Source organism: Octopus bimaculoides, chromosome 3, assembly GCF_046866305.1.
Source record: "Octopus bimaculoides isolate indiv1 chromosome 3, ASM4686630v1, whole genome shotgun sequence".
NCBI lineage: Eukaryota > Metazoa > Mollusca > Cephalopoda > Octopoda > Octopodidae > Octopus > Octopus bimaculoides.
In genome coordinates this window covers 18,780,800-19,235,799 of record NC_142930.1, presented here as the reverse complement: position 1 = coordinate 19,235,799, position 455,000 = coordinate 18,780,800, and the positions used below count along the sequence as shown (strand labels likewise).

General features: G+C 35.6%; 10 protein-coding genes and 1 long non-coding RNA gene across 37 annotated transcripts in view; 6 read left to right on the top strand and 5 right to left on the bottom strand.

Moving 5' to 3' along the window:
* Positions 1-21,277: 21,277 nt before the first annotated feature.
* LOC106876661 (splicing factor 3B subunit 6) lies at positions 21,278-36,079 on the bottom strand. Its single transcript, XM_014925296.3, has 4 exons — positions 35,780-36,079; positions 33,277-33,395; positions 24,878-25,016; positions 21,278-22,056 (listed from the first exon to the last, which is right to left on the bottom strand). Exons 1-4 carry the CDS (start codon positions 35,801-35,803, stop codon positions 21,964-21,966), a joined length of 375 nt encoding a protein of 124 aa, XP_014780782.1. The 5' UTR covers positions 35,804-36,079; the 3' UTR covers positions 21,278-21,963.
* LOC106876659 (tumor protein D53) lies at positions 36,024-241,155 on the top strand. Of its 22 annotated transcripts, none has more exons than XM_014925291.3 (11): positions 36,024-36,243; positions 160,169-160,207; positions 210,201-210,334; positions 210,934-211,082; positions 211,770-211,793; positions 219,962-219,985; positions 226,989-227,090; positions 228,533-228,593; positions 229,459-229,494; positions 234,960-235,001; positions 240,236-241,155. In XM_014925291.3, exons 1-11 carry the CDS (start codon positions 36,192-36,194, stop codon positions 240,356-240,358), a joined length of 786 nt encoding a protein of 261 aa, XP_014780777.1. In that variant the 5' UTR covers positions 36,024-36,191; the 3' UTR covers positions 240,359-241,155. The 22 variants fall into 22 exon arrangements, with proteins under 22 accessions (XP_014780777.1, XP_014780776.1, XP_089204786.1 ...); XM_014925290.3 differs by lacking the exon at positions 36,024-36,243 and adding an exon at positions 124,715-124,906; XM_052966622.2 differs by lacking the exons at positions 36,024-36,243; positions 160,169-160,207 and adding exons at positions 173,534-173,677; positions 180,805-181,001.
* Positions 241,156-244,337: 3,182 nt separating this feature from the next.
* LOC149136466 (uncharacterized) lies at positions 244,338-282,089 on the bottom strand. The gene is made up of 2 exons (XR_016240977.1): positions 281,985-282,089; positions 244,338-249,271 (listed from the first exon to the last, which is right to left on the bottom strand). It is a non-coding gene; the product is annotated as an uncharacterized LOC149136466 (long non-coding RNA).
* On the top strand, positions 250,545-271,785 carry LOC106876677 (proteasome inhibitor PI31 subunit). Of its 2 annotated transcripts, none has more exons than XM_014925311.3 (7): positions 250,545-250,755; positions 254,741-254,890; positions 259,948-260,027; positions 263,832-264,023; positions 266,979-267,101; positions 269,199-269,228; positions 271,643-271,785. In XM_014925311.3, the coding sequence occupies exons 1-7, from the start codon at positions 250,624-250,626 to the stop codon at positions 271,689-271,691; spliced, it is 756 nt and encodes a 251-aa protein (XP_014780797.2). In that variant the 5' UTR covers positions 250,545-250,623; the 3' UTR covers positions 271,692-271,785. The 2 variants fall into 2 exon arrangements, with proteins under 2 accessions (XP_014780797.2, XP_089204789.1); XM_089348663.1 differs by having other exon boundaries at positions 250,557-250,755; positions 254,809-254,890.
* Positions 280,684-307,164, top strand: LOC106876675 (uncharacterized). Its single transcript, XM_014925309.3, has 13 exons — positions 280,684-281,349; positions 284,278-284,315; positions 286,091-286,131; positions 286,248-286,343; positions 287,709-287,833; positions 288,303-288,392; positions 289,491-289,605; positions 294,937-294,990; positions 296,231-296,292; positions 300,478-300,636; positions 303,473-303,607; positions 304,836-304,881; positions 306,633-307,164. Exons 1-13 carry the CDS (start codon positions 281,269-281,271, stop codon positions 306,692-306,694), a joined length of 1,104 nt encoding a protein of 367 aa, XP_014780795.1. The 5' UTR covers positions 280,684-281,268; the 3' UTR covers positions 306,695-307,164.
* A 2,289-nt stretch (positions 307,165-309,453) lies between these two features.
* Positions 309,454-336,441, bottom strand: LOC106876672 (nuclear exosome regulator NRDE2). 2 transcript variants are annotated; one of them, XM_014925306.3, is made up of 12 exons: positions 336,049-336,441; positions 328,934-329,045; positions 326,497-326,657; positions 324,809-324,947; positions 322,879-323,861; positions 320,113-320,367; positions 319,005-319,456; positions 317,444-318,194; positions 313,967-314,275; positions 312,261-312,382; positions 311,210-311,281; positions 309,454-310,210 (listed from the first exon to the last, which is right to left on the bottom strand). In XM_014925306.3, exons 1-12 carry the CDS (start codon positions 336,272-336,274, stop codon positions 310,022-310,024), a joined length of 3,771 nt encoding a protein of 1,256 aa, XP_014780792.2. In that variant the 5' UTR covers positions 336,275-336,441; the 3' UTR covers positions 309,454-310,021. The 2 variants fall into 2 exon arrangements, with proteins under 2 accessions (XP_014780792.2, XP_014780793.2); XM_014925307.3 differs by having other exon boundaries at positions 326,497-326,654; positions 336,049-336,439.
* Positions 336,442-342,969: 6,528 nt separating this feature from the next.
* LOC106876657 (cytochrome c oxidase assembly factor 1 homolog) lies at positions 342,970-352,071 on the top strand. 3 transcript variants are annotated; one of them, XM_014925277.3, is made up of 5 exons: positions 342,970-343,341; positions 346,580-346,690; positions 347,957-348,108; positions 348,789-348,865; positions 351,232-352,071. In XM_014925277.3, exons 2-5 carry the CDS (start codon positions 346,597-346,599, stop codon positions 351,332-351,334), a joined length of 426 nt encoding a protein of 141 aa, XP_014780763.1. In that variant the 5' UTR covers positions 342,970-343,341; positions 346,580-346,596; the 3' UTR covers positions 351,335-352,071. The 3 variants fall into 3 exon arrangements, with proteins under 3 accessions (XP_014780763.1, XP_089204774.1, XP_014780764.1); XM_089348648.1 differs by lacking the exon at positions 342,970-343,341 and adding an exon at positions 343,403-344,218; XM_014925278.3 differs by lacking the exon at positions 342,970-343,341 and adding an exon at positions 344,872-345,225.
* An 8,667-nt stretch (positions 352,072-360,738) lies between these two features.
* Positions 360,739-385,089, bottom strand: LOC106876671 (uncharacterized). Its single transcript, XM_014925305.3, has 7 exons — positions 385,007-385,089; positions 378,933-379,187; positions 372,747-372,850; positions 369,605-369,661; positions 364,559-364,669; positions 363,573-363,749; positions 360,739-362,421 (listed from the first exon to the last, which is right to left on the bottom strand). Exons 2-7 carry the CDS (start codon positions 379,147-379,149, stop codon positions 362,353-362,355), a joined length of 735 nt encoding a protein of 244 aa, XP_014780791.1. The 5' UTR covers positions 379,150-379,187; positions 385,007-385,089; the 3' UTR covers positions 360,739-362,352.
* Positions 385,090-403,535: 18,446 nt separating this feature from the next.
* Positions 403,536-406,375, bottom strand: LOC106876673 (protein maelstrom homolog). The gene has a single exon (XM_014925308.3). It carries the CDS (start codon positions 406,324-406,326, stop codon positions 404,671-404,673), a length of 1,656 nt encoding a protein of 551 aa, XP_014780794.2. The 5' UTR covers positions 406,327-406,375; the 3' UTR covers positions 403,536-404,670.
* A 2,926-nt stretch (positions 406,376-409,301) lies between these two features.
* LOC106876678 (gem-associated protein 2) lies at positions 409,302-437,287 on the top strand. 2 transcript variants are annotated; one of them, XM_014925312.3, is made up of 8 exons: positions 409,302-409,458; positions 412,826-412,916; positions 415,746-415,835; positions 420,905-420,964; positions 429,873-430,004; positions 433,712-433,780; positions 435,109-435,219; positions 436,908-437,287. In XM_014925312.3, exons 1-8 carry the CDS (start codon positions 409,352-409,354, stop codon positions 436,998-437,000), a joined length of 753 nt encoding a protein of 250 aa, XP_014780798.1. In that variant the 5' UTR covers positions 409,302-409,351; the 3' UTR covers positions 437,001-437,287. The 2 variants fall into 2 exon arrangements, with proteins under 2 accessions (XP_014780798.1, XP_089204773.1); XM_089348647.1 differs by having other exon boundaries at positions 409,322-410,797.
* Positions 437,288-441,755: 4,468 nt separating this feature from the next.
* LOC106876658 (uncharacterized) overlaps positions 441,756-455,000 on the top strand; it is a 24,391-nt gene continuing 11,146 nt past the window's right edge. The window contains exon 1 of the mRNA XM_014925279.3: positions 441,756-442,390. The gene's annotated coding sequence lies outside the window, so the exon portion shown is untranslated. The remainder of the gene's footprint in view (positions 442,391-455,000) is intronic.

The following is a 455,000-nucleotide window of genomic DNA, read 5'->3' as shown; positions in this document are numbered from 1 at the left end:
TACACAGAAGGTGAAGTGTGTTGCTCTCAGTATGCCATCTCAAGCTGTGTGCGTTCGTTGTATCTTCATTAACGCGGGCCCATTGCTTCTGGAGATACGACATGCAGACTAGCCGAGAGACCCAGAAGTGTGTTCAGCAAGTGCATATTAGGCCAGAAAACTGATCTGTAATAAGCAATGCCAGGATGTGACAGTGAATGCAAGGCATCAAACACAGAGTGTTGGTGATTTTCAGGTACAAACGGTCTGGGAGAACCAGTAGCTGTGTCACAAAGAATGGTGCCTTCAGCAGACGGAAGTGGAAGATAGGCAAACTTGCAACAGGACAACTTGGTAGAAGCTAAATCCAAAGTGTCCAGAGCTGGCTGATCCTGCACAATGGCAGTTAAATCGATTGCACCAGTGTTAAAGAAGCAAGTTTCTCCAAACTATCATTATGTGATGAAGAAGATATAATGGAGGAAACCTCTGAGCAAGAGCAGACACGGTGAGGTGCTGGCTGGATAGCGAACTCTAAAATTTTATCAGCCATGATAGCTAGTTGATCCATGGTGTTGGTATCAACCGCTGTAGTTAAAATGGTTTGCACATTGGGAGGTAGCCAGGAGAAGAAAAGCTTCCGTAAGAGCGAGTTGTCCTCAGTTGTGTCGCTGAGCACACGTAGATGCCGTAAAAATTGAGACAGCATCCTGTCTCCTAGCTCCCCATCTTGCATTATTTGCTTAAACTTAGACTCCGCGGATTTAGTGTTCCGTCGGAGAACCTCGGATTTAACCACCTCGTAAGTCGCATCCGGACGAGGATCAGTGATGAGATCCCTGACTGAAGTAGCAAGTGGTGCAGGAATGCTACAAAGGAGAAGATTCAACTGTCACTGTGAAGGTACTGCATGTGCCGCAAAATACGCCTCCAACTGTGTGAACCAAAGTGTGACGTCACCAGTGGAAGAAAGATTAGGTAAACTCATTTTTTTTTTTTGTCAGAGGAGAAAAAGAAAAGGACCAAAAAACCAACAAAAAAGTGTTGTTGGAAATAGTAGCATGTGTGAGAAAAAAAATTTTCTGAGCAAAATTTATCGAATCGTGTACAGTATTCACAAACAAAAAAAAATTCTCATTGCCAAACCTGTTTTTTTCTTTTTGTGCTGAAAGAAAACAAAAAATAAAAAAATACCAAAAACACTGTGAATGTATGTGTGTGCGTGTACCAATAAATTTGTTTTTTTTTTATTTGTTTTTCTTTTTTGTAAGTTGAAAAAAATCGCCAGAAAATGGCACGCGACTGGTAAAGTCATGTTTCTATGTGGGGCAATTCAAATGTGGTAGCAGACAGAACGATGGCTGGAAGTTAAGTGGAGTCTTCTGGTGTGCTGCAGCTCCTTTCGGCTGCCGGAGATCCTTCACACATTTGGGGGTCACCATTTATAATGGGAGGCAAGGTTCACGATATCAGCTGAATATCACCTTCTCCCATTAATTTTTGTTCTTTGCATTGTTTCAGGTTCCAACAGGTGAGGAAAGAAGTCTTAAGAAAAATGCAAATTCTCAACTAGTTTTATTTACAAGTTACACAGAAGGTGGAGTGTGTTGCTCTCAGTATGCCATCTCAAGCTGTGTGCATTCATTATATCTTTGTTATGTGGGCCCATTGCCTCTGGAGATATGACATGCAGACTAGCCGAGAGACCCAGAATTGTGTTCAGCAAGCGCTTGTGGTGAATAATAGATAGAATCTATTTGTTGGGCCCTTATATCCAGTTTGCCATCACAAGCCTCATTGTGATCTCCTGCATGGCAAGTGGATGCAGTTGAGGTCTTGCTCCAGTCTTGGAGATGGCAATGGCTGCTGTGAAATCTCGAAATCTCATCCAATATGGCGCTGACTATTTGTGCCGCTACAAATTCTACAAATTTAATTTATTTTTTCATTCCTCTGAGATTAATAAAAGTACCAGTAATATTCATGGCCATATCTATTGGGTGTATCTTTCTATTACAAATTTTTTGGTCCTGTACCAAATTATGAAATTGTTATGTTTATAATAGGGAGAATAGACTGGAAAAAATGGTGTCTTAGCACATTATAGAATATAGTGTAGCTAAGTTCACATCACACTGTTTCTGATAAATAAATGATAATTTGTCATTCTTTCCTTCAAGACTTATTTGTTATTTTAGCCTCAAGTAACCCTTTACTGAGCAAATCTATGATGAAAACCATTCCACCCATGAACACACTATTTTTTTTCTGATATAGTGTATTTAGGTCTGCCATTCCTTCTTTAAGACTATACAGTGTGATTTGAGGAAGATTTGGTCATTATTTCTAGTTGGTCAAAAGACTGTGTGGAGGCTCCCTCATTGACTTTTAGAAAGAAGTACCAATAATATGCTAGAATCATTTCAATCAGCTACAAGTTGGTGACAGGAAAAGCATCTAGCTGTAGGAAATCTGCCTCAACAAATTCCATTTGACCCATGCAAGCATGGAAAATGGATTACAATGATGATATGCCAGTGTTCACCCAGGATGAGTTGAGTAGTTCCAATTAGTGAATCCACAGCATCACAACAGAGGACATCATGCTTAGTGATCACTAACAATTAAGCAGGCCTCTGATGAAAATGTTTTAGCTATGACCACACTGTTTTATTTTCAGACACAGTATATCTAGGACTACATTATCCAATGTGTTCTGCCTTGTTTGATGCAGTAAGGACATCACATAGCAGCCATAATGTTTGTTGTTTGTTTAACCCCAGGTCAATCTCAATCAAGTACACCTCTGATCAAAAAGTAATCCAGCCATGCAGCACCATCATTTTAGAGTTATGTAGGACTATGTTATCTTGTCCTTATATGAAGGGTACAGATCCCCTTTGATCATGAATGATCATAGAATTGTACCAAGAAAGTTACTCTCCAAGACACAAGTCCAGGCAAAGTTGTATATGGAAGACGAGCAGTCACCCATGCATACCAGCCTCTCTTCTCCAAACCACTGAAGTTATCCAAAGGAAAGACAAAGGCTGATATAGCTTGGCACAAGTGATGTCACAATTCATTGCTACAGCTGAGCAAACTGGAGCAACATGAAATAAAGTGTCTTGCTCAAGAACACAACACACAGCCTGGTCCAGGAATCAAACTCACTACCTCATGACTGTGAGCCCAATGCTCTAACCTTCGCTGTCTTCATATAAGAGTGTAGAATATGATATGAGGGAGATTTAGCTGTTATTTCTAGCAGATCAATTTATAGAGGCTTCCTAATTGGGTAATATGCTGAGTTTGGTTCAGCAGACTGTATCCAATTGCCTTAGAATTCTGTAACCTCATGTCAATGCAAGAAATCATTATGGTAGCAGTGATAGAATAAAGATATCAAATTAGAATCCTTCATCAATAAGGATTTTACAAGATAGGAACTGATTTGGTTTTTAAACAGTCTCTAATGCTTTAATGGTATTCCTAGTCACATACCGAATAGTGAAGTTACAAGAATAACTCACAGAAATCTCTCAAACAACTTTACATTTGTTATATAAATATTGTTTTTTGGTTTATGCATGTATCATAAATAACACACATAAGTACATACACAGATACACACATACACACACACTAGCATATATAGAAATATTTTGTGGTTTATTGACAGAATATATCATATACATGCACATGCATATACATACACATGTGAGCATTACATGCATATACATACACACACACAAACACACACACATATATAAATGATGTTCTTGTTTACTAATACATTCGTATATACATAAACATGTACAAAAAATCTTACAAATGTATACTCTCAAGTACACATACATTTGAATAACCAGCATGTATTAATAAACACACATATATATATATACCCATACACACAGTTACAAATACATACTCTTTCCAGCTAACAGAAACAACTAAAAATTTACACATGAATATACACAAGCACACACACACACACACACACACACACACACACACACACAAAATCACTAATGTAGATGCACTCATACCCAATTTAATGATAAAACCATCACACATAAATATATACTCACACATTCAAACATGCAGACACACTAGAATGCATACACTTACAAGCACCCACATGAATATACAAATTCACATATTCCCACATATTATAAGAGGCATACATACATATATATATGTATATATATATATAAATATATATATATATATATATATATATATATATATATATATATATATACATACATATATATATATATTATATTATATTACATTATATTATATATATTTACACACATGTTGTTCTAATGCGTGCAGTAATGTTATTGGTAATGGTGGTGGTGGTGGTGGTGGTGGTGGTGGTTGGGGAGAGATAGTGCTGAAATTTCTGGAAACTACTAGAAGAGTGATTTATGTAGTCCTTTATTGATTACCTGGGTGATAGGTTGTACTTGGTTCAGGGTGTTGTGTTGTTATGGTGATGCAGCAGAGTACATGGACATTTTTTGTGTGCTTGTGTATGTGTGTGTATGTGTGTGTGTGTGTGTGTGTGTGTGTGTGTGTGTGTGCCTGTTTGTATGTGTGCATGCATGCATGTACATATATGTGTATGAGCGAGTGTGTATGTAAATGTTTGTCCATGCGTGTGTGTGTGTGTGTGTGTGTGTTTGAATGAGTATTTGTCTGTATGTGCTTATATGTATGAGAGAGAGAGTGAGTGTATGTGTGTGCATGGGTGTGTGAGTATGTGTGTATGCATGTGTGTGTGAGAGAGAGAGTGTGTGTGAGTGTATGTGTATGTGTGTGTGTGAACATGCTGGAATCTGTCATTTAAGTGTCAGTGCTGGTATAGAAATATAGTAGAGTACATAGATACTCGCCGCTGGGTGGGGGTGGTGTAGGATAGTGATGGGGCGAAGTGGGCCCTCTCCCCCTCCCGTCATCAGGGGTATTGTGTTGTCATGATAATACAGTAGGGTAGATGGGCACTTGTGACAAGCTTTATGTTGCTGTAGTGGGGTATGTAGGTCATCAATTTAGTATTGTCATGGTTAATATGACAGGATTGTATGGACACCTGTGACTGGAAATTGTATGTGTATGTGTATTTGGACGTGTGTGTGTGTGTGTGTGTGTGTGTGTGTGTGTGTATGTGTGAGTGTGTCTATGTATAGGATAGTGTAATGAGATGTGTGTGTGTGTGTGCGTGTGTGCAGATCACTGTGGTATTTTGTTATGATAATATGGTACACAGCACCTGTTGTGACTAGCTGTATATAAGTGTAAGGGGCGTGTTTATGTCAGACAATCCTAAAGTCAGGTTAATATTGTAGAGTGGTTCCCAACCACTTTCTTTTTAGCTCGTGCCTCCCCCCCCCACCAACCACCCACCCACTGTGGAATCTTTAATTTTTTTATGTAGTGGAGGCTCTCAACATTATTAGTGAAAAAGTACCTCAATTTTGTAATAAATGGTCAAGGTCACTTTTGAGAAATTAAAATTAAAAACCTTTAATGAAAATAAAATTCACAAAACTTATCAAACAATAATGATTTCAAATTTTGGCACAAGGCTAGCAATTTTGGGGAAGAGGATAAGTCGATTACATTGACTCCAGTGTTTAACTGGTACTTATTTTATTGACCCCAAGAGGATGAAAGGTAAAGCTGACCTTGGTTGAATTTGAACTCAGTTTGTAGAGATGGAAGAAATGCCGCTTAGCATTTTGCTCAGCGTGCTAACAATTCTGCTAGCTCACTGCATTAGTTTATCAAATAATAATGATATTTTAAATAATGTTTTAAATTAGTTTTATTATCATAAAACTTATTTCTATGAATATTTAAGAACTGATAAACAATTAAAATGAATTTTTTTCAAAGTGATCTGTTTTCTATCATTAACTCCATTAAAAAATCAGTATCTATTAATTGCACATTTATTTTGTTATTTTCTATTTCACAAAAACAAAATTATTTTTGTGGTTTCAATAAAACAACCATTTATAATCATCGATCATTTTTCTGGTATATCACACAAAGCAAAAGACTTCTATTGACATCCAGAAAATAAAATAATTAAAAAAAAAAAACAATTACTTTTTGAGATCCCTTATCAAAGTAAAAAGAATATCATACTACCTTTTTATCCAGTGAGATCTTGTGGCTGAAGCAATTTTCCAAGTTTTTCAATAGCAGGGTCCATAGTTATTAGAGACAAAGGAGGATCATCTTTACTAACAATTTCTAAGGAATTGCATGTATCTAATACTAGGAAAGACACTTGGTTAAAATCTGGCTCAACTAGGTAAGATGTAGGAAAGACAATGAAATATAATTTTATTTCCTTCCAAAGTAATGAGAATTTTATAGCAATTTCACACCTCGTCCACTAGTTATTGAACTTATGATTAAATTTAATTTGAGCAGTTTGATTATTCTACAACTTAATATGAATTTTTTGTAGTTTGATTTTAACATTAAATGCATTTGTTCCAAATGAGTCTACCACCCAACTTGAAATATTCATTTCCAGGAGATCTTTAAACCTAATTTCCATATCATTGTGCAATTTATTCAATTGCTCAATGTACCCTAAAATATCATTATCTTGCAGTTCCTCATCAATTGCTGCAAGGGTTAAAGATGCATCAACTTCTTACACCCAGTATTTATAGTGGAGAAATTAAGTTCAAGGAAAGAACTAGTAGCCTCTTTGCAAATTAAAATATTTGTATTTTTACCTTGTAGCTGTTTGTTTTTGCAAAATTAGCTTCTCAAAATATATCTCTAAGGTAGAATATATCATATTTGGCAGCTAGGATATTTTCTCCAAGCTGCTTATCATTCAGAAACATTACAACACTGTCCCAAAGTTCAATGAAGCGATGCAGGTAATTATCCTTAGAGATTGTCACCTGATGTATGAACTTCAAAGCAATAACATAATATTTAATTCATACAAGACTTTCCAAAACCAACTTGATAGTTTATTCATCAATGATAAATTACTATCAAAGTGTCAAATGAATCTCTTTTTTTTTCTTTCTTGTCATGACAGAACTTTAGCTATAGAAGATGTATTGTGTATGTATGTTTTTGTTTAGAAATCTTAAAGAGTTACAGTCAGAAATTGCAAATTTTAGAAACAGAGTAGTTGTGAGCCTCTTTATTGAGCCAATAACTCCTCTTGATTCCTAAATTTTTAGGAACTTTATCATGGCCCCAGGTTGGAAAACATTGTTATAGGGTACAAGGATTGGATATTTGTAATTGCGTGTCTGTGTGTGCATGTGGGAGTATGTGAGATTGCTTCTTTTTGACAGCACTCTTGACCTTTTTCAAGGACTTCAAGTATAGTGGGACAAATTGAAGGATTTACCCTCAGACTGCTAGAGGCACCCCAGAGTCAGGTGGCAATGTTAAACTTGTCTATGGATTAAGTCTAAAACTGAAAACATGAACAATAATCCTATGAGCTTCCACACAATTTTCATCCACCAAAATTCACTCACAAGGCTTTGACTGAGCTGAGGCTATGTTAGAAGAAGCTGTCAAGCAACTACAAAGAGGTTCCTTTGCTGGCTTGAGTTGGCCAGGGAGAGATAGGGTGCCGATTATGAATTAGAAGGGCAGAGGCTGTTGTAAAAGCATTTAAAAGAAAGAGTTTATCTGTGATCAGCAGTTATTTATCCAGTAAAATATTAATGAGGGATGTTTGTGTGTGTAATAGTGGTGCCATCCCATTTATGTAAGCAGAATTGAACAGTATTCTGATATGTTTTAATATATATACTCTTGGACATAATGATGTGGTTGTAAGATTTGAACATATGATCATGTGGCCATAAAGCTAGCACCTTGACTTCACAAACACTATACTTCCTTTTTGTTAATGAAATAAATCATAAAAATATAATAAGGCAACATTTGAATTATCCATATTTCCATATCCTAACCCTAACCTGTCTCTTTCAATAGCATTGAATTTCATTAATCACACTTAACAACAGAAGTTTTAAACTACATTCTCCTTGTTCATGAAAATTACACTGCTAAAATCCTGACAATGCTAAGCGTCACACTTCTTGGATGATGCTATTGAAGCTGAATCCTGAAATAAGGTTTCTCTTTTGACCCTAAAAATACTTCACTTCTGATCAGTTATTTATTTTTTTCAACCTACGTAAGAGTGCTATTCACATATCTGATAAATTGGTATTGCTGCTATAATATTTAGTACTGCATTAAGAAAAATCCATATTGCTGTTTCACAAAAGCTCATCAATAACCTTCTAATTTACAAACCAGCTGTTTCTTCTCTTTACCTCTTTCACTACCACTACAATACCTTCTAATTCTCTGAACAAGCAAGCTGTGTTTCATCTCAGTTGAGTCCCATCTAATGCATTTGCTTATGCTCTTTACATTATCCTTATTGTGTTTCATCCTAAAGTCCTGTACTAAACTTTTTTCCAACCATTCCTCCTCAGAGCTACAACCTTCTGGAATTCCCTTCCTGCTGATATTTTTCCTACTGAAGTTTAAACTGAATATCAGCAGGAGTCTAGAGGAAATTCACAAGTCATAGAGACTTTTGCTTCTTTCTTGATTAATCAATAAGAGGGAAAACAGGCATGGCTGCAACCATGTAGTTTCAGTTTCAATTTCACAGCAGAAAACCTCAAACAAATACCCTCTCCTATTGCACTGATTCAACCAAAGCCTAGGAAGGAAGTTTTATAGATGGAAATTGAATGGAAACCTATCAGAGCTCTGTGTGTGTGTGTGTGTGTGTGTGTGTGTGTGTGTGTGTGTGTGTGTGTGTGTGTGTGTATGTGTGTGTGTGTGTGTGTGTGTGTGTGTGTACACTATGTGATCAAAAGTATCCAGTCACCCCACAAAACATGTTTATCATAGAGGGTGACACAGTATATTACAGAGGGCATCACAGTACTTCCATTTATCATGCATGCATGCATGTATGTATGTATGTATGTATGTATGTATGTATGTATGTATGTATGTATGTATGTATGTATGCATGTATGTATGTATGTATGTATGTATGTTTGTATGTATGGATGCATGCATGCATGCATGTCAATGAAGGATGACAGAATCAGTATCGTTACCATCTTCATTTTTGCATTGTGTTTTCCATCTATGCCTGGATTGGCTGTATTTCCTCCAGCACTACTGAAAACCACTTCTTGCTGTCCTTTATCATCATCCTGAGGTTTGGCATCTTAATATCTGAACTTTATTACTTCTTCCCATGTCTTCTAGATCTTTCACGTATTCCTTCCTCTAGAATTGTTTAGTAAGTCTTTACCTTTCTCAGTGCGTATCACATCTTTACCAACTCACTTTTGTTCCTTTCATACTGAGTTTTTCTCTCATCACATCTGTACTCCATTCTTCATGCACACTAGTATTAGACATCCAGTGGAACATGCTTGCCTCATTTCTATCCCACCTTCACACATCTTCCACATTCAATGACCATTTTCACTACCAAACAAAATTTCACTTCATATACAAGCATCATTCAATCTGCTCTTTAACTTGAAGAGAGAAACCTTTTGCTTCCAGAAGAAATACCTTTCTGAACATTTTCTATCCTGTTCTTATTCTGTCTGTTAAGCTTTTGAAACACTTTTCTCTATAGCAAATTAGTTTTACTAGGTAATAGAAGCTACCAATTCTAAGGAGCCTTTCAAGCATTTGAAAGAATTTATTCATAGATGCTCTTGCTGCTAAATACTCTTGTGTATCTGCTATTGTCAAATTTCTTTACTCTGTTAGGAAGTCATTCATCAATATTTGTGTAAAAGCTCTCAGAAGCCATAATTTCTGGTTATGCTTCTTAGCAACCACCAGACTACAGTGTGGCACCTTGTCAAAGACTTCCAGATCAAGAATGCTAGTGAATTACTTTTCCTATAGTTGTAGCTGCCTCACCAGCAGGAAAGCATCAGTCATATTCTTTCAAGACAGAAACCTAAACTGCAGCTCATCTAAGCTTTTTATTTAATTGTTTCTGTGATTTTCATAATTTGGTTCATCTGTTTGATGCTTTTACAGTTGCTTCTTTCCAAAGTATAACCTTTACCTTTGTAGCAGCCAGTGACATTTTCTCATTGCAAAACACTGGCAAACCTCATAAATTTCAGCTTTTCTTTCTGTTGCATATACATAATGTCTACCTACTCTTCTATCCCTGATAGTGTTACTTGCTCCCTTTCTTCTGATCTTTCCAGGACTGTCTCTTAGTTTTTATGGCCTTATCTACTGTACCATTCCATCACCATGTCACTTTTCTTCTTGCTAAAACTGGTTTCCTTCTATAGATCTGCTCTATGGCTCACAAATTCCTGATTATTCTTTATGTCATAAGTTTCTATCCTCTTCTTATCATCATATGTATCAACTGGTATTTCTTCGTACCTATGTCTTACGGTGAAGGTGCATGGCTCAGTGGTTAGAGCGTCGAGCTTACGATCGTGAGGTTGTGAGTTCGAATCCCGGACTGGGCTGCATGTTGTGTTCTTGAGCAAGACACTTTATTTCATGTTGCTCCAGTTAACTCAGCTGTAGAAATGAGTTGCGACGTCACAGGCACCAAGCTGTATCGGCCTTTGCCTTTCCTTTGGATAACACTGGTGGCGTGGCAAGGGGAGGCCAGTATGCATGGGTGACTGCTGGTCTTCCATAAACAACCTTGCCTGGACTTGTGCCTGGGAGGGTAACTTTCTAGGTGCAATCCCATGGTCAGTCATGACCAAAGGGGGTCTCAATGTCTTACCAAGGGATTGTTTAATGTCCATATCTTCCTTCTCCAGATTGTCCAAAGTGTCACTGAGTTTGACTTGCTCTTATTTTGAAGTTTGCTGATCCCTAATTCATGTCAAGTGATACATTCTGGGTTAGACTTAGTATTCACAACTAATTACCTATTTACTGTGAGTATAAAATTTAACTGGGTTGTGTGTTTGCCTGATTGATAGGTAACTGCATGGTTGGTCAGCTAACTTCATGAAATTGCTGTTGCAAATGATTAGTCCATTTACATCACAAAACTCAAAACTCCAAGAGCTTTGATTCTTCTTTATTCAATGTACTATATCTTTAGCTCCTACATACATTAGATCAGATTTCATAGTGTTGCACAGCATAATCATTAATGCACTGGTAAGGAGGTGGCTATCATTTGTTATTGAAGCTGTCTGCAAGAGGATTTCATGAAAATGTCCTTTTACTCATCTACCTGCCCTGATTGGAATGCATATGCACAGATCACTCAAGAGATTGGAAAAAACTGGGTAGAGTATTAAATCCTGATGTATCTAAGTTTAATTATTCTGTCTCATATTCTGACTACCAGCAATCAAAAATATCTTGTAATATTTGATTTTGTCTCAATTGTATCCCTCTACACCAAGGGCAACTTTGCCACTCCTTCTCATGAGATTTATAGAATAAGTATCTAAGAATTCACTCAATTAATTAAAATACCTTGAACATGATGATGCTCCAAAGACTGAAAGCTGTAAAATAAAATTTTAAAAAATGTAATAATGCTTGCTTTAGTTTACTCAAATCAGGTAAAATCATGATCTATTTTTGAAACATGTTGAAAAATAATAAGAGCTGACAGAACTTGAACTCAAAACAAAAAGAGATGAGACTAAATGTTGGTAGATATTTTGTCCAATGCTGTACATATTTTGCCAATCTATCACTATTACCATCTCCAAATTGATACGAAGTTGGCAGAAACAGTGGAACTGGTAGTTGCTTTGCTTTTTATTTTACCAAGGCTGATAAAATAAGTACCAGTATTACGCTTGGGATCTATACCTTTCACTCTATTTCTCACCTAAAAAAAAATTGACCTTTTGCAGAGTAACCTCTCTCCACCACCTAGAAATCAATAATGATAAGTGTTAAAAAAGATAACAATAGAAGTAACACCAAAATTGGAAGATGATGATGAAATTATTGATGCAGATGCTATTGATGAATCCAGTGCACTGGCAGCAACCATAACAAAATTATCCTCTATTTTATGTACTACAAAGAAACGAAAAATAAAAAATAAAGTGTTACCATGGTAACTAGGTTCTAAGAATGGAATAGATTGCAGTAGTGTGGAGGAGTGGAAGAAGAGAGAAGAGGAGAGATGAGCTATGAAGGCATTAGGTCATTCAGTCAGGTAAACAGATGCATGCAGGCTGTTCCAAGCAGTAGCTCTGTAGGAAGATGGTGAAGTTGGCAGTGCAGCAAGATAGAAATTAAATGTATAAAAAAAAACAGAAGGAAAAAGAGGAGGAAGCTTGCAGGTATATTTTAAGGCAGTCTATGCAGCACAGGAAGAAGTAGTCAGTCAGTCAGTGAGTGTTGTTTATGTTGCTCAGTAATCTTGGTCAGAGAGTCGCAGATAGTTGAGTCATTAAAGTGTCAGGCTAACAATCAAAGAGTTGGCACTTCATATCCTCACCAGCATTGTGACATGTTCTTAACAGAGTCAATTAGCTCTCAACAGTTCAAGCTCACATACCTGTTGCATAAATAAATCAAGAAGAGATACAACTCAGAACTGTAAGCTGCAGTAGCACTGTATAATTGACAAATAGTTTATTAGATTACTGAACTGATTTCAATTCCTGCTGAGTGATTAATTTTCTCAGTTATATCATGGTGTCTCTATGACCCAATAGATTATGGGACTAACTCCCCAAACAAGTCAGTTTGATTTGAACAGGTTTAATCCATTTTTAATCATATTTCTGTTAAAATAGTCTGGTTTTGTCTAAATTAATTTTGGAGATAATGAAACATTTAGTAAATAACTCAATCATTAAAATGGGGTTTGAAACATAAATTAACATGGAACTTTGATGGAAAGTTTTAATTTAGATTGCTTTCAAACAGAAGGTTTGTATTATGGAACCACAGGTGGCTCTGGATGGGTTGGTATCAAAAGGGTTAATGCACAGATGTTGGCAATCAAATATGGTAAATTTTCATATTACAAAATATTACATTTCCTATATTACAAATATACATTTCCTATATTGTTACTCTTTTACTTGTTTCAGTCATTTGACTGTGGCCATGCTGGAGCACTGCCTTTAAATTATAATAGGACCTGCGAGGTCCTTCGCCCGAAAGGTGGAAGTCACAAATATTTAATGGAGGGGCTAAAGTAATTTGAATTGATCATCATTTTATTAGTTGTAGTAGGATGAAAGGCAAATATCGACCCTAGTAGGAAATGAACTTAGATGACAGAAAGATATAGTTACATACTATAAAGTATGCAGTTAGCTCTACAACCTTTCTGATACTCCACTATTTTTTTCTTGTTACTTAATATAAAACGTCTGTTGAAATGAGTCAGAATAACTATTCTAGCAGAGGTTGTCTTTTATATATTAAAAGAACACACTATTTTAAGATTAAGGGCTTAAAATGTTAAAATGTCTATTTTAAAAATGGTGGTGAGTTTGTCGAGAGATTTGGTTGTTATATTAAATGTATGTCACTTTACTGTTCTTCAGGTGATGAAAATCTTTTTAGCGATGCTTTTATTAATTTGTATTATATCCATGACCAAGATACTTAATTGTTCATTAAGTTCACTGATTTAAACAGTAACAGTTATTATAAAATTGATGAGTGTTTTATTAACTTACAATGTTTTACCCTTCTGGAAACAACCTCAGAAGGATAGATGCACATAGAGTAATCAACCAGCTTCTGTAAAAACATACTGTGCTAAGGATATCAATGACACAAAAAGCTACATCTGAAATTTTTATACACAAAGAAGCAGAGAGATTTCAATTTCTAATTGGAGTTATTTCACTGTAATTTTACAAAGACATGTAGCTCACGCTTCTTATTTCTCTTTTCCTGAAGTATCAGGTCTTTGTTTGGCAGATAAAATGCCTAGTGGCATTTCTTCCAGCTTTTTCTGAGTTCAAATGCTGCTAAGCTCAACTTTACCTTTCATCCTTTCGTTGTTGGTAAAATAAGTAGCGTTTGAGAAGTGGGGTTAATGTAATCAACTTAACTTCTCCCTTAAAATTGCTGGCCCTGTGCCAAAATCTGAAACCATTATTATTATTATTATTATTATTATTATTATTAAGATGGCAAGCTGACATAAATGTTAGCAAGTTAGACAAAATACTTAGAAGCATTTTTCCTGGTTTTACATTCTGCTAAGACTGACTTTGCCTTTCATCCTTTCAGGATTCATAAAAGTACCAGCTGAGCACTGGGGTTGATGTAATGGACTAGCCCCTTTCCTTGAAAATCTCAAGCCTTGTGTCTACAGTAGAAAGAATTATTATAAAGGTGGTGAGGTCATAGAATTATTAATCAGTCAGACAAAATCCTTAGCAGCTTTTCTTCCAGCTCTTTATGTTTGGGGTTCAAATTCTGCCCAGTCAACTTTGCCTTTCATCCTTTTGAGATCAATAAAATTAATATGAAATACCAGTTGAACATTGAGGTCAATGTAATCAACTTATCCCTCCCTTAAAACTGCAGCCCTTGTACCAAAATTTGAAACCATTATTGATAAGGCAGCAAGCTGGCGGAATCGTTAGCTCGCTGGATGAAATGCTTAGCAGTATTTTGTCTGGCTTCATGTTCTGAGTTCAAATTCCACCAAGGTTGACTTTGCCTTTCATCTATTCAGGGTTGATAAAATTAAGTACCAGTGAGACACTGGGGTCGGTGTAATCAACTTATTCTCTACCATAAAATTGCTGCCCTTGTGGAAAAAATTGAAACCATTATTATTGACTGTAACAGAAATGCATAAATTTAGACACCACATTGTGTTCCAATTCCTACACTATTGTAATGGGTTAAAATCTTGTCACATTCAATTGCATCTTCTATCTGACCATGGCTAAAAAATAAATACTAGTTATTTGGTCCAGGTCCATCCCAATCAAGGAGACCGATGAGTAAAAGCATTCTAGCTGTGACCATCCTGTCTTTTCAGACACAATTTATCCCAGAGCACATTACCTAAAATGTCTTACCATGTATTTGTAAAGCTAGTAGGTTTCTAGCAGATTGACTGACACATAGGTGTTTCCTCTTAGACTTGGATATTAGTATTACAGGGAAATCAGTTGATTAAATTTCCTCCAAAATATCTTGTACATAAGAAATCATCACCATTTTAACCCTTTTGTTATCATATTTCTATTAAAATACTGTTTTTCTTTCAATTTATTTAAAAAAATAATGAGGAATATGGTAAAATAACTCCATCATTATTAAGTTGATCTTTGGAACATAATATAACATGAAGTTTTAATAGCAAGTTTTAATTTTGATCACTTTAAAACCTAGAGTCTGTAACATTAAATCAAGGGTAGTCTTGGGTGGTTTGGTATCAAAAAGGTTAAGTTTGCTTTTTATGATGGCATGGGTCACTACCATCCAAGCCATCACTATTTGGAGATACTGCCCACTAGTGAGTCAGAGGACTATGCTTCACTTGTATGCTGTATGCAGTATTTGTGGTTTGCTCTTCATATCACCCACCGTTTTACAGGGTGTACTGGATGCATTTTATAATAGCACCAATACTAGAGAAGTTGCCTTGTAATCAGCAAGAAACCTTCTTCTCAAGCGTTGTCTTTGTTCATTCCAGATAGTACAGCTAATAGTGTAACTAGAAGAGAAGGCAGTCGAGAAAAAAAAATTAGAGTAACAATCAGAAAGAAGTGAGAGTATTATAGGGAAACAGAATGATTGGTATGACAAGTATGGAAAAGGGAGAGACTGGTGGGACACTACTAGGAAGAGTAATGGATGAGAAATAGTAATGGCAAAGTGTAAAGAGACACAGCAAATTGCAGACAGTAATGAGAGAGAGAGAGAGAGACTAATGACAGCTATGTTTGTTTGCAAGGGAGCATGATGAATGTCAACAGTGAGGGATCTGAGGGAGAATGAGAGGTTAGCTACTAAAGAAAGGGTGATGAAATGAAAAAGTGAATAATGGTAAAATTTGACAAAACAATATAGTTTTCTGTCTCACAAAGACCAGTAAAATAAGCACCAGGCATGTGTAGGAGACCAATTCTAAGTATTGTTTGCAAGAAATCCTAATTTGATTGAGAGTAAGCAGTAAGCTTTTAGCTAGAAAAGTTTATAACTATCAATTTCTATCCAATGATGTTACTTAATTTACACTGCTAATAACAATAAAAAAAAATCACAATATCATCAATGTTAGGAATTATTATTTGGTTTCTGAACTCTATCCTATCATTTGTCCATTTTTTATGCTTGCATGGGTTGGACTGGTCTTCTCCAGCACAGTGTCTTGTCATATGTTGAGGTGCATCATTGTCTCTTTTGTAATAAAAAAATTTTTTTAAATCAATATTCTGAAATAAGCTTTCACTACTTCTTCCTTCCAGTTGGATTACTTGGTCTTTCTTTACCTAGCTATCATCTTTCATATACATCACAGGTCTGAATCAAGTTGACCACCTCACGAGTACATTACACCTAATTTTTCTCTGAATTCATTTGTACTCCATCTTTCAAACAAAATAACAATTCGCACCCAGTGGGTCATGCTCTCCTCATTTTTTTCAGTTTCACTACCATGCAATTATATATCATACAATCTGTCTTTTATTCATAGATAATCCCTTTGTTGTATCTAGACATGATAGTTCTATAAACTTTTCTCTACTCCATCTTTACTGTAACCGCCATGCGTCTGGAACATCTACCTCCATTACCTAGATCATCTAAATTACAAAACAATCAACAACTTCTAGGTTGCCTTCTGGGCATTTAAAAGAATTCCATTGAAGGAAGCTCTTCTGACTCCTCCCATACATCTGCTACATATAAATTCCTTCTGTCAGCCTGCCTCTGATCCTATTGTATCACTTGTGCACCTCTAATTTACATTGGGTACACCGCATGTCATTTTGACCAAATACTTTTCTGCATATTGAGCCTCATCAATACCCAGATGGCACTGGAGTTCTGCATTCTTGCTAATTAAGACTGTCCTTAGTAGATTTGCTTTTAGCCCTCTTGGTTAATTGACCACTTCCATGTTTGAATGTTTTTCTCCCATCATTTGATTGATTTAGTTGAGAGTACATCTTAAGTACACAGGAGTTTTCACAGATAGCCAGTCTTGAACTCTTCTTGAACCTAGAGAACTATAATAAACATGATGTGGCTGAAAACCAAGATTTGATAAACATTGATTTGCTTTCTTTACTGAACTAACTCTCTCCTTTCTGATAGTAGCCTTACATAGCTCTCACAAGCCATTTATTTACACCCAGGTTTCCAAATGCCTTTCAGACCTCAGATTGTGGCCATTTCAAAATCAACAAGTGACTTGCTCTTACTTCTGTAGGAGGGAACAAACCTAAACTGTACCTTTTTCTAATTAGTTGTTACAACTCTGTTACTTTTCCATTTTGGTTCATCAATTTTGTCTTTATAGTTACTTCTTTCAAGAGCATCTTCTGTGCCCTTGTAACATGAAATTATTGCTAAACATTGGAGACACCAGTGTACTACCTAACTGATCATCTAAATAACTAGTAGGTTCCTACCTCACTATTTTCAGCATCTCAGTGACTATCCTTGATAGCCCAGCTGTTTTCTCAGCTTTCATACACTCAATCGTTCTTTCAACATCATTTCACCATCAACTTCAATAGCTAGTCCTTTTGTAGAGTCTATTCAGTTAGTCCTTATCTCCCTCATATATTCTTCTCAACCTTTCTTGAGTAGCCTTTATTAGGGTGATAGGTTTAGACTATCATTCAAGAAGGCTACAGCAGAATTTGAACTTAGAATGCAAAGAGCTGAAACAAATACTGAAAAATTCTCATGATTCTATATCTTAGACTGGTATTTTATAGATCCCAGAAAGATGAAAAGTAAAGCTGACCTCAGTAGGATTTTCTTACAAAACACAAGGAGCCAGACTGCAAGGCAATTTGGCCAATGCTAAAATGATTCTGCCAGTAGTTATGAGTTGGAGACATTAGACTACTGTATTGAATTACCCATTCTTAAAGTCACTGTAAGGACTTTTAGCATAACTATAAGATATGACACCTTAACAATAGCTACATCCCCCCCTACTAAGTGTCATAAAGATAGTTTCAAGCTAACCCTCTCTGCATTGTACCATGAGACAGCCTCCTCACTAGCCATCACCCCTCCCATCTTTAAAGACTGCATCATAATTTGTGAATGTTATATGAAAGATAATAAAAAAAAAAAAAAAAAAAAGGCAGCCACTTCAACATCAAGCTTACATATCACAAAAGGAGAAAATTAACATACATTCAGATTAATAACAATTCTAGTAATTGTGGTATGATCAAACACCAATACCACACAATCACCACAGTTGTTTCTAGGAGGACATGCAGCTCCTGCTAAAATATCAAACACATCAACATACACAACATAAACACACACACAACTAACTTTATATTTTAACTAACAATGACAATAATGTTAATTACAATTCACTTGTAATCTTTAATGAAATACCTTTCTTCTTCAAAATCTATTTCGTGATTTTTTTATTTACTTATAATTATGACAATGCATCTTAACTGTTTTTAGTACATGCACTGCAAGCTACATACATAAAATTATTGGCTAAAACTTTAATGTCAAAATTTTTAGATATCATAAACCCAAATTTGAAGCAGACAAAGAGCCACAGAACCATATATCTCTTGCTTGGTAGTCACTAAGCAAACATTAGATATGCAATTTAGATCCTGTCAGTGGTCCTTTTCAATCTTCAATTGGTCCTTCCAATGTTTAATACCCAATATAAATTGCTTAACTAGATCCATGACAATGAGGAACTTGAAGATGACAAAGGTTATTTGAGATTTTGATTAAAAGTAAAATCAGGTACAAAATTTCACATTTCTAAATAAACAAATATTAGTCATCTCTAGAGCAGAGGCCTGCTGAAGTAGAGTTGATAATGACTTCCAAGGGAATAAAAACAACAGGGTTTTTTTTACAGCTGTACTAAAATAATACTTCATTAATTTAAGGCAATATTTTAGTGAAAGCCTAGTTATTCATGAGATAAGTTATTAATCAGAAATCAAGTCTGTTGCCAAGAACATATAAAAAAATATTAGTAACATAATACAAATTACTCATTCTTCAGCATGTCAAACCAAAAATTGGCACCAGCTTTTACAGAAATGTTTTGATCTAAATTCTGCTAGCAAGGTAAAGGCTTATGTCTATGCAATCAAAAAATTCAATAATGATTGAAATAATAACGAAGATGGTAGAAAATACACAAGAATAGGTCATATTGAAAAACTGAATGATTATGTGGCCATAGATTGCAGAATGTTGGATATTTAGTAGAATTTGAAAAAATATCCACAATTTTGGTTGACTGATACAATGAGCTGATAACTGGAAAACAATGAGTTTTTATATAAAACTGATGGAATCTTTACCTATTGTGAACATTACCTTAGTCTCAATTGGATTGATTTGTAAAGGTTTAATAACTCTGTCTACAGTGAACAAAATGATATTTAACCTTCTCACAAGCCCTTTGATAAAATGACATCAAAGGAAAACATCAAAAAAAAAAAAAATGATAGAAACTAGTGTGAAGGATCAAATAATTTTTCCACAGCATGAATACGTAAATTAAATATCTATTCAGGGATTTATTAAAATAATTTTCTATTTAATCTTGCTAGTGAACCTCTTCTTTCCCACCTCAAATTCTAATATAAATTCAATTGCCTGACCAGACCAATGTCAGAATATAAAAGGAGATACTCCAATATTGTGAGATCATCCTTACCTATGGGTTATCTCATCACATAGTGATATCTTTGCTTCTATTCTCAAAATCCAGACTGCTGTTTACCTAAAATTAGGTATCATTCCTATATCATGATTAAGGTATTAAAGGTACAAGGACACTATAATTATTTTCCATTATTAATACTAACAGTTAGTAGTAGTGCAAAAAGCAAAACAGTTATAAAGTTTTAGGCACTGGATGACTGCTCATATGCAAATAGATTTTAAACCTTGCTCTTTAGCAAGGTAGCTAACTCTGTTTGCCTAGTTGAACAAAAACTTCCACATCGCTAGACGTGGAACTGTTACACAGGTTGCTGTAGAAAAAGTATTAAAATAAATTGGGTATCAATTTCTTCAGTGAAGATAGCCAAGAAAGCTTACATGTAGACTGATTATTTATTGTATTTAGTCTTACTGCACTGTTTTGAATTCAACTTTCTGAAATGCCAACTCTGATTTTCAATCTCCAAGTATCGGTAAGACACTGGTGTCAACTAATAGTAACTATTGAATATTATCACCTCTTTCAAAAGGGGTCATATGATCATTAACCCTTTTGATACCAACCTGCCTGAGAATGCCCCTAGTTTTATGATACAACGTTTCAATTTTAAAGTGATTTAAATTAAAAACTCCTATCAAAACCTCATGTTAATTTATGTTCCAAACACCAGCTTTAAAATGACAGGTATTTTAATAAATAAAACAAAGGTAGTGTATTTCAACATAAATACGGTAATGTGAAGGTGCGTGGCTTAGTGGTTAGGGCATTCGGCTCATGATCGTAAGGCCACGAGTTCGATTCCCGGCGACACGTTGTGTCCTTGAGCAAGACACTTTATTTCATGTTGCTCCAGTCCACTCAGCTGGCAAAAATGAGTAGTACCTGTATTTCAAAGGGCCAGCCTTGTTATACTATGTGTCACGCTGAGTCTCCTTGAGAACTACGTTAAGGGTACACGTGTCTGTGGATTGCTCAGTCACTTGCATCTTAATTTCATGAGCAGACTGTTCCGTTGATCGTATCAGCTGGGACCCTCGTCGTCATAACCAACGGAGTGCTCCTTAAATGAAAAGGTTAAAAAGCAATCGATGCTGTACATTGTGGAAGAACATCAAACTTTCAGTATATTACTTTAAGCTTTTTATTGAACAACTAGAGGTTAACTTTTGCTTTCATACCTCATTTGATAAAATAAACACCAGTAGATTACATGCTAGTACGGATTGGAGGGGTTTACCATACTATCATTACTCATTTTATTCTTTCATAATCATTTGAAGTTGATTCAATTGATCCTATACTCCTACAAATGCACTATATCATTGGCTTATCTACTAAAAGTGTGGCGTGCAACAAAAACTTCAAATATCTGTATAGTTTGTATTCAACTTTCCAGTTCATAGCATCCATCAAAAGATGATTTATTGATTTCAGAGGAAGACAGAAAATAATAGTCATGAGGTTATTGGTTTTATGTATATGAAAGGATGTACAATTATTAGCATGATAATTTAGCAAGAATTTTCATGTGTCAGCACAAATTTGCATGGAAAAGTACAACTGAGTATATACTTTTAGATAATTAAAGACAAATTGTAATGATAAATACCAATGTGAACAGTTCAACAAATATTGATTTTTATGAAATCTGCCTTTTTAACAGGTTATACCATAATATATATCCTATTAAATATAGACATGAACATTGAAATGTGTTTGGATGTCAAATAAGAGAAAGAAAAAGTAGGCATTCTGAAGTGTCTTTTTTTCTTCTTTCTTTTTATCTTCCCATTACATATATTTCTGTTCTTATGCTTACATCCAATGTAAAAAAAAAAAAAATGAATTAGATGAAATCTAAAAAAGGAAACCTAAATAGTTTCAAAGATATACTACATTCCATACTGAAACAAAATTTGAAGTCAAAGATATGGTTTACGTATATGAAGTTAAAGTCTCTTAAATTTAAGATGAGAAGTAAAATAGAAGATGGGAGATGATCTGTTTTTCAGTAGGATATTCACTTCACATATCTGGTCCATATTTTGTGTATAGAAAAATCATTTCTTGTTCTCTGGTGTGCTTAATCCATATTTTGTTTTTATTTTATCAATATCATCTTTCTTTTTGTCTTGGTCAATTCGTTTAAAAGCCTGAAAAAAAAATGTAGAGAATGATAAGATTTATGTAAAAATTTAAGAAAATATATTTTAAAGAAGACAAACAGAGAAACAATTGTTTTTTTTAAATGAAATTAACTTAGTGTTATCTTTAGGTAGATGATTTGCTTCTTAAAAATTAGTCTTCTGGTTTATAGTGATGGAACATACAAAGCAGTACAAATCAGAAGTTTATTAAAGATAGGCAACTTGAAAAGAAGAGCCTTTTATAAAGCGTTAAAACACAATGGCTAAAGACTCAGAGATACATATATACATACACAAGCATAAACGTGTGTGTATATCTATGTGTATTTTGTATGCATTTCACTTGTATTTATACAAGCCAACATTAAGAGAGAAATCTTTTGCTAACATAAGCAACAGATATCTGGGCACCTTCCATCCCTTAACTGATCTGGTAATTATGCTTTCATTACAGCCACGACCAGTACTAATTAGCTCAGGTAGGTAAGAAAATCTAGTGAACCAACTCAACACATGGTGAGTGTCTGGTTCTCTATACAATATATCTTTTAACCTAGATCTCATAGTTGAAAATGGTATGCTATGCCAGTAATTTTCAGAGTAATATCTTCATGCACAACTAGATTTACTGAGTAAATTTAGTTGTGCAAATATAAACTTGCCTATCAAAATGCTTTCATTAGGATGCAGTCTATAGAGTGTACTTGAATTATACAGAATTACATCTATCAACAGAATAAGCTGTACAATATAGCAGACATATCAATGTTGTGTGTAGCTGAAATGTAGGAAACAATTTTCAGTGTTGTACTCAACCTCAAGATCTATTAAATATTTAATTTGAGTACAATTGGAAATTTTATGAGATTTGAATAAGTTTAAAACTACACATATATATTTTGTGCTAGTGTGTTGTTAGTGCAATATTAAAATTTATATTTGTATTCATTTCTCAACATAGTCAATTTTTTAAAATTAAGCCACAATTTTCTGTATCTAATCAGTAAAATATAAACCACTGAGAAAAAAAGAATCAACATTTAATTTTAAGCACACAACACAAGCACAAATTTATAAATTATTTCAAAATTATCTAAATCTCTTAAGATGTTTAATTGCTCTCTAATTAGAAATAATTAAATGTTTTCGAGCTCTCAAGATTCAGGGTAACAGAATGAAACAAAACAACCCGAAAGAAAAAAAGGAAAAGTGGAGTAGTCATGACAAAACACTGTGTTGAAATACTGATCAAGAGTAAAACATCAGATACATAACAGAGTTATGCCCCTTAATCTAAGCACATTTCCAATTTCTTTTCTCGGTAGTTGAGGCAATGAAGGCGTGTAGATTAGTGGTATGGGCTCAAGATCGTGTGGTCGTGAATTCGATACTAAACGGCGCATTGTGTGGTTGAGCAAAACACTTTATTTCACGTTGTTCTAGTTGATTCAGCTGGAAAAATTGAATAGTACCTGAATTTCATAAGGCTAGGCATGTCACATTCTGTTTATGCTGAATCTCTCTGAGAACTATGTTAAGGTTTAAAACACTCATTGTAAGCAACAGAGAGCCAGTTAGTAATAAAGATGGAGTGTTTAAGTTGGTAGTTAGATTCACTGTCCAACTAGCTGGTGTCAGACTAAGGAAGGATTAGCAGAACAATGGTTTACAACAGAAGGAAGCAGAGAATGCTTCACCATGAATACCACAAACATATGAGATCAAATCTTTGGCGAATAGTAAAACAGAGTAGTTGTTGCATAGTCAGTGGTGACAGCTGTACTTCATTTGGAGTGGTAACAGAAAGGAAAAGCATACTATGTGAGCCAAAAGCAATTGAAACATTCATTAATAACATCAATGGTACTTGACACTGTTTGATGGGACATTGTTATTGTCTGAATCATTGTGATTTTTTTGTTGACAAATGAAGGAAATGTCTCATATTACAAACTTGAAGTGAAATAACAAACTTTCATGTTCATCTTTGACCTACTTTTTACTTTCCAGAAGTGATAGTTCACAATAAGATGTTGAATTGGCAAAGCAAAGTCATTAGAGCACTGGATAGACTGCTGAGCAGCGTATTTTCCAACACTTTCTTCTCTGGCTTAAAATTCTACCAAGATCAACCCTGTTTTTCTTGAGGCAGTGGGAGCTGTTACAGTGTCAAAAAAGATGCTTTCCAATATCTGCATCAGCTCTTTGGTATTTTCAGACAGCAACACAGATGCAAGCTGTGTTGGCTTTGGCCTTACAGAAAGGTCCCCCTTGGATAAAACTGGTATAGTGGAGATGGAAAACTTGCATGCATGAGTAACTGCTGGGCTTCTAACATAAAAGGAAAAATGCTCAGGCTTGTGTTCATAGGTATCAATACATCATCAACCCTGGTGGAGAGACCTAACCATGGCAAAGTCAGCACTCTCACTAGATCTAATATTGCATTTGACAAGATCCCTATCAATTTAGGAAATTTCTCCTCCATCATGATATGGCTTTATTGTTGTGATTCAAAAAAGGGTAGCCAGTGGTATATCAAAATTAATCTTTCAGAATATAAAATGCAACCAGCTGTAAACTTCATATTCTTGCAATTTGACATTCAATATTATTTTTTATGTGGAAAATGAACAATTAGAAATCATAAAACAAACAAAAAGTGAAATCCAACATACATATTTCTTTTGCTAGTGATTATATTCATAGTGAGACAACCAGAGGATATTACAATGACTATGGTCAATAGTTAAGCTTAACCTTGTCGCCATTTGGCTTCATAATGATAGAATATTGAAAAAAATAATAACAATGAATAAATTCTCACCTTCACTGCTTGATAATATAGTACCACAAGGTACCTGTTGCATACATTGAAACCAGATAAATGATCACAAGCATTCTTTGCATCAAATATATCTTCATATACTACATATGCAGTTCCTCGGGTTTCAGCTGTATTACCACTGGAAAATAAAATGGTTAAATTTTTAAGTTTTGATGTTCCAATATTTGCATGCTGAACTGAAACCAGTAAATCTTAGACTATGAAAAATGTTATTCCTTCTCTCTCTCTTCCTTATTAGATATAAACCTATTTCCAGTATCACCCAGCTCAATTTCAGATATTTCAATATCCGTGGATGACAGAATCAGTAACATCAGACTCACAGTATTCAGTTATGCCCATAGTACAAATTCTGCTGGGGTTGACTATTTTTCATTCTTCCAGGACTAATAAAATAGTAATATATTGGCAGTCAATTCAGACCTCTATATCGTCCTTACAATTGTGTGTCCTTATGCCAATGCATGAAGTAAATATATGTAAATTCAGAAAAATAACACCCAAAATGATATTCCTTTGCAGAATTATTAAAACCATTTTTGTTGTTGCTGCTGCTGCTGCTGATGATGATGATGATGATTATGATATAGTATGAGAGTCTTGTAAAAAAACTACTTGTTAGTTGGATCTATGAAAGATAGCTAGATGCTTATTGGCAAACTAAGTAAATGAAAGATAAATTGTAACTCTGGATGAATAGCTTGTCCATCGCAAGTTAACTTCCCAAATACACAGGTGTAAACAAACAAACATAGATGATTGGTAAAATGTTGAAGTAAATAGAATGAAGTACCTAGTAGAACATTTAAACTACATGCTAAATGTGTGTATTAAGTCAATTAGTCAAAGAGACTAAGATTTAAGTGGTTGGAAAAAAAAAACACAAAAATTTAAGAATGTTATTTTCGAAACAAATTTATAAAGCAAACAAAATTTGATTAAAACAAATTATTCCCTTATTTGTCTCAATGACTTTTGAATGGTAAAAACTATTCCACTCTATGGAAATTTCAGTGAAATGAACCATTGTAAATTGTCTTCAATATTCTGAAGCATACACACGCACTGACTTATTGAATTTTCACTCAAGTTTTACAGTAGAGGATTCTGCATGCAAATTTTGATAGTTCATGAGCAAAATCAATAGAATCAATGTTATAAAACAATATTCCATAGGATATCAGGTTAACATAGGTAAATAATAACTAAAACGATTTATTACAGCTGCTGCTGAGAACACTCATAGTAATGATTATTTACCTATGGACAATTAGAAATTCTTTTTTTTACAATACAGGTAAATTTAAAAGTAAAAACAGGAAACTATATACCAATGTACAATAATTTCAGTTGCTGCAATTCTAAATGATATAAGTAAAACTGAGAGGAAAGATAAGATAAAAAAAAGAGCTTGATAAAGTTTGAGAGAACTGACATAAATTAGCAGCAAGAAGATAGATGACAAAAACATCAGTGATACAATTAATATTATTTGATTAATATTTAAATTCTGGTTCACTTACATTCTTTTTGGGCATATTGTTTTAGAATTAGCTAATGAAGATTTGTTCCTTGAAGACTTAATTGGCACACCTAAATTTAACTTTACTACATATTTAAAGTACTTTCAATCACATCTGCCACACTGTAGAACACTACTACAATATCGTCAGGACATTATCTATCCCACCCAATCCAAAACAACACAAAACAAATATATAAACATCAAAATAGCTGTCAGCATTAATCATTCCACTAATCCTAATCCCTGCACTGGGATGTAAAACACTGAAAATAGGTGCTAAAGAGAAAACACTGTAACTCCCCGACCAAGCTCATCTCACCGTTCTCTGTTGTGGCTACCAGACCAATACAACAATTGATTTAACACTGGCAGAAATGTAACGTGTCCATGCTGCTACAATGTCATCTGTACTATAAACTATTATAAATTTCAGTGCAATGTGGACTTCAGCTACATGAAGACATAGTACATCTGGAATGCTAGTTCCATTGGTCACACCCATACATTTAACTAATTAGCTACATGCTAAAGAGGGATAATTGGGGGTTATATAACAAAAACAGTAGTTTGTCAAAAAAGTATTTCCAACCATCAAGGAAATCAGTCAATGATACCAATCTGTAACATAAGACATGCTATCAAAACTAAGACTAGCTGTTTATGTTTTCATGTATTTTCACCAAGTCAACTGGTTACATTGATGCACACCACCCAACCCTCAATTTACAAGACATATAATGCAATAGACATAGAGTATGTGTCCTGAACTACAGGGATAACTGTTTGAAGTTCTCATCTACACAACATCTTGGTACTTTTAAATATATAAGTAACAGTAAAGAAGAAATCTAGGAATACACAGTTTCTTTTTCATAACTACTGAAAACCTGAAGTATACCTGAAATAGAAATAAAATAGCCATATATGGTATAGGACTGCAAGTTCAGAGGTCTCGTGTACAAAACCACTAAGCATCTAATTTTTGGTGATTAATCCCCAAGTCAGACTTCATTGAGCTTATAATCAAAGATATTCTAGTTGTGATAGTAAGGATTGTAGAGATGGTACACAAAAGTTTCAACTTCAAAACATCAATTTATGGTAACACCAATGCTTCTATTTGCAATATGATTTGTAGTCATATCTCTAACATTGACCGAAAGTACTCAACATACATTACTGTTGTGAATCATCAGGTTACATCAAAGTTTGAGTTATACCTCTTACTTCTTTTTTATGTGTATTAAAGAAGTTACAATTAAGCAGAAAATAAATAAACTCAGATACATGACACTTCCCTTTCAAAGTTAAAGCATTGTTTGAATTTAAGATAATATAATATGAACGATTACATAAAATAAAATAAAAATGATACTGTAAAAGTTTGAAGAGTTTATCTCTACAAACTTTATTAAAGAAACATTACATAATAGGAACAAAATAATAAAAAAAATTTCAAAAATAAAACTGTTTCCACCAGATCATCCTTCATACAGTCATTAAATCTTATTTAGTTAGTGGAGAAAAAGTCAAATGAGTGTCTGTAAAATTTGGAAATTCTAATGCACTATATTACAATTTATATTAATCAGAACTGATTCCTCATCATTTGGACGGTTTGACTGATAACTAGTAAGCTGGGGTGGGTGGGTTGCACCAGGTTCCAATCTGATTTGGCAAGGTTTCTACAGTGGATGCCCTTCCTAATGCCAACCACTCTGAGAGTGTAGTGGGTGCTTTTTATGTGCCACTGACCTGACACCAGCATCGGCCACGACTAGTCTCACTTGACTTGAGGTCAACACAAGTATGGTATATCGCAAAGCATCTTGGTCACTGCCTCCATGAGGCCCAATGCTTGAATGGTGCTTGTTATGCATGGCCTTGATGACCACTTCATCTTTTTTTAAGTTATAGTGTATCAAATATTACACTATCTGTATCCTTTCCTTTTCTAAAAGGGTGTGATTTGAGGAAAGATCTGCTAATTCGAGCAGGTTGAGCAATCATTCAGAACCTCATTCATTGGTGCATGTAAACATCAGCTTATATATTGGATGATACAGTTAATACTACATGCTGTGGTCCATTTAGTAGTAGGGAATATGAACCTAATTATCCAGGAATATCATCTGCAAAATATTTATTTCTCACCAGCTTAACACCAAGAAACTAGGGTTGACACTTGATACCTTAGGGATTAGGAAACCTTTACATTTGTTCATATGGAATACAAACAATACAGATGTGAATTTAGCATAATGCATTAATTCTTAACATACATTTCTTTTTAACTTATAGGGAGAGGCAATGTTTGAGTGGAATTTAGTCATCATTCACCCCGCAAATGATTGGTATTAAAATGCAGGCTAGAAAGAAAAGAAAATGATTCAAAAGTATAAGTATTGAACTAATTAGAAATATAAGGAGTCTACTGAATTATAAACTATGCTTGAAAAAAAAATGCCAGATAGTAACAGTTAAAAGTTTTTGATCACAGGAATGCTTACCCAGGGTTAACATGGAGCTAAACAATAATAATGGCTTGAAACAGGTGGGGGGAAAAGGAAAGGGATTTCAATCAAAGTTAATTGGTCTACATTGTACAGTTAGTTGAACAATAACAATGAATAGACCACTCTTGAATAACACAGTGGTTTAAGTGTTAAGAGATAATAGCCATGGTCCAAAAGATACATTTAAGTATAATGAAGCAGTGTTTCTATGGTAACCATTCAACCCAAACAAAAATGATATCTATTTTTTTCAACTATGTGATTCGAGGTTAAAAGAATCATCATCATCATCATCGTTTAACAATGATGATTCTTTTAAGTTAGCTACTTATTTGAGTGCTTGAAGTTTAGTATGCATGAAAACCAAACAGACTTTTTGGCCAACCCAATACTCTAGTTTACCTACCCCACAAGAAAGGCAATGTTAACCATAGCAGGATTTGAACTTAGAACATAGAAAATAAGGATCATAATCAAATGTTGCAGGTATTTGTTTACTGGTCTACCAAATTTAATAATACAGATATTATTAGAGATCTCCAACATCAATCCAAGCCATAATACATAAATAACAATATTAGCAGGCCTTTACATGTACACTATACAAAGTACATTTTTCATTACAGAAGTCAAAACATAAAGAGGTATTTAGGAAGTTACAATATGTCTTTTCTTCCAGATTAAAATTGAAGAGCTTCAGACTAATTAAAACATCTCTCAGATTATTTCTTCAAGGTTATGCCTATACATACACATATACATATATTTATATATGTATATATCATCATCATTTTAATGATCAATTTCCTATGCTTGCATCAGTCAGACTGAATTTGTTGAAGCAGATTTATTATGGCTGATTGTCCTTCCAGCAGCCAACTCTCACTTGTTTCCAAGTAGTATTTGTTCCCCATGGCCAAACATGCTGCCACTTGAATCATCAGGGTACTTCCTTACAATTACTGTGTGATGTCAAGACATAGACACACAAACACACATATAAATACATACATAATGGACTTCCTTCATTTTCTGTTTTCTAAATTCACTCACAAGGCTTTGGATGGCCTAGTGCTCTCATAAAAGACACTTACCCAAAGTGCTATGCAGTAGGACTGAAGCTGAAAACATGCAGTTGGGCAACAAACTTCTTAACCTCACTGCTTTGCTTGCACAGACACACATTTTAATACTTGTTACTAACTTGCTATGGGATTTATTGGCCAATAACTTTGTTTTATAAGACACACACATGTATGTATGTGTGTGTATGTAATATAAAACAAAGTAATTGGCCAATAAATCCCACAGCAAATAGTTAACAAATATTAAAATATTCTGAAGAACAAAGAGATCTAGGATTCTATCTTAGAAAGATTTATGCAGAAGTTAGGTACTATTACGTATTATATAGTAAATATTATAATTCTTTTATAGTATGACATATCAACTTCGAAATAAATCTTTATATATTTTACATATCTTTTATAATAGTTGAGTAGATGAAATATTGAAAGTACTAATTCCTGGAATGTAAAACATAATTGAAAGGGTTGTGTTATGTACCCGAGTAAGACACTTTGTTGAACATTACTTCAATCCATCTAAATGTAAAGAACAGATATCTTTTGGGTTGCTGAATGCATTACAAAAACATTAAGACAGGAAAAGCAGAAGGACCACCAGGGACAGCCAACAAGATGCTGAAAATATATGGCAAAGTAGTACATACACTACTCACCTGTGAAGTCATGTAGTACAATTAAATGTTATTCTTAATGACTGGTGTAATTGAAGCATCATCAACTGCTACAAAAGCAATGTTGCTGTTCTAGGAAGGAGCACCTATAGAGGCTGAAATTGCTTGAATAAGTTATGAAATATCACAACTTTATTGAGTCACAACTGAATTATAAACAAAGAAACAGAGAAAGAAAGAAAAAAAGGGGAATATTAAGCAGCAGAAAGTGGAGGAGCAGGGGGCAACAGGCCACACACCCCAGAACAAATGGTGTACTCAACTGTGCCCCACAGTCGTGACTGTGATGGCATTGCCACAAATAGCCCATGACATTCACTGCAGCAGCCACTCCACTTCACAGAGCTCGTTTTTCAGATGAGCTGCCATTATCCTGATTTTGCAGAGGAAATTAGTAGTGCAGGGTCCAAGAACACTGAGGTCTTCACAACAATCAGCACCTGGTCATGCCCGTGTTTGCTTATTTTTCTTCCCTCTGCTTTACAGGTGGTGATAACTGGGTTTGCAGCTGATGCAGCAAAGTTAGAACTGGAGAATATGCTGCTACATATTGCATCCCAGACTAGGGATCTACCTTCCTTGAATGGGAAGAGGGTTATTCCATCAGGTAACCTACAGTCACCAGTTGAGAGAGGAAACCAGTTATAAAAGTAGCAGAGAGAGAACTGATTTAATGGAGATGCTATTCAGGTTTGCGGCAAAACAAGGTATCATTGATGAGACAACTACCAGAGAAGTTCTTAGTTAAGAGAGCTAAGCGTAAGCCACTATACCTAGTAGTCGTTGATCTGAAGAATGTTTGGCAAGTACCATGCACTGTAATCAGGAATTGCTAAGAAAACTAGGTGTAAAAGAATGGCTTGTCAGAGCAGTGAAAACTGTGCAAAGGTGATCTGTCAGCAACTAGTTCAGTGAGTACATAGGTGCCTATCAGGCATTATTTATTATAGTTCTCTTGGCCATAACAGAGAAGGTAGGAACACTTGTATATCAATAGCTTAGTCTTCATAACCTTGTCAGTCAAAGAATTAGAGAGGAAGTTCCAAATGCAGAAGCAGAGCCTAGAATCAAAAGATTTCAAAATAAACCTGATGAAGAGAAAAGACTTAATCAACAAGGAAGAATACAGAACTCCATTGTCATCAAAGCAGTGGCTGTGTTTGATATACCAAAAAGGAGAAGATGGCATTAGGAAGGGCATCCAACTGTAGAAACTCTGCCAAATTTAGATTGGAGCCTGGTGTTGCCATCCGGTTTCACCAGTCCTCAGTCAAGTCGTCCAACCCATGCTAGCATGGAAAGCGGACGTTAAACGATGATGATGATGATGTATACTCAATGTAAGTTATGGGTCATAAGAGAGGCAGTAAGATCACAGATAAGTTGATCCACCAGTAAGATCACAGATAAGTTAATCCACCAGTAAGATCACAGATAAGTTAATCCACCAGTAAGATCACAGATAAGTTGATCCACCAGTAAGATCACAGATAAGTTGATCCACCAGTAAGATCACAGATAAGTTGATCCACCACTATCTTGTGTAAGTCTTGTAAACTGACTTGGATTGCCACCTTGAGGCCGTATCCCCACTTTACCTCTTTCATTCTCGTTACTTTTAAAACTTTTGCTTCCTCCTCCATATTATACAGAATGGCTGCCACCGGCCACACCTCCTCAATCTCTGAGGGTACTCTGCCAATCCTTACCCTGGCCACTCGTTTGCCACACTAAGTCGGCAGAAGTACCCACTCTGGTATCCTTAGCACCACAGTGGAGTGGTTTATCACTTCTTGTTCGCTCGCGAACCGTACCTCAACTGTTCCATACTTTTTCCCTCTGGTATAGAATGTTGTGAGGCATTTTACCTCTTTCAAACACTCTTCTATGGCTTCCACAGTAGCTATTTCAATTCTTTTCGTTGCTGTGGACAGCGTTCTATATACCACTGTCCACTTCATCACGCTAGCTGTCAAAATCTTGTGGCGGGATCAACCTCAATCTGGTTCGCTCCTTTTCAATAAGTCTGTTAAACTCCTTTAGCTTCTTTTTCTCCATCTTCACTTCTCGAGACTGTAGTACGTCTGCAGTTAAACTTCTTCCAGTGGCTGAAGCATAGCTGCCAGCTGGGACTAGTTCGCTTTCCACCCTTTTTTCACCCCCTACTTCACCCATAAATGGGGAAGAAAAACAGCAACTAACAATTCAACGATTTAACAATGAGCTTCAACAATTAGGTTCACCATTACAGGAAACCTTCAACAATGTAACTCACCTCTAACAGGAATCAGAAATGACTAAACCAAACACTAATAAAACAGCAGCGACTATTCACTGTTCAACTACTGACTGATAAACCAACACACATTGAACTAACACAGTAAACCGACACAGCCGAACTAACACCATCAACTACTCCCTTGACAGTTAACTCAGTCCTTATTTATTGTAATCAGTCCACCTTCAGTCATGTGGAGGTGTTTAGGATTCTACCATAACACATACTGAGATCATTGCTTTTCTTACAAGTAAAAAAAAAATTGCTTAAGAAAGGATTCTGACGAAGACAAGTACTTACAGTCTAATTTGTCGTATGGCTCCATATTTTCCAAATATATCATACATTTCTTCAGTTGTGATTTTGTAGGGTAAATTTCGAATATATAATATCCGATTCACCTCCGGCGGCAGCCGCACCTGGAAAAGTTTTCAAAAGTTAACACACATAAAACACATTTTTTTAAAAAAATCATAATAATTGTAACAAAGTTAGCTGTTACAACTAAATTGGTTTTAATCAACATCTCCAAGGTATCCAGTATGATACCTGCACTGAGGCTAAACATACTATCATTTGCTTCAGGTGAATGCTTAGAAGGTATCACAGTCCTTTATATTAGATAATAGTTCACTTGCATTAAACAAGGCTGCAAAGAGAGAGGTTTGGAGACACCACTATGAAAGGTTGCTAAATAAAGAGAATGAATAGGAGAAAGAGAGTCTGCTGAATGCCAACCCAACAGAGGGACCAGCTATTCGAATTGACAGTACCTTGGTCAATATAGCAATTAAGGGTATGAAGACAGGGAAAGCCCCTGGCCCATCAGGAATCACCGCAGAGATGCTTAAAATATCTGGCGGTGTAGGCTATAGCCTAGTCACCCGTATTGTTAACCAGGTGATACATGAAGGAGTCATACCCAATGACTGGTGTAGCAGCACAATAGTCAACTACTACAAAGGTAAAGGTGACACTTTAGATACAAATAATTATAGAGGTATCAAGTTGTTGGATCAGGTAATGAAGGTCACGGAGAGGGTCATAGCCCAACTATTTAGGGAGATTTAGGGAGAGAGTCAGTCTAGATGAGAGGCAGTTTGGGTTTGTGCCAGGGAAAAGCACCACTGATGCTACATTTCTGGTAAGTATTGAATTCTGCAATAAAGAATATAATTAAATAACAGTTTCGTTTGAAAAATAGGTAGTGCACAAGTTATGTTTAATGTTAATAAGGACCATTTGAGTCAAAATGGACTAAAATTCTAAGAGTACATAACATCTTTAACAATATACCCAGTTATTGGTATATATCAGAAATTTACTGCATAATCTTATGAAATCAAACAGAGTTCTTATAGTTCCATTTGCATCTTTGATACCTTATAGGAGCATCCCAATTTTTAGTGCATCTGTCTTCTGCCCATTAAACAGTTTAATTTATTCGAACTGCTAGAAATAACAGCTAAATCTCACCAAACTTACGGTTAATATATAGTTTAACACCCGGTCACCAAAAAAGAAAAAAAAAGAAAAAGGCAAATTTCTGTTTGGCAATCCTTCGATATCCGAAGTGAATTGTTGAGTCGTCGCGGAAACAGCCGAGTGTTTGTTTTGGTTTTGTCGAGTTATATCGAAGGATTGCCTTTTGTTTTCATATTCGTTTTCTACACATTTTTTAAAACCTATTAGACTGTTTTTTTTTTTTTCAATTTTGTTTTGGTGACTGGGTGTTAGACTATACACTAACCAAAATTACATGCTACCGCTTCAACGAATATATTGGGCAAGCTCGGTGTACATTATACGAAGGACAAGGTAGTTATGGCTGAAATGCTTAATCAAAGCCGACTAAAATCTAAACAGAATCTCCTTGGTTTGCCAGAAAGCTGTTTAGACTTAAGTCGGTAGGAAGAGATGTACTAAATCGCAGATGAAAGGCTTACAGGCCATGGGAAGCAGGCTTAGTTACATACTGCTTTGAACAAGTGTTTGGTTGCAAATATTCTTTATTAAATATTCAGCAAGCTATTAAACATGTGATGATAATGAATATTCTTAGTGCCTTTTAAAATACTAGTTCTAGTGTTATATGCTGAGTTGTTAATTGAAGAATTCAATGGTTTTTTTGTTTTGAAGAAATAGAGTTTAGATTCTGACATTAAACCAGATAGTAATAATACCTCTTCTCTAGAGGATAATAGTTTAAAACAACATATAATTTCAATGTTTTGAAACCAAACTTTGTTATTATTTGGATAATACTCTGACAGAATCCTTCGACACAGAAATAGTATATGAACTCCAAATAAAAATAGTAGATGTAATGATATGTGTATGCATTGAATAAATTTATTGAAAGACCTAGGAAGATATAGCGAAACGTATGAGGGAGTTGAGATTACTCTTGAAAACTAGTTGCAGATATTTCGTTATTTGTGGTGCCAAAATAACTGAATAATCTTTTTAGTGCTCATTTTAAAACGGTTACACAAATATAATCAATCTTTTATCTATCTGGATAAATTTGCGAATGGTAATAAAGTCTGTGGAAGAACAAAAAAGAAAAACATTTAGGCTTGTGTTTATAAATTCAGAAAATAAAATGAATCACGTTGTTAAGAAAGTGAACGGAACCATTACACATGAGATTCGAAGCTAAGCGAAGCCACTTGGTAGGTTATAGAGATCAAAAGCTGATAAAATAAATCAACACAAATTATAATTAACTACGAAACTTATTTAAAATGTTAATTTATATTGTTGAAACGGATTATAAATAAATATTTTCTTAAAAACTTACGTTTCCTTTCCTTCCCATAGCCATGTTGCCGGTTTTTAGTTGACATTCACTGAACTATTATGAAACCTCGTCAACACTCCAATTCTCGTTTAGTAAGTAAGAGTATAATTTTAAAATCTTTATTATTTTTGTTTAATCCTATAGCGATTACTATTTAAAATTAAAATGTTGTGATATATATTAATTAAAATAAATTTAATTATCTTTATAAACTCTCGTCATAATTCCCCCTGTTCACCAAGTTGCATGTGTGTGTTGGCTTTCACCTGGCCGCCATCGCAGACGAAAATTACCGCAGACGTAGAATAAACTTTCATAGTGTCCGGACAGGAAAAAAATAACATAAAGCACAAAAAAAGAAGAAAAATCATTCAAAAATATTTAAAATTAATTTCTTTTACAAAATTTTAAAATGTCTGTACCTTCTAAAGACGATGAAATGTTTAGCCCGGAGAGTACGAAGGGTGAGTAGATATTTATATATATATATATATATTTTTTATGTTTCTAATGCTTGAAAAGTTGCGTGTTTACCTTTTATGAGAAATGACGTGTTACTCATCACAAAGTTTTTGGTCGCGTCTGTATTTTTCTTGTCAACAGAATTATATGGCTACCAGGTCCTTTTAATCAATCGCGATTTTTTTCTAATTAGAAACACTTTGTAAATATAAACAAGGTTTTCTTTCTTTTATTTAAAAAGTAATTTTTTACTTTGTAATGTCCTAGGGCGGTGGTGGTAACCAAGGCCCAAGTATCCCAGACTAGATTTAACTAATAAAAGTTCACAAAACTTTCATAAGTTTGTGTACTGAGAAGAAAAGTGGTTTTTAACGTTTCGGATAAGGGGGAACCATGCCAGAAATTTAGTTTCGCTCCTCCTGATTTCAAATCCCATTGAAGTTTTCCTTTCAATGCGCCGATATCGATAAAATAAGTACCTGTAATAACTGCTAGCATATTGAAATCGATCGACTACTTCCACTCTCTGGCTTATTCTAAATTAGAATAATTTTTTTGTCAATGTTTACACATTTTGCAAAACATTTTTCTTTCATGTTTACATTAGAAAAATGTTTTTAAAAAACCTACAAACTTTTACATGTGTTGGCCACTTCATCTGAATATTTATTGTGGAATATTCTGTTTCGATTTGAAATCTGCACTTTACGTAGACATGTGTACATTATGTCTAGGAAAAAAAAAGAAACAAATGCACTTAATATTTTTTCTGTATTTTCATCACCTTTTTTTAAATATGTCCTTTTTGAAAGTTAGGGGGAAAAAAGGTAACATACCAGCTGTTACGTTAAATATAATTTGATTTTTGTTTTCAGATTTTAGGTTGATGGTTAAAGTTATTGAGTGTTTCAATATATGTAATATATTTATTTGAAAGTGTTGATAACTTAAATTTAACCCCTGAATGTAATCATTGTACATATCCCTAAATATCTAATGTGGCTGCAATTCCTTACATTAAAACAAGTCAACAATGGAGCTTTTACGTGGGTGCTCGGCCTGCTAATAATAGCAGCCAAATCTTCAGATCACACCTTACTGTCTTAGAAATGAAATGATACGTTGAATAACACAGTCATAGATAGTTACTATTATCACAGAAAATGACAGAATACTTGAAGCCGAAACGCCTTCGATCGGGGTTGATCTGAGGCGAACCAGCAGGCAACATGAAACCGATTGTTCAATGTCTTCGACGTAGTTGCTTCGCTGTCGTTCGACCGTTTAGAAATAGCAGCTAAATATCCCTTAAGTCCCACACAACCATATTTAAAAAAAGTGAAAGACACACTGAATAATATATAATTTTAATTATATTATGTCTGAAAGAAAAAAAAAACAAAAGAGAGGACGAAACGGAATGGACACGGCTGTTACTTCTTTGATCACAGTTGTGCTCGTACAAGGCTGACTTGGGACTATACAAACAACTGTTACTTAGACATCTGACTGAAATATTTCTTTTTTTTTTTTTGCATTCGTACATGTATTTACAGTTTTATCACTCACATGCACGCCTGCGCATATGTGAAGGCTAAGCAGGCTGAAACTTCGAAGTCATTGTCAACACTATAACAATAAATATGTACTCTACAAAAAGTATTGAATTTATCCTTCGGTTAAATGTAAAATTGTTTTTGTCATAACTCGGCCCAAACTTTGATTGTTTTACACATTTTATTGTCATTGTGCGATTGTCCTGATTTGCATTTCCCTGAGTTTCTGTTTATCTTGGTCCCAGTGTCTCATCTTTAAATGAAAAACTATTTCGTTCAGTTTATTCGTGTATTCACAAACATGCAGTCGCGGTTTTCAGAAACGTGAGACTCGGAGTATCGGTTTGGGAAATTTTCAGCTTCCAATAAATTTAATAAAACTCTACATCTTGTATTGGGTACTCTCTTTTCTTTTTAGCACAATTTTTTCTTGTATCAACACACTTACATATAGTCTGTGCTCTTGTGTGAGACACACCTTCAAGTCTATATGATAAATTGCATTATTTTCACGCCCATTTATCACTATTCTTGAAGTCGCTAGACAGGTTTTTTTTTTTATGTCTTAAAAAGAAGGTGATATCCATGGTCTCTTAACTCCGTCTTACATTGTTATTTAGGAATTGCAATCTGTCTGTCTGTGCCTGTTGTGGGTGTGTGGTTAATTGTTGATGCGCTAAAATTTTTGAAGCTTAGTTGTTGGAGATAAATTGTAGCCCACCCAATTGCAAACATCAAATAGATAGTATTTGTACATATTGAATTAATTTCCGAATTAAACTAGTTTGTTCCTCTTGAAATTATGTTAGCAGAAAGAAAAGTGGAGTATAGATTTTAAAATATTATGCTTAGTATATATATATACATTTACTGTTCATTTATGAGGAAAAAAGAAACAAATAAAACACTGCTTTGAAAAAACTTACTATTTATTATGAAAAATTGTTTATAGAAAATCTACTTCAAAGTTAGGTAAGAGTAAAAAAAAAGCAAACAAGCTGTCTTTGTGTGTCAAACACACTCACTCATAAATTATGACATAGAACAAACTTTGAAAACATTTTACTAATTTATTGATTATATTTGTACAATTTATATTGCTAAGATGAGTAATTTTCACTGAGAACATTTTACACACACACAATTAGAGGAAAATTTGATTCATCTGGAATCAAATTCTGTATGAATATCTAGCTTTATATTACATATATCTTCAGATGTATAGCAACTTTCTTTTAATCAGTTGCCTCTTTGAACTGAAAGTTAAAAATCCACTGATATTTGGGTATATAATCACCAAAATATATTTAGTGTATATCAAATAAAAACCAGTGTTCAAAAACTTAATTTTTCATTTAAAATTGGTTTGGATTTTAACTAAACTATTTTGAAAACAACTTTTCAGTTTTAGAATTTGAACATGAGTTGAAATGATATGGATTCCACTTGTGAGCACTTTTGAATAGTGATCTATTTTGGTGAGCAAAGTCTGTGTTTGTCATTTATTGCTAGAGAATGGCATGAACAGCATAGCTTTTTATCATCTTTCTTGAAATCAATAAGATGTAGATAATGTACTTATTATTAGCAAGTTTTTCACAGCTGTATCTATAATTTTACTGATAAATTTAATGGGTTAGATGTGATGTGAGAAATGGGTTGGCAGAAAATAGACCATGGACTAATTAGAGAGTCTCTAATTTAGAGAGAGATATTACAAGCAAACATTTGTAGCCTGAACAGCTATTAATGTTAAACAAGGTATATGTCCACCAAGCTGAACATAGTACTCCTACATATGGAACAGCTGTTTGTTTAACGAGAAAACTTTTACTTCACTATCATTCTATGTTATCATGAATTGTGTCCCGTACTCAATAGACCCTGTAGTAAAACCATAACTAACTCTTCTTCCCAGTACTATATAACCTTGTGAAATGCCTTAATTCTAAGGTTTTCTTTGAAAATTTAACTGGACATTAATTAAATTAACCTCACTCAATTTGGTTCCTAAAGTTCAGAGTAGATACATGTGAAAAGACTATTGCCACTATTGTTTGTTCAGTGTAACTAATAATGATGATGATGGTGATAATGATGATTCCTTACATTGGCACAAAACCACATGTTTGTACAGTCAATTGAAACATTCCTTAGAAAATATATGGTACTTATATTGAACTTGGCAAGACAAAAAGCTAAGTCTGACAGGATTTGGACTAAGTTAAATGTTAAAAAAAAAAAATACTTTGTAACCATGCTAAAGTAGAAAAATTATAACTTTTACTAATCCTGTTCAATGATATTCAGTAGTAACATTTTACTGGGTTAATAAAATATTTTTGCAGTTATTTATTTTCTTGTATATTATATTTGTCAGATAGTAAGTTTTTACTTGATTATTTTCATTACTTTGTCAAAATTCAGATTTTTTAAAAACATTTTCATTTTAAAATTTGATGGTAAATATTCTGGGTAAGAATTATTACTTATATGCTATCCTGAATGAATTTAGGACTTTCACAGTGTAAAGTATTCTGTTAATCTGTTCCGTTTATTAAACATTTGTCTGTATAAAATTAATCAGTACATTTCAAATATTCATTTTACTACTTACTCATATACATTCCTTAAGTATTCTTTTCCAAATAATTTATAACTCCATTCTGTTCATTCACAAAAATTCTATATACTTTTCTAATCATCAGTGATTTCTAACAACATTGAAATATATCCTAAGTTATAATTGTCCTTCTAAAAAGTCAAATATTCTCTACTACATTTTGTATTACATTCTAAGTAAAGTTAGCAGTTTTTGTATGGCTAACAGGTCTTTCACGTTGCATTCATTTTAGTTTCAGCACAGTCTCAGATCAAGTCACCTGACAAGCACATCTCCAAAATTCTTCATTAGCTTTTGATAAAAATTCAGTATTGCTTCCCTCTAGGTGCAGGCATGGCTGTGTGCTAAGAAGCTTGCTTCCCAACTGCATGATTCTGGGTTCGGTCACACTGCATGGCACCTTGGGCCAGTGTCTTCTACTATAACCTCAAGCCAACCAAAGCCTTGTGAGTGGATTTGAGGGATGGAAACTGAAAGAAGCCCATCATGTGTGTGTGTGTGTGTGCATCAGTGCTTGTCCCCCACTACCACGTGACAACTGGAGACTGATAGAGTAAAAACCAGGCTTTGAAAAAAAAAGTACTAGAGTCAATTCATTTGGCTAAAAGTTCTTCAAAGCAGTGCTCCAGCATGGCCCCAGTCTAATGACTGAAACAAAACACACAATCAGAATTGGTTATTTAGAAAATGATTGCTTTCATTCCAAAAGGTGCAGTTTTAATCTATTAGAACCTCTTGGCTCGCTACATCATGTATGGTAGATAATGTACCCAGTTTACCATTAGGTCCTTTTATTATTATCAATGACACATTGTGTGGATTTCTAAGTTTCAGGATGATTGCATTATTTTAAGGTAAAAATAATGAATAACGAGACATCAGAAAACAGTTACTATGGACATATGAATTGATCTCCTTTTCTTCTTAGCTACTTGAGTTGAGAATTGTATCAGCAGGTTTTGATCAATATTTAGTGGACATAATTTAACCTATGTGTCTTCTTTCCCCTGCCCCAATCTCTCTCTCTCTCTCTCCTCTCTCCCTTGCAGACAGAAAGCATTAACTCCACTACTTGTTGCTAGCGTCTAGAGTTAATTTGTTAATGCTATTTCTTAAAGACGCTATTGTTCAGAATGCTCTACTAAACTACAGATACATGTACATAAATAAAAAAATAAAAAAAAATTGATGTGCTGTGCAAATGATTGATACCTTTTATTTAAAATTGTAAACAATATATCCATTTTAATACATTGAAACTTAAAGAATTTCTCAGTATGAATTGAATATATATTATTATTACCTTGAAATTCATATTGATAATGATTGTAAGTATTTGATACAGTTGGTAATTTAGGTTAAAAAGAAAATGTGAACTGGGCTTTTCTTTTTATTATTTTCCTTTCAAGTGTTGGGCCTCATGGAGGCAATGACTGAAACCTTTGGCATTGTGTTGTGCTTGAGAAGAAGACCCATCAAGCCGAGCAAAATTGCAGTTGTGGCAGATACTGGTGTCATGCAAATGGCACCCGTGCCAGTGACATATAAAGGCACCCATTGAACACTCTGAGTGGTTGGTGTTAGGAAGGGCATTCAGCCATAGAAAACCATGCCAAATCAGCTTACCAGCCCTGGTCAAACCGTCCAACCCATGCCAGCATTGACAACAGACGTTGAATGATGATGAATACATTCTTTTATTTCGTATTTATTTTTCCTATATGATATAATAGAACAATGCTTTATGGTCTAAATATTTTATTTAAATAGCTAATATTTTTCATGTAAAGTAGTCTATTTTGTTTATTTTATGTATTTACTAGTCTTCATCAGAAATCTGTTTCTTGGTATAACTTTTCCAGGAAATTACTTAATGTGAATACAGGAATGATGAGTGCTTAGCCTATAAACTGTCTCTAGTTCCTAGTATTTATCTGCTTAACTTCACTAACAACACTGACTGTTTTGAGAAAAGGGAATGATGCACATCCTTTTATTACCCCCCCCCCTTTTTTTTTTTTAAATATATCTCCTTATTCCATCAAAAGGTGTATTTACAAATACTGCACTACTGTTTAAACATTGTGTCATAAAACAGAATCATTATTCATAAATTTCATTTTAAAGAAAAGATTTGACTCTTTACTCTGGTAGAAACTGAATATCTAAGAATAGTTAGAAAATGAGACCCAATCCCATTAGCACTGTAAAAAAAGCATCCAGTCCACCCTACAAAAACACCTTTAAAATGTTTCAATAATGAGTTAAGGGCTAGATACACCTCATTAGAAATGTTTAGTACATAGCAAAATGAAACCATTAAAACATTTTATGGTTTTATTTCCTCATCAGTTATATTTGATAAAATCTAGACATTTGTATGATGTTTTGGATGAAGTGTTTTACTCTTTCATAATAGCAGTAGAAAAACAAAATATTAAACTGGTGGTGATGTTTGACCCATGTAGAATTAGTGTTTTATCCAAAGACACTTATATATGGTTTAATTCAATGTACTACAAATAAATCTTTTAATCATTACTATTGTGATTCTGTGATTGTTTTTCAGTTATCCATTTTGTTCATAAGTTTTTATAGCACTAACACTTAAGCCATGTTTTATTGTGTAAATTGACTGCAATTCATTGAATTTTTCATCAGCTTTTTCAGTGATGGCAAAGATTGGATTATAAATTTGTACATCTAGTATATATTCAATAAAAAAATATTTATGGCTCAGTGCAGTTCTATCATAAAAGTGCTAAAATGCTTTTTAGTCAATCTAAATAATTTGTACGATCCTTTAGTACAATTTTAAGAAGTCATGTTTCAATAAATGTTTAATAGTGCTAGCATGGAACAAGGACGTTAAATAGTGATGATGTCTAAGATTGATAATCAGTTCAGTACTTATTTAATCATTTTTGAGAAAACATTTTTAACTCTGAATGCTTGATTGAATTTATTACATAATATGAAAATTTGATAATTTGAGAAGTATAAACATGATTCTCTTTTCAATAGAAGAAATTTCTGGGTGTACATTCAGTTATTTTCAACAACACACTGAATGCTATTATCACCTATAATTTAGCAATAAATTAGCAATCCTAATAACTCATTAATGTAATGTAGGATATAATAATTAAAGGATATAATTTCTTATTCTGCTAATTTGTGGTGAAATACAGTGAGTTTTAAAGTGCCCTAGTTAGTAGAACAATACTATTCCTGATAAGTTCAGGAACTTGTATACTTTGAAAGTAACTTCAGCAATGTAACAGAATATTTCATTTGGTCTATCTTTACTTAGCTCTTCGTGTTTAAACATTTGGCCTCAGACATTTGTTTCTAAATATATCATATATGTGTGTGTGTGTGTGTGAAGAGCAGAAAAAAAAACATACTGACGTTTGGTTTTGTGAAAAGACTGTCCAGAACATAACTATTTAGTTCGATAATAAATTAAATGTAAATAGGTTATTTATATTTATCTTACTTTTATGAATAGTGTCATTGGTTATAGACATTCAATGAACCAATTGTATGCTTATTGCATTTCTGATGGTATGAGTGACAAGAAAGTGACAATGCAGCTTGTGTGCAATAAATACCACAAGGCCTATTTTTTAATGCATCAATTTATTGGTGAAGTGTGAGTGTGTGTGTGTAGCTAATTTTAAAACTGGGACTTGTTATTTCCAGTCAGGAAATTTGGAACAAACAACTGGACACATTAAAATGACAGATGGTCAGCAAATAGGTAACTGCCAAAGTTCTTCAAATGCTCATTAAATCAATTGATGACATCAACATGAAACTGACCAATCAAGGTTGTTAACTGTGAATCAATCAAGCTTTGATATAAACTCCTTCCTCAAGGCAGCAAGCCAAGAAGAGGAATGGATGTAATGAAGCATTGAGTCCTTCAACTATCAACATTTTCGCCTGCGTGATGATAGGGATGATAGTGGCCTCATGCAGTCTCCTATGTAGAGGTTTGTTGAGGAGCAAGTGGGCAGGGTGACGAGGATGGTGCAGCCAGAATAGGTGTAGTAATAGATAGTCTTAAACTCCTCTGTGATGGCCTGTAAGACTATGATGAGTAAGATAGGGCTGAGGACTCTACCTTGATGCTCCGTCCCCCATCACACACACACACTTTCACATTAAATTCGTTGCTAAACCCATTATTGACTCTCACCTTACTGCATCTTTGTACATAGCATGAACAGCCCTTAGTGACCACTAGATTACTGATTGTAGCACTCTATCAAAAGCCTTCTTCAAGTCAATGAATGCCAAATACAGTGGTTTACACTTTATCAAATATTTCTCCTGTAGTTGTCTTACTACAAAGATTATATCTGTAGTACTTCTTCCAGGTACAAAGCCAAACTGCATCTCATCTAGAATAACTATTTGATCAATTGTGCTCTGACTTTCTGTGACTTTCATAGTCACAAAGAGAGACATCCAACAGATTGATGCTTTTATAATTTCTTCTCTCTGAAGCACCCCCTATGCTTTATAGCAGTTTACAATGATACTGCTATGCCAGTTATTGAGTATTATTTGAATAAGTAGGATGGAGATACCATGGAAATAACGGACTATAAAGACGGACAAAATGCTGCTAAGCATTTTACCCAACTTGCTAATGATTCTGCCAGCTCATTCCCTTGTATTCCTGTTAATATCTCCAGAAATTCAATGAAAGTAGTGACTAGATCAACCTTGACCTTTCTCTTTGCAACATCAAAGAGGTTTTTGTTCATTTTGTGAGCCTTGCAAAACTCACAAATTTGGGATTGTTCACTGCAATGATTAATAATTCTTAAGTTTAAATCTTTGTTCCTGTACTAGAAACTGTTTGTTATTGAATGAGGGTGAGAAAGTGTATAAACATTACTCATCACAACATGCCTATATCAAAGTTCACACAAGTGTTTTTATTCTCTTTAGATACAGTTTAAATTTTTTAGCCATACAGCTAATTTATTTTTATTATCATCATTTACAGTAGTTTTTCTGAGGAGCTTTCAGGACACTAACTGTATTTTGTTTCTCTTTCCTCCTTTAGGCAGTTTCTTATCAAAGTTAGTTTATTAGTTTGCCACATAAAATGGAGAGATAAGATATCAAATGTCAGAATCTTAGAAATATGTGATATCTCCTATGTCAAAAGCATCCTACTGAGAATTTGGTGCAGATGAGTAGGACATGTTGTTCAAAGGTGATCGCATTATGAAAATTCTTTCATATGGCCAACGAGTAGAAGGATACTATGGTAAAGAAAGACCCATCCTTAAGTATAAGGATAAATTGAAACAGTCACTAAAATCTTTACAGCTTAATTTGATATTTTGGGAAAGTTATTGCCTAGATTAATCTACATGGCATAAAATGTGTCTGATGCATCAAAACAATTTGAGTTGAAGAAATAGAATTATATCTTGCAGTCAACAAACACATTTGTCCAATCCCAGGCAAAATCAAAATAATCAGTTTCTCCATTGTAATTTCACAGCAAAATCTATACCGGGACTCCAATTACATTTATGCATCCATTGCAAATAGATGCAGCTTCTTTTATTTTTAAAGTTGTTTTTTTGTTTTCTAAATCCTTTCCTTCAAACACTCATATGTCAACATTAGTGATATATGTATTACATTAGTGATTTGCTTACACCAATGTTACAAATATTGTTATTCTAAACATAAATGTACAATAGTTATTAGTGGAGATGATAGCTATTTCTATTTGATGTTTAAATAAAATTCTGACTTGAGCAAATATGATTGTTTTTAGTGTAAGGAATGTTTTTATATTTCTCTTTTCTCTGTATGTTGAGATTTTTTGTCTACTTTCATTGACATTATGGTTGTTTAAGCTTTACATGTTTATTATTCAAATCAAGCAAAACATTAATTAATGTTTCCTTACTTAACTGCATAAATGGCAAGCATATTAGTAACTACTTCATGTCTGGTGTTTGTTTTAAACCAGTCTAAGTGTTACATCAGTATTAAATGTAGTTTAATATGATGTAATATTTGCTCATTTTTTTCTGTACTCTTATGGGTTTAATTACTTTACCACCTTCATTGTCCTCTTTCAGTCTGATCCTACTTTTAGTTGTCACATACTTAAATAGATTTTTGTGTTTTCTCTCCAAGAGTTTTATGGTATTTTTTCATGGTTGGTTATCTTAATCATTTATTTGAATCACTTGTTTACTCACTTTTGATCATCTATTTTCCGTCATTCTTATATAATTTTTTTTTTCTTCTTTCGATCTTATTAGAACTCCTCAGTGAAGCATATTCAGCTTGGTTGACAAAGCAGTAACATGATCACTATATATTGATAGAAAAGGATGAGCTCTGTCCATTGCTTTCACCAATTGATTTTAAAGATAAGATCCACTCCCATCTACAGTTTTTAATTTCCCCAAATTGTGATTAGGTGAAATTATTAGAGTTATTTCCCATGCTTGTTTTTTATTTAAATTTTAGCACCTTTAGGAAGACTTTTGTCTACTAATTGCATGGATAATCTTGATTAATTGAATGTTTTCAACTCACTGTAGTTGTATGTGTATTTAGCATGCAGAATGTTCCTTTGAGATATTTTTCTCCTCACTTCTGTTGTTGATATATATATATATATATATATATATATATGTATATATATATAAAAGGATATGTCATCTGGGTAGACAAGATAGGCAGTACCTAATCAGGCTGAAGCTATAAATAATTAATTATAAATTGTAAATGTTTTCCAATTCATTATAAAAATGCAAATATAATGCATGGGATTCTGTGTATAAATTGAACACTTGGCTACTATTTTGATGTTAGGTACAATTTCCACTGGAGTCCAATGGCTGTATTAATATGTAAATCTATTAATCCAACATGCCAGTAATGCATGCATATGTTTGCCTCTAATGATTAAGATAATTCTAAGATAGAATGTCCCATAATTCAGTGAATGTGTGAGGACCCATGCTGGTAGCATGTAAAAAGCACCCAGGATACTCTGTAAAGTGGTTGGCATTAGGAAAGGCATCCAGCTATAGAAACCATGCTACAACAGACAATTGAAGTCTGGCTAGTTGCTGTCAAACCATCCAATCCAGGCCAGCATGGAAAACGGACATTAAACAATGATGATGACTTTATTTGAAAAACAAATAAGGGTTGGTGACGTGGAGAACATCTGGCTGTAGAAAATCTGCTTCAATAAGTTTTGTCTAACTAATCCCAGCATAGAAAAATAAATGTAAAAATAGCAATGAGGATGATGTTTATTATTTTTTGTCAAAAAATATTTTGTTGACAATTTACTGTCTACTTATACCTACTGCCTACTTATTCATGACACATGCCTGTATATATATATATATATATATCCATATTAGTGGTTTTAGAAAATGATCTGAAATGGTAAAAATGAATTTTGAAAGCAATTATTCTGTGCATGTATAGAATGTTACAATGCTATTATATCAAGATGTGATACCAAAATATCAGGGTGTATAATTTTTGTTTTATAAATCTTAAATAGATTGAATCATACGTTTTAAGAAAACTATATCATTTTTATCGATTTACCTTTCCTACTCTTTCTACCTCTCTGACTCCTGCCTTCAGTCTCTTTATTAGTTATTTTATATGTATGTATCTTCACAACTATAAGACAATAAAATAACCAAAACTGGAATGTACATGTGTGTGTATACAGTAATTTTATTTGGGTGTTAACCCTGGAGCTTACCCTTTTAAGTTCATCTTTGGGTCCAGGCTATCAGACAGATGGTAATCTGGAGATTGTTTGTTTTGGTAAACACATACTTGAAAATCTACCAATTCCTGCAGAGTTTCTACTAAAAACTCTTCAAGGCAGTGCCCCAGCATGGCCACAGTCTAATGAGTAAAACAAGTAAAATATAAAAGATAAATATAAAAGATAAATATAAAAGATAAATATAAAAGATAAATAGAAATGTAACATTCCAATAAAAAGGAAAAAACTAAACAAATAAATTATTTACTGTCACCTTCTTAATGGTCATAGTTAAGGTGGCACCAGGGAGGTGATGAAAGAATTTGTTTATTTATTGGACTAAATATTATTTTTCAAAAATAATGTGATTTAACATCTGCACTTTAGCACAAGTAATTGTTTTCTGCAAGACATGGTCATCATAAAATTCAACTTTCAGAAAAAGACCATTACATTTCTGTTATCTGTGATATTATTTTGTTGCCATCTTTGTCAAGGGCCCGGGAACAGGGGGTGCAAGATCAAAATTTGCACCCCCTACATAATCTTACCAGTTGCAGAAAAAAGTGTCTAAAATCTATCGGTATAAAATGCTGAAGTTCGATCTCGTTTCAAAACAAAGAAATAAATAAATAAAAGTGATGAAGCTAGCATAAAATTTCCTAGGGAGTTCTGAAGGCAAGTAGCGTCAAAATACAAAAAAGTAAGTGACAATAACAACAGTAGCAGCAACAATAACAACAACAAAACCAGCATGTATGGTTAATTTTGAATATATAGCATTACTTGAATTATTGAAGACAACTCCCACCCAGTTTCTGCCTGTCAATACTTCTCTCCATCTTTTAGTACCACTCCCAAGTTCTTTGTAATTGGTGTTGCTAAAGACTTAAAACATGGTTGAATAGATTCGACCGTTTGACCCCAGTCTAAAAATAAAGCCCCTTCAGAATTCTTTCAATACAAAACGACCATTATTTGCTTGACCATTGCCTGGGTAAGTGCCTTTTTTTTTTCAACTCCAACTTTAGTCTTGATTCACCTTTTCATTCAATCTTTACTTTCCTTTTTGTCTTTATTCCTCTCTATCTGCTCTTTTTATCCTTCTCTTGAGTTCCTTAGGAAATAGTTTCCTTTTAGCGTTACTACTAACAAATCATATCTTAAAGACGTAGTTTAGGCAGAATGCCTTATATATAGACGACTTTCATTTTTTTATCTTGCCTTAATTCTGTCATATTATTAACAAAAAGTCTTCCTGCCTATATATAAAATAGTATCTGCGTCATATCTGTTTCCGATAGTGTCCTGCTTCTTCGTTTTATATAGAAAACGTTGATTTAATTAGTTTGATAAGTGCCTCTGCACGAAACTCTTGAACCTTCAGTCACTATGTAACTTTCTCTGATGAATAAATCTATACTTATTGAGACTGACTCAACATAAGTTCTATTTTTCTTGTTTGAACCACTACGCCTCTGATGAGAACCCAATAATGTTCGGAAATCGATTAAAGTTGTTCATCTTTTTTTTTCAATCTACGGAGAAATGGCTAAATTTGCCCTCTTTATAAATATATGATATATATATAAATATAAATAGACCTCGATAATCGGCTCAGGATTCTCCCCAATGACTTTACAAAGGTCACTTGGGGCCCCAGTTCGCCGTGAAACCATTTGGTAGCTGGTATCATTACGATGTATATTTATATTTACCCACTTCTCTACTTGTAGAGTAAGCTCTCCTCCGGTTATATAGTTTTACCGTATATTATCACAATGTGTGTGTGTATATATATATATATATATATATGTACAGAGAGAGGTAGGTAGGTAGGTACATATGCAAGCACACATACACGCATGCATATACATACGAATGTATGTATTTGTGTGTCTGTATGTCACCCCACCATCGCCTGATAACTAATGTTGATGCGATTATGCCCCTGTAACTTGGCGGTTCGAAAAAAGAGCCGATAGAATTAATACGAGGCTTCCAAAGAATAATTCCTGGCGTTGATTTCTTCAAATAAAAGACGGTACTTTAGTATGGCCTAGCGTGTTTTGAAGCATATTGGATGGGAGGTCATGTTGCTGGTTTTGCCAATAAAAACACAAGCACCATTTATGTGATGTTCGCTATTTGTTTTTCAGGTTTTTGTTCGACCAGAGTTCTTTCATTACAATTCAGTGGCCTTAGACGGACTATATGTAATCTGAACCTTTCCCCCCTTATTTATTATTTTTTTTTTTTACGGAATCCCACGTTTTAGGGTATGGAGATTCCGATTCTGAAAAAAATTGTTTGAAAAATTTCAATCCCCCCCACCGCACCAAGCAGGCTATTTACATGCTAGAAAAAACAGCCAGATCTCACAAAACTAGTGTTAGGGTTAGGTTTAGGGTTAGGGTTAGGGTTAGGGTTAGGGTCAGGGTTACGGTCAGGGTTAGGGTTAGGGTTTGAGTTAGGATTAGATTTACCCTGTGGAATTTTGAAATTGAGATTTTTGAAAAAAAATTTTCAGAATCAGAATCTCCATAGCCTAAAATGTGGGATTCCGTAAAAAAAAATAAGTGGGGAAAGGTTCAGATTACATATAGTCCATCTGGACCATTTTTTCTTTCTTGTGTCTGCCCTTTTTAATCATCTGCCATGTTGTATTCAACAGAAATTCAAAATCTTATGGGAAACTTCGTAAATCTTGTAAGGGAACTTGCTGAAGAATGCAGTGCAGAAGTAAGCCAGTGGTTTAAGCGTCGGAACAATTTCCTCTCTGATACAATTCAAAATGAAATTTTAGAGGCATATGCTCATAACATTTTACATGAGATCAAAATAAAAGTAGAAAATTCCAGATTTATTGGCATTATATGTGATGGTACCACTAATTGCTCTGACATGGAACAAGTATCAATCACTGTCCGGTACGTTTCTGAAGACCTGAATGTCAATGAGGATTTTCTAGGTTTTTATAATCTCCGTGACTGCTCTTCGAAGACACTGATTAAGATTATTCTAGATGTTTTTTGTCACCTAAACATTTCACTTGGCTCAAAGTTATGCTGTTTTTCATTTGATGGTGCAAGTACCATGAGTGGAAACATTTCAGGTGTACAAATGCGATTGAAAAATTTGTTCCCAGGTACATATTTTGTACACTGTGGAAACCACTCTCTAGACCTTGTCCTCCAAGAAGTTAGTTTTAAGGTTACCTTTGTAGCTGATGCACTGAACTTTGTTCATCAATGCGTCATTCTTGTAAAGGAGTCACCAAAAAGAAAAGCACAATGGACAAATCTTTGTGTTACAAGCAGTGTGTCCAACTCAGTGGTGCATTAGAGCAACAGCACTGAAACAAGCAGAAAACAATTATAAGAATATTCAAAATTGTTTTGCTTGACCTTCTTAATGACTCGTCGTTAAGAGCAACAACAAAGGCTACTGTTAAAGGGCTGCTAAAACAATCTGGCAAAGCTTCCATTTTGTTCGGCATTAAAATCGCTGGGGATATATTTGGGGTATGTGAGCCAGTGGCACGTAGCTTACAGCGTCCAAGCACGACAGCCGGTGATTGCTTGAAATTGATTGAAAAGTTGAAAAACTCTCTTTCAAAAATGAGAAGTGAGAAGGTTTTTGAAAAATATTTTGATGAAGTATCCTCTTCTGACTTGGTGAAAATGCCCAACATTTCGCGATCTAAAAATACATCACTGCGCTTTAGGCACACAACAACTACTGAAGAAGTTGCTCTTTCTGTCACCGATGACTGGCATCGGCAATTTTTCTCTATAGTGGCTGTCATCGAAAAGGAATTGACTCGCCGGTTTCAGCTACAGGGAATACGTGTATGCTCTGAGCAAGAGGAGTTGCTATTGTCAGCAATCAAATGTGGAGTATTTAACTTTGAAAATGCACATCTACCTGCTTCTTTTGATTTGCTCTTACTGTCATCTCAAATCAAACTTCTTGCTGGCCTATGGATGGAAAGGGAAAATTTGCCTAAATCATTTAATGACATAGTTGAAAAATGGAGAGCGTCTGATGCTATTTTTCATTCTAGTATGCTACAAGTGTTGGCGTTAATGCAGCTTGTCTTGTCTTCACCTGTATCTGTTGCATCAAGCGAAAGAACATTCAGTGCACTTCGCCGTTTGAAGACCTGGCTCCATACCACAATGACACAGCACTGTCTTACACATTGTGCCATAATGCATGTACATAAAAAAATATACAATGAAAACACTTTGCACATCCTCATGAAACGTTTCATTAACAAAACGTGTGAGCGTAGGAAAACTTTTGGAATATGTTGATACAGTTTTTTTCATATACGTGTGAATTATGGAGTGATGCAAAAACTCGGCTTACTTCCATTTTAACACTACTTATAGCTTCATTATTTCTTTCTTGGTAAACTGACATTTGAATGTTCAGAGAAAACTTCAAAAGTAACTATTAGTGACTTCTCTTCAAGATGAACAAAATTTGACATCATGCTATTATCAAGTATCTGTAGAAAAAGGATTTAGTCCCCAAGAACATGTTGATATATCGGAGGATGATGCTACAGTTTTATCAACAGTGCAAAACTGATTAATTGATTTGAGCAGAGATAATTTTGAGAAGACTAATGATCTGAATAGTCTGCAACTGCCTCCACTGGACAAAAAAAAAATAAATAAATTGCCAATGTTATTAGCATATCACGTGTGAGAGCTGAGAATATTCTACACAATAAATTTGGCATTATGAAAGTTTCTGCTTGGTGGGTGTTGCTTCTTCTGACATCTGGTTAAAAGGGCACCAGGCTGATCACATTTCGATAATATCTGACATTGCTTGAGGCAAATCCAGTTTCCTTAAATGTGTTGGGTTTATCATTTTGAGTTAGAGAATAAGAGATAATCTAACAGTGGAGACACTCCTCAACACTTACTCTAAAGAAGGTCATCAAGATTGTTTAATCTGCAGGGAAGATGATGGCCTCAGTATTTTGGATTGCAAAAAGCATCGTGTTTATTGACTACTTTCAAAGGCTCTCACCATCAATGGAGAGTGCTGTACTGTGCCACCTTTCTAAGGCAGTTTGCGAAAGGCTATCAAGGCCAAATGCAAGGAAAACTGTCGAGTATGTTTTTCTTTCATCGAAACAAATACTCCAGTGCACAAGTAATTGGTTTCGATGGCTGCTGTGTGTGATTGGCTTTGGACTGCTAAGCCACTTTAATGATTTGACCTCATCTTATTATCTATATCCCCTACATATATAAAAAAAAATCCTCGGTTTGGAACCAATATCATAGTGATGATGTCTTATCAGCTGTTGAAAACTTGTTTAACTAACAGGATAGCTTCTTTTCGAAGTCAATCGAAGCAATGAATCACCGAAAGAAGTATGCAGATGATCCTTTCTGTTTGATTTTCACTTTTTAATTGCATCAATTTTATTCTAATTTCAAAAATGTGTATTGTTCATATGAACTAAACCAACAGTATGTTTATCCAACATTTCACAAAACTTTATTAAAACTTCCATCGTTGAATGTTTTAACATTGTAATGTTGTCACCTTGTACAAAATGCCAGCTTCCACATCCTGTTCTCTGATGGAGGGGAAAATAATCAAACTTTAAACCTCTGTTACAGTTTTCTAAAGTTTTTCTGGAATAAGTGAATAGCATCAGATTCAACGGGAAAAATTACACCAATATATCAAATTTGAAAATTTTCGCTTAATTTTAAAATTTCAAAAGGTGAAATCAAGCAGAAAAGATCCTAATATTTAAAAATGAACTTCATTTGGTCACATTCTATGACAATATAATGGTCAGCCTGTTAACTTTCCAGTCGATCCTCATAATAATAAAAGTTATTATTATTGAACATTTGTTTGTTTTGATACCCAAATTAGAAAACTTCACCTTGTTTGTAAAAATTTTGGGTACTACAGGAGAAGTATGGACCTGAGTTCTGAGAGTGCGCATGTCACAAATTTGCGCGTGCACACGCATTAGTTGTAAGTAGTCGATTTTAGCTCACAAGGCAAATGACGAGACGAGCGGATTCGCGCTACTAGTTGATTTTAACACAGAGGTAAACAACGAGACACTCAGACGCGTGCTACTTGCTGTAAAAGGAGCGAGGTTATCCATGTAATACAAAAAGAAAATTGCAGATAAGTTGAATATAAAAGTGAAAAATAATCATTGAATACAGAAAAAACATTCACCTCCCCTAACTTTAAACCCTAACCCTAATCCCTAACCCTTAATAAAATATGGGAAAAGCTGGAGATGAATGTTTTGAAAACATTCTGAACTATCTTTCAGAATGGTTTACTTTTCAATGAAATGTCATTTTGTTATTTTTCATGTTTTTATTCAATTAATCTGCAATTTTCTTCTTGTATTAGATGGATAACCCACCCTCCATTTACAGCAAGTAGCGAGCATCTCGTTTTTTACCTGTGTGCTAAATTTGACTACTTACGACTAACACGGGCGCATGTGCAAATTTGTGACATGCACACTTCCAGAACTCGGATCCACACTTCTCCAGTAGTGCCAAATTTTGAAACTGAGTTTGCACCCCAGAAGCAAATTTTGTTCCCGGGCCACTGACCTTTGTATACAACACTATGCCTTGGCATTCCTTCTTTCCCTTCTCTGTGAATGTTGCCATCTCCTCCACCAATCACCTGAAACTCCAATCACTATAACTCCTCCTCCTGCATCCCATATTTCAATTTTCTTTCTCATTCACTGTCTCTCTCTCTCTCTCTCTCTCTCTCTCTCTCTCTCTCTCTCTCTCTCTCTCACCATCTCTCTGCTATATATCTTTTGTGACAAATGGCTCATCTAAGGGGCCAACACAGAATGCACATTATATACTTAGATACATGTAATATTTTTAATTAATATAATGATTTAATTTTTAAAAATGTAAAGTGGGTGAGCTGGCAGAATCATTAGCATGCCAGTCAGAATGCTTAGCAGCATTTCGTCCATCTTTATGTTCTGAGTTTAAATTCCATCAAGGTCAACTTTAACCGTTCATCCTTTTGGGGTCAATAAAATAAGTACCAGTTGAGCACTGGGTTGATGTAATAAACTTGCCCCTTGTACCAAAATTTGATACCAATTTTAAAAAATGTAAATGTTGCTTCATTTAGTGAGTCTATTTTGGTTTCACCAACATTTTAATGTTTGGATTTAAATTACTAAAAATAGCAAAAGAATTCTTCAAATTCAGTCAGTCATGACTTAATTTTGTTTCTTTTTTTTTTTTTTTGTCAGTTTTGGGGATGAAAGCATTAACTCACATATGTTTATTATTTCAAAATGTCTGATGTAACTCTGGACAAATTTTCTTAGCTTTGAAAAATGTTCACAAAGCAATAATGATCAATAGAAATTGTGTTAACAGTATTTGAAATTGAGAGAGGCTCAATAATGACTTTGTTTCAAGTTAAGTTTCATTTGTATGTTACTAAGCATTTTTATGTTTTTATTCTTATCTATTTTTTGACTAAGTGAAAATGAATTTATAAAAACAAGTATGGAATCTTCTTTGTTAGTAAAATTGTGAACATGACTTGCAATAATCTGGGTTTGTTTTCATTTTCAACATATTTTGTAGAATTACTATTGTCACTTTAAAAGTGCAGAAACTGGTTCAAATTTTCATTTTCTAGCTGAAAAGTTTGAATTTCATCTGGAATGCATTGATATCATTTACTAAACTAGGAAACAATTTTGCTCTTGTCCTACAATTAGATCATTTGGCTGAATAGTTACATAATCTAAAAATGCTAAATCAAATAGCCAGTTATTATCACTTATTCTACAGGCAGCTTATTTTTCCCTTCTAGGAAATTTCAAACAGTATTTTTCAGTTTCCTAAATTTACCCTGAACCCATCCTCTTGAAACCCAGCATGCTTCACAATGGAGGACAAGATGAACATATTCCAAATCTAATATTTTGCAGTTTCAAGGTGGTGAGCTGACACTCGTTACCACACCAGATAGAATGCTTAGCAGCATTTTGTCCATCTTTACATTCTGAGTTCAAATTCTGCCGAGGTCAACTTTGCCTTTCATTTTTTCAGGTTGATAAAATAAGTACCAGTTGAGTAGTGGTGTCAATGTAATTGACGTACCCAACTCCCCTGAAATTACTAGCCTTGTGCTAAAGTTTGAAACCAATATTTTGCAATTTCTCTGAATTCTTATCTATTTAAAGTTCTTGCTCTAATTTTATTTATACTTTTCCCAAGCATTCACATAATATGCTGCAAGTTTGAAGTTTTTCTGCACAGTGTATAATGCAGCAATACTTTGGTACCTCGGTTGCCAAACTTTTTCAAAATTTTCATCCTATGGACCCCCACCCCAAAATGAAAACATCAGAGAAGACAAAAAAAGCAAAATGATCTTGTATAAAGTAATATTTCATGAGATAAAATTTTACTGATAAAATAAAAATTTCAACGAGAGGGGTGAACTTGTTTGATCTATATTATGTCCTCAACATCAGGCTGTGTTTTTGATAATGCAACCCTCATGTCATCCAGTTTATTGCAAGCCTTTACTTTAATTGCGAGTAAAGTTGCAAAAACCGTCTTACATTCGTATGTTGTTGTGAATGGAACAATGAATTTGAGGGTTAATTTGGCAATATCTGGATAGGACTGCGTCATTTCAGTCCAGAACTCACTGCGACACATGTTACGGAAGGCGCTTTTTGCACTTCTGTCATTCAGCAAGTCAATGAACTATTCTTGGATGACATAATCTTCTGACGGAAAGTCAACAACAGATTGCAAAGGGATTGGTGATGAAATGGTAAACTTTTTCAAAGTTTTGTAAGTCAGGGAAGTATCTTTGAACTTCAGTATAAACAATTAAGACATGCTGTTTCATTATGTCGAGGATGTCAGCATCAACTCAAATGCCATCTTCATCAAAGAAAGTATTGAGGTTTGGAAATGGTGCAAAATTCTCACATTCCAGTTTAGAATGCTACAAATGGAGCTTCATTTTAAATGTAGTCATTTTTTCATGACAGTGGACTTCAGGGTCAAATGACTTGAACAATTATGGCCATTCCCCTCAAACATTCTCTTTTGAATCGCACATTATGAACTACTTCTTCAATTGGTTTTCTAGTGTCCTGTCAAGCCAACCATTTCTGCTCTGAGATTAAAAACTAGTTAAATTAAACCTTCTGGGTTCAGTCTCATTGCATGGCACTCTGGGCAAGTGTTTTAACTACAGCCTCAGGCCAACCAAAGCCATGTGAGTGGATTTGGTAGGCGGAAACTGAAAGACACCCATTGTATATATATATATGTCTGTGCATGTGTGTGTCTTTGTGTCTGTGTTTATCTGCCATCACCACTCAACAACTGGTGTTGGTTTGTGTCTGTCCCTGCAACTTAGCAGTTTGGCAAAGGAGATCAGCAAAATAAGTACCAGGTTTGAAAAAAGTACTGGGGTTCATTTGTTTGACTGGATTTCTTCAAGGTGGTGCCCTAGCATGACTGAAACAAGTAAAAGTTATTTTAGTCTCACAGTGAAAGATTGTTTTTCATACACTGTTCACTTTCTTGACTTTTGTACTTACTTCTATGTACTTTACATGCATCTTTGATGAGTTGTAGTGCACCTGAGCACTATACACAATAAACCTATTGTAAACCTTTGTGAATTCTTATACTTTCTTATCTTTGTTACAACTTCATTTCATTATCGTTTGCAGTTGAGTCAGGTACTCAGTACAAAAGCATTTTCAGATTACCTTCTTAGCACTTCTGCAAACAGATGTCAGTTATATAGTGCTCCCACTTTTTAAACTGGTGATTTGAACTTACTCCTGGTATTTATCTATATTACATAGATGTGTCAGTGCTATTTAAGTACCTTGGGGAGCTATGATTCTCATATCTATATGGTTTAGATTCTTTTATTTTTTACTTGTTTCAATCATTAGACTGTGGCCATGCTGGGGCACTGTCTCGAAGAATTTTAGTTGAATGAATTAACCCCAGTACTTATTTTTATAAAGCCTGGTTTATTCTATCGGTCTCTTTTGCCGAACTGATAAGTCATTAGGACATAAACACACCAACACCAGTTGTCACATAGTGGTGGGGGACAAACACAGACACAAAGACACACACAAACACACACATAAACACATACACATATACGACAGGCTTCTTTCAGTTTCTATCTACGAAATCCACTCTCTAGGCTTTTGTGTGCCCAAGCTCTAGTAGATGACACTTGCCTGAGGCACCATGCAGTGGGACTGAACCCAGAACCATGTAGTTGGGAAGCAAGCTTCTTACCACAAAGCCACGCCTGTGTTGTTTCCAAAACTTAATTAACTTGTCAGTTTTTTTGTTGTACTCTTTCGTTAATTATTTATCTTCAGTCTGTAGCATCAAGTCAGAGCTTATCCTGGTTGCTATGGTGTACAAGTGATCAATAGCACAATACTCCCCCACCTGAAACAAATGCCAGTTTATTATTTATAACAAATTACAGAAACCTTATGTTATATTGTAATCGCAAGAAATGTGACAGTGTTTAGTTTACATATGGCATAAGCTACTTTTAAAACAACATCATCATCATCATCATCGTTTAACGTCCGCTTTCCATGCTAGCATGGGTTGGACGATTTGACTGAGGACTGGTGAAACCGGATGGCAACACCAGGCTCCAGTCTGATTTGGCAGAGTTTCTACAGCTGGATGCCCTTCCTAACGCCAACCACTCAGAGAGTGTAGTGGGTGCTTTTACGTGTCACCCGCACGAAAACGGCCACGCTCGAAATGGTGTCTTTTATGTGCCACCCGCACAAGCCAGTCCAGGGGCACTGGCAACGATCTCGCTCGAAAATCCTACAGGAGCCAGTCAGGCGGTACTGGCAACGGCCACGCTCAAAATGGTGCATCTCATGTGCCACCCGCACAAGAACCAGTCCAGGGGCACTGGCAACGATCTTACTTGGCTTGCCGGGTCTTCTCACGCACAGCCCATTTCCAAAGGTCTCGGTCCATAGTCATCGCCTCGGTGAGGCCCAATGTACGAAGGTCTTGCCTCACCACCTCAGCCCAGGTCTTCCTGGGCCTACCTCTTCCACGGGTTCCCTCAACTGTTAGGGTGTGGCACTTTTTCACGCAGCTATCCTCCTCCATTCTCACCACATGTCCATACCAGCGCAATCGTCTCTCTTGCACGCCACAACTGATGCTTCTAATGTTCAGCTTTTCTCTCAAGATACTTACACTCTGACGGGTATTCACATTGACATTACACATCCAACGGAGCATACTGGCTTCATTCCTTGCGAGCTTACGTATGTCCTCAGCAGTTACAGCCCATGTTTCACTGCCATGTAGCATGGTTGTTCGTACGCATGCGTCATACAGTCTGCCTTTTACTCTGAGTGAGAGTCCCTTTGTCGCCAGCAGGGGTAAGAGCTCTCTAAACTTTGCCCAGGCTATTCTTATTCTAGCAGCTACACTTTCAGCGCACCCACCCCCACTACTAACTTGGTCGCCCAGATAGCGGAAGCTATCGACTACCTCTAGTTTTTCACCCTGGAATGAGATAGAAGTTGTTTCCTGTTTGTTTGCAGTCTTTATTGCACCTGAACATCTGCCACAAACAAAAACTAACTTGCTAGTTAACCTGCCTTTGATGTTGCTGCACCTCTTATGTGTCCATAGCTTGCACCGGGTACATCTTATAGAGTTACTACCTACTCCTTTTCTACATACTGAGCAGGGCCATCTACCTGAAGGGGTTTGTGTTTTATCTACCTTCCTACTTATTAGGATTTTGGTTTTAGCTAGGTTGACTCTAAGGCCCTTCAGTTCTAGACCTTGCTTCCACACCTGAAACTTCTCCTCTAGTTCTGATAGTGACTCCGCAATTAGGGCAAGGTCATCAGCATAGAGGAGCTCCCAGGGGCAACCTGTCTTGAACTCCTCTGTGATTGCCTGGAGGACTATGGTAAATAATAGGGGGCTGAGGACGGAACCTTGGTGGACCCCTACCTCTACCCGGAATTCATTGCTGTACTCATTTCCAACCCTCACCTTACTGGCCGCATCTCTGTACATGGCTCGCACAGCTCTCACTAGCCATTCTTCTATCCCAAGTTTCCTCATTGACCACCAGATAAGGGATCGGGGGACCCTGTCAAATGCTTTCTCCATGTCAACGAAAGCCAGGTACAGAGGTTTATCCTTGGCTAGGTATTTCTCTTGCAACTGTCTCACTAGAAATAAGGCATCAGTAGTGCTTTTACCTGGCACGAACCCAAACTGCATCTCATCTAAATTGATTCGCTCCCTAATTAGTTGGGCTATGACCCTCTCTGTAACTTTCATAACCTGATCTAACAGCTTGATGCCTCTGTAATTATTTGTATCTAAAGCGTCCCCTTTACCTTTGTAGCAGTTGACTATGATGCTGCTACACCAGTCATAGGGTATGACTCCTTCGTGTATCACCTGGTTCGTAATACGGGTGACTAGGCTATAGCCAACACTGCCAGATATTTTGAGCATCTCTGCAGTGATTCCTGATGGGCCGGGGGCTTTCCCGGTCTTCATACTCTTAATTGCTTTATCTACCCTGGTACTATCAACTCGGATAGCTGGTCCCTCTATTGGGTCGACATAAGGCAGGCTCTCTTTCTCCCATTCATTCTCTTTATTAAGCAATCTATCGTAGTGGCATCTCCAGACCTCTTTCTTTGCATCCTCATTTAATGCAAGCGTACCATCATCCATGCGAACACATTTCTCTCCTACAACATCACTATTCTCTCTCCTACACTGTCTTGCAACCCGAAATACCTCGAGTCTTTGGTCCTCACGGCGCAGAACATTGGCAAATCTTTCCTTATCTGCTTCCCCTCTGGCTAAATAAACCTGTCGCCTAGCCTCCCTTCTGGCACATTGGTACAATTCCCTGCTACCACCGTTCTTCCAGTCCTTCCAAGCTTGTTTCTTTTGTCTAATAGCCCTGTCTACCTCCTTGTTCCACCACCACGTTACTCTGGGTTGGGAGGGGACCTTACACCACCCACAAATCTGGTCGGTGGCTTTCAACAGGTTGTCCCGCAGAAATCTCCAATTGTCTTCCACGTTGTATGATGCTATATCCCCTTCTATTTCGTTAAATGCTTCAAGTAACTTGTCTCTAAGTCTCTGTCCGTTTGCAGGGTCTTTAAGCTTCCACACCCTTCTTCTCCAAGCCTGTCTAATTCTGGGCACCCATTTTGCCTTGATCCCAAAGTCGCTAACTACTAATCTATGTTGTGGGGTACATTCTTCGCCAGGGTAGGTTTTGGCATTTATAAGCCGCCCTCTTTCCCTATTTCTGGCGAGGATGTAGTCGATTTGGCTAGAGTGTCTGCCGGAGCGGTAGGTGACTAGGTGACTGGCAGGTTTCCTGAAGTTGGTATTGCAGACCATAAGATTGGTTGCATCACAGAACTCCAGCAGTCTGGTTCCCTCCTCGTTGCGGGAACCGAAGCCATAGCCTCCATGTATGCCATGGAAGCCCCCAGCACGACGTCCGACATGACCGTTGAAGTCTCCAGCCACAAAGAGAAGGTCCCTGTCACTCGTCGACGAGGTAGTTTGCAAGAGGGTGTCATAGAATTGGTCTTTCAGACCATCTGGTAGCCCAGGTTGAGGTGCATAGGCTGAGATGACAGTAGCTAATCTATGATGAAGCACTAGTCTGATCTTAAGTACTCTGTCACTTACTCTAACGACCTCGATTACCTTATCCACCCATTTCTCCGCTAGAAGTATTCCTACGCCCCCGACCCCGTCAGTGTTCCCTGCCCAGAAAATCTTGTACCTGTGTTCTTTGCCTGTGAGGAACCTTGCAGAACCTCCTCTCCATCTTACTTCCTGGATGCAGCACATATCTACGCATCTCCGTTCAAGCATCTCAACAATTTCACCAGATCTACCTTTCAGCGTGCCGACGTTGAGAGTGCCAATCCTAACAGTATGGGTGTTGGGGGTGTGGGCCTGTAGCCTGGGAAGAGGAAAAGCAGTGTCGTGTACCTGAAAAGAAAACTTGCAATTGGAAGAATTCATAAGCAAAACATTACCTACAACCTGCAAACATTTCTCAACCTTAATGCGCTACCCAAAGGTAGGGGAGAGGATGGCCAAGGCCACTAGATGGGTTCCGGGAGACAGCCGAGGTTGACAGGATGACAAAGGGATGAACTTCCGGTGGAGGGGGCGGGATGACAGAGGAATGAACTTCCGGTGGAGGGGGTGGGATGACAGAGGAATGAACTTCCGGTGGAGGGGGTGGGATGACAGAGGAATGAACTTCCGGTGGAGGGGTGGGATGACAGAGGAATGAACTTCCGGTGGAGGGGGTGGGATGACAGAGGAATGAACTTCCGGTGGAGGGGGTTGGATGACAGAGGAATGAACTTCCGGTGGAGGGGGCGGGATGACAGAGAAATGAACTTCCGGTGGAGGGGGTGGGATGGCAGAGGAATGAACTTCCGGTGGAGGGGGTGGGATGACAGAGGAATGAACTTCCGGTGGAGGGGGTGGGATGACAGAGGAATGAACTTCCGGTGGAGGGGGTGGGATGGCAGAGGAATGAACTTCCGGTGGAGGGGGTGGGATGACAGAGGAATGAACTTCCGGTGGAGGGGGTGGGATGGCAGAGGAATGAACTTCCGGTGGAGGGGGTGGGATGACAGAGGAATGAAACTTCCGGTGGAGGGGGTGGGATGACAGAGGGATGACAGACGAATGAACTTCCGGTGGAGGGGGTGGGAGGGCAGGTTACCGCCAGCGAGTAGAGAGGGCTCTTAATTGTAGATTTTAAATATTTGAGAGACAACAATGCATAAATCGTAATTTTTTAAAGGAGCAATGAATTCTGGGTGATTAGAATATAACGTAGCATGAATTTAGGAAGCTTAGAAAATGAATAAGCATGAATTTAAGACAACAACTGAATTCAATTGAATTTCATGGAGAGAAACAAGAAAGCGCAAGGTATTGAGATGTTTGAGGCCGTAAATAAATAAAAATCTCTATCTTATCTGCATCTTGGGTATTTCGTCATAGTACGTCAGCGAGATAATTTAGAATGGGTTTCTCATTTATATATAGCCAGAACCTGAAGACCTTAAAGGAAAAACTACGAAGGGGGATGGAGGGGTAGACAGAGGCATGGCGGGAGAAAAGATCATCATCATCATCATCATATATATATATAAAGAGAGAGAGAGAGAGAGAGAGGGAGAGGGGGGACCAGTCAAGCAGCACATCACGCTGTAATTCTTGGGCTGAGAAATCAACACTTAAAAGCCATAATTTTAAGGAGCGATAAGAATTTTTGAATAAAGGAAAATGGGTAGTGGTGGTGGGTAGGTACCGCCAGCGAGTAGAGAGGGCTCTTAATTGTAGATTTTAAATATTTGAGAGACAACAATGCATAAATCGTAATTTTTTAAAGGAGCAATGAATTCTGGGTGATTAGAATATAACGTAGCATGAATTTAGGAAGCTTAGAAAATGAATAAGCATGAATTTAAGACAACAACTGAATTCAATTGAATTTCATGGAGAGAAACAAGAAAGCGCAAGGTATTGAGATGTTTGAGGCCGTAAATAAATAAAAATCTCTATCTTATCTGCATCTTGGGTATTTCGTCGTAGTACGTCAGCGAGATAATTTAGAATGGGTTTCTCATTTATATATAGCCAGAACCTGAAGACCTTAAAGGAAAAACTACGAAGGGGGATGGAGGGGTAGACAGAGGCATGGCGGGAGAAAAGATCATCATCATCATCATCATATATATATATAAAGAGAGAGAGAGAGAGAGAGAGGGAGAGGGGGGACCAGTCAAGCAGCACATCACGCTGTAATTCTTGGGCTGAGAAATCAACACTTAAAAGCCATAATTTTAAGGAGCGATAAGAATTTTTGAATAAAGGAAAATGGGTAGTGGTGGTGGGTAGGTACCGCCAGCGAGTAGAGAGGGCTCTTAATTGTAGATTTTAAATATTTGAGAGACAACAATGCATAAATCGTAATTTTTTAAAGGAGCAATGAATTCTGGGTGATTAGAATATAACGTAGCATGAATTTAGGAAGCTTAGAAAATGAATAAGCATGAATTTAAGACAACAACTGAATTCAATTGAATTTCATGGAGAGAAACAAGAAAGCGCAAGGTATTGAGATGTTTGAGGCCGTAAATAAATAAAAATCTCTATCTTATCTGCATCTTGGGTATTTCGTCGTAGTACGTCAGCGAGATAATTTAGAATGGGTTTCTCATTTATATATAGCCAGAACCTGAAGACCTTAAAGGAAAAACTACGAAGGGGGATGGAGGGGTAGACAGAGGCATGGCGGGAGAAAAGATCATCATCATCATCATCATATATATATATAAAGAGAGAGAGAGAGAGAGAGAGAGAGAGGGAGAGGGGGGACCAGTCAAGCAGCACATCACGCTGTAATTCTTGGGCTGAGAAATCAACACTTAAAAGCCATAATTTTAAGGAGCGATAAGAATTTTTGAATAAAGGAAAATGGGTAGTGGTGGTGGGTAGGTACCGCCAGCGAGTAGAGAGGGCTCTTAATTGTAGATTTTAAATATTTGAGAGACAACAATGCATAAATCGTAATTTTTTAAAGGAGCAATGAATTCTGGGTGATTAGAATATAACGTAGCATGAATTTAGGAAGCTTAGAAAATGAATAAGCATGAATTTAAGACAACAACTGAATTCAATTGAATTTCATGGAGAGAAACAAGAAAGCGCAAGGTATTGAGATGTTTGAGGCCGTAAATAAATAAAAATCTCTATCTTATCTGCATCTTGGGTATTTCGTCGTAGTACGTCAGCGAGATAATTTAGAATGGGTTTCTCATTTATATATAGCCAGAACCTGAAGACCTTAAAGGAAAAACTACGAAGGGGGATGGAGGGGTAGACAGAGGCATGGCGGGAGAAAAGATCATCATCATCATCATCATATATATATATAAAGAGAGAGAGAGAGAGAGAGAGGGAGAGGGGGGACCAGTCAAGCAGCACATCACGCTGTAATTCTTGGGCTGAGAAATCAACACTTAAAAGCCATAATTTTAAGGAGCGATAAGAATTTTTGAATAAAGGAAAATGGGTAGTGGTGGTGGGTAGGTACCGCCAGCGAGTAGAGAGGGCTCTTAATTGTAGATTTTAAATATTTGAGAGACAACAATGCATAAATCGTAATTTTTTAAAGGAGCAATGAATTCTGGGTGATTAGAATATAACGTAGCATGAATTTAGGAAGCTTAGAAAATGAATAAGCATGAATTTAAGACAACAACTGAATTCAATTGAATTTCATGGAGAGAAACAAGAAAGCGCAAGGTATTGAGATGTTTGAGGCCGTAAATAAATAAAAATCTCTATCTTATCTGCATCTTGGGTATTTCGTCGTAGTACGTCAGCGAGATAATTTAGAATGGGTTTCTCATTTATATATAGCCAGAACCTGAAGACCTTAAAGGAAAAACTACGAAGGGGGATGGAGGGGTAGACAGAGGCATGGCGGGAGAAAAGATCATCATCATCATCATCATATATATATATAAAGAGAGAGAGAGAGAGAGAGAGGGAGGGAGAGGGGGGACCAGTCAAGCAGCACATCACGCTGTAATTCTTGGGCTGAGAAATCAACACTTAAAAGCCATAATTTTAAGGAGCGATAAGAATTTTTGAATAAAGGAAAATGGGTAGTGGTGGTGGGTAGGTACCGCCAGCGAGTAGAGAGGGCTCTTAATTGTAGATTTTAAATATTTGAGAGACAACAATGCATAAATCGTAATTTTTTAAAGGAGCAATGAATTCTGGGTGATTAGAATATAACGTAGCATGAATTTAGGAAGCTTAGAAAATGAATAAGCATGAATTTAAGACAACAACTGAATTCAATTGAATTTCATGGAGAGAAACAAGAAAGCGCAAGGTATTGAGATGTTTGAGGCCGTAAATAAATAAAAATCTCTATCTTATCTGCATCTTGGGTATTTCGTCGTAGTACGTCAGCGAGATAATTTAGAATGGGTTTCTCATTTATATATAGCCAGAACCTGAAGACCTTAAAGGAAAAACTACGAAGGGGGATGGAGGGGTAGACAGAGGCATGGCGGGAGAAAAGATCATCATCATCATCATCATATATATATATAAAGAGAGAGAGAGAGAGAGAGAGGGAGAGGGGGGACCAGTCAAGCAGCACATCACGCTGTAATTCTTGGGCTGAGAAATCAACACTTAAAAGCCATAATTTTAAGGAGCGATAAGAATTTTTGAATAAAGGAAAATGGGTAGTGGTGGTGGGTAGGTACCGCCAGCGAGTAGAGAGGGCTCTTAATTGTAGATTTTAAATATTTGAGAGACAACAATGCATAAATCGTAATTTTTTAAAGGAGCAATGAATTCTGGGTGATTAGAATATAACGTAGCATGAATTTAGGAAGCTTAGAAAATGAATAAGCATGAATTTAAGACAACAACTGAATTCAATTGAATTTCATGGAGAGAAACAAGAAAGCGCAAGGTATTGAGATGTTTGAGGCCGTAAATAAATAAAAATCTCTATCTTATCTGCATCTTGGGTATTTCGTCGTAGTACGTCAGCGAGATAATTTAGAATGGGTTTCTCATTTATATATAGCCAGAACCTGAAGACCTTAAAGGAAAAACTACGAAGGGGGATGGAGGGGTAGACAGAGGCATGGCGGGAGAAAAGATCATCATCATCATCATCATATATATATATAAAGAGAGAGAGAGAGAGAGAGAGGGAGAGGGGGGACCAGTCAAGCAGCACATCACGCTGTAATTCTTGGGCTGAGAAATCAACACTTAAAAGCCATAATTTTAAGGAGCGATAAGAATTTTTGAATAAAGGAAAATGGGTAGTGGTGGTGGGTAGGTACCGCCAGCGAGTAGAGAGGGCTCTTAATTGTAGATTTTAAATATTTGAGAGACAACAATGCATAAATCGTAATTTTTTAAAGGAGCAATGAATTCTGGGTGATTAGAATATAACGTAGCATGAATTTAGGAAGCTTAGAAAATGAATAAGCATGAATTTAAGACAACAACTGAATTCAATTGAATTTCATGGAGAGAAACAAGAAAGCGCAAGGTATTGAGATGTTTGAGGCCGTAAATAAATAAAAATCTCTATCTTATCTGCATCTTGGGTATTTCGTCGTAGTACGTCAGCGAGATAATTTAGAATGGGTTTCTCATTTATATATAGCCAGAACCTGAAGACCTTAAAGGAAAAACTACGAAGGGGGATGGAGGGGTAGACAGAGGCATGGCGGGAGAAAAGATCATCATCATCATCATCATATATATATATAAAGAGAGAGAGAGAGAGAGAGAGGGAGAGGGGGGACCAGTCAAGCAGCACATCACGCTGTAATTCTTGGGCTGAGAAATCAACACTTAAAAGCCATAATTTTAAGGAGCGATAAGAATTTTTGAATAAAGGAAAATGGGTAGTGGTGGTGGGTAGGTACCGCCAGCGAGTAGAGAGGGCTCTTAATTGTAGATTTTAAATATTTGAGAGACAACAATGCATAAATCGTAATTTTTTAAAGGAGCAATGAATTCTGGGTGATTAGAATATAACGTAGCATGAATTTAGGAAGCTTAGAAAATGAATAAGCATGAATTTAAGACAACAACTGAATTCAATTGAATTTCATGGAGAGAAACAAGAAAGCGCAAGGTATTGAGATGTTTGAGGCCGTAAATAAATAAAAATCTCTATCTTATCTGCATCTTGGGTATTTCGTCGTAGTACGTCAGCGAGATAATTTAGAATGGGTTTCTCATTTATATATAGCCAGAACCTGAAGACCTTAAAGGAAAAACTACGAAGGGGGATGGAGGGGTAGACAGAGGCATGGCGGGAGAAAAGATCATCATCATCATCATCATATATATATATAAAGAGAGAGAGAGAGAGAGAGAGGGAGAGGGGGGACCAGTCAAGCAGCACATCACGCTGTAATTCTTGGGCTGAGAAATCAACACTTAAAAGCCATAATTTTAAGGAGCGATAAGAATTTTTGAATAAAGGAAAATGGGTAGTGGTGGTGGGTAGGTACCGCCAGCGAGTAGAGAGGGCTCTTAATTGTAGATTTTAAATATTTGAGAGACAACAATGCATAAATCGTAATTTTTTAAAGGAGCAATGAATTCTGGGTGATTAGAATATAACGTAGCATGAATTTAGGAAGCTTAGAAAATGAATAAGCATGAATTTAAGACAACAACTGAATTCAATTGAATTTCATGGAGAGAAACAAGAAAGCGCAAGGTATTGAGATGTTTGAGGCCGTAAATAAATAAAAATCTCTATCTTATCTGCATCTTGGGTATTTCGTCGTAGTACGTCAGCGAGATAATTTAGAATGGGTTTCTCATTTATATATAGCCAGAACCTGAAGACCTTAAAGGAAAAACTACGAAGGGGGATGGAGGGGTAGACAGAGGCATGGCGGGAGAAAAGATCATCATCATCATCATCATATATATATATAAAGAGAGAGAGAGAGAGAGAGAGGGAGAGGGGGGACCAGTCAAGCAGCACATCACGCTGTAATTCTTGGGCTGAGAAATCAACACTTAAAAGCCATAATTTTAAGGAGCGATAAGAATTTTTGAATAAAGGAAAATGGGTAGTGGTGGTGGGTAGGTACCGCCAGCGAGTAGAGAGGGCTCTTAATTGTAGATTTTAAATATTTGAGAGACAACAATGCATAAATCGTAATTTTTTAAAGGAGCAATGAATTCTGGGTGATTAGAATATAACGTAGCATGAATTTAGGAAGCTTAGAAAATGAATAAGCATGAATTTAAGACAACAACTGAATTCAATTGAATTTCATGGAGAGAAACAAGAAAGCGCAAGGTATTGAGATGTTTGAGGCCGTAAATAAATAAAAATCTCTATCTTATCTGCATCTTGGGTATTTCGTCGTAGTACGTCAGCGAGATAATTTAGAATGGGTTTCTCATTTATATATAGCCAGAACCTGAAGACCTTAAAGGAAAAACTACGAAGGGGGATGGAGGGGTAGACAGAGGCATGGCGGGAGAAAAGATCATCATCATCATCATCATATATATATATAAAGAGAGAGAGAGAGAGAGAGAGGGAGAGGGGGGACCAGTCAAGCAGCACATCACGCTGTAATTCTTGGGCTGAGAAATCAACACTTAAAAGCCATAATTTTAAGGAGCGATAAGAATTTTTGAATAAAGGAAAATGGGTAGTGGTGGTGGGTAGGTACCGCCAGCGAGTAGAGAGGGCTCTTAATTGTAGATTTTAAATATTTGAGAGACAACAATGCATAAATCGTAATTTTTTAAAGGAGCAATGAATTCTGGGTGATTAGAATATAACGTAGCATGAATTTAGGAAGCTTAGAAAATGAATAAGCATGAATTTAAGACAACAACTGAATTCAATTGAATTTCATGGAGAGAAACAAGAAAGCGCAAGGTATTGAGATGTTTGAGGCCGTAAATAAATAAAAATCTCTATCTTATCTGCATCTTGGGTATTTCGTCGTAGTACGTCAGCGAGATAATTTAGAATGGGTTTCTCATTTATATATAGCCAGAACCTGAAGACCTTAAAGGAAAAACTACGAAGGGGGATGGAGGGGTAGACAGAGGCATGGCGGGAGAAAAGATCATCATCATCATCATCATCATATATATATAAAGAGAGAGAGAGAGAGAGAGAGGGAGAGGGGGGACCAGTCAAGCAGCACATCACGCTGTAATTCTTGGGCTGAGAAATCAACACTTAAAAGCCATAATTTTAAGGAGCGATAAGAATTTTTGAATAAAGGAAAATGGGTAGTGGTGGTGGGTAGGTACCGCCAGCGAGTAGAGAGGGCTCTTAATTGTAGATTTTAAATATTTGAGAGACAACAATGCATAAATCGTAATTTTTTAAAGGAGCAATGAATTCTGGGTGATTAGAATATAACGTAGCATGAATTTAGGAAGCTTAGAAAATGAATAAGCATGAATTTAAGACAACAACTGAATTTAATTGAATTTCATGGAGAGAAACAAGAAAGCGCAAGGTATTGAGATGTTTGAGGCCGTAAATAAATAAAAATCTCTATCTTATCTGCATCTTGGGTATTTCGTCGTAGTACGTCAGCGAGATAATTTAGAATGGGTTTCTCATTTATATATAGCCAGAACCTGAAGACCTTAAAGGAAAAACTACGAAGGGGGATGGAGGGGTAGACAGAGGCATGGCGGGAGAAAAGATCATCATCATCATCATCATATATATATATAAAGAGAGAGAGAGAGAGAGAGAGGGAGAGGGGGGACCAGTCAAGCAGCACATCACGCTGTAATTCTTGGGCTGAGAAATCAACACTTAAAAGCCATAATTTTAAGGAGCGATAAGAATTTTTGAATAAAGGAAAATGGGTAGTGGTGGTGGGTAGGTACCGCCAGCGAGTAGAGAGGGCTCTTAATTGTAGATTTTAAATATTTGAGAGACAACAATGCATAAATCGTAATTTTTTAAAGGAGCAATGAATTCTGGGTGATTAGAATATAACGTAGCATGAATTTAGGAAGCTTAGAAAATGAATAAGCATGAATTTAAGACAACAACTGAATTCAATTGAATTTCATGGAGAGAAACAAGAAAGCGCAAGGTATTGAGATGTTTGAGGCCGTAAATAAATAAAAATCTCTATCTTATCTGCATCTTGGGTATTTCGTCGTAGTACGTCAGCGAGATAATTTAGAATGGGTTTCTCATTTATATATAGCCAGAACCTGAAGACCTTAAAGGAAAAACTACGAAGGGGGATGGAGGGGTAGACAGAGGCATGGCGGGAGAAAAGATCATCATCATCATCATCATCATATATATATAAAGAGAGAGAGAGAGAGAGAGAGGGAGAGGGGGGACCAGTCAAGCAGCACATCACGCTGTAATTCTTGGGCTGAGAAATCAACACTTAAAAGCCATAATTTTAAGGAGCGATAAGAATTTTTGAATAAAGGAAAATGGGTAGTGGTGGTGGGTAGGTACCGCCAGCGAGTAGAGAGGGCTCTTAATTGTAGATTTTAAATATTTGAGAGACAACAATGCATAAATCGTAATTTTTTAAAGGAGCAATGAATTCTGGGTGATTAGAATATAACGTAGCATGAATTTAGGAAGCTTAGAAAATGAATAAGCATGAATTTAAGACAACAACTGAATTCAATTGAATTTCATGGAGAGAAACAAGAAAGCGCAAGGTATTGAGATGTTTGAGGCCGTAAATAAATAAAAATCTCTATCTTATCTGCATCTTGGGTATTTCGTCGTAGTACGTCAGCGAGATAATTTAGAATGGGTTTCTCATTTATATATAGCCAGAACCTGAAGACCTTAAAGGAAAAACTACGAAGGGGGATGGAGGGGTAGACAGAGGCATGGCGGGAGAAAAGATCATCATCATCATCATCATATATATATATAAAGAGAGAGAGAGAGAGAGAGAGGGAGAGGGGGGACCAGTCAAGCAGCACATCACGCTGTAATTCTTGGGCTGAGAAATCAACACTTAAAAGCCATAATTTTAAGGAGCGATAAGAATTTTTGAATAAAGGAAAATGGGTAGTGGTGGTGGGTAGGTACCGCCAGCGAGTAGAGAGGGCTCTTAATTGTAGATTTTAAATATTTGAGAGACAACAATGCATAAATCGTAATTTTTTAAAGGAGCAATGAATTCTGGGTGATTAGAATATAACGTAGCATGAATTTAGGAAGCTTAGAAAATGAATAAGCATGAATTTAAGACAACAACTGAATTCAATTGAATTTCATGGAGAGAAACAAGAAAGCGCAAGGTATTGAGATGTTTGAGGCCGTAAATAAATAAAAATCTCTATCTTATCTGCATCTTGGGTATTTCGTCGTAGTACGTCAGCGAGATAATTTAGAATGGGTTTCTCATTTATATATAGCCAGAACCTGAAGACCTTAAAGGAAAAACTACGAAGGGGGATGGAGGGGTAGACAGAGGCATGGCGGGAGAAAAGATCATCATCATCATCATCATATATATATATAAAGAGAGAGAGAGAGAGAGAGAGAGAGAGAGGGAGAGGGGGGACCAGTCAAGCAGCACATCACGCTGTAATTCTTGGGCTGAGAAATCAACACTTAAAAGCCATAATTTTAAGGAGCGATAAGAATTTTTGAATAAAGGAAAATGGGTAGTGGTGGTGGGTAGGTACCGCCAGCGAGTAGAGAGGGCTCTTAATTGTAGATTTTAAATATTTGAGAGACAACAATGCATAAATCGTAATTTTTTAAAGGAGCAATGAATTCTGGGTGATTAGAATATAACGTAGCATGAATTTAGGAAGCTTAGAAAATGAATAAGCATGAATTTAAGACAACAACTGAATTCAATTGAATTTCATGGAGAGAAACAAGAAAGCGCAAGGTATTGAGATGTTTGAGGCCGTAAATAAATAAAAATCTCTATCTTATCTGCATCTTGGGTATTTCGTCGTAGTACGTCAGCGAGATAATTTAGAATGGGTTTCTCATTTATATATAGCCAGAACCTGAAGACCTTAAAGGAAAAACTACGAAGGGGGATGGAGGGGTAGACAGAGGCATGGCGGGAGAAAAGATCATCATCATCATCATCATATATATATATAAAGAGAGAGAGAGAGAGAGAGAGGGAGAGGGGGGACCAGTCAAGCAGCACATCACGCTGTAATTCTTGGGCTGAGAAATCAACACTTAAAAGCCATAATTTTAAGGAGCGATAAGAATTTTTGAATAAAGGAAAATGGGTAGTGGTGGTGGGTAGGTACCGCCAGCGAGTAGAGAGGGCTCTTAATTGTAGATTTTAAATATTTGAGAGACAACAATGCATAAATCGTAATTTTTTAAAGGAGCAATGAATTCTGGGTGATTAGAATATAACGTAGCATGAATTTAGGAAGCTTAGAAAATGAATAAGCATGAATTTAAGACAACAACTGAATTCAATTGAATTTCATGGAGAGAAACAAGAAAGCGCAAGGTATTGAGATGTTTGAGGCCGTAAATAAATAAAAATCTCTATCTTATCTGCATCTTGGGTATTTCGTCGTAGTACGTCAGCGAGATAATTTAGAATGGGTTTCTCATTTATATATAGCCAGAACCTGAAGACCTTAAAGGAAAAACTACGAAGGGGGATGGAGGGGTAGACAGAGGCATGGCGGGAGAAAAGATCATCATCATCATCATCATATATATATATAAAGAGAGAGAGAGAGAGAGAGAGGGAGAGGGGGGACCAGTCAAGCAGCACATCACGCTGTAATTCTTGGGCTGAGAAATCAACACTTAAAAGCCATAATTTTAAGGAGCGATAAGAATTTTTGAATAAAGGAAAATGGGTAGTGGTGGTGGGTAGGTACCGCCAGCGAGTAGAGAGGGCTCTTAATTGTAGATTTTAAATATTTGAGAGACAACAATGCATAAATCGTAATTTTTTAAAGGAGCAATGAATTCTGGGTGATTAGAATATAACGTAGCATGAATTTAGGAAGCTTAGAAAATGAATAAGCATGAATTTAAGACAACAACTGAATTCAATTGAATTTCATGGAGAGAAACAAGAAAGCGCAAGGTATTGAGATGTTTGAGGCCGTAAATAAATAAAAATCTCTATCTTATCTGCATCTTGGGTATTTCGTCGTAGTACGTCAGCGAGATAATTTAGAATGGGTTTCTCATTTATATATAGCCAGAACCTGAAGACCTTAAAGGAAAAACTACGAAGGGGGATGGAGGGGTAGACAGAGGCATGGCGGGAGAAAAGATCATCATCATCATCATCATATATATATATAAAGAGAGAGAGAGAGAGAGAGAGGGAGAGGGGGGACCAGTCAAGCAGCACATCACGCTGTAATTCTTGGGCTGAGAAATCAACACTTAAAAGCCATAATTTTAAGGAGCGATAAGAATTTTTGAATAAAGGAAAATGGGTAGTGGTGGTGGGTAGGTACCGCCAGCGAGTAGAGAGGGCTCTTAATTGTAGATTTTAAATATTTGAGAGACAACAATGCATAAATCGTAATTTTTTAAAGGAGCAATGAATTCTGGGTGATTAGAATATAACGTAGCATGAATTTAGGAAGCTTAGAAAATGAATAAGCATGAATTTAAGACAACAACTGAATTCAATTGAATTTCATGGAGAGAAACAAGAAAGCGCAAGGTATTGAGATGTTTGAGGCCGTAAATAAATAAAAATCTCTATCTTATCTGCATCTTGGGTATTTCGTCGTAGTACGTCAGCGAGATAATTTAGAATGGGTTTCTCATTTATATATAGCCAGAACCTGAAGACCTTAAAGGAAAAACTACGAAGGGGGATGGAGGGGTAGACAGAGGCATGGCGGGAGAAAAGATCATCATCATCATCATCATATATATATATAAAGAGAGAGAGAGAGAGAGAGAGAGAGGGAGAGGGGGGACCAGTCAAGCAGCACATCACGCTGTAATTCTTGGGCTGAGAAATCAACACTTAAAAGCCATAATTTTAAGGAGCGATAAGAATTTTTGAATAAAGGAAAATGGGTAGTGGTGGTGGGTAGGTACCGCCAGCGAGTAGAGAGGGCTCTTAATTGTAGATTTTAAATATTTGAGAGACAACAATGCATAAATCGTAATTTTTTAAAGGAGCAATGAATTCTGGGTGATTAGAATATAACGTAGCATGAATTTAGGAAGCTTAGAAAATGAATAAGCATGAATTTAAGACAACAACTGAATTCAATTGAATTTCATGGAGAGAAACAAGAAAGCGCAAGGTATTGAGATGTTTGAGGCCGTAAATAAATAAAAATCTCTATCTTATCTGCATCTTGGGTATTTCGTCGTAGTACGTCAGCGAGATAATTTAGAATGGGTTTCTCATTTATATATAGCCAGAACCTGAAGACCTTAAAGGAAAAACTACGAAGGGGGATGGAGGGGTAGACAGAGGCATGGCGGGAGAAAAGATCATCATCATCATCATCATATATATATATAAAGAGAGAGAGAGAGAGAGAGAGGGAGAGGGGGGACCAGTCAAGCAGCACATCACGCTGTAATTCTTGGGCTGAGAAATCAACACTTAAAAGCCATAATTTTAAGGAGCGATAAGAATTTTTGAATAAAGGAAAATGGGTAGTGGTGGTGGGTAGGTACCGCCAGCGAGTAGAGAGGGCTCTTAATTGTAGATTTTAAATATTTGAGAGACAACAATGCATAAATCGTAATTTTTTAAAGGAGCAATGAATTCTGGGTGATTAGAATATAACGTAGCATGAATTTAGGAAGCTTAGAAAATGAATAAGCATGAATTTAAGACAACAACTGAATTCAATTGAATTTCATGGAGAGAAACAAGAAAGCGCAAGGTATTGAGATGTTTGAGGCCGTAAATAAATAAAAATCTCTATCTTATCTGCATCTTGGGTATTTCGTCGTAGTACGTCAGCGAGATAATTTAGAATGGGTTTCTCATTTATATATAGCCAGAACCTGAAGACCTTAAAGGAAAAACTACGAAGGGGGATGGAGGGGTAGACAGAGGCATGGCGGGAGAAAAGATCATCATCATCATCATCATATATATATATAAAGAGAGAGAGAGAGAGAGAGAGAGAGAGGGAGAGGGGGGACCAGTCAAGCAGCACATCACGCTGTAATTCTTGGGCTGAGAAATCAACACTTAAAAGCCATAATTTTAAGGAGCGATAAGAATTTTTGAATAAAGGAAAATGGGTAGTGGTGGTGGGTAGGTACCGCCAGCGAGTAGAGAGGGCTCTTAATTGTAGATTTTAAATATTTGAGAGACAACAATGCATAAATCGTAATTTTTTAAAGGAGCAATGAATTCTGGGTGATTAGAATATAACGTAGCATGAATTTAGGAAGCTTAGAAAATGAATAAGCATGAATTTAAGACAACAACTGAATTCAATTGAATTTCATGGAGAGAAACAAGAAAGCGCAAGGTATTGAGATGTTTGAGGCCGTAAATAAATAAAAATCTCTATCTTATCTGCATCTTGGGTATTTCGTCGTAGTACGTCAGCGAGATAATTTAGAATGGGTTTCTCATTTATATATAGCCAGAACCTGAAGACCTTAAAGGAAAAACTACGAAGGGGGATGGAGGGGTAGACAGAGGCATGGCGGGAGAAAAGATCATCATCATCATCATCATATATATATATAAAGAGAGAGAGAGAGAGAGAGAGGGAGAGGGGGGACCAGTCAAGCAGCACATCACGCTGTAATTCTTGGGCTGAGAAATCAACACTTAAAAGCCATAATTTTAAGGAGCGATAAGAATTTTTGAATAAAGGAAAATGGGTAGTGGTGGTGGGTAGGTACCGCCAGCGAGTAGAGAGGGCTCTTAATTGTAGATTTTAAATATTTGAGAGACAACAATGCATAAATCGTAATTTTTTAAAGGAGCAATGAATTCTGGGTGATTAGAATATAACGTAGCATGAATTTAGGAAGCTTAGAAAATGAATAAGCATGAATTTAAGACAACAACTGAATTCAATTGAATTTCATGGAGAGAAACAAGAAAGCGCAAGGTATTGAGATGTTTGAGGCCGTAAATAAATAAAAATCTCTATCTTATCTGCATCTTGGGTATTTCGTCGTAGTACGTCAGCGAGATAATTTAGAATGGGTTTCTCATTTATATATAGCCAGAACCTGAAGACCTTAAAGGAAAAACTACGAAGGGGGATGGAGGGGTAGACAGAGGCATGGCGGGAGAAAAGATCATCATCATCATCATCATATATATATATAAAGAGAGAGAGAGAGAGAGAGAGGGAGAGGGGGGACCAGTCAAGCAGCACATCACGCTGTAATTCTTGGGCTGAGAAATCAACACTTAAAAGCCATAATTTTAAGGAGCGATAAGAATTTTTGAATAAAGGAAAATGGGTAGTGGTGGTGGGTAGGTACCGCCAGCGAGTAGAGAGGGCTCTTAATTGTAGATTTTAAATATTTGAGAGACAACAATGCATAAATCGTAATTTTTTAAAGGAGCAATGAATTCTGGGTGATTAGAATATAACGTAGCATGAATTTAGGAAGCTTAGAAAATGAATAAGCATGAATTTAAGACAACAACTGAATTCAATTGAATTTCATGGAGAGAAACAAGAAAGCGCAAGGTATTGAGATGTTTGAGGCCGTAAATAAATAAAAATCTCTATCTTATCTGCATCTTGGGTATTTCGTCGTAGTACGTCAGCGAGATAATTTAGAATGGGTTTCTCATTTATATATAGCCAGAACCTGAAGACCTTAAAGGAAAAACTACGAAGGGGGATGGAGGGGTAGACAGAGGCATGGCGGGAGAAAAGATCATCATCATCATCATCATATATATATATAAAGAGAGAGAGAGAGAGAGAGAGGGAGAGGGGGGACCAGTCAAGCAGCACATCACGCTGTAATTCTTGGGCTGAGAAATCAACACTTAAAAGCCATAATTTTAAGGAGCGATAAGAATTTTTGAATAAAGGAAAATGGGTAGTGGTGGTGGGTAGGTACCGCCAGCGAGTAGAGAGGGCTCTTAATTGTAGATTTTAAATATTTGAGAGACAACAATGCATAAATCGTAATTTTTTAAAGGAGCAATGAATTCTGGGTGATTAGAATATAACGTAGCATGAATTTAGGAAGCTTAGAAAATGAATAAGCATGAATTTAAGACAACAACTGAATTCAATTGAATTTCATGGAGAGAAACAAGAAAGCGCAAGGTATTGAGATGTTTGAGGCCGTAAATAAATAAAAATCTCTATCTTATCTGCATCTTGGGTATTTCGTCGTAGTACGTCAGCGAGATAATTTAGAATGGGTTTCTCATTTATATATAGCCAGAACCTGAAGACCTTAAAGGAAAAACTACGAAGGGGGATGGAGGGGTAGACAGAGGCATGGCGGGAGAAAAGATCATCATCATCATCATCATATATATATATAAAGAGAGAGAGAGAGAGAGAGAGAGAGGGAGAGGGGGGACCAGTCAAGCAGCACATCACGCTGTAATTCTTGGGCTGAGAAATCAACACTTAAAAGCCATAATTTTAAGGAGCGATAAGAATTTTTGAATAAAGGAAAATGGGTAGTGGTGGTGGGTAGGTACCGCCAGCGAGTAGAGAGGGCTCTTAATTGTAGATTTTAAATATTTGAGAGACAACAATGCATAAATCGTAATTTTTTAAAGGAGCAATGAATTCTGGGTGATTAGAATATAACGTAGCATGAATTTAGGAAGCTTAGAAAATGAATAAGCATGAATTTAAGACAACAACTGAATTCAATTGAATTTCATGGAGAGAAACAAGAAAGCGCAAGGTATTGAGATGTTTGAGGCCGTAAATAAATAAAAATCTCTATCTTATCTGCATCTTGGGTATTTCGTCGTAGTACGTCAGCGAGATAATTTAGAATGGGTTTCTCATTTATATATAGCCAGAACCTGAAGACCTTAAAGGAAAAACTACGAAGGGGGATGGAGGGGTAGACAGAGGCATGGCGGGAGAAAAGATCATCATCATCATCATCATATATATATATAAAGAGAGAGAGAGAGAGAGAGAGGGAGAGGGGGGACCAGTCAAGCAGCACATCACGCTGTAATTCTTGGGCTGAGAAATCAACACTTAAAAGCCATAATTTTAAGGAGCGATAAGAATTTTTGAATAAAGGAAAATGGGTAGTGGTGGTGGGTAGGTACCGCCAGCGAGTAGAGAGGGCTCTTAATTGTAGATTTTAAATATTTGAGAGACAACAATGCATAAATCGTAATTTTTTAAAGGAGCAATGAATTCTGGGTGATTAGAATATAACGTAGCATGAATTTAGGAAGCTTAGAAAATGAATAAGCATGAATTTAAGACAACAACTGAATTCAATTGAATTTCATGGAGAGAAACAAGAAAGCGCAAGGTATTGAGATGTTTGAGGCCGTAAATAAATAAAAATCTCTATCTTATCTGCATCTTGGGTATTTCGTCGTAGTACGTCAGCGAGATAATTTAGAATGGGTTTCTCATTTATATATAGCCAGAACCTGAAGACCTTAAAGGAAAAACTACGAAGGGGGATGGAGGGGTAGACAGAGGCATGGCGGGAGAAAAGATCATCATCATCATCATCATATATATATATAAAGAGAGAGAGAGAGAGAGAGAGGGAGAGGGGGGACCAGTCAAGCAGCACATCACGCTGTAATTCTTGGGCTGAGAAATCAACACTTAAAAGCCATAATTTTAAGGAGCGATAAGAATTTTTGAATAAAGGAAAATGGGTAGTGGTGGTGGGTAGGTACCGCCAGCGAGTAGAGAGGGCTCTTAATTGTAGATTTTAAATATTTGAGAGACAACAATGCATAAATCGTAATTTTTTAAAGGAGCAATGAATTCTGGGTGATTAGAATATAACGTAGCATGAATTTAGGAAGCTTAGAAAATGAATAAGCATGAATTTAAGACAACAACTGAATTCAATTGAATTTCATGGAGAGAAACAAGAAAGCGCAAGGTATTGAGATGTTTGAGGCCGTAAATAAATAAAAATCTCTATCTTATCTGCATCTTGGGTATTTCGTCGTAGTACGTCAGCGAGATAATTTAGAATGGGTTTCTCATTTATATATAGCCAGAACCTGAAGACCTTAAAGGAAAAACTACGAAGGGGGATGGAGGGGTAGACAGAGGCATGGCGGGAGAAAAGATCATCATCATCATCATCATATATATATATAAAGAGAGAGAGAGAGAGAGAGAGAGAGAGGGAGAGGGGGGACCAGTCAAGCAGCACATCACGCTGTAATTCTTGGGCTGAGAAATCAACACTTAAAAGCCATAATTTTAAGGAGCGATAAGAATTTTTGAATAAAGGAAAATGGGTAGTGGTGGTGGGTAGGTACCGCCAGCGAGTAGAGAGGGCTCTTAATTGTAGATTTTAAATATTTGAGAGACAACAATGCATAAATCGTAATTTTTTAAAGGAGCAATGAATTCTGGGTGATTAGAATATAACGTAGCATGAATTTAGGAAGCTTAGAAAATGAATAAGCATGAATTTAAGACAACAACTGAATTCAATTGAATTTCATGGAGAGAAACAAGAAAGCGCAAGGTATTGAGATGTTTGAGGCCGTAAATAAATAAAAATCTCTATCTTATCTGCATCTTGGGTATTTCGTCGTAGTACGTCAGCGAGATAATTTAGAATGGGTTTCTCATTTATATATAGCCAGAACCTGAAGACCTTAAAGGAAAAACTACGAAGGGGGATGGAGGGGTAGACAGAGGCATGGCGGGAGAAAAGATCATCATCATCATCATCATATATATATATAAAGAGAGAGAGAGAGAGAGAGAGGGAGAGGGGGGACCAGTCAAGCAGCACATCACGCTGTAATTCTTGGGCTGAGAAATCAACACTTAAAAGCCATAATTTTAAGGAGCGATAAGAATTTTTGAATAAAGGAAAATGGGTAGTGGTGGTGGGTAGGTACCGCCAGCGAGTAGAGAGGGCTCTTAATTGTAGATTTTAAATATTTGAGAGACAACAATGCATAAATCGTAATTTTTTAAAGGAGCAATGAATTCTGGGTGATTAGAATATAACGTAGCATGAATTTAGGAAGCTTAGAAAATGAATAAGCATGAATTTAAGACAACAACTGAATTCAATTGAATTTCATGGAGAGAAACAAGAAAGCGCAAGGTATTGAGATGTTTGAGGCCGTAAATAAATAAAAATCTCTATCTTATCTGCATCTTGGGTATTTCGTCGTAGTACGTCAGCGAGATAATTTAGAATGGGTTTCTCATTTATATATAGCCAGAACCTGAAGACCTTAAAGGAAAAACTACGAAGGGGGATGGAGGGGTAGACAGAGGCATGGCGGGAGAAAAGATCATCATCATCATCATCATATATATATATAAAGAGAGAGAGAGAGAGAGAGAGGGAGAGGGGGGACCAGTCAAGCAGCACATCACGCTGTAATTCTTGGGCTGAGAAATCAACACTTAAAAGCCATAATTTTAAGGAGCGATAAGAATTTTTGAATAAAGGAAAATGGGTAGTGGTGGTGGGTAGGTACCGCCAGCGAGTAGAGAGGGCTCTTAATTGTAGATTTTAAATATTTGAGAGACAACAATGCATAAATCGTAATTTTTTAAAGGAGCAATGAATTCTGGGTGATTAGAATATAACGTAGCATGAATTTAGGAAGCTTAGAAAATGAATAAGCATGAATTTAAGACAACAACTGAATTCAATTGAATTTCATGGAGAGAAACAAGAAAGCGCAAGGTATTGAGATGTTTGAGGCCGTAAATAAATAAAAATCTCTATCTTATCTGCATCTTGGGTATTTCGTCGTAGTACGTCAGCGAGATAATTTAGAATGGGTTTCTCATTTATATATAGCCAGAACCTGAAGACCTTAAAGGAAAAACTACGAAGGGGGATGGAGGGGTAGACAGAGGCATGGCGGGAGAAAAGATCATCATCATCATCATCATATATATATATAAAGAGAGAGAGAGAGAGAGAGAGAGAGAGGGAGAGGGGGGACCAGTCAAGCAGCACATCACGCTGTAATTCTTGGGCTGAGAAATCAACACTTAAAAGCCATAATTTTAAGGAGCGATAAGAATTTTTGAATAAAGGAAAATGGGTAGTGGTGGTGGGTAGGTACCGCCAGCGAGTAGAGAGGGCTCTTAATTGTAGATTTTAAATATTTGAGAGACAACAATGCATAAATCGTAATTTTTTAAAGGAGCAATGAATTCTGGGTGATTAGAATATAACGTAGCATGAATTTAGGAAGCTTAGAAAATGAATAAGCATGAATTTAAGACAACAACTGAATTCAATTGAATTTCATGGAGAGAAACAAGAAAGCGCAAGGTATTGAGATGTTTGAGGCCGTAAATAAATAAAAATCTCTATCTTATCTGCATCTTGGGTATTTCGTCGTAGTACGTCAGCGAGATAATTTAGAATGGGTTTCTCATTTATATATAGCCAGAACCTGAAGACCTTAAAGGAAAAACTACGAAGGGGGATGGAGGGGTAGACAGAGGCATGGCGGGAGAAAAGATCATCATCATCATCATCATATATATATATAAAGAGAGAGAGAGAGAGAGAGAGAGAGAGGGAGAGGGGGGACCAGTCAAGCAGCACATCACGCTGTAATTCTTGGGCTGAGAAATCAACACTTAAAAGCCATAATTTTAAGGAGCGATAAGAATTTTTGAATAAAGGAAAATGGGTAGTGGTGGTGGGTAGGTACCGCCAGCGAGTAGAGAGGGCTCTTAATTGTAGATTTTAAATATTTGAGAGACAACAATGCATAAATCGTAATTTTTTAAAGGAGCAATGAATTCTGGGTGATTAGAATATAACGTAGCATGAATTTAGGAAGCTTAGAAAATGAATAAGCATGAATTTAAGACAACAACTGAATTCAATTGAATTTCATGGAGAGAAACAAGAAAGCGCAAGGTATTGAGATGTTTGAGGCCGTAAATAAATAAAAATCTCTATCTTATCTGCATCTTGGGTATTTCGTCGTAGTACGTCAGCGAGATAATTTAGAATGGGTTTCTCATTTATATATAGCCAGAACCTGAAGACCTTAAAGGAAAAACTACGAAGGGGGATGGAGGGGTAGACAGAGGCATGGCGGGAGAAAAGATCATCATCATCATCATCATATATATATATAAAGAGAGAGAGAGAGAGAGAGAGGGAGAGGGGGGACCAGTCAAGCAGCACATCACGCTGTAATTCTTGGGCTGAGAAATCAACACTTAAAAGCCATAATTTTAAGGAGCGATAAGAATTTTTGAATAAAGGAAAATGGGTAGTGGTGGTGGGTAGGTACCGCCAGCGAGTAGAGAGGGCTCTTAATTGTAGATTTTAAATATTTGAGAGACAACAATGCATAAATCGTAATTTTTTAAAGGAGCAATGAATTCTGGGTGATTAGAATATAACGTAGCATGAATTTAGGAAGCTTAGAAAATGAATAAGCATGAATTTAAGACAACAACTGAATTCAATTGAATTTCATGGAGAGAAACAAGAAAGCGCAAGGTATTGAGATGTTTGAGGCCGTAAATAAATAAAAATCTCTATCTTATCTGCATCTTGGGTATTTCGTCGTAGTACGTCAGCGAGATAATTTAGAATGGGTTTCTCATTTATATATAGCCAGAACCTGAAGACCTTAAAGGAAAAACTACGAAGGGGGATGGAGGGGTAGACAGAGGCATGGCGGGAGAAAAGATCATCATCATCATCATCATATATATATATAAAGAGAGAGAGAGAGAGAGAGAGGGAGAGGGGGGACCAGTCAAGCAGCACATCACGCTGTAATTCTTGGGCTGAGAAATCAACACTTAAAAGCCATAATTTTAAGGAGCGATAAGAATTTTTGAATAAAGGAAAATGGGTAGTGGTGGTGGGTAGGTACCGCCAGCGAGTAGAGAGGGCTCTTAATTGTAGATTTTAAATATTTGAGAGACAACAATGCATAAATCGTAATTTTTTAAAGGAGCAATGAATTCTGGGTGATTAGAATATAACGTAGCATGAATTTAGGAAGCTTAGAAAATGAATAAGCATGAATTTAAGACAACAACTGAATTCAATTGAATTTCATGGAGAGAAACAAGAAAGCGCAAGGTATTGAGATGTTTGAGGCCGTAAATAAATAAAAATCTCTATCTTATCTGCATCTTGGGTATTTCGTCGTAGTACGTCAGCGAGATAATTTAGAATGGGTTTCTCATTTATATATAGCCAGAACCTGAAGACCTTAAAGGAAAAACTACGAAGGGGGATGGAGGGGTAGACAGAGGCATGGCGGGAGAAAAGATCATCATCATCATCATCATATATATATATAAAGAGAGAGAGAGAGAGGGAGAGGGGGGACCAGTCAAGCAGCACATCACGCTGTAATTCTTGGGCTGAGAAATCAACACTTAAAAGCCATAATTTTAAGGAGCGATAAGAATTTTTGAATAAAGGAAAATGGGTAGTGGTGGTGGGTAGGTACCGCCAGCGAGTAGAGAGGGCTCTTAATTGTAGATTTTAAATATTTGAGAGACAACAATGCATAAATCGTAATTTTTTAAAGGAGCAATGAATTCTGGGTGATTAGAATATAACGTAGCATGAATTTAGGAAGCTTAGAAAATGAATAAGCATGAATTTAAGACAACAACTGAATTCAATTGAATTTCATGGAGAGAAACAAGAAAGCGCAAGGTATTGAGATGTTTGAGGCCGTAAATAAATAAAAATCTCTATCTTATCTGCATCTTGGGTATTTCGTCGTAGTACATCAGCGAGATAATTTAGAATGGGTTTCTCATTTATATATAGCCAGAACCTGAAGACCTTAAAGGAAAAACTACGAAGGGGGATGGAGGGGTAGACAGAGGCATGGCGGGAGAAAAGATCATCATCATCATCATCATCATATATATATATAAAGAGAGAGAGAGAGAGAGAGAGGGAGAGGGGGGACCAGTCAAGCAGCACATCACGCTGTAATTCTTGGGCTGAGAAATCAACACTTAAAAGCCATAATTTTAAGGAGCGATAAGAATTTTTGAATAAAGGAAAATGGGTAGTGGTGGTGGGTAGGTACCGCCAGCGAGTAGAGAGGGCTCTTAATTGTAGATTTTAAATATTTGAGAGACAACAATGCATAAATCGTAATTTTTTAAAGGAGCAATGAATTCTGGGTGATTAGAATATAACGTAGCATGAATTTAGGAAGCTTAGAAAATGAATAAGCATGAATTTAAGACAACAACTGAATTCAATTGAATTTCATGGAGAGAAACAAGAAAGCGCAAGGTATTGAGATGTTTGAGGCCGTAAATAAATAAAAATCTCTATCTTATCTGCATCTTGGGTATTTCGTCGTAGTACGTCAGCGAGATAATTTAGAATGGGTTTCTCATTTATATATAGCCAGAACCTGAAGACCTTAAAGGAAAAACTACGAAGGGGGATGGAGGGGTAGACAGAGGCATGGCGGGAGAAAAGATCATCATCATCATCATCATATATATATATAAAGAGAGAGAGAGAGAGAGAGAGAGAGGGAGAGGGGGGACCAGTCAAGCAGCACATCACGCTGTAATTCTTGGGCTGAGAAATCAACACTTAAAAGCCATAATTTTAAGGAGCGATAAGAATTTTTGAATAAAGGAAAATGGGTAGTGGTGGTGGGTAGGTACCGCCAGCGAGTAGAGAGGGCTCTTAATTGTAGATTTTAAATATTTGAGAGACAACAATGCATAAATCGTAATTTTTTAAAGGAGCAATGAATTCTGGGTGATTAGAATATAACGTAGCATGAATTTAGGAAGCTTAGAAAATGAATAAGCATGAATTTAAGACAACAACTGAATTCAATTGAATTTCATGGAGAGAAACAAGAAAGCGCAAGGTATTGAGATGTTTGAGGCCGTAAATAAATAAAAATCTCTATCTTATCTGCATCTTGGGTATTTCGTCGTAGTACGTCAGCGAGATAATTTAGAATGGGTTTCTCATTTATATATAGCCAGAACCTGAAGACCTTAAAGGAAAAACTACGAAGGGGGATGGAGGGGTAGACAGAGGCATGGCGGGAGAAAAGATCATCATCATCATCATCATATATATATATAAAGAGAGAGAGAGAGAGAGAGAGGGAGAGGGGGGACCAGTCAAGCAGCACATCACGCTGTAATTCTTGGGCTGAGAAATCAACACTTAAAAGCCATAATTTTAAGGAGCGATAAGAATTTTTGAATAAAGGAAAATGGGTAGTGGTGGTGGGTAGGTACCGCCAGCGAGTAGAGAGGGCTCTTAATTGTAGATTTTAAATATTTGAGAGACAACAATGCATAAATCGTAATTTTTTAAAGGAGCAATGAATTCTGGGTGATTAGAATATAACGTAGCATGAATTTAGGAAGCTTAGAAAATGAATAAGCATGAATTTAAGACAACAACTGAATTCAATTGAATTTCATGGAGAGAAACAAGAAAGCGCAAGGTATTGAGATGTTTGAGGCCGTAAATAAATAAAAATCTCTATCTTATCTGCATCTTGGGTATTTCGTCGTAGTACGTCAGCGAGATAATTTAGAATGGGTTTCTCATTTATATATAGCCAGAACCTGAAGACCTTAAAGGAAAAACTACGAAGGGGGATGGAGGGGTAGACAGAGGCATGGCGGGAGAAAAGATCATCATCATCATCATCATATATATATATAAAGAGAGAGAGAGAGAGAGAGAGAGAGAGGGAGAGGGGGGACCAGTCAAGCAGCACATCACGCTGTAATTCTTGGGCTGAGAAATCAACACTTAAAAGCCATAATTTTAAGGAGCGATAAGAATTTTTGAATAAAGGAAAATGGGTAGTGGTGGTGGGTAGGTACCGCCAGCGAGTAGAGAGGGCTCTTAATTGTAGATTTTAAATATTTGAGAGACAACAATGCATAAATCGTAATTTTTTAAAGGAGCAATGAATTCTGGGTGATTAGAATATAACGTAGCATGAATTTAGGAAGCTTAGAAAATGAATAAGCATGAATTTAAGACAACAACTGAATTCAATTGAATTTCATGGAGAGAAACAAGAAAGCGCAAGGTATTGAGATGTTTGAGGCCGTAAATAAATAAAAATCTCTATCTTATCTGCATCTTGGGTATTTCGTCGTAGTACGTCAGCGAGATAATTTAGAATGGGTTTCTCATTTATATATAGCCAGAACCTGAAGACCTTAAAGGAAAAACTACGAAGGGGGATGGAGGGGTAGACAGAGGCATGGCGGGAGAAAAGATCATCATCATCATCATCATATATATATATAAAGAGAGAGAGAGAGAGAGAGAGAGAGAGGGAGAGGGGGGACCAGTCAAGCAGCACATCACGCTGTAATTCTTGGGCTGAGAAATCAACACTTAAAAGCCATAATTTTAAGGAGCGATAAGAATTTTTGAATAAAGGAAAATGGGTAGTGGTGGTGGGTAGGTACCGCCAGCGAGTAGAGAGGGCTCTTAATTGTAGATTTTAAATATTTGAGAGACAACAATGCATAAATCGTAATTTTTTAAAGGAGCAATGAATTCTGGGTGATTAGAATATAACGTAGCATGAATTTAGGAAGCTTAGAAAATGAATAAGCATGAATTTAAGACAACAACTGAATTCAATTGAATTTCATGGAGAGAAACAAGAAAGCGCAAGGTATTGAGATGTTTGAGGCCGTAAATAAATAAAAATCTCTATCTTATCTGCATCTTGGGTATTTCGTCGTAGTACGTCAGCGAGATAATTTAGAATGGGTTTCTCATTTATATATAGCCAGAACCTGAAGACCTTAAAGGAAAAACTACGAAGGGGGATGGAGGGGTAGACAGAGGCATGGCGGGAGAAAAGATCATCATCATCATCATCATATATATATATAAAGAGAGAGAGAGAGAGAGAGAGAGAGAGAGAGGGAGAGGGGGGACCAGTCAAGCAGCACATCACGCTGTAATTCTTGGGCTGAGAAATCAACACTTAAAAGCCATAATTTTAAGGAGCGATAAGAATTTTTGAATAAAGGAAAATGGGTAGTGGTGGTGGGTAGGTACCGCCAGCGAGTAGAGAGGGCTCTTAATTGTAGATTTTAAATATTTGAGAGACAACAATGCATAAATCGTAATTTTTTAAAGGAGCAATGAATTCTGGGTGATTAGAATATAACGTAGCATGAATTTAGGAAGCTTAGAAAATGAATAAGCATGAATTTAAGACAACAACTGAATTCAATTGAATTTCATGGAGAGAAACAAGAAAGCGCAAGGTATTGAGATGTTTGAGGCCGTAAATAAATAAAAATCTCTATCTTATCTGCATCTTGGGTATTTCGTCGTAGTACGTCAGCGAGATAATTTAGAATGGGTTTCTCATTTATATATAGCCAGAACCTGAAGACCTTAAAGGAAAAACTACGAAGGGGGATGGAGGGGTAGACAGAGGCATGGCGGGAGAAAAGATCATCATCATCATCATCATATATATATATAAAGAGAGAGAGAGAGAGAGAGAGGGAGAGGGGGGACCAGTCAAGCAGCACATCACGCTGTAATTCTTGGGCTGAGAAATCAACACTTAAAAGCCATAATTTTAAGGAGCGATAAGAATTTTTGAATAAAGGAAAATGGGTAGTGGTGGTGGGTAGGTACCGCCAGCGAGTAGAGAGGGCTCTTAATTGTAGATTTTAAATATTTGAGAGACAACAATGCATAAATCGTAATTTTTTAAAGGAGCAATGAATTCTGGGTGATTAGAATATAACGTAGCATGAATTTAGGAAGCTTAGAAAATGAATAAGCATGAATTTAAGACAACAACTGAATTCAATTGAATTTCATGGAGAGAAACAAGAAAGCGCAAGGTATTGAGATGTTTGAGGCCGTAAATAAATAAAAATCTCTATCTTATCTGCATCTTGGGTATTTCGTCGTAGTACGTCAGCGAGATAATTTAGAATGGGTTTCTCATTTATATATAGCCAGAACCTGAAGACCTTAAAGGAAAAACTACGAAGGGGGATGGAGGGGTAGACAGAGGCATGGCGGGAGAAAAGATCATCATCATCATCATCATATATATATATAAAGAGAGAGAGAGAGAGAGAGAGGGAGGGAGAGGGGGGACCAGTCAAGCAGCACATCACGCTGTAATTCTTGGGCTGAGAAATCAACACTTAAAAGCCATAATTTTAAGGAGCGATAAGAATTTTTGAATAAAGGAAAATGGGTAGTGGTGGTGGGTAGGTACCGCCAGCGAGTAGAGAGGGCTCTTAATTGTAGATTTTAAATATTTGAGAGACAACAATGCATAAATCGTAATTTTTTAAAGGAGCAATGAATTCTGGGTGATTAGAATATAACGTAGCATGAATTTAGGAAGCTTAGAAAATGAATAAGCATGAATTTAAGACAACAACTGAATTCAATTGAATTTCATGGAGAGAAACAAGAAAGCGCAAGGTATTGAGATGTTTGAGGCCGTAAATAAATAAAAATCTCTATCTTATCTGCATCTTGGGTATTTCGTCGTAGTACGTCAGCGAGATAATTTAGAATGGGTTTCTCATTTATATATAGCCAGAACCTGAAGACCTTAAAGGAAAAACTACGAAGGGGGATGGAGGGGTAGACAGAGGCATGGCGGGAGAAAAGATCATCATCATCATCATCATATATATATATAAAGAGAGAGAGAGAGAGAGAGAGGGAGAGGGGGGACCAGTCAAGCAGCACATCACGCTGTAATTCTTGGGCTGAGAAATCAACACTTAAAAGCCATAATTTTAAGGAGCGATAAGAATTTTTGAATAAAGGAAAATGGGTAGTGGTGGTGGGTAGGTACCGCCAGCGAGTAGAGAGGGCTCTTAATTGTAGATTTTAAATATTTGAGAGACAACAATGCATAAATCGTAATTTTTTAAAGGAGCAATGAATTCTGGGTGATTAGAATATAACGTAGCATGAATTTAGGAAGCTTAGAAAATGAATAAGCATGAATTTAAGACAACAACTGAATTCAATTGAATTTCATGGAGAGAAACAAGAAAGCGCAAGGTATTGAGATGTTTGAGGCCGTAAATAAATAAAAATCTCTATCTTATCTGCATCTTGGGTATTTCGTCGTAGTACGTCAGCGAGATAATTTAGAATGGGTTTCTCATTTATATATAGCCAGAACCTGAAGACCTTAAAGGAAAAACTACGAAGGGGGATGGAGGGGTAGACAGAGGCATGGCGGGAGAAAAGATCATCATCATCATCATCATATATATATATAAAGAGAGAGAGAGAGAGAGAGAGGGAGAGGGGGGACCAGTCAAGCAGCACATCACGCTGTAATTCTTGGGCTGAGAAATCAACACTTAAAAGCCATAATTTTAAGGAGCGATAAGAATTTTTGAATAAAGGAAAATGGGTAGTGGTGGTGGGTAGGTACCGCCAGCGAGTAGAGAGGGCTCTTAATTGTAGATTTTAAATATTTGAGAGACAACAATGCATAAATCGTAATTTTTTAAAGGAGCAATGAATTCTGGGTGATTAGAATATAACGTAGCATGAATTTAGGAAGCTTAGAAAATGAATAAGCATGAATTTAAGACAACAACTGAATTCAATTGAATTTCATGGAGAGAAACAAGAAAGCGCAAGGTATTGAGATGTTTGAGGCCGTAAATAAATAAAAATCTCTATCTTATCTGCATCTTGGGTATTTCGTCGTAGTACGTCAGCGAGATAATTTAGAATGGGTTTCTCATTTATATATAGCCAGAACCTGAAGACCTTAAAGGAAAAACTACGAAGGGGGATGGAGGGGTAGACAGAGGCATGGCGGGAGAAAAGATCATCATCATCATCATCATATATATATATAAAGAGAGAGAGAGAGAGAGAGAGGGAGAGGGGGGACCAGTCAAGCAGCACATCACGCTGTAATTCTTGGGCTGAGAAATCAACACTTAAAAGCCATAATTTTAAGGAGCGATAAGAATTTTTGAATAAAGGAAAATGGGTAGTGGTGGTGGGTAGGTACCGCCAGCGAGTAGAGAGGGCTCTTAATTGTAGATTTTAAATATTTGAGAGACAACAATGCATAAATCGTAATTTTTTAAAGGAGCAATGAATTCTGGGTGATTAGAATATAACGTAGCATGAATTTAGGAAGCTTAGAAAATGAATAAGCATGAATTTAAGACAACAACTGAATTCAATTGAATTTCATGGAGAGAAACAAGAAAGCGCAAGGTATTGAGATGTTTGAGGCCGTAAATAAATAAAAATCTCTATCTTATCTGCATCTTGGGTATTTCGTCGTAGTACGTCAGCGAGATAATTTAGAATGGGTTTCTCATTTATATATAGCCAGAACCTGAAGACCTTAAAGGAAAAACTACGAAGGGGGATGGAGGGGTAGACAGAGGCATGGCGGGAGAAAAGATCATCATCATCATCATCATATATATATATAAAGAGAGAGAGAGAGAGAGAGAGGGAGAGGGGGGACCAGTCAAGCAGCACATCACGCTGTAATTCTTGGGCTGAGAAATCAACACTTAAAAGCCATAATTTTAAGGAGCGATAAGAATTTTTGAATAAAGGAAAATGGGTAGTGGTGGTGGGTAGGTACCGCCAGCGAGTAGAGAGGGCTCTTAATTGTAGATTTTAAATATTTGAGAGACAACAATGCATAAATCGTAATTTTTTAAAGGAGCAATGAATTCTGGGTGATTAGAATATAACGTAGCATGAATTTAGGAAGCTTAGAAAATGAATAAGCATGAATTTAAGACAACAACTGAATTCAATTGAATTTCATGGAGAGAAACAAGAAAGCGCAAGGTATTGAGATGTTTGAGGCCGTAAATAAATAAAAATCTCTATCTTATCTGCATCTTGGGTATTTCGTCGTAGTACGTCAGCGAGATAATTTAGAATGGGTTTCTCATTTATATATAGCCAGAACCTGAAGACCTTAAAGGAAAAACTACGAAGGGGGATGGAGGGGTAGACAGAGGCATGGCGGGAGAAAAGATCATCATCATCATCATCATATATATATATAAAGAGAGAGAGAGAGAGAGAGAGGGAGAGGGGGGACCAGTCAAGCAGCACATCACGCTGTAATTCTTGGGCTGAGAAATCAACACTTAAAAGCCATAATTTTAAGGAGCGATAAGAATTTTTGAATAAAGGAAAATGGGTAGTGGTGGTGGGTAGGTACCGCCAGCGAGTAGAGAGGGCTCTTAATTGTAGATTTTAAATATTTGAGAGACAACAATGCATAAATCGTAATTTTTTAAAGGAGCAATGAATTCTGGGTGATTAGAATATAACGTAGCATGAATTTAGGAAGCTTAGAAAATGAATAAGCATGAATTTAAGACAACAACTGAATTCAATTGAATTTCATGGAGAGAAACAAGAAAGCGCAAGGTATTGAGATGTTTGAGGCCGTAAATAAATAAAAATCTCTATCTTATCTGCATCTTGGGTATTTCGTCGTAGTACGTCAGCGAGATAATTTAGAATGGGTTTCTCATTTATATATAGCCAGAACCTGAAGACCTTAAAGGAAAAACTACGAAGGGGGATGGAGGGGTAGACAGAGGCATGGCGGGAGAAAAGATCATCATCATCATCATCATATATATATATAAAGAGAGAGAGAGAGAGAGAGAGGGAGAGGGGGGACCAGTCAAGCAGCACATCACGCTGTAATTCTTGGGCTGAGAAATCAACACTTAAAAGCCATAATTTTAAGGAGCGATAAGAATTTTTGAATAAAGGAAAATGGGTAGTGGTGGTGGGTAGGTACCGCCAGCGAGTAGAGAGGGCTCTTAATTGTAGATTTTAAATATTTGAGAGACAACAATGCATAAATCGTAATTTTTTAAAGGAGCAATGAATTCTGGGTGATTAGAATATAACGTAGCATGAATTTAGGAAGCTTAGAAAATGAATAAGCATGAATTTAAGACAACAACTGAATTCAATTGAATTTCATGGAGAGAAACAAGAAAGCGCAAGGTATTGAGATGTTTGAGGCCGTAAATAAATAAAAATCTCTATCTTATCTGCATCTTGGGTATTTCGTCGTAGTACGTCAGCGAGATAATTTAGAATGGGTTTCTCATTTATATATAGCCAGAACCTGAAGACCTTAAAGGAAAAACTACGAAGGGGGATGGAGGGGTAGACAGAGGCATGGCGGGAGAAAAGATCATCATCATCATCATCATATATATATATAAAGAGAGAGAGAGAGAGAGAGAGGGAGAGGGGGGACCAGTCAAGCAGCACATCACGCTGTAATTCTTGGGCTGAGAAATCAACACTTAAAAGCCATAATTTTAAGGAGCGATAAGAATTTTTGAATAAAGGAAAATGGGTAGTGGTGGTGGGTAGGTACCGCCAGCGAGTAGAGAGGGCTCTTAATTGTAGATTTTAAATATTTGAGAGACAACAATGCATAAATCGTAATTTTTTAAAGGAGCAATGAATTCTGGGTGATTAGAATATAACGTAGCATGAATTTAGGAAGCTTAGAAAATGAATAAGCATGAATTTAAGACAACAACTGAATTCAATTGAATTTCATGGAGAGAAACAAGAAAGCGCAAGGTATTGAGATGTTTGAGGCCGTAAATAAATAAAAATCTCTATCTTATCTGCATCTTGGGTATTTCGTCGTAGTACGTCAGCGAGATAATTTAGAATGGGTTTCTCATTTATATATAGCCAGAACCTGAAGACCTTAAAGGAAAAACTACGAAGGGGGATGGAGGGGTAGACAGAGGCATGGCGGGAGAAAAGATCATCATCATCATCATCATATATATATATAAAGAGAGAGAGAGAGAGAGAGAGAGAGAGAGAGAGAGAGGGAGAGGGGGGACCAGTCAAGCAGCACATCACGCTGTAATTCTTGGGCTGAGAAATCAACACTTAAAAGCCATAATTTTAAGGAGCGATAAGAATTTTTGAATAAAGGAAAATGGGTAGTGGTGGTGGGTAGGTACCGCCAGCGAGTAGAGAGGGCTCTTAATTGTAGATTTTAAATATTTGAGAGACAACAATGCATAAATCGTAATTTTTTAAAGGAGCAATGAATTCTGGGTGATTAGAATATAACGTAGCATGAATTTAGGAAGCTTAGAAAATGAATAAGCATGAATTTAAGACAACAACTGAATTCAATTGAATTTCATGGAGAGAAACAAGAAAGCGCAAGGTATTGAGATGTTTGAGGCCGTAAATAAATAAAAATCTCTATCTTATCTGCATCTTGGGTATTTCGTCGTAGTACGTCAGCGAGATAATTTAGAATGGGTTTCTCATTTATATATAGCCAGAACCTGAAGACCTTAAAGGAAAAACTACGAAGGGGGATGGAGGGGTAGACAGAGGCATGGCGGGAGAAAAGATCATCATCATCATCATCATATATATATATAAAGAGAGAGAGAGAGAGAGAGAGGGAGAGGGGGGACCAGTCAAGCAGCACATCACGCTGTAATTCTTGGGCTGAGAAATCAACACTTAAAAGCCATAATTTTAAGGAGCGATAAGAATTTTTGAATAAAGGAAAATGGGTAGTGGTGGTGGGTAGGTACCGCCAGCGAGTAGAGAGGGCTCTTAATTGTAGATTTTAAATATTTGAGAGACAACAATGCATAAATCGTAATTTTTTAAAGGAGCAATGAATTCTGGGTGATTAGAATATAACGTAGCATGAATTTAGGAAGCTTAGAAAATGAATAAGCATGAATTTAAGACAACAACTGAATTCAATTGAATTTCATGGAGAGAAACAAGAAAGCGCAAGGTATTGAGATGTTTGAGGCCGTAAATAAATAAAAATCTCTATCTTATCTGCATCTTGGGTATTTCGTCGTAGTACGTCAGCGAGATAATTTAGAATGGGTTTCTCATTTATATATAGCCAGAACCTGAAGACCTTAAAGGAAAAACTACGAAGGGGGATGGAGGGGTAGACAGAGGCATGGCGGGAGAAAAGATCATCATCATCATCATCATATATATATATAAAGAGAGAGAGAGAGAGAGAGAGGGAGAGGGGGGACCAGTCAAGCAGCACATCACGCTGTAATTCTTGGGCTGAGAAATCAACACTTAAAAGCCATAATTTTAAGGAGCGATAAGAATTTTTGAATAAAGGAAAATGGGTAGTGGTGGTGGGTAGGTACCGCCAGCGAGTAGAGAGGGCTCTTAATTGTAGATTTTAAATATTTGAGAGACAACAATGCATAAATCGTAATTTTTTAAAGGAGCAATGAATTCTGGGTGATTAGAATATAACGTAGCATGAATTTAGGAAGCTTAGAAAATGAATAAGCATGAATTTAAGACAACAACTGAATTCAATTGAATTTCATGGAGAGAAACAAGAAAGCGCAAGGTATTGAGATGTTTGAGGCCGTAAATAAATAAAAATCTCTATCTTATCTGCATCTTGGGTATTTCGTCGTAGTACGTCAGCGAGATAATTTAGAATGGGTTTCTCATTTATATATAGCCAGAACCTGAAGACCTTAAAGGAAAAACTACGAAGGGGGATGGAGGGGTAGACAGAGGCATGGCGGGAGAAAAGATCATCATCATCATCATCATATATATATATAAAGAGAGAGAGAGAGAGAGAGAGGGAGAGGGGGGACCAGTCAAGCAGCACATCACGCTGTAATTCTTGGGCTGAGAAATCAACACTTAAAAGCCATAATTTTAAGGAGCGATAAGAATTTTTGAATAAAGGAAAATGGGTAGTGGTGGTGGGTAGGTACCGCCAGCGAGTAGAGAGGGCTCTTAATTGTAGATTTTAAATATTTGAGAGACAACAATGCATAAATCGTAATTTTTTAAAGGAGCAATGAATTCTGGGTGATTAGAATATAACGTAGCATGAATTTAGGAAGCTTAGAAAATGAATAAGCATGAATTTAAGACAACAACTGAATTCAATTGAATTTCATGGAGAGAAACAAGAAAGCGCAAGGTATTGAGATGTTTGAGGCCGTAAATAAATAAAAATCTCTATCTTATCTGCATCTTGGGTATTTCGTCGTAGTACGTCAGCGAGATAATTTAGAATGGGTTTCTCATTTATATATAGCCAGAACCTGAAGACCTTAAAGGAAAAACTACGAAGGGGGATGGAGGGGTAGACAGAGGCATGGCGGGAGAAAAGATCATCATCATCATCATCATATATATATATAAAGAGAGAGAGAGGGGGAGAGGGGGGACCAGTCAAGCAGCACATCACGCTGTAATTCTTGGGCTGAGAAATCAACACTTAAAAGCCATAATTTTAAGGAGCGATAAGAATTTTTGAATAAAGGAAAATGGGTAGTGGTGGTGGGTAGGTACCGCCAGCGAGTAGAGAGGGCTCTTAATTGTAGATTTTAAATATTTGAGAGACAACAATGCATAAATCGTAATTTTTTAAAGGAGCAATGAATTCTGGGTGATTAGAATATAACGTAGCATGAATTTAGGAAGCTTAGAAAATGAATAAGCATGAATTTAAGACAACAACTGAATTCAATTGAATTTCATGGAGAGAAACAAGAAAGCGCAAGGTATTGAGATGTTTGAGGCCGTAAATAAATAAAAATCTCTATCTTATCTGCATCTTGGGTATTTCGTCGTAGTACGTCAGCGAGATAATTTAGAATGGGTTTCTCATTTATATATAGCCAGAACCTGAAGACCTTAAAGGAAAAACTACGAAGGGGGATGGAGGGGTAGACAGAGGCATGGCGGGAGAAAAGATCATCATCATCATCATCATATATATATATAAAGAGAGAGAGAGAGAGGGAGAGGGGGGACCAGTCAAGCAGCACATCACGCTGTAATTCTTGGGCTGAGAAATCAACACTTAAAAGCCATAATTTTAAGGAGCGATAAGAATTTTTGAATAAAGGAAAATGGGTAGTGGTGGTGGGTAGGTACCGCCAGCGAGTAGAGAGGGCTCTTAATTGTAGATTTTAAATATTTGAGAGACAACAATGCATAAATCGTAATTTTTTAAAGGAGCAATGAATTCTGGGTGATTAGAATATAACGTAGCATGAATTTAGGAAGCTTAGAAAATGAATAAGCATGAATTTAAGACAACAACTGAATTCAATTGAATTTCATGGAGAGAAACAAGAAAGCGCAAGGTATTGAGATGTTTGAGGCCGTAAATAAATAAAAATCTCTATCTTATCTGCATCTTGGGTATTTCGTCGTAGTACGTCAGCGAGATAATTTAGAATGGGTTTCTCATTTATATATAGCCAGAACCTGAAGACCTTAAAGGAAAAACTACGAAGGGGGATGGAGGGGTAGACAGAGGCATGGCGGGAGAAAAGATCATCATCATCATCATCATATATATATATAAAGAGAGAGAGAGAGAGAGAGAGGGAGAGGGGGGACCAGTCAAGCAGCACATCACGCTGTAATTCTTGGGCTGAGAAATCAACACTTAAAAGCCATAATTTTAAGGAGCGATAAGAATTTTTGAATAAAGGAAAATGGGTAGTGGTGGTGGGTAGGTACCGCCAGCGAGTAGAGAGGGCTCTTAATTGTAGATTTTAAATATTTGAGAGACAACAATGCATAAATCGTAATTTTTTAAAGGAGCAATGAATTCTGGGTGATTAGAATATAACGTAGCATGAATTTAGGAAGCTTAGAAAATGAATAAGCATGAATTTAAGACAACAACTGAATTCAATTGAATTTCATGGAGAGAAACAAGAAAGCGCAAGGTATTGAGATGTTTGAGGCCGTAAATAAATAAAAATCTCTATCTTATCTGCATCTTGGGTATTTCGTCGTAGTACGTCAGCGAGATAATTTAGAATGGGTTTCTCATTTATATATAGCCAGAACCTGAAGACCTTAAAGGAAAAACTACGAAGGGGGATGGAGGGGTAGACAGAGGCATGGCGGGAGAAAAGATCATCATCATCATCATCATATATATATATAAAGAGAGAGAGAGAGAGAGAGGGGGAGAGGGGGGACCAGTCAAGCAGCACATCACGCTGTAATTCTTGGGCTGAGAAATCAACACTTAAAAGCCATAATTTTAAGGAGCGATAAGAATTTTTGAATAAAGGAAAATGGGTAGTGGTGGTGGGTAGGTACCGCCAGCGAGTAGAGAGGGCTCTTAATTGTAGATTTTAAATATTTGAGAGACAACAATGCATAAATCGTAATTTTTTAAAGGAGCAATGAATTCTGGGTGATTAGAATATAACGTAGCATGAATTTAGGAAGCTTAGAAAATGAATAAGCATGAATTTAAGACAACAACTGAATTCAATTGAATTTCATGGAGAGAAACAAGAAAGCGCAAGGTATTGAGATGTTTGAGGCCGTAAATAAATAAAAATCTCTATCTTATCTGCATCTTGGGTATTTCGTCGTAGTACGTCAGCGAGATAATTTAGAATGGGTTTCTCATTTATATATAGCCAGAACCTGAAGACCTTAAAGGAAAAACTACGAAGGGGGATGGAGGGGTAGACAGAGGCATGGCGGGAGAAAAGATCATCATCATCATCATCATATATATATATAAAGAGAGAGAGAGAGAGAGAGAGGGAGAGGGGGGACCAGTCAAGCAGCACATCACGCTGTAATTCTTGGGCTGAGAAATCAACACTTAAAAGCCATAATTTTAAGGAGCGATAAGAATTTTTGAATAAAGGAAAATGGGTAGTGGTGGTGGGTAGGTACCGCCAGCGAGTAGAGAGGGCTCTTAATTGTAGATTTTAAATATTTGAGAGACAACAATGCATAAATCGTAATTTTTTAAAGGAGCAATGAATTCTGGGTGATTAGAATATAACGTAGCATGAATTTAGGAAGCTTAGAAAATGAATAAGCATGAATTTAAGACAACAACTGAATTCAATTGAATTTCATGGAGAGAAACAAGAAAGCGCAAGGTATTGAGATGTTTGAGGCCGTAAATAAATAAAAATCTCTATCTTATCTGCATCTTGGGTATTTCGTCGTAGTACGTCAGCGAGATAATTTAGAATGGGTTTCTCATTTATATATAGCCAGAACCTGAAGACCTTAAAGGAAAAACTACGAAGGGGGATGGAGGGGTAGACAGAGGCATGGCGGGAGAAAAGATCATCATCATCATCATCATATATATATATAAAGAGAGAGAGAGAGAGAGAGAGGGAGAGGGGGGACCAGTCAAGCAGCACATCACGCTGTAATTCTTGGGCTGAGAAATCAACACTTAAAAGCCATAATTTTAAGGAGCGATAAGAATTTTTGAATAAAGGAAAATGGGTAGTGGTGGTGGGTAGGTACCGCCAGCGAGTAGAGAGGGCTCTTAATTGTAGATTTTAAATATTTGAGAGACAACAATGCATAAATCGTAATTTTTTAAAGGAGCAATGAATTCTGGGTGATTAGAATATAACGTAGCATGAATTTAGGAAGCTTAGAAAATGAATAAGCATGAATTTAAGACAACAACTGAATTCAATTGAATTTCATGGAGAGAAACAAGAAAGCGCAAGGTATTGAGATGTTTGAGGCCGTAAATAAATAAAAATCTCTATCTTATCTGCATCTTGGGTATTTCGTCGTAGTACGTCAGCGAGATAATTTAGAATGGGTTTCTCATTTATATATAGCCAGAACCTGAAGACCTTAAAGGAAAAACTACGAAGGGGGATGGAGGGGTAGACAGAGGCATGGCGGGAGAAAAGATCATCATCATCATCATCATATATATATATAAAGAGAGAGAGAGAGAGGGAGAGGGGGGACCAGTCAAGCAGCACATCACGCTGTAATTCTTGGGCTGAGAAATCAACACTTAAAAGCCATAATTTTAAGGAGCGATAAGAATTTTTGAATAAAGGAAAATGGGTAGTGGTGGTGGGTAGGTACCGCCAGCGAGTAGAGAGGGCTCTTAATTGTAGATTTTAAATATTTGAGAGACAACAATGCATAAATCGTAATTTTTTAAAGGAGCAATGAATTCTGGGTGATTAGAATATAACGTAGCATGAATTTAGGAAGCTTAGAAAATGAATAAGCATGAATTTAAGACAACAACTGAATTCAATTGAATTTCATGGAGAGAAACAAGAAAGCGCAAGGTATTGAGATGTTTGAGGCCGTAAATAAATAAAAATCTCTATCTTATCTGCATCTTGGGTATTTCGTCGTAGTACGTCAGCGAGATAATTTAGAATGGGTTTCTCATTTATATATAGCCAGAACCTGAAGACCTTAAAGGAAAAACTACGAAGGGGGATGGAGGGGTAGACAGAGGCATGGCGGGAGAAAAGATCATCATCATCATCATCATATATATATATAAAGAGAGAGAGAGAGAGAGAGAGGGAGAGGGGGGACCAGTCAAGCAGCACATCACGCTGTAATTCTTGGGCTGAGAAATCAACACTTAAAAGCCATAATTTTAAGGAGCGATAAGAATTTTTGAATAAAGGAAAATGGGTAGTGGTGGTGGGTAGGTACCGCCAGCGAGTAGAGAGGGCTCTTAATTGTAGATTTTAAATATTTGAGAGACAACAATGCATAAATCGTAATTTTTTAAAGGAGCAATGAATTCTGGGTGATTAGAATATAACGTAGCATGAATTTAGGAAGCTTAGAAAATGAATAAGCATGAATTTAAGACAACAACTGAATTCAATTGAATTTCATGGAGAGAAACAAGAAAGCGCAAGGTATTGAGATGTTTGAGGCCGTAAATAAATAAAAATCTCTATCTTATCTGCATCTTGGGTATTTCGTCGTAGTACGTCAGCGAGATAATTTAGAATGGGTTTCTCATTTATATATAGCCAGAACCTGAAGACCTTAAAGGAAAAACTACGAAGGGGGATGGAGGGGTAGACAGAGGCATGGCGGGAGAAAAGATCATCATCATCATCATCATATATATATATAAAGAGAGAGAGAGAGAGAGAGAGGGAGAGGGGGGACCAGTCAAGCAGCACATCACGCTGTAATTCTTGGGCTGAGAAATCAACACTTAAAAGCCATAATTTTAAGGAGCGATAAGAATTTTTGAATAAAGGAAAATGGGTAGTGGTGGTGGGTAGGTACCGCCAGCGAGTAGAGAGGGCTCTTAATTGTAGATTTTAAATATTTGAGAGACAACAATGCATAAATCGTAATTTTTTAAAGGAGCAATGAATTCTGGGTGATTAGAATATAACGTAGCATGAATTTAGGAAGCTTAGAAAATGAATAAGCATGAATTTAAGACAACAACTGAATTCAATTGAATTTCATGGAGAGAAACAAGAAAGCGCAAGGTATTGAGATGTTTGAGGCCGTAAATAAATAAAAATCTCTATCTTATCTGCATCTTGGGTATTTCGTCGTAGTACGTCAGCGAGATAATTTAGAATGGGTTTCTCATTTATATATAGCCAGAACCTGAAGACCTTAAAGGAAAAACTACGAAGGGGGATGGAGGGGTAGACAGAGGCATGGCGGGAGAAAAGATCATCATCATCATCATCATATATATATATAAAGAGAGAGAGAGAGAGAGAGAGGGAGAGGGGGGACCAGTCAAGCAGCACATCACGCTGTAATTCTTGGGCTGAGAAATCAACACTTAAAAGCCATAATTTTAAGGAGCGATAAGAATTTTTGAATAAAGGAAAATGGGTAGTGGTGGTGGGTAGGTACCGCCAGCGAGTAGAGAGGGCTCTTAATTGTAGATTTTAAATATTTGAGAGACAACAATGCATAAATCGTAATTTTTTAAAGGAGCAATGAATTCTGGGTGATTAGAATATAACGTAGCATGAATTTAGGAAGCTTAGAAAATGAATAAGCATGAATTTAAGACAACAACTGAATTCAATTGAATTTCATGGAGAGAAACAAGAAAGCGCAAGGTATTGAGATGTTTGAGGCCGTAAATAAATAAAAATCTCTATCTTATCTGCATCTTGGGTATTTCGTCGTAGTACGTCAGCGAGATAATTTAGAATGGGTTTCTCATTTATATATAGCCAGAACCTGAAGACCTTAAAGGAAAAACTACGAAGGGGGATGGAGGGGTAGACAGAGGCATGGCGGGAGAAAAGATCATCATCATCATCATCATATATATATATAAAGAGAGAGAGAGAGAGAGAGAGAGAGGGAGAGGGGGGACCAGTCAAGCAGCACATCACGCTGTAATTCTTGGGCTGAGAAATCAACACTTAAAAGCCATAATTTTAAGGAGCGATAAGAATTTTTGAATAAAGGAAAATGGGTAGTGGTGGTGGGTAGGTACCGCCAGCGAGTAGAGAGGGCTCTTAATTGTAGATTTTAAATATTTGAGAGACAACAATGCATAAATCGTAATTTTTTAAAGGAGCAATGAATTCTGGGTGATTAGAATATAACGTAGCATGAATTTAGGAAGCTTAGAAAATGAATAAGCATGAATTTAAGACAACAACTGAATTCAATTGAATTTCATGGAGAGAAACAAGAAAGCGCAAGGTATTGAGATGTTTGAGGCCGTAAATAAATAAAAATCTCTATCTTATCTGCATCTTGGGTATTTCGTCGTAGTACGTCAGCGAGATAATTTAGAATGGGTTTCTCATTTATATATAGCCAGAACCTGAAGACCTTAAAGGAAAAACTACGAAGGGGGATGGAGGGGTAGACAGAGGCATGGCGGGAGAAAAGATCATCATCATCATCATCATATATATATATAAAGAGAGAGAGAGAGAGAGAGAGGGAGAGGGGGGACCAGTCAAGCAGCACATCACGCTGTAATTCTTGGGCTGAGAAATCAACACTTAAAAGCCATAATTTTAAGGAGCGATAAGAATTTTTGAATAAAGGAAAATGGGTAGTGGTGGTGGGTAGGTACCGCCAGCGAGTAGAGAGGGCTCTTAATTGTAGATTTTAAATATTTGAGAGACAACAATGCATAAATCGTAATTTTTTAAAGGAGCAATGAATTCTGGGTGATTAGAATATAACGTAGCATGAATTTAGGAAGCTTAGAAAATGAATAAGCATGAATTTAAGACAACAACTGAATTCAATTGAATTTCATGGAGAGAAACAAGAAAGCGCAAGGTATTGAGATGTTTGAGGCCGTAAATAAATAAAAATCTCTATCTTATCTGCATCTTGGGTATTTCGTCGTAGTACGTCAGCGAGATAATTTAGAATGGGTTTCTCATTTATATATAGCCAGAACCTGAAGACCTTAAAGGAAAAACTACGAAGGGGGATGGAGGGGTAGACAGAGGCATGGCGGGAGAAAAGATCATCATCATCATCATCATCATATATATATAAAGAGAGAGAGAGAGAGAGAGAGGGAGAGGGGGGACCAGTCAAGCAGCACATCACGCTGTAATTCTTGGGCTGAGAAATCAACACTTAAAAGCCATAATTTTAAGGAGCGATAAGAATTTTTGAATAAAGGAAAATGGGTAGTGGTGGTGGGTAGGTACCGCCAGCGAGTAGAGAGGGCTCTTAATTGTAGATTTTAAATATTTGAGAGACAACAATGCATAAATCGTAATTTTTTAAAGGAGCAATGAATTCTGGGTGATTAGAATATAACGTAGCATGAATTTAGGAAGCTTAGAAAATGAATAAGCATGAATTTAAGACAACAACTGAATTCAATTGAATTTCATGGAGAGAAACAAGAAAGCGCAAGGTATTGAGATGTTTGAGGCCGTAAATAAATAAAAATCTCTATCTTATCTGCATCTTGGGTATTTCGTCGTAGTACGTCAGCGAGATAATTTAGAATGGGTTTCTCATTTATATATAGCCAGAACCTGAAGACCTTAAAGGAAAAACTACGAAGGGGGATGGAGGGGTAGACAGAGGCATGGCGGGAGAAAAGATCATCATCATCATCATCATATATATATATAAAGAGAGAGAGAGAGAGAGAGAGGGAGAGGGGGGACCAGTCAAGCAGCACATCACGCTGTAATTCTTGGGCTGAGAAATCAACACTTAAAAGCCATAATTTTAAGGAGCGATAAGAATTTTTGAATAAAGGAAAATGGGTAGTGGTGGTGGGTAGGTACCGCCAGCGAGTAGAGAGGGCTCTTAATTGTAGATTTTAAATATTTGAGAGACAACAATGCATAAATCGTAATTTTTTAAAGGAGCAATGAATTCTGGGTGATTAGAATATAACGTAGCATGAATTTAGGAAGCTTAGAAAATGAATAAGCATGAATTTAAGACAACAACTGAATTCAATTGAATTTCATGGAGAGAAACAAGAAAGCGCAAGGTATTGAGATGTTTGAGGCCGTAAATAAATAAAAATCTCTATCTTATCTGCATCTTGGGTATTTCGTCGTAGTACGTCAGCGAGATAATTTAGAATGGGTTTCTCATTTATATATAACCAGAACCTGAAGACCTTAAAGGAAAAACTACGAAGGGGGATGGAGGGGTAGACAGAGGCATGGCGGGAGAAAAGATCATCATCATCATCATCATATATATATATAAAGAGAGAGAGAGAGAGAGAGAGAGAGAGAGAGGGAGAGGGGGGACCAGTCAAGCAGCACATCACGCTGTAATTCTTGGGCTGAGAAATCAACACTTAAAAGCCATAATTTTAAGGAGCGATAAGAATTTTTGAATAAAGGAAAATGGGTAGTGGTGGTGGGTAGGTACCGCCAGCGAGTAGAGAGGGCTCTTAATTGTAGATTTTAAATATTTGAGAGACAACAATGCATAAATCGTAATTTTTTAAAGGAGCAATGAATTCTGGGTGATTAGAATATAACGTAGCATGAATTTAGGAAGCTTAGAAAATGAATAAGCATGAATTTAAGACAACAACTGAATTCAATTGAATTTCATGGAGAGAAACAAGAAAGCGCAAGGTATTGAGATGTTTGAGGCCGTAAATAAATAAAAATCTCTATCTTATCTGCATCTTGGGTATTTCGTCGTAGTACGTCAGCGAGATAATTTAGAATGGGTTTCTCATTTATATATAGCCAGAACCTGAAGACCTTAAAGGAAAAACTACGAAGGGGGATGGAGGGGTAGACAGAGGCATGGCGGGAGAAAAGATCATCATCATCATCATCATATATATATATAAAGAGAGAGAGAGAGAGAGAGAGAGGGAGAGGGGGGACCAGTCAAGCAGCACATCACGCTGTAATTCTTGGGCTGAGAAATCAACACTTAAAAGCCATAATTTTAAGGAGCGATAAGAATTTTTGAATAAAGGAAAATGGGTAGTGGTGGTGGGTAGGTACCGCCAGCGAGTAGAGAGGGCTCTTAATTGTAGATTTTAAATATTTGAGAGACAACAATGCATAAATCGTAATTTTTTAAAGGAGCAATGAATTCTGGGTGATTAGAATATAACGTAGCATGAATTTAGGAAGCTTAGAAAATGAATAAGCATGAATTTAAGACAACAACTGAATTCAATTGAATTTCATGGAGAGAAACAAGAAAGCGCAAGGTATTGAGATGTTTGAGGCCGTAAATAAATAAAAATCTCTATCTTATCTGCATCTTGGGTATTTCGTCGTAGTACGTCAGCGAGATAATTTAGAATGGGTTTCTCATTTATATATAGCCAGAACCTGAAGACCTTAAAGGAAAAACTACGAAGGGGGATGGAGGGGTAGACAGAGGCATGGCGGGAGAAAAGATCATCATCATCATCATCATATATATATATAAAGAGAGAGAGAGAGAGAGAGAGGGAGGGAGAGGGGGGACCAGTCAAGCAGCACATCACGCTGTAATTCTTGGGCTGAGAAATCAACACTTAAAAGCCATAATTTTAAGGAGCGATAAGAATTTTTGAATAAAGGAAAATGGGTAGTGGTGGTGGGTAGGTACCGCCAGCGAGTAGAGAGGGCTCTTAATTGTAGATTTTAAATATTTGAGAGACAACAATGCATAAATCGTAATTTTTTAAAGGAGCAATGAATTCTGGGTGATTAGAATATAACGTAGCATGAATTTAGGAAGCTTAGAAAATGAATAAGCATGAATTTAAGACAACAACTGAATTCAATTGAATTTCATGGAGAGAAACAAGAAAGCGCAAGGTATTGAGATGTTTGAGGCCGTAAATAAATAAAAATCTCTATCTTATCTGCATCTTGGGTATTTCGTCGTAGTACGTCAGCGAGATAATTTAGAATGGGTTTCTCATTTATATATAGCCAGAACCTGAAGACCTTAAAGGAAAAACTACGAAGGGGGATGGAGGGGTAGACAGAGGCATGGCGGGAGAAAAGATCATCATCATCATCATCATATATATATATAAAGAGAGAGAGAGAGAGAGAGAGGGAGAGGGGGGACCAGTCAAGCAGCACATCACGCTGTAATTCTTGGGCTGAGAAATCAACACTTAAAAGCCATAATTTTAAGGAGCGATAAGAATTTTTGAATAAAGGAAAATGGGTAGTGGTGGTGGGTAGGTACCGCCAGCGAGTAGAGAGGGCTCTTAATTGTAGATTTTAAATATTTGAGAGACAACAATGCATAAATCGTAATTTTTTAAAGGAGCAATGAATTCTGGGTGATTAGAATATAACGTAGCATGAATTTAGGAAGCTTAGAAAATGAATAAGCATGAATTTAAGACAACAACTGAATTCAATTGAATTTCATGGAGAGAAACAAGAAAGCGCAAGGTATTGAGATGTTTGAGGCCGTAAATAAATAAAAATCTCTATCTTATCTGCATCTTGGGTATTTCGTCGTAGTACGTCAGCGAGATAATTTAGAATGGGTTTCTCATTTATATATAGCCAGAACCTGAAGACCTTAAAGGAAAAACTACGAAGGGGGATGGAGGGGTAGACAGAGGCATGGCGGGAGAAAAGATCATCATCATCATCATCATATATATATATAAAGAGAGAGAGAGAGAGGGAGAGGGGGGACCAGTCAAGCAGCACATCACGCTGTAATTCTTGGGCTGAGAAATCAACACTTAAAAGCCATAATTTTAAGGAGCGATAAGAATTTTTGAATAAAGGAAAATGGGTAGTGGTGGTGGGTAGGTACCGCCAGCGAGTAGAGAGGGCTCTTAATTGTAGATTTTAAATATTTGAGAGACAACAATGCATAAATCGTAATTTTTTAAAGGAGCAATGAATTCTGGGTGATTAGAATATAACGTAGCATGAATTTAGGAAGCTTAGAAAATGAATAAGCATGAATTTAAGACAACAACTGAATTCAATTGAATTTCATGGAGAGAAACAAGAAAGCGCAAGGTATTGAGATGTTTGAGGCCGTAAATAAATAAAAATCTCTATCTTATCTGCATCTTGGGTATTTCGTCGTAGTACGTCAGCGAGATAATTTAGAATGGGTTTCTCATTTATATATAGCCAGAACCTGAAGACCTTAAAGGAAAAACTACGAAGGGGGATGGAGGGGTAGACAGAGGCATGGCGGGAGAAAAGATCATCATCATCATCATCATATATATATATAAAGAGAGAGAGAGAGAGAGAGAGGGAGAGGGGGGACCAGTCAAGCAGCACATCACGCTGTAATTCTTGGGCTGAGAAATCAACACTTAAAAGCCATAATTTTAAGGAGCGATAAGAATTTTTGAATAAAGGAAAATGGGTAGTGGTGGTGGGTAGGTACCGCCAGCGAGTAGAGAGGGCTCTTAATTGTAGATTTTAAATATTTGAGAGACAACAATGCATAAATCGTAATTTTTTAAAGGAGCAATGAATTCTGGGTGATTAGAATATAACGTAGCATGAATTTAGGAAGCTTAGAAAATGAATAAGCATGAATTTAAGACAACAACTGAATTCAATTGAATTTCATGGAGAGAAACAAGAAAGCGCAAGGTATTGAGATGTTTGAGGCCGTAAATAAATAAAAATCTCTATCTTATCTGCATCTTGGGTATTTCGTCGTAGTACGTCAGCGAGATAATTTAGAATGGGTTTCTCATTTATATATAGCCAGAACCTGAAGACCTTAAAGGAAAAACTACGAAGGGGGATGGAGGGGTAGACAGAGGCATGGCGGGAGAAAAGATCATCATCATCATCATCATATATATATATAAAGAGAGAGAGAGAGAGAGAGAGGGAGGGAGAGGGGGGACCAGTCAAGCAGCACATCACGCTGTAATTCTTGGGCTGAGAAATCAACACTTAAAAGCCATAATTTTAAGGAGCGATAAGAATTTTTGAATAAAGGAAAATGGGTAGTGGTGGTGGGTAGGTACCGCCAGCGAGTAGAGAGGGCTCTTAATTGTAGATTTTAAATATTTGAGAGACAACAATGCATAAATCGTAATTTTTTAAAGGAGCAATGAATTCTGGGTGATTAGAATATAACGTAGCATGAATTTAGGAAGCTTAGAAAATGAATAAGCATGAATTTAAGACAACAACTGAATTCAATTGAATTTCATGGAGAGAAACAAGAAAGCGCAAGGTATTGAGATGTTTGAGGCCGTAAATAAATAAAAATCTCTATCTTATCTGCATCTTGGGTATTTCGTCGTAGTACGTCAGCGAGATAATTTAGAATGGGTTTCTCATTTATATATAGCCAGAACCTGAAGACCTTAAAGGAAAAACTACGAAGGGGGATGGAGGGGTAGACAGAGGCATGGCGGGAGAAAAGATCATCATCATCATCATCATATATATATATAAAGAGAGAGAGAGAGAGAGAGAGAGAGAGGGAGAGGGGGGACCAGTCAAGCAGCACATCACGCTGTAATTCTTGGGCTGAGAAATCAACACTTAAAAGCCATAATTTTAAGGAGCGATAAGAATTTTTGAATAAAGGAAAATGGGTAGTGGTGGTGGGTAGGTACCGCCAGCGAGTAGAGAGGGCTCTTAATTGTAGATTTTAAATATTTGAGAGACAACAATGCATAAATCGTAATTTTTTAAAGGAGCAATGAATTCTGGGTGATTAGAATATAACGTAGCATGAATTTAGGAAGCTTAGAAAATGAATAAGCATGAATTTAAGACAACAACTGAATTCAATTGAATTTCATGGAGAGAAACAAGAAAGCGCAAGGTATTGAGATGTTTGAGGCCGTAAATAAATAAAAATCTCTATCTTATCTGCATCTTGGGTATTTCGTCGTAGTACGTCAGCGAGATAATTTAGAATGGGTTTCTCATTTATATATAGCCAGAACCTGAAGACCTTAAAGGAAAAACTACGAAGGGGGATGGAGGGGTAGACAGAGGCATGGCGGGAGAAAAGATCATCATCATCATCATCATATATATATATAAAGAGAGAGAGAGAGAGAGAGAGAGAGGGAGAGGGGGGACCAGTCAAGCAGCACATCACGCTGTAATTCTTGGGCTGAGAAATCAACACTTAAAAGCCATAATTTTAAGGAGCGATAAGAATTTTTGAATAAAGGAAAATGGGTAGTGGTGGTGGGTAGGTACCGCCAGCGAGTAGAGAGGGCTCTTAATTGTAGATTTTAAATATTTGAGAGACAACAATGCATAAATCGTAATTTTTTAAAGGAGCAATGAATTCTGGGTGATTAGAATATAACGTAGCATGAATTTAGGAAGCTTAGAAAATGAATAAGCATGAATTTAAGACAACAACTGAATTCAATTGAATTTCATGGAGAGAAACAAGAAAGCGCAAGGTATTGAGATGTTTGAGGCCGTAAATAAATAAAAATCTCTATCTTATCTGCATCTTGGGTATTTCGTCGTAGTACGTCAGCGAGATAATTTAGAATGGGTTTCTCATTTATATATAGCCAGAACCTGAAGACCTTAAAGGAAAAACTACGAAGGGGGATGGAGGGGTAGACAGAGGCATGGCGGGAGAAAAGATCATCATCATCATCATCATATATATATATAAAGAGAGAGAGAGAGAGAGAGAGGGAGAGGGGGGACCAGTCAAGCAGCACATCACGCTGTAATTCTTGGGCTGAGAAATCAACACTTAAAAGCCATAATTTTAAGGAGCGATAAGAATTTTTGAATAAAGGAAAATGGGTAGTGGTGGTGGGTAGGTACCGCCAGCGAGTAGAGAGGGCTCTTAATTGTAGATTTTAAATATTTGAGAGACAACAATGCATAAATCGTAATTTTTTAAAGGAGCAATGAATTCTGGGTGATTAGAATATAACGTAGCATGAATTTAGGAAGCTTAGAAAATGAATAAGCATGAATTTAAGACAACAACTGAATTCAATTGAATTTCATGGAGAGAAACAAGAAAGCGCAAGGTATTGAGATGTTTGAGGCCGTAAATAAATAAAAATCTCTATCTTATCTGCATCTTGGGTATTTCGTCGTAGTACGTCAGCGAGATAATTTAGAATGGGTTTCTCATTTATATATAGCCAGAACCTGAAGACCTTAAAGGAAAAACTACGAAGGGGGATGGAGGGGTAGACAGAGGCATGGCGGGAGAAAAGATCATCATCATCATCATCATCATATATATATATAAAGAGAGAGAGAGAGAGAGAGAGGGAGAGGGGGGACCAGTCAAGCAGCACATCACGCTGTAATTCTTGGGCTGAGAAATCAACACTTAAAAGCCATAATTTTAAGGAGCGATAAGAATTTTTGAATAAAGGAAAATGGGTAGTGGTGGTGGGTAGGTACCGCCAGCGAGTAGAGAGGGCTCTTAATTGTAGATTTTAAATATTTGAGAGACAACAATGCATAAATCGTAATTTTTTAAAGGAGCAATGAATTCTGGGTGATTAGAATATAACGTAGCATGAATTTAGGAAGCTTAGAAAATGAATAAGCATGAATTTAAGACAACAACTGAATTCAATTGAATTTCATGGAGAGAAACAAGAAAGCGCAAGGTATTGAGATGTTTGAGGCCGTAAATAAATAAAAATCTCTATCTTATCTGCATCTTGGGTATTTCGTCGTAGTACGTCAGCGAGATAATTTAGAATGGGTTTCTCATTTATATATAGCCAGAACCTGAAGACCTTAAAGGAAAAACTACGAAGGGGGATGGAGGGGTAGACAGAGGCATGGCGGGAGAAAAGATCATCATCATCATCATCATATATATATATAAAGAGAGAGAGAGAGAGAGAGAGGGAGAGGGGGGACCAGTCAAGCAGCACATCACGCTGTAATTCTTGGGCTGAGAAATCAACACTTAAAAGCCATAATTTTAAGGAGCGATAAGAATTTTTGAATAAAGGAAAATGGGTAGTGGTGGTGGGTAGGTACCGCCAGCGAGTAGAGAGGGCTCTTAATTGTAGATTTTAAATATTTGAGAGACAACAATGCATAAATCGTAATTTTTTAAAGGAGCAATGAATTCTGGGTGATTAGAATATAACGTAGCATGAATTTAGGAAGCTTAGAAAATGAATAAGCATGAATTTAAGACAACAACTGAATTCAATTGAATTTCATGGAGAGAAACAAGAAAGCGCAAGGTATTGAGATGTTTGAGGCCGTAAATAAATAAAAATCTCTATCTTATCTGCATCTTGGGTATTTCGTCGTAGTACGTCAGCGAGATAATTTAGAATGGGTTTCTCATTTATATATAACCAGAACCTGAAGACCTTAAAGGAAAAACTACGAAGGGGGATGGAGGGGTAGACAGAGGCATGGCGGGAGAAAAGATCATCATCATCATCATCATATATATATATAAAGAGAGAGAGAGAGAGAGAGAGAGAGAGAGAGGGAGAGGGGGGACCAGTCAAGCAGCACATCACGCTGTAATTCTTGGGCTGAGAAATCAACACTTAAAAGCCATAATTTTAAGGAGCGATAAGAATTTTTGAATAAAGGAAAATGGGTAGTGGTGGTGGGTAGGTACCGCCAGCGAGTAGAGAGGGCTCTTAATTGTAGATTTTAAATATTTGAGAGACAACAATGCATAAATCGTAATTTTTTAAAGGAGCAATGAATTCTGGGTGATTAGAATATAACGTAGCATGAATTTAGGAAGCTTAGAAAATGAATAAGCATGAATTTAAGACAACAACTGAATTCAATTGAATTTCATGGAGAGAAACAAGAAAGCGCAAGGTATTGAGATGTTTGAGGCCGTAAATAAATAAAAATCTCTATCTTATCTGCATCTTGGGTATTTCGTCGTAGTACGTCAGCGAGATAATTTAGAATGGGTTTCTCATTTATATATAGCCAGAACCTGAAGACCTTAAAGGAAAAACTACGAAGGGGGATGGAGGGGTAGACAGAGGCATGGCGGGAGAAAAGATCATCATCATCATCATCATATATATATATAAAGAGAGAGAGAGAGAGAGAGAGGGAGAGGGGGGACCAGTCAAGCAGCACATCACGCTGTAATTCTTGGGCTGAGAAATCAACACTTAAAAGCCATAATTTTAAGGAGCGATAAGAATTTTTGAATAAAGGAAAATGGGTAGTGGTGGTGGGTAGGTACCGCCAGCGAGTAGAGAGGGCTCTTAATTGTAGATTTTAAATATTTGAGAGACAACAATGCATAAATCGTAATTTTTTAAAGGAGCAATGAATTCTGGGTGATTAGAATATAACGTAGCATGAATTTAGGAAGCTTAGAAAATGAATAAGCATGAATTTAAGACAACAACTGAATTCAATTGAATTTCATGGAGAGAAACAAGAAAGCGCAAGGTATTGAGATGTTTGAGGCCGTAAATAAATAAAAATCTCTATCTTATCTGCATCTTGGGTATTTCGTCGTAGTACGTCAGCGAGATAATTTAGAATGGGTTTCTCATTTATATATAGCCAGAACCTGAAGACCTTAAAGGAAAAACTACGAAGGGGGATGGAGGGGTAGACAGAGGCATGGCGGGAGAAAAGATCATCATCATCATCATCATATATATATATAAAGAGAGAGAGAGAGAGAGAGAGGGAGGGAGAGGGGGGACCAGTCAAGCAGCACATCACGCTGTAATTCTTGGGCTGAGAAATCAACACTTAAAAGCCATAATTTTAAGGAGCGATAAGAATTTTTGAATAAAGGAAAATGGGTAGTGGTGGTGGGTAGGTACCGCCAGCGAGTAGAGAGGGCTCTTAATTGTAGATTTTAAATATTTGAGAGACAACAATGCATAAATCGTAATTTTTTAAAGGAGCAATGAATTCTGGGTGATTAGAATATAACGTAGCATGAATTTAGGAAGCTTAGAAAATGAATAAGCATGAATTTAAGACAACAACTGAATTCAATTGAATTTCATGGAGAGAAACAAGAAAGCGCAAGGTATTGAGATGTTTGAGGCCGTAAATAAATAAAAATCTCTATCTTATCTGCATCTTGGGTATTTCGTCGTAGTACGTCAGCGAGATAATTTAGAATGGGTTTCTCATTTATATATAGCCAGAACCTGAAGACCTTAAAGGAAAAACTACGAAGGGGGATGGAGGGGTAGACAGAGGCATGGCGGGAGAAAAGATCATCATCATCATCATCATATATATATATAAAGAGAGAGAGAGAGAGAGAGAGGGAGAGGGGGGACCAGTCAAGCAGCACATCACGCTGTAATTCTTGGGCTGAGAAATCAACACTTAAAAGCCATAATTTTAAGGAGCGATAAGAATTTTTGAATAAAGGAAAATGGGTAGTGGTGGTGGGTAGGTACCGCCAGCGAGTAGAGAGGGCTCTTAATTGTAGATTTTAAATATTTGAGAGACAACAATGCATAAATCGTAATTTTTTAAAGGAGCAATGAATTCTGGGTGATTAGAATATAACGTAGCATGAATTTAGGAAGCTTAGAAAATGAATAAGCATGAATTTAAGACAACAACTGAATTCAATTGAATTTCATGGAGAGAAACAAGAAAGCGCAAGGTATTGAGATGTTTGAGGCCGTAAATAAATAAAAATCTCTATCTTTATCTTATCTGCATCTTGGGTATTTCGTCGTAGTACGTCAGCGAGATAATTTAGAATGGGTTTCTCATTTATATATAGTATTTAATTTCTGTCGAGATTTATCTACCTGTATACTAATATCTGTTGTAACTGCTTCTCAGATTTAGTACTAGCAAATTAGTTTGTTTTTTTTTTTAATTTTTTTTTAATCTGAACTTAACTGAATAGCTTTGTTTATATTCATGTAAATGAGCTGATTAGTTTAGCATGCACCTGAAATAAGGTTAAAAGCTTAAGCTTAGTTAATCTTTATTATCATAGTTGTTGTTATTTTTTTCTATGATTGAAAATGTATGAAAATTGTAATCTCTTTAATTAACATTAATATATATAATTGCTCTGAGTATTTTAATCTAGCATATTATGACATAAAAGTATATTGCTTCAGTTAATAATTGATGTTTAGAGTCCGGTTTTAATTAAGCAATCTTAATGAATATTTCAAGTCTTGATTTCTTGGAAGTTTTATATCATTGTCATTGCAATAAAACTAAGATTCCATGTACCAATTTTTCCCCTTCTTTTTTTTTTTTTTTAATTTTTTTTTTTTTTGAGTGAACAAAATCATATTGACAGGCTACAGACATAGCTGTATGATTAAGAAGTTCACTTCATAATCAATTGGTTCCTGGTTTTATCTTGCTGCATAGCACCTTAAGCAAGTATCCCCCCTTCTCATCTTTGAGCTGAATAAAACTTGGAGTAAAATTTGGTAGATGGAAGGTTTAGGGAAGCCTATAGAGTATGTGTGTACACACACACACACCTCTAAATTGATTCTCAAAAGTGTTTAGCAATGTACTATGGTCATTTTGTCTATCATACTTATTGTGTGTGTATGTCATGTATATAGAAGAATTGATGTGTCAAACAAAAGTATCTTATGCTATCTCATTCCACTACCCATGTCCATTTTGGCTTTCTTTCTTCCTTTCTTTCTTTTGTACTTATTTGAAAAAATAAGTACCAGAAAAAGTACTTGGGTTGATAAAATCGACTAAAACCCTTGAAACCAGTGCCTTAATCAAGGGCATTTATGAAATGAATTCAACAGAAGTTGAAATCTTACAATGATTCTTTACTGTTTACTCTAAGAGACATGTCATTGAGTAATTAAATAACTTCCAACCTATTTGATTACTGAATTATAAATGAATGAAATATTAATCTTAATTTAGCACAAGACTTTTAAGTTATGAGTGAATGGGAAGCTTTACAGTTGATCTGAGAGAAGATTAATTATTCCATCCCGATTACTCATACTAAGTATTTAATAATACGTTTTGGGAACTTTGTTATTGGTAGCTCTGTAAGAAGGAATTGGTATTCAAACCATCAGATTTCAAAAGTTAATTGTAATTTTATCAAATCAGTCTCAAAAATTTTTAGCTACAGAATTTAATTGATGAAATTTCAATGGTTTTTAATTAATGTTTTTTAGCATGTGTTAAGGATTGTGTTAAATAGATTATCACAATTCCATTAAATCACACCCTAAAAGTTTTTTTAGCTTCAAAAGTTCAACTAATGAATTTAAAAAAAAAAAAAAATCATCCCTTTCCAAGAACAGTAAATTTGGATAAATTTTCTGAAACAACAAATTTGATTTTTTGACTTCTATAATGTTAACATGATTATATCTACAAACAAAAGTACATATGCATACACATCTTGTCTTTCAGTATATAGGAAAAATTCCTTCTGAATCAGCTAACATCTATTAGATATAGTCTGAACATTTACATATTTAGTACTGATATTTTAGCTACTAAATTTTGTTCCTTCTATATTTTGTAACCAGCAATATAACTGAAGTTTAGTAAATTATAGTTTGTTTGAGTTCAGCTGCCTCTGGCACTATACTGGGGACCTGGTAAAGTTACTTAAATCTTTTTACCAGTGTACGTCGTCGTCGTCGTTTAACGTCTGCTTTCCATGCTAGCATGGGTTGGACGATTTGACTGAGGACTGGTGAAACCAGATGGCTACACCAGGCTCCAATCTGATTTGGCAGAGTTTCTACAGCTGGATGCCCTTCCTAACGCCAACCACTCAGAGAGTGTAGTGGGTGCTTTTACGTGTCACCCGCACGAAGGCCAGTCAGGCGGTACTGGCAACGGCCACGCTCATCTCGCTCGAGAAACCTCATGTGTCACCCACACAAGAGCCAGCCCAGGGGCACCGGCAACGATCCCGCTCGAAAATCCTACATAAAACCCCACACAAGAGCCAGCTCAGGGGCACTGGCAACGATCATTTTAAATAGACAGTTCACTGCTTTGAGTAACGGATGCATTGTCTAAGTGTTATGTGTAAAGTTCATATCTTTCTTCAGGTTCCAGAGAAAGCAGTTGAAAACAACTTAAAGTATTCTCTTGAATCTATTTCAAAAAGACAATCTCCAGTGATGTCTCAATAACCCAAAACAGTCACAGGACATAACCTACATATATGTAATGATATAATGGACAAGTGGTTAAATTTCTAGATTACTGATTTTCTATCCCTACCCTAAAAATGTAGCAATTCTACTATCTGCAAAGCACTATACTCTTCATGTGTCTATTTATCTCAATTGACTTGGTTGAAAAATTATTACTTTTCTAATTGTATAGTTAGGGTAGCCATTTATAAAATAAAACATCTGCAGCAAAGCAATTTTACTAAATTTGTCAGAACCATCTGTGTATGTGTGTCCTGGTGTTGGTTTGTTTACACCTCAGTAACTTAGTAGTTCAACAAAAGAAATCAATAGAATAAGAACCAGGCCTTAAAAATATGTACTAATGTATTAGGGTTGGTTCATTCAGCTAAAACCCTTCAAAGTGGTACCCCAACATTGCTGCAGTCAAATGACTGGAACAAGTAAAAGATAAAAGATAAATCTTAGAGTAATAAAATGCCAAGTTAACACATAAGGTTTGAACCAAAAAAGCATATGCTTTCAAATGTTTTTCAGCAAGTTAAAATTCTGGTGCTGTTACCACTGTGCTAACCTGTCCTAATCCACTTGAATCTAAACTGTGGAAAATAGATGTTTTCATTCTGTCTGCACTCCTCAGCTAAGGCTTTCAATTAGATAACTAGATTTATTTACATTATACATATTTTAGGTATTCTGATCTATGCTGTGTTCTGCATAAATATGCACCAGATGAAAATCTGTTTGAGAGCATAAAATAAGATTGAATAATGTAGTTATATGCTGAAGTCATTTTGTAGAAGTGAAATTTAGGTCATGAATTCCTATCTAGTTGCTTCAGCTTACAAGCTATAAAAAACACAACCATAATGAATGACTCACAAGACACTATTCCTTTAAAATAATAAATAATGTTCCAGAAAATCAGCTTATATCTCATAAAGTCAGTGTTTGAGTTACTGGCAAGTGATGGCTCAAGAAAACACTGGCCAAAACTGAAGTGTGTTGCTTAAAGCCATTGAATATAGTAATTTCTTTGGATATACTGGCTGCAAAAAAACTGACCTCCTATCAAAGAATTGTTTTCATTCGCTAGGTTTTTTTTTTTTTATATTTGTCCTTTGCAGTTCTACCGATTTTCCTAATTTTGATTTTTTTTTTTGCCATACCAAAAAACCCTAAACAAAGGAGTTTCTACCTTAGCAATCTCCAGTCTTTTCTCATTGTGACCCATCAGTTATCTTCCATGACAGTTTTTAAATATTTATTTAAATATAATTCTCCAGAAATACCATGACTGCAATCCAAGTAAAACCAGTAAAAAAAAAATAAGAGTAGTGTGCAATTGGCTCTTTTCTTGGGGAAATAATCCTCAGCTTTTGTCATAAATGTGGGTTATTCATGAACATTTTATATTTTGTCACATATTTCAAAAGATGAGGTTTTGTCTTCATGACTAATAGGTTGGGAATTGCTGCTCTACATGTTCACTTGACATGCTAGAAATAACAGCCAAATCTCACTCAAAAGTGCATTGTAACCATCTTAAAGAAAGAATACAGATAATGTAGTACTACATATTCATAAAAACGATGGATGTCATAATTGAAATACCTTTAACCCTTTAGCATTTGAACTGACCCATATCCAACCCAAATATTCTATATGTTTTATGTTAAAACCAGCCAGATCAAACCTCTCACACCTGCCCTACAACATCATTCTAAAAATAAACAATCACATCATTGAAATCTCAAAACCACAAGTTAATGCATGATTAATACAAAACAATGTGAAGAAATAAGCATTCTATTTGACAGAGTAATCTGAACGCGAAAGGGTTAATTATTAGTCAGCTCAGTTAGGGCTATCCTGAGGTGAAACAACTACAACCAGTCTTCACGGGAGAGTTGTGATAAAAAAAAATCAACCCCCAGTGAATTATAGGCATTTATTTAATCATCTTCATGGGAATGAAAGGTAAAGTTAGTTATGTTGACTTTGTGAGGTAAGATTAAACACTGTGAAGTATTTAGTCATATACTGTGCCATTTCTGCCAAATTGCTGCCCTCATTCTTGCTAATATTTGACTAGTAGCTACTTGACTAATAGGATTTACTGCACTTCTTAGATATATTTCAGTCTGTTCATCATATTAATTCATGCCTCAGTTACCTATTGCAGCTCATTGTGTTTTTAATTATTGCATCAATCAATTAGAAGGTGAGGGATAAAAATTAGAAAGCTATATCTATTGAAAGTAGGATCAACAAGAAATAATTAAGAGACTGTCATTTTTAAATTACTTCTTTGATACTTCTGCACTTGAATGAACTAGATTTTTATTATCGCAATATTATAACTTTCTAATTTAGACACAAGGCCAACAGTTTTGGCAGGAAAGGGGTTAGTCAATATAACCAACTCCATTACTTGACTGTGTTTTATTTTATTAATCCCGAAAGAATGAAAAAGCAAAGTTGACCTTGCTAAGATTTGAGCTCAGGTTGTAAAGAGCCCAAAGAAATAATGAAAGGCATTTTTTTAGGATGTTCTTATGACTCTGTCAGCTTTCTCCCATATATTTTACCATTACGACTGATTATTCTCTTTGAAAAGAAAAGTATGTATGTATGCACACTCACACAGACACTCACATGCATGCGCACACACACACACGCACACACACATGCATGCATGCACTACTCCCCACCTCAGTAGAGGGATCTTGCCTCGTAGGTTACTTCATGACCTTGCTGGTGTTGGTACCATGTAAAAAGCATTCAGCACACTGTAAATTGAGTGGCATTTGGAAGGACATCCAACCATAGAAACAATGTCAAAGCTGGCTGTAGATCTTGGTGTAGTCCAGCTCACTAGTTCCTGTCAAACCATCCAATACACACACACACATATATCATCATCATCATCATCATCGTTTAACGTCCGCTTTCCATGCTAGCATGGGTTGGACGATTTGACTGAGGACTGGTGAAACCGGATGGCTACACCAGGCTCCAATCTAATTTGGCAGATTTTCTACAGCTGGATGCCCTTCCTAACGCCAACCACTCAGAGAGTGTAGTGGGTGCTTTTACGTGTCACCCGCACGAAAACAGCCACGCTCGAAATGGTGTCTTTTATGTGCCACCCGCACAAGAGCCAGTCCAGGGGCACTGGCAACGATCTCGCTCGAAAACCCTACAAGGCCAGTCAGGCGGTACTGGCAACGGTCACGCTCAGGATGGTACATCTTATGTGCCACCCGCACAAGAGCCAGTCCAGGGGCCCTGGCAACGATCTCACTTGGCTTATCAAAACAGGAATGTGGAAATACAAGAAAATTTCCACTTTCCTGTTTTGTTTTACAATAATAATTCTGCAAATAATATTTCCATCCATAATTCCCAATTTTAATATGTATTTTGACTAACATACAGCAGCAACTGTGGATACATATTGATTGTAATAATGGAAATGCCAAAAGGAAAAAGTTGGGATTTACCCAAACTTGTATTATATATATATATATATATATATATATATATATATATTGCATGTAATTATTCTATTCAATGTAACCCAAAATTTCATCTTTGTTCTATCTGTCCCTACTACACAGGTTTCTTCTTTACCTAAACAATTCTATACACTCCTTGGAGCAGCTCATTCATTTCCAAGTCTTCAAGTTTAGACTTAAACTGTGTCAGTTATTTCAATCTCTCAATCACATGGGATCTTAAAATATATTGCATACTGCTACTTCATTACTGATGAACTAATACCAAAGAACTTCATATAGGTGCAGCATTATGTGCTTAAGAAGTTCACCTCACAATTGCATAGTTCCTAGTTCAATCCCACCGGAAGGTGCTTAGTGAAATGTCTTCAACTCACTTTGGGCTGACTAATATTTTGTAAATGAAATTTGAGAGGCAAAAACTGTGCAGCAGCCTATAGTGTGTGTGTGTGTGTGTGTGTGTGTGCTTTACTTGTATCAAATTGCATCTCTTTGTCAAATTTTAATAGAGATCAATATAGTACCAATCTGGATTGAACTGTTGAGGAACTAACTATTGGTGGTTTCCTTTGTTATGTAGTGATGTGAAGATATACTGGGGTTGCTTCCCCTTACATTTATTTGTTAAAATTTGCGTTAGTTTTACAAGCTAATGAGATGTTTCTTTATTATAATAATGCTCTAAAGTGGTGCAATGATAAAGATGATAGCATACCAAACTGTGTGACTGAGTGACTTTGATATTTAATTTTGTTTCTTTACATTTTGAGTTCAAATCTTGCTGCATCAATTTAGTTTTCATCATCTGTATTTGTTGCTCAAATCCCCTTATATTCTGAGTTCCAATCCTGCTGATGTTGACTGGCTTTTATTGAAGTCAGCAAAACAGATAATGAGTACTATAGTTGAATAAACCAATTGTACCCTCATATCCCAAATTGGAAACCTTCTACCAAATTTAGAAATCATTATTTCTAGAGCAGTGCTTTGAGGCACTTCTTTACATTCTGTGTTAAATTCCTACCAAGGGCAACTTTGCCTTTCATTCTTTCAAGATTGTATTGGGGTTGATGTTACAGACTTGCCCCCTCCCTCAAAATTACTGTCCTTGTGCCTAAATTTAAAAAAATATTTTTGCAGTAAAAAATGCAAGAATGGCAGTGCATTTGATTAAATGTTTCACAGTGTTTATTTTCATGTGTTCATAATTGAAGTTCAAATCCCTTTGGAATAATAAAATACTAATGATATTTTGGAATGAAATTTATCAGCTATGCTCCTCTCCTATGAAAAAATTGCTTTGTACTCATCAAAAGAATTCAGTAATAATGATTTGTTACTCAGGAATAAAGGCTCAGATTTTTAGGTGAAGAGAAGTGAGGCAACCATACTGTTTTGTACCTTTCCCAATATCATTAGTGACCTATGAGATGTGATTCGCTCTGAACTGAAACTGGATTAGTTGACCAAGATCTTACTGCACCAAAATTCAATCTTGTTTTCTGTGTGAGATGATTCATTCATCAGTTATTAGAAGGAAAGTTATTTCTTAGGAACTATAGAATTCTTTTACATGACATGTAAACTGTTAATGATATTTTTATGCCAAATATGAACAATAAAGAAAATCATTACATATGAAGTAAAAAGTGGAAGGAATACTGAGAATAGTCACTTAGGAAGGATCAAGGAAGTTGGACACCCTAAATGACCTCAACTCTAGACAACAGTATTATTGAACTGCAGGAAAAACTGAAGATTTATTCATCAGTGCCTACTTTTCATAAAATTCTCTGAAATAGAAAGTGATAAATATGTTGATGAAAAAAACAGATCCCCCCCCCCCCCTGACTGGCCTTTATCTCTTCAGCCTTGTTCGCTTAAATTATTTTTTCTCAATCCTCTTAGAAATAACACCCAAAATTCCTCAAAGAAATAACACCCAAAATTTCTCAAATCAAACTTCAAACCTTACAAAAAAAGTTTAAAAAAAAAAAATGGATGGTTGTAGCTGGAAAGCTTTTCATCTTAGATTTGTCTTATCGGAGCTGACAACTATTTTTACTTCACAAGTTTAATTTCAGTTGATTAAAAGTTACTTTTGGTTCACTACATTATGTAACTATTATATTTTTCATGCAGAAGGCAACCCTAAGAAATTGTGTTCATGAAATTCTGTTTGACTTTTCTTGGTAGCAAGCAGGACAGGCCTCACAGTGATCTACATCGACAGTCAAAACTAGCTCTCATAATGGCTAAATGTTATCAATCGCATAGAAAATGGACTCTCTGCCTTCTTTGCACTTCTATAACCACCCAAGTAATTATATTTCATACCTATCCAACTTAATTTCTATTGTTAGTTGCTTAAAAAAGTAGCCCTAGTGCCATAGCATAGTGTAAATGCAGAAGTAAATTTACACACAGGAAAAAGCACTCAGACTTTTGTTTCCAGGTGTCATTGTATTATTTGAAAAGCTTGTAACTGCTGGACCAAGATGGCATACTAGTCAACTGTTTTCTACATTATCCTTTCTGAATCCTCACCACATTAGTTGATTGTAAGATTGCATTGAGTGAACATCTCTAGCCTTTTCTGCAAGATGACTTACTCAATAGCAGAAAGAGTGGAAATTGAGGAAAGCATATATGAGAACAAGTTCTGCTAAGCAAACATGTGAAATTTTTGAAGTCAGGTTTCCAAGCAAAGACTTACTGACAAAAAGAATGATACAAATGTTGGTTGAGAACTGGTGTACTATGGGGTCAGTGCACAGTTCTCCAAGACTAATAAATCCTACAGTTCAAATGCCAGAAGTTATTCAGTACAAGGATTACTCAAAGACCAAAGAAGTCAACACATAAGTTGGCACAGTAGTCTCACATAAGCAGGAGGTTATGCCAATGAGTGTTGAGAAGTCTAATGTTTAAGCTATGTCATTTCACGTGTGTACAGCCAATTAGAAGTGGATGACAAGAGCAAACAAGTAAATTACTGCACGTGGCTTCTGAATAGCAGTTATGAGCAGTCAAAATTAGACTATGACACTTGCAAATGAAAGGCTGGGTGCTTTTTCATGTGTGTAAATTTATTTCTGTATTAACACTATGCTATCAAACCCGGGTTACTTTTTCATGGATCACCCTGTATAATCAGTAACATGTAATCCTTTAGTGGTTGGAAACAAAGTATACAGCTCTAACTTTTGTCAAACACTAAATAATTAGATTATTTCATCAAAAGATGAAACCGCATAAATAATTATTTTTCTTTCATGTTGATGTTGCAAAAAAGAGAATGTTTTAAAGAAATATTAGTGATTACTTAGTTTTTAAAAACGCTTCCTTAGCAATCATAACATTTACTCAGTAATAATTGTTTCTAACAGAGGCACATTGCTGGAGATTTGGATGGAATAAGTATGGTCAGTTATGTCGACCCTAGTACTTAACTGATATTTTATTCTATCAACCCTGGTGGGATGAAAGGCAAATTGCAAGATTTGAACTCAGAATGAAAAGAGCTGGAACACATACCAGAAGGTCTAGCACCAAACTACGCCTTAGTTTAATTTTCAATTAAAAAAAAAATATATTAATAATACTTTCTGTATTGGCACAGATTAGTAGTCGTATTTGATGAAAGATAAAAGTTTATTTCTGTGCATGGTTTGGAGTCAGAAAATATCTCACAGTGGGCACAGTTATGAGTTATAAATGATTTGAAGTCAGGATACGAAGAGACGAAACTAAAATAGTGTATAATAATTGAGTGTGGCATTACCAATTCACTATCTCACAATATAATAATAATAATAATAATAAGGTACAGATTTTTTTTTCATAGTGAAGCAACCTCAGATCTTAGACATAACTCGACATTTTATACCCAATCCCACTTTCCAACTTCGTTTGCTTATAACTTTCTTGACAATCCTCTTTTTTAAGGAAATTTTGCAGATACGGTTTCGAGGATGTAGATCACAATAATGTTAGTGAATATTTTCAATCAGTTCATTTTTAGATTCTGAAAGAAAAAGAAATCTATACCCTTTTAACTTATTCAATAACTTGCACGTCGTTGTTGCACAGCATAAAGTCATTGAAAAAAAAAAAAATTCCCGAATTTTCCAGTACAGCTGGAAAATATTCAAAGCATTAAGGAACTAGTCAACTACAATACAGATCAAATATATTCTGGACGATACTCTATCATCTTATCTGAATGATATCATTATGATGTATGCACCATGAGCAAGTTAAAAAAGGTACGAACATCTTTTCTTTCTGACGCACCATCACTACTACGCAAAAGAAAATTAAATTGAAAGAAAGTTTTCTTTTCACCAGCATCCACGGAAAAGATATCTGCAAAAATTCATTAACTATACGCATTAGTAAGAAAGTTGAGGAAACAGAGTTGGTGGGAAGCATTAAACTGTAATTATGCCTAGTATTTATTTCATCAAGCGCTGAAGTTTGACTGGGTGGGTTGTAAAACCCAAAGATGTTAATAAATAACAATTATTATTGTTTTCCACACAAGCATGCGATGTGATATATATATATATATATAAATGAGATAAAATGATAAGTTCTGTGAAGTGATCGAAACCAAATGATGGACTACTCGGTGATGGTTTGTTTAGTCTTCTGCTTACTCTATGAACATATTGAAGTGTTTTGATGGAGAAACGACTTGTTTTGATGGTCGTTGGCAGATGTGTCAGTGACTGGTCAGACAGACAGACATACAAACAGCTAGGCGGACATGCAGGTTGGCTGGCGAGCTGGCTGGCTGGCTGTCTGCTCCTGCTCGTTCTGCAATTTCTAGTGACTGTTTATACATTTTAATATCTTTTACGGTTTTTTTTGTCTTCACGTTTTCTTTAATTTGGGAGAGGTCTCCTCGGCAATCATGATGGCGGAATCTATTGGGTTATCCAGCTATGCAATAGAATTTGACACAGATATTGACGGTTTTTATCAATTTTTTTCATTTTACATTTTTTTAAAAATAATTTCCTTTTAAACTTTACTTTCTTTTTCTTGCATGATCATCATTCCGAACACTTTCGACTACGTCATCGCTACAATATTAACTTCGACGTGTTTTTATGTTCTTGGTGATAAAAATGGAGTTAACGACCCGGTTTCGATTTCCCAACTGGAGCCGCTTTATTCATGTTGCTAATGCTCGAAAGAAAGACATGAGCTTCGTAAATTTATATTTCTTCATATCTTGTAACTCTCAAGACTTGTGAAAAAAAAATCTACTGTCCCTGGAGAATGCACTTTATTTTACTTGTCTAGGCATCATAATGATCAAAATACTACTGTTACTTTCGTTATTATTTGTGTTCAAGTTATGAATCATACTTTTTTTACATTTATATGATGAAAGTAATTTATTTTATTGTAAATTGCATTGCTACATAGTTAACAGAAGTATAGTGGTTACTATACACACACGAATGTATTGATATGCATATATATATATATATATATATATATATATATATATATAAAATGTATGTGTGTAATTATGTTTATAATTATATATATATATGTGCATTTGCTATGCACCTTAGAGATTATACTATACTGCTACGAAGTTGTTTATTCTTATGATGCTTCCGGCAAATATCAGCTGATTTCGATTTTCAATGTCTCGCATCTAGTAAAATATCTCCGTAAGATTTTTTGATTCAGTTTGGGAATACCGAAGCCATTTCTCTCTCTCTCTCTTCCGGTAGTGCACCTCCTAAGCACATGTTCGTTTATGTATTACACCCCTCTCACTACATTTATGTTTACATACACGTTTCGATTCAGCAAATTTAGCAAGCCTCTGTAATCGTGATGTGTTTGTTTGTAACGAATCTTGTTTCGGTCATTAAGCTAAAGCTTTATTTTGTGTGTATGTGTTATTGATTTTTCCTCTTTCCTTTTTGGTTATTATATTAAACCTATGTTTATGGTTTTATACCTATTACATCCCGATTGTGATTTACATATTTAACAAGTATGGTTATAGAAATCTATTAATATGCATGAAACAAATATAATATTTATGTGATGTAGACACCAGTATCTTTCAGTGAAAATGATGTACTCTTGTTGTAGTAAGCCGAGAGAAATACTAAATCGATCTTTCTCTTTCATTGCACTCTCCAAACAACCTTGCATCATCGTGGAATGCGGATGATGTGTAAGTTGAATGTTCGTTTGTACATAATACTCGGACATTTTTTTTTTTCATTGGGATAACCCATTGATAAATTTATATTTTGTGAATTAACTGCTGCTGCAGAACTGGCTATATATATATATATATATATATATATATATATATATATATATATATATATATATATATATACAAATATACAAAAATATAGGCTATGTTGAAGAGAAAGTAGGCTACTTTCTAAAAGATGTCAGAAACGTCATGTCTGTCCCAACAGAAACTTAAAAAGTTATTGATTAGTTAAAACTTTATAACTGGGTGTAAACTCAAGTTCACTAATAACATAATATTATGTTCCTTTGTGAATCCTGCTCAAAGTTTTCAGTGCATTATAAACATATAGCGTATGTGTACACACAGGATGAAAGGGGAAACTAATCCCCTGACACGTTTGGCCAATAATTTTTAATGGCTAATAAAAACCTATGAGTTATAAGCAGTAAATAATATTGTCACTTTCTTTACATTAGGGCTGGAAAATTGTCTCATTATAATGATTTCCTTGCGATTGAAAGAAATGCTAACCAATTCAAAGAATATAAAGAACAAATAATGAACCGACTGTTTCATTACCAATTGATTTTAGGACTACTCCTTTAATTAGATACTATTCAAATTTCATTTTCTGTGATAATTAAAAATAGTAATGTTTAAATATGTACAGTGGGCAGATGTGTGTTCTACTCTAGCTTCAGGTGACCATTACTTTGTGAGTAGAATTTGGTAAAAATTTCACACATATACATAATGTAAGTGTATCTGTATCTTTTTATGTTGTATCCCACTATGTTCTCTAACTTAAAAGTTTTGTAAATAGAAATCTATAAAATAAGTACTTGACTGAAACAGTTCTGACGTTGATATGATCACCTAAACACCATGAATATGATGCCCTAGCACAGGTCCAGTGGTTGAAACCAGTAAAAGGATATGTATACATGTTCACATACATTGCAATATTCATAATATGTGAGTCGAAATCATTGTCATTTGCTTTATTGATTCAGCACAACATATACATGAACTCGAATCAATCACACTTATTGATGCAAGCATTATCATCTAGCAATAAAATAAAATGAAAACCTTACGAAGCATAACATCAATCCACAAGTTAATGAGGGTGCCTCAATGCAGTCAGTCAACCTGCCAGAAATAACTACCAAATCTCCTTCAAAACAACTATACTGTTTTATGAAAGTAAGGATACATTAGATTATGTAGTAGTCATAGATACACAAAGCCTGACTAACAGAAAAGATAGCATGGTTACCATTGGAACACGTTTTGATTGTGTGTTTGCTTGATCAGAGCTGACCTGTCATTAAATATCAATGAGGAATATCAATCCAACACATGTAAACACAGGGCTAGGGTGAATAAAAATTCTGGATATTTAATTGCTAATTAAAATTGTAATATCACACTTCTTTGCTGCAGATCATTCCCATTGAAAAAGAATTCTTGCTTAAGAGAATTTCACCAGTTAAATCATACTTTATGTAATCTTAATTTCATTGTGTCATGGTGAGGCATAATGAGCTTAGATGTGTGAGACAATGTCCAGATGAGCCTGTGTGTCAACAGTGTCTAAAATGATGTAGCTGTACTTGTCTTCAGAGGAGAAAAAGTATTCATAGACAAGTATTACTAAATATTATGCTGGCTAACCAATCTTATTGTGTGTGTGTGTGTGTGTAATCCAAGTCTCAATGGTTTCGTCCTCATTTGTCATCAGCTTACAAAAAACGAATATACTACTTGGTGACAAATAGACTGAACCTTTCCATTTTAACCTCAGATAAACTGATTGAGTAGATCTATCATTAACAGCCTTCCAACTATAGCCATCATATCTTTTTAGAAGTGTATTGGGCTACATTATCCATTGTATCCTTTTTTTTCTTCCCCTAAGGTAGTACGATGTGAATTAAAGATGATTTGACTACTATTTCTATCAGGTTTAACAACCACGTGATGTGTATGGACGAGAACAGCTGTGTAAAGAGTGCCGATCTCTAACTGTGGGGGGAACCTGTGGTAGAGGTAGACTCAAGAAGACGTGGGAGGAGGTGGTGAAGCATGAATTTCAAACTTTGGACCTCACAGAGGCAATGACTAGTGACCAAGATCATTTACGAAATGCTGTGCTTCAGAAGACCAGTTTAGCCAAGTGAAATCGTAGTTGTGGCCGATGCTGGTGTCACATAACTGGTACCCATGCTAGTAGTACATAAAGAGCACCTTTCAAGCTTTGAGCCTCACAGAGACAAGGTGGCTAATGCTGGTGGCACATGAAAAGCTCCTTTCAAATGTTGGGTCTCACAGAGGCAATGACCTAGACCTTTGGCATTATGTTGTCCTTGAGAAGAAGACCCATCAAGTCAAGTAAAATCACAGTTGTGACAGATACCATGTCATGTAAATGGCACCCATGCCAGTGGCACGTAAAAGCACCCATTACACTCTCGGAATGGTTGGCATTAGAAAGGGCATCCAGCCGTAGAAACCATTTCAAATGAGACTGGAGTCTGGTGCAGCCTTCCAGCTTGCCAGCCCTGGTCAAACCGTCCAACCCATGCCAGCATGGACAACGGATGCTAAATGATGATGATGATAGATTAAATAGTAAGTTATTTGTTAGGGTTCACTGAGGCTCAGTATATATCTTCAAACCCACATTTTTAAACTCTATTGTTAAAGCAGTTCATTACTGACTGAGACCTTTGGAAATGTGCTGTGCGTGAGAAGACCCGGCAAGCCAAGTAAGATCGTTGCCAGTGCCCCTGGACTGGTTCTTGTGCGGGTGGCACATGAGATGCACCATTTTGAGCGTGGCCGTTGCCAGTGCCCCTGGACTGGCTTGTGCGGGTGGCACATAAAAGACACCATTTCGAGCGTGGCCGTTTTCGTGCGGGTGACACGTAAAAGCACCCACTACACTCTCTGAGTGGTTGGCGTTAGGAAGGGCATCCAGCTGTAGAAACTCTGCCAAATTAGACTGGAGCCTGGTGTTGCCATCCGGTTTCACCAGTCCTCAGTCAAATCGTCCAACCCATGCTAGCATGGAAGGCGGACGTTAAACGATGATGATTACAGATGTCCATAAAAGTGAGTTACAAAATAGCAATAGTGGGTTCACAAATGATGCAGTATACTTGTACACTGATTTGGAACCAAAATATAAATTGTATAATAAATAGTGCAATCATCTGAAAATTGAAAATTGAATTTGATGAATTTATTTACTTAAAGAAGTAATTAAGTAACAAAAAAAATGCTGTTAGCACTGCAATGAGGAGAGAATAGCATAATTTCTAGAATCTGAAATGACTGGAATGAGATTCGGGAACTGCTGGTTGTTGACAAGTATGTGTGATACTGTGTGCCAGTGAAACTTGAGCTGTGAAGTCAAAAGACATGCAGGAGTGAAAAGAAATGAGTTAAATCATTGTGCAATGCAAACTTGATATCAATTTAGCACAGATTTTGAGGGAGTGCCTACATACCCCAAGTATTAACCCATGTTTTTAAAAGTAATGATGAAAATGGTATGGAAATGTAATGGGTATGAACAATATATCTAGAAGAAGAGTATACAAAGTGAGATAGAGCTAAAGATTAATAGTCAAGTCCTCTAGATTGAAATGCACAGGCAAAGAATGTGCTCACAAATTAAGCTTCATATCTAGATAAAGAAAGTAATGGTAAACTGTTGCATTGTATCCATTACTGAAAAATTCTATCAATGTTTCACTCAGAGAATAGACTCAATGATTAAGTTAAGCCTTATTCAACTTACTTGCTGTATATATGACTGAGCTTCTATTGCTAGTTATTCAAATAGACTTCTTTTGTTCACTATCCATGTGTTCATACCAAATTCTGAAGCTTAATAAAAATTGATATGACAAGAATATCAGTGTGCTAAAACTAAACCTATATAGAATTAAGTTATTCTTTCATGAACTAAAAGAACTCATAAGACCAGTTCTTATTCTGTTTTTTTTTTTTTTCTATTGTAATGTTAAGACAACTTCAACCTTCATTCTGTATAGTAGTAAGATATTGCTAGTTAATTTCTGTAAATTGTAAAATCTTTTCAGATCGTTGCAGTAAAATATAATTACAAAACTTATACAACATATGAAAACAAAAATCCTAACTGCAGGATACAAATTCATCATGCAAGTTTTAGGAATTTGTTGCTGTTCATACTCAAGTTTTCATATTTACAATTTCTGTTTCTGGAGTTTCATAAGAAATCAGTTGACTTAAGTTGGTTTTGTCAAATGTAAACTGACAGTGGTCAGGTAGAAACAAAGATCTGATGAATATTTGTCAACACTTCTGTATGACAAATGTATAAAATGGGAATTATAAGATGACATACAATAAAAAAGAAAAGAAATCATGACTAGATGGCTATTGGAATACATGTTTTATGTTGGGTTGAGCAGTTTGACAGGAACTAATGGGTTCAAAGACTGCTTTGTATCCCACAATCTACTTTAGCATGGTTTCTACAGTTGGATACCCTTCCTAACATCAACCACTTTACAGCATTTACTGGGTGCTTTTTTCATTCCACTAACACTAGTGAGATTGTCATGTAGCTTGCAAGACTATGAACCCAGACAGAGAAAGAGGCGGATTTATGCTAGAAGTATGAGATAAGGAGCCAGAGCAGAAATGATTTCTTGCTGTAGAGGGATTAAATGGCTACTCACTATTTAGAAGAGAAATGGGTGATTGAAGTGGGGGTGAGAAAGAGATAAAAATAGTGATGATAAGGAGTTTGTGTTGACCCTCAAGCTATGAGGTGAGTAGAAGTGAATGGAGGTAAAAGAGCCAGGAATGTGGGTTGATAGCAAGAATGTATGGGAGTGTGAGAGATAGGGAATGAGTGAGGCAACAAATATAACGAATGAAGAACTAGTGTTGAGTGGATGCTGAGTTAAAGAGGCAGGGAAGAGTAGGCAACAACTTTAGAGGTTTGATATGGCTGAAGGGCGGATGTAGTGAATGGTGGGTAAGGAGTGAAGTGTGGCAGAAAAATAATGCTGATACACTGTAGACAGGGGAAAGATGAGAGATGATGAGTGGTTGGCTAAGTTGTAAGGGTGTGGGGATGAGAGAAAGAGGCAGGTATAATGCATGGAGGGAGTGAAAAACATGGTGGCAGAATAGTGAATGTAGTGGGGGGGGGGGGGGAGCAATATAAAATGTAGGTGGAGAGGACAGTATTAGGGATAAGGGATGAATATCAAGGGAAATGGTTCTGAGTAGTGAGAAGGGTTTAATGGTATTGAGGAAATGCTGCAGTTAGAGAGATAATGGGGATAAAATTGAGCAAATGGCTCACTTGTGCATATATGTACATATGCACACACACACAGCTCTTCTAGAACTTAGTTTCACTGAGTTGGACAGGTCTTCTCAAGAACTATTTATCATCAGCCATCCAAATCCTTTGCTATCTCCTCCGTGAGGTTCAAGATCCTGAGATTAGCCTTCACCAATTTGTCTCATGTCTTCTTGGGTCTCTCTCTCTCTCTCTCTCTCTCTCTTCTACAAACTCCGTCCACATTGAGATCAATACTTCTTTATATAGTTATTGTCAGCCATATGAACCACATGTCCATACCAGTGCAGTCCTTTTCTGGCATACTACATTTGATTCCTGTTATGCCCAGTTTTTCTTTCGGCACATTTGTACTATATTGTTCATGCACACTTACATTGTACATCCAATGGAATATACTCACTTCTTGTCTTTCCAATCTTCTCAAATCCTCTGCATTCAAGGCATATGTCACACTACAATGCAGCATTACAGTTCAAACATAAGTGTTTTACAATCTGTTCTTCACTCTGAGGGAAAAGACCTTTATTACCAGCTGTGGTAAAAGCTCCCTGAACTTATTTCAGCCTGTTCTTACCCTTGCTACTATACTTTTGGAGCAACCATCTCCCCTGTTAATTATGTCTCCTGGGTAACCAAAGTTATTGATTTCTTCTCGCATGTCATTCAGGTATTCAAGAGAATCTATTTCCAGTGTGCTCATAATATGTATTGCTCCAGTGGATGACACATAAGTTTACTTTCTCTGTTAGCCTGTAATTCTACTACACCTCTCATGTATCCTTAGCTTACATTGGGTACAGCTTTTGGAGTTTATACCTACTTCTTTCCTGCTTATCAAGCAAGACCATTTCCCAGAAGATATCAAGGTCCTGTCGTCTTTCCTACTTAGTCTTTACTAAGTTTATTTGGAAACCTCTTGCATCAAGGTTTGTCTTCCATGCCTAAAATTTCCTCTCTTATTCCACTATAAATTTATCTTTGAGAGCTTAAATCATCAATATATAGGAGCTCTCGTGGCCAATCTCACTCTGTGATGGCCTGCCAGACTATGATGAATAGGAGAGGACTGAACTTTGATGAACTACCTTCTCAGTAAATTTGTCACTGAAATTGTTGCTGATTCTCACTTTACTTTCTGCATCTTTGTATACAGTTTGCACAGCCACCACAAGTTATTTGTCTATACCTAGCTTCCTCAGTGACCACCAAATTACTGAATGTGGTCCCCTGTCAAATGCCTTCGCCAAAGCAATGAAAGCCAGAAATAGTGGTTTATTCTTAACCGAGTATTTCTCCTGCAGCTGCCTCACTAGGAAGATTGCATCTATGGTACCTCTTTTGGGCATGAAGCCAAACTACATCTCATTTAGGTCTACTCTGTCTCAGACTATGACTCTCTGTGACCATCATAATCTGATCCATTTGTTTGATTCCTTTGAGTATGCCTTCATTCCAAGTACACTTATTGCCAATGGCATTGTGGTGCTCCTTTACACATTGTTTCACAATCCTGAACACTTCATGTTTCTGATCCTCAGATTGTTGGACATATGCAAATTTCTTCCTTCATGTGCAATTATTTTTTTCTTTTCTTTTTTTTTCTGTAAATCTCTACATAGCGTACCATATGTGGCTTATATTTGGCTAAATTGATGAAACATCAACCAAAGTGTGCATTCCATACTTGTGTGTTCGTGGCCAGTGCAATTACTTCTCAACATGACTTTGTCAAACCTTTTGTGAAATAAGTACCAAGTTTGGTATCAACTTACAGACTGTAAACAGCAAGAGCTCTGTATAACTAACAAGTATTTCTTTATCTTACTGTGTGAAATTTTTGAGTGTTGGTTGGAGAGGTATGAATGAACTTTGCCTCACTGACTTGCCCTAGATACACTATACTGAATACAAAGTCTTCAAGAGCAGCCCTTATGACTCAGTGGGGCTATTAGACTCCTATTACTTATTGTCATTTGATACAATGATTTAACAGGTATTCGCTCCTTTAAATGAGTAATTTCCATTTACAATCTTTATTTATGGAATTGGCATTGATAAAAATAACTAAAATGAGTGCTAGCTATGATTCAGTTCTCATTGTAAGTTATCTATAATTATGACCCAATTATGTAGGTGCTTATTTTCAACAGCTTGGCTGTAATTAATCATATTCACTCAGCAACAGTTAATTTTCATGATTTTGTTGTTTTTCTTTTCACTGGAATCTGTCATCATTTCAAAAAGATTACCACCATTGGCTTGGGACATTTCAACCTAAATATACAAGAACTGTTAATATAAATGCTGTTGTTATTTAAGATGAGGAATATGCATAAGTTTATGCAACAGTCTACTTATGGGTAAATTCCTCTTAACCTTATTTAACTTTTACTGGCTGACCATACTGTTTTTGGATTTATTTATATATCTCATTACAAATAGTTAAACAAATATGAAACTCCAAATTAATTAATGTTTCAAATAAGAGTTGCTTAACACTTGAAATGTTGTTCTTCAGTTCTAGAGAATGTCAGATTTCATTGGTCCCATCACATTTGTTGCTGCATATATTATCTTCATTGCTTTTGTTACTTCCATTATTGTCATTGTCATTTTATATACCTAATTTGTTTTCTTTTCTATTATTGAAAGTTTTTTTATGTTACGGGTTCTTCATATTTTTCAAATCAAGTGACATTTGCTCTAAGAATATTATTTTCTGAGATTAACATTGCCTTACTGAGTTTGTGTGTCACAACCAAACACTTGGTTGCTTCATTCTTCTGTGTTAAAGAACAGTATTCAGTGAGCTGACTGAGACAAAACTGGAATAACGCTGTGGTCCTGTGTTAGTTACCATTAACAAACTGTGGCACATCGAAGTGAGATGGTCAAATGGATTAGGTATTGGATTACCAGTTCATTTTGTTTTGTTGCTGGGTAGATTTTATTTTTGTCAGTTTACTTACATATCAGAAATAAGTACCAGATTTTTTAATAAAAGATCAATATCACTAATCACATATTTATACATACTTAAGATAATATAAGTTGAAGTAATTGACTAATTATTGCACCAGTAGATTGAATAAATAAATATTCTTGCCGGTAGTATGTGGAAAACACCATTCGAGCGAGGGTGTTGCCAGTGCCGCTGGACTGGCTCCTGTGCAGGTGACACGTAAAAACACCATTTGAGCATGGCCGTTGCCAGTACTGCCTGACTGGCCCTCGTGCCGGTGGCATGTAAAAGCACCCACTACACTCTCGGAGTGGTTGACGTTAGGAAGGGCATCCAGCTGTAGAAACTCTGCCAGATCAGATTGGAGCCTGGTGCAGCCATCTGGCTCACCAGTCCCAGTCAAACCGTCAAACCCATGCCAGCATGGAAAGCAGACATTAAACGATGATGATGATGATGATGATGATAACTTCTGATATACTGTTAAATGTTGTTCTAGTTATCATTTACCATTAGCTCAGCTCCGATTGAGAAAAGCTTGGACCAAAGGTATTCTAGCTGTGACTATCTTTTAACATATTAAAATGTCACTGATGAATGTCTTTTTCTTTTTTAAGACATTAGGGTATGGTATGAAAAAATCTACTGCTGTTTCTACCAAGCTGGGCAGCCATTTAGTGATTCCCTCATTGGTTTGTAATTTTAGTGATTGATCAGATGCCAGTGGCATGGAAGTAGCTCATAAAACCTTTGAAAACAATCCAAAACTCACCACATTGGCTTTACTACTCTTCTGTCTCATCTGGGCTTATGTTGTCCACACTGTTTCATTAGATGATATGAATTGTTAGCAGTTAATGTTATACAGTGTGGTCAGTAAACACTAGTGCTCCATTGATACTTGCATAGTTGTATTATAGGTGTACTCTATAGAGGGTGTGCTCTGGTAGTGATGTTACAATCAGTACCAGAGCACACCTTTTGATAGAAATTCCAAATTGTTTCTTAAGTTTTCTGTAAACTAAATTTACAATAACATTCCATTTTGTTTTTATCATGTAGTTTATTGGGTTTATCTTTTAGAGATAAACTTAAATGCAGAAACCTTTTCTGACACAATAAAGGAAGTCTCTAAGCTGTTAATCAACCCACTGGAGGTAGCAGCTAAATCTTTGAGATACCGGATACTGCTGTCTTAAAAGAAAAGTACTTATTGTATAATTTAATCTTGGATATAGAAAAAAAATCCTGGATGGTTATATTTGGGACATCTTTGATCATAGGTCTGCTTGATTAAAGCCAACCTGAAGCTAAATAAACAACTAGCCTTTTCTTTATGGTTGCAGACATTATTTGCCTTTTAATAGAGTTGAATGACAAGAAGGATTTGTTTAGCTATATATGACTAATGTTACTTATATCCTGAAGTCTTTGTTTTAAGTACATTCACAGGGTTCGAATGTCAAAACATTTTATTTATTTTACAAATATGCTTCCAAACCTTCATAACTGATATTTTTTAAGAGGGGAAAAAAAACTTAAATAAATACTGAGATTGGAATGATTTACACATACTGAAATATTGCAATGAAAAGTAATATTAAAATAAAAAAATTACCATCATCTAATGTCCGCTTTCCATGCTGGCATGGGTTAGACGGTTTAACTGGAACTAGTAAGCCAGAGAGCTGCACCAGGTTTCAATCTGATTTGGCATGGTTTCTACAACCGGATGCCCTTACTAACGCCAGCCACTATAAGAGTGTAATAGGTGCTTTTTACATGCCATTGGCATGACACTGACAATGGCCATAACTACGATTCCACTTGGCCTGATGAGTCTTCTCAAGCACAGCATATCACCAAAGGTCTTCGTCACTTGTTATCGCCTCTGTGAGGCTCAGCATTCAAAGGTTGTGCTTCACCACCTCGCCACTGTGAGGCCCAACATTCAAAGATCATACTACAGACAACAGCCATAATTATGATTTCACGGGTGCCATTTACATGACAATGGCCAAAATTACGATTTCACAGATGCCATTTACATGACACCAGCAATGGCCATGAATACTATTTCACTTGGCTTGATGAGTCTTCTCAAGCACAGCATATTGCCAGTGGTCTTGGTCACTTGTCGCTGCCTCCATGAGGCCCAACATTCAAAGATTATGCTTCACCACCTCGTCCCATGTCTCTTTATGCAGCTGTCCTCATCCATATGTGTCACATGACCATACCAGCACATTCGTCTCTCTTGCACATCACATCTGATGCCTCTTGTGCCCAGTTTTCAAAACACAAGACACTTACACTCTGTCACACATGCACACTGTCATGGCAATCCAGCGAAGCATTCTGGCTTCATTTCTTTCAAGCCTTTGCATGTCCTCTGTGGTCACAGCCCACATTGCACTGCCATGGAACGTGGATGCTGTGTTCGCACAGTCATCATACAGTCTGCTTTTCATTCTAAGAGAGAGGCTGTTTGTTATCAACAGAGGTAGAATCTCTCTGAACTTTGCTCAGTCTATTCTTATTCTAGCAGCTACACTCTCAGAGCATTCACCTCCACTGCTAACTTGTTCACCTAGATAATAGAAGCTATCAATTATTTCTAGGTATCCCCCTGGCATTTGATGGAGTCTATTTTCTGTACATTTCTAGTGTTTATTGTACCTGTACACAAAGAGTATTTTCCTTGTTAACCTTCCTCTGATATTGCTGCACCTCTTATGTGCCCATTGCTTGCACCAGATACACTTTATGGAGTTTGTACCTACACCTTTTCTACATATTGAGTAGGGCCATCTACCTGAAGGGATTTGTGATTTGTCTTATTCACTAAGACTTTAGTTTTTGCTAAATTAATTCTAAGGCCCTTTCATTCTAGCTAGACCTTGCTTCCACACCTGAAATTTTGTCTCCAGTTCTGATGATGATTCAGTTTTAAGAACAAGGTCATCAGGATAGAGGAGCTCCCAGGCGCAGTTTGACTTAAATTCCTGTCTGAGGACTGCTCCTTGATGTACCCCTACTTGTCCCCTGAGGGGTCTGAGGACTTATCCTTAGTGTACCCCTACTTATACCCTGAATTCATTGCTATGCTCGTTGCCAACCCTCACTTTAATGACAGCATCCCTGTACATGGCTTGTACAGCTTTCACCAACCACTCTTTTATCCCTAGTTTCCACATTGACCACTAGATAAGAGAGCAGGGAAACCTGTCAAAGGCTTTCTCTATGTCAACAAAAGTCAAATACAGAGGTTTATTTTTGGCTAGGTACTTACTCAGACACACCGTATCTACATTACATGTATCCCTAATTTTTTTCAAGATGGTAGAGTATAATACAAGGGAAGCTCTCTGGTATATCTTGTCAAGTCTACTTTTTGCAATCTGTGTCACTGAAGCAACCAATTTAAATAGATGTTTTTAGTGATAACCATTGTTTTTGTATTGTGAAGTAGGCTGTCCTGAAAGTTTGGATTTAAAACATGTGGTCAGATGGAGATTTGAACAGAATCAAGTTGCCAGGAGGCTGTAAATTCCCTTGCTGGATTATTTTTTATTCTTTTGCTAACATCATTTAACACTACAAAAATAGAATGCTTGCAGTTTTGTAGAAATTTAACTGATATGATAAATTTTTGTGTAATGTTTAAAGATTTTACTCCCCTTTTCCTGCGCAAATTGTATTGCTAGACAATCTATTGAAATATTATTTTTACCCAATGTATAAATACTATTGTTACAATATTTTCATCCATTTTAAGGATATTTGAATACAATTGGTGGAGATTTGATTGGATGAGTGATTATATAGAAGTTCATTTATAAATAAAGAGACAAAATGGACAAAATGTATGTAGGAAAAGGAGCCTGGTGTTGCCATCCGGTTTCACCAGTCCTCAGTCAAATCGTCCAACCCATGCTAGCATGGAAAGTGGACGTTAAACGGTGATGATGATGATGAAAAGGCAAGAAGATTGGGTTGATGACTAACAGGCTGTATATCAATAAATCCTGTTTCAAATGGACTTTGAAGTCAGTGGTTGTGGTGGCAGTTTAAATTGAATGAATACAATAAGTAGGCCTGAAGTGTACAAGCAATATACTGTTGTCATGGTTACATAACTAACTACCTGTGTCATACATTTGCAGAAATTAAATTCCTTTCTCTCGCTCTTACTTCCTGTTTCTGTTGTGCCTGTAATTCAAAGGGTCAGCCTCGTCAAACTGTGTCACGCTGAATATGCCCGAGAACTACGTTAAGGGTACACGTGTCTGTGGAGTGCTTAGCCACTTGCATGTTAATTTCACGAGCAGGCTGTTCCGTTGATCAGATCGACTGGAACTCTCGATGTCATAAGCAATGGAGTGCAAACAACAACAACAAGTTCATAACATTAAGAAAATGAGAGACATGAGGAAAATTTGGTGTCAATTTTATGCATTTAGGTAAACTGATTGCCCAATATCTTGTCTATTTAGTTATTTCATTTCTACATACTTGGAGTATATAATTAAACTTTTTCATAGCCCCTTAAATACATTAAAATTTTTCTCATTGGCTCACTTAGCTAGCATGAAATTTATTGTCTTCATCAGCATCATTTAACATCCACTTTCCATGCTGGTATGGGTTGGATGGTTTGACTGGAACTGGTAAGCCAAGGAGCTGCACCAGCTTCAGTCTGATTTTGTATGGTTTCTATGACTGGATGCCCTCCCTAACACCAACCACTCCAAGAGTGCAATGGGTGCTTTTACGTGCTACCAGCATAACACCAGCAATGGCCACAACTACAATTTCACTTGGTTTGACAAGTTTTCTCAGCACAGCATCACCAAAGACCTCAGTCACTTGTCCATCGCCTCCGTGAGGCCCAACATGCAAAAGATCATACTACTGCCATTAGTAATCTTCCACTATTGTTTCACCCACTAAAGTCATTACCTATAGTCTATTGACCTGTCGAAACATCAATGAACAATCCATGTTTATGTTGTGATCCACAAGACAATTACAATATAACAGCACTATAAGTTGGTGAAACACCATTTATTCAATACTAGTAGAGATACCCAGCATTGCTTGGGATTAAAATGGCATAGTTTGTTATTGTTTTACATGTTTCAGTTATGTGACTGTAGCCATGCTGCAGCACTGTCTTTAGTCGAACAAATCGACCCCAGGATTTATTCTTTGTAAGCCTAGTACTTGTTCTATCAGTGTATTTTGCCGAACTGCTAAATTATGGGGATGTAAACACAGCAACATTGGTTGTCAAATGATGGTGGGGTATGAACACAGGCACACACAAAAATATATACACATATTCACGAAATCCACTCACAAGGCTTCAGTTGGACTGTAGCTGTAGTATATCTAATATATATACATACATACATATATATGTGTGTGTGTGTGTATATATGTGTATGTATATGTGTTTGTGTGTGTGTATATATATGTATGTGTGTATGTATATGTGTATATGTGTATGTGTATATGTATGTATATATATATATATATATATATATATATATATATATATATATATATATTTGTGTATGTATATATATGTGTGTGTATATATGTATATATATATATGTTTGCATATATATGTGTGTGTGTGTGTGTATATATATGCTCATTTACAATCATCACATGATATCCAGACAAGATACACACAGACACATATACGACAGGCTACTTTCGGTTTCCATCTAACAAATCCACTCACAAGGCTTGAGACCCTAGTAGAAGACACTTGCCCAAGGTGTTAAACAGTAGGACTGAACCCAAAACCAAGCTTCTTAACTACATAGCCATACCTGAACCTATTCTGGATTTATATTGTTGATCTAGTTTCTTAAAAGGCAATAAGGGACGATATCAGTGTTCTGTGGATTATAACCAACTTGTTAATAAGAGCTAAGATTGAGAGCTTCTATGTGGTCACTCCACCTGTTATAGCAGCCAAATCTTTCTCAGAATCAAATCCTATCATCTTAATAAATGAAGAACACATTAGATCATATAGTCTTGGCTACATTATGCCTGAATATAAAAATGGGTGGGTCAGAGCTTGAATGCTCTGCTTGATCAGTGTTGATGTGAGACTGAACAATAACAGATTGTCAACTTGTTGAACAAGATTCTATGAGAAGAATAGCTTAAGGTACTGGAACTTGTAGAGACCACTCTGACATATTGACATAGATACATTATGCTAGTTTCTGTAATACTCCAGTTAGAAATGCACTGAACCATATAAAATGTTAATTTGACATTCTATAGCTTCTCTTTTAAAATAAGTATAGAATATGAATGTTGAAAGTGACTGAAAACTATAACAGACAATTATATACAAGCATTTTCTGGTTATAGCCAATGTTATTTTCTTTAACTTAATTATTAGTGTCATATATCTGTTAGCTGTTGGTGTACCATTGAAGACTATGTTTATGCAGTGTATCTAGGACACTAGCTCATCTGAGCCTATCCCTCTCCACGCTAACAAATTATTTATCAAGTTTATAATACTATACTCCCCCGCAATACATATTTTATCCTATTGACTTAATTAATTACATTCACTCCAAATAATATCAATCCCTAAAAAGTATTTCCTTCTTATTTCACTCCATTTTATATTTTCCTTATTTTATTACTTCTTCTAAGTGTTTCATCTGCTTGCTTATCTATCAGTCTTGCCAAAGAAGTCAACACACAACATGCATCCTATAATTTATTATATGATGGATATATAACATCTTATACATGATAAGCTGCGTGATACAACATTTGCAAGATACATCTTGGTTAGCCATTATTTAGCTCACCCTAACAATTTTACCTTTATAAAACAATGAAGTCACTTAGCCTACTAGAAATAGCAACTAAATCTTCCTCAGATTACACTATACTCATCATCATCATCGTTTAATGTCCGCTTTCCATGCTAGCATGGGTTGGACGATCTGACTGAGGACTGGTGAAACCAGATGGCTACACCAGGCTCCAATCTGATTTGGCAGAGTTTCTACAGCTGGATGGCCTTCCTAACGCCAACCACTCCGAGAGTGAAGTGGATGCTTTTACATGCCACTGACACGAAGGCCAGTCAAGCGCTACTGGCAACGGCCACGCTCAAAATGGTGTATTTTATGTGCCACCCACACAAGAGCCAGTCCAGAAGCACTGTTGTTATATAGATATACAAAAGAAAAAATGTAATGCTTTTTGATCATAGATCTGCTTAGGCAGAGCCGACTTAGATTCAACAACAATAACATATCTTACTACTGGGTTTTGCAGCTGTAAAATGACATGACACTTGCTGTCGTAACTATTCCTTGATTGGAACCAATAGGGGAGCCTCTGTATGGTTGCTCTATCCTTTAGAAATAGCAGCCACATCTTCAAATCATGCCCTGCTGTATTAAAAAAATAAGAGCACATTGGATTAATGTCCAAGATACACTACACAATAGCAGACATGATGGTTAAGGGTGAAATGCCTTCATCATAGGTATGTTTGATGAGGGTTGACCTGAAATTGGACAACCACAGTTACTGCAGTCCAATTTATCAGTATCTGCTGTTTATGTTCATACTTTCTGATAGATTTAGTCATCCTGTGTAGCATGATATGATTTTCACCACTTAGGTTTACAGTCATATAAGTCAGTTTGTGTCTTGTATGTCTACATTTGATAAACTGTGTTTGGAATAGGTGTGATACTTATATTTACATTTTGGCTGCACACTGATTAGAAAGCATTTTGTTTCTAATTATTTTTAATTTTAGGTGTTGAAGTTTTTTTATTGTCATGTTTCTGGTAAATATTTTCTTAGATAGCAGAAATTGCAATTTTTCTGTTAAATATTAATTGATAAGTTTTCATTAGGAACCTCCACTCAAAAAATAACTGATTCGAAAATTGAGTCAAGTACAATTATTAGAAACCAACTCAAATCAGACTGGAACCAGCATGCCAGCTTCAGTCAAACTGTCCAACCCATGCCAGCATGTAAAATGGGCATTAAAGGATCATCATCATCAAAGAAGCTAGTGATGGAAGTTTTGCAGAGCTGTACAGAATGGCACAAGACAGACATGGATGAAAGGCCACAAAGGCTCAATTATTTTAACCCTCCATCTGGAGAGAGAGAGAGAGATTGAGAAAGAGGCAGAGGTGAAAATGTTCCATTCATTAGTTCTTTTATCCATCCAGCTTGTTCTGAGAATGAGTCTAAAACACCATTGTTCAAATGCTTCAATTTCCCTTTTATCAATTTTCTTTATAATCCAGCATTCAGCTCCATAGGTAGCTATTCTGAACAGTAATGAATTGAGGAGTCGCTTTTTATTTGCAAGGAGATGACTTTATTCTTTCATATGTTGTTCTGTGATATCATGATATTCTTGGCTATGTTAAGTCTTCTCTTGATTCTGTCATTGTAGTCATTAGTAATAAGAGTACCAAGATACACAAATTCTTTTATATCTTCAATATTTTCATTGTTTATTTTTATGCAGTTTTGTTCATTGTTGTGCTTTTAGCTATTTTCACTACGTTCATTTTGGGGGGAGCTTAGATGAAGTCCAACTTGAGTACTTGCATCATTTCTCTATTAACTAAGTCCTGTAGTGTTTGCATGCTTCCAGTGTTTGCATTGTCTCCATACTTCAGACTTGTGATGACCTCGCCCTAAAATTTAAAGTCTTTGTGCCTAATCAAAAGAAACCAAATATAATTTTTAAGTAAATTATATTAAAAACTTATTATATTTGATTTTTTTTTTTTTTTAATCACCTGATAGGCTCATGAAGGTTCTCCAATCATCCAATGTAGTGCTAAGTTTATCCGATTTATTTTGAAACCCTTCATTGAGTGTCTGACAATTGCACACAACACAATGGCTTTAGAAAAACACATATTCATGAGATGTCTACTGCTATTAGACATAGTATTAGACAACCTGAACTGACCTACTTTACTTCCATGTGCTGTTTTTTTGTTGTTTTTTTTTTATTATGATTCTACTAATGCTTGTCACTTCTGAAAGACAGTTAAAAATAATGTTAAAATATACTCATTTACATCTTTGAATAAGGGGAAAATGAAATAGCTAACTTTGTGGCAAACCAACCTCTTATGCTACAATTATATAACCAGAAACAGATAATTAACAAAATCAAATTATAAATGTATTGAGTTACTGTTTGTGCTTTAAACCTTTATTATAATAATACATTTATGGTACTAAGAATTATCACACCCTACAAACAATGCTATAATTGTAGTATATATTAGATTGCCTGCATTAAAACAAATTGTATAATATTCAGTAAAGTGGATGGTTTATATGTGGAGTGTACATGCCAAGAAATTTGAAAAATTTCAATTTTGCTCTTCACAAATTTCATATGCAAGATTTGTGTTTGGTTATACAATATCATGCTAATTTCTTTTAAATATTCACAGGTTTCTCTCCATGTCACCATTAAACCTTTATAAACCTATAACATTCCTTTCTCTCCATCTCCCACTCTCCTTTCACAGTCTTGTGAATTTACCCACCCACTCACCCTATCCATTCCCTGGTCCATTTCACTATATACACCTCCCCGTAACTTGGGTGTATGCCCCATCACATATTCACCATTTTATGTCTCATTTCTTTACACACTCTCTTTCTCTCTCTCTCTCTCTCTCTTCTCTCTCCAACTGCTGTATCTCCTCTACTTATCACCTGGTAATATTACTCTCCACTAAGCTGAGGGGTCTTGTCCTGCAACTTACTTGGTAACCTGCAACTTACTTGTTGGTGCCATGTAAAAAGCACCCTGTACACTCTGTAAAGTGGTTGGCATTTGGAAGGGCATCTAGCTGTAGAAATATGCCAAAGCAGACAGCAGAACTTGATGCAGTTTTCTGACTTAGCGTGGATGGAGGACATCAAATGATGGATGATGATGAATGTCCTCATATATACTTCATATAGTCTATCTCAAACACAAGTGAAAGCTGACTGACTATAGAATTTCTAATGCAGACACAAGGTCACAGTCTTGTGGGAGGGATATTGTAGTTATAGTGACTTAAGCACTTATTTTATTGGCTGTTGATGGAGGAAGAGCAAAGTTGACTTCAGTAGTATTTGGACTTAGGCGGTACTGGCAACGGCCACGCTCAAAATGGTGTATTTTATGCGCAACTTGCACTGGAGCCAGTCCAGCGGCACTGGCAATGATCTCGCTCGAATGTCTTTACACGTGTCACCAGCACAAGTGCCAGGAAGGCAACACTGGGCACAGGTGCCATCACAATTTCGCTTTTGCTTGCCCCAACAGGTCTTCGCAAGCTGAGTTTCGTGTCCAATGAAGGAGACGATGTGGGCATGGGTGCCAGTCAACGAATTTAGTTCGATTTCGATTTCACTTGGTTCAACAGGTCTTCACAAGCGGAGTTTAGTTTCCAATGAAGGAAGGTACGCATAAGTGGGCTGGCTACACCGCTGGCAGAGGCCTTGGATTTAGGTCTCACTTGGCTTGCCGGGTCTTCTCACACACAGCATATTTCCAAAGGTCTCGGTTAGAAGTCATGGCCTCGGTGAGGCCCAATGTTTGAAGGTCGTACCTCACCACCTCATCCCAGGTCTTCCTGGGCCTACCTCTTCCACAGGTTCCCTCAACTGCTAGGGTGTGGCACTTTTTCACACAGCTATCCTAATCCATTCTCGCCACATGACCATACCAGCGCAATCATCTCTCTTGCACACCACAACTGATCCTTCTTAGGTCCAACTTTTCTCTCAAGGTACTTACGCTCTGTCGAGTGTGCACATTGACATTACACGGATAGGCACATGGGTAATATGAATAGACAAGCACACATACACACACATATATGCAAATGAAGACTAAAACACATGACCATATACACACGCACTTCACTTCACACAAGGACACATATGAAGACACACATCCACACATAGAGATACACATCCACACATACAGACACTGTACATCGTCAACAAAAACCCATACACAGATACACTCAGACATGCACACACAAGGAGACAGAGGTACACACACTCACACACATGCAAACACATAAAAACACAAACGCATGAATATGCAGAATACATACATACACAAACACATGAATATGCAGAATACACACATACATACATACATGCATACATACATGTGTATATGCACACACACACTGAATCACAAACATGTGCACAAACAAAAAGAACACAGCTTGGATAACGGAAAGAGTCAACAACTATTGAAATGGTTGCAAGACACAACGAAAATTTTAGAAAAATAAATAAGTAAATGAGTGGAAATTTTACCGGTGAGTGTGTTAATTCATAAGGCACTAAAAAAGAATGACTCTCCCCAAACAAATTAGAATTTAATATTTTTCATTAAAACTGTTCCAAGTTAACCTGATAATTAGTTATTGCTAGACACAAGTGCATTGCTTTAAAAGTCTTTTTAAAGCTTTCTGGTTAAGAAGTTTGCTTCTCCACTCAGGGGTTCCAAGTGTCATACAGCGCCCATTTTTTGGAATGAAATTTGGCAGATAAGTTGGTCAGGTTTTGTGTGTGTGTATTAGTGTAAAATGGTATTTCAAGTTGCGTCCCTTTGCATGCAACCGAAAATGCATGCCTCAGAACAGTAGAAATTTTTACTTTCAATTTGGAAAGAGTTATTCCCCATACATCATCTTTCAACATTTTTTAGTAAACTTTTGCAAAAATCTTGCGATATTCAGTATTTTTATAAACTTTTCTCTCTCTCTCTCTCTCTCTCTCACACACACACATACATACACACACACACACACACACACACACACATACACACACACACTCTCTCTCAAGACCTCCCAATTTTCCAATCTTTAGAAACATTGCAGCGTGTCCCACTCCCACAAAGCGTTACTCCACTGAATCTATAATCTAGCTTCCTATCGTATTTTCAACATCTCAAACGTGATGAAAACAGCCATTAGCAGGTGGTCTTCTCCAACACCTTGAATCTCTTTAATGACCACAGCTTTTGTGAAGCCATATCTATAGGAAACCTACTCTCCTGATTTGCTCACAAGTGGGTTTCTGCCCTCAAGAAATTTGGTGCAAAATCTTATTGCCTTTGAAATCAGCAAATCTATTGAGTATGTCTGGTATGTAAATCCCCAAGTAAAACTGGCTGTATTGGATTACTGTATTGGATTACTGGCTTCGTATTAGATTGCAGCATGAGCTGATGGATCTCTTTTTAACCTACGTTCTATTAACTATGTTCTGCCACAAGATTTCAAGTTTGTCTCCATGTTTTGTATACATCAGTGACCTGCTTGTTGGTATCTTCAGCAATGCCTATTTCTAAGATTCTACTCTTTGTTGCTCTTTAACCTTTTGCACACAAGTGTCATTCTCCTGCAATCTATTTAGATATTTCATACTGAAACTATACTGGCTCCACAAACAAAGTTTAGAAAAACATTCTCTTATAGAATATCAATCTTGTCTTTTTCAACAATACAAAGGCACAATTACTTTAAATATCAAGAAAGCATTATTGACCCGTCACCCCCACCTTAAACATGAACAACACACAACTGGAACCTTCAAGTTCATTAGAAATGCTTGGCTTCACCATCACCAAGGATCCCTCTTGGTGAGTGAAAATACTTCAATACCACCAACTAATCCTATACAAAGCTCAGTTCATGTTGTGAGAGCCACAGTGGTGTATTGCTCAAATATCTTGGAAATGTTGCTGCTATTTACCTGTCTTACACCATGCAAAGAAAAGCCACTGATTGGTAGATACTGAGTCATTCACCAACAAACTCCAACTGCTGCTCCATGGGAAATTTTGTCTTTAACGCCACTGCAATATTAGCTTCTTCTTAGAATTGACTGGTCTAATATCATCTCCACTCAAGCATTTCTGACTCATCTCATTCCTTTCCCACTCCTTCAGGCCATACTAACCATTACACCTAGTTCATCTTCTCCAGAACTTTGACTCTTTGGAATCCCTTCTCTACATACGCTTTTCAACTGTTAGTGTATTGCATAATTTTTTAGCTGAATTTTGTACCTTATTTCATCATTTCAAATGAGATTAAATGGTGATAATGATGATATATAACATGATACATTGTAGAAGAGTAATGTTAACCATGTTGAGAACACACAAGAACTGTTATATTCAGTTTCATTAATTTCTGAATGATATCTTATGAAGTGTTAAAAATTTTCATCAAGCTTACAACTTGGAACTTGGTCGCACACTCAATCCCACAGCAGTTATGTGTAAGTGTTCAAGTCACAGAAGTGTGGCACTTTTTGACATCTCACAGGATATGAGTAGAATCCATTCTACTCATCTATAATTTTGTGTGTGTATGTGTGCACAACTTTGTGTTTATGTATTTGGATGTAGATGAATGGAAAGGAAAAAAAGAATTACATTTTTTCGTGAAAGTATGCACATTTACAAGGTCGCTTAATTTGGAGTAAGGGCTTTTGTAATCTGATATTCTATCTATTTCTAAATTCTAATCTTTGTAGTGGGAGCAACAGCTATTTTTCCAAAACCGGGAATACTAAAATAAATGATTACTTTTGAATGTCAAAATGATTGGTAGCACATGTACTTCATTGTTTGCAAAATTCTCATAGAAACTGGTATAACCACGTGATTTCTTTGTATATATTTTCTGTAATGTGCTAGAACTTTATCTTAACAAAATCTCCAAAAAGAGGTATAGTAACCATTACAGGTACTGTGAGTAGTCTTGGGTTTGGAGGATTGATTTTTCACTTCCCTTTCATCTACTGAACTTTGTTTTTAATTGTGTCTCTGTGTGTGTATGAGCACACACACACACACACACACACACACACACACACATACTGACACACACTATTGATATATTTAGCATATGGCTGTCATATTTCTAATCTTATTATATGTATATCTTGAAAATTTTATTTATTAAAACAATCATCATTAACTGACTGTCTTTTTCATCTTTTGTAGGTAAGTATTTTCACAAGTAATATTTCCTACAACTACTCAGGTAAGATACATGTTGTATATCTTAATATAATGATTAAATTGATCTTCAGGAAATTGTTTATTTATCTTCTTTATTTAAGTTAATAAAATATTTTAATGATTAACTTTACATTTCAAAGGCAAAATTGAAATTTTGTGTGTGTATGTGTGTAGGTTTATGTGCATACATTTTGAAAATCCAACAAGTAAATTATAAAGGTGTTAATTTCTGTAATGTAACTTTATCTGTTATAATCAGATCTTTTTTTATTGGGGAAATTTAAAGAATAGTCAAAGATTTATATATTAATTTTATAAACAAATTGTTATTGAATGAAATATTTTACTATAATAATATTTATTTCAGTAAATATACTATCAGTAAATCAACATACTCTTGGGGACGAAAGGTGTTACATTGAAGATACATAAAAAGAAAGTGGTGTTCGATCTATATTCAGCCAAATTAGAAGGGAAAATACAGTAATTAAAAAAAGTAATCACAAAAATATGCATAATCTTTTACTGGTTCCAGTCAGTGATTTGTAGCCATTGTATGGTATTATTATATGATACAATTTTAATTATTCTCTCAATTCTTAACTGTAAAAAAAATTGTCCTTTTTTTTTTCCTGTAGCAGACTTTGGAGTTCACTACTTTTAATTCAATCAATCAGATTTTAAATACTTTTTATTACTCAATTTATTTTTATTGTACTAATTATGAAATTTTTTAAATACGTCTTTCATTTTACAAACTTTTTTATTTGTAAAAACTATCTAGCTATTATTTATTTGTTTTGAATTATAAAATGTATTGGGCTCATTTAAGATACAGGAATACATACTTATAAGAATATATTCATGCATATTAATGTACATATAATATAATGAACTTATTGTGTACAACACTCAGGTGCACTACAACTCACCAGAAACAGTAACCAAAATTTCATGAACAGTACATAGAATATACACAGGAAGAGAACAGTGATAAAGTCTTTAAAAAAATATGTATATAACAATATCTACAAACCAATTGGACACATTTAACTCTTTGCTTGGTGTATCCTCAAAATTTATGCTGTAACACTCCTTTCAGCTTGGTGTATTGATACTTTTTTTTTTTTTGTTAGTTATAAACTATATTCTTTTAGCTAGTTACATGGTTTGATAATGATAGCATAGTTTTCAAATTAAGGAAGATCTCAAAGCCTCCAATTTCCACTCTCTTACAACGCTGGGACATCTCATTCAATTATCCAAAGAGATTTTAAATGGCTATTATCTGTTTTCATTAGTCTGTTTGCATATTGCTTTTGTCTCAATGTGACATGAATAATGTTTCTGATGATGATGATTTTGTCAATGGTAGTGGTTGTTGCTGTTGTTTTGGAAGTGATGGACACAGAGATTACTTCATACAATAAAAACCTTAGTAAATATTTCTTTAATTAGTATTCAAAATAATCATGAAAAATCGTAATTCTTTCCAATTAAAACTGCTGGCATCACTCATCAGTGTATCGCCAGTAAAGTCAGTTGAAAATACCTAGCTCCAAATCTTTTTATGGTTCTATCTGGAGGAAAGGTCTGTGCCCATGTCTTTAGCAGGTCCTCCAAGTCTAATGCAATTGATTGTCTCTTTGATCTGTAACTAAAAGTTAATGATTTCAGAAAAAACAAGGGCAGAGAAGGAATTCTTGACAATCGATGTTCTGTAAAGTAATGATTAAACTTTGGGATTTGTGGAGGGCACAATATGGCTGATGAAAGGAGGAGGGACAAGTGAGTCAGTTTGACTTGGATAGAGATGGTACAAGACCAGCTCGGTCAAAGGAATAGAAGCCACTGAAGTAATGAAGAGTTAGAGAGTGTTGATGGGCAACTTCATACTAATCAGTTGAATGACCATACAAAGTTATATATTTTAATGAAATGTTTACCATTGAATATTTTACAATATACACAGATATATATATATATATATATATATATATATATATATATATATATATATAATCTAAATAAGAAAACAAAGAAAGACTTTAGCACATTTTACAATTATTTCTGTACCAATTCTGCTTTCAACATCAGTTCATACAAAAGTTCTGACTGAAATTTTGCATAATATTTACAGTTTTAAACATTAGAGTGACACTTCCTCAGACCTAGGGCCTGGGAACAGACAGTGCACTTGCACCCTCTAAAATTTTGTTGGGGTGCAAAATTCAATATTGCACCCTCTACTTACCTTTCTCAGGATTAGAAAATAGTGTTTAAAAATTGATCTGTAAAAAATTAGTTGAAGTTAGGTTTCTTCTCAAAATAAGAACATTAATAAAAAGAAAATCCCACCAAATCCCTAGAAAGATATATTACTGAACTAAAGCATCTTCAACATTAAAATTAACATTCTATATATATAACAACTGTGGCCACTCTCTCAATACTAGAACATTTGATGACCTATTAAACTTCACAATCAAGTGCCCTTCACAGTGTAGCTATCCATTTCCTCTGAATACCATAATTGACCCATCATCATCATTGCTATCATGTTCTACTGCTACTACCCTTACCACAACTAAACAATAGCAACAACAAGATCAGCATTGTAAGTCACTCATCAATACTGTAACAATTGATGACCTATTAAACAACACAGTCTCTAGCTCTTCTCCACACTCAGGACACTGAAATTCTTCTCAGAATAACACAAGAGATCCATCATCTCCATCATCATCCTCTTCTACTGTATCATTACCACAATTACTATTCCAATTCGTGAAGAATCACTCCTTTCTTCTCCCACTGTCCCCCTCAATCTGAGTGTATACCTGACAGCTCCATGATAAATCTGCCAACTGTAAATAAAAGAAAATTATGAACACACAAAACTCTCCAAAATATGCTGCTATTCTTAGCATGAGAGACTATGCATACACAGTGACTGTAACTTTACCCATTTACCTGGGACAAGATGCACAATTCCTACAAGCAATACCAACCAACGCCAAACCACACATCTTACAACACCACCGTCACCACCACCACCACCACCACCACTAAATGCTAAATCACACTTAATAGTTTCTACACGTAAAAGCACCCACTACACTCTCGGAGTGGTTGGTGTTAGGAAGGGCATCCAGCTGTAGAAACTCTGCCAAATCAGATTGGAGACTGGTGTAGCCATCTGGATCACCAGTCCTCAGTCAAATCGTCCAACCCATGCTAGCATGGAAAGGGGACGTTAAACGATGATGATGATGATGACACATGTAACCCGGAATCCTAAAATCTATTGCTATCCCCAACCCAAAAGATTAAGTCTGATGTGTGACTGTCCCTTCACTCATCTTCCAGGGTTTCAATGCACTAGTAAAAACATGACACCAAACCACCAAATCCACAGTAGAAACATCCCTTAAAGTGACAGTGTTGGTCCAGACTTTCATTGGAACCCAAAAGTCACCCATATATTTCCTGGGTACAATAGTAAAATCAACAGCTGCAAACCATATAACTAGAACCATATTCAACAGTGCAACCATACCAACTCCAGACAACAACCCCTCCCAAAAGAAGAAAATTCTTTTTTAGCAATGCTGGTATAGGTTGGTTGGATGGTTTGACAAGCTGACAAGGCCAGGAGCCACACCAGATTCCATTGTCTGTTTTGGCATGGTTCTACAACTGAATGCCCTTCCACTTTACAGAGTTCACTGGGTGCTTTTTATGTGGTACCAGTGCTTTTTAACATGGCACCAACTCCAGTGATTTTTACATGGTGCCAGTACCAGTGCTTCTTATGTGGCACCAGTACCAGTGCTTTTTACATGGCACCAGTACTGAGAGGGCCACCAAGTACTTTACACAACAAAAACCTCTTGACTGAGAGTGGGGGAGTAATAGTTTTGAGTGGATGGGGATTTGTGCCATTTGAGAGACTTAGGGTATAGAAGGGACAGAGATAGGTGTCTTACTGTAGAGTAGAGAGAGAGACTTAGATTGTATGTACTAACTAGTGATACATTATTGTTGCTCTAGAAATACTTTTCTAAATGCCTTTGTAAATGCTTGCTGTACACAGATATTTAGGATACAGAACTAATTTGAGTTTACATGTCACTGTACTTTAATATGGCAGCGGCATGAAAATATCTAACAGTAGTGGTTCTGTATAGAAAATAATAAGATTAGTGTCTACTTCTAGTAATGATAGCAACACTTCAATAAAGATAGTGCAGAAGTCTATTCAAAGCCCTCTCTGTGTATAATCATTCTATCTATTTCACATTTTCCACTTTATAAAACTGTTATTTAAATATATATCAAGAGTCGTGACAGACAGATAGTATCAGCAATTGGAAAATCAATGGAAACATTCCTCAGTTCAATTGAAAGATCGGCTGAGATGCAACCAAAGCTAAATATATGACATATATTTTAAAGAATTGTGTACAAGTTTACATTATTATAATACTTGACAGAATCTATTTTAAAAGCCAGTATATTCCACTGGAGTTTCACTTGGTTGATGCTTAACCTGAGTTTCTGTGAGATAAATCCCTCTGTCCAGATAAGAAACTTATATATCACAATTGTTCACATCATCTGGCACCTAACTTCCTTGGCAAAGCATGTTAAAGTAATAGAATGGTGAAGCTTGCCCAAAGATATCAAGCATTAGAAGGTCTCTCTCTCTCTCTCTCTCTCTCTCTCTCTCTCTCTCTACATGATCATTCAGTACACTGGAAATAACAGCCAGTTCCTTCTTAAATCACATTTCTGTCTTTGAAAGGATACCCACATTGAATAATGTAGTACTGATTATACTGTGAATTTACATATTATCAGAAACAAAACATACATAACTGATTCTCATTGTTCTAATTAGTTGGGGTTTTTTTTTTTTTTCATATATACATTGTGTTTCAACATATGACAGATGCTACAAATTTAAATAAGTCAATGAGCTTATTTTAATTTATTTATTGTATCATCATCATTATTCTTCCAGCTCTTTATATTCTGAGTTCAAATGCTGTCAAGGTTGACTTTATCTTCCATCTTTTCAAAATCAGTAAATCAACTTCTTGCTGAGCACTGAGGTCAATGTAATCAACTTCCACCCCATTTCAAAACTGCTGGCCTTGTGCCAAAAATTAGTAAGAATTATCATTATTATTATGCTCACAACAGATTAGACTGTTGGAAAATAAAAATTCCTAACATGGGGCTACAAGTAACCTTAGATGCTAAGAACCCTCCTAATTATCTTAGCCGTCCCTAATAATACTGTTCTCTGGAGCTGTACTAAACTGGGTTTATTATTGTTATTACTATCATCATCATCATCATAGCTAGCTGGAAAAATCATTTGTGCATTGGACAAAATGTTTAGTGAACTTTTTCTTTTGACTCTTTGCATTCTGAGTTCAAATTCTGCTGAGGTCAACTTTGCTTTTCATCCTTTCAAGATTGATAAAATACATGCCAGTTGAGCATTGCAGTTAGTGTAATTGATTATCCTCCTGTTGCAAAATTTCAGACCATGTGCTTATAGTAGAAAGAATTATTATTAGTAGTAGTGTTGAATGACAGAATTAGTAGAATGGCATACAAAACTCTTTACATTCAGAGCTCAAATCCAAATGAGGTTGACTTCATATTTCATTTTTGAGGATTTTATAAAATAAGCACCAGTCAAGTACTGTGGTTAATATAATCAACTGTTTACTACTATAAATGTGTTGTCATGTGTCTATGTTATGAATCATAATTATTATAGTATATATGTATGTATTTCTAAAGTTGAGGATAATATTTAATGACATTGATGAGATTTTAATGGCCTCTTCATAAAAAGTTTACAAGTAGTATGTTCATTTCTAAACAAATTATTTGCTTTAACATTATTTTTTTTTCTTTACTCATCAAGAAAAAACAATTTCTTGCTGTTAAAACATATTACTTGACGAAGTTATTTATTTACAAGTTCAGATAGAGAAATAATATTGGCAAGTATTTAAGAGAAAGTTGACTATGTTTGTTTGAATATATGCATGGATTACATATACTGGGTGAAATGATGCTCTGTGTTGGTGACAGAGAAAGACAGAAGAATTACTTATATAATAGTAATAATAATGATAATAATAATCCTTTCTACTATAGGCACAAGGCCTGAAATTTTGTAGAGAGGGGAGTAGTCAATCATATCAATCCCGGTGTTTCATTGGTACTTAATTTACCGACCCCAAAAGGATGAAAGCAAAGTTGACCTCGGTGAAATTTGAACTCAGAATGTAGCGACAGGTGAAATGCCTAGGCATTTCACCCAGCATGCTAATGATTCTACCAGCTTGCCGCCTTAATAATAATAATAATAATAATAATGAACTTATTGCATACAGTGCATGGATGTACTACAACTCATCTGAAAAAGAAGTAACCAAAACTGCATGAACAGTACATAGAATATGCACAGGGAGTGAACAGTGTATAAGTCTTAATAAAAAAATAAATAAAACAGAAGAAACGGTGGGGGGCATCGGGTGTACTGTTGGCAGATTTTAGGAAGCTCGAAAGTTTTGTAGGCTGTAGTGTCCTGACAGCTAACAACTGATGCAGGTAGTTTATTCCTGTGAAAAAATGTTTCCGAAAGTCATGGGTGTTGTGTTGTTTTTCTATTTTGTAAGCATGTCCACAAGTGTTAGACTTATGGAATTCAAAAAGGTGCCCAAGATTGTTGTTGGAAAGATGGTGGATAATCTTGTGCGTGTGTACCTAGTCAGTTGCCAGACATCGGAACTTTAATGTGTCCATACCCAGAGAAGCAAGATGTTTGGAGTATTGTAGATGCTTGATGGCAAGTATTTACTTGGTTGCCCGTTTCTGAACAGTTTTCAGGAGATTGATTCGCTGAGCAAGAGAGGGGTTCCAGACTAGTGATGCAAACTCTAAGTGTGGGTGTACTATAGTCATTTACAGTTTTAAATAGATACCTGGAGAGCAGCTGACAAAGGTGTTATGCTAAGACACCCTCAGTCTTCTTGTACAATCTTAGAGATGTGTTTTGTCCAATAATACCCACATCACATTCACTAACAGACTTCCTCGAGTCATTTGTGTGGCACAGAATTGAAGGTTTTTGCAAAGTGACTTTCCTTAATATCCTTTATTTAAAAATTATCATAAGTGAGACCCATGGAAATTTCATACTTTATAAATGTTCGTATGTCTATTTAGATCAATCTTGATAACAATGTTTTATTATTATAAAGATTTTGACTGTCTTCAATCCCATTCCATAGTTAAGATTGTTTAAAGCATAAAGCTCAAACTTGTGTCTCTTTGATTTAGTTACATAGTTGTTAATAATAATAATAAAAATAAGTGTTACTTTGATGGCATGCACTGCTCTCTCACTCAATAATGATGATGATAATAAAGGAAGCTGCTAGAAATGACTAGCAAAGTAGATTCTGTTATCAGTAGGATAGATACTAAAAATATAGGAGACACTAACTTATTGATTTATGCAGGAGGAGTAATAGTCACCAGAAGATCAGATATCTCACAGGGAAAGATTAAAAAAGAGCAAATGAGGAGAAGGAGAATTCAAAATAACATGAAGTAAGACAATATCTGATTAGAATAGAAACCTGGAAGTTAGGAAACACAAGATGCAAATCTTCCTTCAAGAAAAGATACTTAGTCAAAGAGAAAGGATTTGGGACAGTAATAGAAGAGTTGAAACAGCATATCATAGCAGTAGCAGGCAAGCTCTCCAGTTATCAGAAAAGAATAGATCAGTATCAACAGAATAGATTATTTAGACCAGAGGAGATTTTATAACCAAATAAATAGTGGAGAATTAAGAACTGAAGATGAGAAACCTAATGCAGAAGAAGCTAGGAAGTTCTGGAGTAATATTTTGGATAAGCCTGTAAACCATAATGGAGATACAGTATGGTTAAAGAAGGTGAGGGAAGGAGTAGTGAGTGAGAAGCAACCAGATCTAAGATTAACTAGTGCATTAATGAGTAAAGTGTTAGGGAAAATGTCAAATTGGAAGGGCCCAGGACCAGATTTAATCCAAGGGTACTGGCTAAAGAAATTCAGTAGTTTACATGGGAGGCTGAGGGAACAACTTCAGGATTGCCTTAATGGAGAAATAATACCAGATTGGATGACTAGAGGGAGCACAATACAAATTATGAAAGATAAGAGCAAGGGTAGTACAGCTAGCAACTAAAGACCAATCCCTTGCTTATCATTAGTGTGGAAGCTGTTGACAGGAATGCTTTGACAACCAGAATTTACTATCAGAAGAGCAGAAAGGCTGCAAGAAGAAGGCTAGAGGAACACATCATCTATTATATATAGACAAAGCAATTCTAAATGAAGTAAAAGCTAGAAAGAAAAATCTAACAACAGCATGGATAGATTATAGGAAAGCCTATGACATGATCCCACACTCATGGATAAGTGAATGTTTGAGTATATTCAGTATAGCAGACAACACAAGAGAATTAGCTGTAGCATGAAGAAATGGAAAGTAAATCTCTACTTGGGTGACACACTCTTTGGGAAAGTTAAATCAAAAGAGGAATTTTCCAGGGGGACTCATCCCCTTTAATATTTGTCTTATGTTTGGTCCCCCTCAGTTTAGTATTAAGGAAGGCAAAGGCAGGGTATCAGTTCAGAAATAGTAAGGGAAAATTAACCATTTGCTCCACATGGATGATCTGAAGCTTTTTAGTAAGAATTAAAGAGATAGATTCCTTAATGCAGACTGGGATTTGGCATAGATAAGTGTGAAATATTAGTTATGAGAAGGGAACAAGTAGCCAACAGTGAAGGCATCCAATTACCAGATCGCCAGACATTAAAATCATTGAAAGGAGAAGAGATTTATAAGTATCTAGGAGTATTAGAATCTGACAGAGTACTAACAATGGAAATGAAAATTGAGAAGGAGTACCTCATAAGGATAAGGAAGCTAATGACGTCAAAGCTAAATGGTTCGAATCTAGTGAAGGCTGTAAATACTTGGGCAGTATCATTACTTAGATACTCAGCAGCTTTTGTAGAATGGACAAAAACTGAATTAGCAAAGTTAGACAGAACTAGGAAGGATTTCAATATGAATGGAGGACTCCACCCAAAGGCAGGAGTAGCAAGAGTATACCTACCCAAAAAGAAAGGCCAGAAAACCAAGAACCCAAATGAAGTTAAAAACCAGAAAAAAGAACTGAAATTATCTGACAGGCAGGAGAAGGTGAGCATGGTAGATTCCCAAAGATAGTTGCAGTAAATAGTACTGAGAAAGGAAAGCTGAAGAGGGAGACAGAAAATTTATTAGTAGCTGCACAAGATCAAGCATTAAAGACTAATTGGATAAAAACCAAGATAGATTCCTAATGTAGATTATAAAGCATTACTTATATAGTAGATGAATGTAGCATGCCGGCACAGAAATAATACAAGAAAAGACATGACAATCTAGGAAGAGCAATCCATTGGGAGCTTTGTAACATACTGATAAATGGTATGAACATGAACCTAGTAAAGTACTAGAAAGTAAGAAATACAAGATGTTGTGGGACTTTAACATTCAGACTGACAGTAATAGAAGCTAGAAGGTCTGATTTGGTAGTAGTAGATAAAGAGAATAGAAAGTTGCAAATGACTTTACAGTCCCAAATGATGAAAAAATTAATATGAGAGGTATAGAAAAAAAATAGCAAAGTGCCAGGACCTAGCTATTGAATTACAGAGATTATGGAAAGTGCAGGTAAATTGTATCCCAGTAGTTATAGGTGCACTGAGAACTATCCCTAAAGATCTGAACAGATGGATAGAGGAAATAGGCATAAAACCCAGTCTAGTACAGCTCCAGAAAACAGTGTTATTAGGGACAGTTAGAATACTTAGGGAGTTTCTTGACATCTAAGGTTACTTGCTGTAGCCCAATGTTAGGATTCTTTTCTTTTCCAACAACCTAATCTGTTGAGTGTATATGAAAATAATAATAATGTCATAAAAGTAATATAAGATATTTACAAAGGGCACCAAGAGGGCCCTGAATAGCAAAACCAATGTAGCAGTGGACAAAAAGCAGTTCCCTATTTACTTATATTTCTATATTCTGAGTTCAAGTCTTGCCAAGATTGACTTTAGCTTCCTAGATTGATGAAATATGCAACAGTTCAGTACAGGGAACATCTTAATCAACTGTATCATTCCTCAAAATTTTGTGAACTTAAGTTAAAAAATTCTTCCTGTTATTATTTGATGTTTTATTTGCTTTGGATGGAAACAGGATTGTGTTAAGCAACTACATTTTTTTAGCATCGGTGGAAACGTTATATGTTATTAATACTTATGAAAATCTTATATTTATGATATTAATGTCATAGAGATCCACCTAGTTAGTTTGATTTTATCGGTTACAAGAATTTTTAAAAAATCAATTAGAAATAGTTGTTTATATTTTTTTTCATAAACTGTGAAAATTACTATTGAATGACTGACTTTCTTTAAACATCTAGAATTTATTTGTATGAATAGCTTCTCTGTGTTCACAGCTAAACACTGCTAGCATTGTACTTCTGCTAACAGAAACGATACTTAGGTTTACATTATTTCTTAGCTAACTTTTGAAATCTCACCTTCAGCTTGTCCTCATCCCATACTGTTCACCCCCAGCCCCAAACCTAACCTGTGTCTTTGCTAGCAACTTGATATTTGATATTTCAAAACTACACTCACCTTGTAACTTAATAAAAGAAAAAATTCTGTTGTAATACTGATTCTCTACTTTCTTTTCTTTTATCTTGCATTTTTTATCTTATTTTTGTGAATTATTTTTTAATGTTTCCTTTTTTTTTGTTGTTGTTGTTGTTGTTGATGACTCATTATAAATATTTATGAATAAAATAACTAAATGGAGCTCATTGAATGTCATTTACTTTTAATTCTGACCTTTTTATTCGGTGTAAGCGTCCCATTTCTTTGCGCCCTGATAGTCATCCTCCTACTTCTTCACACCCTTTATAGTTATTGGCCAGGCCAGTGGCTAAGTATTGTACTGCCACACTCCTCCTATTCTCAAATTGTCAACAGACTTGAGTTTCATTCTTTATTTTTTATTTTAACATTAGCAGTTTGCTGCTTTCCAGTGAAAGTTTCAAAACCATTTTAATTCCACTTGATGACTAATAGCACAGCTGTGTGAAGCTAGACAATTGCAGACCAGTGCATGCAGAAGACCACCTTTATTCTCTGCAGTTTCACCACTCATACTGTCAGTTGTCAACACTCTGAGCCAGTAGAGATTTTAATTTGGGAGAACATTGAAAACAAAGCAGACAAGAGCCACAGTTAGCATACAGAAAAACTAGAAGCTATTTTCGTTTTGATTTTGTTTTTTTTTTTTATGCTCCTAGATTTATTCCTCTTACAGATTTGTTGCAAAATATTGCAACTTTAAAATCAATTTTAATGCATTTCCCAAACAGACCTTCTCGATTTTTTAAAGGTGCAATGAATGATGAGGAAGAATACATGCTTTTGTTTGGTGGGTAATTTTTATTTATTTTTTTTTCTTCTCGCTCTCTCTGGTTCAGCAATTTACTATATTTCTGTTACTTTCCTCTTTCTTTCAAACTGCATGACTACCTCAGTATAATATTATTTTTACTACCATAAAGTTTCTAGAATAATAAATCTAATTACTGCTATAGTAATCTACTGCTTTTTTATGTAGACATTTTTGTTTTATTTAACAACTTAGATTTTCTTTCACATTTTTTGGTTTAAAAAAAATCTAATCCACAACAATATTAAAGTTTACATGTTATTGAATAGTAAATTTAAGTTACAAGTAAATTGAGTTATGACTATGTTTTGTGAAATATCTCTATCTCTGAAGAGTTTTAGTATCTCTACAATAAAAGGAGTGTCGGTTTCTAAAAGCTTTTCAAGATTGACTGAAATTTGTGTAGCAATTTGTTTTCCTCTGTTTATGAGGCTTGTTCTCTAAAAAATGTGGTTCCCACAGAGAAACGAAAATATTTCTATTTCTTAATCAACAACAAATAATTATAATAATGTATTAGTGTTTCTTTTATGACCCTTGATATGTAGATAAAAATGTGCATTTAAAAAAAGAAATTTTTTAATGGTTCATTCGTTTCATCACTTAAATGGTATAACAGCAAACAATAAATAATTAACTTTGTTAAAAAGCCACAAATTTGTGGTGAGGGTGTCTAATCAATGTGACCAATTTCAACGTATGACTGGTATTCAACCCTGGAGAGATGAAAAATTTGGACTTTGAATGTAAAAATATGGAATGAAATGCTGTTAAACCTTTAGTTCGTGTTTTACTGTTTTTGCCAACTCACTAATCCTGGAATAATACTAATAGCAATAATGATTTCTTACATAGATAGAAGACTTTACTTTAGGATAAGTGTAACTTGTGGAACTGAACTTAATGTACTTCTGGTCGTCCTTTATCAACCCATAGACAATGAAGGACAAAATAAACTTTGGATACTGCAAAAGAGCTAATCTGAACCTTTACTGACTCTAACTATCCTTAATGCTTCCATAATAACAATTTATAGTATAGCTACAAGGCTCCAAACTTCCAGGAGGCTGTAGCTAGTTAGATTGACCCCCAGTATATGACTGGTGCTTTTTTTTTTTTAGCATTCTCAAAAGAGCAAAAGGTAAAGTTGACCTGAGTAGGATTTGAACTCTGAAGATTTGAGTGCCTAAGTACACATGTGATTTTGCCTACTGCTCCACAGTTTCTACTGTTTATTTGCCCCTCTCATTATAATAATGATAAAGAAAACCTTTTATTTTAATACTGCTTTCTTTTTTTAAGCACTATATCAGTATTTTCAAGGAAGTTGGTATGGGTAATAAGAACAAAGTCCAGTGAATTATTTATACTTATATTATTGGCATCAACCAAGTCTGCTCTACATTTTCATTTATAATAAAAATTATCTATGTAATATATAATTTATTCATTAGTCATCTTTTCTCTTTCTTGTCCGATACTTCAAAATTAACTTTATCTTTGTAATACTTTTTATCATTATTCAAATACACCAATACTATTATTTATGAATTATTGGTTTGTATTGCTTGTCATGGCAACCCTATTATGGCTGTGGTGTTTAGTTGTCAGTGTACGTTGTGCAAAATAGGTCTCCAGCCATAACAATAGCTATACACATTTTTGGCTCGTGCAAACTTTTCTAAGGCCAATCATGTTAACGTACAATTTTCCCACTGATTTTATAATAAAATGCTTTCAAATATCTATAAGAGCAATAAGTGGGAAATGTTCTAAATGTTTTCTGTTTCTGTCTTTTTTTTATTTTCTGTTTTATATTTCTTGATGTTAATGAATTTGAAAAAATATCAACAAATCAAATAAAGAATTATACTTCTTGGTATGTCAATAGGTGTGACGTTATTTTATATGCCTCAATTCTCCTACTAGATTTTCTGTGAAAGTTATCTGAAAAGATATGGTGCTGCACAACCAAAATCTGGTTAATGTCTCATCTCCTTCGTGCTGGATAAAAATATATATAAAAACTTTCCTGCTTTCTGTATCATTGGTCATAAAGGATGTTGTTGATTAGGTCCATGTCAGCTCTGATCCAGTTGACTTAAGATCAAAGATCAGGCATGATCATCTTTTTTTCAAGCATATTCTATCGAGGACTATCTTATCTAACATGGCTTTCCTTTTTAAGATGGTTTAATGAACATTTGGCTGCTATTTCTTTAGATTGAATGACCACATAGACAAGCCCTCACCTTTTTAGTAATGCTCCACAAAGGACTAAGAACTTCACAGTCACGCTTTTTCATTATTATTTATAGTAAGGAAGTGGGACAGTGCTCAAAGCCCTTTCAGGTCCACCCAGATTGATGAAATTGACAACTAATGTTAGCCAATATTCTTGACATCATCATTTTACATTTGCTTTCCATTTTGGTATGGATCCGATGGGTTGTCATAACAGCTTTCTTCTTCAGTACTGCATGTTGCTGATTATCTTGGTCTTTTGTCATTCTCTTTGCAAGGTATAACCTCCTGAGATCCATCTTCACCACTTCATCCCGTGTTTTCCTAGGTCTTCCAGATCTACAGATCCCATCAACTTTGAAAATCCTGCACTTATTTATACAGCTGCCATCCTCTATATGCATCAAATGCCCATACCAGTGCAATCTTTACTCTCATACTCTACATCTGGTTTATCTTATACTTAATTTTTTTACAGCTCATTTATTTTGATTTATGTACACTAACATTACATATCCAATGGAACATTTCTCACTCTATGTCTTTTTAGTCTTCACAAATTCTCTGCATTCAGGGCTTATATCTCACTCCCATACAGCATTGCAATTCATGCATAAACATCATTCAATCTGCCTTTCACTCTGAGAGAAAATCCTTTGCAGCCAGCTGTAGTTACAGCTTCCTGAACTTTTTCCAATCCTGGTTACTCTACTTTCTGGACACTCACCTCCATTGCTAATTCTGTCATCTACATAAGCTTTTAGGGAATCATTTGGGCAGTTGAGAAAATCTGTTTCCTGTGTACTTTAGTACTTACTGTCCTCTGTGCATCTGCTGCATGCAAAAACTTACTTTCCTTGTTAGCCTGCTTATGATTTTACATTTTGTACCACTCTGTTTTACATTGGGAACATTATATGCAATTTCAACCTACTCTTTATGTATGTGCTTAGTGATCATGGCCATTTCCCTGGTGGTATCAAAATCCTATCTTCTTTCCTACATCCTATCCTTTAGTATTTGCTAAGTTTACTTTGGAGGTCTCTCAATTTAAGGTCTAATTACCCTGTAAAAATTTTTTGGATGCTGCATTGTACTCCTTTTTCCTATATTAATTTTAGTGTGACTTATTTTGTTGCAGCTACATTTTGACTAACATGCTACACCTGTCAATCCACATCTCAGCACCTAAACAGTTCCCACATTTTAAATATATAAAGAAGAAAAATAAATTAGTACCAAATATATTGCTTCAATTTTTTTTTTTTTTTGTGTGTGTGTAACTGTGCAACTTTTATCCAAGTTTGTTCTTCCTGTTTCAGGAAATTATTTTCCACATTCCTCAAAATTGTAACTGAATCTGACATCTCTCCTTCTACATAATACACCCAAACAGCTATACATTGTGCATGGTTTTTGTTTATCTTGTACTAAAATATAAAAAATAAAAGTGCTCAGTACAACTTTCTTGAACGTATCTAGAGTCTTATATATGTTAATTCACATGAGATAAACAGGGATAACACAACTCAGTCACTATTTCATTTGGTCACTTGACCTACACCTGCAATAAGATGGTTCTAGATGATGTAATCTGTACAGATTATAAGTTGTCCTCCATTATACATAAGTAGAGAATACTTTCTTAAATTCTTAAGAAAGAATTTGGGCATATGTTGGCTAATCAAAATTAATGTGTTTTTTTTTTTAATTGAAGAAATAAGAAAAAAATTTTTTTCTTTTAAACTTTTGAAGAAGAAATTTAGAAATTTTTTTAAACAAATACGTGGAAAGTTCGTTGTGGTCCTTAAAACTGTTATTTCAACTTTGGGGGGAAAAAAGGAAACACTTTCATTAACCTGAAATGAATTCATGAACATAACTCTCTTTTTTATCATTGATGTTTGTATTCTTTTTATTGAAATCGTCCAACCCATGCTAGCATGGAAGGCGGACATTAAACGATGATGATGATGATGATGATGATACATTTACTTAAAACAATTATAAAAACAATAAAGACAGTAAGAAAGGGAAAAAAATGTTCATACATTCATTTCACATTAATGAAAGTGGTTTATTTTTCTCTAATGTTGAAATATATGCATGCATACATATACACACATACATACGTTCTCAGAGTGGTTGGCATTAGGAAGTGCATCCAGCCATAGAAACCTTGCCAAATCAGATTGGAATCTGGTGCAGCCCCCTGGCTTATCAGTTTTCAGTTAATCCGTCTAACCCATGCCAGCATGGAAAGCAGACGTTAAACGGTGATGATGATACATGTATGCATGCATGCAAACATACATTACATAAATGTGTAGGTAAAGGCATGGCTATGTGGTTGAGAAGTTTGCTTCTTAACCATATGGTCTGGAGTTCAGTTCTGCTGGGTTTATCAATACTTTGTGAGTGAATTTCGTAGACAGAAACCGTACAAAGCCCATGGCGTATGTGTGTCTGTGTGTGCTTAAAGCTGGACAAGTCAGTACAAGAGAGACATGTAATGAACAGTTACACATTTATCTTTATCTGTTAACCTCTCTGTTATCTCCTTCTCTTACTACTGTCATTGTTCTTTTTATCTTAAATATATGTATCTTTACCACCATACAGTGATAAAATAATTATAGTTGGATTATGTATGTGTAGACATCTTTCATCTAATGTAGTCCTGTTGTCTATGGCAGCGATTCAACATGTGAAGATGTAAATAAAGTATCTTTCTTGAGAAAGCAAGGAAAAATTGGCTTGTAGAAGGACATCATGCTATAGATTCCTTCCTCGGGAGTACTGTTCAACCAAGCTCTATGGAAAAAGTCAACAGAAGAAACAATTGTGGTAGTGATGTTGATGATATATGCATACATTTTGTTTTGTGGTACAGAAATAACTTTAAAATACACCCCTGTAATAGAAATGCATAGTGTAAACCATGTTAGTATACAAGATAAACAGGGTTACATATGACAATCACACATGTATGTACACACATACCTATTGTTGGCACTCCTTCGCTTACGACGTCGAGGGTTCCAGTTGATCAGATCAACGGAACAGCCTGCTCGTGAAATTAACGTGCAAGTGGCTGAGCACTCCACAGACACGTGTACCCTTAACTTAGTTCTCGTAGATATTCAGCGTGACACAGTGTGACAAGGCTGACCCTTTGAATTACAGGCACAACAGAAACAGGAAGTAAGAGTGAGAGAAAGTTGTGGTGAAAGAGTACAGCAGGGTTTGCCACCACCCCCTGCCGGAGCCTCGTGGAGCTTTTAGGTGTTTTCACTCAATAAACACTCACAACGCCCGGTCTGGGAATCGAAACCGTGATCCTATGACCGCGAGTCCACTGCCCTGACCACTGCCCTGACCACTGGGCCATTGCGCCTCCACACATACCTATATGCAAGCATATACATGCATACTTATACACACACTAAGTTACATTCTTCAATAAAGTATATTTCAATTATGAACTTATAACTTTAACTTTCTTTCCTAGTTGTTTCTCAGATACTAATTTAAATTCAGTTAAAAATATTGATGCTGATTTCGTTTTTCCCTACCCCTTATTTTAAAGATTTTAGTGACCTGACTGTATTAACACTGATAATCAGTTAATATTATTGCTATTGCAGTGTACTTGATGTTGTTTATTATTCTTTTAATGAAATGAACTCAATTTACTTACCAAGTTGTCTTTTGTGATGGACATATTTTTACTATTTTACCATATATAAGTGTTTATGTGTAGGGGAGATGGTGAGAGAAAAACATTACCTTAAAACTAGTATGATTAAATTAAAGCTGAATGAGACCTAATAAATTCCAAAATTCCAAATTCTTTGGTTTGCCAGTTTTGTATTCTCTCTCTCTCTCTTTCTCTTTCTCTCTCTCTCTCTCTCTCTCAATGAATGTAACTCCTTTGCTCTATTATAGTTTTCCTATTCTGTAAATTTCCACTATATATATATATATATATATATATATATATATATATATATATATATATATTGTTTTGTCTCCCCCTACTAAGCTCTTCTTACATTCGTATTTTAATCAAAATTTCCTTCTTTTTTTTTTGTGTTTTTGTTTTGTTTTGATGATATGGGTTAGTTAGGTATCAAATTACTGTTGCATTGTTGTGGACAATCTTCAGGTGTACTTATGACATGTTTCTGGCAATATCTGTTAATTCTTCCAAATTCTTTCTTATAAGTAACTGCTTTTTTGCCAGTAAAAATATAAATTGCCTAAACCTCTCAGAGCAACAATTCATTTCCACCTCACCTTTCTTTTCTTCTTAGAATATGAAGACATAAAAGGGAGAAGTGATAACTGTCTCATTCAACTATATACATTATTTCATAGCCCTCAGTATTTTCCCAGCACTTTAGTTTTTAGTTTTTTAGTTTTTCTGCCTATTTATTTATCTATTTTGCATTTCTTCCAGAAAAGTTTAGATAATACATGGTGATTTTGATATAAATGCTATTTTAAAAGAGAATAATTTGATAATGTAATGTAGTGCATGTGGATGACAGTGACTAGTTTTCACATAGTTAATAGAAATGGCAAGCAATAGATAATGACAAAGTAAAATGCTAATAATATGAGAGGAAGGTTCTGCCAGACATATGTAATACAATGCACAAGGAAAAGTATCCAACAGTTTGCTATTTTCAAAAACACTTTATTACTTTTTGGTTATATAGTTAGTGAGAATGCAAATACATAGAAAGTATGAAATATTGTATGGAGTATTTGTTTTGTAATGATACCACTTCAATAAAGAAGTTAGCTAAATTATTTTACATTATTATCTCTATTTGTTCATTTATTTATTGCTAACATTGTTTTGCTTTATTCAATTTTTCCTACCTCTAAATCAAATATAAAGTAAGTGATGTGTCTATTATCAATTAGACAGATTGAGATGAGCAGATCAATATGCTTTGCATAGGATCACAACACAAACCAGGAACTTTTTTTATACTTGTTTGAGCTGATCAGTGTAGCAACTAAATCTCCCTCATCAAATTCTTGTCTTCAAAATGGGGACAACAATGGTTTAAGCTCTAAATCTTTTTGTAACAGGCCTCGCTATAAAAACAGAATGGTTGCAGTTGGAATACCAGTTAAGCAATGCTGACTTGGATTACTCAACAACGAGATGGTTTCAACAAAACAACTTGTGACCACCTTGTATAATCCAGTGCTTTACCCAACAATAATTGTCTGACAGATATTTATACATGCCAAATAGACTGAAGCAAATAGAGTAATGTGCACATATTTTATTGTCTATAGCAAGATTTGAACTTGTGACCTTTGCTTATGGTGTCATATGTATGGCATTTGAGTGATTTGAATGTTGCACAACTTACCCAAATGTCCTGAATTTGAAATCACATTGAGGAAGACACCGAAGTTTAAAGTACATATTACAACTGGTTCATAGAAAATATTGAAAATTGTTGTAAAACAGCTAAAACAAAACTGGAATGATTGATTCTATAAAGAGGCAAAAATATTATGTAATATATCTGGCTGAATCATGAAATAAAGTGAAGAAATTACCAGCAATCGAGTTCTCAGTTGTAGACAAGGTAAATTAGCAGACAAAAAGAAATTAACTATGTGTTTGCTTCAAAAAAGAAACTACAAGTACAGTATTCTTTGAAGAGCAAAGATGAAACCATTCATCCAAATAATGACTGTAACAAGTAGATTGTAAAGGGTAAGATATTTTGGAATGGTTATTCATTCTACAGACTAATGCCATGTAAACAGTCAGTTGAGTGACTTTATATGATTCAGGTATTCAGCAGTAAATGTTGAGGAAGGAGAATTGAATGTTTAACTAATGACATAACTGGGTAATAAAACTGCATTGCAGACTATTCTGTTTACCATTGGAGTGTAAGAAGACTTCTTCCTTCTTTTTCAGCTATGTACCAAACAAAAATATTGCTAAGAATTATTATCATTGATATATTTTATACTCACACTCTTTTTCATTCACTTTTACTTTGTTGTTTTAATCCATGTGTAAACCTTATATCTTGTATTATTTGTAGTGACTAAATATTTTAGAATTCCAGTCGAGCATTTCAATTCTAATTTGCATTACTAAAGTTAATCGTGCTCCCCCCCCCCCCCCCCCATAGTTTTCTAATGGTAGATTTTACCAGTCAGAATAGAATTTAATTTAGAATAGTTTTATTGATTGGGTTGTTAATATCATCTTCTGAAATGCCAGTAATATTGTCTCAGAATTATCTACTATAACTATTATTATGAAATATGTAAGAACCCAGAAACTGATATCCAAATGTGAAAATACAATGACTAATGAACTAATTAATCTTATTTACCACCACAGGGAAATAGTAAAATGTGGCTTTCATAAAGGTTCAGTAATCAGTGTAGAAAAATAAATAGCTTGACTAATCGCAGTCCCCTTATTTAACTGAAGGTTCTTATATCTGATATAAAATGATCTATCATATCAGTTTAAACTTGTTAATCAATAATTTTGTGATATTTCATATACTTTAGATAAAAGAACCAGCTTAACATAATTGAAATGTTTGTATGTTTGTCTGTGTGTGTGTGTGTGTGTGTGTGTGTGTGTGTGTAAGTGAGAGGGAGAGAAAGAGGAATGATTGACTATAATTTTAAGTTTTGTAAATTACTTTGCAAAAGTGTTTATATTTAAAAATCTTTTTTCATATTTATTTTCCTATATTTTAAATCAAATATTTTGAAGCTAGATGCTATTTATGAGAACAAAGTTTGTTATAAAGATCATGAATTACTTTTCTATTGGAAGATGATAAATGCAAGTTGAGCTATATGCCCTTCACTCAGTGCACAAACACATCCGCTGTTTTCCTGGATGAACTAAGAACCAGTTACCTTCAATCTTCTATTATGTTCAACAAGAGACTTTTTATTTGATGTCATAGTATTTCACTACATTTGAAATATTGGCAAATTTTCAAGCATACCTGGTTATTAGGAATCACATTCTATATGTTGCTCAACCATTCTTAACAACCACTTTACTATCTTCAGATGCTTACAAAACTTGCACAGATTTCTTGGGAGAATAGATTATTTATCCTTTATTTAGAAATTCACATATCGGTAGAATGCTGGATAAGATATTTTACAGTATTTTTCTATACACGATGTTGTTATCATCCTTTCAGCTTGTTAAAACTATTTGTAATAATCTTGTATTGATTCAATAAACTATAGATCCTGTTCTTTCCAAAAGAAATTTAGAGTAATATAAATCTACTCATCTGGTTACAATGTTGTAGTTTCTATACAAAATGTCTAATTATCTCCCTTATACTGTTTCTTTAAATACAATAAAGTGCTAGGGAAAATAACTGTCGATGATTTGATTAAACCTTATATAAACGTTATTGGAGATATTTTTTTGCTCAGTGTTTTTCGAAAGCTGCGGTCTATAATTATATATTTTAATTGGGAATACGCAGCTCCTCAAACCACAGGGACAAGCACACACACACACACACACGAATACGATCCTTTCCCTTTACAGATATAAAAGCTCTTCTATACTGGTAACTGAATATGGCAAGGCATTTTGTGTGCCACCCACCATGTTTATAACCCAATACCTCATACATTTTCATGGACAACGACATGATTTTATCCATCCAAGTATGTTTATTTCAAGTGATGTTTTTATGGTTGGTTGTCCTATACGTGTCAGCTATATGTCTATTAAAATCTAATAGCTGTCATTGTAGAAAAGAATTAGAGCCTCTGTTTTGTTTTAAAAGGGAATTATTATATGATTCTGAAATCTTTATAAAATAAAACATTAAATTTTATTTTTTACACTGTCATAGGTTTGGTGTAATAACTCAACTGCATCAACTCACACACACATGCAACTTTCAGATATATTAACTGTAGTTTATCGAATGAAGTGTCATATCTCAATGATATGCTGTTAGATGGTGTGTGGTTGCATAAACTCATACCATTTCTAATAGGTATTTGGATAATTTATAAGCTCTTTTCATAGAAACCTATTTTGAACCACTGAAGATATTTGTTGTGTTCTGGTTATTTATTTATGTTTCTTTTTTTTTAATGTTATAGATAGAAATGTTTTTGATATTTTTATTTATCAACCAGTAATAACATTATAGAACATTAGTTTTACTAAGCAATGTGTCATCCTGAGATTTCTTATAATCTTTGAAAAATAACTAGAAAACAGTATAAATGTGTTCTTATTTTGATGAGTGTTCTAATAGTTTTTGTGATCATTCTGTACCAACTTATCTTAGTAATTGTCAGATTGTACTGTATTGATGAGGTCTGATAATACCAAAACATGTCTGGAATTATCACTGTACTGCCTATAATCATACTCATTCCATACTGCATTCTATTTTGAATTACTTCAAATACAAGGATTATTTCTTTCTCTTGACATGAGTTAGTTATTAGGATATTTTTTTTCTCTTTAGTTCTAGTAATAAATTTAATACATTAAAATTTCACTTGCTTTAGAAAATATTAATTTATTTATTTGGCAAATAATTTGTAATGTTCAGTGTACAAAAAATGTTTTGATACTTGAGCTTAAAATGGGTGTGTATGTTTTAAGAGCAGCTTCTTAAACTTTGCAGTATCATGCAGTTTTTGTTTTTTCATTCTAAAAACCTTCTATGTCAAGCACCTATTTTTTATTTACATATTCTTTGAATATTCTCATCTTATTTTTTGGTCTTGACCTTAACTATACTGATCTCATGTTTTTCATATCTCTCTCATTTGGTATGACCTAGTCTCCATTGTGGTCCTTCTCTTTTGAATGATTATATTGATAATATGCATAAATGTGATATCTTTTCAGTCACATCCCATTCATGCATAAAGAAAGGTCCACATACACACACTCTTTTACTGAAGGCAAGGTATGTGTATATGTGTGTGATTGAATACCTTGGCATGACTATAACCTGAAAGTTGGAATCAATAGCAGAATGCATATTTTCATCAGTAGTTTAGTGTTTTTTTAATACTGACATGAACTGGATACAATACAACATATCACCATTGGAATTGATCATTTGTGATTTCATTTGTGAGCCCTAGATCTTCTTCAGAGGTTACTCTGAAACTTTTGTTCTTACTATGTGTTACTATTTCATGCTGCGTACACTGACCATTCACATCACACCTCTCAGTGACTTCTACATTTCTTTTCTACTATCATAAGTGCAAGTGGACCAGTATCATTTTGGACATCTTTTTTTTCTATGACAACACACTACCTTGCAATAATGTCTTTCATCCTCATAGCATTAACAGATATATATAATTGATATCTTCCTACCTAGTTTCTTGGTATTTCTCTTTCATATCTCATTTCCACAGCTTCTTGGTGTGTTGTTTAGCCCTTATAGTCCTATCTACTGTATTACTGTTTCATTATGATACCTATTACATGGGGGTATTGCTTCATACAGAGAACAGTAGGTTATCACTTAAAAATGCTAACCAAAATGATGTTATCTCACACAGTTTTGGAAATTTTGCCTAACAGAAAGATCTTATAACTCTCATTCTTTTATTCATCATTTGTTACCATATCATCCTCATTTTGAACCTAAATACACTTACTACTGAGTTATATTAAGCGACATATGCATCACCAAAGAGCTATATAGATATCACAGCTACCTATCCTTGTTGCCTAATTGGCTCTCATATTCACAAATGATTACAACTTGCTGGCTTAAGTACTTATGCTTTATCATTGGTCTATTCTGCGTGTCCCTGAGTGTAATTTTCAGTTACTTAGTGCGCCTATATGTAAATGCATGTAGATTGCTAATGTATATAGGGAAGTTTCTGTACATTGGCAAGTGTCTAGTTTCCTTACATTGTTGAAATGAAATACTTTCATGAACAAAACCTGCAATGGACTTACTAGAGCATAAATATCAACTGTTTGATATTATGAAAGCTAGAATAAGCTTCATTATATTTCATCTATTACACAGATGTTAAGAAATACCTTGAATATACAAGAACATGTTGTGAAAACCCTTCCTCAAATCACACAAAATTCAACAGTGTAAATGTTCATATATGTGTAAACTGATGTCCTCATTTCTTTAGATATTATGAGGAAACAAATGAATTTGCTCCAAATGTCAAATTAAGGTGTGGGCCAATAGAATTAGTTCGCTAGAAATTTTTCAATTATGTTGGACCCACATATCTAGGCACAAAAAGACTCTGTGTGGATATGTATATTCATATACACCTACTATTTTTCAAGCTTTCTTTTTAGACATCCTATTTGTCATTCAAATAACTTTAACTCAGTATAACTTTCATATTTATATGTGCATTTTCTTTAATATTAATATTTCCTAAAAGCAACTGCTATGATAGCTTATGTTGGTTATTTACAATTGAACAGGTTTTTGTGGTTCGTTATATTCATAAAATACAGTGTGTAAAGCAACATAAATTCTAAATACATACTAAAGTAATACTGGGATTTAAATGTGGGTTATTTATTTGTGTTTTCCTGTGAAATGGTTTCTTTCTTGTTCTAACCTGAAAGAACTAAACTACTAAATTGTTTCAGTTTCTTTTTCCTTGTGTCAAACTTAGTTGAGTTGAAGAGGAAATCTGGATATCATGTAAGTTCACGTAGTACAATAAATATGTTTTGCATTGAGCACACTGATAGCAAACTAGATTAGTTACCTGACTTCATTTAACTATTACTTTCAAATTCATAAAATACATATTATTTAATATTGATTAAATCAACTTTTTTGTCTCTGCTTTATATTTAAAAATTCATCTATAGATATTGTAATTAAGATACAATACACATTAATATTTTATTCATTGTTGTTATCTATATATTACAACCATATTTTTATCTAGTTTTGAAAATCATGAAAATGACAGGTTATTTAATAGATACTGAACTTGAATTCAGTACCTCCTACTTCCTCCGCTGCTCCCTCGTCCAATAAAATGTTGATTTGTGGGATAAAGTCTACTTCTCTATTAAAAACAGAAGTTGAAAGGTCTCTGTAGGAGTTCTCAATAGTTCAGAGAGTGAATATACCTGTTTTACACAAGGATGTCTAAACAATTTGAGTCGTTAAGGTATGCTGTTAAAAAAAAAGTTATTTTGTTTTCTTGCATATTTTCATGTCAAAACTAGTCTGATTGACACCATTCATGTGTCACACATGCAAACAGCTGAATAGTATATTACAATATCTAGCTGATAGGTAGTGTTTATTGAAAAGTTTTACAAAAAGTCAGTTTTTTATCAATTCATCCTATTTAAAATAACATGTTAATCTATCATGTGACAGCCTTCTAATATAATTCATGTAGATTTTAGTTACTATTCATTAACGATATCTGAACTTTTAGATTGAATCTTTAAGGGATTCAAAGTTGTCGAGTTACATGAATATCTTATTTCATTAACACTCTTCTCAGTTGTCTTTCAGTTGCTTGTTTTTTGAAATTTTCTTAACATTTATCTTTTATAGTAATAATTCCTGATAGGTGTAAATAACAACAACAACAACAACTAATATTAATTGTTTCTAACATTGGCACATAGCCACAAATTTGTGGGAGGGGCATGTCGATTAAATCAACCCAAGTACTCTTGACCAATATGTTATTTTATCAATCCTTGAAGGATGAAAGGTAAATTTGATCTCAGCAGGATTTGAACTCAAAATGTAAAGTACTGAAAAAAATAGCATAAGGTGTTTTGTCCAAAGTTCTATCAATTTTGCCGTATTGTTGTTATTATTTTTATAATATAAGCCTTTTAGCTACTTCCATATGTTAGTAAAAATAGAAATATGTCTCGTTATCAACATCATCAAGATTTAATATCCTTGTTCCATGCAGACATGGATGGTTTGATGAGTCCAAGGACCACATCATACTCCACTGTCTATTTTGGCATGGTTTCTACAACTGATGCCTTTCCTAACACCAGCCACAATAGTGAGGAGGTGTCTTTGTGAACCCTCAAGGTACAAAATAAGTAGAAATGAAATGGGAACAGAAGAGCTGAAAGTGGGGAATTTGCAAAGAGTATACAGGAACATAAGAGATAGGGAATGAGTGAGGCAACAAATATAATAATGATTGAAACACAAGTGTTGAGTGGAGGTTTTGCAAATCATATGAAAATGACAGGTTATTTAATAGAGGTAGAGCAGTGGGTTTTGACCAATGATGAAGGGATAACGAGTAACAGAATAATGATGATGATGATGATGATGATGCAGTAGACAGGAGAAAGGTGAGAGAGACAAATGATTAGTGGTTGGATAGTTTGCCAGTCTGGTGGGGGAAACAGGTGTTGTGCATAGGTAAAATGAGAGATATATGATGGTGCTGAAGATGGGATGATTTGATATCTTAGGGGTGGGGGAGTAAAACATGGAGGATGAGGGATGGTGAGATTGAACAAGCCATCAGTATTGTTTAATCAGCAGAAATTTTTTCAAATAACATATAATGGTACTCTCTCTCTTTCTCTCTCTCACATACACACAAACAATGGCAGAATCAGTAGATTACTTACAAAATACTGTGATACTTAAGTAGAATAATTATTTTTATAGAGTTTATATTAATACTGCAAGGTCAATAAAATGAGTACTAGTTAATTACTCAACTAACTCAACTACATGACTTGCTCAAACTTATGACTTCATGCCAATCATTATTACTACTACTATAAAAAGTTGCAGTTTTGCAGAATCAATAAAGCATTATACAACTTTCAGGTTCTTTACATCTTTAGTTCAAATTCTGTTGGGATTAGGTTTGTCTTTCATTTTCCCAGAGTTGATATAAAAAGTAAGAAATGGTCAAGAAGTACTAGATACTTATTTAATTGATTCTTTCTCTCCTTCCGAAATTTGTGTTCCTGTGCCTATGTTAGAAATCAATAATCATAACAATAATGACCCCTAATTTAGGCACAAGGCCAGTTATTTTGAAGGTAGGGATTTAGTTGATACCATCAACCCTCAATACTTAAGTTTTATTTCATTTCTTGAATGGATGAAAAACAAAGGTGATCTCTGCAGGGTTTGAACACGGAATGGGAGGAGTTGGAACAAGGCACTTTTTGCAATGCTCTAATGATTCTGCCAAAACACCACCCTTGGCATGTCTAAAAAGTGAATACCCTTAAAAATTTTTGTCCATGTATGCCAGTGTGAGAAATAATTGTCATTACTACATATGGTTTATAAACACATGAGCATTCAATATTTAGCTTATACTTGATTTTATCTACACATGTAGATACATGTCTTTCATATCACATGTATGTTCAGGAAAGCAACAACCAATGAGATATGTTTGAGAATTGGAGGCTTTTCAGTTTAAAGAAGAAAGCTTATTTATTATGACTTTGAAATACAGATACTGTGTGTATGTATTCATACACCTACCTTTCATGGGTATCCTGCCAATTCCATTTCAGTGTAGCTCAGTTGTCACTGGCTTTTGAGTTGGCACCCGGCTCTCGCCTGTGATGCCACAAACTATCTGTTTACAGCAGTGGGGAATGGTATTGGCAGGCAGGATAAACCATTGAAAATAGCTGATAAGTCTTAAGCTATCACTATACTGAGGAAACCCAATTATATGTGATCAGATTTCAATGGACAAAAAAGAAATATCCAACATAGGTGTGGGACATGTATCCCAGAGTACAGTGAGAAATGTAGATTGCCCCGGTGTACCTCCAGTTATCTTGGTCTGCTTTACCATTAGTCCAAGAAGTTTGGGACGAGTGAGATTAGTCATCCAGTGCAGCCTTGTCTCACTATAATCTAAATTCAGAGTCTATAAATTTAAATACAAATTGTGATTCAAACTCCCTGGAATCACAAACAGGCAGTGGAACTTATTATAATGCTTGGGACATCATTCAATGACAATGAAATTCTGTCACAATCCTCTGGTTACCCTCACAGCTATCTTCTCAGTTGCTGATGCTCTATAAGAAATGCTGGCACCATCTAAGAGGTGGGGTTTTGGTCATCTTTGAAAATGGATAAACAGAATATCCGTGTGTGCATGTATAAACCCTCACACACACGTTGGAAATAGTGGATGTTAATTGATTCATAATTTAATTTATGAAGATATTTCTTGTAAGCATTGAACTTTAGTGTGTTACCATCATTGTGTGAAACTAAGACATTGTACAGAATATGTAGGTATTCTATAGAATGCTTAAAACTTTCAGGCAAGGTATATAAAAAAAATCATTTCATAGGCAATCTGGAGATTAAGTTTCTTATTGGCAGTATGTGAAATCACTAAAATTTTTTCACTAATTGTCAAAATGCCAAATATAATCTTCAACCACAATCAATCAAAATGAAGAAAACACTTAGCAATAAGGTCCTCCCAGCTGAGCATGGTACCACAGTTCAGATTTCCATTCCTGTGGACAGTTACAAATGATGTAGAGATACTAGCAATATTTTGGCTGGCATAGGCACAGTTGTGTGGTAAGAAGTTTGTTTCCTAACCCCATGGTTTTGGGTTCAATCCCACTGCATAGCACTTTGGGCAAAATGTCTTCTACTAAAGCCCTGAGCTGACTAAAGCTTTGTCAATAGATCTGGTAAATGACAACTTAAAGAAGTGTGTCAGGAGTGGCTGTATGGTAAGTAGCTTGCTTACCAGCCACATGGTTCTGGGTTCAGTCCCACTACGTGGCACCTTGGGCAAGTGTCTTCTACTATAGCCTCAGGCCAACCAAAGCTTTGTGAGTGGATTTAGAAACTGAAGCCCATCGTATATATATTTATATATATACGTGTATGTGTCTGTGTTTGTGCCCCCCCCCCAACATCACTTGACAACCGATGGTGTGTCTGCATCCCCATAACTTAGCGGTTCAGCAAAAGAGACCAATAGAATAAGTACCAGGCTTAAGTCCTGGGGTTGATTTGTATGACTAAAGGCGGTGCTCCAGCATGGCTGCAGTCAAATGACTGAAACAAATGAAAGAATATATGTGTGTGTGTGTCTGTCTTTTACTGTCTCATTCCTAGTCTCGACATCACGTGTGAGTCACTGTAATATAAGAGTCACTGTAATATAAGCAGTGTCCTTTGTTTCCACTCTTCTGTGGAAACCTGTCTGGTTATGGGAAAATATTATCTTCCCTGGAAACATGAGGGTTGATGATGGGAAGGGCACCTGGCTGTAGAACATTTGCCTCAACAAAGTTCCACCTGACTGTGCGAGTAAGGAAAAGTGAACATTAAATTGATGATGATGACAATCTTGGGTTTCTAGAATGGTTTGTATCAGTTACGATGTTGAAACAGCCATAAGCCAGACAAACTGCAGTTTTCATGAAGATACATTCTGATGGATAAACAAATCTCATTCGAGTTAGCTGGAACACAGCAATCTATAGGAGCTAGGCAAGGATTTAAGTGCATGTGTATGATGTAATTCAAAATGTCATTGAAATCCAAACTGCTGCAATAAAAAGAAGACTTAAATGGGACAGTGTTCAACAAAATATTTTATTTAGTTTAGATTTCAGTAATAGTTTACTAATAAAAATTTTTCATATTGCATTCACTGATTTCAGTTTGTTAATATTTTCAATCTTTGTTGTCTTATATTATATTTTGCCTAAAAATACTTCACATTTTATAGAATATCTTGGCAGTTTGATAAAAGTAGTATATAAGGTAGTATTGAAATATTATTTCATACTTGCCAAAAGATGTTGGATATTCTTTAGAACTACTTAGGCATTCTATACAATACGTTAGTTCCATACAATAGGCTATTCACCTATATAGCAGTTTAACCTGTCATGTTATAGTAAATAACTCCTGGCTGTGTGGTTAAGAAGCTCGCTTTGCAACCATGTGGTTTTAGGCTCAATCTCACTACACAGCACCTTGGGCAAGTGTCTTCTACTATAGCCCTTGGCTGACCAAAGCCTTGGGAATGAATTTAGTAAACAAACTATGCAAAAGCCCATCATGTGTGTGTTTGTCCTTATTATTTAGTGGTTCAACAAAAGAGAACTATCGAATAAATATCAGACTTTAAAAAAATAAGTATTGGGGTCATTTTCTTCAATTAAACTCTTCAAGGCAAATACCCCAGCATAGTCACGGTTCAGTGACTGAAACAAGTAAAAGGAAACTGATTATCTTGTGTGTTTGTGTGTTTCTGATTTATTGTGGATATTGACTAGTTAAGAAAACGTGCATGATTCTAACTGCTCTGAAGTTGATGCAACTTAACAAAGTCAAACTGTGATCATTGGTGTTGAGTGTTGGATCCACATGTTCTCTGTATAAGTTATAACACAATTTTGTTTTAGATCAATGTTAGAAATGCTTTACTGTATAGAATTAATTCGTATGCTCTTTGGTGTGTTTTCATAAACATTTCTATGACAAAAGGAATGGAAATAGTATTATCTACACTGAATATTAGAAGTTTGATGATTATGCAATCTACTGTCATTTTTTGAAAAAAAAATTTGTGTAATTCATTAGGCTTGATTAAAGTGACGATACCATCACTACAAATCTGTGGCCTTGTACCAGTGTAAGAAATCATTATCACATTTAAGTTATAACTGCACTAGTATCCCGTCTTCAACCTGCTCTTGATTTCATCCACATGTGAAGATGCATAGCTTTTTTTTTATGTGATGAGTATGTGCTAGAAAGCTAAAACAAGTGAGAGATGTTAGGGGATTAGATGTTTAAACAATAAACAGCTCTCGACATACATGTGGGTGAGTGGGTGGGTATGTGTGTGGAGGGCATTATATCTTAGGTAATTTCAGTTGTATTTGTTTTGTGTGATTTTTTTCCAATTTCTTTAACTCTGTTCCACATTTATCATGTCTTTTTGTCACAGCTTTAAACATCCTAGCTATTTATCGGGCACTTTTGTGATTTTTATACCTTAGGTTACATCACCCGAATTGTGTTGTGTTCAATGCATACATGTTCAATTCATATATAAACACACACATACACACACACTAAATGCATAGCCTATAAATATGTACTGCTATCATCACAAATAAACAGGTAAATGTTTTAGAAAATGACATCATCAAATGTTCTGATTAGGTTAAAAAAAAAAGACATAAGAATAAAAAGAATCAACAGCAGTAATAACATCCATGAGTCTAAGCATAGGGGAATTGAAAACAGCAGCTGGTTTTCAAAGTTAGGCCAGTGTTGTAATGAAATCATTGATCTGTTGCTGCTGGTTCGTAGCTAGTCAATCTCTCTTTGCAGGAGCTACTTGATAAGCAGTTGTAGTAGCAGCATAAATATTACCAGTCAGGCTAGAACTACTGTTACACCTCCATATATAAGTAGTAAAACAGAAATAATGACAAGATAATATTGGTCATCATGGTTTGTTTCTGAAGTACTGAGAACAAACAAAAACACCCAGTATAGCTGTTAGTTTGATTTTTTTTTTCTTCTTCTTCTTCTTTGCTGTTCTCCCTGTTGCTATTGACTAAACTCATTCCGTAGTCACAGCTATCTCAGAAACTACTCTGCCCCCCCGCTCTTGCTTTCCTTCTCTTCTGCTAAGGAGGAAGATCATATTAGTGAAACAAGAAAACAGCTAACTAGATATTTTGTTTATTGAAACAAATTGCTATCATTCTTGTTTCTTCAAAAATAAAAAAAATAAAGAGGCTGGACTTTATTGCCTTATTTCTTTGTTAAGAATATATTTAAATAGTCAAATGTTCTGTAAATTTATTTATGCATAGCATAAATTAGCATTGAATAACTTAAAAAAGAATCTATATAGATTTGGTCTTCCCATTTATTGTACTTAGTATTCTGTTTTGAATTTACTGCTGTAATTTGTCTTTTTTCTGGCATTTAGTCTTAGAATCTGCACAAATTCTGTATCTTTATACATATTCAACACTATCTATCATGTATGAGCATTAATCTGAGGTTTATTAGTTGAATACTTAGCATAAAGATTACTAGGGTACATATTTATATACACCAGTCTGGTTACAATAGTGAACAAAATATCTGTGTGACAGCTGTTGTTTAGGTTGTTTATCTTTCCATTCATTTGGAATTAACTAATATCAGTGTATCAGGAAATTGTGTAAGTCTTCACATGGCTGCTACAAAGCCATCTCGACTGTTTTTATCTGGAGACCATCCTGGAAAGTACCAGCCTTTCTACTTCAGCAATGGAGATACTACCAATGAGGATATGTACCAGCCAAATGCTGCTTCTTCAGCCACCTATATGAAGTTTCTGCATTTAGTTGATACTCAGTTGTCAGATGATGAACCAAGTTCTTCACCACCACCACCAGCAACAATGCAACAACAACCACCACAACCTCCATCTTCGTTGTCTCTTGACAATAAGCAAACAGATGGTAAGCAAGCTTATTATCTAACTCTGTTTTTATTATTACTTTTTTTCATAAATCTCATTCTTGTCTTTACATATATTGAAATTAATAAAAGGCTTGTAGCAAGTGTTGTAGAGCAGGGTAACGCTAGCTCCTAACCATGTTGACTTCACAGCCTGGTTAGTCTCAGTTGTGGTCACTTCATCACACTTATGTCACTAATGTTCTTGAAAGGCATGAATGTCACACAATCTCAACTTCCCCCTTATAAATCTTGGGCTTTGTATCTTGTTAAAAGAAATCTAGAATTTTTTTTTTTATATATATATAACAATTCAACAAATATATTTTTTTATGAAAAGAAAACATTCTTAAAAATTGTCTTAATACGACCAGAAAATAAAATATAGGAAAGCTTTCACAGAAATTGAAGAAATGGTAACAAATTTTTAACAGAAATTTTTGTACTAAATTTAGACTTTCATTTATTCATTTCTATTTGCTGTTTAATTTCTTCATGTATAATGGGGTATACGCAGTACAACACATGAGATTAATATTGGAGTATTTTTTATATTAAATCAAAATCTTTCTAACTACTTATAAATTTTAATTTTGTTGCTTTATCAGGTGATGTCTCAGTTGGCAATTAATTTTTGTTTTAAATTCTACTTCCAAATAACAATACATATAAAGCTATAATTTATTAGACTAGTCACCAGTGCTCTTTACTAGAAAGGTTCTTTCAAATAAGAAAATAGGCTGATTCACTTCAGAAATTCAAAAGAAACTAGTGTATTATATCAATAGATAAAAATTATGTAAATAGGTAATGTTGGTTAATTGAGATAATTGACACATATTTTGCTATAAAAATATTGTTTACATACCCACCCCACTCTTAAGGATAACTGTAGTTATAGGAAGACCAGGAGGGAAATTAGCAGATGTTATTGCAAGGAAAGTGGTATTAGTCAATCCAAAGATCCAATTATTGTTAATGAGACAGCTTCAGATGTAGCTGTAGTAGTAATAATAATAATAATAATAATAATCCTTTCTACTAGAGGTACAAATCCTGAAATTTTGGGTGAGGGATTAAGCCAATTATATTGACGCCAGTATTCAACTTGTACTTATTCCATCAACCCCAAAAGGATGACAGGAAAGTCAACCTCGGTGGAATAGTAAGAATAAGAATTTATTTCTGTATTCCCACAAGGACGGTGGTTGAGAAGATGTTAGAGCAGTGTGAGGGTACAGAAATTGAAAAAATATTACAGGGAGAGGTTGCAAAAAGTGTCGAAGTTTCTACAGAAATAACATGAATAAAGAAAAAGAAAACAATACAAATGTGTGTTAGAGTGCTTAAGGAGAAAGATTATTAAGTAGTACTAGTCCAGGATCCTCATAGATCCAGGGTTACTTTGACCTCCAAGGTAAAGGCCATCTCCCAGTTGTCATCTCTTGTCTTGCAGACATGCTGAGAATAGGCCCATTATCATAATGAAAACATACCTTTGTGTGTATTTATTCTGTTAAGTTTTTTTCTTTTTTTTTTTTTGTCATTTGCTTATTGGTTTATTTGTTGTCTCAAAATTTATTCATTTTTTAAAATATTTTGTGTTAAGTTTGAAAGGGTGGAGATAATCATCATCATCATCATCATCATCATCATCATCATCATCATCATCATCATCATCATTTAATGTCTTCCTTCCATACTGGCATGGGTTGGATGGTTTGACAGAAGCTGGTAAATCAGAAGATTTCGCCAAGCTCTACTAATAATTTTGGTAGTAAGAAAAAATTTGTGGTTTATTTAAATATAATTAAAAACTCCTCTTCAAATTACAAATAGTTAATTATTTTCTTTATTACTATATTGTGTTGAAGAAATACATTGGTTAAGATAATGGACTGTTAGACAATAGTTAATGGGTTAAAACCACGTTAACAGCTTTCACATTCTACTGTCAAGCAATACAAAAACACTTGATATTTGCATAAATTTGTAAATATCAAAATTTTCAGAATCTTCTCAAATAATGAGGAGTCAAAATAGATAAATGTCAAAGTAGGAAATAAATACATTATTTAAAGATTTATTTCTCTAATTTTTAAATGTTTTTTTTTTTCATTACTTTATAGTTTTGAATAATTATGTCATAAAATAAAATCTTAATGAAACACTTCAGCTGGAATTTGTTGTCTTCCATTTAAATCTATTGAATGAAATTGCCTTCTATTCTCATAGGACATCTATTCTCCTGAAAAGAAAGCAATGAGAAATTGGTCATGTTGTATATGCTCTCTAGTTATTGACTTACTTTGTTAAAAAATACAACAAAATAAATCTGTGAATTTACTACACACACACACACACACACACACACACATATTGTGTCATATTATATTCATATAATTACTGACTTGATTTCTAACATTTTTACATGGAATATAAAGAACAAATGTCAAATTAAAAACTGAAAAGCTGTGAAGTTCACTAGTTTTGCAGAAATATCATGAAGGCAAGCATAATTTATTACAGACAGAGCCAGGTGACAGGGAAATTCCAAGCTGAGTTAGTGGAACAATGATATAAACAAGACGTAATTTCATATTGTAAGATTTATGGGACACCAGCAATAAATATCATGACGTAACCACAGATAAAATGGTGATATCCTGTTGGGCTATAATAAATATATAATATAGCTAATCAGAATTTCTAGATCAACGTACAAAAATTCTAAAGATTGGCACTGTCTTTATTATACTCACTAAGAAATTTGAGAGACAGATGTGTCATCTGCTTATCATCTTTATGCTTCAAACCTCTTCCAGTGAATTCCCAACTGGGTTTTTTATACGGATTCTTGGTTCTCCATACTGAACTAACTGGAAAGCTGTAGATCTTCAAAGATAGGGATATATGTATAAAAATAAGCTAAAAAAGAATTCTTTGGAAATAAATTAGAATCAACAATTTTATTGCAATATATGAAGTACTTAGAAAAATGTTTAAAGAAATTTGAGAATGATGATTTTGTTCTGGATTTTTCTTGAACAAAATTAACAGATAACATTACTCTTTATTATTTATATACTGTAAATATGGTATACCTTCATGTAGCCATCTTTTTTAATTTATATTTGTCTTCTGTTACTAAACTATATTAGTGTACTAAAGTTCCTTCAGTTTTCATTGTCTTAAGTAGTTAGTGTTTTGCTCCTTGATAGGACATTCTTTCCTAGATTTTGCTTATGGGAAGTTTTGAGCTTTGGTTACAAGCTGACAAAACACTCATCAATTAATACATTGTTGTTTAGAATATGAAATTGTATCTCCTTATGGTAACACTTTCCAGTTAGGCAGACTGAGTTAAGTATTGTTTATTCTAGACCAAGGTAGTAGGAATGATAAAATATATACTGTTGATTATTCAATGTGTAAACAAATATCGTAGCATCTTAGCCAGCTGTGACTCTGTAGATTTGTGTAATATTTCAAAATTTTAGCTTATTATATTTGCAATAATTACTTCATTTCATATATTACTGTAATCATTTCATTTCAACATAAGGTACTTTTAAAGTAGCATTTATAAGTTGATGATCAGGTTTAATAAACATTTCTAATCTTTTAAGAAACTAAATTAGAGTTTGAGCATGCATATTGCTCAAATAGCTTTCTAGCCCCTGCATTATCTGATGTCTTACAGTGAAAATATTGTTACCAGCTGGTTGAAGAACACCTTCATCTTGTTAGTCACTCTTTACTTACAAAAATATTTCAGGCAATAGTTTACTCTGAAAAATTTGAACCAGTCTATGAAATATGGTTCTTATGTTTAGACTGCATTATGCTTTGTTTATTTATCATTTATATCAACTATTATTTTATACATGCTTACATTCTTGTACCCTGGAAAGGTTTAAAAATGTAATTATTAACTTGTAACGAAATACTCTTGAAGGACAGATGAATGTTGACAAATTAATGTTGGTAAAAAGTTATATGATACCTTCAAGTAATGTATGTCACTTCTTTTATAAAAACTACAGAAAAATAAGTTGTTAAATCCTCTCAAGTTTATATAGTTCATAGAAGACTTACACGGCTCCAAAAGTGATGAGGGTTATATTGTCTCAGAGAAAAATGTTGTCACAATGGATATGTTTGAAAAAGCATAAATGTTTAAAATATTTCTGTTTCCAATAATGTATAACAAATGGAACATTTCAGATAGGTTATCCCTTACATGTTCCAATAAATAAATATTTCCTAATTTATCTTGATCATGTTGGGATTTCCACTTGTCCATATGCTTTGCAAACTTGGTTTATAGTGTCTGGATTGAATCTTGTAAAGGTTATAATTTCAGTGTAAATTGATCTCTATTGGTGTAATATTCTTTCATAACTACTCTGTAATAGACTACTAATAAACAGGCTAGATGGCATGTTCCTTCCTGCAGCAGTTACAATAGTGAACACAAAAATCAGTTTTGGGTTAGTTCAAAGTTACGGTTTTATGTACTTTATATAATTAACATATTTTCTATGACGCACATAAAACCATTAGCAAAATCAAGGTCAACTGTTATTTGTTTAATCTTGGTTTAATTAAAATTTATTTGGTCCAAGATCACAAGACCATTTTTGTTAGCTTTTTCTAATGGTACATTAACTGTCTATAGAAACCAACTCTAAGTGAGATTTGTTACTACCAGGATTTGAACAAAAGGTTGTTTGTAATGATCACCAATCAGGTTTTCACTCTATAGCTCTGTATTTTCTCACACCTTGTTCCTTTCCTTTGAGTTCATTTAATGATATCTGTCAAAACCTTTATTCCCACTTGTCTGCTATCTCTTGGCATGTTTATTTATCATGCATGACCTCTTTCTCTTTATTTTAGACTTTATTTGATAGACTCCTTTCATAATTTTGGAACATCATAGAGGTGGGGGTGGGGGTTGTGCTATGTTTGGCTAAAGGGTTAATTAGCTGCATACTGTATCAGAGTATCAATAAAATGCATGTCACAATGAGTTAGTATAAGTTAAAAAAATATATTAAGATATACAAATAGAATTAATAGCAATGATGATCAACAGATGTTATCCAGCAAAAGATACTAACTGAATACATTGGCTTGCCATATGGTAAATATATTTTATATGGTAATTATTAAATATTTAGAAAATTTTGAAGCTACATCAATAGCGTAGTCAACTGAAAAATAAACATATATTGGTTTCAAATTTTGGCACAAGGCCAGTAGAGGTAAGTTGATTACATTGACCTTAGTGTCCAACTGGCACTTATTTTATCAACCCTGAAAGGATGAAAAGCAGAGTCAACCCCAACAGTATTTGAACTCTACTTGTTATAATGTTAACAGGCATGTGTGTATAAGTTTGATATAAAAATGTATCAGATGTGAAAACTATAACTTCCAATGTCTAAACTTTGACTAGTGTGTCATGTCGGGTAGTGCAGTTTACTGGTTTCAGATGCAAAATAAGAAGTAATAGTATCTTATGATGATTTTTTTTTAATATTTTGAATGAAATTTATTAATTAGATCTTACAGTTCTTTATCTGAGAAATTTTGAACTGACTTTCATTGAATTGTTTCTTGGATATATAAATTAGATTTCTTGTAAATTATATAGGGTTAATTCAAAGAGAATATTATATTATCATCATCATCATTTAACGTCCGCTTTCCATGCTAGCATGGGTTGGATGATTTGACTGAGGACTGGTGAACCAGGTGGCTACACCAGGCTCCAATCTGATTTGGCAGAGTTTCTACAGCTGGATGCCCTTCCTAACACCAACCACTCCGCGAGTGTAGTCGGTGCTTTTACGTGCCACCGGCACGAAGGCCAGTCAGGCGGTACTGACAACGGCCACGCTCGAAATGGTGTATTTTATGTGCCACCTGCACCTTACGCACCATGCTTGATGTAAACTCCAAATAAAACTGTGAATGAAGTGTTAATCTAACTCATGAATTTTTAGTTTGTATCCATCTTTTGCAATTATTTTCTTATATCAGTGAACAAGTCACTTAACTCTTTTTACATCAGTTTAAAAAGCATTCAGAAATAGATATCAGATTTTCTGGTAATGTTCACACAGGTATGGCTGTATGTCTTTTATAACCTTGGGTTGGTCAAAGCCTTGTGAGTGGATTTGGTAGACAATGTGTGTGTGTATTCTTGTCTTCACATTGCTTGTTGATTGTAAATGAGCATCATTGCCATGTCATACAAGCAGTGTTGTTCATTTTTTGTTCATCCTTCATAAAAAACATGTATGGCTATGGAGAAAATATTACCTTGCTTGAAAACAGTTGAGGGCTGGCAACAGAAAGGACATCCAGCCATAGAAAATCTGCCTCAACAAATTCCATCTAACTCATGCAAGCATGAAAAAGTGGACATTAACTGATGTTACTTGTACAATGCTGATATTCTGTTAGAGGGTAGAATTTAACTTTTCTTCACTGTTGTGTCTACAGCTCACAAGATTTGTGAACCTCAGGAACCTTTAGAGGATATTCTTTCTTGTCTTTATATTAATAGACAACCAAAATGTAACTTTTGTTTTTAAAATATGCAAATAAAATAAAAAAAGATAAACTTGCAATCATGCAACTAAAAGCACAATTTAAAATCTAGCTGTTTTCATGGTTGTTTTTCATGTCAGGACTACATCAATAATCCTTAATTCTGTTCGGAATTATTTTCTAAAACTAAATTTGGCAATGGTGGTTTTGTGGATATTATAATTGCTACTGCTGCTTCATGTTCGTCAGTGTAGGCCATCTGTCTTTTCATACATAATATTCTGATTATTTCTATATATTTGTCTTGCTCTAATGCAAACTATTACTTGGACAGTCTGTTCATTGTGCTATTCTTAACATAAAGATTTTTGGTGCTACTTTAGCATATTGTCTACCACAGTAGCCATAGTCTGTGTGGTGAAACGACCTGCCCTGGGTTAGGTTTTAGAATTAGGAATAGGGTTAGACTGCATGCTAAAGTGTAGATAGCCAGGTTGACCACACATTAAAGTAGCACCAAAATATCCTGTTGCCATCCGGTTTCACCAGTCCTCAGTCAAATCGTCCAACCCATGCTAGCATGGAAAGCGGACGTTAAACGATGATGATGATGATGATGATTGTAGACTGGCAAGAAAAGTATGACACAGGACAAAATGCCTGAGAGTTCTTTCACAAAGATACATTTAGTGTTCAAATCTTGTTGAAGTCAGTTTTACTCTTTATTCCTGCAGGATTGATAAAAGAAATATCTATTATGTACTGGGTTGATTGAACATTCTACATATATGTCCCAAAACGTCTCCCAAAAAGTTAGTAGTAGTAGTAGTAGTAGTAGTAGTAGTAGTAGACTTGTGTTTCCCATCTTGATCCTTTACATCTGTGTTATTTGTTTTTTTTTGTCCACTAATCTACCAAATGAAATTCATTAAGAATTTTTTTTTTATTCTTCAGTTTTTCAGTTATGTATTTTTACAATCACTTATTCACCCATGTGAAATGTACGTGTATGCATACATATGTGCACTTTTATCAACATATGTACGTTCAAAGATATTTACAAAATACAATGATATATTATTGATATATGCACATGTATTTGTGTTTCTTTACACATATACATATACGCACACAAAGACACATAGCTACTGCTGGCCTACCTGAAAGGGTTCTGCTCAAGATATAAGTATTTCTCAGCAGGACATCTTCCAAAGTTCTTTTGAAATAGGATTGTTTGGGGAGTGATTCTATTCTTTTGGGCATTTTTTTTCTCCTTGGTACACCACACACATAGCTTTTATGTTTGACTACATTTCAAAAGCTTTCAACCCTCCCCATCCCAACTTTGTAATAGAGTAGTCTTTGATTACAATGATTTTATTTATTGACATATCAGGGTAGTGGATAAATAAGATCTAATTATTCAAAGAGCATTGTTTATTCTTGTCTTTCACACTGTCTCCCAAGTCATCTATATTTTCCCCCTCTCCACTTCCTCTAATATTTCTCCCAAACATCAACCTTCTAGAAATTCTTTCCTATTCACATTTTTTCTGCAGATGTTTACTAATATTCAACCTAAACATTTACCATATCAATTTCACCAGTCTTGGAAAGGCTACAAAAGTCATGGCCTTTCCTCTTCTTTCTGACAAAAACCTTCAAAACATTTTTCTTTTAATTTAAGGACCTCTGGTCTTTTTAATATCCTAATAATGATTTCAGTAGAAAAGCATCCAAATAAAATACTTTTCACTTTTGACTCGGTAAAACACTTTTTTTCCAACAAAGTAGTTGATGAAATGTAATCCAGTTTATTATGAACAGTTATTTTATGTAAAACCTTGGGATTTGCATTCAAAATAGTAGTGTATTTGAGTAACTGGAGGAGTGAATGTTATCACATTTAATACACGAAGCATTTAAAATCCAAATTAAAAATCAATCTCTCTCTATATATATATCATGTTCCAAGGAGACTGAGAAAAATTGACTCTATTTTACTCCGTTTGATCATTCTTTCTACATCTTGGCAGACAATGAGTTGTGGTTTGAGAGAGAGATTTAACTGCTATTTCTCAAAATGCAAACCTCCCCTGTGAGATGGCAACTAATAATATGGTTTTGTGAGTTTTCACTTTGAAGCTTATAAATATAGAAAGCAGACATGTATATAGAAGTAATTCATATTTATATAGAGAGATTTATGTGTATCTATGCACATATACAGGAACGAAATCTATAGTCCATTCATGTTCCATTAGAAAGGCCAAGATATTATTCAAAATGGAAAACAGCATAAATTATGTCTAACATTATGCTTTTATGTTTAACCTGACCTTAGATTATAAATCTCTTTCATTGCTATGTCATATTAGTTTACTATTTCTTGTGAAGAATTATTTTAATTATGAAATATTCACATTCTACTTTATAATATCTTTTGGATTTTGAGAGCTAAGAAGGGTATTTCGACAGTTTATAAACATGCTCAATATAGCCTCAACATCTTTGTCTTTATGAAGATATTCATCTATTGTAAACTTTAAATTTTACAGCACAATTAGGTCTGAATGGTGTATCTACAAGACCTGTTGAATAATATAATTTACTATACCGCTTTCCAAAAATTTGTGACCTTGATTTTATAATTAATCTTATTATTGTTTGGTAGATTTGCATTTTCTGATATTAATTTTAGATTTTAGGATACTTAAAGAAAAACAGGAACCATAGCATAAGAGATGCTTTTAACTTACCGTAGATACTTGTAAATAAGTTGTGATTTTCCACTCTAAAAATACATGAAAAAAATGCATGTGACTTATTTATTGAATTTTATCATTAACATACACGTATAATTGAGTATGTCAGGTAGTTTGGCCATATAACTAATTAGTCTATATGAATATTGGTATTGCTAACAAATATATGTTAATGACATCATGTATGAAAATATAAATTATTGCTTCGGTAGAATATAATTTCACTATAAATATGAGACTACATATTATTACATGTCTGTAATTATATGTTGTCTCACGAATTTATATATGGATAGCTTCCATATGTGGTCAAACAATTGGTACCCTTAATGTATGCATATTGTCGATCTATCAGGACTGATTATTTAAAAGTACCATTTGATTTATTTGTTCCAGGTGTAGATCATAGAAACACAATATGTTATACTTATGGTTCTGGTACTTTCCTAGACAATATTAACAATAATTAAGATTATTTTGACCTTTTTTTTTTTTTTTTAAGGCAATTATAAGTTAAATTACAAACAGTATTTACAGAAAGCAACAACTGTCTTATGAAAAGCTGAAAGGATAAAGCCAAAATATTCTAAATGCAAATGGGGTACATCTTATTTATTAATGATTCCTAAATGTGTGTATATCTCATCATCATCATCATCATCTGCCTTCCATGCTGGCATAGTAGTTTTCAAAATAATCTTCATTAAAAGTTGTAACTACTAACAATAACAATTGCAAGCATGTTACTTTAAAAATAAAGGAATAATGTATAAATCTGAAAATGAAAAGCAATTAGAAAACACTACCATTCAGTAGTTATTTCTTATATTGGTACAAGATCACAGTACTTATTTTATTAATCCTGGAGGGATGAAAGGCAAAATTGACCCTAGTATTTTCTGGTTCTGACAATTATGCCACTCAATAAAATTTAGGGGGATTTATGTCACAGAGTATGCAATCTCCAAATTGCTAAAAGTGCAGTTTCAAACTCTAATAACTGTATGATAAATGCAACTTTTCATTACCACCTTATAATACTGTCTGATCATGATGAAACCAATACCAAATATAACTTTCACCAAACAAAGTGTGTTACCACACAGCCATGCCTCATCTTGCACACTTTGTTTGGTGAAAGTTGAGGCATGGCTGTGTGGTAAGAAGCTTGCTTCCCAATCACATCATTCCAGGTTCAGTCCCACTACATGACAACTTGGGCAAGTGTCTTTTACTTTAGCCAAGGGATGACCAAAGCCTTGTGAGTGGATCTGGAAGACAGAAACTGAAAGAATCACATCATATATATATATCTAGCCCATCACCTATATTATCTGTGTGTGTGTGTGTGTGTCTTTGTGTCTCTGTTTGTCCCCCACCACTACTTGACAACTAGTGTTGGTGTGTTATGTCCCCATAACTTAGCAGTTCAGCAAAAGTGACCAATAGAATAAGTACCAGGATTTTTAGATAAATAAGTACTGGAATCAATTCATTCAACTAAAAATTCTTCAATGCAGTATCCCAGCATGGCTGCATTCTAATGACAAAAAAACAAGTAAACAATAAAAGATAATAACTTCTAAATATCATGTCATTCTGTTTATCATCTCTATAAAAGCATGGCTTTGAGATTATTACTAATACATGAATTTGTTAAGAAAGTCTTGTGGTTTATATCTTGCAATATTTGAAAATTATTGTTCTGATTTAAAATCTTTCTTGGATCAACTTTGTTTCATCCCTCAAAATTGATAAAATAAGTACCAGCAATATACTGAAGTCAAGTAATTCACTTATACAGCTTCCATATAAAACACAACTCTTCATGTCTTGTACAAATATTTTGCAAGTATCCAATGTTTTCAAAAAAATTACCTGTCTATGTGAATATAGAAAAACCAATACATTTGTGATAGTAAAACTTCCTCGGTTTTCCTTATATTTTGCCATCTGTTCTGTGAAAGGCATCCTTTTAAAATGCCCATCTATTTCACTTTTCAAGTAAGCATTTATGTGTATAAAATAGTTATCAAAAACTCCATAGTCTTCTTGATCACAGCAGGCTTGGAGTTAAGTAGTAACTTCATATTCATATGAGTTCTTTCTAAATTAGCTGTCAGCCACTACTTTGGTATGGTGCATTTCATTTTTGCAAACTATTTTAGATTTTGCAGTTTTAAAATATTAATTTCTAATAAAGCCATAGGAAATAACTAAATCACAATCAAATGTTCTGTCTACAAAATATTTAAGTTATAAGTTAATAAAAAAAGATTTTTAATCTTTCTTTGTGCAACTTCTCCTGGTCTTTAGGTTCCTGTAGTATAATTCACTCTGTTCCAAACATTCAGACCAGTTTACTTTGCTTGTTTTCCCGGCAAATATTGACTGAAAGAATTTTAGTAGAGCAGGTAACTCCATCAACTTCACAGGACTGATAAGGCCTACAAAAATCATGGATACTGCCCCCTCATCCTCTTCATATCTTGTCATTAGTGAAGGTGTATAGCTTAGTGGTTAAGGTATTTGGCTCGCAATTGTAAGGTCTTGAGTTCAATCCTTGGTGGTGTATTGTGTCCTGGAGCAAGACACTTTATTTCACATTGCTCCAGTCCACTTAGCTGGCAAAAATAAGAAGTACCTGTATTTCAAAGGGCTAGCCTTGTCATATTTTGTATCATGCTGAATCTCCCTGAGAACTACTTTAAGGGTATGCATGTCTGTGGAGTGCTCAGCCAGTTACAAGTTGATTTCATGAGCAGACTGTTCTGTTGATCAGATGAACTAGAACGCTCATCATTGTAACCAACAGAGTGCCTGTTTTGGGTTTTTTTTGGGTTTTTTGGGGTTTTTTTTTTAAAGATCTTATCACCAATATAACATTGTGTCAGAGATCAAAACACTTCAACGTTCAAGAGTAGAATGGCTCACTACTGCAAATAGCAAGTATAGCACTATTAGCAAATGTTTTTGTTAGCTTATTGTGTTGAGTTCTGGAACTTCTTTAGACTACAAGCATGGTATTACTGTACCCATTGTGTCATGTCATTTGGAGTACATAAAATCTGCTTATCTCAGTTCACTTTGAAAATATATTCCACTCCATTTTTTTTTTTTTTTCTAATTAGTTGGTCAGGGATGGACGGACTGTCAAAACTGGTGGGAAAAAGGGAGGAGGCCATCTTCAAACCAAAGACCATGCCCTGATGCCTGCAACAAAATGAACCCTGCTAAAATCACACAAAGACCAGATGATGGTGATTAATCAAATAGATTAAATCTACTTCCCTAAATCTCAGAATATAAGGAACCAGAACAAATACTGCAAATACTGATGCACTAACAATTCCGCCAATCTACCACTCTGGTCTAGTGCTTTATTTTATCAATCATGTAAAGATAATAGATAAAGTTGACCTCAGTGAAATTTCACAAATGAGTGATTAACCGTCAGACTATCCAGGTAAAAAAAATGTTACAACAAAGCTGATGGTACATGGACAAAGTGGTTGTAAAAAAAATCACAGTTTTCATTGTCACTATGGATTATTGTTATTATTTATTGGCAGAATTGTTAGAGTCATTTGACAGAATGCCTTGCCATATTTATTCTAATTCTTTGATCTATATTTCATATCTTAATTAACATGTGTAATCTTTCAAACTCCTTACTGAGGTGGTATTGTTTGTTGGACAAATTGCATCAATAAGTATGCAAAATTTTATAACGATATCTAGTTTGCTCCTATCTCTCTATCGTATGTATTTGCAAATTTCAGAGATGTAATCCCACTGTTTTCATTTTCCGCAACTGTCTCTGATGTAAACTTGTACCATTTCTCTGATGTAAATTTTGATTTACTTGCATATTTCCCACATGTAGGTAGCTACCTCGTTATGTCCCCTGAAGCATTATGAATTGACCACAAATGTGGTATTTAAGTTGACATTTTGCTTCAGTATATAATTTTGTTTGATGTCTAATCAGGAGGTACTAATCCTGGAAATCATAGGCACTCAATTTTCCCTATTTGGAACCTGATGTAGCTCTATTGTTTATTGCAATTGGGTTTATTTAATCAATCTAGGAATCTGCTATGAAATGGTTTTAATTTCCATCCCTTCATCTTCTCAACTGTTTTGTATTTTACTTATTTCTTTAATTTTTTTCCTTACTTAATCTATGTACTTCTGCTAAATATTTCAGTAATTCTTTGTCTAGTGAATACAAGGTTTTGATTTTGTCATGTTTTATAATTACTTAAAACAGAATGCTTTCTATTTGTATAGTTTTTTTCTCATTCTTTAAAATTTTTTATGTGACAACAAGTCTCTAATCCAGCTGAAGAGAATTTAAAGACCATTCTTAGTTATATAAGGTCCCTTCCTCCATTATGTCTTTTTGGATAATGTAATCTAAATTCTGTAGTTTACCCATGCCATCACTAAATTTTTGTGTCTCTTCTTGCAGTCAGCCAGGGGTAGTCTTACCGATTACTAATTGATCCTTCGTTCCTCTGCTCTTACGTCTACACCCCTTTTGTTCCACTGGTAGTAGGTCATTCTCATCTAGTTACTTATAGATATTGCTTGATATGATGGCTGTCATCAGTTTCCACATCAGTGGCAAACAAAATATTGGTCGGAAATTTCCAACCGCATTCCCTTTACTTGGGTCCTTCTGGCATTGTGCCATTCTTTCTTTTTGTCATCCAGGCCGGTACTTGGATGCCACTACTTAGTATTTCATCCTGCTGTCTCACAATTCTCCTGTGCAGAGCTGTCAAGTTTTTAAGCTAAAAGCCCTGAACCCCGTTATTATTATTATTATTATTATTATTTATTATTATTATTATTATTATTATTATTATTATTATTAAGGTGGCAAGCTGACAGAATCATTAGCTTGTCAAGCCAAATGCTTAATAGCATTTCATCCATCTTTATTTTCTGAGTTCAAATTCTGCCAAGGTCAATTTTGCCTCTCATCTTTTCAGGGTCAGTAGAATAAGTACTAGTTGGTCACTAGGGACGATGTAATCAACTAGTCCCCTCCCCCCAAATTACTGGCTTTGTGCCAAAATTTGAAATCATCATCAGCTTTATTATTATTATTTTTTATTATTATTATTATTATTATTATTATTATTCTCTATAGTGAACTGGCAGAATTGTTAGTGCATTTGAAGAAATGCTTGAACAAAATTGTTTAGTATCATTTCTTCCTGCTCTTTACATTCCAAGTTAACACCCAGCCAAGGTCAACCTTGCCTTTCATCCTTATAGGGTCAATAAAATAAAGTACCAGTCAAGAACTAAAGTCAATGTAATCAACTTATCTCCTCCCCTACAGATTGTTGGTCTTTTGCCAAAATTTGATAGTGTTATTATTATTATTTTAGCGATCACAAGTTCAATCATATAACTAGTTTAATCTGCTTAAGTTCATCATTAAGTACACGCTATATATATGTAAGTATTTATGGACGTAAGGTGAAATGTAAATTGCTTATTTATTATAAATCCACATCTGCTTGCATTAGATAGTACATGTTATATCAGTGCAGTATCATTGAACTCCAGTGTAAATGTTGAAAAAATCATTTTCAACAGGCATTTAGACAACTGAGTTTAGTTGAATAGGATTAGGGGCCATGGACATCATGTATTTGGTTGGGGTGGGGGCTGTTACAGTATTGGCAGATAAAATTTCACGATACAGAAATTTAGTTCTCAGTTGTTATTGGCACTCCGTCGGTTACGACGTCGGGGGTTCCAGTTGATTCGATCAACGGAACAGCCTGCTCGTGAAATTAACGTGCAAGTGGCTGAGCACTCCACAGACACATGTACCCTTAACGTAGTTCTTGGGGATATTCAGCATGACAGTGTGACAAGGCTGACCCATTTGAATTACAGGTACAACAGAAACAGGAAGTAAGAGTGAGAGAAAGTTGTGGTGAAAGAGTACAGCAGGGTTCGCCACCATCCCCTGCCGGAGCCTCGTGGAGCTTTAGGTGTTTTCGCTCAATAAACACTCACAACGTTCGGTCTGGGAATCAAAACCGTGATCTTATGACTGCGAGTCCACTGTCTTAACCACTGGGCCATTGCTCCTCCACTAGTTCTCAGTACCCATCTATTTATCAACATTGTACAACCAAATAGTTCAGGATTGGTTGTCCATAGGAACTAAAGACAGTCAATCCTGATAATCTTGCTCTCATACAGTCTGCTGAAGGATTGCAGAAAATATACCTTATATGAAAGGATGGTCAAGAGCCTGTGGTCTGCAGACGCCTGGTGGTCCAAAAAGGTAGTACTGGGGGTCTGTGAACTAAATTCAAAATTTCATATGTGTATGTGTGTGTGTGTGTGTGAAGGAGTGGCTGTGTGGTAAGAAGCTTGCTTCCTAACCACATGGTTCCGGGTTCAGTCCTACTGCATGGCACCTTGGGCAAGTGTCTTCGACTATAGCCTCGGGCCGACCAAAGCCTTGTGAGTGGATTTTGGTAGACTGAAACTGAAAGAAGCCAGTTTTGTGTATATATACATATTTATATATTTGTGTGTGTATTTATGTGTCTGTGTTTGTCCCCCCCCCCCCACCATCGCTTGACAACCAATGTTGGTGTGTTTACGTCCCTGTAACTTAGTGGTTCAGTAAAAGAGACCAATAGAATAAGTACTAGGCTTACAAAGAATAAGTCCTGGGGTCGATTTATTCGACTAAGAGGTGATATTCCAGCATGGCCGCACTCAAATGACTGAAACAAGTAAAAGAGTAAATATATATATATATATATATATATATATATATATATATATATATATATATATATATATATATATATATGTGTGTGTGTGTCTTTCTCTCTTTCTCTATATATATATATAGAGAGAGAGAGAGAGAAAGAGAGAGGTAGCAGAGCAGATGCTAAAAACTACAGGCCCATCTCCCTGACCTCACATGTTAGCAAGACAAAGGAACACATTGTCAGAAAAAGGCTAATCTACTCCTATGGAAGACTTTTGTTCTCAGCCACTTGGACTACTGCTCCCAACTTTGGTCCCCAGAGAATGTGAAACAAACTGGAACTCAAAGCAATCCAGCGCAAATACACAAACAAGATTGACTTGATGCAAAAGATGGGCTACTGGGAGGGGCTAAAAGAGCTGAGTCTCTATTCCCTGGAGAGAAGACAAGAGAGATATGCAGTGATATATATTTGGAAGATCTTGGAGGGTTTAGCTCCCAATTTTGGAATTGACAGCTATACAAATCCTTGAACTGGACAGCACTGCATCATACCAAAGATCCCGTCTTCCCCATCTAAAATAATGATACAGTACTGCAATAGTCTGGGTTTCAAGGGCCCGCAATTGTTCAACATCCTTCCAGGCAACATTAGAGATCTTCATGGTGTTGATGTGGAAGTTTTCAAGGACCGTCTGGACAGGTTTCTATCTGAGATACCAGATGAACCCACATCATGGCAGGAGATGCAAAGAAGAGCAGCTCCATCCAACTCACTACTTCATCAAAAACAATATTGGAAACAACACTGAGTAACTACAGGTGGTGCACCAGCATGACCTCAGCCTTGTAAAAGGTAAAAGATATATATCTATATAAGGAGAGTGGCACCATTTGAGCATAATCGGTACCAGCATTTCCTCTAGCGCTTGTGCTGGTGGCACGTTTAGAAAATCATCCGAGCGAGGTCATTGCCAGGGCCGCTGGACTGGTTCCCATGCAAGTGGCACATAAAAAACACCTTTTTGAGCATGGCTGTTGCCAGTACTGTGTGACTGGCCCTCATGCCTGTGGCACGTAAAAGCACCCACTACACTCTCGGAGTGGTTGGCGTTAGGAAGGGCATCCAGCTGTAGAAACTGCCAGATCAGATTGGAGCTTGGTGCAGCCTTGTGGCTTACCAGTCCTCAGTCAAATCGTCCAACCCATACTAGCATGGAAAGTGGACGTTAAATGATGATGATGATGATGATGAATCATATTAAAAGGGGGCTGTGAGAAAACTCATTTAAATAAAAGGAGTCTTTGATAGTGAAAAGGTTGGGAACCACTGGGCTCAAGTCAAAAAGATAAAGTCAACATAGCAAACTGCTAGCTATTAACAGAGAACATCAAATCCTTGTATCACATAGAAAATGAATAAGTAGGACTTGAATACTGTGCAAGTGAGGTGTATACTAAATGTGCAATGAGATGTGTGGCAAATTATTAGATTATCAGAACTTTTGATGTTATATATTCATAGGAGTGGTCAGCCACAGAAGAGAAGAACCTATAAAATAAAAGAAAAAAATGAAATTAAACAGCTTTCAAAACACAGTTAATCATTTTTATTACTTAGTTAATCTAATTAGTTAGCAGGTACAGCTGTAGTGAAAGCATAGTTGTAGTGGAAGAGGTGAAAGAAATTATCTTGGTAGGTAGCAAGGAGTTTTTCTCTTCACATGAAAGGCCGACTAGATGAAGTGTGCTGAAGATGCATGATGCTAATGAGTTATGGGTATCATCAAGTACAAATGATCTGCAGAAGACAGACTTATCCTTCAGATATATAAAGTTTATTTGTATTAAAAAGCATTGCACAAGTGAGCTGAGAGAGGAGCCAAGCAGTAAAAGCATCAGCTAAAGTGTGCAGGACATAATTATTCTGAAGTGGATGTATAGTGCAAATAATCTATTAAAATGAGCCACTATTGCTGTTAGTAGAGGGATAATAAATTTTAGGAATTCGCCCCTGATTTTATCATCCAATGCAGTTAGTTCATTGTGTCCACAAACTGGAAAATCTATCTTAGCAAGTATTTATCTAGTAGTCTATCTAGAGCATAGATTCTCAAAGTGGGCGCTACCACCCCCAGTGGATATTGAGACGGGCAGGTGGGTGCCGGTGCCTAAGGGGACGGGGGGGGGGGAGTAGAGAAAAAGGAGGCATTGGGAGGAAGGCAGTGGATTGGGGGACGCTATGAATTTATTATAGTGTTGTATGCAAATTATATAATATATTAAATATCAAATGATTCATAGTATATATAAATTAGTAAAGTATAAAATATTTATCTATACATAAAAATAGGGTGGAGGTGCGGAGGGTACTATGTGGCCATGATGGGGTGGGGCCCAAAAAGTTTGAGAACCTCTGATCTAGAGGGATATTTCTTTCGCAGTTGCTTAAGTCTTTATGTAAACTATATTGATCCTATAATGTGAAGAGCTTAAAGAAACTTGACTTATCCGTATTTTCAGTTAGTGTCTCACATTTCCATACCTCTATCATTAGTGTTGAAAATTTTTACACATTTGTTGTTCTTTGAAAGGAATATTTTTATCTAATAGCAAGCATTATGAAGTGTCATTACAGTTCAAGGCAAATCCATGAGTGGTTTTGATTCCTAGACAAAGCCATTTTGATTCAGAAATTTGAGGCCACATGCTTTATAAATCTGAAGCTAAATGCCTTTGTAAGAAATCAATGTTTTTATTTGACTTGAAAGGTTGGTTGTTTATTATTGTTTGTCTGTGGATTTCAACTAAAAATGATGATGGAAGAGTATTAGGTGAATGGATTCAGTTTTTGTTATTAAAATGTTTCCCCAACTAAAATAAAGCTTGAAGTGAACATTTCAAATTATCAACTACTTAAGCATTTAACTTTAAAAGCTTTAACCTTTTAGCTTTAACTAAAAAGATGCTTTTTTTTTTTTGCTTTTTTATTGATTCCTTTTAATTTTCTTCTTGTAACTAAAGCTTAAACTTCATTCTGTGAGAAATACATGTATTTAACCCTTTTGTCACCATATTTCAGTTGAGATGTTCTGTGTTTCTTTCAATTAATTTTAAATATAACAAAGAATTTAGTAAAATAATTTAGTCATCATTAAGCTATTGTTAGGAGCATAAATTGTGACTAAGATTTGGTGGAATATTTCAATTCAGAACTTTTGAAAACAAGACATTTGTACTACAGAGCTAGAGGCAGTTTCAAGTGGGTTGGTATCAAAAGGGTTTCCTCCAATGATTTTTAACTAACAGCAAAACTGCAGTGAAAATCCTTGCTTTGATGTGAACTGTAAAATGTTTTGTATTAAAAAAAACTACCATTGTCTTCATTTATTTAGTTATATATTAGGAATGGAAAGTGTTTCATTGTTTACTGGACTAACACTGGGCTAACATAAAACAGCTTTATTATTCTCCCTGTTTGTATTATGTCTGGAAGATATTTCTCTGCTGTGTTGATTTCATAGGCTATTGCAGTATGCAGCTCTCTGACAGATAATTCTCCTGCAGGAAAAGATCAATATATTTTCCCAATATCATCTTTAGAATTGCCACAATTAAGCTCAGTTTTAGTTACTGTTGTTCAACTGTATACTATCTACTGAAAAATTCATTCCAATTTTATCCTGAGAAAGCAGGGTAGAAAATAAAGCTAATAATTAGTTTTCTCCTTGCTACACCAAGTCTCTAATACATTGATGGGCTCTTGTAATTGCATCTAACTAGTTTAGTAATTGAAAGAGTACAATGTTAGTGAATATGTGTGTAATGGAGGTTATCTAATTATTAGTTGATTTCTTTGTTGAAATCCAGTGAGTGTTAAATGAGAAAAGTAATTACATTTTGGAAAACAACTTTTTCAAAAAAAAAAAAGTCTTTATCCTTATCATCCTTGCTATTTGTGACCAAGGGAGTATTGTATTTTGGTGGTGGTGGTTGGTATCAGCAGTATTGATATCACCACTGTAGTAGTAGTAGTAGTAGTAGTAGTAGTAGTAGTAGTAGCAGCAGCAGCAGCAGCTACTGTTTTGTGGGGGTTTTTGTATTGTTGTCCCGATAAGTTCTATTGAGCAGGCTATATTCAGTTTGTCAGTTGAAAGGTTTAGTAGTGACTACAGCCAGAAGTCGCTATTAAAGATGATTCTTGCTGTAGTCATCAAAGCAGTTGAGGTGCAAATAATATTGTTCCAGCTTTTGAGAAGGGATAGACATGACTGTCTGGTGAAGAAGTTCACTTCTCCAATCATATGATTTTGAGCAGGTGTCTTATACTATAGCTTCCAAGTCAACCAAAGTGAGAGAAGCCTGCAGTGAAGTCTGTCACATATGTATGTAGATAGACATATATATGTATGTATGTAGATAGGTAGATGTGTGTGCATATGTGCATCAATGTGTTGTACCCTACAACAGTAACTTCATGCACTGCTGTTGTCACTCTTCCAGTCAACAACTTGTCCTCTTGCTTCATGCTTTTGCAGACTTGTGAAAGAAGAGATTTCTTATTTGAGAAACAGATAAGGGTTCACAACAGGAAAGGCATCCTGCTATCAAACAATACCTCAATAATATTTTTGTCTAAACCATGCAAGCATACAAAAATGGATATAAAACTAATAAACAGAGATTGGGTTTAACAGCTAAGCAACTGAAAGTGCTATTTTATTTGATGTTTTTCTGCATGTCAACACTGATGAAGGTGAAGACGTGATTATTTTGTCTTTTATTCAAATACAGTGTAGCTAGTCAGCATTATTCAGTAAGTCATTAACATTTTTGTTACTTTTTTAATAGGTTGAGTGACTGCATAAAGGCCTCCATAGTTCATATTTAAAGAGCTGTTAGTAATTTTAGGATGTTGATGACAATGATGGTGATAGTGTTCATGTGTTTCATTAAGGTTTCCATTAATAAGTGTTTATTTTAAAATCTGTTTATTTTTGTAATAGAATTATGCCTCTGAATTTATTGCACTTGTCAAATATATAGCTTACATTTATTGTGCAGTTGATGTGTGTTTGTATTTGTAAGCAATCTGTTAGCATAATAATAGATAAAGATAGTAAATGGGTGGTTTAAAAAAACTACACTAATTATTACAAGCTTGTGAGCTCAGACCAAGCTGCAGCTTCTGCATTAGAAATCTTATTACTCCTTAACTCAATGTGCATAACTATGAAATACTGTCACTATTCATTTCATGGTTGGATGGTTATCATTCAATAGTTATTCATATGTAAACCCTATCATTCAGCTGCTAGTTTTGAGAAACAAGTAAAACATCATTAAAACACTATTATTACTCACAAGCTGGTTAGTGAAAGTATTTCTGTGAAAATTTTTCTATGACAATGTTCATCTTGTGTGCAACAGTTTATATAAAAAAACTCTTGTGTTCTGAGAGTGTCAAAAGAACATTATTTCATACCTTGGTAATTTATTAAGTGATTTGTAATTGATTACTGAAGGATAAGATTAGCTACCTACCAGCCAGCACTTAACCTAGTTTTTGCTGATGCAGAATTCAATATTTCAAGTGTAGGAATCTTTTGAAACAACATCCTATAGAATAAAAGCATCATGTTTGAATGGCATCTTAAGAATAAAAAAGGTTGTAACCAAACCTTATGTCTGATTTTTGTTTCAGTGAATATTTTTGAATATTTTCATTTTACATTATTTTACACACACACGTAACACACACACACACACACACACACACACACACACACACACACACACGATGTCAAAGACAGTAAATTTTATTTGACTATATTTTAGAAATAGACAATTATATTTTTTCATGAGAATAATGCTTGAGAATTTTTGTTTTAGGATATTGCTTTCTTTTTATATGACACAATTCTTTTTTTTTTTTCTTTTTGTAAAAGAATGGGGTTAATAGTTGATTGAATCAACCTCGATATGAAGCTAGCTCATTCAGATAAAAGATAAACTGACACTGGCTTGATTTGAACATAGAACATTAAGATGCTTGGCACACTAACAAAAACTTTGCTTCAACTGTCTACATTTGTTACTGTCTCTGTCATCCTACATGTTAGCTATTAAATTCTTTTTTTTTTTTAATTTCTTATGTTAGATTTCATAAAGATGAGCTTATAATCAAAGAATTGATTCCAGTATCTTACTGGTACTTAACTTTATTGATTCCAGAAAACTAGAAAGCAATATCTATTCCAGCAGGATTTCTTCCAACTCACTGTTGTTGCTTACAATACTGAGGTATCTGTACAAATAATGCATTTTTTAGCAGCTAATAATTGTAAATGCAGAGAAAATTTCTAGCTATTAAAATTACCATTGTTGAAATCCTGTAATTAGATTTATATCTATCTCTGTTGAAAAAAAATGATAATTTAAAAGATCTTCCCTAAGCCATTTACTAGAATGAATAGTAATAATAATATTAAGTTAAATATGTTGTCAAACTAAGTGTTATAATAAAGAAGAGAAATTAGTTTAAATAAATGAAAAAGAAGTATTTATTCAGTCAATAATTCTGCATAACATAATTACTTTAACATTAAACTACAGCATTGTTGAAAAAAAAATACTTCAGACTATCATTGATCTGAATTGCTGTCTAATACAGAGAGTACTAGCTGCAAAGAATTGTATTTTATTTTATTTCTTTTCATATGAATCACTGTAAAGACTATAGAGATTCTCCATTTAGATTCATAGATTATCCGTTCATTCTGTTTGTTGATTATATGAATAATGTTTTATTTTGTTTTATATGTTTATCCCATACATTAATGGATATGACCTTTTATGATGGAAGCAGGGAATAGTTATAATCAGTTCTGTTAATATGAGAGTAGAGAGAAATAACTATTATGAAGTTCATGCATTTCCCAAGAAGATCAGCAATGTTAATCAAAACTGTGTGAGTCTCCTACTCTGCCACATGTGCCATACATAAAGATATATGTCTTTTGGGTCTTTTTATTTTTTTTACTGCTGAACAACAGATATATAAGACACCAATTTCCAGTATCTTTAGTTTCATCCTTGATAAAATATACTCGTAAAGCACTAATCATTCCTCTAATGAAAATGTTCACACTATCAATTGAATCAGTTTGTTTCATCCTATAATAACTAACTAAAAGCATCTGACTCTAGTTTCTTAAGCAGATACATGATATTCTCCTGAATAACAATTTCATGCCCATTTTCCCCTCAGCTACCTAAACTGAGACTCAGAATGAAATTGTTTTGCCTGCTACAGATTTGAAATCAAAATGCATGAGCTAACAGTCCAATATATTTCTACTTGGCAATTCATTCTTAACCTAAAATAATGCAGTACAAATATTCCAATCTACTGGGGAGGAAGAATAAGAAGGTTTGACATTCTTACATTCCCTTGAAGACATTACTTTTATGAACAAAATAATATAGCTACAAAGTTAATTGTTGTGAGGACTAAACTCATAATTATGTATCCAGTAATTCTGTATTTTATATATCTTTCAGTTATTATGTCTCGTACTTGATGTCATAATATATCCATGTTTTCTGAGTTAAAATCCTACTGAAGTCACAAACAACTTAAAACTTGTAACAAAGGAAAAGCAAAAATTTTTGATTGTGAAAAACCTTGTTCTATCACAAGTTTATTGATGAATATATTTTTATAAATGACTTAAACATAGTTCATTTATGTTCCCTTCTTGCAGATCTGTTTGTATTCTTGTTTTTCAATGCTATCAGAATTTATGTGGAGGTCCTATAATATCATGGATATTTAGAACAACCCTGGAGATTTTGTCTGTGTAGAGAAAATCATCTCTCTCTCTTTTTTTTAAGCAATACTCATGGTAGGATTTGAGGTTACCATTTGTCAATATCTCTACCATTACACCTACTTAATAGGTGAACTGGGCTGTCAACAGTTAAGTTTCTTTTGCTATGGACATAGATAAGCATTGATGGTGAAATTCAAACTGCTTACTTAACTGGTAGCCAGGTACCTTATGACACATAATGATTTCTGTTTTAAGCACAAGGCTTAATTGCAGAGGTGAAAGGCAAAGTTGACCATAGCAGGACTTTTTGTCTATTGCCATAAGAATTTTTTCTATTTATTTCTCTTTGAAATCTGATTTACAGCCTATTAAACTGTATCATTTATTGTACTTGCATAACATGCATTATCTATTTCAATCACTGTCTCGGTCATTACAATTTCTAATACAGTTAATATTTTCTCATTATTATTGTTGTTGTTCATGTTGTTATTACCTCTTGTAACACAGCTTAAGATATTAACAGAGTACGTATAACTCTAGAGAGTTCTTTATAAAGGATATTGGCACTTCCAAGAAGTGCTGATTTCTGTAAAGATACAAAGTGTTATTATTAGCTTGTTGATGTATGTTGTTAATTTGTTAGAAATGGAACCAAGGGCACCAATTACTATTCTTGAAATTTCCAAGCAAAGCTGAAAATAATTATCAATTTTTCTCATGATCTTTGCTAACTATATTGTGGTCACCTGGAATAGCTACATCTATAATGTAACATTTCTATGCTATAATATCTGGTCAACTGTGCTCTTTCACTTTATCATTCACCCTGGCACATGAATTACTTATGGGTACCTTCAGAACTGAACATTTTGACTGCATGTATGCAGAGTACATACATACAGAACTGGTTCATGTTGTGGGATGCCTTGATCAAACCAAAGTGGTAGCTTTTCACCAATGAGCAGAGGAAGTGGCCCTTATTTGTTTGTTTTCTTTATATTTAGTTATTTATACATTCATTTCTGTAAATAAAAAGAAATTTTATTATGTCCCAATATATTGTATAATATTCTTGTCCCATCCCTCATTTTTGTATAATTATGTATGTATATCCTTATTTATCTTTGTAATTTTGTAACATCTTTATAAGACATGTTTATAAATGGACTCTGGCAGAGGCCTGAAGAAAGGACTATTATTGATGGATCGATAATATCTTTAGAATGTCAGGCAAAATGTCTTGCAATCAATATTTGTTTCTGTTCTTTATATTCTGAGTTTCAGTCCTGTTGATATCAATTTTCCAGGACTGATCAACTAAACTGTCCCTCAGAATTTGTGGACTTTTGTCTGTACAAGTTATTATTATTATTATTATTATTATTATTTCTGTTTATATAGTAGTTTATATTTTAATGCTTACTTCATCACAGCTTTTTTTGGTTTTTGCATTGATTCTGACACTGTACTGTGCATAATCAAAACATTTACCTTTAAATAATCAGGTCCCTCTAGCTGTAAACAGGGATAACAAAACAGGTGTTGTTTTGTTGTTGGAACCTGGTACTGAGAACAAAACAGTTTCTTTTGCTATAACTAGTGGTGCTCTAGAAAAAGTAGCTTCTGAGACCTGCTGCTGTTGTCTACTTTCTGTCTTCCTCTTCTGATTCAGCTCCTCTGAGATTCAAGTGGCACTTTAACTACAGGGTTTTCTGACCTGCACCACCAGTCTCTTTTGCCTTTCTCTAGCACCCATAATAGGGTGCAGGCCCAAGAGAGCTCTGTAATCTATCTGTATTTTTCCTGCTTGCATCAGTCTCTAAAGCAGTGATTCTCAGTTCTTCCTCTGTTATTTGCCCCCTTGGTTTCATGTTTTCCCCTATTTATCCCCTTATTTTAATGCAAAAAGAAAAAATGTATAGCCAACATAGAGATGTGGGAAAAAGATGGAACAACTTTATTTTTAAAGTTTTCATAAAATAAATTTCGATAAAAATAAAAAAACATAATCAAAAATATTTATTAAAGAAAATAACTAAAATTTATTTATCAAAAAAATGTAATATGATGATAAATTAACAAAATTTGTCACATTTTTTGTTATACTCACTCTACTCTTAACATAATATATGTATGAACCTTTTTTGACAAAATGAAGATTTTTTGAATTTGTGAAATATTTTTAATAAATTTTTTACATTGTATTATAAAGTAATTATTTACTGAGAATACATTTTTGTTTCTATTTATTATGCTCAAAATTAATGGAATGAAATCATATGCACATTATTATTATTAAGATTTGCTTCAATGTCTTATGGTTCTAATTCATACATAACTAAAGAGCTTACAGAAATCTCCAGGTTGTCCAGTATCTGTTTCTCTATGTTTTTGTTAAACTGTTTATCTGTTGTTGCTTTGCTACTGTTGCTATTGCTGTCCTCTACTTCTACTTTTATAGGTACCACCATTATGATAATCTTTCTGCAATTGAAAGAACTAGAGTAACAGCTTAAATTTCTTAATGCTAATGACTGGGTTGTGAAACCAGTCAGTAATGTAGGGAACAAAAAAAATGTAAAGATTATGAGAAATAAAATATGCCGTTTTTTAATGATAATGCAGGTGCAAGTTATGAGCTAAAAATTGTATCCATAAAATATTCTTAGCTTCATCATTATCATCATCGTCGTTTAACGTCCGCTTTCCATGCTAGCATGGGTTGGACAATTTGACTGTGGACTGGTGGACCAGGAGGCGACACCAGGCTCCAATCTGATTTGGCAGAGTTTCTACACCGGGGTGCCCTTTCTAACGCCAACCACTCCGAGAGTGTAGTGGGTGCTTATACGTGCCACCGGCACGAGGGCCAGTCAGGCGGTACTAGCAACGGCCACACTCAAAATGGTGTATTTTACGTGCCACCTGCACAGGAGCCAGTCCATCGGCACTGGCAACGATCTCGCTCAAATGTCTTTTCATGTGCCAGGGAGGCGACGTTGGTAACGATCAACGGCCACGCACGAAATGGTGTATTTTACATGTCACCTGCATAGGGGCCAGTCCATCGGCACTGGCACTTTTCCTTTATTTGAAATATTATGAACTTTTCTTAATTTAGCTATAACAGTCAAATAGTAGAAACATTTAGGTAAGGGTTCTGAGGACCAGGCTAAATATAAAGTATATGTCTTAAATGTTTCATGTCTCTTTAAGTTCAAATCTCACAAGGATTAATGAACCATCTGCCTCTTTAAATAAAACCATCAAATCAAATATAGTTTCTGATTTTCTTGTCAATAAAGAAAATCTGGAAAAGAATATACTGGAATGATTTTCACTTATTTTCTTGTTGCCTACAGGAGTACCTGAATTCATTTCTGTAAGGTAATGAGTTATTAATAGATTATTCTAGTTAGATAACTAATCTAGCAAAAGCTGTATATCTTGGCTATGGATACAGCAGTGCCATTCATGGAATACCAACTGGTCACACTTCAGTGAATAGTCCAACACCCTGCCTCAATCATTTCTTACCCTCTTTATCTCTTTAGAATCACTATCATAACAACTAATAACTCTGCTGTAATGAGGTAGACGCAAACTTGGAATAGGAGTAGCATTTACTCTAATATTTGGATTTCCTCCAATGGCCGTCAAGTATTGTTGAGAAAATTTACAATGTATAATATTCTCAATGACTCTAAATTATTTTTATTTGGAAAGCTATACTGGCTATAAATATAGTTTAAATTGGTACACACTACATCAAGCATGATTAATTTGTCATCGCTCTAGGTATTTATATCTTCATTCCTTCATGGATTTCTTCCAAGCAATATTAATTAAAATAGACCTGCATCATTCATTTCTAAATTTAATGTGATTCATTTTTTATTTATCTATTTATTTATTTTGTTTATTTTTGGCATCATACCAAACATTTCATGTGCAGTGTGTGAATACTTTTGTTACTACCATGATTTATTTTCCTCAGCCTTTGTGAAGACAAGTTGATGTTATTTTGGAAAATGTCACCATCAGCAAAAATTTTACATTATTTTTTTTTTATTGCAATTAACAGTTCTAACAAAGAGCAATTTTAGCTAACAAAGTAGGATTCTTAATAAATATGCTGTTGTGATAAAGTTTAATAACTAATTTTTATTGATCAGATATGTTCGGGTTTTGGAAACAGCTCAGAGTTACATTATTGTTTAATAGATAAGAAGAAAACACAACTACAGCATGTATTACGTCACGAAACTTTCAGTTTGGTAAATGGGTGAGAGGTAGGACAAGAAGAGATGTGAGCTATACACACACACACACACACACACACACACACACACACACACACACACACATAATATGCCTGGTGTATCAGTGTGATAGTCAACTGTCACAGTAGTAAAGAAGATGTCTTAGAAGGAGTTACAGTTTTTAAATTACAAAACCAGGTCATAAAGGTTAGAGTATGTATTTGCATTAAGTATGATACACAGATGGGTAGTTGAAATCTAATACTGCTTCTGTTGCATATAATGGATTTTTATTCAGGCAGGCTGCCATTTGCACCTCCAGTGATTGTTTATTCACTGTTTTCCCATATCAGTGCCAACAAATTTTGTTTAAGCATGCAATTGGCCGTAAGTGCACATCGTCGACAATGTCCAATGAGGCAGAAATGCATCTAACATTCTCACCAGAGGACAATTTTCATCTACCTCCTATACATATTGTGTTTTTAAACACAGCTTGTTCATGTAAGTGTTATCTCAAGACAAATATCACAGTAAATTTGCCTTTCTTGATGTATTTACATTAAGTATGGAAGTTTGCTGGCTATTTTAATCTAATACTGGTTCTGCTGCATAAAACCCATGTGTGTACACACACATAGGCCCACTACATCTTTGAGAAGATGGTCAAATTATGTTTTTCTTTAAAGACATTTGAGAATTCACCAGATAGAAGTTGCTCTCAGAATCATCTGAAGTAAAAGATAATAAACACTGCATTTGTCTACTACAAATGTTTCAATGTCTAAATATTATTTGAATTTTCATTTCTGTTTCTTAATTTAATATTGCTTTGTCTTCAGTAATGTAATCCAACTTCTGCAAAAAATTATAACAGTGGAACATATCACATATCAAAGAAATATTTTAAAAACAAACTTATTTTTATTTCATTGTCTTTGTAATCTTTAATTATTTTTCTTATATAGTTTCCAATGTTTTTAATATCCTTTCTTTTTTTCTCCTTGTACAGGAGACAATTACTATGATCCTTTGAGCCCTCCTGCTTATGATACTGTCGCTTCAAGGGACCCTGAAACTCCAGTCTACCAAGATCCAGTTGATAAAGAACGCCAAGAAAAGGAATGGCAGGAAGAATTAAGCAAGGTAGAGTTCATGAATGTCATTCATATGAAAAACTGAAGTAGTTTCTTAAAGTATACTCATAGTTTCTAATAACATTTCTATATTCATGAAATAAACACAGTGTCAATAACTGATAACTCATACTTTGGTTATAACCAACAACACATTGTAACCTGCCTGCAATTAAATTGTAGTTCATAAATCTTTGAAGTATATGTATATTTAAAAGGGGAAAACATTAATCAAAATTATTTACCTGTTGGTGTGGGGCGAGAAAACCTTTTGTCTGTGTTGAAATTAGTTATAATGTTCTGCAAATTGAGATATTTGCATGAATTTATAGAGTAACTGCTTTAAAAAATAGGATATTCTAATTCCATATATTTAATTCAAGTATGAAAATATATAGATTGATTTATCTTGCCTAAAAGATAAATTACATAGCTGAAATAATAATAGTTGACCGTAGAGGCCAGCTGAAAGATTTTTTAATAGATGTTCTAAGTGGTTATATTATCTAATTTCTTGTTTTATGCATAAGATCATTGAAAGTTTTGCACAATTAATTATGAATTGTTAATTGTTGATTAAATATGAATTGTTTTGTTTCAAACTTTTAGATAGATGGAGAGATCCTCACTTTGCGACAAGTACTGACTGCAAAAGTACGCCGAGCAACAGAATTAAAACGAAAATTGGGCATTACACCATTGCAGGAATTCAAACAAGATATTCAGAGTGGATTTCAACAACTCCGTGAAAGTGGAACGTAAGTGCAAACATTTGCAAATCAATTTCTTGGTGTTCTTTCATTCTTTGCACCATTTTTGTTTTGTCAAAACAATTTTCGTTTCGTTTTTTATTATTTAAGTATTAGTTTGTCAAGAAATCTTACATTCAGTATTTGTCATCAGTTTAGGTAATAATTTCTTCACAGTATAGTTTGTTGGTTGTGACTTTACCTTAGTTTTTTTATATGTTTCCTATCTAAATGCATTTACAAATTAGACTCTTTGTAATATTGATATAAAGGGGCATTTTTATGCTTTACCTATTTAATTTCATGAGACTCTAAATTAAGATTTGTTTTAAAAAAAGTGCAAATTTTAATCCATGTAAGCTCAAGGTTTTTAACACTGCATGTTTAAAAAAGTTGGTTTATAATTTTTTTTAATCTATTGCTTCAACTCCATTCTAATTTTTATTTGATTTTTAAGAAAGAATCTCTTTTCTGTAAGAGATCATCTAATATAACAAGAACATCTTATTCATTGTTAACAGATATTCAAACTTTGCTATTCATTACTGCCAGTTGAAATTGTTGTTCCTGAAGTATTATATATATTTATGTAAAATATAATCTCTCCTGCCTCTTACATGTACAGTCTCAGTGTAAATAGATCCCTTCTTTATATTCATTCATTATCTCATTTCTTACTTTCTCGATCTCAAACAGGGGAGGTGGTGCTTCTTCAATCTTGTAAGTATCTCGCACTTGCTAGTAAATATTGTCTGTTATATAAATTATTTAAATTATATTAGTTTGCCTTCACTCATGTTCTTTAGTTGGTTTGAACCATTCTGGTTTCAGCTTTCTTTGCAAAGATAATTAATGACCTTGTGACCTTGTTTCAAATTATTGTCCATTACTAGAAAAAAGTCACTTCTTATTTGATGACTTCAAATTTCAGTCAAAAATCATTTCCATTCCTACATTTGTGTGTGTGTCTTTCTGTGCAATCACATGTGTGCACATGCATGCACATGTGGTGTATAGATGCAGTCAGGGCCATGTGGTCAAGACATTCACTTAGCAATCCTGTGTTTCTGATTTCACTTACACTACACAGGACACAAGACAAATGTCTTCTCTCATACCCTTGGATCAAACAAAGCCTCACAAGCAAAATTTGGTAGATAGAAACTGTGTGGGATGTGTGTATTTATGTATGTATGTATATATGCATGTATGTATATTGGCATCCGATGTCAGAATTAATGTATAAACTGACTTTGTAGGATTGATCCTACATACATCAAGATCAGTTGATTGGGCCTTGTTTTCCTCTATAAGAAGATAAAATAAGGATTAGACAAAGAACCGGGGCAATATAACTAACTCTTGAGGATGGTTTTCTATCATTATTCAATATACATCTGTATCAGTATTCATAGTAAAACTACAATAACTAAATTACATACTAAATAGTAACCAATATTTAAGTCCATACAAATAATAATCCCACCAATCTTCCATAGTTTCTACTATAATAAGAGAGAATGAAAGCTTTATTCTAATTCTCTCCACGATTGAGTTTGATGGATAACATAACAATTATGAGTGAAATACATTATTTCATAATTCAAAGGTTAATAATAAAAGCACTACATACTCTTTATATATATTACCCTTACAAGCTATAATGTATGTATATATATATATGTATGTATGTATGTATATATATATGTATGTATATATGTATGTATGTATATATATATATATGTATGTATATATCTCATCATCATCATTATCATTTAACGTCCACTTTCCATGCTAGCATGGGTTGGATGATTTGACTGAGGACTGGCAAGTCAGCAGGCTGCACCAGGCTCCAATCTGATCTGGCAGAGTTTCTACAGCTGGATGCCCTTCCTAACACCAACCACTCCGAGAGTGTGGTGGGTGCTTTTACGTGCCACCGGCATGACGGCCAGTCACACGGTACCGTTAACAACCTTGCACAAAAAGGTGTTTTTTACATGCCACCTGCACGGGAGCCAGTCCAGTGGCACTGGCAACGACCTCGCTCGAATGATTTTCTAACGTGCCACCAGCACAAGTGCTAGAAGGTGACACTGGTAACAATTATGCTCAAATGGTGCTATTTACGGGCCACTAGCATGGAAGCCAGACAGCTGCTCTGGCAATGAACACACTCAGACAGTACTGTTAGTACTCCACTGGCGCAGGTGCCAGTCATCGAATATGGTTCAAATGCGATTTCGATTTCACTTGCTCCAACAGGTCTTCGCAAGTCAAGTTAAGTGTCCAATGAAGGAGAGGTTGGCATGGGTGCCAGTCATCAGATTCGGTTCGATTTTGATATCAGATTTCAAATTCACTTGCCTCAACAGGTCTTCGCAGGCAGGTAAAGATACGAATAAGTGAGCTGGCTACACTTCTGGCAGAGGTCACAGCTTATGCTCTCATTTGGCTTGCCAGGTCTTCTCATGTACTGCATATTTCCAAAGGTCCCGGTCACTAGTCATGACCTCGGTGAGGCCTAAAGTTCGAAGGTCGTGCTTCACCACCTCATCCCAGGTCTTCCTGGGCCTACCTCTTCCACAGGTTCCCTCAACTGCTAGGGTGTGGTACTTTTTCACATAGTTATCCTCATCCATTCTTGCCACATGTCCATACCAGCGCAGTCATCTCTCTTGCACACCACAACTGATGCTTCCTAGGTCTAACTTTTCTCTCAAGGTACTTACACTCTGTCGAGTATGCACACTGACATTACACATCCATCAGAGCATACTGGCTTCGTTTCTTGCGAGCTTACGCATGTCCTCAGCAGTTACTGCCCATGTTTCACTGCCATGTAGCATGGCTGTTCGTACACATGCGTCATACAGTCTGCCTTTTACCCTGAGTGAGAGGCTCTTTGTCACCAGCAGAGGTAAGAGCTCTCTAAACTTTGCCCAGGCTATTCTTATTCTAGCAGCTATACTTTCAGCGCACCCTTCTCCACTACACACTCGGTCATCTAAGTAGCGGAAGTTATCAACTACTTCTAGTTTTTTCTCCCTGGAGTGTGGCAAAGGTTGTTTTCTGCACATTTTCAGTGTTTATTGCTCCTGAGTATCTGCCACATACAAAAACTATCTTGCTAGTTAGCCTTCCTTTGATATTGCTGCACCTCTTATGTGTCCATATCTTACACTGGCTACATCTTATAGAGTTTCTACCTACGCCTTTTCTGCAGATCAGGCAGGACCATCTACCTGAAGGGGTTTGTGTCTTGTCTACCTTCCTACCTATTAGGACTTTGGTTTTAGCCAAATTGACTACCAGATAAGGGATCGGGGGACCTTGTCAAAGGCCTTCTCCATGTCAATGAAAGCCAGGTACAGAGGTTTATCTTTGGCTAGGTATTTCTCCTGCAGCTGTCTTACCAGAAATATAGCATCAGTGGTGCTTTTCCCTGGCATGAATCCAAACTGCATCTCGTCTAAACTAACTCTCTCCCTAATTAGTTGAGCTATGACCCTCTCCGTGACCTTCATTACCTGATTCAACAACTTGACACCTCTGTAATTATTTGTATCTAAAGCGTCAACTTTACCTTTGTAGCAGTTGACTATGGTACTGCTACACCAGTCATTCGGTATGACTCCGTCATGTATCACGTGGTTAACTATACGGGTGACTAGACTATAGCCGACACTGCCAGATATTTTGAGCCTCTCTGTGGTGATTCCTGATGGGCCGGGGGTTTTCCCTGTCTTCATACTCTTAATTGCTTTATCTACCAAGGTACTGTCAATTCGGATAGCTGGTCCCTCTGTTGGTTCGACATTCGGCAGACTCTCTTTCTCCCATTCATTCTCTTTGGCATCTCCAAACCTCTCTCTTTGCAGCCTCATCTAGTGTAAGTGAACCATCATCCATGCGGATACATTTCTCTCCTACGACATCATGATTCTCTCTCACACACTGTCTTGTAACACGAAACACCTCAAGTTTTTGGTCCTCACGGCACATAACATTGACGAATTTTTTCTTATCTGCTTCCCCTCTGGCTAAATAAACCTGTCTCCTAGCTTCTGTTTTGGCAGTCTGATACAATTCCCTGCTACCACTGTTCTTCCAGTCCTTCCAAGCCTGTTTCTTTTCTCTGATAGCCCTGTCAACAACATTGTTCCACCACCACGTTGCCTTGGGTTGAGAGGGGACTCTGCATCATCCACAGATCTGGTCAGTGGCCTCTGGCAGGTTGTCCCATAGAAACCTCCAGTTGTCTTCCACATCATGTGATGCTATATCCCCTTCTATTTTGTCAAAGGCTTTGAGTAATACGTCTCTAAATCTCTGTCCATTCGCAGGATGTTTGAGCTTCCAGACCCTTCTCCTCCATACTGGTCGTCTTCTGGACATCCATTTAGCCCTGATCCTGAAGTCACTAACTACCAGTCTATGTTGTGGGGTACATAACTACAATAGAACTTTTGGTATGTTTGTTTGTTAGATTATCCCTATTGCTTATAATTTCAAGTGCCTTGAATGAGCATAGGTGCCATCCATTTAGAGAAAACCAATTCTAGTGTCAGACCAAGATATTTCGTACAGGATTTCTCTCATTTTTATGTCCCATATCAGTTTAGCGATGGATGTAGATTTGCTCTTGCCTGGGTCCTTGAATGAGTGGATATGATTATAAGATCCTTGTGTAAATTGAGACAATGTGGCCCCTATTTAGTGAAAGGTTTCAGTATTAGTGGTAGTTTTCAAAGTTCCAGTATGAGTGTAAATAGCCAGGAGTTCATGTAGAATACTGCATTTACAATACACTGGCTTTCTACCCTATCAGGACCTACAATGTGTGAGTGTGTGTGAGTCTTGACTTGTGTGCTGATTGCAAAGAAAATCACCAGTCATATTAACAGTGTCGTTTATTTGCAGTCTTTTGTGAAAGCATGGTAGATGGAAGAAACTGTGTGGAAGCCTGTCATGTTTATGTATGGGAGTCAGAAAGAGAGAACAACTGTTGCTAGGTTGTTTACACTCTTCATACCTTTGTACTTTATCAAAAAGTGATGGATAGCATAGGTACCAAATTTTAAAATAAATACTGGGGTCAGTCTGTACAACTAAAACCTTTCGAGGCTGTGCCCTGGCATGACCATAGTCCAATGACTGAAACAAGTTAAAGAATAAAAGAACACTCATACAACTAATCATGATTAATCACCTAACCCATGCCAGCATAAAAAGTAGATGTGAAACAATTATGATGATAAAGTGGAGGAAGATGTATGTGTTGTATATGTATCTGTGTGCTTGTTTACATTTGCACTTCTCCAAAAATTACTGAGCAGTGACAACGTTGTCATTTCCCCTGTCAACAAGTCATCTGCTGGTTTGTGCCTCCAATGACACGTGGAATAAAAGATTTTTATTTGCAAAACAGGTAATATTTAGCAACAGGAAGGGCTTTCATCTATAAAAAAACCATGTTTATACTCAATAACACATGGCCTGACGTATTTTTCAGAAGAATGGAAATAAATGACACCACTTGTATGACAGTGACATTTGTTTACAACTATCATGTGATGTCGAGTCAAAAACACACATACATACATGCATGCACACACACACACACAACTGGCTTCTTCAGTTTCTGTCTACCAAATCCACTCACAGGCTCTGGTCAGACCAAGGCTATAGTAGAAGGCACTTGCCCAAAGTATTACTGTGAAACTGAACCTGAAGTCACATGGTTGAGAATTGAACTTCTTAAAAGCACAGCCATGTCTGTGCCCGCTTTGATGAATTCCCCAGTAATGTAACGATAGTAGTTTAGTAAAAGTCACATATCATTAAATTATGTCTATTTGAGGCATAGTTCTTGCAAGCAGATGTTCTTTATCTGACTTGTTTTTCAAGTAAAGAGTCTCTTATTCCACACAGCTTCAAATGCACAAAGTGATTGGACATTTTGTTGACAGCAGAAGCTGACAACACCACCACCTGTAGTGTGTGTGTGTGTGTGTGTGTGTGTGTGTGTCTTTATACATATGCACTCGCAATTTGTGTTGTTGTTTTCTTTATAGTTTTTTTATAGTCTGTGTCTTATTTCATTTGATATTTATTGTATATTTGTGATAATTTAATAATACTATATAACTTTTGTTATTGTTGTTGATTTCCTATGTGAATCACTTGTTTGTACCATTTAACACAAATTCACTTGTATTACTTAACGTAGTTGTAGTCTTTGTTTTCTGTCATTACAACACTGTTGGTCAACTTGTTTAAATAAATGCTTATTGCATATTTATTTGCATTCATATATTATATTCATATCTGAAACTTCCATTTAATTCTGCATTTACAAAAGGCTGCCTAATTCGACTTTTTTTTTTTTTTTTTCGACATTTCATATTTCCATCATATGTCAGTAGTTTTCATTTACATCTGCTGACATTGTTATAGAATATAGTGAATCAATTACTATATCTATTACAAAACTTCCTTCCTCTAAAGATATATTGATGTACTACAATCAGTTAAAACAATACTCAAAATCCTTTTCATCAATTTACAGTAATTAACTTTGATTTGTTGATGCTGATACATCCTATTCAGTCTGTAAATGAATATTATTACTGGTACCATAAAGTCAAGGTACATACCTAGCAAACTGACCCAGCTTCATATTCCAGTTGTATCTGTTTCGCTTCAGTTAGTTTTTGTAAAGATATTAGCAACAATTTATTCCAACTTTACCACACACATGTGCACACACCAACCTGAGGCCAATTGTCCATGTAAGAAGTCAATATTGCTCCATTCAATGACAATAAAAATCTTTATGTAGCAATTATATTTTTCCTGTTCAATTTATCTTCATTTAGAAAATGTGTCCTATAAGTTGGATTATAAATTTTAGATGTTTATCTTTTCCAAAAATATCAAAAGAAAATATTTCACCAAGTTGTAATTTTTCTGGTGATGATTTATGGCCAAAGATTTGGATGCTTACCTCAACCCCTAGTGCTATTTTGTTTCATTATTAGAAGCACTTCACTCTCAAATAGCTCTACAAATAGACTACATAGCTCTAATATGTATGACTAACTACTACTCACCACTATTTATTTGTAATGCTCATCTCATATCCTTATCTAAGCACTTTTGAGGACTAAATTCCTAGCATTGATGGCAGAGCACTCCAAAAATTATGAACTTATATTCAATGAATAATATATTTGAGAAAACTATTATTCTCAATAATTTTCATTGTTAAACACATTTGCTGAAGCAGCTATGGATGTAATAATTCAGAACAATTTTAGAAACTTCAGTCTTACATCATTATAGCTTTAGGATTGATGTTTTACTGAATAGAACCCTTAAAAATCAGGTTTTGTAATGCTTAATAAAAAGTTTTCTTCTGCTATGTTCATCAAAAACATTTTTTAAGAGCATATTTTTGTCAGGTATTCTTCCTGATACTTAATGTATTAAGAAATATCTTCTCATGTTTACTCCTCAAGACAATTTTATCTGTGTGAAGATATAAAACCTACACTTCTTACTATACCCTATTATTGAAAGTCTGGTGTTTTATCCAAATACCTGATACTGCTTCACCTTTTAATTACCTGACATAAAGCAGTTAGTGCTAAGAGTATATGTGATATGAATCTCAAGAAGAGCATTTGTATTCTCCTGTATAAGAGGACATAAAATGGTTACAAGTAGTGCTCCTTCTCTTCCACCTCGGAAAAAAATATGTTTATTCACTAACAGACTCAGGCTTATTAAAATTGACAGAATTTTATGACTTATTTTCCTTGTATTAATGACATAAAAAAAATCATTAAGCATTTGATGAGTTAAATTTACCAATGTCATATTCAATTACTGCTAATTCTTTTCAGATAGTACTTTCTTATTAAGACATGATTTATCTCCTTGTCCTTCGGGGCTTTTCTTAATATCCTTTTGTAAAGTTCTCCATATACCTTTCAAATGGTTACTAGTTTGTCAGGTTTCCTTTGTTTATTTCACTAATTGCTATTGCAATACTATCACACTAATTATATCTCAATCATTACTATTAAATCCAGAGGTACATTTGTTTTCAGTAGTGTTCATATATATATATATATATATATATATATATATATATATATATATATATATATATATAAAAGATAATAAGAGTGAAAAAACTACAGAAGGCTTGTGTTACATGGTTAAAGTATATATTTAAATTATGTCAGAAAAATGTTAGAAAAATGTTAGAAAATCTTTTTGGTATATAAACATTGTATTTTGAGAAATAACCGGTTTCGTGTTGTCTTTTCAAATTTCTCTACTTCATTGTGTCGTGTTCGTTCCAATACAATGTTTCATCATCATCATCATCATCATCGTTTAACGTCCGCTTTCCATGCTAGCATGGGTTGGACGATTTGACTGAGGACTGGTGAAACCGGATGGCAACACCAGGCTCCAATCTAATTTGGCAGAGTTTCTACAGCTGGATGCCCTTCCTAACGCCAACCACTCAGAGAGTGTAGTGGGTGCTTTTACGTGTCACCCGCACGAAAACGGCCACCAAAAAGATTTTATAACATTTTTCTAACATTTTTCTGACATAATTTAAATATATACTTTAACCATGTAACACAAGCCTTCTGTAGTTTTTTCACTCTTATTATCTTTTATACATCCAACCACGTGCTTTCACATACCAACTTTCTCACCTATATATATATATATATATACACATAATGAAAGTACAATTTTTGGTAGTATGTTGAAGGTATTTCACATAATGATGTGTTTATGTTTTGTCTGATTTTTACTCTTATGGTTTGTTATATTTGCTATCCTAATCCGTTTTAATTCAGGGCGGGTGCTTCTTCAAGTGATTTGTGAGTACTATGGAACAGTGTTGATCTTGCATGTTATGCTCTGTAGTGCATTTATTTTATAACTCATCAGCTAGTCAGTATAAACAATTTTTTAAAATACATTCAGTGCACATTAAATATTTCCTTTAAAAAATGTCTACAATGCAGCTATTTCTGCTAGCTTAATAAATAGCTTTCTAGTTACATATGAATTTATGTTTACTGAATTGTCTATAGATTTGGTAAAATTTGTGGATTTTGTATTGCTATTATTATAAGAGTATTATTATTATTGTTAATATGAAAACATTATGATTGTAATTATAAAAAATATTATTAATCAGTAATATGGCAGATTAATTCAGTAACTGTATCTTTCTCACTCAAAAATAGGCTTTGAGCCTTCTCAAATTATTATTGCTTTTCATCCTTTCGGAGTCAGATATAAATATCAGTCAAGTACTGGGGTCAATGTAATCGACTTCCCCCTCCCTTCAAAAACTGTTGGCCTTGTGCCAAAATTTGAAGCCATTATTATTATTATTATTATTATTATTATTATTATTATTATTATTATTGTTTGATATGCAGTGGAGATTGCTGAGACAGTAGTGCACCAAATTAAATGCAATGTAGCATTTAGTTTCATTCTCCTCAATCCCAAATTTCAAATCCCTCTGGTCTTGTCCTTTCCTTTAATCCTTCTGTGTGGTGTGGTAGAGGGACAACATAAGAACTACTGATATTTTAGGGTCGATTTGATTAATCTATATCTTGCAACCCTATTTTAACATTATTATTAACATGAAAGAAACTATTACTTCAAGTCTGTGACTGGACAGAGTTGAAAATTTTGATCATTTTTCTAGTGTAGAGTTTGCTGCTTGTTCTGAATTGCATTGTTGAATCTGTTAAAACTCATGAGATGTCAAGGAATTCATTGTGATTATGAATATCCACTTCAGCCTCCACCTCATGTGGTCAAAATGGGAATGAGTGTTTGGTCAATTCTTACTGAGATCAATTTAGATCTGCAGACTAGACTGCAACTTTGTATAGCTTTATTTATCAGATTATCATAGTGAGCAGCATTATGTTCTCAGTTTAATATGACCGAAGGATTATGTTGAGCAGTTATTACTTGTGAGAGTGGTCAGACTGACAGAAAGATCCATGGTGAGAATTACTCCATTGTATTTAAAATTCTGATTGCTTAGAGATAGTAGAAATAGGAAGCTGACAATATGTATAATATTTTACTGTTTGGAGTTTAAATTCTGATCTACTTGGCCTTTCATCTCTCTAAAATCAACAAAAATATTAATACTAGAATTAATTCACTTGATTTTGCCCCTTTACAAAAATCAGTCATTTATTTAATCTTACCAAATATTATTATATTCATTTCAATATATTATTCACATTTAGCACTTACCATATCCTCAAATGGAGATAGAGTGAAGCAAAACTAAACAAGGTTGTCAAAGAGACAGTAGAAAGAGACAAAATGAAAATAAAGCATATAACAAATTCATCATTATAATGATTAGAACAGTTGAGTGATAGACTAGTAGAGAACTAGAAAAGTTGTTCTCCAATATTTTGAGATTCTTGAGTTCATCTTCCTTTCCATTCTTCTTGCATTGATAAAATAAATACCAGTCATGTTGTAAAGCTGATCACATCAACTCAACTCTTCCTGCAAAATCTGTGGTCTTACACTAATGTTAGAAATTATCATTATTATTATTGCTTTCCTTTATTTTATAATGTCACTAAAACACTGAAACATCCCAGTTAATAACATTACACAAATGTGCTTTCAATGTTTTGCAATTAAAACCAAATAACATTTTTCTTCTGATGTAAAGATGAACACTTTGAGCACTTTTACATTTATAAAACTCCATTTTTTTTTTTAAATGTATTGAATTATATATCATATACATATTATTTATTAGTGAGTTGGCAGAATTGTTAGAGTATCAGTAAAAGTGCTTTGCAATGTTTATTCTAGCTCTTAATGTTCCCAAATTCAAATCCTGTCCTTCATCCTTTTGAGGTCAATAAAATAAAGTACCAGTTGAGCACTAAGGTTGATGTAATTCATTTAGTCCCTCTCCTCAAAAAATTACTGACCATATGCCAAAATCCAAATGATAATAATTATTATTATTAATTACTATAATTGAATATTTTATATGTAGCCCAAATTAAAATTCTGATATTATTGTTGTTAAGATGAGTGTCAGGCTAACTAATGCTAGAGCATTAAACTAAGTGCTTTGCAATAATTTTATGGTTGTTCATTCTGAGCTCACTTTCAATCAAGTCACTTTTGCCTTTTCTTTCTCTTAGAACAAGAAAATGAGTACCAGTTGCTAACTGAGATTAGTTCAACCATCTATGCCTGTTTCCTACAAAAATTGACCTTGTGCTCATGTAAGACATCATTATCAGGCTTGGTCAATGAGAGACTATCTCTTTATGATGCTTCATCTGATATGAACTTTATACATATTATACTTTTCCCATCCCCCCCTCCTCTTACACATATCTGTTTGCAGATAGAAATCTTATGTTTTTTAAAGTATACTATTTATGAAAAGGCTGAAATTTCATAGCAGTAACATAGACCAATAACAATTTAAATACCAAACTACTAATTTAAGCTCCTCTTCTGATACTTAAGTGGTTTCTCTTACTTTTTTAAATGCAAATTATTATTTTGAAATGTTAATTTTGTTGATCTTAATACTTGTATTTTCTTTTTTAATTTATTTTAAAATTTTGTTTATAATTGAAAATTACTTTTGTTCTACAGCTTGCATATATTACTCTCCTTCACAAAAAAATAAAGTATGTGATGATGTTTCTATATATTAATGAGAATTTTACTCTTATCTTCAGTTCAAGGAGAAATTAAAGTAAAATATAGTAAATTTAATTATGCAAATAAACTTATATTTTGTTGTTTTGTTTGTTTTCTTTCTTCCTTGTTCTATAGTTTTTATTGGAAGAATAGGAGTTCACAGAAGTGGTAGCATACCAGACTAAATATATTAGAATTTTATGACTTATTCCTTCACATTCTCTATTGAATTACATTCAGTGCTTACCTTGTCTTCTGTCCCTTCAAGGTCAATAGAATAAGCACCAAGTGAGGCATTCAATCAATCTTGATTCTCCTCTTCAACACATAGCTTTGTGCCAATGGGAAACATTTTTGTTACTCATTTTATTACTTGATGATGAAGAGTTTATTCATGCCATCATAAAATTGTACCAATTTACAATTACCTTTTTGAGATAATTTTTTCTATGGCTGTAAAAAATTTTGATCTGAAAAAAAATTTTTTGATTTTTTTCTTTTCCTGATATTTTCTTATTATTCTTTAGGTTTAAACCATTTGCAACATGGGGGAAAATTTGAAATTATTTTTTAAAAAATCATGTGCATTATTTATTTATTTAAATTATCAATTATTTGACTTAAATTCATTGAAAAACAATTTGCTTGTTAAGAAATTGATGAAAATTTTATTTTTCTTACATACCTAATAATAAAACTCCTTGTTTTCCACGGCATGGTAAGAGGAAGAACAACAGCATCCATGAATTTTTCACAGGAATGCCAAGATTAATAGTGAGGTCATAGTTTGCAGCAATAGGAAGTAATACCAAGTTTTTTAGTTACACTCTGCCTAAACATCTGATCCAAATGTCCACAAAAAATGTCCCTGCTAAAGGCACTCACAGGCCAGCTCATTATTTAATTGGGCAACAGGTTAAGTCTAGCTTCTGGAGCTTGTGTTCAAAATGTTACACAGAATCATAGGAAAAGACAATTCTAGTACTTACATGTACCTTATATATATATTTTATTGTAAAATTGTGTTGACTAGCAGTAATATTCTGGGTGAAAATTCTCCCTTTCAAATAGAAGAAAATAGTGAGTTCAGGGAAATGTATTGTTATCAGCAGGCCTTACATATATTTATTGATATAAAGCCTGCTAAGGTAAACTTTGCCTTTCATCCTTCCAATTGATAAAATAGTACTAAAAATACTGGGTACAATTAACTTTACTACTCTCCAAATTTTATGGTTTGCTTGCAATGTTAGAAATCACCAATATTGGATTGGCAGCATTTAGAGATAAATAATTGAACAAAAGCTCAATAAAATAATCTCAATTACATATTGAGGTCAATTAAATTAGCTTCACTCCTTCTAAATTTGTGACCTTATGTTAATGATAAAAAGGTCAGTCAATTGGCAGAACTAGCAGCAAACAAAATGTCTTACAGTATTTAGTTATATCTCTTTACAGTCTGAGTTCAACCCATTAGCATTTAGACTAGCTATATCCAGCCCATATATTGTTCAAACCAACCAGATCTGGCCTCTCACCCCTTCCCTATAATGTCACATCATCAAAATCTCAAAGCTACAAGATAGTGCATGATTAATTCAAAACAATGTGAAAAAATAAGTATTACAATTGACAGAGTAATCTAAATGCTAAAGGTTAAATCCTGCCCATATCAACTTTGTCTTTCATCTTTCTAAGATTGTTAAAATGAATATATTCCAAGTGCTGGCAGGGTCAGTATACTTCACTATATTCCTCTCCCAAAATTTGTCTTATGTTAGAAATTATTATTAGTCAACCTCCACTCTGGTTCAACTATCTAGGTCATGCTTTCAAATATGATACAATGCCATTCATATATAAACTAGGATAAATCCAATCAGCTGTAACTTGCTCCTATAAATTTGTTGCTTCATGCCCTTATAATAAAACAGCATGGAATGTTTCAGTTCCAAGTTTGAAACTCTTTATTATTCCCTTTATATGTCACTGGAAAAATGCAAACATTATTTCCCATGTCCCCTTTTCCACAAACATGGGGTGTTGCACTTCTGTTAAGAATAATAATTATTTTATTATTATTGTCATCGCCTTCTCTGACACACAGTCTGTGACCTGTAGAGTGTTTCTGTTATTCTTGTGACTATATTGCAGATATCAGAAAACCTGTAAACAACTGTCTGTTTATGTTATTGCAGTGCTCTGGTGATCAATGTTTCTATGTACCTATCTAATAACACAGTACATTTAGGGAGACTAGATCACCTGACATTGGGCTCCTTATCATGTAACTCTTCATTGGTATTATTATTGTTATCATTGTCATGGTGTTTACTGATCACTTAGATTACCTTTGATACAATAATTAAGCTACTACAATATGCTCCTATTCACTATTCCCTCTGTTTGTGTGTCATCATAAACTCATACAACCACACTCTCACACACACCCCTCAATGCAAATTATTGTTTGTGTGGTGTATGTGCATGCATGTTTACATATATATAGGAGCAGGTTTGTGGTTAAGAATTTTGCTTTACAACCACATGATCTTTGTTTCGATCCCATAGTGTGGCACTTTGGGGTTGGATGAGTTACAAAATGGCATCAAGAAGGGCACCCAGCTGTAGGAAACTGCTACAAGAATCTTATCCAACCCATGCCAGTGTGGTAAAAGCTGATGTACAAATTGTGACTATATATACACATACACATATATCAGGTCATCCCATAAGTTCTGTCCAAATTTTGAATAAAGAAAACAAGTGATCAAATGTTATATTTAATTGAAATTTAATCGTCAATGTACTTTCCCTGGTTATCTAGGACTTCCTTCCATCTATTTACAAACTTTTTAATCCCATCAATGTAAAACTCTTTTGGTTTCAAAGCAAAGCACTCTGAAATGTCAGTTTTGACCTCCTCCTGGCTTGTGATATGTAATGAAGTATCTATGTGAAATATACTGGATTGATTGAAATGGTTGACAGTGGATTGAGGAATATCAGAGTAGGAATACTTAAGTTTTTGGAAGTTGATGTTATGATAAATATAAGAAAGTGGCCAAAACTTATGCTGGGGTTTGTTCATCACCATTTGGTAGAGCTGGTGTACTTAATTGGGAAAAAAAAAAATAGCCAACTCGGGCTCAGAGGTGATCAAAAGTATTGTAGGTCCATTTTTTTTTTTTTTTACCCTAAGGGTTAATTAGTTCTGACTGTCAATGATAGATATAAATTTTTAGAGATTTCAATCAAAGGAAATATTTTGCATGTTTCAACATATTATATATTAGGTTTCATTTATTGTGGCTGTAGTTTTTGTCTTTATTTTCATTAGAAAATGTTTCAGCTTAATAGATCTTCAGCTATCTTTTCTGTTAGAGGCAATCTTTCACTGTTCTTGATGTTGACCATAAATTGCTTCATTCTACAAACAGAATCTACAGAATTTCAGCGTCCCATTTGATTCATTTCTCTTTTAATCAATAAGTGTTGCTTTTTATTAACGTTTATTAGTTCCAGATTCCAACACTGCTCTGCATGACTATAGGGCTTTACTTAAAATAGCCACTTAGTCTGGTGTAACTCTAATATCCTTACTGTCAAATCCCATAATGTTCACTTCTACATTTCTTTGCAGATTTATGGCTCTGCATGAAATTTGTTTCTTTAACATTTTTGTTCTGCATGATAATTTCCTCCCAGTTTCAGCTGTTGCTGCTTATTCAGTTTGCATGCACATTTATGGTATTTTACTTGTTCTGAGAGTAACAATAATGAGATATGCTAAGTTTTTGCAGAAATCCTACAATAACTGAACTACTTTTGTTACTCTGACAACTTCAACAATGTATATTTTCTTAATGCATCTTTGGCATTCAGGTTTGTATTCTCAGAAAACAAAGGAATTTATTTTGTGCTTGTGTCACTTAAATTTTCTTCTAAATAATACATCCAATTTCAGTAACTCTTTAATCGCAATATACATAATGATTTCTCCTGAAATGATCATTAATATTTTTTTTTTTTTTTTTTTTCATTTCTTTAAAGCATGTTTTCATGTCTGTAGTTTGTTGCATCGAGTCATTTTATGAATTATTTTCCTCATTTTGGTATATATAAATATGTTGGGGTTTTTTTCTATAGATACCAGAAGACATCTGCTGCCATGAAGACTGCTTCTGAGAAAACTACATCTGCCATTTCAGTGCTTGGTGCTTCAGTAAGCAAAAAATTTGATGAAATGAGGTAACATTTGTTTCTACAATACATAACAATTATTAAAAAGTATCTCCATATACAATGAATTGTATTGTACACCAGTTTCTAAATTGTTTTGCTAAGAATAGAAACAAGAAATAAATGTTCTGTTGTCTATGTTGGATAATCTAATAGAATAAATGCTTAACGGACATTAAATGATGATGATGTTGGATATGTTATATATGTTGGATATGTGTAACAGAAGATTATAAAAGATATTGTTTGTCTGTGATCTTTGCATATGATGTATGTTTCATGTTTTTTTTCTGATTTATGCCTGTGTGTGAAGGCATGTTAAATTAAAAGTGAAAGAAAAAAATTATATCATTTTCTTCAGATTAGAATGTTTTAAATTTCATTGTGACAAGGGCAGAGTTTAATCTTTTGTATTAATATTTAATGAGATATTAAGTCCTTTCACTTATCTAAGGACTAGTCCTTAACTCTGGTTTCTGTACTACTAAATAATAAGAGCCAAACCTACTCCAAGAAAGGACACCAATTCATATTAAATATTCCGTTTATAGCAAGGTGGGACACACATAAGAAAGAAGAAAGCAAAGGACCACTGATGAGGTCACAGAAGTGTGATGAAAGAACTCTGGCCGAAATAGGATTAATGTAATGTAATGTAATATAATGCTGAAGCAAATTAACACCAAATATACAGTGCGTGTGTTTTTATTGGTTAAACTGGCAATATGACCATCCCCAAGTACAACAACATCATATTAAATAAATTTCTCACAAATGCTGGTCCTTTTTTTAAAAAAAGGTAGGCAAATTGAAGCTCATGCTCAAAATAATCTGTTGAGAGTCATTGAAAATATATGCAATGGATTTGAAATTTTGTCTCTACTAGAATATATGAACCTTAATAACACCAAACATTGATAGAAGTTGTTAATGGTATTTCAGCTTATTGTTTTATCACTCTAAGCTAGTAACTTGGATTAATGCTTATTAACTTCCCAGCTAAAGAATTAATTTGAATCTTGTCATCAATGTTACTCTTTAATGAACTTGCTCTAAGTAAGTATAGCTTGTTACTGAAAGGACTTGTTTCCTTGTGTTGTAGTGCTTATTCAAATCTAGCACCATCCCATAAGTTCCATCATGTCGTTTGACACACTATATGACTACAAACACCATCTTATGTAACTGAAAATTTTAAAAATATTCTCTTGCAAAAATTGGTTGAGCACCATTGCACACGCTGTAAAGTGGTTGGCATTAGGAAGGACATCCAGTCAAAGAAACCATGCTAAATCAGATTGGAGTTTAGTGCAGCACCCTGGCTTGCCAGCTCTAGTCAAATCATCCAACCCATGCCAGCATGGACAACAGACGTTAAATAATGATGATCAGTTGATTTTGTTTTTGTCTGATTGATCTGCTGTATTTCCTGTTGAATTTTATTATTTCAGAAATTCTCAGACATTCAAGACAGTGGAAGAACGAGTGGAGAATGCTTACACTAATGTAAAGGTGAGTCCTACTTGCTAGTTAGCGCTTTCTGAATTTTTTTTTCTTTTTTTGTCTGAATTAGGTTAAACTTTATTTAAAACAAAGGAAATAAAGAAAATATCATATTAAACAGAAATACCAAAAATATACAGATGAATTTTTATTACTTACATTAAAACATTCACAGATCTACAGCTAGAGGCAGGCAGCACCTACATTTTCTACATATTACTGTTTTATCTGTAATGATGATTACATACATATAAATGATAACTCTTTCCCTTTTTTTCTAATCTCACACTCCTTTTCATGTGGTTTTTATACATAGGGTTAAAGAATTTTATTAGAGAAAGAAAGATTAGAACTCAGCCTTTTTCAGTTTGGTTTAACCTCACATCTTTTTCAACACTCAAGCAGAGGACATAATTAGACTGAAGTGATTTGGTTGTTTATGAACATTTGGGTGCTGCCTGCTATTCTTGACTTGGTCAACTTTAACCCTTTAGCGTTCAGATTACTCTTTCAAATGTAATACTTATTTATTCACATTATTTTGAAATAAACAGTCACGTCATCGAAGTCTCAAAGTCATGAGAGAATTCTCATGACTTTGAGACTTTGATGATGTGACTGTTTCTTTTTGAAATGACATTATCGGATAGGTGTGAGAGGCTTGATCTGGCCAGTTTGTACATAAAACAGGTAAAATATTTGGGCCTGATGTGACCAGTTTAAATGCTAAAAGGGTTTTTTTTTTTTTTTTTTTTTTCTCCTATTTTCCTTGCTTGAGCTGCTTATCAAAATTAGAATTAAGCCTATTATTGGTGTATTTGTAAGTTTGTTTACTCTGTCCTGAAATTTTACTAACCATGCATATTCTGTTTAGACTTCAAAGTCAATTGAGAATTTAAAAGATAAATTGGTGAGTTCCAGCTGTTTGTAAAGTTGTTGTTGTGCTGTAGTAGTAACTATTGAGTTGTCACCAAAGAGTATGTTTTGTCACTTCGTACTGTTTTAGTTATTATATAATGCATGTTATTTTGCTTTGATTGTTGTCAATTTGAATCCTATGAATTCTATATTATTTCATCCGTGTTGGAGAGATGAAAGGTTAAGTAGACATATACAGAAGTTGAAATATAGAGTAATGAGCTCAAGATTAGATTTTTTTTTCCACTATTTTTTTTTTTCCACGATTCTGATTCTGATAATGAGGTGATTTGTGAGTTACTAATGAGATACATAATCTGAATGCGTAATGATTTGATCATGTTTTGTGATTTCTTATGTGGATATAAGGCTTCAGGTTATTAAGCAAAGAGGGTGGAGTTTTGTGCTGTTGATGTCCTTCATTAAGAATGTATGTGTAACGAAAACCAATTAAAACTGAGTAGACTTGGTTTTTACTAGGTATTGAGATATACATTTCTTGGGGTTAAAAAAAAACTAAAAAGACAGTGATATTATAATAAGATTTAAGAAATTTAGTTGTTAAAACAGTTTTCATTCAATATAATTTAATGATCTGTAAATAAAGTGTTCAGACTTGTCAATAAGGAGTTTAAATTACTGACTGGACAATCTGTTGGTTTCTTCACTGTAAACTTATGAGTCTGTGCCCTTTTCAATTGTACTATGTTGTACCTGTTCAGTAGTTGAACAGTTAAAAAACAGGGCGATAATAACTCGGTAGGTATTAGAGTGCTAAACTAAACAAAAAATGATGAGATGTTTGCTGATACTCACTCCTAGAATCAAACTCTTTCACACATTAACAAAATAATCAACATTGACTTCCTTATGAAGGAATATTAAAATAAAAGCCAACATGACCTTTTCCAACTGAAAAATAGTTTTAATCATGGTACAAATAATTGTTTCTGCACAGTCACCTAACTACTTAACTGTCTTAAACTCATTCTTTACTCTTTACTCTTGCCTATACTATGTTTAACTTTTCTTCTCATCCATTGCAGTATCTTGCACTTCTTACTGCTCATGTTCATTCTAGTTATTTCTCTTATTTCTTTACACATTCTTTACTTCCCCACTGTAATATCTACACTTTCGTGTTTTATTGCTTTCTCAGTTTTAGTGTCCTACTTTCTTCACTCTTAGTTACACTTATTTTCTTTCTTTCGTGGCTGTGTAGTGTGAAGTTTTCTTCCTAACCACATAGTTTCAGGTTCAGTCCCACTGTGTGGCACCTTTGGCAAGTCTTCTATAGCCTTGGGTCTACCAAAGCCTTGTGAGTGGATTTGGTAGATGGAAACTGAAAGAAGCCCTTTGTGTGTGTGTTTGTTCCTTACCAGTGCTGGTGTGTTTGTGCCCCCATAACTTAGCAGTTTGGCAAAGGAAGTTAATAGAATAAATACCAGGATTAAAAAGATAAAAATAAGTACTGGGGTCAATTCATTCTACTAAATATTATTCAAAGCAATGCCCCAGCATGGCTACAGTTTAATGACTAAACCAATTAAAAAAAAAAAAAAAGATGAAAGAAATAACTTCTTAAACTTTGCTAAAGGCAACCTCTCAAGTAAAGCAGGTTATCAACACTATAATCAGTACAGTGCAGTGTGCAAAGAAGTCGGGAAGATAATCTATCTGATGCTAGCAACATAGAAATATTTATCCTGTTCCATCACAAATACTGGTTCTAGGTACTAAATATAAGAACACTGCCAAACAGTATAATTCCTACAGAGAACCATTTATTGCATTTTATTTTGATAGGGTATGCATGATGTTTAAAGAGTTTTGTCAAACAGTCATAAATTGTGATTTGTGAAGTCAGCATGATGTGTAATTTGTCCTGGTTGAACTGAGACATACAACTTTGTGCCCTACTTGGTAACACAAAAAAAAAAAAAAACTGCAGATGATATCAATTTATTATTTATTATTTGGTTACATAATACTACTCACCTTCTTTACCTCAACATCTATTCACTTATTTGTTTTTACCTCAGTAAATAAATATATAAGCTAATAGCATATTCTGCTATTGTAGAGTGCTAAATAAAATAGCCTTTAGTATTTACAAGGCATTGCCATATTATCTCAAATAAAAATATATAAACAAGCAATCGGTTAAGGATCTTTGCTTATTACCTCTGTGCCATTTACTCAAATCCTTAGAATCTTCCTTTTGTGATACACGCCACATCACATGACTCAGCCACATGTGGTTAGAGTAATTATATTCCTATTAATTTTTATTATCCATGCTGTCACAAAAAGTATTTTTGATTTTGAGAAAGAGAAAACTTGGCATTACATGTTAAATATATTGTTGAATACCAGATACAAGTTAGTTTTAAACCAAATTGTAAATTTTATAAATTAGAATTTTGCAATTACTTGAGTAATAAGTGAAATTTTACAGTTTCTGTTTTATGTAGCTCAAAAAATTTATAATGGTCCTTTACTCTTGAAGCAAAACTATATTATTTATCTCAAGCGCTAGTGTAGTCAGTTACTTGACCTTTCATAATCAGAGCTATTTATTAACAGGTATTAGTCTTCTCTTAACTGGGAATGAAAAAATATCAGACTTAGATTTAAAAGTTTATTTGGGGGCAAGACATTTGAAAAATTTACTTTGAGATACTTTTTTAACTTATGTGGTCCTTTGTGTTGATAAATATTTGGTTGAAATAAAGTTAAATTGTTTAATGTAAAGAGTTATGATATTGAAATATAATGCATAGACTGAGCAAAGAATATATAAAACAAAAGTAGTGTAAATAAAGAGTAGTACTAAAAAATAACAGACCAGAAAAACCTAAAGTATCATAACTTAAAGGAGGCACATAGCTTAGTGATCAGGGTGTTGGACTCCTGATTGTAAGACTGTGGTTTCAATTCTTAGACTGGGCAATGCATTATGTTCTTGTACAAAACACTTTATTTCACATTGCTCCAGTCCACTCAGCTGGCAAAAATGAGTAATCCTGCAATGGACTGGTGTCCCATCCAGGAAGGAGCATACATGCCAGAGAAACCAAGAAACTGGCCTTATGCTCCTTACAGAGTAATATGGACTAACCATAACCATTATAACTTAGATGGTGTTAATTTATATTGAATATATTTTGTCAATCATGAATTTTATACCTGTGAGGTGTAGGTAAAAATCTTATTGGCAGCTTGAGATACTTTCAGTTTTATAATGTAATTCTAGGTTTATGAGCTGGAGGATTGTGATAAAAATAAATTTAATATAAAGGAATCAAGAAGTTAGGGAAGAATCAATAGTAACATTTTTAGAACAGTTCAACATACCTGAACATATGAGTTACACAAAGCTTATTGCAGTCTTACTCTAGTTAATCAATATACCTCAGGTAGAAGTGTTGAAGGTGATACTTAGCAGTTTTGTCTTTTATGAGTTGTGCATTTTATGTCATTGAGTATGTCTAACATTGGTGTTACTAAGAGAAGGAATGGTGTGTTTGACAGATATTATATTTTATGTAGGTGGTTAATAAAAGAGTTTTAGTTGTGTACGTGAATGGAAATGGTGTTAACTCTGATGTCATTTGCATATGAAAGGTTATGTGGGATGGGGCGGGGCATGTAAGAAGGTGGTGTAGGTATGAGTAGAAGTGAGACTGGATATTTGCATTCCATTTATTACTGATTGTACATGTGTTGTAATTTACATAGGCTTGTTAACCTGAGAAATACTTCAACAGTCAGTGTTTTGTGTTATTCTTTAAGCGGGTGTTAGTATTTTACATATGACTAGATTGCTTGCCCCACAAAAATTTGGAGCTTAATTTGTCTAAACAAGCCACTCCCTACTGTCACAAAATGTAAAATCTAATGTTTTTTTTATAGCCGTAGTCACTCAGTAAGAAGGCCAAAATTGCATATAGTGAGATACTTTAACAATCTTTCTAATATACCATCTTTTAATACAAATCAGGAAAAAAAATAGGTTTCATAAGGAATTTATAGAACCAATTACTAAGTTAACTGGTATTTTTTGTTATTTTGTCTTTATTCACTCAATCTATCTGTTCATTCTGCAAGATTGTTGTAACTAATCTTTTGCCTGTTATTTCTAATAACAAGACACAAAATTCACTATTAAAATGCTTTTCTGTTGTATCAGTTTTTTTGTTTTGTTTTGTTTTGTTTTTTGTGTGTGTGTGTGTGTGTTTAGTGTTTGTTTGCTTACATATTCATGCATGAAATTATGTTGTTTAATATAATTCTTTTTTACAACACTGCCATCTCTGTTCTTGTTCTACAATACTGTCATCACTACTCTTTTGATTTAAGATGCCTTGGTAGCAAAAGGGTCAGCAGTTTACATCCATCATGCTACGCCAATATCAAAAACATTTAACTTTTTGTAGCCCTGTCCACAGTCAGTTTCTTTCTTTATTTAATTAATTTGAGTAGAGGAACAATGCATTTGACTATGGCAATGCTCAAACTGCAAATAGCTACAATGACTATTATATTAGCTTGAATGTTGGACTCAGATCTTTATTCCCTTTGCTAGACCCTTGTTAAAAGCTAGTGTTAACACACAGCTGCCTTGTTCTGTGAAAGCTGAAATAAATCCAGCATATTTTATCTACCATACGGAGACTGTCATTATACACAAATGTCTGTGTAAAAGATCCTGTATAAACTGAGTTCAAGCAACAGGATCCTCTTGCAACACTGTAATTCTTTATTGGTCCATACTTATCTGTAGTCTCTCAGTAGTTCATTCCCCACCCTGTCTATATTTCAATGAATTTTGATGTTGTAGAAGAAAATGAAACAGTTTTACTCCATGGCCCTTCTTATCTCTAACAATCACCACTTCCATATTGGTGTACATGCCTGTTTGCCTATCTATCTCTACCTCTACATATTAAATTGAAATTTTAACTATCATATGCTTTGCAACAGGTGTTTTCTACCCTTTTCCTTGTTTAAAGACTTATAATACACACATACACACACTCTTATGATTCTAAACTTTCTACACTGATAAAATATGCATTTCTGCACTCATTTAATTACTGCAGCTAGGTTGATGATGGAGGGGCAGTGCTAGAGAGCTGATGGATGATGGAAAAGACTTGAGGAGGAAATTAGGTGAAGGCTTCAGTTTCACTGAGATGTACACATCTTAAGTATTGCATATCACCAGTCATCCTGGTCCTTAATCATCTGTTCCATGAGGTTCAAGGTCCTGAGATCAGCCTTCACTGCTTTATCTCATGTCTTCATGGACCTCCCTCTTCCACAAGCTTCATCAAAGCTGTGGCATCCAGCCTTAGCTACTCCTAATTTTCCAATTTCATTGTGAAACATGGAAACGGGAAACTTTTAAAATCTCATATAGAATTGTTTTAAATTATGTGATTCCATCTTCAGGGTACCACTGAGGTGAAGCCATCAGAAGAGTTTTCAGCAAGTGTGAGTGAAATATTTTTTTAAAAAATGAAAAATCCCAAACCTAACCACACTTGTTTTCTGTTAGCTGTGTTACTACACCTTTTTCTGCTTCTCCTTTCTCAGCTGGTTCTGTTCAATAAAATAAGTATCAGTCAGTATATTATTAAGTCAATATAATTGACAGTTTCCTCCTGCACGAGTTCCTAACCTTGTGCCTACATACCCACACATCCTCATTTTATATATTAATCAATATGCTTGATAATGAGATTTTAGTACATTACAACTTACCTTTTTATTTAATATGTAGACAAACTTTAATCTGTCAATTCTGTCTTCTTATACTATTTTACATCCATATTTCTAACTTAGCACGACTAAAATAGCTTTTGTAATCTTGCTTACTATTAGGGCTTTTTTTTTTTTTAGTCTTCCTACCTCTCTTCCTTAGACATTAAAATAGGTATAAAGCCAGTTTATCAGCCAGCCAGACTGATTCAAACAGGGGTTTGAGCCATTGCCAAGGGATACTATATAACTGTTATAGTAGTAGAAAGAATCAAACTTCAAATGACATGGTCTGCAACTTTAACCTCACTGCTACTATCCTTTTTAATCCACGTATAACTTCTTTATAGAATACCTCATTTAATATTTTTCATTAAAAAAAAAAAATGCTTACTTTACTTATGTACAAGAAAGTTCAAACAGTACTATTTTTATATATTGCTTTTTCTATTCAAGATGTCAGAAAATTATTACTGTTGTCATATTTGCACTCACTTTGTGCTAGTCTTTTTTATATATCTCTTTACATTTGTTAATTAAACAGTATTTTTTTTTTCTTCTTCGGAAGTGTGTGTTTATGCTCATATTCATGAAGGTGATTGTGCTTATATTCATTGTGTAAATGTGTTTGAAAATATTGAAAACTGAAATAGCTTCTTTCTGTTTTTAATAGTTAATCAGCAGATATCATGATTATACCTCATGATTATGATGAAAATAAACAAGCTTATTGTGTGATGTAATTATTGCTCACATTCTATTGTTCTGTTTTCTAACGGAATTAGATGCACAGTCGATGACCTGGTGGTAATGGAATTATCTGAATGGCATGAATTTCTTGTCATTACAATGACCATCTAATCTCTGATAAATAACAACATTATTTGTACTACAAAAAACCTCCAAACAACATAGGTTAGCTGAGAGGATGTAAGACCTGTTCAGAGTGACATATATCAAAAAATACCTCGGACCTACTACATATGCGTATGCACACTTACTAGTGATGGCCCCTCCATGTGGTTGCTTGGCTTGCTAAAATTAACAGCCAAATTTCCCTCAAGTCAACTTCATCAATGTAAAAAAAAAAGGACACATTGGATAATGTAGGCATATATACACTATGCCTGAGAAAAAAATAGGTTTATATTGGCTGGAACATTCTTGAAGATCTGTCACCCCAGTCAGGACTGAACTAGAGCTAAGCAATACACAAACACACACATTAGCATTCACATGTACAGTAATACTCTATACATTTCTTTCACTAGTACTCACATACTTATCATCATCATCATCATCATTATTTAATGTCCACTGTTCCATGCTTGTGTAAGTTGGATGGAATTTTTTAGGCAGATTTTCTACAACCAGATGCTCTTCCTGTCACCAACCTTTACCTGTTTGCAAGTAAGGTAATATTCTCCCAGACCAGACATGTTTACACAGAAGATTGGAAACAAAGACACTGATTGCATGACTTTCATTTACAACTATCACGTAAAGTCAAGACAAGGAGACAATAATGTGCATGCACGCACACACACACTATGGTTTTTTTTTTTTTTTCATTTTCTCTCTACTAAATCCACTTACAAGGCTTTCCCAGCCTCAAACTATAGTAGAAGACACTTGCCCAAGGTGCCACACAATGGGACTGAACTTGAGACCATGTGGTTGGGAAGTAAGCTTCTCACCACATAGCTATGCCTGTGTGTTATAGTTTATATAAAAGCAATAGGTTGTGTTAATATATTGTTAGATTACTAGTTAATAAGACTCAAGTTCAAATTTATGATAAGTGTTTTGTTACGTGTTAGGACAGCATAGTTAATTCTATAGAACTAAGTTCACATAACCAGGGAATTGGCACTTATTTCTTCACTGTCACCAAAACAGATTTATCTCTCATCTGTATTATGCTAAACATCCACTGCCGTTCAATGAGCATGGGTTGTGGAGCACAGCTTGGCAACAAGGCCACACTTCAGTCTTTGGCAGACCACTATGAGTGTATACTCTCTGATTCCAAGCAGATGTGTGCAGTTTTTCAATGGCACTTTGCCAGATTGTTCACAAGAAGTGATAAAATGGAAATGATGGGCTTCAATCTTACCTCAGTGACCTGCTGTTGCTATTGGCTAAACATGCAGATTAGTATGTAAAAAAAAAAAAAAATCAGCTGTTGAAGTAGCAGACATGTTGAACAACTAACTGTATGATAGATAAATTGCCAAGACTGGACAGTCTGTTGTATGGACTTATTATTACATGTCTGACTTCTTTGTTGTCTTGGCAGCTGTCTATTGCAATTGGTAGTAGATTGGAAGCATTCCAAATTTTGTGAACTGGTGATGCTGTTGAGGAAGAATCTGAACAAGAGAGAATAGTGGAGACCTTCAAACCCATAACTCTGCTCATCATAAAGTAAAAGATTTTAGTTTAAGATGCTTGTCAGTAACAGTTTAAGCCAGAGATGCAGACTTGTGCAACCCCCAGTTGATCAATCCACAATAATTTGTACTTCATGAAATAAAATATAATGTTAGCCGCAGTAGATCTGGCTTTGGTAAGTTTCTAATCAATTTAGATTAGTGTGAAGCAGATGATAGGATCAACCCTCCTACCTGGCAGTTTTCCTAAGCAGAGATGGTTTTGATCTCATTTACAGAGGCTGAATCACTACAATGTGCAGTGTCATCTGTGCTGTTGTCAAATTTAAATAGTCACCTACCAGAAGTGTTTCGTATCACATGCACACTTTGCCAAGGCTGCCTTCTCTCATCCCTTCAGTATATTTTACCTCCAGTGCCAAAGTATGTTGAAGATGTTGAGGGCAACCTGCTTGAACTGGGATATGAAAGACCTATTTTTGGATGTGCAGACAACATGAGATGGGAATTGAGGTGGTCAATAGCTGTAGACATCATGGTGCTGACACACTGGGTTTAGTCATGGTCAGTACCATTGTGGAGGAGCAGTCGGAGGCATTGGGAGCATGCATTACCCAGGGCAAGGAAAAAACTTCTGTTACTGGTTGAAGACCTTAACTTGCCAGTGCATTTACTTGTTGAAAATAAATTCTACAAGCATAGCCATCTTGAAACCACCAGCAACTGTGCTTGTCTGAGATACATACAGAGTGGAAAGATTATCTGGCACACATTCGCTCAGTGTTTATGCATTGCTGATTTGTGGGTTATGTTGAACAGCTGTTATCAACTGAGTCTACCATGAAAATCAGCCCCTCATCTTCCTTTGGCGGGAGGGGTAGTATTCCTTGGCCGCATTTCCATGGCAAAGGGAGTTGTGTAATGGGATATGGTTGGAAGTGTTTTTCTTCTCATACGAAACCCTAATCAACTACAAGTAGCACTTTAAGGAAAAGGTAAGAGCAGAAAGGGAGGTTGTATGAAAGGTCCAAGAGAGTGACAAAATTAGCATAACTAAATGGACCCACATGAACTCTGCCACCTTGTATGTAGTTTCATAAGAACTGAAAGAAAGCACTTGTTTTAATGTGTCAAGCTAATCCCAAATTGCATGTGAGGTGCCTCAAATTACCCTAAGAGTGTAAAAGCGCTCATTACATTCTTGGAGTGGTTGCCATTAGGAAGGGCATCCAGCTGTAGAAGACCATACCAAATTAGACTGGAGTCTGGTGCAGCCTTCCAATATGCCAGTATGGACAATGGACGTTAAATGATGATGGTTCTCTCCTCACTCATATTTTAAGAATCTTTCTTGTTCCTATTATGTTAATCTGTACTGTTATTACTATTCCTTATTATTTGATTATTAATGTACTTTTTTGAATGAAGTAAATACTCTACTGCTTCTTTTCTCTTATGTTACTTTGTATTTTGCCTTTATATTATCCCTTTCTTGGGCTCTTGTGAACAATAAAAAAATTGTTGTTGGACTACAGTTTGGTATTAAAATAATTGTAACTTAGCTTCAAGTTTTATTGATGTTATTTCATTCATAATAGGCGCAGGCATGGCTCTGTGGTAAGAAGCTTGCTTCCCAACCACATAGTTCTGGGTTCAGTCCCCCTGCGTGGCACCTTGGGCAAGTGTCTTCTACTATAGCCTCAGGCCGACCAAAGCCTTGTGAGTGGATTTGGTAGATGGAAGTTGAAAGCAGCCTGTCATATATATGTATATGTATGTATATTTTATGTGAGTATGTGTTTGTCCCCCACCATCACCTGACAACCAATGTTGGTGTGTTTACCTTCCTGTAACCTAGCAGTTCAGCAAAAGAGATTGATAAAATAAGTACTAGGCTTACAAAGAATACGTCTTGGGGTCGACTGCTTCGACTAAAAACCCTTTAAGGTGGTGCTCCAGCATGACCACAGTCAGGATGACTTAAACATGTAAAAGAATAATAATTTAATAGATTGTGGGACATAAAAATACAGTACTAGTGTAAAAGTGGTGAAAAAATAATGGAACACACACAAAAGCAACAGAACCAGTTTATAAGTGATGCTGTTGCACAAGTATAGATGTGTGTGTGTGTGTGAATATTTATACACTGCAGACATGGCTGTGTGGTATAAAGTTTGCTTCCAACCACATGCTTCTAGGTTTAGTCCTAATGCATAACACCGTGCAAGTGGATTTGGTAGGTGCAAACTGAAAGAAACCCATTGCATATATGCATATGTATGTGTGTGTTACAGTTTCTTTGCTTTGACATTGCATGCTAGTAGTAAACTAGTGTCACCATAATGCAAGTGGTGTCCTTAATTTCCAATATTCTGTTTATGCTGGTCATGGGTAAATATTACCTTACTTGGAGACAGGTGAGGGTTGGTGATAGGAAGAGCATTGAGCCATAGAAAATCCACCTCAATAAACTCTGTCCAACTGATTCAAGCATGGAAAAGTAGATGTTGAAATGTTGATGAGGATGATGTATATATGTATATAATACAATCTTTCATTTTCCATTTTCAGTCTCGAGTGAAAGGTAGCAAATCCAACCAGAGCCTCAATGAAAGTTTCCAGGCATCCAGTGAACCAAGTACTCCCCGATCAGAGGACAATCCTCCTCTGCCCGAAGAAAAGGTGCCCCTGTAGACATTGAACTTCAATAGCAGAGCTTTTTATTTCCATGAACATTTTACTTTTTCTTCCTCCTCTGTATTCCTATTACAGTCTGGTTTTATTCCAGTCTATTTCTCAAAACTTTTTTTTTTTTTTCTTTTTTGGAGACAATTGCTTCCAGTTCACTAACCAAGATGAAAGCTTTGGTTGTATCATGCAATATGACTGAAGATATTTTTAACAAAAAATATTTTAAATAGTTTTAACTCCATCCCTAAAGAAAGTCAAATTTAAAAAAGAACATGACATATTTCCCAATATTTCATTTAGCTAGTTTTAGTGATCATTAAAAAAAAAAGCATATAGATACATATAATAATACTACTACTAATAATAATAATTATAATTTTTTTTTTATCATTCTTCCATATAATCTCTTTAGCCTTTTCTTGTGACGGATTAACTTTTTGGCATATTTATGCTGATGAACATATCTTTCTTGGCAGTTTTGCAACACTGACCCTCTTTTCCTAGACTTAATGTCTTGGTATGATTGTAAATTGTCTGTTTATGTAGGGATGTGTATAGCAAAAGGCATAAATGGTTGCCACTGGAGTTTATCTTTGGCTCCAAAACACTTTACTAACCATTGCTCTGTGCTAACACATTAAGTCAGCTTATTGATGAAGGATGAAGGATGAAGGATGAAACTTCAATTTAGATACTGTTGATGATGGTGATAATTTTCATAACAATGGTAATGAGAATAATGATAATGATGGGTGTTGATGAAAATGATGAAGGTGATGATAATAAATGGTAGAAAATGATTTCACTTGTTTGTTTAATATGTTTCTTTTTATTTACTGTCTTGAATATTTTCAAACAATTTTATGTGTGTGTGTGTGTACTTGTACACATATATTTAATGTTTCTGACATAATGACAGCATTTATAGATTGTGTACAGTTAATATTAGTCAAAGATTTAATAGAAAAAGGTACTGAATGTTTTATAAATGAATAGAATAATCATTAAAAAAAAGCATTCATTAATTACTAAGTTCAACATTTTTTAATGGAACATGCTCTGTTTGTGTTATATCCTTATGGATAAATGAATACACTGCAACAGTGTAATAACAATATAAACAAAACAAACAGCAATAACCACACTGAACATAACAATCTTTTAAGAACCAACAATCAACATGCTAACTCAAACTGTAAGCTTTGAACTCCAACCCGTCTGCTTTCTTTTTCTCATGCTGGTTCTACAGGGCTCTTATTACTTTTGGTATTGGTACATCGAATATTTCACAGAATACTTCCATAGGAATGTCTTCCTGATCTTCCTTAGTTGGTTTATATGTCTCTTATGTTCACCGTGTGACCCTTTAATGAGATGCATCATCTTCCCAGCTTTCTTTACTGTTTCTATAGGTTTTGAAATGCACTTTATCACCTATTTCGACATATTTCGTTGGCTTTTTCATATTTCCTTTACGTCTTTTTTCTCTGGTAATAGCTTATCAAAGGTGGGTTTAACCCTTTTGTTACCATATTTCTTTTGAGATGCTCTGTGTTTCTTTCAATTAATTTTTAATATAACCAAGAATTTAGTAAAATAACTTAGTTATCATTAAGCTAGTGTTAGGAACATAAATTGTGACTAAGGTTTGATGGAAGATTTTAATTCAAAACTTATGGAAACAAGACATTTGTACTCGGAGCTAGGGCCGGTTTCAGCCGGGTCGGTAACGAAAGGGTTAATTATCTTTGCTCTAACTCTGCAACCCTCGTGTTCAGCCTCGAGATGATGGCTGAGCACCATTCTCACAGTCAACACTCAAGAAGCAGAGCCAGATCTCATTGCCACCTCTAATAGATTTACTAAGTCCCTCTCTACACTATTTCTATTCTTAGCTAACTCCCTACTAAATCTAACCAACTCTTTTTTTTTATGGCTCTTTTGAGGGCATACCAACTTTTGTTATTAATAATGGTCCCTGTCAATGCCCTCATCACTAACTGTCTAATCTGACTCCTGTAGGCTTCATAGGTCAGTAGTGACTTATTTAGCTTCCAGTAGCCAGATCCCTGTCTAGTCATGCTATCTACGTACAGCTTACAGGTCACCAGTTTGTGATCACTGTAGCTGACAACGGTATCACTTACTCAGAATGCTACTATTTATATGTAGTGGTCCAATCTGTTCTCGCCAGGGGGCATCGTACTCTCACACAACAGTTTACTTCCTCTGAAAACTATTCTATAACTCGATGGACTAAACTATTGAGAGTAGATAAGTTTTTCTGTGAGTGACAGCATAGTGGCTGACGTGGGGCTAAACAATAACATGTATATAATAACCAGTTAGCAACATTGCATTTTATATCTCTAAGATTGACTTTTAAGTCTCAAGGATCCATTATATATTTAGCTGTAAATTGATTCAATGGGATGAAGTACAGCAGTTCACTGCTGCAAGTAGTGGAAACATTGAGAAATTAACAAGTATTGATTGAATTTAGTTACTTCCATGACAAAAGCATGCATCAGACTGGTATCTTATTCAATAAGAGACAATGCAGTGCCAGTGATAGTTTTATGTATTTTTCAGGCTACACCTTAACAACTTAGCCATTTCTAACTCACAACCATTTTGTGGTATGTGGAACCCAATTGTTCTTAGTTCAGTGTTTTGGAAAAGACTTAATCTCTCATTAGTCTGGTGGTCATAAAATAAAAACCATTCAGAGCCTCAGCTCATTACTTTTAGCCATGGGTGGTCCTTTGTAATTAATAATTGGTTTCCTCAGGCTCAGATCCATTCATGGATTACGGAAAGATGGCTGATGGCACCAAAATTATTGTTATTTCTATTAAGGTAACAAACTGGTAGAATTATTAGAGCATTGGAAAAAATTATTTGTGGTATTTCTTCTAGTTCTTTACATTTTGAGTTCAAATTCTGCTGAGATCAACTTTGCATTTCATTCTTTTGGTGTTGATAAAATTCCAATTAAGTACTAGGTTCAGTATAATTAACTTAGCTTCTTCTCTCAAAATTGCATGCCTTGTGCCTACATGGAAAGAATTATTACAATTATCTAAAACTTTGCAAAATCCAACCAATCTTAGGAATTATTAGAATCAATAACTTAAACAACATTCTTTGTATCCAACAAGTGATGAAATTTAAAACCAATACAGCTTCTTTAAAATTGCTTGCCAACAAAAGAACAAAAACATAATCATTCACTCACACACATCACACATGTATATATATCGCATGTTTCTGAATCACAAGGTAAACCAGCGTGTTATCCCTGCCTTTCAAAGTATTCAACAAGTAAAATGTAAATCTCACTTCAGATAAAATGATGGTCTGACACAAATTACTTTTTCTATTGTGAAGTTAAACTTGATGCTGCTAAACAATGAGTGATTTATCAATTTCACAATACAATCACTACTTACAACAATGACTTTCACTACTACATGATACCAAAGATTTAACCATCTCAGCTCTGGACAAAATGTAATATCAGTTGAAGGACAACAAACTATATTGACCTCTGGACTGATTGTCTATTACTCAATTAACTCATTCATTTACACTGCGTGTGTGTGTGAATGCTGTTACCATATCTTCATTAATATCTAAGCATAACAGTATGACATTGTTTATGTTCTGTTAATAAAAGTCTTACAGTTCTATCAGTTTTGATGTTTGGGCTCATAGAATGAAGAATGCCTTACTTGAAAAAGATGAATATTTGTAACAGAAAAAGCATCTGGTTACAGAAAATTTATTCTCAATAAGTCTCATCTGATCCATGCCAGATTGATAAAATGGACATAAGATGAAATAACATACTCTAAAGGTGAAATTAACAGTCTGCAAAATTTCATTAAAATAAATAAAGATGCACAAATCTGATAGTTTAAAGCTAGATATAAATGGCATGCACTAACACACATACAAAAAAAAAAGAGAAAGTGTATTAAACATTCTGATGTTTTAATAAAATAAAAAATCATGTTTATAGAACAATTTATTGTTTCTTGAAACATGAAAAAAAATCAGAATTTAGAACAAATGATTAACTGTTTTTTATCGATCAAACCATGAGGCAAAAAGTTAATATGGTTTTAATACTTGTGCACAAATGTTTGGTTGAGGAAGTTCCATTTTTAATGAGTATTCTATAGGATTAAGAACAGAAGAATACACAGGCAGATGTTTCAAAGAATGATTATGGACATATTTTGAATGAAAACTTCGGTCCCAAGCCATTACAAAAACATTTTAGAAAGTAAGCACTTTCAATTTTCTTCAACTGAAATATGCTCACTTTGAAGCATTATGTGTTTCATTTATAAATGAAGGAGTCTATTAAATTCAGTTGTTATGAGCTATGAAGAATGTATCATTCCAGGCTCTTTGTCTGAGAATAAGTGGTATTGCCTTTTTTAGCTGCAAGGCTAATGAGGTAGGAATGGAAATGAAAGAATGATATCAGGAAAGGGGGACAATGAAAAAAAAGTACAAATTTGAGGTACAAGGTGGAAAAGCAGCAGGAGTAAGTCAGAACTAGAGATGGAAAATAGAAAGACAAGATAGTATTGAAGATGTGGGGGGGGGGGGGGAGTAAAGAAAGTGGAAGACGATGCACACACCTAGAAGATTATTTAATAAAAATTTAACTGAAAATTATTAATAGAGTGTTAAAGAACTAAAAGTCTTTAATATTTAGGGGATTAAAATTTATGATTTCCTATTCAAAAACAAGAGTCCATTGAGAAAGATTTGGCAGCTATATTGAACTGGTCAATCAGAAACTCCTTCTATAACTTGAACACACAGGTAGTAAATTGGCAAGGCTGCTGAAATGTAGAACAAAATACTTAGTGGTATTTGTTCTGATGTCAATTTTGCCCTTCTGTCTTTTGAGTTGATAAAATAAAAGTACCTGTCCAAAATAGTTGATTGTGGTATTTGCACTGGCTCCCTTTTTAGCATTCAGATTATTCTGTCTAATCTAATGCTTATTTATTCACATTGTTTTGAATTAATTATGCATTACTTGTAGCTTTGAAATTTTGATGATGTGATTGTACATTATTAGAATGACATTTGTAGGGTAGGTGTTAGAAGTGAGATCTGGCCAGTTTGAACTTACAGGGTATGCCATAAAGAATCCTCGATTGATTTTTAGTCATACTTTTTAGTAAAAGGCATAAAAGCACGAGTTCTTTAGGATTTAATTAAATATGGTCATGTAACATATTAAGATATGTTTCATTCAATATGTTCACCTTTAACCTTCACAATCACCCAAAAACGGTCAAGAACAGAGTCACACAAATGCCAGACAACCTCTTCACTTAAACGATCCCATGACATGACTAAGGCTTTCTTCAGAGTGGTGATATTTTTGTAGGAAACTCTTGAAATATCCCTTTCTAGAATGGACCAAATAGCAAAGTCCATAGGGTTGACATCTGGACTGGAATGGGGCCACACATTCTTGTCCCAGAACCTGCTGAAATGGTTCCTGCACTTCTGCTGTGTCACATCAGACATATGAGGAGCACCATCTTGCATGAACATATAATTATCTCCAAATGTTTTGGTCACTCATCGCAAAACATTATCCTCCAACATTTTCATGCAAATTACCGAATTGACCTTCAATCCCTCTTTAATGAACACCAGAGATTTTCCACCATCAGATGCTGCCCAAACCATCACACTGGCAGGTTTCATTCATTGAAACACCTTCAGGAGCAGGCAGCATTTGACCTTGTGGCCAAAACCCTGTCATTCTGGGTGTTTGCTATACCTTCCATAGTCAATATTTTTTGTCCAACCAGAGGAAGACATTGTCACTTGTGCTTTGAATCTCCTCTGCCATTTTCTTGCACCTGTCCAATTGCTTTGCTTTAGAAGCAGCCAAAATTAGGTGTCAATATTGGAATTTTAATGACTTACAATTTAAGTCTTCATGCATGACCCATCATATGGTTGTCTGGGAGATATTGAGACTTTTAGCCATTTGCCTCATACTCTGCTGTGGATTTCATGACACGCTCTTTCAGATGACATTCACAAATTGTTTCATCCTTACGGATCATTTTCAGCTAGGAATGGTCTTGCTGTTGATTGAACCTGTCTTACTGAGCATTTCATGACATTATAGACTTATTTTGGGATCAACACCAACCTTTGAAGTCACATCTTTGGTGCTATGTCCTACCTTTTTCAGAGCTACAATCTCACTTCACTCGTTAGCTGCCATGTTGAAATGTTTTACTCACTGAATGTACATGAACAACTGAATGTCGAGGAGCACATTTTAATTATTTTTGTGCAATTTCAACTAAATTTAATAAAAGTCTTATTTAAATGGTTGAGAATTGTGTATGGCATATCTTGTAATACAGGTTGAATATTTCAACCAGATATGGCTGGTTTAAATGCTAAAAGGTTAAGCACTTATTTAGTATCAGTTTTCACCATATCAATTGCAACCTGGTCACTGACAAGGTTCCACTGAATCCTTGTAGAACCTTGTCAGTGAACAGGTCACAGTTGGTGTGGTGAAAATTTTGACACCAAATAAGAAGTGTTGAAGTGAAGTTAACAATTTTTGTGTATTTTGAAAGGTTGATGTGTTGTCTTCTAAGTTGTGTTTGTTTATATTTGTAGAATTTAGTTGAAATCATTCCACAGGTAAAATGTACAGTAGTCTTGTCAAAGATCTTGTGCACCCACAGGCGAAACTCAGAGTAGCAAGAGACTGACTCAACCAAAATAAAGGATATTATTAATCTCTACTATGGTATTGAGTACTTTATTTTCCAACAATTAACACTAAACAGATATGTATGTATGTATGTCATTATCATCATCTTTCAATATCTATCCTTCATACCAGCATATGTTGGATGATTTGATAGGATCCAACAAACCAGAGGACTGCATTGAGCTCCAGTGTCTGCTTGGTATGATTTCTTTGGTTGGAATCTCTTCTTAATGCCAACCACTTTACAGTGTCTTCGGTGCTTTTTTTTTTTATGACACCAGCATAAGTGAAAGTTATGAAGTAACTTACAAGAAAAAGAAGAAACCTTGAGAGGATGTGGTATTGAGAAGCTAAAGCATGGTAAAGGAAGAGATGCCTTGCCATAAAGGAGATAAACGGTTACTTCACATTATATAGGAGTTGGTGGCAGTAACTGAAAGAAGTTACAGAAGTTGGTGATGAGATTTTGGAACATACTGTCAAGGTACAAGAAGGTAAGTATAAGACAGAATACAGATTGAGGATGGAAAGTTGTGGGTGGATAAATTCATAGGAGTGTGAATGACAGATGGTTAAGGATTGGGGTAGAGTTTAATATAATGAATGATGTATAAAGGTGGAAATGTGGCTGATTGACGATAAATATCAGTGTGTAGAATAAAGTAAAAACAAAAATCTCAGGAAAGAGATAAGTGGCAATACAGGAAGGGTGAAGGGCAGCTGTATAATAATCCTGTATACAGACCAGAAAATAAGAAGGAAAAGGGAAAGAGAGATGTACAGGGACAGCAATGGAGGTCAGAGATACATAGTGGTGACTGGAGTGAGTGAGGAATAAAGGTGGGAGCAATGACAACAGATATGAGGGTGGGTAAGAAGTAGCTCAGAGGAGAGGGAGAGATACCTGAAAGTGCAGAAAGGGAGGTGTAGTGGAAAACTGAATGTGGGATAGATGTTAAAGAAAGTGGTTACAGGGAGAGGGAGAGGTAACTAGTAGCACCAAGAATTATGAGTAGATTCTGCTGTCATATGATTACAGCAGCTAAATAATGCACTTGTTAGAGACATTCAAAGGATGATTACACACACACACACACAAAATAGTAATAATGGTCGTAGCCATAATGTTTTTGATCATAGGTTGATTCTGTAAATTTGTCTGGCATTAATCAACGGCCCTTTCTTGTCTTATATTTTGTTCTTGTCTTATATATTTCATTCATGGCTGGTTTAAATGCTAAAGGATTAAGCACTTTTCACCATACCAATTGCAACCTGGTCACTGACAAGGTTCCACTGAATCCCTGTGGAACTTTGTCAGTGACCAGGTTGCAGTTGGTGTGGTGAAAATTTTGACACCAAATAATTATATTTCATTCAAAATGAATAATCAATATAAAGAAAAGTCACATGAGAAAACAAATTAAAATTTTCAGTGATACGACCATTAATGTGTTTCTGCAGATAATCGATCTTATGGTTACAACTTTTCTTAAATAAGCAAAACTTTGCATTGTGAATTTATTTTACAAACATAAGCTATAACAATACCAGATTAAATTTATTTATTTTTTGGCATGGGTGTAATTTAAACACTGAATGATGTGATAACTTCAAAGGACAAAGTAAGTATTCATTACCACTTTTTGGTTCCCCTACATTAATAACTTTTCCATTTGGTTTTTGCCTAGAATGAATCTCTGGATATTTTTCTAGTCTTTTAAGTTATTCACAAAAAAATCTATATACTGCTCAAATCATTTTGTTTAGCAGCATTAAAGATAGAAATTACGCATCGCTGAGAAGGTCGAATAAGATAGAAACATGTCCAGCGTTGTTCCCGTACAGCAAAGTACAGTCCACTCCCTCTCCTAAATACTCACTACATTTTTACATTTTTTTCGAGCGGAGCACCTCTTCTGTCTTTCCTGATCAGGATTGATCATTAATCTAATTATTAACGCATTTTATAACACAGATTGCGACGGAGTTTTGGAGTAGTTGTACTTGGAAGTATCACATCTTTTTTGGCAATCTTTCGTTATGACTTGCAGAACTGTCATTTGAATCAGTTGGTTGGATCAACGGGTTGTTTGTTAAGTTCCGTAAATTTTTTTTTATGGAAATTGATTCTGAAAAAAAAAGAAAGGATCTTTTTTAAAACGGGGGCCACATTTTTCAATAATGTTTTACGTAGTGCTTTTGGTACCGAAAGACTTTCAAACTTCGTATACTTATCTATTTTGTGTTATAGAACAGAAAAATATTTTTGTATTCGAATTTATTTCATGTAAAAAATTGTCTTCGTTTTATTTGCTTTTTTCATTTTAAATTTGCTTTAACCCTAACCCTAACCCTAACTCTAACCCTAGGGTTAGGGTTAGGGTTAGGGTTAATTGTTTCAGAATCGTTTGTTTATGTAGTCGGCACTTAATGTATATCGCCTGAATGGACGTCAGTGATTGGTTGAAATTACAGAAATACGACAACTTTAACATGGAATAATTTATGGATTTCTTTTTTTTTTAAGAAGACTAAGAGAAAAAGATGTTTTATATGACACATTCTACCAGTGATCCAAGTTTCAAAGTGTTTCGTTAATGAAAAATGTGGCCCCCGTATTAAAAAAGATCCAAAAAAAAAAAAACTTCAGTCGTTAACACTTTTCTCTTCCACTTTTTTCTTTCCCTTGTGTTTTGATTCTTCTAGGTATGGATATTTCAAACTTCTGCTCTAACGGGATTATTCACGATTCTTGTAAAATCGTAAATATTTCTTGTTGGTTGTTTTTGTTGGCACTCCGTCGCTTACGACGTTGAGCGTTCCAGTTGATCAGATCAACGGAATAGCCTGCTCGTGAAATTAACGTGCAAGGCGGCTGAGCACTCCACAGACACGTGTACCTTTAACGTAGTTCTCGGGGATATTCAGCGTGACAAAGCTGACCCTTTGAATTACAGGCACAATAGAAACAGGAAGTAAGAGTGAGAGAAAGTTGTGGTGGAAGAGTACCGTGAAACTTTAGGTGTTTTTCGCTCAATAAACACTCACAACGCCCGGTCTGGGAATCGAAACCGCGATCCTATGACCGCGAGTCCGCTGCCCTAACCACTGGGCCATTGCGCCTTCTCTATAGAAATGGATCATTCTTTAATCTCCTTCAGTCGCTTGAATATACAAATACAATATACTTTCAATTCTGTAAGAAATCTAATGAAGATACTTTTGCATAATTGATAATCAGCGAAATGTCACCGGTTTCTTCGAGAAAGAAATAAACAAACAATAAAGCTAGATAAAATATTCATAACATTTTTGATTTACTAGTATTTAAATTTAATATATTAATTTCATTTGTTGCTTTTATCAATAAAATTAAGTTTCTTTACGACATTGGTGATGACGTCATCTGTTTATGTTTACTGAACAGAAATGAAAACGTCACTAGAATTTTCTCTTTCGTCGTCCGTTGGTCTCTAATATAATGGCAGACCATCCAGGTTTGGAGTTGTTATTTCGTAGCGTTGAGCTCAGTTCGATTCAAGATGCAGCCATTTGCTTGTTACACTGGGAATTCATCAAAAATGGGTTTAAATGCATTAGTACTAGTGACCAGGTTTGTTTTTGTTTACATTTATAGTGTTGATATGTCGTTCATACAGAATGTTGCTAATGCTTTTGAGAAATGCATGAACGTCACGCAATCCCTTTCAGGAATATGTTAAATAAACTATATAACTGACTGGCGGGTTGCTCCAAGGTAGCCATGGATCAGGAGGTGGAAGACCTGTAAGGAGTAGCGCTAACTAAACACAACCTGGGGCTTGATTCAATCTTGGATGATGTTTGTTGAAATAACTGAAACACCTATTGGTTTCAAGAAACATCACTAATAATGTGCCCAGGTGCACCAAAATATGATGTTTAGAAAAGCAAACACACACACACGCACTAATACATATTCACATACACTATGCATTGTATAGGTATGTGTTATACTGTACAACAGAATATATCGATTTTTATCCTACACTATGTATACGTATGTGGTGTAAAGACCATATGTTTTTCATACAATATCATCGTGGCCAGAAAAAGAGGAATAATCTGGACTAGTCTCAGTCCAGCGTTGGGATTTCATCTGTGACTTTTTAAATGTCCAAGCAAATACTGCCTACAAACCCATTATTATCAAAAGCTCGAGTAAATTGCCTATACTAATGCGCAAATTTTATGCTGGTTCGATAAATAAATTATTTAAACTATTCGAGCAATATCTCTGTAGACAGTCGGTGATGAATTCCAATACAAGACTGAAAGTTAACCAGCTGCTACTTCGTTTTTCTGTCCATGAAGAAAGTTTTTATCTGTGTAGATAGTGTTGACTAAAAAAATTCTATAGAACTGTTACCTAGTTCACTATAGCATTGAAACAAAACGCCGTTAACGCACCAGTAACATATATATTAACTCGATAAGTCGGCCCCAGAAGTTCCTGTGCGTGAGTGGATGCAGTGTTGCACAGTACTGAACCCACTTTTCAGCGCAATCAGCTATAATACTAGTGCCACAACAGATGTTGAGACGACTAAAAACCAACTGCACCTCAAGGTCCTTCTTATAAGAGTATAAAGAAGGAAATCCTAATAAGAACTTGGGTGGTTGGGCTGGTAATAACTTTAAAATGACATCCACTAATGGGATCCTAGTTGTGTGTTCCCCCGTTTCGAGGAGTGTGGAACCCCCTCTTAGCTATTATTGTTCCCATGTCTACTCTGATCCATAATAGTATTTGATATGGTCGAATTTATGAATTAATTATCATATGTCTGTGTGTGAGTGTGTGTATATATAGTATATTTATGTATGATCGAGGAAGTAATGTTTGATTATAAATAGCACCCAGGAAGATTTACTGTTCTATTTTCAGTTCTATTCCGTGTAATGGGACATCTTTTTATTTCCAAGACGTGTTAGTTTCGGATTATAAATCTTGTCAATATGAGATACGGTTTATGTATCTTCTGTCGGCATTCTTTGCCCTTCTTGTCGTTAATTTGGGTATTATAATATAAAAACTAGCAGTCTTTGAAGAAAACTGCGTAGTTAAAAATGAAACCAGCAATAACGAGAAATGTAAAAAGTATCGTGGCTTTGCTTGAATCACTGAATGGAAATAAGTAACCTCTTCAAATTAGGCGGTGCATATGCCTCCCTATGACATTTTTTGTTTTTATCTGAAACGATCTAACTCTAAATTAAAAAAAAAAAATTTCCCTCCCGCCTGATACAGCGCGAAATTTCTCTTCACTGTCGTGATAGATCCTTACATCTTGTAATAATTAATTTGCCTGTTTTGGTCCTTATTACTTGTTTAAGTCACTGGACTGCGGTTATTCTAGGGCACCACCTTCAGTTTCAGTCAATCAAGTCTCAGGACTTATTTTTAAAGTCTGGTACTCATTTGATGCCACACTGCCAAGTTACAGGAACGCAAACAAACCAACACCAGTTGTGAAACAATGAGACGCACGCACTCGTGTGTAATCATATTTTACTCTTGCTTTCAAAAAAACTTATCATTACAGAAATTGTTATAAGGGCAAATTTGAGAAGGCAGAACTTGATTGTTATAAGAGGTATGATAAAATACTCAGAAGTTGCTTAAGAATGGCTAAAAAACGGTACTACACAAATTTATTACAGTAAAACTCTAAAAACATTAAAAAAAACTGTTGGAAAACTTTAAACAATATAATAAATAAAACTGAAGAAACTGGTACATTTTTCCTTGACAGAAAAGAGCATATAATTAAAGACAACTTTTACATACGCCTTCAACACCAATTAACTTATTTCCTTCAACAATTCAAGATAACCAAGCTATGTTTTTACATTCTTCATTATTGTTAGTTTCATTTTTAACTATATAACTTTCTTTAACATCTACCATGTTTGAGTTATAACACCTTTGAGAGAATATGTATCCAACAATCAAAGAACTAAGTTGTAATCTGGTTATTTCTCATTCAGTTCATTTACAATTTTCTTTGGATGTTAATGATTCCATATGAATGACATATTAACAATTTTCTTTGTAACACTATTTGCCAAACCTACACCAAACAGATGGTTCATTCTTGATACTTGTAGAATCTTTGTTGGTCAATGTTGACCATGCATCTGCACATGTATGAGCAGACCAGATTAAGATTTTTTAAGGAAATTCTGGCAGTTGCCCATACACATGCCTGCAATTTTCATCTGTCCATGCCATTGATGTTTAAACTAGATATTGCCATCTTGAAGAATAATGCAATCTTAGATACACTCTCTTAGAAAAGGTGAGATAGTCTTTCATCAACAAGCTGCTTGAGCAAAACTTTGGAAACACACACCACAAAGTAAATTGCAAGCTATCCATCTGTGTAAATATATGATTACCAGCTCACATCCACTGCAGGTATTTTATTCATGATCATCATCATTTAATGTCCGCTTTCCATGCTGGCATGGGTTGGACAGTTTGATTGAAAACTGGTAAACTGGGGGCTGCGCCAGGTTCCAATCTTGATTTGGCAAGATTTCAATGACTGGATGCCCTTCCTAACACCAACCACTCAGAGAGTGTAGTGGGTGCCTTTTACATGCCACCGGCATGGGTAAAACATAAATGTAAACTAGGACAACTTACTCATAATCAGAATGAGAATGCAGTGTAGAAAGTGTGTGGATGCAGAAGAATCAGAGAGGAATGGGCAGGCAAGGTTGTATGGGTGTGGGAAGAGGTAAGGTGGACACAGACATGGGGCTAAAGCAGTTTTACATTTATCAGTTCATCTAGGAATCATTGCTAGGACCACATCTAGAAACTCTACCTCTGATAGTCTATCTATTTAATGTTGTAAGCTAAACACTGATTCTTCTGAAACATTTACATCTATTACAGAGAATCAAGTCTCCTACATTTCTGATATTTATTTGTAAAGAATAGAAAAATGAAAAAAATTGATTCTTATAAGATTCAAACTTACAACCAATTCTTGTTATTTAGGACAACATGAAAGCAATGGAGTGGCAAAAATAGTATAGTCTTGAACTCAGTTACATTCAGTATTTACTTTCTTTCTTCAAGGTACTGTATTTGAATTACACCAGAGTCAACTTCTCCGTCCATCCCTTCCAGATCAATAAAATATGTTTACAGTAGATTCAGTTCAAATGAATTTATAAATATGAGGAGTCATTATGGTTGGTAACTTGGGAGACTAGATGAGTTGATTCAAAATAGAGTGGGAGATTGGTTGTGTTATAATATCTAGTAGGGTGCTTTACTGCCCCTGCATTCAAGGGTTTGCTTTGTTTTGTAGCTAGCCTTTCATTTATTTCATTATATTAATTATTATTATTTTTTTTTTTTTTTGCTGTTTTACTAAATATTTTTCATACAAACATAGGTGTATGAAAAATTTGTTACTTAATATAGTCATGTCTTTTTATTTGCTATTTTCATTGTTATATATCTTAAATGAATTTCCATAGACATCCCCCCCCCCACATCAGTAATAGTTAACTATAGCAGAATTTATTTTTTATTTCAGAAAATTGGTTCTGAACTTTTGCCTCCAGACTGGAATAATTCACAAGATGTATATATTCTTAATTACAGCAGAAAATCAGAAAGTGGGAAAGCAGAACGTTTTTTGATGAAAGCTATTCTAATTGAAAATTGTCTGTCATTAAATCTAATGGTAAAGTTCACGTTCTATCTACTTTCTTTTTATACATTTATTGTAATGTATATAGATGCTTCTATTTTCTTAAGAAGTTTACAAGCATCAAGCAAATTATAGATAAATGTTACCCCTAAATATTAACATTCTCAGATGATCCCAGTGCTTGTTCTTGAAAGAAATGCTCCAATGAATTGATCACTGCAGTGTATATTTATTGATAAATCACCATTTTTAAAATGGATTTGACATGCATCTCTGAAACACCAAACCATGTTCTGGGCTTGAAATTCACAACCCCCTCACACACTCTCTCTCTCTCTCTCACTCATGCACACACACACACACACACACACGTATGTGTGCATATGGATGAATTTGTAGGGCTGAATGGTCATGGCACTCTTTAGTCTATATGACTCTCAATATTATATGTAACTTACAATATAACATCATGCACAAAAACAATTCTGCTCTAAAATCATGCACCTGTAACAATATACAACACCTTCCATGTGTGTGAATATATATGTGCAGTTCTCTACTGGCTGATTATAAAGTTAATTGATAATTTGGTTGTTCCAGACAAAGATTATAGAAACCCATTGCTCTATATATATGGTTCTGGGGCTTAGCTGTTTTACTGGTAATGATTGAGATTATTTCAACTATTTGACATTTTATTTAAGCACAATTTCATGCAAAGTTGCAGTGTTTATGAAAAGCAACAAACAACTTAAAACAGGTGAAAGGCTGAAACCAAAATATATTATAACATTAAGTGGGTATGATTTATTTATACTGTAACTTATATTTATGATAAGTTAATATATATTTTTGCTTGTTTTTATCTTTTTACCTACAGCTTAGAGTTTAAAGTTTAAAAAAAAAATAAAACCTCAAACTATTTAATAGCGACTTATGTCAAGGCATACTTGCTGGCAATAACCATCAAATAGGAGTGGTACAATCTTTTGTAGAAACTACCTGTAACTCTCGTTTCATGCTCGGTTAATCACACAATCTCCAACAATTTAGGTTGGCTGACTATGTTAAAGTATGGCTTTCAGCTTGTACATATTAGGAGTGAAATATATGAGACAAAACTCAGGATATTCAAATATAAGTTGTGTCTGGGGAGAGTCATTTTCTTTTTGTGCCTTATAATTTAACACACTCACCGGTAAAATTTCCACTTATTTTTTATTTTCCTAAAATTTTCGTTGCATCAAGACTATTGAAAAGGTTGCAAGATGCAACAAAAATTTTAGGAAAATAAAAATAAGAAATAAGTGGAAATTTTACTGGCGAGTGTGTTAAATTATAAGGCACAAAAAGAAAAGGACTCTCCCAGACACAACAGAATATGCTTCAACACATGAACTCACATAAAGAATCTTGCAAACCAAATCCAAAACCGAAATACAAATATAAGTTGTTTCCCTTGAATGCTAAGTTAATTGAAAATTATATAAACTATAAAGAAACAACTGTGTCGACACTTTTGACTCCCTTTGTTCAACCTCTATGATAAATCTTATGGAATGTATTTAACTAACAATTCTACGGTTCAATAAAAGAATCTGCACCAGGCAATATGCAGACGATGAAACGGAGGAAAATTTTCACTATTTAGATCGAAACTTAGGCATATTTTAGATCAGACTACTAGGAAACAGTGAGATAGGAGTCCAACAACTTGAGACGGAGATTGTGAATGGCCTATGAAAATTAAAACAATGTGCTATGAATAGGGAAATAGTATGCCTTCCTACAGAAAAGTCCAGCATGTCAGAAAACTGCATGCCAGAATATGTCCAAATGGTGCAACTACATATCAATGCCATGAGAGAAGTTAAATCATTGGAACCTGACAAACTAGAAAAAAAACTTCTTAATGCACACATGGGAATGTGGTTTAATGTACTCCAACCAAGAAAGTGGACTACATATAATTTCCAAGTCACCATAATGATATTCTAACTTTAAGGCTATCCCATATCCAGTTGCTGGACCCTAACCTGGCCAGTTTGTGTGGCTAATATCTTCAGCAATTATAAGCTATCCTACTTCCTCTTAATGGTTATGAGGACGTTCATTAAAATGTCTTGAGATGTGTCCGTGAGAGCACAAAAGAATCAATGACTGTAACCACTCCAGCAACCTTACAGGTTGTATAATGAGCAGCAAGGATGTGATATCCTTATATCCATCTATCAACATTGATTTTGCTGCAGAGAACTGCTTGGAAGTTGTCTGCAAGAGTGAAGTCAAGTCATGCCAGTATGAATGAACTAGGTCTTCTCTTCAGACTAGTGTATAACAACAACTATCTTAACCAATATGACAAGAAGATTCTGCACCACCAGATCTGAATTAGGTAGAAACAGGAAACATTAGAGTGGATAGACTAGACTTGCCTAAAGTTCAGAGAAAAATACTCAGTTACGAAAGATGATCACACATGCCATTGCTGCCAGCATAAAAACTGCATTGAAAGGCCACGTGTTCAAACTGTATACACAAGAAAAAACTGCATTAAAAGGCCATGTGTTCAAACTGTATATGCAAGAAAAAGGGGCAGTTAACCATGTTAGTATCGTTGGAGATGTGACTAGTCTCTTCATGAGCTGGCAGGACAGAAACCTTGTAGAATAAAAATTCATAATGGTTTATGTAGATGACATAAAATTTATAGTTAAGGTAACAAACATAAAGTTATGCTAACAAACATGAAAGCATCCACCATATAGCTAACTCTACCCACCAAAGTATCAATGTGATGATAAGACTACCCAATTATGCACCCAAATAATAGATTATTTACCATTGATATTGAACTCTAGCCAGAAATGAGAGATTACAAGGTACAGCTCCTTCATTCATATTATGTAAAACCCTGGCCTCTAAGTATTTAGTCCATAGGAATTCTGCCATCTTATAATGTTAAGATAAATATGTTTATTACAAATTTGGTTAGAATAATGAATGATATATCAGCCTTGTGCACACTCTGTGAAATAAAGAAGCATACTCATGACTTGTACTACATGCAGTTCTCTAATTACAACCAAAAAACGGAATCAAGGTATACAAGGGGGCAAAGGAAAAGTTAGAAAATATAATAAGAAATGATACTAATGGAATTTGCCTGAAATATTGTAGCAAACTATGGAATAGACTACATAGGATTAGTAAGAAGATAGATAAAGCAAACAAATAGTACAATAGTGACAGGTTCTAATGTTAATTGATGCTACACCTAAAGGAGAATTAGCCTGTAAGCTTAAGAAAGCTCTGAGTGGTGCTAAACTTAGAATTAAAATAGTAGAGAAACCAAGGAAATTCATTAAACCACAAAGAAGTAGGAAAGGACTACATGCACCAACAGGAATTGTGTTGTTTGCAGTACAAACCTTGAAGAAGCACTGAAAAGAATATAGTCATTAGAAACCTATGTTGGTATTCTTTCAGCATGCTAAGAATAAACATGAAAGCATGCTAAATAACATGGAGATAAAAAAATCATATTGACACACCCACATAATGCAACTTTATGAAAGAATTGTGGATATTCGATATCATGACATGTTATTGGCTTGTGAGTCATCACTAAATGTAAACAACACTAAATTTAACACAATCGTTAATGTTAATACAATGGCCTAAAGTCAAGGTACAAAGTGGAAGACTTCACACATGTACAACATATGTCCACATACAACATCCGTTGCAGCAGCATTGGAGAGAGGTTCACACCCCCGTTCTCTTTATAGTTAATGCAGAACCTCAAGATATTAGTCAATTGTTTTGAAACTTGGTATGCAACCTCTTAAGGAAACTATATTTACTGTTTTGCATTATGCTATGTGGAAGTATGTGTTTGTGCAGGTGGTACGTAAAACACACCATTTTGAGCGTGGCCGTTGCCAGTACCGCCTGACTGGCTTTCGTGCCGGTGGCATGTAAAAGCACCCACTACACTCTCGGAGTGGTTGGCGTTAGGAAGGGCATCTAGCTGTAGAAACTCTGCCAAATCAGATTGGAGCCTGGTGTAGCCATCTGGTTCACCAGTCCTCAGTCAAATCGTCCAAACTATGCTAGCATGGAAAGCAGATGTTAAACGATGATGATGATGATGAAGTCCAAAGTGTGACCAAAAATAGTGATTTAAAAAATTTTCAGTTGTGTTGTTGAGCTTGAAAAAATATTTAACTGTGAAGTTCTTTATACGCCTTTCTTTTAACCCTAATTCGCAACAAAATATCGATTCTTGGTTACCAATTTCGAAAGTTGCACTTTTCATTCCACCCTGCTGTGTATTGCATATGTATCTTGACACTAAATTGGTTGTTAAACATGATGTAAATCAGTTACTATAGCAAACATGTTGGACTGCCCCTATCCCCCCACCAGAAGAAAAGAAAAAAATATAGACCTATGGCTTAGTAAATATATATATTGGTGTGTTATACATACATTTGTTTTGTGTGTGTGTGTGTTTATATGCTTGCATATGCGTGTGTGAAGCATAATACATTGGTAGGTGAATTACTTATTTCTTTGGGTTACTCAAATGAAAGTTGAAGAGTCATAAAATTGTACTATGGTCCCCCAGCATTCCCAAAATAAAATAGTCCTACTGTTCATTCTGTCGAGTAGGTGTTTACTTTCATAGATTCAGGTTGACCACTACTTTGTGGATGAAATTTGGTATACAGAAAGTAAGTGGAAAACCATTGGATTGAATGGAAACTAGTACATCCGGATAATGTTATATTTATGTCTAGCTGAGTTATCTCCCCTTGTGCTAATGTTCATGCCAGCCTCAATGCAGTCAAAACAATGGGATTGATATAATTGACTGACAGTCCTTGAAATCAGTGTGTCCCAACATGGTCTCAATTCAGTGGCTGAAACTAGTGACAGAATATATATATTTGAAAGATATATAAGTTCAAATATTGGAATATATTTACATTTTTATTTATTGTTTTCAATAAGTAAATATAATTAATCTTAAAATAAAGTCTTTATGCATTAACTTCCTTTTCTCTCTCTTTCAATTTGTCTAGAATCTTGATAATGAAGCACTTTCAGCTGTTTCAATAGAAATTGAAGACTTTGTCAATCCTGATTACAAATTCTTCCCTAAGTAAGTAGTTTTCATTTGCTACCATTACTATTTTCTTGTCAGATTTCATATTCAAATCTCATCAAGATCGATTTTGCCCTTCCATTTCTCAAGGGTCATGATTAGTAATTATCAGTCATGTTTTGTAAATTCAATCAATCAGCTGTTGTATGCCCCAGTATTGGAATTTCGAACCTAATACTTTATTTGATCCACAGGGATATACTATTCAAACTCCATTCTCTGCAGTGTCGTTACATTTTTTGCCTGAGATTGAACTTAGAATCTCTAGGTAACTGCAGTGCATTAACCAGCGTCTTTACTACGTCAGTTAATACAATACAGTCATCTAAAGGTTCTCAGTTCAATCCCAAGAAAGGCACTAAGGTAATTCACAAAAAAAAAAAAAAAATCAACTGATGCAAAAAATGTCACGAAACGCAGAGAGCAGAGTGAGAACAGTGCACCCTCCTGGATCAAATGAAGGGTTAAGTTTGAAATTCCGATACAGCAACCGAGTTCAACAAAAGATACCTGAAGAAGGCTAGAACATACAATGACCAAAACATAGTGAAATGAACAATCAAGATGAGGACATCAGTCCAGCTAATATAAAAAGTATGCATAATCAATGTTAGCATTATGACCATTCATATCCATCTGAGGAAAATAGGAAAAGCTTCAAATTGAAGAAACTGGGTTTCTCATGCTTTTTCAGTGGCAAATCATCACCCAATGCCTGACTGTTGTGAATCACTCCGTACCTGTAAATTCCAGGCACCATTTTTAAACTGGATTGTGACTGTAAATGAAATATGGATTTTTTTATAGCAATTTTGAGTGTTACAGACTGGTTAAGCCCAAATCAAAAACTTGTGTTGCAATCACAAAGAAGACTTCACCCAAAGAAAATTTTGTTGATTGTTTATTTAGATATAAAAGGACTTACTCATTATGAACTTTGGGGACTGAATCAATCTATCACTTCTGTTTACTTTTAGTAACTTTACTATTTGAAGGCTACTTTAGAGGGAAAATTTCCTGACTTAATAAGCTGCAGGAAGGAAGTTCTCTTTTATCAAGATAATGTTGGAATCATTCACCTGACTTTGCTCCAACAGATTTCCATTTATTTAAACCTTTGCAAAACCAATTTATATGGGAAAAGTATGGCCTGGACGGAAGACTTAGAAATATCATTCTACATCATCATCATCATCATCATCATCATCATTTAACGTCTGCTTTCCATGCTAGCATGGGTTGGACGACTTGACTGAGGACTGGTGAAACCGGATGGCAACACCAGGCTCCAATCTAAATTTGGCAGAGTTTCTACAGCTGGATGCCCTTCCTAACACCAACCACTCAGAGAGTGTAGTAGGTGCTTTTACGTGTCACCTGCACGAAGGCCAGTCAGGCGGTACTGGCAACGACCACGCTCAAAATGGTGCATCTTATGTGCCACCCGCACAAGAGCCAGTCCAGGGGCACTGGCAACGATCTTACTTGGCTTGCCTGGTCTTCTCACGCACAGCACATTTCCAAAGGTCTCGGTCAGTAGTCATCGCCTCGGTGAGGCCCAATGTACGAAAGTCTTTTACGTGTATTTTAATTCAGATCAGGCATTCAAAAGCTTACAAATAAATGGAGAGAAATTATAGAAAAATGAAGGAAATTATGGGTTATAATTATTGTATTAAATATGCTTGTACTTTTGAATAAATACTAATAATTGGACAGAACTTTCTGTGTAATCCGGTGTGTGTGTATAAATGAATGAATGCTAAGTATTTTCTGTGTCAAAAATTTGTTTTTTCTCTGTGTTTAGACAACAGTTATTCTAATATTTATTGCACTGTCAGTATCTCAGACAATTCATTATTAGAAGGGTGGGAGATGGTAGAATTTATAAAGTTATAAATGAGATGCCTCCTTGTATTTAGCTCTATCCCTCTATGATCTGCTGTGGTCTTTTTTTTTTACCCTTTAACCCTTCTGTGGATGATAAAATAAATACCAGTCAAGTACCCAGGTTTATTTGCTTGGTCGTTGTCCCACCAACTCCATTTTCATGCTCATATTGGAAATCATTATTAAATAAGGACAATGAGAAATGCTAGAACATCAGAGTACACTCCTTATATTAGCCCTTTGCATTGAGTTCAGTTCCTTGTAGGTCAGTTTTGTTTTTTATTAGGCTCAGTAAAAAGTAAGCAACGTTTTGAAACATGAAATTCATCACAAAATATTTCAGCAATGCACAAATTTTATTCATCGAAGTAAGTACCATTACAATCAACACATTTTTTGCCAACGAGTTACAAGTTTGTGTATTCCAGTAACATAAAAATCTGGAGTTTAGGAGCTATTGAACTCTTTGAACGCACTTTTAGCATCCATTTGATTTTTTAACTCCTTCTCTTGCAGGAAACCATCAAGGTACTTGAAAAAGTGGTAGTTGGTAGGAGAAAGGTCTGGGGAATAAGCTGGGTGGGGAAGAACTTCGTAGCCAAGTTCGCTCAACTTCTGGAGTGTCATTAGTGAAACATCTAAGATGGAGGAGTTGCAGTTTTTCATTCATTTTGTTAATTTCATGGCAGTATGTTTCTGCAAGAAATGGGTTTTCTGGGTTTTAAGAAGTTATAGTAGATGAGTCCAGCAGTACACCACCAAACAGTCACTATAACCTTCATTTTGAAAAGCTCGGATTTAGGGAATGTTTTTGTTGCTTCATTTTGGTCCAACCACTGCGAAGAACGTTTTTTGTTATTATACAGAATCTACTTTTCATTGCAAGTTACAATACAGTTGAAAAATTGATTAGCCTGGTTATGGAGAAAAAGCGACAATTTTCTGATTTTTATTCAAATCATGTGGTACCCATTTGTCGAGCTTTTTTGATTTTCCAATCGCACGCAAATGGTTTCTGACAGTTTTCTGGCTAACTTGAAATTCTTTTGCTAGTTCTTGAGTGGATTCTTCTCAATGATGATCTTTAATTGACTGTCATCAATGACAGATGGGCCTCCACTACACTCACGATCTTCAAGGCTCAGGTCTCCACTGTGAAATCATTTAAACCATTTTCGAACTGACTACTCACTAGTCATTTCCTCACCAAACGTTTTGTTGATATCGCAAGTAGTTTCCTCTATTTATGTCCTTTTTTGAAACTGAAAAGCAAAATTGCTCGAATATCACATTTTGACAGTTCCATTTCAGATGATTGTAACAATGGTAAAAAAAATATCAATGTTGATTTATTGATGCATTTTGACAAGTGTGTGTCTATATTATCAGACAATTGTAAAAAAATGTTTAAAAAAATTCAAAACTCAGCAAAAATCCAATACAAATTCTTCATGGTTCAAAACACTGCTTACTTTTTACTCAACCTGATATTTTACAGTCACCATGAAATAAATATCAATCATGCACTGGGGCTGATTCAAATGATTATACCCAACTCCTGGAATTTATGGCCAAAAGAAATCATTATTAATTTTAATTAATGTGTCTGTGAGGAATGAACTATTAGAGTCAACAGTATCACACTCCTGGTCAAAAACTCTATCAATTCCTTGCAAAGCCTTCACTTAACGGCAGTTAAACCACATAGAATAAAAATGGGGATGGGGGAGGTATGCCAAAATGCAAGTAACGTGACAAATGAGAAATTTTAATTGTTTCAACTAATCATATTGATTGAATCATAATAATTTTTAATGAACAAATGAATAAAGCTGCAATGGGTCTTACAGATTGAGTATCATGAAATTCAATGTTTCTTGAACTAAAACTTATGTGTTCTCATGTTTCCAGTGCTTACAAGAATATTAAAGAATTCAAAACATTGATTGAGGATGAACTTCTTGGTGCAATATGCTCAGATCTCCAAAAAAACACTCAACCAAAAGCAGCACCTCAGAATGCCAGAAGAGCTTCTCCAGATTCCTTTCATCAGCCTTCATCATCATATAATCCAAATGGTTCAAGCCAACGTTTCCTTTTCAGGTTTGTCATACTTAAAACTTTTACAAAGTTGTTTATATTTACCTGTAATTTATCTTTAAAATAACGGGGTGGGGGTGTATGTGTGTTTTTTTCTTTTTTCTTTTTCTTTGCAAGTATTGGTTTCTTTTGTCTAATAAAAAAATGTCATAATACAGGCAAGACAGAAACAAGAAATTGTAATATCCATGCTTTCCTTAGTGGTGCAGATGAAGTTTATATAAAATTGAAATATTCACAGACTCATATCGCATATTTTCTGAAGGTGAATATCTTATTCTATGGCACTTATCACTTTTCTTTTTTAATGCTAACAAATACATTTTTAGCAACAGTAACACTTCTCTTCTAAGCCTTGTGATGTATAATATGTGGAGGCGCAATGGCCTAGTGGTTAAGGCAGCGGACTCGCAGTCATAGGATCGCGGTTTCGATTCCCAGACCAGGTGTTGTGAGTGTTTATTGAGTGAAAACACCTAAAAGCTCTATGAGGCTCCGGCAGGGGATGGTGGCGAACCCTACTGTACTCTTCCACCACAACTTTCTCTCACTCTTACTTCCTGTTTCTGTTGTGCCTGTAATTCAAAGGGTCAGCCTTGTCACACTGTGTCATGCTGAATATCTCCAAGAACTACATTAAGGGTACACGTGTCTGTGGAGTGCTCAGCCACTTGCATGTTAATTTCACAAGCAGGCTGTTCCGTTGATTGGATCAACTGGAACCCTCAACGTCGTAAGCGATGGAGTGCCAACAACGATGTATAATATAGACCATTATATCTATCTTGGAGAAGACCAAGAATGAGATGGTTGGATAATAGCCATTGTCTCACTGGTTTCTTCTGATAGGACCCTATGGAAAAGTTGACTACACCCATGGCACTTCCTAGAATAGTGGGCAGAAATGGATGGATGGATTGTAAGTCACTTAGTCTCAAGAGACTTAGAGTAGTTAGGATTTTAAATAGTTGATTAAATTTCACATCCTAAAACTCTAATAATTCCTGGAAATTTTAGGTACAATGACTATAACTGCTGACCACATATTTGGTCATAAGTTCAAAGTTTTCTGCTACACTTTTGATGGCACCTGTACCAGTGGAGCGCTAAGAGCTCCGTCCAAGCGTGATCGTTGCCAGAGCAGCTGTCTGGCTTCCGTGCCAGTGGCACGTAAATAGCACCATTTGAGTGTGATCATTACCAGCGTTGCCTTCCTGGCACTTGTGCCGGTGGCACGTGAAAAGACATTCGAGCGAGGTCATTGCCGGTGCTTCCGGACTGGCTCCTGTGCAGGTGGCACATAAAATACACCATTTTGAGCGTGGCTGTTGCCAGTACCGCCTGACTGGCCTTCATGCCGGTAGCACGTAAAAGTACCCACTACACTCTTGGAGTGGTTGGCATTAGGAAGGGCATCCAGCTATAGAAACTCTGCCAAATCAGATTGGAGCCATCTGGTTCGCCAGTCCTCAGTCAAATCGTCCAACCTATGTTAGCATGGAAAGCGGATGTTAAACGATGATGATGACTTAGATTTGTTGTATGATGCACATGTCACTACTTGCTTCAGTGTACCCAACCGATGGCATGTTCTGCTGCTCTTCACGACTAAGTTGTTCAGGTAGGAAGAACAACCAGCTATGAATGTAGTTGCCCAAGAAAATCTGTTTTATTCTTGCTAAATGGAAAAATGGATGTAAAACAACAACAAAAAGAAAAGAAATAAAAAAACATTTGCAATCTTCAAAACAAAGAAAAGCAAGAAAAGCGTTGAACAACTCCTTAAAAAATTGTTTTAAAACTATACCAATAATTTATTATTAGTAGACACAGACAAGCTGCATGGTTCAGAAGTTCACTTCACAGCTATGTGAATTAGGTTTGATCCTACTATATAACAACTTCAGCTATGCTCAGTTCTCATCCACTCCCTGTTTATTACAATTTGTGTTTTTAATTATAAAAGAGGTATCTAAGATTAGTTGCTGATAAGAATCCTTGTATGATTATAACCTAATTTTCATGGCTGAAGTTCAAAACTTAGAAGTGAGAGGCCCTATTAAACCTAGCAAAGACTAAAGTTCTAATTAGTAGTTTTAAAAAAAAGGTATAACTTTATTGCCATTAGGCAAATGACCATGTTTAATATGAAGAAATAATAGGTAATAAATTCTATACGACATACTCAGTGTTAACTGTGGTGCCCATGAGGTGCAGTGAGATCATAAGGCAGGTTGATAGAGAAGACATCCTAGAATAGTAAGCTTCAAGACGATCCATGAAATAAAGTCTTTCAAAAGCCTTAATATCTTCATTACCTAGGTGGCTTAATTAGCAATGGAGGAGAGTGTCTTAAAATTATAATTACCAGTGTAAGAACAGGGTTGAAAAAGTTGAGGAAGTTACCACTTCTGCTGGCAGCAAAAAGATTTTTTCTCCAATTGAATGGGAGACTCTATGATGTTTGTGTATGAAGTACAGTGTTGCTTGGTTGTGAATGTGAACATTGAATGCAGATAAGATGTGAAAGCTGGAAATAAGTGAGGCAGAGATACTCTGCTCAATATGTAATGTTAGTGTTCATGAACAATAGGACACATGAGTTGCAAAGTAAAATTGGGTATGAGAGGAATCAAATATAGAGAGCAAAAAAGAAGACTGAGCTGGTAAGGACATGTGATGCATATGTAGGATGATAGGCAAGGAAGTGTTGAGCAATCTATGTAGAAGGTGCCTGCAGAAAAGGAAGACTGAAGAATAAATAGTGAAAGCTGATCTCAGAAAGTTACATGTGTTAGATGACAAAAGACAAGTGACTAATTCTGTGCTGAAAACCTGTCCATCCCATGTAAGCATGGGAAAACATGAAATAATGATGATGATGATCATGTGGATAATTGTTTCTCATTAATACTATCATGACTTATTTGTTTCATCCTGCTTTTCTTTTGTTGCTAGGAATCAAGTTGATCCATTTAACTATGGTACTGGGGATCTTGATCCACTAGCACCTGGTGGTGGAATGTCATTTGATCCAAGGTTCAGTGAAAGGGGCGGCTTTGGACAGTTTCCCAGACCAAGGTTTGTTTACTTCTCTCTTTATTTAATTCCAGAACTTTTTTTTATCTTTTCTTATTAAATTATTTATGAATTCTATTTATTTAATACATATCATCATCATCATCATCATCATCGTTTAACGTCCGCTTTCCATGCTAGCATGGGTTGGACGACTTGACTGAGGACTGGTGAAACCGGATGGCAACACCAGGCTCCAATCTAAATTTGGCAGAGTTTCTACAGCTGGATGCCCTTCCTAACGCCAACCACTCAGAGAGTGTAGTAGGTGCTTTTACGTGTCACCTGCACGAAGGCCAGTCAGGCGATACTGGCAGCAGCCACGCTTGAAATGGTGTCTTTTATGTGCCACCCGCACAAGCCAGTCCAGGGGCACTGGCAACGATCTCGCTTGAAAACCCTACGAAGGCTAGTCAGGCGGTACTGGCAACGGCAGGAGGCCAGTCAGGCGGTACTGGCACAATGTGGAAAATGTAAAACAGAATATACAAAAAAAGAAATACATTTATAAAAATAAAATTGAAAAATATATTTTGAGTTATTTTTATGTTTTCATTATATTGTAAACTTAAAGTCCTGGAGGACATAACAGCTGCCACTGTTCTTGTTATTTCCTATGATATCACTTTTATCTTTTTGCCTAGTCAGTTTGTAACATTTCTTTATCATTTAGATTTGTTTCTTATAGGAAGATAAAACTTTTAGTTTTAAGATTGTGAGTTTAACAGATTACCTTTTAATTTCAATGTTTTTGTTTTATAAACATCAAATATACAGAATCCAAATAATTTTTTTTCTTTGTGTAGCTATGTTCAGTGTTTACTATCAATGGGAAATTAATTATGTTATGTTCAAGACTTCCTCAAGGCATTAGTTGTGTAAGAGACTTGCAATAACTACAACAAAATATAATACCTGGGTAATGAACTTGGCATACAAGTAGCTTCCCTCCACCATATTATTTAACTTCTAATAGGTGTGAAAATAGAAATGGTTGTACATTAGACTATATGCCTTATCTAATTTTGTCCATCAACCCTGTTTGTTGCCTTGATCTTTCACTTCCTCTGGGGTTGGTAATATAAGTACCAATCATGTACTGGAGTCATTTCAATGAGCTATACCTTTTTCCTATATATTTGCAGTCCTGTGTCAGTGATAATAGTTTCTTATTTTTCCTAGACAAGTGTGAAATAGTGAAGAAAGTTGAAAGTCAGAGTAAATTCATTTCAGGATTTAGTGACCCACTCAATATCATCATTTAATGTCCAATTTCCATGGTGGCATGGGTTAGATGGTTTGACAGGATCTGCAAGCCATAGAGCTGTGTTAGGCCCCAGTGACAGCTAGGCATAGTTTCTATGGTCGGATGCCCTTTCTAACACCAGCCACTTTATAGTGTGTACTGGGTGCATGATAGGGGAACAAGCACAGGTATTTTGCTATGGAAGAGATACATGGCTACTTGCATTATATGTGTAGGTGGATAAGGGTAGCTGGAAGGGAGATAAAGATAGCAGTGATGGAATGCCAGATTGTACTCTCAAGGTACAAGAAGTAGTATAAGGGAGAACATAGACAGTGAATCAATGGGGGAAGGAAAGAGTGGTAATTTCATAAGAGTGTGGGAGATGAGTGACAGATGGCTTGAGATTGGGTTAAAAGTGGATGGAAGTGTGGTTAATGATAAATATCAGTGTGGAGAGGGGAAGTGAGAGAGATAGAAGTGGCTCCAGAAGGAGTTGGTGATAAGCAGCATTATTAATTTTATCTCTGTCTAGATTGATTTATGCCTTTCACCTTTCTAGAGTCAAGTTAATGAAAATGTTCTGGCTGCATAATTAAATACTATTTCAATTTGGCTGAAACAGTAAAAGCTTTTTATATTTTCTTTTGTTTAATTTTCATGCTTGCATTGGTTAAATATAGAATACTTTCATTTGTCTCAGTCTTGTGTTTTATTGTCCATGAAGTATGATGTTCTAAGATATGGTCTTACTCTTTCATTCCATGTCTTTTTTTTTTTTTTTTTGTATACTTCATCTTACATTGAAATAAGTATTTTAATGGTCTATTCGTTTTCATTTTTTTATTTTTCAGATTTGATTTAATTGGACCTCCAGGAGTTTTGTAAGTTACTGACACACTGATTATGATTTTAGGAGTTCATGTATTAATGTGTGATTGAGGCATTTCTGAAGAATTAGTCTTCATGTAGTGTAACAGAAAGTAACTTGACAACAATTCCTCATTAGTTTGTTATAATTTGGAAATTTAAATACATCATTCCAAACTATCACATCACTTGTGGATGAACCAGTAATGAAGCTTTCTAGAATCTCCTTCAACTCATACCCTATCATCTTACAAAAGAAGAATACATTGATGAATGTAGTTTTGGTTGTACTGTGTCTTGTGATAAGATGAGATGATCATGGCTGGCATACATTTGATCATAAGTCTGCTCAGTCAAGTTTCACCTTAGCTAAACTACAAAGCACTTGTCAGTCATATAGTACTTCTTTACAGCAATGATCTGTACTCCCACTCTACCTAACATTATTTACATTTGCAGAAATTTGATCAATAAAATGTTAAGTACTTTCTCCTAGAAAGATATTGCAGTGCTGGTGGTGGAGCTTGAATCAGTGACTCTTCAATAAATACATCAGCAGAAAGACTCTTCACTGACTGTAATTAAATATATGATAAGGCTCAAAGAAAAATTTGTTTTTTGAAACAACCATTGAAAGCTTCATTTAATTTTATGTATTTTAGTTAAGTCAACCTAGCAGAGCTTCTCTCTAAACTGAGCCACTGAATAAATTCTCAAATATACAGGGGGCTGGGTACAGTATTTGAATTGTAGACAAATAAATTGTTGTTTAGTTATAGCTTCAGACAAGTTTCTCTCTTGTCTCACTGGTGATTAAACACTGCAATCATTTCCATGGCAGCAGAAAATCATTTTCTTTAAATCTTAATATTTTGATATTTTTGTTTCTTAATAATCATATTTATAATACTATGATTCAAAATCTATTTGTTTGTGTGTTCTCAAATTTTAAAGAAATAGTATATTCATCATCATCATCATCATCGTTTAACGTCCGCTTTCCATGCTAGCATGGGTTGGACGATTTGACTGAGGACTGGTGAACCATATGGCTCCACCAGGCTCCAATCTGATTTGGCAGAGTTTCTACAGCTGGATGCACTTCCTAACACCAACCACTCCGAGAGTGTAGTGGGTGTTTTACCTGCCACCAGCACGAGGGCCAGTCAGGCGGAACTGGCAACAGCCACGCTCGAAATGGTGTGTTTTACGTGCCACCTGCACAGGAGCCAGTTCATCGGCACTGGCAACGATCTCGCTCGAATGTCTTTTCACGTGCCAGGGAGGCGACGTTGGTAACGATCAACAGCCACGCTCGAAATGGTGTTGTGGTGATAAAATGTTTCAGCAAATGTACCCTTATGTATAAGCTCTTTTGCTTAAAATAAGTTCCTGCACATTTCTGAAACATTGAAAACAGGACAATTTTTTCTTTTTATTATATCAACACAGAAAAGAAAATACTCTCCATTGATGGACAACTGACAATAGGAAATAACACATGTGCATGCATGCACACACACATAGAATGAAAAACGATATATCAAACACATATAGCATTCTCAGTAGTGTTAGTGATTAGAGTATTTGGTTCACAATTGTAAGATTGTGAATTTGATTCTTGGTTTTGTATTGTGCCCTTGAGCAAGACACGTTATTTCATATTGCTCCCATCCACAGCTGGCAAAATTGAGCAGCACCTGTGTTTCAAAGAGTCACCCTTATTACGTACTGTGTCATGCTGAAACTCCTTGAAATGCATTGAGGGTACATGTGTCTGTGGAGGGCTCAGCCACTTGCATATTAATTTCACAAGCAGGTTATTCCATTGATCGGATCAACTGGAACCCTCACCATTGTAACGAATGGAGTGCCAGTTACCATCATATATATATATATATATACACACACACACACACACACATATATATATATATATACACACACACACACAAGGGGGTGCTGAAAAGTTCCTGGCTTTGGATAAAAGAAAATACAGGAGGATCAGTTAATTATGATTTTATTCAATGTATTCCCCACTCAGATTCAAACTTATTGCAGCAGTCCTTCGTCTTTTTCCAAGCCCTGTAAAAGAACTTGGAAGGTTGGGCCTCCAACAAGGCCTTTCGTGTTACCCTCAAAGCCAGGAACTTTTCAGCACCCCCTTGTGTACACACACACACACGTGTGTGTGTGTGTGTGTGTCATTTCTTTTTGTGCTATATTTATTGAAATGCATGTAAGATTTAAAGCAGTACAATAAAAAAGAAACTATCTCTGATGCTATTATTATATAAACAGTGTGGTTTGAAATAAAATATATATGCAGAATTGTAATGATTCTCATGCAACAATTGATTCACTGAGACTGTTATTTCCTTTGCAATGTCAGTTATCTTTCAAGTTAATATTTTTTTCTCTATTCCAGACCTGATCCTGATCATCTGCGGCAGCCAAACTTCAGGGATTTTATTTAGTAGTTTGCTGAGCAGATATGAAATCTTTGTAAATTGTCATTTTTACTATTTTACTTATTTTACCAGAAATTCAATAAACATACATTTATATCAACATTTGTCTTTTATTATTTCAAAATGATTTTTTTCTTTTATCTTTTTTTTTTTTCAGTGTCTAGTGTGGAAATTTGCTTTTTGAAAATATATTCACTATCTTCCACACATTATATGGTTTCTTATTTTTCAGGCTTGGCTTTTCAGATGCTGGTATCACATAAAAAGCACCTGTGCTGGTGCTGTGTAAATGAACCTGTGTTGGTGGCACAAAAATAGCACCCAGCATACTCTGTTAAGTGGTTGGCATTAGGAAGGACATCCAGCCATAGAAACCATGCCACAACAGACAATCTTGATAGCTCCCAGCTGGCCAGCTCCATGTCAAACCATCCAACCCATGCCAGCATGGAAAGCAGACGTTAAACAATGATGATGATGATATTGGCATCATCAACGTTTTGCTTTGGTCCAGTGGTAAAATGCCTGTCATGCTTACAGGAGATGTGGGTTCAAGTCCTACTTGCAGCTTTTGACTTTTTCTATCTATTGGGTTTTAACCTAATATTTGCATGCTATTATTTATAGCTTCATGTATATTTGTATTGCTTCCCACCATATTGTCTTGGGTTTAGTCCTACTGTGCAGCACCTTGTGCAAGTGTTTTTTACTATAGCTGCAGGTGAGTCAATTTGGTAGACTAGAACTGAAAGAAACCCATTGGATATCATCATCATCTTTGTTTAATGTCCATTTCCCATGGTGGCATGGGTTGGACGGTTTGACTGGGGACTGGCAAGCCAAGAGGCCTCACTAGGCAGGGGCATATACTCTGGGTGAGCTAGGTGTGTGCGGTACACCCATCGAAAATGGCAAATTCATTATAAATATTAACCTTACTCATTAATTCAATCACAAATCAATGGAAAACTTTTGTTATACCCTTGCTTGAAATTTGGTGGCAGGTGTCCTGAAATAACACTGCACACCTTACAGCACATTATATCATAATATGGTCCCAGGCATATCATAGGATAATGGGAGAATGGCAAAAAATTCATGGAGAAGGGTGTGCAACAGCTTCAACAGCACAGTCACATGCTCATTTTCATGGTGAGAAGTACATTTAAATTAGTTTAAAATTCCTAAACTAAAACTAATTTTTTTTACAATGATTTTTTTTCTTACAATATCATTCATCTTAATTTGTTTTCAAAACCAATAATAAAGTGGTTCATTGTACAATGAGATTATCGAACATCTTACATCTGAAAGAAGAATAGAACTTACATATAAGTAATTTAAGTAAGTAAAATTATATGGTTTCTTGCTTTTCAGTGTGTGTGCATAAGAAAATTATGGCTTATTTTAGAATGCTTATAATTTATAAGGTACTATTAATTTATAAGGTACTATTAATTTATAAGGTACTATTAACTCAGTTTACTTTAGTGTCATATATCCGTATCCCAATTGATTTAAGTTGACATTATTTACATTTTGGATCCCATATTTTGAGTAAAGATACACAGCTTGTATGCCTAATTTGAGTAATATTAATATTAGTCATAGTATGGTCAGTGTGGCAGTACACCCAATGACAACAGCCACCATATGCCATATATATATATATATATATATATATATATATGAGATGACAAAGGAATAAATGATTATCTTATGAACAGCTGTTTCTGCTACAAGATACAATGAACTCATAGATGAGTGCCTGAATAGCACCTTATAGCTTCATCAGATCCTTGAATATGAAGTGCTCTATACTCAACTAATGCTTTGTTCTGAAGTATACATATACTGAATTCTACACCGTGTTATTAGTCCTTGAATGCCTAGGATAGCTGTGGGAAAAAGTGCCACAGCCTAGCGGTTGAGGGTACCTGTAGAAGAGGTAGACCCAGGAAGACCTGGGATGAGGTGGTGGAGCGCGACCTTCGAACATTAGGCCTCACCGAGGCAATGACTAGTGACTAAGACCTTTGGAAATATGCTGTGCTTGAGAAGACCCGGCAAGACAAGTGAGACCATAGCCAGCCCACTTATGCACACCTTTCCTTCTTTGGATACAAACCCTGCTTGCGAAAACCTGTTGAGGCAAGTGAAATTAAAATTGAAATTGAACCAAATTCGATGACTGGCACCCATGTCAACCTTCCTTCATTGGACACTAAACTCAGCTTGCGAAGACCTGTTGGGGCAAGTGAGATCGAAACTGAACCAAATTTGATGACTGGCACCTGTGCTAGTGGAGCGCTAACTGCACCATTCAAGCGGGATCACTGCCAGAGCAGCAGTCTCGCTCCCATGCTGGTGGCACGTAAAAAGCACTATTTGAGCGCAATCGTTTCCAGTTTTGCCTTACTGGCACTTGTACCGGTGGCATGTGAACAAAACATTGGACTGACTTCTGTGCAGGTGGCACATAAAAAACACCATTTGAGTGTGGCTGTTGCCAGTACCGCCAGACTGGGCCTCGTGCCGGTGGCACGTAAAAAGCACCCACTACACTCTCGGAGTGGTTGGCATTAGGAAGGGCATCCAGCTGTAGAAACTCTGCCAGATCAGATTGGAGTCTGGTGTAGCCATCTGGTTTGCCAGTCCCCAGTCAAATCATCCAACCCATGCTAGCATGGAAAGCGGACGTTAAATGATGATGATATATATATTCTTTTCTACTCTAGGCACAAAGCCCGAAATTTTGGGGGAGGGGGCCAGTCGATTAGATCAACCCCAGTATGCAACTGGTACTTAATTCGTCGACCCCGAAAGGATGAAAGGCAAAGTCAACCTTGCAGAAATATATATATATGTGTATCTATATTGAAAGAAATAAGGACTTAAATACATCCAGGCGAATCCTTGGTAAGCATTCCATGTGATAAATCTGGCTAACTGAAAGTTCGATAAAAACTATAACAATCTGTATAGGTTGTTTATATCATGTGACAGATGCATATTGTAAGTCTGAAATTCCTCACCAATTAATACTTTGGTATATTAATCACGGAATTAAAGCAGTAATAAAAAAAAATGAAGAATTATATATTTTATTTGCTTACATATGTTTCATACGATTCAATGAGCTGTATCCACACACCATGGCTCGCATGCTTAATCAATCAATTTATGGAGCAGTCATCTCGTAAACTGTTTTCACCAGAGCTTTCATGTATTTTGGAAATTTTTGGAAGACAAACACTGAAAGAATTAGTGGAAGTGAGAAGCTGATAGTAGACATATTAGATTTCCTTCCATTATTTATTGTTGCCCTATTTTAAATTCGTATTCTTGGGAGGTATTTGTGTTATCTGATGTTAGTGAAGTTAAATCTATGAGAAAAACTATCAGAAATAAGGTTACTTAATTAGTGAATAGGATAAACATCAAATATTGTAAGAAGCCTTCAAAAGGTGATAGAAACATGCAATTTGGTACACTTCTAATTTAAAACTTGCTCTTTAAGATAGGCATGATTGCCAAAGTGAAAATCGAAAATGATGGCCAAAATCCAACATTAAAAATTAATAATTGCAATGAACAGGAAATAAGTTTTATTATAATAAACGTTATTTATTATGCAATACTTTACACAAATAGCCATATATTTACTTTTCGAAGGATTTTTCTACTATCTTCTTCACTAATTCAGATTATACATATCAGGTGGGACACATATGGGGCCAGACTCTCCAGATGAAGCCATCACCTATTACCTGGGGGTGGAAAAATAATGACGATGGCACATTCGCTATTCATTGGACTGAACTAAGAGCCATAGCAGAACAATGCCAAGCACTTAAAAGGTATCAATGCAAAACTGAATGTGCAGGATGTTGCACATGCAAGAAGTCAGCTCTTCCTTGTACTTCCCTTTGTGCCTGTTCATGCATTTGACTGATGATGAAACCTGCATAACCTGATAGAGCGGGTGTCCTCCACCATTAGAAAAGGACAAGGAGAGACAAAGAAAAAGTGGTTGATGCTACACTGCCTGTGGAGGATGAAGTAAGTGATGTGGAACCACAGAAGAAGACAGGCACCAGCGTCAAGGAGGAGGAAGAAGCAAATACCAACTGGGAAATGGTGGAGAATAGCAGGAAGAGGAGGAAGACAACACATGTGAAGGATGACCCCCAACCCACACCCACTTTACCCTAACCACCCCCTACAGACACCAGCCCTCTCCATACCCCACCTGACATGAAGACAAAAACAAGCACAGAAGAGCCCCAAATTTCTCCACCCTCACCCTTGGAAAAACATATATTGTACAATGGAGAAAACGAAGAACTGTATGACAAAATAGACAATGCTATAAAAGTGGATGCATCAGGAGTGAAGGGGATGCCTGAGTACATTCGTTGTGTATAGTGGAAGACACCGAATATATGTTGGAATTGAATGACTATGAAGTAAATCAAGACTATAAGTGGTGGGTCAAGAAATTGGATACCAGCTCAATGCCGAAACAAGTAAGTTTTCAGGATATTTAAAAAACATATAATGTAGACATTCTTTGGAAAGATGGTAATTAGCTGTCGCTAAAAAGAAAAAAAAAAGCATTATAAACTAGTTTAGGTTCAACGAAGTTGCTTGGAGGTGGGGCCTAATGGCATCATTTCATCTTTCATTATATAAATTTATTCCTTTCATTCATTTTGTTTTTTTTCACCACCTTGTGCTGTCCCCTCTATGTAAGGCCTTCATGGCTTATTTCATAATATAAAGAAGCTTGTTTCCCAACGTCTTGGTTCTAGGTTCAGTCTCACAGCATGACACCTTGGGCAAGCATCTTCTGCTATAGCCTCAAGTCAACCAAAGCCTTGTGAGTGGATTTGGTAGGCAGAAACTGAAAGAAGCCTGCCATATATATATATATATATATATATATATATATATATATGTTTTGCAAGATTTTTGATGTGAAATCATGTGTTGAAACAGATGTTGTTGTACTTGGGGATGGTCATATTGCCAGTTTAGCCAATAAAAACACACGCACTGTATATTTGGTGTTAATTTGCTTCAGCTTTATATTACATTAAGCTTAATCTTATTTCGGCCAGAGTTCTTTCGTCACACTTCTGTGACCTCATCAGTGGTCCTTTGTTTCCTTCTTTCTTATGTGTGTCTCACCTTGCTAACTATCAGCCATTTTGTTTTTTGTATTCCTATTGTATGCGTCTACGCATGCGTGTCCTTCAATGTGTCTATGTCTTTTGTAAGTGCATGTGTGTGTATGGGGAGTGTCTGTATCACCTATATTCTCTGTTAATACGTGTTCGTTTGTATTTGTTCTTATTTATTTATTTGTTCATGTGTGTGTGTGTTTTTTGGTTTTTGTTTTATATCTACTGTTTTTTTTGTTTTTTTTTGGGTTTAATTAAATTTTGTTAACGTATGTAGTATTTAATTCCATTTGTTTATCTATGTATTGTATTATATTTTGTTCATATTATTATTGGTTTATGGGTAACATGTCACATGTTGTGATTTGTGGTTTGTTAGTGGTGTGTGTTAGTGTTCCATTCTAGTTTCCTATTCAGGCTAGGTTTCTCTTCTATTATGTGTGTAGCTTCAGTAATTTGTCTAAGTGCTGCATCACTGCTATGTGTAGATAAGATTTTAATTTCTATGTTGTTGATTGAGCTTCTATGTTCACCTCTAGGGGTGGTGTCGACGAACATGACGCTCTGGTACTTGTGTCTTGTTGGTGATCCCACTACAGGATTAGTTGTTACTTTGTGGTCCTTACGGAGCCCATACAGCGTCGGGATATCATTGTTCCAGGCTTGGAAGTTGTTGGCTGTGTGCTTCTGGGGTCTAAGAACAATTGTCCACATCATCATGTGGGCATTGAGGACTTTTTCTCTTTCCTCATGCGCCTGTAAGGTTGTTACCTTCGTATTGGCGATGTGAGGTTGCATTGCCTGGATATAGTTCGGCAGGCTGTCTATTGACATTCTGCCGGACTAAGAAGAAAATAGGGAAGGCAAGCTCATGGTACGATAGCCACAAGTACCAGAGCGTCATGTTCGTCGACACCACCCCTAGAGGCGAACTGGCGTACCGCTTTAGAAGGGCCCTAGACAAACTTAAGCTAAGAATTAAGGTTGTTGAAAGGCCAGGCAACCCTATTAAATCCCTTATCAGTAGAACATACCCTTTCAGTAGAACCCCCTGCACTGATAGGAACTGTATCGTATGTAGATTTAGCCCACAAACGAACTGCAAAACCAGAAATGTGGTCTATAGTATAAGATGTACAGAGGGGCGATGCAGAAATAAGACAATGACATATGTAGGCAAAACAGCAAGGAGCATAGGGGAGCGGGCAAACGAACATTGGAGGGAACTTAAGGAAGGGAAGAACTCATCAGTTCTGTACCAGCATGCTGAGCAAGAACATAGAAGCTCAATCAACAACATAGAAATTAAAATCTTATCTACACATAGCAGTGATGCAGCACTTAGACAAATTACTGAAGCTACACACATAATAGAAGAGAAACCTAGCCTGAATAGGAAACTAGAATGGAACACTAACACACACCACTAACAAACCACAAATCACAACATGTGACATGTTACCCATAAACCAATAATAATATGAACAAATATAATACAATACATAGATAAACAAATGGAATTAAATACTACATACATTAACAAAATTTAATTAAACACAAAAAAAACAGTAGATAAAAAAACAAAAAAACAAAAAACACACACACATGAACAAATAAATAAATAAGAACAAATACAAACGAACACGTATTAACAGAGAATATAGGTGATACAGACACTCCCCAAACACACACATGCACTTACAAAAGACATAGACACATTGAAGGACACGCATGCGTAGACACATACAATAGGAATACAAAATACAAAATGGCTGATAGTTAGCAAGGTGAGACACACATAAGAAAGAAGGAAACAAAGGACTACTGATGAGGTCACAGAAGTGTGACGAAAGAACTCTGGCCGAAATAAGATTAAGCTTAATGTAATATAAAGCTGAAGCAAATTAACACCAAATATACAGTGCGTGTGTTTTTATTGGCTAAACTGGCAATATGACCATCCCCAAGTACAACAACATATATATATATATATATATTATATATTATATATATATATGTGTGTGTGTGTCTTTGTCCCCCCCCCACCACCACCACCACTGCATGACAATCAGTGTAACTTAGCAGTTCAGCAAAAGAGAACGGTGGAATAAGTATCAGGCTTATTCTAGTACTGGGGTTGATTTGCTCAACTAAGTCTTCAAGGTGGTGCCCCAGTATGGCCACAGTCTAATGACTGAAACAAGTAAAAGAAGATAACCAAATGATTACAAAAACTGCAGAAAATATGAAATAGAATAGTGGTAGATATGTATTAGTAGACTGTTTGAATATAAGCTTAATTCCAAAATATTAACTACTAACCAAATTATCTAGTTTTTGTACTTACCAAGAAAATATGTGAAGTAAAATTTATGGATTAATTAACTTTAACTGGAAACTTTTCAAAAACATGCAACCAAATAAATACCTGCCATTAGACATCTACCATACTCTGAACATCTTCCTTCCCTGGCATGGACACAGAAGAAATCTGGCATCTGGCAATTGATTTGGTAGACATCCTCAAGATTATTCAACAATAATCTTGAGCATCATCATCATCATCATCGTTTAACGTCCGCTTTCCATGCTAGCATGGGTTGGACGATTTGACTGAGGACTGGTGCAACCGGATGGCAACACCAGGCTCCAGTCTAATTTGGCAGAGTTTCTACAGCTGGATGCCCTTCATAACGCCAACCACTCAGAGAGTGTAGTGGGTGCTTTTACGTGTGACCCGCATGAAGGCCAGTCAGGCAGTACTGGCAACGGCCACGCTCGGAAATGGTGTCTTTTATGTGCCAGTCCAGGGGCACCGGCAACGATCTCGCTTGAAAACCCTACGAAGGCCAAAAATTTTATATGTCTAACACTCATGGACATGCTTACAAAATCAAAAAACAGCACTGCACCCATGATTTTCAAAAACATTTTCACATGCTCAGAATTGCTGAAGTGCAGAATAAACTATCCACATCAGTTGTTAGCTGTCAGAACACTACATCTTTCAAAACTTCCATGCTTCCTGAAATCTGCCAACAGTACACCTGAAGTCACCCCACTTCTTTCTTTTTTAAACAACTCATTCACTGTTCACTTCCTGTGCATATTCTGTTAACTGTTCATACACTTTTGGCTTTTTTTTTTTTTTTTTTTGATGAGTTGTAGTGCACCTGAGCACTATATACAATAAGCTCATTATTCATTATCATAATCATTTAATCTCTATTTTCCATGCTGGCATGGTTTGGACAGTTTGACATGAGCTGGCCAAGGCTCCATGTCTGTTTTGGCAGCTGAAGAAATATACTACCAAACAAGTGGTTCATTATCCTTGAGTTAATATCCTGCATCTGGGTATACTTGTCTCAATATGAAATAGTGAATACTGCAGGTTTAATAAAAAAAAATCTAAAAACCTCTCACCACACATTTGGTTTGGCACCTTGAAATGATTTTATACAAGTAAATGTAGAAACATTCAAGGTAATAATAAATGAATAGGTTTGTGGGGATGGGAAAAAATTTGCTGTTGAAGATCATTCAGTCCACGCTGTAAAGTGGTTGGCATTTGGAAGGGCATCCAGCTGTAAAAATCATGCCTCGCCTGTGCTGGTACTACGTAAAAAGCATTTAGTTCTCTTTGCGGAGTGGTTGGTGTTAGGAAAGGCATCCAGCCGTAAAAACCGTGTCAAAACAGACACAGACGTTTGGTTCAGTCTTCTGCCTCAGCTCCTGTCAAACCGTCCAACCCATGCCAGCACGGAGGGCGGACGTTAAACGACGATAATGATTTAATTTTGAAGAAATGTGAATTAAAATCTATAAACGGCGATCGTCGGTGAAACAAATCTGTTGTTTGTTATTTTTTATTCCATAAACTTTTCTGGGATTATCTTTTCCTTGTAACCTATTAACTCTCAAAACTTTTCCTTCGGTAATTGGTAACATTCGTGCACTGATAACCTTCGACCCCTCTTCACTTTCGAGTAATTGTGTTGGTATATATACTACTGTGTATACTAGCTAGTTCACCTATCTTTTTCTTGGAAAATAACTTCGCTATCACTGTATGATAAAAAATAAAAATTAAAAAAAAAAAAAAGCCGAGTTCAGATGAATATCAAGTTACGTTCTCAACAAAAGAAATTCACGCCTTTTTATTTATAACAAAAACGTTCCTATTATTTGTAGTAGGAGGTTACTTAATGTTTCTCGTTCGTATTCTCGACAAATTTGCAAGAAAGTTTCACTTGAACAGCATTTTTAAATAGTAGCTCAAGAAAGAAGACACACTTCGGAATATATTACAAAGTTTTGTCAAATTGTTATTTTACTTAACCCGTGGAGGAATTGTTTACAAGTAACTTTTGTTTAACTATATTAACTATAAAGAGATGAACCAGTCACATATTACTCGTTTATTGAGACAAACTTTCATTACAACATACCTTCAGCATAGGAAATCATCTTCACAGGTTATTATAATATTTTTTCGCATTTATTTTTCTAATTCTTTACCAACATATGTGAAAAAAAAGTTAAAAAACTAAAATGCTTGTTTGCTCTCTCTCTCTCTGGTAAAGAATACGTACACCACCAGTTTTCGGCGTAACAAAAACCCTAACCCCAAACATCGGGTGTATATATTCTTTACTTTCGCCTTTATATATCTATATCGTCCGTAAACATAAACCCGAAAACAGAAGTTATAGAGCAGTATATATTAAAGTTAAAAAAGGTCAATTTATGGGATTGCCTTAGGTTTCACGTCCATTCCCTACAAATATAACATACTCGAAATGTTTTCAGGTTTACATATATATTTTCATCAAGTTCAAAATATGCCAGTTACAGGTGGGTCGATAAAACGCGTACAAGTTATGAGCTGGAAATCTACAGCAACAGGAATTGGCCTATGCCAGAAGAATAATGAATCAATGTTGATATAATTACGGTGCTAGTGCAGTGCACTCAATTATCCTGTTTGTTTACAAAGCAAATGATTCGGATGTGCACGAGCAAAATTTCATTAAAGCAAATGATACGAGTCCACGTGTATAAAAGATTAAGAATACGTGGATACATGCGAAGAAAATAAAGCAATATTCACATCAGTTTAGTTATTTCGTGTTGCATATAAGTTCATAATTACCAATAACTGTCATGTCCCCAGACAATTCTTAAGAACAAAATAAAAACTTAGATATACAGTGTCAGTTATGAGGAGGCGGTGTCATTCACCCGCCTGTTTCAGCCTGGCTTCTGTTGTCTATGTCAGGGGTTTTCAAACTTTTTGACTTGCGGACCCCTTTGTATTTCAGGCTTTACCTTAGGGACCCCCTTATAAACGCTTATGACATTTATACATAAATATTTGCTTAAAATAACATATATTTTTACATTTATTTATTTAACAGTATTTAACAAATGGGTTTATTGTCAATTAAAAGATTTCGATTAAAAAACATATATAAAATCAAATTGCCCATAAAAAGTATCTGCTGTCCACGGACCCCCTGTCTTGTCCTTGCAGACCACAGTTTGAAAACCCCTGGTCTATGTCATGAGGAAGGTTGTGTGGGTGAATGATATATTATACCAGTATCAAAGAATTTCCCTTATTACTCGAATTGTTATTATGATTTTAGGATTGCAGCTGAAAATTGAACGTGGGTTCCCAAATGGTGCGTTACCACATATTGAAATTCCGTAAGATATAGAGGTGTGGCGAAAATATAAAAAAATTATTTTGTAAATGAAAAATACAAGCCGAAATTCTAAATATACAATCTTTATTACTATGCTTCATTTATTGAATAACGATCTCAATATCTAATAATTTGCTGTAGTTTAAATTATATTTATATGCTAAAATTTATAATACTTTGTTAGATACATTTTTAAAAACTATACGCAAAGTGAACCTAACTTTTATTTACTTAAAATGCCACGAAGGGGAAAAAATGTTTGGAAACCACTATCTTATTTTAGCGATTATAGAGATATTTTAAGACTTAAAGAGACTTAACTAAGTAAAGAAAGTACTTAGCCCGGTTTCTTTTACAAATGATTATCAGCTTATGGTCAAACTAATAGTTTGATCCAACCAGTCATTAGAATATTTTATTTTTGGTCTGCTATTCCTAATTTGCATCAAAAGGCGTTTGTCGGCTATATCGTTTTCACAACCTTGTTACAATAGAGTTCTGAAGGTTTATATTAGTACTACTGCTGGATGTAGTAGTGTAATAGTTATCATCAGTATGTATTAGTTACTTACAACTAGGTTTGCAGCTGATAACAATATAAACCACCAAACTCTCAGCATTTATGCCTAAGCATGCTGGTTCAAGTAGAGATCTTTTTAAGGCAGAATTCTGGTTTAAGTACCACATACAACACCTCATAACTTTTTTAGTTTTTAGAATTTTCAGGAATTTTTGCGAATCTGTGTTCAACATATAGGTATTCAGTCGATTAGGCAAAAAAAAATATTATGTAATGTAAGGGCTATTTAGCTGTTATTTTTAGCACATCTCACAGCCACCTGATACCTTCCTCATTTCTTTGTCACTTTGACATGTATTGATGTTCTTCAGTATTTTTCTCTCCATAAATACATTTGATGGCATGGTGATACACACAGGGCTGGTCTATTGTTGGGATCTAAGGAAAAAAATTCGGACTGTTTGTATTTTAAACTAGAATTTTAAAGATAAATTAATTTTCAGCTTTATTATCCACATTCTTTCATTACTTTTGAGCATCAGAGTTAGAAGATAAGAAAAAAATGCTTTGTGGTAATTGTTCTGGTTCTTTGTTCTGAGTAAAAAAAAAAACCCTGCAGAGGTTAACTTTACCTTTCATCTTTTCAGGGTTGATAAGATAAAGTACAAATCAATGGAATTGACTAATATCCTTCCATAAAAATTTGAGGCAGTGTGATATCATTGTTAAAAGGTTGCTTTTGGCATTTACTATGTGCTATATATTATACATTGAGGTTTTGTATCCTCAGTAGATAAGTCACATGCTAGATTTTACAGTATATTTTCGTAGTAAAAATGTATGATTTATACACAAGAGTATATGGTAATTTAGGTCCATGTTGTAGGGACAGAAAATTCCAGATGGCCTATGTTCTAAGAAAGGACTGGGTATAATGGTTTATACAGGGGCTGATAGACATAATGTATGTGATGAAAGGAAGAAATATGAGTAAATTGAAGAGAGCCTGTCTAATGGTAGCATGAGACCACCCAGTTCTGAAGAACAGATACCTTTGTAGTTGCTGTAGAAAAAACAGAAACAACATCTGAAGCTATTCAAAATTTAATTCCAATGTAATCTAACTCTTTTTTTTAACTGGAACTAACTGTTATGCTGTGCCTATCTATTTCCAGAACTTAATTCGAGATGGCATTGTTGGAATGGTTGGAAAGTAAGTACAACAATATTTTACTATTTTAACAAACACACACACATACACACCCTCTCTCATTCATCATTATCCTAAAGGCCATCATGGATGAGGTTAAGACTGGCCGTCCATGTAAACTCCTATTTCTGATGATCTAGTTCTCATAACTGAATTTATCAGTGAAAATTCCAGGCTTGGAAGCTAAACCTAGAATAGAGATGTTGAAGATACACTTAATTAAGATAAAGGTTTTAGTGAGTTGGTAAGAAGACAGAACTGTGGTATCTTCAGGGAAATGGCCTTGCTCAATAGGCAGAAAAGGAGTTGGCAAAAATTCAAACTGTGCAACCAAGGACAATAATGATGATGATTCTGAAAATATTATATCTATCATATCCATGTATTAAAAAAATGATAATAATAATAATAGTAATACTGAAATTATTATGTATAATGCTCAGGTGCACTACAACTTATCAAAGGTGCATGTATAGTACATAGAATTACGGACAAATGTCAGGAAAATGAACAGTGTATGAACCATGATATACATTTTTGCATGCATATGGAGGTAGGGATATCAGGTGTAGTGTTGGTGAATTTCAGGTAGCATGGAGGTTTTAAAGGATGCAATATCTCAACAACTAACAATTGATGCAGGTAGTTTGTTCCATGCTTCAGCAACTCTGAGTGTGAAAAAATGTTTCTGAAAGTCATGGGAGCTGTGCTGTTTTCTGACTGAGTAGGAAAGCCCATGTGTGTTAGACACATGGAGTTCAAAAATGTGCTCAAGGTGGTTGTTGGTACAAGGATTAATAATGTTGTGGATGTTTACCAAGTCAGTTGCCAGACATTGGAGCTTCAATGTATCTATGCCCAGGGAAACAAGGCATTCAGATTATGGTAGATATCTGATGGAGGGTATTCGCTTGGTTGCATGTCTCTGAACAGTTTCCAGGAGGGAAATTGCAAGATAGGGGTTCCAGACTGTTGATGCAAATTCCAAATATGGCTGCATCATAGCCATATACAGCCTTAAATAGATAGCTGGAGAGCAGCTACAAGATTTATCTTGTAGGATATGTTTAGTATGGAAAGGCAATGAGCTGGTAGAAACATTAGCATGCCAGGCGAAATGCTTAGCAGTATTTTATCTGTCTTTACATTCTGAGTTCAAACTCTGCCAAGGTCGACTTTGCCTTTCATCCTTTCAGGGTTGATAAAATAAGTACTAGTCGATCTAATTGACTGGCCCACTCCCCCCAAAATTTCGGGCCTTGTGCCTAGAGTAGAAAAGGATTTGTTTAGTATGGAGGTCTGGGTTGGGTGAAATACAGTAGCAATAAAATATTCACCAACTCAGTATGGTGATAGGTTAGGAGTGAAAGTTCTCAGTGTTGTTTGTCAATTAGCTGAATTCTTTTTTTCCTCTTGAGTGATGTTTGTGATACTTGTTAGTATTGTGGAGTCCTTGATTATCTCTGGTCAAGCAGATCTGTTACTAAAAGTGCTCCACCTATGGCCATCTTAACTTTTATTTAAGTACACTGCATCTAGGCCTACATTATTCACTGTCCTTGCTTTATTTTAATATGGTGAGGTATGATTTAAAAAAAACTTGGCTGTTATTTCTAGCTGATTGAGAAGCTTCCTTATTTGCTCATCTCTGATGCTAGTGATCAGAAGAGGGGCATGTTACAAATATAGGAGAAAAACTCCTTAGTGGGAAATATTTAGGATATTTATTATGTAATCGTTCTGTATTGATTCAAAGCAATTTTTCTTTCTGTTCCCAGTACGCCTTTGATTAAGCTAAAACAAGTGAGTAAAGAAACAGGTAAGGTATTGAATCTTCTATCATTATTCAATATTATTGGTATTTGTAATGTTTACTGAATCTCTACTATTGTTGATCTATAAATACTCACTCACTGCTTTTTGATTGCATTCCAGGTTGTGAGATTCTTGCTAAGGCAGAATTTTGCAATGGAGGTGGTTCTGTTAAAGACAGAGCAGCTTATTACCTAATAAAAGATGCTGAAAAAAAAGGTATGTGTATTGATTTATTTCAGAAGTGCAAGATCCAAATTAAAGTTTTAGAGAAAGGAATTTTAAGAGTTGGTTCAGAGAATTTTATGGTACTTACTTTACTGACCTTTCTCCAATTCTTCAGAGAGAGATGGAAGATGATCTGAGTAGGATTTGAATATAAGATTGAAAGTGGATTAGAATGTAATCTTACTTCAGACTATTATCCTTATCTTCAAATTTGAAATACTTTTAAATATTTACATCTGACACAGTCTCTTATTTTGCTGGCATTATGACAGGAGAGAGAGACAGACTGATTAAGATGGTGATAGAGGGAGATTGAATATAGCTAGATCTAGTGCCATCTTTTGTTACATGTGTGTGTATGTATGTATGTATATAAAACTAACATACAAGAGAGAAGTTAATACAGATGCTGATATGTGATTTCTATAGAAGGCAGCAGCTACATCAAACCATGTCGTGTTTTGAGAATCTTAAGTTGGCTCCATTAAAAAGTTTCTTGAAATTTTGGGTGATGTGTTATGCTTTAAGCTTTTATGGGAAGAATATATTTCCTCCAAAAGTAACAGTTGCGCAGTGTTTTATAACAGTATACAGATTTCCAAACTAGTTGAATACAGAATGCTCCATCTAAAACGTATATCTGAAGCATCATGGAATACATCTGTCTGTGAATGCTTTACATGGCATACTCATTGAATTCAACTCATTTCAGAAGATAACACACCTCAATTAAGACTAAATATCTTGCTATCAATAGAGTATACAAACATAAACAAGTTGCTGTAACAACATTGCACAAAATACTCAAGCTGTGGCACATTGTGTATCAAAGTTATGCATACAGGCCATGGTATATTGTGTATCAAAGTTATGCTATTACTACTATATGGAAGATATTATAAGTTCCAACACTTTCACAGCTGTACATCAACTTTAGTTCTTGATGAACAGAGCTTCCTGCATGCAGCTATGTGGAACTTATTTCTCACCAGAAACATCTCAGCCAACTGCATACAAACTTTGAGAAGTTGAATGTACAAATACCTCTTCTCAGTTTTTCATTTAAAAATGCAGTGAATCAGTGACTAACCCATTGGACTCCTCTTTGAGTTCAAGTTTCCAATGAGGTTCATTAATGCTTATACTAATTTTTTTTACTGTAGGCACAAGACCTGAAATTTGGAGAGAAGGGACCAGTTGATTACATTGACACCAGTGCTTAACTGATATTTATTTTATCAACCCAAAAGGATATTAATGATTCTGCTAGCTCACCACCTTAATATAATAATAATAATAGATAAGCATTTGTATAACTGTACCTTGGTTAAATAATATATATTTTCATTAATAAAGGACAACTTCAGCCTGGAGGTACAATTGTGGAAGGCACTGCTGGAAATACTGGAATTGGTCTTGCACACATGTGTCTTTCTCTTGGTTATAAATGTGCAATTTTCATTCCTGATACTCAATCCAAGGTTAGTATAACTTCTAATTCTTCAGTCTATGTATGTATGAAGTTAACTTAGTCTTTTACAAGTATGAAACTTTTCATTTATAGAGGTACATGAAGTGTTAAGTTCAGGTTTATGAACACCATAAAATAGGTAAATTTTTAACAGTAGTCTGACTTGGTTTTAATTCCTAACTGAGGTTCTCTCCCCTTCATGTAGATTTTTTTAAAAACTTTCACAGAGAACTTGAACATAAGAATTCCCATTTATTAGTTCCTCTAAAAATCTTAAATATCAGATGTGCTTGTATATGTGAACATTGTGTAGGTAATTGTTGCATTTATGTTATTTTCAAGATTTCATGCTTACTAATACCAGTCACACTGGATAAATCAGGTAATTCTTCTGTAGAATGATATAATTTTAGTTTTACGTCAGTTATATGAAATTCATAGAATCATTTTACTGTAAGGTTCTTGTCTACTTTTTCCAGGAAAAGCTTGACATGCTTAAACTTCTTGGTGTGCAGTTATTTCCTGTTCCTGCTGTACCACTTACTGACCGAAATCACTATAACCAACAGGTGAGATGAAGACATATCTCTCTTCTTCCTGCTTCTTTCTTCTTGAATGGTGAAAAGAACTGTGTCATCGACCCATTAGTTTAGTTTGGCTGTCTTCACAGACACTTCAGTGATTTCACACAAGCGTGCCATCCATCACTGTCCTCCATGCATGTTCTTAATTTATCAACATTTGTCATTCCACTGTCCTGAAGCAAGTTGTCCACGTAGACTAGACATTTTCTTCCCTTCTCGATTCTTCCTTCAACTGACTTCCATAAAACCAATTGACATACAGGTTCTTCTGGATGCCTGATGCAATGACCAGCAGCTCTCATTGTTCTCTGCTGAATCTTCTCAGTCACTCTGGGTAGATCTTGATAAAGCTGCTTGTTACTTAAATTAGCTCACCATGTAACATTCAGAACCGTTTTTAACATTATTTTGTAACAACCATCTATTTGTTGGTGAGGATCCAAGTTTCAGCACCATATAACAAAACTGACTCTACTGTGGAGACAAAACCTAATTTTCAATTGACATGCCATCTTAGAACTCCAGATTTTATGCAGTTTGTAGCACACACTCTGAGTAAGTGTCATCTGTACAGCAAAATCCTTTCCACTCCTTTTCATCCAAGCACCAAGGTACTTAGTAATTTCCTTAAGTTCTTTTCTGTTTCTTGCAAAGAGGTAATTTGGTTGCTCATGATCTTGACTGAATGTCTGGTATTCAGTCTTATCTGAATTATAATACAGGTCAACTTTTGCAGCTTCAAATTCTAGTCTATTGAGCATTTCTTGTACCTGATGTATCTCTTCAGAGATAAAAGCAATATCACCTGCAAAGTCAAGATCTGTAAGTATCTTTGGTGTAACTCATCTACTTCTCCATCTCTCCAACTTAAACCCCACTTCCTCCTCTTTTCCTTGTAAGGTATTGTACATTACATAGTCTAGCACCAGAACAAATTGCAGGAATAGGTCATATTAGTGACCTGTGAAAGTCTTTCTTTCCAGACCCAACCAGTAAAGATGAGAAAAATCATACAATTTTGTCTTCTCCTATCATATTCTTTCTTACAATTTTTAATGAATTCCATATTGTTTCCTGCTGCAGGCACGAAGGTATGCTGAAAGCATAGAGAATGCTGTGTGGACAGACCAGTTTGATAATCTAGCAAACCGACTTGCTCATATGGAAACAACTGGACCTGAGATATGGCGAGAAACTAGTGAGTGTATGCTACAATGGAATTATTCACAAACATGTTGCTTTCAGGCATGCATGCTTGCTTGGTTCAGATTTTAAGAATTTTAGTTGATTGTATTGCACTCACAGGTCACAGTATGCTTGAATATGTATGTATGTAGCATCATCATCATATCTGCTTTCCATGCTGGCATAGGTCATCACTGTTTGAGTCATTTGTTGGAAGCCACTACTCCTATAGCCTAGTGCTTGTATGTGTCATTTGATTTGGTTTCTATGGCTGGTTGTTGTTCCTATTGCTAATCACTTTACAGTGTTCTGAGTGCATTTTCTCATGACACCAATACCTGGGAGTTTGAATAGTCTTAAGTGAGACAGAGCCATAGGAACCTCACAGCCCCATACTTTCTTTACTCATCTGTTAACCACTTTTCAGAGTGTACAGGGTGCATTTTCCATGGCTCCAATACTAGAGAGGTTGTCATGCTCTCTACTCTCACCAGAGGGGAATGATTTGTGTGTGTCTATATATATATATATATATATATATCTGAAAAAGGAGCACACTCTAAAGCATTAGAACAGTAATATATTTTTTTAGGAAGTTAAAAGTTATGGTCAGTTATAGAGTGACCATTGGTTTTACACCTATAAAGCACCTAGCAGTATAGATGACTCATCAGACTCAAATAGCTGAAGGCACATAATCTAGAAACTGGAGAAAGAAATACGTAACAGTCAGTTGATTTTGTAAATAAAAAATAATTGCCCTGACTGTAGGCTGGACGAGGTTATCCTCCTTTACATCAGCTCCGGCCATGGTGATATTTAAAGGAGCTGTGGTGGGAATATTCAACAAATAGAGAATTCCAAGTCTGAAGTAGGAAATGTTTTAGATGTTGGTATTGGCTGAATACTTAATTCCTGGAGTTTAAAATGTTTCTCGGGTTAAACAAGTTTATTAGGCTTTTTGCCCTCTCAGCCAAGCAAAGCTTACATTGTTTGTTCCCATTTATATAGGCCCTTAGTTGTTTAAGGAACTTCCAATTAATTATGTATGGGGTTCCTTTCTCTTTTAAGCACCATACATGGCTGGCCAGGGACATGATGTACCTTTCTAGTATCCTAAAAGAGGACCTATGGTTGTTCAAAAGTTGCTTAAACAGGGGCACAGTTGAACTGATACATTTTTGTGTCTGTGTATTGGGTGTGTTACCACTGCCAATGGCTGTTTCATCAACTCAGGTCTAATGCCATTGTTGTTGCTGGAGTTGTTTCCAGTGCTGATATTCCTGAGCATGATTCTGGTGGTTCTGCTGTTGCTGATTTAGCAGCCCATTTCCAGCCACAAAGTTAGTGCTACTGCTGTCTTTGTAGCTGTTGGTATTGTTGTCTCTGCTGCTTGAAACTCTGCTGTTGCCACCACTGCTATCACTATCATTGTTGTCATTATTGCTGTTGTCAGTGGGTGCACCATTGCTGCATATGCTGTTACTCTGGCCACCACTGTTGCTGCTGTCATTCTTATCATTGTTGGTGTTGTTAGCGATGCACCTTCAGCCATTTGAGTTTGACAATTCGCTTATGCTGCTAAGTGCTTTATAGGTGCTAAGTGCTTTATATATATTTACGTGTAATACATGGTGGTGATGATGATACACACACACATATATATATATATATATATATGCTAACTACTCTTACCCTTATCTCACTACCCACTCTTATACCATTAGAGTACCCTCTAGCCATTCTTCCTCCCACTACTCACCTGCATTCAAACTCTGCTCTTACCTGCAACCTTTATTGTACCCTCCAGTCTCTTTCTTCTTGTTGCTCACATTGCATTTACCCTCTGCCTCATTTTCTATCACTGCCTTCTTACAACTTCTTTGTCTCCTTAATACCTTCACTCAAACTGCCTTCTCTGGCCTTCACCATTGACCCCAAGCTTTTGAAGACCTCTGGAATAACCCCACTCTTCTTTTCTGAAAACAAGTAAGGATGACAGGAAGAGATCTACTGTATAATCCTGCCTTAAATAACTCCCTCACCAAACCCATGATAGCATGGAAAAATGGACATTAAACAAATAAATAAGCATATATAAAGGAGACACACAACAGTATAAACATTCTAGAAATGCAAAGAACTCACTACATTGATATAGTGTAGTTTACAGATTTATTTGAGACCTATTGAGTTAAGTACACCAACATCAACAGCAATATCAAAATCAAATCAAATTATAGTTGTGAGCCCCGTGCAGGTAGCACATAAAAGGCACCATCCGAACATAGCCGATGCCAGTGCTGCTTTCACTGGCTTTCATGCCAGTAGCACATAAAAAGCACGAAAAAAGCATCCACTACATTCTCGGAGTGGTTGGCATTAGGAAGCGCATCCAGCTGCAGAAACATTGCCAGATCAGAATGGGGCCGGTGCAGCCTCCTGGCTTCCCAGACCCCAGTCGAACTGTCCAACCCATGCCAGCATGGAAAACAGACGTTAAACAATGATGATGAAATTATCTAGATATTGAATATAAGTTTCATGTTTTACTGGTTTTTATTGAATCCTGATACCAAAGCTCTGGAGACAGTCCTTAGTTTTATGTTACAAACTTCCTATTGTAAAGAGTTCTAAATTAAAACCGACCAATAAAATTTTGTACTGAATTGTTACAAGTATAACCTCAGCAATAAGAAAGTTAGGATCTTTTTTAAAACGGGGGCCACATTTTTCATTAACGAAACGCTTTGAAACTTGGAACACTGGTAGAATGTGTCATATAAAACATCTTTTTCTCTTAGTGTTCTTTAAAAAAAAAGAAATCCATAAGTTATTCCATGTTAAAGTTGTATTTCTGTAATTTCAACCAATCACTGACATCCATTCAGCCGATATACATTAAGTGCCGACTACATAAACAAACGATTCTGAAACAATTAACCCTAACCCTAACTCTAACCCTAACCCTAGGGTTAGGGTTAAAGCAAACTTAAAATGAAAAAAGCAAATAAAACGAAGGTATGGAGATTAAATACGCTTTACATCGCTTAATCAGCCAAAGGAGTAAATGTAAACAACTGAATACTTGTCAGTGATTAGTTGAAATTATCGAAATAAGACAACTTTTTACATGAAATAAATTCGAATACAGAAATATTTTTCTGTTCTATAACACAAAATAGATAAGTATACGAAGTTTGAAAGTCTTTCCGTACCAAAAACACTACGTAAAACATTAATGAAAAATGTGGCCCCCGTTTTAAAATAGATCCGAAAGTTATTTTACTAAGTTCTTCATTATTTTCAAAATTAATTGAAACAAAGGCAGTGTATTCAAAAAAAAAAATGATATAATGGAAGGGCTAAGCAATCAATGAAATAAATGAAACTATTTCAGATTGCTACATAGAATGATGATAATGATGATAAATTATGACCCTATTAAATTATGAAACTTGACAATTTAAAACTTTTAGTTATTAAATGCTGGTGTACAAGGTTAACATCAATCATTTGCATGATAATCTTTTTGATATATGACAACATTTTATTCATATTAACTTAGAATGTGGATTAATGTATTTTCCAACTATTCAGTTTTCAGCCATTTAGTGAGTTAAAATATTTGAAAAAAATATTTTGATTTTGGGCTGACAAAAAGATATTGACTCTGAAACAATATATTAATTTTGTCTGAGAGACAAGTGAAACTCACAGCCTTTGTTACGTTATTGTAATATAGTCCAAGGTATTTTGATAAACATATGTATAAAGATTTTCCTGGATTTCTAAAAGAATACTCAAGCTGATTAAATTGTCCTTTAAATTTTATTTCTTCTTAACCCAACTAAAGTGAATTATTTGTTGTAAGTACTGTGGCACAATAAACTATAGGTTTTGAAAGACTTGAATTGGTTAACTAACAACTGAATGGTAAATAATAAATAAAGACTGTTGTTTAAGAATTTTACTATTGATGCTTGCTATTTCTGTGGTAAAATTGTGTACAGCTTAAGCTAAAATTAACATTAATTCTATTAAAAATTTTAGAATATTTTATATTTTTTAATCATAGATAAAAGTTTTAAAAAAAGTGATTAGCAACACATGTACTTGTATCGACTTTAAAACCAAATGACTTTGTGTTTTATATTTTTTAAGTGTCTGACAATTATTATTATGTATAACTAATTTTATCTGTAAACCTGCTTCATTTTAATGCTTCATTGTAATAAGGAAATGCTTTGTTGAAGGAAGATTTATCTGTCAGGTGAGATACTGGATAGCTGTGTTCTAATATTTCTTATGAAATCACTTAGGCCTTTGAAAGATCTGCCTGCTCAATAAACCAATTTCATTAACTAACAACAAACTCTTTTTCTGTTTCAACTCTCAATGGAAAAATATATGCAACTAAATATTTGTAACTGTGTAATAATACATTTTATGCTGCTGCTTTTTAAGATTTTTAATACAGCTTAAGGAACTCAAGTACTATCTTTGTGGGTCCCCTAGGGTTCCCAGATGCCAGTATGGGGACACTACAATAGGGGTTTGAAAACAGTCAAACCTTGTGTAAAAAAAAAAAAAAAAGTGAAGGTCAATGATCTCGATAATGGAATATTATTTCTTAATTAACATTAGAAATTAAACATTGTATAGGTGCAAGTGTGGTTGCATATTCGAGAAGTTTGCTTCACTGCCACATGGTTCCAGGTCAACCGAAGCCTTGTAAGTGGGTTTGGTAATTTTGGTTGATGGGAATTGAAAGAAGCCCATCATGTGCCTGTGTGTGTGTGTATGAAAAAATATCTAGTACATTCTGTAAAGTGGTTGGCATTAGAAAAGGCATCCAGCTGCAGAAATCATACTAAAGATGGCATTGGAGCTAACACAGCCCTGCAGTTCACTGGTTCCCTGTCAAATCATCCAACCCATGCGATTATGGAAAGCAGGTGTTAAATGGTGATGATGGTGTGTGTGTGTGAGTGTGTGTGAGTGTGACTCACACAATAGTTGTGAAAAGATAGTCACTGTCCTACAAGCAGTGTCATTCATTTTCATTCTCCTGCTAAAGCATGTCTGGCCATGAGAAAATAAAACCTTGCTTGGAAACAGGTGAGAGTTGATGATAGGAAGAGCATCCAGCCATAGAAAATCTGCCTCAATAAAATTCTGTCTGATCTGTGCAAGCATGGAAAAGTACTCAAAACTTTTGAAATTGGTATTTAGTTGTTATCCCGCTCTGAGTTAAACTTCTTCATTTTTACAAAAAATAAATCTTTAATTAGACATCAACCTTGTTACTGTTGTATTAACATTTTTTTACATTGTTTTCTAGAGGGTAGAGTTGATGCTGTTACATTTGCATCTGGAACTGGTGGGACATTTTCAGGTAATATCTTGCTAAAAATATTTCAATTGCAGTGGTTTTGTTTTTTTAATAACTTACAATTGTGAGGTTTTGACAATGCATAAAAGACACCTCAACAAGAAACACACTTCTATTTCTTTCCACAATGTGTGCCTGTATGCATAAATCTCTCCCCACCCCATATATGTGTGTGTGACATAATTGCCTGCTGACTCTTCTATTTCAATCCACAATGTGTGCCAGTATTCATAAATACCTTACCACCCACATATGTGTGTGTGTGTGTGTGTGTGTGTGTGTGTGTGGCAACTTGCTTGAAGACCCTGTGCATCCACAGACGCAACTCAGAGTGGCAAAAGACTGACTCAACCAAAATAAATCTATTTCTAATCTCTACTATTGTGTCGAGTATTCTTTTTCACCTTTTCTCTGATAGTTAACATTAAACAACAGGGATATATATATATATTTATATACATACACACATCTAAATATAGATGCACACACACACACACACACATTCATTCATGCAAAACAAAGTACAATGGTCATCTGCAAGCAAGTATGACAGTCTAGCAAGTAGCATGCTTTCACTAGATGTCTATTTAGTTATGAGCGGATACAAATGCTTTCTCCACTCTTATGCTCTTGTCTCAAAGGAACATTGAGGATAAGGCAGTGAGAGGGAGTGAGGGTTGCACCAGTACTCATCTGATACTCAGTTTCAGCTGAGTAGACTGGAGCAATATGACATGAAATGCATTGCTTAAGAACACAACATGCCACTCAGTCCAGGAATTGAACTTGTGATCTTAAAACAATAAAGTCAACATCCTAATCACTAAGTCACATGCCTTGCACACGCACACACATACACACACACCCACACACACACACACACACACACACACACACACACACACACACACATACACACACACACTTTTTCTTCTCTTAATCTGAGCCCCTTCAATCTATGTAAGTCATAATCATGTTTATATAAAAGACATGCATAAATACACAATCTTATTTCTACCACATAATCTCTCTCTTCAGAGGGACCATCACTGCCACATAATCACACCCCCACTGTTCTCTGACAGAAAGGTTTTGTGCTTGTGAAAGAACATTATTATATTAGTTAAATGTATGAATATCATACAATCTTATTTTCCTTCTCTTACAAATCTGAGAAATTGTGCCTATGTAAATAATTGAATATTTTGATAATTTATTCCCTTGTTCCCAACTCTTCCTATAGGTGTGGGTATGTACCTGAAAGAGAAAAATCCTAATATACAGGCTGTTCTTGCTGACCCACCTGTAAGTTAATTAAGTTTGCTGAAACTTTTAAATTTGATTTTTCCTTAAAAATGTGATTGTAAGATGTTTTCTTCATGTTCTTTATTTCAATAATGTGATTTCTCTCTCTGTGTATATATGTAATTGGTAGAATAGATGCATTCTAGTTGTGGAGCATATCACTGTAGGATTTAGAATTCAAATCATATGGTCCATTTAAAAAAATTCAAAATAATATATTGTGAGAAATTCAGAAAGTACATTACTATGTGTATTAGGAGTGTTTGGAAATAATACTTTATTTTATATATATATACGGACTGGTTAAGCGACACTGGCATCAGCTATGGCTACGGTCTCACTTGACTTGCGGGGTCTTCTCAAGCACAGCGTATCTCCAAAGGCCTCGGTCATTCTTGTCATTGCCTCTGTGAGGCCCAACGTTCAAAAGTTGCGCTTCACCATTTCATCCCATGTCTTCCTGAGTCTACCTCTTCTACAGGTTCCCTCCACTATTAGGGTGTGAGACTTCTTCACGCAGCGGTCCTCATCCATACGCAACATGACCATACCAACACAGTCGTCTCTCTTGCACACCATATCTGCTGCTTCTTATGTCCAACTTTTCTCTCGGTGCATACACTCAGTCATGTATGCACACTGACATTACACATCCAGCGGAGCATACTAGCTTCATTCCTTTCTAGCCTATGCATGTCCTCAGCAGTCACAGCCCATGTTTCACTGCCATGTAGCATGGCTGATCACAGACATGCATCATACAGTATACCTTTCACTCTGAGAGAGAGGCCCTTTATTATCAGAAGAGGTAAGAGCTCTCTGAACTTTGCCCAGGCTATTCTTATTCTAGCAGCTATGCTCTCAGAGCATCCGCCCCTGCTACTGACTTGGTCACTTATGTAATGGTAACTATCAACAACTTCTAGTTTTTTCCCCTGGCATGTAATGGAATCTATTTTCTGTGCATCTTCAATGTTTATTGCACCTGTGCATCTGTCACACACAAAAACTATCTTCCCAGTTAACCTTCCTTTGGTACTGCTGCACCTCTTATGTGTCCGTAACTTACACTGGGTATATCTTATGGAGTTTCTACTTATACTTTTTCTACAGATTGAGCAGAGCCATCTACCTGAAGGGATTTGTGATTTGTCTACCTTCCTACTTACTAAGACTTTGGTTTTTGCTAGGTTGACTCTAAGGCCCTTCGATTCTACACCTTGCTTCCACACCTGAAACTTCTGTAGTTCTGGTAGTGACTCAACTATTAGAGCAAGGTTATCAGGATAGAAGAACTCGCAGTTATTGCCTGGAGGACTACAATGAATAAAAGGAGGCTGAGGACTGATCTTTGGTGAACCCCTACTTCTACCCAGAATTCTTCACTATACTCATTGCCAACCCTCACCTTACTGACAGCGTCCCTGTATATGTCTCTCACCAACCACTCATCTATCCCTAGTTTCCGTATTGACCACCAAATAAGGGATCGAGGGACCCTGTCAAAGGCTTTCTCGTGTCAACAAAAGCCAAGTACAGAGATTTACCTTTGGCTGTGTATTTCTCCTGCAGCTGTCTCACCAGAGATATAGCATCAGTGGTGCTTCTTCCTGGCACAAACCCAAACTGCATCTTGTCTAAACTAATTCTCTCCCTAATTAGTTGGGCTATGACCCTCTCTGTGACTTTCATCACCTGATTCAACAATTTGGTACCTCTGTAATCATTCTTGTCTAATGCATCACCTTTACCTTTGTAGCAGTTGACTATGGTGCTGCTACACCAGTCATTCGGTATGGCTCCTTTATGTACCACTTGGTTCACTATATAGGTCACTAGACTATAGCCTACACTGCCAGATATTTTAAGCATCTCAGTAGTGATTCCTGATGGGCTGGGGGCTCTTCCTATCTTCATGCCCTTAATTGCTTTATCTACCAAGGTACTGTCTATTGGAATAGCTGGTCCCTCTGTTGGATTGACGTTTGGCAACTCTCTTTCTCCCATTCATTCTCTCCATTTAGCAATCTTTCATAGTGGCCTCTCCAAGTCTCTCTTTGCAGCATCATTAAATGCAAGTGTGCCATCATCTATGCAGACATTTCGCTCTTATGGCATCTCTCATATACTGTTTTGCAATACGAAACACTTGAAGTCTCTGGTCCTCACGATGCAGAACATTGGTAAATTTTTTCTTATCTGCTTCCCCTCTGGCTAAGTAAACCTGTTTCCTAGTTTCCCTTCTGGCGATCTGATACAGTTTCCTGCTATCACCACACTTCAAGTCCTTCCATGCCTGTTTCTTTTCCCTAATGGCCTTGTCAACTACATTGTTCCACCACCACATTACCTTAGGTTGAGAGGGGACTTTGCACCAGCCATAGATCTGGTCAGTAGCCCTCAACAGGTTTTCCCATAGGAACCTCCAGTTATCCTCCACATTATGTGATGCTATATCCTCTTTTTTGTCAAAAGCTTCAAGTAATACATCTCTAAATCTCTGTCCATTCAGAGGATCCTTAAGCTTCCAGACCCTTCTTTTCCATGCTGGTCATCTTCTGGGCAGCCATTTAGCCCTGATCTGGAAGTCACTAACTACTAACCTATGTTGTGGGGTGCATTGTTCACCTGGGAAAGTTTTGACGTTTATAAGTAGCCATCTTTCTCATTTCCTGGCGAGAATGTAGTCAATCTGACTAGTGTGTCCACCAGACTGGTAAGTGAACAGGTGACTGGCAGGTTTCCTGAAGTTAGTATTATAGATCATAAAATCATTTATATGTATTAAAAAGGGCATCCAGCTGTAGAAACCATCCCAGAACAAACAATGGAGCCTGGTGCAGCTGGCCTTACTAGTTCTTCTCATCATCCAATCCATGCCAGCTTGGAAAATGGATGTTAAATGATGATATATATGTGTGTTTGTGTGTAATTTGTTTATATATCTTCTCTTAGTCAAATAGCAATGTATTTGTCTAAATTTTCAAATATGTAATAATGTTGGCAGCTATCATATGAGGTGTTTAGTAACAGAGTGTCATAAGTGCCACCCTGGCCATTTTCGAGGTTAGTATATCATTTTCTTTGTCTCGATGTCTAGAATCCAAAAAAGTTGAGAGGAAGAACCAGTAAGGCTTGCAATAATATCGAAAATCCAGCTGCAAAAAATTGTACCTCGACACTATTGACACAACTCTCGCTCACCCAAACTTGAACCAGAGTGTTTAGTAACACATCATTGTAAGCACACACACTCAATCAATAACTTTGGTGTGGTCCTGTATCATTTTCCAAGGTGTTATGGCTCATTTTCTAATATTCCTTGTTACCATCATAATGATAATGGATAATAATCTTACTATCTTGTCTTACTTACCCCTTAAAGATACTTACCTTGTTATATCAAAATACAAACAATACCTTGGGGTGGGGGGTCTCTGTATGTTTTTTCTAGGTACTATGGCTAAAATGTACAATGCAATGCACTGTTTCATAGTAACCAGTATATTCTACAAAATGAGAAAGATGCAGTCATTGTTTCATCTTCCAAATACATACATAAATAAATAATTTTACATAGGTGAAATGATTAGAGGAGGTCTTCAGTCATTTTAAGACCAAAACCAGCTTCCTAACTTCATTCCTCGTCAAGATATCACATTCTGAAAGTCATAAAACTTCCACTGCATCTTTCTCAGCCTCTAAGTTGTGGTGCTTATGACGGTCTGTTACTAAATGTTACTAAATGCCTCATAAGATCTTGAGATCATAAATTAAATATAATGGTTCTATGTTTTTATAGGTAAGTTAGATGATGAGAGTAGTAGTAATAATAATAATAATAATAATAATGAACTTATTGTATATAGTGCTCAGGAGCATTACCACTCATTAGAAAAAGTAGCTAAAAAGGCATAGACAGTACATACGGTTAATTCACAGAAAGTGAGAAAATGAGCTGTTTTAAAAAGAATAAAAGTTTGGGTGTGAGACATTAGGTGTACTGGTGAAATTCAGGAAGCATGGAAGTTTTGAAGACTGTAGATAATGCTTTTTAGAAACAAAATTATATTTTCGTTTTTTTTATGGAACTTTCATATAACTTTTTGAATGGAAAATTTATTTGGAAATGCTCTTATTTAATTTTCTTTTTAATTAAAATGCTATTAAAATTGCTTTTGCTAGGGCAGTGTTGTCTACAACTGGTTTAAACATGGCAAGCTTGAGAGAGCAGGTGATGTATCCATCACTGAAGGAATTGGCCAAGGAAGAATAACTGGTAACATGCAAGGAGCTTTAGTTGATGATGCTTTGTTAGTTTCAGATTCAGAATCTGTGGAAATGGTAAGTTTTTGTAACTAATAAACTTTGTGGAACTTCCTTTAGTCATGACTACCATGGATTTCTGCACCTGGTAAGGTCCTCTCCATAGTGTAGATAAGAACAAATTGTTTTTTTTTTAACAGTTGCTCATGCATGCAAGTCTCTATGCTACTGATGATGTCTCAGGGAAAGGCAAGGCTTGCTTGGTACCACTGTCATTGCAAATGAACCTATCAGAGCATAAAGAACCATAAAATGCTGCAAGATGTGTTGTCTAATGCTTTACCATTTCCAACAATCTTATCACCCTGCATGGGGACTTTTTTATTGACTCTTAAAAAGATGAAAAGTGAAGTTGATCTCAGCAGGATTGAACTCAGAGCATAGAGAATCAGAATAAATACTGTGAGGTATCCCGACACCATAAGAACTCTGTTAATTTCCCACCTTTAGTCAATTCTCCCACTCAAATGGTAATTATTCCAGTCGTGGCCATCCCATTTTTTATTCAGATGTAGTCTAAGAACATATTACCTAATGTGCTCTTTCTTTCTTTTAAGATGTGCAGGCATGGCTGTGTGGTTGAGAAATTTACTTTCCAGCCTTTTGGTTTCAGGTTCAGTCCCATTAAGTGACACTTTGGGCATCTGTCTTCCACTATATCCTTGTGAGTAGATTTGGTAGACAGAAACTGAATGAAGCCTGTCGTCTATATGTATGTGTGTACCCTTGTCTTGATATCATGTGATGGTTGTAAACAAGCATCACCTTCATATAATTGATGTTCATTTCCAGTATGTGAAAAACATGTCTGGCTATAGAGAAATATCACTTTGCTTGGAGGGTTGGTAACTGGATGAGTATTCAGCTGTAGAAAACCTTCAACAAAATCCATCTGATTAGCATGAGAAATTAAAATGATGACAACAATAATGACAGGGTATTTAATGATGATTTGGCTGATATTTTTTGTGGGTTATGTAAAGTTTCCCTCATTGGCTAGAATCACAGAGGTTCACAAAGCTTCAATGTAACTCTATTTTCTGTAATGAAAAGTGGGTAGTAGATAAATTCCTCACTAGAGAGTAAGTTAACATATTTCAGTTAATTTTCATGTTACCTGTAAACACCTGGTTATAAGTCTTCCAACTAAAGGAAGTAGAATTAAATGTCTGCAGGTGAAAGTTTCATAGTAGGATAGACTTGATGACTTTCGAGATTGTAATCTGTTATCTTGACTATTAATCTGCCATTTCAACCTTGTCTAATGCTACTCTGCTCAAACATTAATTGGGTTAGAACTCATAGCATTAGAGTCAATAATTCTGCATTTAATACACAGCCACTGTGATGTCAAGAATGAAAATGGCACGAGAACTTAGCAGTTGTAAGATTAGGATCCATGACCTCTGATCTCATTTTCATGAATCAAAGTCATGTTTTTCTCTATGATTGTTTCAGTCTCCTTAGCTGCTAACAGATACAACACCTACTATACAGTTCAGGTAACATAGTTGTTCAGTCTTTGATTTAATTTATGAGATGAAGAATCAATATACCTTGATATAGTGACACTAGCATCCTCACCCAGATGAAGATGATCTAAATATATCTATGCTTAGTAATAGCTATAAAAAATTTTTTCCAGTAACAATATGCAAATATCTTGCAATGAAATGTAGAAACACAACAGCAAAAGTGAAAAACATGGATATCTGTCTCCCTATAGTATTTATTATAGCATTTAAATTTTCTGTTAATATAAATTTTGAAGTTCTAGCAATGGCCGTTGTCAAATTATTAGTAATACTCTTTTACTCGTTTCACTCCTTGAACTACAGCCATTTTGGGACAACACTTTTATTGGGGATTTTAGTCAAGTATATCAACCCTAGTATTTAGTTTGGTATTAATTTTATCAAACAGTTTATGTTCTTTTAGTGGATCACTTCCATTCTAAGAACTTACTACAATGTATTTTAGATTAGTTTACACTAGTACACTTTCACACACATACATGCATATATGTATAAAAATATATGTACACACACACATACATATACATGTCATTTGTAAGGCGGCGAACTGGCAGAAACATTAGCACGCCGGGCGAAATGCTTAGCGGTATTTCGTCTGCCGCTACATTCTGAGTTCAAATTCTACCGAGGTCGACTTTGCCTTTCATCCTTTCGGGGTCGATCAAATAAGTACCAGTTACGCACTGGGGTCGGTATAATCGACTTAATCCGTTTGTCCCCTCTGTGTGTAGCCCCTTGTGGGTAGTAAAGAAATAATACATGTCATTTGTTGGCACCAGTGGTGCACCAGCATGACCGCAGCCACTTGGCTGAAACACATAAATAAATAAATTAGGAAGGGCATCCAGCCATAGAAACCATGTCAAAGCAAACATTGGAACATGATGTCCTTCAAAGTGTTAAATCCTGTCAAACTGTCCAACCCATGCCAGCATGAAAGGCAGACATTAAAAGTTGATGATTCATTCTTTCTTTGTTTTTCCATACTAGAATGGTTAAGCAAATATGTATATTCTGAGTTTAGTTTGACTGACTCTGTCCTTTTCTATGAAGTTGTAACTTTGTGTCTTTGTAAGAAATTGTAAAACAAGAAAACTGATTATAGAAAAAGTATGAGATCTTATTTCCATTTTATGGCCATTATTCCATATTGATATGTGCAGAAAAACAGAGAAACATCTGCAATATAGCTGGAAAACTTGAGGGAAGATTAAGGAATATTTAAGGTTAATGGGGAAACTCAACAGGTAGAACTTTATTTTTAATATACCATTTTATCTTTGATCTCTTTGTCACTGTTGTTTATTTCCCCATTAAAGGTCTTTCGACTCTTAGGAGAGGAAGGTTTCTTTGTGGGTGCATCTTCAGGGCTTAATGTCGCTGCAGCTGTTCGTGTGGCAAAATCTTTAGGACCAGGACATACAGTGGTAACTTGTCTTTGTGATACTGGCCAGGTATGTTATTTTTTTTATTTTTTTATTTTAATATTATGTATTCAGAGATAAGACACTTGATGATGACTGGAGATCAAACTGAACAAAATGTATAAATGTAAATATCAAATGTTTCATCTTTAACGATGGAACATTTTTCTTGAAATCTAAAAATGATAATCATATTAACAATAACTTAGATATTTTAATACTTTCAGAAGAATCAGCAACAGAATGTTTTTTGTGGCACTAGTAATAGAAAGATAACCATATCCTTGCCATATCTAGAGGGACATAGTTTATTCATAAATGTGAATAAACCTTGAAGTATGAAAAACAAAATCTTTAAGTCTCATCTAGCATGCTTATATCACATCTGTCATGATGTAATTTTACCATGTTATTTTTGAAAACATAACACTCAAACACATATAAGAAAGCATCAGTCTTGTACCATTCTGCAAATTAACTTTTGCTAAATAATATACTTATTTATATATTTGTAGGGAAGTGGTTATACACCATTAGGTGTACACTGCTTCCGTACATTAAATTTCTAGAAGAAACAACGGAATGCAGATTCTGAACAACATAACAATATTTATTTTACAGTGGAATTCAGTCCACGCTTGGAAGGAATTCGGTAGCTCGTCGCCCTCGGTTATTGAGACGCCTTCTGAATGATTTCCGTGGTTATTTGTGAAGCTCTGGTGCTGACATGTGAGAGAGCTCTGTTGGACGTCTTGGCTCGACGGAGATCAGTCAACGAAGAGATTGAGAAAAGGCGCCAAAGCTGGGTGTCGAACTCTACGCATGTGCATGAGACTCTTCCTGTATTCCTTCCGGAACTAGTCCCTGCGCATGCGTGGATAAAACTCCGGACATTGAACATATAACAGTCGTCTGCTATAAGGTGTCACTACATATTAATAAATAACCTTCAATTACTCTCAGTAATAGTTTGATAAGGAAAGGTAAATGCATCCATATGAAGTGTTAAATAACAATAAAACCATTCAGTTCAATTCTTCATCCAAAGTAGAAAAACCTAAATTTCCCAGAAAATTTAACAGGTATGGATATGAGCCCACTTCATCATTTTTATGTTTGCTTTCCATGCTTATATGGGTAGGGCAGATTATCACAGTCTGAGATGGTTCTTATTCAGAAATATTTCTCTCTTCGATGGTTGGAGGATCATGTCTTGCTATGTTCCATGACTTTTATATTGCTTTGTTTCATATTTCAGAGGTATTACAACAAGTTGTTCAGTGAAACAGAATTGAAAAAGAGAGGTAAAGGATTTCTATTTGCTTAGCGTGTTATTTTATTTACTCTTTCTCTCTGTAAAGTTGTTTTTAGTTATCAATCTACCCATAAGTAGTAGACAGATAATTGGAAAATAGTTTTATTGTGTGTAGTATAGGTAGTATTTGACAAATATGTTAAAGTTAATTAAACTGAGCAAATTTCTAAGATTAATTATGACTTTCATCTCTTAGCATGATGTAGTATATTATCTGTGTATAAACATAGTCTGGCTGTAAAGGTTATTTGGGTTTGAAATTGAAGTTTGTGTGAAAACATAAATAGGAAACACTCTCTGAGTGGTTGGCGTTAGGAAGGGCATCCAGCTGTAGAAACTCTGCCAAATCAGATTGGAGCCTGGTGTTGCCATCCGGTTTCACCAGTCCTCAGTCAAATCGTCCAACCCATGCTAGCATGGAAAGCGGACGTTAAACGATGATGATGATGATTATAAGTATTTCAAGTTCTCTTAGTTGCTTTTCAAGCACTTTGAGATTATAATGGCCCTTAATCTGCTTTGGAATTTTTTTAACCCTTTAGTGTTCAGCTTAGTCTCTCAAATAAAATGCTTATTTATTCACATTGTTTTTAATTAATCATTTATTTTCTTGTACCTTCAAGATTTCGATCATATGATTGTTTATTTTTAGAAAGACATTGTAAGGGAGGAGTTATAAGCCAAATCTGGCTTGTTCCAGAACAGGTAGAATATTTGGGTCACATGTGGTTGGTTTAAATGCTAAAAATTGTTAATGTTTGCATCATGCACGAAAACATGGTCAAGTAATTAATAAGTTTGCTTTACAATCATATCTTTTAGGTATGACACCCTACATGGTGTCTTCAGCAAATTTCTTTTATGATAACCTTTGATTGACCTAAGCCTTATGAAAGAAAATGAATTAATGGAAGCTGTGAGGAAGTCCATTGGATAGATTATGTCATGCTTATTTCAGATGAGAATTACGTTAGGAGTGCATGTGTCTGAGGAATACTTGGCCTTCCACGGAAATTTAATGAGCGAATAGTCTAGAGTTGATCAAACAATTGAAAGCTCATCATCAAAACATACAGATAATCTATCAATGTGTATGTGATATATGGCAGAATTGTAGTATTTAATTACAACTCTTTACATTCAGATTTTAAATTCCACTAAAGTTGACTGTGCCTTTCATCACTCTAGGTTTCATAAAAATAAGTACTGATATTGTACTAAGATCAGTTCACTTGATTATAATCTTCCCCTGGCAAATTTGTGTGTCTTTATGTCAATTCTTTCCATGTGAAATGGATGTTGATATGATGATAATTGGTCTTTCACTTTTTAGGATAAAATTTGAGTTAGGTTAACAAGCTTCTGACTACAGATCAAGTACGACTAGTTTGTTTCTTGACATTCTTTCTGGATTGTCATTTTAACTCTTTAAGATTTCTATCCATTGTGAAAACAAAAATAGCTCTAGGTATAGTAATTTTGGTTTATCCGAAAATAGTACTTCAGAGAGATTCTCTGGATTTTGGTTTGTCTGAAATATTCTTCTTTACCTAGCTGTATCTTGTAATTTACTGTGTGCTAATTTAATGAGCTTTCACCTACAGAAAGAGGTCAAGACTTTTGTCAAGAAGTAAACTTGTACTGTGGATAGAAGGGTGTTAACTTAATTGGTTTCATTATTAAGTATGCTGTTCTGACAACATCTCTATATTTGACATGTTTATTTCATTATCATTTTAGGATTGTACGAAGCTGTGCCAGAACAATATCGTAGTTTCCTTCACACACCATTGGAAAACTGATCCCCAAAGAATGTGCAAATGTAAATTAATTATACAAGAAAATATTGAAGAAATCAAAACAAATTTACAAAATGATGTATATTTTCTTTAATTTATAAAGTATAATACAGTAAGTATAGAGGATAAATGGACTTCAAATTTAGGACAGAAGGCAGCATACATTCGCTGGATGATATAATAATCAGGTATATACCAAGTTATCTCGACAGATCCCAGAGTTTTCATTAAAAATAAACAATTTTTCATACAGTGCGCAATACATGTGGCAGAAATGTTTAGAATCTAAAGGCTACTCTCATCAATTTGTAGCAATATGAAACTTTTTGTAAGAATTTAACCACACATATTTGGAGTGAATTGTATCTGAGATATATTTGCTATTGTTGGAAATTTTTTCAGATCAGTAGTAGTGACTAAAGATTGTTAATCTTTTTTTTCTTCTGAAAAATAAATGATTAAAAAAATTTTAATTCAATTATTTTTGTTAGTGTTTGAAGTGGCTGAGACAACCACATCCAACTAAAAATTTTACAGTATTAAGTTTCATCCTTTTCGGTTCCAAATTTAGATCCTGCAAGGATCAACTTTGCTGATCTCGAGTGTATAAACTAAGTACCAGTGACATGCTAAGGTTCCATTCCAACAGCTACACACCTCACCTAAAAAAAATTGATTTTATGCTTATGTTTTACATTCAGTGATTAATAACTATTTTTTTAGAATATTGACAGGCCTTCCTTGATTTATCTAAAACACACTCTAATGCTTTGTAAATTAATTATACACAAGTTTCACAAGGAGTTCCATAACAAATTCTAGACTGTACATCACAGTTCATTTGTACTTTAAGGTCATTTCAGCAGTTAATATACAACTAATATTTCAAACAAACTATAACCTACCAGCAGGTTAAATCAAAAGACTTTTTTTTTAATGATAGCAAATACTGATAGGCATATGTCTACACTGTAGGTGTAGCAAGCATATCTTGTGCTTTATTAAGATAACTGTTTAATACAATAATCAAATCTGCACCATTTTATACATAGAAACCTACTTACAAATAAACTTTATTAATCAATAATGAAAATCCTTAATTACTAACTTAATAAATACCATATTTTTATTAACATTCACAAATTTCTGGGTTCACTTCCACCATATTTCTAACAGTAACATCTAATTCCTTTGACTAAAACTGTTTTTACTACTAGAATATATATATATATATATATATATATATATATATATGTATATATATATAAGAAAAAAATGCATGTGAGGTGTCAACTATTGTGTAGTCCTGGTTATAGTGTTTTTGCATATTCTATCAACATGAAGATGGTGTGTTTGTGTGTGTGTATATATAATAGATAGCTTGTATTACATTAACAATGTACATCGGTGATTTTCAAACTGTGGTCCGCGGACCTCAGGGGGTCCGCAAACAGCAAATACTTTTTATGTGCAATTTGATTTTATATATGGTTTTTAATTGAAATAAACCTATTTGTTAAATAAACAAATGTAAAAATGTTATTTTAAGCAAATATTTATGTATAAATTTCATAAGCATTTATAAGGGGGTCCCTAAGGTAAAGCCTGAAATATAAAGGGGTCCGCAAGTCAAAAAGTTTGAAAACCCCTGATGTAGATAATTCAGGCAATAAAGTGGTGAAAGGTTAGTCGATTGTTTATATTCTATTACATGTACTGCATTATGTTCATGGCCAAGATTCTCAGTGTCACAGCCACATAATCATAAGCAACAGCAGCACTAAATTAAATCTTTTGTCAGTTTACTGTGTTAAGGACAAGTCTTTGCTCTAAGTGTTGCTTCTGTAATCTAACCACATTACAAACACTGAAATGCCAAAATTTCCAACATGCCAATCTTAAAATCTATTTCTTGTTTTAATTACTGAGAGGAATAATTCATTATTATACAATGATATATTTAGACAAGTATACTAATGTTGGTTGTTAGTCATAATGTTTTGACTGTTGTGCCCTCCAGCCTTCAGTCCATAAAACAGAGACCATGTCATTCCATTTAGTTTTCATTATTTTGATATGGACAACTAAATAAGAACAATCCATCCTTGTAGATTTAATAAAGGGATCAGTTTGAAATTCCATCTCCCTATATTCACTCCTATATACCCGGGATCTCAGTCTTTGAGCATCCCCCACCCTACTTTTTGTACTGTCACTCATCACTTCCTCCTCTTTGGCCCACTCCTATTTCTTTCACCCTCCTTCAAACTGATATTCACTACTGACCACACACCTCCATGTTTCCTAAGTCCTTATATTCCCCACCACTAACCATCTGTCACTTACCTCACACCCTTGCAAACTTAACTGGTTCTCTGCCCCCATCCCTCATGTATTCACCCTCTTGTATCTTTTGGGTACAGCCTGACACCTCATCACCACCGTTTTCTCCTCTTATAAAACCACCTCCCTCAATTCTACACATTTCAATGAAGGGGTCTTGTGAGCTACTTGGTGACATAAAAGAGCACCCAATACACTCTGTAAAGTGGTTGGCATTAGGAAGGGCATCCTACAATAGAAACCATGCAAAGACAGGCATTGGAGCTTGACACATTTCTCTGACTCGTTAGACTCTGTAAAAATGTTCAACCCATACCAGCATGGAATATGAATCCTAAATATTATGGTACATGAAGGTTGGATGGGGAAAAAAAACCAAAACAAAGTGACTTACAACAATCAAGATGAGGACACCAGTGTAAATGTATTAGTGTATAATAAGAGTTTATTTCGTTTCAGTGCTTAGCTTTAATATTTAACTTTTTAAAAATACTAAAAGATGGATTATAATCCTTAAATAATAAAATCACATACCATAGCCCAATGTAAACTCATTCAGATCGCTTTCTCACTACAATTATAATTCAGAAAATCTTCCAGTTAACATTTTATCTCACTTTTTATTGTATAATTACATACAGCTCCATTTTTTTTAAAGCCATATCCAATCCAGATTTTTTAAATATAAGCATTAACATATTTAATAGTTTATGATATGGAATTATTAATTAATCAGTGACTTTTAAATATTTCAAAATTAATCTTTTGGAAAAATATTAGGAAATTTTGAATGGAAGGATGTGTTTTACAGTGATAAACATTATTTTTATGGATTCATGGCAGTAAGAGATGACTTTAAAGAAAGACCTTGGAATAGTAAGAAAATTGAAAATACTGATATCACCTGCCACAGCAACATGTTCATAGATTATAAGATATGCCCCATTGACAACTCACAGCATTTTAAAATATCTACTTCAATATATGTCACTCTTTAGAAGTATCTGATGGGTTTTCCTCCGAAATAGTAATATCTGGGATAATGTTTTCATCTCCTCTGAGAATGGCAATTTCTTCAATAGGAATTTGAATTCGCATCTCTTTCTCCAGCATTAGGTCTACAATATCCTGCAGTTTACTATCTCCAAGCATAGTAATGGCATCTTTGTAAAGGGCCTGCAACAAAAATATTAGGTAAAATTTAAAACTTTTATATTCTCCAATGAAAAAAAGATGCGTATGTCAGTGTGTTATAAAATGAAGTAGACAAATATCTACTTCATAATCCAATTCATGTTCATAGACAATCACTAAACTACCATAGTCTATTAAATATTTTAACTTATAAAATAAAAGATAACTTCTTTCTTCAATTTGTTAGGTAAAATAAGAAGGAATTTGCATACCATTTATATCCTTTTCAAAGATGCAGTAAAACTTGTATAAAGTTCAAGTATTTACTTCTTCTTCTATGGTACTAACCACAGCAATATTTAGCTTCTTTTGTTTAAGCATAAGGACATCATTTTTACCATGTTGGCATGAGTTGGAAGGTTAGAGAAGAACTGGTGAACCAGAGGACTATACCAAACACCACTGTCTCTGCTTTGGCATAGTTTCTAGGCCTAGGCACACCTTCCTAATACCAATCACTTTATAGAGTATATTGGGTGTTTTGTACATGCTACCAGCACAATCTTTCAAAAATCAACTTCAGTTTGTCATTGACACTTACTTTATCAAGAATGGGAAATTGAATAGAAGCATAAAAGACTAATGTAAAATATTTGGTATGGTAGTCTGTTATTTTTTGCCATCTCTCAACCCTAATAAATTTCGAGGGTATTTTCTCCATTTTATTAAGATAATAGGTCACTTGGTAAAAGATCAGTATAATTAATGAAATAATGAAAAGCAAAGTTAATTCCAACAAACTAATAATTAATATTGAATGTGTTTGAGGGCAGTGGATTGGTGAAATCAGCAGGGCTTTGTGCATTTTACTTCTGTCCTGACTTCAAATGTAATCAATACCATTGAAGTTCTGGCTGTAAATCTAAGTGACTATAGCCCCACCCCAAATAAGATGTGGACTTGTACTTATGTTGGAAATCAATACTGAATGCATTTAAAGATATAAAAACATTTAGTGTAAGTAAGTGGACACAAAGTTACCTTGGCCCAGGGGCAGTGTTGTAAGGCTCGGTAATAAAGTCCTGTAGCTCTCTCAGCTTCACCATATTTATGCTGAAACAAATAATGAATTTCATTAATTACATCAATATTCATTTTCTATCATAGCAACTTGACATATTCCTATGTTGGCATGGGTTGGATAGGTTGATGCAGTTTGAGTTAACTCATTCAGAGTTACTACCCTCCTAGAACCAAATCTCATTTTATACATTCTATTTTTGGCCTTAGTCTTGTTTCTGTGACTGGATCCTGTTGTTAATACCAACCACTTTAAAGTGGATGGATTCAGGGGAGAGAGAGAAAAAAGAAGTGAGAGTATAATGGGTGGGGAAGCAGAGTAAGTGGGATGGCAGAGCAAGGAAAAAAGAGAGAGACTGTTATGGCAGAAAGTAATAACAACTACATGTTTACTTGGAAGAGAGCGAATAAGGGAATGATTAATGATAAGAGTGAGTGGTGGCTGTCAATATTAAGTGACTTAGGAGAGAGAGAGAGAGAGCGTGGTAGTTAGCAGGTAAAATAGAGTGCAAGTGATGTATGTCAATAAAGAGTGAGCAGGAAGAAAGAGAATGACAGCTACCAGTACAGGAGGATGATGTACCACATCACACAGGTATCGTGAAAGGAGAAAGCTTAAAACATTGATAATGAAGATAAAGTGGGCAGAAAAACAACATTCAGGAAGCAAGTTACTTTTGGCAACATGGGTAAACTTAGTCCTATCTACCTTTTTGTATGGTCAATCATGTGTAGTGCTGTATGACAAGTTAACCAGAAAGCCAGCTACAACTAAGAGAGAAGAAGATTCTAAGTAGACTTAAAAAAGAAAACGTAAGTGAAAAACAACTGAGTATCTTCCATTGATTAAAGCATGAAAGCGATGTAGGAAGATTAGGGACTTTAGAAAGTTGGGCTTCACAATGAATATAATACAATGAAATGACACAGAAGGATCGGATTTACATTCATATTCTTTTAACATTAAGTGAACATCAAAATAAATTTATGGCAAACCAATGATGATACTTACCTCAATATATAAATAAAGTCTCCATATTAGAGGGCAACTGCAAATTTGTGGCTGATTTAAGCCTCTTTCAAATAATGAACGTAAACGATGCAATGTTCCAGAGGTTGCACATACCACTCCATCTAGAGAGAGTAGACAACACACTATACAATAAACAGGTGTCAAACATTCATTAATATTGTTAATCTTTTAATATCCTATTTTAATGTAATATGCATTGCTCTGATTTGCAACTGAAAACAAATGTTGAGAATAAATGAAAAAAAAAAGAGCAAGTGTATAATGAAATACCTAAATTGTTTATATAAACTCTTTGGTTGTTCTGCTTTGTAATAAATGCCCTGCTAAGTAAACAACATTGCTGCTTATACAAGTAGTATATATATATATATATATATATATATATATATATATATTTATATATATATATATTTTGACTGATTCCAAGAGATCGACTTCATAACATATTTAATAACCATTAAGTGCTTAAGAATTGGAAGACACTGGCTGATATACAGATGAGACAACTCTGTTGGATAATGTATTATCCAACAGATAATGAAAAAACATTATGTGAAAGAAATTGTTATGAATTAGTAGCAAAATGTATCTAAGAATAATTAGGAAGAAGTAGATTTGATTTAACAATATCAGGGTTCGCAACTGCATGCATATAAAGGTACATGGTAGTTGTGATGCTGATAACTATCTATGCTGTAGCTTTGTTACTATGATAGCAAGTACACTGCAAATTGTAACCGACTTTAATATTACAGGCCTATAATCTGCTTCATTGCCTAACCTTCATCAAGGCCTCCTTTTCTTCAGCTTTGATCAATTGCTGACTCTCTACAAAGAAGTTTCCAAAATGGAATAAAGCCATCATGCTTAGAATGCTATACCTTACTGTCATACAAACATCCTAGACACACAGAAAAAAAAAAAAAGCCACTAGTTTGATTAACAAATATTTATTCTCCAACAATAGATGTTACCTTGCTACTACAATGGCCTAAACTCATCAGAACAAGCATGTTGCATATTACATAAACTCAGGCCCACTCAATGCAACCATTTTTCTTCTTGTCACTCAGGCACTATTCTAACCACTATCCAATACTTCTTCCCCATTATTGTTTCAAATTTTTAGCACAAGATCAGCAATTTTTTTTTTTTGTAGAGCAAGTGGTTATCCAATTGCATCAACCCCAGTACATGACCAGCACTTTTATTTTATCAACCCTCAAAAAACAAAAGGCAAAGTTGGCCTCAGCACAGAAAGCTGAAGTAATGCTGCTTAAGCATTTTGATGTGCTAATGATTTTGCCAGCTTGCTACTTTTTTCCCACAATGCCAACCCATTGGAATTCCCTTCCTGTCAACAGGAATATTAACTGCATCATTCTTACTAGTCTAGAAAGACCTTTAAAGGTCACGGACATTTTCCCATCCTTCTGACTAAGCCATAAAAAAATAGTTTTTGTTTTGATGAACACAACTGAATAGAGCTAATCAATAATAACAATGTTATACTTAGTAATATAGTTGAAAAAAAAAAGAACACTAAACGAAAATCCAGCTTAGCAATACTCTTTTAACTTGATTTAAAACTAATATTTAAAAAAAATTAGAATAATCAAAAATCATTTGAATATATCATTAAATGACAATAAGAAAATTGAAGAGAATGAAATGGCCTGCCTTACCAATTGATGCTTGCTTTTCCAGTTTGTTTTGATGTTCTAATTCATAGCTTAAAGCAAATAGGAGCAGAACAGGTGAAGCCAAAGTTGAGCTGAGAAGGCAGCGATCAAAATATCTTCGAAGGTTTCCCATTAGCCAGGAACTTTGTTCAATGTGAACTAAAATCTTAAGGAAATATGGATGTGAAGGGTGCCTTTCAGTAGCTTTCTTGATCAGTTGCTTCAAGGATCCCAGGGCTAGATGATGATGAGTCATGTGATACAATGATAATTTCATAGCAATTCTATCACAATGAAGAATGATTTGTTTCTCTGAAACAGTAAACACTCAAATTAATATATGAACAGATTGTGTGTGTGTGTATGTATACACACACACACACACACATCATAAAACAATGTCATGATATAAAACATGTACAGTAGTCAAATGGTTCATCATTCAAAGACCAATGGAATAAATACTTCATTTTGAAATAAGGATTGGCAACTGAAAGGACATCTCGCCATAGACAAGCTGCCCTGAAAAGTCAGCATGGAAAAAAATGGAGATAAAAATGATATGAAATAATTTTTTTATCTATACTTTATTTTGTGTGAAACTAAGAGCCTTTACTCTAAACAAAGGGTATTAACGCTCTTATCAATGACATCAGACAAATGTACATCCTTGTCAAACAGTGTAAAAGTAAATATTAATGAATTTTCCATCTAACAATCTTACATAGAATAATACGCAAGCATGATAAAGTAGATGTTTCATGGGCAAGTGTCTACTATTATAGCCTTGAGCTGACCAAAGCCTTGTGAGTGGATTTGGTAGATGGAAGCTGAAAGAAGTCCATTGTATGTGTATGTGTTTGTGTCTATGTTTGTTCCCCTGCCACTACTTGACAAGCGGTGCTGGTGTGTTTATTTAGCAGTTTGGCAAAAGAGAGATAGAATAAGTATCAGGCTTATAAAAAAAACAAGTACTGGGGTTGATGCATTTAACAAAAAATTCTTCCAGGCAATGCCCCAGCATGGCCACAGTCTAATGACTGAAACAAATAAAAGATAAAAGAAAGATATCATCCACATAATGTATAAGTATATATATGTGCGTGTGTGTGTGTATGTATATATACAGATGGCCCTGCTCAGTATGTAGAAAAAGAGTAGGTAGTAACTCTATAAGATGTACCCGGTGCAAGCTATGGACACATAAGAGGTGCAGCAACATCAAAGGCAGGTTAACTAGCAAGTTAGTTTTTGTTTGTGGCAGATGTTCAGGTGCAATAAACACTGTAAACAAACAGGAAACAACTTCTATCTCATTCCAGGGTGAAAAACTAGAGGTAGTCGATAGCTTCCGCTATCTGGGCGACCAAGTTAGTAGTGGGGGTGGGTGCGCTGAAAGTGTAGCTGCTAGAATAAGAATAGCCTGGGCAAAGTTTAGAGAGCTCTTACCCCTGCTGGCGACAAAGGGACTCTCACTCAGAGTAAAAGGCAGACTGTATGACGCATGCGTACGAACAGCCATGCTACATGGCAGTGAAACATGGGCTATAACTGCTGAGGACATACGTAAGCTCGCAAGGAATGAAGCCAGTATGCTCCGTTGGATGTGTAATGTCAATGTGAATACCCGTCAGAGTGTAAGTATCTTGAGAGAAAAGCTGAACATTAGAAGCATCAGTTGTGGTGTGCAAGAGAGACGATTGCGCTGGTATGGACATGTGGTGAGAATGGATGAGGATAGCTGCGTGAAAAAGTGCCACACCCTAACAGTTGAGGGAACCCATGGAAGAGGTAGGCCCAGGAAGACCTGGGCTGAGGTGGTGAGTCAAGACCTTCGTACATTGGGCCTCACCGAGGCGATGACTACTGACCGAGACCTTTGGAAATGTGCTGTGCATGAGAAGACCCGGCAAGCCAAGTAAGATCGTTGCCAGTGCCCCTGGACTGGCTCTTGTACGGGTGGCACATGAGATACACCATTTTGAGCGTGGCCGTTGCCAGTACCGCCTGACTGGCTCCCGTAGGATTTTCGAGTGAGATCGTTGCCAGTGCCCCTGGACTGGCTTGTGCGGGTGGCACATAAAAGACACCATTTCAAGCGTGGCCGTTTTCGTGCGGGTGACACGTAGAAGCACCCACTACACTCTCTGAGTGGTTGGCGTTAGGAAGGGCATCCAGCTGTAGAAACTCTGCCAAATCAGATTGGAGCCTGGTGTTGCCATCCGGTTTCACCAGTCCTCAGTCAAATCGTTCAACCCATGCTAGCATGGAAAGCGGACGTTAAACGATGATGATGATGATGATGTTTTTCTAAAATTGCTGTTTCTTTTCAGATATCAACAGAAAAAAGTAATTAAAATTTATTAAAATGACAGATCTATTGGACTTTCAAAGAGGTCAAATTGTTGGTGCTCATATGGCAGATGCTAGCGTAACGAAAACAGCTGGAATGTTTGGTGTATCAAGAAGTACTGTCTCGAAAGTAATGACAGCCTTTGAGAAAGAGGGAAAAACCTCATCAAAACAAAACTCTGGAAAAAAACCAAAACTTTCAGATAGGGACCTTCAGACTCTTATGCGAATTGTTAGAAAGGATCACAAAAGTACAGCTCCCAAAATGACTACCTTGAGAACCCAATTTCCACAAAAACTGTTCACTGTAAAAAGCATCCAGTCCACCCTGTAAAGTGTTTGGCATTTGAAAGTGCATCCAGCTGTAAAAATCAAGCTAAAACTAACTTTGTCTGTACTAGTGCCATGTAAAAAGCACTCAGTCTACACTGCAGAGTGGTTAGTGTTAGAGAAGGCATCCAGCTGCCAAAACAGACATAGTAGCAGAGGGTAGTTTTTCTACCTGGCCAGCTCCTGTGAACTGTCCTACCCATGCATGCATGGAAAATGGACGTTAAATGACGATGATGATATATATATATATATATATATATAAATAATATATGAGTATATGCATATATATGTACATATATGTACGTACCTTCACATACATACATACATACATACATACATACATACATACATACATACATACATACATACATACATACACACACACACACACACACACACACACACACACACACACAGACATTATGATGATACATTATGTGGACAATATTTTCAACTGAGACATTACAACTATATCTGATACTTCAAGTACTTCAATTGTGTGTATATACTCATATTTACATTATTGCAAGGGTGCAGCCTTCCAATGTGCCAGCCCAGTCAAACCGTCCAACCCATGCCAGCATGAACAATGGATGTTAAATGATGATGATGATGATGGTTTCTCTCATTGTTTTGATATGCCATTTTCTGTCATTAATAAAACTGTCGGGTCTGCTAGTAATATTAATGTTCCAAAAAATTAAAACTCTCTTGTGTACTTAGTTTAGGAATGAATTTCACTGAATGATACAGAAAAAAGAAATGATAAAAAGAGAGAAATATATATATATATACCTGCTGGACTTTCAAGAAAGGGTAGTTCTTGTGTATGAATACCTGTCTCATTCTTCTTCAAGTAATGTTCGAACTGATTCTGCACAGAATCCAATAAAGACACAGCAGCACTGAGGCGATTGAAACAATATTCAAACAAGGCAAAACACTCCAGAAACTCTGTATGAAAGTAACAGATGCTGGTCAATTTGTCGTGGGTGGACTGCTGGAATTGACCCCAAAGTCGTTCAGAGATCTCATCAAATTTCTTCCGGGTTTTCAGAACCATAGTTGGTGAAATTGTATTTAAAATATAGTTTTTTACATTTAGCTTGGTACCTTCTGCTAAATGAATGAGGGCCCACCGAGATTTGTCTAAATCTTGAGAAGAACACTCTTTGCTGGAACATGGTGGCAGTGAATCAGTTTTCAGATCAAGAAGAATATCTATGTATGTGTGGTATAAGGCACAGATGCCAGCTCCTTCCCAAGGATCTTTGATCTGAAGCAGATCGGTTCCTTGCATAACCAAAACTGTCTCTATAACATTAAATGCTTCTTCTTTCCGGCCCAATTCCCATTCAAGCCGGGCAAATGCATTCCAAAGAATTAAATTATTCCTGTTATGGTTCTCTTTTAGTAAAGATTTGGCAAACTTGTGAATGTCTTTTGAAGATGTTTTATCAGTACCAGATGGTGATTTCCGTAATAAAGACAAATGGTGTTCTAACCATAACAAAGTGATAGCAGTTTGGTTCTCACCTGAAAATACCTATTAAAATAGAAGAGAAATTATCAGACTTCATAAGAAGATACAATGCAAGACATAAATGTTTAGAAAGCTGCAGTATTACAAATCCATCCAACCTATGCAATTATAAAAAAATGGCTGTCCTGATGATAATTTCAACATGAAGTTAATAGGTTATTTGTAAATTGTGTCTGGAGGGAGGTAAGGTTTTATAATTAGGCACAGGCAACACTGTGTAGTTAAGAAGAATCCCATCACAGATGTGTGCCTCTCTCTCTCTTTCTCTGCCTGCCTTACCTTATCTTGGCATAGAGCAATAGTTGCAAATGAGCATCAGACAGGTAGTGCCCTTAGCTTCAAACCTCTTGTGAAAACATGTCCACAATGTGAAAATATTACCTTATTTGGAAACGGGTGAGGATTGGTAACAGGAAAGGCATTTGCTTCAGAAAAGTGTGTCTGGCTGATGCAAGCATGGAAAGCAGATGCAATTGTTACATCACAATAGGAACACTGGGTCACATAGAAAAGATAATGCAATTATGTGGATAAAAACTAAACCATATCTTCAATACTGAATTTAGTGTTCAATTAGCTACTCAAATGCCTCACAACATTGCTCTATCTATTTGGGTTATCACAGCATTTAAATATTAAGTCAACTGTAACATTATGCAAAAGGAGAAGAAAACAAATGAAGTTACTAGATCAGAATTAAACACTGGTCTTTTACTCTGCTGAGGTTTAGAAAAAGATTAAGAAAAAGATTAATTAACATTTTGATAAATGATAATTTATTTTGATAAACGATAATTTGAAAATCAAACCTACCTTAACAGCTTGCTGGAAAATATTATCAACGAATTTTTGGAAAAGTTCATGCCTAGCTTTATTCCCACTTAAAAGTTCAAATGTTAAACCGGTCTCTAGAACAGCAGCTTGTGGAACGTCAATGAGTGTGAGTGGGGAGATAAACCACTTTTGAAGGAATGTGAGGAGCAGAAAATGCTGTTCATTTCTGTAGACCCCAAGTAGATAGAGGGAATGAATTAGTAGCATCAGTTTTAATCTGTCATCATCAAATTGAATCAACACTGGAGCTATATCATCAAACAGCACCAAGCGATCAAGGTCCTCACAGTCTTCTAGTGTCTCATCAGCACTGGTGTCAGGTCGCCATGGCAGCCAGTGTACAGATTCTCTAAGTTGTTCAATATTCAGCCACGTCTGCCATTGGGGTTTGTTTTGTGAAATTATGTCCTCTTCAATGTCATCAATTGACACTTTAATAGAATCAAAAATACACAAAAGATATCAACGAATAAATAGTAGACAGCAACTAACAACATATAAAAACTGAATATTTAAAAAAAAAAACACATGATCAATAAACAGGAAAGCTTACAATTGCTGAGATGATATAATGATAGCTTCTTCTGGTGTAGCAATGTGAACTAGGCAAAGCATTGTGTTACTACACCCTATTAACCTGACAAAAGAGCAGATAAGAGTGCTGGCAGAGAATGGAGTTTGTGGTGGAGTACAAAACTAACCAATGCTTTAATGGTAATGAGATCAAATCTTACACAAGGAAGTTGATGCCCACGGAAATCAGCAACAGAAAGTATAATGTATATAGTTAAGTTCTTGACTGTTTGTATAAGATCCAATGATTAGTAAAGCATTTCAAGTCATGTTTATAACCTGATACAACGTTATGACTTCTTAAAAGATACTTTTTCTTTTGTTCTTTATTATCAAGTAATTTAATTATTTTCCAATTTACCAGTTTTATATCTATTTTACATCCATTAAACTTCTCACAATATCAATTCAAAAACCAGTTTATCAATGTGTGTGTGTACAAAGACACACACACACACACACACAAATGTTCAAGTAGCATACATAAAAGATAAACCAAAATATATATAACAACCTGAGCGATAAGAAGTATCCTTTGTACAAGATTTTGTTTCAACCCATGACTTCCAGCCTTCAGCACCTGGTTCACCAAATCGAGCAACACCACTGTCCCAGAAGCTCTCAAAAACAGCAATACGATCTTCAGTACTGCTCTTTTCTATTGAAGTTGGACAAAATAGGTTAAATTCAAGCATAGCCTGTAATGATGCAACCATCTTTTCAGTAAAACCAGTCTGCAGCATGAAACAGCAATACTGGACAAATATGTCTGAAAATACAAGATAAGAAAAACATTAAAATGGCAAGAATATAAAGTGTCATCATAAAATATTTTTTGTTTTTACTCCTTGGTCAAGAAAGGGAGGGCTGCATCCCTGATTCTTTAATTCCTTGGGGCCTCTGAGGCTGGTGGGAGGGAGGAGGAAGTTATCTTCGAATTGTAAAGTTGACCTAAACACTTGTGATGAAGTAAACTCTACTAAAGACACTCAAGGATTACAGGGTGGTGTTAAACTAGGCAAAAAATTGTCTACCACCCAAGAACTCAGATGCAAAGAGCTAGAACAAATAACTGCAACACCTCTCAACTAATGTTTTAATAATTCCTTTAACTTACTGTCTTAGAGTCTTAGACTGCTACTTTATTTCATCAACCATGAAAGAATGAAAAACAAAAAGTGACAATGTCAGGATTTGAACTTAGAGTGCAGAGAGCCAGAATGAATAGTGTAACTGTGCCAATTCATCGCCTAATTTAGATAATTAATGAGACTTAATCACTTAATCTTGTATAAAATTATATCTGTCCCAATTTACCTCAGTGATGACAGAAAAAAAAAAAAAAAGAAAGAGGAAAAGGCTTAGGGTTCTCAGGTGAATGGAGGCCTAAAAATATTTAGATAAATTTGTATTCTATCTTATAGCTACAAGTGGGCATTTTCAGAACGAAAATTGAATTGATTGCATTGCCTGAAGTAACTTTTTTGTTTTAAAGAAGCAAAGATCTTATAAGCCTAGCCTATGTTTTGAACAATTGTATTTCTTTAGTTTATATTTACCAAACCATCAAGATTATGAAGGTAAGAAAAATGATAAGTTAATCAGGGACAGTTACTGGGATGTTGAAAGCATCAGGTTATATAGGTAGAATAATGCTTGTTACTTGCCTGGTTGTTGTTATTGTAACTCTAACCCCCAGGTTAACCATAAATGAGCAAACCTATGAAGAAAACTATTCTAGCCCAGAGCATGCAGTCTTTGTTTATGGCATAGTGTATTCAAGACTATATCATGCTGGATATAACATATCCCCTCTTCTGAGAAAGTAGAGTGTAAGTTGAAAGAAATTTCACTGGTATTTCTAGCAGATTGAGCAAGCATGCAGGGGTTCCCGCTTTAGTTGATTACTTGCCTGGTAGTGCAAGATGTTATTAATATAAATTGCTACAGAGCCAAAAATTATGTAATGGAGAAGAACATCTATTACTGGATCAAGTTTTGAAAGTAGTCTTATCCAAGGTAATTTTAATTTGCTTAGAGCAAAAACCAAGTCATTCTATTTTGCATTCATCAATCCCAAAAAGGCCCTTGATAAGGTTCCACACTCTGTTGTCTGGTAAACAATAAAAACACCATGTGAAGAGAGTTTGTGAAAGCAGTAGAAGCCACGTAAAAGGGTACAGTATGCAAATTTAAGACTGACAGTGACTACAGTTAAGAATTATACAGATGTCTTCAGCCTAAAATATTCATTACAGCTCTTAGGTCATTAATGTAGGAGTTCAGGTTAAGATGTCTTTGTGAAATTTTTATGAACTAACAATCTGAAACATGTAGAATAACTTGCAAAGGACCTGCAGAGATGTTCTAAACCTGAAACAACGGTCCAGAGTCCAACAACTTAAAAATCAAACTGATAGTTGATGAGAGTACAATGTGTCAATAGGTTTGGGAACTGATCATATTCAATATATAAGAAAGGAGTGGGTAAAAATTTAATTTAATACTTTGTACTGTTAAGCAACGTCAATACAAATAGGTGTCATAGAAAATAGAATTCATGGGTGTACACAACAGAGGTACATTGTAACCAACAACTCCCTCATTAATCTGGTCAAGTAAAGAGTCGATGGATGTTACCAAATGGTATTTTGAATGGGTACAACAGAGATAAGATAATAGCAAACCAAATAACATGACTTGGTTTTATTTTTAACTTGTGCTGAAAAATCTCTTCTGACTTGAGATTTCACCCACTCCACTCATAGTACAGAAGGAAACAGTACACAAAACTAATAGTAATTTTCAGCCTAAGGGTCAAAGTATAATTCTGAAAGAGTCATGAAGACAAAATCTTTTACTTTTTTAATATTTGATAAAATGTTTATGAATATATACTACAATAAACCACAGATATAAAGGCTACAATATAATATTTATTGTAAACAAAAAAGCCCCCACAAAACCACCAGATGTTAATTTGTGTACCATTGCATTTTTTTTTCATCCATCTACTCATTAAAAAAAAGGGGGAGAGAGAGAGAGAGAGAGAGAGAGAGAGAGAAAAAGAGATAGAGAGAGAGAGAGAGAGAGAGAGAGAGAGACTTATTTTCAGTTAGTAATAAAATCAAATGTAAAGAAAAAAATTACTGGGTTGGAGAACAAAAAACATGAAGTAACATTGCTCAGTTTAATTATATTTGATTAAGCTGCAGAAAAATGGAAGCTAAAAACTGATATAAACATATAAACAGTAACCCTAAAATTCAAATACACTTACCCAATAAATTTTTGTTCAGAGTGTTTTTTAACATTTGTGGGCAGCTTTCAGAATTTTGGGCTTCTAGTAAACATTTGAAACACTTATGGTAGAGTTTGGTAACTTTGAGCACACTGAATGTAGTTAAGTTGCACTGGCGCTGAAGCAGATAATTCTTCCACAGACTGCAATCAGTGCTGTGTTTAGAGAGGAGTTTTTCCCAACTATCCTGAACTTTGTTTGGTTCCCATAGATCGTGGCACAGTTTTAAACGAGCAACCTTTAGATCAACTGAATGAGGGTTAAATTCAATAGCTTTATCTAGAATAGCCACTTTCTTTTCAAGGACACCACGAAATGAAAGAAGCTGGACGCTATCATCAAACATCATTTTGCTGTGCTTCTCTAGAAAAGTTTCTTGGAATGACACAAACTCCAACCACAGAGATACATTATGTGACTCTGAATGTAGTCGTTTATTATAGTAAGCAACCTTCTCCAGCACAGGGCTACTAGTTGCTATACTAATATTGTTTTCAACATCAGTGTTGGTGTCACTCACCTGTTGCTTCAAAGCTACGTCAAGATGACCAGGGTTGTCGTGCCCAGAATTAACATCATCATCTGTCAACAAGATGACATTTTTATGAAGGAGATCAGAAGTTTGTTTCACATTTTGACACCGCTGGGTTTTCTGTGAAGGACTAATCATTTGCTTCAAACTGTCAGCATCAAAGTAACGTTTAGTTACTAATTTTTTGATTTCACTTGAAGATGGTGTAGTTCGGTTACTTAATAAACATCGAGCATTGTTATCTGTCAGTCCGAGACAAAATTTGCAACACTGAAAATATTTAGCAACATGTAATTTGTAAAGAGAACCATAAGTCCAGATGTTAGTATCAGCTTTGCAGTCAATCCTGAAGATGTTTTCAAGAGACGGTTTGACATTATCTCCAAGGAAAATTTGACCAGGAACACCTTTATAGAGTTCAGCAAGATTTCTAGAAAGAAAGAAAAAAACCCTTTTAATTGTAATAAATGCTTTGGATCAAGCAAAAAAAGTAGAATAAAGAGGTAGTTTTTCTGATGTGACAAAAATAAGAGTTGTCAGTTAATAACAAGCAACGCTATATTGTATTTATCAATGTAGACAAGGAATTAGAGTTGCACAATTCATAGCCTGTCGAGCGATGTGAAAATTACATATGAATGGTTCAGGTCATATATGAGGGTTTTAAAAGCAGTAACAGAATCAGCATTAAAGCCAGTGAAGAATTTAGTGTATAGGTATAGTTCTATTTAAAACAATTTTTAAGACATACAGAAGATGAACTTTTTTTTGACATTGAAATTTTGGTTCTCAAAGTGGGATGTATAGAAATGCAGAAAATATTTTAAGAAGCTTGAAGTTTAACAGCAAACATTTGCAATTATATTTCATTTTTGGATTTGGTTTGCAAGATTCTTTATGTGAGTTCGTGTGTTGAAGCATACTCTGTTGTGTTTGGGGAGAGCAATTTTCTTTTTGTGCCTTATAATTTAACACACCCACCGGTAAAATTTCCACTTATTTCTTATTTTTATTTTCCTCAAATTTTCATTGCATCTTACAACCTTTTCAATGGTTGCAAGAAGCAACGAAAATTTTAGGAAAATAAAAATAAGAAATAAGTGGAGTTGTAGTGCATCTGAACACTGTATACAATAAAGTTGTTATTATTACTATCAGCCATCATCAGCAAATTTTATGTCAGATATCCATGTCTATATAACTGTTACTATAGTAACTGTATAATAGATAAACATCGTGAACCAGAACATCCATTGCCTGTTGAATAAGGAGAAGGTAACACAGTAACTACCTACTTATTCATACTGCTGATAAGAAACATGCACTAACAATTTGTGTTAGTTAATATTTTCACATGGATAAATAATTCATACTTACTTTCCATATTTATCAGCTTTTCCATACTTTAATTTTTTATACTTTTTAGAATGCTTGTGTTTCTTGGATTTATGTTTTCTCTTAAGTGAGTGACTATTTTCTGTATTCCGATGACTTGAGTTTTTCTTAGAATCACCATCTTCAAATAAAAAAGATCAAATTGTTTTATTTAATTTGCCACTGTTCATTTATTCAACAAACATAAAATACCACTGATTTAAAACAGGACTAAAAAGGTATAATTGGATAGGATCATTTACACATATTTTTATAGGTATAAAATGATGGCTTACAATGAATTAAGGATTAAGCTATTTAAGAAGAGAGTACTAATGAAATGGGAAAAAATGCTTTCAAAAACATCTTAGATAAATCACATTCTACTTATATCATTTCAGTGAATCCACTCAGCTGGCAAAAATGAGTAGTACCTGTATTTCAAAGGGCCAGCCTCATCATACTCTGTGTCACGCTGAATCTCCCTGAGAACTACATTAAGAGTACACAAGTCTGTGGAGTGCTCAGCCACTTGCATGTTAATTTCATGAGCAGGCTGTTCTGTTAATTGGATCAACTGGAACCATTGTTGTCATAACCGACAGAGTGCCAGTAATCTAAAATGATTGGTGGTCAGGTAACTTCTCTATGAACTAAATACTTCACTTCTCTATTTATGAATCAAATATCTCATGCCAGGACTGTTTCTAGATCCCACAAAAGATGCAGATTTTCTGAGGGATTTTGGCTTCACTGAAGACACACATTTTACTTTCAGTCACCAAGAACAACCTTGAAACACACACCCACCAACCTCAAAACACACACAACTCTTCCTGTTACCAACCCTCATATATTTTTCAAGTAAGGGATATCTTTATTCCACAGGTCTTCAAAAGAGCAGAAGATTCAGCCATTATGTCAACATGAATGCCTCACTTAAGCAGTAACAAACATGAATTATATAACACTGATGCATATTCATGCATGTACACTGACAAAACTCTGCAAAGCTAGTTATGGATTAAATAAATATATTTATCAAGTTTCATGCAGTTTCTGTCCACCAAATTCTTTGATATGGCATCGGTTGGTGAAGAACTATTGTAGAAGATATCCAAGATGCCTAATAATTGAATTGAACCCAAAACCATGCGGCTGTAACACAAACTTCTTAGCCATAGAGCAATACCTGTTCCTGATCATCATACTGGCATGGGTTGGACAGTTTGACAGGCGACTGCATTAGGCTCTAATGTCCACTTTGGCATTGTTTCTATAGCTGGAGATATGTATGTATGTATGTATATATTATCCTTAATCTGGGTTGTCCATTTTCGAATGTTCTTCCTACAGGTAAGACAAATTTTTTATGTTTGTTGCACACACGCATTTTTGCCAGTATATACGCAGTGAAGCTATACAATAGCGTCGTATTTATATCGATTGCTATTTTCCAGTAAATATCGGTGCCTTGTTATACCACTCTTCTGAATTTATATATATATATATATATATATATATATATATATATATATATATATATATATATATATATCAGGTCGTTGCCAGTACCGTGTGACTGGCCCTCGTGCCGGTGGCACGTAAATGCACCCACTACAACAAACAAGATGAGGACAAATATCCGTCGAATGTAAATAATGTAAGTTAAATTGTGTTAGATATTATACCTTTGTTTTGGTCTTCATCTCCTAAGACTTGTTCAATTTTAATTTTGCTGTCCTCTGTGCTGCTTTTGGTATCTTTAGCATCCTTTTCTTCAGATTTCTCTCCTTTATCATCTTCATCATCATTGTAGTCTTCATCGTCATCAGTAGAGCTGAAACCACTGCTGGTGGACCAAATGTAACAAATAAGCAAAGCATAAAAATACACACAGCAATATGAGTTAAAAATAACTGATAGCTAACAGTTTTCCATCTTTCTTATTGAGGTGCTGCTGGGGTCTCTAAATTACAATCTTAAACACAATGTTGTGACACAACAGTGGCCCAATTGATTTACTTCATTTTGAAAATCACAATGTTCTATTAATTCATCATACCTACTCAAAAGTTGTACTGAGAGATTCTACTATATGCTCAGATCACAAGAAAATATAAAATGAGTACTGGTGAGCTAATGAAATACTCAGCAGTTTTACAATGATGTCACTACATTATGTAGTAGATTATTCTCTTGTGTGGTATCTTACTCACACCTCAGTACACTTGGCCATTGAATTACTGTATTTGGCCCCCATGAATCATAGTTAACAATGCCATGTAACTAGCACCTGTGAATTGTAGTTGTGGTCGTTGATGGTACCATGTAAATGGCGCTTGTGAAGCATAGTCGTAGTTGTTGCCGGTACCATATAAAGGTCACCTGTGAATTGTCATGGTCATTGCCAGTGCCATGTAAGTGACACCTGTGAATTGTAGTCATGGTCACTGCCAGTGCCATTTAAGTGGCACCCATAAATCGTAGTCATGGTCATTGCCAGTTTCATATAAATGACACCTATGCTGGTGGCACATAAAAGCACCCATTCCACTCCTGGAGTGGTTAGCCTCGGGAAGGGCATCTAGCCATAGAAACCATGCCAAATCAGACTGGAGCCTGGTGCAGCTCTCCGGCTTATCAGCTCCAGTCAAACAATCTAACCCACACCAGCATGCAGACTGGACATTAAATGATGATGATGATAATCCCTACAGTTACATTAATTTTTCTGTTAATATCATTTCCCTTCATTAAAGCACAATCAACAAGATTAATGCTTAACTCTGGTTCTCTGTAACATAATTTTTATAATACCAACCCACCTGAAAACCAGCCTTGGTTCCATGTCATTAAACTGCCCATTTTAAGGTTTTCATATTTAAATTAAAATCTTCCATCAAAACTTTTTGTTATGTTCCAAAACAACAGCTCACAATGAAAAAGCAAGTTATTTTATTAAATTTCTCCAAATTGTGAATTATTTTCAAAATAAATAATAATCAGAGTCAATGTATTTCATTAAAAAGTGCTGAATCCAGTCTTAGCTAGGTTAACTGTCTATTGCAAGTACTTTTCCTATGGGCAGAATTTAATTCATCACCATAAGTCAATTTGACAATTTTGCCATGACTTATCACTTAATGGAATCTACTAGCTGCAGTAGATTTGGGGTTAAGAAATTTTCTTCACAACCAAGTGATTCTGAGTTCAGTCCCACTATTCAAGTGCCTTGGATTGACAAATATTTCAAGTGGAAAGTATTGCTTTCTACTTTAGCGGATAGATGTGTGAGTGTGTGTGCATATTTTTACTAATGTTTATGGCAATGGATGAAAATGTCAGTGAAAAAATTTAAAGACTTCTGATTTTGAATAGAAAAAGCTTGTGTAATATTTGTTCTACCCAAATTGCAAAAAACAATTACTTGACATTCTTGCCATCAGAGTAAATGCAACTAACTAATGATTGCTCTGTTGGAAAGCTCTAACCAACAACACTATTACTTACCATATACAATATACAAATAAATAAGAGATAACTGAGTCATTGAGAAATAAGTATCTTAGCTATGAATGTATTATAATGCTATTGATATGATACAAACCATCAATCACTTGGCTGACTGCTCAGTACCCTTTTAATTTGGCTATCTGTGTCTAAAAAAAATGTTTCAAGAATCTGTACGAGTGGCTGTGTGGTAAGTAGCTTGCTTACCAACCACATGGTTCCGGGTTCAGTCCCACTGCGTAGTACCTTGCGCAAGTGTCTTCTACTATAGCCTCGGGCCGACCAAAGCCTTGTGAGTGGATTTGGTAGACGGAAACTGAAAGAAGCCCGTCGTATATATGTATACATGTATGCATGTGTGTGTACATGTTTGCATGTCTGTGTTTGTCCCCCCCCCAACATCGCTTGACAACCGATGCTGGTGTGTTTACGTCCCCGTAACTTAGCGGTTCGGCAAAAGAGACCGATAGAATAAGTACTAGGCTTCCAAAGAATAAGTCCTGGGGTCGATTTGCTCAACTAAAGGTGGTGCTCCAGCATGGCCACAGTCAAATGACTGAAGCAAGTAAAAGAGTAAAAGAGTAAAAAAAAAAAAAAATGAATAAAACAACTTACCTTCCCTCATCACTAGATTCCTCAGCAATACTACTGACTGATGGCAGTGTAGAATTATTAGCAGCCAGTTCATTAGGAAAACTTTTGTTGGAGAGCCAGGAAAGATCTGAAGCTAAGGAATAGAACCAAACATTATAAAACATAAAATACACAAACAAAAACATACACTTAGGTGAAATTTTACCAACCAGCCAACCAAAAAATATTTTCACATGTTTTATATTTAATATATATATATTTAAATATAATAATGTATGAGAACATTTTATAAACAAACTTTATAAGCACCAATTGAGTTGGTACTTGATAATAATTTATATTTAATTTACTAAACATATTTTTTCCAAGTATGGAAAAAAAATGTTAAGATAATGATGAGATAAGTGTGTTTTATGCTTATTAAGGTTATTATTCTAAATCAATTTTAACAATAACATAGGCGTAGATGTGGTTGCGTGGTAACTTACTTCCCAACCACATGGTTCTGAGTTCAGTCCCACTGTGTGGTATATTGGGCAAGTGTCTTCTACTACAGCCTCAGACTGACCAAAGCCTTGTGAGTGGATTTGATAGACGGAAACTGAAAGAAGCCCATTGTATACACACACACACACACACATATATATTGAGTCATTCCATAAACAATGCAGTTTTTTCAACTGCATGCACTAAAAATTGAAGGGGGACAGGATAAACTACCTGCATCGATGTGACAGACCCATTAAGGGAATCATACTGCTGCTATTTAGACCTAGGAAGCTCGACCGCTTCCTGTTGGCCTTGACATATTTCCTGTGTCCTTATATTTATGAAGGGGAGACAAGCCATGATTGCTGAGGACATGCATAAGCTTGCAAGAAACGAATCCAGTATGCTCCGATGGATGTGTAATGTCAGTGTGCATACTCGACAGAGTGTAAGTACCTTGAGAGAAAAGTTGGACGTAAGAAGCATCAGTTGTGGTGTGCAAGAGAGACGATTGCGCTGGTATTGTCATGTTGCAAGAATGGATGAGGATAGCTGTGTGAAAAAGTGCCACACCCTAGCAGTTGAGGGAACCTGTGGAAGAGATAGACCCAGGAAGACCTGGGATGAGGTGGTGAAGCACGACCTTCGAACATTAGGTCTCACCGAGGCAATGACTAGTGACCGGGACCTTTGGAAATATGCAGTGCGTGAGAAGACCCAGCAAGCCAAGTGAGATCATAATCTGTGGCCTCTGCCAGAAGTGTAGCCAGCTCACTTATTCGTATCTTTACTTCATTGGACACTAAACTCTGCTTGCGAAGACCTGTTGAGGCATGTGAAATCGAAATTGAACCAAATTCAACGACTGGCACCCATGCCAACCTCTCCTTCATTGAACACTAAACTCTGCTTGTGAAGACCTGTTGGAGCAAGTGAAAGCGAAATCGTAATTGAACCATATCCGATGACTTGCACCTGTGCCAGTTGAGCACTAACAGCACCATCCAAGCGTGATCATTGCCAGAGCAGCTGTCTGGCTTCCATGCCAGTGACATGTAAATAGCACAATTTGAGCGTGATCATTACCAGCGTCACTTTACTGGCACTTGTGCCAGTGACATGTAGAAAACATTCGAGCGAGGTTATTGCCAGTGCCGCTGGACTGGCTCCTGTGCAAATGGCATGTAAAAAACACCATTTTGAGCGTGGCTGTTGCCAGTACCGCCTTACTGGCCCTTGTGCCAGTGGCACGTAAAAGTACCCACTACACTCTCGGAGTGGTTGGCGTTAGGAAGGGCATGCAGCTGTAGAAACTCTGCCAGATCAGATTGGAACCTGGTGCAGTCATCCTATTCACCAGTCCTCAGTCAAATCATCTAACCCATGCTAGCATGGAAAGCGGACGTTAAACAATGATGATGATATGTACATACTTACATATATATGTATATATACATGCATATATCGGTACAGGACATCAAAAAAAAAAAAAACGTAGATATAATGAGAAACAAAAACATAGAAAATGAACTTTTTTTCGAACAATGAAAAAAAACAAACAGAGAAACGAGACAGGCAACATAAAGAACATTCCTCTTCATCAGTTGTCCCCTGTTTTATCTACTCCGCGTTTTGAAGGAAAGGACAAGACACGACTTCGTTAATACAGTCCTTCCCGCAAAGCAAATTAAATAAAATTTGGGATTTTTTTGCGGAGGGTGAAAGTGATAACAAAAACAGGACAGTGAGAACAAGACAGGAAAAACATAAGGTGAGGGCTGTTAAGCCAAAACGATGTGAAGATTATGAATGCTAGAATGACGAGTTTTGAGAAGAGACAGGTAAAAGCACGTCTTGTCTTTACGAAGGAAGAGGAAGAAAGAAATATAGATCGCCTTTCTTCATGTGTCAGCAACGAGAGTCAAGGAATAAGAGTGAGAGAGAGAGAGGGAATGGTGAGGAGGAGAGGAGGAGAAATGGGAACGGGAGGGAGAGAAAAACAGAAAGGAAGAACAAAAGAGGGAGATAGACAGAGAAGAGATAGAATAAGAGTGCACATTGTAATACATATATATATCTGTGTGTGTTTCAGTGCCTGTGTTTGACCACCACCACCACCACTTGACAACCAGTGTGGGTGTGTCTACATCCCCATAACTTAGCAGTTTAGCAAAAGAGACCAATAGAATAAGTACCAGGTTTAAAAAAACAAAAGTCCTGGTGTCAATTTTTTTGACTGAAACTCTTGAAGGTCAAATCACTGAAACAAGTAAAAGACAGAAGATAATAACAACAGAACGTTTACTAACGAGGAAATTCAATACTAAAAGTAGAGACAAATTTTTCATAAAATTAGCTTTGACTGGGATATTAAATTTCACAACTATGCAGACCAAAATACGAGACCTAAATCCAAGGCCTCTGCCAGGATGCGTACCTTCCTACGTTGGACACTAAACTCCGCTTGCGAAGACCTGTTGAGGCAAGTGAAATCGAACTAATTTCGACGGATGGCACCCATGCTAAAATCATCTCCTTCATGGGACACAGAAACTTGGCTTGCGAAGACCTGTTGAGGCAAGCGAAAGCGAAATCGTGATGGCACTTGTGCCCTGGCACTTGTGCCGGTGGCACGTGTAAGGACATTCGAGCGAGATCATTGCCATTGCCGCTGGACTGGCTCCCGTGCAGGTGGCACGTAAAAGACACCATTTTGAGCGTGGCCGTTGCCAGTACTGCCTGACTGGCCTTCGTGCCGGTGGCATGTAAAAGCACCTACTACACTCTCGGAGTGGTTGGCGTTAGGAAGGGCATCCAGATGTAGAAACTCTGCCAGATCAGATTGGAACCTGGTGCAGTCATCCTGTTCACCAGTCCTCAGTCAAATCGTCCAACCCATGCCAGCATGGAAAGTGGACATTAAACGATGATGATGATGATGATGTATAAAACCAATTTTGTCGAATATATTATAAGATACAAAATTCTGTTCTTTCCACACTTCTCTAATGCTTCATAACTGTTAGGATATGAAAATATATTGGTTAAGCCTGAGGATTAAGTTAACTAAGGAATTTTCTCCTCTGTTATTTTTATGCAAGAAAAAACAGTGGCTGATGTTAGGCCAATTCTGATCAAGTAGACCAATCAATGCATTCTAGCTGTGATCATCATATTTTCTTTTTTATTTAGGATGCAATGTAATCAGAACTACATTATTTAATGTATCTTCCCTTGTCTAAGATGGTAAGATATACATTGAGGGAGATTTGGCAGCTATTTCCAGCAGGTTAAATGACCACATAGATGCCTTTTGATAACATTGATAATATTTAAAGTTGAGCAAAAATATTGACCAAAAATATTTCAACCATGACTATCCTACCTTATTTTTAGATAGTATATCTGGAACTATAGTCTCCTACTTTTTCTAAAGATAGTTGAGCACTAAAAATACTCAGTCAATAGGCTCCCTCAAAAGCTCAGGTGGATCATTAGAAGTAGTAGATAGCTTCTGTTACCTCAGAGACCAAGTTAGCAGTGGGGGAGGGAGTTCTGAAAGTGTAGCTGCTAGGATAAGAATGGGCTGGGTGAAATTCAGAGAGCTTCTACTCTTGTTGGTAACTAAGGGCCTCTCCCTCAGAGTGAAAGGCAGATTGTATGATGCCTGTGTGTGTACAGCTATGTTACATGGCAATGAAACGAGGGCATTGACTACAGAGGACTTGCAGAGGCTTGAAAGAAATAAAACCAGTATGCTCCACTGGCTGGGTAATATCAGTGAGCATGTAAGACAGAGTATAAATGATTTAAGAGGAAAACTGTGTATAAGAAGCATCAGATGTTGTATGCAAGAGAGGAGATTGTGTTGGTTAGGTCATGTGATGCGTATGGATGAGAACAGCTGCATAAAGAAATGCCAAGCTCTAATTGTCGAGGGTACCTTGGAAGGGGTAGACCTAGGAAGATGTGGGCCAAAGTAGGGAGACAGGGTCTTCAGATGCTGGGCCTCACTGAGGAAATGACAAGGGACCAGGAAATATGGCGATTTGCGGTAGTTGATAAGACATGTCACGCTAAGTAAAATCACTGACTTCCAAACACACAGGCTTGTCCTTTCAGGTGCCGGCGCCACTTAAAAAGTGCCTGGCCAGTGCTGCATTAATGCACCAGTAGCATGTAGAAAGCACCCAGCACACTCTATTAAGTGGTTGGCATTAGGAAGGACATCCAGCCATAGAAACCATGCCTCAATAAACAGCTGGAGTCTGGACAGCTCCCTGCTAGCCGTCCAACTCATGCCAGCATGGAAAGTGGGCATTAAATGGTGATGATGATGAATGATTACAGGGGATCTATAGAGGAAGAAGGCATGTCAAAATGAAGCACACCACAATCATTGACTATGCAGACTAATGTAAATCAGAGAGTTAAGTAATCCATTATCATAGCATGGAATGCATTGATGAAGGAAGTTCACTGTTGTTTGGTAATCCACAACTCTGGTGGTATGTGATGTGAAAACAAATAAAAGTAGATGAATGACTACTTTCTCTATTTGATTTATCCTATTCTGTTTCTATTTAAGTATTTATACACTCTGATTTCTGGCAATGTGATTATGGCTGTCTATATATATATTAATTATTTCTTTTCCTTTTCCTTCCTCTTCTCTCCCTCTCCTCTGGAATTTTGCAGAGACTTTCACTAATCTGTGGCTTTCCTAAAGTTATTTTCCCTGAATTATAATTAGTTGGATCTCCATTGATTAAAGCTAATATTCTATCAGTTCTGCAGTAACTAATCAGAGTACTTTAATCAAAATGAATTAAGAAAATGAATAAGTATGCTAGAATTTATTAACCATGTCACTCCTAATGTACTAAACAATATAACACAGTAAATAGTTTTTTTTTAGAGAGCAATGCCGGCAGCTGCCTTAGAACTTGTTTTTTGATAGGGTCAAATGTCATGTTTGACACCTGTTATCAGCCGGTATACAAGCATGTTTTGCCAGTACCTACCTTTAAGAGTGAAATCACGAAGTTTAATGACATCTTTAGAATCATTATCATCATCATCATTCAACGTCCGTTGTCTATGCTGGCATGGGTTAATTCCACCCACTTTACATTTCTTAAATGTTGGTAATTCTGACCAGAAATTTCACTTATGATCTGTTGATTAATCAACATGTCACTGCTTGCTTGTTCACTTGGTAAGCCTGATGAGCTGGGAGTTGCATATCATATTACATAATATTATGGATGTTGTGCGTACTGTATACTTGAGTGTACTACGTTTATGTCACAATAAAGACACTTAATGAAACAATTGTAACAGTACCAGATAACACATTTGTCTATTTTTAGATATAAAACTTATGAGGGCACAGGCATAGCTCTGTGATAAGTTTGCTTCCCAACCACATGGTACCTCTACGTGGCACCTTAGGGAAATGTCTTCTGCTATAGCCCCAGGCTGGCCAAAGCATTGTGAGTGGATTTGGTAGACGGAAACTGAGAGAAGTCCATCATATATCAGTACAAAGCTCTTTACGTTTGTCCATGTTTGGTTTCAAAACCGTAAGGGCTGCCCTTAAAGTCTTTTTTTATTACGCCGAAGACATCGTCGATACTGGTACTCAAACACAAACTATTATTATATTCAAGGATCTGATAATTTCAATTAATAAAATCAAATAATCATTAATTTATTGTAAAATAAATTAAAGGATTCTAGGAAATAACGAAACCGGATTAAGTTTCTGCTACATCATTTTTGTAAAATATTATCGAAGTAATAATATATATATCAGCCATTGAGTATTTCAGTTAGAGGTGTGTCCTTTGCTTATAGGTAAAGTAAAAAAAAAATGAATGTACAATCTCCATGTTTCGATTTGTATGATCAAGGCATTCCTCTCTCTCTCTCTCTCTCACACACACACACACACACACACACAAATTCTCATTCGAAAATTATGTCTTGTGTTTCTGCGAATGCAAAAATCTATTCCTATTTTGATAAACAAACTTATGTTGACAAACAAACTTAAGTTAATATAAGTCACAAAATTTCAATAAACACATCTCTCGATTGATATCAGTGGGGTTCGATGCATGTATTTTGGAGGTGGACTGTATGTATGTAATCAATAGCTTAGAGAAATATCTCTATTACACCTTAATGCCGAAGAGAAAATATCTTAATCGGTGAAGTACATACATAAAAATATATAAATAAAACAGAGCTGTGGCAATTCACCCAATCAATGAAATAGAATTAAATAATAAAAATATGAGGCGAATGAAAACGAATTATTTTACATTTTAAATGCAGAAATTCAAAAGTATGTCAACAAACGAACATCACACCTGACTGAAGATGGAACCTAATTTACAACTCACATTACGTGACATTAAAATACACAAAAAGCTATCTTTTTCCTTCTAATGTCATCAATTAGTAATAAGATTAGATTGGATAACTTGTCCAGTCGGGGTGTGTAGATTTGTAAACAATTAGTTTTCAATTCTCGTAGTTAAAGAACAGGATATACTAACAAGAAATAAAAATATATAAGTTGGTGCATTAAAAAAATCTAAACTAAAGAAATAAACAGATAGCATCAACAGTCAACTTACACTTTCCATGACTTGCTTCAAGTGCAATGTCAGATTGAACAGAATAAGCTGGGAACAAGCCGGGTGCTGGAGAGGGATTTTGATCTGTAGTAGTCGGTTTTGTAGTAGTCTTACTGGAGTCTGTTTCAGTAGATGGCATCTGGTAGCCCTGGGAACTTCCCTGACAAGCTACAGGAACGGTAGAAGCTGAGGTATTGAAAGTGTTCGCTGTTCCATCGTCAGCCATATTTCACCTTCCTAAACCATTCACTGGCTACTTAGCAAGGGGAGCTCACTCTTTTCAGCATCACTGAGTTTAAACATTCCACTCTTACCTTCTTTCTCGTTCTCCTTCTCTTCTCAATTAGTTTTTTAAAGATCTGTTTCTGTCATTCTTCCCGTAACTATGATCACATTTTGCTGCACGCTTTTCCGTTATATAAAGCATTAACACACAAATAAATAAATAAAACAAAAAATAGATAGACGTTTTTATTTACATGAACGTAAAATACGAAAACATAAATACAGCAATAACAAAGTAAAAAGTATGAATATAACACTTTAAAAAATGTTTAAGCAATTAGCGACTTTATGGTAATTGTGTAAGGTCATCAAAGTTTAAAACTTTGGTCGTCTGCTACAACTGAATACCGTAGTTCACCTACGTTGTCCAGGGATCACACTGTATAAGTGCTTTTGATATTGTTCTGCTTGATATTTTAAATGGCCCTGGATATGTGCAAACATGCAAAGTACTGCGATCTTAATGTAAAAAAAAAAAAAAATGATGCCACGAACCGGGTAGATGGATATAGGGCGTAGACGAAAACCGGATATGTTTACATATTAGTTAAATATAACAGAAATTGAGCGCCAGACAACTAATTACTGAGTCTCATCAATTTCGCGTCTTTTTCAAAGATTTGTGACAATTACTGACTTACTTGCCTGTTGCGAGTCATTGAATAACCTATACAAATATCGAACAAAGTTGAACTATCGACACAATTTTTCTAATTCTGATAAATAAAAAAATAATCCCAAACATTTTAATGGCGGAGGTAGGAGTCGATTTTAACCACGTAATGACTGGAACATATTTTATTAACCATGGTAGGTTGAAAGGTAAAGTCGACTTCGGTGGTATTTAAAGATAAACTAGCTGTAAAGGGATATATTTAAATATCATTGCGAAGTATTTAATCTAGCACTCTTACTATTTCTGCCATTTCATATGCCTTTACCATTACAAATAATGGCTGCAAATTTTGGCACAAGGCCAGCAATTTCGGGGAAGGGAATAGGTTCATTACATTGACCTCAGTGTTCAACTGGTACTTATTTCATCGGCCCCGAAAAATCTGAAAGGTAAAGTCGAGCTCGGCGGTATTTGAACTCAGAATATAAAGTCAGAAGAAATGCTACTAAGCAATTTATTCGGCGCGATAAAGTTTCTGCCAGCTCGCCGCCTTTATGCTGTAGCAATGATTCGAGACTGGAACGCTAGTTAGCCGGTCAGACATCACGATTAAACCTCAATAGTTTCATGTGATCGGGCTATTAAGTAACCAATCAGCGTCAAGCCATCGCATAATTCAACCTTCTGGAATCTTCTCCTTGTGCCCTATAGAAAAGCGGTTTTGGGTGGTTATTGGAGAATGTTGAGGCAGCCACGCGTTGTCTCTATTCTCACCACATCCAGCCAATTAGAAAGATAGCCGATAGTAGACAGGCATTTTCGTCGCCACGAATATAGTGTAATTATTTTCCAGTTGAGATGAGTCGTCTGCAGATAGCTTGTCGTAAACTCCAAGCAGTATGTCACTCTCAGTATGTAATCATAGCTGTTATTAATTGTAAAAGACTACTGCAATTAAAACATTATGTGCAATAATAAAATGTTAATTGTTCGTGGTGCTGTCAGTTACATCTTTACATAGCCCGATAAATACGTTTTCATTCAGCATATAGGAAAGTGGGTTATACATCATTAGATGTACACCTGACTTTCCTATATTAAATTAAGAATTGAACGGAACACTGAACTCCAGACTATCAACACAAACAACATTTATTCAAGGTGGAAAATATACATCTTTAATCTTGTTTGTTGAGACGTCTTCGGTGTGTGAGAAACATGGTTGTTGGGACGTTGGTATATTGATGTGAGCTGTCTAGCGTGAGTTCGAAAGATGGAGAGACAACTAGACACGTCCTTGCTCAATCGCTGGCCAGCAAGAAAAATCGAATGAAGCGGGAAAGCTTGGTTGTTGAATTCCACGGCGTTACTACAAGCAATTCAAATCATCACCTCAGATCAACCGACAGCAAAAGACAATATACTATAACTCACGATCTTCAACACGAGCGACATTTGGTGGTATTCGACTCAGAAATAGCCAGCAAAAGCCATTAAAATAAACCCGACTCAATTTAGTGCTTGAATATCAACTCACCACGACTACCACTACGACAAGAAGAAAAGATCAAAAGTCGCAACACATACAATTCTTACCACTGCAGGCTATGGCGTCGAGAACACTGTTAGCTTTGGCCACTGGTCCTCAACTGGGTCCATATGTGATTTTGTTAAAATTTATGGGCAAGTAATTGCTTATAATTCTACAGGGTGGGGCAGAGAGGACGGACGTTTTTGAAAAATTCACAAAATCGTTAATTTTAGCTGCAAACAAATTTTATTGACAGCAATGTGTTTGTATTGAATTAGAATTTGTCAAAATCAAGTGTGGAAAACAACATCCATCATAGAGTGTCCGTTTTCAATGATGCATTTCTGAAAGCGTTCTTTGAAGTTGACCTCCCCCCCCCCACTCTCTCCAGCATTGCTCTGTCGATTTGGGCGACTTCCACGCAAATAGCTTTCTTAAAATCGTCCATTGTAGTGGGCTTATGCGGTTCACACACACGTGCCTTGAGGTTTCCCCACAAGAAATAATCATACATGCAAAAATCAGGGAACCGGGATGGGGGTCTGCAAACCTGGAAATGAGGCGGTCACCGAAGAAAAGGCGAAGAACGTCTATTGATGCTCTGGCTGCGTGGGCCGTCGCCCCATCCTGCAGAAACCACACACGTCGAATAGGCATATGTTTTCGTCGTAATTCAGACATAAAGAAGTTGTTTATCATCTCAATGTAATGCTCGGATCTCACAGTAACAGTATTTCCATTATTGTCTTCAAAAAAGTAAGGACCAGTGACAACAGCTTTTCCAACAGCACACCAGACCATCAGTTTTGGATTGAGGTTGTCATTTGCCTCAAAAATTGCTTCCATCTGACGTGCAAAGTTAAGTCACTGTGCATAGTCCCATGGTTTCAACTGTTTCTTCATGCAAAATATGTCTTACCGATCGATTACCGATGCCAAGTTCAGTTGAATGCCTCCGAACAGAACGATTCGGACTCCGTATCAAAGCTTGTCTGATGCGTTCCGCATTTTCCGGGGTTCGTACCGTTCGTGGCCCCCTTACCGGCCTCCTATTCATTAATGTACCTCGTGTACGAAGTGCATTCATCCAACATAAGATTGTGTTACGAGTGGGAACAGCCTGATTTCGGTGCATGTTGAAGTGGTGCCGAAACTCACGCTGAACTGCTGTGACAGACACGTTATTCTTCACGTAACTGTCGTAGGCAAGCACGCGATGCTCTATCGTCCACAGCGCCATGGTTTCATCTGAAAAGAGAAAAAAATGCCAGAACAGAATGGTGCCTGGCGGACATATGTCCTTCTCCTTGAGAGGGACATTTCAAAAACGTCCGCCCTTTCTGCCCCATCCTGTACAGTACACAATTATTTTTGTCGTTACAATTGCTGTATTTAATTATTAAAAAATACTGTAGGATTTTTATATACATTGAATGGCTATGGAGGTCCAGTAGAGTATAACAGGAATCAAAGGGATCCACAAGCAAAAATTGGTTGAGAACCACTGGTTTAAGCGCATATTTCGCTCTGTTCAAAATAGCAGTCAAATCCCTCCTTCAACACCAAGAAAACTCCTTTCTCTCGATTGTGATTCCGAAGTGAAGTTGATCTTAAACGTCTCCTAGTTCGTGATAACGGCCAGCATTTTATCTTTTTATATCCTTTCATTTGCATGAGTTCAATCAATTTCTGTTCCAAAAAGAATGGCGATTTCACCTGTATGTATTTTTATCTATATATGCCATAACATCAGTGAGCGATTGAAGAATGTAAAGGTTAGTTATCCAAACTAGTTAGAAAGATGGACATATTGTTGAGAACAGTAGATTTCGTTGGAGGTCTGTTATCTCTCTCCCAGCTTTTGGTGGCCTAGAAGAGGTTAAAAGGGTCAAGTGGCGAAGACAATATTCCGGCTAAGCGAAGGCATCTGGTAAATGTAACTGTTGTCACTCGCAGAAAAACTATTGTTTTACCGCGAGAAGATTGCTGTTGAACTGTTAAGTGAAATTTGGCGATTGAGGATCGAATCCACGCTATGCTTGCATGACGCCACTACAAGAATATACAGCTGAGATGTCCGAGAAACAAATTTGCAAAACATTCTCTGCCGCCTACATTAGAAAAGGTTGCTGGTTAGAAATAGAAGTCAAATGTCATTATTTACGTGATTAAATGTTCGATATTTGGGAAGATATCGAGTACAATATCAGACTTGGTATAGGTTCGTAGAAATTATTTCGGATCTTTCTGATTTGACGGGCAACACTTTTCATTTATGTTTTATGTAGTGTTTTTGGTACCGAAACACTTTTAAACTTCGTATACTTTGTGTTATTTTGTAATATACTTTGTATATTTTGTGTTATAGAACAGATAAAAATTTTTGTATTCGAAGTTATTTCATGTAAAAAATTGTCGTATTTCGGTAAATGTATTCAGTAACTGTATTCAGCTGAATAGACGTCAGTGATTGGTTGAAATTACAGAAATATGACAACTTTAACATGAAATAACTTGCGATGTATAATTTTTTGTTAAGAAGGCTAAGAGAAAAAGTTGTTTTATATGACACATTCTACCAGTATCCCAAGTTTGAAAGTGTTGCGTTAAGAAAACAAGTGGTGCCCGTCAAATCAGAAAGATCCATTATTTCTGTAGTCACTTGTTTGTTGGGTCACTAATTTGGTGGTGTTGTGAGTAGCATGCAGGTCAACATTTTTTGGTCGGTAACTCCCTGGGTAATCTATTATTTCTTTGTTGGTAACACACAATTTTAAGAAAGTTGTAAGGCGGTGAGCTGGCAGAAACGTTAGCGCGCCGGGCGAAATGCTTAGCGGTATTTCGTCTGCCGTTACGTTCTGAGTTCAATAAAATGTACATTTTATTTAATCTAGAACGTTTATATTTACATGTGAACAAATACTTGATTTTATGGAAGAACATTCATTAGAAAAATGGAACGTTTAAAAAGTTTTCTCTAATGCAACATGCTAGACAATATTATGAAAATGATTAAGGCGGCGAGCTGGCAGAATCGTTAGCAGGCCGGGCAAAATGCTTAGAAGCATTTCGTCTGTCTTTGCACTCTGAGTTCAAATTCCGCCGAGGTTCACTTTGCCTTTTATGCTCTCGACGTCGATAAAATAAGTACCAGTTGAGTACTGAGGTCGATGTGATCGACTTATCCCCTCTCCCGAAATTGCTGGCCTGATGCCTAAATTTGAAACCAATATGTAAATAGTTCGTAGTTATTGAAGATGATACATTGTCTTTTATGGCAGTATGAGAGGTTATGGTTCTGAGCTGAGAAAATCTGAGAGTGATGGTTCAAAACTTAGTAGGAGTTCTTTCTGAGTTTTGAACCATTACATCGGAGTCTCGCTACAAACTAAAACATATCCAAAGTTGTCGCACGCACTTTTTTCGTTTTTGTCTTTCCAATGCATCCGAACCTTGTTGGGGAGGGGAGAAAGGTATGCTTATACCGGAAATCTAACTCGAATGCTCCCAACAGAACCCTGGTGGTGGTGTAAAACAGAGTATAAATTATTTACTGCCCAAGTAGGCCATGGAAAGATATGAACTCAGAATGCAAAGAGCCGAAACAAATTACTACAAGACATTCCAGTTCGACCCTGGACTGGTACTTTTTTTCTTTTTTATCAATGCCGAAACAAACACCTCAATGCATTCTATATGGCGCTCTAACGATTCTATCAACTGGCCAAGTCATTAAACTGTTTTCTTCCTCTCGCCGCCTAGGTAAAGAAGAAAAAGAAAAAGCTCCTTCTCGAGTCATAAAGACGCAGGCTGCCTACTGGACCCTAGCAGCGGGAAATTTAGACAGTGTCACGTGACAACCTGCTAGGGCAGCCTGCTGGAGCCTAGCAGCAGGTATAAAAAGGGGAATTTGACAAGACAGTCTGTCGGACGCTGACACTGCATCGAAGGGGCCAGGGAATAGAAGAAAGGAGACATGCTCCCAACACCAGAGCTGAAGACACCTCCGAAAGGGGGTGACCCGTAATCCTGAAATTTTGGATTTCCAAGTTTTCATTACTGCGATTGTTTTTGGCGATTTTTTTAATGTGATTTTTTACGATGAATTTTTTGTACGATAACAATTTTTATAATCTAAAGGCCGACTCCATGAGTAAATTAAAAACATTCCGGGCTGAATTCGGACCCGTAATCCTGAAATTTTGGATTTCCAAGTTTTCATTACTGCGATTTTTTTTACGTGATTTTTGCGACGAATTATTTTGTAAGATAACAATTTTTATAACTTGGAAATAAATTTTAGGAATAATCGAAATCAATTGCGAAATCCAGCGGTTAGTTTCGGCGATTTTTTACGTGATTCTTTTGCAAAGGAATATTATCATTATTGGGATATGAAACAATAGCAACAAATTCTCCAAAACAAGTCAGAGATCTGTTTGCAGATCTTCCCATTCGGCGGGGTCACTATCTTAAAAGCCGCCTTGTCGGGCGGCTTTTAAGCTAGTAAGGCATAAATATGATTAATTAAACTTTTCCTTCCTACATTAAATATAATGCCGCTCAATTGAGTATTTTGTTATTTTGCAAAGCTGAACTTAATACATTTCTAACACTAAGAAAAAGGCAAAGGGTAACAACTCCAGCGAATTAACAACAAAATCTAATGTCTTTAGTGACTTGGCACGACATGGATACAGATTAAACGGTGTTACATTTGACTATAAACATCGTGGCATTATGCCCCTTTAACTAAAGGAAATACACATCTACTAACTGGTACAAAAATTAATTGCATTACACAATTCTCTCTACATGAAGCATAGCAAATTTAAGATCTCATAATGTCTCGTTAAATTCAGTAAGTATTTATTCTGTAGCTGTCCCTTGTTTCTGTTTTTATGCGTCCTTGTTTCAAAGCAGTGTTTTTTCTTTTCTTTTCTCTGAAATATTTTGACCTTTAGAGATGTTATTATATACAGTTTCAAATAACTCTCACTTTTATTCCTCTTTGTGATGTTTTAATTAGCAAAAAATGAATAAAACAAAATGTGCCTCTCTTTTCGAGCATATAATATACACTCTCATGGCTTGAAGTTTTACTGTAAATCACGCTATTGACATTCATTGCAATTTTGGTTTCTGTTTATATCTGTACAATGCCACACAATAAGAGAAATTTTGGGTTGTAATTTCCTGGAAGAGAAAAATAGAAACGATCCGTTTTAATTTTAATATTGAACTAAAACATTTTTAGTTCGAAACAGTCTTTCAAGAGATGAAAAGATGATCGAATATTTTTGTTTGATATTTTCGTGGTAATTTCGCCGAGGTCGAGGTCGATAAAATAAGTACCAGTTTAGTACTCAGATGAATCAACTTCTCCCTCCCCTAAAAATCTGCTGGCCTTGTTTCAACAATTTAAACCATATCTCATGGTAATTTAAAGTATAATGTATTTTGGGAGGGTCACTCTGCCAAAAATAACATACGAATATTTCGCATTTCCCCTTTTTTAAAAATTGTAGTGCACCTGAGCACTGTATACAACAAGTTAATTATTATAATCAATTAATCACATCAAAAATCTGGTGAAACAAATCCCAAAACGAAATTCGATTAGACGAGCAAAGTAAAATAGTTATTCACACATGTTGCTGCTCATGAGAGAAGTCGGTTATGAATTATTTCCCTTTAGTCAAAGAACGCAGGACATGGACACGGAACGAAGAGTCAAGGTATTCTGTTATCTTGTGCACAGAGCATAAAACAGATTTGCTAACTAGCAAGTCACCAACTGACAGGAACAACTTGCTGCAGCGAAGCCTGTTACTGACATGTATTTTGCCATGACAGCCTGTCCAACGACATTAAGGACCAAATGAGTTTCAATACTGCAACCTTTCTGTGTGTGATGGAGGACAGGTATCAGTGGTACAAGGCCAGCAATTATGAGGGGAGGGCATTGTCAATTACGTAGGCCACAATACTTGACTAGTGCTTTTGTTTCGTCAACCTTGAAAGGTTAAGTTGGCCTCAGCTGGATTTGAACCCAGAATATATTTTACACAATTGTTAGTGTACTTGCACAAATATTCCATATTAAAATACAAATCCAAAACTGAAGAAAACAATCACGAACGAAGAAAGAAGAAAAATATCAATTCAACACTAAGTGCATCAATCAGTAACACACCACAAGGTTCAACGGAACCTATTAAAGCAAGCCAACATGCTCCCAGCATTATCGTGGGCAATAGCAAGGCTAAGGCATTGATTGGAACAGCCAGGCACCCTCACAGGCATCACCTGACACCTAGGCCAGGCGATCTGCTAATGTTAACCACTCGCCTTACTGAGGTGTCAGGTGGTGCCCGTGAGGGTGCTTGGCTGTTCCAATGCCTTAGCCTCACTCTGAATATTAAAAACCCAAACAAACACAAGGCATTTTCCCAATGCTCTAATGATTCTACCATGCCGATAATAATAAAAAGTGAACTGCTGAGCCACTGTGCATATGTTCAATAGAGAGTCTCTGGTCAGACACTTGGTTTGCTAGAAACAAATCACACACTATCATCTTAGAAAGTGACTCATTGAATAATGTCACCTGTGTTCCCTGCACATAGGAGAAAAATCAACAGGATGATCATGTGTAGAAAACCCTTGATTGGATCTGACCTGTGGGAAGCAAGAACTGGAATCAAAGGGCCATAGAATTAATTTAGCAAAAGCTTAAGTCTTAGTAAGTAAGAAAGCAGATAAATCACAAATCCCTTCAGGTAGATGGCCCTGTTAATATATAGAAAAGGTGTGGGTAGAAACTCCATAAGGTGTACCTGGTGCAAGCTATGGACACATAAGAGGTGCACCAGTATCAGGAGAAGGTTAACAGGGAAAATAGTTTTTGTGTGTGGCAGATGCATAGTTACAATAAACACTAGAGATGTACAAAAAAATAGACTCCATCAAATGCCAGATGGGATACCTAGAAGTTGTTGATAGCTTTTGTTATCTAGGTGACCAAGTCAGCAGTGGAGGTGGATGCTCCAAGAGTATAGCTACTAGAATAAGAATAGGCTGGACAAAGCTCAGAGAGCTCCTACCTCTGCTGGTAACAAAGGGCCTCTCGCTCAGAGTAGAAGGCTGACTATGATGCCTGTGTGCCAACAATCATGCTACATGGCAGTGGAACATGGACTGTGACTGCAGAGGACATGTGAAGGCTTGAAAGAAATGAAGCTAAAGTACTTTACTGGATGTATAATGTCAGTGTGCATGTACAACAGAATGTAAGTGTCTTGAGAGAAAAGTTGGGCATAAGAGACATCAGATGTGTGTAAGTGAGATGACTGCACTGGATACGGACATACAGAAGTGCTGATCTCTAACTATGGAAGGAACCTGTGGAAGAGGTAGACCCAGGAAGACATGGTATGAGGTGATGAAGCATGATCTTCGAATATTAGGTCTCATGGAGGTGATGATAAGTGATTGTGACCCTTGGCAATATAGTGTGCTTGAGAAAACTTGTCAGGCCAAGTGCAATTGTAGTTGTGGCCAGTGTTGGTGACACATGAAAGCACCCAGTAACACATAAAAGGCACTCACTACAATCTCAGAGTAGTTGTCATTAAGAAGGATATCCAGCTGTAGAAACCAAGCCAAAATCAGACTGGAACCCAGTGTAGCTCTCCAGCTTACAAGTTCCAGTCAAACCATCTAATCCATGCTAAAATGGAAAGCAGATGCTAAATTACAATGATGATGATGTTATATGTATATATGAGGCTTGCATTCTTGCTATCTAGGGTAGGTCAGCCTGGTGGAATTCATCCCTCTACAAGCTATACTGACAGAAGGATTTGAAATTAATAAGCTAATGTAACAATTTTTTTCTGTGCTCATATTAGTGAATTATGCCATCATACTGAGTCCATTGACAACTAAGTTGAGCTGTTTAGAGTTATGTCCTGGCCATAAATACAATATAGCATTGTTGTTGTTGTTAGCATATTCATCAACATTTTGATTCTGAGGGTTCCTTGACCATAACAAGCATAACATAATTTGCAAAACACTTGCTTGTATGTTTTCAGCTTTGACAAAAAGAGCCATGCCAATCCCATTCCATGTTCTTCGGAACATTGCTATTCTTGGAGGGTTCATTTCTATTGGAGGTGCTGGATATTTTACCACGAAGTTAAAATGTGAGTTCATTTTGATAGAAATATTTCTCCTAAACTATTTATTATGCAATGTTGTAATTATAAATGAAGTATTTTCATAATCCTTGTCTTTCTTTCTTTCTTTCATTACCTATCTCTTTTCTTATGCTGTGTTAGCTGATTTCCCCTACCCTTCTTTGTAGTGAGAATATCTGACAACATGTCTCTTCTCTCATGATACTATTTATTTATTAATCAGTTCAAAAATAACAATTAAAAGCTCTCTACATCATTACTTCTGTCAGTCTCTTCTTTTTCTTGTTAACTTGGTTCAATCCCTCTTGTATATTTTCTAGGTAATTTTGTTGTAACATAGTATTGGTAGAAATTACATACGAAATAAAGCACCCACAAAAAGCTAAGAACTTTGTTAAATGCACAGAAAATAGGTTTCATTCTTCAATTACAGATATTGTGGTGCCTTGACTCAGCTATTCTTTTACTTGTTTCACTCATATGACTGTGGCCATGCTGGAGCACTGCTTTGAAGGGTTTTAGTCAAGCAAATTGACCCCAAAACTTGTTTTTTATAGCCTAGTACTTATTCTATCGAGATCTTTTGCTGAATCGCTTAGTTACGGAGACATAACACACCAACACCAGTTGTCAAGCAGTGATGGAGGGATAAACACAGACGTAAAGACACACACACACATAGATGCATACATGGTTTCTACTACTGGATGTCCTTCCTAATGTCAACCACTTTACAAAGTGTACTGTATGCTTTTTATGTGGCAGAAGCACTATTGAGATCACCAAGACAAAAACAACTCAACTGAGTGGGGAATTAGTATTGAGTGAGGTGGCTTTGTGCCAGATGATGAGAGTTTAAAGTATGATAGAGGGACAGAAACAAGTGTCTTGAGGAGATATAATAAAAAAAATAGAGAGATGTTCTTGTAAGAAAATTATCAGAGCTATCAATGTGTCATGTAAATGTTTAGGTGTGGTTGTGTAGTAAGAAACTTGCTTCCCAACCACATGGTTCTAGGTTCAGTCCTACTACATGGCACCTTGGGCCAACCAAAGCCTTGTGAGTGGATTTGGTAGATGAAAACTGAAAGAAGTCTATCGTATATGTATATATGTATGCATCTATGTGTGTGTGTGTCTTTACGTCTGTGTTTATCCCTAATTGATCAAACAACACTACACAAATAGGTGATTTTTAAAAATAGAAATAAAATATAATCTTATTTGCTTGATTTTGTTTCTTCTATTAAGCTAATTATTTATTAATTGTAGATAAATTCAAACAAGCAGACTATTTCATTGAATCAGTGTCTCTTCTACGCAACTATACTCCAATTGAAAAATATCTTGGTCAACCAATTGTAGTGAAAAGCATTGATCTTGGTGACACTGAGAACAATGTTGTTGGTGCCCTGGGTGCAAAGGTTTGTAAATAATATTAATGATAAACTTTTTTTTGTTATCTTTTTTAACAATGGTTATAGGCAAAGGAGTTACTTTCTGGTCTGATCCCATTGTGTGACATGTTGAACTCTTCAACTATATTCCCAGGTTGAGCCAAAGCCTTGCAAGTAAAATTAGGTGTACAGAATTATCTATGGTTTCTATGGCTGGATGCCCTTCCTAATACCAGACACTTTACAGAATGTGTTGGGTGCTTTTTATGTGCTACCATCATGAGTGCCTTTACACAGCACCAGCATGAGTGTATTTTATGTGGCACTAGCATCTGTAAAGGACAAGCCTGTATGTATGGATGACAGCATATTTAGCTTGTCATGTCTTCTAAGTACAGCAAATCACCACATTAGCACTGTATATCATAAGTAACATTTTGAAATGATCTGGTATCTATGCTTAACAGCTAGGTGAGCTAAGGCATTTAAATTTACATGTACTACCAATATATATATATATATATATAATGAAATGCCAACTGTAGATTTGCACACAAGAGCTATGGGTTTGACGATGATAAGGCTAACATGGAAAAATGAAAGTAAAATACCAATGATAATATATGCAAACAAATGTGTTAAAAAAACATTTAAAGAAATGTATTGGCGAAACATTTTATCCATTTTTTTTTCATCTACTGAATTAGATTGCAATTCCTGTATGTGGTCCTAAAGACAAAGGAATTCTTTATTGCTGGGCTACTCGTGAAAATACAGATGAAAGGTAAATTAGAAATAAGAAACTTTTTAATTTATATATAATATGGATAACTTTACAGCTATCTATTTGAAAACCTTTTGCTGTGGAGATTTAAATGATGTGAAAACATCCTATAGTATTCTAAGTAAATAGAAAAATAATTGAGTCTTTTCAGATAAATAATTGTTAGAGTTATCCACATTAAAAACATTTCAGGTATTCTGAATTATACTATGTTCCATAGAAATGTGTATTATTTAATATATGGCCAACTAATGTTTGACATGCAAATCTGAACAGTTGTTAATGCTAAGTCCTGATAAGCTACTGCTATATATTACAATTCGGATTCAAAGTTCTCTGGTTGGGTGAGGAATAGTGTTACATCTTTCCTAAAGAGGATAACTATCTTGAAACAGATCTGTAAGAATATCTACAATTATATTCCTGTTTATTTAGAGAACAATAGAACATTTTTATGTCATTTTAATCTCCAGCTAAAAGTTATCAAATAACTGTTATCTACATATATATTTTAGGTATTACTTTGTGTTATACATAAATATATATTATCTTTTAATTTAATTTGTTTTGTTTTAAAATTACTGTATTTCTTCAGTTATCTTACTTTCTTGTATAAAGTATTGAATTTTAAATTTAACAGAAGGTATTAACTTTGTAAGGGAAGTGGTATAGTCAGTTGAGTAATTCCCAGTAGATTGGTAGTGGAACCTATTCTCATCAATCTTAGAAAGAGGAAAATGAAGGTCAACTCTAGTGGGATTTGAACTCAGGATGCCAATAGATTTCAATAGATATTGTAAGGCATTTACTGTAGCACTCTGCCATTTCTACTTCTCTAAGTTACCTTCCTGTAGAATGATGTTTGTATGAGGAAAGTTTGTGTAAATGTTTGGTACAATAAATATAGATGGTTTAACCTTTCAAAAGCACAAAAGCCAGAAATATTCCTAATTACTGCCACTATTATAAGCATTTTTAATGTTGATCAGAAGTTCATCCTTTCAGGTATTTAAGATTCACAACTAAATTTAAAAAGTGCTGGCCATGTTACTTTGAGACTTAGTACAGTGCCAACAATTCTTGGCATTGCACGAAGTCATCATCATCATCATCATCATCATCGTTTAACGTCCGCTTTCCATGCTAGCATGGGTTGGACGATTTGACTGAGGACTGGTGAAACCGGATGGCAACACCAGGCTCCAGTCTGATTTGGCAGAGTTTCTACAGCTGGATGCCCTTCCTAACGCCAACCACTCAGAGAGTGTAGTGGGTGCTTTTACGTGTCACCCGCACGAAAACGGCCACGCTCGAAATGGTGTCTTTTATGTGCCACCCGCACAAGCCAGTCCAGGGGCACTGGCAACGATCTCGCTCGAAAATCCTACAGGAGCCAGTCAGGCGGTACTGGCAACGGCCACGCTCAAAATGGTGCATCTCATGTGCCACCCGCACAAGAACCAGTCCAGGGGCACTGGCAACGATCTTACTTGGCTTGCCGGGTCTTCTCACGCACAGCACATTTCCAAAGGTCTCGGTCAGTAGTCATCGCCTCGGTGAGGCCCAATGTACGAAGGTCTTGCCTCACCACCTCAGCCCAGGTCTTCCTGGGCCTACCTCTTCCACGGGTTCCCTCAACTGTTAGGGTGTGGCACTTTTTCACGCAGCTATCCTCCTCCATTCTCACCACATGTCCATACCAGCGCAATCGTCTCTCTTGCACGCCACAACTGATGCTTCTAAAGTTCAGCTTTTCTCTCAAGATACTTACACTCTGACGGGTATTCACATTGACATTACACATCCAACGGAGCATACTGGCTTCATTCCTTGCGAGCTTACGTATGTCCTCAGCAGTTACAGCCCATGTTTCACTGCCATGTAGCATGGTTGTTCGTACGCATGCGTCATACAGTCTGCCTTTTACTCTGAGTGAGAGTCCCTTTGTCGCCAGCAGGGGTAAGAGCTCTCTAAACTTTGCCCAGGCTATTCTTATTCTAGCAGCTACACTTTCAGCGCACCCACCCCCACTACTAACTTGGTCGCCCAGATAGCGGAAGCTATCGACTACCTCTAGTTTTTCACCCTGGAATGAGATAGAAGTTGTTTCCTGTTTGTTTGCAGTCTTTATTGCACCTGAACATCTGCCACAAACAAAAACTAACTTGCTAACTAGCCTTTGATGTTGCTGCACCTCTTATGTGTCCATAGCTTGCACCGGGTACATCTTATAGAGTTACTACCTCTAGTCCAAAAACAATTTAGGTGGGCTGCAGCTCAGTGTAGTTTAGGGAAAGAAAATAGTTGGTATGAAATATATGGTGTTTGATTCTGATTTTTATTTGTTTTATTTCTCCTCTTTTTAGATGGCTGGTTGACAAACTTGAAATTGAAATAAAGAAAACAAAGCAGCGATGGACATTTTATGAACGACCGATAACAAAAGAAAATGAAGAGAAAAAGTTATGACACTAGGAGATTGTTAATTATTTTAAACCAAATTTTCAAAATTAAAGAAAGACTATTGTTGATATATTGTTAACATTTTATTGTGATTGTCTTTCTTATGATTTTAAAAACTAAAAACTGCTTTTTTTAACTGGGACAGAAAGATCAAAATAATGAATACAACAAAAAAAGGAAAAAGCAAGAAATAATATTTCCCATCTAGACTTTTGAATTAACTAAACATTAGTGTCAAGTGACTGAGGCCTTTGGCAATATACTGTGCTTGAGAAGACCTGTCAAGCTAAGTGAGATTGTAGTCATGGCCGGTGGCACATAAAAAGCAACCCTACACTCTTGGAGTGGTTGGCATTAGGAAGGGCATCCTGCTGTAGAAACTGTGCCAAAGCTGATTGAAACCTGGTGCAGCTCCCCAGCTTACCTGTTTTCAGTCAAACTGTCCAACCCATGCTAGCTTGGAAAACAAACTTTAAATGATGATGATGATAAGAAATATAGAAACTTGTCATCAATACTTCAACAATGGTGTGTTTATTTATACCATTCTATAAATATTTCGTTTATGGATTTGGTTTGCTAGATTCTTTATGTGAGTTCGGACTCTCCCCAGATACAATAGAACATTCTATAAATATGTTTCTTGGAATTTACTTATTATTTTTCTAGATTTGTAAATTAATTAACTTTTACAAGTTAATTCAATTATGTAAATAAAATTGTCTCTCAACATACCCTAAAAAGTTTTGATCTTTGAAATTCTCAACACCTTTTCAGGTATACAAATGATAAATTAATCATCAGTTTCAGTGCATTACAAAATATGGCTCCTTTTTTTTCAAGGAAATAGCTAACTTGTTGCAGAATCTCAGAAGGTAAGTGAAGTAGTGAATGAACAATTCAAAAGTATTTTTATTACCTTGATAAGATACATGCAAAGAAAGCTTGAATAGTTTTTCAACACAACTTTTATTAAGGAAGTGATAACCTTCAATATATATAAGAAAATAAAACATCACACAGATAAAACAAACCTTAAACTAAGCAATCAAATGTCAGCTGTAGATATGTATAATTTGACTGTAAAAATATTTTGCAAAGTTGATCCTGTCACAATCTATCTGGCCTCATCTTTGTTGGAGAAACTAAAAGAGCAGCAGTATGACTTTTTTAGAATTAGCAATGGTCCTCTTTAAAAAGAAATCAATGAGTCTCTCAAACATACCCTCAGGTATACAAACAGCTACTTTCACTAGCTAGCTATGCTGACAATAAGATCACTTAGAAGTCCTAGTTATGTTAAATATCTTCAAAATCACTTAGATATGTACAATTAGACTGCAAATCATGAATGTAATTTAATGCAAGTAGGATACACGGAAGCAGGGAAGATTGCAGTCCTATAGCCACAACCATTATATTATCTACAAATTAGAATAAATTACTGAGCTGCAACAAGGGAATTCTGAAACCATATAGAACAAAAGAAAAAGTCTTGAGCTAAAGTCACATAATTTGTGGTATATTATCCTACAATAAAATTTTCTAAGGTCATGGTGTACTACAATTATTTTATCTCTAGCAACTATTATGTCAGTTTATTTTGTGTTGGTGTAATTGATGGTTGCCACTTATCTATATAAAATTATAGAATTCTGTTGGTTCAGTCTATTTCCATATGCACTAAATTAAAATACAATTAAATTGTTTGTTAATCTATTTTACTTACCATGTGAGAGTCTGCAGTGAGTGATCCACTTCATTCAATGTTTCTTATTTCTTTATTGCCCACAAGGGGCTAAACATAGAGGGGACAAACAAGGAGATTAAATCGATTGCATTGACCCCAGTGCTTAACTGGTACTTAATTTATAGACCCCGAAAGGCTGAAAGGCAAAGTGGACCTCGGTGGAATTTGAACTCAGAACGTAACGGCTGATGAAATACCGCTAAGCATTTTGCCCGGCATGCTAACGTTTCTGTGTTGTCATGCATGGAGTCTTTCTGTTACAAATCTTGTCAAAAGTTTGTTGGTTTTTGTTTCCATTTTTCTATTGCTCTATAATTTTGGTATGAGTATTTTATTTTTGGCGTTACAGAGTAACATTTTTAATTGGTTACTTTCTTTTTCAGTTGTTTATTCAACTGATTTAAGAACTTTGTTCTTTGGCTCAAGAAATTTTCAGTTACTGAGCATATTTCATTGAACATCATTAGCCTTCATTACTGGGAGATGTTTAATGCACATAACTTACATTATGCCGTTGACCCTGCACAGAGAGGGCTTCAGGCCAGTTTATCTCTTTCTCACTTAATATTCATTGAGTTTTGTAGAAATTCAGGTAACTATACTTTTTATTGAAGTGGAGGCACAATGGCCCAGTGGTTAGGGCAGCGGACTCGCAGTCATAGGATCGCAGTTTCGATTCCCAGACCTGGCGTTGTGAGTGTTTATTGAGTGAAAACACCTAAAGCTCCATGAGGCTCCAGCAGGGGATGGTGGCGAACCCTGTTGTACTCTTTCACCACAACTTTCTCTCACTCTTACTTCCTGTTTCTGTTGTGCCTGTAATTCAAAGGGTCAGCCTTGTCACACTGTGTCACGCTGAATATCCCCGAGAACTACGTTAAGGGTACACGTGTCTGTGGAGTGCTCAGCCACTTGCATGTTAATTTCACAAGCAGGCTGTTTCGTTGATCGGTTCAACTGGAAACCTCGACGTCGTAAGCGACGGAGTGCCAACAACAACTTTTTATTGAGCACTGAGCTATGTGTTCTGGATTATTCATTCATAATTCTAAAATGTAAGAAAGTTTCTTGAAATCACATTTACATTGTGGATGATTGACACATAGCGTAACAGAGATCTAGTAAATTGCTATTGTTTAGCCCCAGATGATTCCTCATTGATCAAACCTAAGATTGAATGCATTCTAGCCTTAGTTATCCCACCCTTTTAAGACTATTAATTTATCTAATGTCTTTTCTTTTTCTAAGATAACAGTATGATGTGAGAGAGAATTGACAACTATTGGTCGAATGACTTGGCTCACTTCTAGTTTGACAGCTGACCATTTGTATGATGTTCTTGTTACTCAGTTGTAAAAGAACTTTGTTGTCGAAGAGTACAATTCAAGAGATGTGTATGGAGTGGTCACCATACGTTTATTAGTCAAGGTAACTTTGTGAGGATCTTTTCTGTTTGGCTGCCACTTTTCAACAAAGTTGCCAACTTGCCAACAAAGTCAAGCAGTAACTTTGCTTGTTTGCGATAATCCTGAAATATACCTGAGAGTATGTGGCCCTCTGGACGTTCAAAGGTAGGAGTGGGAAAGTTGATATTGTCAAATAAAACTACATTGTTATTTTGGTCAAAATTGATTAATTCATCTTTTATTTTACTGAGGTTTTCCTCAAATTTTCTGCCATAATTTGATGCATCTGGTGAGATGTTACACATATATGACTTGTCTCGAAATACTTTAGATGTACAAGCAGGATTTCATAAAGAGTTTGAATCTGACCATAGTTTTAAAGGTTTTATATCTTTAGATGTATGTAAAAACTCCTCTATAGCTTCTTTCTACTTTCAGAACAAAAGAAGATATATTTTGATGTGTAATTCTGAATATATGGTTTCTGTCAGTGCTATGCATGTAGTTTGATTATTTGTGGCAAGGTCTCATGTAGAAAATTTTATTCTTGTTACTCAGTTGTAAAAGAACTTTCTTGTTGAAGAGTACAATTTAAGAGGTGTGTATGGAGTGGTCTCCATACGTTTATTAGTCAAGGTAACTTTGTGAGGATCTTTTCTGTTTGGCTGCCACTTTTCAATTTCTTCAATTTTGTTCCAATTGATTTCAAATTTGGTGCATTGATGTAGTTTTGTATGCTAATTATTGACATGAAATTCATTTTCACCATAAATCAATAAATAAACAGTTAACAGCTTTTGCATATTTTGGGTAATTTTGGCTAATCAAAAACCATAGAGATGTAGGTGTCTGTTTCCATGATAACAAAATACGTCAATTCTTGGTCTTGATCTGGGTTTTTTTTTTTTCTTTTTTTTTTTTACAAATTACACTCAGATGTTGAGTTCAGAAGATGACAATGAGTATGAATCTTTTATTAGAAGCTTGGCTACATCAGATGAGAGCGCAAGCTTATCTGATAAAAAAATTTGTCAAGGTAATGTCTTTGTATGGCTGTAGTCCAATGATTGAAACAAGTAAAAGATAAAATTCACTAATATTTATGTCAATTATGCTGTGATAAATATTTTACTTCCCTACAGGTTGAACCAATAATAAAAAAAACAAGAAAAAAAAACTAATGTACATATCTCTAAGTGTGTGATCTTGAGATTAAGGTGTTAACAACTATGCTGGTTTGGAATCCTTCAAATTCATTCCTTTCTTTTGTAACTTGAATCTAACAATCTTTTTCTAACTCATTCTATTTGTTTAGTTTGGAACAGTGAAGTTCCTAAATCTACTGGTTTGAAGTTATAAGTCTTTCACAATCTCATTTTCAAATTAAACTGTTATAACATATAATCTATGTATCTATGTAAATGATATATTTCTGTACATGTGATATATCTGTGTATTTAATTTAGGTTTGTATTTTACTATTAGTATTTAGAATTCTATATTAAATTGTAGTACTGTCAACTAGTGTTTTTCTATCCAGTTATATTCTGTTTACCGTATTATGAGTTGCAATGGCTCTTCATTGTAAATGTACGGTCAACTTATGAATGTTGTACCTATTTGTGTGAGAATGTTTACATTTATATGTATGAAATACATGTATTTGAATATTCATATGGTTTAAAGCAAAAAGGAAAAACATTACAATTATACAGAAATTCAATAAAATGTGTTTATTATCATTGTATATACATAGGTAAAAAACAAAAACAAAAACAACAACAAAACAATTATCAACTAAACGATTTGTTGTTTGAAACCGACCTGTCTTCAGTTGATAATTTTCATTGCTAAGCGGTGTTCAAAGATATTTAAGTGCTCTTTGACTGAAACCCATTTGCTTTGTGTTTTGAAATTTTAGAATCGTCTTAGACTTCCTATTTTTACTTTTTCTTTCATTAAGAATCAACTTGAAATGGCAACTGATGAATTAATATAACCCTTTTTTAAAATCAATAAATAAATTTAATTTATTATTTTATAAATAGCATATATATATTGTAATGTACTGTCTCTCCAACACAACATTTCATTCACAGTTGTGTGGTCTTCTCTACCTAATCTGTTGCTACAACTTCTATTCTTTGAACTGGTTAGTTGCATACCACCTCTACGCACCCATCTGACACCTGTCTTTTTGTCTCTTATCAGCCCTATTATGTTTCATCTCTTAGAACCTGCACTAACTGCTATACTTTCACTGAGCATCAGACTTCTGGAATTCGCTACCCAACTACATTTTTTTGTTCTTGCTCCCATATCTGGAACAGCTGTAGCTGCACACACAGATATCCTAGACCATATCCACACTCCACCCTCTGCCTCATATGTGAGCTGTCTCTTTCCATTGTCTTGTCTACTGTTAGAATAATGGCCCCTGCACCTAGTTGGGCCCCTCCACTCAGGAATTTCTAACCCATCAATTTTCTTCCTATCACCACCCTCATTGTGTCCAACTCAACACAGACCTCACACTAACCACTACGTCCATAGTCCTTCCTTCCCAGAATGTTATCTCTCTGGAATTCTTACTACACATGTCATTCCCACTAGTGTTGATTTGCAATGGTTCAAGAGAAACATTAATAGCATCAATCTCACCGGTCTTAAAGGGCCTGCAAAGGCCATAGGCATTGTCCCCACTCCAGACTCAACAAATGTAGTAAAAACAAAAAAGTCAACTTACAGATGTTCAAGTTAAATATCATCTATAGTGATGGTAAAGGTCATGGACATTTCCCCTTGCTACAGAATTAACCCACAAAATATGAATAAAAAGAAATTAAGCATTATAGAAACAAAAAGCTGTCTGTTAAAGATGCTCACTTGCTAATAAACTGATGTCTGGATCTAAGTTTAGTTTTGAAGACAAAACTACAAAGTGAAGAGTTGTAAGAATTTTCTCAATGCAGTATTCACATGTTCAAAAATCATCAAGCATTCAGTAAGCACTGGCCACTTAAAAGTATCATATAACCATATTACCTGGTTATCCAAGTTGAATAAATTACAGTTTGAGGAGTGGAAAATACTATATTGTTGTCATCATCACTTTTAATGTTCACTTTTGTCATCATAACTTTTAATGTTCACTTTTCCATGTTTACATGGGTCAACCAGAGTTTGTTGAGGCAAATTTTCTATAGTTGAATGACCTTCCTGTCACCAACACACAACTCACCTGTTTCCAAGCAAGGTAATATTTTCCCATAGACAGACATGTTCTCGCAGCATATTGGAAATGAATGATACTACTTGTATGAGAGTGACTCTCATTTACAATTATTATGTGATATCAAGACAAGAAGACACAAACATACATATATGATGAGCTTCTTTCTATCTACCAAATCCATTCATAAGGCTTTGGTTGACCTACGGCTATTGTAGAAGATACTTGCTCAAGGTGTGATACTGTAGAACTGAGTCCAAAACCATGTGACTGAGAAGCAAACTTCTTAATCACATAGTCACATGACAGTTGAAAGACATTTGAAATGAAACTGGGAGTTGATCTCTTGAGAAGAAAAGGAAAATTAATCCTTTAGATAAACCATTTGTAAGTATCTGGTTTGATATGTTTAAAAAATCACACCTAGCATAATGTTTCACTTATTGCAGAAAATTTAGTTAAACAGAGGTATTGTCTTCACTAATAAAATACCACACCACTCCCAATGTATATAAAAACAGCATGAATGAACAACTGAAACTGTATCTGAAAGATATTCTAGCCTATCAAGGAATGTGGCCCTGAATAATGATTGTGAACTATCAAAAGTGAGCTAAGTTACCAAAAGAATTTAGAGCTAACAATAGGAATCGTGTATTTACTTTAGGAATCATCAAACCAAAGCGTAGCTCCAAACCAATGTATACTATGACGTGAGAGTGGCTGTTGGTTAAGTATGAAGTACTCTTAGTTTTTCTGGTGATTCTTCATTATTACCCCTCATTGCAATTAACTTTTTTCATTAGCCCTATTGACAAGATGAAATGTAGAATGAAACATCATTCCAATTTATAATAAAGAGAGAATTCATACAAAATTTATGGATAATGACCATATAATAGAATTTTCAGAGAAAATCAAATTGTTGTTTTGCCATTGAGAATGTGATGCATGTGGTCATGAAATGAGTGAATCAAGGCAAAATCATGGAGGGGATGGGTAAACATTAATAAGGTCATTGCACAGATTGCTGAGAAAAAAAATTATTAGAAAGAATATATTGTTTGAGAACTGTAAATTAAATTAGAAGAAATAACTGAGATTGTGTAGTCATGCAAATTCATGATTTTTTTCCCAACACAATTTGGAATGAGAGGTCATAATGAAAAGGCACTGTTCTTTTTAGATATTATATAAGTCATCTCTGTTACAGATATGAATTACTTCCAGCATTGAATTTCCCTGTTACTAGTGCATTCTTACTGTATATCTGATATTCTTATTTGGCCATATATAGTCAGAAAAAGATTACAAAATCTCCTCTTCTATTGGCTATAACCCTTAGTAAATAGTTGGAGGAGTACATCAAGCTGTACCATCAGTATTTCAAGGGAAGACAGTTTACTATATTCCTCTGCTATTTTAAAATACAATTAAGTAGTTATAAATTGTTGTATGTTATACTTTCACAAAACCTAAAATGAGTTACAAGTGAAATTTCAGAATGTCAGTAAATAGTTTAATCTTGTTATTTTTCAGACTAAACTAACAATGTACACAAGGTAAGGAATAGTAGGTCTGAGAAGAAATTACATGATTAGAGGAAAAGGCAGTTTAAAGTTAGAGAATGTTATGGTACATGTAATATTATTGTTCCAAATTCATGGGAATCTCATACATTTTTATTAAGATTAATTGCCTCAAAGCTTACAGGAGATATCAAGTGAAAGCTTTCAGAGTTTATTCTATTTACGTATAGTAAACCTGCCCAAATGAACTCATCCCAAAATATTTATTTGGTTAATTGTGCCTGCAAATGATGACATCTGAGGAAGCAAATGGACTATAGGATTATTATTACATATTTCCATATATTACGGTGTATATTACATAAAATTGTATGAAATGCATAACATGTATGAGATATGGAATAAAAATATAGTGTTTATGGAAACAAATTGTAATGTCAATTTGATTTCTCCTTTCCTCATTTAAATTATTACTTTTATTATTCACTCTGTGGGGCTTATATTAAGCCTACTGGATCTTAACTTGGAGCTGTGTACTGGTCCCCTTTATATCAATTGAAGTCCAACATATCTTCTTTTGATTTTGGAACACTATGCAAGCCAGGATACTGCATGATGTACTAATTAAGCGATAGCTAGGGTTATAAGTACCCCCTTAATCTGTGTGTATGTATCATCATCATCATCATCATCATTTAACATCTTCCATGCTAGCACGGGCTGCCCAGTTTGACAGGATCCATCGAGTTGTAGGACTGTGTTGAGCTCCAATGTCTGTTTTGACATAGTTTCAACTGCTTGGATGCTCTACCTGATGCCAACCACTTTATGGAGTGTACTGGCTGCTTTTTACATGGCACACACACATACATGCACAGACACATAAATACAAGCACAAAAACACACACACACATATATAGTCTGTGCTGTAAATTTGTGTGTGTGTATTCTGATAGATAGATAGAGATAAAAAATACTATAAGTAGAAATGTTTTGGGGGGAAATTACCCTTTTTAAAAAGACTACTTTTGTTAATTTTTTTTACAGTTGTTTTCTTTTCAAACAAAATTTATAACAAACATTAGAAATAATAAAATAAAAGTTTATGGAAATTATAATTCAGAAATTCTACAGAAAATATTTTTTTTTCAAAGATCCAAAAAGTATTCCATAATGGAGAGACCATGGCTTGGGTAACAATTTCTGCAAGAGAGGACACTTGACTTCTTTGTTTTATTTTTTCTGGAGTAAGATTTTCAAAAAGTGCGTTAACTTATTGCAACAAATATCTGATGGATGTAAAATGCACAATCAAAAGCTTGCAGTAGATTTATGCTTAAAAATGTAATAACTGTCACAGTTCAATGAGAGACCTAATTCTCCATTTCATTTCAAATAAAAATTAGATTTGCTGCAAACTACAAAATGTTTACTACAAAGGCTTAAAAAAAGAAGCAAAAGAAAAAGAACAAAATGAAAGAAAAGAAATGAAATAAGGAAAAATTGCAAAATCTGTTTATATTTGCATCAAAACTACAAAAGGATCTAAAATATTCATGTTTTAATTGAGCGATGTAATACAGGAAAGCTGAAAGACATAATATGTACAGAAATATAGGATTTAGTGACAAATCAATACACATGTCAACTATAATCGATAGTTACTAAAATAGTTTTCATTATATTTTTTACATGGAAAAGGCCTTTTGCCTTTAATAGAAAGTATAGTTTGTACATGGAAATACAATAAAATTTTCAATAAAAGAATGTAACAGTATAACGTAAAATTATATATGTATATGCACATTCAGACACAAAAAAATGCATATACACACACACACAAGCGCAAGTTTGGCTATGTAATCACAAAGTTCAATTTGCAACTACACAACTTCAGGCTCGGTCCTATTGTATGGCACCTTCTACTATAGCCCTGAGCTTACTAATGCCTTGTGGTAGAGAGAAACTGAACCTAAGCTCATCATATGTACGTATGTGTGTGTGTATATGTGGATATGTGTGTGTGTGTGTATATATATATATATGTGTGTGTGTGTGTGTGTGTGTGTGTATGTATGTACACGCACACACACACACACACAAGAAGTCCATAAGCAAGCACTGAAATATTCAAGCTGAATACTCCCAATGCCAGTATATCTGCTGGCAGTGTAGAATGCAAGCATCCAATGAACAATATAATATACACGCACAAATGACAAATGAACATGCATACCCACATATATGGACATATTTATACATACATACACATATTAATACACACACACACACAATTTTTAGTACAAGCTGTATTTTCACAAGTTGTTATTCTGAGTTTTGTGATGCTAATTTTGTAAGGCGATGAAGCAAGTTGCTGGAACAAAATGTCATATTCATGATATAGTGATAATTACACAAAAGAATGAATATATCAATTAAAAAATATTTGAATGATAATTATCAGCTGTGCAAAGAGTAAACCATTGGGTGACAATGGCTGCTATCGTTTTTGATTGGCTGATCATCTTTGATGATGTGACATAGAGAAGCAGATGTTAAAGCAATCAGAAAGCAAAAGTATGGGGGGGGGGGGGGGCGTTGTGGTGTATGAGGTTAGGAAGCGGTGGGCGTTGGAGGTGCTTACACGTGTGATTGGATGATACTGTTTATGAAACCAATAATTGCCATTTATTTATTGACTTATTTAAGTAGTGCATAACTTGTGACATGAATTTAACTCAAATTTATAGATGATAGTGGCTATGTGATACTTAGAGTAGCGACATGTGAAGTTACAGCTTTGACTAACAATTATTCCACTTCACAAACTGTACTGATCACTCTTCCACTTAATTGTATACATTAACATAATTTCTAATAATTATAATTTGCTGTAGCCATGTTAGTAAATTGCCATTACTGTTGCCACTGCTTCTACAGCGTTTCTATCGTACATACATACATACATACACATCACACACTACAACAAATTATAGATATATACTCACACACACACACACACACACACACACACACACACACACACACACACACACACACATATTTATGCAAAATAAAATGACAGGAAAAAAAATCATTATCTTTAATCACAGATGTTTTAATTCTGGATCATTTGCATCTTCCTGATTCAGTTTCAGATCGAAATACTTGAAATTCTGCAAAGTGAAAACAATATAAATGAAACAAGAATCTCATAGAAGTCATGATAGTGATAGGATAGCAAGAAGGATGCACCATAGTAAGAGAGAGTGAGTGAGGGAGGGATAGTAACAGAGATAGGTGATAGTGAAAGTAGTAGTTATCAACTTGGAACATGGATGAAAGAGAATGCTAACAGTAAAGTGTGATAGAAGGTATTGAATGTGGAGAAATTTGATGCCACAGCTCATTAGACGGGCATTGTTAACTCAAGGATTCATATGTGATAGACTCTCCTGGAAAAAGATCTAAACGCTTATAATTCATCCCATTTATGATTTCATTTACCGAGGCTAATATAGCTCTTTCTTTATTTCATTCATGATTATTGATGCAAATATAGACATTTGGGTATAATTTTACTACCAGTTCATTTACATAATGAGATTGATTTTTGCATTTAAGTGGGTGTTTGTATTAGTCAAGCTATTACCTAGAATTTGACCATTACCAGTTTGAAGTCATAGGTCGACTGTCGTGATTTGTTAATGTGCCTTGTGAGAGATGAAGCTTTAAGGCAAGCAGAAATTACCAGCAAGGAACAGTGGTATTTCTTTCCATAATGTAATTTTGTTTCTTATGTCTGTCAGTGTCTCAAGCAATATTTCAAGAGCAAGCTTATGGACAATTGTATATTCATTCCAGGCAATTAACTGACAACTGTATTGTTTCAATCTCTGCATGTAAAGATGTTAGGCTTAACCCTTTAGCATTTAAACCAGCCATATCTGGCCCAAATATTTTACTTGTTTTATGTTCAAACCAGCCAGGTCTGGATTCTCACACCTACCTTACAATGTGCGTTTAAAAGTATACAATCACATTATCAAAATTTCAAAACTTGAGATAATGCATGATTAATTGAAAACCGAATAATCTGAATGCTAAAGGGTTAAAGGAAGCTTAAACAAGGTTTTAACACCTGTTAAAAGTGTAATAGTTATACCAAAGGAAACTGCAGTAAGGGTTACTTGTTTGTTGACTTCTAACTTTGTCTAAGATCAAGATAATATGAAATGCCTCGCCAATTCATGGAAATGCATTTAAAAACTAATTTCAGGTTTCTTTTCAAATAGAAACTATAAAGTGAGAAACTATAAAACCTTACCTTATCCAATAACTGAAGACAACAAGGACAAAACATGTGCATCCAGCGTTGAAATAACTGCAGCTCTCCAAAAAAAATCTGGTTTGCATATTGTATGAAGGCAGCAAGAGTGAAGAGAAGACCCAAAATACAGCTTACAGTTAGAAAAATGTGTGTTCCATACATGGAACTTTTTTCCTTAAAAGAAAGGACAATTAAAAAATTTGAAAATTAGATGATAGATTCAAAGTTTTTAAGATTAAAGTTTTAATTATGAATGAGATCTTGCAAGTTTAAATGAATCAGATAAGTTCGGTGTACTAAAATACAAAATAGTTTTATCATCTTCAGATAGTTGGTTGGGTATTTTCATATTGATTTATTGTTGTTGTTGTGTAACCCCAGAGGTTATATTCTTAATATATAAAACAGAGTGTGTGTGTGTGTGTGTGTGTGTGTGTGTGTGCATGTATGTTGCTTATGGATTCAAAAACTGAGTTGCCGATTTTGACAAATGAGGTATCAAAAGATTCAGTAATCTTTCGGCTACCAAATAAAGTATGTTTTTTGCACAACTCTTTTTTTACTACAAAAATAACCTCGAAAACGAGGTTGGGGTGTGTGTGCACATGCACACACACACGAATGTACCTGTATCAGTGAGAATGCTTACATCCTGAAATTGCATGAACTACAATAGATGTTTGAAAAGCAAGAGCGCCTCGCTGTAAAATAATGCATCAACAATATGCATTAGTTTCATTCATTTTAGCTTGGAAAAATGCATTATAAAAACAAATGAACAAATATATTTGTATATCATAAAATTTGTTCTGACTGGGACTTTAGGTGAAACTTAATCTCAGTCAAAAAACGAATGTTATAAATTTGACTCTACTTTCAGTATTGAGTCTTTCCATCAGTAAATATTCTGTTCGCATTCTTAAATTTGCTTTAATATAATAACCTTAATTTAACATTTACAATATATCAATCTAAATACTTACAGGGTAACTTGACTTGGTAGTCCATTTAAGATTATAGCCAACAATCAAGAGGACAGTGAAAAATGCATACAAGATCAATGTAAGTATGGTGAGATTCAAAAACCGTGACACCTAGGAAGTTGAAAAAATACAATAGAAAATAAATAAAAATATTTGTTTCATTCTTAGATGCAAAGCAGCTTTTTAAGAGGAATTATAGTAGGCAGATGCAATTTCAGTATATTATCATTGTCAGATAACTGGTGGAAATTCTGTTTTATGCATGGCATATAACCCCTTATAACTTATTTATTTTTTGCAATTTTCAGAAAACTTTTGTGAACCTGTGCTCTACACACAGGGATTCATATGACTATACAAAAAAAAAAAAAAAAAAATTTAATTTTTCGAAATTTTTATTTTTATTTTTTTTTTATAATTTTTTTTTTTAAATCACAGTTTAAAATAAGGGCAGTCTGAATTTTTTGCTTAAATCCCAACAATAGACCATTAAATGTGTTTATGGGGAGAGACAGTGGAAAACATCAGTATGTCAAAGTGACAAACAAACAAGGACAGTATGAGGTAGTCATGATATGTGCTAAAAATAACAGCTAAATACTCCTTAAATCAAACAAAAATTTTTTTTTTTTGTTTTTGCATAGTCATATGATTTCCAGTGTGTAGAACACAAATTTGCAAACATTTTCTGAAAATTCCAAACAATCAAAACGTTATGCGGGATTATATGCTGTTTGTAAAGCAGAATTTCGACAGACATTCAACTGCAGAAAGAATGGTAGAAGGATGAAACCTGATACAATAAGAGCATTCAATCAGACTCTTTTATTACTATCCCTCCTCCTCTAAGATACATGATAACAACAAATGCTACAAGCAAGTGGCTTATAAAGATTTCATAGTTATACTATGACTTAATCAGAGATTATGAGTATTGAAATCATAACACATCTTGGAAGCGTTAAGATAGTCATTTAAAGCACACACACACACACACACACACACAATCGTCGTTGTCGTCATCATCAAACATCTGTTTTCCATGCTGGCATGGACTGGATGGTTTGACAGGAGCTGGTTAGGCTGGGGGCTGCACCAGACTCCAATGTCTGTTCTGACATGGTTTCTATGGCTGGATGCCCTCCCTAATGCCAACTACTTTACAAAGTGTATTGGGTGCTTTTTACATGTCATCAGAACCAGTGTATTTTACGTGACACCAGTACATATATACAATTATATATTTGTTTCATGATTTTGTATCATACAACTACCATCATTATCAACAACATACTTTTACAGCCATTTTTTAATGTTTGAATAAGTTGGACATATCTAGCACAGCGTTTCACTACTTGTGATTCTTTGTGATGTTTAAACCTCTTGGGATCAGCTTTTACCAATTCTTTCTGGGTTTACTATGGCTTTCCTCTCCCCAGGTTCCTTCGACTTGAATTTTTGGCACTTCTTTACCCAAATGTTATCCTCCATACACATCACATATCTGTACTAGCTGCCTTCTCTCTTGCATGCTTCATCTGATACTTCTTATGCCCAGTTTTTTTTGGGTTTTTTTTTTTTTACCTCACAGCTCATTTATGCATTATTCTTGATATGAACTAACATTATGCATCTAGTGGATCATGCTCACCACATTTCTTTGAAGCTTTTGCACACACGCATTATGTAGTTCTCAAGAAGACCAGCCCATCTCAGTGAAACTGAAATTCTGGAAGCACAAATGTTTATAAATATGCACAATTGTGTCTCCACATCCAATATCTTGCTCAAAACATTCACTACACATCATTGCTCTAACTGAACTATTCACCTACCCTCTTTCTTTCATCCCAGTCTGCTGTATCAATACTATAAATATTATTAATACTCCACTGCTTTTCATCACCTTACACCCTTTTCTACATCATCATCATCATCATCATCATCGTCGTTTAATGTCCGCTTTCCATGCTAGCATGGGTTGGACGATTTGACTGAGGACTGGTGAAACCAGATGGCAACACCAGGCTCCAGTCTGATTTGGCAGAGTTTCTACAGCTGGATGCCCTTCCTAACGCCAACCACTCAGAGAGTGTAGTGGGTGCTTTTACGTGGCACCCGCACAAAGGCCAGTCAGGCGGTACTGGCAACGGCCACGCTCAAGATGGTGTCTTTTATGTGCCACCCACACAAGAGCCAGTCCAGGGGCACTGGCAACGATCTCACTTGGCTTGCCGGGTCTTCTCACATACATTGTATTTAACAAACACCATATGCCATACACTGCAATTATCAAACAGTTAAAATATATAATAATAATAATAATAATAATAATAATAATGAAGGAAAGTGTTGTATATAGTGCTCAGGTGCACTACAACTAAAAAAAAAACAAAAAAAAAAGGTCATCAGGTATGCTGTTGGTGGATTTCAGGAAGCATGGAAGTTTTGAAGAATGTAGTGTCTCAACAGTTTATTCCATGCTTCAGCAGTTCTGAGCATGGAAAAATGTTTCCAAAAGCCATGGGTGCTGTGTTGTTTTTTTGATTTTATAAGCATGTCCGCGAGTGTTTGCCATACGGAATTCAAAAAGGTATATTTTAAAGCTTATATTTACATGCTTAGAATGTATTTAATCCTGAAACAAAACAATAGCGTTGTGAATATATCATAAAATATTTCTGTTCCCCTAATTTTAAAGCTTTCAAAAAAACATGCATCGGTAATTTCCTTTCCTCTGCTTCCCTCAACTCATGTCTCATAGGTCACCCTTTAACTCTACTCGATTTCTGCAATTGTCATCTACTCTTTCCCACCTCTCCTACTTACCATTCCTCAACATTTGTTCTTCATAATGTTCACCCTCTCATCCATTCTTTATTCCTAACCATCTTTCACTTTCTCATTACACTCTTGCAAACTCAACCCATCCACAGTTCTTGTTCTCTTATCCCTACTCATTTCTATTTACCTCATATCTCAAGGGTCCATACACTACGACACCTCATCACCACTATTTTTATTTCTTTCCAGTTCCACCTCAAACACTCACACTCATTCTTTTATATTGTGAGTAGCTGTGTAGCTCCCCTAAAAGAAACTTGTTCTGTTCTAGCCTTTTCTCTTTCACTCTAATCCCCTTGTCCCATAGCATAAAGCCACATTTCTCTCTACGGTAACTCCACTCATTTGAAGGGGAGCTTCATCTGCACTCATCATTATCATCGTTTAACGTCTGCTTTCCATGCTGGCATGAGATGGACGGTTTGACTGAGGACTGGTGAGCCAGAGGTTGCACCAGGCTCAATCTGATCTGGTAAAGTTTCTACAGCTGTATGCCCTTCCTAACACCAACCACTCTGAGAGTGTAGTGGGTGCCTTTTACGTGCCACTGGCATGAGGGCTAGTCAGGCGGTTCTGGCAACGACCACGCTCAAAAGGTGTTTTTATGTGCTACCAGCACGGAAGCCAGTCAGGCGGCACTAGCAACGACCACGCTTGAATGTTGGTTTTCACGTTCCACCGGCACATGTGCCAGTAAGGTGTTACTAGCAACAATCATGCTCGAATGGTGCTTTCATGTGTCACCAGCACAGGAGCCAATCCGTGGTCCTGGCAACGATCATGCTCGGATGTGCTTTTAATATTCCACTGGCACGAGTGCCAATCAGGTGGTACTACCATCGGCCATGTCAGCGATTTTGGTTTGTTTACACTTGCCTCAAGCGGGGTACTCATAAATGGGCTGGTTACACCCACTGGCATAGGCCATGGGCTATGGTCTCACTTGGCTTGTCGGGTCTTCTCAAGCACAGCATATCTCCAAAGATCCTGGTCATTAGTCATTGCCTGGTAAGTCCCAATGTTCGAAGGTCGTGCTTCACCACCTCATCCCAGGTTTTCCTGGGTCTACTTCTTCCACAGGTTCCCTCAACTGCTAATAATAATAATAATAATAACTGCCCTGATGCACTACCAGGCAGTGGCTCTCATGGCTTTTGATCTTAACTGATTGGAAGTGTTATCATGTACATTGTTTTGTCTTGGTATAAAAGATGGGCTACAGCAAATATTCTGCTCAATACCACAGATTTGCTTGTCAATTGCTTGACCCTCACCAGTTGAGCATGACCCTTGGTGGCTGATGATACGTGCATTTCTGATCACGAGCAGAAGTAGTGGGGGAGCATCATAGCTATGTGTTGAGAGGAATTCTTTGGGGTGTGAATAATTCACCTCTGGAAACATGGGTGTTTTGTTCATCATCCTTAAGCAAACCTTATTAAGAGACCTTTTGAGTGCCACCTGAAAGGTCATGTGCTGCATATCTTGATATGAGATTACCATATCATGCATATATGGTTGTGATGTATGTGCCTGGTGTACCCTTATCAGACAGGTAGTCACGATGGGTATACTGGGCTTTGTATATTTGTACCCCAATGTTACTTTGATGGCATGCACTGCTCTTTCACTCAATAATAATAATAATAATAATAATGAAGCATGGCAACCTCACTATGCAAAAGCACCCAGTACACTTTGTACAATACTTGGCATTAGGAAGGGTACCCAGCCATAGAAACTATGCTAAAGTAGACATTGGCTTTATTCATTGGATCCTATCAAACTGTCCAACCCATACCAGCTTGGAACATGGCTGTTAAATGATGATGATGATGATGATAACGTAAGACTTCCCTATGAGGCAAATCTGCAAACCTTATAAGAATAAATTTATTCTATGATAAATCTTTAAAGAAAATTTTTCAAGACTCATGGTTGTTCTTAAATACTTTATCTATTACACTTGTGATATATTCCAACTTCAGAAATTTGTGGAAATCAGTCATTAATTCTAAACACATGAACACTTAGTCTGAGTTTTAGTTACTAGATTTATAAATTCATTATTACATCTACATTTAAGGATTCATTGAAAAAGAGCATAGTTGAAAAAAAAAAAAAACCTAAAAAACAAAATTAATTATTGACTGCAAAAGAACAATGCTGTTAATAAAGTGCTTTATTATTGATAACACTTACTGTTGTCAAGCGTTGACTTATAGATGCTCGGATTGCTGTACTTCCAGTAATGACAAGCTAGATAGGGAAAGAAAATTCAAATGAAATTTTAAGCCAGTCAAACAATATTTAAATTAATGTTAAATGAAGTGAGTGGCATTTACTGAGTAGTATAAGAATGAAGCATGTTTGCAGTTGTCTACCTACTTACAGAAATGATTAAACTCATAGAGTTAATGTTGTCTTTTCTTTACTGCACAATTATTTCTAATAAGAATTTTGATGCTCGCAACATTAAATATGTTAACAGTGATTTAATTGTTGCTTCCTCATGTAGATTATGTATATGACAATTCTTCCTAAATTACATTTCTTTAGAAATTTTGAATTCTGGAGCCAAAATTTAATAAGTGTTCCTGATGAATACCCATGAAAGAATTTCTTGTGCTATACCTATGACATAACTTTGGTTCAGAGTTGCAAACTATCAAAATGCTTATCTGTCCATACAACTGCAGCTGCTTACAATCACAAAATAAATCTTCAAGGCATCTGTTGAGATCTTGAGCCAATGAAAAAGCCTCTACACAGTCATGTGACCTGTGTGATAACGAGAAAGATTTAGCTGCTATAAATAACTGCCAAATCACTCTTAAATTACATCCTTCTATAGTAAAAATGGATGAAATAGTGTATAACATTGTCTTAGGTATCCAAAATACAGGCTGACCTGTAATTTTGATCATAAATCTGCTCAATCAGGGCTAACTTAGGGCTAAACAACATCATCATCATCTCTCTTTCCTCTTCTCTCATATCTACCCTGCCCCTACTATATATTAGTCACACTTTTTCTAAGGCAGTTATTTGGTAGAATTAGTAAAGTGTCAGTTAGAATACTTTGCAGCATTTACTGCAGGTTTCTGTACTCTGACTTGAAAATCATGCCTTTTGTCCTTTCTAGCTTGATAAATAAAGTACCAGAATTGTTAGAATTTCAAACAAGATGCCTTGCAGTATTTGTTCCAGCTTCATGTGTTCTGAATTCAATATCTGAGAAAGGAGCCAATGGCCCGTGAGGGGAGGTATGCTTAAAACCAATATGAATAAGTCCACAACATCATGGTGAGGTTTCAATCCAACAATGAAATGACAACATGGACCTATTGTGAATAAATAAAAAGTTTCAAATACAAATATTGGTTTCAAGTTTGGGCACAGGGCTAGCAATTTCGTGGAATGGGTAAGTCGATTATACTATCCCCAGTATTCAACTGGTACTTTATTTTAGTGATTCTGAAAGGATGAAAGGCAAAGTTGACCCCTGGCCACATTTGAACTCAGAAGATAAAATCAAATGAAATACTGCTAAACATTTTGCTTAGTGGATGAACAATTCTGTCAGCTTGCCACTTTGTTTAAAACATAGTATTACTTTCAATAACCTTTTAGCATAAGCAGAACCCCCCCCCCCCCCAAAAAAAAAACAGCCTGCTTTTTCATTTTCTTTCTGTTTAGCTTTCTCAATAAACAAGGAATACATTAAATGTTAATTATTGAAGTTAACATACCAAGAAATACAGTGGCTAAACAAGTAAAAGCAAATGACTGGCACCCGTGCCAGTGGAGCGCTAACAGCATTGTCTGAGTGTGATCATTGCCAGAGCAGCTGTCTGGCTTCCGTGCTGGTGGCATGTAAATAGCACCATTTGAGCGTGATTGTTACTAGCGTCACCTTACTGGCACATGAAAAAACATTCGTGCGAGGTCATTGCCAGTGCCGCTGGACTGGCTCCTGTGCAGGTGACACGTAAAAAACACCATTTGAGCATGGCCATTGCCAGTACCCGCCTGACTGGCCCTCGTGCCAGTAGCATGTAAAAGCACTCACTACACTCTTGGAGTGGTTGGTGTTAGGAAGGGCATCCAGCTGTAGAAACTCTGCAAGATCAGATTGGAGCCTGGTGCAGCCATCTGGCTCGCCAGTCCTCAGTCAAATCATCCAACCCATGCTAACATGGAAAGCGGACGTTAAACGATGATGATGAAGATGATGATGGCTGTGTGGTTAAGAAGCTCACTTTGCAGGGTTAACCAATGTTTTGTGGTCAAATATGATATATGGAACTCTGAATCCTGACACATACACACACACATGTATGTATGTACACACAAAGGGGTGCCAAAAAGTTCATGTCCTTAAGGATATCACAAAAGGCCTGGTTGGAAGCCCAACTTTCTGAGTACTTTTACATGGCTTAGAAAAACTGAAGGACTACTGCAGTAAGTGTGTGAATTAGAGAGGGGAGTATGTTGAATAAAATCATAATTAATTGATCTTCCGGTGTTTTCCTTTACCCAAAGTGAGGAACTTTTCAGTAACACCTCATATGAGTAAATATGTGTGTATCTTTATGTTTGTGCTTGTAACCTCTCCACCTACACTTAACAATGGAGTTACTTTGTTTACATCCCCCTAATGAGGCAAGTGAAATCGAAGTCGAATTCGAAACCGAACCAAATTCGACAACTGGCACCCATGCCAACCTCTCCTTCATTGGACACTAACCTCTGCTTGCGAAGACCTGTTGGGGCAAGTGAAATTGAAATTGAACCAAAGTCGATGAGTGGCACCTGTGCCAGTGGAGCGCTAACAGCTCCATCCAAGCAGGATCACTGCCAGAGCAGCTGTCTGGTTTCCGTGCCGGTGGCATGTAAAAAGCACCATTTGAGCATGCTCTTTACCAGCATCACCTTATTGGCACTTGTGCTAGTGGCACGTGAACAAAACATTCGAGCAAGGTCGTTGCCAGTGCCGCTGGACTGACTCCTGTGCAGGTGGCACGTAAAAGCACCCACTATACTTTCAGAGTAGTTGGCGTAAGGAAGGGCATCCAGCTGTAGAAACTCTGCCAGATCAGATTGGAGCCTGGTGCAGCCATCTGGTTCGCCAGTCCTCAGTCAAATTGTTCAACCCATACTAGCATGGAAAGCGGACGTTAAACGATGATATAAATTAGTGGTTCAATGAAAAAGATCAACAGAATAAAACCCTTCAAGGCAGCACCCCAACAAGGCTGCAGTCCAAGAAGTGAAATCAAGTAAAAGATAAAATATATTCAGACAATAAAAAACAAACACAAATCATAAGACTATAACTTACCAGCAAACCTGCAATAATACCAATTCCATAACAATTCAATTTACCAAAATATATAGCACCATCACCAAACTCTTTGAGAGGGATAACAACCACTTCAGCAATGCCTAAAAAGGAAAACAATATGAACACTACTTGAAATTTCTATGTTCAATGGAAATTAAACAGAAATGTTATTTATCTTTCAAGTAGTAATCATGATCACTTAAATAGTTGTTGCAAGAAAGGCTAAAATTTTTGACACCAACCCACTTGAGACTACCTCTAATTACTATATAAAAAAAAATTTAGTTATGTTTTACAAAATCTTTCCAAATTTCATGTTGGGGAACAAAAAAATAGTCAGATGGTGCCAAATCAGGAAAATATGGAGGGTGATCAACCAGTTCAAAGCCACAGTCATGCACAGTAGCCATTGCAACCACAGACTTGTGTGCGGGAGCATTGTCTTGGTGAAGCAGGACATCCTTTGTCAGATTTCCATGCTGTTTTGACTTGATTGCCTTTCGCAGCTGTCTCAGCAAGTTGGAATAGTCTCTTCCATTGATAGCATGACATTTCTGAAGGTAGACAATGAACACAATTCCCTTTGCATCCCAGAAGATGGAGGCCATCACCTTCCCTACTGATGACACCACCTTGGCCTTCTTTGATGGGGAAGAAGAGGGATGTTTCCACTGCATGGACTGCCATTTGGCCTCTGGCTCAACATTCATTTTAGGTGAGGAAATGTTCAAGAAAACCAGCTGGATTTGTTTCAAAAAGTTCCAAGTTCACCTGCAACATGACCAGCCTGGTGTGCTTTTGATCAGGTGTCAAAAGTCATGGCACCCACCAAGCAGAAACATTCGAGCTGAGTATTCTGTTGTTGCTGGGCAATTTTCACAATTGAATGCTTTGGCAGACTTTTGGACTAGCACACACAAGTTGGATTTTCTGTTTCGACAAAAATTTTTCAAATTCTTTTTTTCACCAAACCCTTGCATATGATGGGGAGAAGATTTTCATGTAAAGATATTTTTAGAAAAGTTATGAACCCCACCTACCACTTACAGACTGATTTTGACCAATTCTTTTTTTTGCACTACATACTTAAAAACAATTGGAGAATCTTGTCGGTTAAAAAAAATTCTTTAAATTGGCGATCACCATTACAATCCCCATTGCCTTTATTTTCAAATCAAAAATGAAACATAATTTAGAAACAATAGCGAAACTTTTTTTTTCATTAATCCCCTCTCCCACCAAATTATTTTTTAACAATAGTTTTAAAATACAGACAGTCCAAATGTACAATTTGTTTCTGTTCATAATTTTTAAATAGTTTTCGGACAAAAAATGTGTGATTTAAGGGGGATCTAGCTGTTGTTTCTAGCACATCCAACAACCACCTGATATCTTCCTTGTTTCTTTATCACTCTGACATATATTGATGCTTTTCAATATTTTTCTCCCCATAAACACATTTTATGGAATGACGATGTGGAAGTAACAGTCTTGTTTAGATCAAGGTCGATCCATTGCTGGGTTTTAAGCAACATCAAAAAAAAATTTGTAATTTAAATTTTTAACCCCCACTCTACACCAAGCAAGTGATAGACAAATAGGGAGAGAGAGGTCTTTTCTGTTGCTGTCATAGATAGAATTTTAAAATTAAATGAAAATTGTAAAATTTGGTATATTGGTGTGCTTTTTCACACTGAATCTAATTTTGTGATTCATTTATTCTAGAACATTCAAGAAAAATGCTACAGACGTTTAAAGTTTGATCACTTTTACCCAATCAGAAAACACAATTTAAAAGCTAGCATTTTGTGCATAATAGTTGTGTATCAAAATTAAAGTAAACATTACAAGATGAAGTTTTAAGCAAAATGAAAGCAACCATACAGAGAGTGATAAAGTGTAGTAAATATATAGAGAGAGGGTAAGGTGTAAAAGAGAGAGAGAGTCTGATGATGACAAATAGAGTAGGAGATTTGTTGATCCAAAAGTTGAGTTATTTCTCATAACAAATCATATTTTTTTTATTATTATTTACTGACAACTTTTTCTTTGGGTCACACATTTCAAAAACCAAATTCTTTTTTTCTTGGGAATGCACTGATTCAGACCCTTTCAGGACTAAACACACATACATAACCACATACACTTTCATTTATTTATATCCCCTCTCTCTCTTTCGGAGAGGCACAAGCACATACAGACATATACACACATGGCAGTAACTTCCGCCTACCAAATTCAAACACAAAGCTTCGTCAGCCCGGGGCTATAGCAGAAGACACTTGCCCAAGGTGCCACGCGGTGGGATTGAACCTGAAACCATGTAGCTGGGAAGCAAGCTTCCTAACCACACAGCCATGCCCGCACCTACATATATATATATACACATATATATATATATATATATATATATACACACACACATATATATATATATATATATATATATATATATATATATATATATATATATATATATATATAGTGCATGTGTGTGTGCACTCCTCTTGACATTATGCAAATTATTGTAAATGTGCATCACCATCTTACAAGCAATATTGTTAATTTCCAGTCTCCCATGAAAAACATGTCTGACTATGGGGAAATGTTATCTTGCTTCAAAAAAGGTAAGGATTGGTGTACCCAGCCATTGAAAATCTGCCTAACCCATGCAAACATGGAAAAGTGGACATTAAATGATGAGGATGGTTTTTTTTTGTAGCTCTTACAAGACACCCAAAATGAAAGTGTAGCCAAATGGATGTAAAAGATAGCCAATACAAAATGAATTCAATCATCAGCTACTCTCACAAACATATATAATCATAATTTTAAAATGACATTTTATGTGGTTTAACCTAGTGTGTCTGTGTATGTGGCAGCAATGTACATTTGAAGAATGGTTAGATATCACCACCTCCTCCAAAACAAGTTACAAGTTGTCAAATTCTACTAAAACATACAACAGGATACGATGTATTTGATTTTAAACTAGATCTTGCTAGTTCCAGTAATTTTAGATACTATCAAAACAAAACTGAAACTAAGTACAATGTTTTCTGAAGAAATCCTAATAATAGTCAACTGTGATAGCATAGTTTTTAGTTTAGACTCTACTCAAGCTGTAACAGTCTACTAGACTTTGGTACTAGCTTGCATGACATCAGCAATATAATTGTTTAGTAATTAAAGCAACCAAATTTAGCTGCTAAAAATAGCTTTGAATGATAAGAAAATGCTCATATTTAACCTTTATAAAATAATACAAGATACAAGAAATTCTCTATCCTCTCTAGTGTCATGAAAAAATGAACACAGTTTTTGCTGTGAAATGACTGGTGTTAGGAAGGGCACCCAGTGGTAAAACCCATGTAAAAACTGAAGTAAGAATGAAGGTGATATAAATTTTGTAAACTAGGCATTAGGAAGGGTATCCACCTGTAGAATCCATGCCAAGTAGACAGCAGAGTTTGGTGCTGTCTTCTGACTTGCTGGTTTTTGTCAAACCATCCAACTCATGCCAGTATGGGAAACAGACATCATGATGATGATGACAGATATAACAACTGTTACAGTAGAAGGAACTCTTTAGATCTGCCAGTAAGTCTTTCTACAGAGATGGCATGATAAAAACATTCAGTCTATGCTATAATGTGGTTGGTATTAGGAAGGATATTTGGCTGACATAAACTGTACAAAAATAAACTAAAAAAAAATGAAGGCAACTTAGGCCCTTTGAGCCACAATACCGAAGATAACCCATCTAGAAGAGCAATAGTTTAGGCAACCTGTTTACTGCTAGTCACACCATTTAAAATCTGCTTTCCATGCTGGCATGGGTTGGACAATCTAACAGGAGCTGTCCAGCTGTCCAGGTTCCAATTGTTTTGGCATGGTTTCTATGACTGGATACCCTTCCTAAAGCCAACCATTTTACATAGTGTACTGGTTGCTTTTACATGGCACTGGCATGGGTGCTTTCTATGTGATGCCAGCTTTTTATGTGGTGCCAGCACAAGTGCTTTTCACATGGTGCTGGCATGGGTTCTAAAGGACCTGTCTGTATGTATGGATGACCACAGTTTTACTTAGCTTGAAGTATCTTCTCAAGGACAGAATATTGTCAGAAGTCTCAGTCTCTTGTCATCTCCTCAGTGAGGCCTAACATCTGAAGATCCCTTCTCAGCACCTTGTCTTCCGGTTTCTACCCCTTCCACAGGTTCCCTCCACAATTAGAGATCAGCAATTTTTTATGCAGCTATCCTCATCCATATGCATCACATGACCATACCAGCACAATCTTCTCTCTTGCACACAATATCTGATGTCTCTTAAATCACTTACACTCTCTTATACATACACACTGATATTACCCATCCAGCAGAGCATACCGGCTTTATTTCTTTCAAGCCTTCACAAGTCCTCTATAGTCATAACCCATGTTTCACTGCCACACAGCATAGCTATATGTACATAGGCATCATGCAATCTGCCTTTCGCTTTAAGGGTGAGGCCCTTTGTCAACAACAGAGGAATAGCTCTTGGCTACTGGGCAGCCAGTCTTGAATTCCTGTTATTGCCTGAAGGATTATGATAAACAAGAGTGTGGTGAGGATTCATCTTTGGTGAACTCCTACTTGTACACTAAATTCATTGCTATACTCATTGCCAACCCTCACCTTACTGACAACATCCCTGAACATGACTTGTACAGTTCTCACTAACCACTCACCTATCACTAGCTTCCACATTGATCACCAGATAAAAGAGCAGGTGAACCTGTCAAAGGCTTATACTGGTGACTAAATAAAATGCACCTGGTCCCTGCTATAAAGTGATTGAAGGGCATCCAATTGTAAAAACAATGCCAAGAAACAAAACTAAACATACCATATATAACAACAAAGATTTGTAGTGTTTTTTGTTATTGCACACATTAGATGAAGGGCCATGCACCAGAGATCAGGTTTTTCTTAATTTTGTACTTTTCTTGTATATATATCATCAACATCACTTTTGTGTCTGCATTCCATGCTGGCACGAACTGGATGGATTGTCATGGTTGGAGTCAGCATTTACTCGGGAGTACTGCTAACATAGATGTGTTGGCAGAACTTATTTAGCTCAAGTTTTGTTGTTGACTTGGTTTCTATAGTTGGATGTCCATCCTAACATTGACCACTTTACAGAGCGTAACGAGTGCCTTTTCATGGCACCAGCATTAGAGAGGTGTAATGTTCTTAGTAAGACTAAAGGGTCTTCACGACCTCACACGTTACATAATGTTTGGATTAGTACTTGTTTACTGACCCCCAAAAGGATGAAAGGCAAAGTTCACCTTAATGAGAGTTGGACTCATAGCACAGGGAGTCAGAACAAATATGGTGAGGTTTTTGTCAGGTGCTTTGACAAATGAGAATTTGACACCATCATGAATGGCAATGTTGACATAAATAGGATCTCAATTCAGAATTGCTACCTACCATCTTCAACAATGACAACAATAATAATCGGAAGGAAAATAATTTTGAGAGACGTATCATAACAGGGATGAAGGGATGAGGAAAGACGGGAAATGGTGCAACAAGTGGCTTTAGCTGGGTCATAAGGGACTGTTTTAATAGTAGAAAAGGTAGAAAGAGGACACAGCTTGATGCTGAATCACTGAAGATTGATCTTTCCGGTGACTGAGTTTGTCTTAAATGTGCTTGTGTTCCACTGTTCCAGAATGTGATCAGTGTTCTAGAGTAGGGTGGCTCCAAAGAGGACACCCAGCTTCTGTGAAACAGGATTGGTTATATGAAGAATGATTATTAGAGATTGTAAGAAATATGATCAGAAGAATAAAGCAAAGTAAAGAGGGAAATTAAGTTTTAAGAGAAACACTAATGATATAATTATATTGAATTGTTCTGAGTGTTTCTTTTATACAAACATTTAATCATATACAAGTTCTGAAAACAATTTAATCTAATTATAAGGTTTATGTATTAAAATTAAGCTTCAATGGACATGTAAATAACTTATATAACCTACACATTAGAGAAATATAAATGATCTCTAAAACATATAAAGCAAATATTCATTTTTCTGTTTCTGTGTAATATCAGTAATTTTCTTTTGTAGCCACATTTAAGGATAAAAGCATGTATACATAAAATATAAAAAGCAAAGTCAACATACCAATTAAAGAGGTAATAACACCTAATGTTATCTGGGTAATTCCTATTAGTTTGGGCCATGGTTGCTGCCAAATTTTGGTTTCATCTGAAACCATGTTAGGATGGATCTGTTTGTCATATTGGATGTAGTTGTTTGGCTGGAAATTCACGACAGTTATTCGAGAGCTGCTTTCTGTAGAGATGTCATCATTTTGCAGCTGGTATTGAAATGATTCCATGGTGGGATTGAAAAGGTAGCTATTTGGTGCTTCTTGAACTGTAAGCAAATACAATATTTAAACAAACAAAGAAATGGGAATTGGAAATAAAATTTAGTATCAAATTCAAAATGATGAGTCCCATAGTCCATTATAGGGGCATCACTGGAACCTTAATCTTTATGCAGACAAACTACACTTAACAAAGCTTACCTGTTTCTAATAAATATTTACAAGAATAAGACTTAAAATAAGACAACACTTCAAGCTAACCAAAACATTTCTAAGTTTATAGTTTCCAGTGCTTACTGAAGCAAGGTGTACTTCTATATGGTACCTACTTACAGCTAAGTAGACTAAGCCATTGAAAGTGAAGTGCTTTGACAACTGGTGATATTGTATGAACTACTCATTCCTTTGTTGATAGACTGGCACCTTCTTATCTGTACATTTACAATTGTCAAAAACAAAATGCCAATATTTAAAACAATAGACCAATCTTCTGAACTAGCTATTTGCATATCAGTTCTGTCCAACCTGGGTAACACAACCCCCTTTTCTCCTTCCCTCAGCCCCACACTAACTATTTTGACCAGTTCCTCCTTGCAAAGTAACAATTCTCTGGAATTTTATTCCTTCCCTTGTTTTTTTTCCATCAAACATCGACTTACCGATGTTTAAACTGAACATTAACCAAATCAATCTTGTGAGACTGTAGTGACACCTATAGCAGACGACTGTTATATGTTCAATGTCCGGAGTTTTATCCACGCATGCGCAGGGACTAGTTCCGGAAGGAATACAGGAAGAGTCTCATGCGCATGCGTAGAGTTCGACACCCAGCTTTGGCGCCTTTTCTCAGTCTCTTCGTTGACTGATCTCCGTCGAGCTAAGACGTCCAACAGAGCTCTCTCACATGTCAGCACCAGAGCTTCACAAATAACCACGGAAATCATTCAGAAGGCGTCTCAGTAACCGAGGGCGACGAGCTACCGAATTCCCTCCAAGCGTGAACTGAATTCCACTGTAAATAAATATTGTTATGTTGTTCAGAATCTGCGTTCCATTGTTTCTTCTAGAAATTTAATGTACGGAAGCAGTGTACACCTAATGGTGTATAACCACATCCCTACAAGACTTAAGTGACGCTGCAACAGTCATGAACATTTCTCCCTCCCCTTTGACTGAACTAAAAATTGAAATAAACATATCAACTCTCTATATCTCTGTATTAAATCCCTTACTTTGGTCATCTCCATTTGGCCACTTTGATTGCAATCATCACCTCTCTGGCTTAGCTGCTAATTGGACGAAACATCCTATACAACTAAATGTTGCATACACAAATCAACCATGTGTCTGATCTCTTCACAAATTATCAAGGAATTTTTTACACGGTCACCCAACCTGCTAGAAATAAATAACAGTCAAATTCCTTTAAAAAAGGCCTCATTAGATAATGCAATCTTAGATCACTGGCTGAAAATAAGTTGGGTTGGTCATAGGTGGAGTGTAAAGACATATTTGATCAAAGCTGACCTGGAGCTAAACAACAGGAATAAAAAAAAATTATTAAAAAAATATAAAACTACAACATGGTAAATCTAGAGTGCTGGATTTGAAGTTAAATTACCAAGGCTTCAGTTAGCAACTTGAACATAGCAGAGATGACAGGAGATATTCAACAAAAATAGTGACAAGTCAATGAAGAGGCCTATACATGATCACTTGAATTACTAGAATCAGCAGCTAAATCTCCTTCATAATACACCTTACTGTCTTAAAAAAAAGTGAAGAACATGATGGATACTATAGTTCTAGATACACAATATCTCAGAAAAAAGAAAAGGAGATGGCCAGGGCTGGAATAACTTTGATCATAAGTCTAGTCGATCAGGATCCAACAATAATCAGACACTCAGTCTCAAAGCATGAACTCTATAACAACTCAACTGTTAATTAAAACAAGTAGCTTAAAGTGTTTTAAATGTTGCAAATGGTAAGGACAGTGGAAATTATGCACTGCAGAAAAAACCAAGGAAGGGACGAAGTCAGAATTGAGGATGGTGGTCCCTAAAGCTGAGATGGTATGTTTTGTAGCGTGGAGGCAAGTGACAATTTGTTGTACTGCAAACCTAAGCCAGCATGGAAAAGTAGATAAAAAAGACAAGTGGCTGTGTGGTAAGTAGCTTCCTTACCAACCACATGGTTCTGGGTTCAGTCCCACTGCGTGGTACCTTGGGCAAGTGTCTTCTACTATAGCCTCGGGCCGACCAAAGCCTTGTGAGTGGATTTGGTAGACGGAAACTGAAAGAAGCCCATCGTATACATGTATATATATATATATATATATATATATATATATATATATATGTATGTATGTGTGTGTATATGTTTGTGTGTCTGTGTTTGTGCCCCCAGCATCGCTTGACAACTGATGGTGGTGTGTTTACGTCCCTGTAACTTAGCGGTTCGGCAAAAGAGACCAATAGAATAAGTACTAGGCTTCCAAAGAATAAGTCCTGGGGTTGATTTGCTCGACTAAAAAAGTGGTGCTCCAGCATGGCCGCAGTCGAATGACTGAAACAAGTAAAAGAGTAAAAGAGGTAGATGATACTGTTTTCTAAAACTTGTTCTCACAAAATTATTTCTCATACATCAATAAGGGCCGGGTTACAGGAGCTGAAGAGGACATTAAGTAATAAAAAAAAATTTTTTAATGTTAAAGGATTTTTCAATCCTTAATATTTGTTTCAGGAGTCCATGATTTTAATCAATAAACAAACCCATGAGGTTATTAGGAAAAAAAGTTCATTTGTTAATAAAGCCAGTCCCAGAGTACAGAGCAACTACAACCACTTTATTTTTTCCACAAGAGGCAACTCAAGGGCCAAATAGCGTTGTTACTCAATAAATCTGGTGGAAGCAAGTCAGATATGAGGTACAAAGTAATGTAATGTTTAATGCAAGTTTAATGTGTCATAAGATCCATAGCTGCTCTTGGAGGAATTCACCGTTACAATCATTCAGACCACTCACAACTACCTCTCCACGTTTTTCTTGCAGCAGTTTAGGTTGGGCATCAACAGCCTCAACCTCAGCTGTTTGGTGGACTTGCAAAGACCGTGGGGTCTTCAGCCTCTTTCCTTGACTAACTTATAAATAAATAAAGTTCCTGAATAGGATGCCGGGATCTTTTTTAAAACGGGGACCACATTTTTCATTAATGTTTTACGTAGTGTTTTTGGTACTGAAAGACTTTCAAACTTCGTATACTTATCTATTTTGTGTTATAGAACAGAAAAATATTTTTGTATTCGAATTTATTTCATGTAAAAAATTGTCTTATTTCGATAATTTCAACCAATCACTGACAAGTATTCAGTTGTTTACATTTACTCCTTTGGCTGATTAAGCCATAGCTTCGTTTTATTTGCTTTTTTCATTTTCTTTTTTTTTTCTTCGTTTTATTTGCTTTTTTCTTTTTAAATTTGCTGTTTTACCCTAACCCTAACCCTATCACCGATAGAATTGTTTCAGAATCGTTTGTTTATGTAGTCGGCACTTAATGTATATCGGCTGAATGGACGTCAGTGATTGGTTGAAATTACAGAAATACGACAACTTTAACATGGAATAACTTAGGGATTTCTTTTTTTTTAAAGAAGACTAAGAGAAAAAGATGTTTTATATGACACATTCTACCAGTCTTCCAAGTTTCAAAGTGTTTCGTTAATGAAAAATGTGGCCCCCGTTTTAAAAAAGATCCGGATGCCGTTCTAATTCGGTTAGCATTCCTAATCAGCATTCGTCTATTTATCAGATTTTTTAATGACATGTTGAGTTGGTTGAAATACCTTCACGAGGAAAAATTAACATAGGCGCAGGAGTGGCTGTGGAGTAAGAAGCATGCTTCCCAACCACATGGTTCCGAGTTCAGTCTAAAGCCTTGTAAGTGGATTTAGTAGACGGAAACTGAAAGAAGCCTGTCATATATATGTGTGTGTGTGTGTATTTGTGTGTATGTGTTTGTCCCCACCATCGCTTGACAACCGATGTAGGTCTGTTTACGTCTCTATAACTTAGCGGTTCGACAAAGAAGACCGATAAAATAACTACTAGGCTTATAAAGAATAAGTCATGGGGTCGATTTGTCTGATTAAAGGCGGTGCTCCAGCATGGCCGCAGTCAAATGACTGAAACAAGTAAAAGAATTAAAAAAATATTGTCTGAAATATGGGACAAACAAACCCAAACAAATCTTCAGTGATACGAGAGTGCTAAACACATTTTTATAATGTCTTATTTTCATCTGTTTAATATCTTCTCCCTTATCTTTCTTTTCAACACATCGGTTCAACAGTAACAACAAAGAATAGTAAACAAGTGTGGCGAACGAAGTCGATACAGTAATTGCAAATGCCTTCTTTAAACAATTTAAAGCTAAACATCTATACAGAGGTTTAGGAAATTTATTTCTTTAAATATATAAGAAAGGTAAATTAAATTTAATCCCGAACCAACGTGGTCGTTCGACGGTAACTAAATTTCCCTCAAATTACAAGCTACTGTCAAGAAAAGAGAGAGACACATTTCATCATGTAGTTCTTGACAGACAATGTCTCTGAGAAGGCTGTGATGTAACATGGCTGGAATACCTCTGATCATAAGTTTGCTCAGTAAGAGCTGACTCGTGGCTACCCAACAACAACAATCGAATATACTTCAGGCGGCGTAGATTCTGATTATATGGGAATATGTGGGTTAAAAATATTTTCGAGGGTGGGGGTGAGGAATTTCGGAAAATTAACAAGAGACAGTTTTCTTTATTCATCACTTTCAGAAAAATAGGTAATTTTTAATTAAACCTTTCAGAGTGTGTAGATAACGATTATATCGGAATTTAATATGAAAAAAAAAAAAAAAAACTTCTGTGGGCTCGTACAGATACATACTGACACACGTCACATAATCTACAAATTGAAACTTGAAATTTTGAAAAATTGTCATGCGTGTCAGTATGTATGTGTATGTTCTATCTTTTTTTTCCTATCAAATTCCAATACAATCGTAATTTACACACTCTGAAAAGTATTTGTAGAAAATATCATTAAAAAATATCCATTTCACTAAAAGAATGTAGCCAGTGTTACAGCATATTTAAGCTACTGTCGCATTGTTTTGCAGTTCCGTACTTTTTAAGTGGGAATATTTAAAACCCTTCTCCAACTTTTTTACGAAACCGTTTGAAAAAAGAAAAAAAGAAAAACGTCTTCAGGTCTGTTGTTTCAAACATCAGAGTTGTAGAATCTTTTACAATTAAAAAAAAATTAATTAAGTAGGGTATATAAGTTATATACAGCTTCAGTAATATGTATATATGAAGATATTTTGTTTGCGTTTTTAGTGTATAAATATAGTTTGTTTGCATTTGTAATTACATCTTCCTCCTTAATAAATACAAACTGAAACAGCATTCCATTAGGAATCTTGAGAGAGAGAGAAAGAACCAATTCTTTTAAATGCAAACAAAATAATTATTATACTAACAGTATACAGATTCTAGTTTTGAAAAAAACTGAAACATCCTAGACTAGCTCTGATCAAGCAGACCGATGATTACAAGATCCAAACCATGCCCATTCCTTTTGAAGACAGAAGAGCATGAAGGAGATTTGGCTGCTCCTTCTAGCAGGTCGAATGATCATGAAGAGGTTGGTTCGTTCTTCGCAATAAGTATTAGACATAGATATACAAGAACAATGATTGCCTTCTACTTGCTTCTTGAAATTCATAACCCAAACCCAACGTTGTGAAATACAAAATTAAATACCAATTTGTTCTAGAAAAATAATCTCAGATTAATAGATCCACTTACCTATAGAAAAAGAGGCATTCAGTTAGAATTGTGATGATAATCAAAAGACATATTTATATATGATGGTTTAAAGACAGACGGGTGAAGCATGAAAATTACGACCCTTCTGATAAATATTCCGCCCTAACGCCTAACGCAATGATTTGACTCGAGCTTCACTCCCAACCAGATTTGTGCACATCCCGTGATTGTGTGTTGGCATCGAGGTTCTACAAAAAAAAAACAAAAGAAAAAAACTTGGACAAAATTAATAATTTTGTGTGTGTGTATGTATGTGCAATTTTATTAACTTTTACTGGGTTGTAAAAATTACAATAAAATATTTTGAACAATTTTACAACGGCGACTTGCTTCGCTGAGGTGTCAGGTGATGCCCATAGGGTACTTGGCTGTTCCAACGCCTTAGCTTTTCCACCGCCCGTGGTAATGCTGCGATCGTATTGGCTTCCTTCAGTAGGTTCCGTTCACTTTGTGGTGTGGGACCAATGGAGGCGCTTGGCGTTGAGTTGATGTGTTCTTCACCCCTTTTTCTATCTTTTTTCCTTTCTTTTTCTTTCATTGTTCCTCTTTTTACATTTTTTTTCCTGTCCCAGTTTTGGATTTGTATTTTTATTGTGGTTTTGTATTATATATGTATCATATACATACGTGTTATATTCCAATAAAAGTTTATACATATGAAAATAAAATTACGCAAAGAAATATGTATGTTTCTGTGTATGTATGTATGTATGTATGTATGCATGTATGTATGTACGTATGTGTATGTGTGTATGTCTCTTCTATTTTTTAATTATTATAAATCTTCCACTGAGGAGGGAGCCGGTTTCCAACAAAGATACAAGGCTCCATCTTTAGAATGTAGTTAAGACAGACAAATTCACATTCGGAACTTGAGAAAAGTCTTGCAAATTTTTACTGTTCCACTCATGAACTGGACCTGTAATGTATGAATTAGCCAGTCAATTTCTCTTTCTGAAAATCCCAGTTTATCTAGATTCTCCTTTAAGCATTTACTAACAAAACATAGTGCTCCAATTATTATTGGTATGAATATGAATTCATAGTCTGGATGTAGAAGCTGGAGGTTTCGAAGCAGTTGTCCATAGATATCCTCTTTTTCTTTGATTTTTCAAAGAGATATTTATATCTGCAGGGCGACTAACCTCTATGATGGTACATACCATTGCCCCTCTGTCCCAAACAACAATATCTGGTCTGTTATGCTTACATTAGACAGAAGTTTTGATGGGAATATTCCACCAGTATTCCTTGAGTTGGTGTTTATGAATGTATTCCATAACAGAAGGATTTTCTAAGTTTATTTCAGGACAGTCATTTTTGCAGATGGCATTGTAAATTGTTGTAGCAACAACATCGTGCCGCATAGGAAGGTAGTACTGTGATGATATTTTAGGACAGCTGCTAATCACATGCGTAATGTCTTCCACAGAAACATGACATAGCCTACACATACGGTTGCACCTTGGGTTTACAAGAGCATCATTGTCTCTCTTGTTCACCAGGTATTTTGTGGCAATCTCCTGTTTCTGGATTGCAAATGCATAGCCTTCAAAGTGCAATATGATGTAGTGGTCTTGTGGTCAAGAGAGGCTGTGCTTCATGTCAATTCTACTGTCTTCTTCAAGCTTCCTGGCAACATACTCATGCATGGATTTCTTTTGTATGCTGAGTGCGTTCCATCCAGGTCTTCTCTGAAGTAAGAGAACTCAGCTGTTTTGGGGCTGTATATGAGATCATCAGGAAGAGAGTGTTTCTTGAGGAGTTCACTGCCAACTCGTACAATGTTGCTCACTTCACTTTTCAGGACTGCATTAATATATATATTTTTGCTGCTGTTGTTTAGCAGGTGCTACCTGAGTGATACCATATGGCATTCGAAGGCCATCTGCACTGATCTCAGGTTTCTACCACCTTCATTTCTTCTTAGGTAGAGCCTGTTAACATCACTGTTTCTGTGGAAGTTCCCAGTTGTTAGGATTTTGCAGGTTTTGATATCTATGGAATGGATTTCCTCTCCAGACCAATCAAGTATCCCAAATGTTGGGATCAGCACTGGTACTGCAAATGCATTGTGGGAGATTGTTTTTTTGTAAGAGGAAAGTTCCAACTGCCATATTTTTCTAGGTCTGGTGTAATATTCTTGGGTCACTCTGTCTTTATTCACAGTGCCTTCATATGATACATTTTAGTCTATGCTTAGGTACTTGTAACATTCTTTGTATGGAATGGGGGAGATAGAAAGACCAGTGATGCACAGGTTTTGGGTGTGGGGGACTGACTTACCTCATTCTATTACTAAATATGAACATTTCTTTTGGGCAAATTCCATGCCTATATCAGCTGAAAATGTTGTTATTAATTCCTGTTGCTTTTTTGGCATTGTTAACACTTAGCATAAATCTTCAGGTCGTCTACAAAGAAATTATGAGTTACATTGAGATTTCTGGCAGTTGAAGATCTTAGCAGGTAGCCATTTGTTTTCTGCAATAGGAATGATAATGGATTCAGCGCCAAAATGAAAAGAAGTACAAAAATACTATCTCCCTGGAATATTCCCTTTGTAATGCCTATACTATTAGAAACAATTATTCTGTTCTTAGTTGTAAGGGTAAGAATAATTGTCCATGTCTTTATGATTCTCTCTTTAGCAGCAATTAAGGTAGTAGGTACCTATACCAGATGTAGGTACTTCAACAGCTATGAATGAGGGATAGAGTCGAATGCCTTCTTATAGTCAAGCCATACTGTCACAAGGTTTCTGTGTTGTTTTCTTACTTCAGAGAGTACAGCTTTGTTTATTAAAAGCTGTGTGGCACATCTCCACACTCACTTCTTTCCACCAGCCTGTTCCTCAGTCATAGGGTTGTTCAACTCATAATAGTCATGGAGGAATTGGTTGAGGCAACTTGTGTACATAATGTTTAGGCAGGCAAAGGCCTGTAGTTTCCTGCTATCTCAGTGATTTCATTTTTGGCAACAAGATTTGTCCTTGCTGTAGTAAGCCAATGTGGTATATCAGTCTGACCTTCCATAGTCCTTTTGAACAACTGGTTTCTGTAAAATGTCAACTTCTTATCTGTCTGTCTGTCTCTCTCTCTCTCTCTGTCTGTCTGTCTGTCTGTCTCTCTCTCTCTGTGTCTCTCTCTCTCTGTCTGTCTGTCTGTCTGTCTGTCTCTCTCTCTCTCTTCTGTATTTTTAATCATACAATCATACAAGCATCATACAATCTACCTTTTACTCTGAGAGAGATTCATTTTGTTGTTCTTTGATTTTGTAAGCATGTCCACGAGTATTAAACATATGGAATTCAAAAGGTATCCAAGGGTAATGTTGTAAACATAGTGTCTACTAAGTCAGTTGCCAGATGTTGGAGCTTTAATGTATCTATGTCCAGGGAAGCAAGACGTTCTGAGTATGGTAGATGCCTGATGGCAGGTATTCACTTGGTTGCATGTTTCTGAACAGTTTCCGAGAGATTGATACACCAAGCAAGATAGGGGTTCTAGACTGGTGATGCAAACTCTAAGTGCAAATACACCATAGCCATATACAGCTTTAAATACATAGCTGGAGAGTGGTTTACAAAGGTCTTACTGAGTGATGCTAAGACACCCTCAGCCTTCTTGACAATCTTAGTAATGTTTGTCTATCACAGATCACTGTTGACAATAATATCCAGGTCATATTCACTAACAGACTTCTTAAGATTGGAGTTATTGAGGCTGGGTTTTTCCTCCCAAAATGCATGGTCGTACACTTGTTCACAACTAGCTTGAGTTGCCAGTCAATAATCCATTGCTACATTGTGTCCAGGTCTGACTGCAGGAAAGATCTATAGCACATAGAATCTGTTCTTTTTATCTCAAGGTACAACATGATGTCATCTGCATTTCCATCAGCTTTTTGCTCAATCAATCCAAAGGAAAATAAATATAATGGAGAAGCATAATTTGTGACAGTAAATACCAAGGGTTTATCTAAATACCACTGCTGGTATATTATTGCTACCAGTCAACTACAGATTTGGTCAACTATTCCCACATAAAATTTGATTTTTCCTGTTTAAAGAAAGAAATCTTGGAGAATAATACTTTAAATAGCTAAGTATTCTATTTTCAGTTTTGCATTCTTCTTTGTGATTTCAACTTCAGAACAGCTGTTCCTAATCCTGTAATATTCATGTACATCCCATATTTATAGCGTTGAAGATACCAGCTAAGAAATTAAAGTTAAATTTATGCAGAAGAACTGATGGTGTAACTGAAACAGTTGGTTCTGAAATACAAGGATTAATGGTCTCATTAGAGACTAATTATGTGGTGAAATAAAGTAAATCATTCTGATTTCAAATAGAAGAGAAATTCCAATACCTAGGCACATAGAATTGGTTTAAATTATGGTAGTGAATTTTATAATCCGCTGAGTTATTGGAGCAGTAATAGAGGAATTGTCATCATGTAATTAGTATTGTTTGAACCAATGGGAAGATTTCAGCTCAGCACTACAAGCTTATGAAAGAAACATTTATTGATTATAATGTCTCTTTGACATTTACTGTTGTGAATTATGTTTCTTCATTATACTAACTTGTGATCTGTTAGATTTAGTTGAAAGTTGATAATAGACATCAAACTAAGTTTATATATTAACACTATATTGGTTTCAAATTGTGGCACAGGGTTAGCAAGTTCGAGGGAGGGGTAAGTCGATTACATTGACCCCAGTGCTAAAGGGATGAAAAGCAAAGTCAACTTCAGCAGAATTTGAATTCAGAATATAATATCAAGATGGATGAAATGCTGCTAAGCATTTTGTCCAGTATGCTAATGGTTTGGCCAGCTTGTTGATATTGACCTAATAATAGTGCAAAAAGAATAAAAATAAAAAAATAAAATAATAAACTGCATGATTTTTATTTTCATCTGACAAAGGTCAGCATTTTATTAGAAAATCAAGGTTTCCTCAAGTAAAAACTGGTCTAAACTGGATGGTGATAATCATATTTTCCTTTGCCACTGATTAAATCATTATCAAATATAAGACTTTAATGAAAACTAAAGAGCAAATTACATGGTGTTAATTACTCAATTTGCAAAAACTTACAATATTATTCATGGAACTTCTGTTTAATCTAAGTTAAAGTTTAGCTAAAATTAAGTCTTTATTAAGAAAGCAGCACAATGGCAAAATAGTACTACACTAAACTGAATGAGTTGGGTGACAGTTAAAAGTTCTACTTTGCCAGTTTCTCTTTTGTCAATAAATTAAATACCAGTCATGTGATTAGGTTGATTCCAAAACGTACATATTTCCTGTACATACCCTTGACCTTTTAATCAATATAAAACATGAATACTGTTGTATTAGCTGTAGTTGCTAATAAATAGTGCAGTAAATGGGAATCAGGCAAGCAAGTAGATATATGTTAGTACCAGACTCTATCTATTTCTAAATAAGCCAGCATAAAATGGGACTTCATTTTGTGCACTACTTTTTCAACCTTGTCAGTTGATACATTTCTGGAGCTGGAGTGACACAACCCTACAGCTCACCAGTTCCTTGTCAAACAGTCTAACTCATGCCATCATGGAAAGTATATGTGAAATGATGATGATGATGATGATGATCACTTATTTTTGTCGTTGCTGAAGGATTTTCTCTTTCAACAGCTTCTTTATCACCAGGGATATTTTTAGTGCAATTAAGAATTTTTGTATTGTTATCATCTCAAACAACAATATCATCAATAGGAACAACAAGAACAACACAATCCTATACAATCTCATCTCATCTTAAACGACAACATAAAATGAGCAGTGACAAGAAGAAAAATCTTCAATTGCATAAAGAAAAATATCCCACATAATAGACAAGTTAGCTACAACACAGTGATAAGAAGATTTTTCTTTTGACATAGTCAAAGTGACATTCTATCAAAAATTAATATAGTGAACTTTTTTATATAATAAATTTTTACTAGAATTAATTAAAACTACTTAGCATTTTAAAGATTAAAATTTTATTGCCAAATATCTTATGACTAAAATAATTGACCAGTGACTATTTTATAATAGCGTGTATAACTTGTATTGTAATTCTATAATTAAGAATCAGCTCTTAGAAAGTGAAAGATTTTTTCAAATGAATCATTTCTAGTTAGTTGATATTTTCTTTATTGAATACTTTCATTCTGTAGTTTAATAAGCATTTTTTTCGTATTGTGCCTTCAAATTTTATTTTGCTTACAAATATTATCAGTTATCATGTCATTCAGTTTCATTTCAAAAGATGTATGTATTAGCAGCAGAAGCAATATTAATATCAAGAGGTAATATCTATCTCCACTTAAATGTGGATGTTCTGTTTGAACAAACTATACTATGGTAGATACCGTGAGAGAAACTCTCATATTGGCTTTCATTTCAGTGCAAATTGCTCTCTTGCTTATAACACTAGCAGGGAAATAAATCACCACCATCTCCAGCACTGATTCCGTCATTATCTCCCCTGCTAGCAATATAAACAAGTGTACATTTTGCACCAAAAGCCAATATGAGAGTTTCTCTCATGGTATCTACTGCAGTATAGTTTGTCAAAACTCACTTTCAATCCATCTTCCTAACACCTACGATCCAATCACCTATGATCACCATCCACTGCAAGCTCTGCCACTCTCCCTCATGTGCCTGCCAGCACACTCTCCATGCCCTCACATATTGACCATACCCCACTCCCAGCCACTCCATTTTCTCTCACCATTCCTTGCTGCAGTTACTTCTTCCTCATCTCTAAACATTTTCCTTCACGTTCTTATGACACATCTCTATCCCCTCTGTACCACTTACATCCCACCCACTGAACCCTGAGAATAGGGCCCCCAATGTATCTCCAATACCATCTATTTCTCTTTCTCTCTTAGTCTGACTGTTCCTATCTTTCACCCTAACTCTCCCTTTCTTTTCCTATTGGTGTCTTCAATAGTAAGACACCAATCTCTATCCTTTTTTTATACTCTGACCTCTCACTTGAGACAAAGCCACTTCCCTTGGTTCTACTCCCTCTCCCATCTGAGAGGTTTTCATCTCACAAGTTACTAGGTGACTATGCTGGTGTTGATGCCTTGGTAAAGGCACTAGTGCTTGTGCCACATAAAAAGCACCTAGTACAGTCTGTAAAGTAGTTGGTGTTAAGAAGGGCATCTATCCATAGAAACAATGACAAAGCAAACTATTGGAGCCTGATGATGGTGGTGGTGATACATATATATATTCAGCCATTTCAAGAGCTGTATTTCCTGGCAAAAAAGTCAATGTAGTATACAGTGTAAACATGCAGTGTACACATTCAAACATCAAGCACTATTTTCCCAAGCCCTGCTGCATTTCACATGGAATTTTTGGTCCATCAAAATCGACCTACCTTTTTCATCTGTAAATTTTGGTCTGAAACATTTGACTTGTATACCAGAAAATACAGTATACAAATCCTATAAGAGAATAATAATAGTAATTTGATATTAGATACTAATCTAGAGAGACACTGTTCCCATTTTCAATACAATGAATAGATTTGAAATCATTGATGTGTGAAAAATGCCAGTTGGCTATAAATCCATTTCTTTCTGATGCACATTTTGTTCCTATAAACCTATGTGAAGAATTTTATATATTTTCCCATTATCCTCATGACTCATCCTTTTTACCATTCAGTTTGAAACCCCTTAATTTTTGTACTTGTCTCATTCTGTCCTTTTTATTGACGCCACCAAACTGAACAATACCAGAAAGGTATTGAAATTGTGATGATGTTTTTTCCCCATTTTCTTTATGTTCTTTCATTGCCCTTCTGTATCACATTTGACTGTTATATCAGTTGCAAATCGAAATATGTTGTAAGCGAATATTTAATTTTGATTTAATTTACCCATAATTATTTAGTTGAAATTAGATTTATTGCTGTTTCAAAACAAAAATCATTGTTATACTAATGGAGTCTAATACTTTTTATTACTAACTTTAAAATAATTAAACATTCAATACTATCAACTAATTTGGTACTATGAACACAATGGAAATAAATTCTCTCAAATGTCTGGATAGTTCACTACAGGTAGTTGGTAGCTTTTGTTACTTATGTAATTACCAGGGGAAGTGGTTTCTCTGAAAGTATAGCAACCAGGAAAAGAACATGTTGGAGAAAGATTAGGGAGTTACTACTGCTGCTGGTAACAAAGATCTTGTCCCTCAAAACGAAGGGCACATATAATACTTGCACTAGAACTGTGTTGCTGCATGATAGTGAGACATAGGCCTTAAATGCAGAGGAATTGAGAAGACTAGAAAGAAACAGAGCAAGCATGCTCATCTGGATGTGCAATATAAGAGTGTATGAATGACATAATACCAAATGTACTGAGAGAAAAACTGGGCATAAGAGAAATTCAATGTAGTGTACAAGAAAGAAGTCTGTGCTAGCATGGACATGTGATGTGCATATGGATGAGGACAGCTATATATAGAAGTACCTGTAGCGTACCTGTAGATAACAGCTAGCCTTTGGACCCAGTATAGCACTCGATCAGTTAGGAGAGTAAAAATATTACCATACATAAAGAAACATACAACTCTTGTGAAATTCAGTAACCCAGGGTTTCTTGGCTGAAATATCAAATTTATTTTGCCATTTTGTAATCAAGTAAAGTCAGCAATATGGTTTGGCAATTTCAGTTGATGTAATTGAAGTTTGAATGAGCACATATATTGAAAATAAAAAGTGATCATGAAGGGATAATTTACAGCAACTATAGCAATCTTTTGTTTTGACAACTGTTGAAAATTTCAAACAAATTCTGGAATAGGTTATGCCCTACCTGGTGATTTATCTTCAATTCCCTCTAAGATGTACTTTGTACAATGCAGACATGAAAAAAAAAAAAAAAAAAATCTCAATTTTGGTATTCATACAGGTGTGCAATATATCCTCCGTAATTTATGAGACACTGGTAACAACAAATTATGGCACTGGCCAGAGAGAAACCAAGTGATATATAGGGTTTGAGGAAAAGAAATTTAAATCCAGATTAATAACTATCTTTCTACCTCGAGGCATCCCAGGAAGAGACATATGACTCTTTCAACACTAATCTAGAGACTTAAAGATGCCAACATCAACTACAATAACAAATGGAAGATCCTTTCTAAGACCAGACCTTATATCAATGGGTCAAAAAGATGTTGTGTATGCTCACTTGAAAAACTGCATTTTTTAAAGAACTTAAGAAGCTCCAAGAACTGTTTGAATACCAAAAGCAAGATTTTTCCCCCAACTCTGCATTTTACAAAGTACATCTTAGCAGGAATTTAAAAATAAATCACCAGACAGACCCTAACCCATTCCAGTGTTGGTTTATGAAAATTTCAACATTCGTAAAAAAACAACAAAAAAAAAACGCCCTTGTCGTGCAGTTATCTCCCCTTGAACGCTGTCTTTTCTTTTAAATATACATTTGCACATTCAAACCTGCAACACAATGATTCCCAACCTTTTTACAGTAGTTTCTAATCCTTTCATTTAAATGAGTTTTCCCATGGACCCCTTTTAATATGCTTATCCTTATATATATATATATATATAGAGCAATGATAAATCTTTGAGAGAGACATAAACAGTAGCAGCACAACATCGTTAAGTATATTTGCCACCTAAATGTGGCTGACCCGGTGCTATTGTAGTTTATAGCCCCAGGAAGACATCTCCTCCAGCTGGCTAATGACACACTGTCTGTGCCCTATCAGTATTTGCAAAGGGAAATTATATATATATATATTACAAATTAAAAGGGTAAAGGATTATCAATTTATTAATTAATAATTTTTACCAAGCCCATTGGTATGTAAGCACCATTATTGGTGGAGAACTTATTTAAAAGCTCATATGTATTTATAAACATAATTAAGGGATCAGCAAATATTTGCTTCACCATATACCGAAGTTCAGAAATAGCAGCTAAAAAAGCTGAGAATCCCAAAGATAGCTGATCCCTTAATTATGTTTACGGTGGTGCACCAGCATGACCGCAGCCACTTGGCTGAAACACATAAATAAATAAATAAATATATATATATATATATATACAAGGGAAATAACTTAACGTCTTACTAGTATTATCCGTACTAATCTGAAATGTTTTTTATTTAGCTGTTTATAAATAAATCACACACGTGATTGAATATCATAGTACTGGCGGAATTCAACCCTAAAAGCAAAAACATTCGTTTATTTTTTGGCTGCCATTTCTGAAGTTTATAATGTTGAGTAGGCGAATTTCTAGAACTGCATGCTAACCCTCACTCTGCAAACCATATCGTTTCCGTTTTGGAAAAGGAAAAAACATTTAAAACTTTTATAAGAAAAAATTCCGTCGCATGCTGTTTTAGAAAAAAAAAAGAAAAACGTGTGTGATTTATTTATAAACAGCTAAAAAGAAAAACACATTTTAGAGTAGTATGGATAATACTAGCAAGACGTTAAGTTATTTCCCTTGTATATTTTTTATTTACCTTTTTTTTCCTCCCTAAACTTGAAGATTACCTATATAATGTATATGAAATTTTGAATTTAGTTTACGGATCCCCAGTACTACCTTTGTGGACCACCAGAGGTTCGCATCCTCCACGTTGGGAACCACTGCTCCAAGACCATATTGCTGGCTTTACCAGCTTAAAAAAATGGCAAAACAAAATTCAGTATTTCGGCCAGAATATCTTGGGTATCTGAATATCACAAGACTTATGCACTTCTTATTTATAACCACTAGTACCCATGGAAATTCCATGATAGATACATTTTTTTTAGATCGTTAGAAGTTTATATAAACTATAAATATTAATGTTTCTTTTGAAATTGTATATTTTGCTTTGTCTTCAAAAAAAAAAAAAAAAAATTCAGTTCTTCTGGATGAGAGATTCATTTATAGATCCAAGAGCTTTACAATGATTACAGAGAATATTCATGTCACAAATGTAACTTTCAACCGTGTTTACAGTTTTTTTATGTTCTTTCTCATTTTCTATCCTGAATACTTCTTCCATTCATCCTTTTTTTCTTCTAAGCAGCACCAGTTATGGTTTTGGTGATTTGAGCCTCTGCTTCTCTTTGCATCATTGCCTACACTGTCACATTCCTTATTTTGTTAGTTTACATTGTCTGTCATCTATAATCATCATCGTTTAACGTCTGCTTTCCATGCTAGCATGGGTTGGACGATTTGACTGAGGACTGGTGAAACCGGCTGGCAACACCAGGCTCCAATCTAATTTGGCAGAGTTTCTACAGCTGGATGCCCTTCATAACGCCAACCACTCAGAGAGTGTAGTGGGTGCTTTTATGTGTCACCCGCACGAAAACGGCCACGCTCAAAATGGTGTCTTTTATGTGCCACCCGCACAAGAGCCAGTCCAGGGGCACTGGCAACGATCTCGCTCGAAAACCCTACAAAGGTCAGTCAGGCGGTACTGGCAACGATCTCACTTGACTTGCCGGGTCTTCTCACGCACAGCACATTTCCAAAGGTCTCGGTCAGTAGTCATCGCCTCGGTGAGGCCCAATGTTCGGAGGTCTTGCCTCACCACCTCAGCCCAGGTCTTTCTGGGCCTACCTCTTCCACGGGTTCCCTCAACTGTTAGGGTGTGGCACTTTTTCACACAGCTATCCTCATTTAATGTATAAACAAATATCAATTTCCAAGCGAGCAGATGATAAATAATTGCACTTATGCACATACATTAAGTGTTAGGCAATATAAAAAAAAGTTAGATCATTAAAAAAAACAAAAAAAACTACACTTCTCTACCACCATCATTATTGCTTTCAGTAACAAAGCTGAGTTTAAGATCTTTACCAACCAAGATTATTTTCATTTCCTTTTATTAGTTCAGTTCATCTGTTTGCTTATATCTTTTTTTTTTGTCGATATATCAACCTTTGACAATACAAAATTAAAAAAAAACAAAAACAGCTTCCATGGTAATTTTTTTTATTTCACTCTCATTGAAAAATCTATCTACAATAAGTTTCCTATTATATCTAATATAAGTCTTCTTTCCACCATCCACCCATCGATGTTTTGTCAATGAGTAGATAGATAAATAGATTGACAGATAGAAGATATAAAAAACTGAATATTAAAATGTTATTTTCTTGTCATTCACAGTAATATATGATGTCTAAAATTTCCCTCTGCTAAACACTTTAACTATCTCACTACCTTTTACTTTAACTTTTTAACCATGTTATTCCTCTCTTCATGCTGTTATACTTTCTCTTCACCTCTCACTTCCACTAACTGCATCGGCTGGCATAAGAGATGTAAGACTTTAAGTGTGATTGTTTTAAAGGACTACTAACATGAATTTATGTGGAGCTATAGATTTGGTGATAATGTATTTAAAATTCATACAAGTGAACAATATCTTCATTGACTATCATTATATTAAATTAATTTATGTTTCTGCTAACTCCTAATAATGCATCCAGAAATTTATACATTGATATCACTGAACAATATAGTCTCTTTGTTATTCAATTAAATTAGTTCCCCTGTTTTATATTCTTTAACTCACTTTTAAATTAAGATTTGGGGTGGGGGAATGTTTAATTGCCAAAATATAAGGAATGGGTGAGAGGAAGATATTTAAATGATTGCTCTAGTGGAGAGAGCAGGCTAGGCTGAAATATCCATTCACAGATATGCATGAGTCGACAATATCAGTGCAACAAACTGTAGAGAAAACTGAGCTAAGGAAGAGCACAATGAAAATAAAAGTGATGAAGGTGGACATGGATCAAGAAGCAGCTACCAAGGTCAGCCAGCACAAGATAGAAGTGAACCAACTCTGGGCAGTGTTGTAAGCAGCACCGGTGATGTAATTCTGCCGCAGAATTGGGAAGGCAGCAACAATGTTCCATTTGGGTGGCCTTAAACATTAGCACTGATGTGGAATGTCATCTATATAACTCCATCATTCTGCCTACTGCAATCTATGCCAGCAAGATTTGGAAGAGCACATCAAGGGCAGACAGAAAATGTGTATTCTACCAAAAGGTACTTACGAAAGATCCGGAGTGTCAACTGGCAAGACCATGTCACAAATGAGGAGTTTCTGAAATAATTAAGGTCATGACCACTACAAAAGATTGTAGCAGAGCACTGATTCTGCCTAGCTGATCAATAGCACCCAGAAAACAGTCATGAGGCGGGTACCACCTGATGGCAGCCCAAAGATCACTTGGCAGATGACCTGAAAACAGTCAACATTACATGCAAGAGCAGCAGTTGACTGAATCCAGTGACAGAAGCTTGCCATCCGATGTGCTGAGAATCATGGGGTGGGGAGTGGGACCTAAAACCAAAAAGCTAATAGAAAAGATGTTAAAATGATTAAGTAAAGACAACAGGCTGGTGAAACTGATAAGATCATTCAGTATATTGGGCGAAGAAATGTTCAAGATATCATACCAACTCAAAAGAGAGGAATCAGTATGGCTTACATCTTGTATTTGATACAAGTGAGGTTGATATATGAAACAGATCACCAAAAACCCACTTGTAAAGAGTATGTTTTATGTACATTATTTACAATTGACGGATATTTGTCCTCATCTTGTATGTTGTTAACACAGCATTTCAGCTGATATACCCTCCAGCCTGCATCAGGTGTCTTGGGGAAATTTTGAACCTGGATTCTCATTCCTAAGGTATTTTTCGATGTTATTATTATTCAGGTCACTGCCAGGAATTGAATTTGGAATCTTGGAGTTAGTAGCCTGTGCTCTTAACCCAGAGATTCCAGGCAGTGACCTGAATAATAATAATAACATCGAAAAATACCTTAGGAATGAGAACCCAGGTTCGAAATCTCCCCAAGACACCTGATGAAAGTTGGAGGGTATATCAGCCGAAACATTGTGTTAATAACAAACAAGATGAAGACAAATATCCGTCAATTGTAAATAATTTACACTACTAATGCATTGTTCATTTTCTTTGTAGCAACACCATAAATTCAACAGAATTATTTTGGTCAGTCATCACGAGAAATATGTAGCTGAATGAATCTGTCAGTTGTAGTATATTCACTCTAGTGGAATAAACTTCAATCTGCATCATCTTGCCACTTGTTGATATGAACTGGTCGTTTTTTATACTATCTGAAATACCCACATTGACATATTGCTTTAAATTACATTGTACATTAATGATTACCTCACTGATTAAGCTGTATAGGTCCAAATGGTGTAAGCGGAAGTGTAATAAACCATTGCTCATGTACAAGCACAATATCAGCATTTTGTTATTTCTCTGTGCAACCACATAGTGTTTCATACCTTACATATTTACATCTCCTTGCAAAAGGCAGATCTACTGAGATTATGAAATTTCAATCCAGAGTTCCTATAAGAACTCATGCTTAAGACTGAATTAGTGCAAAAAGTAACTAAATTACTATCAAGGTTTTGCAAAACTTGATGTATCTGAAGAAGTTAAAAAGAAAATACCAAACTGGAGATGCCGACAAGTCAGAGTGGATATGTTGGAAATATAGTAAATGGATTATGAAGAGAATTTATGTAATTTTATTCACATTTGGAGTGAATTTGGAACAAGAAAAAAAAAGATAATATTTGAGAATACCAAATACAAAGAATAAAAAAGAAACAGATTAATAAAAATTTGTAATTGTTAAATGGAAAAGTAGCAGCTGTAAATGATATATTTTAAAAACTAGTTGAACAAACATTTGGAGCAATTAGAAATAAAATATAATTTTGAAGTAGATATGATTTAGTTCATCACACACCAAAGGATTCAGCAGTCCAAGATAGAGGTTCATTAAGGAATCTAGACAAGAAAACTGATAGGGACTGTACCAAAAATACCTAAATCTTGGGCTTTGTACTTGCTATTATCTCATGAAGCCTTAAAGGAAGATATTTTGATCAAAATTGGAAGATACTGAAATTAAAATATAAGCAATCCAAAATGAAATGCTAAAAAAAAAAAAAAATCCCAGGACTTAAAAGATGTAACAAAAATAGCAATCAGATACAAAACAATTGGTAAGATTAGGTTAAAAAATTGCAGGGCCAGATCACAAACCAAAGGCTGCAAAGTATGAAATTCAGATAAATTGGAAAGAAATACAAAATACTGGAAGCTGCAAGAAATTTAAAAGATGCATGAAGTGAACATAAGTAGAAGAAACCATTTATTGTACAAGGAAACAAAAAAATCTGCAGGAAGAAGGGGATGACTATTTGGTTTTGCAACTATATGGATTTCAGGTTGGTTCTCCTTATATGGTATCAAAGCAAGTATCTTCTACTACAGCCTCAAGTTGACCAATGCCTTGAAATTAATAGACAGAAACTGCATAGGAGCCTGCCTGCTTTTGTGTGTGTGTGTGTGTGCGTGCGTGCGCACACACACCTCATGTCCTGACATTTTCTACATGATGAAACTGTAAAACACTAAGACATGGCATGAAGTAGTGAGAAAGGATCTACTGACGTTGAGACTCACAGAAGGAATGACAGAGGACCGACACTCCTGGCAGTTTGCTGTACTTGAAAAGACATGTCAAGCTAAGTAAAAGCATGGTTATCTTTGCATACAGGCTTGTCCCCTGCATCCTTCTCCAGCTGAGCATTTCTAATCTTGCAGGATTGTAGGTATTACTGCCACATAAAAAACACCCATACCAGTGTTGCATAAAAGCACCTAGTAAAGTGGTTGGTATTAGGAAGGGCATCCGGCTGCATAAACCATGCCAAAAAAAACAAAACAAAAAAAAACATGGAGCCTGAGTAGCTCTTCAGCTGGCCAGATCTTGCCAAACTATCCAACCCATGCCAGCATAGAAAAGAGAGAAATGATGACAAGGATTAGTGACAAGAAGGGCATCTAACCATAGACTACTGCTCCAACAAAATTTTGTGTCACTTGTGCCAGCTTGGAAAAGAGAAAAATGTAAGAACGATACTGAAAGGTAATCAAAATACATGAAAACGAGGAGGGTTCAAAACTAGGTAGACTAAGCAAACAGCCAAGAAATGGTTTCCAGAAGATACTAGTAAATTGTGTGGTACACAAAAATACTAAAAATATTATGAATAGAAGTTGAAACAAAAGTTAGGGAATATTAACCAGATTTAACAAGATATGAATCTTGATGCAGAATAACAGATGGGAGTGTAAAGCACAGATTATAAATCATTTCAGAAAAATAATGTAAGCAGAAATGGATAACTTTTAATTTAGAGAGATATATGGAGCCATCATCATTCTCATTTTAACATCCACTTTGCCATACTTGCATGGATCAGACCAAGGGTAGACTGAGAGTATTAAGGGCTCTCGAGTATAACTGTTTACCAGGCCCCTTTGAAATTATGCTTTAGTAGAGTTAACTCTACTAAAGCATAACATGTAGAGTGCAGGCCCTCGGGCAGAGCCCAATTGACCAATGGCTCAATCCACCCCTGGATCAGACAATTTGTTGAGGCAAATTTTCTACAGCCAAATGCCCTTGTCACCAATCCTCACTTCTTTCCAAACAATGTAATATTTCACTATGACAATGACACTAGTTTACAATTATCAGATGAAATTAAAGTGGGGCAGTAATATACACACGCGCAGCCTCTTGACTTTTCAATGATATACATACACTGAATATGTTTATCACAAATAGGCTATCTTTTAGTTTCCACATACCGAATTCACTCACAAGACTTTGGTTAGTCCAGTGCTCAAAGGGAGACACCTCCAAGGGGACTGGACCAGAAACCATGCAGAAGCAAATTTCTTACTACACAGCCAAGCAAGCCTCTGCCTACCGTAAAAGAAACAAAACTGAAGTTAAAAATCCAATAAAATGTGATGAAAAGAAACTTGCTTGTTTAAGGATATGAAAAGTATTCTTCACAAATGTAACTAGGAAAGGCAATGCAACGTGTCCAATTGAAAAAAGGATTGCCGTTACAGGATTGACTTTCGTAAAAAATTTTCAAGAAACTGCAGAATTTTTCAAAAGTTTTGCAATGATGAGAATAAAGACCATTAGCAGCCTGAATATTATGCAACAAATTTAGCTGCTGAAAAAAAAAAAAAAAATGCAGTTTTCAGATAGCCATACGACCTGACAATGTATCCAGTTTTAGCTCTGGGTAGTATTCAACTGAGAATTATTTTAAAGCGCTATGGTTACAATTAACAAAAACAGAACAAATAAATAAATAAAACACATATCACTAATTTTTCAGTTAGTTTGATGGTGAAAATGGAGATGGAGTATATGTAATCTGGGTATGCCCCCCCCCCCCCTTTTAAATTTTTTTTTTTTTTTACGGAATCCCACGTTTTAGGCTATGGAGATTCCGATTCTGAAAAAAGATTTTCAAAAATCTCAATTTCAAAAATTTCGACCCCACCCGGTTTTTATATAGATCCACAGGGTAAACCTAACCCTAACCCTAGTTTTGTGAGATTTGGCTGTTATTTCTAGCATGTAAATAGCCTGCTTGGTGGTGGTGGTGGTGGTGGGGGATTGAAATTTTTTTTTCAGAATCGGAATCTCCATAGCCTAAAACGTGGGATTCCGTAAAAAAAAAAAAAAAATAAATAAGGTGGGGAAAGGTTCAGATTACATATAGTCCATCTCTACCCTTGGCAGTATTCAACTGAGAATTATTTTAAAGCGCTATGGTTACAATTAACAAAAACAGAACAAATAAATAAATAAATAAAACACATATCACTAATTTTTCAGTTAGTTTGATGGTGAAAATTATAAAGAGTAGTTGCAAAACATTAATGAAGTAATAACTAAATGTTAAGAATTTATCCCCGAGTGAACCCGTTGATATTGTGTACATGGACTGTAAGAAAACATGACAGAATACCATACTAAAGGTTTATAAGAATGTAACATGCTGGACAAGACCTTGCTTTTTTTTTTTTTTTTTTTAACAACTACCAGAAAATAAAAGTAAATTATTGTGAAAAGTGGTGCGTTTCAAAGATTTGTCCGAAAACTACTAATATTTGTAAATGACCTCTGGAAGATATTAAATCAATCTGTACAATATTTGCAGAGGATGTAAACAAAATAGAACTGAGTTGGTCAAAAACATGGAAATTAGAATTTAACAGATAAAATGGTATTACTTTACTTCTGGTGCAACTCAGACGGATTTTTGACGAAAATGTAATGACTACTCAACTAGTAAAAGTATTAATAGAAAAAGATGATATTTAGTAGCCTATATTTCAATATCAGAAAGGCGAGCAAATCGCTAAAACTGATTAAATTTTAGTTTGGTATTCTAGAAAAGTTATGTAAGACTACATATGGAGTCTATTTTTCAGGAATATTCCCCGAGAACAAGTAAATTTGTTCTAGAAAGAAACCAGTTGTATATAAAAAAAAACCCAATAAAAACACACTAAAAAGAGGAAGGCGGTTTAATAGAAATAAACTTATAGCAAGGATAAGTCAGTTTTCAATTCTTTGAGGAAAATACAAACAGGTTGAATGGAAATCGAGAAACAATAATAAAAAGTATTTGTCACGTGACCATGAGAATCACATGAATGAACATATGTAAACAAAAACTACGTTAACAATTAATGGCTAAACCAAAGTAATTGATATGGTTCTAACTTATCATTGAATCTATGGTTCTATATCTTTTTGATTAATAGAGGAAGAAAGTGTAATTTTTTTTGTTATTTGACTCACTGCCTACGTGTCTGAGAAGAGTTTGATATGACGCAATATAATGCACTGACGTTCCCAGAAATACAGTTCAGCCATCTGAAATTCTAAGTAGGGCAACATATTTTGTCTATGATATATAAAAAATTTAAACCTTAACGAAAAATGGGTTTAATTTCATTCTATATAATTTAATAATGCTGGATAGTCGGCCACAAGGCAACATTAATTGATAGAAAAGTTAATTCTGAACTAGCTTCTATCACCGGATGCTATTATAGTCAAAACAACTTGAGAATAATAAAACCAGCTTATTTTGTGTGGGTGTATTCGATATTTTCTACGTAATAGTTAAAAAAAAATAATACTATTTTATTACGATTTGAATTATATATATGTTAAATATCTTTACAGCAACTTTGATGATTAACAGTTTCGAAATAGATATTTGTTAACGTAGGTAACAATATGGAAAATGGTTTATAAACCAGTGCAGACATTTATTCATCTACATACAGACCAGTTATGTAGCGGAACTGATTTTATTTTTGTTACAAATCAATAAATTCTAAAAATTAACATACGTTTTAATAGAATTTTTATGGTCTGTAAAGAGAGTGAGTATTTACTTTTGAGAGCAGAGACATCCCGTTTGAAAACTTATAGAGGAGTTTTAAAATAAGAGAAGCTAAGTTACAAAAACTTAGCAAGTTTTTTTTTCTTTTGTTTCATTTTATAGAAAAGTTAAAACGTTAATGTTTGCAGATTTAAATAGAAAGAGTTTGTAAATGAAAAAATATTTTTTTTTATGCATGTCAATGATGTGAAAATAAATGTAAAAGGTTTCGAGTGTGCGTAGAAAGACTATTTAGGGCAAGCATTTGCAATTAGGCCCCTTCCACGCCCTCGACCTACCATAGCTGCAAAACAAGGCCTGCTAGGTACATCTCTTTGCATAGCCACTTGTTGTCGGTAGGAGGGAGTCACTACTCGTGGTCCCGAACAAATACTGGTTAAAGATGGAAAGTCCGTCTCCGATATCTGTGATGGTTTTGGTGTCGGTTTTGCCCACGCCCGAGAAACTGTAGTCGATGCTGGTAACTGGCTCCTTGTATTTTTTAGCTCGGGAAAAACGGGTTCAAATTGGAATGGATTCTGCAGAATTTCGTTTTCCTCAGAGATATGATTTAGTTCACTGTCACATTCGCTTACAGTATCAGAAACACGAACATTATGACTGCAACAATTAGATTCATTCTCTGATTTCGTTCCAAATGGATGTAGGTCCTTATTATGATCAAAATAGCTGTGCTTTGTGGTACAAGTAACATTAGCGTTAGTAAGTGGTTTTCGGAGAGCTTCCAATTCTTCATCTTCAGCATCTACAGAAAAATTCTGCTTGAATTTAGGAGAGTTTTGTTTAGTGTTTTCAGACCGACGTTTGTTTTTCTCAGTAGCTGGACTGGAATAGTCGTTTTTTCTGTTACCGAAGTGAGGAGGGTTTAACGATACGCCTTTACTTTTACTATCTTTTACGGGAAGATGCTGAGAAGTGAGTGTGAATTCATAAACGTTGACCAGAGAGTCAGACATGGCATATGCATATCTTCGAATAATGGCCAAACTACAATGAATAAGACTAGCCTGTTCATGCCAAGGACAACGAGTATTGGGTTCGTAATCGAATGCAGTGGTCGTCAGCATGTCCAGAATTTGATATTTTGCGACTGAAAAGCCATTATGTTTAAACAAATCCATGACAAGCTTCTCAAGTGCATAAAGTTGAATATATTTTGACCGAGCACTTTCACTTCGATCATGAATCCAATTCAAACAGCTTTCAACTTCTTTGAAATCTTTTGATAGGCAATAAAATTGTTTTTTATCAGAAAATTTAAGCAAATCTTTCCACAGTTGGGTATAATCAGATGTAGCCATTTCAAAGTTTTCTATAGGAATTTGATGAGTGTTATCACTGTGGAATTGAGCCTCATATCTATAACCAACAGGAATAGAACCCGCGTTAATAAATTGGTGCATTTCTTTAGTAATACCCTCTTTCATATTGTATTCCAAAGCAGAGACTTCCACTGGTAAGCATTCGTCGTCTGAGGTTTTACACAGTAGCTGGAAATTTAGAAGATAAAACTTTTCGTAGAGTATCTCAGAGTTATGCGGCCATTTTGAGGTAACATCTCGATCTTGTTCAGCGTAAAATTTGGTAATTTCGTCGAGAGGTTCACTGTGGCTAGAAATTAACTGTCCTGTACAGTCCAAACGCGAATCACTTTTCTTATTACTGGTGTTATTCTTTTTACGAGAATTTTCTTTAATTTCGCGAGACATTTTTTCATAAGGATATTTTTCGTTGGTCGTCATCAGCTTCCATTTGGGGCCAGCGATAGCAACAACATCCGCTAAACCATTAGGGAAATTGTGGCCTTTTTGTTTCAAGTCTTCCATCAACTGCTTCATATAATAATAAAAAGCGTTATGTTGTATTTTCTTATTTGGTGGCATCTTTGATGTGGAACACGGTTCCGGATATTCTGACACTACGCGCACGAGTACCAACTGAGGTTTATATAATAAGAGTTATCGACCTTTGCACTGGAAGTGAATTTAACTGACAATTTTTTTTTTTTTTAGCTGGTAAATAAATACTTTTATCGGAATATAACACATATGTATACAATACATATATAATACAAAACCGCATTAAAAATACAAATCCAAAACCAGGAGAAAAAATAGAAAAGAAGAACAAAGAGAGAAAAACAAAAGAAAGAATGAAAAAAAAAGAAAGAAAGAAAATGGAGAAAAACACACAGTTTAAATTAAATTCGGGGAATTCCCAATCACATTAGGGGATTTCCAGAATTCACTTTTAGTCTGTTTGTTTAGTTTTTAGCAACAAACATTTTATAAATATGATTATTACCGAATATAATGACGGAGTTAATGTGTAAGCACCCCTCCCCCTTCCGTTTTTTAAAATAAATTTCTTCGGATTCCAACAATCGATTGGTATTGGACTCGAGTAAGTAAAACTAAATGTTCGGCAAGTTCCATATAAAATTTTTATTTCTGAACAGTGAAAAAGACAGTCGCGCGCGCGCGCACACACACATTGTCTCATTTGCACGAGCGACTTGAACAGTGGCACACTCGCACACACACTCACTCACACACATAAATATATACGTTTTATGTTTTCACGAATCATCCGCTTGGGATTTGTTTACATATTTGTGTGTGTGTGTGTCTGTGTGTGTGTATGTATGTATGTATGTATGTAATTAATACAAATAATAGGATAAACTCTTGGACAGTCAAGACTATTGATAAAGTTGCAAGACGCAACGAAAATTTTAGGAAAATAAAAATATGAAATAAGTGGAAATTTTAACGGTGAGTGTGTTAAATTTCAAGGCACAATAAGAAAATGACTCTCCCCAGACACAACAGAATTTATCAAGTAGTTGTGAAAAAATTCATAGAGAAGAATCTATCGTTTTTCCCTAAATCATATTTATCTATCTATATATATAAATAGATAAATATGTATTATGTAACGGTGTGTGTAAGCTGAAAAAGAAACTACAGAAATAAAAATGTTTTACGGAACTTGCCGAATGTATTGTTTCACTTTCTTAAGACTAATACCGATTGATTGTCCAGATTCCTATGTTTTCAATTTAGAAGATTACGATTTTGCAAAAAACAAAAAAAAAACACGTTTTCAAAATTTTAATCCCTCCTCCACCACCAATTTTTAAATTTGTCTCTTGTTTTCGACTCTTTTGTTTTAAACCACGTAGAAAAATACGGAGATTACGAATCCGGAAAAGGATCTTTCTGAATTGACGGGCGCCACTTATTTATGTTTTATTTGGTGTGTTTTCTACCGAAATACTTTCAGTTTAACTTTACTTAGAAAATACCCCCATTACCCTTCCCATTACCCCCCCCCCCCCCGCTTTCAAAAAGCTAAAAACTGCGTGTTTTAGGCATGCGTATATTTCTCTTAGAACAGCAAACGAAAAGATATCAAGCCCTCACCAGAAAACCCAACATGCTAGAAATAACAGCTAATGCCAGGAAAATAGTTTTTCCTCTCATTTTACCACGCTTCTTTTTTTTTTAAAGATAAACGGCGTAATCACCCGCTAAAACCATCAAGTTTTGGTATTATTTGATCCTTTCACCCGCACGATTTTCACTAAGACAAAAAAAAAAAAAAAAACTGATTTTTTGTGTGAAATCCACCCTGACCTCCAAATATGCTGCAAATCCCATATTTTTGTTCGGAAAAAAAGTTGGGAGAAAACCGGACCCCCCATCATATCCCCGTTTTCCGGATCCAAAAAAGGGTTTTGTAGCATATTAGGAGATCACCGGAATTCATTCAACGTAAAAAAAAAAAAAAATTTTCAATGATTCTGGGATATGGCTTCCCACTCCCCCTTTTTTCGAACAAAAATAAAGGGTTTGCATTATATTAGGAGGTCAGGGTACTTGATTCCATGCAGAAAATCTGATTTTTGTTTTTCTTAGTGAAAACTGTGCCGGGGAAAAGATCAATGGGAGTGGGGCGTGAAATTTTTCGGACCCAAAAGAGGGTTTTGTAGCATATCAGGTCGCCGGAATTTATTAAAAAAAAAAAATTCCAATGATTCCGGGATATTTTTCTGAATAAAAATAAGGGATTTGCAGCATATTAGGAGGTCAGGGTACTTGATTCCGCGCAAAAAATCCGAGTTTGTTTTTTTTTCTTAGTTAAAATCGTGTGGTTGAAAGGATCAAAATTTACCCAAATTTTCAGGTGAATAGACGGGTACCATCTTGCTAGTAAACTGAAACTCAGTACAAATACGCTCACATGCATTATTATGTCTTGCATGAAAGGAAAAAAAAAAATCCCAAAAGAAAAATATTGTTAAACAGTTTATAAGAGAACTGGAGTTAAATGTATGAAACGAGGTAAATTTAGTTAGCCTCGCCATTGCCAGTAGCAATGACGAGAACGTGTTGGCTTGCTTCAGGAGGTTTAGTTGAACCTTGTGGTGTACACTTGGTGTTATATTGATGTTTTTTTGTTTGTTTTATTTGGTACTACTAAAGCAGCACGGTCCCGAATGCGCAGTCGCGCGTCTGCGCTAGCTAGTCGTGAGTGGTCGATCCTAGCCCTGACCCTGTCCCTAACCCTAACCCTAACCCTGTCCCTAACCCTAACCTGCGTGTGTAAATGAATACATGCTTAGGGTTAGGGTTAGGGTTAAGGTTAGGGTTAGGATCGACCACTCACGACTAGCTAGCGCGGACGCGCGACTGCGCGTTCGGGACCGTGCTGCTTTAGTAGTACCGTTTTATTTTATAAAATATATTCATTTTCAGATTTATCGCAAATTGTAACAATTATTTTGTACATGCCGAAAAAATAAAGGAGTTCCAAATAAGATATGTTTAATAATTATCTCCTCTTGGAATCGAATGTGTTGTTCTTCGGTTTTAGAAATTAGAAATAGCTCACAGCACGTCCACGATGGAAGAGGTGTTTACACCTGCAATACCAGTTGATACAACATTAGATAATAATTACGATTTAAATATTCCTCCTATGACGGGGAATGAATACCTGAGGAGAGTTAGGTATGCAATAATATATATGCACTAAATGATTTTAATTGTGTATAGTTTGCATTATTTCTCTTTTTGTGTATGTCCATTTTTACCCATTCTCTCATGATCGCATGAAACTGTGACACAATATAAAGTAATTGAGTTAAAAGCAGAAGACTATTATCTAGTGTAGCCTTCCTTTGTTTTCATGAATAAGACACTAAAAGTGATATACATGCACATAACAAAAAAAGTACCTTTGTTTGGTCTGCAAGCTGTCTGTGACCAGTGAGATCGATTACTGCAGAAAAAAACAAAACAAAAAACACGAGCAGAGATAGACTGCTATTCTAGAAGGTTCAATGATTAGTATGGGACATGGGGGCGGGGTAGCGTAGACACATTATAGGTGACAAGAATAGAGGAGACGAGTGGTCCTTCGTGGCAATGAGACGAAACTATTCATCTTTTTGGAGAAGAGATCTCTGTAGTAGCACGACAGCTTTTCAGATAAATGTTTGATGTTTCAACATCTTACCATCATAGACCTCGATTTACAAAGCTTGATCGCTTGGTTTCACTGTTAAAAAAACCGAAGTTTGACGTTGTTTATTTGACTATGTAGCCGTATCATTCTTGTCTTTGTGTTAGCTACGTGTTTATTCAATGAAATTAAAGTCTACCATAACTGAAATTTAGATTTGCAATTTCATCTCAGAGTAGATATGTTACTTCGAAGATTTAATCAGAATCGATGACTTTTCACGTGGTTATTATTTTTCATTCATAGTAATGTGGAAGAAAATCTTTCATCAATCATCTAAAAGTACCTCTTTGAAATTTTAAGCGGACATCCACAAACTGATCACTTGTGATTGTATGAGCTGTGACAGGATAAAATTAAGTTAGAACACGAAGGCTTTTCGTTGATGTAGCCTTCACCTGCTGGTTGTTTTGGCGCGATGTTTGCGTGCTTCTCTTTTGACAGGTTCCATTACCTTTACTTGGAACTTAAACGTTACCGTAGTACGTTACTCTACTAGTGACTACGTTCTAGATTCAAACTTACACAAATACATTGCAGTGCAGGTTGCACAATACAGAAGATAATTTCAAATAGGAAATTACACACTAAACAAAGCCCTAAGAATACCTTCATTAATAACATTATTAAATGCAATCCTAAATGCCACTATTCTAGATGGCATTACTCTCAGGATCTCAGAAATACATAAGCATTTTTACCATAATGTAACAGTCCCCATGGATTGAAACACGTCCTCATTCAGCTGATGAAGTTTACTGTGAAAGGAATTTGATTGCTATCAGGTTGAACTATAATAAATAACGTCTCAGATTGAGATGTAGTGTAAGTAAAATAAAATCCAATGTCTGGAGGCTATAACTTTTCTTGTTCAAAACGTTATTAAATATAAATTTGATCATTTGTTAGAAATCAACACTCATTATTAATGACAAAAATAATGTTTCTTCAAAGTATTCACCCTCAGTCTTTTTTTTCTTTAGTTAATGTGAGGGTTGCAGTTACCATCATAATCATTGTTTTGATATCTACGTTTCCATGCATGGGTCAGATGGAGTTTATTGAGGCAGATGCCACTCCTGTTGTCTCACCCTTCACCTGTTCCAAGAAGCATGTTTGTGCAGAATATTGGAAATGTATGACAGAGACACTCAGTTACAACTATCATTTGATGCTTAGACACTGGAACACAGTCACACTGTACATACACACACACATGCACATGTGATGATGTTTTTTTCAGTTTCACTCTACCAAATCCACTCACAAAGCTTTGGTTGATCTGTGGTTGTAGTTGACACTTGTCCAAGGTGCCACACCATGGAACTGAACCCAGAACCATATGGTTAGGAAGCAAATTTCTCAATCTATACTTGCACCTATGCAATGCCTTTAATTTTTTCAGGTTCTCTGAGATTGGTGCATAGGTATTAGTTTGATTTGGGTCTTGTAGGTTTGTGTTGGATAGAAAATAGATACAGGGAAGAAACTTAAGACAAATAAGTTTCAAAGGAGGAAGAATTTGATAAAATATACTGCTTGATTTGACTAAAAAGAAGGACGATGAGCAAAGGGTGCTAACTGCATTGTATGAGCTAATGTGAAGGGATTTGTTTTAAAAAATCCATCACTCTGTGTGAGAAGTTCCATAACCCATGGGAATATGCTTGGGGCAGAAAGGATGAAGGAGGAATGTGTAAGATTAGTTTTGGCACTATTTAAAATATTAATACTTGGTGTTTAATATAAACAGTGAGAATTTCACAGGACTGCAGCCCACATTTTTTAAATTTTAAAAGAAGGAAAAAAAACAAACAAACTTGGTATGAATAGTAAACAGAGTGATGAGTGTAACATGTATGTTTGATTAATACCAATGAGTTATGCTGCAAGTAAGTTTTAAAAAACATTCTTCATTATACTAGTAACAGAAACAACATAGAGGACATACTGCAGCAATAGGCAGGTATCTGAAGATTCTCATTCAGTGGAAGTTTTGAAAATATGAAACTGAGATGATTGTATTAATATGGTTATATTAAGTAGATGGACAATACTAGCTGAATAGTACTTTTTATGTTGTGTGACAATAAGCATGATGTAACACAAATTCAAATCTTCAAACATTTGATCATCTACTTTATATTTTTAGTTTCTTTAATGGGGCCAATTGAGGTTACTTCAAAATAAGCAAATGTTTATAGGCACAGGTATGGCTATAGGCACGGGTGTGGCTATGAGCTAGTAGTGGATGTGTGGTAAGAAGCTTGTTTCTCAATCCCATGGTTTTGGGTTCAATCCCACTGCATGGTACCTTGGACAAATGTCTTCTATTATAGTCTTAGGCTGACTAAAGTCCTGTAAGTGAATTTGGTTAACAGAAACCGAGAGAAACCTGTTGCTTATATATATATATATATATATATATATATATATATATATATATATATATATATATATATATATGCATGTGTGTTACTGATTCCTTTCTCCTTGCCTAGATTTTGCATGATCGTTATAAGATTGAGTGTCACTGTCATGCAAATAGTGTTCTTCATTTACAATCGTTCATGAACACTTGTCTGGTCATGATGAAATATTATCTTGCTTGGAAACAGGTGAGGTTGGCAACAGGAAGGACATCTGGCTGTAGAAAATTCACTTCAACAAATTCTACCTGATCCATGTGAGCATGGGAAAGTAAACTTCAAAACAATGATTGATGCTTAAATTTGCAAACTCACTAAACTTATATCATAATACAGACATGAAAAATAACTTATTGAGTTAAAAAAAACGAGTAGCATCTTGAATTTATTATTAACAATATAAAATTGACCATTTTCTCTTTAGGGATGAAGCATTATGTTGTCCATCAGTGGTTGTTGCTAAATCATTAAACACAGAAGCTATGAATAGAAAGCAGAATGTCCATATTTTAGCAGTATGTATTCTGAATTTCTTGTCCACTGTTTCTCACTTCAGTAAACTTTACTACAGTCGTATGTTAGTTACCCAATAGAATATTTCAATGTTTTTATGTATTGCAGTACAAGATGAAAAAATCAGGATTTAGTGCTTTATTTTGGCAGATTATATGCAGTACTAGATTTCATCATCTTATCATCATTGTTTTTCTGGAATTCAATCTCTTGATTGTATGCATTTATCTTTGCCAGTGAGACCCACCTCTTGCATGTAATCTGCAGCTAGCTGTGGGCTTGGATACACTTAGAAAGTCCAGTTCACTGTAATATTTGCTACAATTCTCTGCTCATGACATCATCATCATCATCATCATCATCGTTTAACGTCCGCTTTCCATGCTAGCATGGGTTGGACGATTTGACTGAGGACTGGTGAAACCGGATGGCAACACCAGGCTCCAGTCTGATTTGGCAGAGTTTCTACAGCTGGATGCCCTTCCTAACGCCAACCACTCAGAGAGTGTAGTGGGTGCTTTTACGTGTCACCCGCACGAAAACGGCCACGCTCGAAATGGTGTCTTTTATGTGCCACCCGCACAAGCCAGTCCAGGGGCGCTGGCAACGATCTCGCTCGAAAATCCTACAGGAGCCAGTCAGGCGGTACTGGCAACGGCCACGCTCAAAATGGTGCATCTCATGTGCCACCCGCACAAGAACCAGTCCAGGGGCACTGGCAACGATCTTACTTGGCTTGCCGGGTCTTCTCACGCACAGCACATTTCCAAAGGTCTCGGTCAGTAGTCATCGCCTCGGTGAGGCCCAATGTACGAAGGTCTTGCCTCACCACCTCAGCCCAGGTCTTCCTGGGCCTACCTCTTCCACGGGTTCCGTCAACTGTTAGGGTGTGGCACTTTTTCACGCAGCTATCCTCCTCCATTCTCAGCTATCCTCCTCCATTCTTCAATACAAATAGAACAATTTGTGCAAGAGGTATTTTTATTATTTTTAGATTGTTCAGCATCAAGAATCATGTCTGTAGTCTGTGTTGTGGTTTCTTCAGTTTAAAAAAGGCAAAAGCAATACAGCAAAAAGATGCATAAGTAGTATTTTGTAGGAGCATTTCTGTAGAAGTCATATATTTAAATAAAGCTGGGATTTGTACTTTTCTGATACTCTTTCCTTCCTAAGGAAATTTGTGTCATAAAAAAACGGAACTTATATCAAGTGTTGAAACCAAGTTGTGTTCTCAACTCTTACTCTATAGTACTTGCTATTTGTCATTAACACTAATTTTTCAAGAAATAACTTGGTAAAGTCTGTATCCACTTACTTTACTGGTAAAGCATTGTCAGGGATATATTACTGGTAATACTGGTAGTGTGTTACCGATTCCTTTATTGAAGTATTACCAGCATTACTTTACCTGTAATACTGACACTTATTTTATTGATTGGTGTAATGAAAGGCAATATTTGAATTTCTGACTAAGAATATAAGGAATTTAGATTTCTACTCCTTTAAACATGTTTTAAATAGTTTGGCAAAAATGGTAAAGGGCTAAATTAAATATCATTCAAAAGTTAGCTTTGTTCTCCATAGTTCAGATCTCATGAGAGTTAATTTTGATATCACTAACATAAGTGCCAGTGTGATAGAAGGGGAAAATCCATCAACCAAACTTCTGCATCTGAGAATCAGTTTTTTTTTTGTCTTATGTAAAGAAATCAATGTATACAAAAATGATCGTTATTAAATATCACTAATTTTTGCTTGAATAAAATGAAAGTTTTTTTTTCCTCTTTCTCATGTTTACTAATTTATCATTAAGAATCACCTGTTTAAAACTTGGAGTATTACATATCAAGTTTACACTTCTAAAGTCTATATGAACTCTTTTTGAAATAAATCGGTTAAGTTAGTTTTAATACCTTTAATGCAGAGAACATTAAGGTTTAACTACAAAAATAGGATATGTTAAAGAAAAAAAAAATGATGATTGACAATGATTGATAAACATTCTTATATGCAAGTAGTGATGAATGCATGACTACATGTACAAGATTGTATATTTATATAAATATCTAATATTTGAAATGAGTTACGGTTATGATTTCTTATTAATTATTAATCTCATGGAAAAATGTTTAATATTTATATCTATACTACATTTTGATCAGTTTGATCTGTGTATACATAATACTAGACTGGCCTTGAACTATGTATCTTGATTTCTAAACTAAAAGTCATAATGCTGTCATCCTCTTGGTCACTGACACTTGTTTAATAATATAACTATATGAGGCTATTCATATTTATATTTCAAAAAAGACATCCATATGGAGCTGATATCAGGACTAGGATTTACTGATTGAGTTATTAGGAAGTGTTTTATTGTTTTTTCTTCTAAGTTTCCTCTGTAGTTCTCTACCAGTTATAGAAATTTGGTTCCATATTGATATATAATTTCCTTTCTTGCATCATATATGTTCATCTATTTGTGACTTGTTTTCTACTCATTAAGGCTTTCCTATTTTGTATTCTGATTTTTAGGATGCCACCCAGTTTCATCATCATTAATAGTGAGGTTGGGGTTAAACATCCAATTGCACTTGGAACATCCAATGCAGAGTTCCAAACAACCACAATGGTTAAATGTACATAGGAACAAATAATACAAACTTGTATTTATTCTAATTTTCCCAAAAATAGTTAGATATAAATGTTAACTGGTTTTTGTTTTTAAAGATGAAGTTATTAATCTTAAAAATTATATTTATATACATTATTCCTTGACATATTTAGATTTCATTTTTTTTTTTTTACCCTTATGTTCTTGAAATTCCCAGGAAGACTGCTGTCTTCCAGCACCAACAGGCTTAGAGCCTTCAGCTGAATGGAAGAGGAAACAGGTTGCAGATTTTGCAAAAATCAGACAAGTAAGTTGTGGATTATTTATTTTTAAAATAAATTTAACAGTGTAGGAATTAAGGACAGGGACACACATCATCATCATCATCATCATCGTCATTTAATGTCTGCTTTCCATGCTGGCATGGGTTAGCTAGTTTGACTGAGGACTGGCAAGTCAGGAGGCTGCGCTAGGCACCAATCTAATTTAGCCAGGTTTCTACAGCTGGATGCCCTTCCTAATATTTTTTTGCTGCTATATTGAGACTCAGATCTTTTTTCAGTTCACTGGTCCCCTGTATATAGGCACTGGCCTGATGGTGTGGTTAAAAGGCTTGCTTCCCAACCATGTGGTCTTGGGTTCAGTCCCACCTTACAACACCTTGGGCAAGTGTCTTCTACAATAGCACTAGGCCAAGTAAAACCTTGTGAGTGGGTTTGGTAGACAGAAACTAAAATAAGTTTGTTATATATGATTGAGTGTGTGTGTTTGCATGCATGTTTGTATGTTCCCTTGTCTAGATATCAACTGATAGTTGTAAATGAGCATCATTTATCATACAAGTGAGGCTGTTCGTTTCCAGTATTCCATGAAAACAGGTCTGGCCATGGGGAAATATTACTTTGCTCAGAAACAGTTGAGCATTGGCAGCAGGAGGGGCATCTGGCTGTGGAAATATAAGGGGACTGAGACCTGAGCCCTTATGGGCCTATACTTGTTTGTATTGAATTTGTTTCTGAACTCATTGCTGATTGCACCTCTGTACATAGCTTTTACAGCCTTTATTAGCCATTCATTTACCTCTTGTGTCCTTAGAGATCACTAAACACAGTGCATGGAACCCTGTCAGAAGCCTTGGTAACAAATGTTAGATATTGGAACTTGCTCTGGTGAAGTACTACTTCTGCTGTTGTCTCACTAGGAAGTTGACATTGGTAGTATCTCTTCCTGGCACAAAGCTGACTTACATTCTCCTCTGTTTTTGATCAATTGTATTACAATGCTTTCCACAAGTTTCATAATCTGGTCCATCAATTTGATATTTCTGTAGTTGTCTCTAACTAGTGCATCTTCTTTACAATCATGTAGCTAGTTGACATTGATACTGTTATATCAGTACGACTACTTTAGAAATTAGGCGAGGAGTTTGCGACGATGACGGCGACGGCAGCGGAACAGCACGCGGCTGCCGAAGCCCGTCAATTGAATATGCAGGTGGCTAGCACATGACTTTTGCAAGATGTTTTAAGCACCCCAATAACTACTCTTATATGGTCAGATGCGTTCCCTGTGTTTCATATCTATTTACTATTTTCCTCAGCCTCACTCATCTTACCTTCCTTTCTCTTTATCACACATTTTCCTCAAGAACTGTAATCTTTTAATGTCTATTGTATATCTGTTTTATGCTGGACTGTTAGCAATATTGACATGATTTGTAGTATTAACAGTTGTGTTCTTGGATAAAGTGTGTCCATCTGTTTATTTTAGTTACCTACTTTACAGTGAAGTACTTAACACTAAGCAGGATATCCTGATGTAAAACAATTGCTTCAGTACAGAATAAGTACATTTTTCTAAAGTATCGCTATCATGTTTATATTGATAAATGAAGAAAAAATAACGAAAACAAATAAGGTATTTAAATTTAATCTGGCAAGATGACAAAAAAAGAGGAGAAGGAGTTTAAACAAATATTATTATAGTTCTTTTCTTCTTTTATTTGTTTCAGTCATTTGACTGTGGCCATGCTGGAGCACCGCCTTTAGTCAAACAAATTGACCCCAGGACTTATTCTTTGTAAGCCTAGTACTTATTCTATTGGTCTCTTTTGCTGAGCCGCTAAGTTACGAGGATGTAGACACACTCATCAGTTGTCAAGCGATGGTGGGGGGGGACAAACACAGACACACAAAGACACACACACACACACACACACACACACACATATATATGTACGATGGACCAGTTTCTGTCTACCAAATCCACTCACAAGGCTTTGGTCGGCCCAAGGCTATTGTAAAAGATACTTGTCTAAGGTGCTATGCAGAGGGACTGAGCCCAGAGCCATGTGGTTGGTAAGCAAGCTACTTATCACACAGCCACTCCTGTGCCTGTTGAAATTATTTTGTTTTCTCTCTCAAATGAGGAGTTAGTTTCATATCAGATTCCTTTTCTCCTCATGCCATACATATCCAAACTACTATAGTAGAATGAAGTGACTTAATGCCCTTAATACTTTGCTTTGCAGTCACATCGTTTTCAGTTCAACCCCACTTCATGGCACTTTGGGTGGTTGTCTTGTATCATAGCTTTGTGTTCACCCATATTTTGCCTAGTAAGTTAGGTTGACAGAGACTGTAGAAACCTGTCAGATGGATGGTAGAACTAATACATCATCTAATTTGACATCATCACCATTCTACTGCAGGTACTTGAATCAAGTCACTAGATATAGGATACCCTCCCCCATCTTTCCCTCTTCATCAGTGTTAAGTGGTGGGTGAGGGTGGCCTGCAAAAATCATGGGCACTGCCTCTCCTATGGTATGCATTGTAATTTGTGGCTGTGTGGTAAGTAGCTTGCTTACCAACCACATGGTTCTGGGTTCAGTCCCACTGCGTGGCACCTTGGGCAAGTGTCTTCTACTATAGCCTTGGGCCGACCAAAGCCTTGTGAGTGGATTTAGTAGACTGAAACTGAAAGAAGCCCGTCGTATATATGTATATATATATATATATATATATATGTGTGTGTGTGTATATATATATATGTATATATATATATATATATATATATATATATATGTATACATGTCTCTTAAAGGATAGAGCAGAGAGTTAACAGATACTATATATTTTGTAAAATTTGTTTTATAAAAGTATATATTTAATATATATATATATATATATATATATATTTCTATATATATATATATATATATATATATATGTGTGTGTGTGTGTGTGTATATGTTTGTGTGTCTGTATTTGTCCCCCAAACTTCGCTTGACAACTGATGCTGGTGTGTTTACGTCCCCGTAACTTAGCGGTTCGGCAAAAAGAGACCGATAGAATAAGTACTAGGCTTACAAAGAATAAGTCCTGGGGTCGATCTGCTTGACTAAAGGCGGTGCCCCAGCATGACCGCAGTCAAATGACTGTAACAAGTGAAAGAGAGTAAAAGAGTATATTAGTCAATGAAATTATTGGAAGTAGTACTGCCAGATAGACTTCGTTCTTACCAGGATACTGAATAGACAGACATGGTTACTGTTGATATCCTATCATTAATTCCTTTCTACAATAGTAAATAATAGATAGAAATATAGATATCTGATTTTGTGTTGAGTACAAAAATGCGGCATAGTGTTGAATGACATTGATAGATGGATACTGTCTTTACCTAATAATAATGCAATGCATCTTAATTGTTGGACAGCTGTGATTAACGGATTAGACAGCGAGCAGAACAAAATTTGAATAAAAGCCTTCTTTGAACTGGTTTATGACAATTGTGAATATACAGTCTTTTCCTGGTGAAGAATGGAAGATAAGTGCTTTGTCATTAGGAGAAACATAATCTACTGTAGATATAATATTTATTGGTAAGACAGGTGACTAATAAACTATGGAACAAAATCAAATACATAAGCTAAGGTAGACACAATATATATATTATTTATATTGTTTGTAAGGACAATTGACTGAAAAATAAATATTTAAAATATATATATATATATAATAATATAATATATATATATATATATATATATATATATATATATATATATATATATATATATATATATATATATATATATATATATATACATATATATCATCATCATCGTTTAACGCCCGTTTTCCATGCTAGCATGGGTTGGACGATTTGACTGAGGACTAGTGAACCAGATGGCTACACCAGGCTCCAATCTGATTTGGCAGAGTTTCTACAGCTGGATGCCCTTCCTAACGCCAACCACTCCGAGAGTGTAGTGGGTGCTTTTACGTGCCACCGGCACGAAGGCCAGTCAGGCGGTACTGGCAACGGCCATGCTCAAAATGGTGTGGAATGAAAACGACGCTCTGGAGTGAAAACGGGGCTCTGGATTGAAAACGAGGCTCTGGAATGTAAACGAGGCTCTGGATTGAAAACGACGCTCTGGAGTGAAAACGGGGCTCTGGATTGAAAACGAGGCTCTGGAATGTAAACGAGGCTCTGGATTGAAAACGAGGCTTTGGATTGAAAACGAGGCTCTGGATTGAAAACGAGGCTCTGGAATGAAAACATAATATATATCTATATAATATAATATATATATATTATTGATAGGTTTGTTTTAGAATTCACATCTTAATAAGTATGCTGTCATTCAATGGGATTGTGGGCTTAAGTCCAGACATATGTACTTTAATCTAATATGAAATTAAGGTTCTAGTACAATGTATAATCCTTTGTTAAAGTATTACCAAAATAGTTGTACTGTGGTAGAATAGTATTATAGATAGATTACAACTTTGATTTTCTTCTATACTTAAGATACTTTAAAGCATTATATACATTATTCTTTCGAACATTTTTGTTTGTTTTAATTACAGTCATAAGGAAAGAGAGAAGAAAATTAAACTAGTATTTTCTCATGGATACTTGTATGTAGCTATTTCTGCATATGTTAAAGCACATTTGAAAATAGATAAAACATCTCAAGATAGATGTAGCGGCAAGTATATAAGAAAGCTATTCTCTTCTAAGTATTACATATGTGAACTTTACACCATCTCAAGAATCAAACACTTCAGAGAAAATACAATTTCAAAAGGAATAATGTACTTCGTACATCCTCTATGCACTTCCAATAATCTTATAGTTTTTAAAATAACCATAGAATTTTCATGAGTATTGCTAGTTAACAATAATGAGTATTTTAGTTAATATTCCTGTACTTTATTACCCTGTCATCACTATTATTTTTCTTGTATTATATAATTTAAGTTAATTAAGTTAATTTTTTTATTTGTTGATTAGAATTTATCAAATCAATTTCTATATTTCGATAATTTTCCTTAACACTTTCTTTATTTTCATCTCTTCTAGAAACTCAATAAATACAAAAGCACACATGAGTCAGATATAAAGATAATGAGGCGAAAACTTGTAAGTTCTTGAGAATATTTAGTTTTGCAAAAATATATTTTTTTATCCAGTGTGGAAGATGTTTGTAAGCCATTTAAGAACACTTGAAAAACTGATAGATTCACTTCAATATTTAAATTTAATTTGTGTCAAAATATTTTCGTCGCTTTGAAACTGCGACCTGTTCATTGACAAAACTTTGTGCTGCATCAATTTCAATGTTGAAGTGAATCTAACAGTTTTTTTGTATGTTCTTAAATGGCTTACAAACATCTTTCTTCCACGCTGCAATTGTTTTTATTTCAACACAGAATCTCAGATCAAGTCACTTGCTATGCAAGTACATCTCCGTAATATTTTTATCCATTAAATTGATTTACCCCCTCTCGCAAACTTACTGGCCATGTGCCAAAATGTGAAATCAATGTGACTATATTTAATAATGTTTAATGCATAATTTCTACTTATTTCATATGTATCTGAAAAGTTATATTCCTGATATAAATAAAATAATTCTTATGATATTTGTACAAAAATATTACTGTGAAGTATCTTGTCTTTGCCTGCTCTTATACATGCACATATTGTATTTCAGAAGTTTCATACCCTTCACTTCATACAGTGGTAGATGAAAGTGTATTTTGGTGTATGATATATTTCTAAATCAAAGGGAAGGTCATCTTTGTGGTATCTAGACATAACATGGATTCAAGAGATGGTCTTTCAAAATACTGATCTGTGTCATTATTTAGCATCATCAGAAGAAAAATAATAGAATCAGTGGCTTGTCTGCTAAAAACCTAACTTATCTCTAAAAGGCAATTTGTCTTTTGACTAAATCATAACACAGCAATTTATCTCATCATCTTTTCTCAGACATGGAACACATCTAGATATAGATCAAGTGCTATGTGTCATAGTCCTGGCATCAAAGAAGTCTATGCATCAAAGGAGTATGTAGGAAACAGCTAAGGTGACTACAAAGCTACCTTAATGGGAGATCCATCATGGGCATCTTTTTAGGTCAGCACTAACCCATCACCAGTTAATATAGCAATTCCTTTAGGTTCAATAATTGGTTTGTTTCTTTTGTATCCTTATATTGGATTTAATGAAGCAGGGGAGAAGAAAGTATATACATGATGCACTATTATTACTATTATATGAGACTCAATGCTCTATATCAAAGGCTAACAGGCAACTGTCACCAACACAAACTGCCAATCGCACACAACTCTTTGTTTTATAATAATGGGTCAGTCCACCTTTTAGTCACTTGGTGAGTGGTCAGAATCCTTCTACATCTCCCTTTTTAGAATCAGTCTCCCCTATCTTCTCCTCTTTTGAGAATTGAACTCCACTCCAAATTTTATATCTCTTACGCTTTGGGTTCAATTCTTGTGGAAAAAAATCAGCACACGCTTGATTTTATTATTCTTTTTCTTAATGAACACAGTTGGTGATACCCATTCAGAGCATTCCACTTTTTGAATAACTCCAATATTTTTCTAGTCTCTCTAACTCCAAGTTTATCTATTCTAACACTGTGAATGGTATCGTTCATTTTTGTTTAAATGTCAGTATGATGTTTTCTTGTATTTGAAACTGTGCCTCCATTTTGGTACACGGACCTAATTTATCAGACAGAACTTCAGGAAAAATATTTACATGTTACAATGATGTTTCTGTTTCCACGTTGCCTTCTATTGTTGGTACTGCCCGTGCATCGAACCAGTTTCTTGTCTCCTCCATCTCTATCTCCATCCTTTTCTGGCTCTCTGGTCAAGAGCTCACACACTCTTTCCTTTTCCTCCTATTCACGACACTGAATGATTCTTCTTTGTCTTTCTCTTCTTCCGGCACTGCCACTTTGGCATTCTGTCCTTCATACTACTCCTCCTCTTTTTTTTTTCTTGGGGCACCTTGCTTTCATGTGCCCCTTTTGACCACATAAGAAGCATGTTGGTGGTCTGCCTTCCACCACCACACTTAGCCTTCTGGTAGAATAATCTTCTGGTAGAATAATCTTCTGGTAGAATAATCTTCTGGTAGAATAAACTCCTGTGATCTCATGCAACAAGTCTTTGAGGCTCACTTGTATGGCCATCTCGAGGCCATAACCCCACCAATTAACCTCTTTGATTCTAGTAATCTTCAAGATTTTAGCTTCATCTTCCATTCTTTGCATGACTGCTGCCACCAGCCATGCTCCCTTAATCTCGGTGGGAAGGGACTCTGCCGATTCTTACTCTGGCGACGCATTTTCCACAGTACATTGGCAGAAGTACCCATTCCTGTGTCCTTATTGGCACAGTGGAGTGGTTTATTGCGTCCTCTTCGTTGGCAAACCTTACCTCCTCTGTGCCATACTTCCTTCCACGCGTATAAAAGGTGGTAAACCTCCTTATGTCTTCAAGGCATTCCTCCATTGCCTCAATTGTTGCAATCTCTATCTCTTTAGAGTAGGGGTTTTCAAACTTTTTGACTTGCGGACCCCTTTATATTTCAGGCTTTACCTCAGGCTTTACCTTTATAAACGCTTATGAAATTTATACATAAATATTTGCTTAAAATAACATATTTTTACATTTATTTATTTAACAGTATTTAATAAATAGGTTTATTGTCAAATAAAAGATTTCGATTAAAAAACATATATAAAATCAAATTGCCCATAAAAAGTATTTGCTGTCCACGGACCCTTCTTGTCCTTGCGGACCCCCTGTGGTCCGTGGACCACAGTTTGAAAACCCCTGCTTTAGAGGACGTGGATAGCATTCTGTATACCACCGTCCGCTTCGCCAAATTATTAGTCAATTCCTCCAGTGGGGTCGGCCTCAAACTGGCTCCTTCTTTTTCTATCAATTTACTGCCCTCCTTCCACTTTCTGGGCTCCATCTTGATCTCTCGCACTTCCAGTGTGTTGGTAGTCAATCCTTTTATCGCAACAGATACATAACTTCCGGCTGGTTCATATTCCATCTCTCCTCTCTTCTCCACTATACCCATAAATGGGGAAGAAAACAAATACAAAAACAGGCAAAAACAGCGAGAACAATTCAAAATTCAACAAATTCTACAGATCTTAGGTTCACCCATGTGGGGAGACCTTCAGCAAGTATAACAAACGACTTACTTCAGAATCACAAGTGGTTTAACCAAAAATTTTTACCAACACGAACTGCCAATCACACACAGTTCTTTGTTTTTTAAAAATGAGTCAGTCCACTTGATGGGTGGTTGGAATCCTTCCACAACAGTTTCTGTTTTCTATTTTCATAGATGATCTAGTTAAGTAGCTGTAAAAATAAACTATACTTCTATATTAACAATACCATCTGCACCAGTAAGATCAGCAGGAGAAACCAGCTCTGCAGTAATTAGCTTAAACAGAAATCTTATCAGTAATGAAAGCTTGGATAGATAACTAGAAGTTGAAATTTGAGCCATCAAATTGTAGTTTTATCAAAGTGGTTTTATCAAAGAAAAAAAAAAAGGGCCATTGAATCTTAATGTGACTGGGAATTATCAGCTACCTATAAGTAGCTTGAGTATCTGGGTATAGCCATAGATAACAAGCTGGTATGACTGGTTTGAGTTGATATATCATAGTAGTATGTTATAATGCTGCATAGAGCCTTGCAGCATCATGTTGAGTTGTTATAAACTGGACACGAAATGAAGGTCTTCAAAGCATAAATCTGAAGCATTTTGATGCATACAAGCTTATCTTAGACGAATGTCTCATGTATTCTCAACCAACTTACTGCAGCCTAAAAGAAGACTTCAGGATTGTCACAGTTAATGAAGCGAAAAACATAGCTGGAAATAAGTTGCTGCACTGTGAATTAGAATTATGAAGTAATATATAGGACCCTATATATGACTGGTACTTTGTTGGTCCTAGAGTGCTGAAAGGGAAAATAGACTCCGGTCAGAATGGAGAATTTGATAGCTAAATATGTAAAGTTATCTGCAGTAATGCTCTATTGTTTCTGCTACTCCACTGATCTAATAAAGATCATTATCGTTGTCGTTGTTTAATGTCTGCTTTCCATACAGGCATGGGTTGGACAGTTTGACTGAGGGCTGGCAAGCCAGAAGGCTGCACCAGGCTCCAATCCGATCTGGCAATGTTTCTACAGCTGGATGCCCTTCCTAACAATAACCACTCTGAGAGTGTAGTGGGTGCTTTTTACGTGCCACCAGCATGAGGGCCAGTCAGGCGGTACTGGCATCGGCCACACTTGAATGATGCTTTTTATGTGCTACTGGCATAGGAGCAAGTCAGGTGGCGCTGGCAATGACCATGCTCAAATGCTGCTTTTTACATGCCACCAGCATAGGTGCTAATCAGGTGGTACTGTCATCAGCCATGACAACGACTCACTTGCTTCAACAGGTCTTCGCAGGCACAGTTTATTGCCCAATGATTGAAGGGTACTCTTAAATGTGCTGGTTATACTGTACTGGCATAGGCCATGGTTACAGTCTCACTTGGCTTGCTGGGTCTTCTCAAGCACAGTGTATCTCCAAAGGTCTCAGTCACTTGTCATCTCCTTGGTGAGGCCCAATGTTCGAAGGTTGTGCTTCACCACCTCATCTCAGGTCTTCTTGGGTCTACCTCTTCCACAGGTGCCCTCTACTGTTAGGGTGTGACACTTTTTCACACAGTTGTCCTCATCCATTCGCAACACATGACCATACCAGCACAATCGTCTCTCTTGCACATCACATCTGATGCCTCTTAGGTCCAACTTTTCTCTCAAGGTACTTACACTCTGTCAAGTATGCACACTGACATTACACATCCAGCAGAGTATACTGGCTTCCTTCCTTGCAAGCTTACGTATGTCCTCAGCAGTCAAGGCCCATGTTTCACTGCCATGTAGCATGGCTGTTCACACACATGTACCATACAGTCAACCTTTTACTCTGAGCAAGAGGCCCTTTGTCACCAGTAGAAGTTGGAGCTCCCTGAACTTTGCCCAGGCTATTCTTATTCTACACTCTCAGAGCAACTGATTTGGTCACCTAGGTAATGGAAGCTATCAACTACTTCTAGTTTTTCCCCCTCGAATGTGATGGAAGCTGTTTTCTGCACATATTCAGTGTTTATTGCTCCTGAGTATTAGCCACACACAAAAACTATCTTCCCAGTTAGCCTTCCTTTGATATTGCTGCACCTCTTATGTGTCCCTAGCTTACACTGGGTACATGCCTTTTCTACAGATCGAGCAGGGCCATCTACCTGAAACTTCTCCTCTAGTTCTGATAGTGACTCAGCTATTAGAGCAAGGTCATCAGCATAGAGAAGCTCCCAGGGGCATCCTAGAATATAAAAAAAAATTGAGTATGAAGAGAACAGTCGATTATATTAATATCAGTATTTTACTGGTATTTATTGTATTGGGTCTGGAGAATGTCAGGTAAAGTCAACACTGAAAAGATTTGAATTAAAAAATCCATAACTCAATACTACTTGGAATTTAATATATCATTCTTTTATTTCTACCATCATTGCTTTAATAATAACATCATCATCAGCAGCAACAACAATAACGAGCCTTTCTACTACAGGCACATGGCCTGTAACTTTGGGTGGAGGTCTATTTCTATTACATCAACCCCAATACTCAACTGGTACTTATTTTATCAGTCCCAAAAGGATGAATGACAAAGTCAACCTTGGTGGAATTTGAACTCAAAACGTAGAACTTGAAGAAATGTTATAGAGCATTTGTCCAATATGCTAACAGTTGCACCACCCAATGATAATAATTCTTTCTACTATAGGTACAAGGCCTGAAATTTTAGGGGAAGAGATAGCTGATTGTATTGACCCAAGTGCTCAACTGGTACTTATTTTATTGATCCTAAAAGGATGAAAGGCAAAGTTGATCTCAGTGGTATTGAACTCAGTAGGTAAAGAGCCTGGAATAATATAATCAGTTTTGTCTGATGTGCTAATGATTTTGCCACCTTGCTACATTAAAAATAATGGTTTCAGATTTTGGCACAAGGCCAGCAAGTTCGTTTGCATCAGCCTCTGTGATCAACTGGTACTTATTTTGTTGACCCCGAAAGGATAAAAGGCAAAGTTGACCTTGGCGGCTTTTGAATCCAAAACGTAAAGACAGACGAAGTGCTGATAGGTATTTTGCCTGGCATGCTAACGATTCTGCCAGCTTGCATTATTATCATTATTATTATTATCATCATCATCATCATGATTATTATTATCATTATTATTATTATTATTATTATTATTATTATTATTGAGGCAGAATCGTTAGCTCGCTGGATGAAATGCTTAGCAGTATTTTTGTCTGGCTTCATGTTCTGAGTTCAAATTCCACCAAGGTTGACTTTGTCTTTCATCCGTTTGGGGTTGATAATTTAAGTACCAGTGAAACACTGGGGGTTGATGTAATCAATTTATCTCCTCCCCCAAAATGGCTGCCCTTGCGGCAAAATTTGAAACTATTATTATTATTATTAAGGTGGTGAGCTGGCAGAATTGTTTGTAAGCTATACAAAATACTTTGCGGCATTTCATCTACATTCTGAGTTCAAAATCCACTAAGGCTGACTTCGCCTTTTATCCTTTCAGGGTCAATAAAATAAATACCAGTCAAGCACTGGGGTCGATGTAATTGACCTAGCTCCTCCCAAAATTGCTGGCCTTGTGTCAAAATTCGAAACTATTATTATTATTATTATTATTATTATTATTATTGAGAAATCATCAAAATCATCATTATTATTATTAGGGCAGTAAGCTGGCAGAATTGTTAGCTCGTCGGGCGAAATGCTTAACAGCGTTTTGTCTGCTGCTGCATTCTGAGTTCAAATTCTGCCGAGGTCAACTTCGCCTTTCATCCTTTCGGGGTCAATGAAATTGACTATCCCCCGCCCCCAAATTTCAGGCCTTGTACTTAAAGTAGAAAGGATCATTATTAGTAGTAGTAATAATAGGTGAGGTTAGGCTGTACATTTTGAGGGAAAGAACAGTTGATAAGTATCAGTCTCCAAATATACTGATACTTATTTTATTGATTCCAGAAGGATGGAAGGCAAAGTCTTTCGAATGCAGAATGTAAAGGGACATGACTGGAAAACATTTTGAATGCCCTTCTACAAATCGTTGCTCATTTCTGTTGATTTAAAATATATCCATCCACTTATGATATTACACTCCATTGCCAGTGCCCCTGGACTGGCTCCTGTGTGGGTGGCACATAATATACACCATTTTGAGCGTGGCCATTGCCAGTACCGCCTGACTGGCCTTCATGCGGGTGACACATAAAAGCACCTACTACACTCTCTGAGTGGTTGGCGTTAGGAAGGGCATCCAGCTGTAGAAACTCTGCCAAATCAGATTGGAGCCTGGTGTAGCCATCTGGTTCACCAGTCCTCAGTCAAATTGTCCAACCCATGCTAGCATGGAAAGCGGACGTTAAACGATGATGATGATGATGATGATGATTTTCCTTCTTTTCCTTCATATATATTGTCTTCTAGGGATAGTAGAGACTCTCACATGTCTTCTTTTTATTTTATTAATGGGAATACTCTCTACATCCCTAGTAAATAATATTTTTTATTTCTAGGGTTGTACGCAGAACTTTGAAAATCCAAACAATAATATAACTGTTCATTCTTTATACATTCTGGTATATTTGAACATGAATATCTGATCATTGTTGTTTGTTTGTCATCAGAGAATGCTTCCTGCCTTTAGCTCAATGGTTCTCAATTGGGGTCTATAGAAGATTCTGTTAAAATTTATGATAATGAACTTATTATACACAGCACTCAGGTGCACTATATCTCACCAGAAAAAGTAAACAAAACTGCATGAGCAGTACATAGAATATGCGCAGGAAGTGAACAGTGAATAAGTCTTCAAAAATATGATTTAAAAAAAAAATTGGAAGTAGGAGCATCAGGTTGTACTGTCGGTGAATTTCAGGAAGCATGGAAGTTTTGAAAGATGTAATGCTTTGACAGCTAACAACTGAGGCTGGTAATTTATTCCATGCTTCAGCAATTCTGAATAAATTCTGAATTATGTGCAATAAATTGGTTATACTTCCACAAATCACCAAATATTTTAGCATTTATTAAATACAATCCCTAATATTATTATAAAGATATAAAATTTTTTTAAACATAAGGGTCCATCCAAGTAAAATAGGAATGAAAGGGGTCCACAGGTAAAAAATGGTTGAGAACCACTGCTTTAAATGATGTGTGCTAATAATGTGGTTCATGTGTTTTTTTGGTGTAAGGGGACATTAAAACTTGAGACCTTGTTGAGTTTCTCCTCAGTCAATGCTATATCACCAGAACAAAGAAGGAATCAGCAAACAAATTATTTCCTGATGTGTAAACATGCTCCAATCAGATTCATCCATCTGGTGGCGTAGCTTTGACTGAGGAGACACAAAGCTGAAACTTCATGGTGACTCAAATTCCTCTTGCATCAATGAAGTGATTAATTGCATGTGTAATAATTATGCATCATCTAAAGTGAGGAGGCATTGTCTGATGATGAACAAACAACAGCAATCAAATATACATCTTCAAATCTACAAGAATTAATTAATTAATAATGAATAAATACATTGTTAACATTGGTATCAAATTTCAGCACAAGGCCAGCATCAATTTCGATTATATCAACTCCAGTTCTCAGCTGGTATTTATTTTATCGATCCTGAAAAGATGAAAGGATATAGTCTACCATGGCAGAATTTGAACTCAGATACATTGTTAATATTTTTAACTGTTTTACATTAATTTTTCCTTGTTTGCATGGTCTATTGCTACACTTCTAGTCATGGATGGGTGAGTTTCTTACACAACACATTGTCAGATTGTTTAATTTCACTTCTTTAATTATATATATTCTATTTTGCAGCCTTTAGCATCTGAAGTTGAAGAATGGTTTAAACTATGTTTTGGAAGATTGAAAAACCTCACACCAGATGAGTCTAACGTGCTAGAAGGTGGTTGTTTTCCTTTCCTCAGTTTGGTTTCTGTTATGGAGCAGGTAAAACTCTTTTCCGAGCATTTTCCTTATAATGCACTTGTGCATTTACTTCTTTATGTTTTAGACTCTATATATGTATTGTTTTAAGAGGCTTGCATTGACCTGAGGATAATATGGAAGACATTTGTCTAAGGTGCCGTAGTTGGATCAATTTGCAATCACAGAACCATGTGATTGCAAATTGAAATGATGCATGAAGATATGGGTATAGAAGAAGATCAAAAAATTGCTTGGAGCATTGTCTAAGTATCATGAAGAAACAATGAAAACACGCCAGAAAAGGTCTCACAACTTAACATTAGGTTCATTTCCTGCAGAAGACATGGCTGAATGGTTAAGAAGCTTGGTTTATCACCATGTGGTTTTAGGTTTGATTCCACTTGGGTAAGTATCTTCTACTATAGCCCAAGATTGACCAATGCCCTGTGAGTGAAATTTGATTGACAGAAATGATACAGAAGCCTGTTTGTGTGTCTGTCTGTATGTGTGTGTGTGTTTCTTTATTATTTGGGTCCTCAATGTTTAGTGTGCACCTCATATTCTTGTGAGGTTCGCTGGTCCAGTGGAGCAGCTTTGGCCGAGGAAATATTCAAACTGGTTGCAATACCATGGTGTTTCAAAGTACTCTTAAACTGGTGAACTAGTGTATCATCTGTGTTTTGAACACACACCATCTGAAAAGGTGGATGTATTCTCTACTGGCAAACAAATTTATTATGTTTACGCGCATGCACGCACATATGTAACCATCATTATTGTTTTATGTCCACTTTCCATACTGGCATGGGTTAGATGGGTTGCCATGGTCAGAGTTAGCATGTATTTGAGGGGTATTGCTCATCAGATGGGTCAGGTGACCTCAACTTGCCTGTGATTAAGCTTTGGCTTGATTTCTTTGATTGGATGCCAAAAAATGAAAGACAAGGGAGATAAATTTCTCTGACCTCATGTACGCAAACACAGGTGCACATATAGTCATTCATACATACATACATACATACATATATATATATATGTATGTATGTATGTAAATTTGCTACCCACAATAAAGACAGATACAGGTCAGTGGACACATAGAAAGGTGTGCTAGGAATCTTAATCCTAATTTCCTAATTTTCCCCTTCTATCAATGTTCACAGAACACCTCAGTACAACAAAGAATGAATAAAGAGGCAACTTTCATCAATAGATATCTTCCACAACTAAATATGAATACATAACATAATACAGAACACTACTAACCTTTCAATTAATACCACTAACCCCCATACATCCCATACACCATTCACATTGCAGATCTATATCTACTCTAATTGCATCAAATTCAGAACTACTTACCTCCCTTACACACAATCTTTTTACTCAGGGACTAGTAGACCTGACATTGTTCAGTATTCGGTGTGCATTCAAAGCGATGATTAGTCCTTTACGAAACTGGTATGCTTTTGAATCTCTTTAACAATTCACAATAATGACTTTTATTCCTACTTCAGTTCATCTAATTGTATATATCTATCGTTACTTTTCATAAAAAGCCTTTAACTTTTTTGATTTCCACTGTGCATTTTTGCTTATTTTTCGTCTTACTTTCCCCTTATATTTCCACGTGTAGTTTCTATTTTGTTTTTGTAACATATTGCTATGAGATATATATATATATATATATAAATATATATATATATATATAAATATATATATATATATATAAATATATATATATATATATATATATAAGAAGACTGCACTGGTTTGGTCATGCGATACAGATGGATGCTGACAGCTCTATAAAGAAGTGCCAATCTCTCAAAGTAGATGAAACACATGGAAGTGGGAGACCCAGGAAGACATGGAATGAAGTACTGAAGAACAGCTTTAGGATGCTGAAGCCTTTCAGGCAAAATGATAAAGGACTGAGATGCCTGGCTCCTTGCTGTACTCAGAAAGACCCGTATTCTGCAGCAGAAATGTATATTGTTTGTTGTTCGAGTGTGTGTGTGTACTGTATGATCTAATAGAAGTGTATGTAGGCGTATGTACTTGTAAGTTTTCAAAGGGGGTGTGTATGGGTGTGGAAGAAAGTGAATTAAGAGAATTTTTAGGGTATAAAAGGTAAGGAAATATAAAAATAGATAGAAAATAAGAAATAAGGAGTTATAGGTAATATATTGGTGGTTGTGAGGGTAAATAAAGGGGAATGTCTATGTGGGCAAGGGGAAGTCAGGGAAGGATGTGGGGGTGAGGTGGGGTGGGATTGTTGTTTGTATTTTGAGAATAGGTTCCAATTAGCCTATAACTGAACTGGGTCTTAGTTTAACATGTATGCAAGGTTTTGTGAAGATTAGTTTGCTGCTATAAGCACCAAGATGGTAATAGGCAGATAGACAAAAATTGTCATTTATATATAAGATATATATATATATATATATATGGTTCAAATGTACAGAAAACAAAAGACAAAGACAGGTGAAGTAACAACAAACAGGTGTATTAATTTGAAGTTCAGGAAGAGTGGAAAAGTTTTTGATGTTTTGAGCATACACTACAGAATATAAGTGTCTTGAGAGAAAAGTTGGACCTAAGAAGCATCGGATGTGGTGTGCAAGAGAGACGACTGCGCTGGTATGGTCATGTGGTGCGAATGGATGAGGATAGCTGTGTGAAAAAGTGTCACACCCTAACAGTAGAGGGAACCTGTGGAAGAGGTAGATCCAGGAAGACCTGAGATGAGGTAGTGAAGCATGACCTTCGAACATTAGGCCTCATTGAGGCAATGACTAGTGACTGAGACCTTTGGAAATATGCTGTGCTTGAGAAGACCCAGCAAGCCAAGTGAGACCATAACCCGTGGCCTATGCCAGTGGTGTAACCAGCCCACTTAGGCGTACCTTTCTTTCATTGGACACTAAACTCTGCTTGCGAAGACCTGTTGAGGCAAGTGAAATTGAAATCAAATTCGATGACAGCACCACATGACTGGCATCCATGCTAGTGGAGCGCTAAGAACACCATCCAAGCGTGATTGTTGCCAGGGCCGCTGACTGGCCCCCGTACCGGTGACATGTAAAAAGCACCATTTGAGTGTAATCGTTACCAGCATCGCCTTACTGGCACTTGTGCCGGTGGTACGTGAAATACAGCATTCGAGCGAGGGTGTTGCCAGTACCGCTGGACTGGCTCCTGTGCAGGTGATGTAAAAAACACCATTTGAGCGTGGCCGTTGCCAGTACCACCTGACTGGCCCTCGTGCCGGTGGCATGTAAAAGCACCCACTATACTCTCGGAATGGCTGGCATTAGGGAGGGCATCCAGCTGTAGAAACTCTGTCAGATCAGATTGGAGCCTGGTGCAGCCATCTGGCTCACCAGTCCCCAGTCAAACCGTCCAACCCATGCCAGCATGGAAAGCGGATGTTAAACAGTGATGATGATGATGATGTACTATCGGTGCACATTTTGAAGGCATTTCCTTCATATAGTGCAATACAAGTCGACCTAGTAGAACCCACCCATCTTTAACAACAACCATGTGTAGAACCTGTTTTCAGTGTAGCAAACTGAGACAACCAGGTTCATGTACTTTAATGCAATGCTTGTAGGAGTGGTCACTTCATCACATTAGCTTCACAACTTTTGTACTGTGTAATCTCATGATATTTTTTGCTATGTCTCTAAAATGTCTCTTAAGACATTCATTCTACTCTTTTTCAGCACTGCATTGAACAACTTTTGAATTACCATATGAACTGCTTTGAAAGCATTGGATTCACACACCACCAGGTAAATATTAATAATTCATTATTATCTAGTTGGACACTTTTTTGTATACACGAGACTATTTTTTGTATACATGTTGTCCTTGCATACAGGCATGTCCCCTACATCCCTCTCCAGCTCATGGGTGCTGGTGCCATGTAAAAAGCACCATACTGGTGCCATGTAAGTGTGCCTTTACCGGAGCTGCATAAAAGCATCCAATACACTCTGTAAGGTGGTTGGTGTTAGGAAGGTCATCCGGCTGTAGAAACCATGCCAAAACAGACATGGAATCTGACCAGCTCCTGTCAAACTGTCCAACCCATGCCAGCATGGAAAATGGATGTTAAATGATACTGATGAAATGATGATGATGCTAGTGCTAGTGCACTGTCTTAACTCTGTAGCATTCAGATTACTCTGTTAAATGTAACACATATTTATTCACATTGAATTAATCATGCATTATCTTGTAGCTTTGAGATTTCAATGATGTGATTATTTATGTTTTGAAGGATATTGTTGGGTACGTGTGAAAGGCCAGATGTGGCTAGTTTAAACATGGAACAGATGAAATATTTTGGGCCGTATATGACCGGTTTAAATGCTAAAGGGTTAATAAAAGCATGTTGGCACATCATCATCACCATCATCATTTAACAGCTATTTTCCATGCTGGCATGGGTTGGACAGTTTGACAAGAGCTGACCAGCTGAAGGGTTGTTCAGGCTCCCTGTCTGTTTTGGCATGGTTTCTATTGCTGAACGCTGTTCCTAATGCAAACCACTTTACAAAGTGTACTGGGTGCTTTTATGCAGTACCGGCATGGGTGCTTTTTATGTGACACCAGCTTGCAAGATTAGAGTGCTTGCAAGATTAGGGTTGCTCAGCTGGCATGGGTTGTAGGAGACAAGCTGTATGCAAGGGCAACCATGCTTTTACTTAACTTGATATGTCTTTTCAAGTACAGCAAACCGCCAGGAGTCTTGGTTCCCTGTCATCTCCTTTGTGAGTCACCTTCAACAAGACACCCTTTCCTATCTTTCTATCAACATTTGGCATAAGTCACCTCCTGCAATACCACACCCTCCTCAGTCAAAGGGTCGTGTTTTTGATTACTTGGTGACCATAATAGTGACACAAAAAAGCACTCAATACACTCTGTAAATGGTTAGCATTAGGAAGGGCACCCAGCTGTAGAAACCACAGAGTCCTTTGGCTTGTTGGGTCCTATCAAATTATCTAACTCATGCCAGTATGGAATATGGACATTAAGTGATGATGATGGTGTTTTTTTATACTTAATGTTTACTTTTCTAATTTATTTTGTGACGTATTTGTTTCTATTGCAGGGTCAGTGGATTTTTGCATTATTAACCTGTCTACAGAAACCTCTTACTCCAGAAGCTTGTTCTGCCATAAGGAATTTGGCAAGGATTTGTGCTCGACTACGGGCATTGATGGTATGTTAATCTGATAATATTACTTCCCAATTTGGGCTTTTCACACAAGTACATTACTAGAATTGCTATTATAATTAAGAAAATTGTAATGTAGTTAGCCCAGTTTATAATGTTTACACTGTAGAAAGCAAACAAATGTGAATACATTTTATTAACCTCCAATCCCAGTGGAAAACAAGAGAGATTATCTTGATATGTTTCATTTCTTATCGGCCACTTTTTTAGAGGACATGTACTCCTCATACCTCTGCCTACAAAGAGAAATAAATAGTATACACTATTTAAGTCAAATACAAACTAGGACATGTTTGAAATGGTTTTAGATTAATTTGCCCTGTGTGTATTTATCAGATATATTTAAATAATTGATAAGTATTTTATGCTTCTATTTTATTCTACTTTATTCTAATATTTGATAATCCAGTCTCTTTGTTCCCTTTCCCTCTCACTTGTTTCCATTTACCAATCAAATTTTCTTTCTCATTCAATGATGTGCACAAAACCTTTACTTTTCTCTTATGTCTGTCTAGAAAGTGTGAGTCCTGATGTATGTCTATGTGGTGCTTGTTTTTGTATTATTTTGTTTGGATTAATTGTTAATTCTTTAGCTATTGAAATTGTTAATTGTAGTAAGAGAATATAGTTGTAAAGTCTTTTACTCCAATAAATTTTTCCCTCTTTAAGATGGCAGTGTATAGTTTGAAATGTACTCTACTTGAAATAAGTGCTGAGGTATAGATACTATTGTTGTCCTATGAAGTCCATCTTGACTGCCTCTGTTGTAGCCACCACACGAAGAAACCTTTATGCAGTTGTCAGGCCTGCTAGAAATAGTATTCAAGTTCCATGCAAAATCACATCCTATCATCTTGAAAATGGAAAGACATATTGGATAATGTAGTCATAGATACACTCCATCTGAAACAACTGAACTGCCTTTGAGTATAGGTCTACTCAATCAAGACTGACCTGGAGGCTAAACAACAAAAATAACCAGATATCCACAGACCTATAAAAAGAAACAGGGCAGTGGAGAAAATGCAGTATATCCAAGTTACCACACCGTACTCCACATATTAAACTTTTTCATGTTGGAATAACCAGTATAATCCTTTATTAGACAGAGACATGCATATCTAAAGTATTGAAATTGTGCTTTAGTGACTGTCTACTTGCTATGATCAGGGCTGACTAGAAAAGTGGTTACTCAATGACAGTAACTAATAAAAAAAAATATATTTTAATCTACACTAATAGATGATGTAAAATTGCTTGTTATTAGCTAATTTAGAAAAAGATTCTTTTAGATATTGATTTCTTTTTGAATAATGACAAAACCAGTTATTTTAGGAGGTAACGTTATAGTTAAATGAATTGAGCTTAGTATGACCAAGTGCTTATTTTAGTCAACTTGCAGTGATGACAAAGTTGCTCATGAACAGATGAGAAAATGATAATAATAGCAAAAAAAATATTTTCTTTTTGGTATGGCAGTTGAGGGCTTATATTTCAAAGGAATGGGAATGGAAAATTAAGACTTACATGCCTTTCTCAAGAATATTAGCAAAAAAAATACTGATTATGACTTTGATATAATATTTTGTTGTTTTCAAATAAAAGAAGATATTTAAAAAAAAAATCTACATCAGAAATTTTAAAACATTGCAATATCTATTTTTCTTTTACAGAACAGCACTACAGATCCTCATCTCACTCCATTGAACCTCATTATCTGTCTTGTGTGCCAATATTTTGAACAGAAAGATCTCATCAGCAGTTAAAACAAGAGAGATTTCATTAACAGAAAAGATTGCAAAGATATCTTAACAGCAGCTAATGATTTAACTTATGATTTGAAAGTTAATTTACACTAATTAGACTTTTGCTGGCTCAGCTTCTTTAGAAGAAATATTGGACTGTATATAACAAACCAATCACCTTGTTTATCAACTTGCAGCATAACTCAGTGTTTCCTCAGGCTGTCTATGATTTTTGCAAGTTCATTTCAAAGAGACTTCCATTCTGTATTTTTCATTCATTAGTTGATAAACAAAGGTTTTCTCTTTTATTGCTGTCTTTATTATTGTTGTTGATACATAGTTTGATCAAACTTATGATCAAAACCAATTCACCCATGACCAGATCATTTTTTTCTTTATCTAAGAATTTAAAATATCTGCTGGAGTAGGTTATAGCCTAGTTACCCGTATAGTTAAACCAGGTTGTCCACAAGAGAGTCATACTCAATGATTGGTGTAGCAGCATTTATAGTCAACTGCTACAAAGGCAAAGGTGACGCTTTAGACAGGAATAATTACAGAGACATCATATTGCTGGACCAGGTGATGAAAGTCACAGGAAGGGTCATAGCTCAATTAATTAGGAAGAAAGTTAGTACAGATGACATGCAATTCAGATTTGTGCCTGACAGGAGCCTGACTGATGCTATATTCTTGGTTAGGCAACTGCAGGAGAAATATCTAGCCAAAAAGGAACCCCTGTACCTGGCTTTTGTTGACATGTAGAAAGTCTTTGACAGAGAACCCCGCTCCCTTATCTGATGATCAATGCAGAAGCTAGGGATAGATGAGTAGTTGGTGAGAGTTGTACAAGCCATGTACAGGGATGCTGTCAGTAAGGTGAAGGTTAGCAACAAGTATATTGATGAATTCAGAGTACAAGTAGGGGTCCACTAAGGATCAGTCCTTAGTCCCCTCCAAGTCATCATAGTCCTCCAGACAATGACAGAGGAATTTAAGACAGGCTGCCCTTGGGAGCTCCTGTATGCTGGTGACCTTGTTCTTATAGCTGAACCACTACCAGTACTAGAGAATGGTCATGTGATGCGTATGGATGAGAACAGCTGTGAGAAGAAGTGCCAATTTCTAATTGTGGAGGGAACCTGTAGAAGAGGTAGACCCAGAAAGACATGGAACAAAGCGGTGTAGCATGATCTTCGAATGTTGGACTTCATGGTGGCAATGACAAGTGACTGAGACCTTTAGTGATATGCAGTGCTAAGTGAAATCACCGTCATGGCTGATGGCAGTGTCTTGTAACTGACACTTGTGCCAGTGGCATGTAAAAAGCACCCTTCAAATGTCAGGTGATATTCTGTGCTTGAAAAGACCTATCAAGCCAAGTGAAATCATAGCTGATGCCATTGTTGTGTAACTAGCACCTGTGCAGTCTGGCATTGTCATAATGAAAAACAGTGCCTTTACTATTAGCAAGTCCCGGACGCTTATGGTGGATTGTTGCATTTAATTTGTCCAGCTTGTCACCATACACATCCGAACCAGTGGCCCTGCTCATTAGAAGAAGCTCGTAACAGTCAATACTCTTCCAATCCCATGACATTGGAAACATAACTTTCTTCGAGTGAAGTTCTGTTTTGAAGCTTGTCTGTGGTGTTTCACTGCTCTTCTTCCATGATTGTTTGCACTTCATATTGTTATAGATGACGACTAACTCCATTTTGTTGCTGTTAACCTCAGATAGCTGGCCAGAGTGAGGTGCATCTTGAATCAAAAAATTTCCTGATCGAAATCGTCAGAACCACTTCTGGCACACATGTTTCATAACAGTATTCTCTCCGTACACAGCACTTATCTTCTTGCAGGTTTCTGCCACTTTCTAACCATTTTTGAAATAAGAAAAAGCACGTGATGTCGATAACGCTCATTTTGGTTCTCCATTTTCAGGGTGGTCTGAAACACACAAAATACTACTTGTCGCAAGATTGTGTCAAACTACATTGAAGTATCAAATCTCAAATGAGTGCCCGTACACAGCGGTAAAACTGAAGTTAGCTACTTATTAGTACTTGAAGTTTAGTACCAACAAAAACCAAATGGACTTTTTGATTAGCCCAATAGATAGCCTGTCAATCCATATTAGCCCATTCCCCCAAATGTTTAAAAAAAAAGTCCAGATATTATCTCAGTTGTCATCTGGAAGAGTCCACTCGTCTACTAACATATATTGGACTTCTGTAACAAGGAAAGAAACCAACTGCATTCTTGAAATCTACATTTATTCTCCTTAAAAAAAAAACTGTGATCATCTGCCTTAAAGTTACTGAGGAATTAAACCCCAACCTCTTGCTTAAAAAAAATTACAACTCTATGCTGCTTAATCACATTGATTCCATTTTAAGATGGAACCAAAATAGCTTCTGCTAGAACTTTGCCCTAAGAAGAATTATAGGAGAGCTCAGGATTTCCCAGAAAAAGTTTTCAATTGTATTTGTGGATTCCTCCAAAGCATTTGTTAGTGTCAACAGAAAGACCATGTTACATATCCTGCTGAACTATGGTATTCCAGATGAAATTATCAACGCTGTCACCATCATGTACTAAACCCCATCAAACTTTGTGAAAAGCATAGATGATCGAAGAGTTTCCAACAATAGCAGGAATCCCTCAGGGAGACGGACAACATCCTTGAGGAAAGTCTCGATTCTATTCAAGACAAAGGCTTCACCATTTAGCAGAAGTAATTCAGACGTCAATAGAGCATGTATCTCTTTGATTTTGATTATGATCTTACTCTCACAGCTCATCAACAGTGTTGCATACAAGATTTGTTAACATCCCTTAAGAATGCCTTAGCCAAAGTTTGTTTCTCAATACAAAGAAGATTGAATATATATGACCATCAATGAAGATGAAGACAACCAGTCCCAGACTGGATGTCGACAGACTCAAAGACAACGTTCTCAGCAAGACTTATTTACTGCAGTTTGGGTCTGAGCTATGTAGTGCTGGTCCCTTGACTGGAACTGTAGGGATATGGGAAACTTACAAGGACATGCTGTTATTGGCTGCTAGAGGTTGTATGGCTTTCAAAAAAGGGTCAGGAGATGTGATCTTTACCGGGAGACCCTCACATTGGTGGTGTGCAGCAGCAGGGCGAGGTTAGGTGGGGTCCCCCATGATTTATTTCGGGGACTGAGATGTGTGGTAGTCAGAACACAAAGAAAAGCAGGTTTGTGGAATTTCTGAGGAGGTCGAGAGTCAACTTCATACTCCTGACTCGTGTACTGTCTACAGAAGAATTATTATGCTTAGGTGGGCAGAGCCTCCCACTCAGTACTCTGGAGTCTTTGACTATGATGAAGCGCTCCCAATGGAGGAGCTCAAGGTGGTGGATCGCTAGGCATTGTACTTTGAAGAGTTGTATAAGGTAGACCAACCTAGTACTGTTCTGAATTCTGTGATGCCGTCAGCCCTAGTGACTAACCTGCCAATCAGCTGTGATCTGCCATCCTTAGGTGAGGTTTGTATGGTGGTAAAACAGCTGACTACACTCAGAAACTGGGAGGCTCTTGTTACTTATATGGTTAATGGACATTTTAGGCTGTTTGGTAATTTTGCTCAATTTTCCATGTTGGATCCTGCATACCATCTCCTCTTCTCTGATGATCCAGTTGGGGTGACAGCTAGTGTTGGCTGGTTACATGCCTCATGATAAGTGCAGATGAGGAAATGTTTCACGGAAATGGGAACTGACTGGTACATTGCTCAGAGTGTTGCCTGGGATGACCTGAGCAGATACTGACAGACGGTGGATGCAGTGATGCGCTGCAATGGTGCATACTTCCAAACTTGACCTGAATGAAGATGAAAGGCACTGGCCAATTTATTCCAATGATGGTATATAACTCAAGGAGGCCAATGCAATGATCTAACCTAGAGTGTTTGTAACAAGCTTAAAAACATCTAGCAATCACAGTAAAGCTTGCCTTTTTCAGGGCATTTACAGAAAACATTCTCTATAGAACTGAAACTTGAACTAAGAAGGGGCTTCAAGTTCATGTTGATGTTACATAAACCAGTATTCTCATGGGGCTGGGGGTTCAAAACATTACAAGTGAGTGCAAGGCCAAAGATCTCTTTTACTTGTTTCAGTCATTTGACTGTGGCCATGATGGAGCACCGCCTTTAGTCGAGCAAATCGACCCCCAGGGGTTATTCTTTGTAAGCCTAATACTCATTCTATCGGTCTCTTAGGCCGAACCGCTATATTACGGAGATGTAAACACACCAACATCGGTTGTCAAGCGATGTTGGGGAACAAACACAAATATATACATACAGGCGATCTTATATATATATATATATATATATATATATAAGATCGCCTGTATGTATATATATATATATATATATATATATATATATATATATATATATATATATATATATACGACGGGCTTCTTTTAGTTTCCGTCTACCAAATCCACTCACAAAGCTTTGGTCGGCCCGAGGCTATAGTAGAAGACACTTGCTCAAGGTGCCATGAAGTGGAACTGAACCCGGAACTATGCGGTTGGTAAGCAAGCTACTTACGACACAGCCACTCCTAATCGCATCAATTTTATTAAATTTATCAATCACGAAACACACCTTTATTACTCCATATGCGTGCTATTGTTTTTACTTTCTTAGAAGTTGTGATATTCAATACGTCTAAATTTCGTTCTCTTTCATTCTATTTCTCTCTCCCTTCTCTCTCTCCCCCTTTTCTCTCTTTCTTTCGACCGTACGCATGACAGAATGCGTATGATCATAATTTCCTCCCCTGCTCAGAGCAGATCATGAAGGAGTCAAAAACAAGAATAGCAAGGCACACGGAAATCAAATTTTTGTAGTTCTTTGGGTGTACTCAGTTTTGTTTAGAACAGGATATATCAGGATATATCAGCCTCACGCACTTGCAAGTACATTCGCGCGCGCGCACGCACACACATACAATAAAGAGGGTGTAAGAAGATATATTTAATTCAAAGACATCACTGAAGCAATATACAATATAGAGGAATGACATCACCTATATCTGTCGAATAGCAACATAGGTCAGTGAAAACCTGAACCAGTCAGTAACTAACACTGATACATTACAATGTGTTTTCATTAGATATAACAACACGCTGGTACTTTCACACTATATTAAATATAGCAGTCTAACTCTTTCCGAAAAGTTTTGGGATGTGTTAATTTCAGCAACAGAAAATCATGTCATTAAAGAAAATAACCAATCTTCATTGTAACTCTATATCTGAGAAGCAAATATATTTGTTAAAACATTTCACACTTTTGTGACAGGAAAAAATGTTTAAATACAACAGTCTACAGTACACTGGATATTTTCTTTAGCAAAATACATGGTGAGTAAAAATTTTGAAACAAATTATAATTACTTGTACCCTCAATAATGTTTGTGCGCATATAAATATGTATGTACAGACATCCTCGTAGAACATAAACACAGACACACATGCAAACGTACATATACTGTCAACCTCAGGATTACAGATGCACATTTGTAGAATAACACCTAACCTGAACCGCGGTAATAAGCTAGACGCCTGGAAACTCATTGACTGCTTCCAAGAGCATTAACCAGCAGTAGCCAACGTTAAGAAGAAGAAGAAAAAAAAGTGTCTGATAAATAGTCTGATGAATCTGTTACGAAAGCGCTCACGAAGTAAACTAAAACATCCATCAACAAGCTCACTCCAGGTTCCATGCCATATGTAGCGTAATTATCTATCTATCTATCTATCTATCTATCTATCTATCTATCTATCTATCTATCTATCTATCTATCTATCTATCTACCTTCCTACCTACTTTTACACCCCTAAACCTCCTACAGAAAATTAAGCCTCCTTATACCTTCTTGTATGTTACTATCTTTTGTTACCTTTTATATTATATATACGAGGAGGTGCTAAAAAGTGCCTGGCTTTGGGTAAAAGAAAATATAGGAGGATCAGTTAATTATTTTATTCAACATATTCCTTTCTCAAGGTCCTTCAGGTTTTCTAAGCCATGTAAAAGAAATCGGAAGGTTGGGCTTCCAGCCAAGCCTTTCGCGACACCCTCAAAGCCATGAACTTTTCAGCACCCTACGTGTGTGTATCGTGAGTAGTCCACACGTCCGAAAAAGAAGCACATTCTAAAACAGAGTAATAATATACGTATTTAGAAGGTTGTTTGTTATGGCTGGTCAGAAAGTGACCATTGGTTTCTCACCTATAAAGCACTTAACTATATAGGTGACGCGTCAGACTCCATGGCCAGAGGCACATAACCTCTCTATCATTTTTGCATATGTGTCTGTGTATGTTCTGGTCAAACTCTTTACTGGGTTCCTAGGTATTGGTGGTGGAAGAACCGAAGTTGGAGAAGTGGTAGTTATTGTCACGATGGTATGTTATTGACACGTAGGGTATAATAAAATATATTTCTTTTGATGTGGGCTAAAAATTTCACTTCTGCAGTTTAGGTGGATGACTGAGTGTTGAGAGTTATTTAATATGGCTCTTTTCTCTGCTAAGTATAATCTGCATTTATATATATACTTAGATATGTAAGGGACGACCGTGCGAACTCAAAAAAGGAGAAATGGTGACGAATGGAAAAACAGAGGACTCCTTTTATTTAAACGTGTCACAGACCGTGTGACAAGTGTAAATAAAAGGAGTCCTCTGTTTTTCCATTCGTCACCATTTCTCCTTTTTTGAGTTCGCACGGTCGTTCCTTACAGATATTTGGATAAGATTTGGCCAGAATTGGTCCAGGCCATGACTAACTTAATAACACCACCTGGAAAAGACATTTTATGATGTTTCATATAACAGTCATTCTTTGGCCAAGTTATTGTTTGTAGAGATATATCTGGGTGTAGATGGTTTTATCTGGAATTTGTTGGAGAAATTCATCTAGGAACCGTTTGAATGTTATGAGATCTTTTTGCTTCTCTTATATGTCTTAGTATGATGTTAAAGAGAGTAGGGCCAGTTGAGGTAAAATAGTCTTGTCTTAGTGTTGTGATGTGATGCGTGCATGATTGTTGTAGAGGATAGATGTGACATGGGAATGAAACCTTGGGTGAATTTTAAAGTTGGTGTTAACATCATTTGGGCAATGCTATTGGAATATTTTCCACATCACATTAATGATATAGTGTTTAATATAGTACTTAGTATTGTCAATTAATTAAATTCATAGAAAATCAGAGTGAAACATTTGGTGACAGTGGGACTGTATACTATACTCACCCTAATTGTTGTGTCTATATCAGAAATCATTTACATTGACTTATTGATACAAATGTGTTTATTAGACACTGTTTTACCCAATATAGAAGTGTATGAATGAAAGAACATGAATGTGGTGGTTTGACCTGCTTGTGATAGTAAATTTCCACCGAATCATACTCCCACCGTCTTAAAACCAGCCTTGCATGCACAGGGGAGAAGTTCAGATGATCACGACTGCTGATCTATTCAGTAATGGTTGACCTGGGGTTGAAAAACACTAACAACAACTCTGTCTGCGTGTCTCTGTCCCCTTCTCTTTCTCCCCTACTCTCTCTGTGGTGAGTTAACTTGGAAATTCCAAGCGACAATGTAAACTTCATTTAATTAAGCAAAGTTGCATAACTTCCTGCTCCATCCCTCAGTTTCAATATATATATATATATATATATATATATATATATATACTAGCAGAAATACCCGGCGTTGCCCGGGTTAAAGAGAATAATGAAATCTAAAAACGCCGTCTAGACTACGCATCATCTTTATATATAGAGATGTATATACACACACGCACCCAAACACACGTATATATATGTATATCAATATAAATATATAAAAGTCAATGAAGTTTCGTAAAAGAAGGTGATCATGTACATACTTTCTTGCTGTTGTGATTATAACACCTCATTGTAAACTATGTTCCTTGTTTTCCCTTGTGGAGCATATACAAATAGGTTTTTTGTTGCTGCCCACTCTTGAGCAGCCAACATACAGTTGTCCATGTGAGAAGCAGGGCTCTTCCAAGAGAAGACCAGCTACAGACAGTGTTTGACCCTGATATTTGTTTATGGACATGGCAAAAGTCACACGAAGGGGGAATTGTAGTATTCTGAATGTAAAAGGAACGTCTGCTCCTGATGGAGTAAGAGGAATTCTTGGAATAAAGACGTCATCCCCTTTTGCACATCCAGAAAGAATGGTAGCCTCGATGACGTGTGACATCATTTTCTAAATAATGCTCATCTGTTATGTTCGGGTTAAAATTTCATCAACATCAAAAATATATGAATTTTCATGGGAGTTATGGCCGTTATGCAAAGAATATAATTTCCAAATTTCATAAAGATCCATTCAGTACTTTTGACGTAGTTTTGGATAAGAAAACAAATGACTAATGTGTGTGTTTGTGTGCATGTGTATGTGTGTGTGATGGGTGTATATATGTATAGATATCTGTATGCATGTATATATGTATATATGTGTACATATTACATGTACATCTCTTTCTCTCTCTCTCTCTCTCTATATATATATACATCTACACATATGTATACATATACATGTATGTATAGATCTATATATATATATACATATACGTGTACATCTATATGTATACATATACATCTATATGTATACATATACATCTCTCTCTCTCTCTCTCTCTCTCTTTCTCTCTCTCTCTCTTTCTCTCTTTCTTTCTCTGTCTCTCTCTCTCTCTCTCTGAAAGTATCTGTCATTACAGTATCGAAATGGTGTACATATACATGTATATGTATACATATACATCTCTCTCTCTCTCTCTCTCTCTCTCTCTTTCTGTCTCTCTCTTTCTCTCTTTCTCTCTCTGTGAAAGTATCTGTCACTACAGTATCGAAATGTGATTGTTTCAGTTAGTGGAATAGTTTCATTTTTAAAGTGAAAGTATTTGACATGAGTATTTTTGTTTCACTTTTGACACGTAATACTTAAATAGTGGAGGAGATATTATGTTGCCGTGTGCTCGAACTCTGCAAGAAGATAATTATTGTTTTTTGACTAAAACACAACTGGAACCCTAAGTAAGGCATGTGTAAAGTTTGAATGAAATTGGTTGCGTAGTTCTCGAGTTTTAGGGATTCACACAGACAGACAGACAGACAGACAGACAGACAGACAGACAGACAGACAGACAGACAGACACACATTCTCATTTTTATATATATAGATATAAAATATAATAAATGCAAAAACTAATTTCTGTGTGTCAGTGTGTCACACTTAAACCCCTCTCTCACTATTCAATGACACTCATACTATTCCTCATGACGGGGTGAGAATAATAGTAGGCATAGAGACAGTGAGGGCGGTGGCGAAGACAGACAGAGAGGGAGAGAAGAAAAAGAGGAGAAAAAGAGAGACAAAGAAATTTAGGGAGAGTTGATGATGTTTTATTAAAAGTAGTAGTGTTGATGGTGGCAGTGGGAGTCATAAACGAGAGACAAAGGAGACGATGTACAACTTTGACAGAAATTCCTGTCGCCAACATACTGAACACTATCATTTTTGTTTTATCTTTTGCTTTCTTTAATACATATATATATACATACACACACACAAATATAAAATTCACTTTAACTGAAATAAAGTTTCCCCAAAATTAAACATATCTAATATAATAAATGTGACTGTCAATGTGTCACACTTTTTCAGCTTTAATAAATCCTTTCACTGGAAGCACAAAACTTCAAATTTTAAAAACTTTGATCACTGTTCTTCTTCCATCTTGCATAATGGCAACCAACACTTTGACAACACAACCTTTACAATTGGTGACGACTCCGATGTTCCATCCTATTGTTTATCAATTATTGTACAACTAATAACATAACCATTACACACACACAAACACACACACACACACACACACACACACACACACACACACACACACACAGACACACACATATAAAGCAGAGAATATCATAGTGGGGAAACAAACATGGTGGATATATATATAGAAAGAGAAAAAAAACACAAGATTTATTTTACAAGATTTAAGAGTACATTAGAGCCATGATAATGAAGATATACAATTTTGTATAAAATAAGGTTTCGTTCTTTCAACATAATTGAAGTAAGGACCGATTTCGCATTGTTCATCAAGCTGAGAGTTGAATATCTTCATTATCATGGCTCCAATATACTCTTAAATCCTGTAAAACAAATCTGTGTTTTTTCCATCTTTTCTCTTTCTATGTGTGTGTGTTTGTGTGTGTGTGTGTTGAATAAAATGAGACGACAAAGCTTAGGCTGCATGGAATATTTAGGACATTTATAAAGAGAAAGTTAGTCTTACAGCTGTTTTTGGGATATTAGGGATATCCCTTCATCAGAGACGATGTGAGAGAGTTAAATAGAGGGAAATAGTAGAGTTCAATATAAGGAGTTATTTTAGAAAAGGATGGAAATCAGAAGTATAAAGGGAAATAACAGAATAAAAGTAAAAGTAAAAATATATGTAGGATGTTATAGTAGCAGTTCCCTTATCCAAGGAAAGTAGTGTGTAGAAATGGTAGAAATGCTTCGGCAATCCTTCGGTACAAGTTCTCTAAATGCCAAATCGTTTGACAATCGTTTGACAATCGTTCGGCAATTTCCGTAAAGAAAGAGGGAAAGGACGTTAGTCAGTGATAGCATTATGGATAAACAATAAAATTGAAATTCTTAATGCATCTTACTTGTTTGATTTGTTACTAAAATGATCCCAGATAGCAACCAACAAAAATTTTGCCACTTTTCATGGCGAGGTTCATTAATTTGAATTAATAAAATACAGGTATAACCGGTACAAGATTTTATTGTTTCGGTAAATATTTCATACCTCAGTGTGGAATAATTTTTTCCACTGTTTTTATTGGGTGCATTCAGTGTATCTGACCTTTAAATCTGTCGCAAGCCACTTTTTTCTGGAAAAGAAAGGTGGGAGGGGTGTTGGCGACTTCAAAGTTTCCCACCAAGGGAGTTTCGTTTTGTGGGTCATTTTTCATTTCTAGGTTATTTTGCATGCTTTCAATGAATGTGACATCGAAATCATGCGTAAGCGGCTCCTTTTTCCAGAAAAGGTAAGATTTGGCTACTATTTTTAGCATGCCCTGCTACCACATAACAGCTATTTGCATTCACACCGAAATGTTTACCAACTTTTTTCCTTCCATTTATTTTTTCCACTTTATGGAAGTCAATATTTTCTCTGTTGACATCCACCTCAGCAAGGTCATGGATCAAGTGAAAACACATCAATCACTGTTCCCTCTTGACAGGACAAAGAAATTTCCTGCTGTCTTTGCAAGCAACAAGCGGATGGATTTGGTTTCAAATCCAGGCAGGGCCAAACGAGGTCTTACAAGTTATTTATGATAATAAGTGACGTTATATCTGGGTTGATAGAATGATGCTTACATTATTAAATATTCTAAGACAATATGAAAACAATAGAAACTTTTAAACGTTTACTGGTTTTTATGAAATTTTTGGGTTAACAGACTTGAGTTAATGGAAGCTAAATGTAATGGAAATCAATTAGATAAAAGTTAAATCGTTAACAAAAATGTTAACTTTGTTAATTAACGATTAATGGATTAATGGACTTACACCCAGCTCTGTATGTATGTATATATATATATATATATATATATATATATATATATATGTTAGCATCTGCTAATACTTTACATGTACCATGTCCTCATGTAATTTTTTTTGGGGGGGGGGATTTTATATATATTTATAAATAGAATGAAAAATACACATTGTGTACAGGACATCACCAACGAGTGAAACATAGGTAAACACACGAGAGATAAGTACAGGACAAAATACCAAAAGAAGATAACTTCTCATCAGTTGTCGGATTGTTTATTACTCCTCTTTCATGCTTTTAACAATATAGGGAACTTCATAGGACAGCAGCATCCAGAAATTTTAAAAATATAAAATTCATGGAGAGTTAGATCTTCGAATGAACAAGCAATGACAGAGTGGATGTACAGAGTAAACAATCGCCGAAGACAAACATTAAGGGCGATTATATATGCAAACTTTAGGTTAGTTAAACTATGTTTGTGATAATTTTCAACTTCTAAAAGGCAAATAAACTGCAGTTTCTGTGGTGAAAAAATTCTGTCTCATGGTAAAAGGTGTGAATACACCATATCTGTCCAGTGCAGCACCCTGACAATCAGCTTTATGTTGGCATATATAGTGATGAATCTGCTGCCATTCCTGAATCTAATTTTGATGCTGGTTTTGTTAGCATGATTGAGAACATCATGGTGAACAGCATAGGTGTGAGTACACAGCCTTGCTTGACCGGTGACTGGGAATACAATGGAAGAATCTTCACTGTCCAATACCCTAGCAAACATGCTGTCATGAAGCTGGCTTACTATGCTAATGAATTTGTCTGGGCAGCCGAACTTTCTCATGATCTTCCAAAGCCCCTCATGACTACAAACGTCATGTATAGATCCTTGTTATGTTCCTGATACTTTTCCTGGATTTGACATATTGCAAAGATCATGCTAACTGTCCCATGGGCCACTCTGAATCCACATTGACTCTTTGGTAGATGTCTGCCTTCCATGAGGTGGTTAAGGAGGACTTTTGTGAGTATCTTGTCAGCAATGGCAATGAGAGAAATTCCTTGGTGATTCTCACAAGACTGCCTGTTCTTTCTCATGTAGAGATGACAGTAGAAACATCCTTGAATCCATGAGGAGCAATTTCCTGTTGCTACTGGGTTTGAAAGAGGTTGGTGAGCTTTTGTGCCAAGACTTTCCCTCTCCCCTGCTTTGTATATTTCAGCTGGGATGGAGTCAGAGCCTGGTACCTTACTATTTGAGAGAAGTTTAATTGCTTTCAGAACCTCTGTTTCTGTTGGAGACTGTGCCAGAGAAGTGTAGATGTGAACTTGGGGCATATGAGCAATGACCTCATTGCTGATAGAGGAAGGCCTGTTTAGGACTTTGTTGAAGTGCTAAACACATCTTTTCAGGATTGCGTTTTTGTCAATGAGGAGAGTAGTCCTGTCAGCACTGAGCAGTGGTGATGTTTTAGAGGATTGCAGCTCGTAGATGGTTTTCAAGGCATTGTAGAAGCATTCAGAATTGTTGCTGTCAGTATACTTCTGTATCTCATTTGTCTTGTTGCTGAACCAGGAATCCCTCACCTCTTTGAGTTTTACCTGGACCTTGCTTTTGATAGCATTGTAGGCTGTTTTCTTGGAACTCGATGTGCTGTCTTAGTGGGAGACTCTGTAGGCTTCATGCTTCCCACTGAGCAGCTTTTGAATTTTTTTATCATTTCCTTCAAACCAATCTTAGCGTCTATGCATGTCATGGCCCAGATAAGTGAGTGCAGTGTTGTACACCATGTCTGTGAACACCACTCACTCTTCTACTGCCTTTGCACCAATGTTGAGTTGGCTCAGCTTGGTGCTCAGGTTTTCACTGAGGTTCTGTTTCACATTGTGTCATTCCAGTTTGCTGATGTTTAATTGTTTGTTTGCCAGCTTTCTTTGTGGTCACAGCCTGGTATGGATGTGAATGTCAAGTTTTGTGAGGATAAGTCTGTGATCTGTCCAGCATTTTGCACCACACATGGCCATTGTCACCTTAATATCCAGCTTGTCTCATCTCCTGACTGTGACATAGTGTATTAGATGCCACTGCTTGTTGTGTGAATGCATTCAGGACATCTTTTTGCGGTTGGGCAGGTGAAACACTGTGTTGCTGATCAGCAGGTCATGTGCTGCACAGGTCTTCAGCAGTAGATGATCATTGATGTTGCTCTTGCTAACTCCGTTTCTCCCAGTGACCTCAGTACTTATTTCTTACAGTCTCTTTTGCCAAACTAGGTTACGGGGGTGTAAATAAATCAGTACTAGTTGTTAAGTGGCAGGAGGATATGCACAAACACAAAGTCACACACACATAACTATGTATAAAAACATGCATTTCAGTCTTTGTGATGTACTTTTTGGCAATGGTTGGGAGTCACTGTGAGAAATCAGCAATAGGTGTGTGGAGGTCACCATGAGAGATCAAAGATAGTTGAATAAATGAAGGAGCCTTTATGTGGTTGCTAATCTTTTAGAAGCAGCAGCCCAAGCAACATATCCTTCAGTGTGGTCCCAGGTTCTCTTCACAAAGTAAAAAGACTTGATGGTTATGAATAAAACTTCTTCAATCATAGTTCTGTTCGATCACAGCAGGTTTAAAGGATAAACAAGTACAATAACAAAAATTGTAAATACCTAGCATTTATAGCAATTTTGAATGTTTTATTTGCGTGTCCTCCATAATTAGAATATAGATGGGGAGGTACAAGTTTGTAGTGATTGTGTATTTGTACTGTTGAAAGAATTTAAGTTATCTTTGTTGGAAAATATTCTCCAGGTCATTGCTAACTGAAACAATATATGTCTGACATTAAGTGTTTATATTGTTGATGACACCTGTCTGTGGAAGTTCAAGATGATGTAATGAGTGCTATGAATTACTAAAGAATATGTGTTGCTAGAAAAATATAAAGAATGCTGTAAGTTTTTCAAAATAGTAGCTTAAAAATATCTCAATGATAAAATATCTACAATGAATGTTCAAAAGTGTTCACTACAATATTTAATACAGATCTTGATCTCTTACAATAAGAATACCTAGTTGCTGCCAAACCTGTTCTGTTGCTGTTGTTATTCATATCTAGATTGACCTTGAATGAGCAGACCTAATCAAAGGCATTCTGTCCTGTAATTTGGGGGGTTTTGTTTATCAAATATATCCTTTCATTATTTTGATGACAGAGTGCAATTGAAGAGAGATTTGTCTGCTATTTAGAAGGTCGAGTGCCCTTTTTGGCTAGTCAACTTTGTCCTGTTGTTTAACGACGCGTCATGTTCATTTAGAGAGTCTGAAAATAAGAGCAAGCATTGCTTTATGGTTAAGAAATTTGCTTTACAACTAAATGCTAACCTAGGTTCTTTTGACTTAAATGGATATAGAAAACAGTATTTTCTTCATGTTTTATACCTATTTTAATTAGACTTCATCTATTCTATGCTATATAATTTTGTAGTTTTACTGTAGATATTATTTCATCATAGTTTTCTGCTTGTAGATCTACCCTTTTCACGTGTACACAATAAATACATTACTGTACTGAATTTTGGGTGGTGCATTCTAAATGTGGCCATTGTTATTTTTTCATTTTTTCATGTTTTCTTATCTTAGTGTCTAGTTGCGAATAGTATAACCATAACTTATTACCAGAGCAGCTGCAGACTGGCGCCTAACACCTTATATCTTTTTAACTAATTTTCATTTTGTAATAATCTAATGCATGTATAATATTTCTTCAAAGCGACTTCTTTTACCTGTGTAGAGTACACTGTCTTGTTCATTAATTCCTAAATATTTATAGTTTTCTTTTCGCTGCTTCTTTATATAACATATTACTGTATTTTTTTTCTAGTTTATTTTCCTTTTTTCAAAGGTAGCTAGCATGATTTTCTTAGCTAGTTTTCATATAAATTCATTTAATTTATCTGTGTAATCTATGCAAAAGTATTTTATAGCTGCAGTGTAGGTCATCCATATACAAAATATGGCCGATTGTTCTCACATAGCATTTATGTCAGAGTCCAATCTGGTTTAATACATTGGTTAAATGCACTTACATCAAACAAATCACTATTTTGCTTATTTTAAAAAGAATTATTTGCCCTTGATACATATTATTGGTACTACTTTCTTCACAGCTAATGTTACTTGAATTTATCTTGACTAGATGCTAAGATGAGAAACTCTGTTAATAGTAGACAGTCTTTGTTATGCTTAGCCCCAGGATCAGATTTAACCCATGGTGGTGAGAGAGCGGGAGAGGGGCACTTCAAATTCAGTGGGCCCCTTATACACAAGAATTAAAATCTTAGAAAATTACCAAATTTACATCTCAAAACCCATCTATTTCAAATAATTTAATTTAATGAGTTAGCAGAGAAAGTTTAAATAAATGACTGAAAATCTTGCTTTATAGATACACTTTTGCAAAATTCAAATTTCATTTTGCACACATCCACTTGCAGTGTTTGCCTTTTCCCTCATTGTGTAAAGTACAATGGAGGGAAGTGTTTTTTTTTATTGTGCGTTACAGACGTTTCAGAATGTAGAATAAGGTAAAATGAGAGAAAATTACGAAAAAGCAAAAAAAAAAAAAAAAAAAAGGTTGTTGTTGTTCCAAAGGCATGATGAGTGTGTGTGTGTGTGTGTGTGTGTTTGTGTGAGAAAGAGAGAGGGTGGGTAGAGATACCATCATTTAAAAGACATGGATTTAAAAAATTCTTCTTTTAAAACGGCTTCCCTTCATTGTTTTGCAATGCGTGAAAACATAAAAAAGTGGGGGAAACCCTGATAAAAATGGGGAAATTCAAACAGTTATTTCCAAAAGTCTGCTTTTCCAGTTTCCAGTAAGAGTAGGTGGGGCACAATGAGTAATACTTACTGCATTTTTGACATTGAAGAAAATATATTTTTTGCAAATGTTCACTACCTGCATGGCACCTTGGGCAAGTGTCTTCTACTATAGCCTTGGGCCGACCAAAGCCTTGTGAGTGGATTTGGTAGAGGGAAACTGAAAGAAGCCCGTCGTATATATGTATGTATATATATATATATTTATATATATATATATACATATATATATATGTGTGTGTGTGTGTGTGTATGTATGTGTGTATATGTTTGTGTGTCTGTTTGTTCCCCCAACATCGCTTGACAACTGATGGTGGTGTGTTTACGTCCCCGTAACTTAGCGGTTCAGCAAAAGAGACTGATAGAATAAGTACTAGACATCCAAAGAATAAGTCTGGGGGTCGATTTGCTCGACTAAAGGCAGTGCTCCAGCATGGCCGCAGTCAAATGACTGAAATAAGTAAAAGAGTAAAAGAGTACCTTGTCAAAACTATATCAGTGAAGTAAAGACCTCTAAACGCAGTAAAATCTATAACATATTCAGACCACTATTTCAGAAAATTATCACTGTTCTCTTTGAGTACATAAAAGACAAATTTAGGCGGGGTAAAATGGGTAAGACAAGATAAGGTAAATATGCCCTTCTAGTTCCCTAGAATTGAATTTGAAGAAAGACTCATACGCATAAATATCCATCCTTAGACATCATAAATGCAACAAAATTTAAGATATCTTGGTCAAATGAAAGAGGATTATGGAAAAATAGCACTTATGAAATTAATGAAATTCAACATAAAATATTTTTATAGCTTCTTCACCATATCTTCTTTGCTGAAAATTATCCAGATATTTTATTAGCTACCTCAATTACAATCGGGTCAAATTTGAGGAAAAATTTCTTGAAAATAGTACCTTTCAACTATGTTTTAAACTCTCAACTTCAACAACAACTATACAGACCAATCTTTACTCCCAAATGTAAATAATCTTCATTTTCTTTGTTTATACTATCTTGTTGTTAAGTTTTACCTTCGGAATGGTCTTTTGTTGGTCTGTAGGAGCAACTGAAGGAAACTCTGCTGAATACGTGAAGCAGTGTGCTGTCATTTGATTAAGAAAAACCATTGGGAAGCAGCTGCTTATTGTTCAAGACTGAGTGTGAGGTGAGGAGAGAAGCAGCGATAGTACATTTATTTCATCATAGCTGACATCACAGTATATGTGGTAGTTCACTATAAGAATGACATTTAAGAGCATTGGTATGATACTGACCCCAAATTCATCTTCTTTGAAGTGCAATATGAGAAAGTTATGAAATATGACATGTGAAGAAAATTTGAAACTGTGCTACTTTGGTAGCACCCTTTCTGCGAGTTTCCTTCATTTCTCCACCACAGCGATGACATGGTGCAACATCATCATCTTCATTTAAAAGGCCATTTCTT

What these genes read in the sequence shown, in the direction of transcription:
- LOC106876661 (XM_014925296.3), bottom strand. Translation starts at nt 35,803, where the DNA reads ATGGCTATGGGAAGGAAAGGAAAC. An exon ending in GCCATACGACAAATTAGACT is followed by an intron (nt 25,017 to 33,276) that starts GTAAGTACTTGT and finishes TTTATTTTCCAG; the next exon opens with TGGTAATACAGCTGAAACCC. An exon ending in TATATTATCAAGCAGTGAAG is followed by an intron (nt 22,057 to 24,877) that starts GTGAGAATTTAT and finishes TTTTTTTTTCAG; the next exon opens with GCTTTTAAACGAATTGACCA.
- LOC106876659 (XM_014925280.3), top strand. Translation starts at nt 180,731, where the DNA reads ATGGCTGCTACAAAGCCATCTCGACTGTTTTTATCTGGAGACCATCCT. An exon ending in TGACAATAAGCAAACAGATG is followed by an intron (nt 181,002 to 210,200) that starts GTAAGCAAGCTT and finishes CTCCTTGTACAG; the next exon opens with GAGACAATTACTATGATCCT. An exon ending in GGCAGGAAGAATTAAGCAAG is followed by an intron (nt 210,335 to 210,933) that starts GTAGAGTTCATG and finishes TCAAACTTTTAG; the next exon opens with ATAGATGGAGAGATCCTCAC.
- LOC106876677 (XM_014925311.3), top strand. Translation starts at nt 250,624, where the DNA reads ATGGCAGACCATCCAGGTTTGGAGTTGTTATTTCGTAGCGTTGAGCTC. An exon ending in GCATTAGTACTAGTGACCAG is followed by an intron (nt 250,756 to 254,740) that starts GTTTGTTTTTGT and finishes TTTTTATTTCAG; the next exon opens with AAAATTGGTTCTGAACTTTT. An exon ending in ATTGGACCTCCAGGAGTTTT is followed by an intron (nt 269,229 to 271,642) that starts GTAAGTTACTGA and finishes TCTCTATTCCAG; the next exon opens with ACCTGATCCTGATCATCTGC.
- LOC106876675 (XM_014925309.3), top strand. Translation starts at nt 281,269, where the DNA reads ATGAACCAGTCACATATTACTCGTTTATTGAGACAAACTTTCATTACA. An exon ending in ACAAGTGAGTAAAGAAACAG is followed by an intron (nt 286,132 to 286,247) that starts GTAAGGTATTGA and finishes ATTGCATTCCAG; the next exon opens with GTTGTGAGATTCTTGCTAAG. An exon ending in AACTGGTGGGACATTTTCAG is followed by an intron (nt 294,991 to 296,230) that starts GTAATATCTTGC and finishes CTCTTCCTATAG; the next exon opens with GTGTGGGTATGTACCTGAAA.
- LOC106876672 (XM_014925306.3), bottom strand. Translation starts at nt 336,274, where the DNA reads ATGGCTGACGATGGAACAGCGAACACTTTCAATACCTCAGCTTCTACC. An exon ending in AAAGCTGATAAATATGGAAA is followed by an intron (nt 323,862 to 324,808) that starts GTAAGTATGAAT and finishes CTTTCTTTCTAG; the next exon opens with AAATCTTGCTGAACTCTATA. An exon ending in GGAAAAGCAAGCATCAATTG is followed by an intron (nt 312,383 to 313,966) that starts GTAAGGCAGGCC and finishes TACTCTCTCTAG; the next exon opens with ATGGAGTGGTATGTGCAACC.
- LOC106876657 (XM_014925277.3), top strand. Translation starts at nt 346,597, where the DNA reads ATGCCAATCCCATTCCATGTTCTTCGGAACATTGCTATTCTTGGAGGG. An exon ending in TTGGTGCCCTGGGTGCAAAG is followed by an intron (nt 348,109 to 348,788) that starts GTTTGTAAATAA and finishes CTACTGAATTAG; the next exon opens with ATTGCAATTCCTGTATGTGG. An exon ending in CGTGAAAATACAGATGAAAG is followed by an intron (nt 348,866 to 351,231) that starts GTAAATTAGAAA and finishes TCCTCTTTTTAG; the next exon opens with ATGGCTGGTTGACAAACTTG.
- LOC106876671 (XM_014925305.3), bottom strand. Translation starts at nt 379,149, where the DNA reads ATGGAATCATTTCAATACCAGCTGCAAAATGATGACATCTCTACAGAA. An exon ending in TAAGTCAACGCTTGACAACA is followed by an intron (nt 364,670 to 369,604) that starts GTAAGTGTTATC and finishes TCAACTTCCTAG; the next exon opens with GTGTCACGGTTTTTGAATCT. An exon ending in CTACCAAGTCAAGTTACCCT is followed by an intron (nt 363,750 to 364,558) that starts GTAAGTATTTAG and finishes CTTTCTTTTAAG; the next exon opens with GAAAAAAGTTCCATGTATGG.
- LOC106876673 (XM_014925308.3), bottom strand. Translation starts at nt 406,326, where the DNA reads ATGCCACCAAATAAGAAAATACAACATAACGCTTTTTATTATTATATG.
- LOC106876678 (XM_014925312.3), top strand. Translation starts at nt 409,352, where the DNA reads ATGGAAGAGGTGTTTACACCTGCAATACCAGTTGATACAACATTAGAT. An exon ending in GAATACCTGAGGAGAGTTAG is followed by an intron (nt 409,459 to 412,825) that starts GTATGCAATAAT and finishes TTTTCTCTTTAG; the next exon opens with GGATGAAGCATTATGTTGTC. An exon ending in CTCGACTACGGGCATTGATG is followed by an intron (nt 435,220 to 436,907) that starts GTATGTTAATCT and finishes TTTCTTTTACAG; the next exon opens with AACAGCACTACAGATCCTCA.